Source organism: Saimiri boliviensis, chromosome 1 (genome assembly GCF_048565385.1).
Source record: "Saimiri boliviensis isolate mSaiBol1 chromosome 1, mSaiBol1.pri, whole genome shotgun sequence".
In the NCBI taxonomy this organism is placed as follows: Eukaryota; Metazoa; Chordata; class Mammalia; order Primates; family Cebidae; genus Saimiri; species Saimiri boliviensis.
In genome coordinates, this window is record NC_133449.1 from 783,599 (window position 1) to 1,271,185 (window position 487,587).

The window sequence follows — 487,587 nt, forward strand, 5'->3', positions numbered from 1 at the left end:
ATACTGCCATTTAATAATATTAAATCTGATTCATGATCCTCTTTAATTTCATTTATCAACTGCATTTTGTAGTTTTCAGTGTACAAGTCTTACACTTTCTTGATTAACTTTCTTCCTAAGTATTTTATTTCTTTTTTGTGCTATTATAAATAGGGTTGTTGTCTTAACTTCCGAATTGTTCTTCTTCTGTATATAGAAGCACAACTGATTTTTGTGTGAGTTGATACCCTGTAAATTTGCTAAATTTGTTTATTAGTTCTAATGGATTTCCCCTTAGATTTTTTAGTATTAACTTGTGAATAGAGATCATTTTACTTCTTTACTTCTCATTTGAGTGATTTTGATTTATTTTTGCTTGCCTAATCACTCTGACTAAAACTTTTCAGATGATGTTGAACAGCAATGGCAAAGTGAGCATCTGTTCTTGATTCTGATCTTAGGGGAACTCCTTTACCATTGAGTCTCTCGTTACTTGTGGATTTTTCACAAGTGATCTTTCCCATATTAAGGAAGTTCCTGCTATTGCTGGCTAGCTGAGTGTTTTTATAATACTGAATTTTGTCAAATGTTTTCTCTGCATCAAGATAATCTTTTTTTCCTTCATTTTTTAATGTGATGTGTTATGCTGATCGATTTTCTTAGGCTGAACCCCACTTGCGTTTCTGGCATCTATCCCACTTGTGCAGGGTGTAGAGTCCCTTTAACATGCAGTAACCTGCGTTACTGCCTTTGTTGTGGTAGAGCTTACGAGTATTTTCATTCATGAGAGACTCTGATTGGCAGTTTTCTTTTTCTGTTGTGTCTTCATAAGATGGGTGAGGAAGTGTTCTCTCCTTAAGTGTGTTTTGGAAGGAGCCGCTGTCATAAGGTACATCTAATACCTCAGCAGGAGGCATTCATTCCCAAAATGTAAACACCTCCCACTAGGCCCCACCTCCAAGCACGAACACACTGAGGATCACGTTTCACATGGAATTTGGTGGAGACAGAAAACCACATCCAAACCACAGTCAGCTTCTTCATCTCCTAAAATGCACCCTCAGCTGAGGTGACTCAGTGTACCTGGCGTGCTCATGTCCACGCACAAGATCTTCATCCATCCCCTGGACCCTCACCCTCCAGACGCAGCTGGAAGCATGTGAAGCATAATGAATAAACTCAAAGTAATGTTCTCATTACATCAAACGCCCAAGTTGGTGGTCTGAGTTGCCTGATTCTGGCTTTGAATCCCAGCGCCAGTGCTTTTTTACTTGATCCTGAGTGAGTTTTTAAAACTCCTGCATGGCTTCAGGCAAAGCTTCTGGCCATCCTGGGTCTTGGTTAGCACATTTGTAAGCTAAGTAAAATACAAAGTATTCATACATAGGGAACAATGATCATGGTGCATTTTTTATTTTAGCTCTTATTTTAAAACACGATTAAGAAATACATTATTTTCCTTTAATCGTTTGCTGATATCTTTTTAACTTACTTCGATTTTTTCTGTATTAACTAGTTTTTGTTACTATTGTAATACTCAGTGGTTAGAAAACCATCACCGACTCCTCTTGGATGCGGGAGCCTGGTAGTTTTCCCGAGACCCTGCTGCTGCAGGGACTGGGCCTGGCCACTGGGTGGCGCCCGAGCACGCCACTCCGGCTGTCTCCTCCTGAGTCCTCAAAGGCCTGCAAGGATCTGCCCCTTTCCTCCCCTTGTTTCTTGGAGGGTGAATTTCTGTGACGTTCGCTCACCGTTCTTTTAATAATTCTTGAGTCTTTCGGTGCCTTCATTTAACCCCAAGTCCAGATGATCACTCGACCTGGCTCCTTTGATGAAAACGCACTGGGTGTCTGCAGCAGCCACAGCTTGATGGGATCCCCCGGAGGCCGCCAGGCGCTGAGGCCGCTGTGGTCCCTGCTGGGGCAGCAGCAGCAGGAGCCCGGGCGTTTGCAGGCAGACCTCCGCCGTCTTCGCAGCGCGGCGACACCGAGGCCCGGCGCGGGGGACGTGGGGCAGGGCCGGGCCCGTGGGAGGCACGTGGCCGTCCTTCTTGGAAACCGTGACATGGGGAAGGGGGTTCAGGCCTCCTCAGTTCCACACCCTCCTTCTGGAGGCCCAGGTGGCCCTTTGATCAAGGCCACGTGGCTTCTTAGAGGCAGCTCAAAAGCAGCCTTTTTGGAGACAGATCTCCCCCGCGTGAGGCTCTCTGAAGGGCCGGGGTGTGTGGGGACAGTGAGGCTGACCTCTGGGCCACAGCAACAGGACAGCTGCTCAGGGGCAGCGAGCCCTGGTGAGGAGGGGGCGAGGAGGGGGAGGAGGGGAGGCCCACCCAGATGTCCGTGAGCCACGGGGAGAGGGGGAGGATAGGACAGGAGGGGAGGAGGGGGGAGGGGAGGAGGGGAGGAGGGGAGGGAAGGAGGGGGAGGAGGGGGAGGGGAGGAGGGGGAGGGGAGGAGGGGGAGGGAAGGAGGGGGAGGGAAGGAGGGGGAGGAGGGGGAGGAGGGGAAGGAAGGAGGGGGAGGAGGGGGAGGGGAGGAGAGGGAGGGAAGGAGGGGGAGGAGGGGGAGGGGAGGAGAGGGGAGGGGAGGAGGGGGAGGAGGGGAGGCCCACCCAGATGTCCGTGAGCCACGGGGAGAGGGGGAGGATAGGACAGGAGGGGAGGAGGGGGAGGGGAGGAGGGGAGGAGGGGAAGGAAGGAGGGGGAGGAGGGGGGGGAGGAGAGGGAGGGAAGGAGGTGGGAGGGGAGGAGGGGGAGGAGGGGGAGGGGAGGAGGGGGAGGGGAGGAGGGGGAGGAGGGGGAGGGAGGAGGGGAGGAGGGGAGGCCCACCCAGATGTCCGTGAGCCGCGGGGAGAGGGGGAGGATAGGACAGGAGGGGAGGAGGGGGGAGGGGAGGAGGGGAAGAAAGGAGGGGGAGGAGGGGGAGGGGAGGAGAGGGAGGGAAGGAGGGGGGAGGGGAGGAGGGGGAGGAGGGGGAGGGGAGGAGGGGAGGAGGGGAGGCCCACCCAGATGTCCGTGAGCCGCGGGGAGAGGGGGAGGATAGGACAGGAGGGGAGGAGGGGGGAGGGGAGGAGGGGAGGAGGGGAAGGAAGGAGGGGGAGGAGGGGGAGGGGAGGATGGGAGGAGGGGAAGGAAGGAGGGGGAGGAGGGCGGAGGGGAGGAGGGGAGGAGGGGAAGGAAGGAGGGGGAGGAGGGGGAGGAGGGGAAGGAAGGAGGGGGAGGAGGGGGAGGGGAGGAGAGGAAGGGAAGGAGGGGGAGGAGGGGGAGGGGAGGAGAGGGGAGGGGAGGAGAGGGGAGGGGAGGAGGGGGAGGAGGGGGAGGGGAGGAGGGGGAGGGGAGGAGGGGGAGGGGAGGAGGGGGAGGGGAGGAGGGGAGGCCCACCCAGATGTCCGTGAGCCACGGGGAGAAGGGGAGGATAGAGGAGGGGAGGAGGGGAGGAGACGGAGGGGAGGAGGGGGAGGGGAGGGGGGGAGGGGAGGAGGGGGAGGGCCACCCAGAGGTCACTGAGCCCTGGGGAGGATGGGAGTGGGGGGGAAGAGGGGAGGAGGAGGGGAGGAAAAGTGGAGGCCCACCCAGAGGTTACTGAGTCCTGGGGATGAAGGAAAAGGAGGGGAGACCCTGGGGGTGGGGGTGGGGTTCCTGAAGAACCCCCTATTCTAGTTGGAGTCTGAAATGACTCTTCAAAGGAAGAGGTGATAGGTGTGGGATAGAGGGTGGAAGGGGTGGACCATCCCAGGAAGCCGCTCGCCAGGTCGCTGACGTGGCTGCTGGGGTGCCTGTGTTGGGTGGAGGAGGGGCAGCAGGCGCTGTCACCGAGAGGGGACGGGATGAAACGCTGGCTCTGTCACAAAGGCCTTCTATGCCATTCATGCTTACAGGGGTGAATTCGTTTTTTTTCAAAACACAGTGGGAAAACTTATTTGCAATCCTAAATTTTGGTCTTTTCTACGGTTTAGAAGTTTGGAGACTTAGAATACTGACTCATTACCAGCGGTAGGCTCAGGGATAGATTGTAGGAATGCTTATGCCTTTATGTACGTTATCTTTATTTCCTCGGGAAAATGAAGTGAATATGAGCATTACTGAATTTTTGCCAAAGGTCTTTTGCCAAAACTTTTCTCATTGAAAAGAGTTAAAACTGTTTGCTTGAAAAGTTTGCATGCTTTGATTGGTCATCTGTAGATTAGATTGGACTTTTCAGCCCATTTATTATATTGGTTACTTCACAAGCTTACACTGCATTAAGCATAATTTTGTCATAACAATATGCAGGGGCAAGCCAAGGATGAGGAGAAGGAAGAGAAAGAAGAGGCGTCAGCATCAACCCACGGGGTGTCAGCTGCTGACTGTCATCCACACGGTTGGACATTAACTATGAGCCCATTAGGACAGGAGGGCAGCAGGGACATGGCTACGTGATTAGTGACCCTCATGCCATACTGGAGACTGAAAAGTGGAAGATGAAAACTCCTTGTGTGGGGAGAGAGGAACAGCTTCCGTCACCTGCTGCTTCAGGGCTGTCATGCTGGAACAAAGGTTAGTGCCGTTTTGACAGAAGACATTTGGAATCATTAGAAAAACCAGCATGGTTCCCACCACATACCCGTCAATTTAACGACCAGGCATTTGACCAAAAGAATAAGCATGCCAACCTAAGCAACATAAAGAGACCCACTTTCTACAAAAAAAAAAAAAAAAAAAAAAAAAATTATCCAGGCATGGTGTCGTGCTCCTGTAGTCCCAGCTTCTCAGGAGGCTGAGATGGGAGGATCACATGAACCCAGGAGGCTGAGGCTGCAGTGGGTCATGATCACCCAGCTGCCCTCCAGCCTGGCTGACAGAGCGAGACCTTTCCTCAAAAACAAAAGCATGCACCGTGAGATTTTATAACAGAGGTGAAATTGATCCAGTGCTTAGAGAGTGCTGTGTGTATTTTCTACACTGCAGGTATTATTATGCTAAGAAAAAAGACAAATCTGTTTAAGCTTTAACAATAAGAACTTATCAACAGAATGTAGTGGCATATTCCTACTTAACGTAGGCACTGCTGAGGAACAGAGGTCAGTGAAGGGCTGTATTCTACAGAAAGGGGCAAATGGGAGGTGATTCTGTATTTATGTGTCACCATCTATCGAAGAGCACATAATCAGGATCTTATTACTTCTCACACTGTTCTTTTGGGCATGCTTATAAGAGTAGACAGCATTGCTTTGTGCATGCTGACAGCTTCTAAGTCAAGGAAGGGACCTTCCTAAATGGAGCAGTCAGCAGCATCAGGAAGGGAAGCTGCATTCTCAGGATGAACCATGTCAGCGAAAGACCCGTGCTTTCTCTTTGAACCCAGTGGGGAAACATCGTGCCTTACCCTAAGCCTTTTGCCAGGATTATGCTTGGCGGAGGCTGTTTGACCTTGATGAGAACTTATTCTTCTTGGTGGTAAACCGCTTGCTTTATATTTGCTTCCGTCATTTCTGAGGGTCGCCTGGGAAGAGACGGTGCGTTAGTGCTGCACTGACCAGCCGCTGACTCCAGAGCAGATGGTCACTGTCTGTCCCATCAGGCAAGGGGCTTTATTTCACCCCAGATGGCCTCATTTATATCATAAACTTGACTGTAAGTATCTTTCCAGGGTGCGGTGAGAACCGAATCAGAAGCACCCAGTACATCGCAGGTCCTCAGGGCTTTCACCCATATTCATTATTTGTAAACAAGTCTTTCTTGCTGCAAGTATTTACAAAGACACCAGTTCAAGACATTGGTCTCTGTATTGATGTTACAAAGGTAAAAAGACATTGTGATTTTTCTCCTGGTTAGGACAATTTCCCAGATACTCTACAGGCTTTTTTGTGAACTTAAGTCTTCATTTCTTCAGGACAAATGCTCCCCAGTGTACTGGCTGGGCCGCATCATCGTCACATGCTTTCCAGAGAGGTTCTGCAATTCCGCCTCCCCCCGCACCCTCACCCTCCGCCCGCACCCCCACCGCTCCCCCAGCACCCCCATGCCTCTCCCCATACCCCCAGCCCCTCCCCCCGCCCCGCATGGTCTGACTGCTGCAGTCTCTGCGTCCTCACCAGCATTCCATGTTGTCATTATTTTATGTTTTTAATTTTAGCCATTCTGACAGGTGTGTGGTCACCACTCACTGCACGTTTGATATGTGTTTTCCTCATGGCTGAGGACTGGGGCAAGTTTCCACACCCTCCTTGGCATCTGTGCACCCATTGAAATGTCTGTTGATACCTTTTTCCCAGTTTCTGACTGAATTTGTTTTTTAACTGTTGAGTCCTGAGAAGTCTGTTAAAGTACTGCTCCTTTTTTGTTCTTTGCAAGTATATTTTCTCCTGATCTGTATCTTGTCTTTTGATCCTCTTCATATGGGCTTTTGCAGAGCAAAATGTTTAATTTTGAGGAGATTCAGTTCATCAGTTTCTTGTCCTGGGAATCCTGCCTGTGGCATCAAGTCTAAGAACTCTGCCAGGACCCAGATCCCAGAGACTCTCTCCTGTGCTGTTTTTGAAAGGCTTTCTGGTTTTCCTGTTTAAATTTAAGTCCTGGCCCATTCAGAATGGATGTATTAGGTGTGGGGTATAAGTCGATCTTCTCTCCCTCCTTTTTCTTTTGGCCTGTAGATGCCCAACTGACCTGAGTGTCTGCCTGCCACAAGTACTGCACAAGTCTCATTTCTGCAGCTATAGATTAAGTTTTGAAATTGGATAGAGTGACCCCTCCTACTTTGTTCTGGCTTGTGTTACATACTTCCTTTCAGCTCAGTGCATCTGGCCTGGCTCTTGCTTTCATTTGATGAACACCTGTTAACTTGCTCTGGGCCAGGAACTCTGTTTACAGAAGTAAACACTGTACTCAATTCATTGAGTATGCATCCTGTTAGAAGGGCTAGAACAAAACAGAACGGCACAAGGAAGATAAAGTTTTTAAAAATCCGAATAAATCTTATGCAGAAGAAAAGAACCAGAGTGGGTGAGAGCATGGGTCATTTTGGATAGGGCAGTCAGATCTCTGCAAAGCCACATGTTTAACTCAGAAAATCTGAGAAGCCACAGACACGCCAAAACACGGGTGAGCAATGAGCTGGAAGCATCCACAAGCTCCATCACGTGGGCACTGGAGCAGGCAGTGAGGCCAGGGCGGGCTGAGATGGAGAGGAGGTGGGAGGAGCCGAGCTTGAGCTCAGATCATGTGGGCACTGGAGGACTTTTATTTGCACCTCTCAATGATCTCATGGTGGAAGCACTTCTGTCTTTAGGGTCAGAGAAGGCAGGGTCCAGGTTGCTTTCGGTCCTGCAGGGTCAACTTAGATTGTGAGCTCAGACCGCCTGGGTCCAGCTCCCCAGCTCACCCCAGGAGCCCACACACCCCTGCTGGGCAGTCTGTTCCCCCACTCCTCCCCAGGTGTATATACCTGTGTGTGCAGGTGTGCAGGGCTGTCGTACGTGTGTGTGTGCATGTCTGTACATGTGTGTGCCTGTGTGTATATACCTGCATGTGCAGGGATGCAGTGAATGTGTATATGTGTGTACGTGTGTATGTGTGTGTGTGGGAGTGCTGTGTGTGCCTATGTGTATATACCCGTGTGTGCTTCTGTGCATGTCTCTATATGTGTGTGCATTGTGTAGATGACTGTGCGTGTGTATGTGTGTGTAGGAGTGCTTGTGTGTGACTGGGCATGTGTGTGCATGCATGTGTATACCTGTGTGTGCATGTGTGCAGGGGTGTCATGCATATGTGCACGTGTGTACGTGTGTGTATGTGTGTGGGAGTTCTTGTGTGTGTGTGCATGTGTGTGCATTCATGTGTATACCTGTGTGCATGTGTGCAGGGATGTAGTGCATATGTGCATGTGTGTACGTGTGTGGGGGAGTGCTTGTGTGTGTCTGGGCATGTGTGTGCATGCATGTGTATACCTGTGTGTGCATGTGTGCAGGGGGGTCGTGCATATGTGCACGTGTGTACGTGTGTGTACGTGTGTGTGGGAGTGCTTGTGTGTCTGTGCATGTGTGTGCATGCATGTGTATACCTGTATGCATGTGTGCAGGGATGTAGTGCATATGTGCATGTGTACGTGTGTGTGGGAGTGCTTGTGTGTGTCTGTGCATGTGTGTGCATGCATGTGTATACCTGTGTGCATGTGTGCAGGGATGTAGTGCCTATGTGCATGTGTGTACGTGTGTGTGGGAGTGCTTGTGTGTGTCTGTGCATGTGTGTGCATGCATGTGTATGCCTGTGTGTGCAGGGGTGTAGTGCGTATGTGCATGTCTGGATGTGTGTGTGCATGTGCATGTGCTTTTTATGGTCATCTATAAGGTTTGTGGGCCAAGCCAGGGTGCAAGCCGAGAGGGTGTGGGGCTTCCTCTCTCTGGGAACACATCTTCAGGATGGGAGAGCCTGGCAGTTTCCCATAGGTGCGTCTGTATTTATTGCAAGTGGGAAAGCGCTCAGACAGAGCGCCAAGAGAGATGTCAGGTAACTCAGAACCTTCATTTCTCACGAAGAACCCAAACCATGCTTCACTTGCACCCGTTGCCTTTTTATTTTACACTTGTCAGGATTCATGAACCTAACCAAAAAAATCAAAAAGGCAATACAAGAGTGTTAAACGTTTGAAGGCGTTCTGAGTTTGTGTGCTATGGCGTAGCTAAAAGGGAGTTTTATGACCATCCAAATAAGCAGAAAGTGCCCCCAGATTTAGGTGTAGTTGGATGGAAAACTGGACACACTTGATGTGGTTTCAAAGTGCAGTTTTCTGTCCAGAGAGGTAACTTGTCCTGGAATGATTCCAGAAAGTGACCGTGAGGGAGGACGTGGCAGACGGGGAAGCGATTCTTAAAGGAGCAGGAAGCCGCGGTGGCAAAGGAGGACTTTCTTCATCTGCAGGAAGAGGCTGTGATTGGGTTGTTAAATTTGCATGTGAATATGCCTCGCATGTAAATACCTTTTTATAATGACAGTACACAGGGCAGCGCCTTGTCAAATTGAAGTTCATTTCTATGGAAGGTCAGGAACCTTCTGAGAAGGCTTCTTCAGATACCTTCAAGCCTGTGATCACACAATGTGAAAATAATAGCCGTCGATGGAGAGACCATGGATTTAATGAGGCGATTTTATGTCTCTGTTGTCCCTAGCAAAGCCAGTGGTTTTCTCTTTCCTGGATAGAAGAAGCCAGACCCGGGCTTTGCATTGACTCAGGCCCACTGAGGTGAGCAGGGCGCTCTTCACCAAACACAGCGGGCAAAGTACCAGGGAGGCAAAAGCCTGCTCTTCACAAAAGTGATGCCGTATTTTACACATGTATGCCTAAAACGCTCATTCACTGAACTCTGTGGGGAGCTTGGACAGACAATCAGAACAATCTGAGCCATACTTTCAGGCACGGAAACAAGACGCTTCATTTTCTTTTTTCTGTTTGTTCGGTTTTGAAGAGAAATTATTTTTTTCCTCAAACTGCTATAAAACCTAATTTGAAGGCATTTTAAAAAATTGTGTCTGTTATTGGATTTGGTATACAATTCTGCTTACTCTATAAAGAGTAAAGAAACGTAAGGAATCTAAAGAACTCTAAAGAGAAAAGGACCGCCTTTGTGAAAGAGCGCACAGACATCAAATTGCCTGTCATCAGAGCCGCGGAGTTTTCATCCACGGCTATTTTTTCACGTTACAGAATCACAGTCCTGGAAGGTATCTGAAGCAGTTTCCTCAGAAAGTTCCTGACATTCCCTAGAAATTAACTCCTTCAATTGTGCAGTTTACATTTGCATAAAACTTTCTTCAGCCGTTCAATTTACAAATATATAAATCTGTCAACTATAAAATATTTCTTAAGCATGTTCTTTTTGGGTATTTGAATCTCTGTTGGATACACGATTTTGTGTCTGAGTACAAATCCATCATTCCAATATTAGTCTTCAGCTTTAATTATTCAACTGTAGAATTCTGATAATGATTTCTCTGAGGAAACTTTAAATGTGAATAGTCCATCTTTAATGATACAATATTTCTTCAGAATAATACAATTCATGTGACTGGCATCTCACCATCCAGTTTTAGCTGCACACCAGTGATGCACATTTACTCCCAAGAGTTAACAGCACGGCCCTTGGCAGGAAGTACAGAGCCAGCGCCAGGCCTTGGTGTGGCTCCATGGTGGTGTCCAGAAGTTGCAAGGATGTGGCTGAGCTCCTGGCCACACAGGTGGGCGTTCCTGAGCCCGGGGAGCCCCCAGACGGTGCAAGGTGTTGGGGTGTTGGGGGTCGGCAAGCCGAAGCCACTCCCATTGCCAACTGTAGCTCCAGGTCCGGCCTCACCCCCCACCGAGGTGGGCTGAGCTGGGCTCTTCATGATGGTGTGAATGGAAAATACATTTCGGTACCCCAAAACCACTCAGTAAAGGTAAGCCAAGCTGGAAACTGCACCAGGCAAACCTGCCTCCCATTTTATCTCTAAATAAGATAGCTACAAAGATTTTCAAAACCTTGCATACCTCTCACGATTTGTCCACAAGGAAACTCCTTATGGAATTTCCCCTCCCTGAGTCAAGTCGTCTGGACAGAACCAGTGTTCACCTTACACATATTGATTAAGGTCTCATGTTTCCCTAAAATGTTAAAACCAAGATGTGCCCCAGCCGCCTTGGGCACCTGTCCTCAGGACACCCTGCGGCTGTCACCGGCCTGACCTTAACCTTGGCAAAGCAGCCTTTCTCAATTCCTTGAGACCTGTCTCTGATATTTGGGGTTCACTATGGGAATTTGGGGGACAGCCCCAGGTCCTTGAGAAAAGCAGTTTTGGGCCCAACATGGAGGCTAGGAGGATTCACTTCACTTGGGCAGAAAGCATTTACAGCGGGGGGTGCTCTGGGGGTCTGGGGTCCCAGGTCGATGACCCTGCTGGGATTTAGTGGAGTTGTGGAGCCCAGGACACCCTGGCTGGGGCCCAGGGAGCTTGCCCTGTGATGGTGAGAGTATGTCACCTATGATGTCTCCCACACAGGGGCCCCCACAGGCTGTGGTTAGGGGTTTTCTGAGCACTCCAGGTTTGGCCATGGACTGGGATCACCGCGCAGGAGGCACCAGGAGCGGCTATCCCAGGACTCTCTCTCTGCTGCCTTTGGTCAGGGAGAAGGGCTCACGGGGACATGGAGGGAGGGCGCGGCCAGCTGGGCTCCCAGGACCTTTGGTTTCCCTCGTGCCCTGAGGCTGGTGGTCGGGTTCCTCAGAGACTCCCAGAGCTGCCACGTGGGTGAGCCTTGAGAGCGAAGCTCAAAGCCTCCATCACCTCACCCACTTCTCCCCACGCCCCCAGAACCCAGATTCCTCCACTAAAAGCCGGTGACTCCTGTGATGTTTGCAGTGCCTCTGTTTACCCAGAAAACCCAGAGTGATGCAGACAGAACAGAGACAGTGAAGTCAGTACGTAGATTTATATTATTTATGATTTATTGTTTCTACCCCTAAAATAACCCCCAAAGGCAGTTGGGTCAGGCAGATCATTGCCACCCCACAGATGCACTTCTCCTGATCCTTGGCAGCTGTGAATGTGTGGGTTCGTGCAGAGGAGCTGAGGCTGTGGGGGGAGGGAGTGGAGGCTGCTCCTCAACTGGCTTGATGCGTGGGAGGCCACCAGTGCAGCCACAGGACCCTGGCCACACAGAGAGCGCAGGGCTGTGGGGGCTGCTGGAGCTGGAGACAGAGGCAGGAGCCTTGGGTCCGGGGTGGTGAGTGCCTCCGGAAGTTGGAAACCCCAGGGAAGCAGCTTCTGCCCAGAGCCCAGAAGGTAACGCAGCCTTCACAGCCCCTGGATGCTGCATCAGGCTTCCAACCTACTGAGCAGAAGGATGACAAATTTGTGTCGCTACAGATCAGTTTGTGGTAATTTGTCACAGCAGCCATAGAAAACTAATGCAGATGGATCGTTTGTTGGTTTTAGATTTTCCCTGCAGCGTGGCCATGGTCTGAATGTCTGTCCACTCCAAAGCTCCTGTAGAAACTTCATCCCCAGCAGAGCAGCATTGAGGGGGGACTTTAAGAGGCAATTGCATCCTGGGGGCTCATGAACGGATTCCCTTATCCATAGACTCATGGACTAACGGGCTGCTGGGGTGTGGGGCTGGTGGCTTTACAGGAAGAGGAAGTGAGGGAGGGAGCACTTAGCACTCCCCCTCGCCATTCGATTCCCTGGCGTGAGAGGAGGAAGACAGCTCCGGAATGTCCATTGCAGGCAAAATGTCAGGAGCATTCCGACAGACGGGGTCGGCCTCGGAGCGCAGGGGCTGCTGCAAGGAAGGACCTCACACTGGGAGGCGCCCGGCAGCAGAAATGTGTCCCCCCAGTCCTAGAGGTCACGTGTCTCAGGCCACGCCACCTTGGAGGGGAGGGCCCTTCCCACCTCTTCCAGCTTCCGTGGCCCTCGTGCCCCTGGGCCTGTGGCTGCCTCACTCCACGTCTGCCGTCTCCACTTGGCTTCTCCTCTCTGTGTGTCTCGGAGTCAACCCCCCCGATGCTTTAACATCTGTCGGTGGATTTAGGGCACATAGTCCAGGGCACAGTCATCTCAAAATCCTCCACTGGATTCTACCTGCAAAGACCCTTTTTCTGAAGAATTTCATGCTCCCAGGTTCTGGGGGCCACGGAGAACAGCAGGACCCAGGCTGAGATGTCTTCAGTGTGTCACCTGGAGGTGGGGGTCAGATGAGAAACCGGATACTGGCAGAGTCCTGGGGGTCCTCCTCCAGATGCTGTCACCTTCAGAGGAGGGCAGTGACTTCGAATGGGGAGCCCTGGCAGGCCCCAGCCCAGCCTGGGTGTGCCAGCCTCACCGTGGCCTGGGAGTCTGTGGCTGCACCAAGAAAGCACCACACACCCCTGCCACGGCCTCCCAAACACCAGGTGCTCTTGGCTCTGGCATTGAGAACACCTCCATAAGAAAGGCCTGTTCTGTCTGACACTCTGTGGGCAGGAAGACAAGGTGAGTCTGAGAGGACCCGGGTCCACAGCTCTGTGCCGTGTGTGATCCTGGAATGGATCCCAGAGTATCAGTGAAAAAGTGCCACTGCCCAGATGGTTGGGGGACGCAAATGGGTCTGTGGCTTTGGCTCAGGAACAACCTGCTGAGGCCAGACACCTGGGGACTTGATTCTTACAATCAGAACACAATTTTCCCGGACCTAGAGTTTGTATTTATTCTTCTGCAACCTTAAATATTGGGAAGAGAGCCTTAGAAACAGAAAGATAGAAACATATAAATGTACACGATTCGCTGTCTCCTCATACAGTTCCTAACCTTCTGAAAGTCTTGGTCCGTCACCTCCTGAAATCCTATCCTTCTGCAGAAGTTTGTTTCAAATAAAATTTTTCATTGGAAGAATTGCTATTTATGTGGCTGCTCTTAACTTAAACTTGATGCATGTTTCTGCCTGTGAATTGGCATCAGAGCCCCTGGCTGCCTCATTAAAAACATCACGCTCTTCTGCCTCGTATCCTATTGATCCCTAGAAGACACCCTGTCTTATTCCCACTCCTGGCCATGCTGCTTCCCTGGCTATTCCTAAAACAGGCCAGATTACTAAGACGTTGTCTGCAGGCTTCACACAAGCTGCTCTCTCTCTCTCTCTCTCTTTCTCTCTCTGTCTCTCCTTCTGGTGTACCCTTCTCCCAGGCGTCTCCATGGCTGAATGTACCACCATTTTCAAAACCACTGAAACACCACCTTCCCAGGAGTCCTACTAGGACCAACCTATTTGAAATAGCAACTTACCCATCCACAGATGCTCCCTGGCTCCCCCACCCTACCCTGTCTTTCCCACGGGATTCACGGTCTTCTCATGGTGCCATGTTTCCTGAGCCACTGTGCATCGCTTGTTTAGCAAACAGATTGCTCAGTCTAAGCACGAACAGCAGAGTGTGGCATGGAGCAGGTGGCAGGTTCAGCTCAGGGCTGAACTTGCTGAAATAACAAACTCATCTTCATCAGCTGCATTTTCCATTGAAGAGTCTCCATCCTGACCAGTGTTAAATAAGGAGGTGTTAAATGGACTTGAAACTAGACCCTTCAGAGTGATGGTCAGTGTGCACATACAACACTCGTGCACACACACACCAATGCATGTGCTCGTATATACATGCACACACTAAAGTATATGCTCATATATACAGCTACACACACACTAATGCGTATGCTCATATATACATGCACACACACACACTTATGCATATGCTCCTATGTACATGTACACACACACTAATGCATGTGCTCATATATACATGTACACACTAAAGTATATGCTCATATATACAGCTACACACACACTAATGCATATGCTCATATATACATGCACACACACACTAATGCATATGCTCATATATACATGCACACACACACTAATGCATATGCTCATATATACATGCACAAACACACACTTATGCATATGCTCCTATGTACATGTACACACACACTAATGCATATGCTCATATATACATGTACACACACACTAATGCATCTGCTCATATATACATGCACACACACACTAATGCATATGCTCATATATACATGCACACACACACACTAATGCACATGCTCATATATACATGTACACACACACTAATGCATATGCTCGTATATACATGCACACACTAAAGTATATGCTCATATTACATGTACACACACTAATGCATATGCTCATGTACATACACGCTAATGCATATGCTCATATATACATGCACACACTAAAGTATATGCTCATATATACATGTCCACACACTAATGCATATGCTCATATATACATGCATGCACACACACTAATGCATATGCTCATATGTACATGTACACACACACTAATGCATATGCTCATATATACATGTACACACACATTAATGCATATGCTCATATATACATGCACGTACACACTCTAATGCATATGCTCATATGTACAGGTACACACACACTAATGCATATGCTCATATATACATGCGCGCACACACTAATGCATATTCTCATATATACATGCACGTACACACACTAATGCATATGCTCATATATACAGGTACACACACACTAATACATATGCTCATATATACATGCACACACACACACTAATGCATATGCTCATATATACACGCAAACACACACAAATGCATAGGCTCATATATACATGCACACACACTAATGCATAGGCACATCCACACAAATCCATGCACACTCACACTAGTGCACATGTACACTTCTGCTTATACAGATATATACATGCACCTGCACATGCATAGACATTCATGCATACTCACACAAATACATGTACACACAAAGCACACTGATATAAATACATAATACACATACAAAGCACACTCATACAAACAATGCACACACAATGTACGCTCAAACACATGCACACACAATGCACACACTGCTGCATATATACACATGCACACTAATGCACATACGTATGTGTCCTCTCACACACATACATGTTTCCTCTCGTGACATTCCATCTTCTCCCTCAGCTGACATCTTTGCAGCTTCCTGGCCGGGGTGACTGTGGGTAAAAGACTAATCCCTCTATGGCCATTGCTCTGACTTTAAAATGGAGAGGTGCTAGGACATGCCTCCGCTGAGGTGGTGTGGATGAAGACTGTGGTCACATGGGAATGACTGGGAATGGGTCGGGCAATGCTGTCCCCAGCTGTGCTGGCTTCAGGAGAGCAAGGGTCTTCACTGAAAACCAGCAAATTTCAGAGCAGCTCTGGCTGTGTGGGTTCACCTGGAGAGAGCAGGAAGACAGAGGAGGAGCTGCGGAAGGTAAAGCACCTGGCCTGGCACCTCACTTTCTCCTGCTGCGGGAAAAGACAAATGGACCCAAAGATTTCCCAGCCTTGACAGAGCTGCTCCTCATCGTGGCTCTCGACCCAGGGGACGTTCAAGGTGACCTTGTTCTCCTCCTTCCTGCAGTTAAAAACGATTTTCCTTCAATAACTGTTGTCCAAAAGGCTGTGCTTGAGGTGCTTCTGTAGTAGCTGTTTCTTTGCTTTTGTTTTCGGTAGCACCAACATCAGGCCTGGAAATTAATATTTTGCTCTTTGAAGCTATGGGCAAGTAAGCAAGAGAGGACGGCCTCTCGGGATCACGGTTGCTTGTTATTGAAAGTGATCTCCATGGAGATGCAGCAGGTGGGGGTGGGGGGCACGGACTAAGAATTACACCCTGAGTATGACGTACACCCCGTGGGTGACCTGTGCAGTAAAGTCTCAGATGTCACTGCTCAATAATTCATCCCCATAACCAAAAACACTGTACACCAAAATGTACTGAAAATTTTTAAAAAATTAAATAAAGCATAAATAAAATGTTCAAAGTGTGTTTGTCCACTGGCTACCAAGATTCCTGTGCATGGGACCCAACGTGCCAGGGAGTGTTTATTTAGAACACTGAGATCCACTAAAGAACCAGGTGGATTATTTTTAATAACACTTTTAATCTAGCATTCCAAAATGTTACTGTTAAAACCTATAACTAATGGAAGTGCCTTAGTTAGCTATCTCTATTGTCTTTAAACCTGTTTAACCCTGCAGCTCATCCCAGTCGCTAGCAACTTGGAACTCATGGCCCCATGTGGTTCATGCCTGGATCAGCCAACGCCCCCACCCTCCCTCATGCCGCACATGCCCTGGTCACCCAATCTTCCCCTGTTGCTCACACCTGCGTCACCCAACCTCCCCATGCCATACATTCATTACTACATGCCGTTTTCTTATTAATAAAATATCGCTGCAAACAACATATTATGCTGGAAGACACAGATACACTGAGGCTCACGGAGAAGCCATGATGCCCTTCATTCCAGCCGCCGACATGGAGAAGGTCCCTCGCTTTCGCCCACACCGCTCTTCGCCTCACGCTTGGGAGAAGACTCCACAAGACATACGTTTCACCAACATGAAAATCCAGCTGCTTGTGTGAACACACTGCTTGACTGGAGCATCCAAAGAAGGCCCTTCCCAGGGGGCAGCTACACAGAGAGAAAACTTGCTCTCATTTCTTAATGTAAATGGAAATAAATTTTTAATTAAATATTTTTTTCTCTTAAAAATCTTAAGTCTAAGCAATGACAAAAACTAACAAGTAAATTGCACACAAATATGGCCACTTTGAATGACAAATATAATAATAACCTACAATTAAAGTTTGCAACTTATCAAATTATAATAATTGCATTTTTTGGTTCTGTGTCTATTGGACTGAAATATCCTATTAATTATTAGTATAATAGGTCAACTGTCAGTATTCATTATCAGTAACTGATGTCTGAACGAAGTTGAAAAAAATCAATTAACTTTTTATATAGTTTTGATTTCAGTAAGAAAAAAATACAGGGAAATTGAAGTTTAGTGGAGTTCAATGAATTCTTAGTGCAGAATACTGGTGTAAGGAGTGAGAACTGAGATTTTCAGGAAATGAAGTGTTTTAATGATAAAGGAAAAACCGTAGCTTCTGATGCTTTATAGAGTCTATCCTGCTCATCATAAGTAGCACTTAGCAGGCTACTCTTGTGTACTTTCCTTGACGTGAAATTAGGTCTGACAAAATATAACAATTTTTATCCTACAGGGATTTTTTTATGACAAAATATAAAATTCAAAAGGTCCTACATAAAAAAAAATTAAATCTAAGAATTTACTAATATTTAAGAAATATCTAAACTGCTTTATATTAGTTGTTTTATAATAAACGAATCAGTGTATAATTAAAGTGTTTAGTAGATTATAGCATTCACTTGATGATTGTGAGAAAATTAAATTTTTTATAATTTTAATTCATTAATTTGTATTTTCATTAAAATTTATTTTGATATATCTGTTTTATATAAAGACTCAAAATTGCTTAGAAAAGAATAATTATTAGTATGTGTCAACTAAATATTCAATGCATGTAACATCATAACAAAAACCTCTTCAATATTCAGCTATTTTATGACAAGCCAGTTAACCTCCAGCAAGATTAGATTTTATAAAAAGGACATAGAGAAAACTGAAGGGAATGAAATAAGCCACGGGCTGGGAGCCATCACCACAGGCTGCACATGCGTGTATATGGGGGGATACTCTATGACAGTAAATCTGAAAAGTTAGATGAAATGGGTAAACTTATTGAAAACCATACTGATGGAAACTAACAATAAGAGATTAAAAATCGTAGAGTACAATATCTGCACACACATAAAGTTTCCTAGCCCAAATAATTTACTGATAAATAATTCAAAATTTAAAGGAGAAATAATGCTAATCGCATACAAACTCATCCAGGGGATGAGGATTATTCTGTGAACACAGCATTCTTGCTAGAGCCTCAGCCACTGTATTTTTACTCTAGCAACAAGCAACAGAAACAGATTAGATGTGATTTTCAACCGCAGCAAAAGGCCTCAGGTGACTAAGAACAGCTCCAGATGAAAAGCCTGCCAGCCTTCTTCCCTGAAGACTTAAAAGCATGCGGGCCAGGCCGTGGGTCACTTGTCGATGAGTAGAAGGCGCCACATCGCTGAGGCCTCACGTCTCCGGCGGTGGTTTTTGGATTCCCTGCAATTCCAGCAGACACTGCGCCTTTTCCCCAGGGGCCTGCATGGTGTAGAACTTCCTCAACTCATGGGGACACCTTCCCACGGTCGGAAGACCTAGGCGCCTGCACCCTAAATGTATGTGATGTGTTTTATTCTCCGTCTTGGTAGTGTAGTACTCTCGCTTTGGTATTAAGGCAGTTTTTATTTCTGCATTTTCAGATCATTTTGTTCATTTTGGTAATTTAAAAAATCTTCAGTTAAGTGAACATTTATTTCACAATTTAAAAAATTTAGTATTAATTTTAAATGTATTTTAAACATCATTTCAAACAGTTAAGAAATGTTAATTTATCTAATAATGTAACTGAAATAACTGCATGTCCATCTGTGTGTGAGGGTCTCCAGGACAACCCCAGGATGACGTCCTGGAGAACCTATGGTTATTGTGAAATGCATTCTGATTTCAAGGGTGTGAAGAGTGTCAGGGTCCCCAGGACCACCCAGGAGGAATTCCTGGAGGGACTCCCAGGACATAGGGCAGCTCTCACTTAGGGCTGACGTTATCACAGTGAAAAGCTACAGATTAACATCAGCACAGGGGACGAAGTTCAGGGGAGACCAGGCACGGGCTTCCTGTGAGGTCAGGGGAGACCAGGCGTGGGCTTCCTGTGAGGTCAGGGGAGACCAGGCGTGGGCTTCCTGTGAGGTCAGGGGCAACTAGGCTCGGGCTTCATATGAGGTCAGGGGAGACCAGGCGTGGGTTTCCTGTGAGGTCAGGGGAGACCAGGCGTGGGCTTCCTGTGAGGTCAGGGGCAACCAGGCTCGGGCTTCATATGAGGTCAGGGGAGACCAGGCGTGGGTTTCCTGTGAGGTCAGGGGAGACCAGGTGTGGGCTTCCTGTGAGGTCAGGGGCAACTAGGCTCGGGCTTCATATGGGGTCAGGGGAGACCAGGCGTGGGTTTCCTGTGAGGTCAGGGGAGACCAGGCGTGGGCTTCCTGTGAGGTCAGGGGCAACTAGGCTCGGGCTTCATATGGGGTCAGGGGAGACCAGATGTGGGTTTCCTGTGTTCTCTCCAGGGGGCCCACAGGGCTGCACGTGATCCTGCCCGAAGTCCTGGGACCGCGTGCCTGCCGCAGCCAACAGGGAGGCCACGCAGGCCCCAGTGCCCAAGGATTGGCGGGAATTTTGCTGGGGTCAGTCCTAGGTGTATGGCACTCACACATCACTGACCTGAGACTCTGCCCTGGATCCCCAAATTTCCCTGGTTCTCAATCTGGAATCATCCAGCCAGCCATACTACTCTGCGTATTTCCAGTGTTATGTTTTCCCCGGCCCTTTTCTGTTCTCTCCAGATGTCAATGGATAATTCATATTTTCTGCTGCACATCGAGATGAGGCAACAGGTTAAACACATCCCCTTCTTGGAAGCACAGGACCACCAGACAGAAAAAAAAAAAAAAAAGAAAGAAGTTCAATATTGGATATCAGGAAGTGAAGAAGAGAGGTACCCGAGAGAAGTGAAAATACAAGTGAATAATAAATTTCCCATGTTTGTACCATGGGGGTTGGGGGAATTGGGGGAGCTTTTAGATTACAGCAGAACAGGGTTAGGAAGGGAGCTGCTGCTGCAGAGAGCGGATGCCCAGAATGACAGATCATGGAGCCCAGGCAGGAGCATACACCGGACACAGTCTGGGGTCTCCTGAGGGTCCCAGAGAGGGCTGCACAGAGGAGAGAGTGAGGGATCTCCTAGGGGTCGCAGAGAGAGCTGCACAAAGAAGAGTGTGGGGCTGCTGGGGCTTCCTGAGGCTAAATGTGGGGTTTAGCCACCATATATGTGTCTGGTTTGGGAGCATGTCTTCTGGATTTACTAAGAGGGACAGTATTCGCAGGTCACGTGTTGAGAACAGTCTCTAATGTCACCAGCCGGGCAGGGAGAAAGCTTCTGTGATTCACAGGAACTTGACTGAAGTGGTCAAAGTAGTACTGCTTCACCACAGGGGTAAAATGAGCTCCTCCGCTCCCACTTTATAGACCATGTAATTCAGCATCAGAAAAACAAAGTGTGTCCACGTATCTGCGTCTCAGCACAAAGCGGAAATAAATTTACAGGAATTTAAAAATAATCCAAGACACAACCAAAGTGAAATTTACAATTTGGTATCTAATAAAATGTTTTCAGGAATGCACAAAGAAATAGAAAAATAAAACGTAAAATGACAGTGACGTCATTGAACAGCAACAGATGCGGAAACGCAGCCTGCAGTAGAAGGACTAGCTCAGAGCAGCAAAAGCAGCCGCGAAACTATCATATTTGTTCAGGACGTTGGGAATAGCATGGATGTGTCAAGAAGGGACATAGACTGTACTTTTCAAAACCCAAATCAAACTTGAAGACATGAAAACCGAAATGGCTGCGGTTAAAAAGCTCCTGTATGTGAGGAATGCACGATTAGATGCTGCAGAAGGAAAGCTTCGTAAATGTGAAGACATGGCAAACTAAACCAGTCCAAATGAAACACAGAGAGGAAAATACTGAAAAAAGTGAAGAATGAAAGACAGTGAACAGGGCCCCGGTGAGCTCTGAGAAGCACAGGCCCCTCTGGTGTGTGAGATGAGTCCCCCAAGGAGGAAGGAGGGGGCAGGGAAGGGAACGTGCAAAAAATAAGCAGCAAGGATTTCCCAACAGGATTGAAAAGAAAACCCACAAATGCATATGGACTCATTAAATCTGAGCTCAGAGAAAAACAATGTACACAAAGTTACATCATAATAAAGACAATTGCCTGAGTCCAGTTATAAAGAGAAAATCATTAGAGCATTCGGGGAGGGGGGCACATTGCACCCCCAGAAACCAGAACGGCAGGGTCCCTGGACATCGTGGGAGCCGCGTACGGCACAGCAGCATAGGAAACGCCAAAACCTGCCAACCTGCAAATCTGCTCAGCAAAAATCTCCTCTAGAATGAAGGGAAATTAAGACCTCTCAAAGACAAGCTGAAATCTGCTCGCCAGCTGATCTCTGCTCCAGTACATCGTAAAGGAGCTCCGGATGCTCGGGGCAGCCCCACCAGAGCTTCACAGGCCCTGCCCAATCCGGATTCGTGTGTGAGGTGAGACCGCACCCTGGCCTCCGATGCCTGCCTGGTACCTGGCACAGCATGGCATCCACCTGTTCCCCGGGCACACACGTGCTTTTGGAAGATTCCTTTGAGCAAATGTGGTCATTGGAGCTGGAAAGGTCTCTGTGATGTGAGACATTCAGAGTTGACAAGGTTTCGTGAAAACTTACTTTTCAAATGAGGTCTTTGGACACTTGAGAACTGAAGCATGTTTTCTTAGGGGACCAAAGATTCTCTCTGATGTTTTCTTGATACCTTTATTTCAATAATAATCTGAAAACTTGTAAAAAGTGATTCTTACTGGCTTTTAACAGGCTCTGCTGTCTATGAGGTTTCTCTATTTCTTTCCTTAATTAACTCGGTCTGAGCCTTTGTAAATAACAGGTGTGTCATTGACCCTCTGGAGAAACTGGCCCAGCCCATGGGACCTGGATGTGGTGCCTGGGAGGGGATTTCTCCTGTGCCCGTTCTGCTGTGCTTGGAGAAGCTGCTGGGGTCTCCCTGGTCCCATGGAGCGGGAGCCTGCAGGCCCGTGTCTGCTTTTGTCTGCCGATGGTGGCTGGGAGCTCCCACAGCTGTCTGTTAATGCAGCACGAGAGGCCCCTGGAGCAGGTCTGGGGGTCACCAGACTCAGTGGAACGCTTGCCCTCACTGGCTCAAAGCCCCTGTTGGGTGGATTTTTAGTGCTGTCTCTTGTGAAACTGTCTGACCAATTTACCAAGCTGGTAGCCTGATACAGTGGCCCAGGCCTGCTCCTGGAGAGAGTTTACTTGTGATTGTGTCTGGAGAGTGCCTCCCCTTTCTCAGTCCCTCTCCCTGGGCCAGTGTGAGGTGTGAGGGTGAGCAGAGGACACCCTCAGCCCCGCCCCGGAATCAGAGGGCAGGGTGGGAGGCCGGGAGTGGGTGCCAGCTTCTGTCAGCTTGCAATGTGGCCTGCTCACCCTCTATGTCCAGGAACCCTCACCAGGCTCAGAACGTGTTTGGAACATGCTCAGACTCAGAACATGCTCGTGAATCCAGGCTCAGAACATGCTTGGAACGTGCTGAGGCTCAGAACATGCTTGTGAACACAGGCTCAGAACGTGCTCGGAACATGCTCAGGCTCAGAACGTGCTGGGTTGGTAAAGCTGTGGCCCTGTTCACCGGTTCAGCACTGTCCTGGGCACCCAAGTTTGACTGGCTCTCTCAGTACATGGCCTTGGTCTCCCTGCGGAAAATCATCGCAGTTCTGGCTGTTTTCCAAAGTAGTCTGGATCCGATGCCCCACTACCCATGCTCTAAAGCCACTGTGTTTAGTGAGCAGATGGGCTCTTCCTCCTGTGAGCCCTCAGACCCTAGAAGGAAGAGTAAGGCACTGGGATGTGCTGAGCCCACCTGGAAAAGCACCCCTAGGACCCTCCCTTAAGCTGCTGGTTGCCCCCCAGGCGGGAGAGGCTGGCTGCACAGACCCAGGAAATTCAGTGTTTGTAGTTCGCATTTCCATCCCTGTGAATGTTCTGGTCTTACGTGAAGTGACAGGAATCTAATAGGGAAAATATTCTGTGAATGAGGTCAGAACACTGGTGGGGAGAATGGAGTGGGTAGTAGTTTTCGAACTGGCTTCTTGCTATTTTTAGATATATCAACAAGCATTAAACGCATTCCCTGATTAACATAATTTGATGTAGTCCTTGTGGGTTCGCAGGGTTTGAGATGTGTGTTTATAGAAAGTGACAGATCATGAATCCAAGATTCTCTCCAGGCATGACCCACTTGCAGGCCCCATGGGGATTTCTCAGGTGCCTGGCTTCTCATCAGGATGTCCGTGTGCACAGCTGACTTCACCTAATAACTTCCACAGTCATCACTGACCTATGGCAACCTGAGTCAACAGTGCGGTCTGCGGTCTCCCTGGAAATGGCAAGGTTTTAATGCCAAATGCTAAAAATAAATAAACCCTTCAATTTTGTTTCTTTCAGTTATGTTTGTTCAAAGATAGACCCTAAACTCATGTTGTATACACAGTTCTCTCCACCAGTGGCAAGAATGTGCAGGTGCTGCTGTCCACAGGACACTTCTGACTGCAGTGGCAGAGAATCTTGCATGAGCTCTAAACAGGAAAACATGCTATGTTTTACTAATATAAACTTCAACAAGATGTTAACATTAATAATCTCAATTTCTTTCTATTCTAAATTGACCATCTACCTGGGTCTACCTTATTAAAGAAAGTGTCTGTAGTATTTAGATCTGTATCAGAAACTGGAAAGGATCAATGGAAAATGTATCCTTTGTGGATACATTTTGGATAAAATATATTCAAAATTTTGTGAATAAATGAAAAATTAATTTCTAACAAAAACAGTTGAAGAAAGCAGCACTTATTCTGCATTGACTTTGTGTTACACATTTTCTTTTTACTTTTTACTTTTTTTTTTTTTTTTGAGCCCAAGTCTCACTCTGTCACCCAGGCTGAGTGCAGCGGCACAATCTTGGATCTCTGCAACCTCCGCCTTCCAGGTTCAAACAATTCTCCTGCCTTAGCCTCTTGGGTAGCTGGGATTATAGGTGCATGCCACCACGCCTGGCGAATTTTTGCATTTTTAGTAGAGACAGGGTTTCACCATGTTGGCCAGGCTGGTTTCCATCTCCTGACCTTATGATCCGCCTGTCTCAGCCTCTTAAAGTGCTAGGATTACAGGTGTGAACCACGGCACCTGGCCTGTGTTATACATTTTCATGGACAGTATTCTATTTAATAGTTAAAACTTTTTAAGCGATATAAAACATATATTAATATTAAAACTATATCATTCATTTAACAGAAATTGAGTAGCATATGATAGACAATATGATAACTGACTAAGTTAAGCAAGATTCTAGCGCATGCCTTTTTCTGGTTCTAAATACAAAGTTTATAAAAACATAAAAATTAATGCCTCTTCAGAACATAAGACAACTAAATTAGAAAGAGCAGCCTCCCCAGATGCTACAAATGAATCAGAGACAAAAGGAACAAAACTCTCTGTCCTGACGGGTCCTAAATGCTGAGAGGGAGGAGGAGTGAGGCAGTGCACCAGGACGCTCTCTGTGAGGCAGTGCACCAGGACGCGCTCTGTGAGGCAGTGCACCAGGACGCGCTCTGCACAGACCTGAAGCCGGGAGGGGAAGTGGAGAGGCCTGGGCAGTTCGGGCTGAGACTGTGAGCAGGCGTCAGGGATGGTCCCACAGAGAGGGTGTCAAGTGACCTGGGGACATCCTGAAGAAGACCAGGAGACTGGGCACTCACCCGCCTGGTGGAAAGGTGTTTCCAGCAGAGGCAAGGCTTGTGCAGAGGCTTGGGGGTGATATGGAATGGGGCACAGAGACCCCCCAGTGGGCCCAGAGAGAGGGCAGGCGGGGAGTGTGGGGCCGCACTGCGGGGGCTACCGGCCTGGTGCGGTGTTCTGCTTCCATCCTGAGAAGACGAGGAGCCCCTGGAGGGTTGGAACTGACTGGTGGCTTATGGTCTGGCTTATGCTTTCAAGGGACTAATCTGAGGGAAATCATGGTCCCGGGGCAAGGAGGAAAGAGAGAGACCATGTAGGAGGCTCCAGCAATAGTCCAGATGTGGCTCTGGAAAGAGGGAGTGAGGATCTGAATTGACTTTTGAATGTTTGGTTGGATGCCAAGCTGAACATGCCAGAAGCAAGACGTTGTGTGACCTAGTGTTACAGGAGCTAAAAAGAAATCATTCAGGCAGGTAATGAGGGTAAAGGAGTCCTCAGCAAGGCTTCCCTTTTAATAAAAAGTAGCCTCCAAATCATTTCTTCTCTAACAAAGAGCAGCCTGTGAAGTCGAGCTGCAGACATTCAATGGCCAGCTGGAAGCTTGCACTGGGGATGCTGGCAGCCATGCCAATGGAAAAGGGCTACCAGGAAGCCAGGCACGTTCAGCATGGAGGCTCCCTCTTCCCTTATCTTTGCCACCATGTGTACAGTTAAAAGCAGGCAACATGGCACTGGTCAGAAGGAGAACCCACCATCTGCGTGATAAAAGATGAGGGTCGGGTGGCCAGCTTCTTTGCATGCTGTGCAAATGGCACATCTGGTCCTGGTCTGACTAATCTTTTGTGTCCTATGTAAATCAGACCTTGCCTTCTCAAGCTTGTCCGTAAAACATCCTGCATTTCACTATGGATCTAGAAATCCATTTTCTCCAGTACTGCTCTCTCTGCAGCAGAGAGAGCTTTTCTTTCTTTGCCTATTAAACTTCCTCCTCTCTTAACCTGCCTTTGGTGTGCCCATGTCCTAGTTTTCTGTGCTGGGGGAGAAGGAACCTCAGGTGTTTCCCCAGACAACGGTGCCACTTTGCTAGCAGAGACCCTCCTGGGAAATGGAAAGTGAATATAGATTTCTGGAGTCTCAAAGTGCCAGGAGATATTTACATTTCAACCTGACAGAGGAAGTTAATATAAGGCTTTTTAAAATGAGAACACACAGAGAATAAAGAGAGAAAAATAAGCAATCACAGGGGCTGTGAAATAATACCAAGCACCAAAATAAAGAAGAGCAGGAATGAAAGAGGATAAACTTTGAAAAATTATTGGTCAAAAGTCCCCAAATTTGGTGAAAGGTATCAAAATACAAATTGAATAAGCACACCCAACCATCCCTTAGTAGTACAAGCACAAATTAAATGACTCTACAATACATCAGATAAATGTATGGATACATTTCTGAAAACTAAATATTTAAAAAGTAGTTATAGGGCAAAGATAAGATTAACTGCTGACTTCTCTTCAGAAACAATGCAAGAATAAGACAATGGGATGAGATCTTTCAAGTGCTGAAAGAGAAGAAAAATACTGTCAATCTAGAATTCTCCGTGGAGTAATATTATCTCTCAAAATCAAATGTAAAATAAAGACATTTTATAAAGCAAAAATCTGATAGAATTTATTAACAGCAGTTCTTCCAATAAAGACAAACATGACAGTTCTTTGGGATAAATAGAATTTCTAGCAGAAACTGGGTTGAGCAGGACCCTGAGTCCATCTCCTGCTTGTTTTATTCCCGCAGTTCCTGGAGACCCAGTTGAAGAGACGTACCCAGTGCCTGTCAGAACCCCCACGTTGTGATGGAAAATAGTGTGGAGTTTCCTAAAAATGTGGAAGTGGAACTTCTGTGTGTCAGCAGTTCACCTCGGGGTGCGTATTCAAGAGAATGGAAAGCAGGGACCTAAAGAGATATTTGTATACCATGTTCACAGCCATGCAATTCTTAGGAGCCAATGGTGGGAGCCACTGAGTGTCCACGAATGGTGAGAATAAAAACGTGCTGTGTCTGTGCAATGGGATGATATACAGCCTCAAAAAAAGAAGGGAGTCCTGACACCTGCTGCTGCCCATGAATGGACCTTGAGGGTTGGTACTAAGTAAAACAAACCAGTCACACCAGGACAACACTTAGAGAAGGCTCCAGAACAGGTGATCATAGCAACAGGGAGCAGAACAAGATTACCAGGGGCGGGGGGAGGCAGTGACTGTTTAATGGGTACAGAGTTTCACTTTTGCAAGATAAAAACACATTCTAGAGACTTGTTTTACAACCATATGAATACACTTAACAGTAAGTATATGAATATACTTAGCAGTAATGAACTGCACACTTAAAATGGCTAAGATGGTAACTGGGAATCACTTTTTTTTACCACAGTGGAAAAGATCAGACGAGTGTGTACCACCGAGATGAGCCCCGGGTCCACCTCTGTAGTAGGGTGTGTGCCCCTCGGTCAGGCTGTTACTGTGCAGGTTTGTGTCCACCTGCGGAGAGTGTGGCTGGTGGTCCTGCTGCCGTGGTTACCTGCAGGCTCACCGCTGCCTCCGCAACCCTCCAGGGTGGGCTGAGGTCCAGTCCAGCCCCACGGTGGGGGAACGCTGTGTGGGGCCCGGCACTTACCTGCTTCTCTGCTGTCCAGTCCAGCCTCGCCTTGGCCGTGGTGCCTGCAGTCAGGCCGGGGCTCCCCAGTGCCTTGCTCCTCCTCCCCAGGGGAGCGGGCGCTGCTGTCACCTGAGGTTCCCGGTAGGGGAGTGACCAGCTTCCCCGACTGGTCAGAGGCCTAGAGGCAGAGCAGTGAGGGATCCAGGCCCAGGACAGTGTCCGTCCCTCTCAGGGACCCAGGCCCTTTCTTTCCACCAGTGCCACTGCCGTGGTCTAAAGGTGCTCCTGGGAAATCATTTTCTGCTCCACTGACAACTTCAGACTTTTCCCTGATGGGAACAGCATCTACTCCAGGTTTACTTCTAAGGTTTTGTGGCAGGGAAATCCCACAAGTGCCGTGGCAAGGGTCTGAAGCCTCAGCCTGTTCCCATATAAATATTGATTTAGAAAAGAATTAGAAATATAAGTGTATAGCTATTCCTTTGCGTAATCATATATAATCTTACGGTTACTCACTTATAAAGATAGATACTCAATATAACCTTTAGTTTTACTAATGATTATCTGGTTATGAAGCATGGAACCGAGGTGACACTGTGAACAAAGTGATCCTAAGGCAAGATGCCCTAAGCCCTTTGTCACGCTCACATAAGGGCTGCTGGAGGGTGCCTCAGCTGTGTGGCAGTGCCCGCCCTGGACAGTGCCTACTGTTTAGCCAGCCAGGGAAGGAGGTGTCCAAAATGACTGAGACGTCTCCTTCCTGGGGAAGTTAGAAGAAAACTCCGCTCTTCCAAGCTCTTGCGCTAAAGCCTGATGGCTGCCGGGGAGGCCCGCAGACATTGGGGGGCTTAACTGTCTCTATGTGACACTGGCTTCAGTGGTCATGTTCCACATCCACTCTCACACCCCGCTTCTGCACCTGGTTTCTCTTCTTCTCGGAAGGTAAGAATCAATGTCGACCTTTCTGACAAATACGCGGAGAGTGCTTTCACATGCACTTTTCTTTTCGCCTCGGCTACGTGAAAACCCTGGGCCCCGTCTCCAAGACACGTGATTTACCTGACCCTGTCACCGGCCACCGTGACCTCACCCGACCTTTCCTGCCCCTGCTTGGTACTCAATCAAAGCCAGAGCGTCCAGGCACTCGGGGCCCCTGCAGGCCTCCGTGCTTTGGTTAGCTGTGGACCCCGAGCCCAAACTCTCTTCATCTCTGTGTCTGTGTCTTTCGTTTCTACAGTTTCTTGTCTCCGCACTGGCAGGAAGGGGCTCATAGGACTTTGTAGGGCTGGACCCTACAAGGGGTGGCTCTGTCCCAGCACCCTGCCTCTGGCCTTTCTGCGGGAGGTCTGTCGAAAAGGCCCACCCGAGAATGGACACTCTCCTTGTGTCAGGGCCCCCAGGATTCTCCAAGAATCACACGAGGCCTTCAAAATTCATGACCTGTTTACCTGATTTCTTACCCTCACTCATACGGCGGGCACCCTGTTGGGTTGCCAGGTTAATACAGGTCACCCTAGCTCAACTCAAATGTCTGATAACTAATGAAAAATCGTTGGTATAAGCATGTCCTGGGCAACGTCTGGGTCTTCCTATATGGAAAGGGGATTCACTGCTTATCAGAAGCTCTAGCTGAACTGGGTGCCCTGTTTTCTCATCTGCCCCAACTGCAACCCCGGCCCTTGCTCCCGAGCCCTGCCCAGGAGCCACTGCACACTCTGCCCCCACACCAGGGATTCAGGCTGCCTGGCTGCTCTGACTCCTCGGCCCTCTGATGAGGTCAAGACGCATTTGGATATTTTAGTTTTCTGGCTTCCTTTTGTTGTTAGAACGATAGCCATGCTAGTGCCTGAGCCAGGAGGTAGACACCAAGGCCACACCACACTGCAAACTCAGGGGGCTGCAGTGACAGACACTGGCTCATGCTTCTGTGTCCGAGGCCCCTGCTCATCCGTCAACTTGGTGGGGCTCAGCTTGGAGGCTCCTCCTCACGTCCAGCTGTGGTTCCAGCTGTGGCTTCTTGCTGGGTTCACACTGGTGGTTAATTATATTTGTGTTCAGTCTGGGACCTGACTGAAGTGCTGGGAGATGCCCTTTCCCGGCAGTGAGGGACCCTAGCACATGCCCTCCATGCATGTCCAGCCTTCGTGCGTTTCCAGCCCTCATGTGGCCTTGTTCAGTGTAACCACGTGGCTTCACCTCCGGGGAGAGGGAGAGTGAAGGGCACGTCACAGGCCAAGGACACGCCCTGTCCTCTCCCTGCATGCACAGGTCTGCCCACAGAGGATGTGGCTCCTCCAGCCTCAGCTGTGTGAAGAGGCAAGAGTTAGCCCTTGCCCCTCCATCCTGGGCTGGCTCTGGGCCGGGTTCTCTCCCCACGGTGCCCATGCTGTCTGTCAGGCACACACCTCAGCTGGCAGCGGTCTCCCCTCTTCTCTGACCTTCCCTTGGGCAATGTCCTCCCGCCTTCCACCCTGCAGAGACCCTTTGCCCTCTGCTCAGGCCATTCACAGGTTTAATGTCACCTTTATTTTTAGCAGAAAAGTCAACAGGGCAGTTTTTGGATATAATGCTGTAAACAGATGTTCATTCATGTGCTTTTAGTAAAGGCATATATCACAGGTTGTTTTCAGCCAAGACTGTTAAAAATGTTAAAATGGAAGGCTTTTGTGGTGATGAACTTGCAATTTTTTATGTAAATGACATCTGTGGCTCAGACATGTTGAAGCGATTTGGGCAAAATCACAAATTGATTAGTGCTCTACAGAGTTTAAGCTGAGCATTGCAGTAACTCCACACATTTCCTTAAGTGTAGGAATCCGGGACCCGCACCCTTCTCCACCTGCAGCAACACCGAAATGAGAGGTTTAATCGAAGAGTCTGAAGGCAACCACCCCGTGCATATAAATGATTAGGAAGCACCAGGAAAACAGCTCCTGTAATGAATAATAAAGTTTATTGGTACATATTTCTTTAAGTATTAACAATCATCCAACTGGCCAAAAATAGGCTCTTTAAAGGAAGATATTGGCTGTAATTCAAACTGAATCTATAAACCTCTGTCATTCTCATAGGACTATTTTATCTGAACCTCAATATGTGATTTTGCATTTTCACCCAAAGAAAAGCTCCCAGGGCTATCACAAAGATGTTATTCCACATATGCTAATAGCAATTATTGTACTGTGCATATTTTACACCATATTTTAAGGACAATTTGAATACCAAAAAAATTACTTTGGGGAGATTAAACATTTTAAAGAAGGATATGGTGAGATTCAGACCATTTAAACTGAGACAGAAATAGTTTTAACAAGAAGGAGAAAAAGTCCCTGATTATATCCAATGAAATGGCAGTCAGACATCCGTCTCCCACACAGAGCATCTGTAAGGGGTGAGGCCAATCTTCCATGAGGTATCCTGTGGAACGCCATGTCTCTGAGGATGAGAATTCAGTTTAGTTCCAGCTGTCAGCGTAAACACAAGTGTTTCATAATCAGATGTGCCTCTCTCTGTGTAACACTGGCACATTTACAGAGCTGGTGCATTTGTTGTGTCATGAAACAGCGTCCTTAATCAATTAACATGCAACAGTAAAAGAAGCCAGTTAGATGCAGTAAGTGCATCATTAGCATCTGTGAGTAATTGGAAACAGACACGCCTGTCTCTCTGCTTCTGACAGGAGCTGAGCTTTGTTGACAGAGGAAATCGCAAACCCTTCAGCTTCTCCTTTTCTTTCTTTGTTGAAAGCCCACATGTTTCTCTTCACCCACAGTGTGAAGCCACTGTTACTGTGACCTGGACGCCTAAAGCCGAGGGGAACGTGCTAAGGGAGCCAGTGTTCCTGCAGGAGGAGCGTGGCCAGGCCCTGCAGGTGGCCTGGCTCCCCCCACTTCCAGGCTGCAGAGAGTGTGGGCCTCCAGGGGCTGGGGCTGGGCTGAGCTGAGAGCCTTCCTCCCTAACAAAGCTGGGCTGCCTAGCACTGCCTCAGGCCAGTGGCTTCTCAAAGCAGCAAGAAGTGGTCTTGTGGTTTCTGGATGCAGTGGGGACCCTCTAAGGGTGGTTTCTGTTCCTGAGCTCTGCAGGGGGCTGCCACAGACATGTGAGGGTGGCAGTGTGGTCAGTGACATCCTCTGGAAGTAACTACTTGGAGCTCTTCCAGGCACATCAAGCGCAGGCGTCACCCCTGGGACACCACCACATTTGAGGCCTGGAACTCACCCCAGGAATTGGTGCAGAGCTGGTTTGTGTCTGCTAAGACCCTCCCCAGTGAGCTGGGGTGGTAGAAGTGGGAGGGGAGGCTCTGTGCCCAACACACCTGTCAGGTGCCAACTAGCTGAGCACGTTCTGGGCACCCTCATGAGCGCCTTGCAGAGGGAGTCCTGGGCAGACACGAGGCTGGATGAAGATGAGGGCATTGACCTGGCTCACCCTCGTTTCTCAGATGCCTCAGGGAGCCTGGAAGGAGCTCCAGTCCAAACAGAGTAAGGCTGGTGCCTGAACAGCCAAGGCAGATGGTCAAGTGAAGAGGACTGCCTGGAATCCATGGATTAGGTGAGGCCCAAGGTGCACCAGAGGCCCATGCTGGTGCCATCACAGATCTGGCAGCTGAAACAACCTCAGTTCCTCACAGCGCTAGAGGCTGGAAGCCCACGGCCAAGCTGCTGGCCGATTCCAGGTCTGGGCAGCCCTCTGCCCGGTTTGCACTTCCTGGGCTTCCTCTCCACGTGTCCTCCCATGGCAGGGCAAGAAGGAAGGAAAGCAAGCTCTGTCCTGTCTTCCTAGGAGGACTCAGCCCCACCACCAGCGTTCAACCTCTCCAAAGCCCCACATTGCCTTACTACGACCTTGGGGCTTAGGATTTCAGCACACGCTTCCGGGGAGCACATGCGTCAGCCCACGCAGTGCTCGGGAGTGGCTGTGGAAGGCAGGTCCTGCACCAAAGCCATGGGGATGCAAGCTGGGATATGGGCATGCACCACCACACCCGGCTAATTTTTGTATTTTTAGTGGAGACAGGGTTTCACCATGTTGGCCAGGATGGCCTTGAAGTTAAGGTGCAAGGTTTGTTTTAATTTGTTGCACAGAAATAGACAACATATACAGCAAGCCACGGGTGGGGAGGAGGCCAGGGAAGTGATAAGGAAGAGAAAACAACACAATAACATTCAAGGAAAAAGTATATCCAATGGCTAAAGACTGGAAGGGAAGAGAAAGAAAGGCAGAGGAGGTAAAGATGTCACTTGCTGACCTGAAGAGAAAAGAATTGGACAATCCTGAGGTCCTGAAAACCTGCCACAGGCCTGGGGCTTTTCCTGCTACAGTGGAAGCTGTTGTAGGTTTGCACACGTGGAACAGCGTGGCCACATCTGCATCTCAAAAGTGCACTCCGAAGACAACTCAGAAAATGGGATCCAGAGAGCGGGATCCCCGGGTTAGAGCTCGTGGCGTCAGCGTCGTGAAGAGATGGCTGGGGTAAGACACAATGAGGTTGTACACATCGGAACATTCAGAAAGGGGCATGCTTTCTTTTCCAGTCAGCTGGCTGGATGGTGACCAGATCCACCGAGACGCATGGCCTGGAAGGAGATCGACTTTGCAGAGAAAACGGGGTGATCAGTTTGGACGCAGAGAGCTTGATGTGCCCGGAAGAGCTCCACGTAGCAACTTCCAGAGGATGATGACGTAGGAAAATGAAGATAGGAGGGACATCTTTTCCCAGAGAGATGGGTTTGGGCTTCGTCAGCATAAGGTGGTTTTGAAGACTTAGGCTGTCAGAAGTTGCTGAGAGATGGGTCCAAAGAAACTCAGAGAGCCTGGGGCAGAGTTTTGAGGAAGAAGGGTTTACTTTATTACCTAAGGAACAGGTGAGCCAAGACATGGGCAGAAGGACAGAAGAAAATCACTCAAGAAAGAAGGAAATAGTGAACGATGTCACGTGTGCTTCAGATGAAGTGAGGAATAACCATCCATTGAATGTGTTTTTCTGTTCCTAGCGGATTTATGAGTAAGTTGAGGATGATCTTCATAAGAATAGTTTTAGCAGGACAATATTGGACAAGATTAATTTTCAGTCTACAGCAAGGATAAATTTTAGCTTTAGTGTTTGAATGACATTAGATTGTATAAAATTTAAATCTGAGATCTAGGTACTTTAAATAATAGGAAGAAGTTGGTTCTGTTTTGGCTCTGTACAACTTGACCAAATAACAGAATCCTCAATCTGGGTAGGCTCGGACGGATGCGTAGAACTGTGAGGACTTGGGAAAGGACTGTGCATCGTGCTGCAGAGGACGAGGAGAGGAAAGCAGGTGGGGAGCTTGCCTCAGAGGACATAGGAAACTGGACCAAAGAGGAACCACTGAGGGCCATTATTTCCTCTGCACCTCGAGAGCCTGGTCCCTTCTCAGGCAGTGTGTCAGGTCCCGCTCATCAAGCTCACCACCACCCTCTGGGGGATGACGGTAAGGGAAAGACTAGAATCTTGCCGCCTTCTAACTCTGTGGTTCTAATAGACACAGTTTATTACACGCCAGAAAATGGGACATTCCAAATGCCATGTTGAGTTTATATTTTCACACTCTCTATCTAAACTATTTTGATTTTCTCCTGATTACTTGAAGAGTATTAAAAACTCCACCTATCTATTCAATGAAGTGAAATTCAATTTTTAAAGCAATTCTAGTACAAACAAATAGTACAAAAAGGAAAACAGCAACAGTAAAACCAAACAAAATAGTGCAGTGATACAAATTACCCAGTTCGGCTCTTCGGTATTCTCACGCTGTCTGCCGTGATGGGATGGACGACCTCGATGTGAAATCGCAGCTCTGGCATCCTTCCTACCTGGGAGACAGCTGCTATTTTACATGCATGGTGTCATTTAACTATGTTACAATTTAAAGGTAATCTGGAAAACATTAAAGTAAAACTCACTAAAGAAAAGGATGCTACAATAATCACATCCTAGAAAATGTCAGATGGATTTATCTTAAATTTATTCACTGTTCCCAGCAATTTCCCATAGCTTTTAGCTAGTTTCATGGTAAGAGAATAGCAATGAGCTAAAGAGTTGACCATGCTTTATGAGGTGGAAAGAGTATACATTCTAGTGAGATTCTGAAAGTAACATCAACATAATTGATTGGCAGTAGGAAGAAAAACAGATATACTATTTTCGCGTACATATAAATCACAGAATTTCAGGGAAGTGAGATTATCTCTGCAGCCTCTTGTTTTAAGTATCTAGAATTATTGTGAGTATTAGATTAGACATTAAAATAGAACCAGGAAATAATAGGCCCCTCTCAGATCTCTTAGAAGATAGTGCTGGCCTTGTTTCTCAGAAGTAAGCAACCCTGTTCTTGTCCTAGGTAAGTTTTGAGAAATGCATTTATTGATCAGCACACCACTGTTTTGATCAGATGCACACAGTTATTTCAACCGTGCCACCATTGAAAAGTTTCTTGAAATGTATGGTAAATGTTTTAAGAGAAGCAAGATAGAAAAGAATGGTATATTTGTAAAATACCTATACATTATATGTAAAATATTAAAACCCTGTCATGACTGAGAATGCTGTTTGAGTTTTTCACCTCTGCCAGGTTGTGGGAAATGCGAGGTAATGAAGAGCAGCTGAGGAAATCAGGCAGCTGCCAATGGTTCAGAGTGAGAGGCGCAGAAGGAGACCTGCAGGCTGCTGTCTGTCTCCAGTGCGGACCCGTGGTGTGAACGCTGCACCTGCAGCCTACGTGATCTGGTCGCCTCAGTGTGGTTCTCCGCTGTGCCAATTTTCAAATTGCCCTTAGGGTCGCCACTGAGCATTAAATGATATAATTACTTGGCCTGCCACTGTGGCCTTCAGTGATATTATGAAAATATCTGGAAACATCATCCGTGAGCATGGATAGACCCTCTAAGCCCCCAGCTCTCATTCTCACTTAATATGAGGGTTCTCCACATTATGTGAACTATTTATCTCTTGCTATTTTCCCCTTTTAAGATTTATTGTATTTTATTAAAAGAGCAGGAACTCTGTATTTGCTATTTATTAAAAGGAGATAAGCAGCTAGGAAATTTGCTTTATGTGAAAAAAAATCAGCATATTCGATCAACTTTTAATGTTTATTTTTTTTACTGCCAATGATTTTTGAAACTTTGAATCGCCCGAAAGGAATGACATTTCTTTAAATATTTGTGATTGAAAATTAACACCCAGATAATGATGGATGACAGACTATCAAGATAGAAAATAAGCACCTTAATTTCCCTTTAAAAAATACCTGTATTTCATCATTATTCTTAAGGAGAACCTAAGGAAATTTGTTTCCAGCAGACAGGATCTACAGGGATGACTGAAGAAAAGTTTTTCAGATAGAAAGAAAATAACAGAGAGAAACTTGGAACATTAAGGGTAAAAAATGTAACCCAAAGGTCAAATATTCAAGTGAACATAATGGACTGTTCTACTTTTGAATTTAACATTTTGCTTGACAGTTAAATGCAAAAAATTAATTAGACTGACTGAGAATGCTTTCAGGATGTACTCTGCTAATATATACATATATATATACATATGTATATGTATATGTTATATATATGTATGTATTTGAAATGGAGTTTTGCTCTTGCCCAGGCTGAAGTGCAGTGGCATGATCTCAGCTCACTGCAACATCTGCCTCCCAGGTTCAAGTGATTCTCCTGTCTCAGCCTCCAAAGTAGGTGGGATTACACGCATGCACTACCATGCCTGGCTAATTTCTGTATTTTTAGAAGAGATGGGGTTTTGCTATGTTGGCCAGGCTGGTCTCAAACTCCTGACCTCAGGTGATCTGCCCTTCTTGGCCTCCTAAAATGCTGGGATTACAGGTGTGAGCCACCATGACTGGCCCCACTCCTAGGTATTTAAGCAAGAAATCCCACCACCGCATACAGAGGTATGCACACATAGGCAGCCACACAGGCACAGTTACAAGAATGTGAATCAAAGGTTTAACAACAGTAGCCACAAACTGGAGTCAACTCAGCTATCAATGGAAGAGCCGAGTAAAGAGGGTTTATTTATGCAGTGTGGTAGTGCTCAGCAATACGATGAATGAACTAGAATATGTAGATCTATGAGGATGACTGAAGAAAAGTTTTTCAAATAGAAAGGAAATAACAGAGAGAAACTTGGAACATTAAGGGCATTTAGCATATATTCTATATATTAGTATAGATTTCTATATATTCTAGTTATAGAATTCATAAATTCATTCTAGCAATACAATGAATTTGTGTGTGTGTGTGTGTGTCTGTGTGTGTGTATATATATATAGAGAGACAGACAGAGAGATGACAGGTAGAGATAGAAATATATTCATAGGATACTATTTTTTGCATATATATATATAGATATATATATATATATAAAGATAGAGAACAATGATAGAGGATATAGATATATTCATTGGGATATCATTTTTGTATATATATATATGGAGAGAGAGGTGATAGATGGAGATATATTCATTGGGATACCCTTTTCTTTGCATATATATATATATATGTATACATATATATATACATATATATAGAGAGAGAGAGAGAGTTAATAAAGATAGATATAGATATCTTCATTGGAATACCATTTTTGCATAAAGAGAGAGAGAGAAAGGGAGAGAGAGAGGTGATAGATTGAGATAGAGATATATTCATTGGGAAACCATTTTTTGCATCTTGCACATGTGTATTTCAATCTAGTATGGTTTTCTGAGTGGCTGAAGACTCCTGTTTATTTATTTTCTTTGGTATGTATTCTTTATGAGGATCTTTTGACAAATAATTCACCCTAGTTTTTCAGTACTTGAAAATATCTATAGTTTGCCTTCACTTGAAATATATCTTGCTGGGTATAGAATTATAGGTTGTCAGATATTTTTCTTTCACCAATTACATGTTGGTTTTCATTAATTTTGTGGAAAAATCAAGATGTCAGGATTATTGATAGGTCTTTAAAAGAATTGTTTTTTGCCTCTCTGGCTACTATTAGTTTTTCCTTTAAAAAATTATTTTTAGAGGTTTTTCTTGTTCTTTAAAGTAATTTTCTTCATATTGTTCATTTTTATTTTCTACGGTACCTGATGTCTCATAACTTTTCACACCCCTTCAGCCAGTCTCTCCATTACTGCTTTTGAAATGCTTAGTGTCTCCTTAACACTGTTTTTTCCTTGTTCTCTCTCTTCTTGTCTTCTCATCTTATTTTCAGGGACTACAGATACGTGTATGGTACAACTTTATCCATCGCTTATTCTACTTTTGAATTTCCTTTACTTTGTCTCTCAAAATTTCAGCATATTTATTTTATTTCTATTTCCATTATACTTACCCTTTCTATAGTATATCCAGTTTATTGTTAAACATATCTATTAAGTTCATGTTTTCAGTAACTATGTATTTCAGTTCTAAAGTGTTAATCATATTATTTTTGTAGACTACATTTCTCTATTTGAAGTGCCTGTATTTGTGAGTATCTGCATTGCTGCTATGTTAACATTCGTGCCTGATAGTATGTGGTTTGCTTATTGTGGTCTGGTTTTCTTCCCCTTGATTTTCTATTACTTGATTTTTTTCTTCTCATGACAGACAGTATTTTATGTCAGGCACAATATATATAAAGTTTTTGTCTGGAGTTTTTGTATTTCTCCACTGAGGGCTTACCTTTTTCTGGCTTGTTGCTAACACTATAACATAGGACCTCCTTTCCAGCAGGGCTGAGGGGGATCCAGGCTGCACTTCAGCTCTGGGGTCCTTCCTCCTCTGGAGGCTCAGATTCAACCCTAAAATGTGACAGAGGCCTGTCCTGCTCCCACCAGACTGGGATCCAGTGTTTGTCTCTGAGAACCCTGCGCACAGCTTCCATGGGCTGTATGAACACCTCATCCTGGCAGGTGGGGGCTTGGTGAGTGATTCAGGGTCATGGAATTCAGGACTCGCTTGTATTTTGTTTCCTGGGATCTTAGATTCTAACTAACTTTTGCCTTGGTAGCCCCAGACTCCAGTTTTGTCTCTTGTTCCTTTCATGCATGAAGTTTCATCCTCTGCTTCCTAACTCTTGGGTTCAAAGGCTCTGGGAAAGTGTCAGGACAGGCCAGCCCCGGGGTCTTTCCCTTCCCTCCAGACCCTGCCCGCCTCTCCCCCAACCCAAATCTTGGCTGTTGGGATGCTTTTCTAAAGCATTTCTAACAGCTTATATATATATAAATATCAGCGTTTCACAGTTGTTCTTAGCAGAAGGGTTAGTCTCATGTAAGTTATAATTAAATGCAAGGAGTGAATTCCTCAATTTCCCAATTGTGTTTTTAATGACTTCATTGTTTTATTTGCTTGCTTTAATCATCGTTCAGTATTTTTAGCTTTTACCTTGTTTTCTGAGCTCCCATTTTTATTGTCTTTCATGTTTTTTACTATTAAAGCGTGTTCTTTTCTTTTAAAAAGTTCCTCTCTGAGCTGTGCTGGCTCTAGTCCATGTTCCCTCACCTGTTTCTGCCTGATTCCACCTGGCCTCACCCCAACCTGTTTCCACCTGGCTGTCTCTCCCTGAATTACTGTGTTGGTGCTTGGTTATTGTTCTGTCTGCAACAGCTTCATTTTTTTATTCATAAAACTGCATTTTCATCTGCTATTAGAATATTTCAAGTGTTTGTCCTGCTGTAGGAGGGAAATACAGCCTCCCACACTTTCTTCCTCACAAGACCTTTGCATGGATCCTGGCTGCTTCTCGTGGCGGCTGCTTATGCTGTGATACACTCCGAGTTGCAGTTTCTCAACTTAAGTAACCAAAGAGCAGTTTTTACAGAATGGTTGCAGAAAGCAATTTAAAATTTATGTTCATAAAATTATTAAAGAAACTGCCTTGATTCTCATACAAAGAGTGGTGAAGCAGCAGGAGCTGAGATCATTCTGCTTGGGAATTCACATAAGGCTTCACACATGAAGTGATGTTTCCCCCGCACAGAAGAAGAGAGCAGAAGTCCATCCTCTTGGTCTGAGCGTCCTTCATGAACACCCCCCAAATGTTCTACATCAACAAGCAGGCTCATCCCATTTCCATCTCCCATGCAGTCCAACAACTGGCAAGAAACAATGATGACACTTTCTGCTGCTTTTACACCTTGTAGAAAGAGGGACGAGTAACCATTTCTTTGAATTAGGTCACTTTTTAATGCATCTGAGAGCTTGGAATTCCTCAAAACACAAGAGAAATATGTCAGGCGGAAAAAGTACCTTGTCTCTACTATTTACAATTCTACATAAGCTAGGGAGGTCTTGCAATTCTCATCAGCTTCATTTTTCTTATTTGTATAAAGCATTTTTTTACACAGTTGTTGTGCAAAGTGGAGCCGACGTCTATAAGATGCCAACACAATTCCCAGAAAGCAGCTTGAAATCAGTCATTGATTCATGACTTGGAGGAGGCTCTGTTTCCGCTTTGCCAACGATGGTCCTCGTGATGTCAGGCAAGCTATTCCTCCCCCAGCACCTCTCTGGACCCTGTATCAAATCCACACGATACTCACAGTCACTTTCACTCTGCAATCTAGGATTGACAGTGGCCTGCGCCTGCTTTTTCTCTGAAATAGGCAAATGCATGAATCCCGGCCAGGTACTTGGCATTTTACTCATTTCTCCTATGTGCCAGCCACGCAGGGCGGGCCTCAGAGTGCTTGTAAGTGAGAATTTGCTTGTTAATTTATGAAATCCAACTGACAAATTTGGTGGTACAGAACCTCACAATGCAATGCACATTAGTGTTTCCATAGGCATTTGCCACTGGCCATGGCTGAGGGTCACCCACCCTCTGAAGGCTGAACTTCACCTTCCGGGATTTGAATTCATAAGAGGAACTTACAGCCTGTGAGTGGGACCCACTGCAATCAATCATTCTGCAAAGATGGCTTTTTAACAGAAGAAAATTGGTTAAGTTTCTGGAAAACAAGCAGCTCCTGCCTAAATGAGCCCTTCTCTGAGGACATTAGCAGTGCTGACACCTGGAGCAGGTGGAAGGGCTGATAGCTTCTTGAACTTGAAAAAAACAATGAAACTCCTCACTTTTTCCTTCTCCATCCTGGGAGCTGACAAGATGCATGGACTTATGCATGATGCACACATAAAACACACATGTCTCCGCCTGCTCTCCATGCAGAAAAGAGCGTGTGTTTGCCAGGGTTCTCTAGAGGGACAGAACTAATATGACAGGTGTACACATAAAGGGGAGTTTATGACAGAGTATTAACTCACATGGTCAAGAGGTCCCACAACAGGCTAGGTTCCCTTCTGGGGTGGTCCTCCTGGACTGTAGAGGGCCCCAGGCCCACACATTTAGGCCCCCGAGTCAACAACACTGACGTGCACGATGCCCTGGGTGGGCACAGTGGTTTATGCCTATAATCCCAACACTTTGAGAATCTGGAGCTGGAGGAGAGCTTAAACACAGGAGTTCGAGATCAGCCTGGGCAACATGGTGAAATGCCTTCTCTATGAAAAAGTACAAATAAAATTAGCCAGGTTGGTGGTGTGTGCTTGAGTTACAGCTACTGGGGAGGCTGAGGTGTGAAGATTGCTCCCGGAAGTTGGAGCTTGCAATGAGCTGTGATCATGCTACTGTATTCCAGCCTGGGCCATGGAGCAAGGTCCTGTCTCAAAAACATGTATCTTTTCATCTAAGAACATTACAATAGACAGATGACAAGAATGGAAAACTCCCCTGCAATCTCATTACCCAGGGCTAATCACTGCTCACATTTGGTTTAGCATATCTGTAATTTCACTGTGCACATACATACATGAATATTTAGTTCAAAAATATAATTACAACCTACGTGATACTCTACTAATTTTATTTATGATAGCTTTAACTTATCAATTCAATAAGCACTTTTAAGTAGAATTTTTAATAACTGCATGGCATAGCAATTTATATAACCTTCCTTCATTTGCTGCCTTTAATTTTAGCAATGGTATTGAGATGAAGAGGTCTGTAATCTAGACAGTACTGAGGATGATTTCGTAGATATGGGATGTGTTTGTGTCTGAGAACTGCCACAATGCACTCCAAAAGATTGCATCACTTTCTGCACCTAGAGAAACACTTTCTGAGAATTCCAGTCTCCTTTTTCAAGGCGAGCCAAGCCAACACCTCACAGGTAGCATGTGCCACCTATGTTTGTGGGTGTGTAATGATGTCTGTGTGTGATTATGTGTGTGTGTGTGTGTGTAATGTAGTCAATATTTGCCTACTTTATTGGTAAAAAGAGTTGTTTTTAACTTTATTATTTGTCATTGCCGGTGAGATTGCATTCTTTTTTTAAATATTATTTGAATTTTTGGAAACATGGCTTTAGCTTTTCTCTTTTCTGCTTGTTCCCTTCCCCTGAGTAAATTCCAGTCGGAATTACTTCCACGCATTTATTTTTGCTTTATTTTCCTGCTACCCGTGGTTGGAGATGGCACTGCCCACTGAATTCTGGGCACATCCACCACCGCTGGGAAAACGGTGAGCAGGGCCACGGCCGCGAAGGACCCGCGCTGGCATCTGCGGTGCCGCAGAGGGCACCTCGGGCTTTGAAACTTCGTCGGGGTCCTCAGACAACCCCTTCCTCATCCGAACACTAGTCACTAATGGGTAGTTCCTAACAACTGTGGGGCAGTATCAAGAGCTCATCTTTCTAACAAATGTAACTTTAACAGGCAAATGCTGAGATGTACGTAATTTTCATGGAAAACAAAACAAAACAAAACACACTGCAGCCTCCCGCAGTCCCTCCAGTTTTCAGAGACTGTCAGCAAGGAGCTCTGGGTGCTGCTTATTCCTGCGGGGCAGCGAGGAGTTGGGTGTTTTGTGTGAAGGCCTCTTAGCTCCGCATTCCTACGTCAAGACTGTGTCTCTGCGCACATTCACCTGAAAACGGGAAGGACTGCCCTCTGCCACCTTGCAGGAGAGGCCCGAGTGCACTCAGAGTGGCAGGGAAGCCGGGGCCACCCAGGAAATTCTTAGGGTGGAGCCACAGGGCGGGCCTCGCCCCAGGTGTGCCGGGCAATCAGGCCTCTCCGTGAACGGGGCCAACTGTCTTTGTAAATCAGTCTAGTTACAACTTGTGGTAGTTACAGAGCAAGAACAAAAAATCACACTTTAATTTATGTGACGAAAAATTAACAACTCTGATTTTTGTTATTTTCGATTCAAAAATGTCAAGATTTCCTGTAATAACAATTTGGCCTTGCATTGATACCACAAAGTATCAGAAACTATTTCCAGATATTAAATTTACTATCAGAATAGCAACCATGTAGCAACCATGTTATCTTTTCATTGGTAAAACAGCACTAATTTTGCTGGTAAAAAAAAAAAAAAAAAACAGCCAGAGGGGCATTTCCAAAGCAGGTGGATGGGCTGTGACTCACCCCGTGGGTAATCACGGCTTTTCCTCACCCTCCCACATATCTGGCATTTTCTTCACCCCGTCAGACCCCAACACAAATGCCCTTAATTAACCCAATCGTTCAACACAATTGAAATAACTCATTGTATTCTACTGGCTAAGAATTTCTCTTTTGTGGCATCTAGAAAATGGGTAAAGAAACAAACAGCAACAAAAAAGCACCTACTGAACGTCACCAGAAAATGCCCCTCGAGCGCAGCTTAGAACCTGTTGGTTTCCACTAAGTTCTTTCTTCACTGTCATTTTCTACCAAAACAAACTGGAAAGTTCCTGGAGGGCAGATGCTCCCTCCAAATCCTGAACACAAGTCCCCAGATGTCCTGACTCTACGTGGAGCCCTCGGGAGAATGTTACCGTTCCACAGCCCTTCCGTGTGACTTTCTTGGAATCCACGTGGACAGGGTGGAAACTGTCCACACACCTGCTGTGAGAAGAGCACATCATTCTCCTCTACCCGAGGGAAGAGCCCTGAACCCCATTCCCACCACAACAGCCATCCAGGTCAGCACGGGCTCACTCCACCAGGCTGAGAACACCCCCCGGGAATCTTCATGTGCTCACCCCACCAGGCTGAGAACAGCCCCTCGAGAATCCTCATGGGCTCACCCCACCAGGCTGAGAACAGCCCCCTGGGAATCCTCATGTGCTCACCCCACCAGGCTGAGAACAGCCCCCTGGGAATCCTCATGTGCTCACCCCACCAGGCTGAGAACAGCCCCTCGAGAATCCTCATGGGCTCACCCCACCAGGCTGAGAACACCCCCCGGGAATCTTCATGTGCTCACCCCACCAGGCTGAGAACAGCCCCTCGAGAATCCTCATGGGCTCACCCCACCAGGCTGAGAACAGCCCCCTGGGAATCCTCATGTGCTCACCCCACCAGGCTGAGAACAGCCCCCCAGGAATCCTCATGGGCTCACCTACAGCAGGCTCGGGACACCCCCCGGAAATCCTCACATGGCCACAGCCTCAAGCCCCCTGAGACCAGGCAGGAGCCACACACCCTCAGCTCTGTGTAGGTTTAATTTTTAAACAGCATGCTTTTATGATGAGAGTGTCCACTAATGCTGTTTTACTTGCATAATTAGGGCTTTCTCCTAAAAGAATTTTGAAAACTATTAGAAGAGGTTTCAAAGTCATCTTAATTTTAGGCTGTCTCAGAAGTAGAGACAATTTTCATAATTTTGTTTTTAAAAGTATAGACCTGTCATTCTAGGCACCTTCAGGAAGCAATTTTCTTTAAAAGGTTATGGAACCTTTTTCTCCTTTTATCATATCTCTTCAGAAAGTACTTAGTTTCAAAGAATAGGTGAATATTTTCTGTGTACATTTAAAATCTCTACTTATGTTAGGACTGAGATGTTTTGTTTTTATTGCTGATGGCATCTGCACAGTGAACTTGGAATATGTATTAACACATATGCAGATAAATGCACACAGATACACATGTATATGAACATGTATATGCATCTATTTCATTTTAACATCAGAGTATCTTTAGAGATCTAGCTTTTGGAGACATGATGTTTATATTATTCAAGTGGTAATTGCAATTCAAGCTGAAATACATGATATGCAGAAGAGATCAGGAGACAACATGGTTTTAAGCATTTTTGTGTCCACTCAAGACTGACCCACCTTGTGGGGGTTTCATATGATCTCTCAGCAGCTAAACCAACTCAGGACAGAAAAAAACAGAGACAACAGCTAAAACCTACTAGGCAATAGGGATTTGATTGTGCATATGGTTTTGTAATTAATTTACCAGCTCTAGTGCAAGCTGGTATGACATAATAATAATTTTTTTAAATCATCTTGCAACCATAAGGAAAATTCTTGGTGGTTAAATCATCCCCTGAGACAGGGTAAGAGAGGGCAGAGACGTCCTAGATCCTTCAGGCATTGGCTTCATTTCAGAACATTCTTGGAGAGGCCAGCTGGTATTTCTGAAGAATTAAAACACTCCTCCAGCCAGTCTCACTATACAATGTACGCATGGTCTCCCATCATACGCTTTTAACCATAACCTCCTTGGTTATGACAGTGTAGGTGAAACTCAGAGAGACTGTAGCAATGTAACCCATTTCTAACCAAATAATGATGTTGCTTTCAAGCATTAATTTCATCAGTTATCAAAGCATCCACTTCTCACATAGTCTTCCTCATATGAAAAATACAGCAGACCCTATCAAGAAGCATCAAGTCTAATTGAATCACTAAAAAACAGTCAATGACAAAAAAAAAAAGGGCAGGGGGGTTAAATTGGAAGTGTCCTCACCACACTCTGTGACTCCAAGTGAAGCCGGAGCAAGTGGGTGGCTGGCGATGAAGGGCCCAGCTCATGAAAAGAGAGCTGAAGGGGCACTGGAAATTGACAAGCACTTTGATGTTCTGTGATCAGGTCAGGAAAATGACTGGAGGCTAAGGATGAAAGGATTCTGACTTCAGAGGAATTTAAAGGAGGAAAAATTAAAAGAGAAACAAGTGTCTGTGAAGCACGCTAAAATCTGAGAATAGATTCAGGTCATTGCTATTCAGTACACAGTCATATTTTTGACACAATTAAAGTGAAATTATTTTGTTAAAGTTTATTTTTCATGATGATAAAAGTCATGTGGGTTTATTATATAATATTTAGAAAGCATCAGAAAACAGAAGACACCCACCACCTGCACACCACTATGCAGACGTGACCTGGGCTGAGCTCCTTCTTTCTCCTTCTGCCTGTATGTGCATGTGTGTAAATGTGTGTGTGCAAGTTTGTAAATGTGTGTGTATTTAGAATTACAGTGTTTTGTTTTGTATTTTATTTGCTTTCTTATAAAACATTGTAGCTTAAACGTTTTCTGTCATTAAATCAGTGAAGAGATACTCTGATTATGGGAGCCAGGCTCAATATTGTCAAGATGTCATTTCTTCCCAACTTGGCCTGTAGATTTAATGCAACCGACCCCAATCAAAATAGCAGCAAGTGATTTTGTGGGTATGGACAAACTTAATGTGTGTACAAAGAGGCAAAAAGCTCAGAATTGTCAACTTGATGTTGAAGGAGAGCATGGTTGGAGGACTGGCACAACCTGACCCCCACGCTCAGCATAAGCCACAGCGACGAAGATGGTACAGCAGTGGCGAAAGACTAGGCAAAGAGATCGACGGGAAAGCATGAACAGCAAAGAAACAGACCCACATGAATACAGTCAACCGCCCATTGACAAAGGAGCAAAGGCCACAAACTGGGGAAATTAGAGTCTTTCCAACAAATAGTGCCCACGTGCCAGCAATGAATCCAGGCACAGGCCGTGTGTCCATCCCCAAAATTAACTCCAAACGGATAAGAAACTCAAATGGAACACCCAAAACTATACCATTCCCAGAAGAGAACATAGGAGACAGCCCAGATGACCTTGGGTTTGGTAGTAACTTCACCAGAGGCGGGATCTTTCGAATGAATGATCGATAAGCTGGACTTCACCAAACTTAAATGTTCTGCTCTATGAAAGACGATGTCCAGAGAATGAAAACACAGGTCACAGACAGAGGTAAAATATCTCCAAAGCTTCTGTCTGGTAAAGGACGGTTCTTCAAAATATACAAGTCACTCTAAAAGCTCACCTGTAAGAAAAAATAAAATAAAAGTGGACTAAAGAACAGGCATCTCTGCAAGGAAGATACACAGATGGCAAATAAGCTTAGAAAAGTGCTTCTTGTTAGAGGCTTTCAGGGAATTGCCAGTTTAAGTAACAAGAAGATGTCACCGCAAGCCAATTTAGCTAAAATACAGAAACGGCTGACCACACCAGACGCTGGGAGGATGTGGAGCAGCAGGAACGCTCACCTGCTGCTGGTGGACATTCACCCTCACCCGCTGCTGGTGGAAATTCACAGTCACCCGCTGCTGGTGGAAATTCACAGTCACCCGCTGCTGGTGGAAATTCACAGTCACCCGCTGCTGGTGGACATTCACAGTCACCCGCTGCTGGTGGGCATTCATCCTCACCCACTGTGCTGGACATTCACCCTCACCCACTGCTGGTGGACATTCACACTCACCAACTGCTGGTAGACATTCACACTCACCAACTGCTGGTGGACATTCACCCTTACCCGCTGCTGGTGGACATTCACACCCACCCACTGCTGGTGGACATTCACACTCACCAACTGCTGGTGGAAATTCACAGTTACCCGCTGCTGGTGGACATTCACAGTCACCCGCTGCTGGTGGGCATTCACCCTCACCCATTGTGCTGGACATTCACCCTCACCCGCTGCTGGTGGAAATTCACCCTCACCTGCTGCTGGTGGACATTCACCCTTCCCTGCTGCTGGTGGACATTCACCCTCACCCACTGCTGGTGGACATTCACCCTCACCCACTGCTGGTGGAAATCCACACTCACCCACTGCTGGTGGACATTCACCCTCACCCACTGCTGGTGGAAATCCACACTCACCCACTGCTGGTGGACATTCACCCTCACCCACTGCTGGTGGAAATCCACACTCACCCACTGCTGGTGGACATTCACCCTCACCCACTGCTGGTGGAAATCCACACTCACCCACTGCTGGTGGACATTCACCCTCACCCACTGCTGGTGGAAATCCACACTCACCCACTGCTGGTGGACATTCACCCTCACCCATTGCTGGTGGAAATCCACACTCACCCACTGCTGGTGGACATTCACCCTCACCCACTGCTGGTGGAAATCCACACTCACTCACTGCTGGTGGAAATTCACCCTCACCCACTGCTGGTGGAAATCCACACTCACCCACTGCTGGTGGACATTCACCCTCACCCATTGCTGGTGGAAATCCACACTCACCCACTGCTGGTGGACATTCACCCTCACCCATTGCTGGTGGAAATCCACACTCACCCACTGCTGGTGGAAATTCACCCTCACCCGCTGCTGGTGGACATCCACAGTCACCCACTGCTGGTGGAAATTCACCCTCACCCACTGCTGGTGGAAATTCACCCTCACCCGCTGCTGGTGGACATTCACAGTCACCCACTGCTGGTGGACATTCACCCTCACCCACTGCTGGTGGACATTCACCCTCACCCACTATTCACCCTCACCCACTGCTGGTGGAAATTCACCCTCACCTGCTGCTGGTATATTCTGACATGGTGCAGCCACCTCAGAATACAGCCCGGCAGTTTCTTACAAAACTACACACGCTCTTACTATGTGCTCCAGCAATCATACTTTTCTGACGTTACTCACATGAGTTGAAAACTTATTTCTACGTAAAACCTTGCTTGCAGCTATTTATAGCAGCTTTATTCACAATTGCCTCAAATCAGCAGCACCCATGACACCCTCCAGCAGTTTTGTGGAAAAAAAAAACTGGTCATCCAGATAATGAAATATTATTCAGAGATCCAAAGATGAGCTATTGGGCCCTTAAAAAACATGAGGGAACCTAAAATGTAGAAAGCAACAGAGCCCGTGTGAGAAGGCTGCCTGCTGCATGATTCCAGCGGCACTGCGTTCTGAAGCTGGCAGCAGTACAGAGACAGTGAAAGGGTCTGGGGTTGCCAAGGACTGGGGAGGGATAAGCTAATGGAGTGTGGGGGAACTTCAAGGCAGTGAAACTCCTCCATGTGACACCTTCACAGTGAATTCCCAACAGAATGCATTTGTCAAAGCCTAGAGAATGCACAGCACAAAGAAGGAGCCCTAATGTAAACTACAAGCTGCACTTGATCATGTATTAATATTGGTTTATTGATTATAACAATATATCACATTAATGAGAAGAGTTAACGCCTGGGGCACTTGTGTTTCTGTGGGGTAAGAGGATCCACAGGAACTCTGTATTGTCGCTGTTTTTCCATGAATCTAGTCTACTTAAAACAAAACAAAAAAGGTGTCTACCATAAACCTAGGTACCCATTTTATGCTTTTAAAAGTTGCCTGATGAATATTTTTTCCCATTCACGTACCATTGTAAGCTGGCCTAGTACATGAATCCGTGACTGGGTTCAGAGGTAACTTAAACTAAACTCAGCTGCACACCAGCATGCTGGTGCCACCTGACCCTCAGCTCTGCTCTGCTGCTGTGGGCAAGAAAGGCCTGGAGTGCATGGGGGGAGCAGTTGCCTCTCCAACAATGCAGGTTTTCTGGAGACACTGACACATCTCAGACTCCGGCCACTGTTTGAAATGCCTGAAGGAGCCTCGCAGTGCAGCTCCATCCCGATGTCACAGAGAGGGCCAAGAGCAGAGAGGAAAAGTGACTGTCCGAGGTCTCGGGTAATTCCAAGGTTTGGAGTGGCAGCCGGACTGAGACCCAAGTACTAAGGATTCCGTTTCTTGTTCCTTCTCCTGTGAGAGGATTGACCAAAGAGGCCTGGAGCCAGCCTGCCGAGGGCAAAGTCTATGCAGCCCCTTCAGCTTTGCAAACTCAAGCTAGTTGTTTATCTGCTCTGTACCTCAGTTTCTCAGTCTGTACATTAGAGGTTGGACAGCTCCCTGTGTTAAGGCTGCTGAGAATGGGAAACGTGTTCATGATGATGAAGTGTTAAGCTCAGTTCCCGGCACGTGATACACATTCAGTAACTGTGAGCCTGGTCACCTTCAGATCCTCCCCGCACCACAAGCTCCTGCTCCTGATCAGGATTTTGGAGGGCACGCCTCACCATTTTAGGGGGCTGGTAGACTCTTGACTCAGTAACTGACTAATGCACGTAAATTATGTACCGACTAATCGTACAGGCATTTACTTGTTTTCCAAGAGTCCCATCCATGGAAACAGCATCTGTGTGTGATAGATTCTGCACTTGCTGGACACTTTTCCCACACGAACCTCCTGTCTGCTCACCAGGGCTGGGGCTGGGGTCCAGAACAAGGGGGTCACTGCTGAGTAGCACCTGTGGTCTCACCTGCACCTCCTTCTGCTGGTCCAGATGGGGGCCCCGCCTCCTCCGGCAGGTCCTGGTCCCCCAGAGCATCCACATGGTACCAGAGAGACCAGAACTTCCATCCCAGCCAGGCCATCAACTCTGCCAGCGCCTCTCATGCTGTCTGTAGGAAAGACTATTTTAGTTATGATTTATAATATCTCACAGGTTCATACATGCATAAAATGCAAAAAAAAAGGAATGCTGAACCATTTAATTAAAATGGAAAATATAAAATGCAAACTTAGACATTGGCTATATTTTAATAAATATAACCCAAGGTAACATAGAGGAAAAGGAAATATTTTAGGGAAATTCACAGGCGACACAGTGAGGGCCTTCCTATAGGTGCTCAGCAGGGCAGAGTTGTTTTGGTTTTCCTCATAATCAACCAAACAGAAGGTGACGCGTGCAGCTGCTCACCTTGAAGCAAGTCACACATGTCAGTGTTTGGTGTTGACCGAAAAATCAGCTTGCTTCTTGCTTGCTCATTTATCTTCTCTAGGTGGAGCGCCAACTCAATGGGCAGGAGATGACACATTTCTAAAGGATTTTTACGCTTTGTTTTAATGCATCTCACGGTAGAGAAACCAATCACACAGTTTTGCTGACAGGGTTGAAAGAGAAGAGAAGATCTTCAGGCAGTTTCTGCTAGCTCAGGATGCCAACTCTGACATTTCTCCAGGAGGACACAGGTTGGACTCTACTTGGAAAACTCCCTTTAAATCACGCTTCAGTGGCCAGTTCCTATGATTTATTCAGTAATATTTTAATTGATATTAAATCATTTTTCAATAAAAGAAATTGATTCCATATCTTAAGCACCTTTGGGCTACCGTGGGCAAGCTGACCTCAGTTTACCACTTGCTGTGAGCCGGTGCCAGGACTCTGCCTATTGCAAATTGTTCCCACGCTCATCAGGGAAGGAAGGTCAAGGCTCCCAAGTGCTCCCGGGTCCCTGAGGATGAGGAGTGCACTGACCTCAGCCTGTCTTGTTTGAAAACGCTCTCTCTGGAGCTCTGTGCCTGGCTCCCCCTCCCGCTAACACGGTGTGAATGGTGTACAGACCACACCTGCTGGCCTCAGGCCCTCACACGGTGTGAATGGTGTACAGACCACACCTGCTGGCCTCAGACCTCGCTCATGCCTTAGGGCAACCTTGCTGCTCTGCCACAAGGGAGATAAATGCAGCCAGCGGGACATGAGACTCACTGTAACCCCTGTCAATTTCCTCAGTTTTGAAAGTGGGTACAAAACAGAACTTCAGAACGTTGCGGTGGAAGCTCAAGGACAGAGCAGCCCTGTGTTGAGAGGGAGGAAGGAAGAAAAGAAGAAGGGAGGGAAAGAAAGAGGGAAGGAAGTGGGGAAGAAAGGAAGGAGGGAGGCAGGCAGGAAAGGAAGCCCTGGCCTCTCTTTTCCTCCGTCACAACAGTCGGCAGCAGCAGGGACCCTCACCTGAGACTCAACTGCCCAGGGTGTCAGTCCCTGTGCCCCTGGCCACATCGGACCCACCCCCCACTCCTCTGCAGCCAGCCCCATTCTTCTCTGGCCTGGAGAAGAACCCATCCCCAGGTGCTGACTTGCCACCTGCCTCCCTGCTCTCTTCTGGCACGGGATGGGCTGTTCCCTGAACCAGCTACTCTCCTCGGCTCAAATCTGGGCTGCCCACTGACCTGGCTTAGTGGGGGGCCCAGGCCCTGGGCCACATGGCCTTCCCAGCCTGCAAGAGGTACCCAGACCACACCTCCAGCCAGGGAGACCCCCATGCACCCCAGAGCGTCCCTCCTGAAACTGAGTGCAGGGAAATCTATAGCGAGGAGAACCAGCCTGCTCCAACACACTAGAGCCACCAAATATCCGGAGCTCCTAGTCCAGCTACTGTTCAAAAAGTTCAGCAGCACGCTGAAAAGATAAAGGCAAATCAAAATGTGAACCTAATTAATCCTCGGTGAACCAGAAGCAGTCAATTCTAATTCTTAGTAGCAAGTTAACATCAGTCAAAACCTGGCAGGAGGCAGTTTGAATCCAGACTGAAGCACACGTCGGAACGTAGCTTCAGAAGACAATTACTCAGCCTCATGAGCACATATGACCTAACTGGATTGGCTGAGAGATCTCCTACTTTCAGGGAATAGAGCCCTCGACTTGCTAGACAGGGTGTTAACATGAGGAACTGATACACCCAGAGATACCTGGGGCAGGAAGTCAATTTGAGCTCCACGAAGCAGAACGAGTGAGCGGCTGTTCTCAGAAGCCTGTGCAGCTGACGGTCCTCGGAACTCCATTTTCCCAGGATCACACATTTCACACGTGTGGAGTCCGTTCCCCACAGCACATGTAGGATGCCTGTTCTCTCTCTTTGCACATCCGCTCACAGAAGCACACACATGCAGCCCATGTTACATTTCCATTCCTGCACCAAACACCATCCAAATGCTGCTTTCTGTGCCTCAATTCCAAGTTTCTGGACATTTAATTGATGATAATGAGTGCCATTTCTCAGAGCTTCCTTGGTCCTACCCGGATGTCAAGCACTTTCTATGCACGGTACCAGGGGATCGCCGGGACAGCCCTGGTTCTGTGCTGCCTTGCAGGGGAGAAGGTGAAGGTGGAGGATCAGGGGCCGTTTTCAATGCTGCATTAAGTGCCAGATCCACAGTGCGAACCAGATTCCAGCAACTCCAGAGTTCACTTTCCGAACCAATCTGAGAATTCTGCTGGTCCTCTCAGGCAGCCCCACTCCTATCTCACTGGTCCCAGGCTGATGGCTTTGACCATTTGACCCCAGCAGTGACAGCATGGGTCACTCACTCACCTGCGGCAGGAACATGGTCACAGCCTTAGAGACCACATTCCTGGGTTTTCCCAGAAGGACCTTGGGTAGGAGGACATGGCCTCCTCAGGGCATGATCAGAATGTCCAGCACTGTCCAATTTATTCACTCTGGAGTCCCTTCTTCCCTGGGCTATTATAAAGCTAGAGTTCATGAGCATGAGGTTATGTTTGAAACTCAACAGTCTTGCAAAAATCCAACCTCTGTTGATTGTGTAGCAACTTCATCTGAGAACCATGTTTTCAGAAAATAAGGCTATGGTCAGTTTTCAGCTCCTGGGAAGCTGGATGGCATTTGTCACATGTGTCCTGCTTTAAGGTAAGTGACTCAGGGCTCCTGGGTGTTCAGAGGAATGTGACAGAGTCAGAGTCTGCGGCTGGCAAAGCTGGCAATGAAACAGGGGCTCCAGGCGGATGAGTTTCCGAGACAGAAGAAGCCTGCAGTGCCCACACCACAGATGTCCTGCCCGGGTCTGGACTCTAATTCCAGAACCTTTAACTGCCTAGGCTTTGCTGGTCAGTGTATCCAACCCTTATCCATGTGTAGGGGCCAGTACTCTTCACCATCCTGGTGCTTTGTGGTCAGGGTTTTCAGCAGATGGTTCTCCTAATGCACTGGTTCCACATTTGCCAAAGACCCTGGAGCCATTTTCTAACACAGTGTAACAGGTGCCATGTTTGGGAGACTTGGTGCTTTCTAATCTGGGCCAGAAAGGTGGACATTGTTAAGAAGTATTGAAACGTGCCTGCCTTCATCAATGTTTAGCTGGTTCTAGCCTTGATATTGACTTGGCCTTTTAAAAACTTGACTTGGAAAATAAAAGTACCCACTCTTTGAAATCCTATTTCTTTTTTTGTCATTTTTATTCACAAGCCATGTCTGAAATGCTTCATTTCTCCCTTAAACAGACCTGTCTGTAATCTACTTCCTAATAGTCACTTTTTGCAACTTGAGGCAACTATTTCTCAAAAAGTAAGGGTAATTTTTTAAAGATTTTTTCTTATAAATACCTTCATTGTCTCATTTTCAGAACAAATTGTCTCCTGAACTAATTTGTTATCTGAAATCTTAAGATCAGGTACTTCAGCTGATTAAAAAAATAAGAATTTGAATATATTGATATTTTTTCAGAATATGAAAACCATTAATACTTAAGAGAAAGGCAACAACTTAAAGTCAGGATGGGTCCTTGTTTGATATTTAAAAGATAGTCAAAGTCCCTTTTACAGCAATCTTGCCTACTGGTGAACAAAAGAGGGAAAACAACTTTACTTTTGGGGATGCTCCCATTGAAATGTCTGCATTGGGAGTGAAAAGCAAGCTAAGTTATAATCTTATTGTACAGTGATCTTCAAATAGTAGACAATTATTATCTTTAGACAAGTGAATAGTAGATACATAAATCAATGAAGGAATAGTTGAATGAATGAAGAAATGAATGAATGAAAGAATGATGACTGAATAAAAGAATAAATAGATGAGTGAATGAAGGAATGCATGAGTGAATGAAGAAATATATGAGTGAAAGAAGGAATAAACAAGTGAATGAAGGACTAGTAAATTAAGGAATAAATGAGTAAGTGAAAGAATGGATGAGTGAATTAGGAAATATACAAATGAATGAAGGAATGGACAAGTGGATGAAGAAATGGATGAGTGAATGACCGAAGAGATGAGAATGATGGAATAGACGAATGAATGGTGTAGTAGATGAGATTGATGAAATGGCTGAGTAAATGATGGAATAGATGAGAATGAATGATTGGATGAGTGAATGAAGGAATATGTCCATAACTGAAGGAATGGATGAATGAATGACAAAATAGATGAGAATGAGGAATGGATGAATGAATGAAGGAGTGAATGAGTGAATGAAGGAATGGATGAGTGAATGAGGAATAAATGAGTGAGTGAATGAAGGAATGGATGAGTGAATGGAAGAATAGGTGAGGAATGAAGGAATGGACTAAATGAAGGAAGGAATGGATGAGCAAATGAAGGATTGGAAAGTGAATGAAGGAATGAATGAGTGAATGAAGGAATAAACGAATAAGTAAGGAAATGGTTTAGTGAATGAAGAAATGTATAAAGGAAAATTACTTTTTCTAAGGAGGTATCCATATTTGAAAAGCCGAATTTCGTTGTTGTTTCAGAAAGACCACCCTGCTCAGGGAAAACAAGACTACTGTTTAATATTTTTTTCTAAAATGGATGTGTGAGTAGGATTATTTTAAGATGGATTTATTCAGCATTACCACACATCTTTTCATAGTGTTGATGCCCAGACCCTGTCCCAGGCACATGGTTGGCATCTGGTAGGAGATACTTTTAAACTCTTCCTGACTGGTTAAAAAATGCAGCCAAGGTGGGGATCACAACTTCAAATGATACACATTTGAGAACAGCTGCATGTTCAGAGATGACTCTAGTGTTTCCAACAAGACAAAGGACGCTACGATATTAACCTTTTAAATGACAAGTGTCCCAGCCTGTCTGTAGGAAGCGTGTGTGACCGCAGAAGCCACGTTAACTGCCTGGCTCTGCTGGTCTCCTCCGCAGTCTCAGCTGCATCTGCGGCCTTCTCTTGGCTGTCCTGGTCTTGTGTTCAGGGCTTTCAGCAGAGAAATCTCCTCTCAAAAGTTGACACTACTGTTCACCAAAGATCCTGCAGTGGTTTCCTGTCACTGTTTAACAAATTGCTACACATTTTCCAGCTTTTCTCTCCTCGTTCTGTAGGTCAGAGTGTGGGACAGCTCACGTGGGTTCCCTGTCGACCCTCTTGGGGGCTGGAATTCCGGTGCAGCTCTCAGGGAGCCCTGGGAGCTTAGTAGCTCTGAGGGCATTTCAGTGGCCCCCGTACCCAATGTCTTCAAATAGCATCAACATGCATTTTGCTCACAAATCAGAAAGTTGGTTAGGGGGATGGAGATGGCTTCTTCCTGCCCCGCTTGGCACCCACAGGCCTGACTGGCACTAGGACTGGCATCACCTGAAGGTCTGAAGGTCTGCCCACTCTTCCATGCTATGTCCTGGCCAGGGCCCCCAGTATCAAGGGGCTGGAAGACAGCTCAGGGGAGATCTTCTCTCTACGTGGTCTCCCCAGCTGAGCTCCCTGCATGGCCCTGGGGGTGCTCCTCTCTAAGTGGTCGCTCCACCTGAGCTCTCTGCACGCTACCTTCAGAGCAGCTGGACGCCCTCTGTGCTGGCACAGGGGTTCCAAGTTACTTGCTCCCAAGGAGAGAACAAGTGGCACGGCCCTGCCTTCCTCTCAGGCCTGAAGGAGGGCCCCGGGGGCTGCGGCGTCCCTGCTGGTGCAGGCTGTGTACAGACTGGGGCATCTTCCCCAGTCCCCAGTCACTGGGGCCTGACAGGAGGGAAACAGCCTCCAGTCTGTTGGGAGTGGAAGCTATGGAAGAGCATGCAGGGCCGGAACTGCATCTGTGGCTGCTTTGGGAGTATCAACCTAGCCACCCAGGTGTGTAATTGTCACCGAATCTGGAAATGTCTAAGCCGTTATTATGTATGTTTTTCCTCACTGCTTCCACCCTTTTGCTACAATTCCATGTCTATTATATTTAATATATTCTCCTGAGTATTGTTCTAAATGGCCCCAAGGAACTAAAACTAGCTCCTTAGGAATTAAAGACCTGGCACTAAGGTTGAAGTTTGTCTCACTCTCTGTCTCACTTCGGACAGTTTCTCTTGCGCTTCCATGCAGCCCTCCGGTCTTTCCTTCTGCCACATCTAACCGCCTGTTAATCCCATCCGCAGTGTTCCCCACATCCAATGTTACTTTTTTCATCTCTACAAGATCCATTTTCATATTTTTTATCTTTCTCATTACTGTATTTGTTTCCTTAGAGCCTTGAGCTTATTCATAATATTTATAATAACTCAGGTTATGATGTGCTCATTCCATCATCTCTGTCAGCTGAGTATACTTTTAATTGCATTTTCTCTGCTAAGGGGGCATTTTCTCCATGTTTCAGACTAAATAAAATGTTTTTATTGCCTGCTAGGTATTGTGAACATCACATGAGACAGCTGTATTTTACTTTGTTTGTTAGGAGATTCATGCCTTTTTCAGTCTCACAGTTGAATTAATTGTGGGTCAGTGTGGTTTTCTCCAGCCTTGCGATGGCCTGTCCCATCTAGGACTAGTCTGGCTTCTAGAACTCTACTCATGTCCTATGTATTAGGAGGCCTCTCCATTGCATTCTTACGGTGCAGTGCGACCTTCCCAGGCCTGTGTTAGTGCTGAGACATTTTCAGCCTGAAGATTCCCGGTGCCTTTTTCAGTGACCTCGTGGGCTTTGCACCCGGCATGCTGACCAGGACCCAGCCAAGGACTCACGAGGGCTCCCTGCACATCACAGGAGTCTCTGCTTCCCTGTGTGCACATGGCCATCTCAGCCGCCCTGAGCTTAAGCTGTCTCTCCACTCCTCAGCCTGTCTCTCCACTCTGGCCCCACCTTTCTGCTGCCCACACAGCGTGGCTGTCTCAGGCGCCCAGAGCCCCATCTATCCACTCCAAAGCCCTGGTTCCATTTGCTTTTACATTCCTGGTCTCTGTGCTGCAGCCAGGAGGCTGTGTGTGCCAGGAGGTGAGCAGGCAGAGGCCTCGGGCTCACTGGCTCCGTCTCCCCTCTCTCAGGAGCCTCCACGATGAGCTGATGGTTTCTATCTGCAAATGTGTGTTTCCCATGTTTATCTAATTTTCTATTTTTTTTTTTTTTATTGGAGGGAAGCATTTCCTGTAACTTGTCCTTCACAGGTGGAAGAAGACCTCTAGAGTAGGTTTTATTTTGTTTTGTTTTATAGAAGACAGAGTCCAGTGTTCTAATCGGCACCCAGACAATCTTAGCTGAATTCATTTCAAACAATGCACCAGGAAGTTGATGATGACTTGAATGAAAAAGAAAAAAAACATAAAAAATGAGATTTGTCTTTTCATACCCCTTACTAGCTATTTGTTCATGGCAAATTAACAAAAGCTAAAAAAGGAAGCTTAAGAAAAAAATACTATATTTACTACACTAATAAGTGTTAAATTCATTAATTAGATGATAGTAGAATTTGTATTAATTTTTACTTAACTTCTCAATTCCTGTAAGACAGAAGCAACGCAGATCAAAATCTGTTTACGTATCCTCCAAAGCGGAAAAATCAAGGAGAGTAAATCAACCCGTAGCCAATGTCTGCAGTTCGGCCAGGAGGCAGACAATACTACAATGTTTCCTACACATGCAAGTGAAGACATGATTCTCCGAAACCATCACGGCAGCCTTAGGCCAGAGTGCAGCCCTGGGCCTAAGGCATCCAGAGAGACGTCAGGGTGATATTAGGGAATGCATGGCGTTAACTTCATAAATCAAATGAAAAGTACATCAAACGGAGGCACACAAGCACCTGCGTACATGTGTTAGAAGCTTCACAGAATTGTCTGGTGAAGTTGCTCCCAACGTGGAAAGAACACAAAGATCATTTACAGGAGAAATGGTCAATGCATCCTAATGTCATCATCAAAGAAAAGACCACAGGTTGATGGGGCGGTGCCGGGGGCCGAACCGGGAGGGCTGGAGGTTGGGCTGGAGAAGCCCTCCTGCCGAGGGAGGGGCAGTGGTGCCCTCGATCTCCCACGCAGCGTGGAGACTCATTCCTGAGAGAAGTTAATACAGTGTCAATCCTCCGTCCCCCGGAGCGTCCCCCGTTTGGCTTCTCTGGGTACCAATTCCGTAGTTGTGGATTTACCTGTGGGTTCATACGTTATTTGCTGTCGTTGTTTGTGGCAATTAAGAATAATATCTCAAAGCTCATTCACTTTTGAATTTGTTGTATATGGAGGCGCCCATCGGCATGCCACTGAGCATAACACTAATTATTTATATCAGCAGGTGTTGGACGTGGAACTCCAGGATGCGTGCTTACTAACTCCTGCTCCAGTCACAGAAAGAAAACAGCTAATCATGAGTTACTTGTATAAATGACTCAGTAATAGCTCATTACATTTTCCAAAAAGAATATAAAATTTCTGTTTAGTATTTTTTATATTTTTAATACTAACAAATTAAATTTTTGTTTTCTTTCTAATACATGATTTCGTATTTTATAAGAAAATAATGTTGAAAAATATATTAAAATAACTTTTTACTATTTTACATTTAATTTACATTTCCATAAAATAGGTAAAGTTCTGAGGACTTTGAAGACAATATATTGAATGAGATAATCCTGTTTTATTTTTCCCGTATAAAAGCAAAACATCATCATCCGTGACGTAGCTGAAAGGAAGAAAAGAAAAGTACATTTTATTACTTTTGTTACTTTTTATTACTCATCCAAATATTGCCGAGACGCTGGTGGAGCCCCGTAGGAGGATATTTAGGAGGTTTCGTCGGAGATTTCACATCGCTGACCCTCAGTCATGTAGAAACCATCCTTCAGCAGTTTTTATGTTGTTGAAGGAAGCCTGGCATCAAGGCAGGGGTCCGCATCCCGGGCCCTGTGGGTCCCCAGCCCAGCGCCTGTTTCTAAGCATTTGGACCCATGTCGGTCATCTCTGGCCTGGAGATGAGAGTGGAGGTCACACAACGGAGAAGCCCGGGGAGCCAGAGAGGGGCCCCCACACCGCCGGCAGGTGCCTGCCGGCCTCCTTCCTGCACGAATCACCGTCACTAGGACACTTCACATTTGCATACACTTCACAGGCCATCTCCAGAGCCCCCCCAGGAAAGGCTTCGGTTGCTTCGTATTCCGTGTGAAGAAGAGAAAAGAGAAAATGGAAAAACAGAAACGCAGGGTTTGGAGACCCCCCTCATCGAAAGCACTGAAAACGGGGGGATCTAGAACTCGCGTCTTCTCTCAGGTGGTTCTGTTCGTGGTAATTATAGACAGTGTAAGTAGCTATTATTGATTCTGCACGGAGAATCCACTCTGGGGGGCAATTCCTCCCTGCAGCCTGAGCCCAGCTCTGCTCTCAGCCTGGGGCTCTGTTTCTCATGGGACTTCTGGGGCCTCTGAAGAAAAGGTGTGTTGGAAGAATCCCTCCTCTGAGTGGTAGAAGCAAAGCGAGCTTTCCCAGCTACACAGCAGGGGACAGGCTTCTCCAGACAAGTGGGAGGCTGACTGAGGACCGCCGCGAAAAGGCCACGGCAAGAATCACAAGGCTCTGCGTGGCTGGAGCAGAAGCCAGGCCACAGGTGGGGGACGCAGCCCTGCAGCTCCTGAGGAGCCCCAGAGGCCAGGGGGCTGTCAGCCCCTGCAGAAGATGTTTGCAGATCAAGGGCAGCCGAAGGCAGGATGCCTGGATGGAGGCGGCTGAAACATCCCTCAGTGTGAGGAGGCAAACCCCGGGCTGGGACTGGGGTGGAGAGACGAGGGGTCTCTTTCTGTTCAGGCCCTGTCTGCGCACCATCCTCTGCAGTGGGGGAGCCCGGGGCCCGGGCAACTGCACTGTTCCCCCAACCTCACACCCTGTGGATTCCAGGCAGGAACCAGACTTACAGGTGAAACAGAAATAGGCAAAGCACCACCCTTGCCCCCAGAATCACAAACAACAGCCAACCTGATTCACAGCCCAGGCTTCGTGTCCGTCTGGGCTGATGCTGCCCTGTGATGAAATGTTTTCCTGGTTCCTTTAGTACAGAATTATTTCTTAACCCAGCAAAGGGAAAGACTACTCGCTATTTCCAGCCTTAAAATGACTTCAAGCAAAAGCTTTCTTTCTTTTAACCTGTGCATTCAATCAAGTGTCAGCTTTCACATGGAGTTAAAATCCACTTTACAGAGAGCAGAAAAATTACAATAATACAGCTACTAAAATAACGTAAGGTTGAACAGCACATCGCACCACCAAATCCTTGGTGTCCTGCATAGAAGAGTTTGTTTCTGTCAGACACGCGATTTGCTGAAAAGAACTCCTATGGTGGCCCCTGCTCAGCGTGTGACCCGTGGTCTACAGCAGATTCATTTAAAGCAATCTCCGCACAGTGAAGGTGGTGATTACCTAACAATGGCCATAATGCCGATGACAGACTGCTGATTTTGTGCAAGTAGAAGGTACCTACTTTGGAAGAGCTCCCTTTTATTCTCCTTAGACGGAGGAAAAGGAATTTTTGGGGATGCTGGAAAACAAGGTGCATTTTGTTTGGATTTTCTTTAAAAAATTGAACGGGTGATCAAACAGGCATATTGTTTTCAAAAACATTCTCTGTACTGAAGCCTGCAATTCATGGCCAGAGGCTCAGGATACCGCAGGCTCCTGCATATTCACTTCCACCTCAGAGAAGCGTTCTGAATATAAACTGTGTTTAGAATAATTTGCGAGCGTGCGATGTAAGCTCCGTCCCTTGCCAGCTGGCAGTGTGGAGAGGCTCGGAGCTGCTCCTGTCTGTGCTCCCCAGGGTGGAAGACTCAGCTGCACACCGGGGACCAAGCGTGTGGCCCCCAGAGATCCTCTCGTGCCGTGGAAGCAGCCCCGTCTTTGCTCAGGGTTACGGACGGCGGGCGAAGCCCGAGCTGGGCACCCCACGAGGCCGCTGGCTCGGGCCCTACGACTGCCGGCGTGTCTCCTCCTCACACCTCGTCACGGCTTGGTCTTTCCTGCCACATCCCGTCTAGAATGTTCCGCGTGCTGGGAAGGGCGTCCGTACGCTGCCTGCTTCCCGGCTGGCCGCCATTTCCGATGTGACCCCCTGTGGGTTGTGGTGACACAGGCTTTCCCATCAGTTCTGTGACCTGCAAGTCGCCATCTGCTGGGGTGGCCCTCACTTCTGAAATGCCATTTCTCCCCGACTTTCCCGAGTTCATTTTTCCTCCAAGACTAAATTTAATTTCTTCTCTATTCCAGAGCCTCCTCTGACTAATTTAACCCTCATCCATTTCCTTTTCTTCTGCTAAATTCCTGCAAAATTTGTGGTCTGGACCTCCAAGAAAGAGCTTAACCATGGACGGTGTCAACTCTGGGCAGCCACGTTCTGTGTGGCTTTTCCCCAGTCCTGTGTACTGGGGGGTGCTGAGGGGTTACAGCTCCCTGTGCCGGCACAGGGCTAAATCCCACAGACCTAGAGAGTGCCCTGCAGGCAGCGTGTCTAGACTTTGGCTAGAGTTTGGCAAAGCCTTCCAGCGTGCCCTCGTGCCAACTTCAAGGTAGCAGCTAGTTAGAAATTCCCAGAGTCTGCGCGTGACCTGCGGCCTGCTCAGAGTCCTGGGGAAAGACCAGTTGTTGTCACCAGGGTCACCTGGGGCAGAAAACGCCTCCGATGGCTCTCACTCCTGACCACGGCCTGAGCTGTGAGCCATGCTGGCACCGGTCACACTGGCAGAATTAACCTGCTGCCCTTCACAGAAGCTTCCATGCAAGCCTGTGAGGAAGACCGTTAAACTGCTCTTAACTACTGAAAACAAGCAAATCTTTGCGAAAATTCAGTGTCTTTCCAACTACTGAAGTAAGAGTGTTACTTTAAATACACCCAAAATGTACAGGTGAGATGGAGCCCTTTCTCTGACCCATCAGGTTCCTTACCATCATAGCAGCTCGGACAGCAGGTTGAGAATATTAGAACGTGCACTGCCCTGTGTGGATGGCTCACATGTGTACTCTTAGGATGCATACTGCCCTACCGGGATGTCTAGGGTGTGTACCATTAGGATGCGTACTGCCCTACATGGTGGCTAGCGTGTGTACCATTAGGATGTGTACTGCCCTCAGTGATGGCTAGCATGTGTACCGTTAGGATGTGTACTGCCCTCGATGATGGCTAGCGTGTGTACCGTTAGGATGTGCACTGCCCTACATGGTAGCTAGCATGCTGGCTAGCATTACGTCATCACTGGGTTGGAGATAAAGGCATTCGTGAGATGAGCACTTCTCTAAGGCACTGGTACTTAGGTTAAGCACGGAAAACACACTGAATGCGAAAATAGTGGACCTGCAAGCAGGGAATGTGGCTCACAGCCTTTTGATCTACGCTTCCCTGGCCAGACACAAGTCAGCATTCTATTTGTGTCTAGGGACCCCGGCTAGGGACTCAGGGAAAGGAGACCACCTGCGGAGGTGAGCATGTGATTTCAGGACTTTGGAAGAAAGATATATGTGTTATGGAAAACAAGTTTTGCTTTTGTAACTGCTGCATCTCAGTGGATTAAAACAATCAAAGCCTGTTTCTTTTCCAAGCAAAGTCTGAAGAATCTAGTGAAGGCTCTTTGGGGTAGAAGGGCCCTTCAATGCTATTATTCAGGGACTCATCTGGGATCTGCCCTGTCCTGGGGCTTGGAAAGCCTCTGGTTAATCTTCTACCCCAGAATAATGAATGTGAAAATAGCATGAAGTGCCTTCCTGGCCAAGCCTGGAAGTGGGATGCAGCCACACTGTCCTCCTCCCTCAGCCAGAACCCAGCCACGTGGCCACATGTGCCTGTGAAGAAGGCAGGAGGCAGTTGACTTTCAGTGAGGGGTGGGCTTCAGTGAGCCCTTTGCACACCCTGCCACAGTGAATACATTTTACAGTCCAGGATGCACTGCAATGAACAAAGATACATCTTTTCCTGATTGAGTAAAAATATTCTGATGTTCATATCAGAAGATTCTAATACCAGCTAAAATTCAGTAAGCGTGACTCTGCCATCACCCATTCAGTGGGATTTTCAGAAATTATTTCATTTAATCCTGACATAAATCCTGCAAAGTCAGGGATGAGCTTTTAATATTCACACCTGTTGCCATTATCCTGAATACAAACATGAGGTTTTTAGCATGGAAACCAGTTACCATCACTCACAATGATCTTCACGTCACTCCCTCTGCCCCGACTCTTCTTTCTGGGACGATGCCATGAGCGTCATGTGTGACTGCACAGACTGGCACCTGTATGTGGGAGAGGAACTCAGAAAATACAAATCCAGGAGCTAATACACACCCTGCCTCTTCCTACTGAGAAAGAGAAAGCAAGTTCATCTCCCTAAAGCCAACAAATTTTCCCTTGGAAGAGAAGGTGAGGCTTCCTGAGTTCCTACTCTTTGGAATGTAAACAAGTGGTCGAGAGATGGGTAGAGGACAATTGTCACCAAGTTCAGAACCTCCGACTGTGTCCTTCCTTGTAGCCCGAACACGTCTCCAGAAAATAAATCTCCCTGGGCAGATTCGCGGCATCTAATGACCTTCTAACTTCCACGGTTTGTCCGTTGACTGACGTTTCAATCTCTTTACTTTTAAGCATGCAGTAACATAAAAATATGTTATTTACAGCCCAAGAAAGTATTATTGCAGATGAAGACATTGTGGGAAAAAGGAATCAATACCTTGCCCAAGATTTCACAGCTACAGAGTGCTGTAATGAGAATTTAAGCCCCTCAAAATGCCTACCAGAAGTTTGAGCTTGTATCATCATTGAAGCACTGACAGAAAATCCAATCTATCTGAAAATTAATTTTTCTTTTGATTTCTTGCAATATTTCAGTAAAAGAAATGTGCAAGAAAGCAAAGAACATCCATTTCTATTGATCAAAAAAAAAAAAAAGCATAAATCCTCTGATGTTTGTGTTGTCTCTGGGTTGAATGATGGACCCACAGGGAGCCAGGATAACCGGGTTGGACCACGTCGTGGAAAACAGTTCAGGGTGCTTTCCTGCCTCACCACGTCTCTAAGTTTGGTTCACAGCCGTGGTCACAGAGGGCTGGCGCTGCTTTTTCCTTGAGAGATGCTGTCTACACCTCCTGCCTTGAGCTTGGCTGGCTCCTGCAGAGTTGCCCCTGCTGAGTGTTGGAGTTACTGACTCAAGGACACGTCAGGCTTGAGTTTCCAGGCTGGGCTCCTAAGAGGTCGTAGTGTCCTCTCCTGGGTCCTCTCCTGTGCCCTCTCCTGTGCCCTCTCCTGTGTCCTCTCCTGGGTCCTCTCCTGTGCCCTCTCCTGTGCCCTCTCCTGTGTCCTCTCCTGGGTCCTCTCCTGTGTCCTCTCCTGGGTCCTCTCCTGTGCCCTCTCCTGTGCCCTCTCCTGTGTCCTCTCCTGGGTCCTCTCCTGTGTCCTCTCCTGTGCCCTCTCCTGTGTCCTCTCCTGTGCCCTCTCCTGGGTCCTCTCCTGTGTCCTCTCCTGTGCCCTCTCCTGTGTCCTCTCCTGTGCCCTCTCCTGTGTCCTCTCCTGTGCCCTCTCCTGTGCCCTCTCCTGTGTCCTCTCCTGGGTCCTCTCCTGTGTCCTCTCCTGGGTCCTCTCCTGTGCCCTCTCCTGTGCCCTCTCCTGTGTCCTCTCCTGGGTCCTCTCCTGTGTCCTCTCCTGTGCCCTCTCCTGGGTCCTCTCCTGTGCCCTCTCCTGTGTCCTCTCCTGTGCCCTCTCCTGTGTCCTCTCCTGGGTCCTCTCCTGTGCCCTCTCCTGTATCCTCTCCTGTGCCCTCTCCTGTGTCCTCTCCTGGGTCCTCTCCTGTGTCCTCTCCTGGGTCCTCTCCTGTGCCCTCTCCTGTGCCCTCTCCTGTGTCCTCTCCTGGGTCCTCTCCTGTGTCCTCTCCTGTGCCCTCTCCTGGGTCCTCTCCTGTGCCCTCTCCTGTGTCCTCTCCTGTGCCCTCTCCTGTGTCCTCTCCTGGGTCCTCTCCTGTGCCCTCTCCTGTATCCTCTCCTGTGCCCTCTCCTGTGTCCTCTCCTGGGTCCTCTCCTGTGTCCTCTCCTGGGTCCTCTCCTGTGCCCTCTCCTGTGCCCTCTCCTGTGTCCTCTCCTGGGTCCTCTCCTGGGTCCTCTCCTGTGCCCTCTCCTGGGTCCTCTCCTGTGCCCTCTCCTGTGTCCTCTCCTGTGCCCTCTCCTGTGTCCTCTCCTGGGTCCTCTCCTGTGCCCTCTCCTGTATCCTCTCCTGGGTCCTCTCCTGGGTCCTCTCCTGGGTCCTCTCCTGTGTCCTCTCCTGGGTCCTCTCCTGTGCCCTCTCCTGTGTCCTCTCCTGTGTCCTCTCCTGTGTCCTCTCCTGGGTCCTCTCCTGGGTCCTCTCCTGTGCCCTCTCCTGTGTCCTCTCCTGGGTCCTCTCCTGGGTCCTCTCCTGTGTCCTCTCCTGTGCCCTCTCCTGTGCCCTCTCCTGTGCCCTCTCCTGGGTCCTCTCCTGTGCCCTCTCCAGTGTCCTCTCCTGTGCCCTCTCCTGGGTCCTCTCCTGGGTCCTCTCCTGGGTCCTCTCCTGTGTCCTCTCCTGGGTCCTCTCCTGGGTCCTCTCCTGTGCCCTCTCCTGTGTCCTCTCCTGGGTCCTCTCCTGGGTCCTCTCCTGTGTCCTCTCCTGTGCCCTCTCCTGTGCCCTCTCCTGTGCCCTCTCCTGGGTCCTCTCCTGTGCCCTCTCCTGTGTCCTCTCCTGTGCCCTCTCCTGGGTCCTCTCCTGGGTCCTCTCCTGTGCCCTCTCCTGTATCCTCTCCTGGGTCCTCTCCTGTGTCCTCTCCTGGGTCCTCTCCTGTGCCCTCTCCTGTGCCCTCTCCTGTGTCCTCTCCTGGGTCCTCTCCTGTGTCCTCTCCTGGGTCCTCTCCTGTGCCCTCTCCTGTGCCCTCTCCTGTGTCCTCTCCTGGGTCCTCTCCTGTGCCCTCTCCTGTGTCCTCTCCTGTGTCCTCTCCTGTGTCCTCTCCTGGGTCCTCTCCGGGGTCCTCTCCTGTGTCCTCTCCTGTGCCCTCTCCTGGGTCCTCTCCTGGGTCCTCTCCTGGGTCCTCTCCTGTGCCCTCTCCTGTGCCCTCTCCTGCCTCATGGAGCGCTTGCTTTTGGAAGCCACAAGGAGCCCCAGGGAGAAGACCGGGCCCTTCAAGCTGAGCTGAGCTCCCAGGGCGGCAGCCGGACCTCATCTCCTGAGGGCCTTCATCCTGACCCTGTATCCTCCAGCCCCAGCGACCAAGCCCGGCTTGTGATTAGCCACCCCAGACAAAAACCCCTGGGGTTTCAGATCTGCAGACAAAATAAATGACTGGTGTTTTGTGAAGCCACTAAATTTTGGCTAAGATTTGTGATACAGCACTGCATAGTTAGAACATTAAGTATTGGATGTTTTTCTAACAAAGGAGTCGAATCTACCACTATTTTATTTTACAATAATAAAATTTTAAATGTTAAGCTAATAAAATTAAGCTCAAAACAAATATGATTACAAAGAGACTTCACTTACTTGTAAAACATATGCACTGTACACTCACGTTATATGTGGACATGTGCATGAATGTGCATACGTATGCATTCACATACACGTAGATGCCTGTGCCCATATGTACATGTGCATAGCTGTGCATGTGTGTATCTGCGTATACACAAGTCTATGTGTGTGTGCATGTCTGCCTAGGAACAGCCACCTGTACTTACATGCGTGTACATGTGGACGTGTGTGTGCACGAGTGATGAGTGAGCACATGTGAAGGTGAGTGAGCACACATGAAGGTGAGTGAGCACACGTGAAGGTGAGTGAGCACACATGAAGGTGAGTGCCCATGTGTGGAGGTGAGTGAGCACGTGTGAATGTGTGCATGAGTGAAGGTGAGTGAGCACCCGTGAAGTGAGCACACGTGAAGGTGAGTGAGCATGTGTGAGGGTGAGTGAGCACACGTGAGGGTGAGTGAGCACGTGTGAAGGTGAGTGAGCACATGTGAAGGTGAATGCCCACGTGTGAATGTGTGTGTGCACGAGTGAAGGTGAGTGAGCACACGTGAGGGTGAGTGAGCACACGTGAAGGTGAGTGAGCACGTGTGAATGTGTGTGTGCATGAGTAAAGGTGAGTGAGCATGTGTGGAGGTGAGTGAGCACGTGTGAATGTGTGCATGAGTGAAGGTAGTGAAGGTGAGTGAGCACGTGTGAGGGTGGGTGAGCACGTGTGAGTGTGAATGTGCAGTTGGCTGCCGCATTAGTGGACCTGGAGCCTGTGCCTGGTTTATGCTCAGGGCTCAGTGAGGACACCTGGCATCTCTTTCTGCAGGGTTTCTTACCTGGCTCTCTCAGTAAGACACTTGCTCCTCTCCGCCCTCCGCCTACCAAGGAGACTGAGGCAGAGGAAGGCAGTGAGCGGCTTAGCAGCTGAGAGGAAAGACTCAGGGGAGCCCCGGGCGTCTCTGTGTATCTGCGGAGTGAGCTGTTTCACACTCTGTACCACGGTGCCCTCCCTGGCATAGCAGGATGCCACAGTCACCCTCAGTCGGGCACTGGGAGAACCAGAGCAGGTCAGAGCCTGCAGCCCCCAGGCACTCAGCTTCCAACACCGCAGCCACGGGACAGAAATCCCAGCATCAGGCTCTAAAGTCTCCCCACAGGCTAACAGCTTTGTTGATGAGGACAAGCTGTGGCCTCTTCCACCAAAAGTGAAACTTTACTGGGTGGATGGAGTCCCCGACGAGCAGGTCTGAAGAGGGAGGCGGCAGTGGGAGGCTGGTCCTCGCCGCTGCTCACTGGACTCAATTATCTGCTTCTGAACGTAAATGGTGTGCTTCCTACACAGAATGAGCAAGCCTGGTACACGCCATGAAACCAGAGTTTAGAAATGAAAATGCTCCAGGCTGGGGTGGGGCTGTCGCAGGCCTGGGTTCAGCGTTCAGCGCTTTCCCTCGAGAAGGTGCATCACTGCCTGTGTCCCTGGGGCAGGCCACAGGGGAGGTGTCTGCACAGGCAACAGGACCTCCGTGTTGGCCTCGCGGAGGCAAGGAGGCTGGGCCACCTGCTCTCCCTGGGGTGGGTCTGAGGCCCGGCACCGGTGTCTGTAGTGGGCCCCAGGGATGGCCGGAGTAGGTGGGTGACAATCAGACCCTGCCAGGGGCAGATAGACCGGGCCTGAGACAGTAGCACCAGGGCCATGCCAGCTGACAGGTGCAGGAGAGGAAAAGCGACATTCCTTACTGAGAACCGAGGGCCCAAGGAGGCCAAAAGTAGGGTCCGTATTTCCTTAGCCAGGGTTTCAACCAGTTCAAGGGGGGAATGTGCCACTGTTTATCAGAGAGACGTGTTATCTGTAAACTGCACCACCGAGGAAACCAGCCAGACAGGAACGTGGGTGGTCGCTGTGGGCATGGTCTGTCGAGCAGGGCACTGAGGCTCAGGGAGGTTCAGAACCTTCTGGAAACCACAGAGCCTCCTTGCCCACACAGGACACCAAGCCCTGGGATGTGGGACACCCACCCCAGGTCAGCCCACCATTAGGACGCGTAGCCTTGCCATAGCCACAGGGGATCCAGAGGGCAGGAGGTTGGGTGTCGGGTAGGAAAACCAGGCAGGGTCCAAGTTATAGAGAAAACAATACAGCCAGAAACAAAAGAAAGATCCCAGGACCCCCGAAGGAAGACACGGCCTAAGGCGGCAGGATGGAGTCAGGTTGTAGAGGTTTCGTTTTGTTTCAACCTGGAAAAAGTAGCCTTTGGTTTAAAAAGGCAAGTCAGATCCTAAAATAAGAATTAATGAGCCCTGGTCCTAGTAATGACTGTTAGAACAGCAAGGATGGGGAGTCAAGGGGACTGTTACAATCAAAATGTTTTCTATTTCATGCACTTATTTTAAGGACATGAAATGAAAATATGAACAGTGAACCTATTCAGAGATCCAGGGTTACTGAGCTTTTTTATTATAGTTTCCTGACAATTTGGGGCACTGTTCCTGCAACATTAGCTCAGTATCTGCTGAGAAATGCTAGAACATCTGTGGTTTAACTAGAAGAAACTTGTGGTCGATTCAGAGCCTGAACCCCTGCGGCCTGCAGGTACCCACACCTGCACCACGTGGTCCCCATCTGCTGGGCCCCCGAGGGACCCACTCTAGTGGGGGGATTTCTGGTTTCCTCCTTCCCCAGCCCCCACAGTTTGCCTTCACAGGGTGAAGGGCTGTCCCAACCAAATCCTGTGTGTGAGGCAAAGCAGCCCCAGCAGGCAATTCACAAATAATACCTTGTAAACGTTTAAATAATTACTGTAAAGCCCAAAGCTAGTTGATTCTCACAAAAGTATTTTGTTGGTTTTTGCTGAATTCTTTGATTCATGACTGACCTAGGGCTTAAATTTAATGATGATTTGATAAATGGAGTTGTATTCCAATCCATTAACTCTTTTCCCAATAAATTACACTTAAATTCGACATGTGACAGGCTGATAAATGATTTCCCAGCCTCATATGAATTACATCAATGAAACCAAAGCCTCCTTTTACTTCAGAGCCATATGTCCTGGAACTTCACTCACTGGTTACCTTTGCTGAATTTGGAAAACAGATTTCAAATACTGGAAAAATATTTTGTGGCTCAATAATTACTAAAGGTAAGGACTTTTATGTGCTAGAGATTGATAGGAGAACTTTACAGTTGAATATTCATAATAATTGATGATTTTCATGTTCTCATTTATTTATCAGAACTTTATATATATATATATTATTGCACTTTATGTTCTGGGGTACATGTGCAGAACATGCAGGATTGTTGCATAGGTACATACACATTGCCCTGTCACCTGTATCTGGCATTTCTCCCTGTGTTATCCATCTGCAACCTCCCTACCCCCTGCTGTCCCTCCCTTTATTATAACTTTTGCATCACCCTTGTTTCATTATCACCAGGCAGGCTGACTTTTTTTGGTCTTTTAGGGAAGAATTTCATGCATTTAATGACCACACCAAGATAAATGACATTGACTATCAAAAGTGTTATAGATGTTATGAAAAGTTTTATTTTTGTCATATAAATGCTAAAATTTGATTACAGACCAGGAGAGGCGGCTCACGCCTGTGACCCCAGCACTTTGAGAGGTCTAGCAGGAGGTTCACTTGAGCCCAGATGTTTAAAACAAGCCTGGGCAACAAAGCAAGACTGCAGCTCTACAAAATATAAACAAATACAATTACTCAGGCATGGTGGCACATGCCTTTGGTCCCAGCTACTCAGGAGGCTGAGGGAGAGGATTCCTTGAGCCCAGAAGTTCAAGGCTGCATTAGACTAGCCAGCCAGCCTGGATAATGGAGTGAGACCCTGTCCCAAGAAATAAATTAAGTAAATACATAAATATATAAAACTTGATTGTGAGGGAGGTTTTAGCTTGGCTTTCAAGGAAAAGAGGAATTTTCAAAGGCAAAAGAATATTTTAAGGATGAGGGAAGAAATAGAAGTGAGTGTTTATGAAGATGCCTTTCGTTTATGTCCCAGCCCATGACTTCCTATGTGACTCGGAGTGACAGCCAAGACACCTGCGTGGTCTTCATGGCCTCCGAGGCTGCGATCCCATCTGGGCTGTGGCGGCACCCCCATTTCTGCTCCTCGGGCACATTTCCTTCTCAGGCCCTCTCACTTGTCATGTCTTCATCTCAGCACCCTCTTTCCCCATGCCAGCATCCTTTGACGCCTCAACCCCAACAACATCCTGTGCATGAGACCTTCCCTGAACACCTCGTATAAAATAACAAACGGCCCCCCACTTCTCCTCCACAATTGCTGTGGCTCCAGTCCGGATCAGAGGGGTTCCTCAGATGCCAGAGCGGCTAAACTCGTGGGACTTCCAAAATGATGATTGTCCAGCTGACTCTTGAATAACTCGGGGGTTGGGGTGCTGAGCCTCCCACAGTTGAAAGTCCGCACGTAACTCTTTATCTCCCCACAAGGTAATTAAGACAAATAACGACTGTTGACCTAAGTCTTACTGACAACATAAAAAGTCGGTGAGCACATATTCTAGATGTTCTATGCATTTTCTACTGTGTTCTCCCTAAGAAGTACGCTGGGGAAAGGAAAACGGTATTCAGGAAATCGTGAGGCAGAGAAAGCATATTGACCATTCACTAAGTGGAAGTGACCTTTGTAAAGATCTTCATTCTCGTCTTCACGTGGAGCAGCCTGGTGAGGAGCGGGGAGGAGGGCTTGGTCTTGCTCTCTCAGAGGTGGTGGAGAGGGTAGAAAACGGGTGTGTGAGGGACCCGCACTAGGTCCCTCTGAGCTGTGCACTGGCCAACTCCACTCATTCCCTGGAGCACTCAGCTAGCTCGTGGCTTCAGGCACATGGTTTTCTAAGGTCTAAGATTAAGGCTCAGTGTTATGTGTGCTTTGGCATCGGGAAATGAAGAGGTCCGTCAGGACCTTGCCACTGTCCCCTCCACACTCTGTTCCTGTGTGTAGGACCCTGTAGACAAACGGTCCCTCCCCCCAGGGACCAGGACCAGGCACCAGCCCCGCCCAAGCAGGGAGCTTCACTCAACTCCTGGCCGACGGGCGAAACTGTTCAAGTCAGACCACTCCATCGTTCTTCAGGAGCCAGGCATCTCCTCAGCTTCTTGTTACGACCAAGCCTCCGTCCCGAGACCCCGGCTCTTCACAGGGCTCCTGAGAGCACCGTGACGGGGCCTGCAGCACCCCCACCCGGGGCTGTGATTAATAACCTGCTGCCTGTCCATCTGCCCAGCACCCAGGGTCCTGCGTTCTGCCCTTCCCAGGACCCCAGGGCAGGACCTGCTCTCACGGATTGAGAACAGGGGACGGAATTAAAAACTCTTTCCAAGAAAGGACTCCAAAGTCGATTTCGGTCCATCTCCTGCTGTGCCTGTCTGTTCAGAGTAGTGTCTTGTCAGATCCACACCGGGCAGCTTCTGCGCCTTGCTCTCCAGCATACTGCGGACAGAACCCAGCTCAGTGCCTGATGCGCTGCAGATTCTCCATCAACAGCGGGTGGGAACGTCGACTGATGACCTCCCGAGAACCCTGCACGGTCTGCCCTGAGCAGAACGCCCAGCCCGGCTCCTTAGCCACACGGGTTCCCGGGTAGACAGGTGGCCTGGTGTGGGATCCAGCAGCAAGGGTGAGTGCAGCCGTGCAAGTCGTGCAAGGGAGCCCACGCTCGGGGCAGGCTGGGAGATCACCTCTGAGGCCAGAGGGTCAGAGCGGCTTTTCGGAGGCCCTGACCGTGAGCCAGCTCGGAGAGAAGCCTGCTGCAGCCTTCATGGATCTGCACAAGGCCCTCTTCCGTATATGCCTGGAATATTCCTACTTATCCAGTATTCATCTTTGAACTGAATTAATTTGATCAACTATTTAATCACTTTGCACGAAATTATCCATGAAAATTGTGGGTCTGCTATTTAAACATTTAATTTAATGGTAGTCGACACTAATTTATGTTTCTGGGAGTCTGACTGAAAATCAAGACTACACATGAAAGTTAAAGCGTGCGTAAGACAGGGGGTACATTTTGGAATTTCACGTGTTAGGATGTATGCACAGAATATATGAGAATGGCAGGGAAAGGGTCGTTTGAAGAGAAACCAGTGAAAAATAGTAAATGAATTTGAGGACTCTGAGAATTTTATCCAAGGCCCAAGATGCTGCCACCAATCACAGGTAAGAAGCAGTTCACCGAACCCTCGAGCGCAAACCAGGCGACCACCCAGAACGCCAGCTGGGGCTGTGGAACGTGGTGCTGCCTCAGTTACCCTCTTCAGTGCCGGCCGGTCGCCAAGGATCCCAGCATCTAACTTGGCCGTTTGATTTCATTAACTTGTGTGGGGACAAATGTCTCTAAAACTGAGTGGACACTTTAGGAGTGACATTCCCTAAAACCCCTCCTGTGTATATCCCTGTCCTTAAGAGGAGAGGGGTTGATGGGGTGGAATCTGTGAAGCTGTGATCACTCCGGGAGGAGCTGTGGTCACACTTAGAAGTACAAATCTAAGGCCGGGCACAGTGGCTCACACTTGTGATCCAAGCACTTTGGGAGGCTGAGGTGGGTGGATCACCTAAGATCGGGAGTTTGAGACCAGCCTGATCAACATGGTGAAATCCCATCTCTACTAAATATACAAAATTAGCTGGGTATGGTGGCGCACGCCTGTCATCCCAGCTACTTGGCAGGCCAAGGCAGGAGAATCACTTGAACCCAGGAGGCGGAGGTTGCGGTGAGCCGAGATCGTGCCATTGCACTCCAGCCTGGGCGACAAAGCAAGACTCTGTCTCAAGTCCCTCACTGCCTTTTCAGGCCCTACAACACTGCTTAAAATATACCTGGGAGGATTACAGGTTTTTAATCCAGAAGAGGTTCGGTTTCTGACTGTGATCACCGTCTGTGATCCTCGGCAGAGTACATCGTCTGTTTGAGTTTTATCCGTCAGAAAAAGGCACCGCGTGACTTGGGAGAGGTTGGTGAGAAAACTAAACCAACCCAGAGTGTCGGCACCTGAGAAGGACACTCCCGTCCCAGGTCAACCCCGAACGGTGCTTAGAACGGTGCTAACCATCAGCTCAGGCCCTGCGTGGAGTTTCCGTCACCTACGAAACATTTAGAAAAATACATTTTCTTAAAACGTGGATACATCTCAGCACCTTGAAGAAAACTTCCCAGGGAGCATCCAGGGAAAATCCCGGGTGCCCGCGCGCTCCCTCAGCCGGTGCAGCCGACAGGAGGCCTCCTGCTCCCACGGTGGGTCCGACTCGAAGGCCGTCCTCATCGTGAGACGCACGTGCTTCGGAGGCTTCTGTCTCTGGAGCCTGCGCGGCCTCGGCCGTCCGCGCCGCTTGTGCTCACGTCACTCAGGGTTTATCCACACCACCCACACCTGCATGAAAGGGAGGGTCTTGGTGTGTCCGGTTCACCTCTTATCTCCAGCACTTTAGCTAATAATTGTCTTTCAAAGGAAGAAACACTTGTGAAGAGGCCTGACGACTGATGCAGTTCAAGGTGCATACGTGGTGTGCACAGGGGCTTCCGTGCCCACAGCCTGGTGCCCTCCTAGCAGACACACTGTCCCCCAGCCTGATGCCCCACCCCAGCAGACACCCTGGTGCACCTGAGAGGCAGGAGTGGGCTGCACAGGGTCTGAGAAGGGGAGGGGACGTGTGTTCTAGAAAGCTGGTCACTGGACTGTGGAAGCATTGAGGGTGGGAGGCATCGGCAAGAAAACCTTTCTTAGGTGGAAGCTGTAATAGATTATCAGGCTTAACTGATAATCTCAGGTGTTTTTCACCACCTGAGAAAACCCTGCCTCACTTAAACAACGGAGTTTATTCCAGCCAAACTAGAGGGACGGCAGGAAGCAACTCCAGGATATCTCGGGAAGTGCCTGAGAACAAGAGATCCGAGCTTTTCAGGGAAAGGACAGAGGAGTCAGGCTGATTCCAGAGGCTGTTTGTCAGGATTACAGTCTGTGTGTGATGGTATCTGAAGCTCTGAAGTGCTGTGGAAGCAGCAGCCTGTGACAGTCTCAAAGGGCCCTTCTGGCTGGCAGGTGTGTGGCTGGGTGGTGACTCAGCAGGAAATGACCCCCAGGAGCGCCCCAAATTCTTCCTTTCAGGCCTGCCTGAGGCTCCAGCCAAAAGTGCCTCATGGCTGCAAAACAATGACCCCGGGGGAGGGAGGGGTTGCTGGTCAGGAAGCTTGTCACTGCGGTTGGGGGAGGTTGCTGGTCAGCCTGTTGGAAGGGGATGCTCTGCCGGCAAGTGTGTTTTTAGAAGTCATGCACCTGGGGATATTTAAGACTCTCCCCCATGAGCATCAGTTAAACCTGATAATCTATTACAGCTTCCAGCAGGCACACCCCTCTTCTAGATCCATAGTATGAACATAAATAGCCTTACTGTTACATTACACTGAAAGAAAATTGAAACTGAAGCTGCAAAAGTTTCCAGGGAGTGAATGGATGTTCCACAGTCAGTACAAGGCATTTTCTTCCCAAAAGAAGACCCTTCAGCTCCATCAGCTAATTAATAGCTAATCAGCTCCCAGTGGTGTGCATCCTTGTGCTTGGAAAACCTCGTGCCTTTGGGAGATGGGAGACTTTTCCCTCACTTTTTTTTTGTTCCTAAAAATCATGACAGCAAATGCAGCATCGAGGCACAGGACAGACCTGAAACGACTCCAGTGTGAATCCAGCGCAGACCTTGATACCGTGCTCGCCTCTGATCATTCACGAGTTTTAAAACTCCTTTCATGATTTCAAAATGACAGAGTGGTTTAAAGGAAAGAACTCAAAGGGACACTCTGAGAGCACCGTGCGAGCGTCAGTGAGCAGTTTCCACATCAGCACCTGACCTGTAAAAGGCAAGGGGTCTCCGTCACTCACAGGAACACACAGGGACACAATTGTCTTAATAAAAAAGGCCAAAAATACATTCCAGTTTCAGCCAACCTCACCTGCTTAGTTATTAAAGCCGGGGGTGCTTGTGAAAGCACTTACATTAAGTCATTTTCTGGCTGAGGAACGTGCCTTATTTTTAGTTCTCAGAATGTTAAGGAATTAATCCTCATTCCCATTCAAATAACTTACTGTGCCCACACAGTGAATAAAGAAGTCAAGAAATGCATGAATTTATCTTATTCTATCTTTTATCATTCATGTTCTTTTCACTCTCAAACTTAGAATTGCGACCAGATTTACAATTGGCTTGTGATTTTTATTTTATACTTCTAAACTAAAACATTTACTCTTAAATACATATCAAATATATATCTAAACAATCATGTATTGGTATGTAAAAGTGTATAATAAATAACGTGAAATAACAAGGTCCTTGAGAAAAAGTAAAATCCACGTGTGACTTAGAACTCATCACCAGCGTTTTGAAGACCTCGTCGTCCTCACAGCAGTGGTTCTCCCGGGGCAGCCTGTTTTCACCGGACAGAGGATGGCGGTTTGAGAGGCCACCATGTGCGAGTCGCACGAACGCAGCCACGCGTCATGAGGACCTTCGTGTTTCATGCCTCAGTGATTGTGTGAATTTAAAAAAAGAAAAAGTAATCCTGCCTGTGGAAAGGAAGACACCACAGAAGCTGGCCAGGGCTTTGGGGTGCAACCGAGACCCTGTGTCCCTCGGAGGTGGGGATCCGCCCTCGTGTGGGCTCGGAGTCCGGCTTTGCCTTGTGTGGAGCAGGAGTCCAAGCTGATAAAACAGCACGAAGCTATTCCTGGCCCAGTGGCAGCCGTGGGGGCGGACAGAGGTGCGTGCAAAACTAACCCTAAATATCTCATACTTGGGGTGCTCTTGTAAATGATATACATATATTCTAATTTCAGTTTCCAGTACTTGTTGCTATTACACAGAAATTCAGCTTATTTTTAGGTACTGACTGCCTGTCATGAAAACTTGCTAATGTACTTAGAAGGTTTTCCCTAAATTCCCTGTGATTCTCTGCATAGGCAGCCACGCCTTTTGAGTGGAGGCAGCTGTGGGTTTTTTTTCTTCCAGCCTCAGTACCCTGGGCCGGTCTCTGGTGTGAGGCTCCTGCAAGAGGAGCCGTCTGCAGGGAGCCCTGGGCCACGCAGGCGCCAGCATTGGGGTGTCCATCGGGGCCCTGGAGGAGCTTGAGGAACTTCCTTCTTTCTATTCCTTGTTTTCTAGGATTTGTTTGATTTTTGAGTCAGCGTTAATGTTGACAAGTGTGTTTTCTGCATGTACTGAGGTGGTCACGGTCTTTCTATGCCTGTAAACAGGACAAATCTATCAATGACAATGGAACGTTAAACCAAGTGAAGAACTCCTGTCCCCTGCTGGATCGAAACCCTGCGGTTAAGGAACCCAGCCTCTGTGTTCACTGGGGAGGCCGGAGCTGCGGCCGTGATGGGCTGACGCTGGACTGGGCAGCGCCCGGGGCAGGGACGTTGCCTCATCTGTGCGGACACCTGGCCCTGCTCAGCCTGTTCCGAATCTCCCCAGCCTGCAGCCCTGCTCACCGGCGCTGGAAGGCAGTTCAGGGCTGCCTCTCCCTTTCCTGGAGGTGGCTGTGAAAGGTCAGAAGTAAGCAGTCTCACCCCTGCAGCTGGTCAGGCCCTTCCTCTGAGGCTGGCTCAGGTGGGAATGTGTGACAGGGAAGACCTGCGGTCTCTAAATGGCTGTCAGGTCCTGGGAGGCCCAATGCTGGGCTCACAAAGCTGACCTCTAGGGCACGGCCTTTCTCCGTGTGCTCTGGGCTGTCTTGAGTGGGAATGGTCCACTCTGCATGAGCCACAGCCTCTGGTGCTTACCCAGATGTGCAAGAGGCCCAGTGCTCCCTGGAAGGTGGTCAGGAGCCCCTGACAGTGGCAGGACACCGAGGCGGATGTGGCTCCCATCCCTCCACCAACCGAGGCTGCCAACTCCACCCTCTGCACAATGGATCAGGACACCTGCCCGAGCCATCCCATGCCACGGCCGCAGAAAGAGGCCACATCTGGTCATCATATCACAGGAGGTTGCAGGTCCCCAGACAGCCTGCAGCCAGCACCCAGGTTTAGGGGGCCTAGGAGGCCACAGGGGCTGACACAGGACAGGTTGCATCTGCCCAAGAAGGCGACCCTGCCTCTGTGCTTGTCGAATCCATGTGGGACTGTTGAGACCCCCAAAAACTCCCCACAGAGCCCCGATCACAGGATACGTCAGCCAGCACCTTCCCACCTCCTGGGCCCTCCAGGCTGAGGGGGACAGTGGGCAGCCTGCAGCCACAGGATAGCCTCAGGTGAAGCTGGACCGCCACAAATTGCCCAATAAAGGGTAGAGGTGGCCCTGAGGGCCATGTGCACGCAGGGATCCAGGGTCCTGCTAAGCTGCTGTGTTTCCTCTGCAGAGACATAAACACGGTGACATGCTGGGCTCAGGGTGCCGCCCTCCCGTATCCAGGACCACCGGACTCCGAAGGCCCTGTGTGTCCCCCTGGGGCCTTTGGGAACTCGGCAGGGCTGCCCACGGGCTCCGCCGGCACCAGGCCTTCAGAATTACAAACTTTTGAAGAATTTCCTGAAGTGTCAGAACCACCGAGGTCCCTGTGTGTAGTTCTGTGGATGTGAGTTGCAAGAGGCAACAGCGAATTTGCAGGTGAGGGGGGCCAGCTGGGGCAGGAGTGGGGCCAGTTACAAAGCATAATAACAGGACAAGACCCAGCAGGCCCCGTGTCTGCCAGCAGACACCAGCTGTCTTCCACAACGCAGGCAGACACGGAGCGAGCAGGGAGAGCTGAGAGGTGTGGAAGGGACCCCACCTGCACTCTTCCCCAGGCCCGTGGTCAGCTCCTCTGTCTGCTTCAGGAAAAGCTGTTTCGCCGGTGTTTCCAGTGGACTCTCTCTGTAAACCTTGACACTTCGTCAAAATCTATGCCATCTGGGAACATTTAGGGCTATAATTTATTGACTTAAAAATTTGTTTCCTATCTATCAGACTTGATACTGTAACTTTTTTTTTTTGAGGCAGGGTCTCACTCTCAGCAGGTTGAAGTGCAGTGGCACAGTCACGGCTCACTGCAGCCTCCACTGCCTGGGCTCAAATGATCTTTCCACCTCAGCCCTGAGTAGCCAGGACTACAGGTGTGCACACCACACCCAGCTAATTTAAAAAAAAATTTTGGTGGATCATGAAGTCAGGCGTACGAGATCAACCTGGCCAACATAGTGAAACCCCGTCTCTACTAAAAATACAAAAAATTAGCCAGGTGTGGTGGTGGGCACCTATAATCTCTGCTACTTGGGAGCTGAGGCAGGAGAATCACTTGAACCTGGGAGGCAGAGATTGCGGTGAGCCAAGATTGCACCACTGCTCTCCAGCCTGGGAAACAGTGCTACACTCCGCCTCCAAAATTTTTTTTTTTCTTTTTAGAGACAGGGTCTCACTACGTTGCCCAGGCTAGTCTTGAACTCCTGGGTTTAAGTTATCTTTTTGCCTCAGCCTCCCAAAGGGCTGAGATTACAGGTATGAGCCACCAAGCCTGGCAATTGTGACTTTTTAAACCTTGGCTTGGAATGTGGGGAATATTAACTTCCATGAAGAAATAGAATGTAGTTCATGTCAGCAAAGACACTGTTTTCAGGCTCTTACATGCAGAAATAAAACACAGAGATGGAACAGGATTACTGCTGGGAGGAAGGAGGTCTCTAAGGAGTGGGCAGATGCTCCCATCCAATTGCTAGGCTTGAGGGAATTATGAGTGTGTCTCGTCCCTCCATGCTGCTGTAACGAAATACCACAGACTGGGTAATTTGCAAGTAATAGAAGTAACTTACAAGCAATAGAGTTTTATTTTTCACAGTGCTGAAGCCTGGGAGTGCAAGATCAAGGTGCCAGCAGGGTGGGTGTCTGATGAAGGCTGCCGTCTGTACCGAAGGTGGCCTTGGGACCGGGGCTGCGTACTCACAGGAGGGAGGCGGACGGAGGCCTGTAGCAGCTTTGGCTCCTTCCTGCAGCCCCTGCACAAGGCACTCATCCATGCACCTCCTTACACCACCATAGCGGGGATTCAGTGTAACATGAGTTTGAAGGGGACACACATGCAAATCACAGTACACCCTCTCTTTTATTTTTATTTTTTGGTTCAGAACTGTGCACTGTTGAGTTCATCACGACGGCAAGTGAGCATCACTCACCCGGCTGCACTTGTGGGAAGCACTGGCTGCTCTGGCCTCCTCGCTCCGGAATGTTCCCTGCTGAGCAGTGACACCAGGAAAGGCCAAGAGGCTCAGCCCTTCACCGCATAGCGGCTGGGACAAGCTTTCCCTTTTCTCAGAGGCCTGTGCGGGGCCAGAGAGAGTTGGGGTTTCCAGTGGCCTGAAGCGTGGCTGGAAGCAGAGCCTTCCACTGGGAAAAAGGGAATTCGTCCACAGAGAAGGACGAAGCCAGCAGCAGGGGAGCCGGCAGGACTGACACCCACGGAGCTGATGAGGTCGAGTGTCCGGAAGCATGCACATCCTCCTTGAAAACAGACACAGGCAAATCTGTGTCACGGGGTCTGCGTGGCCATCAAATAACGCATAGTGTCTAGCACCGTGACTACATGCCTGCCCAACTGGACCTGACGTACTGTTCATGCACACAACAGTTTAAATGTGAAAACACTTACACAATTGTTGCTAAATTCTGATTCTAGAAAATCCAGTAGTGAAAGTACATATCAAATTGTTACTAAATGCTGATCCTGGAAAATCCACTGGATTGATACTTTCGGAGACAACAATGGATGAAATAAATCACTGGGAAATTCAAATATTTAGAAAATACTAGTTTTAATCTACTGTTAAAATATTGAAAATTTGTACTGAATTATTTTTTTCTTCTTATGAAAATATTCAAGCAATAAGAACGTGAGATATTACTGTGGTGTCTGCTGTCATCACTGATCTGAAAATCACATTAATGTTGATATACGGGTACCAGTGACATTAGCTTTTCTGTTCCTTTGGACACTGAGGTGTTGTGTCAGGTGATTTTAATAATCAGGTTTTATTCCTGGAATCTCTGACACAGCATTTACTCCTTCATATAACGTGATCACAAAACAATGAGGCTAGTTTTAGCAGAGGTTTCTGAGCACGATTTGTACAATACACTTGTCTGGACTGCAGTGAACTTACCCATCCTCTAGACTGACTTAAGCACCTTTGGACAAATTATATTAATTTAATGTTCCCCAAATTTTGTACCATTTCCTGGAATAAGGAAACCACCATTTATAATTGTCATATGGAAGAGCACTATATCCTTTAACATCTATTACCTTGTAGCTATAATCAGATCAGAACATTTTTAATGCAATAGGCATATTGTTGTTTTTCTTTCTGAAATTCATACTGACAGTAAAATAGTGGCAAAAGATTTTAGTCTTTTCCTTAAGGTTTAATAAGCAGAGAAGCTATGGATTATAACCAAAAGGATAAAAGGCGAGTTTCATCTTTTAAAAGAAAAAAGATCAAATTTCTGCCTGGGGTGGCATTATAATGAGACATCTTCCAGGACTGGGGCTGTCTCGGCCACCTTCTAACCTCCGTGGGGCGGCACCGGCCACAGCCTAGCGGTGAGCTCTGCCCTGGAAAGAATTGCTCATGTGGACGAAAATAGTTCAGGGAAAAATGCCTGGATGGAAAACTCATCTTCCAATTTAATTAACACAGCCTGATTATTTTATTAACCAGAAGACCAGAGGCAGAATAATGGGGATTTCAGTTTCTGTCCTTACCTTCCTGGGGCTGGGGATTGGTGGGGTTTCTCAGTGGATGAAAAATCCTATGAGAAGATGGTTCTGAGGAGGCTTTACTCCCTCACTGTCGCTCATAACAAATGCTGGTGTGAAGACTGCTCTGAAGACTGACGTTCTGATAAGCAGGCAGGGCGAGGTCATGTCTGTGACGACGTCCACAGGAAGGAAAACAAACACCCTGCGATTGCCTGGGGTCCCAGCGAAGGAGGCGGCCGCCCCAGGCTGCTTCACCCGCACGCGTGGAGCATCAAACACTGGAAACAGTGTGACGGGCTATGTCTGAGAATAGTCAAGGCAGTGGAAGGAAACGAACGAGGCCCACGAGGAGTAACACGAACAACGGTGCTTTCCACTCTCACTACGGATGGTGGAGACGAGCAGGCACGCCCGTGAGCTGTGACACACATGGTCTCACACACGTGATGTTGGGCAGGGATGCCAGATTCGAGGCTGAACACTGCGGCCCCATTTGTGTCAACAAAACAGGCAGAACTAACACGTGCTGTGCCACGGACGGGCGGCAGGAGCAGCAGGAGCAGCAGGAGCAGCAGGAGCAGCAGGAGCAGCAGGAGCAGCAGGAGCAAGGGCGTCCTCGCTGGGGGCCCGCTGCTGGCCCACAAGTGTGCTCAGTTTGCAAAAACCCATGGAGCTGGAAGCTTGTGAGGCGGGCACCTTTCTGTGTGATATTTTTCTCTCATCAAAGCTTTCTCGAAAAACACTCAGGATACATTGTTGAACAGCTTCCCCTGGAAAAGAATGGGATTGTTCCAACATCAAGAATCATAATAACCTTGAGGGACTCTAACCGCATCTATGGTATAAAATCCCATGAATTATTAATAATTCTCAACAACACCTAAAATCAAAGGAATCCGTGATCACTTCTGGAAGATACCAGAGAAACAAGTAATTCTGAAAATGGAAAGAACCTGCCTTTCGTATAAAAACTGTCTCCTGACCCCATGATCCACCTGCCTCAGCCTCCCAAAGTGTTGGGATTACAGGCATGAGCCACTGCACCCAGCCTTAACACGTATTTTAAATTCATTAGAATGATTATGGAAATGTGTGAGGCGTGGCAAAATATTTGATGGTATTAAGCAATTACTGTGGATTAATTTCAAGTTTTATAATAAATTGTCAGTATGTTTAAAGGTGTTGATATGTCCTTTAAAGATACATGTATAAATATTTAGAAATATGTCGAGAAATACACCATGGAATTACTAGCACAATGGCACTGAGGAAACACACAAAGATATTCACTGGCACATAATCTAATCAGATGAAAATGAGGAAAAATGTAAGTATCCAGCTAGTACAAAATGGAGGAAAGAATTTGAACAGTGATAGAAAGGACAGACCTAGGCCAAGGCCCTGATGTGTTCACCTTGGGGAAGGTGAGAGGGTGAGAAGCAGAGGAAATCAGACGGGCTCTGAGCTGCTCAGTGCTCGAGACAAGTCAGGGATAAATTAGAGTCCATTATGCCATAATCTCTCCTGGGTATATATTTGAAATTTTCCATAATAAAGAGTTATATAAAAGTGTAAGAATAAAATAATTTTTTTCAAAGAAGGATTACAAGCTTTAATCTCTCATATGAAACAATTGAAAAAAAATCTAAAAGACCATTTCAAACTGAAGAGAATTTGATCCCCAGGAAAAGGATCAGTGTCTACAAGCTATGCAAGGATGTAAGTCAGCAACAAAACAAGATGTTGCTAAATTGAAGGGGTTTTTTTGTAAAAATATATAAAAATTTTGTTTTTAAAAGACAAAACAGTAATCATAGCTCAACTTTATGAACATAGATACAAAAAGCTTAAATAAAATAAGTCATATGTAGCCATGTACAAAGAAAAATAAATCCATCTTAAATAATTAATGCTTATCTCAGGAACACAAAGTTTATTCAAGAGCTAAACAACCTATCATTTACCTTCCTCCTTACCTTAACAAATTGAAAGGGTAAAAAATAAAAACCATTTCAACAGAAGGAAAACATTGATACAATTCAACCAATCAATTAGAATTGAATATTTATAAACTAATAATAGATTTCTCAAATTTGATTTTTTAAAAAAGTATGTACCACAAGCTTATATCCGTCCTTTAATAGTAAGAAATTGGCTGCATTTTCACTTAAGGCAATACTAAAAATGGAAGTATTTTCATAAATTTCACAATTTTACTGGAGATATTAGCAAGCGAAGTGCAGCAAGTCAATGAGAATACGGGGGAATGCGCATTGTGAACACAGTGGTTCTCTGAAAAGAAAATGCAAGTTAAAAATACACTGTAGAAATTGCGTATCTAGCTAAATTTTAGTTTGGGAAGTTATTTGCAATGTGTGGTACAGCAGTAGTATCAGGATTACATAAAGGCCATCACTTATCAAATAAATGGAAACAAATGAGAAAATAAAAGGAAACATAGTAAGAACAGATAATCATCCAGGAGAAAATCACCAACAAGATAATGAGTATTTAAAAAAAATCAGCACTACTGTTAGTTAAGAAAATAGACATCAAAGATGTAATTTCTTAGTTATTCGCTTTACAAAAAGTAACAGATATGAATAAGTTATCATGGATGTAGAGAAAAGGAGCCTTTATAAACATGGTGTTGGCATGGACATTTGCACAACCAGGCTGAAGAGCCGTTTCACAGTGTCCATTATAATTTCAGTGTGCATCTGCTCTAACATAGCAATTCCAGCTTTAAGAAGATATCTTAGAGTAACACTGATATATTTATATAAGGAAATATATTCAGAATGTTCACTGCAGCATTACTTGTTAAGGTGGAAAACTAGAAAAAAATCTGCATATTCAAATAGTAAGAAATGGACAAACTGTTTTCTGAGAAGCATGATAAGCCATCGGGACAGATCTGACCATTATGCACAAAAATCTGTGCTTTGAAATGATTAGAAAATTGATAAGCCCTTAGGCAGATCAATTAAGAAACCCAAATTTCCAAGTATAAGTCATTATGTAAAAGGAGACACCACTAGAGATCCTAGAAACATTAGAATCATAAGGAGTGTGATAAACAGCATTAGATGAAATCAAATTCATTAAAAATATAATTTACGAAAGTGATGGACAAAAAATATAATCAGTATAGCCTGAAATTTGAATTTGTTAATTAAAACCTTCCTACAAAGCAAACTCCATCCAGATGGCTGTGAGTTCTGATTTCTAGAGCCCTTCAGTACGAAGAACTGGAAAAACCTGCTGCAGGTTGTCTATCTGAGGACAGGGACCAACACCCCTGTGGAGCACAACTGCGCTTCGTGATAAACGCGCATGATGAGGACCTGTGGCCCCGTGCAGCGTGGATCTTGTTCAACACAAGCTCAGGATGACGGGACATGTGGGAAGATATCTGACAGCCAGTAAAACTCTGCAAATCCTGTGTTGAGATGTTTACAGAACAGGGTATAGTTTATAACTGGAAAGGTAAGAGAAGAACATTTAAGGGGACCCCACTCCTTGGCACTGCCACAGCAACTTATGGTGCTCTTCCTGCATGTTTCACAAGTGGTCAGTTAAGCCTTTTTTTTTTCTTTTTTGTGACAGAGTCTTGCTCTGTCACCCAGGTTGCAGAATGACCTGCAGCCTCACCAACGCTGTGCCCGTGAATCACCTGCAGCCTCACCAACACTGTGCCTGTGTCACCTACAGCCTCACTAATGCTGTGCCCGTGAGTCACCTGCAGCCTCACGTCGCCAACACTATGCTTGTGAATCGAGGGCTCCACCGTGACATATCCTTTCATTTGTCCTCTGTTCTTGTCCTTATTTTTCTGTTTTATTTCAGCATAAATTAGTAAATTTTTATCATGCATTTTGTCCTCTTATTGACTTTTTGATTGCATTTTTTTTCAGTGTATCCTCTTGAAATGATGATATCCATTTTTATTTTTATGGTTTACTCTGATGTAATATTGTATGACTTCATCTACGGTAAATTTACCTCATGTTACTGTAAATCTACTTGTCTCCCCTGCTATCTGCAAGTGTTGCCTCATATTTAAATTGTTATACAACTCACTATCTTTTCTACTTTTGTCTTAAATAACCAATTACTTTTGAAGAATTTAACCAAAGAAGGAAAATAATTGTTTTTATTTATTTTCAAATATACTATCTCTAGTATTCTTCATTACCTTATGACATTGTTTTTCACCTGGTGTAATTTCTCTTCAGCCTGAAGAATCTTCAGCATTTTCTGAAGTATGGATCTGCTGGCAAACAAACTCATCCAGGTTTAATTCAGCTTAAAATGTTTTTATTTGCCCTTCATCTTTGAAAGGTAATTTTTTTAAGAGTTTGTCAGTTGAAAATCTTTTTGGGTTTGGCGACATTTTCTTCTGGATTCCATTATTTTTGTGACAAAGCATCATTAGTCTGTTGTATCATTGTTCCCCAGTGGGTAACAAATCTCCTTCTTATCAGGCTGCTCCTGAGTCCAGCTTATCTCCAGCTTTCAGCCTCTGGCTCTGAGGGCTTGCTGTGCTTCCTGGAGCTGAGATCCACTGTTTCTGATCAAGTTTTCTACATATATTTCACCCATTTTGATTTGTTACTCTTTTCTTCTGGGGCTCACGCTGCCCATGTGTTCCAGCTTTTGATTCTGCTCCTTGCACAGCTGACGTGGTGTTGTTCTTTGTCTTTTTTTCATTTTTTTCCTCTGTGCTATGCTTGAATTAGAATGTTTACTGACATGCTTTGGTTTTTAATCAATCCAACTGTGTGCATGGTAGACATTTTATGAGGTCCAGTGTCCCTTTCATATCGGGGCTGCATTTTTTGCCTCTCCGTTCTTCAGCTTAAATAAATATTTTCAGCTTAATGACATAACTTCCACCGCACTGATTCTCCTTTACTCTGCTCACTCTGGTGTTTACATCCTGTGAGCGCTTCATTACAGCAATTGTCTCCTCAATTCTAGAATTTCTATTTGCTTCTTTTATATGGATTCCATCATTGTGGTAAAATTATCCATGGTGTCATCTATTTCATGTATGTATAAAGCTGCATTTAAATGACCAATGTTAATGCCAATAACTGCGCCATATGTTACATCTAAAGTGGAGATTTCAGTTACCTGGAGGCTGGCCTGTGACTTGCAGGAAGCTCTGACTATCCTGCTCCCCCTGCCAGGCACAGGGCTTCCAGGGTCCCCTGAAGGAGCTTACGGGATCCCTGGAGCTCCTCAGTCTTCAGAAATCCTGGTCTCAATTCCACCTCCGCAAGATCTTAAAGCATGAGACCTGCCTACCTTGCAAATGCACAGCTTTTCTCCTCGATTTCATCTAAATGTTTTAGTTGTCTTGGCAAAGTCTGGTGTTCCTGCAGACATTCCACAGTCACTGGGATGGGAATTTCCTGGGTGCGTGTGGAGAAAGGAGGACTTGACAAGGGGAATCTGAGCCCAGAGGCAGGAGGTGATAATGAGTTCAACTTTAACACATCTCAGTGGCATCCCAGTGAATATGCCATTCAGAGAGTCACATGTGGAACCCAGACACCGTCTTTACTGTAGTAATCTCAAGTGTTGTTTTCTCTTGTCATTTATTATCTTTATTATGTAAAATAATCTAGATTTTTGTTCAAAGTGTGTGACCATTTTATAGGTCCCCATCATCATTTCTAATTAAGAGAATATTTTAACCTATTATGTGAACTATATTGATGTGTAAATTCTCAAACACCAAATGCAATGAGATTAAAAATTAAACATTTATGTGAATGGGTTCTTGAAATAAATAACGCACACATTTGGCCTTTTATGTTTAAAGACTTTTCATTTCTAATGTGGATTTCCAAACTTTTGTTTATCGTATGTTATTAGGATTAAATTATTATAACCGGAAGTATCCCATCATTCATTTCAACCCTCTCTGAAGCACGCATGGCTCAGTCATGTCTCTGTCAAAGAGTTGGCTGGAGGAGAGAAGAAATACCAATTTTCTATTTCAAGTATTGACTTCAAAGCTAAATCACTAATTCAACTCAGGCAGGTGGTGTTTAGATCTTGAACAAAAGGGATTTTTCATTCCCAAAGCTTGGACTGTCTTTATCAGCCTGCTCTTAATTTTCATATGGAATATGGCCCAAAATTTGGACCTCAAACCTTGATGCATGCGTTAATTTTCCTGTTCTAATTAAACATAACCTTTAATTATGTGAGTCAAGGTCTCATTTTTGTCTATTGTTTGAATTCTTTGGTTGAAGTTAATTACTGGGATCTGTCCTAGAACAAGTGGGTGTCATAGATTATAAGAGCCTAGAGGAAACTTAGGAATGATTGACTGCCTCCTTTTCAGCGGAAAAGCTGAGCTTTAGAGAAGTGTGTGACCTTCCCGTGGCCAAGACAGAGCACATCCATGCACACACACACAGAAAACACAAACGCACACATGCACACACCTACCTGATGCACACATGCACACACAATGCATTCATGCATGCACACGCAATGCATTCATGCATGCACACACACGAGAGGCACACACATAAATGACACACACAAGATGCACATTCATGCATACACACATGAAAGACACACACATGCATACTATGACACATGCACTCAAGCTGCACATTCATGCATACACACACGGCACACACATAAATGACACGCATGATGCACATTCATACGTACAGGATACATGTGCACCATACGTGACACATATGCACACGTGATGCACATCCATGCATACAGATGCAACACACATGAACACACATATGCATAAGATGTGATCCATGTGTGAACACACTAATGCATGCATGGACACACATGTGCATAGCTGTACAATCCCCTTGGATTTCTCACCATTAAAAATAACCCCATCATGTTTTAACTGATTTAAAATCCATTCAAAGGGCTTTCAGTGGAAGATGTCTGATGACCCAGGTCCAGAGGCTCCAGGGATTCTGGAGAGCAGAGACCTGGATGCCTCTCTCCTGCCACAGGAGCCCTGAGATTCCAGAGCGGGCCAGGGGACCAAGAGGATGTGTGCTCAGAGGAGGCTAAAAATCCAACACATGATCTTTCTCCATCCTCACCTCCCCCCACCTGCGATCTCTCTCCATTCTCACCTCCCACCCCCATGTGTGATCTCTCTCCACCCTCACCTCCCCACCATGTGTGATCTCTCTCCATCCTCACCTCCCCCACCTGTGTGATCTCTCTCCATCCTCACCTCCCCCACCATGTGTGATCTCTCTCCATCCTCACCTCCCCACCATGTGTGATCTCTCTCCACCCTCACCTCCCCCCACATGTGATCTCTCTCCATCCTCACCTCCCCACCATGTGTGATCTCTCTCCATCCTCACCTCCTCCCAAAAATGTGATCTCTCTCCATCTGCGCCTCTCACCCCACCCAGGCCACATCCACCTGGGTGGCAGCCATTCCTCTTGGGCATCACCTCTTAGGGTCCCGTCTCCACAGAGCAGCCAGCCAATCTTTCTTCAAGACCTAAATCAGACTCCATGTCTTAATTAAAACCTTTAATGGCTTCCCACTGGACTTAGGATCCTTCTCCCCAATTATAAAGCCCTGCGATCTGGCCCGGTTTGCATCCCAGCCTCCTCTGGCTCTGCCTTCCTGGTTTCATATCATGATCCTCTTCCTTGTTGTTTTTTTTGTACTAAAACAAAAACAAATACTCCAACTACGTGAAGAATGGCTTTCTGAGAAGATAAACAGTCAACAAAACTTTACCTGAACTAACTAAGAAAAGACTCAAATAAATAAAATGGGAAATGAAGGAGGAGACCTCACAGCCAACACCACAGAAATAGGAAGGGTCACACGAGCAGTGTGAACAATGACAGGACAGCAACCTGGACAGCCCCGAAGATGTGTATGGATTCCTCAACACACACGACCTGGCAAGACAGAATTATAAGGAACAGAAAATGTGAACAGAACAAAATAGTGCAAAGATTGGATTCCTAATTAAAAAAAAAAAAACTTTCCATCAAAGAAAAGCCAGGGAAGGGCCTAATGGCTTTACTGATAAATCCCACAGACATTTAAATAAGTGACACCCATCTCCTCAAATGCTTCCAAGAAACTGAAGGAGAGAGGATACTTCCTAACTCATCTTATGAGGCCAGAATTATGCTGATACCAAAGCCAGCCAAGGCGCCTACGAGAAAAGACGTTCTGCCCGGGATCCTGAACCGACCACTCCACCCACCGGGCGCCCTCACAGGCAGTCCTGAGCGGCCGCTCCTGTGGTGCCAGCCATCTGTCCGTGTCTACCCGCTGGCTCAGACGAGCCCCACACCCAAACCTGCAGTGGCCGCCAATCACCCCCATGCTTCTCTGCCATAATGTCCGCCTCGGCCTGCCTGGTCCTTACTTTTCTGTTGTCAGTGGCCTTGTCCTCACCAGGCATCCCCTTCATCTACACGGGAGTCCCTGAGATGAGGGACACAGCCGGGGTTCTCACTGCTGTAGGCCCTGCACTCAGAAGAGTACTGGGCATACAGTAGGTGCACAATTAATGCCAAATGAATAAGCACATGGTGCACAGTGAGCCTTCAGATATGGGAACAACAGAACAGGCCATTCTGAGGCTCATTGCAGGCCCTGCTGGGGTGTCTTATGCCTCAAGGAGGAGCTTATCCGAGAGCCATGGAGATGCTCCGTGCGCCATGCTGATGTTGGGTTCTGTGGTGGAGATGAGGCTTGCAGAGGGGAAGTTGCAGCTGGCTGGGGGCCTGGAGCAGGAGCTGCTTGACCCCGTTGCTGTCAGAGTTCCTGCCTTTCCCTCATTCATAGCTGCCTCCTTCACCGAACTCCTCATTAATTCCCAACTCTTTGAAACGGCTGCCTCCAGGCACCTCGCTTCTTAGTGTGGAATCGTCCTTTGAATGTGACTATCATTACAAAAAGCCAAACTCCAGTGGCTTTTGAAGACTCCTGTTAGAAACCCTCCCCTTGCAGAAAGCAGGCCTTGAGACAGAGGAGCCAGAGGCTCTTTGCCACTGCTGTTTGGCCCTCAGTGGGGGAAGGGGAGCTGTAAAACTGTCATGGGCCCACAGAGGCCTTCCCCGGCTCCTTGCCCTGGACTATGACAGAGGCCACATAACACAGCTGAGTAGGGAGGGACAGTCGTCCGGGTCTGCTGAGCCTGCACAGGCCAGTCTCACGGTCTCAGAGACTCATGGCAACCTGCCTCTTAGAAATGCGTCCTCTCCACAATAGTCTGATGACGATTCATGGCTGCAGATATATTAATTTAATGTATGTATTCCTTATTGTCACATCTTTAATGCCATGCTCAATATTCCAAGTGAAGTACTCACGGCACGTTTCCCACTAAAATCTTCACGTGGGAGGTGCCTGTGTCAGTCATACAGCACATGCGGTTGGGTTGGGCATATGGCTCCCGGGTCCCTAACACAGCTGTGGCCGTTCCTGTCTCTTCTTCATGAAGTCATCAGAATGGCTGAAGTCTGAGAGCAAGCAAAGAACCTCTTGTGGCCTCCGAACGCAAACAGGGAACAGCTGTGTAGAAAGGGAAGGGGTGGAGCAGGTGTCTAGAGCATCTGGCCGTCCGGTGTGCCACAGTGGAGAGCCGCCAGCCAGGCAAAGATGAAGGATGAACGTGGAGCGTCTCCCACTTCTGCACCAAGTAGTGCAGATTCCGTATTTCATTTTGCCCTCTCGACCACTCGTACTGGAAAATGGTATCCTCTTCGCATCACGAGACTCACTGAGGCTTCGGGATCCCAGTCACAGTTTCAAGGGAGGAAAGGACGAAGTCTGGGCTGGAGTCTAGGGCTGTGTGTGCCCTCGGCTCACTGCCTTTACAGCACCAGGCTCTAGTTCAGTGGGAAGGAGCAGCAGCCCTCTCTTGTACTGTCAGGGAAAGTATTCATTGCCACATACCATGTAAACATGCCAGCCACTCCTCTAAAACACAGATAAAATATTAGGAAAGACAGATGTGTTTGCTTTGAAAATCATGTCAATTTGTATGTTCAGCTAATAACTGGCCTCAGCCACCTGATGCCCATGTTTTCTCCTTTGTTATGGAAAAGGCTGACTTCAGCTTGTTCACCAGTCACAGAATTGTGAAGAGGGCTCCTTGCAATCCTTACTCAAAGTCAACATCTCACGAGGAGGGAGGGTGATCCCGTGACATGATGGCTCCAGAGCAGATGCCGGGTGGACCCACAGAGGGAGTGTGGTGATGGGGTGCAGATGCCCACATGTGGCTGTGGCTCAGTGGCCTGCAGGCTGGGCTTGTCCCTTCCACAGGGGATGGGGCGTCCCCCAGTCTTACCACCCACACTCGCTGCAGAGCACTCCCTGGTACGGGCACCTGGAGACAAAACAGTGTGGCCAGGTGGGCTGGGAACAAACCCAGCTGCACATCCTCCCAGTGGCTTCCTGGGAACACTCAGACCCCAGCTTCTATCCTGGGCGCCACCCTCGTGCCCGCCCAGCCTCTCCAGTATTGATTAGATCAAAGCAGCACTTTGTGCCGGGACAATGGAGCTTCCAAAACATCCTGATAATTTATTTCTAAGAGAAGGTGATTGCGAACATTGCTTCATCTGGTTCCTTATTTAACCAAGACTTTCCTTTCAAGTCTTTGACGAGTTTTGTCATCTGTCACGTTTCTATCATCCCCTGGCTATCCACATCCTCTGCCTATCATTTATGTTCAGCAAAGCATCTCTTCTTATGCTAAATTGTGACCTCTCCTGTTTACTCACTCACTGCTCTTCTCAGCCATAGAACATAAACTCAGGCCTTCAGCTCTTGCCCACCCTTCCCCATCTAGCTCCACGCTAATGGCTGGCATGCAGAAGCTGCACAGTAAATCTTCGTTGAATTATTAATTAATCGTAGTTTCTTGGAAGCTATAACATAATTTCCCAGGGAATTAGTGTTGTGATTCTATCTCCACAAGTTCACAAGAGACTATTAAATTTATAACATAACAAATACAGAATATGCACAATGAATATAACTTTGAATAATTTTTTTCTTTAATCAGAATGAAAAGTTAATAAGCTTTTGCAGGACAGCTTGCCTCACTCTGGGTCAGAACTGAGCATATTAATTCATAAAAGCCTCTTTTCCAGAGTTCCGGTGGGAGTCTACTGCCTCTGGAAATGTGGTGGTGAGCAGGCTTTCAGAACTCTGGCTCCTTCTATTAGGGATGTCCAGGCCATCAAACTTCAGATGACCCCCTAAGGGATGCTGTTCTCTCAAGATTCGAGAGTCACCCTTCTACAGAGGACCCTTGGACTGCCCATGAGTGTAACGCCACAGAGTTGAAATCCTGCTGTCTCCCTTAGACCTGGCTGGACACAGCTTTCACCAATCCAGAGTCACCCTCCTTCCCCAAGAGCAGCAAGAGGCCATGAACCACAGAACTACTACCATCACCCCTTCTTTCAGCTGACTCTGTGTTGTTGAGGAAAACTTATTTTTATCTCCAAGATTCAGGCTCAAAAATAATTCTTCATAAGGATTCATTTTGATGCTTTGGTTTTCCCCTTGAAATCTACTTGTAAAGGATCAACCAGAATTGAACCTTCAGGGCCAAAGCCTCCAGGCGAGATTCAGTCTTTCCTCCGGCTTCTGGCTCTGCATTGTGTGAATGTGGTGGAGTCTCACCCCGATTCCTGTCCTAAACCAGAAAGTATTGCCGATGGGTCTCAATCAATTTAGAAGTGTTTTTTTTTTTTTTTTTTTTTTTTTTTTTTTTTTTTTTTTGCCAGTGTTAAGCACATGCTCAGGAGAAAAATAGCACAGAATCACAAAAACAGTCCATGGTGTGCGCCTTTCTCCAAAGATGATGCTGAGGGCGTCGATATTTGAAGGGGAAAGTGGGGCTAGAGGGGAAAGAGGGAGGGTGTGTCCACCCACATTTGGCAAGAGGAAAGGACGGGCAGGGGAACCGTCAACCGTGCATTCATCTCCTGCTCTGCAACTCTGCTCTTCCCGTGGGACAGGTGGACATACAGCAGCCTGTGGAGACGTGCCACCTTCCATCTGTCGCCCTCTGCTTAGGAACAAAAGGAAAGGTGGCTGCTTGCAGGGCTCAGCTTCCAGCTTCATTCCTTCCTCAGCAGAGTCAGTGGGGGTCCTGGGCTTGTATTTTCCTTTCAGGATGCCGTAGCCAGAATCAACACAGTATCAAATGTATTTTCCTTCTACGTAGAGAAAAGGAAAATAGACTTGACTACCAAGCTTTTGTCCACTTTTATTTGCACTATTTGAAATGGGTAAACTTTGAGGTCACTTTCCCCACAAATGCCTCCAACCTGACGCGGACTCCGTTCTGCGCCAGCTGCAGACAGGCGCCTCCTCACCTCGTCCTGCCGTTGCCCGGTTCTCGGCTGCTGAGCCCAGGTTAGCAAGACCCCCCAGCTGTGCCGACACCCCGGACTCCTCAGCGTCCCTGGCCGTTCGTCCCCGGAGGTTCTCGCAGTGCTCGGCTGAACCCACGCCTGCAGTTTGGTCTCACAGCCCTTAGGCAGTAGCTGGAATGAACTCTGTCTTGCTGTTTTTAACAAGCCTCTGCTACAACAAGCCCCTTTAGGGTCTGGCATTTGAAGAGAATAATTCCTTTTCTATTAAAAAAAAATTCTTAAAGACCTTATATAACTGAGAAAAAAACTTGCAAAGCATCACTTAACCGCAACAAGAAAACAACTTAAAGACTGGGATGGGGTTAACAGGGTTTCATCACAATGAAAGTACCAGGCTGAGCACCGGCTGAGAAGGTTGTAATAACTTAAGGAGCCCTTCGCCCTGGCTCCCAAGGCACTCATATCTGCAGAGCCCCCTCTCCTTTCCCTGCTGTGTTCATTCTTTCAGGGCCCTTTCCACCATCCCGGGCTGCCCTACTGAAGCCCCTGTCCTCTGGCCCACAGCAAGCTCTCGAGCCCTGCCTCAGTCTCCCCACCTGACCTCCCCACATGCTGACCTGCAACCTTCCTGGGCCGGCAGTTTTCTTTCTTTGGTGTGGACACACAGGGTGGTCCCTGCTCCTGCCCGGAGTTTGTTTCCTCAGCACAGCCCGGGGTGTCCACTTTCCCACTCTGACCACACCCCTCCTCCCCACCTGGAAGCTCCAGCCTCCACCCTCACCCTCTGGGTTCCACTGTCCCGACAACCTGCCTGCCCCACCCCAACGACTCCTGCTGAGGCCTTCCCACGCCGTTCGCTGCACAGCAGGCTTCTCCCTCCTGTGGGACTCCCACACACGTCCTGCCCACCCATGTCACACTGAGTTGCTGATGCTCTGGTGGGCACCCCCATCACCTGCTTGGGCCTGTAAGATTGGAGGCTCACCTGGCTTCCACACCACCCCCCAGGATCAAACCCGGGGCTTCACGTGTGGGCCCATTCACATGTTTCCAAACACCTGCATGAATTCTAATTTGATGTTTTTTTATGCGTTGCACTGCAGACGTCTGAGCCCTCATAAAGTCCTTTCACTTGACCTTAATTACGCAAATAGATGTGATTCTACAGGGGAATAAAAATAAATTAGCGTATCACAGATGGGATGTTTACTTTTAGTGGAAACTTAGCAAAATCCTTCTGTAGAAGGACTTTCCCATTCACAGGCAAGCGTCTTTTTAGGTCAGCAGCCGGTACTGAATAGGAGCCAACGGGGACTTCTCACAAACCACGTTCCTCCTGGACCACCACCCTCTCTAGCACCTTGCAGAGGGTGAGTTTGTTCTGACCCTCATCACCAGAATCTACCTGACTCAATGAACCTGGAAATTCATTAAAAATAAATTTAAAATGTCTGTAACAATCCAGACCAGGCTGCGGGTCTCCCTGTGCTCAGGGGCCCGGCTGCGGGTCTCCCTGTGCTCAGGGGCCGGGTTGTGGGTCTCCCTGTGCTCAGGGGCCGGGTTGTGGGTCTCCCTGCGCTCCCGGCCCGGCTGCGGGTCTCCCCGGCCTTGCTGCTCTTTCCCAAACCACACACAGCAAGTCCTCTCAGCCCCCAGTAGCTTCCTGACCCTATGAAACATTTAGAGCTGCAAAAGAACTGCTTAGAAACCTAAAAGGCAGTAAGTTAAGTGAACCTTCCTTCATTGGCTGGAATCTCTGACCCTGTTTCTAATTCTGTTCTCTTGCCCCTGCCATACAAACAACTCCTGGTGTCATCTGAGAATGACAAATTCTCATACACGAGGCAACACAATGAGTGTCTGTGCAGAAACAGCCGGAATCATCCAGGAATTCTTTCATGAAAGAGTGTGTTAGGTCAACTTCCTTAAAAGGAAGTGTACAAATTTACTACAATAAAAATTAATACCTGTGAATCATTTCATAGTAAAATATTTTTTGTTTATCCATTAAGCGTGATGTTCTGGTCAAGTTATTTTCATTGATATAAAACAATTATGTTATTAAACAGACACACCCATCCAGAAGGGAGGGAATTCTCCTTAGACAGAAGCTTTCCAAGCATGGTTATGGGCAGAGGGAGGAAGGCAAATTTGAAACCTAAATTTGGAGGCTATTTTGGTTCAGTGATTTAATCTTGGTGCATTCTTTACAGAAATTGCAGTGCCAGGTGTCTACGAAAAGTCGGGGTGCAAATGAGAAAGGAATACCAGTGTCTATGCCCACTGCTTCTCTTCCAGGAAAATAACAAATAAATGTCTAGAAAACAATCTTTCTATCGGTGGATAAAAGCGTTAGGTCACATCAGTAATAAAGCAGCTCCCTGGGATGTGAGGGAGCTTCTTCAGCCTGTGTTGTCTCTACTTAGAAAACTGCATTGCAAGAGGCTGTGAGTGAGCTGTAAGGTAACACTTGTCTGTAAGATTTCTAATGTTCTACAAGCTCCGTCACCCAGGAAGCCCAGCTGTTCCTTCCCAAAGGCCAACTAGAAGATGCAGCCTTGTGTGGGGAGCTGGTTGCGGGGAGAAGAGGATAAGGGGTCCCGTCTTCTCTCCACAATGACGCTCTGCGCACCAATCTGTGACGTGACAGGAACCTCACACTCCCCCAGAGAGCTACAGGGCCACAATGGCAACTTCTGATACCTTGGGAAAGAAGGAGAATGCTCATTTCACATAAGGTCAGAACTGAGGGCCGATGTTTATATTCACAGGTAAGGGAAGAGGGATGTTCTAAATACATGCCTGTGTGTTCTGGGCCATACCTGCCACCCAAACGACAGCTACTTTATAAAACACACGCAAGGCCAGGCATGGTGGCTCACACCTGTAATCCCAGCACTTTGGGAGGCCGAGGCAGGCGGATCACCTGAAGTCAGGAGTTCGAGACCAGCCTGACCTACATGGAGAAATCCTGTCTCTATTTAAAATACAAAATTACCTGGGCATCGTGGTGTTTGTCTGTAATCCCAGCTACTCAGGAGGCTGAGGCAGAAGAATCATCTGAACCCTTGAGGCAGAGGTTGCAGTGAGCCAGAATCGTGCCATTGTACTCTAGCCTGGGCAACAAAAGCAAAAAAATCCGTCTCAAAACACACACACACACACACACACACACACACACACACACACACACACAGAAGAGCTTGTAAATTATGAGACAGAACTGAAATAATCAAATTTATGATACTTTATTTACATGTATTTGTGACTGTCACAGAAGGCTTGTTTTTGCTGAAATGTTGGTAGAGCTGATGCTTCTGAGAGAAAGGTGCGCGAATATGATGTATTATTTGGTAGGTATTGGCTCAAAACTTGTGATTCGATAGAACAAGTCAGTGCTAATTCTATGTTTAGTTTTTTTGTTATTGGTTCTGTGACAGTTATGTTAAAGCACATATACAGTTTTAAACTGTGTAAGGCCCCATGAATGCTGAAGCTGTGTGTGATGTACTTTCTAAACCAAGATATTTATTTTTTAATATCAACTAACAATTCCGGTTTTTGTTGAAATTTTATTTTATTCCTATCTTTCCTTACATCAGTCCATTTTTATGCAAATAAATCACATTTCAAATATTTTATATTTTTATGTCATATTTTAGTAAGTGAATTCAAAATATATCTAACAACTTTTTTGTAAAAAGACTCTAACTGGGTGTGAAACTTTGGTTTTAATGATTTATGAGGCAGATACAAAAGTTTTATCAAGGCCACACATGATTGTTTCTGGCAATAAAATTATTGGAACCTCAGAAACATTCATTTTTAATAAGCTCTCTCCAAAGTGTAAACTTTAGAAAAGATTCATTCTCTTCTCCATTTTAGAATGTTGCTTTTATTCTAAGAGGCAGATTGTTTATTTAAAAATACCTGATAACTTAAATATTAATTTTAACAACAAAGGTCTTGGTCATCTTTAGTTTCAATAATTTAATTATTTTGCCACAAAGTGGCTGTGAACCAATGTGAGATACAGAAGATTCTCATGGTAGATGCTTTATTACTGTAAAGGACTACAGGAGGCTATCATCCTTTAGAAGTCTTTTTAGGAATATAAAACATATTACCTCTATAATGCTATCACCTGACACAAAATTTTTATGTGTTTTTTATATGTTTTTGCTACAATAGCTTGCCTATGAAAGATGCTGTATTTCAAATTCATATGTGGTGAATATATATATATATATATATATATATATATATATATACATATATTCCAATCAAAATAGCCCATTAGACCAAGGTCATTCTTACACAGTTCCCATAATGCATCATCTTTACTTAAAAAGTTATTTTCTATTGAGGATATTTTTTTTTCTTTTTTTTTTCAGCTAAGGCATTACATCTTTGCTTCATAGGTTAATAAAAAGCAGTCTGTACACAATAAAAAATGGTAAAGGGGATATCACCACTGTCCCCATAGAAATACAAACTACCATCAGATAATACTATAAACACCTCTATGCAAATAAACTAGAAAATCTAGAAGAAATGGATAAATTTTTGGACACATACACCCTCCCAAGACTAAATCAGGAAGAAGTCAAATCCCTGAATAGACCAATAACAAGTTCTGATATTGAGGCAGTAATTAATAGCCTACCAGCCAAAAAAATCCCAGGATCAAATGGATTCACAACCGAATTCTACCACAGGCACAAAGAGCAGCTGGTACCTTCCTTCTGAAACTATTCCAAACAATTGAAAAGGAGGGACTCGTCCCTAACCCATTTTATGAAGCCAATGAAGCCAATGAAGCCAGCATCATCGTGGTACCAAAACTGGGAAGAGACACAACAAAAAAGAAAACTTCAAGCCAATATCCTTGATGAACATCGATGTTCATCAATAAAACACTGGCAAACCGAATCCAGCAGCACATCAAAAAGCTTATCTGCCACGATCAAGTTGGCTTCATCCTTGGGATGCAATACTGGTTCAACATACACAAATCAATAAATGTAATCCATCACATAAATAGAACCAAAACACACACACACACACACACACACATACATACACACACACGATTATCTCAGTAGATGCAGAAAAGGCCTTTGAAAAAATTCAACATCCCTTCATGTTAACAACTCTCAATAAACGAGGTATCAATTGATAGAATATATCTCAAAATAATAAGACTTATTTATGAAAAACCCACAGCCAATATTATATTGAATGGGAAAAAGCTGGAAGCATTCCCTTTGAAAACTAGCACAAACCAAGGATGCCCTCTCTCACCACTCCTGTACAACATAGTATTGGAAGTTCTGGCCAGGGCAATCAAGCAAGAGAAAGAAATGAAGGGTACGCAAATAAGAAGAGAAGAATTTGAATTGTCTTTGTTTGCAGATGAAATGATTCTATATTTAGAAAACCCCATCATCTTAGCCCAAAGGCTTCTTAAGCTGATAAGCAACTTCAGCAGTCTAAGGATACAAAATCAGTGTGCAAAAATCACAAGCATTCCTTTACACCGACAACAGACAAGCAGAGAGCCAAATCATGAGTGAACTCACAATTTCTACAAAGAGAATAAAATACCTAAGAATACAGCTAACAAGGGACGTGAAAGACCTCTTCAAGAAGAACTATAAACCACAGCTCAAAGAAATGAGAGAGGACACAAACAAGTAGAAAAACATTCCATCTTCCTCAATAGGAAGAATTAATATCATCAAAATGGCTATAACGCCCAAAGTAATTTACAGATTCAATGCTATTCTCATCAAATTACCATTGATATTCTTCACAGAATAAGAAAAACTACTTTAAATTTCATATAGAACTAAGGAGACTATATAGCCAAGACAATTCTAAGCAAAAAGAACAAAGTTGAAGGAATCATGCTACCTGACTTCAAACTATACTACAAGGCTACAGTAACCAAACAGCATGGTACTGGTACCAAAACAGACATACAGACCAATGGAACAGAATGGAGACTTCAGAAATAATACCATGCATCTACAACCATCTGATCTTCAACAAACCTGACAAAAACAACAATGGAGAAAGGATCTCCTATTTAATAAATGGTGCTGGGAGAGCTGGGCAGCCATATACAGAAAACTGAGACTAGACCCTTTCCTTACACCTTATTCAAAAATTAAGATGAATTAAAGACTTAAATGTAAAACCCTAACCTGTGAAAATCCTAGAAAAACACCTAGGCAATACCATTCAGGACATAGGCATGCACAAATACTTCAAGACAAAAATGTCAAAGCAATTGCAACTAAGCCAAAATTGACAAATGGAATCTAATTAAACTAAAGAGCTTCTGTACAGGAAAAAAAACACACACACACACACACACAATTATCATCAGAGTGAACAGACAACCTACAGAATGGGAGACAATTTTTGCAATCTACCTATCTGACAAAGGTCTAATATCCAGAATTTACAAGGAACTTAAACAAATGTAGAAGGGGGAAAAAAACATCAAAATATGGGCAAACAATATGAACAGACACTTCTCAAAAGAAAACATTTATGTGGCCAAAAAACATATGAGAAAAATGCTCAACATCACTGACCACTAGATAAATGCAAATCAAAAAAGAGATACCGTCTCATGCCAGTCAGAGTAGTGATTATTAAAAAGTCAAGAAACAATAGATGGTGGTGAGGCTGTGGAGAAATAGGAACTTTTACACTGCTGGTGGGAATGTCAAGTTCAACCATTGTAGAAGACAGTGTGGCAATTCCTCAAAGATCTAAAACCAGAGATCCATCCATCCCATTCCTGGGCATATACCCAAAGGATTATAAAGACACAGGCACGCATATGTTTATTGCAGCACTATTATTTACAATAGCAAAGACTTGGAACCAACCCAAACGCCCATCAATGAGAGGGTGGGTAAAAAAAATGTGAGATATATATATATATATATATATATATATATATATATATATACACTATGGAATATTATGCAGACATAAAAAGGAATGAGATCATGTCCTTTGCAGGGACATGGATGAAACTGGACGCCATCATCCTCAGCAAACTAACAGAGGGACAGAAAACCAAACATTGCATGGTGTCACTTATAAGTGGGAGCTGAACAATTAGAACACATGGACACAGGGAGGGGCCTGTTGGGGGGTGGGAGGCTAGGAGAGTGAACTTAGAGGACGAGTCAGTAGGTGCAGCAAACCACCACGGCACACGTACACCTATGTAACAAATCTGCAGGTTTTGCACATGTATCCTGGAACTTAGTTTTTTTTTTTTTTTTTTTTTTTTTTTTAGTCTGCAAATGTGTTTATCAAATGTGAATAAACTTAATTTATTTCCTACTTAACAAGCTGAAATAAATACAGATAAAGGTGCAATGTATTAGTCCAACATTCCAAAAGATCATCTTGCATGGTATAGGGGTACATACACCCCAGTGTGGTCATTTTGACGATTCATGAACCTGCTCCTTAAGATCTGAGAATATCTGCCTGCCTATTTCCCTAATTCTCCTCTGTCTTTGCTCCTGGATACCACAGGATTGTCAAGAAGTGACTTAGAAATCCAGGTTAGTGTAGAGCCTGTGGTGGCTCTATAACACATGAAGTTGGGGGTCCATTGCCACAACCTGCAGGAGGGAAGAGCCATGCAGGGGGGTGGCTGGGGATGCAGCAGGTCGGGTTCCAAATCCTCAAGAGATTCTGCATAAAGATGGTGACAGAGGGAGGTCAGAGGAGCGAAGGGCATGTAGGTGTAGGGAGAGTAAGCATCAGTCTATCTGCTACTTGCCCTTTGACTTTCCTGAAGAATCTCTGCCTCTGTCTATTAGAATGACATCATCTCACTGGGAAGACATTAATGAATAGTGGTCAACATGACTACGGCCCACCCTGCTAGATTTTTATTGTTGAATATCTGCTGAACCAATGCTAAAAAGAAACATACATTTAAATATTGTTTTTAAAGTTCTACCTTTCACAGTCTCGGGTAATTTTTCTAATACTTCATGATAACTTTTTCTATTCAAAATCTAAGGATATGAAAATCTGCTTTTATGAACACCCCGACTATTCTACCTGCAAAATGATTTTAGCAATTACACTAACAATGCAGGAATTTATATATGTTTTAATGCTTATGAAACTATCTTAATTTTAAATTCAAAATAAATTATTAAAAACTAATTTAGAAGAAAATTAATGTATATGTTCTATGCAGCAGCATGGCATAGAAAAGGAAGTAATTCAACATCATATTTCTCAGTGCCATAATACTTACAATTAAATGTAAAATATCTTTATTGAACTACATTAAACAGCTTTCATTTTAGACAAAAATATGGAACATGGCAAGTCACACTCAACAAACCATGAGCAATTTCATGGGTTCTTCATATGAAAAAGAATAATGATATTCATAGTGATTCCAATTGTATTAGTTCTTAAGAACTAAAACATCTTGGATTTCACTGTTCCTAAGTGGCTTGGTGCTAACAGTTGTAACTTGACCACACACATAAAATAAAATCAATGAAAGTCATAGTTATAATTTGAAAAAGTATTTTAAACCTAAAATGAAAGTTTTATGTTAAAAGTTTGTCTATTTTGTCATTTATATATGAAACTAATTTTTTGCTATTTTCTGCTTATAGACTTCACTCAAAATAATTAAATAAAATTAATTTAAATAAGAGTAAGTTAAACATTAAATAAAGAAAATTGTACATAAGAAAGTGGATTACTTGGTAAAATCTGCTTCAACATGTGTTCAAAGTACTTCAAAAATAACACTTGCACATATGAAGGAAATGGGAGAGCAAATGTGAGACCTTTGGCTTATGACAGACGGTCCTTGTCTCTGAGAAGTTGGCACACATGGGTGCACACAGCCTGTCCCATCCTCCCAGTGTGCAGCATGGCCGGTTCGTCCTGCAAAACGCTGAGCAGGGCTGTGGTCAGGGGTATGCCACTCCCTGCAAGGGCACAGTGTACCCTGGGTAGGGAAGCCTGGCAGGGCCTCTTGCCCTTGACCCCTACTTTTGGGATCCAGCTATGCAGCGTGTCCAATCTTTCTGATTAAATAATCATGCCTGCCTTACCAGCACCCACACTGTGGCAGAAATGGAAAGGGAGAGAAAGGGAGAGAGACAGAATAAGGACTGAGCTTGAGCCATCAGCAGGAGAAGAGAGCCACTCAATAAATACCAGGTGGCTTTCATCCCACCCCCTCGGTGCTCCCAGCCCCTTTCACCCCTCCCCATGCAAGAACAGTGTTCGCTGCCCAGCCTTTGAGAGGTTCCAGGTCCTGGGGTGGAAGCTTTTTCCATTGCGGTGGCTTCCCCATCTTGCTGCAGCGTCTTCTCAAGTGAAATCTCCCCTTACCTAAGTCAGGATTTGTTTTTTATTTGACAGCCATAGATAACCGTTTCATCATGCCATCCTTTATAGTTAATGTATTTTTCCCAGGATTTTAGTATTCAAATGATAACATGATTTAAAGATCTTGGCGTATTAATATTTGTACTTGTACGGATTTTACGGTAATTTTTAGAAATAGAATTACTGAATTTAAAGGTATGAATATTTCAAAGACCTTCAGGACACTTATTTTTTAAAACAAGTTGCTAAGTTTAAGTCTTTATCAGATATCTATGATATATGCATGAAAATATTTGGATATTTACGTATTTTATGAAGCATTTCTATTAGAAAATTTGTTTTGCATTAAACACTGGTGAAAATAATGTTTTCCCTGTCCACATCTTAAATTCCTTTGCAAACTGGTCCACGAGGCTGGAGACACCACTGGGCCATGCTTGTCCTTGCACCCTTTTCATCCATAGTGCCCAGGGAAGGGCTGCTCCAAAGGAAGCCACTGAGAGAATGAGCAGCATGCCTGGAACTGGGATGTGTGCTGTGGGGCTTACCGTAGAGCCTCTTTTTCAGATTAAGAAACGTCTACAACCTTTCTGGAGTTTTTTACAATGACATTGGAGTTTTATGAATAATTAAAGGCTATTTTGTATCTATGGAGAAGATTATATGACCATGTTATTAACTATATGGGGATCTGTCATGATTGGCTCTTCAAAGGTCAAAGCCCTTTGAATCCTTGGCATTTTGTATTTATGGAGTAAGCATGCCATCTCCATGTATCATCTGTCCTGGTGGATTTGATTAGCTAGTGTTTAGGAAGTTTTCAGGCATGCTCATAGAAGTGATTGATCTGTATTTTCAGGCTTGTGTGTCCATGTCAGGTTCTAGTATGAATCAAGCTATTTATGTATTTTTTCAGTATTATTTTGTCAGCTTTGGTAATTTGTGTTTTTCATGGAATGTGCACATTTCTCTGCAAGTTCCTCTCTATGCTTCAGCTTGGATATCTTCTATTGATCTGTCTCCAGCTTATTAATCCTGCCCCTTTCTGTGTTCAGCAAGTTGTTAAGCCCAACCACTGAGTTATCTTAGATCTGAGCTGCACTTCAGAATATCCATTTCATACTATTTTACAGATTCCAAAATCTCTTTTGAAATTCTATATTTTGTAATTTTTGTTCAGTACACAATTGTTCATTTAATAGCAAAGATGTCATGAAAGTCCACGTAAAACAGCATATAATTAATAGCTGCTAAGTGTTAACAGAAGTATTATTTCTTCAACTAGTGTGAGGAAGAGCGATAAAATAACTACTTTTTATCAAGAGGAATTCAGATAAAGGGCTCTTAATTGCAGCAGGAGTTAAGATGACATCCACATTATGTCATGATCAGTCTTTCAGCTCAAGCCATGGCACATACAGGTTCCTGCCAGGAGTGTCCTCACTCCAAAACCACAATGTACACAGGATTTTCCCTTCATAGGTATGATATTTGTCTCATGAAGAAGGCTTTCTTATAAGAGGATTGAGGGTAACATTTCATCCAGAGGAGACTTCAGAAATAATTGCAATTTTCTCAGAGATTCTCTACTGATGAGTTAGGAGCTCATGAGAAAAGTTGTATTGCTTTTGGCAGAAATAATACAAATACAGATTTTGACAGATGCCTGTGTAAACGTGCAGATAACGTTTATCCAAGGTTGAAGCAAAGCACAGATGCTGTGGAAGGTGGGGCTCCCGGCCCAAAGACCATGACACCGTGAAAACAACGGCCAATGCCTTTGCTACAGATACGGAAGCATGTCTTCTTATTGCAGCATTGATACTATCTGAACTAAGTGATGAATGGATTTTTATAGAACTTTTGGCATTCTTCAATTCTCCTGTATTAAAAAACCCAGTGACTCTCCTTAAGGAGTGCTACAGAGAGCTTCTTCAGTTTATCTGTAGCACTAAAATCATAAGATGACAGCCTGGTGTTGGACGAGTGCCAGCAGGTGCACAGAAGCATGGGCCATGGGGCATTCCCTGCAAGTGTCCACAGGTGCACAGAAACACAGGCCACGGAGCAATTCCCATGAGTGTCCACAGGTGCACAGAAGCACAGGCCCTGGGATATTTCCCACAAGATGTCCTCAGAGCATGTGCTCAGGGTGATCAGGATACAGCTTGGTCATATATATTTTAGGGAGGCGGAAGTTACAAATTTACGTGGGTTCAGCCCAGAAAAGTGGGCATCATAACTCTAGGGCTCACAGGTCACAGATGGATTCAAAGATTTTCTTAGTGGCAATTGGTCGAAAGGGTTCAGCTTTGCCTAAAGATTGAAATCAGCAGGAAGAAATGTTCAAGCAGAAAGAGAAGGGGGTTGTGGAAGCCAAGGATCATGGTACGGAGAAGCTTCAGGCAGCAGCTTCAGACAGAATCAGTGATAAATGCCTCCTATAGGACCTTAAAAGATGTCTGGCCTTAGTTAAATCTCCCCTGGATCAGGAAAGGTCCTTGTAAGGGATTCTCTACAAAATGTAGATTTTCCCAGCAAAAGAAGCCTTTGCAAGGCCACTTCAGAATATTTAAGGGAAATATTTTTGGGGTTAATATGTTCTGATTTCCTCAGGACCTGCTATTTTTCATGTGATGCTCTGCCAGGGCCAGGCTGGAGTGGGGTATTTTATTACTGCAAGGAGTCCGTGTGTTAGGGTTATGTCTGTTTAGTGCTAGCGCTGGTCTTCTGGTCCCGAACTACAAAGAGAGGAGAGTGGAATGAGGCCTGTCCAACGCTGCTTCCTGCCATCATCGCCTGAACTGTTTTTTTTTTTAATTTTGGGGGCATGCCCTTGGCAAAGAGGGGGTCCGTTCAGTCTGTCAAAGGGCTTAGAATTTCATTTATCTTACAAAGGACACCAGAGGATCTTTTCAGACAGAACTGGTGCTGCCTGACAGCCCACTCTTATGAAGCCGGTATCACAGCTGATCACAGGATTTTATTCAGGCCTCTCAGGGAAATGCGGTTTTGTTTCACAGATGAGGAAACCAAGGCAGGAGAAGCTTCATTCACATCTCCGGTAGTTGTTGAACCGAGAGTTTGTGCAAAAGGTATTCAAATAGTCTTGAAGCTCTCAAACACTGTGGGACACGGATGCCTTGTACCAAAAGGGAATCCGCAGTGGAGATGGAATCCCAGCATCATCTTTGAAGAGAGTAAGGAACAGACCAGTCCTATAGGACCTCCCTCCCTCCATCCTCTCTTCCTCCTCTCTCCTGTCAGCATTTGACTTCTCTCCTTGGTCTACCCACTTCCCCTTGGGGGGTGGTCCACCCACCTCAGCTTCTGGCCATCGCCTGTGAGCTGGAGCCATGGCCAGCCAGCTGGTTGTCCACCCCTGATTCCTGCTCTTCTAATCCACCCCACACAAACTGCTGCTGGGTGCATCTCCCAGAGCAAACCGTGTGCTCACACCGCGGCCAGACCTAAGGGCTCTCGCAGGCCACAAAAGCATTTCCCTGGGGAAAGTGGTTGCAATGAGCTTCACAGCACGCAAAATCACGTTCATCTCAGAGATACTCTGTAAAACTCAGTGGTGCTAAAAACATGTGTGTGTTTGTTAAACTCTAGGATTACATGGATTCTTTAAAATCCTAAAATACGTGATGAATATCCAGGAGAGAATCAAGGTCTTACTTGCTCTTTCCCAAATCACCTAATCACAGAGTTCTCATCTCCTGGTAAAAGAAACACCATCAGGGAAATGCTGAAATGCTGGTTCACAGGAGGCTGAAATGCTGGTACACAGGAGGGCGAAATGGTGGTACACAGGAGAGTGAAATGCTGGTTCACAGGAGGCTGAAATGCTGGTTTTCAGGATGCTGAAATGATGGTTTACCTTACGTCGTGGCTTGAACGTGCATTTGTGTGTTGGAAACTTCATCCCCAGAGAAATGGCCTTGGGAGGTGGGAACTGAAAGATGTGAGGGGCCATGAGAGCTCTGCCCTTAGGAAGGGATCAGTGCTTCCTTGAAGGAAGAGAGGGAAAGACAGACAGAAAGAGAAAGAGAGAGAGAAAGAAACAGAGACTGTAGCTTTTCCAAAAGGTTCAGACCCTGAGCACTGCCGATTACTTTAAAGCCTTTCATAGGTGTCTTTGAAAACATGTGCTTTTTAAGAAACGGGTAATTAAATACTTCAGGGACACAGAGACTCAGCAGACACCTTGGAATTACCCACACGAACTTCCCACGCCTTCCAAGTGCCTCTTCCACGATGCGCGGCTCCTCCACTCGGGAAACCCCTTCTTCCCACCCGCCCCAGGCCGCATCCTGGGCGTTGGGCCGCGCTCCTTTGGACGGAGGCATTTTGAACCCAGACGTCCCAGTTTGCGGCCCAGGGATGGAGAAGCTTATTATTCCCTCCCCTACATCCATTAAATGCGTCGCAGTTTGAGGCTTTCCGTTAAGTAAGTTTCGGGAAGTAAAATGAGGGCGGATTTCATTCCCGCCCCGCCAGCGCTCCGACCGCGCAGACAGACACTGACTTCCCTCCGCACACGCGGAGTCTCACGGTTCTTCAGAAACGGACCTGCCATTCACTGACATTCTCAAAAGACATCAAAGAAAAATATTTAGTCGAAAAATGGTTATGAATACGGCCGTACAGCAGCATCTACGGACAGCACTGCACAACCAGTTAAACGGCTGACGAACTTACTTCTCTGTAAGTGGACACGAATTTTTTCCGAATGCGTTCTAAAACGGCCGTCTTTATTTTCTTCCTCAAGTACCAAGTATTTCTCGTGACGCGGTTCAGGTTGCTAGGAGCGCGGCATCCCTAACCTTGACCCCGAGGAACCCACCCGGCGCAGCCCCGCCTTTGGGGCTGTCTGCCAAAACGCGGCAGCCCGTGGGCGCCCGGGCCAGGCCGCCGGGCCAGGAGCCTCGTCCGGGTCTCCGGGCCCACAGTGCTCGTCAGCAGCCGCCTTCCCGCCAGACCCGCATCCGCCCGCTTTCGCGCCCGGCCTGCATCCATCCGCCCGGTCCGCATCCTGCGGCCTTCCCGCCCGACCCACATCCCGCCTCCTTCCCGCCCGACCCGCTTCCGGCCGCCCCCTTCCCGCCCGACCCACATCCCGCCTCCTTCCCGTCCGACCCGCTTCCGGCCGCCCTCTTCCCGCCCGACCCACATCCGGCCTCCTTCCCGCCCGACCCACATCCCGCCTCCTTCCCGCCCGACCCACATCCCGCCTCCTTCCCGCCCGACCCGCTTCCGGCCGCCCTCTTCCCGCCCGACCCACATCCGGCCTCCTTCCCGCCCGACCCACATCCCGCCTCCTTCCCGCCCGACCCGCTTCCGGCCGCCCCCTTCCCGCCCGACCCACATCCGGCCGCCGCCTTCCCGCCAGACCCGCATCCGGCCCCCTGCCCACCCGGCCCGCAGCTCCTCCCTGCAGCGTCTCCGCAGCCTGATGAGCCCGGCCGCGGCTAAACACACAGGACGAGGTCCGGCTGGGCGGGGGCAGGGCCTGGAAACCGGCTGTCTCTGGAAAAGCCCACGGTGAGCGCGCGGATGACCCGTGTCCCCGTGCAGAGCCACGTGTGTGCTCTTCACACCGTCCGCCTTGACCGTCACGTGCCGCAGCGCACTTCCTGAGGGTCGCTGTGGTTTGCAGGCGTTTAGGTCTCTTCCGAAAACCAGAGGAGCGCCCAGGAAGGTGGGACGTTTCACCCGGGAGGAGCCCCGGGTTCACCTGTACTCAGCCACCGTCCCCCACGCCGCCATGCCTGCCGCCCGCCGGCAGCACCCACGTGGGACCAGCCTGCTGCCCGGCCCGCGGCCCTGCTGGCCCGGCCTTTCCGGAGCTGCCGTAGCCACCGTTCGTGCCAGCGCCTCTGGGAGACACTGGGCACGTCTCTCACCGTTGACGGTGGAATATCAGAGGACAGGCCTGTGGCTCACCGGATCCGGCTGGCCTCCAGCCCAGGGGCTCGTCCTAAATGCAGGAAGGGGCACGGCGGGGTGCCCATTCCGCTCTCACCGAGCTCAGGTAGTAGCCGAGCGGAGCGCACGCAGCCTGGCGTGCTGGACCGGCTGGGGGCTGTCATTCCACCCACAGCAGAGGCCCGTGTTTGCCACGTGTCACTGTACCTGCACCCCTGCAAAAGTCCCCGCTTCACCTCCCATCCATGGTGACTCCCATTTCAACACCGAGGCTCCAGACGAGTCGAGGTGAGGCCATTTGCATGCAGTGATGTCACAGCCAACACAGCAGGACCGGGCGTCAAACGCACTGACACAGACTCCACAAAGCGTGTGTGTCCCTCTGTGCCCTGTGCCCTCCTCTTACTTTATAAAGCCCAGCTCTGCGTCACTGAGTAGCTTCTGAATGATAATGCCTCTCACAGAGCCCCGCTTCCCTCACTGGGAGGGCTGCTGAAGGTTCCTGGCGGGGCACGGTGCATGCTCGGGAGCTTCACGCTGGGCTGGAGCCCCCTAAGCACTCCATGCAGCAGCTGCTGTCCCTGCCTGTGTTAATCACACAGATGCAAAGATCCGCTGCTCTCGTGAACCCTTCTCATGACACCCAGGTAGGCCTTTCTGCTCTGCTTTCGGTAAATACTGCAAACCTTATTTGAACACCCTTCATAAAATAACGTTTCCTTACAGTGGTTTGTTTGTGTTTCTTCTTGACTGAATATTATTTAGGGAAAGAACAAAAAGAAAGGGTTTGTGCATCTACCAAAATCTAGCAGTGGAGGTACTCAATGCGTAGCCGATAATTTCCAAGAATCAGTGAAGAAATGGGTGGCACCAAATGCTACCAGAGCCAGACTACCAGAGGCTCTAGAGACCAGGGTGTGGCTGAAGGTGGAAGGCTGCAGTGAGCCCCAGGATATGGCGGGAGAACCGGGTTAACAATGTGTCACATATGGGAAAGATTTGCTAACAAAGTGGGTTTCATTGCGCTTACCGTAAAAAGTAAGTATAAAAAGTGATGGAAATATTCACTTGTTTACCTGCAGTAATCAGATTACTATGTATATATATATATATTAAAGCGTCATGTGGTATATACAATAAAAAGAAAGGATGAATGAATTGAAATATTAATTCAAACTTAGAGTAGTGAGGGCTGAATTCAATCGTTGGTTCTACCAAATTAATTCAAATCACATACACAGTATAGAACTTCTAAAAAATCTCTTGTCCTATCAACAGAGGGATAATATGCATATTTATTACTAGTATTTTAATATATGACCTGATTGTGTAATAAACCATGATGCTTAGGAACAAAAAGTAATTGGTGCTTCTTTCTTAGAGAAGTCAGGTTGGAAAAGGCTGATCAGGAGAGAAGTGTCTGAGCTGTGTGTTGGAGGATCTTTGGGGGATCAGAGACAGTTAGGAGGCTCTTCCAGGCAAATGAGAGATACAGAAGCACATTGAAGAGGTCCCTTCTGCTGGCAGTGAGGAAGAATGGAGAATCCTTGTGGGTAGGGAGGGGTAAATGAGGGTGCCAAAGTTCAGAAACGGGGCGTGAGGACAGACCCTGGGTGGAATCAGGCTGGAGAGGCTGGAGGCTGCCCAGCATGAGGCCTGGCCCATGTGAGATGCCCCCCTCCTGTATCTGGGGTGCAGGCCTTGCCACTGTGGTGGACATGGACAATTGGCTGCCTCATGGACTACTGGCCTCCTCAACATTAGCCGCCTCTGGCTTCTGCGGAGTCTGCCAGGACACTCGACTCTGCCCTTCTAAGACCCCTTGCTGCCCAGATCCCCGAGACAACCCAGACTTTACCATCAGATACACGGGCTGCAGACTTGGATGCAAGACTGAGGTGGGAGGGAGGTCCCAGCAGGGTGGCCGGTTCAGCTTTGGCAATTGGTTTCCGCCCCTGCATGATCCTGGAGTCTCCCAGACCTCACAGAGTGTATTCTTAGGGTGATCCTGAGATGGATTGGGGGCCCATGCATCTCAGATGCTGTGTCTTGGCCAGGATTGTAAATAACGCACCCCCCAAAATCCACCCTCTAACGGACACCTGTGTGCTGTGATGACCATCCATAGTGTCCTCCTAAGCAGGTCCAGGGTGGCCTGAGGGTGCAGGGATTGGGATCAGGCACTGCGTTGGATCCGGGATCCCCCAGCTCTCTATAACAGGCCAAGCAAGTGTCTTACACTCTGCAACCAGTTTTTCATCAGAGTTGGTGGGTTGGGGTAATGAGGAGAAGGAGGAGGAGAGACCCCAGCCTCCAAACCCGGGTCTTCAGCCGCCCTCTCCTGGGCCCAGGGCGTCAGGAGCCTGCATCTTGCCCATGTCTGGCCTCAGTGGCTACCCTGGAAGCCCCATCTGGATACCCACTTCATCCTCTGCCTGGTGCCTCCTTCTTCCTGATCTTATTTTCCAGCACTGCTCTGCCAGGTCAAGATTGAGGCCACCAAAGTCCCTTCAGCCTCCAGACACGTGCACAGCCATGGCCCAGGCTCTCGGTCACAGGAGAGGTGAGCTGGGCTCAATACCCCCTGCTCCTTGACGGGCCTTGGCAATGTCGCAGCGGAGTCCTGACTCTGCTGCCCATCCCAGGGGTCAGTTATGGGCCTGGCGTTCTTATCTGGATTCTAACCCAAACATAGAGACAAAAGCAAAAGCCTCAGAGACTAAATATGCAGCACCTGCCTGCTGATGGGTACCTCAGAGACTGATCTCCCTTCATTGTCTTCTGAAACCATCTTGTAGAGAGGCACCCCTCACATTCTTGGTGCCAGTTAATGTAACAGAGGTGACTCCTTTCACTCTCTGCTGCTTGAGCTAATGGAGGTGAGAGCAATCTTATTTTTGTTAGCTATAAAAGTTGGCGTGATACCTATCTTGTAAAGTTCTATTTTATTTGGTTATTTATAAGACAATTTCAATTATAATTGCTCTATGGATTAATTATCACAATGATTATATGAATATTTAATGCAACTTTATGGTGTTTACAGACAGTATCTTGGAAATTAGCTACTGTGTATCAATAAGCCAATGTTAATAATTTACATTCATAAAGGCAGCTTGACTTTCATTAGCAGCAGCTACTGGAAAATGTGAGCACTGGGAGTCAAAGTGATTCTTTATTTATACAAAATCTATACACAGCTTTAAATGTCTGAAAATCACCTACATAAAATCTTTTTCCTTGTACAGTTGATATTTTGGAGTTTCAGAGAGGCTTCAATAAGTCATTTTTCTATTTCTCATATTCTAAGTCTCCGGCTTCCTCTCCACTGTCATTCTGGACGTTCATCAGACACAGACTCCAGTGTGATTAGACGCCCCTGTGCATTGGAGTTTGAATAACTCCATTTCGGTGTTTGTTTTCCACTAATTTTTTAACTGGAGCCTCAAGACAATTTCCAGTGGTAGGTACAAAGTATATTTGTTTGTGATTCGTCTGAGTGGCACTCTTCCCACCTAATGATGGAGACCTTCAGACTTCTCTGTTCCTGGTTCCTGGGCTTCCACACACTAGATATTGCTTAGAACTTGGGAAAGTCTGCCTATGTGGAAAGCATGTAGGATTACTGCTGCATTTTACCAGCTCATAACATCTCTTCTGTGGTTTCCCAGTGGGTTTGTGCAGTGAGGGCCCTTCAGAGATGACTCCCTCATTCCAGCAGTTCAGGAGGGCCCAGGTCTGGTGTCACAGGCCCACTCAGGTTGATTCCTTACTAAAAGCTCACTTACCCACTGCTCACTTACTGCCCTCATCCCACCAGTCAGCATCCATGATGTGGACCGCTATATACGCCGTGTGTCACACGGGGCCAGGAGTCCAGGGGGAGCTCAGCGTTCAGCCGCTCAGTTCAGCTTGTGTGGAGCACCTACTGACAGAGCTACGCCTCCACCTCATACCATCCCAAACTCCTCCTAAACTCCCTCCCCCTACATATATACACACATACACACACACACACACACACACACCAAGCCCCCTCACCCCTACACACACACACCAAACCCCCTCACCACTACACACACACACACAAATACGCACACACACCAAACCCCCTCACCACTACACACACACGCACGCACACTCCTCCCAAACTGTCTTGCCCCCCCACACACGTACACACGCACCCCAAACCCTCTCTCCCCTACACACAAACACACACATGCATGCACACACACACATGCTTTCCTCCAGAGATGGACGGTCACAGTCCCAGGTGCCCGAGGATGGCAGGACAGCCTGGGGCTAACAGCTAAACATGGCCTCACTATGGTCAGGCTTGTGAAAGTCACGGCTGATTCTGGTTGTGATTTGAGGATGAAGTATCTGATCTCTCCCTCCTTGTCCTGCAGCTGAAGCATCTCCCAGCTGCCCCTACCACAGCACGCCTACCCTGGCATTCTGATGGCCAAGCCAACAGCAACCAGGACACCCTGACTAAAGATCTCATCTCACCGACTATTAGAACCACCACGGCACCCGGACCCTTCTCTCCGTGTGGCGGGTACAGGCTCCAGTCTGAGAGTAAGAATAAGAAGCAGAGAGTTGACGTATATTCCCATATGTTCTGAGGAGTGGGCAGGTTCTTTGGGGGATTCAGCTAGATGATGAATATTTGGGCCTGACCCACTCTGAGCTCAATAAATTTTACTATTTTCAGGTGATTTTGGAGATTTCTTTGTGAACAGTCACAGCACAAACCTTCGTTCTCCTTCACGTCATCAGCCTCCGTACGTGGCCTGTTAACCCTCCCACAGTTTGTGGTGGAAGATGCTGGCATACCTGGGTGACCTCAGGATAGAACTTCAGAAGGAAATGCATTTTTAAAGGAAAGCTGGGGAAGGACGCCCCTGGACTTTCCCATCTCTGTGTGTATCAGCCATATTGGCGACCTCTCCGTCACCACCCGCCCTCCTATGTCACTGCCTTCCAGCCTTCGCCATGGCCGTTCAGTCAGAAAGACAGAGGAACGCTTTGCGCAATCCCTGTTTTGGGTAACTGTCCACACTTCCTTCATTTCTCTGTAGCTTCTTATTCTTTATTAATTTACTTTGAATTCATTTTATTCTCTCTTCATTTTGTTTTTGAGAGGTGAAACACTTTTACATTCTGTGACAAGAGCCCCAGGGAACTTAGAAACCTTTTTTAGGTGACACAGAGAGGCAATGAATGAAAAGTAACTACATGAAGATTGAAAAACAAAGCTTCTCTTTTTCTGGAGAGAATCCGAGAATGGCCCGAAGTTTGCCCTCTCTGTTGGGAGATGGTCCGAGGCTGGCTCCCCCTTGGGCTGTGAACGGCGGAGAACGAGGCGGGTCCCAGGGCAGGCTCAGTTCTAGGTGGAACCTGTGCATCTTCAGTGGGGCCTCTGAGTTCCACATTCAAGCACGTGTCCCTGAATGATGCCAGTAAGTTTACCCCGGTGCCCTCCCGCAGTCTCCCACCCACCTGAGTGCAAGCTCCTGTTCCACAGACAGGTCCTCTGGGTCAGAAACATCCAGGACAGGGGCCCTTGCCAGAGCCCTGGCCAGTGGGCTTCAGACCCTGCTTAGTGAGGGGGTGGAATTTTCTCTCCCTCTTTATGCAATTACATTCCACTCTGGAAGTTGATTTGTGGGCTGCTTCCCATGGGGAAATGAGCTCCCAACTGTATATTGGGACCCTGGACCCTCATCGTGGGACCCCTACAGCCCATCATGCACTGCAGGGTTTCTGTTGGGTCAGGAAACCACCTGACATGCCGGGGCACCTGCTGCTTGGGGGATCTCAAGCGAACCCTGGACAGCCGGGAGGTTCACACACCTCGGGAGGCTGGGCCCTCGTGGGCAGAGAGGAGACATGGAGGCACATCTCAGACCACATCTGCCACATTCGTGGTGCCATCAACTGGGCAGGCCACTTTCCTTCCCTGGAAAAGAACTCCTGACCTCATGTGATCCACCCCTTTCAAATGACCTCAGTTTCCCCTCATCAAACAGCATGTTGACCACATTAGCTGTCCAATGGTAAAATTCTACATATTAAATGTTGTCTACACAGGTTAGGAGATAAGACAGACACAAATTAATTGTAAATAATGTGATTTTCCTCATAATTCAGATTGGTCTAGGAACAGAAGCAGTCGTGTTCCAAGGAAAAAGGAAACCCTGCTATTATCAGAGCAACTGTGTGGAGGAGCATGAGACTCAGATGTGAGGGAAATACGGAAAGAATACAGTGGCGGCCGCGGGCAGCCATCGGTTCACACATACACACTGTCCTGTCTGGTTCTGACGAGAACCCCCAGGGAGTGCCTCACATCCCACCCTCACAGGCTGGTCTCTGCAGCAACAAAGAAGTCATGTCACCTCCTGAAGGTCGCCCCAGGAGAGAGTGGAAGGGTGGAGGCTTGTATTCTGGATGAGGTGTAATGTATTCCATCTGACTCACTCCTCTAGCTACTCACAGCACAAACCCCATACAAAATACTAAGCCTCATTCCAGAGAGCTCTGACATGGAGGAAAAGGCAGGCAAACTAATGAGGGACTCTGGAAACCCAAGGATGACCCAACAGTGAGTTCTTGGGGTTTCCAGTCTCCTTTACAAGCTAGCCTGGGTGTGGCAGAAGCCCAGAAGCACCCTTGTGTGCAGACACACAGGAGCCCCACAGAGGCAGCCCCTCCAGCAGGGACTCTGAAGCAGTGAGTCCCAACAGAGTGGCATGTGGTAACTGCACCTGCACCCACCTGGAGGGTTGAAGCCTGACTCCCCCTTGCCCTTCAGAGTGATGATTACTACTGTCTCCACCTCAATAGGAGAACCCTGACTCCCCACTACCCCTCGGGATGATGATAACTGCACTTGCCCTGACTCTCCCCTTCCCCCATCTAGAGGGGAAAACCCTGAGTCCCCCCTGCCCCTCAGGGCAATGAGAAGGCAATGTCCTGAGGAGGGTCAGCGTGGAAGCTGCCTCCTGGCTCTGCTCAGCAGGCACAGGCAGGGGTCTCCCCTTTCCCACCCAGGACAGGGACACTGGGGACAGAGTCACCTTCTAGAGAAGACAGCAGCAGGGACCAAGATAGCACTGCAGAGGGTCCACCAACATTGGCATCAAACCACTGCAAGCAAAACAGCTAGGATGTGCATCCAAACCTGAACTGGCTGACATGGGCCTCGAACCCCTGACAACAAAACTGAGCCAGGATGTGCATCTGAACTAGCTGACACATGCCCAACTAGAAGATTTACCTAAAAAAAAAGTCTTACAGAGAAGATTTTAATAGGAACAAGACAAGAATTTTAAAGCAGCCATCTTAAAAATGCTACAATGAGCAGTTGAGAACACTCTTGAAGCAAACATAAATAAACATCTCAGAAAAAAGAAAAGAATACGTAGTTGTGTACCAAATGGAAATTTTAGAATTGAAAAATACTGTCATCAAAAATAACACACACCAACGCACAAGAACAACAAGGACACTTGAGTGCATGGGCACAGTAGAATAATGAACATCAGCAAGGGTGGGATCAGCTAACTTAAGGTGCATCAATGGGCATAATCCAAAACAAACAGCAGAAATAAAACACACTGGGAACAAAACAAGCGTGCCTCAGAGTCCTAAGGGTCTCGACAGAAGCTCTACATACCATCCCATCAGCAACTAAGAAAGGGAAAAAAGAATGCAGGATGGAAAAAACTGGAAAGAAAAAAAATGAGTAAATACTTCCTAAGATTTATGGAAGACATAAATCTATAGATTTGAGAAAGCAAGTGTCTTCTCCCAATTAGGATAAAACCAAGAAATTCGTGTTCAAATGCACAATAGCCAATGTTTAAAAGCCAGAAATGAAGGGAAAAGATCTTACTAACAGCCAGAGAAGAAAAGAGCACATCACCACTTGCCTGTAAGGACAGCAGCAGATTTCTCACCAGAAGCACAGGCCAGAAGGAAGTGGCATGTTTGTCAAATGCTGAAAGAAAAGAGCTGTCCACCCAGAATTTTATATCCAAGAAAATACCTTTTAGCAATGAAGTAGAAATAAGAAACAGCCTCAGATAAAAACAAACAAAGGGGGTGTGTTATCAGCAGGCTCACACTGAAGGAACGGCTGCACAGTATTCTTCAGACTGGGAAGTGGTGATGGAGACTCCTGGGATGCCTGGGAAGACTGAAGGGCCAGAGGAAGGGTGCGTGCAGGCGTAAGAACGAACAACTGTGCCTTTCCTCTGCTGAGCTGAGTTTAACCCTGTGTCTCTTTCCAGAGTTCATGCCTTTTTACAAAGCCTCACTGCCTTGCAGGTGTGAACCTTCTGCTTCTGAAGTCTGTGCTGTTCTTATTACACCTGTTAGCCTCTTGTCCAAGGACACACAGCTAGCATGACAGAAGGTGGGTGTGAACCTTCTGCTCCCAGCGTCTGTGCTTTTCTCATTAGACCCATCAGCCTCTTACCCAGGCACACACAGCTAGCATGACAGAAGGTGGATGTGTCCCTTTGTTCCTGGAGTCTGTGCTGTTCTCATTGCACCTGTCAGACTCTTTCTATGCTTGAGCAAGGTCGAGATGTCCAAGGCTTACCAACTGAGCAGGGTGAGACTCGTTCCTGCCTCTGGCCCGGGGACCAGCAAAGGGCTGAGAATGCGTGTTCTCAGTGTTTTCCATGCCGGTGTGAGTGTGATTGCAGGAAGGGACAGAGAACCTGCTACAGGGAGAACGTTAGAACACATTGGCCCATGGACGTTCACAGATGTTTCCTTTCACGTGCAGCTGGCATGTTTTAAACTTGTGAATACTGCATCCCACCCTTGCCAGCCTGTGTCTTTCTAGCCCACTACAAGTGGGAACAGCACCGCGTGACGCACGGCCCATGCCTCTCTCCCAGGCTTCGCTTCAGCCTCTGACTCTATCTCGCTCCCATGTCCCCATCTCCAGTGACACTGCCTGTTGTTAATTTTGTCCTGTTACATTAATTTCTCAAAGTGAACTCCTTTTTTTCTTTTAATTATGGTAAAGATTGGGAGGAAGAGAAGGAGAGGGAGGAAAGAGGAAGGGAGCAGAGGAGATGGAAAAAGCAGCAAAATCCATAAAAAGCTCAAACCTGCTGTTTCGTCAGGGGCTCTGGGATCGGCAGCTGGTGAGAAAGTTCTCTGGGGCTGTGACTTAAGTGAGAAATGTGAATTTGTGTGTTCATCCAGAATTCCTGGTTCACAGCTCCTAAAACCCTTGTCACGTCCTTAGTGAGCAGAACAGCAGGAGTGTCTTTCGCTACAAGATCTGGTTTCTTCCTTCCTGAGACAGCTGCAGAGCTGTGAGGTGAGAGGTAGTTGTCTGCAACAAGCTTAATTTAAGCCGCTCCTGACCTGACCTTGAGATGGTTTTAGGAAAGCCCCTAGAAAGCCAGGGGAAGCAGGGGTATGATTGGTGGGTTAGAGACCCTCACCGTCACCCAGACCTCAGAGGATGGGGAGAGGCTTGGGACAGGTGTCATCACCACTGACCAACGATGGAAACCAGTGTGCTGGGTGAGGACTCCTGTGGGGGTGCTGGGAAGATGGGCCCCCCAAGAGGGCGTGGAAGCTCCAGACGCCTACAGTGCCCTCTGCACCTCTTCCATCTGCTGTTCCTGAGTTTCTGTGATAAATGGGTGAATGTAAGTTAAGTGTTTTCTGAGTTTGTGAGCCATTCTAGCACATGATTGAACCCAAGGAGGGGTCACAGGGAACCCCACAGATTACAGGCCTCCACTTTCCCTGGCACCTGAAGTGGGGCAGCTTCGTGGGATGGATCTGATAACCCATGAGACCTGGCATGGTCACGAGGTAGATAGCAGCAGAAGTAAATGGTATGACGGGACTCTCGGTGGTAAGGGAGAGCAGCCCAGCCTCGGAGGAGGATCTTCACTGAATATGGACTCGCAGCTGGTAAGGGAGAGCAAGTCAGCCTGGGAGAAGCCCCACACAAAATTATGAGACTCTCGGCTGTTCAGGGAGAGCCGGTCAGCCTGGGAGAAGCCCCACACAGAATTACAGGACTCCCAGCTGGCAGGGGAGGGCCGGTCAGCCTGGGAGGAGCCCTCAGATCTGGTGTCAGGGTTGAAGTGTGGAACGTGGTATGAGGGCAGTAGAAGGAAACAGGTTGGCTTTTTTTTTTTTTTTTTTTTTTCTGTTTACAAGTTCTAGAAACATTAGAAATCTTCCTGGAAAGAGAAAGTGATGCGATCTTAGTGTCTAACTGTGCCTGACCTCTGCAGCAGGCTGGGGATGTCTGGGCCCTCACACACCTTCCCCTGGCACCAGACCAGCTTCAGGAGTCAGGAAGTGGATGCAGGGCAGTTAGCCCCAGGGTGCAGGGTCTGGAACCCAGAGCCCATGGTCAGCCCTGGCCGTGCCATTAGATGCACCTGGAGGACTTTCCACACACAGACACAGGTGAGGCGGGCTCAGGACAGGGTCCGCAGGGCTGGAGGCATCTCAACCCAGGGAAATGTGGGTGGGGAGGATGGGGGAACGTGGTGGGGACGAGGGGTGTGGGAGCTCCTGGCCAAAGCTGAAGGGGACGTGTGTGGAGACCAGAAGGATCTGGGGGATTAGGGAGGCCTGGGAGTACATGGGCGAGCAGAGGAGGAAGAGACTCCCACAGGCTGGAAGCACCGACGTCACTGCTGGTGCAGAGATGGAGATGGGCATGGCTTAGCCTGAAGAGCCCTGGACACAGGCCAGCGATCAGACCTGCTGGGACCCAGCTGGCTGGGGGCGCCTTCCAGAACACAGAGCGCCAGCAGGTATCAGGGGCTCTCAGAGCCAGTGGAGATCTGGGACCCTATCCTCCTGGCTGTTTTCTTGGGGGCTTTGTCCCAGCTGGCGTCTGACCCTAGACCAGAAACTAACGGCAGTGACACACCTCATCCCAGAGGGAAGTAAAACACAAACCGTGACGGGTCCTTGCTCAGTGCCCTCAACGCAGCAGAGGCTGTTGTTAACACAGATGTCCACACCGAGGTGGGTCCTCACACGACAGATTCCTCCAAGCACAGGAGCTGGCCTGGGACTAGCATGGACAGAGGCCAACACTCATTAATGTTCAAAGATGCAGCCTTCATGATCCTGCCCCACAGGGAAGATTCCTTCAACCTGATAGCTTCCATGTACACATGAATGAATATATATGACAGGAATCTGTAAACCATGTACACATGAATCCATGCACATTACAGGAATCTGTAAACCATGTACACATGAATCCACACATATTACAGGAATCTGTAAACCATGTACACATGAATCCACACACATTACAAGAATCCATAAACCATATACACATGAGCACACATGTGTGAAAGGAAACCATAAACCATGTACACATGAATCCACACACGTGACAGGAATCTGTAAGCAATGTACACATGAATCCACACACATTACAGGAATCCATAAATCATATACACATGAATGCACACACATAACAGGAATCCATAAACCACATATGCATGAATCCACACACAGGACAGGAATACATAAACCATGTACACATGAATCCACACATGTGACAGGAATCCATAAACCATGTTCACATGAATTCATACACATAACAGGAATCCTTAAGCCATGTACACATGAATCTACATGCATGACAGGAATCTGTAAACAATGTACACATGAATCCACAAGCATGACAGGAATCTGTAAGCCACATACACATGAATCCACACACAGAACAGGAATCCATAAACCATGTACACATGAATCCACACACGTGACAGGAATCTGTAAGCAATGTACACATGAATCCACACATGTGACAGGAATCCATAAACCATGTTCACATGAATGCACATGCATAACAGGAGTACGTAAATCCTTCCATGTACACATGAAGCACACACATGACAGCAACCCATAAATTCCTGAATTCCCTAAAAGGTGCTCCCTGAGTTGGAACGGAGCACAGGAGAGATGAGGAGGCCATCCCATCAGAGTTTCCCATCCATCATGTCTAGCTCAGTGAATGGTCTTGGTTTTCCTAAGGCCATATTTTATGCTGGCTTTATGTTTCTTCGAAGTGACAGAAACTCTATTTTTGATGGAAAAACAGTGAGAGAACACTCAGCCTTCCCCTCCCAATGCCTGCAGGGAAACCCTGTCATCAGCGAGCCGGGGTCCCCAGAAGGCAGCAGCTTTCTGGGTCTCGTGTTACAAACCACAGAGGGATCCGTCATGAGGAATCCGCTCCACTGGGGAGGAATGCATTCCCCATCCAGCACACATGCCACTCTCTTGCCACTGCCCCTCATGGAAGAAGATTTCGTCCGATCAACGTCTGGATTCTGCTGATACCAACTTCCCTTTGGCCCGGTTGGAGCCACACACACAGCTCACCTAGTGAGGAATTCTCTTTGTAATACCTGTTGGTCTTAAATAATATCAGAGCCAACTCATGCAGTAAATGAACACTGTCAGTAGCAGAGAAACTGTTCTGGACATAATTGTCCTTGGTGACACAAACAATTAAACAGATGAAAATGAGTTTCCTCTTGGCCTGTGCAGAGTGATTAAATACACAGTGGGGGCCCTGCACCCCGGATACGCATCAATATGTTTCTGCTGCAAAGCCATATTGCCTTTTACTGAAAATAAACGACTCCATTGCAAAAGGATTCTCATAGTGAATATTTAAAGCTTCACAAACCAGCATGAAATGTATATTTAATAAAGAAGATCAACCTCTCATAGTAAACTAAAGAAATATTAAATGCTAAAAGTGGTTTATAATATGAGGTCTATTTCAACACGTTATCAAAAACACAGTCAGAACTTATTCAGTTTTCTGAGTGACAGCTGCCCATGCTGAGGAAGAGGCTGGAGTGGAGAGTCAGGGTCTGCCTCTCCCACAAGCACCCACAGACCCTTCACACCCACCCCCCTCACCAGGGCACAGAGCCACCCTCTTCCTTCTCTTGGTCCAGCCAGATTCAGCACTGAAGAGACAGCAGGCACTGGAGGATACGCCTCACCAGACACTGCATGGCCGGGCGGGCTGCACCATGTTATCCTGGCACATCCCTGAGATGAAATGAATGAGTGAAGTCCGCCCTCACCTTCCGGGGCTGCCCTGATGGAGGAACATGGACGGGCGGTTCAGTCAACACGTGGTTATCCCTCGGGTTCTAGGCGGGAGGTCGGAGAGCAAGTGCCCTGGGAGAAGCATGGAAGGGAGCACTAAGGGAGCACCCCACACCTGGCATAAGTAGGGTGGCCCCAGTGCCCAGAGCCTCCCCCCTGACCCCGAGCACAGGGAACAGGCAGTGTACACCCACAGCAGGGGCAGGGGAGAGTCCAGGGACCAAGGAAGGTCTGATCGTCCATTTCCTGTGGAATAGCCCCAACCTGACGGTGTCCATAAGGCGCACTCAGCACACCCAGGTTCTGTCGTCAAGTCCGGGAGAGGCGCATCCTGCTCAGGGCCCTGCTGGATGCCCTTGCTCCCCAGTGCCTGGGACTGTGTGCAGGGTCAGCCCTGGGGCAGGCACAGGCCTTGGTTTCTTGAGCTCCAGGAATGCCTCAGTACCCTCCCTCAGCTTCTGCTTTTTGGCCTCATGTCCAACTGCTGCAAGGGCACCTCTGCACCTGCTGGCGGGGTGACGCCTGTCCCTTCTGCACCTGCTGGCGGGGTGACGCCTGTCCCTTCTGCACCTGCTCGCAGGGTGACGCCTGTCCCTCTGCACCTGCTGGCGGGGTGACGCCTGTCCCTTCTGCACTTGCCAGGCGGGGTGATGCCTGTCCCTTCTGCACCTGCTCGCAGGGTGACGCCTGTCCCTCTGCACCTGCTGGCGGGGTGACACCTGTCCCTTCTGCACCTGCCAGGCGGGGTGATGCCTGTCCCTTCTGCACCTGCCAGCCTGGGATGATGCCTGTCCCTTCTGCACCTGCGAGGCGGGGTGATGCCTGTCCCTTCTGCACCTGCCAGCCGGGGGTGAGGCCTGTCCCTTCTGCACCTGCCAGCCTGGGATTATGACCTGTCCATTCTGCACCTGCCAGCTGGAGGTGAAGCTTGTCCCTTCTGCACCTGCCAGTGGGAATTGTGACCCATCACTTCTGCACCTGCCAGGCCAGGAGGATGCCTGTCTCTTCTGCACCTGCTGGCTGGAGATTATGACCTGTACCTTCAGCACCTGTGGGCCAGGGAGATGCCTGTTCTGTTCGCATGTGCCGACTAGGGGGCTGACAGGTCTGTCTCTCTGCATCTGTGGGCCAGGGATGACTGGTCTTTCTTACCTACACCCAGCAGCTGAGTGTGATGCCACAGACGATGCCTGCTCCTGAGTTGGCACAAGCTGTAGCTCCTGGGAAATAACTTGAGAAGTTACCTGGGGCGTGTCTGGCGCAGGTGATCTCTGCATGTTGCTGGCATTGGGGCAGAAGCTGGCATGGGACCTACGCTAGCCAGGCTCCTTCCCTCTTAGCTGTTGGCCAGGAACGCCCTCTCGGGAGCTGGAGGCGCCTCTGGATGTGGGGCAAGACAAAAATATGTTCTAATCGGAGAAGAGGGATGGCGGAGCGCTCTAAGTGCAGGCTGGGTGCATCTGGCAGTGGGGTTCCTTTGCTTCTCCAGGCCCCAGGGCAGGGCTGGTGCAGAGGGGATTGGCTGGAGGTCCGAGGGGCTCCAAGGGCAGGAGACAAGAGTCGCAGGCAGGTTTTCGGCAGATTTTACCTAACCCGTGTTACTTGAACTACATTTCCATAATTGATCAGTTTTTATTAATGGAGCCCATGTATCTGGAGTTAATTTTGCTATGTGCTTAGTGGGAATAGGAGAATCTGTCCCATAACAGCTATACAGAAAATGTAGTTTTTCAGTCATATTCTTTCTAACAAGCATGGACCTGCTTAAGAATGTACTCTTCTGTATCTTATTTAAAACAGGAATTTATCTAGTCTATATTTGGGATTATCATGAAATCGTATTAGTACTTCACAAGCTAAGGCATGTTGAATAATGTTCCGCATATTATATGTGCTCCCTAATTCCCCTCACAAACCATTCAGTGAAGTCTCATGTATCCCAGTTTCAGTAAAAATCCAGTTTTAACTCCCTGAGCATCATAACCCAGCTTTACCATTTAATTAAAGCATGGATATTCACAAAGTCTCCGAAGTGTGAGTCAGGTTTAATCCTCATCTGGCCCACTTTCAATACCCACTAGGTCTTTCTGAAAATGAACCTCTGAATAAGAAAGAATGATTAATTATTAATTAGTATAATCAATTATGAATTATCTAAGTTAATTAGAACGAGTGCACATAGTGCACATTATTAAAGTGTCATGAAAGCCTTTCTAAATCATTGATTCGAACAATAGTTAAAAAAGCTGTCTACCTCATAAGACAGAATGTCATAGTCCTGCTCCAGCCTTAAGCTGTCCGCTTCAAGTATATCAGTTCTCTGTGCAGCAATTTGCCTACATTGAAATTCCCTGAAGTATGATAGTGCTAAGCTTGCCCTATTTTAAGATACAATGATGCAATCAGAAATTCAGAAATAAATAATTTATGTAAATTTTACTATTTTATCTTACTATTATGAGACTCCATACAAACTTTGCAAATGTTTCTAGTGGAGTCGCTTTATCGAATTGGATTAGAAAACTTTATAGCAAGTGGACACTTTGCCCTGCAAGGCAACACATTCCCTAGAAAGGGGGTAAAATCATCGCAGAGCTGCGTTCTCCCCACTCTATCACAAGGAAGATTCAAATGCCACAACGTAGTCCTTCACCCGATCGCCTCAGAAGTCCCTGGAGCTCCAGAGCCTATGACTGGTTCTTCTTTGTCAAAAATAAGCAGATGCCAACGCTTGCCAACCTCCACTGTCTGATTAAGAGATCCATTTTCTCTGTTGGATAAATGCAAAGTCCTTGGCCTCCCGCCACCCGTCCCTTTGATCGGGTTGAATTTGTGAAATGTTTCTCGGCAGGAACAACGCTGTGGGTAGTATAAGGGAGGCCTGCATGGGTCAAGCACATCTCCACTGGACAGGAGTGGAAATCGGACCACAAGGTGGGGGGGCAGAGAAAGAAGGAGGCTTTCGATTCCTGTTGGGACCATGGATTGTTTTCCTGTAATTGGTGGCAACCTCTGGAAGGCTGTTGGCTGGGAGAAGTGCACCCAGGGGCAGCGGAGGAAGATTGACATTGTATTGTTGTTACAAGCAGAATGAGCTAGGAAGAGTTCACAGAGATCAAAGCATCAGGGCTTCATCTGTAGGCCACAGCACCCTGTTTGCAATTCTCAGACCAGATCCAGCCACTGCTCCCTCAAGCCTCGCTCCCGGGGTCTCGGGCACCAGCAAGGCTCCCGAGCTTTCGCATCTAAGGACACACATATTTCCTTCCCACCTGGTGACGTTGCCTCCTGCAGCGTCAGCTGAGATGGCATCTTCTCCGTGTGGTGCATCTGCTTACACTGCGTTCCGCCCTTACTTTTCTTCCGTGGCACTGTGGTTTATTATATCCCTACTGCCATTTTGCATAGGTCGCAGGGACTCTTGTAGGTAGATATTTGCCCCATTCATGCTGAGGTCTCTGCCTGGCCAGGATAATGCCCTGGTCCCGTTTGCACCCCCGTCCTCTCTAGGGCCCTAAAACAATGGCTCTTAGTTGATGCACAGTAGATATTTGCTTATTTTAACTATTTTTTTAATTCATCAGTACACCTGAAAATAAAATACCTGTCTTTTTAATGTAAGCTTACAAAGTGAAAAGCATTTTAAAATATAATGGCCACAGCTCAATAAGCCCCGTTATCCTCCCACTAGGATGGACTTAATACACAATTGTATAATTCTATTTAAAGTAAATTATGTTAGGAAAGGGTAGTAAAGAAGTGTGACTTTGAACAAATGATATCTCTTCCCTTCAGGGTCAGACCTCACTGGAGTTAGTCTGATATCACTGCCCGATTGTGAAATTCAGTTTGGACAATTTGAAGTCTTTATGGACACAGAGGCCCCAAACGCAAAGTGCAGCCAACTCAATGTGTGTGTCCCTCAAATCTTAAATTTTGGATGTCTTTAGGTTGCTTTATTCCACAAGCATACGTTTTGTTTTCTTTAACTAGAAATTTTTGTGAGCTTTTAACATTTTTCTCAAAGCATTTCTTTTTTAATTTCCAGTTTTATTTCCTGCTATTTGAGTTCTAGAAGGCAATTTCTTCAAGCCTTTGAGGACCAAATGATTTAGTTATTTCTGCTGGCAAATGTCTGATATTTTCAAGGCTAGCTTTCTGGTGGTATAACTTCACACAGTCAGCGAAGTATGGTTGTCTCTGTCACTGGTGCCTCTGGTGGTTTCCTGAGAGTAGCACGCTGGGGGGAGGCGCGGCCCCTTCGCAGCCCTCAGGGGCCACAGCTTTGTGGAGTCTTCTGCGCGAAGGTCTGGGGTCGGCATCGTTCTATGCCTGCTGTGATTTCCACATCAACTTTTGACTAAACAGTGCTTCAAGTGTCCTCCGCAGAGCCACTGCTAAATTGAAAAAACACGTGGTATGGGGAAAAAAAAAACAAGCTCCTTCTTTTTTATTTATAGTTTACTTATTTATTTTTTTGACACGGAGGTTTTTTTGCTCTTGTTGCCCAGGCTGGAGGGCAATAATGCAATCTCACTTCACTGCAACCTCTGCCTCCCTGACTCAAGCAATTCTCCTGCCTCAGCCCTCCGAATAGCTGGGATCACAGGCATGCGTGGCCACGCCCCGCTAATTTTTTGCATTTTTGGTAGAGGCAGGGTTTCTACATGTTGCTCAGGCTGGTCTCGAACTTCCAACCTCAGGTGATCTACCCACCTCGGCCTCCCAAAGTGCTGGGATTATAGGTGTGAGCCACCATGCCCAGCTGAGAACAATCTCCTTCTTGTGTGTAGAGAAACAAATTCAGTGCGGGATCCAGAAAGACAGTCCCCATATCTGAAACTGCACAGTGGAAATGCCGGGCAATGGCCGCATATCCACCACCCAGGACAAGGTGTCAAGGAGGCAAAGACGACACATTCCAAGGGCATGAGGGGTTGGCAGCCAACAGAGCTCACATATGCTACTGGCAGACGTGTGACTCTGTAAAGCCACATGGGGGAGAAAGTGTAGCAATATCCACAGGAGCTGAAGACTCGCCTACCTACCTACGAAGGTGCACGTGTGAGTTTACCAAAAACACACTTACAGACACGGCAGCCACACTAGCAATGAAACTCGACTGGAGACTACCAGAGTGTCCTTCCGCTGTGGAATGGACAATCACATAGACTCATAATTTGCACCATGGCACAGCACAGGTCACGCAAGAAGCCTGTGACCGCACACAGAAGAGGGGCTGCAGCCTCCCAGACCAGACGTGGAGCAGAAAGAGGCAGACGTGAAGACACTGCCTGATTCCATCTGCACTCGTGCAGAGGCAGGCCCAGCTGATCTAGGCCCTTAGGAACCGGGAGAGTGTGACCCTCGGGATGGAGGCTGAAGGAGGTGGGAATCTCACACATGGCTATAACGGTCTTTCTCAAGGTGGATGCTGGTTGCGAGGTTGTGTTGGGTTGGTGGTCACTTGCTGATTAATGATGTTCAAGCTCTCCCCCCGGCCACCCCCACACACACTCATCAATGACTCAGCGGGTGGAGAAGGAATAATCTCACAGGAAACAGGACCCAGCTAAGGGACCCCCAAATCCAACCCCAAATCCATGGCATAGAGCCTGTCGCTGCCCACCTGGTGGGGCTTGGATTGCTGTGGGTCCGTGTTCACAACCTTATTCTTTTCCATCCACAGGAGCATCCTAACCTACCTCGCCCTGCCTTTTGAGAGATGGAAAATATGTCTTTCTAGCTGACAGTGTGGTGAACGAGAAGTGCCACTGTCACTGAAGAGGATGCATGGCACCCAGAGGGTCTGGACTTTGTGCTGGGTGCAGCAGCTGGATGGGGCTTTGGGTGTCTCATTTAGGGGAAAGGAGAGAAGGACTCTGTGGAGAGACTAGTTAATGACCCAATCCATTTCTTCTTCACCCAGCAGACAGGAAAAGACCAGGGTCCCCAGCCTGACTTGTGCTTGGATGTCCTTGATTCTCTGAAGATCACTAGGGTGGAGGCCTCCTGCCCCACTGAGTAGGCACAGCCTCAAGTCAGAAATAACGTTCAGCCAGTGAAAACTGCTGTTTCCCACAGGGCCCAGCATTACGTCACTAGCAATTTCTTTACTCCAACTACATAGTTGACTACAAGCTTTTTAGTCACACTTCTGAATTTTCTTCATCTTTGTGGGCATGCATATGCTAAAAATTGCTGCAGGATGATTTTTCAGGTAATGTAGGGGATGATATACCCAAAGTCTAACATGGAGAACACAGAGCAAACATTCACGAATTATGAGTCTTGAGTCTTTTTACTTTAAAAGTCTAACCTGTTTAGATTCTTTTTCTGTGAAGACGTTGTACTTTATTAATGACCCATTCTTCGTCCATGGAAATTCCAGCTGGGGGATGCATCCTTTTTCTACCTCCATTATTTACAACACTGCAGGCATTTCCAACGTGTTGTTTGAATGAAGAGGATAACATTGTCCAAACAAAAATAAAAACTCAATACTCTGTCATTTAAAAACGTTGTTCAAATTTGTCTCACAAGATTCTATGACATCCTTATGCAAAAAAAGAAAGAAAGAAAGAAAGAAAAACATAGAAGACATAATTATTCAGTGAGCACTGCTGAGTGGCTTTCTTTCTTAATCTAACTTGTGATTCGTTTATTTGATTGTTGAAGGGCTTTCACCAGAAATTGGAATTCCTCGCAGTCACTGGAGTGTGTCTTCTGATTATGAAATACAAGCAGGATTTCAGGAGCTTGGGAATTAAATTGCTGAACCTTCTGTTGACCTGGCTGGAAGTGGCTTTAAGTTATTCTGAATAATGTTCACACAGTGCTGGAGTGCATAGAGCTCGACAATCATGGGATTACTTTTCCCTGAAACCACCCAGAAGATGGCTTTATTCCATCAATTTCTCATGAAAAATCAATATGATCAACCTCTAAATTTATTTCTAACTGTGAAAGATGCATATTTCATAACAGAGCTTCTTTTGCCCTATGAAGCCGGCCATATTTCATGGAAAACAGGCAATCAGTCAGTGAATGTCTATTTCTGGCCGTGATTTCTAGCCACAGAAACACATAGTAAATTCAATGTGGCTCTCGAACAACTTTTAAGAGTTCTTTCTCTCTGGAAAATATCTTGTGAATGTGAGTAGTGTCTTTCTCCGTTACTGTGGCCTGGCGTTTACCTTTGTAGATTACACAAGTGAATCAGCCTCCGGCCACAATCACAGCCACCTTACTAGAGAATGCCCATAGCTGGAATCCTAAGTTTGGAAGGGCTTTCACAAAAAATGTATCCTTGTGGCAGAAAGCAACCTAAAGACATCCCCTTTTGACCTCCAGTGTCTTCGGAAGAGCCAGTGTTAGAGGGAAAAGCTCCTTCTAAAGTGGACACAGACACACTGCATCATCAGCCAATGAGACGAGACTGAACTTGCGTCCCCTTAGCTCAGCAGAGCATCTGAGAAGGGCCCCGTGCCAGGTGCTCGCATTCACCTATTCCCCCGAGAGGCGTCCTTCATGGCACCGGGGTGAGATTTTTTAGACTCTTACAAAAATGGCCACAAAATTTAATGCTCTCTCCACTGGTGAAGGAAAATATTTTCTGATATTAAAAAGATAGTTTTCATGGGGATGCAGTATTATTTGAGTCTCTGTGGTGGTGAACGCTCTCCCGCAGTTAGACTGCTTGATGTGTTTCACATGAGTCTTTAACCAAACGTGTTCCATACATGCACCATGCCTGTGAACGACGTGAGGAGAGTGCAGCCTTATTCTCCGTCCCTGGGGTCGGATTGACTCCCTGGGGAAGGCCAGACACACAATGGTGGCAGGACAAGGTGTGATATAGGGAGCTTTTACCTGCCACAATTCCGAGTCTTCTGGATTTTCCACTGAAACTGTCACTGGCCGTGGAGATATTGTGGCTCCCTACAAAGTGAACCCAAAGTATCTGAATCCCATTGTCTGTATCAGCACTCAGATCTGGCGGATCCCAGAAAGACCACCTGTCTCAAAACAGGTAGGTGCTAGGCTGGTTGCAAAGCACTTTCAGACAGATACACAGAAAGATAATGGATCGTTATATAGACAGACGGGAGGGAAAGGTGGCAGGAGGAGCAGGGGAGCCTGAGGGCGGGCGTGGAATCCTGGGAAATGAGGATTGAGCGGGAGTGGAAACAGAAGGGTGGCAAGGGGCGTGTGAAATGCCTGCAAATGGCTCCTCTCTGGGGTGATAAAAATGGTCTAAAACCTATTGTGGCAAAAGGTGTACAACTCTGTGAATATATTAAAAAACACTGAATTGCACCCTTAAAATCCATGTATGGCTCAGAACTGTGGGCCAGGGCTACAGCAGCATAGCCCGGGGAAGTGGGCTCCTCCGTCAGGAGGACAGGCAGGGAGACATCGGGCAAGGAGTAGCCACAGGTATTAACCCCCACTGCCTTGGTGCCCCAAAGGACCCAGACATGGTCCAGCTGGCTCTCAGTCAGGTTTTGACCTGTTGTGGGTTCCACACCACAGAGAGAAGCAGAATGCACATGGAGAGTCCTGAGTGCTGGCAGAACACCCCCACCTATTTGACCCAGCAATCCCATTACTGGCTATACACCCAAAAGATTATAAACCATTCTACTATAAAGGCACATGCACTCTATGTTTATTGCAGCACATTCCCAATAGCAAACACTTGGAACTAACCCAAAAGCCCATCAATGATAGACTGGATAAAGAAAATGTGGCACATATACACCTTGGAATACTATGCAGCCATAAAAAGAATGAGTTCATGTCCTTTGCAGGGACATGGATGAAGCAGGAAACCATCATTCTCAGCAAACTAACACAGGAACAGAAAACCAAACACTGCATGTTCTCACTCATAAGTGGGAGTTGAACAATGAGAACACATGGACACAGCGAAGGGAACATCACATATGAGGGCCTGTGGGAGGCTGTGGGACTAGGCGAGGGATAGCAGGGGGTGGTGGATAGGGGAGGGATAGCATTAGGAGAAAGACCCAGTGTAGATGATGAGTGATGGGTGCAGCAAACCATCACGGCACCTGCATACCTATGTAACAAACCTGCACGTTCTGCACGTGTACTCCAGAATTCAAAGTATAATTAAGAGATAGATAAATAAGAGGTGAGTGTCTACTCTGCTTGTGCTCCATGAACCAGTGAACTTCAGGTAGGCACCTGCAAGGCACGGGTGCCCCCAGGCGCTGAACCCACCCATTCTGCCCTCACCTCTGGGTCTGGCAGCACATCAGTGTGGGTACAACTCAGGCTGCTGAGTCTCTCGCATGGTGACAGACGCTATAGGGTGGACACCCTGTTCTCCTCAGGCTAATAAGATGCAGAGAGAAAAACATGGTATCTCTGAAAGAACTAAGCTCAAGCCAAATGCAAGACAAGGTCTTATTTACCTTTGATGAGTGGAATATCACAGACAGTGAGATTTAAAACAGTGCATATTTTAAAAACATAATTAGCACAATTTGGGGACCAGCTGGAAAAAATCACAGAACAGTTATACCTAATAAAACCATTATTAAAAATACTTTATTACATTTCTAATTTAACGTTGTGACAACACTTAAGAAAATGTCACTTCTAAAAACCCAGGGAGAAAGGAATATGGGTGAAATAACCTGATATAGAAGCACAGAGTCAAATTAAAAACCACAGTGGGGAGCGTGACTAGCTATGTAAAATTGTAACTAAAGCGTCAATTTTCTTTGAAAGATTAAGTCATCAAAACTTAACTAGGTTTTGAAACAATATGAGATCTTAGAAATTTATCAGAGTCACTTTTAGATTCAAGGCTAACACTGATTACAGGTGAATGGTTTTAAACTTTTGAGAAAAATGATACTATGCCTTATAAAGAATTTCATAGTATAGATAAGAGGAAGTGATTCCTACTACATTTGAAAAACAAAAGTGTGACAAATATAGAAAATAATAAATGAACAAATCTCCCTTTTTAATATAAGTGGAATATCTCTTTCCCTCCCAGAAAATATGATTTAGAAGTACAATGAGAGGATAACACCATGAACTACCATTCACAATTGCTACAAAGATAAGAAAAATAAAATATAAAATATAAAAATATAAAAATAAAACTGCTGGGCAGAGTTCCGGGGCGGGGCAGGCAGCGCCTTCCTCCTCGTCTTCATCTTCATCTTTCGCGCCCTCCTGTTTCCCTCCCTCTCAGCCCTCACTTCCCGGGACTCCGCGCCCACCTCAGGCTCCGGTGCTCCTCCTGCCACCTCTCCCTCCTCCTCACTCACTCTCCTCTTCCCCTTCCTTTTTCTGTCTCCCTACCCATTGTTCTCCCTCCTATCGCCCTTTCTTGCTATTTCTAAAAATTATGCAAGGTAACCCCATCAGTATTCTCATTCTTTTCAATTCAAGAAGCAAGGACACCCCTGGGTGAGAGACAGCGGGGCCCCCGTGGCTGAGAGACAGCGGGGCCCCCGTGGCTGAGAGACAGCGGGGACCCCCATGGGTGAGAGACAGCAGGGACCCCCATGGGTGAGAGACAGCAGGGACCCCCGTGGGTGAGAGACAGTGGGGCCCATGGGTGAGAGACAGTGGGGACCCGCATGGGTGAGAGACAGCGGGGCTCCGGTGGGTGAGAGACAGTGGGGCCCCCGTGGCTGAGAGACAGCGGGGCCCCCGTGGCTGAGAGACAGCAGGGACCCCCATGGGTGAGAGACAGCAAGGACACCCCTGGGTGAGAGACAGCGGGGCCCCCGTGGCTGAGAGACAGCGGGGACTCGCATGGGTGAGAGACAGCGGGGCCCCCGTGGGTGAGAGACAGCAGGGACTCGCATGGGTGAGAGACAGCGGGGACCCCCATGGGTGAGAGACAGCAAGGACACCCCTGGGTGAGAGACAGCGGGGCCCCCGTGGCTGAGAGACAGCAGGGCCTCCGTGGGTGAGAGACAGCAGGGCCCCCATGCGAAGTGAGCCACCGGGTCCCCACATCCGCCTGCATCCCAGGCGGTCAGCCACGTGGGTGCTCCTTTCTGCCTTTGTTACCTGTGCTGTGCTGAGGCCAGGGCCCTGTCTGGGTACCCACACGTGACATGTGTGTCCGGCCTCTGAGGTGGAACCGGGAGTCCTGAGAGGAGCAGGCGTTGTCCGCCCGGGGCCTCCGTGTCACTTCTCTTCTGTTTTATCTGCATCATCCTCAGATGTTCTAAGAACCTGGGCTCAGAGCCATAGCTTTATTCTTACGACCAACCCACAGACACTCGTACAGTGTTTTGGACCAGAAGTCAGGGGGCAGTTCAGTGCAGCTTCTGTCTGTGCCGCCCCAAATAAAAACGCTCGGCTTAGATGTCGCCCTGGAGGAGAGAATCCTGCATTTGTGAGGAAGGTGGACACGCACCCAACGCGGAGCCAGCCGGGGTCGGGGGGAAGCTTTTCTCCCACCCTATCATCACGGCTGTGAACACCACATGCTCCTGTGCACTGCGCTTCTGAAACCAGTGACCCCCAGATAGATTTGGGGCTGCTTTTCCCATCGACGCATCTCATCCTCCAGAGCCTGGAACGTCCACAGGGGCCAGATGCAGGCCGGCAGCTGAATTTCCAGCTGATTCGCAGCTCCTTGCCTCGTGCTGAGCTTTGGCTACAAATGCCAAGTGTGGGGTTGATGGGGATGAGAACAGGGAGGTGCCACCCAGTCCCCAGCTCTCTCTGGGTCCCTCAGAGGAGACCTCGCCCCACCCCTTCCCCATATGTCGGTGAAGGAGGCTGGGTATGGAAGGAGGGCAGGAATCGCAGCAGGGAGGGACCCCAGCCCTCGGACCCCTTCCCTGTGCCTGTGCCCACCAGCCGTGCCCCTCCCCTGTGGGGCTCATGGGAGGAGCACAGCGGACCACCTGCCGCCCCCAGGACTTTGGGCAGAGAAGAGTTCCTCATGTAAAGTCATTGGCCGAGACCTCAAGGCTGAGATTTGGGGCAGGGAACGTTGGAGAGGGAGAGAGTGTGCCTCCCACGGCTGATGAAGCAAAGTGCCATGCTTGGGTTGAAACAACAGAATTTTAAAACAAATTGTCTTGTAGTTTGGAGGCCAGAAGTCCCAGCCCCAGGTGCCTGCAGAGTGGGCTCATTCTGAGGCTCTGAGGCGGCTGGTGGCTCGTCCAGGGTCCTCTTCCCCTGTCTCCCTCTGCCTGCCTCTGGGTCACAGTGGCTGTGGGTTAGAGCCCACCCTAAACACCCTGATCTTAACCTGTCGACAGTGGAAAGCCCTCACTCCACACAAGGCCCATTCTGAGGCACTGCGTGACTGGCCCGTGGCTGTGCTTAGCGATGTGTGGAGAGCATGTTGGCACGAGGCGGCCTTTAGGGAGGACGCTGGCGGCTTCTCCGGTGAGAGCGGGACAGAGGGTCCAGATGAAAGGGTCGGTGTGAGCAGAGCTCAGGCCTGCAGCCGCCGGGAAGGGCGGCCAGTGTCCAGTGAGGGGAGGGCAGGGCGGCCTCCTGGAGGAGTCTCGGGCTGGTGTGGAGGGAGACCATGGGCTTCAGCCAGCCTGGACTTGGGGTGAACAGAGGCCCCTGTAGGGCCGGCAACGGAGCGAGCACGCAGGGTCCCCGCAGGCCCTGAGATGCCTCGTAGGGTGAGGTGTTCAGGTGTTCAGGTGCTCAGCCACCTGCCTACAAGGCCACTGACTCCCCTGCAAGAGCTGCTCCTGCTCCGACGGGCTGCCCGGGAGCCTCTGGACAGGCTGTCTCCCTCTCTGTTGCTTTGGGGTAGCCTTGCCTGCCCCGCAGATATTACTGGGCTCAAAGCAGGAACTCTGGCTGGGAGAAGGGCCTTCCAACGCTGAGCTCTGTGAGAGCAAATCTCATTAGCAGAAACGCTCACACGTGACCTGGAAAAATGAGAACATGCACCTCTTTTAATAGACAATGTCTAGATCTTTCTTGAGGATTATTTAGACATAATACTTCCTTGTACTTTCAAAAGAGGAAAACTATGGGTCACTTGGAAATTCCTCCTGTAGCTTAGATCATCATCGACCAAGTTGACAGTGAGTCCGTAATCTCTAACATTCAGACAGTTGCAGCTTAGCCAAAAGTTAAGGTCTGCAGTGTGGGAGCCCTGAAGACAGCCTGCCCAGTGCCCTGCTCAGGGACTCCCAAAGTCTCCCTGCTATCAGGAGAAGGAAGTCTAGATTTCTAGGTTAGGACACCCCACTAGCAAGAGAATAAATTCTCCGTATCAAGCTCTGTGGCTGCAAACTGCTCCCCTGTGACTCCCACCCCCAAGGACACACAGTGAGGGCTCAAGTGTGGACTAGGGCCCCTCCTTCCACGTGCAATGATGCCCCTTCCCCCTCCTTTCTGTTAGCGTCCCCCCACACACCAGCCCCACGCCTTCTCCAGCCCCATGTCTCAAGGCGGAAGTCACAGCTGCATCCTTTATTTCACTGATTTACTTTTACACAATTTTTACAATATTTGCCACACTCTGCTCATAGTTATTGGATGCACATCTTATTCTCCATTATACAAAAGCCTCAGTTTGGGGACTTCATTATTAAGCATTTTTTTTTTTTTTTTTTAAGATACGATCTCACTCTGTGGTCCAGGCTAGAGTGCAGTGGCATGATCTCAGCTCACTGCAACCTCTGCCTCTGGGATTCAAGTGACTCTTGTGCCTCAGCCTCCCGAGTAGCTGATACTACAGGTGTGCACCACCATGCCCAGCTATATTTTTCATTTTTCATTTTGTAGAGGCCAGATACCAGTATGTTGCCAGGGCTAGCCTCAAACTCCTGGGCTCAAGTGATCCTCCTGCCTCAGCCTCCTGAGTAGCAGGGTCTACAGGCAGGTACCACCATGCCTGGCTAATTTTTAAATTTCTTAAACGTTTTTAAAGAGATGAGATTAATGTTGCCTAGGCTGGTCTCAAACTCCCAGCTTCCAGTGATCCTCCTACCTAGGCTTCCCTGAGTGCCGGGATTATAGGTGTGAGTCACTGCGCCGGGCCCAGAGTCAGCATCAGCCATGAGGCAGCACAGCCACTTTCCCACAGTGACCATCAGTGAAAACCTGTGGCACCGAAACACAGCAGAGCTCAGAAGGGTCCTGAGCTGAGTGTGGGGCCTGAGGCTGAGGTCTGTTCTTTCGCGCACTGCTAGCCTCTGGAAATGGAGCAATACCTTCACATTCAGTTTTTGTGCTTGTGAAATGAAGGACTCAACTCCATGATCTCTAAAAACATACTGCCTCATAAATTGTCTGCAGATAAGAGGTTTCCGTTCACCTCGTTTGAGGTTTTCCTGGTGGAAATCCCAACTCTCCCACAGCTTTCTGCCCAGTGGCCAGTGTCAGTCTTTTCTTCCCAGATAGTAGAAAACCAGGTGACCTCAGCTCCTGTCCTTCCACGTGGCATTCGAATGTTATAGCATGTCATGGCTGCAGAACCAGTGAGGATGAGATGTGTTGTGTTTAGAGTTTTGACATGTTTCTACTCTGTTTGCTGAATTACATATTTACCTTCATAATCTCACATCCATAGACTAAATTGTTTCAAGTCACAGAACTCTAAGAACTGATTTACTCTTTTTGTCATATCCCCTTACTATCTATGTTCCCCCCCCCCCCAATTTGGGCTTAGTAGTAACAAAATTTCGTTAATTTATAGTTGTTTCAGCAACTGCCCCAGAGATTCTTGTTTGGAATTAAAATAATTTCTGAAGTCCCCTTGGAGAGTTCTGCAAAGTTTGTTCCCTCACTGGTGTGAATAATTTCATTTTAAGATGAAATTTCTTTTATCCAATTTCAGCACACAGGAAGCCAAGAATCCTAGTTAATACATTATTTGGCTGTCATCCATCACAAGCGCGGTGGCAGACATGAGCCAGGAGGCAGAAGGAAGGGAATGAAATCACCAGGGCAAATGCAAAATCCCACACTGACATTTTTAAAAGCCCACAATAACAGCATGAGGAAAACTGGGTTAAGTTGCCTTTTCACTGGAAGGTATTTGTGGTTTTATTTCTTTCCATGTGATTGGGATTAGCAGGAATAAACAATGTTGTAGTGGGAAAGGAGAGGGACAGCTGCCCATCACCACCCGCAACAGCAGAAAATAAGCCCACGGAGAGCGACGGCCAGGAGGCTGATCAGTGAAATGTTTGGCAAAACAGTTAGAGAGGAAAGGGTGAAGACGCCGCGTGGAGCACTCCACCAGGCACATCGGGCACCCGCTACAGGGACTGCCTGAAGTTTTAACATGTGTGCATCTCACATCGTCCTGTGGCGAGGCCTCTGTCCTGGCTCCAGAGCACCTTGGGAGGCGCTGGCTTGCTGAGCTGGGAAGAGAGGGCTGTGGGCAGGGAAGCTGAGAGTCCGGACTGGAAGAGATGAATCTTCGGGACAGCCAAGGGCTGGTGTCAGGCAGGCAGCCTGGGGCTTAGAAGAGAAGTGTGAGCAGTAGATGTGAACGTGACCTTGCCAGTGACTCCACCACGGCAGGTGACGCTGGGGGGATGGAGGATGTCCTGAGACACCCGGGAGGGAGGGGGCTGGACTCTCTGCGTGTCTCATGTTTGGGGCTGTGTAGACATCTTCCATCTGGAGAGGGACACCGGGGGTGCTGAGAAGGAAGGGGACACCCTGGCGTTTCACAGAAATCAGGGAAAGTGTGTTTCAGAAAGGACAGTCAGGCAAAGGTATTGGATGGCCTTGGGAAGAAACAGATGAGTCAGAGTGCCTGCTGGTGGTGGTGTCCCGGGGTCCGGCGTAGTGTGAGAAGGACAGAAGGGCAGTTTTGGTGAAGTGGGGGCTGGACCGCAGCCCGGAGGTCAGGAGCACAAAAGGGAGTGAGGACGCCCCTCCTCTCACGTCCCCCAGGGCACCGGGACTTGGGCGAGGGACTCTCCTGCTTCAGCCAAAGCTGCAGTTATTCATTCTCAGGCTCCTCCCACACCTCCCTGTCATGGAACCCGGCCTCCGTCTGGAATATTGAGGTCAGCTTTCACAGCCCGTACCCAGAACATTCCAATGCCTCTGCCTGCAGGTCACCTCGAATCAATGTAATCACAACATCCACACATTTTCTCAAGCTCTCCACCCCCTGCTGGCATCATTTTATGGAGTGATCGATTGATACAGACGCCTTCTCACTGCTACTCAGAAGCCCGTATTTCTACCACCTTCTCTGCCTTAGTATCTGCTGAGCCCCTTCTCAGTAGCACAGCACTACAGAAAAAGGATGGCAAAAATATCCTGCGTAAGTCAGTGCCAAGCTCCAAGGTCAGTCTAAGAAAAAGAGACTCATCATACTGAGCGCGTCCGGGTACAGGACCACAGAACCACTGGGAAGGAGAGCCAGGTCAACTTCTTGGGAGCGAGATCGTGTGGCAGAAACGTCAGAAGGAGGGGCCTCAGGAGGGGGGCTGGAGGGGAAGGTGGGTCTGATCCAGGTCGGTTCTGAGGGCCAGAGTGTCTCGGAGCCCTGCACTTGGACCCAGGGGTGCACTGCTCAGATCCTACTTAGTTTGGAGATTAATTATTCTTCAGCCTACCTAATCTCACACAGGTTGTTGACCTATAAGTTTTATATCCACATTCAAAGTCAATTTCGCTAATAATTTAGATTTAAGAATGTAAAGGCAAGAAGGATTTAGACTACACATAAAGTCAAATTTTCTAAAAGTGGGTATTGTAAAAGTCTGAAATGTTCATTGTAAGAACTTCTTTGAAGTAAATTACTTATTTCAGTGTAAGGTTGAGCAGTAAGACATGCAGAGTCGCCCGCGAGGAACCCCAGGCAGCTGTGAACCATCCCCCACGAAGAATCCTACACAACCGTGAACTATGCCGCACCCTCACAAGGACGGGCTTCGTCCCACGGGAGCCCCTTGTTTCCTTCCTTCTGAAGCAGAGCTTTGCAAAGTGAAGTCTCTGGAGCAGCAGTAGCAGAGGCAGTGGAGGCCCTTCCTTAAGAAAATCCCAGTCAGATCCACGGGATCCGAAACTCTGCAGGCAGGGCACCTGGCACCCCCGGTGATTCCAGTGCACAGCAAGGTACGAGGTGCTGTGTTCCGGAGAAACCTGCTTATGAAAATACACGAGGAAAACAACACAGGCCCGAACAGAACAAGAAACACAATGGAAGAAGCTAGGCTGATAGAGCAAATATCCAAATCCATGAGAGCAGGAGAACAGGATGCGTCTGAAACTGAGGAAAAGCTGGCACAGGGGAAGCCCATGTCGTCACAATGGGATGACCTGGCCACAGGGTTCCCCTCTGTTGATGTCCCGTGGGTCAGGTCTCGGGATCCTCAGTGAGGGAGGTGGCCTGGGACCTGCAGTCCACAGCAGACTTCCTCTCTCACCTTCCCACAGAGCAGAAGCAAAAGAGCGCAGCTGCAGGAAGTACAGCTTCTACTGGTTTCTTGCTGAGCACTTGCCACAAGGCTTTCTACCCACAGAAGCTAATAGAGACTCTGCCTCCAGAGCAGCCGGCTGCCCAGAGACCCTGGTGTCAGTGTTCAGGGATAAACACATTCTCTCCCTCCTGGGAAGAGGATGCCCCAGCAGAGATGGAAGCCCCAACACCGGGTATGCCTGATGGGCACTGGAAGCATGCCGCCTGCCACCCGGGCTCTGGGAAGGGAGGGCCTGCCGCCTGCCCCCCAGCTCTGGGAAGGTCCTGCTGTGAACCATCTAGGCTGAGTCTGCAATGTTATCTGCTGTCTCCTATTGTTTTCTACCTGATTTACCCAAATTTTACACAAATTATTGACAAAGCAAGGTGGTTGTCAGCTGAAACAGCTGCACTCACAGGAGAGCAGGGAGCCGTGGGCCGGGAAGGTCTCTGTGGTGTCAGCCTCGCGCTGTGACGCTCTTTCGCACGCCCGCTTTGCTTACAAGTCAGTCCTGAAAACCATATGAAATTCTTCTGTTGTTGAATTCTCCGGGATCCTGAGATTTTTTTAGTGAAATCGTTCCTTTTCAGATGACGAAACAGCTACTGCTGTGGAGTTTGCTCTTTGACCTGAGCACAGTGAAAACAATTTGAAGCTGTGGTTGACCGACATGTATGTCTCCTTCGTGAAAAGGGAAGGGTGGACGTCCACACACACCAGAAACCAGGACGCTCGGCCTGATGGCAGCCTGGATGCCAAAGCCTTGGTCTGTCCTGAGACCCAAGCTGGTGGCCGATGGCCCACACGGCCTGGCTGTCTGCCTGGCTGCCACGCGCACACCCTCAGGAGCAGGCTGCGTGTGCCCCGCTGCCCGTGTCACCCTCCACCACCCTACCTCGGAGCGCCAGAAGTGCACACTGAATACCTAATTCTCCCTGTGAGACTCATCCGCGTGCAGGGCCCCGGTAGTGAAGGGAGGAGAAAACATTGCCTTTTGTTGTTATTAATATAGGTTCTGTTATCCACCCTTCTCTGTGGAGAGAGCACTGACCAGGGAGCCACGCCAGCCTGGCGGCAGGGAGCCAGGCAGGCACCAGACACCACCCGAGGTCAGCATCCTCTGCCTGGCCCAGCAGATTGAGAAAAATAGGGACAAAGATGTGGGCACTGAATGTTTAGGAGCCTAACTTATCCAAGGAGAATACTTTATTCTAGGTCTTCATGCCTGTATTGGGATTTGGAAATGGGAAAGTCCGTGTAACTTGAATTTCAGGCGTGGGATGGCCGTTGACTTGCAGCTATCCACGGAGGGCCACAGGCAGGCAGGCTCCGCCACCTCAGCTCTGACCACATCGGGCCCTGTGCTGAATTCAGCTGCCCCAGGTGGAATGCTGGTTTCTCCTCCATCGTGTGGTGTCTGTTCATTTTGCTCAGAAAAGAGGCAGTGTTTCCATGGGGTGGGGACACACCATCCCGGGTTCTCTGGTCAAATGCTGTTTTATATCATGACGGTAAAAGTCTCCACCTCTGAGACATCAGTTAAACACTGCCCTTTCCGAGAAATCAAGCAAGCAGTTCCTTCCTCTACCATATGCTGTCAAAAAAATGCATAGCTTCGGACTGAATATTCATTTTATGATTCCTTAGTTCTCATCAAAACCAGACAGGCACATGAAGCAGTGAAAACAGGACCATTCCCTCATCCAGCCATCCACAGAGCAGTGAGCATGCGTTCCAACCAGATCCTGTGCCAGGAACTGCACTGTCCAAAGTTCAGTGGGCTCATCTTCTGTATCATCTTGACTTAAGAGAACTTGAGGAAAGTTAAATACAAAAACGGAAATTCGAAATCATTGAATATGGACTATTCAGCTTTCTTTCTTCAAGGTGGAAATTATCCTTGAAAGCTCACCCGAAGAAAAGTAAGCATTGGAAGTGAACAGCTATCTCTACTCTCAAACCACGTGCCAGACTGTTAGGGTTTAGGAGAAAGACCTCCACACACTAAAGGGGATGTAGGAGAAAGATGTCTGCACACTAAAGGGGAAGTAGGTTTTTGTCCCAGTCCAATCACTCAGAAGCTGAGTTAATTGGGGCACATTACCAAGGATGTCTGAATCTCAGTTTTCTTGTATTTTGAAGTGATTGTTGCTCTCTGCTTTGTAGAGTCTGAAAGATCAAAGTAAACCTGAAAGCTGGATAACCTATAATCGTTTTGGAATTCTCAAGTCCTACACAAGTTTAAGCATCAGGTATGATATCTGGGGTCGGCTGATGGTTTTGAGCACCTGTTGAGTAGCATCTGCATCCCCCGCAGCCCTGTGGGGGTGGATTGGGTAGGCAGAGGCCTGGGCACGGGCTGTGGCAGTGAGGGAAGAGTGCCCCCTCCTTCTGAAGGAAGCCCTCCCCGGCCACATCGGATTCCACTGCCAGTGACTCTACACAGCCTCCAGACTGCGTAAAATCACCTCCTCAGAATATGGTCACTAAACCATGGCTCGTAGAAATTACTGGAAAATATGAAGAATCGTAAACGTGACTTTAGTTTTGCAAATCTGCTTACACCATCTATTCAAATGCTGCTGGCAATACTCAGAGAGATATCTCCCTTCTTTCTCTAAAGTAAGGAAACTACTTTTGTGAAAAATTTTCATAGGAACTTAATTTCATGCTTAGCAATGTCTTGATTTCATCAGCGTTCTTTAGGTCATTTTAAAGGATAACACTAAAGTGTCTTAATGAAGCTGCTGGCTCAGGAGCTGAATGAAAGCAGCCGGATTTACAGTCTTGGGCCTCCTGTGCAGACCTGTGTGGGCCTCTGCAGACAGTTCCCGGGCAGCGCTGTGGGGCTCTGGGACTTGGCAAGGGCCCAAGCATGCTTATTTATAACATTTTCCACGTTGTAAAAACGCTGCATCTTCAGATCACCCTCACCGAGAGAAAGTGCTGACCCAGGGGACGGATTTGCTTCTGATTTGTGCGTTACATGTGCTGGCCGTGTGCCACACGGGGCTGACAGATAAACAATTATCCATGAGCTGTCCAGACAGCCCCTACCGGCAGAAACGCAAAGAGTGACTCACATAGACCAAAGATACGGAGGACAAGGTCTGCTCAGCAAAGTGGGGCTTGATGTGAGTCCTTTCATTAAAAAATAAAGTAGGTCGGTGGCTCATGCCTGTAATCCCTGCACTTTGGGAGGCCGAGGCGGACAGATCACCTGAGGCCAGGGGTTCGAGATCAGCCTGGCCAACACGGTGAAACCCCCGTCTTTACTAAAAATACAAAAATTAGCTGAGTGTGGTGGGGGCCTGTAGTCCCAGCTACTCCAGAGGTTAAGGCGGGAGAATTACTTAGACCTGGAAGCTTGCAGTGAGCTGAGATCACACCACTGTACTCCAGCCTGGGGGACAGAGTGAAAGTCCAAAAAAAAATAAAAAAAAAACAAAAAACACGAGAAAGGAAAGAAGGAAGAAAGGAAGCAAGGAAAGAGAGAAAGAAAGAGAAAAATGAAAGTAATTCAGGGTATACGCCTTGTGTTCATTGTATATTCCCCAGAACTCATGAATGAGAAAGTTAAATTAGACATTAAAATCAGAGCTTAGTACCTATGGGCTCAGGGCTCACCTGCTCAGGGGTTACGGCCCCTGGCCCCGCCTCACCTCTCTTTACAGGGCTCCCATCTCCCATCTGCTGTGCACTTCCAGGACTTTGTAGAATTGGAGAGGGCCAACCCCAACCCTCCCCCAGGCTTGAAAGGGCCTGGTTCTTGGCCATTCACAGCTCGGAGAGGCAGCTTTGCTGCTGCCTGAAGCTGCCAGCTCAGGGTTCTGTTGCCTGGGCCACCAGCCACACTTAGAACCCCCTGGTGATTCGAAATGCTTTCCAGGCTGGTCCTTGTTCTCATCCTGCAACCTAGCCGTGGACCCTTCCTCTAGCGTTCTCCAGAGGTCCACATTCCTGGCGCTTCCTAAGATAAATGACTTTAGCTTCTACACACGTCAACACACCCACGCCAAAGAGCAGGGTGTTCCCTGCGTGTAACCCTGACACAATCTCACGGTAACAAACGTCCCTACATTCTATTTGACTTTTATGAAAACTAACACTTTTATCTTAGCAAATAAGACTGTCCACAAGGTACTAAAATTCCATCTCTCTGCTTAGTCCAATGTGCGATTTCACAATCTGTGTGGCAGGAAGGACAGCAGTCTGCGGGGGAGACATGCAGCCAAGATTTTGGTTTGTAAATTCGAGTTGTTGCAAAGCACACCATGCTCGTGATTGAAAGATTCTCTAAAAGCTTTTACTAATTAGATTAATGAAACCATGTATGCCGTTTTTAAGGACTTGCTTTATCTTTTGCCAGATTTAGGAAGGAAGACCACAGCTGAGGACACAATTTATTCTTCATAAGTAAGCCAAGCATGTGGTTCAGTTGATTTGACATCAGAACGTGCATGACTTAGCTCCTTAGACTATGATGCATTTTATACTTCAGATGTGGAACCTCCTAGGAAAAGTTGCCCATTATACTTTCCATTAGATAACTTAGACATTTTTTGTCAAAGTTTTTATGTATTTTAATTAACTTCACCCATCCACTTAATGCAGGCATATTTAATCATTTTATAACTTTGTAATAGAATTCAGTCTATGTTTCATGTCTATTGGTAGGGATATTTCACTATGTTTAGGGTATTGATTATCAAATATTTACTCAACACCCACTTTGTCCTAGGCTGGGATCTATGAGTACAGCCAGAGGCTAAAGCAGCCCCATGGGTTTTCCTGTGTGATTCTCAATTAAGAACGTTTGATATTCTTGGTATTTTGACTCATATATTTGTCTCTTTTCATGCTGCTGATAAAGACACTCCTGAGAGTGGGTTATTTATAAAGAAAAAGCAGTTTAATGGACCCACAGTTCCACGTGGCTTGAGAGCCTTACAGTCATGGCGGAAGGTGAAGGATACATCGTCTCACATGGTGGCATACAATGGAGAAGGGAAGCCCAGTGAAAGCAGAAACCCCTTATAAAACCATCGGCTCTGGTGAGGCTCACCCAGCAGTGCTGCTGTTGGAAACTTCACCTAATGCAATAAACCAGTAAATGTTCAGAGCTGTAGGCATAGTGATTCTCTTTATATTTTTTTTTAATTGCAAAGAGCTGAGAGTATCTTAAGTATCTGTATTAGTCAAAGTTTCTAGAGAAACCCAACCTATGTATCTATCTATCTATTGAGAGAGAGAGAGAGAGAGAGAGAGAGAGAGAGAGAGAGAGAGATACAGAGAGAGATTTTAAGCAATTGGCCCACAGGATTATAGAGGCTGATGAGTCCCAAATTCCTCTGTGAGAGGGTCTGCAAGCTAGGGACCCAGAGAGCTGAGGGGTTCTTGCCTGAAGGCAGCAGCCAGCAGAAAGCATCCTCTCTTACCTGGGGAGGGCTGGCCTGTGTGTTCTACTCAGGACTTCAACTGATTGGACGTGGCCCACCCACATTGGGGCACTCAGTCGACTTTACTCAGGGGTCAGATTCAAACACCCTCACAGACACAGTGAGAAAAGTGGCCACATATCTGGGAACCCCATGGCCCTGACAGGTCAACATATAAAATTAGTTATGACACTACAAGCAATATAAAATGAGTTAAATATGCAATATCCCCAAAAGGGAGCCTTGCATGATGTACACATACAATTGTGTAAATAAACGTTTACATACGTTTTGACTGAGGAGGAACAATAGCAGACACAACGTGTAATATCACTCCTGCAACGTAACAGTAGACACCGTATTTACGCAAAGTGATAGACTCACACACACTAAAGGAACAATATTTCAGAGAATTTACACAACTGATGTCTATACAATAAAATTTTGGGTAATGTCTCTCTGTATTTTGAATATCTGCATTTTCTAATTTTTCTTCAAATATATTATTTAAAAAGAAAAAAAATGGATGATGAGTTTTTCATCAATAGCAGCAAGCTTTGTGTACAGACTGACATAAGTTACAAATGAATCCAAAGGTGCTCTCTCAGTAATGGCTGTTTAATAAATCGAAATGTGAAGAAGTTACCCCACTATGGATAATAGGTATCTTAATCAGCCCAGGCTGGCAGAACAAAGCAGCATGGGCTGTGACTCAAACAAAAATGTGTGAACCCAGGGCCTGGAGGCTGAAGCGTGAGGCCAGGGTGCCTGCATGCTGGGTCCTGGGGAGGGCCGCTTCCTGGCCACCTTCTCACAGTGTCCGCACGTGGTGGATGGAGGAGACACACTCTCTGGAGCCTCTTCCTATAAAGCACTGATCCCATGACAAGGGCCCTGCTTCCACGGCCTCATCTAACCTAATCACCACCCAAAGGCCCATCTTCCAATACCATTCCACCGGGGAGACAGCCTTCAACATAGGAATTTTTGGGGCCCCTATTCAGCCCATAGCACTGTGATGAGGTAAAGGCAGGCCAGCACCATCCATGGACGCAAAGGGAAGGGACATTTCAGAAACCCACTGGCACCAGACTCGGTGGCAATGTGAGAGTACAGACAGCAATGAGGAGAGCCTGGAATTCAGAATTGCCGGCACCTGGCGAGACAGTTGGAGGCTGGAGCCCAGAAGAGCTTTGACCTTCCCAAGCGGGAAGGTCAGCAATGTCCTGGACGCACTGTCCCCAGACAGGTCTTCGTACGTGTTCTGTGTTTAACTTTCTGTGCAACTCTAGGAACTTCTCCTGTGTTATCTTTGAGAAAACATATTCCAAACACCTATTGAGCAACCAAATGTTTTAAAAAGATATGTTAGTGGGGATTTGCAAGGGCATAGAATCTTCAAGGCACGAAGCTGCTGCAGATAATATATTGTCCATTTCATGGTGCTGATGGCACCTCCGTCTGGTAAAGATAAAACATCCCAATAACGCAGCTCCACGGCCACACCGAAGGCTCCGAGCACAGGAGCACCCATGAGTCCCGCTTCTCGCACAGCTGCCAGCACACTGAACTTGCTTCAGAAGCATGCGATGAATTAATGCATTTTTAATATTGCCATTCTAGTTCTCAATTTTTCTAAAATTGTTCATTTCAATTCTTGCAGTTTAACAATACTTAGCAAACAGCCTTGAAAAAGCATGGAAAGAAACAGCATTGTTTTTACTTAGCAAATATTTGATCTGAATTTTTTTTTCTTTGTCGTCATGTGCTAATTAATGAGGTCAGAAAAATGAATGCTTGGGTCATAGGATGTCACAGACAGGGTTTCTTGAGGAAATCAACGTGCAAATGAACAATTACAGCACAGACAAAATCTGCTACTCAGTCCTCAGGTTGCTTGAGAAATTGTGCACATACTGAGCAAAATGGCTCCCTGCCTGCACCCAGGCCCGGAGGGAAGCACTGGGACATCCTGCACAGGAGGCAGCCTCCTGCCCGCAGAGAGCCTGGCACGTGCGTGTCTCCTTGGGTCCTCCCATTTCCCACCAAAACTGCCAGTGCCCTCGGCCGCAGCTGCCAGGTGCGCCCTGTCCCCTGCATCTTCCCCGGCACCTGCTTCCCTCAAAGCACCAGACACAGACAGGAGGGAAGGAAATGGGTGGCTGGACAGACAGGAGGCGGAACTCCAGAAACTCATCAGCTTCACGTTTCTAGTTCATGCCTGGGGATGGGGTGTCCTAACTGCTCATCCCTGACGGCTTAGTTCTCAGCAGGCTCTGTGCTTTCTGCTTGCCTTTTCTACCTTCATCAGAAAGCTGTTGGAAACGTGATGAGACCGCACCTAGGATATGGTTTTGGATGTGCATGTTTATAAGGTCAGCATTTTCAAATAGTCCAGTTCTAATATTTGTGTTTTTTACTTGTCATTGCCGTAAGTTGAAGCAAAAAATTCACATAGGTTCCTCTATTTATGTTGATGATTTTCAAATAAAACGATACAAAGCATTTGTAACAAAGTCACAGCTAGTAATGAGATAAAACTTCTGTTTCATAAGGTTTTCCAAATGGAAGATTGTTTAGATTTCAATAAAGCCAAATACATTTAACATCAGTTGGCTACAATTTGCAAAACACCTTTTAGTTTGGGGAAGATTTTTCTAGCATTTGACTCCATGTTCTACGGCAGTAAAACAAATTCTTTGAATCTCTCCTTATGACCGTGGGAAGGAGCATTAGGACACTGGCTGGAACAACAGATACCAAAGGCTTGGGCATGTTCTGTTAAAATCAAACACCTGATGTCAACACATGATGGAGCCAAAATTGTTGTCATGATATAAACAAAGAATATATATTAGACTAACAGGCAAACAAACAGGGGCTAGGGAAATTTTCTACTGTGTGGAATTAACTTCAGTGACATTACACCAAGGTTTTCAGAGCAAAGTGAAGACTTTTCTTTAACTTGCTCCAGGTGAATAAAGGAAGCAAAACCAGGTCTTCCCACAAACAAGGACAGCAAAAGCCTGCTCCTCGCGTCTGCAATGCTGATGTGAAGAGTAACACACAGAAACGCACAGCACTTCAGCTTGTTCTGTTCCTGCCGAGAACCATAAATGGAATCAGCACTCAATCATCACTTCTAAAAAAATAGTAAAACATGTTTCCAAATCGGGAAGGTCAACTGTTATCAAAAGGCCTTGCGGCTGTTGTCAGTTCTGAGTAGATTCAACTCCAAATTCAACCATTTGGAAAATCGTGAGCACTGAACTGGAAGAGCCGTCCCTGCATTTGGGAAGCTGTGCTCATTGTGTGTCCTAATCAATAAGCTGGTCAAGGGCAGCACGGGCTGAGTGCAGGGCCCCACTGATACATCTCAGAGCTTCAGAGATGAGCTTCTCCTTGGAGGACTGACAGACGGAGGTTTCTGTGCAGCTGCGAAGTCACAGTGACTTTGAATTAACCTAACACCAGGGTGAGGTGTATGGGTGCTGTCACCTGGACTTGGGATTGTTGCCAGGGAAGAACATGCATTGCTTCCCCAGGACATTTTCTGAACTTATCTACGAGATAGAAGAAGAAACTCCACTCACTGTAGTGGACAAGGCCAGGCTACACTCTAGGAATTCCCACACTCGAGGCGTGAGAAGATAGCGTCAAAGTTGAGCTGCTCTCTCCCTGTGGCCCATGCGGCCTTTCTCGGTCTCAAGAGTCCCTGTGTTTGTAGGGCCAGTGAGAACATTACTAGCCATAAAACTGAGTACAGGCTGGTCGTGCTCCTCCTGCTGTTGTTACGGGACCTTTGGGGTGTTGGTTTTCTGGCTGGAAACGTCTGTGGCTGGTGGTGCCTTTTCCCGAGTTCTCGTCCGGCCTACAGAAGAACGAGGCACACAGACAAGGGCAAGGTGAACAGATGAAGAGGAGCTTTGCCAAGTGTTGGAACAGCTCAGAGGAGAACACAGGAGCAGCGTGTCTCTGTGGGCAGGTCATCTTGTTGAGCGTTCAGCTCTCAGCAGAGGGAAGGCCCTGGAGAGCCGTGCGTCCTGCTGTCTCTGCGGCGCTCAGCAGAGAAGGTAGCTCGTCTCTGCAGCTGGTGTCCTGTCATCTCTCTGTCCTCTGTCCTGCTCTGGCTGACTCTGGGGCTTTTATGGGTCTTGGTGGGGGTTGCATGCTGATTGGACCATGGACAGCCACGGGCAGGCCCAGGAAAAAGCTCTCTGAGTTCCCCCTCTAGTCTGCAGGACTGCTGCCTGGCCTAAGGGTGGGGCTTCACTGGGGACCCGCCCCCTTCTGCCCAGGATCCTGCCTGCCTCCTGCAGCCATTCATGGCACCTGGGCGGCTCGCACCCAGAAGCACCTGTAGGCCAGTGCCCAGCTGCCCTCAGCCACACCCACAGCCCCACCACACACATTCCTCTATGCCCACAGTCCGCAGGGGGCCAAGGGGGTAGGGGGCTAGCAGCACTGCCCCGGGCATGTGCACAGCTGGCCACGCTGTAACAGCGCCCATACTGGGCCCCAGCTCTGCTTCCAGATCAGAGTGGGCACTGAGAGCAGGGAGAGGCCAGACAGTGGGAGCAGGCACCTTAGCACCTGCAAGAACAAAGGGTACTTTCCCAGGCCCCCAAGAGTGCAGGGATGCCTGGGTCTGCAGGCCTGGTTTGGGAGCTGCAGCTGTGCCTGGAGGGTGGGGCTCCTGCCTGCTCCTGCTCACAATGGCAGAGGCGCCCTGGTTACAGACGCAGCTTGGGCAGCTTCAGTTGTGCCTGGGCAACTCCTGCCCTGCCAGTTTGGAAAAGGACCCCACCCGCTTGTCCCCAGTTCCCACTGGCTGACCATGCCCCTTGTAGCCTGGCGTGGGGGGCTCCGGGTCCTTGCTGCATCTGGGCTGGCATCAGGGGCAGGGGCAGCTCTGCCATGTGCACCCTCTGTGGCCCCAGCGCTCAGGGGCAACCTAGAGCTCTCCCTCTCCCATTGTGCAACCTGGCCCAGCCCCATCGTGGAGGCCTCAAAGGGGCAGGCTCTGGGGGCTGTTGGCCTCCTCCGGCCCTCCCTGCAGCAGCCAGCATGATGGCAGCGGCCATACCAGATGACCCACCACTTCCATCACCAGCTGAGCCCAGGAGGCCAAAGAGGAAGGAAACTGGGCAGAAACACACGAAACTTGACTAAGACGTGGTTTTCCTTCCTCCTCCCCAGGGCCAAAAAAGGCAAAAGAGGGAGGGAGGGAGGGAGGGAGGAAAAAGAAAAGAGGATTTCCTTTCTGTGATTTTCCTTTGTCCAGCATGGGAACGTTTGTCTCAGCCTGCCTCAGTTCAAAGAATTTCTGGGTGGATGAATTAGTGATTTTAGTCTTGAAATGTAGGAAGGAAAGAGGCACACGTTTTGGCTATAAAAAGTAACAAATCTATCAGAATCTTTTCAGCGATGCCCCTCTGCACATTATTAACATGTTTAAAATACATTATTGGGCATTTACCCACTCAAAACTATGCTGACAGGAGTGTTTTCGTGTGTGTGTGTGTGTGTGTGTGTGTGTGTGTGTGTGAGCGCGCGCTGTGCCCATGCTGACTCAGCGGCCCCATGGGGGGTTGGTGTTACTGGTGTCCATGGAGCGCTCCCAGTGTTCACACCATGTTTGCTGAACTCTTTACATGCCTGGTTTCATGAAAGCACCTGAAAAGCTCCACCAGCAGGATTCCTCCACCATCCATGTGAACAAACTAAAGGAGGGAAGTCCAGTAAATGGATCATGAACACACTGCTGTGAGAGGCGGACTCAGGATGAAACCCAGGCCTCTCTGCCTCCATGAGGCCGATGGGATGTTTCTGCAGATATGCAGGTTTTAAGCGTGTGGTGTATTCGTTCGTTTTGCAACCTTTGAAGGAATACCTGAGGCTGGGTAACCAATAGAGAAAATGGGTTTATCTGGTTGGTGATTCTGCAGGCTGCACAGAAAGCATGGCACTGGATCTGGATCTGCTCCTGCTGAGGCCTCGGGAGCCTCCAATCACGGCAGAAGGCAGGAGAAGCCAAAGTGTCACAGAGTGGGAGAGAGAGGAGGGACACCTGAGGTACTCTGAACAAGCAGATCTCAAGTGAACAAATAGTGCAAGGACTCACTCACTACCCCAGGAAGGCACCAAGCCCTGTGCCAGGGATCTGCCCCCATGATGCTAACACCTCCCAGCAACGACTCTAACATTGTGATCCCCGCCATGACTCTAACTCCTCCGACCAAGGACTCCAACACTGTGATCACCCCGTGACCCTAACACCTCCAACCAGTGACTCCAACACTGTGATCCCCCATGAACCTAATACCTCCCACCAACGACTCCAACACTGTGATCTCCCCACGACTCTAACCCCCCCACCAACAACTCCAACACTGTGATCCCCCCATGAACCTAACATCTCCCACGAACGACACCAACACTGTGATCCCCCTGTGACCCTAACACCTCCAACTGACTCCAACACTGTGATCCCCTCATGACTCTAACCCCTCCCACCAACGACTCCAACACTGTGATCCCCCCCATGAACATACGTGTGCATGTGTCTTTATAATAGAACAATTTACAATCCTTTGGGTCTCTACCCAGTAATGGGATTGCTAGGTCAAATGGAATTTCTATTTCTAGATCCTTGAGGAATCACCACACTGTCTTCCACAATGGTTGAACTAATTTACACTCCCACCACCAGTGTAAAAGTGATGCTATTTCTCCATATCCTCTCCAGCATCTCCCCTTTTTAAACCATCTAGGGTAACTTCCTGACCTGCTGTGGCATCTGTAACTGTCATGGCACTGGTGGGAGTGTAGCAGTGACGATGACCAGAGGTCACTCTTGTGGCCATCTTGGTTTTGATGGGATTTGGGTGCTTCTTCACTGCAAACTGTTATCGGCAAGGTCTTCATGACCTGTAACATGGTGCTGACCTCCTATCTCATCCTGTGACTTAGAATGCAGAACTCTCTGGGGGTGCAGGCCAGCAGGTCTCAGCCTCATTTTCCCCTGTCCCTACTGAGGATGGAACCACTGTGGTTCTCGTGCCTCTGACCATTGGGCCAGCAGGAGTGTTTGGTGCCCATCTGAGTTCTGATCCTGGGTGGAAACTGAGACCCACCAGCACAGCCTTGGTTTCTGTCTCACAATGTTCAGAAGCTTGGGAATTGGATGGAGATGATGGATGGTGGGACCTCACCAAGGAGACAGTCTTCCTGGGTAAGTGTTGTACTGGCCGAGCAAAGTCAACACCAAGACAAAAGTATGTCAAATTACAGGGTCTGTATTACTGGTGGCCACGGAGGACTCAAGTCTCTCCAACCCATGGCCCCGAAAGGAGGGAGTCAAAACATTTTATACCCGTAAAACCACCTCAGGAGTCAGGGTGAGGGGCAGGGTGGGAGTGAGGGGCTTCAGATGTTCTGAGGGCTAGTGAATTCTGTAAATCACCTCCTGGGCGAAGATGACAGTGAAGGGCTCTGAACATTCCGAGGGCCAGGGGACTTTTGACGTTCTGATTGTTACTTAAGTGTTTCACAGAAGTCAAGATTAGCATTTGTTTACACATTGGGTAGGGTGGAAATCACAGACCTTAATTACTTATTACAAGTTGCAGGGGCCAAGATGGTGTGGGTTTGGACTGCTTGCCTGTCACATTAGGGTTACAGAGAGCAGTTTAGACAGAAAGCCAAGGAATGGTTGAGGTATGCAGTTTTATGGGGCTTTTACCATGTCACAGTAAGTATGGCACAGGAGAAGTGTGGCAGGCAGTCAAGGATGTTTGCAAAGGAATGATGACAGTCACGGACCTTACACTCAAGTGGAATTGGGAAGAAAATGAAGGCCTTTGCTGGGTGAGGTTGACGGCTGGTGGGGAAAACAGGAGAGCTCATGAGATGGGAAGCACAGCCTGGGATGCTCCAGGGCCTGCGTAGCCCTTAAGGAAAGAAGGGCTGGAATGAGGCCCCCCTGTTGGAGGTTAAACCGTGCCTGGCTCTCTTGTCTGGGGAGACAGAGACTAGAGTGAGGACTGGCAGAGCGAAAGGTGGTGGAGCTGTCGGGCCAGAGCGTGGCTGCACAGCGCCTGATGCAGCATGAGTTCAGCATGCAGTGCTGAATAAATACTTAATTAAAGGGACTCACGAATGCCTGCCTAACTTATGAAGCAAAGGAACCTCCATGCGTTTTGGATGTAGTGGGGTTTTCTAGGGAAGCACTTTCCCATCAGTGTGGGCCAAAACCAAAATCTAGAATACATGTAATATTCAATAAGAAAAAAATCTGAAATTCAAACATCTCAAAATTCATATACTTACACATTCTTAATGTACTTAATGAGATAAGGAAATAATCCGAGAGGATTATCTTCCATTTTTATTACAGTCCAAGGTGAGGAAAATCCTGTAATATCACTCAAAAATTTCTATTCATCCTCCTTAAGGCTATGGAAGTGTAAGTATCTTTGTACTCTGAAACTAATTCTCACCTCAGAGTCTCTGGACATTTCTCAACAACAACAACGAAAAGTTTGAGGACTCGCTGAAGAGCTAGGCCTAAATATATTCATTATTTCTATTTGAAGTGCATTCTAAAAACTCAGGTGCATATTTGAATATTACGTTGCCTGCTGGATATCTTCCCAAAATATTCTCATGCAGAGAAGAATGTAGTCACTATCAGTCAAGAGTTCATTCATTAATTTCTTATCAAGAATATTTAACTTACATGTGTTAATACACAAACTGATGACCCCTCTTTATTGCCTGGGTAATGAGATGTCTGTCATCTGTGTGACAGAGCGGGCAGTGATTTCATGTGAGTGATTCACCAGGCTTCATGCCCCGCGAGGGCCAGCCACACTTCTGTTGACGACTGCAGCCCTGGGGCCTACTGAAGCTTCTGGAAGATGGCCAGGAACCAGTCAATAGATGCTGCAGGTGTAAATCAGACGATTGAAAAAAAAAAAAAAAAAGGAAAACTGCAAAGCAGTAAATGCTATAAATCTTTACACATAGTCTTAGAAATTCACTGAAGCCTATCCTTGGGCCCTGGGTTAAAGCCCCTGCACTGGGCTGTAGGACAGTTCCCTCAGGCCTCCAGGCAATTTGACACTAGCACAGCTTGTCGGATTCAGCACAGTCCACGTGCTGAAAGCCTGGGGTGGAAACCAGCTCGGTAGCTGTTCCGCAGGGAACAGGCCGGGGAGAAGGAAGGAATTCCGAGGCGCACCTCCCTTCTCTGGCCAGCGGAACCACTCATCCATCGGCAGCGCGGCCCGGCACGGAGCTTCCGGCCGGCGCAAGGCCCTGGGAAGCCGCCGGCGCTGAGAGCTGGCGGGGCGCCGGGACTTGAGGGACGGAGGCCGCGGGGACGCGACGCCGCAGGTGAGTCCCCGAGACCGTGGAGCGCCTCTGTCCTGGCGCGTTTTCCGATTCCTCCTGTGCTCGGGGCAAGAACCCCTGAAGTGAAGCAGAAGGCGTCGGTGGAGCCTCGGTGGAGAGCAGAGAGGAGCGGGGCCCAGCGGGACTCGGTGGAGCCTGGCGGCCCCCGCTGCGCCCCAAGAGTCAGGAGGCGGCTCCCCAAGAATGAAACCTGACCTCGGATCACTCGGCGGTTGCGGGAGGAGGTGGCCTGGCTCTGCGCTAACCCCTGCCAGGAGGAAAGGAAGGTTCTCAGGAGAAAGTCATTGCCTGAATCTTAATTTTCTTTAGCAAGGCTTAACATTCAATTAAGACCAAAAAAACCCAAAAAACAAAAACAAACAACAACAACAACAACAACAACAAAACAAACAAAAAAACTAAGGCTTCATAAAATGAAAAGGCCAAAGAAACAGACGCAGATATAGGCGTTGTCAGAAATCAACTTTAAAATACCTGAATTAAATGGTAGAAAATAGATAACAAGATAGAAATTTTAGAAATTAAAAGGAGTTTGAAGATCTGAGAATTGTATAATAAAAATAAAGAATTCAATGTAAAGGTGTGTGGGTAACACTGACTGTCAACTTGATTGGACTGAAGGATGCTTGGATAGCTGCAAACGTATTGTTCCTGGTGCGTCTGTGAGCCTGCCGCCGAAGGAGATTCACATTTGAGTCGGGAACTGGAGAGGCAGACCCACCCTCATTCTGGGTGGGCCCCATCTCATGGGCTGCCATGCGGCTAGAAAAAAACAGGCAGAAGAAGGTGGAAGGAGCCAAGTTGCTGAGTCTTCTGGCCTTCATCTTTCACCCGTGCTGGACGCTTCCCATTCTTAGACATCGGACTTCAAGTTCTTCCGCCTTTGGACTCTTGCATTTACGCTGGTGATCTGCCAGTGACTCCCAGGCCTTTGGCCACAGTCTGAAGGCCATGGCATGGTCTCCCCTCCTCCTGAGGCTTTGGGACTCGGACTGAGCCACTAGTGGCTTCCTTGCGCCTCAACTTGAAGACGGCCTATCGTGGGACTTCACCTTGTGATCACGGGAGTCAGTTCTCCTTAATAAACTCTCTTTCACACATACATATATCCTATTAGTTCTGTCCTCTGAAGAATTCTAATATAAAAGGTTTAATTTCATACTGAGCACAAGAGGGGGTACTGGTGAGCTGGAATATAACATCCAGACCCAAGTGCAGAGAAGAAAAATAAAAACACAGAAGAAAGCAAAAGGGACTCATACATGACAAAACGTCCACAGACACGCACATGAAATTCTAGGAAAGGAGGACAAGCTGAGGGACAGAAATAGAGTTTGAAGAAATAACCCATCAGATTCTTCTAGAACAACCGACAGTAGCAGGGCACAGGCTCAGGACAGTCAGCAGTCATCAAGGAGCAGAAAAGCAAACCTCACCTCAGCACCTCCTAAGAGAAGGCCCCTGGGCAGCACGGGCAGCCAACTCCAGGAAGCCCCGATGCCCCTGTGAGCTGCCTTCCCAACAGAAGCGGAAACCAGGAGATGAAACAGATATGGCTTTAAAGTGCTACAGGGAATCCAGGGAATTTGCTGCCTGTTTAGATTCTAATCCCAGAAAAAAACCCTTCAAATATGAAGACAGAGTAAAGACATTTTTAGACAAACCAAAAATTCTTCTCTAATATAAAATGAAATGCAAATACTTAACTAAATAAATTAGTGGTTTTGAATGTCCAGTTAAGCATTCAGGGTATCTCTCAACTTACGTGAAAAAAATAAAAAGCTGTCTTTTAGTCGTAAAATTCTAATTGAAATTTAGCATTTCTTCCACTTACAAATGTGGGCAACAAACTGCAGGAATATGCCTGTTAGCGTAACATTGTCACCGATAAAAATGATAGGGACTGTCAGGCCACACAGAGGGGGTCCTTGTATCTGGAAATGTCATTCATGCTCATGACTCCAACATCAAGTTAGTGATGAGACCTGTCACTAGATCTTTTAATTTAGGGTTTTCCAAAACATAGCACATCTTTTGTCATATCATAATGATAAAAATTGACAACTGTATTTCTTATGATTGTTTTTATCTAATTCAGTTAGTGATATGATGATAAGCAGATAAAAATCACTAGTCTTTAGGCTAATAGAAAAAAAAGGTGACTAGCATATTTGACTTAATTGTCGTATCAGAATGAAAAGTATGATACCTTTCGAACCGAATACGTTAAAAGAAAAAATGTTAATATGAATTTTGTCACCTACAAATATAAAACCATTAAAATGTTAACATTATAAAAAACACAAAAACTGAGCTTGAAAGGAAAATTATAGCACTGAAAGGATATTTTAGAAAAGTAAAAGGGTTAGAATGAATGCTCTGAGGACTATTTCCAATAATTCAAAAAATAACAAACCTGTAAAAAGTGGAAGGAAATAATAAAATTAATAAACAGAAAACAAAAACATTTTTGAGATTATTAATTAAGCCACAAGTTAGAGTTTTGTTAAGACCCACACAATTTAAACACCACCAATGAATCTCCTGAAGACAAAGGCAGGAGGGCAGACAGTTCCCCAGTGCAGGGGGCACCACCACAGGCCATGTAGATGTTGGAGCCAGCAAGGGAGGGCTGGGGGTAACACTGGGCTCTGCCAGTCAAGTACAGCCCTGCAGAAGAGACAGTGGAAGGAAGCCATGCCTGGAGCACTCCCTCGTTCTGATGAAGCTGGAAGGGAGATGCTGAGTCTCCAGAAGAGCAGAGACAGATGTGATAAAACCACAGTCGGTTTGTGGACAAGGCATGGATGCTGCACCAGGATGTGGCTGGGAGGGACGTGGCCAGCACAGAGGGGAGGCCTGGCCAGACCGGGCTGGAGCTGACTGTTTGGTGAGGTGGGGCTGGGAGGAGCTTCCGTGTCTGGAGCCAGCAGAGCCCAGGCCTGCAGATGGCTCACCATTCTGAGGGCTTGGTTAGATATAGAGGCTGGAGTAAAGAAGTAAATAAATTCTGGGATAATAGGAGCCACTGGGAGAAAAGACATCAAGCTATGGGAAGGGATGGCTGGAACAAACTACAGTCGGGGTCTGGAAATGAAGAAATAAGTGTGAACTCCTGACATAACATATACATCCACCTTTTGTATCTACACACACATCCATCTTTCCTATAGATATATATACGCACACATAAATGCCTGTTTATTTATATCTCTCAATCTTTCATATATACAGACACATATATATATCCATCTTTCATATATATACACACATATGTCCATCTTTCATATATATCCACATACAAATGCCTTTTTATATATATATCTCCATCTTTCATATATATACAGACACACATATATATATATCTTTCATATATATATATATACACAAATGCCTGTTTTTATATATATATCCATCTTTCGCATATATATATGCACACACACACAAATGCCTGTTTATATATATATATCCATCTTTCATATATATACACACACATATGTCCATCTTTCATATATATATATATATACACACACACAAATTCCTTTTTATATGTATATCTCCACCTTTCATATATATACACACATATATATATCTTTCATATATATATACACAAATGCCTGTTTATATATATATATTCATCTTTCATATATATACACATATATATCCATCTTTCATATATATATACACACACAAATGCCTGTTTACATATATATATATCTTTCAAATATATACACACAAATGCATTTATATATCATATAATGTAAATGATACATGTGTTAATAAAAATAATATATTACATATAAAAATTAAATATAACATATTAATATAAATGTGTGTGTGTGTGTATATATATATATATATATATATATATATATATATCAATGGTTAATACCCAGTGGCAACTTGATTGGAGTGATGGATGCAAAGTATTGACCCTGGGTATGTCTGTGAGGGTGCTGCCAAAGGAGATTTACATTTGAATCAGTGGGTTGGGGAAGGCAGACCCACCCTTAATCTGGGGCACCATCTCATCAGCTGCCAGCATGGCCAGAATAAAAAGCAGGCAGAAAAATGTGAAAAGAGAGACTGGCCCAGCCTCCCAGCCTACATCTTTCTCCCATGCTGGATATCTCCTGCCCTCGAACATCAGACTCCAAGGTCTTCAGTTTTGGAACTCGGACTGGCTTCATTGCTCCTCAGCCTGCAGATGACCTATTGTGGGACCTCGTGATCGTGTGAGTTAATACTTAATAAACTCCCCTTTATATATATATTGATCCTATTAGTTCTGTCCCTCTAGAGAACCCTAACACATACACATATATAATAGATACAATGGATATATAATATACATATGTATTCATAGCCCTATCTGCTAAGAGGAGCTAGAAGTCAGGTGGCTCAGTAGCCATGGGCCATGCAGCATCTAGCTTTCAACTTCACAATGCCATTCTTCACAAAAAAGAATCAGAGCTCCTTGGAAAGAAGACTGGGAATTGGGTAGAAAGGATGAGAGGAGTCTGGAAGAGAAGTGAGAAAGTCCTCACAGAATGAAGAGAATTTGTCAGTGGACACAGGCCTCGGCTCCAAGAGGTTCTTATTGGCCAAATCTGGCACAATTTGAGGCTAAAAATAATAATGGAGTATACCCCATTGGAGGCAAGAAATCCAAAAGACCACATTGATGTCAGTGAATGAAAGAATGAATGAATGAATGGAGACATTAGTACAGAATGCCAAGGAATGAATATTGAAAGATGAGATTATAAAATCATCATTTAGCAATCATCATCACAGCAACTAATTCAAGGCAGAACCACCGAAGGAAGACTTGAGTGTCCCCTTGTGACTTGTACAGCAGGCCAGCCCCTCATAGCACCAGGGAAGACCCCTGCCTTGTACTTGTGTCTCATGCACTCGTGTCTCCCGGAGACTCAGGTGGCCAGGGTGACCCGCGGTGCCTGTATTACCTGGAGTATTATCAGGCACCTGCTGAGGCCTGGCCAAGGCACAGAAGCCCCACCTCTTTAACTCCTTGCTGTAAGGGAAGCTGTGAGGACACTCGGCAGCCCTGTGGAGAGGACTGCAGGGTGAAGCACTGAGCCCCCAGAATGGTGCCAATGTCCACTTTCCCACCTGGCGAGGCCACTGCGAAATAGTCCTGGAGGCTCTGCCCAACCTTCTTATGACTTCAGTACCAGCGGATACCCAACTGCAATCTCTGTAGACCCCTGAGCCGGAACCACCTCGGCTGGCCAACCTTGAGTTCCTGATCCGCAGAAATCCCGTGAGACAGTAAATCATTACAGCTGCTTTCAGCCATAGCATTTGAGGGCGATTTGTTGTACAGAATTAACCCAAAACATGTTTGCAATAATCACTTAATGTTTTTATCATCCAGTTATTTACTAATCTGTAAGTTCAAATATTTATTAGTTCATTTTACAGTAGGTAAGTCTGGCAGACGCTCACCAAACCAAATGATCAAGTTAATATCACCAGAATGTGCCTTCTGGTATGATTCACTGTGAATACCATGACACGTCTGTGATATTCCTGTCAAAAATGTACAAATGAATACAGTCATGGGCAAAGTTCAAACAAACCAAATTGAAAGAAATCCTATACGCTTCAAAAATGTCAAGATTGAGCCTGAAGAAGATCAAAGGAACAGACAGCCACAGGGAGAATGAGTCTTGAACCCAAAGAGAAAGTAGGAAAAGGGGAAAGTTAGTGAATTACATGTGTTGATTATTGCTACAGAAAGATATTAGTAGAAAAAATGCTGCAGTTTGAAGGTGGTTTGTCTTTACTGTATTAATGCTAATTTCCTGATTTTTAAATTGTTTTCATTTTTAATTGACATACAATCATATGTATTTATTGGGTAGGATGTGATGTTTGGTACATGTCCACATTGCATAATATGATCATTCTCTTCTAGCTATTTGAAAGACACAATACCGTATTGTTGACTGTAGTCAGCCTCCTATGCAATAGGCCAGCAGGACTTTCTTCCTTTGTAATGATAGCCTTGTACCTGTTAACCAAGCTCTCCTCATTCCCTGCTTCCTCCTCTCTACCTCAGTCTGTGTGAACCACTGTTCCACTTGTTACCTCCATTGAATTAACTTTTTAAGCTTCCATATGTGGATATATGGGTAAAGATGTGTGATAATTGTTTTTCTGTGCCTGGCCTATTTCACTTAACCTAATGTTCATCCATGTTGCAAATGATCTGACTTCTTTTTTTGTGGCTAAATAGTATTCCATTGTGTATATATGAAACGAAAAGAAATCTTGGGGCCCCCAAACCACTAGGCTAAAGGGAAAAGTCAAGATGGGAAATGCTTAGGGCCAACCGCCTCCCATTCTATTCACTCCTCTGCTCACTGAGATAAATGCATATCTGATTGCCTCCTTTGGAGAGGCTACTCTGAAACTCAAAAGAATGCAACTATCTGTTTCTTATCCCACCTGTGACCTGGAAGCACCTTCCCTGCCTCGAGTTGTCCTGCCTTTGCTTGGAGATGTCCCTCTTTTTCAGACCAAACCAATATTTGTCTTGCATATGTTGACTGATGTCTCATGTGTCCCTACACTTTATAGAATGTATAAAACCAAACTGCTCTGACACGCTGTGCACATGTCGTGACGCTGTGTCACGGGTGCACATCCTCAGCCTTGGCAATGTAAACTTTCTAGTTTAACCGAGACCTGCCTCAGGTTTTTGGAGTTCACACGTACACCCCACATTTTCTTTATTCATTCATCCACTGTTGGACAGTTAGGAGTGCTGCGTTTCAGCTGTTGTGAACAGTGCCACGACAATTAGGGAGTGCAGATATTTCTTCAACATACAGATTTCCTTTCATTTGGATATAGATCCAGCCGTAGGACTGCTGGGTCATTTGGTGGTTCTATTTTTCAGTTTTTTGAGAAACTTCTATACTGTTTTCCACAGTGTTAGTAGTGCTTCACACACTCACCAACAGCAGGCAAGTGTTCTCTTACCACACTTACTGCAGCACTCACCTTTCGTCTCTTTGATTAAAGCCATTCTAACAGGTGTGAGGTGATATCCCTTCGTGATTTGATTCACATTTCCCTGATGATTAGTGATGCTGATGTTGACCACATTTTTTATATACTTGTTGGCCAATTTTATGTCTTCTCTTGAGACATGTCTAATACGGTCTTTGGCTTGTTTTTTCATCAGATTACTTGGATTTTGCTATTGTTTGAGTTCCCTACATATTCTGAATAATATACCTTTATAAATGTAGAATCTACAAATATTTTCTTCCATTCAGTCAGTTTTTCCTTCACTCTGTTGACTGTTTCTTTTGCTAAGCAAAAGCTTCTTAGTTTTTGGAGTATCACTTGCCTATTTCTGTTTTTGTTGATTATGCGTTTGGGGTCTAATCCAAAAGTCATTGCCCAGTCCAAGGTCATGAAGAATTCACTCTGTGTTTTATTTTAGTAGTTTCATAGTTTGGGAGTCTCACATTCAAGTATTTAATCCATTTTGAGTTGATTTTGTAAGTGGTGACACATAAAGGTCCAGTTTTATTCTTTTGCTGTGGCTATGCAGTTTCCTCAGCACCATTCATAAAGGTGGTCCTTTCCCCACTGTGTGTTCTTGGTATCTTTGTCAAAAATCACTTGATTGTAGATGTGTAGATTTATTTCTGGGCTTTCTATTCTGTTTCATTGGTCTGTGTGTTTTTATACCAAACATGCTGTTTTGGTTACTATAGCTTTGTAATATATTTTGATGTCAAGTGGTGTTGTCAGAGGGTGATCTCCAAAACAGGCTCAGCCTGGGAGGTCAAGTGGGTTCTTGCCTTAGTACAGGAAAGAATTCAAGAGTGAGCTGGCAGAGAAAAGCAAGAACAAAAGACAGAGCAGGGCAACTGCATAGGAAGCGTAGTGCCAGGGATGCTGCTAGCTTACTGTCATAGCGCTATTTCTTGATTATATGTTAGATAAGTGGTGAGATATTCCTGAGTCTTCTCGGAAAGGGGTGGGGAGCTCCTAGAACTGGGGCTTCTCCCCCTTACAGGATAACTTCAGGGCATTGCCATGGCATTTGTAAACTCCCATGGTGCTGGTGGGCATGTCTTTCACATGCTAATGCATAATAATTAGAGAAATAAGCAGTGAGTACGGTCAGAGGTCACTTCTATCGCCATCTTGGCTCTGGCTGGTTTTAGCTCGTTTCTCTACTGTCTCTGGTCTTATCAGGGGGTCAGGTCACCTGTTGTCTTGGGAAAGAAGTCTTGCTGCGTTTCCATTTCAGCATGGGCTTTTGTTTCCCTCAAGACTGCCTTGGCTGTTAGGCTTTTGTTGGTTCCATATGAATTTTAGGATTTTTTTTTCTATTTCTGGGAAGAATGTCATTGGTATTTTAATAGGAATTGTATCGAGTCTGTAGATGACTTTGGGTCATCTGGACTTTTTAACAATATTAATTCTGCCAGTCCACAAGTACAAGATATATTTTCATGTATTTGCATCCTCTTCAATTTCTTTCACCAACCTTTCAAGTTTTCAGCACAGAGATCTTTCACTTCCTTGGTTAAATTGACACCTAAGTATCTTTTTTTGTAGCTACTATAAATGGGCTTGTTTTCTTGATTTCTTTTTCAGATTATTCACTATTCGTGCATAGAAACTCTATGGATACTTGTGTGTTGACTTTGTGTTCTGCAGCTTCACTGAATGTGCTTATTAATTAGTTCTAACAACATTTGGAAGGAGTCCTTAGGGTTTTCTATATGTAACACCAACTTCTCTGCAAGCGAGGCCAATTTTCATTCTTCCTTTCTAATTTCGTTTCCCTTTATTTCCTTCTTTTGCCTAATTGCTAGTCTAGGACTTCCAGCACCTGTAGAGAACAGAAGTGATGAGTATACTCTGTGCAAGCCTGACAGTGCTTTTGATTTTCTGGGGAACATTTGTTAGGTACTTAAAGGAAATGGCACATTATTTCTGCTAATTACTCTGAATGGGTTTCTTGGAAAGTAATCTGCATATAAATAGAGAGAAACAAGGTATTACTTGGGAATTGAGTTAAAGATCAATTAGTGGTTTCACTTTCTGTGGTCAACTGCAGTCTGAAAATATTAAGTAAAAATTTCCTGAAATAAGCAGTCCATAAGAGTTAAGTTGTGCCCTGTTCTGAGAAGCATGGCGAAAGCTCTTGCTGATGCCTCTGTGCCTTTCAGGAAGTGAATCGCCTCTCTGTCCTGTGAATTCACCGTGTGCACCACACATCCTGAGACACTCAGTGGCTGTCTGGGTTATCAGATGGACTGTCCCAGGAGTACAGTGCTTCTGTTCAAATCATGCTGATTTTATTCAATAATGGTGCCCCACACAGGACTAGGCATGCGGGCCACTGAGAAACGCCAAAGAGAAGCCGCAAAGTGCTTCCTTTAAGTGCAAAAGTGAAAGTCGTCACAGAATGGTAACCAAGCGTGGAGCAGGAAGGTAATAGGTCTTCGTTGCAGAATTAAGATGATGGCTGGAGGAGAAAGAGGGTGGGTTAGCAAATCAAGCAGTGTAAAGTATGTTCCCATGAGGCTGTCAGGCAAGAAGGTATTTTAAGCTAATTAGAACCTGAACCCCATCTCTATTAAAAATACAAAAAATCAACCTGGCGTGGTGGTGGGCGCCTGTAATCCCGGCTACTCGGGAGGCTGAGACAGGAGAATCAACCCATGAGGCAGAGGTTGCAGTGAGCCGAGATGGCGCCACTGCACTCCAGCCTGAATGACAAGTGTGAGGCTCCATCACACACAAAAAAAGATAAAGAAAAACAAGAAATTCATGCTAGTCTTGCTGTCACATTTCAAACTGCAAATGTTATGGCCACAGTGAGCGATGAGCGCTTAGCTAAGATGGAGAAGACGCTGAACTTGGAGGTGGAAGGTGTGAGCAGAAAGGCATTGCCACTGAGGGCGCCTCAGCGCAGAACGCACAATTCCACAGGGAGACTTCAGTGAGGCCCCCGAAATGAGTGACGCTGAGCCATTCATGGCAAGTGAGGCACAGCTGCACAGACTTGGGGGTGGGCTTGTACTGAAAAATAAAAAACAAAGTTACTGGAGAGGCTGCGTTTGCCAGTGAAGAAGCTGATGCCATATTTTTGGGCAGAGCTGAAGAAGCTGACTGGGGAAAGGATCATATCTGAAGAAAGTCCTCAGTTGCAATGAGACCAGACTCTTCTGGAAGAAGACACCCAAAAGAACCTATGTTTATCAAAGTGCAAAGGAGGCCCAGGGCATGAAACTCTGAAGGGCTGATTTACCCTGTGGCATGTGCAATGCTGTAGGACCTGTGGCCAAGCCGGGCGTGGTGTGTGCAGAGAAGAGCCCTTATGCTCAAAAATAAGTTACCTGCCTGTCTTCAGGCAACACAACGAGAAAGCGTGGGTGGCAACCACCGTGTTTATGGAAGTGTTCCACCAGTGCTTCCTCCAAAAATCTTGTAAGAGGAAAGGTTGGAATATAAAGTCCCATTAGTAGCAGACAACATACCTGGCCATTCTGAATATGTTTACTATAAAAATGACATGGCAAAGGTTTTTTTTTTTTTGAGGCAAGCTCTCACTCTGTTGTCCAGGCTGGAGTGTGGTGGCATGATCTTGGCTTGATGCAACCTCTGCCTCCAGGGTCCAGGGGATTCTCTGTCCTCAGCCTCCTTAGTAGCCAGTACCACAGAGGCACGCTACTATAACCAGCTAATTTTTGTGTTTCTTAGAGACCGGGTTTCGCCATGTTGCCCAGGCTGGTCTCAAACCCCTGAGCTCAAAGCAATCTACCTAACTCGGCCTCCCAAATTGCCAGAATTATAGGTGTAAGCCACCGTACCCAGCCCCAAGGTTGTATTTTTACCTTCAAATACAACCTCAAGTGAGGAGCTCCTGCCTTTTGACCAGGGCATCATCCAGTCTGTCAAGGCCACATACATCAGTTTGGTCAGCAATTGATGCAGACCCTAATTTGGATGTGATGCAGTGCTGAAAACCAGTCACACTACCAGTGATAAAATAACATTCATCAAAATTGCAATAAGTGAATTAAAACCAGAAACACTGAATGCCAGCTGGAAGAACTTATGAAGTCATAAATGATTTTAAAGAATAACCAGGGGTTGATGAAGAGTTTGTGAAAATCCTTTATAAAGCAAGATGAGTTGGTGAAGTATTAGCCAACATGTCTGATCAAGACATGGAAGTACATGTTGAAGGCCATAGAGAAATGGCAACAAGTGAGGAGCTGAAGGAACTTGCAGAGTCACCTACAGAGGAAGATGAAGGTGAAGAAAAAACAAACAGAACCAGTAAGGTGGACGTGACGGACATTTGCTGGACTGTTTCCAGTGGCACAAAGGGTAGAGGTCAAAATGATGGAATACCATCCTTGAACTGCATGCAGCATTACAGTCGCTCTTATTGTCATCCACGGATTAGAACCTCTGCGCATCACTCTGATGAGTTAAAAAGAGAGACAACTCCTAATGACACCGTTCTTTCCCAAGATTTTGGCAAAAAAACAAAGCCTCCAACTATCCACGATCCCCAAACATGAACATGGTCTGGGCTGGATGGCCCAGGATCATGGGAGCAGAGGATGGCCCTTCTGAGCTTTGGGGACACTCAGCAGCACCCTGATGCCAGGTCTCCAGCCCTCACTAGGCCTCACTTTCTCCTGCAGGCACCTATCAGTTCACAGCATCCCAAGAAGGGTGAGTTCAGGGCAGTGAAGGTATTTCAGAGAGAGAGAGAGAAGGCATTCATATAACTGTTCTCACAGGGCATTGTTATAATTGTTCTATGTTATTAGTTACTGCTTTAATCTCTTAATGTGCCTAATTTATAAATAAAACTGTATCACCAGTATGTATGCACAGGAATAAGCATGGCAATATGTATAGGGTTCAGTACTATCCGTGGTATCAGGGAGCCACAGGGGGTCTTGCAAAGAGGGGTTACTGTAGTTTTCTGTACTACATTTATAAAATTTCTGTAAATTCAGAATTATTTCAAAGTTAAAAGTTAACAAAGAGACACTAACTACAACTGGTTTTAGACACCTCTCAGAATCAAAGCGATCCTCATCACAAAAGCTGGTAAGTTGAATTCTGGTAACCTCATGAGGGTCCTTCCTTCACAGAGTTTCAGGGTAGTCAGTGTTTTACTTTTTATTGTTATTATATGGCAGTAGAACCCTAGTATTTAAAATAAAGCAAAATAACTCTTATGTGCAGTCCTAACACAGATGCATAAAAGCCAACATGCAGTTAAAACTTGAATCAGCCTTTCAGAAGCAGCCCCAGCACGCCTAAGCCATCCTGATATCACAAAATTTTGGTGTAGAAAGGATTGCAGCGATTGTCCACTAAAAGCACATTATTTTACAAATGAATTAACAATTAACTCTGGTCTGAAAAACAAAAAACTATGTGCCTATTAATTTGGTGATACAATTTTAACAAAAACTTGTGTCTTGAAGTCCACATCCACACATGCAACACGCTCTTCTTTCTTCTTCAGGTCCTGGAACACAATGAGACAATGTCTTCGTGCATTTGGAGACATTTAATTTCTCAGAGACCATATGCATGCTTTTCTAAAATGTAACTTAAAGGCAAACGATACTCTTGTACATTTTCTTTCTTATTCTAGGTTTTGCTACAAATGAAAAGTAGTACAATATTTTTTACTAATTCACCCAAGAAGCGTATTTTCTAAGAGGCACTGAGCCAGGTAAGAAAAGCCCTGATTTTGGCTACTGGAGAGCTCGCACTCCGGTAAGCTTGGTGCCGAGAGGCGCTGGCAGATCGCCCCGCAGGGTGACCTGGAACCCAGAGCATGAGGGACGGGCTGGGGGGACGGGGGCGGGGGGAGGGGGTCTGCCGGCGGCCAAGCGAGTCGGAGTCAGATAAAGTAAAGCGTTTCACAGCGATTTTTCAACGTTTATTTGTTTACTCACGTTCTGCTCCTAGAGAGGGCGAACCTCGGAAGGCCCCAGATTTCGCGGCTTTTCCTCGCCTCGGAGCGGGAAGGACAGGGGCGCCCTGGACTGGAGGACGGAGAGGGGAGGGAGGGGTTGGAAAGGAGGAAAAGCCTGTGCGCCCCCTCACTCCCCCGCCCCACGGGAGTTTACCCTAAACTTACTTCATTTACATTAAAAAAGGCCGATTTGAGTCTGGGAACCGGGAACCCGCCTCTCCGCCGCCGCCGAGATTGGGGTCCCCGCAGGGTTCGGGAGACGCCGCGCCCCGGAGGCAGGACGGGGCCGCCGATCTTTGGGGCGGTGGCGGAAGGACGATGGGAGCGGCGCTGGGGTAGGTGAGGACTCCGTGTCTTGTCTTTTCTTCGGGCGGGGCAGTCCTCGGGGTCCTGCGGGCTCTCCCAGTGCTGGGGAGACGCCGGGGGAACGTCTGAGGGGTGCGGCCGGCGAAGGGGTGGGGACCCCAGAGGGCTAGGGACGCCCGGGGACCCCGAGGCTGCGGCTGGAAACGTCCCCGAGGAGAAGCTGAGGACTTCGGGCCGGGGCGGGGAGCGGGGGGCGGCAGGGAGCGGTCGCCAGGCCGGTCCAGAGCGCGCCCACCTGCGCCTCAAAGGAGCGCCGGGGCCTGGAACGCGGACTTGGATACCCAGCCCGGGAGAAGCGCGCGCTTCCACCTCCAGCCCCGCCGGCCCCTGGAAGGTCCCTCCGACCCCAGGGAGCGCCCCGTGTCTCAGCCGCGGCCCTTCCCCGCCAGCCGCGCGCCCGGCACCCCGACTCCGGCTACGCCGGCCCCTCCCTCGCCCGGGGCGGGACTGCGTGGGCGGAGCTCCCGGTTCCCAGCCCCGCGCCCCGCGCCGCGGACGCCCGCCAAACGCAAGTCGGAGCCGGAGCCAGGAGAGGGGCCGGGACACGGCGCCCGGCGGGACTGTGGAGGCTCGCGCGGGGTCCTGGCGCTGAGCTGGGCGATGAGCATCGAGGGACCTCCGCTTCCCGCCGCCCCCCGCGGACGCCCGGGCTGCCTGCTGGTGCCTGTGCAGGTGAGTGCGGCCCCTCCGCGTCCCGGCCCCTTCCTTTTTCTTCCGCGCCCCTCGCTCTCCCTGCGCCCCTTGCTCCCCGCCACCCTTTCCTCTCTCCAGGGGCGGCTGCCCGTAGGGTGGGCTCCGGCGTCCGGGACTCCGCCGCCAGCCAGGACCCCCTGACCCCCGCCCCGCCCTCTCCTGCGCGGCGTCTCAGCGGGAAACTCTTGGGCTTTGCGCCTGGACCGTCTGGAAAGGCTTGTTCTGAGGCGCGGGGTTCCCCTTCACTGCGTTCAAGTGGCGCTTTCCGGAGTTTGGGGTTTCAGACTGGGCTCCGCGTTTCTTCCAGGAACAGCTCTTGTGGGCCCGGCGGAGGCGCGCGGACCGAGTGTCCCCCCTACAGCCTCGGGCGCCCGGCCTGGTCCGACTCTGCCCGGGGGAGCCTGAACGTTCGGGGCGCCGCCTCGGCCCGTGCTGGGGGCTCCCGGCCATTCCGGGGTCGCTGGGACGCCAGTTGGTCACAGAGATTTCTTTTTGGAAGTCTTTTCTAGCTCCTGCCCTAAATAATTCCCTCTCCACCTTCTTAGTTTTAAATAAACTATTAACAAAACAAATGTTGGCTCAAAGAAAAACGAAAAGTTGTTGGAAGCTTTCAGGTTGCCACCCACAGCACAGCCCCGATTCTGAACGTGGTTTCAGGGGGCACGTGGCCGCCCAGCCCCGGGAAGCCGCCGACGGACGCGGCTGCCGATGAAAACGCGTTGACAGCCGCTCCTCCGGGATTCCTTGCCCGCGAGCTCCCAGCCCCAGAGCGACCGGGAATATACTTAGCTCTCCTTTACGGGACCCAGAGACGGTTCAGAAGGCCACAGGGCGAGGGCTGCTGCAAATCCCTATCGTCATGATAATGATTCTAAACTACCACAGTGGTCCCAGCTACTCTGTGGTGTCAAAAACTCCGTGTAGAGATAGATGCATGTTTATTCAAGCCATACCTTGCTGGGCTTTTACTACAAAATATGAAAATGAAGTTTCATGTAAAAGCGGGTGTTTACTTCTTGAAGTACTTTGCAGTATGAATATCTATCCCACTGTTGCCCAGGGTCACCAAACCCGAGGAAATATGCGGGGATTACCTGGGAATCCTACTGCAGGAGAGCTGCGGGCTCTCCGGATCCCAGGCTTCGTCTCTCACTGCTTTTAGCGTTAAAATGATGCCCTCCCATGGTCAGGGATTGTGCATTTTTCTCGAGACATTCTTGCAACAAGTCTTGCTTTTAATCATTGTAGTTATAGCGGAAGCTTTGAAGTCATCATACTTTATAATTGAGCCACGTGAGGGATTATTGGCACTAACTTCTACACACGCGTCAGCTGCGCGCATTCTAGTAAATGGTCTCCTTTGTGCTCAGTGTTAATTAAGGTGCTCAATTTGCTGTTTTCAAGGGCGGCCTCTACTCACCTGTTTGCTACAAGATGTGATTGGCGCATTCTTTGTAATAACGACCTTGATTATTGAAAACAGCCTATCTGAATTGAATTGAAAGAAACGTTTTTTTCAGCATTGGAGGCCAAATATTACAATACGATGGAGCATTTTAAGAGCAAGACTCCTAACTTTGCAGTCATAAATAATTAGGCGTGCTCTAAAGCTACCTTAGACACCAGTGTTTCGTAATGTTAGCTCAGAATCTTACTTGTTTAAAACGAATCTGTTCTGTATTGGTTTTGGCAGGTTTGTCTTGAAAACATGAATGTTCTCAGCATAGTGTCATCCTTGCTTAATGCCAGAGACAGCTGTGCAGAATTATCAATTTTCTTGCCGTAACTGCATACTATTCAACTTGCGTAATTAATCATTTCAGTTAAGAGAACTTGGTGCTTTTAAGTAGAAAAAGATGACAGAAAATCTTTTCTAAATCTTATATTTCTAGTCATATTTTTTTCTGTCTGAAGTCAAAAACATAAGACATTCTTTATCATGACGGCTTGCTTGAATCATGGAATGTAGCCAGATTTGAAGGTCTCCTGTTCAGTAGCAGAACTGTTTTTTTCCTCTCTAAAGTGCTTGTTCCCGATGCCTTTTTCTAAGTTAAGTCAGTTCATGGAGCTCTGTCTCTGACCATACCTGGATTTTGGGGGTAAAATCCCACTGGCAGAGAACCATCGATACAATGTGTTAAGTGTGTCTTGCTTGTAGCTTCAAACATGATTATTGATTGGTGTTTACAGCACATTTGCTGCTTTTAAATGACAACACGTCTTCAGTCTGGGGTGCTGGAAGAATCATTAGCATGAGCTAGGAACATGCCCATTTATATGATCAGCTTGCCAACGGAAACTTGAGAATACGTTAGGTGGTTTTAAAGGTGCATTTGGTAAGGGCATCACTTAACCATCTGTTTACAGATAGGAATTGCTGCATGAGAGAAATGACGCATCTGACCTCCTAGGAAGGTTACCCATCCCTTTTATGCCTTGGGTATGTTTCTCATCTTTGCTGACTCATCTTCAATTTCAGTTCTAGAATTTCTCTTGATGTCTGTGACATCATAAGCAAAATTCATGCATTATAAAGTAGGGAGTTACCCAATTTTACCAGGAGACATGTTCCCCAGTAAATATTTTAATGAGATCCAATCAAGAAAACTGCGCTTTTTTTTTTTCCCCAAATATGGGATGTTAAAATTGCCTTGTTTTCTGAATGGTGTATGTAGCCCAGAAGCCTCTTGTCTCTGTATATCTTTATGGATGATGAGTGTAGATGAGGCATTTAAGTTTCAGTTTTGATTTAGACCTGCTTCTCAAGATACCCCGTGAGGCTTGAGCGAGTTCGCAGAGGGGCTGGCATTGCAGTTCTCTCTTGGTGTGAGGGTGTATGTTTACACGGCAGACCTCCTGTTTACGAAATGTGGATACTCAGGATAGACTCACTAACCAGTGTGACCTTCCAGCTTTCCTGTTAGCTCCTGTAGCATGCGACAGCCTCAGGCTGTGCTGCACACCCCTGGCTCCTGCGCTGCTGGGCACAGGGCAGGCAAAGGCAGGTGCTTGCGGAAAGGGACAGGGAAGAAGGGAGATCAGGGCTCCGGGGAACTCAGAGAACCCCACCCGGGGAACTGCCATCTCCTCGGGCTCTGGCTTCTCACCTGTGGAATGTGTGCTTGGTTCTGATGCTCGTTTTGCGTCTGATTCCAGTCCCTCAGAAACTCGCTCTTTAGATTCTAGAGCTGTTTTTGTGCAGTGAGACACAAGAAGGAAGGTTAGAAATGGCTTTTGGAGGAGATCACACTCAGAATTTGGAGAATGTACTTTGAACTAGCGTGCTCTTGTCACTGCTGTCCAGCTGCTCGCTGCAGGTTGTCATGGCTGTAGTTTTGAATACCCGGCTTTGGATTATTCTCAGCTAACACTAGATGTCACTTTCCCCCAGCCCACACTGAAGTTCCATGTAGAACTCTGGAAGCGAAGGCTCTGCTTTCTGTGTCTGTACTAACCGTAATCCCTCACGTGAGGACTGACCCCAGCCTGCGGCTCTTCATTCTCTGTCCCTCTAAACAAGAAGGCCCCTGAAACCACACCCATTTCCGGCTGCCTTCCAGGGATCCTGTCCCTTCTTCACCTCGTCAGCCTGAGCCTTCCTGCTTCCCACCTTGCACAGTTTAATAAATACTATTAAAAGTGCTGTGAATGGGATGATGTGATTTTGCAATTGGAATTACATGGTAAAATAGTTTGCTTTTTAAGGAGTCTCCATTTTTGCATCCTATTATAAATTCACTACATTTTAATTTAGCAAAGACTTACGATTTAAGAAAGTGAATATGCTTCCTATTTAGGGGATACTATTCTAAACATTTATAAAATGTAAAGTTGTGGTTTTAGTGCATAAACTATTAAACGTCAGACTCTGACTCCTAAACTGCCAAGTTTTAATTCTGTTTTATCTGTTACACTTTGTAAAAAACTGCATGTCATTCACCTCTCTTGCCTTGAAACCTAGATCAGTGCATGGCCTGATATTTTGCAATAATCTGCCTTCCTTTTAATGAAAAAGGTGATCCTACAGTGTCGAGATTCTGAGTATTAACTCTGGTAGGCACCAGCGTTGACTTGACATGTGGATGACCATCACTGGATGACAGCAGTGAATTGTGTTATAAACACAATTGCATAAAACATGAGAATCAAGTGTCCTAAGTATCATTGTGCTTATTAGCCTCCATGTTATAAATTTACTTTTCCTGTCATTTTTATTTGGACCCAGCTCCAGAAGACAGACTTTCTACTTGTACCCAGCCGGGGCAGTGGCCTTTAAGCATGGACTGACCGGGAAATCACTGCAGTTACTCTTATCTTCATCAAAATAGTTCAAATGACAAATCCTATGTAAGAATTGAATTCCACTTGTGGAAAGAATGCCGAGAGTTGCATGTGTCTTATTGTGTGGCTCATAAATTATTATAGGTAAGGGCGTAGCCACGGGAATGCACTCAGATTCCATGGGAGAACATTTCTGTTTGTGCAGCTGGTGTTGAGGAAAATAGTCTGCATTTGTGAAGTGAGATACAGCTGCCAGTTATTCTGGGCAAAATCATCACTTATTTTGGATTTGGCAGCAAATCCTCTCACTCCAGATGGGGAGGCCTTCCGTAGTCTGGGGTCCCAGCTGTCCTTTTAGAAGCTGGTGCCAGGGAGGCCAAGGGGCCCACCCCTGCCACTGCCCCACCCCACCCCTGTCCCACCCCTGCCACTGCCCCAGCCCTGCCCCACCACCACTGCTGCCCCTGCCCCTGCCACCACCCCTGTTCTGCCCCGTTCTGTGCCTGCCCCTACCACAGTGCTCATCCCTGCCCCTGCCCTGCCCCTGCCCCTCCCCCTGCCCTGCACCTACCCCTGTCCCTGACCTGTGCCTAGCACCTGCACCTACCCCTGCTCCTGCCCTGCCCCTGTCCCTCCCTCCCCTCCCCCTGCCCCACACTGACCCCTGCCACTGACCTGTGCCTACCACCTGCACCTACCCCTGCTCCTGCCCTGCCCCTGTCCCTCCCTCCCCTCTCCCTGCCCCACACTGACCCCTGTCACTACCACCCACACCTACCGCTGTCCCTGCACTGCCTCTGGAGCTCAGACTGCAGCAGGGTTGTGTTCTGGGCTTCCCAGGCTGGAGCACAACTGTCTGCCCCACGGCTGCACCCATCCTCATTTGGGACTTCGCACACCTCAGGGGAGCGCCTGGATTGCTGCCTGCTCCCAGGTCCTTGGCTCAGTGGCCTCTCCAGGAGGCTGCACCTCACCTGCCACTGCACCTCACCTGCCACTGCACCTGTCCCCCACCTGTGCCTGTTCCTGCTAATTACCCCCTCCCCCAGGGCCCTGGCCCACCTGCAGCTGTCAGTGGGCCTGTCTCTGTAGGGCCTTTAGGAGGGCAGTGAGCACCTGGGCCCCCGCTGCTGTGAGCCTGTCATAGGGGCTGCTCTCAGAAGGACACAGCCTGGGGAACTCGGTTCTGGCCCCTGCGTGGTAGATGACCCATGTGTTCATTGAGCCAATAAATCTGTATCTGAATTAAATGTGTATGTTTCTGTGGATAAGAGAGAAAGTCCTATTTCTGGTTATTGAACTGAGAATTTATTCTGTCTTTATGATCAGTTTATTTGGATTTAAGTACAATTGTGCCTTTATGTTTTTAGAATAACTATGTTTCGATTTTAATTTTTCACATCAGTGTAAGTTTAATGGTAAATATAATTTATTCTGTTTCTCAGCTCTATCCTGCTCAAGATTGTCCTTAATGATTTCTCTTCAGATAATTATGTTTTACCAAATAGCTCAATCAGTTTGCCTTTTACGTTATAATCATCTTAAGTTTTCATTTTGTACTGAGAAATATGAAATTACTTCTTACATGTTAAACCTGGGGACATTCAGAACCCAATGAGTTAGAAGCAGTGTTTTTAGAAACGTGTGCTTACTTGGTCATAGTTGCCATAGGTCTTGAAAGAAATCCAAGTCTGGTTTTATTCCTAAAACTGTCATGGTCTGCAGCGAGGTAGAGAAAGTCCAGCCTTTGTATTACCTCCTCAGAAACGCTAGAGATGTTACCGCCTTCCTGCTTGTGGGGAGCAAGGGACCGGGGGCAGTGGTGGGAAGCAGCCCCCGCCTCAGGCCATCTCTTGAAGGATGGGGGTTTGGCGATGGTGATTGAGCGCCGTTTGGAGAAGTGCTTTACAGGCGTGTTACCGGCATGCAGGCACAGACACACGGGACTTAGAGAATGATGGAGCACCTGTTAGTAGCCACACACTGAGCTGGAAGCTGGAGATAAAAATAGAGCAGAGCGCCTCTCAGACCAGGCCGGTGTGCTCCTGTCCACCTGAGAGGCAGATTCTAGACAAGCAGGCGGGGAAACAGCAGCAGGTGGCTAAAACGGGGTCCCGCTTCCACCTGCATCCTCAGCGCTTGTGACTGGGGCTGTGGCTATGAATGTGATCACGGACTGTTGGGGGATCAGTGTTTGAAAAGAGCAAGCACATAAAAATATGCAAATTGTTACGGATGTTGTAAGGGAAAAAGAAAGGTTTCATGGTGAAGAAGACCATGTATGTTAACCATGCAGTGACCACCATTGACAAGTGCACATATGCATCTTTACATGCGACATATGCACACATGTGTACACCTCGAACTCTCAACACGTGCCCAACATACAGGCATACAGCACACCTGTGTGCACCACATATATATATATACACAAGACATAATCGTACAACATACATTCAAGAGATAACGCCACACATATGTACACACCACATGCACACACATCATATAAGTATACCACATACTTATCTGTGTACACTACACATGCACATGTATACACAGTACACATGTACACACATTACTTGAACATATTACATACAGGTACACAGCACATTCATACACAATGCACACGTATACAACACACCTGCAACTAATATATATGAGACGTGTACACAACACACAATTACACAATACCCACAGGTACACAACACACTGTGCATATGTACAAAACACTCATATACCTGCACATACCCCCACACACAAGTGTGCACCACATATACATATTCACATACCATGTGCAAATGTGTACACATCATTCACACACCATATGTGAACATCTGTACACAAGACATATAAGTACACAACATACCACACATACCTACTCACACTACACACACGTGTGGACACCATGCATGCACAGACCATGTCACTGGATACACCTGTGTATACAACACTCAGGTTCACAACACACATATGCACCACACAAATATATTCACAGGTACACAACACACATGAACATACCATGCATACATGTTCACACCACACACATGCACACGTGTGAATGCCGTGCATGCACAACCACACAGCTAGACACACCATCTGTGTACACAACACATAGGTTCACAGCATGTGTGCACAGCCCATGTGTACACAACACATATATGTCTGCACATACCACGTGTATAGAGCCCCCAAATCTCGTGCACACATGCCATGTGCACATACCACTAACAATACATAATACACGCGTGTATACTTTGTGCACAGTACATGTGTGCACCATCAGTGCATCTGAGCACACCTTACTTGTATAAATACCCCCACATCTGTACAAACCACACGTCACATGCATGTATACACAGCACACGTGTAGAGCCTCTGTGTGCAAACATGCACGCAGCTCCAATATGCTGTACACACCACATACGTATCTACACAACACACAAGATATAACACACATGCACCCACACTGGGCTCTTTAGGGTTGGGTCTGTTAGAGCTAACCTTACTTCACTTTCACAACCAGAATGTAGAGAAAGGAAAGAGCCCACACCCGGGTGTCTGGCAGTTTTAAAACTTACTGAGGAGTGGCCACAGTTTGCTTAAGGATGGGTCAGAATAGCTTCATTTATTTTCACTTATGAAAAAGGAGATTCCCTTTCTGGAGTCCATCTGTTGTATGGATTAAATGAGTGATGCAGTGTTTTGTGACTGAGAGGATTGAGGAGGACTGTGGTGTCTTCACAAGAGACAGAGTCTGAGCACGTTTCAGTGTAAGTCAGATCTGTTAAATGTGGGGTCTCTGGCATTCTTCGTGCTGAGGTCAGGGGGCCATGTGTCTGCTTGACTCCTGGCACACTTAAATGATCACTGCCCACACGTGTTACACTCTGTGCTGTCCGTGGCTTCATCACATGCTTCTGTGACCCACAGTTTATTTCCATTTTAATCACATCTCTCTCAAATACTTTTTATGTGTCTGCCTTCTCTTTACACAATCCTCCTTTCCACTTGTTGTGTTCTCGGGCAGGGTAGCAGGTGGCTTAGAGCACCTTGTGTTTGAAGGCAGCACTACTGGCTCTCCCACTTCCTGTGTGGCCTGGGCATGTTACTGAGCTGCTCCATGACTCACCAGCAAGGCAGTGGGGTGGGGGTTGTCATAGAGCCTGCATTATAGGGTTCTGGTGATGATCCCATTAATTGACAACTATTGATAAAGATATAGGGATGTTTATAAATATTGTCACAAGTATAGTATTTTAGGTCCCATTATTAATGCTGTTTTCATGCTGCTAAGACATACCCCAAACCAGGCAATTTACAAAAGAAAGAGGGTTAATTGGACTCACAGGTCCACGTGGCTGGGGAGGCCTCACAATCATGGTGGAAGTTGAGGTGGAGCATGTCACATCTTACATGGATGGCGGCAGGCAGAGGGAGGAGAGGGCTTGTGCAGGGAAACTCTGGTTCCTAAAAACCATCGGCTCTCGTGAGACTTAATTATCATGGAAACATCCTGGGAAAGACTTGCCCCACGATTCAGTTACCTCCGACCGGGTCCCTCTCACAATATGCGGGAACTCAAGATGAGACCTGGGTGAGGACACAGCTAAACCATGTCACCTTGCTTTATTAAAGACAGGGCAGTGCACTATTACTATTACGACACCGTGTACAACTTTCATTCTTAATTTTTCTAATAAGCTGCCATCCAAAGAACATAAGTCCCAAACATCTTGTGCGGTTGGGTAGGTTTTATCTTAATAGGACCATTTAAATATGGGATGTGTTGTGACTTCTATGGAATGAAGCATGGAGTCACTGACCGCTAATAACACAGTGTACACTTCATTATTAGCTGGAAACATAACCCAGTGTCATGCAGTTCTGTAAAGGCGTGCTCACAGCAGGCACCGTTTCTGCTGGAATTTTGCCCTTGGACTTAGCTGTGTTCTGGCCAGCCGTGGTGTATTTTCACTTTGAGAGAGTTTCGTTAGCAAGACACTTGCATGTTCAGCAGAGTTACCGTGTGTCTATAACTTGTCACTTACGTCTTCTGTAGGGGAGTGAACAGTGGGCCCCAAATAGTTATGCCCCCAGCCTCATACGCTCTAAAAACATATATGCCAAGAGGAGAATGTTACCTTATATGGCAAAAGCTGGGGTTAAGTTCAGGATTTTTAGACATTTTACAAGATTCAATTGATGAAAATTGTATAGGTTCAGTGTGTACAGCTTGATGATTTGATATATGTACATGCTGTGACTGTACCACAGCCAGATTAACTGACACACTCATGACTTACATGGTGACTGGTGTGTGTGTGTGTGTGTGTGTGTGTGTGTGTGTGTGTCAGGGACACATTTCTCTTAGCAACTTTCAGGTAAACAGTACAGTATTACTAACTCCAGTGGCCCTGTTAGACAGTGGAGCCAGAACTCTGACTTGGTAGCTGAGCGCTGTCTCCTCTTACCTGCACCAGCCCCAGCCCTGGTAACCACCCTTCTACTTTCTGCTTCTATAGATGAGGTCGTCTGACATATCTTTAACTCAAGGATCTGGTCAAAGGATCCTTTCTCGAGTGGCCCCTACACACAGGTCCACGTGTCCTTATAAGTGAGAGGAGATGGTTTGGAGACTGGCAGGCAGAGGGCGAGGCTGGCACTGAGACTGAGATGGAGGGACGCAGTCACAGGAAGAAGCACCTGTAGCTGCCAGAGCCAGGGGAGGCAGGAAGGTGCCTCCTGGAGCCTGAGGAGGGATTTGATTCTGGACTTGTGGCCTCCAGAGCTGTGAGGAGGTGAATGTGCAGTTTTTAGCCAGCAGGTTCGAGGAAATGATGTCACAGCAGGCATGGCAGCCCATCAATCTTGTTAGGTAAAGAAGGCAGCTTTTTGAGAATAGCTTCCTTAGAAACACAGGGAATTTGAGCCCCCAGGTTGGAAGTACTTACGTAACTGCTAACACTTACTAGGTGCTGTGTGCTAAGAGCTCCTTGGAGGCTTTGTTCCTTTAACCCCCCGGGGTACTGCTGATGCTCCCCACTCGCTCTGCACTCCAACTGTTGCCTCACTGTGCACCTGAACCTCCGCCTGCGCCCTGACGGCAGCCTGGTGCGGTGTGGAGGCCGGCATGCAGGTCCTTGTCAGCTGCCCCCGCACGGCCGTTCCTGGAAAAGGCGCAGCAGGAGTGACCGAAGACAAGACTGATATGGGGTCTGCTGTACTTGGAGATCAAATAGGTAAAAAATAAGTAATTTATTGGGGTTATATTTCGACCATTTCTATTATATCAAAATATATATTTTAGATTAGAGTGTGAAACACATCCCAAATATAAAGATAAAGCATATATACCATGAAAAAATGCCGGGTGGATGCCGTATTTTCATGCCCATATGCTCACCAGTCACTGTGGTCCGCACTCCACTGCCTGGGGACACACCTTTAAAATTGGATGGCATCACCAGGCTTTCCAGCCCTTTGTGTTGCTTAACAGAGGCATAGTAACAGGACCCATTCGCAGAAGGCTTTCGGAGCACACAGCGTGGTGGAGAAAGCACCTATGCATCACATTGTCTGAAAAAGCCTTTAGGAAATGGGACGATTGTTGTATCCCAAAACGACTTTATCTTTCCCTTCAGGGAGGTTCCTGTGTGGGAGAGGAGCCGCGCCTGTGAACCTGCTATCGCGTAGCATCTGCGTTAGTACACCTGCTGTGAGTTAAAACACCACTCTGTGCCCGGGAAATGTTGCATTTTACTGTTCTTACTCAGAATGGTAGGATTGGCCAATTGAATTTCTCAATTACTGGATTTTCTTCAGTATCTTTTTAGCATTTTATTCTTTTTCCTAATTTTTAGGCTTCTGTTGTGTCTGTTGTTTTGCTTCCTGAGATCCCGTAAGTCAGTTTGAGTTCAGTTTCTCCCCTGAAGTGTGAGTCCATCAACCTGTCTGCCTCTGTGCTGAACTGATCAGTGGAGCTAGCTCAGAGAAAGCAGGAGCTTTTAGCTAGGCTGGGCTTATATAAAACACATTGGTATGCACACTTCCATAGGAAACTGCTGAGGATCATTTACTTTTTAGAATAGCAGTACTTCTAAACTTCTAAGATAAGGAGATGGAAAAATCACTTTTATAATTTCAATTGAGAAGGATGAAGTTGTACCATTCAATCTAGACTTCCTTGGTTCTTCAGTGAAATGTGGAAATGCTGGTAACTTAAGATACATTTCTTATTTTACTTTTAGTTTTTTGGCTGGAGTGCAGTAGCGGGATCATAGCTCACTGCAGCCTTGAACTCCCCAAACGCCCCAGCTCAAGCAGTGCCCTGCCTCATCCTCCCAAGGAGCTGGAACCACAGGCACAGGCACAGGCTACTCCTGGCTAAGATTTTAACTTTTTGTAATGATGGTGTCTCACTGTGCTGCCCATGCTGGTCTTGAACTCCTGGTCTCAAGCAATCCTCCTGCCTCGGCCTCCCAAAGTGCAGAGATTTTAGGCGTGAGCCACCATGCGTGGCCCCAGGATAAGTTTCTTACCATGCAAGAAAGCATGGGTTTCGTGGTGATGGCTCTGGGTCTGGATCTGCCTTGTGCATTTTCGTTAACCACGTCTCTCTCAGCTGCTTCACTTGTGCTCTTCACTGTGTCCGGCTACTGGAGTAGCCGAATTATTTGAGACCATATGACCCTCTGCAATGCAGAAAAATACTTAAATGAAGTAAGAAATTTATTCATGTTACAAAATAGAATCAACATATTTCTTGATTATGCCTGTCTTTGAATAAGTAGGTTATGCCAAGTTTTCACTTTATTTTTGAATTAAATAGAAAAATAATAAATCGAATATGCTTTAATCAACCTCATGATGTTAAGTAATGATGCCAGATAAAACCAAGAAAATGACAGACACCTGTGCAAAGGAGACCTGGTTAGCTGTGTCCTAGCTTCCAGTTTGATGGAGGAGAGGCACATGCATTGAAAAAACACAAAACCGTTATTTGAAACAAAAGGTAAGGAAACACAGTGCCATCCCTTAAATTAGAGAATGAGGATGTCAATTCAGCAAGGTAAAATGTGGTGTTAAGCCTGACGTTCAGAGATACCTCCACTAACGGGGGTTGTGGAGGTATTGCAAATATTTGAAACCAATAAAACATGAATATTGCTTATTTTTGGCCTGGTAACATGATTTCTCATGCTACTCCTGTATTTTTGTGTGTGTGGTTCTTTCAGTTTTATTTGAAGTGTTTCTGTAGGCAATTTTCATGAAATTTTTCTTTGTGATGGAGCAAAGCAGGTATTTCTTTTTTAATTAAAATATGGACACTCAAAAATATTATCTATGAACTTGATGGTGGTGCTCAATAACTGATTAAATGGCAGATAGTGATGATACCTTGTTTTTTTCTTGTTTTCAATTATACTTTAAGTTCTGGGGTACATGCAATGTGCAGAATGTGCAGGTTTTTTACGTGGGTGTACCCGTGCTGTGGTGGTTTGCTGCACCCATCCACGTGTCCTGTACATTCAGTATTTCTCCTGATTCTCTCCCTCCTGTATTGTAGAGCTGGTTTGAGTGCCTGCTTTGTGTCATACTATCCAAAAACTAACAGGTTTTTCTTAATTTTCCTCCATTAATCATCACACTCTGGTTTGAGCTTTGTTTTTTAAAAAATACTTAATTATTTGAAAATGATTAACATTAACATAATGAATTTAAATCCTGTTTTTCCAGCAGCATCACAAAATATGCACTTTTGAAAATGAAAATATGCTACATAAAAATTGAAATGGAATGACCCAAAAAAATTGCATTAAAGTAGACAGAAAAATATGCTTCAAACAGATAAGAAAGGCACATACTCAAAAACGTTAACTCTTTATTTACATGATATACAGTTTTCTAAACATTAGTTCTTCTGGGAAAAGTATTAAGAAGGTTAGCAAGTCAGTTTACATGCTTTGTACGCTTACAGGTAAATGAGGTGATCAGGGTCATCATGTATATTTGGTATTAAATAAGAATGTTATTACTGAAATACATATGCCTTGGGACCAACTCCTAATATTTATACCTTTAAAGATAAAAGTATATTTAATATGCCAGTAATTAACTCCACTAAAATTTGAGGCTTGACGTTTCTTTTCCACAGTTTTTGACTGCCTGGAATAGTGCCTGGCACATACTAGGTGCTCAGTAAAAACTGGCTGAAGATATTAATACTAAATTAAAAGATTTCAATTTCATACTAACTCTAGAATCTTAACAGTTTGCCTTACAGACACACATCTCCACTTGGTCCAAGGTATAAATCTTTTGGAGAGTGTCAGGTGAAAATGAAGCTGACAGTTAAGGTAATCCAGTTGCATGTTGTTATAAATCTTTCTTCGTTTTCTTCTTTTTGTTCCGAAGTGACGGTCTCTCTCATTTGAGTTTTTAAGTTTTGGCTGCCCATGTTTTCCTGTGTTTGGTCGTGAGGCTCAGCGATCTGTGCAGTCACAGTGCGTGCCACTGTCCCTCCTGGTGAGCTTTGTATTCAGATCTGTGGTCTTGGTGATACTGAACACCATGTTGCTTGTGAGATCCAGGCATTGGCACGACCACCAGATCTTGTAATGGAGCTCCAAGGCAGCTGAAGAAGTCACACGGGCCCAACTTATACAGAGAGCAATTTTCTAAAATAAATTCCTTATTAAAAAGGAGTCTTCTTACAGTCGCAAGTAAAGCTGATCCAGGCATCTTCCGTGGACAGGTCTCGGGCGTCACAGTCGTCACTGTGTTTGGAGGCTGATCCAGGATGGGAGGGGGCTCTTCCTGTCCACGGTGCCTCCTCCCGCCTCCGCCCCTTCGTGCCAGGGTTACCGATTTGCTTCAGGTGGCTTGAGGGTTTTTGCAGGAAAAAAGAGTCAGTGTTTAGCATTTTTCTTCCAGAAGAGCAGCCCCATACAAATCCGTCACCCCCACGTTGCTGACTCTGGGATGCGATGTGTCTGCAGGAGGCATGTTAGGGAGGGTCCCGGCATCACCCCCATGGGAAGGCTGGGAGCAGGGGTGCTGGGCCAGGGGGCCTGAGGGATGAGGCCTCGGATGATCCTGCAAGGAGTTCTGAAGACAGGACAAGGTTTAAAGGCCTCCCTGGGGGGAAGGGACACAGGGTCCTTGGACATGCAGGGTCCTTGAGATTCGGGTAGCTCTGGGCCAGGCTGTTCCTGGGGGGGCTGAGGCCTCGTAGCTCTACCACGGGGTCCCGCCCTGCACTGGGAAGAATCTGAGCAGCCTTGTCCTCCACTGCATGTGACACTCGGATCCACCTTGGGGTGGGTTCTGTGAAGAGCTTCTCCCAGGTGGGGTTTCTCTACAGGGAACTTGGAAGGGGAAGGAGTGGGTGGCAGCCCCCTCTGTCCTGCTGGCCCCGGGCTCCTGTGCTGCGGTCCCAGCCCTCCTCCTTGGACCCTCAGGCCACCTCCTCGGCCTCCTGCTTTTCCCCCTGGGTCCCCTGTGCTTTTCCTGCACCCCCATCCTTCTCCTTAGCCCCCAGTCCTCCTCCGCAGACCCCAGACTTCCTCCTTAGAACCAAGTCCTCCCCCTTGGACCCTTGTCTTCCTCCTGGGTTTCCCAGTCCTCCTTGGACCCTCGGCCTCCTCGGTCTCCCTGTTCCTGTTGGTTCCTCCTCCTCCTTGACCCTCTGGTCCTCCTCTGCGGTTCCCTCCTCCTCCATGGACCCCAGTCCTCCACCGCCACCCCCGGTCCTCCTCCATGGGCCCCTCCTCCTCTGTGACCGCTGGTCCTCCTCCTCCATGGCTCTTGATCCTCCTGGTCCCCTGGTCCTCCTCCGTGGTCCCCGGACCTCCTGGTTCCCTGGGCTGCCCTGGTTTTGGAGGCTGCTGCTGCTGGTGGGGGTGTCAGATGCTTAGTGTGTGCTTTCCCTGGAGTTCCGCTGGGTGGGTCGGGGGGTTCCCTTCTGTCTTTCCCTGGAGTTCCGCTGGGTGGGTCAGGGGGTTCCCTTCTGTCTTTCCCTGGAGTTCCGCTGGGTGGGTCGGGGGGTTCCCTTCTGTCTTTCCCTGGAGTTCTGCTGGGTGGGTCGGGGGGTTCCCTTCTGTCTTTCCCTGGAGTTCCGCTGGGTGGGTCGGGGGGTTCCCTTCTGTCTTTCCCTGGAGTTCCGCTGGGTGGGTCGGGGGGTTCCCTTCTGTCTTTCCCTGGAGTTCCGCTGGGTGGGTTGGGGGGTTCCCTTCTGTCTTTTGCTCTGTCTGTGTTGTCCATGCAACTGGGCCCCGTCCAGACTCCTCCAGAAGGACTTGTGTGGGGGTGACTGCTGCGTAGCTAGCTCCCTGCATGTGGCTCTTCACCCTCTAGGGTGAGCCAGGCTGGCACCTGGGCAGGCATCCTGGGCTGCCCTGGTCCGGGCTGTCCCTGGCACCACAGAGACACTTAGGGCCAGCTGCTCCGACTCAGTCCCTGCTTCCTTCATGCTGTGAGTGTCGGATGCATTCCTGCCACAGCCTTGCTGCTTCTCTCCCGTCCCCCATGCCCAGGGTCCCCCATGGAGCCTGCTGCACCGCGAGTCCTGCTCTGGCATCTGCCTTTGCGGGGTCTGGACCAGCGCCCACCTTGCCACGCCGCCTCCTCTGGGCCACATTCTGTGTGGGCTCTTCAGTTACTACCAGGTCAACAAAACTGGCTAGTTTTGATATTTTAAAATTTTTGTTGTTACACTTATAATAACGTGTGTATTTACAACTATTAAGAGGATTTGTTTTACCTTTTTTTTTTTTAAACTTAAAAATGTAAACATTTGCAATCTTTGCCCGATTCTGCACTTTCGCGTTTTTTAAACTTGGGGGAAATTACTTATTTTCTTAAGTTTTGGATAATTTCTCACTGTCTTCTTTTGAACTCTGATGGTGAGAATTCTTTAAGGAATATATTCCTTTCATTTTTATCTGTAAGATTTTGGAGATTATAAAGGCTTTTATAATCCATAATTGATAAAAAATAATTCTGACTATAAGGAAATTTTTCTAAATCATATAGTGCAAAACAAAATATAGATAAGTTATTAAATGAATTCAAAACAATGAAATAGAAAATTACTTCCGAAACAAATAATAGTTGAATGGCTATATTTTTAATTTTAAAAAGCTTCTGAACTGAGAAACTTAAAAAGTCCAAAAGAAAAATCTGCAAAGAATATAAATTTACCTTAAAACAAAAAGAATTGTCACTAGTCAAAAACATATGAGAAAATGTGCACCCTCTTCAGGCAAAACAGGGACAGGAATACAGACTCTGTGTATTTCTCTTTTAGCAAGTTTTACTCTTTCTCTTTCTTTTGACTTATTGTAATGGTTAAAACTACAAATATGCTATTTAGTAGAGATGGTGAGAGTGGACACCTTGCCTTATTTCCTACCTTAAAGGAAAAACATTCAGGGTTCATCATTAAATATAATGTCACTATATGTTGCTTTATAGGTGCTCAGTTTGGTTTGATGAAATACCCTTCAGTTAGTTCAGTGAGATTTTTATCAGGAGTGGATGTCGAATTTTGTGAAACATGGTTCTCCTCTATTGTGGTAATAGTGTTTTATTTTTAGTCTATTTTTATGGAAAATTACACATTGATTTTGTAATTTCAAATAACCTTACATTCTACAGATAAATCCCCTTTGTCACAGGAAAATGAGAGGGTGTCCCATGCAGTGGGCAGTAACCAAAGACTCGTTTATTTTTACCTTTGGTTAATGAGGAAATTATGAGCTGGACCTAGGGCAGCCTAAGTTTCAGAAGGGAGATGTGTGGCTTCAAAGCTCTGCAGAGTTTGCTCAGGGGAGCAGATTCAGACTGATCTCAAAGGTGCCCAAGGGTGCACGCATATTTTACAAGAGCCAAATCATTGATGATTTCAAGAAAACCATTTCCTGATACTCAGATTCTCAATGCAGTCATTCTGATGGGCCCTGCCTAGAAAGTGGCCCGTATAGAAGAGGATGTTTTAAGTGGAACTGGAGTGTTTTTCCAGCCTGCCAAATTTATTTAGGAACATACAGTAAAATCTATAATTAGGAGTTTCATATGGATTTTTTCATATTTGGTGAGTTTTATTCAATATGTTAGAACCTGTTTCAGCAAGGTTTTATCCCTAGTATTTTTAATTGCACAAAATTATTTCAATTAATAAAATATTTAGTATTGTCTACATTCCACAAAATAAAATTATAAACTAGCTGTTGCTGTCTTAATTAGTTTTAGTGCTGCATAACTCTCGTCATTCATAAATACTTAGAATATCTTTGATCGTGATTAATAGAAACAAATTTTCAAAGAAATTTAACTTCAAGCTTTTTATGTTTAATTTTTTTCATTTTTAAATTTTGTTATTAGTTGGTTTTTAATAATCGTTTAAAGGACAACTCAGTTGATGTTCTTATTCTGTAGACTCTATTTATTCAGGAAGAAAAACAGGTTTTAAAATGTTTGCAAAGACCAGCTGCAGTGGCCACACCTATCATTTCACTTCTTTGGGAGGCCGAGGCAGGAGGACTGCTTGAGCTCCGAAGTTTGAGACCAGCTTGGGAAACATAGTGTGTCTTCATCTCTACAGAAAAATCAAAGAAATTTAGCCAGGCATGGTGGTGCATACCTGTAGTTCTTGTTACTCGAGAGGCTGAGGTGGGAGGATGGCTTAAGCCTGGGAGATCAAGCCTGCAGTGAGCCGTGATTACACCACTGTACTCCAGCCTGGGCAACAGAGTGAGATTCTGTCACACACACACACACAGAGTATACATTTTGTATACATTTATATGCTTCAAAAATGTATATTGTTTAAGGATAAAGTTCTGGAGAATGTTGAGGAGAAAGGAAATTAACAGAAAAGTTCAAGGAAGGAAAGAATTTTTCAGGTGTTAATGAGAAAAAATATATTATGTAGATTATGATAATGATTCATTTTTATGTTATTCAAATTATCCTAGACACATTTAAAAGTGACATGACAGTGTTTTTAAAATGTTACTATTGGAAGACAAAGGGACAAAGAAATAAGGCAATGAATAAAAACAATGACAGTGTGGTAAAGATGAATCCTGCTGTATCTGCAATCACTTTAAATTTCAGTGGTCTAAATACACCCATTAAAAGAAATGTGTTGTCAGTGTAGATTAAAAAAATCATGACTCAGCAATATGTTGTCTATAAGAAACCCACTTCATTATTTTAAACATTATACAAGGTCTTCTGTCACCCAGGCTGGAGTGCAGTGGCATGATTGTAAATGCCTGGGCTCAAGTGATCCTCCCACCTCATCCTCTTAAGTAGATGGTACTACAGGTACAAGCCACCATGCCTGGCTAATATTTTAAATTTTAAAATTTTTGCATAATGGAGGTCTCATTATATTGCCCAGGCTTGTCTTGAACTTCTGGTGTCAAGTAGTTCTCTGGCCTCAGCCTCCCAAATCACTATGATTACAGGCATAAGCCATGAAACCACCTAAAATACAGAGACATACATAGATGGAAAGCAAAGGGATGGAGAAACATATGCCACACTAGCACACCTTGAGAGAAGGAAGGAGATCTGGGTGCAGTGGTGTGTGCCTGTAGTGTCGGCTGTTTGGGATGCTGAGGCAGATGGACTGCTTGAGCTGGACAACACAGCAAGGCCGCATCTCTAAAAAAATACATAAATATTTAAACAAAGACTAAAGAGGCCGGGCACGGTAGCTCGAGCCTGTAATCCCAGCACTTTGGGAGGCCGAGGCGGGTGGATCACAAGGTCCAGAGATTGAGACCATCCTGGTCAACAAGGTTAAACCCTGTCTCTACCATAAATACAAAAAGTTAGCTGGGCATGGTGGCGCGTGCCTGTAATCCCAGCTACTCAGGAGGCTGAGGCGGGAGAATTGCCTGAACCCAGGAGGCAGAGGTTGTGGTGAGCCGAGATCGCGCCATTGCACTCCAGCCTGGGTAAGAAGAGCGAAACTCCGTCTCAAAAAAAAAAAAAAAAAGACTAAAGAAGGAGTAGATATATTAATTTCTAACACAGCCAAATTCAGACCAGCAAAATTTATGAGGGAGAACGTAGAGCATTATATAACAGTAGTGGGTCAAATTAGAAGACAGCAATCAAACATTTAAGCACCTAACACCACAGCATCATGATACATGAGGGCAAAACTGATCGAGACACAAGGAGAAGTAGGTGAATCCACTGTCATAGTTGGATACTACCACATCCTGCATGAGAAATGGACAGATCTGGCAGACAGAAAGTCAGCGTGGACGTGGCTGAACTGAACAGCATCATCAGTCAGCTGCATCCAGTGGAGTCATATGAACTACTTCACCCAACGGCAGCAGATACATTCTCAAGCTCACATCAAAGATTCACTAATCAGAATTAGACCACATCCTGGGCCAGAAGACACACCTTAACAAGTTAACAGAATCAAAATTATGCCATGTTTGTTTTCTGATTAAAATAGAATTAGTGAATTAAACTAGAAATCAGTAGTTTAAGATAGCTGTAAAATTCCCAAATACTTGGTATTAAATGACACATTTTAAAATAGCACATTGGTCAAAGAACTCTTGAGAGATATTAAGCAATATCTTTGTTCATAGATTGCATAATTGTCTAAGTAGAAAATCTGAAAGAACAAATGAAAAATCTCCTTGAGCTAACAAAAATTTTATTTTATAATTATTTAAAATAATAAAACAAAATATTTATTATAATTTATATTTATAAATTATAATTTTAAATGAAATAATTTTATTTAAAATAACTAATTATATACAATTATCTATAATTATATAATTAATATAAATTAAACAAAATATATAATTGTTAATATATAATTATAATTATTTAAAATAATTATTATAATTATTTTACAGGTTACAAAGTTAGTGTAAAAAGTCATTTTGTTGCCTATATATTGGCAATAAACAGGTAGAATTTGAAATTTAAAAAATAATATGGACATTAGTGCTCAAAGAAATAAAATATATAGATATAAATATAACAAAATATGTACAAAATCTACATGAAAAAACTACAAAACTCTGATAAAGGGAATTAAAACTAAACAATGGAAAAATATCCTGATAGAGTTTAGATGCCCCAAAATCTCTTGTAGAAATGTAATCCCTAGTGTTGGAAGCAGGACCCAGAAGGAGGTGTTTGGATCATGGCAGCTGATCCTTCATGCGTGACTTAGAGCCATCCCCTTGGTGAGGAGGCAGTTCACAGGAGTTCTGGTTGTGTAAAAGTGTGTGGCACCACCCTCTCACCTTGTCTTGCTCCTGCTTCACCATGTGGCATGTTGGCTCCCCGTCACCTTCCACCATGATTGTAAACCCTCTGAGGCCTCCCAGAAGCAGATGCCAGCACCATGCTTTCTTAAAGTCTGGAGAACCACGAGCCAATGAAACCTCTTTTCTTTATAAATTACCAGCCTCAGGTATTTTCTGTACAATGCAAGAGTGGTCTAATACATATATATCTTCTGATCATCGATAAGAAGACTCAGTGTTACCAGCATGTCAGTTCTTCCCAACTTGATCTCTAAGTTCAACACAGTCCCAACAAAAATACCAATGGGTTATTTCATAGATATTGACAAGCTGATTCTAAAGTTTATTGGGACAGAGAAAGGCCCAGAATGGACAATAGAATCTTGAAAAAAGAAAAGAGTTGGGGACTGACACTACCTGGCCTCAAGTCTTCCTGTACAATCACGACAATCAAGGCAGTGTGGTGTTGGTGAAATCATAAACCCATAGAAAAGAACAGAGAGTAAAGAAATAGACCTACATAAATACAGCCAGCTGATAATTGACAAAAGGGCAAAGGTCACACGATGGAGAAAAGAGTCTTTTCAACAAATGATGCTGGAACCAATGGACATCCACATGCAAAAAATGAATCTCAACACAGACCTTACAGCCTTCCTCAGAGTTCACTCAAAATGCATTTTAAACCTTGTGTGGACACAAACTTATAAAACTACAAGGTAATGCTGGAAAATGCCTAATTTATGTTGAGTACGATGATGACTTTCGATATGACATCAGAAGTACAATCCACGAAAGAAATAACTGCTAATTTAAAACTGAAAACTTCTACCCTGCAAAAGACATTGTTAAGAGAATGAAGGGACAAGCCGAAGACTTGTAGAAAGTATTTGAAAAAAATTCTCTGATAAATGGCTTATACACAGGACACACAAAGAACTAAAAAATCAACTACAAAACCTTGAAGAATCCATTAAAATGTGGACAAAGTGCTTGAACAGACACCTCGCCCATGTAGATATGCAGATGGCAGACACACATATGAAGATGCTCAAGGTCAGACGTCAGGGAATTGCAAATTAAAGCAACAATGAGACAACACTACACAGTTGCTAGATGGCTAAAATCCAAAACGCTGATAGCACCAGATGCTGGCAAGGACATGGAGTGATGGGAACCCTTCTTCAGTGTGTGTGCGAATGCAAATATGATGCAGTCACTTTGGAAGACAGTTTGGTGGTTTCTTACGATGCTAAACATACTCTTAACCTACAATCAAGCAATTGTGCTCTCTAGTTTTTACCCAAATGAGTTGAAAACTTATGTACCCCCGCAAAAAAAAAATGCAGAGATGTTTACAAAAGCATCTATTTTTATTTTATAATTATATATAATTGCCAAAAACTGGAAGCAACCAAGATGTCCTTCAGAAGGTGAATGGAGAAATAAACTCTGGTTCATTGTGGTTCATTTAGTCACTGTAATATTCAACAGTAAAAAGAAATGAACTATCAAGCCACAAAAAAACATGGAGGGAATTTACCTTCAAATTACTAAGTGAAGAAGGCAATCTGAAAAGGCAGAACTTCTGGAGACAGGAAAGAGATTATGGATTGTGGAGAGGGAGGGGTGAGCAGGGGGAACACCAAGGACTTCATGGCAGAGAAGCTGAGCTGTATGATCCTGTAGTGGTGGGCAGGTGTCGTTATCTATCTGTTCAAATCCGAAGTATACACAACACCAGAAGGGACCCTTGGTGTAAACCGCAACTCTGGGTGATGAGGACGCCAGACGTCTGTGTAGGTTCACCAGTGATAACAAATGCGCTGCTTGGGAGGTGTTGATGATGAGGGACTGTGCACCTGTTGGGGTAGTAGGGATACGCGAATTCTCTGTACCACCCTCTCGGTTTCTCCGTGAACCTAAAACTCCTCTAAGGATAAAAATCTATTTTAAAATATTAATGTTGGGGCCAGGAACGGTGGCTCACACCTGTAATCCCAGCGTTTTGGGAGGCTGAGATGGGTAGATCCCCTGAGGTCAGGAGTTTGAGACTAGTCTGGCCAACATGGTGAAAACCCGTCTCTAACAAAAATACAAAATTAGCGGAGCATGGTGGCATGCACCTGTAATCCCAGCTATGTGGGAGGCTGAGGCAGGAGAATCGCTTGAACCCAGGAGGTGGAGGTTGCAGTGAGCCAACATCCCACCACTGCATTCTAGCCTGGGCGACAGAGGGACACTCCGTCTCACACACACACACACAAAGTTGACATTGCTCTTGTGACTTTATTTTTATATTATTTAAACATTGGATGAAAAATTTTACATGCCAACTGAAATATGTGGAGAAGCCAAGATGAATAATTAGCAACATATTTTTCAGAAACACATGAGCATAAGTATTTGAAGACTCTGGGACAAAACTCTATTAATATGTATTTGGATGGTTAATCTTGTGTTTTAAATCACTCCTCTGTGTTTTGGTGAAAAAGTCTTTTATTTTGAGCGGACCTCATTATTGTTATTTACTTTATTGTCGACTTTTAGTTAACACTTTTCTGTATAGATTTGGCCCTCCAAATCCATGGGTTCAACTAACTATGGATGGAATACATTTGAATAAAAAATGTGTCTGTACTTAAGATGTATAGACTTTCTCCTTGTCATTATTCTCTAAATAATGTAACAGTGTGGTCATGGCATTTACACTGTGTTGGATAGAAGTAATCTGGAAATGATTTAAAGTCTGAGGGAGGGCCAGGCACGGTGATTCACGCCTATAATGTCAATAGTTTGGGGGGCTGAGACGGGTGGATCACTCGAGGTCAGCTCGAGATCAATCTGACCAACGTGGTGAACCCCCCTTTCTACTAAAAATATACAAATTAGCTGGGTGTACAGGTGCGTGTCTGTAATTCCAGCTACTCTGGAGGCTGAGGGAGGAGAATTGCTTGAACCAGAGAGGCAGAGGTTGCGGTGAGCTGAGATTGTGCCACTGCACTCCAGCCTGGGCAACAAAGCAAGACTCCATCTCTAAATGAAAAAGTATGGGGGAGGATGAGCATGGGTTTTTTGCAAGGACTGCAGCATTTTATATCACAGGCTTGAGCATGTGTGGGTTTGGGCATCTGAGGAGGTCCTGGAATCTGTTCCCTGCAGATCTTAAAGGACACTGCATGTCTGTCTCACACACATCCTAGTGAGAAGGGCATTAGACAGGAGACCTGAGTTCTATGTTTTGGCCCGTTCCTGACCCACTTGATCCTAGGCCATCATAAATCACATCTCCAAACTTACTACTTCATCAGTGGAGGCACCTGGGTGTTGCCAAGAGCGGTAGCAAAGGTTTTGGTGTTACATGGACTCGCATTTAGACCCAACTTGCCACTTCCCGGCTGAGGATGTTGGGCAGGTAACAAAATCTCCCTGAGCCTCAGTTTCCACGGTGAAATTGGCATTAATCATGTCTACTACACATTGTTGTGAAGATTGAAGATGATGTCTTTAAATCACCCACCACAAAGCATAGTAGACAAGGTGAGCAAGGAGCTTTCTGAGGAAACGTACGCGTTACCTTCTAAGGCTGCTTCTCCTAAATGATTTCCTAAAAATCATCATAAAATGGTGTAATACATGTGAAAGCACTCAGTAAACTTTCAGTTGGGTTACAAACTCAGTAGACAATATACCTTAGGTTTTTTTTTTTATCTTTTTTTTTTTTTTTTTGAGACAGAGTCTCACTGTGTCACCCAGGTTGGTGTGTGGTGGCTCAATCTCGGCTCACTGCAACCTCCGTCCCCGGGGTTTGAGCTATTCTACTGCTTCAGCCTTCCCAGCAGCTGGGATTACAGGTGCGTGCCACTGTGTCTGGCTAATTTTTGTACTTTAGTAGAGACGGGGTTTCACCATCTTGGTAAGGCTGGTCTTGAACGTCTGATCTCATGATCTGCCCGCCTCGACCTTCCAACATGCTGAGATTATAGACGTGAAACACCGTGCCTGCCCATTTTATTTCTTTGCTTTACAGATCTTGGTACTTATTTAAAAGACTTGATAATAGCTTATATGGAAGACACAGTTTTACACACACAAATAGAACTTGTTTTCTATTTTTCTGTTCTATATCTTTCTCTAAAAATAGTCGATCTGTGTTTCTGTAAATAAACTTAATTCTCCTTAGTTAGGAGACAATTTAGAATGTGTGTTTACAATACTCGCCATTTATAAGCAGATTCCAGTAAATTTGTATGTCACATGAGCAAACTAGTATTATTTGTCTCCATTCTTAATTATTTTTAGTGCTTCACAAAAATAGTCATTTCAGTAACAGCTTTATCACATTTTGAGATGTGCAGAAAATGAATTTTCAGGTAACTGGCACAAAACAGTCATCATATACCAGTATTTGGTCCTCTAACTGAACATTTTCCATTTAAAAACAGTGTACTGCATTAAACAATGGGCGAATTTCAGACTAAATGTCTGCTTATCTACATCATCAGCCTTTATTTATTTATATTTATTAACATGACAGAAACCTGTCATGTCATAGAACTGATGATACATCTTCTAAATATTTATTTGATGTTTTAGTTATACTTTTGATTTTGGAAAAAAATACAGTGATGTAAAAGGACATCTGGTTTGGAGTAGATTTGGATTTTAATTAGTATTTTCCCTTCTCCATAGAAGTAAGTACAAGTTTATGAGTTACATATATTTCAGATTGTTATTAAATTTGGTTTTCCCAGGCTTTGTACGCAATTTTTATTTCAATTCTTTCTGAAAGGCCCTAGGTTACATAATTTTGCATTTGACAGCAAATGCTTTTTCAAATTACTGAGTTTCAGTATGGTAGGAAAGAACTCTGTGGCAACCTGAAATTGCATGTACATAATTATTTTTCAAATTATAGCCCATTAGAAATAAAGTACATCTTTTTTTTAGAGTACCTAGGAAAATATTTTTTATGGAAAAACTCCTGGTATCAAGATCCCCAAAGCTGTGTGGGCAGCTGGCTCTACAGGCAGTCACAGCTGGTCCTGGGTCCTGTGTATGGCAGCCACACCTGTGCCCCCCAGGAAGCCATGCTGGTTCTGATACTAGTAAATCTCCCAACTGTGTGGAACCATGTGAATTATCTCCTCATTTTCTTTTGCCTGATGTCAGATTTACGCCAGGGAATGAGATCTTCCCATACTTATGGTCCTATCACCCCGTCTCTGTTCTCATCCTTTCATTTTTAAGCAAATCATATGTCCTGACTTGTGGAAGAGACACTCGATACAAGATTGTCATCTTGTGCTACTGATGTGCCTGATCAATTTAAGTTAGTGTTTGGGGGAGGAGCAGTGCCTTTGCTGTATCATTTACATTTGTACTAATGGGTGAGAAGTTATCACCTCTGACAATGAGATCCTTACAATGTGTGATTGGTATGAACACACTAGATGGATCTTATGAGATGTCAGACGGAGAGGTAATGGGACATCCATGGAGTGAGTTGCATGTGATGTGAGCATTCAGGGTCTCACTTAAAGATGAGACCCAGAACTCAGGCTGCAAAGGTGAAGGATAAAGAGCGAAACTTCTACAGTAAACGTCAACCTACTGGCATGTACTAAAGGAATAGATGACATAAATATGCGGTATATGCCTGGACTGGACCTTGTCTAGCTGGGCTTGAGCCACAGATGCAGAGTGGTGGCTGCCATAAGTAAGGGACAGAGGAGACCGTGAGGACCAGCCGCGTGAGCGTGGTGTGTAGGGTTGTGAAGGAACCTGTCCCTCTCCTCAAAACCACTCAAGCACTTATCTGAGCATTTTGCTTGAGGGCATCAGAGCCAGACAGTAAATAGAGAAGTTGGAATACGGCCAACAGGATGTCAGAGGAATAATTAAATGCTTGCAAAACACGCACTGCGAGAAACAGAGTCTCTTCATTGGAAGAGGGAACAGTCACACTTTTTTTGGATGGTGCTTGGTTGAAGAAGAAAGGATTGGCAGAACATGATTGAAAGTCTGTCCAAGGCCCCTCACCTAGAGCTCTTCCTCTTTGCCTCTGCTGTCCCCAGAGCCATTGCTGTCAGGGCTGTGAATGACAGCCGTGACTCCAGGGAGTGCTCCAGGGAGGTGCTCCCTTCCAGGCTGGGTCCAGAGCACTTGAAGCTAGAAAGCAGAAACGGAGGCACTTACCGTCTCGGCCCTGGAGTCTTCAGACTACAGTCTTACTGTCTAGGCCCTAGAGACTGGATGGAAAAAGGAAACGGGGAACTGAGTTAACTTTACAACAAGATGCAATGGTGTGTTCCGTCTCAAAGGCCTTTCTTAGGGCTCGGATAGGTTTTCTTTTAGTTTATCGCATGGGAGACAGATTTGGTTATGAAAACTTAATCAGCCAGGTGAGCTCTGTCTGCCTCGCTGTGCCTCAAGTTCCGAGAAGCCATCATTCATTCTGATATAATCTCTGACTCTACCTGGGGTGGCTGAGGGCCAGGTGGGGCAGGGCAGAGCCACAGCGAGCAACATTCTGGCATCCGAGCACTTTCTCAGAGGGTAGAGCCAATTTCTAGTTATACAGATAAGCATTGGTGAAAGCTTTGGTGAAAGAGTGGCACAATTCAAGACAAAGGGTTTTGTTTGTTTGTTTGTTTGTGATGGAGTCTCACTCTGTCGCCCAGGCTGGAGCGCAGTGGTGTGATCTTGACTCACTGCAACCTCCGCCTGCCGTGTTCAAGCGACTCTCCCACCTCAGCCTCCTGAGTAGCTGGGACCACAGGTGCATGTCACCATGGCCAGCTAATTTTTTGTATTTTTAGCAGAGATGGGGTTTCACCATGTTGGCCAGGTTGGTCTTGATCTCTGGACTTCATGATCCTCCTGCCTTGGCCTCCCAAAGGGTTGGGATTACAGGCCTGAGCCACTGCACGTGGCCAAGACATGCCTTTTAATACATAAGCACAATGGACCATTCTCCTTTAACTGTTAAGAAAAAAAAAAAAAAACACTAAATTTGAAATCTGATAATGCCTTCAGTACAAATATAATTTATTAGGTGCAAAACAAGTTTCAGAAATGATCTTTGATGAATTAGGTATGATTCAGATTTTTAAATCATACTGTATTTGCATTTTAGTTCTATTGTCATTTCTTTTCGGCTACTGATGGCTGTGTCTTGTGAACAGCATAAAAAAAGTGATTGTGATGTTGCTATTCTGGGCTTAAGGAAAGTTTCAAATATACTTAATTTTCTGTGTATGAATATAATTGCAGGCTTTTTTGTTAACATAACTTCAGGTTTTCTATGAGGTCTGAAAAATCTGGTAGTATGCATGAATAATCATTTTCATTTGACTTTAATCAATGAAGAGATAAATGCTTATCAACTAAAAAATAATTTGAAAAACACATTTTAATTATTAGTAGATGCCTATTAGTAATTATTATAGACCCAGCTGTTATTGAAACTCTGCGTTACACGCATTAGGAAATAATTTAGAAGTCCACTTGTATGTAGGCATGCATTTCTTCATGTGTTTTATGTTCTCTAAGAAACTGAATAGTGACAAAGATGGCATATGTCAAATATGGACTTCCAGAAGCTTTTGTTTCTCCAGTGAATACCAAATATTAAGATTTCTGGATCTTCCTCTAAGTCAAGCAGTCTTTAAATCATAAGTAAATTTCATTGCTATTGAGATAATAATCCTCCTCTTTTTCCTCACAATCAACACAGCCACAATCACAGCGGTGCCACTGGAGAAGCCTTGACAATAGGAAGTGTGAGGAGATTGTCCAGGCTGTCATGTGTGGGACTCCTGCCCTGTGCCAGGGACTTGCCATGGAGTTTCCATTAGAGCTACAAAACAGCATTTTGAAGTATGTGGTTTTTTCTTTTTTTTTTTTTTTTGAGACGGAGTTTCACTCTTGTTACCCAGGCTGGAGTGCAATGGCGCGATCTCGGCTCACCGCAACCTCCGCCTCCTGGGTTCAGGCAATTCTCCTGCCTCAGCCTCCTGAGTAGCTGGGATTACAGGCATGCGCCACCATGCCCAGCTAGTTTTTTGTATTTTTAGTAGAGACGGGGTTTCACCATGTTGACCAGGATGGTCTCGATCTCTTGACCTCGTGATCCACCCGCCTTGGCCTCCCAAAGTGCTGGGATTACAGGCTTGAGCCACCACGCCCGGCCTGAAATATATTTTTTTAAAATTTATTTTACTTTTGGTGTGTACTATTTCTGGCATTTCTCCCCATGTTATCCCTCCCCACCCCCATTGTCGCTCCCCTACCCCCCAACTGTCCCCTGTGTGTGATGCTCCTCCCCCTGAGTCCACATGTTCTCGTTGTTCAGCACTCACCTGTAAGTGAGAACATAAGGTGCTTGGCTTTCTGTTCTTGGGTCAGTTTGCTGAGAATGATGGTTTTCAGATTCATCCAAGTCCCTACAAAGAACACGAACTCATCGTTTTTTATGGCTGCGTAGTGTTCCATGGTATATATGTCCACATTTTCCCTGTCCAGTCTATCATTGATGGGCATTTGGGTTGGTTCCAGGTCTTTGCTATTGTACACAGGACTACAATGAATATACGTGTGCATGTGTCTTTATGGAATGATTTATAGTTCTTTGGGTATATACCCAATAGTGGGAGTGCAATCATTAAAAAATCTGAGACAACAGATACTGGAGAGGATGTGGAGAAATAGGATCACTGTTACACAGTTGGTGGGAGTGTAAATTAGTTCAACCATAGTGGAAGACAGTGTGGCGATTTCTCAAGGATCTAGAAATAGAAATTCCATTTGGAATACGTTGTTAATGTCTGTTTCTGGTGCACAAGTTCTCTCATCCTAGGTGTGAGTGAATGTGTCCCCATGTGGGAAGCCAGTGGTGAGAGAGCTTGGTGGGGTCCTACCCCCTGAGAACCTACAGCTGGGTGAGCTGGCAGTGAACCTGCAGGCATAATCAATACTCACACTGAACAGGGAAGGCAGCGCCTGTGGAGTTTGGAGGGGGAGATTTATAAGGGCAGAGAGAAGGTCATCTGTAGAGGGATTTGTAAGAGAGAAGGTGGTCTGGAGAGGATTTGTATGGACAGAGAGAAGGTTGTCTGGAGAGGATTTGTAAGGGCAGAGAGAAGGTGGTCTGGAGAGAATTTATAATGGCAGATAGAAGGTAGTCTGTAGAGGGATTTGTAAGAGAGAATTTTGTCTGGAGGGGATTTGTAAGGGCAGAGAGAAGGTGGTCTGTAGAGGGATTTGTTAAGAGAGAAGGTTGTCTGGAGAGGATTTGTAAGGGCAGAGAGGAGGTGGTCTGGAGAGGATTTGTAAGGGCAGAGAGAAGGTTGTCTGGAGAGGATTTATAAGGGCAGAGACAAGGTAGTCTGTAGAGGGATTTGTAAGAGAGAAGGTGGTCTGGAGAGGATTTGTAAGGGCAGAGAGGAGGTTGTCTGGAGAGGATTTATAAGGGCAGAAAGAAGGTTGTCTCATGAGGATTTGTAAGGGCAGAGAGAAGGTGGTCTGAAGAGGATTTGTAAGGGCAGAGAGGAGGTGGTCTGGAGAGGATTTGTAAGGGCATAGAGAAGGTGGTCTGGAGAAGATTTATAAGGGCAGAGAGAAGGTGGTCTAGAGAGGATTTATAAGGGCGGAGAGTAGGTCATCTATAGAGGGATTTGTAAGAGAGAAGGTGGTCTGGAGAGGATTTGTAAGGGCAGAGAGAAGGTGGTCTGGAGAGGATTTATAAGGGCAGAGGGAAGGTCATCTATACAGGGATTTGTAAGAGAGAAGGTGGTCTGGAGAGGATTTGTAAGGGCAGAGAGAAGGTGGTCTGGAGAGGATTTATAAGGGCAGAGGGAAGGTCATCTTTAGAGGGATTTGTAAGAGAGAAGGTGGTCTGGAGATTTGTAAGGGCAGAGAGAAGGTGGTCTGGAGAGGATTTATAAGGGCAGAGAGAAAGTCATCTTTAGAGGGATTTGTAAGAGAGAAGGTGGTCTGGAGAGGATTTGTAAGGGCAGAGAGAAGGTCATCTGTAGAGGGATTTGTAAGAGAGAAGTTGGTCTGGAGAGGATTTGTAAGCACAGAGAGAAGGTGAACTTTGGCCTCGTGGCTGCATCCGCATGCATCCCTGGAGGTTTGGTGCTTGTGATGTGGTTGAGGGGATGGGTGACGGTTGAGGAGGTGGAGGGCTGGATGTGCACTCCTTTCATTCAGATGCCTTGAGGGGTGGAGGAGGAGCCCAAGGAAGCCGGTGGGCCAGGCTATGTCTCTATCCTCAGCAGGAGTGGAAGCCACTGGGTGGTGGATGGTGCGGGACTGAGATGCAGGCGGGAAACCGGGAAACTGCGGTGTGTGCATTTTGAAAAACTGCATTGCCAGGTGGAGAAGAGATTGGAGCAGGAGCAGGTGTCCTGCTCTTGTAGGCTTGTCTGGGATAGAGACGTGGGCAGCTGGGACCAGGGTGGTGGCTGTTCAGCTGCAAAGAAGTCAGTGGATTCAAGAGACTCAAATGGACTCAATGGCTAGACACAGGCTTGGTAGAAGGGATTTTTAGATACGATCAAAAATAACAACCTTAAATAATCAGATTAAAAATTTGGCCACATTAAAATAAAGTATCTACACATATATATTATTTTTCAAAAAGACACCATAAACCAAGTTAAGTGGCAGAATGCAAGCTGGAAAGACATGTATTCTATTAACGTGACTTACAAGGAATTTCTTTCTGTATTGTATAAAGATTTTAAAAACAATATGCAGTATAATAAAAGGAAAAAAATCTTGTGGTATAAACAGACAATCCAGCAAGTGGAAATCTTTAGGGCCAATAAATGTGAATGATGCTCAAGTTCACTAGTGATTGGAGAAACATAAATATTCATATTCGGGATGTCCTTTTCCTAGCCAGGAGACTTAAAAATAAAACACAGATGTTTTAAACACAGATGTTGCCTAGTTAGTGGACTGCCAGAAACTCACGTGCAGCTTTGTACATCATTACAAATGTTTGTGAGATCAGTTCTCTAGAAGAATTGAACACGCGCCTTTGGGCGCGGAATTGCATATCTGGGTGCCCTAGAAATCCCTCCGCTCGCAACAGGATGTCCCAGCATAACCTGTACCTGCTGCCCCGCAAGACAAAGCCTTGCACATGGCCTGTGCAGCAGATACTGCATGTTTATAAATGGTCAATATTATTTGTAACAGGAAGTAAAAATGGAAATAGCTCAAACAGAATATTGTGGGAGATTGTCTTAATACACTGTATACGTGTGTTATGGTTTGTTAATTTTATGCAATGAAATACTACATTAGTGTTAAAATGGATGAATTGGGGCTGTCTCCATCAATATGTCTACATTGTTCTTACAGCTTTGAGAAAAGTAGTTACGAAGTACGGCATACAGTGGGACCGCTTTCCTGTAATTAAAAACCTATATATATATATATATGACTATTGTCAACAAAGAATCCCAAGGTTTACTAATTTGCAGACAGCTTTATTTCTCATAAAGGGTTGCATCCCTCAGGTTGGCCTTTCTGACAGGCTGGGATGTGTAGCCTCCAGCAGAGACCAAAAGCGGCACTTGAAGGAGGAAAGCTGAGACAGGAATTTATGCTGAACAGGTTGGCCAAATATACATATTCAGCAGGTGGGAGATGGAGCTATGCATATTCACAAAGTGACTCTGATTGTTGATTGGATAAATATGTATGTTATGTGTGACCCATGTTCACTTTGGGGTGTGGACCTAACATTAAAATACCGTAAAATTAGGCTCTGTATGTCAAAAGGTGAAGCGGGGATAGGAAAGCCCTTGGTGCACAGCCTCTGCAGAACACCGAGAACGAGACCCTGGTGGGTGGTCTCTTATCAGGAGAAAGTTACTGGAATCTTACCTTATCCAGTCGAAGCTGCAGCTGTGACTGGTCGGTAAGAGGTTCAGCCAGCCAGCGCCTGGAGCTAGATGAGCTGTGATTGTTTTAATCTTGCTTATTTCTAGGCCAGTGCTGGTTCAGTTGCTACAGAAAAAGAATACTCCTCTGGCAGCGACAATATGGCTTACTAAGTGCACGGTGCACAACTCACCCTTTGCCTGGCACAGCCTTAGGTCCTGTTTGTCATTTGGTGTTTTATTGCCACAAAGAATCCACTCTGTCAGTCTTATGACCTCTACTTTAATGCTGTACCATCTAGTATTAGTTATTATGTAAATGTGCCATAAAAGTCTAAAAAACTTCATTAGAAAATGAAATTGACTCTTTAAAGCAAGAGGTATGTAATAAGAAAGGGGACTCCTTAAGTATATCTTTTAAAAATTATATACATACATGTGGACATGTGTATACACACGTATGCACGTATGCAGGCATGCAGACTCATGGAGCTACGTGTATACCTGCAGACGTGCAGACACCTGCCATGTGCATGTACAAATGTGCAAACAAATGTACACACAGACATGCACATGTGCACCCAGAACAAATGGATATCCACACACACGCAGCGACACACACACATATACACACACACATATGTACATGTGTTTATGGTGTAGGTTAGAATTGTATAAAGCTGGTGCTGAATATACAGGTGTACACCATAGTGTTAAATTTTGCCTAAGAGTTCACGTATACATAAATTTTAAAATGAAGAGTCACTGGATCTTCTTTCAATTGATTTGGTTTCCAATGACAGATAAGTCACTGCTAGACAGCTCTGTGACTCTCTCAAGTGAATGTGATACAGTTGTCATGAGGGCAGTACTAGATGTGGAACGCATCAATAGCTGTCAGGTTCAGGGCACACAGTGGGTCTTCTACCGATAGGGATGTGTGAGGAGGTGATGTGTCATGTCTGGTCAGCTCATACTTTTATATTTTTCTTTAGACTCTTCCCTCCAGAGAGGGCCCACGCCACCTTCAGCTGGGTTTCATCCATCCCTTGTCCTTCAGGTCCTTTGATAATTTCTTTCATGTATCTGGCATCCATGCATAGTGAATTTAAAAGTATTTGTTGGTCATGGAATTAGCAAAATATATATATATATATATATATATATATATATATATATATATATATGTTTTAGTATACAAGGAGCTTCTGTTGACTCTCCTTTTTACTGGTAAGGATAAAATTTGAGAATGATTAATCCACAGGCCTTTTAAAAATCCCATTAAAGCTGGCTGATTTCTGAAGTAGCTCTTCTGTTCAGTGCATCAGAGCAAGGGAAACACTGTCTTGCAGAGAGCCTTGAGAAGACAAGCAGCCTTGGGGAGCTGAAGGCGCATTGCTGGTGATCGGAGGGTGTCTTCATTTACTGGCCACAATTAGCATGAGCTGTTGCTTCTGAAGGGTGCCCTCGAAACCTGGTCCCCACTCCTGAGACCATGGTGGGGTCCCCAGAGGTTCCTTCGTTAATGGTAACTTATGTGCGGCAAAAGATGGGGTCTTGGTGCCCAGAGCCCAATGGGTAGGCAGAGGTTGTGCAGTCAGGGAGGGGAGTGTGTGTGATGGGCAGGGTTGGGGCAGCCGTCGGACCTGGAGAAACATCAGTGAGAAAGTCTGGAAAAGGAGGAAGGAGCAGGAATGAGAGCCGTGCAGACCCAGGGTGTGAACTTCTCACCTGGGCCAGGGTGTGCTCTGCAGCCACAGGGAGGTATTCACGTGAATGGTACTCAGCCCATGCACGCTCAAGTCACTGGCAAAAGCAAAAAAAAAAAAAAAAAAAAATCTGATTGCATGATTTTTTGTAGAATGTCGTCAAAAGCCTGAGCACAACATAGTTTCAGTTAACGGACCATCACGTTACAGCCCCCGCTGGCTCCCAGCAGATGTTTTCTGAGCGCTGCTGGGCGTGGGATGCTGGTAGTTTCCAGGGTGTGAAGGGAGGCCCATTGTCCTCCTGCCCTGACAGGTTTCCCACTTGATGAGCATAGAGCATGCATGCACAGCTCCTCAGTGCTGGCAGCGCTGCATGTTCTGCTGCTAGAAGGACCTGGCGTCAGCTCTTCAAGCAGCTGCTGTTAGGGGTGCAGCTGTGGAGGGTGTGGGTTGTGGACAGGCATTCTGAGCTGGGCTGTAGAGCACTGACTGAGGGACGTCATGGTGTATTGTGCCTCGAACAACTTCATGTGATGGGAGGTGAGGTTGAAATCGGACAGGCCAGATACCATGTCTATGAGTCTTGGAGGGCTTTGGAGAACGTGCTAAGAAGTTTTCATTTTACTCCATCAATGAGTGTGTTTGGAGCAAGAGAGTGATTCTAAACTGGCATTTCCTGATTCACATGGCAATGTTGTGCAGGGGTGAGTGGGAAGGGACAAACGGGAGCTGTTTAGAAGGTGACTTTGAGAATCTGAGTGAGCGCTGTGGGAAGAAGCTGCAGGGGTGTGGGAAATACGGAAGTGACCAGCTGTGGTATCCACGGGAAGAAATGGCAAGGAGGGCTGGGTCAAAATGGCTCCAAGCTTTGGAGATTGCACACTCTGCTGGAAAGAAAGGAAATGGAAATTCATTGAAAAACTATTAGGTCACAGCAGGCTTTTCAAACTCTCTAAGACAGACATTCTCTAAGTTAAGGATCCTTCCACTGGTAATTATGCTGCAGGATTAGACAGTTTTAGCTGAGGGATAACCATAGTTCTAGGTGGCTCATGCCAGGTAGGGGACCTGGTATGAACATCAACACAGAGGTCTGCAATCCCAGCACTTTGGGAGGCCAAGGTGGGTGGATCACCTGAGGTCAGGAGTTCAAGGGGAGCCTGGCCAAGTTGGCAAAACCCCGTCTCTACTAAAAATACAAAAATTAGCTGGGTGTGGTAGCAGGTACCTGTAATGGCAGCTACTTGGGAGGCTGAGGTAGGAGAATCGCTTGAACCCAGGAGGCGGAGGTGGCAGTGAGCCAAGATCACGCCACTGTACTCCAGCTTGGGGGACAGAGTGAGACTCCATCTCAAAGTAACAACAACAACAACACAGAAACATCACGGGCCACTGACAGTTATTCCCAATAGCCATTCAGGCATGACTCTTCTAATATTAACAATGGTACATTTCAAATATACAAGCTGGTGATGAATAGAATCCCATTGTATACCCACACCTGCGTGCCCTTCCGGCCTTCATAGCTGTGGGGTGGACGCTGGAGGACTGGTGATAGCCGGCAGGTGAATGTCAAGGCCACTTCCTAAGGGCCCAGGCACCTGGGCTTGGACCGGGCTCCCCTGGCTCCAGCATGAGTGCCTTTCCTCCCACTTGTGGCCCCTGGACCAGCCAGATGATGAGCGAGAGAATGACTTACAACCATCGGCAGGCAGGCCACAGTGGAGCCTCAGAGGGACATCTGCAGAAGGACTTATTTTTACCAGAAAGCTGTTCCCGAAACCCACTCATCATCAGCACTGTCCAAACAGGTTCTGATTGTGCCAGATCCACGTACTGATTCCTGCACTTCTTGAAATTTGTAAAAATGAGTAATTTTTAAAACACAGAAAAATTGAAAGAATAGTCTAATAATATACTCAGCATCCATATTCAAGTACTAATATTTTAATATATTTTCTTCATTTTTGTGTGTTTTGTTCTTGCTGATTATTAAAAGTCATGAATTTTAACCTCAAACATGTGAAACTGTCCACCAGATTTGGCAGTAACATTATTCATGAGCTGAGTTTTTCACTTGAGAGTAACTCACAGATTGCTTTGTTTTTAACTATATTTTGCCAATACTAACTGTTAGACAGCATGAAAATATACTATCAACAATTTTTACTTAATAGTGTTAGCATTAAATGATGAACCTTCTGAGTCAATTATTTCATTGAACCTCGAAAAATGGTGATTTTTGTATTACATATTTAATGACCTTTAGCTTTTCCTCATCAACTATTGAGATACTGTGGTTCCTCTTCAAATGCAAGGTCAATGATTAATTCTCTCTTGAATTGCCACTATTTACAGTGAGGAATGGTGTTTTGATCTCAAAGGCAGCCAAGACATGTTTGTCTCTTCCTCTCACTTGCTATCTCTTTAATTTTTTTATTCAGTGCACTACAATCAGTTACAGTAACTACTATATTTGACAGTTAAATTGGCCCAAATGTTATTAATAGAAGGTTTGAGCTGGTTTCTGTATCTTGTTGACCTGCACCCATTAAAGTCTGTCAATCAGTAGCTCCTTTTGTTTGATAATAAAAAATATCTCAGGCATGCTCTCATAATTCTTTGCTGAATGCAGAAATGACATGTCCCATTTTCCAATGAGATGGAATTGCTTTTTAACATCCACCATTTTAATTGGGTATTTAGAAACCAAAAGCTTGCAGGAACATTTTCTGAACATATCAAGTAAATATATTTTTAAGCAATTTTTAAATATTTTACTCAAATTTGATATAACTAATTTTTGTTTTTGCCTTGACTTCTAGGAACTTTCTTTTTTCTCCATTTGCTTTAGGACCAGGATCTTGCTGTGTCATCCAGGCTGGAGTGCAGTGGCATGATCATAACTCACTGCAGCCTCTACCTCCTGGCACCTCCTGGCTCAAGCAATCCTCCTACCCCAGCCTCCTGAGTAGCTGGGACTATAGGAATTCACCACCATGCCTGGCTATTTTTTTTTTAATTTTCTTTTTTATAAAGATGGTAGTCTCACTCTGTTGCTCAGGCTGGTCTCGAACTCCTGGCCTCAAGTTATCCTGCTTTGGCCTCCCAAAGTGCTGCCATTAAAAGTGTAAGCCACCACACCTGGCTTGAATTTTATTTTATGTGCTTTTTTTATTTTCTTTAGGGAAAACACAAGGTCCTAATAATTCTGTCATGCTAAATTACTTATTCTGTGTGTGCATGATACACTTTTAAAATTATAATGCACGATCTACACGTGAACTGCTGTAGCACTGTGGAGAAGAGTATGGAGCGTCCTCACAAAACTATAAATACAGCACAGCAGTGAACTGAAAACCGAACTGACCCAGCAATCCCGTTACTGGACACTTATGCAAAGGAAAGGAAATGCTGCATTCCTGTGAATCCCTGGGTTCCCCGTGAGTCCCTGCGTTCCCGTGAGCCCCTGCGTTGCCCTGAGCCCCTGAGTTCTGTGATTGCCTGAGTTCCCTTGAGCCCCTGCGTTGCTGTGAATCCCTGAGTTCTGGTGATTCCTTGAGTCCCCGTGAGCCCCTGCCTTGCCGTAAATCCCTGAATACAGGAATTGCTTGAGTTCTCGTGATCCCTTGATTCCGTGATTCCCCGAGGTCCCGTAAATCCCTGAGTTCCTGTGATTGCCTGAGTTCCCGTGATTCCCCGAGTTCCCATGAGTCCCTGTGTTGCCATGAATCCCTGAGTTCCCATGATTCCCCTAGTTCCCGTGAGCCCCTGCGTTCCCGTGAGCCCCTCCATTGCCGTGATTGCTTGAGTTCCCGTGAGTCCTTGAGTTCCTGTGAGCCCCTCCGTTCCCGTGAGCCTCTGCGATCCCGTGAGCCCCTGATTGCCTGAGTTTTCGTGATTCCCTGAGTTCGTGTGAGTCCCTCAGTTCCCGTGAATCCTTGTATCCTCGAGTATTCCTGTATCCTTGTAAATCCCCGAGTTTTTGTGCATACTTGCCTGGCACACGGCAAATGCTCAGGTACACTTTTTATTAATTACTAAGAGATTGCATGTGGGATTGGTGATAATCGAAATGGGTCAGTGTGAAATAGTGAATTTTCCCTCGTCCGTTCTTATTTCCCTTTTCCATGAGAATCTCCTTTCTGTAGCTGAGAAGCTGTGATGAACCTCGTAGCATCTTGGTAGTGAATATAAATCCATAGACCTTGAAAACAAGGCGTAGAAATTGTCATCTGGAGAGTTAAGATTTACTTGAAGAAGAGAAGAAAAGGAAAAGGAGATCAGGGTGAAACCGTGGTTTCAGCCAGCTGGCCAGAGTCGGCGGACGTGAGACTCGCAGCAGATGAGGGTCTCCCAGGCACACACAAGTCTCTGAGGGGCTGCAAGTGGGAGAAACCAGGAAAGAGGACTTTTAAACGTGGTTCAAAAATAAATCCTTTTTGACTTTACATTTAATCCACTATCAGTAGATATTCACATAGGGGTTTTTTTTTGTTGTTGTTAGTTTTCTTTTGTTTTTTAAATTTTCTTTTCTGGCCTGTGTCTTTAGGAGAGAATTAGTCTGGGCCCATGCTATTTATCCTGTTTGAATTGAGGGATTTGAGTTATCACCCCCTTGCCTGGGGTATCCATTAATAATGCAGAAAAACTAGTATGTGCTTCACACCAATTATAAGTCATCTAGAAGGGGGGGTTGGCAAACCTTTTTGTGGAGTGCGAGATGGTGGATATTTATTTGCAGTTCTGTGGCAACAATACTCCTGCCCCTGTTGAGGGGAAGCAGCTGCAGTAGACATGGTGTGGAGTGGGTGGTGCCTGCCAGGGGAACTTCATGACACCTCAGGGATCTCCCAGATTGTCATTAGGCCATGGATTGAAAATGAAGCAGCCGAAGATATTTATTTGAAAAATTATAATACAGAGAGTGAGGGACCAATATAAAAAAAACCAAAAACTTAAATAAATATAAGATTTGACTAAGTCATACCATAATGTAATATAATAGAAGGTTATTATTTATTTTTTCTATAAATGAAGTTGTACTTTAAATATATTCTAATAAAAATGTGAAGACTAATTTTTTTAGAGAAGGTCTTCGTCTGTTGCCCAGGCTGGAGTGCAGTTGCATACAATCATGGCTCACTGCAGCCTCAACCACCTGGGCTCAAGCAGTTCTTCTGCCTCAGCTTCCTGAGTAGCTGGGACCATAGGCTCATGCCCCCACACTTGGACTTTTTAAAAATATTGTTTGTAGAGATCTGATCTCACTATGTTGTCCGGGCTCTTCTTCAACTCCTGGGCTCAAGTCATTCTCCCACCTCACTCGCTGAAAGTGCTGGGATTACAGGCATGAGCCACCATGCCCATTGAAGACAATTTTAAATGAAAATACTGATGCTGAAATTTATCTACAGTAATGAAAAGATGAGAATGAATAGCCAAGGCGCCTGTGAAAAATAAAATAATCAAGCAGTGACTTGCACTAGCAAATGTCAAAACATTCTAGCAAGGTGGCACTGAGAGGAAATAGGTAACACAGGTCCACATCGAGGACTCTACCAAGAAAAAAAAACAAAACAAAAAGTAGAAAATAACACAATATGATTACTTTGTTAGTGCAATCTATGGGGTAATGAAATAAATGGTGCTGATACAATCTGTTAGTTGTTTTGAAATATTGATCTGCTGCATACACTCTACATGGATTATAGAACTTATCTAAAAGATCAAAATATAAAACGGCCCCACGCACACTGCCAAAATCAAACTATGTTCCCACCAGAACACTGAAGGGATGTTGCAGAGCTTAATAGAAACAGTAGATCCAAGTTTTCCTTTCAGTGTTTTCCCTTCGGGATGATGAGTAATGTGGGGTCACTGGGTGGTACTTGAGCAGGAAGAAGCATGCCATCCCAGCAAGGAGCAACTTCAAGAGACTTGCGGAAGAGAACAAAGGCCTGGTTGGTAAACACAGCCCAGGAAAGGGTGAGGGTGGCAGGGGATATGAGTGTGTGGAATCCAGGCAGGGCAGTCACGCAAGGACTTCTATATGAAGAGGGTGGCTGTGGAACTGTGCGGCTGTTCTAGAATTTCCAAGATGGGAAATTAATGGAGAATTTGCTTCCCATAGTTGGTTGGTTGGTTGTTTTTAATATACTTTAAGTTCTGGGATACATATGCAGAATGTGCAGGTTTGTTACATATGTATACACTTGTCTTGGTGGTTTGCTGTACCCATCAACCCGTCATTTGCGTTAGGTGTTTCTCCTAATGCTATCCCTACCCTAGGTTCCCACCCTCCCACAGGCCTCAGTGTGTTATGTGCCCCTCCCTGTGTCCATGTGTTCTCATTGTTCAACTACTGCTTATAAGTGAGAACATGTGGTGTTGGTTTTCTGTTTCTATGTTAGTTTGCTGAGAATGATGGTTTCCAGCTTCATCCATGTCCCAGCAAAGGACATGAACTCATCGTTTTTTATGGCTGCATAGCATTCCATGGTGTGTATGTGCCACATTTCCTTTATCAGTCTATCATTGATGGACATTTGGGTTGGTTCCAAGTCTTTGCTATTGTGAGTAGTGCTGCAATAAACACACATGTGCATGGGTCTTTATAGTAGAATTATTTATAATCCTTTGGGGAAATACCGAGTAATGGAATTGCTGGTTCTAGACCTTTGAGGACTTGCCACACTGTCGTCCACAAAGGTTGAACTAATTTACACTCCTACCAACAGTGTAAGAGCTTTCCTGTTTCTTCATGTCCTCTCCAACATCTGTTGTTTCCTGACTTTTTGATGATCACCATTCTAACTGGCATGAGATAGTATCTCACTGTGGTTTTGATTTGCATTTTCTAATGACCAGTGATGATGAGCTTTTTTTTCATATGTTTGTTAGTTGCATAAATGTCTTCTTTTGAGAAGTGTCTGTTCATATCCTTCACCCACTTTTTGATGGGGTTATTTTTTTCTTGTAAATTTGTTTAAGTTCTTTGTGGATTCTGGATGTTAGCCCTGTGTCAGATGGATAGATTGCAAAATTTTTCTCCCATTCTGTACGTTGCCTGTTCACTCTGATGAGTTTCCTTTGCTGTGCAGAAACTCTTCAGTTTAATTAGATTCCATTGTCAATTTTGTCTTTTGTTGCCATTGCTTTTGATGTTTTAGTCATGAAATCTTTGCCCATGCCTATGTCCTGAATGGTATTGTCTAGGTATTCTTATAAGGTTTTTATGGGTTTGGGTCTTACATTTAAGTCTTTAATCATCTTGAGTTATTTTTGTATAAAGTGTAATGAAGGGATCCAGTTTCAGCTTTCTGCACATGGCTAACCAGTTTCCCCAACACCATTTATTAAATAGGGAATCCTTTCTGCATTGCTTGTTTTTGTCAGGGTTGTCAAAGATCAGGTGGTTGTAGATGTGTGGTGGTATTTCTGAAGCCTCTTTTCTGTTCCATTGGTCTATATCTGTTTTGGTACTAGTACCATGCTCTTTTGGTTACTGTAGTTTTGTAGGATAGTTTGAAGTCAGGTAGCATGATGCTCCAGCTTTGTTCTTTTTGCTTAGGATTGTTTTGCCTATACAGGCTCCTTTCTCATCTATATGAAATTTAAAGTAGTTTTTTTCTGGTTCTGTGAAGAAAGTCAATGGTAGCTTGATGAGAACAACATTAAATCTATAAATTACTTTGGGCAGTATGGCCATTTTCATGATATTGATTCTTCCTACCCATGAGCATGGAATGTTTTTCCATCTGTTTGTGTCCTTTCTTATTTCCTTGAGCAGTGGTTTGTAGTTCTCTTTGAAGTGGTCCTTCACATCGCTTGTAAGTTGTTTTCCTAGGCACTTTATTCTCTTTCTAGCAATTGTGAATGGAAGTTCACTCATGATTTAGCTCTCTGTCTGTTATTGGTGTACAGGAATGCTTGTAATTTTTTCACATTGATTTTGCATCCTGAGACTTTGCTGAAGTTGCTTATCAGCTTAAGGAGGAATAGTAACACTTTTACACTGTTGGTGGGAGTGTAAATTAATTCAACCATTGTTGAAGACAGTGTGGCGATTCCTCAAGGACCTAGAAATAGAAATTCCATTTGACCCAGCAATCCCTTTACTAGGTATATATCCAAAGGATTATAAATCATTCTATTATAAGGACACATGCACACAAATGCTCATTGCAGCACTGTTTACAATAGCAAAGACCTGGAACCAACCCAAATGCCCATCGATGATAGACTGGACAGGGAAAATGTGGCACATCTACTCCATGGAATACTATGCAGCCATAAAAACCGATGAGTTTATGTCCTTTGTAGGGACATGAATGAAGCTGGAAACCATCATTCTCAGCAAACTAACACAGGAACAGAAAACCAAACACTGCATGTTCTCACTCATAGGTGGGTGTTGAACAATGAGAACACATGGACACAGGGACGGGAGCATCACACACTGGGGTCTGTGGGGAGAAATAGGGGAGGGACAGCAGGGGATGGGAAGTTGGGGAGAGATAGCATGAGGAGAAATGCCAGATAAAGGTGATGGGGAGGAAAGCAGCAAACCACATTACCATATATGTACCTATGCAACAATCTTGAATGTTCTTCACATGTACCCCCAAACCTAAAATGCAATAAAATATATATATATTTTTTTTTAAAAAAAGGAGATTTGGGGCTGAGACGATGGAGTTTTCTAAATATACAATCATGTTATCTGCTAAGAGAGACAATTTGACTTCCTCTCTTCCTATTTGAGTACTCTTTCTTTCTCTTGCCTGATTGCCCTGGCCAGAACTTTCAATACAATTTTGAATGAGAGAGGACATCTTGTCTTGTACTGGTTTTCAGAGGGAATACTTGCAGCTTTTGCTCATTCAGAATGATACTGGCTGTGGGTTTATCATAAATAGTTGTTATTTTGAGATACCTTCCATCAATACCTAGTTTATTGAGAATTTTTAGCATGAAGAGGTGTTGAATCTTATCAAAGGTCTTTTCTGCATTTATTGAGATAATCATGTGGTTTTTGTCACTGGTTCTGTTTATGTGATGGATTACATTTGTTGATCTGCATATGTTTAACCAGTCTTGCATCCCAGAGATGAAGCTGACTTGATTGTGGGGAATAAACTTTTTGATATGCTGCTGGATTCAGTTTGCCAGTATTTTATTGAGGATTTTTGCATTGATGTTCATTGGGGATACTGGCCTGAAATATTCTTTTTTTATTGTGTCTCTTCCTGGTTTTGGTTTCAGGATGAGCTGACCTCATAAAATGAGTTAGGGAAGAGTCCCTCTTTTTCTATTGTTTGGAATAGTTTGAGAAGGAATGGTACCAACTCTTCTTTGTACTTCTGGTAGAATTTGGCTGTGAGTCTCTCTCATCCTGGGATTTTTTTGGTTTTTTGGCTATTAATTACTGCCTTAATTTCAGAACTTGTTATTGGTATATTCAAGGATTTAACTTCTTCCTAGTTTAGTCTTGGGTGGGTGTATGTGTCCAATAATTTATCCATTTCTTCTAGATTTTCTAGTTTATTTGCATAGAGGTGTTTATAATATTCTCTGATGGTAGTTTTTATATCTGTGGGATCAGTGGTGATCTCTACTTTCTCTTTTTTTGTGTGTCTATTTGATTCTTCCCCTTTCTTCTTTATTAGTCTCTCTAGTAGTCTATCTATTTTGTTATTTTTTTCAAAAAACCAGCTCCTGGATTCACTGAATTTTGGGAAGGATTTTTCATGTCTCTATCTCAGGCGTCCCCAAACTACGGCCTGTGGGCCGCATGCGGCCCTCTGAGTCCATTTCTCTGGCCCCCCACCGCACTTCAGGAAGGGGCACCTCTTTCATTGGTGGTCAGTGAGAGGAGCACAGTATGTGGCGGCCCTCCAACGGTCTGAGGGACAGTGAACTGGCCCCCTGTGTAAAAAGTTTGGGGACGCCTGCTCTATCTCCTTCAGTTCTGCTCTGATCTTAGGTATTTCTTGTCTTCTGCTAGAATTTGAATTTGTTTGCTCTTTTGAATTTGTTTGCTCTTGCTTCTCTGGTTCTTTTAATTGTGATATTAGGGTGTCAATGTTAGATCTCTTCCACTTTCTCCTGTGGGGATTTTAGTGCTATAAATTTTCCTCTAAACACTGCTTTAACTGTGTCCCAGAGATTCTGGTATGTTGTGTCTTTGTTCTCATTGGTTTCAAAGAACTTATTTATTTATGTCTTAATTTTGTTGTTTACTCAGTAGTCATTCAGGATCAGGTTGTTCAGTTTCCGTGTAGTTGTGCAGTTTTGAGTGAGTTTCTTAATCCTGAGTTCTAATTTGAGTGCAGTGTGGTCTGAGAGACTGTTTGTTATGATGTCCATTATTTTGCATTTGCTGAGGAGCGTTTTACTTCAATTTTGTGGTCAATTTTAGAAAAAGTGCAATGTGGTGCTGAGAAGAATATATATTCTGTTGATTTGGGGTGGAGAGTTCTGTAGATGTCTACTAGGTCTGCTTGGTCCAGAGCTGAGTTCAAGTCCTGAGTATCGGTATTAATTTCTGTCTCGTTGAGCTGTCTACTGCAGAGCACGGACTTAGTATTTTATTTATTTATTTATTTATTTATTTATTTTTTTGAGACGGAGTTTCACTCTTGTTACCCAGGCTGGAGTGCAATGGCGCGATCTCGGCTCACCGCAACCTCCGCCTCCTGGGTTCAGGCAATTCTCCTGCCTCAGCCTCCTAAGTAACTGGGATTACAGGCATGCGCCACCATGCCCAGCTAGTTTTTTGTATTTTTTTTTAGTAGAGACGGGGTTTCACCATGTTGACCAGGATGGTCTTGATCTCTCGACCTCGTGATCCACCCGCCTCGGCCTCCCAAAGTGCTGGGATTACAGGCTTGAGCCACCGCGCCTGGCCTAGTATTTTATAATTCTCGAGGTAGGATGTCGAAAATGGGTTGCACTAAAATCAAGTATCAGCAGGACTGCATTCTTTCCAGAAATTTTGGAGGACAATCTGTTTCCTGCTTTTTCTGGATTCAACAGGCTGCCTGGGTGCCTTGGCTCCTGGCTGCTGCTTCTGTCTTCACAGCCAGCAGTGCAGCATCTCCAAATCTCACTGTGACCCTGGCTCTCCTTCCCCCTCTCTGCCTTATGGAGGCCCCTGTGATGACACTGGGCCCTCTGGATCGTCCCATGACCTCCATCTCACAAGCCTGAATTGCATCTGCAAAGTTCCCTTGCCATGTGACATTCACAGGCTCTGAAGATGTGAATATTTTTGTGAGGCCTTTACTGTGCCTAACATAGGCAGAGTCATTCACTCATTCGTTGATGAGACCCTGAGACTTGCCAACCATATTTGAGAGATTTGAAAATTTGGGCTCTTTAGGAATAATTGGCTTGCTAAACTAGTTCTTAAGCCCAGGAGTTTTGGTTTTTAAGTCAGTATTACAAATTAATTTGGAATTTTGTTTTGTTTTTTTATATGCTTATAGAAGTTAAAATGTATTCTTTAAAACCAGTCCAAATGTAATGAGTAATTTTAATATAAATTGTTAATTAGTTTCTGGAAAAGCAAGTAGCTTTGTTCATTACTGGACAGTTAATTTTGAAGTATTTTTTCCCCAGTGCTCCAACACCATATGCAGACACAAGGCATTTATTTGAACCTCACTCTAGCAGTGTTTATGGTAATTCAGGATTATTAATCAGACTCTCAAGTGGTGTTCCTCTCCAAGCACTTAGTGTGAACACTGAAGACGACGCAGAGGAGAGCAATTGTTCTCCTCCTAGCAAATTTTATGCAGTTTTTGGCATTCATTCAAAATCTGCTATTCAGTGCACAAAGAACTCATTAGACTTCCAAATTCAGGGACTTAGCCCTCTGACAATAGTTTCAGAAAATCATAAGATGACGTTTGCCAACGTTCAAAAACACAAATAAATAAAACTGCCAGGAAAAATAGTGAGGGAGATACCATTGCATGGGCTGGAGTTTTGAGATTAAATATTCATGGATAGCTCTTCGTGTTTTCCTGGGCATGAAATTGCTGACAGCCCTGCACTCACCCAGCGTGTCTCATTCACCTGAGTAGCCTTATGCTTGGAACAGAGTTCAGGAAACAACTCTAGGAGTAACCCACTTACTCTGCCTTTTAAAAATACCCCAATTCCACCTGTCTCTCCCATGGCAAATAGTCTGAGTGTTGTCCTCTCTCACTGGGTGAATGCAGGAGCCCCTCCTGCCCATGGCCTCCCGCTGCCTGTGGCCTCGTCCTCCTGCCTGTGGCCTCCCTCTCCTGCCTGTGGCCTCGTCCTCCTGCCTGTGGCCTCGTCCTCCTGCCTGTGGCCTCCCTCTCCTGCCTGTGGCCTCGTCCTCCTGCCTGTGGCCTCATCCTCCTGCCTGTGGCCTCCCTCTCCTGCCTGTGGCCTCCCTCTCCTGCCTGTGGCCTCGTCCTCCTGCCTGTGGCCTCGTCCTCCTGCCTGTGGCCTCCCTCTCCTGCCTGTGGCCTCCCTCTCCTGCCTGTGGCCTCGTCCTCCTGCCTGTGGTCTCGTCCTCCTGCCTGTGGCCTCGTCCTCCTGCCTGTGGCCTCCTCCTCCTGCCTGTGGCCTCCCCCTCCTGCCTGTGGCCTCCACCTGCCTGTGGCCTCATCCTCCTGCCTGTGGCCTCCCCCTCCTGTCCGTGGCCGCCTCCTCCTGCCTGTGGCCTCCCCCTCCTGCCTCTGGCCTCCCCTTCCTGCCTGTGGCCTCCCCCTCCTGCCTGTGGCCTTCCCCTCCTGCCTGTGGCCTCGTCCTCCTGCCTGTGGCCTCGTCCTCCTGCCTGTGGCCTCGTCCTCCTGCCTGTGGCCTCCCCCTCCTGCCTGTGGCCTCCCCATGCCTGTGGCCTCCTCCCCCTCCTGCCTGTGGCCTCGTCTTCCTGCCTGTGGCCTTCCCCTCCTGCCAGTGGCCTCCCCATGCCTGTGGCCTCCTCCCCCTCCTGCCTGTGGCCTCCCCGTGCCCTTGGCCTCCTCTGCTCCTGACTTACTGTCAGGAGCAGCCTTGCCGACTTAGTGTCTACACTCCTTTGCTTAGTGTCTGCGCAGCAGCCAGAGTGGTTCTTCTACAGTAACTTGGCTCAGCCTCAGTCGTGCTGCCCTTGCTCCCTGAGTGATGCTGGGAGCCCCTCCATCCTGGCCACTCTTGCTGCTCCACTTGGTTCTCTTGTGTCCTGTGGCTCTCCTGCATGTGCTTCTAGTACACCCTAAAGAACATCACTACATCTGCTCATTGCCTGCACCTCGGAGAGACCAGGGATCTTGTCTGCTTGTTTCCTGGTGATGCTCCTGGGCCAGCAGTGCTTTCTGGTGCCAGCAAGTTACTCATGCATCTTGGCTGAGTAGAGAGATAAGTGAATTATTGAAGGGACTTCTGACCCACAGACTCTAAGCTCTGGATGCGCATCATATACTTACTGAACCTCTGAAAATACTGAGGTAGTCACCCCAGATATTCTGATAGGGTAGAGCCTGAATGGGCATCTGTAGTGTTTAAAATCCCCACAGCTGGTCCCCAATGCTGACTGAGAAGCTTTCTTCCTCAGGCCGGGCTCATTTCCATCTAGACATGAGATGTGGTGTCAGTCACATAAAATGTCTAAACCTTCTCAGCTTCCTCTTCTCTGGAAGGTCTAGAAACCCTCTGCTGTCTGTTCATGTGGCTCCGTCTTTCCTTATGCTGTACTCAAAGAGGCTCTGGGTCTCAGGACACTGAGTAGTTAGAGCTCCCACACATTCCTGGTCCTCTCTGCCTCTGTGTCTGTTTTCTAGGCAGTCTTCTTTATTTATTTTGTTTTTAAATACCGATCACGTTTACATGAAAGCCAGGGATTCTTCTCACCCTGAGCTGCTAAGCAGGATGTTTCCTTTGCATGTATTTTGTGCTCTCTTACATGCTTTTGTGATAAAATCCTACCTACTTGTTAACAGGACGAGGCCAGTTCTAGAGTTTTTTGTAACGTGGTGTCTATGTTCATTGACAAGAGCAAAGGCCCTGCCCCTGGCTCTCAGGAAATGTAGAGGCGTGCGTCTTCGTCCAGGGCGGAGCAAGGCGCAGGCAGCATTGGGAGGGGCTCAGGCGGCCTGGGCAGCAGGACCCACGTTTCCAGGCTCTCCAGCCACCCCAGCCCACTCACCTTTGTCTCCCCACAGCACATATCAAAAAACCCCAGTTTATAGAAATCAATTTATGTTTACTTTGTGTTTCAACTTAGAATTGGTATGTTACCAAAAGTTTCAACCCTCTCTAGGGGCTAGAGAGTTTGATTTACAGTTTTTAAATGACTCAGAGGAGCTGGTAATTAGCACAGAAAAGACGGCTTTCTTTGCAGGGGAGGGAGGTCAGGAAGGTATATTGCAATGGTACCAGAAATATACTTGACACTTGATTAAACAAGCTATAACATGTCTAAATAAATCCATAGTGTGAGGTTTTGGTTTATTGCCTTATTGAAGAATACTTTCTAAGAATAGTAACACCACTTAGTTATGCTTCTATGCTTAAATAATTCCTTTTTTAAAGAAATTGAGAACTAGAATTTGGCCATTGTAGATGTTTCCACTACTGGGCAGTGTCGTCCTGCTCATGTGACACATGTGTCCTCCATAGTTCTGGCATTGCACCCTGAGAGCACGTGTGACAGCATGACCTTACACGTTCTGTTTCATCTCGTTCCTTCCCAAGTTAAGCTGCTGTCACCACTGAGGTGCAGTCACTCCAGTGCCCTCACAGAGCCCTCGCACCCGTAAGCTGCTGTCGCCTCTGAGGTGCCCTCCGGTGCCCCCATGGTGCGCCTGCGCCATCTCACCCTCTGCTAAGTCAGCCCTGACTCTTCCTAGGCCTCGATGCAAGTCGCTGGCAAGAGTCGCTTTTCCAGAACCCCTCTGTGGGGACTTTTTCTCTCATAAACCTGTTGTAGCCCCCCTAGGAACTCACCCGATGTCTTCCCAGTCAAGTACTTGGGATATTTCCCCATTAGACACCATCGTAGCTTTTACATCTTATATTCCTGTATCATTTCCAGTGTTCTACATTCCCGCAGAATAGAAACTGTTGATGCATAGTGACTCAGCAGTCACATTCCCTTTTCCCGGCATGCTTCACCCCTTCATCTCTCCATCTAAACCTTGAGTGACTGCAGGCTATCCTAGGGATGCTTCCTCGCCCCGTCAGAAGTGACCGCTCCTTCTTTTGTACATTGATAATAAATAATCAGTGCAGCTCTCATTGTATGCACTGATTGTTGCGTTAGCTGCTTGCATTTTCCTGTGTCACTGCCTTTATTTTATGCTGAACTTCTTGAGCAGTGCAGTCATGCTGTCTTCTACTGTGCCCGGTGCGGTGCGCATGGTACAGATGTGCCACATGCTTAGAAAGGAGGATTTCAGAGGAAACTGTGGGAGCCACTTGATCCCTGGGCCACATGATCTTAATTTCAAATGTTGCTTTGGTCAAACACAATTCAATTGAAAAATGGGCAAGGGACACACAGACACTTTGCCTGTGATGATGCATGGATGTTAAGCAAACACAGAACAGGATATACTTAGTGGAGGCTACTCATGTGTGCGGCTATATTGAAACAACACAGCACTGTCCACACGTGACCAGTGAGCATTTGCTGGTCAGCCTTATACCTTGGCTATGTCAGGTGTACCTATAGGGGCCAGGTGAAGAGTACTGAGCACTGCTCTATACTGCTTTTCTAACTTCTGAAAAATCTACAATTATTTCAAAATAAGTAAAAATATGTTTGCAACATGTTATATGTATTACATTATAGGAACCCTCTGGAACTTTCTTCAGTGTGCCATAAACTTGTGCACCTATCAATTTCCGTTTTTCCTGTTGACAAAGGAAGAGATCCGTGGTCCTGCCACAGAAGAGCCACATGCACCAGTGACTATTCGTGTGACCTTGATTCACTGATTTCCACTTTTATGAACTCTTTTAAGCTGGACTTGTAAAATTTGAAGATACCAACATGTTGTAAAGATTATTCTTTAAGCAAGTGGTAGTTAGCCAGTTTAGACAAGATTTAAAATACACACACACACACACACACACACACACACACATTACTGCGTTTTAGGTTTTGGGGTACATGTGAAGAACATTAAGGATTGTTGCATAGGTATATACATGGCAATGTGGTTTGCTGCCTTCCTTCCCGTCACCTGTATCTGGCATTTCTCCCCATGTTATCCCTCCCCAACTTTCCACCCCTGCTGTCCCTCCCCCATTTCCCCCCCACAGACCCCAGTGTGTGACGCTCCCCTCCCTGTGTCCATGTGTTCTCATTGTTCAACACCCACCTATGAGTGAGAACATGCAGTGTTTGATTTTCTGTTCTTGTGTCAGTTTGCTGAGAATGATGGTTTCCAGGTTCATCCATGTCCCTACAAAGGACAGACAAGATCTTAAGTAAAAACACCAATAAATACTTCTGTTTCAGTCTTATATGGCAATGTCTATGAAAGCAGAGAAGTTCTGAGAGGAATCCCAAATTAGTGAGTTTGCAGGCTCTAATATTGCTTGAAACAGTGTGAAATGTGATGTATTTTGAAGTGTGTACTTTATGTAGCAAATTTAAAAGTGGCCACCTGACTTCTGGAGATCTTTGGTTTTGTTTTGTTAATAGGACTTATGTGCAAAGGGTTGAGTTGTGGAGTTACACAGTTGGAGACAGGTCTGTCACTGGCCTGTGTAGGATTCCTCTCTGGTGTTTTCTATCCATACTCCTATTTCCTCCCCTCTCAGGGAACAGTCCTCAGAGTATCTGTTGGGTACACTCTAATTGTAGCTTCCTTCCAATAATGGAGTGCTATACAATGCTTTTTATTTTAATTGACATAAATAGACCTGCCTTATTGTTTCATATAGTTTCTCATGTTTTTCACTCAGCTGTTTTAAAATTTGATGAATTTGGCTGTTTGTATGTATAGTTCATTGTTTTACGTTTCTATGAAGTAATGAGGTGCTGATACAGGCTACAACACACATAGTCTTTTTAAATATTCTAAGAGAAGCCAGGTAGAAAAGACCTCATGTTGTGTGATCCCATTCATGTGAAATTTCCCGCATAGGCCAGTCCACAGAGACTGAAAGTAGATTTGCATTTTCTAGTTATGGGAAATTGGGACTGACTGCTAATGGGCACAGGGTTTCTTTCTGAGGTGATGGAAATGTTCTAAAATTAGCAGGATGATTGCACAACTCTGTGAACATAATAAAAATCTGAATTTTAAATTTAAAAACGGTCAGCTGTGTAGTATGTGAATTATATATAATAAAAGTCATTATTAAACAGAAGTAGCCATTAACAGCATTGCTTGTGACAGGTGGAATGGAGATCTGAAATGAAGGGACAAAGCGTCATTAACACCAAAGTGAAACAAGGGCAGACAGGGTCCTAACAATGGTGCAGCAGGACCATGGGCTGGAATGCAGGAGCACAGTGTCTCATGATTTTGATGTGACTAAGAACTTCTTAAGCAAAACAGCAAAAGCCAAATAAGTAGGCCAGATTACACTGCACAGTGAAACACACAATGAATAAATGTAACAGAGAAATGACAGATTACACACACACACACACACACACACACACACACACACACACACACACAGGAATCTGTAGCAAATCTACAAGATAAATGAATAAGCCCACCTTTTTGATGGTCCAAAAATATAAACAAATATAGGCAAGGGAACTCAGGTAACAGGTGACTAGGACACTTTTCAGTTCTTCCCTAACTTATTTGATACATTTAAATTCATATAATGATAAAATACCTTTTATGCCCAAGATGTCTACAAAAGTAAAATAAGAATCATGTCAAGTATTAGCCAGATTCCTCATGTTTCTGAATTAAGAAGGACAATATGTAGTTTTTGCCATTAAGTATATTATTTGTGGGTTGTTTCTAAATGCACTTAAACAGTTTGAGGTAGTTGTTTTGTATTCTTAAATTAATTTGTTCAGTGTTTTTATCATGGAAAGGTGTTGCATTTTGTCAAATGCTTTTCTGAGTTAATTGAGTGGATCATGGATTTTTTGTACTTTATTCTATTAACATGATATATTATACTGTTGATTTTTATATGTTGAACCAACCTTGCATTCCTGGAATCAATCTCACTTGGTCATCGTGTTAGGCCATTCTTGGGTCACTATAAGGAAATCTGAGAAAAGAGCTTTACATGGCTTATGGCTTTACAGGTCGTGCAAGCATCGCACTGACATCTGCTCAGATTCTGGGGAGGCCTCAGGAATCTTCCAGTCATGGCAGAAGGCAAAGCAGGGGCAGTCATGCCACATGGTGAGAATGGAAGTGAGAGAGGGGAGAGATGTCACACACTTTTAAACAGTCATATCTTGAGATAACTCACTCACTATTGCAAGAACAGCACCAAGAGGATAGCACTAAGCCATTCATGAGAAACATGCATCTATGATCCAGTTGCCTCCACCAGGTTCCATCTCCAACATTGGAGATTACATCTTAACATGAGATTTAGAGCAAACAGCATCCCAATTGGTACAGACAGCTGTGATGCTAAACAGTTGCTGCCCACCGCTTTTGACAAATGCTTGGGGGAGTGTTGCCCTGCAGAGGAAGCTCTGAGTCAGGTCAACAGAGACAAGCCCAGAGAGTGAAGCCTTCCAGGAAGCTGCTGGGCAGATCAAAGTATTAAAACATTTTGGAGATGGGACTTTGAGAGAAACTCCACAAATGTCTTTCCCTTCTTCAGGGGCTACTAGGTTGCTTGTGGCACAGTTATTACAGTTGTGAGTCTGCTGGTGTTGAAGGCTGCTGCAGAGCTGTGGAGACTGGGATGGAAGCAGGGTATGTTATAATACTACAACGCTTACCCTTCTTGCCAGCATTCAAATACTTTGCTCAATAAATGCTCCTTTGATCACTGTTAGCCTTTGGTTAACTTTTGGAGTCCTGAAAAAGTTGCGGCTAACACTTTTTGCTAGTATATTCTCTTGCTTTTGTGGAGGTCTGGATTGACTTCGGAGTAGAAGTTCCCTGTGGACCTGTGGACAGACTTCTCATACCCAATATTGAGATTACTGTGCTGTAGGATACACTCACAGGCATTTTCACAAGTAACTCAAGATCATTTGGCTTAATTACTGGTCCAGTCTGTGCTCCCTGCAGTAACCCATGAGTGTTTCCAGTTTTTTTCCAAAACCCATGAGAAATTGATTTCTTTAAACGAATGTGTTAAATATAGTGATTTCATTAAGAAAAACACGAAATGTTATTTTCTCCTTTCTTTTTATTTTTCTTGCTTTTTAAAAATATATTTTTAACTTTTATATTTAGAGGTACATGTGCAGGTTTGTTATATAGGTAAGTTCGTGTCACGGGTTTGTTGTACAGATTTTTGTCACCCAGGTATTTAACCCAGTACCTAATAGCTACTTTTTTTTTCTAATCCTTTCTCTCCTCCTACCCTCCACCCTCAAGTGGCCTCAGTGTCTGTTGTTCCTCTCTTTGTGTCCATGTGTTCTTATCATTTAGCTTCCACTTAAAAGTGGGAACATACAATATCTGGGCTTCTGTTCTTGAGTTACTTTGCTTGGAATAATGGCCTCCAATTCCATCCATGTTCCTATGATCTCATTCTTTTTTATGGCTGCATAGTATTCCATAGTGTACATGTACCACATTTTCTTTATCCAGTCTACTGTTGGTGGGTATTTAGGTTTATTCCATGTCTTTGCTATTGTGAATAGTGCTGCATTGAACATATGCATGCATGTGTCTTTATGGTAGAATGATTTATATTTCTTTAGGTATATACCCAGTAATGCAATGGCTGGGTTGAATAGTAGTTCTGTTTTTCAATCTTCGAGGAATCACTACACTGTCTTTCACAATGGTTGAACTAATTTATACTTCCACCAACAGGGTATCAGTGTTCCTTTTTCTCTGCAACCTTATCAGCATCTGCTATTTTGTGAGTTTTTAATGGTAGCCACTCTGACTGGTGTGAGATGGTATCTCATTGTGATTTTGATTTGCATTTCTCTAATGATCAGCAATATTGAGCATTTTTTTGTTAGAAATGTACAAAGAGAGTCAGACTCCTGCACAATAATAGTGGGAGACTTCAACACTCTACTGATAGTATTAGATCATTGAGGCAGAAAATTAACAAAGGCCTTAAGGATCTGAATTTAGTATTGGACCAAATGGATCTGATGGGCCTCTACTGAACTTAGCACCCAAACACAACAGAATATATATTCTTCCCATTGCCACATGATACGTGCTCTAAAATCTATCACATACTCAGACATAAAACAATCCTCAGAAAATGCTAAACTGAGATCACACCAGCCACTCTCTCAACCACAGTGCAATAAAATAGAAGCCAAGACTTAAAGCGTCACTCAACACTATGCAGTTACATGGAAATTAACCTATTCCTGAATGACTTTTGGGTAGATAATGAAATTAAGGCAGAAATCAAGAAGTTCTTTGAAACTAATGAGAACAAAGATACAACAATCCTTTATTTTTATTCACTGCATCGCTTCCTTCGTTTTTGTACCTCCAAGTCAAGGAGCATTCAGCATTGTATTTGCTGGGTGTCTGAGGCTATTCTCTCATCAAGGAGTGGAATTCTGTTGCCCTGTGACATGGAGACAGAGTCTGACTGGCAATGATGGCCTGGAACTGATCCTGGCATGCTCTATGGTGCTCTAGAATGAGTATCGTAAAATGTATTGAGGGTTACTTTCAAGTTTCTTAATCTTGTTACCTGAATCTTCCCTACCTCTACTTATTTCCCTCCATTTGTTCTGTGAAGAGATGGACAAAAAAGGACCGGACCCGGCTCTCCCACTGCAGTTCTAAAGATGCTCATCGTGTATTTCAGTTGGCCTATTTTTTTAATTTGGAATACTTGCTGGGTTTGCATGAGGTGTTGATTGCTATATCATCTGGATTTATTGTTCATTTCACCAGTGTTTAGTTGTTCTTACGGGTTTTGTTTTTGTTGCTAGAAAATCTGTTTTTTCTTAATTGCTTGTGCAGTTCTAAATGGACTCGATCCTCTATTTGGGATTCATATTTGCCTAATTTATATATTTAAAGTCTTTTATTTTCAACTTTTGTGTATTTGCATTTATCTTTAGTGTGTTGTCTTTATTTTGTCTGCACATCTTATCTGAAGCAGGTGGAGATGGAACATGAGCATTTATCTACAGGGGAAATCTATTTTTTTCCAAAACAATTACATTGTCTGCCAATAATGATAATTATTTTATCGTCTTTACAAACCATTAAACATCATAATTCTATTTCCTACATGTTAATTTGGCTGGAATTTTTCTGGAACCATGTTAAATGGTAGTAATGATAGTGGAAATATGTTAAAACTCTTTGCCATCTGTTATTAGGCTCATAAGATTTTTCTCTCTTGATTTTCCCAGGTGATTTTTAACTTATGGTTTATTAGCATTGGCTTCTGCTGACAGAACTTCTTATATATTTGGATATATATATATATATATATATATATATATATATATAATTGCACTTTAGGTTCTGGGGTATATATGCAGAACATGCAGGATTGTTGCATAGTACACACATGGCAATGTGGTTTGCTGCCTCCATCCCCCTGTCACCTACATCTGACATTTCTCCCTGTGTTATCCCTCCCCAACCTCCCTACCCCCCACTCTCCCTCTCCTATTCCCCCTCAACAGTCCCTAGTATGTGATGCTCCCCTCCCTGTGTCATGTGTTCTCATTGTTCGATACCCGCATATGAGTGAGAACATGCGGTGTTTGATTTTCTGTTCTTGTGTCAGTTTGCTGAGAATGATGGTTTCCAGATTCATCGATGTCCCTACAAAGAACACAAACTCATTGTTTTATATGGCTGCATAGTATTCCATGATGTATATGTGCCATATTTTCTTTGTCCAGTCTATCATTGATGAGCATTTGGGTTGGTTCCAGTCTTTGCTATTGTAAACATTGCCACAAGGTGTCTTTATAATAGAGCAATTTGTAATCCTTTGGATATATACCCAGTAATGGGATTGCTGGGTTAAATGGAATTTCTATTTCTAGATCCTTGAGGAATCACCACACAGTTTTCCACAATGGTTGAAATAATTTACAATCCCATGAACAGTGTAAAAGTGTTCTTATTTCTCCACATCCTCTCCAGCATCTGTTGTCTCCAGATTTTTTAATGATCGCCATTCTGACTGGCGTGAGATGGTATCTTAATGTGGCTTTGATTTGTATTTCTCTAATGACCAGTGATGATGATAATTTTTTTCATATGTTTGTTGGCCTCATACATGTCTTCTTTTGAAAAGTGTCTATTCATCTCCTTCTCCCACTTTTGAATGGGCTTGTTTGTTTTTTTCTTGTAAATCTGTTTTAGTTCTTTGTAGATTCTGGACATTAGCCCTTTGTCAGATTGGTAGATTGCAAATTTTTTTTCCCATTTTGTTGGTTGCCGATTCACTCTAATGACTCTTTTGCTGTGCAGAAGCTCTGGAATTTGATTAGATCCCATTTGTGTATTTTGGCTTTTGTTGCCAATGCTTTTGGTGTTTTAGTCATGATGTCCTTACCTATGCATATGTCCTGAATGGTATTGCCTAGGTTTTCTTCTAGGGTTTTTATGGTGTTAGGTCTTATGTTTAAGTCTTTAATCCACCTGGAGCTAATTTTCGTGTAAGGTATCAGGAAGGGGTCCAGTTTCTGCTTTCTGCACATGGCTAGCCAGTTTTCCCAACACCATTTATTAAACAGGGAATCCTTTCCCTATTGCTTGTTTTTGTCAGGTTTGTCAAAGATCAGATGGTTATAGATGTGCGGCCTTGCTCCCGAGGCCTCTGTTCTGTTCCGTTGGTCTATATCTCTGTTTTGGTACCAGTACCATGCTGTTTTGATTACTGTAGCCTTGTAGTATTGTTTGAAGTCACGTAGCGTGATGCCTCCAGCTGTTCTTTTGCTTAGAATTGTCTTGATTATGCGGACTCTCTTGGTTCCATATGAAATTTAAGGTGTTTCTTTCCAGTTCTGTGAAGAGGATCATAGATAGTTTGACGGGGATAGCATTGAAGGTATAAATTACTTTGGGCAGTATGGCCATTTTCATGATATTGATTCTTCCTAACTATGAGCATGGAATGTTTTTCCATCTGTTTGTGTCCTCTCTTATTTCCTTGAGCATTGGTTTGTAGTTCTCCTTGAAGAGGTCCTTTACATCCTTTGTTAGTTGTATTTTATTCTCTTTGTAGCAATTGTGAATGGCAGTTCGTGGTGTTATTCTTTCATTGTACTTCTAAATCATATTTTCTTGGAGGGAAAGAGATATTCCACTTATATTAAAAAGGGAGATTTTTTCATTTATTGTTTTTCTATATTTGTCACACTTGTTTTTCAAATGTAGTAGGAATCACTTCCCCTTATCTATACTATGAAATTCTTTATAAGGCATAGTATCATTTTTCTCAAAAGTTTAAAACCATTCACCTGTAATCAGTGTTAGCCTTGAGTCTAAAAGTGACTCTGATAAATATCTAAGATCTCATATTGTTTCAAAACCTAGTTAAGTTTTAATGATTTAATCTTTCAAAGAAAATTGACGCTTTAATTAAAATTGTACATAGCTAGTCACACTCCCCACTGTGGTTTTTAATTTGACTCCATGCTTCTATATCAGGTTATTTTACCCATATTCTTTTCTACCTGGGTTTTTAGAAGTGACATTTTCTTAAGTGTTGTCACAACGTTAAATTAGAAATGTAATAAGGTATTTTTAATAACGGTTTTATTAGGTATAACTGTTCTGTGATTTTTTCCAGCTGGTCCCTAAATTGTACTAATTATGTTTTTAAAATATGCGCTGATTTAAATCTCACTGTCTGTGATATTCCACTCATCAAAGGTAAATAAAACCTTGTCTTGCGTTTGGCTTGAGCTTAGTTCTTTCAGAGATACCATGTTTCTCTCTCTGCATCTTATTAGCCTGAAGAGAACAGGGTGTCCACCCTATAGCGTCTGTCACCATGCGAGAGACTCAGCAGCCTGAGTTGTACCCACACTGATGTGCTGCCAGACCTGGAGGTGAGGGCAGAATGGGTGGGTTCAGCGCCTGGGGGCACCCATGCCTTGCAGGTGCCTACCTGAAGTTCACTGGTTCATGGAGCACAAGCAGAGTAGACACTCACCTCTTATTTATCTATCTCTTAATTATACTTTGAATTCTGGAGTACACGTGCAGAGCGTGCAGGTTTGTTACATAGGTATGCAGGTGCCATGATGGTTTGCTGCACCCATCACTCGTCATCTACATTGGGTCTTTCTCCTAATGCTATCCCTCCCCTATCCACCACCCCCTGCTATCCCTCCCCTAGTCCCACAGCCTCCCACAGGCCCTGGTATGTGATGTTCCCCTCCCTGTGTCCATGTGTTCTCATTGTTCAACTCCCACTTATGAGTGAGAACATGCAGTGTTTGGTTTTCTGTTCCTGTGTCAGTTTGCTGAGAATGATGGTTTCCTGCTTCATCCATGTCCCTGCAAAGGACATGAACTCATTCTTTTTATGGCTGCATAGTATTCCAAGGTGTATATGTGCCACATTTTCTTTATCCAGTCTATCATTGATGGGCTTTTGGGTTAGTTCCAAGTATTTGCTATTGGGAATGTGCTGCAATAAACATAGAGTGCATGTGCCTTTATAGTAGAATGGTTTATAATCCTTTGGGTGTATAGCCAGTAATGGGATTGCTGGGTCAAATAGGTGGGGGTGTTCTGCCAGCACTCAGGGCTCTCCATCTGTATTCTGCTTCTCTCTGTGGTGTGGAATCCACAACAGGTCAAAACCTGACTGAGAGCCAGCTGGACCATGTCTGGGTCCTTCGGGGCACCAAGGCTGTGGGGGTTAATACCCGGGGCTACTCCTTGCCCGATGTCTCCCTGCCTGTCCTCCTGACGGAGGAGCCCACTTCCCCGGACTATGCTGCTGTATCCCTGGCCCACAGTTCTGAGCCATACATGGATTTTAAGGGTGCAATTCAGTGTTTTTTAATATATTCACAGAGTTGTGCACCTTTTGCCACAATAGGTTTTAGACCATTTTTATCACCCCAGAGAGGAGCCATTTACAGGCATTTCACACTCCCCTTGCCCCAGCCCCTGGCAACCAGGGACCTGCTTTTTTTGCCTCCAGATTTGTGATTTCTGACACTTTAAATACACAGAATCCTAGGACATCTGGTCTTTTGTGTTTGGGTTCTTTTACTTAGTACCGTGGTTTTGAGGTTTTTTTTGTTGTTGTTTGCATGAATCAGTTCTTCATTTCCTTCGATGGCTGAGTATATTGTTTTATGTCTGCAGCATGTTATTTACCCAGTCATCAGGGATGGCCTTTCTGGCTGTCTTTAAGCTTGCCTGCTGTGAATCCTGAGCCTTTGGACGGTGGTGTTCAAGCTTTGGTGTGGACATGAGTTTCCACTTCTCTTGGGTATATATTCAGGGATGGGCTTGCTCTGTCATATGGTCACTCTGTTTCTCATATGTGGAAGAGTTTTTAAACTGTTTCCCAAAACAACTGTGGCATTTTGTATTCTTCCCAGTAGTGTATGAAGGTTCCCACAGGTCTGAGCAGTTATGTATCTCTTGTCAAAACCTGGCCCTATTTTTGGTCAGAGGTGTTTGCTTAACTTTGGTTCCACTTGATTATCTTTAAAAATAAAATTCATGGCCTCATGACCAATTTTATATTTGCTTTTCTTTTAAAGCGGAACTGCTGTCAGTATTCAGTAGGGAAGATATCTGTGTATTATTTATTTCCATAATATATTTTGGGCAAGATTCATTTTCTATAACCACATTCTCATAGAATGAACCTAGGAGTTTCTACTTTCAGATTGGCAAAAATAAACCCCACAGCTAATTGTAGGGGAAAATGTAATCCTGGAATATCTAAACTTGTATATGAAACAAACAGTGACTTCTCAAGGTATCTTATTCTTGATAAAACTGTGTCACAGTCCCGAGGAAACTCCATCTTCCTGGAGTCATAGCCCTTCCTGCGGCTCCCTCTTCCTTTTGTTTGTGTTTGGCAACATCCAAGTTGACCTTTTCTGCCATTTTTCTTTGTAATAAGTCAAAATACAAGAAATTCGACACGGATAAGGTCGATCTTAGCTGTTATTTGAAAGGATTTATCTTCTAAAGAACTTGCTTGTAAAATAGGAACTGTATTGTTGTTTTGACACATTGAACTCAAGTTCAGCCTTGTAACAGATTTGCAGATGGGTCAAGTGAGTGAAAAACCTGTTAAATCAAGTAACTAAAGATTTTATTATTTAAAGAAAAGTTGGAGGCCTAGTCCTAATTTAATGTCACAGTCAGACATGGCATCTAATGAAATCTGTGGCACATTTGGAAAATTTAGGTTCCTCGCCTGTGTTTTTCATCCTTTCTCACCTGCAGTTTATTCTTCCCAAATGAGCTCACATTGTTATGCTTTTGCCATTTTTATAAGAAAAACATCTTTATTCAAAAACATGCATCTTGGCCATCTTCCACTTTGCAGATCTGTAAGTACATGTGGAGTCTGCATAAGGCTCCCACGGACTCATTTATGAAGGTGATGGAATCTTTTATACAGTAATTAGGGTTTGTCATTAATTCTGCTTTTTTTGAAATTCATGATAAAAATTCTCAGTTAAGGTATACAAAGACTTGTTTTGACAACTTCAACAGTAGTTGTCTGAGTGACTGACAGTTGATTTTTAGTAATGATAAATGGCAATTCATTTATTTTGTTGTGATAGTCTTAATGCATTTTTCACTCTGAGATATGTGTATAAGACTTTTTCCCCCCCTTTTTTTCCACAATTAGATTGCATTTTAAATACAGCTTAAGCAGGTAGATGTCTATTTTAAATAACACTGAAATGCTTTCTGCGTGTCAAATTCAAATTATTCAGATGTTATGCCATTTTGTTAAAAAGTCTTTTGATCTTTGTGGCTTATTTCAGCATTCCATTTTTACAAAAATAGGAATCATTCAACAGCATGAAGTCCTACCATTCTTTTTCTTTGAACATGCTCCCTGAGTAGGTCGTTATGGACTGGTCTTCCTTGTTTTCTTTGAGGGGATCAATTTTATTAGACACTGATGGGGTACTGCATGATCATGACTGATGTTTGTCTGTCTACAGATTTTAAAGCCAAATCATAAAAGACTTATTTATTGACATTTTTTCTGGATTATGGAAAGATGTTAGCGCTGTTCCTAATAACACCACTGGGAAGGCTGTGTGTGCAGCTTCCTTTCAGAGTTGTCAGCCCTGCTCTGGAAGGGTTTGTGGCGGGGGAGGACCCATTTAACCTTTAGTCTTTCTGCAGACAGAAGGCTGGCGGCTGCCCTGGTCACATACTGTGAACCTCTGGGCTCCTTTTGGCTCTGAGCAGATGGGACACTTGGGGTTGAGTTGGCTGGCAGAGGGCTTCAGTAGCTGAAAGATAAGGTCCTTGGGGTCAGGCATTCCTTATTCTTATGTGCAGGCCACATGAGCACTTGGGCTTCTGTTCTCACCTGAAGTTCCTTTCCAGTCACCCTCACGGTGGCTGCTACTTATGTCCACATCATTTCTTACTGTCAATTGTGGTCGACTTCCCTGTCCTGTAGAATCATCTGCAGGTGGTGTAAATTTCCGCACCCCACCCTGATGACACCAGAGTCCCTGTGGGCGGGACCCAGGCCTGGAGAGTTTTGAAGCTTACCAGGCCATTCTGGTGGACATCCAGCTTGAGAACACCTTCTCTGGTCCTCACCCACTCGCCTCCCTGTGGCCTAAACCTCCCCTCGGATTCCGCCTCCCCTTGCTCTCTCTCCTCCTGTCTTTCCCCAGTTTTCCCCTTCCCGCCCTGCCTGCTTTAAGGGCTTTGCCCTCTCCTACCCCACCTTTGTTCTGACTGGCTCCATGGCTGTGCGTTCCTCTGGCCTCCAGGGAAACTCAGTAAAGTCCAGGAGTCCTTTTGGGTGGAGTTTCTCCTGGCCATTGCCAAAGTCCATGTTGATCCACCACACACATTAACTGGCAGATAATAGAAAAACTTTGGTTCCTGAAATGAATTTCTCTTTTTCTTGCTTCAAACAAAAAACAATTTAGGTATTTTTCCTTAACATCATACCTGATGGTATAAAGCATTTCAAAAGACGTGACGAAGAAACATCATTTATGAAGAGGCTAAAACGCATGACAGTGTAGGTAGCAGAATAACTAAATCCTCCTTGTCCTGCCAATCTTGACGTTTGATATTAATTATACTTCAGAAATATTTCTGTGTGATAGAGCCAGGCTGTGCCGTCGGAGCAGCTATTTGATTTCCGAGTTTGCGTCGTGTTCAGTTTTTTTCTTCAATTGAAAGCAGTAAAGCATTCAGTCAGGTGAATCAGATGACTTTTTGGTGGCAGCTAATGTTAAATTCAGGGACTGGCAGAGAAAAAGGAATACCTTTGGTCAGGCACGTGCTAAGGCGTGTGTGATTCCTCTTCAGAGGGAAAGTGGGCTCTCTGGATCTGTTCGCAGCATGTTACGTATCTTGTACTTTCTAGGGTGAATCCCCCCTGACGGTGTGTGCCGCAGACACCTTCACCTGCAATTTTGCTTGTTTCTCTCAGTGTGGTGCTTGGTGTCGAGAAGAGTTAACTAGTTGGATTTGTCAGTCTTTACCCACATGGTGTTTGCTTTTTCTACTTAGGAAAGGAAACTTTCCTAAGCCCCAACAGTCTGGAAGATATTTATTTTAAACGTTTACAACTTAAAGTGTTTATTATGTCTAGACTTAAGCATCCAATTTACTGTTTTTTTTTTCATGTATATAATCAATTGCCCCAGTACAGTTTATTTTCATTCCTAGCCAATATAGTTTGGATAGTTGTCCCCACAAAATCTCAAATCGAATTGTGATCTGCAGTATTGGAAATGGAGCCAGGTGGGAGGTGTTTGAGTCTTGGGCACGGATTCTTTATGGCTTCGTGCTGTCCTCGTGATCATGAGTGAGTTCTCACGAGATCTGGTTGAGTAAAAAAGTAAGTACTGTCTCCCCTCCCACTGCCTCCCTCTTGCTTCTGCTCAACCTTCACTTTCTGCTGTGAGCCAGAACTCCCTGAGTCCTCCCCAGAAGCTGAGAGATGCTGGTGCCATGCTTCCTGCACAGCCTGCAGAGCTGTGAGCCAGTTAACTTATTTTCCTCATAAACTACCCAGTCTCAGGTATTTATAGCAAGGTAAGAACAGCCTAACACACCAGCCATCAGCAATCCCTGTCAAAATCAAGCCTGTGTAATTATGGAGTTGATTCTGGGCTCTCTCTTCTGTTCTTTTGGTTCTAAGCCTGCACCATTTTCTTTTTCCACAGTTCCAATTATTATAGCTTAATAATACCATATTTCTTCAGTTCTGTGATGTCATTAATATTCACCTACACCATTACTTTATGTAACACTACAAAGAACTAAGGCTACAAATGAAATTTGAAACATCTGCTGTAAGATGGAACTTGATTTTACAGATGCTGAATTATGAATGCATGTTAGAACTAATGATAGATACCAAATTTTCTTTTTTAAAATGGTAGATTAGCTCCCCTTGGAACTTTATGTTTTCTTAAATTTTAGGATCTCTTTTTGTTAAGTTTCAAACTAATTCATATTTAGATTGGAATTACATTGACCGTATCGATCAGTTTTGGGACATTTGCCATCATTTTATTTCATCGTCTTATTCACAAATACTTCTCGATTTAACTAGTATTTCTTTAATGATTTTCTTTTTCCCCCCCTGCATTTATGTTCATGGGATACATGTGCAAGTACATTGGGGGGGTACGTTTTGTGTCATGGGGGTTTGGTGTACAGCTTCTTTTGTCACCCAAGTAATCATAGTACTCAATAGGTAGTTTTTACTTCTCACCTTTCTCCCACTCTCCACTCTTAAGTAAGACCCAGGGTCTATTTTTCCCTTCTTTGTGTCCATGTGTACTCAATGTTTAGCTCCCACTTACGAATGAGAAAACCAGTTTGGTTTTCTGTTCATGTGTTAATTCACTTAGGATAATGGCCTTCAGCTCCATCCATGTTGCTGCAAAGAACATGATTTCATTATTTTTATGATTGTATAGTGTTCCATGGTGTATATACACTATATTTTCTTTATCTGCTCCACAGTTGATAGGCATCTGGGATAGTGTCATGCCTTTGCCATTGTGAATAGTGCTGGGATGAGCATAGACTTGCATGTGTCTTTATGGTGTGGTGATTTGCATTCATTTGTGTATATACCTAGTAATAGGATTACTGGGTTGATTGCTAATGCCATTTTAAGTTACTTAAGAAACCTCCAAACTACTTTCCACAGTTGCTGAACTAATTTGCATTCCCACCAGCAGTGTATACCTGTACCATTTTCTGTGCAACTTTGCTAGTATCTGTTCTGTAACTTTTTAAGAGCCATTCTGACAGCTGTGAGATGGTATCTTGCTGTGGTTTTGATTTGCATTTCTCTAATGATTAGTGATGTTGCCCATTTTTTCGTATGACTGTTGGCCACATACACATCTTTTCTTGAGAAATGTCAGTTCATGTTCTTTGCCAATTTTTTAATGGGGTTGTTTTTTTCTTTAGATTTGTTGAAATTTCTTACGGATTCTGGATATTAGACCCTTATCAGATGCATAGTTTGCAAATATTTTATCCCATTCTGTAGGTTGTGTGTTTACTCTGTTGATAGTTTATTTTGCCCTGCAGACACTCTTTAGCTAAATTAGGTCCCATTTGTCAATTTTTGTTTCTGTTGCAATTACATTTGGAGTCTTTGTCATGAAGTCTTTGTTAGACCCTATGTCCAGAATAGTATTTTCAAGTTTTCTTCTAGGATTTTTATAGTTTTAGGTTTTACATTTAAGTCTTTAATCCCTCTTGAGCTGATTTTTTTTATGTGGTAAAAGGAAGAGGTCCAGCTTCAGTCTTCTGCATGTGGCTAGCCGGTTATCCCAGCATCAGTTACTGAATAGGAAGCTCTTTCCCCATTGCTTGTTACAGGTAATGTTTACATGGCAATAGGTCTGTGGCTTTCTTTGTTGAAATTCAGATGGTAATAGGTCTGTGACTTTATTTCTGGGTTCTCTAATTTGTCCCATTGATCTATGTGTCTGTTTTTGTAACAGTACCATGCTATTTTAGTTACTACAAACTTGTAGTATAGTTTGAGGTCAGGTCATGTAATGCCTCCAGGTTTGTTTTTGTTCTTTCTACTTAGAATTGCTTTGACTATTTAGGCTCTGTTTGGTTTCCTATGAATTTTAGAATTTTTTAAAAATTCTATGAAAAATATTATTGGTAGTTCTATGGAAATAACACTGAATATGTAAATTGCTTAGGGCAGTATGGCCATTTTAACAATACTGATTTTTCTTATCCATCAGTATGGAATCCTTTTGTATTTGTGTCATCTCTCATTTCCTTTACCAGCATTTTGTAATTCTTATTGTAGGGCACTTTCACCTTCCAAGAGTCAAGCTATCTCTTTTCACAGATGATATGATTTTATATCTAGAAAATCTCATTGTCTCTGCCAAAGGCTCCTAGATCTGAGAAACAACTTCAGCCAAGTTTCAGAATACAAAATCACTGTGCAAAATTAGTAGCATTTCTACACAGCAATAATGTCCAAGCTAAGAGCCAAATTCACAACCACTACATAAAGAATAAAATACCTAAGTTATTTTATTCCTTTTGTAGTGGTTGTGAATTTCCTTCAGTGCCTAGTTTGTTGAGGGTTTTTAACACACACACACACACACACACACACACACACACACACAGACATGCATACATACGTGTGTGTGTGTGTGTGTGTAGGGAAATAACTGAGTAGTAAGATATTCTTCAGGTACTCATTCTATAAACTAATCCTTTATATATGATTATATATATATGATTATATATAAAGGACTGTATAAAAGGAAATAACTGAGTAGTAACACTATAAACTGAGATATTCTTCAAGCACTAATTGTGGCAGGATTCTGCTTATCTCTCTTTCCTCAGTTCCTGTATGAATAAAGCTGCTATAAACATTCCTGTGCAGGCTTTTGTGTGGACATAGGTTTTCAGCTCCTTTGGGTAAATAGCAGAAAGCATATCTGTTGGGTGATATGGTGAAACTATGTTTAGTTTTGTGAGAGACTGCCACACTGTCTTCCAACGTGGCTGCACCATTTTGCATTCTCGCTAGCAATGAATGAGAGTTCCTGTTGCTCCACAAGTTCACCGGCGTTTGGTGTTGTCAGTGTTCTGAATTCCGGCCCTTCTAATTGGTGTGTGCTGGAATCCCATAGCTGTTTTAATTGGCAATTCCCTAGTAACATATATTATTGAGTATCTTCCCATATGCTTATCTGCCACCTGTATGAATTCTTTGATGAGAAATCTATTCAGATCTTTGCACACCTTGAAAGTGGGTTTTGTTATTCTCTTTTTTCAAATACCTACTTGGGTCCTTGCCAATGTTTCTCCTGGGTTTTTTTTTTTTTCAATTTTTGCTGATTTAGGAGTTCTTTACATGTTATATGTATGAGTCTTTATCAGGCATATGAGACACAAAGATCTTTCACCCTATGGGTTCCTTTTTACTCTCTTGGTAATATCATTTATTGAACAAAATTTTTCCCCTTTTAACGTTAACTAGTTTATCAACTGCTAATTTATAGTTATAAATTTTCCCCTTCGTTTCAAGAAATCTTTACTCCAGAGTCATGAAATTATTTCATTTGTTTTCTTTTAAACACTTCGTTGATACACCTTTCAAATTTAGATAAAAAGTCTAGCTAGAGTTCATTTTTCTTTGGCATGCCCTGAATTAGGGTTCAGAGTTTCTTTTTCTTCCTATTTATTGTAGAGATTATTTTTTCCAAACTTCAATATCACAAATGTGGAGTTGTGTGTGTGGATTTTTTTTTTTTTTGACTTTGTATGCTTTGTACTCCATTGGGCTATTTTCCTTGAGCAAGTTTTCTATTGATTGAATTGCTCTAAGCATAATAGTTCTTGATGTCTGGCAATATGAATCTTAAACTTTGTTTTCTTCCATGAGTCCCTTTAGTTGGTCCTTTGCATTTTCATTTAAAAATTTACAGCCCCATTATCAATTTCTATGACTAATTCTAGGATTATTATTAAACAGCTTTCAATAACAATTATTGTTTTGAATATGTGAATTACTTAGGGGAGAAGTGAGAACTTGAAAATATTAATTCATCCAATCCATAAACAAGATCTACTCTAATTTGTTTAGGTCTTCTTAAATTCCTCCTAATAATGTTTTGTAACTTTTATCATAGACATTTTGTACACCTTTCATTAATTTCTAGATATGTTTAATGCTACTGAAAATTGCATATTTTACAACTATTATTTGTTGCTGACACATTGAGACATACTTTAAAAATATTGACATAATCTGATATTCTTATTAATTTCAAAGGTTAATTGCTTATCTGTTTTCATACCATTATCTCTATGCTCAATAATATCATCCATGAAAAATGCTAGTTTTATTTTGTTTTTCCAGCATGTACACATGTCCTCCCTCCCTCCCTCACTGTTTGCTTTATTGCCCTGGCTGGGAGCTGCAGTACCAGGCTGTGCTGAAGTGGTGCTAGTGAGCACCCTTTCTTCATTCCTTTCCTCAGGAATTTTCAGTGCTTCACACTGAGCATGACATGTGCTGTAAGTCTTTTGTAGGCATCTCTAAACAGTTAAGGAAGTTCTCTTATTAAAAGGCTGTGGGTAACAAAGTTTGTCAAAGGTTTTTTTGAGATTAATCAGTGATCATGTAAGTTCCTTGTTCATACGGTATGGTTGCCAGCCTGGAAGAAGGCACCTGGCATTCAGGCCCCCCGTGTAACCCATCTGACCTTGTACTCAGGGCAGCCTCTGTGATCACGGCGTATGCCACATCTGATGACCTGCCATTCCTGATACTAGGCTGTAAAGTCTGCAGCTTCTGTGCTGGGGCACGCATTTTTCTTCCTGGATCATTCTTTCTGGTAGATGCCATGTTGTGAACTACCCACTGGAGAAGCCCATGTGGCAGAACACTAAAGCCTCCCGCAGCCACCACAGGAGCGATCTGGAAGCAGATCTGCCAGCCATACCTGAGCCTTCAGAGCCGGCAGCACCCCCAGCAGCTGGACTCAGCCTCTGGAGGGCTTGGAGCCAGAAGCACTCAGCCAGCTCTCTCAGAATCCTGACATTCAGAGGTTATTGGTTGTTGTATATTTTATTATACAACAGTAGAGAACTCTTCCATGTCATGAATTATGCTGATTTCAAATGGTAAACTGCCCTTATATTTCTTGTTGCAGTTGCTTTAAAAGTGTTCTGCTTTTTATATTTTTCTGGGTTAGAGTTATACAGAAAAGCATAATATTTTATTTAGGATTTTTTTTCATTTATATTCATAGCAGTAATTGATATGTAATTTTACTTTATTATAATCTTGTTAGGTTCTGATCTGTAGCTTAGGTTGATTGTAGAAATGAGTTTACTGTCTGTCATCATTTTTCTGTTTTCTGGCAAAGTTTCTATAGTATCCATGTTATTTCTTTATGTAATGTTTAGAACAATTCACTGGGCCCAGAGTTTACTTCGTGAAATAATTTTAATGATAAATTTAACTTTTAAAGTATATACAGGAATATTGATATTTTTATTTAATATTGTATCTGTTTTAGTAAATTACGTGTTTTAAAGAGTTCATCCTTTGTACAGAAATCACAAACAGTAAGGTCAAACGTCCTCGATGTTTCCTTGTGTACTTTTCATATCTGCAGGACTCTGGCTTTCCCTTCCTTTCCTCATTGTGCTGCTTCTCTCTGTTTCCTCCTTGTTCCTCAGTTCTTCCAGAGAACTGTTCTTTGGCTTTGTTCAGTTAGTTGATCAGTCTTACTTCCTTTATTCTCTTTCCTTTTTCTTGTTTCGTTATGTAGAAACCTAAATCAGAGGTCTGTAAAATGTTTAGAAAGCCACTTGGTGTCTTAGGCTTAATGGCCAGGTGGTCCTTTAACAGTTGCTCAACTCTGCTGTCCTTGTGTGGAAGCAGGTGAAGGGCCATGGCTGTGTTCTAGTAAAACTTTATTTATGGGCACAGGCGGTGGACCTGCAGGCTGGGTGGCCCACCTGGGATAAGGTCACTGATTTTCACCTTTAGTTTCTGCATGCATTTCCAGGTGTACATTCTCCTGTTGCAGCTGCACTTCACAGGGGTTGAAAGTTATAAGCTCATCATCTGTTCAAAACTGTTTGGATTTCCACTGTGAGTCCCCTCCTGGATCTGTGGTGATTTGTGAGTATGTTGCTGAACCTTTTGGGAGAGGATATTTTCTGTTATCTTTTTCTTCTAACTTTCCATTGCCACATATGTGAAAATAACATACTCTGACCTCAGTCCTTTGAGATTTGGTGGGTTTTCTTTATGACCCTGCATTTTGTCTGCATAGAAAGGATGGTGTGTTGCTATTGCTGAGCACAACATTCAACAGACACCAGTTAGCATCCGTTCCTTCCCGTTCCCTTCCCCGTTCCTTCACTGTGCTGTTCAGACCAGTGCAGTGCTGATTTGTTCTTGCTTTAAAATGTAGGTAAGCAGGCTTATTTTTAATTGCTGAGTTTTTCATTATATGCTATTATTGGGGTTCAGGGGAGCCCTCAGCTTCCCTGAGAGGACGTTTCACCAGGTTCTTGATCTATCACCTTCTCAAGAATGGGAGAGGAGACCATGGCACAGTGTGCTCATAAATTAAAATACCAGACTCAAAAAGTGGTTGTAGAAAGTGATTTATTTAAATAGAGAAAGAGAAAAAGGAGGAGAGAGGAAGAAACAGCTAGGTCTCACACTGAGTGAGAGAAAGAAAAGCCACTCTCACACTGAGTGGGAAGGGTTTCCAGAGGGGGAAAACCGGAGAAGGAAATCTCCTCTCACACTGAGTGAGAGAATCCAGAAAGATGGAATCCAGGAGAGGAAAGAGCTTCCACACTGAGTGGAAGGGAAGAGACAGAGAGGGACAGAGAGAGAGAGAGAGAGGGGAGGAGGGAGAGGGGAGAGGGGACAGGGGACAGGGGACAGGGGACAGGGGAGAGGGGAGCGGGGAGAGGGAAGAGAGGAGAGGGGAGAAGGGAGAGGAGAGAGATATGAAGTTTAGGAGCAGAAAAGCAGCTTCGACGCTGGGTGGAAGGGGACCCCAGAGCAGGAAAATCCAGAAGGGGAAGGAGAGGGAGGGGATTCTAGAGAGCTGGAAATCCAGTGTGGGTGAAGGTGGGTGAAGGAGCAGGGGGATTTATCCTGGGAGAAATTCCCTCCTCCCCCAGTTCCTCCGGCCAATGAAAGGAGTTCTATTAAACTTCTTCTGGGGTGATTGACTCTTAGTTTCTTCCCCCGCCAGCAAAATTTAAACATAAACCATTAAATCTCCCAGATGGAGAGAGATGGGAGGGGGGCATAGTGCTGGGAAGTTCTTGCCCTTAAAACTGTGCCCCCTCATGCACCCAGTAAGAGAATACATTCCCTCACTATGATTCTAGAAATGCATTGAAAGTAGCTTTTATTGAAGATGAAAACTATTTTTGCAGAAATATCAATTTTATACAATTACTGAAAATTTTAAAATCATATAATTTTATTGTTGCTTTATTCTTTTTTAATATTTTTAATTTTTTTATTATACTTTAAGTTCTGGCGTACATGTGCAGATCATGCAGGTTTGTTACATAGGTATACACATGCCATGGAGGCTTGCTGCTTCCATCCCCCATCCCCTGCATTAGGTATTTCTTCTAATGCTATCCCTCCCCAAACCCCGCACCTGCTTCTATTCCTCCCCTAGCCCCCAACCCCCCAACAGGCCCCAGTGTGTGATGCTCCCCTCCCTGAGTCCACATGTTCTCATTGTTCAGCACTCACTTACGAGTGAGAACATGCAGTGTTTGGTTTTCTGTTCTTGTGTCAGTTTGCTGAGAATGATGGTTTCCTGCTTCATCCATGTCCCTGCCAGGGACATGAACTCATCCTTTTTTATTGCTGTATAGTATTCTATGGTGTGTATGTGCCACATTTTCTTATCCAGTCTATCATTGATGGACATTTGGGTTGGTTCCAAGCCTTTACTACTGTCAGCAGTCCCACAGTAAACATGTATTTGCATGTGTCTTTATAGTAGAATGTTTATAATCTTTTGGTTATATACCCAGTAGTGGGATTGCTAGTTACTCCGGGAGGATGTGTTCTAGTGTTGTCGGTTGATCAGTATCACTCCACCCCACCCCCATCCCCCCTCCCCCCGCCATCGGAGCTAAGTTGTGTCCTCTTGATGGCAGGCATCATTTTCATGGAAACATAATTATATCCAGGAGCATTATTTCTACGCCTTTTGTTTTCCGCTTTGGAACATGAGTTACATGCTAGATGTCCAGGTCATGCTTTCCCTTGCTTGGCATCCATCTCTGTCGTCTTTGGAACAGGAGTTACATGCTGGGTATCAGGTTGTCCTCACCTGGCATCCAACTGTGTCATCTTTGGAAACATGAGTTAAACACAGGGTATCCAGGTCGCGCTTGCACTCACTTGGCGTCCATCTCTGTCATCTTCAGAACACGGGTTCCACGCTGGGGACCCCGGTCGCTCTTCCTCGGTGTCCATCTCTGTCGTCTGGTCGCGCTTGCTCGGTGTCCGTCTCTGTCATCTTCGGAACGCGGGTTCCACGCTGGGGACCCCGGTCGCTCTTCCTCGGTGTCCATCTCTGTCGTCTGGTCGCGCTTGCTTGGCGTCCGTCTCTGTCTCCTCTCCACATCATCATTTCGCGCCTCATGTGTGATGCACTTAGTCCTCCGTCTGGTGGCTCTGGTTCTTGGTTGTTTCCATTTGACTTGATTGTATTTTTTGCGGCTTTGATTCTGATGACTTTAATCTGCATTCACCTTCCTGATTCCTTCTTCCATTCTTCTCTGAGCCGGTGACACCCTTTCAGGTACTTCTGTTTCCGTGGTTCCTCCCTCCCTGTGTCCCTTCCTCTCCTCCCTCCCTCCCTCCTTCCTCCTGACCCCTCTTGCTTCCATATACGTGGGAGACCTCATGTTCCCTCCTGGCTCTGCAGGCCCCCTGGGGTGCAGGGTTACAGGGGTTTAACCTGCGTGTCTTGGCCTCGTTGTTTGTTTGTGCAGCACTCTGTGAGTACTGCACCAGCAGGAGAGTGCTGGGCACTGCAGACCCTTATTCAGATGGGTGGACCTGAACCTCTGGCTGTTGCCTGTGGGGCAGCTTGGGGGTGGTCTGCCACCTTGTCAGGGGGTGGAAATCGGCCCCTCCTCCCACATCGCTAAGGGTCAGGCCTCAGCTGTTCCCACGTGGAGAGAGGCTGCCACACCTGGGCTGTGACTGAAGCATCTTTCAGCCTGGAGCTTTGCCGCTGAGGTTCCAGGAAGCCACTGGGAGTCACTCTTCTTCATGCCAAGGAATTGTTTAATTCTTCTAGGATCCAGCATTTTAAACTATGTGACTCTAATGAGGGCTTTACGTAGAGGACTTTGAGGATTTCCAGTACAGCTCCCGTTTGACTGGGTTTGAAGGATTCCTGAATGGAAAGGAAATTCCCGCCTTCCGCTGTGGTTTTGTCACTACCCCTAGCAGGTTTCTTCGGATGCAGTCCTAAATGGCCAGGGATGTCAGTGAAGGCCTCAGTAAGACGCCTGTGAATCCCACAGAACCACCCTGGTGATTCTGTGAGCCCCTGGAGCTGATCCATCCCTGATACAGCCCCAAGGTATACAGCAATAGCATCTTTAAGCCCCATGCTTTTATATGATCTGAGGTTATGTTGATGTATTTTTTGATTTTCAGAGAAGTACATTTTCAGCTGAAAAATCTAAGAAAATAAAACAGAATCACGTAATTGTAATTACTCTCTACCATTAAGCACTTGAAATATATGAGATGAAAATTAGCCATTTTAGAAGTTAATAAAAAATATTGACAGAGTGATGAGGTATGTATTTTCCTACTAATTCCTTTGATCTTCATTTCATTCAGAAAACAGTTGCCTCTTACCTCCATCCAGCCTGCGTCTGGTACTGCTGTGTGGTGCTATAAACGCTTCCCCTCCTCCATCCAGCCCATGTTAGGTACGACCATGGAAAGCTATAAATGCTCTTACCTCCTCCATCCAGCCTGCATCGGGTACTGCTGTGTGGTCCTGAAACGCTTCCCCTCCTCCATCCAGCCTGTGTCAGGTACTGCCATGCAAGGCTATAAACACTCACCTCCTCCATCCAGCCTGCATCAGGTACTGCTGTGTGGTGCTAGAAACGCTTCCCCTCCTCCATCCAGCCCGTGTTAGGTACAGCCATGGGAGGCTATAAATGCTCTCACCTCCTCCATCCGGCCTCATCCAGTACTGCTGTGTGGTCCTAAAACGCTTCCCCTCCTCCATCCAGCCCATGTCAGGTACGACTGTGGGGTGCTATAAATGCTCTCACCTCCATCCAGCCTGCATCTGGTACTGCCATGGAAGGCTGTAAACACTCACCTCCATCCAGCCTGCATCGGGTACTGCTGTGGGAGGCTATAGATGCTGTCACTCTGCACCCAGATTATAGATGTGGCCCTGACTGCAGGGAGCCGAGACAGCAGTGTGTGGCTTCACGCGGTGGGCAGCGAGTCGGGGCTGTGCGAGATGCCTGTGAATGTGGGCTCGACCCGTGCCCGGGCTGACTGCCCACACTGGTTCCTGGCTGTGCAATTCTTGGCTTGGGGCCGCTCCGCTTGGGGCTTCTTTCTGTAAGTTTTTCATTTTGTGGAGGTGACTTTTTCCAGTTCGGTTGCTGAGCGTGGGTACCGTTTTCAGATGAGCCCACAGAGAAAGAATACATTTTTACGAACTGTGGAGGCTCACAGCCTGCATTGTGTGGGTCAGGATTTTTCATGGTTGTCACTAGATCAGCATGCTGGATGCCCATCAGAGAAAAATAAAGATACTAATCTTGAGTCAGGGTGATCTTCAGATTTTCAAAACCAGAAATGTGTGTAGCAGGTACAACTATTAATCAAATTTAATATGAAAATATTAGTCATTCATAGAGATCAAACCGTGTTGCAGAAATTCAGATGTGGAAGAAACCCAGAACAATGATTGATCTTTTCCATTCTCCTTGGGTTATCATGGAAGGATTTGATAGTACTAACAGTGTGAACATTTCTGTTTTCTAAGGGGATTGTGCCTTTATTTAGACGACTCTGAATTGTATTTCCCATTCAGTTGCAGCACCAACTCTCCCTTGCTGTACAGAATAAGCAGGTGTCTTGAGGAGCGAGGCTGGGGCAGGAGGCCGCAGAGCTGGGGTGGGGTCAGTGCAGATTCTCCATGTCCCACATTACTTACCGAATGCAAATTCGCCCTTGTGAGGCAGGAGATAATCTCATTTAATCAGCGGTATTTCCTGGAGGGTCTGATCTGTCCCAGGTGTGTGGTTGGTCACAGGGGCTGCAGCTTCATCTCTCAGATGGCTCCTCTTCCTCACTGTTTCAGAGTGGACACAGGGAGGGTGGGCGAGGTGGCTGGGACTGAGGGCTGTGCTAGCTCCCATGCTAGTGGGAGACTGGTCCACACCACCGTGAGCACCTGAGGACTCCCTCAGGATGGGCTCCAGCTTCAGTCTGAAGGAAGCAGTGGAATAAAGAAAGTGGGTGAGAGGGAGAGTGTGTGGGTCGGGGAGAGTGCAACACTGTGCTGTGGGAGCTATGCACACTGCACCCTCCAGGACCTGTGAGTGCAGGGTTGGACGGGGCTTTCTGAATCGGGCTGGGGCCAGCCCTGTCCGGCAGGCAGGTGGGCTATTTCTGCTGGAAGCTGTGAATTCTAAGGACTAACATGGCACTATTCATGAAAGACCGTGTTAATATTTACACCGTACTTTCTGTGGTTATACTTCATCAACTTCTTTTTGATCTCTATTCTGGTTGCATTTCATCTTCCTGATTTTCTTCTGTGTGCCTGAAAGGAGAGGTGACGTATTAGTCAGGGTTCTCTGGAGGGACAGAATTAATAGTGTAGATACATATATATAAAGGGGAGTTTATTAAGTAGTAGCAACTCACACCATCACAAGGTCCCACAATAGGTGGTCTGCAAGCCAAGCAGCAAGGAAGCCGTTCCGAGTCCCAAAGCTGGAGTCCGAAGTCCTGTGCTGACGCATCCAGCACAGGAGAAAGATGCTCAGCCATTCCAGCCTTTTTATGCTTTTCTGCCTACTTTATATTCTGGCTGTGCTGGCAGCTGATTAGATGGTGCACACTGAGTTGAAGGGTGGGTCTGCCTTCCCCAGCCCACTGACTCAAATGTCTCCTTTGGCAACACCCTCACAGACACACCCAGGATCGATACTTTGCATCCTTCAGTCCAAGCAAGGTGACACTCAATATTGACCATCACAAGTGACAAAATATACATACTTCTAGATGGGCACAGGATCTTTCTATATTTAAACAATTACTATAAATGTGCATTGTCAAAAAATCTTCCAGCTGGACAACATGGTGAGACCCCATCTATACAATTTTTTTTTTAAATTAGCTGGTGTGGTGGTGTACACCTCTAGTCCCAGCTACTCGGGAGGTTGAGACAGGAGAATTGTTTAAGTCCAGGGAGTGGAGGCTGCAGTGAACTGAGATAGCACCACTGCATTCCAGCTTGGATGACAGAGGGAGACACTATCTCAAAAAGACAAAAAATAAACCTTACAAAATTATATTTGAATTAATATAAGTTATATTTGTATCTACATTATTTTCTGCTATTGTTTTCCTTGTTCATCGCCTGTTGTTGCTGACTGAGAGATAGGGTTATGTGTCAAAAATGGATGTTTTTCTACCAACATACAAACTTAGAGTACAGAATTGTTTTAAAAAATAATGAATGGAGATATAGGTATTCTCAACGAGGGTAGTATCTCTTGTCTCTTGTCTCTCACCTCTCTGTCCACAGCCTATGGTGAAAGTACAGGCAGAGTAGGCGTTGGATCAAAACACACACACACGCACACTCACACGTACACACACGCACACACACAACACACCGGTAGTGTTAAATGAAGAAAGAACACTGGAAGTTATGTGACATTGTTTCTTTGAAATCCTCCCTGTTTTTATTTTACATATGTTGGTTTTAGTGGGTTTATTGGCAGTTTTTTAATCTGCTCCATATTGGATTATTGGATAAATACATTGCTTTTGATATAATTCCACAATATATGTTACCACATAGCTGCAAAAATCCTCCTGTCTCCTCAGCTGCTGTTCACACTAGTGCTTTTGTTGGATTAAAGTTTAAGCAGAAGGTGAAGCCCTAATTGCTGTTTACAGTGTCCCCCACATTGGGGACCCTCATGGGAATAGCATCATCCTTGGCTTTGGGTGGAGTTTTTGTGAGAAGTGACCAACTTGTCTTTGTAGAGGCTCACAGTTCATCCAAGCCTCATCACAGGCATCTGGTTGTACCTAGCTAATGGCCCCTGTTTGTGCCACACAAGCCTGTGGCCCTTAAGGAAAGTCTGATGAACTGAACTTCCCCTATGCCAGAGTCCTCCTTGAATGCTCTCATCTGGTCACTGGTCCTGAGTCCTCCTTGAAAGCTCTCATAGCCGTCACTAGTTCAGAGTCCTCCCTGAACACTCTCATGCCTGTCACTGGTCCATAGTTGTCCTTGAATGCTCTCATTCCCGTCACTGGTCCTGAGTCCTCCCTGAAGGCTCTGATTCCCGTCACTGACCCATAGTTGTCCTTGAATGCTCTCATCGTCGTCACTGATCCTGACTGCTCCCTGAAGGCTCTCATCCCCGTCACTGGTCCTGAGTCCTCCCTGAAGGCTTTCATCACTGTCACTGGTCCTGAGTCCTCCCTGAAGGCTCTCATTCCCGTCACTGGTCCTGAGTCCTCCCTGAAGGCTCTCATCGCCGTCACTGGTCCTGAGTCCTCCCTGAAGGTTCTCATCGCCGTCACTGGTCCTGAGTCCTCCCTGAAGGCTCATCCCTGTCAGTGGTCTGGAGTCCTCCCTGAAGGCTCTCATCCCCATCAGTGGTCCTGAGTCCTCCCTGAAGGCTCATCCCCATCAGTGGTCCTGAGTCCTCCCTGAAGGCTCTCATCCCCATCAGTGGTCCTGAGTCCTCCCTGAAGGCTCATCCCCATCAGTGGTCCTGAGTCCTCCCTGAAGACTGTCATTCCCGTCACTGGTCCTGAGTCCTCCCTGAAGGCTCTCATTCCCATCACTGGTCTCTGTGCCCTTCTTGAAGGCTCTCATCACTGTCACGGGCCTGGTGCCTTCTCTGAGATGGGTGCTGCACAACTGTCTCCACAGGAGGGAGAGAAGGACGGCAGGGAGCCATGGCACTACCCCTGGGTTCTGTCTTTATATGTCACAATTCATCGTCTATGGACCCACTGGGGCAGCATTTCCTTCTTTGTCCCAGTTGCTTTTTCAGTAGAAAAACAGGAAAGCGAATGCATCTTCCCCTTCATCTGCGAACTGCGTTGTCCATGGTCTCGCACTGTGCTTTGCTTAGCTTTGCCATCTGTGCAAGTCCATCTACAAGATCAAATGACCCCTACCCTTAAATCATGCTGTGGTGCAACACAGGCTTCTCTACATAAACTCCAGGGACAGTAACTCATTTTCCCCCGAAGGAAGTGTAGGCTTATGGGTCCCACAGTCCTTGGACTCCCAGATCTCTGGAGTGGGGCTGGAGCTTTGGGGTGACCCTCAGATCCTCTGCACGGTGAGGAGAGAAGTAGCCTCTTAGGAATCAACAGGTATTCCCCAGGTTTAGGTTGCTCTGTCAACCTGAGCTTACCCTCATTTCCGCTGAGAGGTCCTGTTGTATTTTACTTATATCTTTTTCAAGAATGATCAAGCACCTGGTGTGAAGTAACTAGTGTGCAGCCGATAACCAAGGAGGGAGAGTCACTTGCCCATAGACCCTCACATAGCAGGGTGGCCGTAACTGTATTGCCAGGCCTTACTTTTAAAAGTTTTCCTGAAAGTTGAGTTTCAAGTAGAAAGAGATAGAATAAAATATTCCTCTGTTCCCTTGATTTTCCTCCTAATATCAGGCACTCGATAGGTTGTAGAAACATGAAGCAAATTAACATACTTTCTGCACTCACAGTGGTAACACTGGAATGACAGAGCCTGGCAGGCAGGTGTTAGGATCTGTTACTGCAGTGGCTGGCCCTGGCGGGCAGGTGTTAGGATCTGTTACTGCAGTGGCTGGCCCTGGCGGGCAAGTGTTAGGATGTGTTACTGTAGTGGCTGGCCCTGGCGGGCAGGTGTCAGGATCTGTTACTGCAGTGGCTGGCCCTGGCGGGCAGGTGTTAGGATGTGTTACTGCAGTAGCTGGCCCTGGCGGGCAGGTGTTGGCATCTGTTACTGTAGTGGCTGGCCCTGGTGGGCAGGTGTTAGGATCCGTTACTGCAGTGGCTGGCCTGGTGGGCAGGTGTTAGGATGTGTTACTGCAGTGGCTGGCCCTGGCGGGCAGGTGTTGGGATCTGTTACTGCAGTGGCAGAGCCTGATGGCCAGGTGTTGGGATCTGATACTGCAGTGGCTGGCCCTGGCAGGCAGGTATTAGGATCCGTTGCTGCAGTGGCTGGCCCTGGTGGGCAGGTGTTAGGATCCGTTACTGCAGTGGCTGGCCCTGGCGGGCAGTTGTTAGGATCCGTTACTACAGTGGCTGGCCCTGGTGGGCAGGTGTTAGGATCCGTTACTGCAGTGGCTGGCCCTGGCGGGCAGGTGTTAGGATGTGTTACTGCAGTGGCTGGCCTGGTGGGCAGGTGTTAGGATGTGTTACTGCAGTGGCTGGCCCTGGTGGGCAGGTGTTAGGATCTGTTACTGCAGTGGCTGGCCCTGGTGGGCAGTTGTTAGGATCCGTTACTGCAGTGGCTGGCCCTGGCGGGCAGGTGTTAGGATCCGTTGCTGCAGTGGCTGGCCCTGGCGGGCAGGTATTAGGATCCATTACTGCAGTGGCTGGCCCTGGCGGGCAGGTGTTAGGATCCGTTACTGCAGTGGCTGGCCCTGGCGGGCAGGCGTTAGGATGTGTTACTGCAGTGGCTGGCCTGGTGGGCAGGTGTTAGGATGTGTTACTGCAGTGGCTGGCCCTGGTGGGCAGGTGTTGGGATCTGTTACTGCAGTGGCTGACCCTGGCCGGCAGGTGTTGGGATCTGTTACTGCAGTGGCAGAGCCTGGCGGGCAGGTGTTAGGATCTGTTACTGCAGTGGCAGAGCCTGGCGGGCAGGTGTTAGGATCTGTTACTGCAGTTGCTGCATCCTTAATGGCATGGGGTTTCCCTATAGGCATATTCTTAAAAATACGAGTGATAAGATGCTTAAGAAAATCAGAAATACATTGAAAATGCAATTAGATGTAGTTTCTAATTTTTATAATTTTATATTTTGTACTTTTACCTATTGTTGGATTTTAGCTTCAATATTGATAACAAAAGCCCTTCTGACAATGCTTAAAAATCCATTACATTTCATCTTAAATTCATATGCTGAAAGCACTGATGAAACACACAGCACAGAAGTTTTATGATTTTATTTTATATATTCAGAGTGCAGAAGGATAGCAATGATCTTCTCTAATTGGCTTGGATGTATGGTATTTACAGTAATTTAACAGGACACTTGGCTTACTTTCTGATCATTCAGATGATGTCACTTATGCACCAGCTGTTTGTCACGGTGTCTTTGCATGGCTGGGCCAGACGCATCCACCGAAAATGCCAGGTTTTACCTCGGGGAACAAAGCTTCCAGTTAAAAGGCTGAGTAAAACTGTGCGTTTGAATGACAGAATTTGTAATAACATCTCCCAAACGTGTGAGGGTCATTCACTCTGTTTCCAGTCACAGTCACGAATGTGCTGTACATGGTTTACGATGGAAGGTGCGTATTATCTCAAATCATAAAGAAGTCTGTGTTTTGAACTGATCTCTGATATTTTATAAGATACTAAGGAACTGAACACAAAAGTAATGCCTTAAAGATTCATCCCTACAACACTGTGCTGCTTTATTCTAAGCCGAACACAGACAAATATGCCAAAATATATGAGATGGGGCATTAAAATAGCCCAGGCCTCCTTTGTAGAAATGGAAACAATCCTTATATAAGTGTGGGTGGGGGGGAACTCTTGTCTTCTAATTTACATTCTAAAAGTAGTCCTGGCTGTATGGGAAACTGAGTCTGAAGCAATGCACTTGGATTATGGAACAGGGAAATAAAAGATCCACCGAAGCTAGGAAACACACACACACACACAGAGATACGTAGTTGATAACTCCACTCGAGATATTTCTGGGAAGTCTGGGCCCCTTCAGCACCTCACCCAGGAATCCCGGGGAGTCCAGTCCTCACAACAAGGTTCCCGGGACCCTTGTTCCCACAGGCACTGTTTCTCCCTGCACGTAATTTCAGAATCCCCAGCCCCCTGCGTGTTTCTGCAGTGACGTCAGTGTGCAGGGTCTGGAGTAAAGTCAGTCCCACCCTGGAGCTTTTTATGAGACCATCAGTGCCAGTGAATGATGTTGGCAATCGGTGCCAGTCGGTCCGAGTGGAGTCCTCCTGATAATGTCCCTGGAGGGGTGTTCTTGAGTTGGGGTGGGCAGTGTGATCCGGTGCAGAAGGAGAGGCTGCCCTCACAGGGCAGACTGGACCACCTGGATGGCCTCAGCCTGTGGGAAGGAAAACTAGGGGGCAGGTGGTGCTATTGCAGTTGTTTTGAGGTGCCAAAAATCACCCCCAGATAGGATAGGGAACATAAATGTCTCATGTGTCCTGACCAGCCATTCTCCTGTCTCTCTCCCTCTCCTGGAGCCTCCCTGTTTCCTGAGACACAACAATATTGAAATTAGGCCAATTAACAAACGTGTAATGGCCTCTAAGTGTTCAAGTGAAAGGAAGAGTGGCCATTGTTTCACTTCCACCTTAAAAACTAGAGAAGATCAAGCTTAGTGAGGGTGTCCTGTCTAATGCTCAGACAGGCAGAAAGCTAGGCCTCTTACAGCAAACAGCCAGGCTGTAAATACAAAGGAAAATTCTTGACAGAAATTTTAAAATGCTACTCCAATGAAATGATAAGAACGTGAGAATAGTCTTATTTGCTGATATGGAGAAAGTTTGAGTGGCCTTGGATAGCTCAAACCAGCCACAGCGTTCTCTTCAGCCAGAGCCGAATCCATAGCAAGGCCCTAACTCTCTAGTTCTGTGAAGGCCTAGATAGGGGAGGAAGCTTCAGGAGAAGAGTTGGAAGCTGGCAGAGGCGGGTCTATGAGGTTCTAGGAAAGAAGCTGCGTCTATAAAAGTGCAAGGAGAAGCCACAAGTGCTGATGGAGAATCTGCAGCAAGTTCTCCAGAAGATCCAGCTAAGATCATTGATGAAGGTGCTACACCAGCAACAGATTTTCCATGTGGATGAAACAGCTTTCTATTGGAAGAAGATGCCATTGAGGACTCTCACAGCTGGAGAGGAGAAGTCAGTGCCTGGTGTCGTATCTTCAAAGGACAAGCTGACTCCCTTGTTCTAGGCTAATAGAGTTGGACTTTAAGGCCTATTTTTTTAAACTCTTCTGAAAATCCTAGGGCCCTTAGGGATGATGCTAAACCTTCTCTGCCTGTGCTTTATAAACAAATCCTGGATGACGGCACATCTGTTTAGAGCATGGTTTATTGAATATTTTAAGCACACTGTTGAGATCTGCTGAAACAAAACAAAACAAAAAAGATTTCTTTCAAAATATGACTACTCATTGACAGCGTACCTGGTCATTCAAGAGCTCTGCTGGAGATGCACAAGATTAATGCTGATTTCTTGTCTGTTAATGCAGCATCCACTCTGCAGGTCATAAATCAAGGTGTAGTGTTGACTTGAAGTTTTATCATTTAAGAAATACATCTCATAAGATTATAGCTGCCGTGGAGAGTGATTTCTCTGATGGATCTGGGCAAAGTAAATTAAAAACCTTCTGTAAAGGATTTATCAATCTAGGTGCCACTAAGTACATTTCATGATTCATGGGAGGAGGTAAAAATACCATTAACAGGACTTTGGAAGAAAGTAATTCCAGCCTTCATGGATGACTTTGAGGAATTCAAGACTTAAGTGGAACAGGTACCTGCAGATGTAGTAGAAATAGCCAGAAAACTAGAACTGGATGCAGAGCCTGCAGATGTGACTGAATTACTGCAATCCCATTTTAAAACTTCAACACAGAAGAGGTTGCTTCTCTTGGATGAGGAAAAAAGATAGTTTCTTGAGATGAAAACATCACAAAGATACTTTGAACATTGCTGAAATGACAACAAAGGATGTAGAATATTCCATGAACTTAGTTGATAGCACAGTGGCAGAGTTTAAGAGGCTTGACTTCAATTTTGAAAGAAGTTGTACTGTGGGTAATATTCTACCAAACAGCATCACATGCCACAGAGAAATCTTTCATGAAAGAAAGAGTTAATCTATGGGGCAGACTTCAATGTTGACTTGTTTTAAGAAATTGCCACAGCCATTTCAACCTTCAGGAGCTACCACCCTGATCCGTCAGCCTCCAATAGCACTGAGGTAGGGTTCTCCACCTGCAAAGTGATTGCAGCTCAGCCAAGGTTCAGCTTTTTAGCAATAAAGTATTTTTTTAAATTAAGCTATGTACATTGTTTTATACATAATGCTATTGCACGTTCAATAGGCTACAGTATAGTGTAAACATAACTTTTATACGCACTGGGAAACCAAAAAATTGTGTGACTTGTGTTACTGCGGCATCCATTTGGTTGGGGTGGTCTAGAACCAAACCGGTAGTAGCTTTGAGATTGCTGCTCTTTCGTGCACTTTCATAGCAAAGTAGTCATTGAAATCGATGCAGTGACGTTATGTTCCATGTTCCCTATTATTGAATATTAAGACCTTTTCCCCTTAAGTGTTTTTAGCTGTTGAAATTATAAATTTTTGTAATTGCCTTTTTTGTTAGGGTAAGGTTGCATGATGAAAACTTTATATTCTTTTTTTCCCCCAAGCAGAATAATCAGTTTATTAATTGATTTCTGTTTCCAAGCTTCAGACTCTTAACTTTTATGGGCAGAATATTATCCATTTTTCCAATGCAAAGTGTTCATCATTGTTCACCGGTATAAAATGAATTTTTAGGTTTCTGCTTTTATTTAACCTTCCGAGGTCAGCAGTTGTTTCTGTATAGCTCTTAGTGAGATGCCGGCTGGTTGGCATTTGTTTTTCTTGTTACCTGAGTTGTTTTGGTTTATATCTAAAGCTAGGAGTGGGGGTTTTCCACACTCAAAGATGTTTGCTGACAGATTACTTATTGATGTCTTGATTCCTTCCCTTTGTTTGTTATGCTGCTGGATTAACAGAGTTTATTTTTCTTTCTTGTGCCAAAAATGGTTTCATTTTTACTGCCATGAAAATATCCAAAATATAACCTGCCAGAAAAACACCTGAATTATACTGGACCACTGCTGTTCTGTGACAGGTTCTCTGTTAGGAACTTGCACAAATACCTTCTCATTTGCCCATTTGCACATCTGAGTGAAGTTGAAGTTATCTGCTTTTACAGATCAGGAAGCAGAGGCTCAGTGAAGTGAGACGGATTGTGCACCTGTGTGTTCAGGAGCATATGGCAGATGTCATCGGACACGTCTGTGGTTCACTCCAGCTCCTCCAGGGCCTGTGTTCTCCATGTCACCAAGGTCACTGGTGACACAAACACCTCCATGCCAGTTATACTACCGTACATGGATGCATATCCATAGTTTTTCATCTTTGGTAGACTCAGTTGACCAAGTCAAAAGGCACAGTATTAGAAGTTTAGAATTCTTTATAACCAAGCACTTGTTACAGCTCCCTTAGCTGCGAACTTCTAAACCCTGGGCTACGTTGGAAGTCTGTCCTTCTCCCACCCCAAATGGCCCAGTCACTCCTGCGGTTAGCTTCTCCTCCCCGAGCCTCAACACGGCTCTGCATGCTGCTTTCAGCACCGGATATGCATTCGTAAATTCTCTTAATGTCAACAATTCAGGGACGGAACTATACTTACTTCTGGATAAACAAAGGACAATGCTTTATAACAACTTGTATACATTTTTATCATACTTTGAATTTATAGAATAGCAATAGTTACTTGGTGAATATTATGGTACGTGATACTTTTGATCAAGTATGTTCTGTTTTAGGATAGACTTCTCTGAATCTGCTGGAAATCATCAGTGTGCTACGCTTCCAACAAATACATTCATGAATGATCTCAGCAGAGATGCACTCAGCTGCATAAATTTAAAAAGTAAAATAGCTAAATTTAATATTTATGATTTTTCTGAATTATTAAGAGGCTCACCTTAAGTTTTATGAAGGTAAATCAACTTTAGTAACAAAAGTCAGGACTTAATAAAAATTGACCTTCATAGATTTAAATAATAATAAATGATGCATTTTCATACTTTCGAAATTATAAACATTTGCACAAAATAATGTTTTGAAGCCCTATTCTTCCAAGTCTTCGCCATGCTGTATTTACATGTATGTACATGTGTATATTTGTGTACAACATAATTATGAATGTGTTACTATCATACTCTTCTGCTTTTTGCACATACTTGTTATTTTGGACTCCTTTGCTTATCAACAGATGCAGAACTTAGTATTTTTAGCAGCTTCTCAGTATCACCTGTAAGTCTTAATATACTTTAAAAGTGAAAGGAGTGAAATGAACACCTTGCCCACCTGTCTCAGTGCCTGGTCTGACTGTATGTTTAGGATGAATTCTTAGAAGTAAAATTGCCACATGAAAGCCTAGAGCTAGTCGTGTTCACATCTGTTTCAGAGTGTTTTCTGGGAACATTCTGTGCATTCACACAACCGCCAGCACCATGTGGACGTTCATGTCTGCAGGTCTTTGCTGTTTTAAGGTGTTGCTATTCTTTTTAAACACTTACCTGCCTGATAGTTTAAAAATCATAAATCATTGTTGTAGTGACTGTGATTTATTGATGGCTAGTGAGGTTGCATATATTTTCACACTTACAATTCATGTCCTTTTATTCCTTCTTTTGGGAACTGTTTTTATATTCCTTGCTCGATTTTAGCAGGATGCTCATGTTTCCATCTTTATTTGTGAGGCTCTGTGAGCCTAATGTCTGTGGCATGCATTTATTTTTGAATATGGTATTTTTGTTACAGAAAGATTTTATATTTCTATATAATGAATATTTTGCTCAAGAATTTCTGGATTTTGAGTCACACTAAGCCAGTATGTTTACATGCACGGCACGCGCGTGCGCGCACGCACACACACACACACACACACACAGATATTTTCATGGGTTTTTATTTTGTTTTTCTACATCCCTATCACTGTTGGTGTCTCTGGAACTTACTTTCTGAAGTAAGCTATATGAGACCCATGTTTACAGTTAGCAAAGCATTACTACACTAAACAGTAGTCTTAAGATCTTTCTTTGTGTGAGCATGTTTTCCTCTTCTCCAGGGATGTGATACACCCCCACGTGATGTACCCAGGACCTCCTGGTGCTGAGCGGAGCTCGTGGGCTCACTGTTTTGCAGCTGCTGCGGCATTGCAGTGGGTTCCGTTTTCATGTTTCCGTGTATCAGATCCTCTTCTCTGCAGCTGTCTTACTTCATTGACCATTTTATTAGAATTGTAAGGCTACATTTCAAAGTCGTCTGTATTAGATTTTCATTGGAATTGTGTGGATAAAGTTTTAAGGGTGAAAGCAGGCTTTCTGTTGGATTCCATTTGAGAAATGTCTTGTGCCCCTAGGATATGCCAGGCTGCACTGTAGGAACTGGTCCTCCTGAAGTGGAGAAGGTAGAGAGGACCATTCCATCACAGAACTCACATTCTGACGTCAGGTCACGCACAGGTTCTGAAAAGTCCTAGGAAGAAAGGTAAAGCTGGGAAGAGGTATGAAGAGCAGTGGCGGGTGGCGGAGTCCGATTTTAACTGGCCAGTGAGGGAAGCTGCTGAGGAGGAGGCTGTCAGCCCACACCCCAGGAGATGAGGATGCTGGGGAGAGGAGTGGGCAGGGCAGGTGGGTGGACCCCGGGCAGGCACAGCAGGGCTGCAGGACACCTGGGCAAGGGACAGGAGCAACAGCAGGGGCTGGCCTCACAGGGCACCGACAGACGTTGGCTTTTCCTCTGAGAAATGACAAACTCTTGGAAGATTTTGTTCAGAGAAATGAGGTTACCTGAGCCATATCTTAACAGGGCCACCCAGCTGTGATTTTAAGAATACACTGAACTGGGGCAAGGCTGGAAACAGGGAGGTCTTTTAGGAGGCCAGTAAAGCAGCTTTGAAGGCAGCTGAACCCCATGACCAGGCAAGGTGGCGGAACATTCCAGTGACCTGCTGGTGAATTGGACACTGAGGGTTGGGAGGGAGGAAGGTCACAGGATCTGAGGAGCTTCGGCGGAGACACCAGGGTGATACTGTGTTCACCCACTGATGGGGTGATTGTTAGATGAGCAGGGGTTTTGTTTTTTTAGTTTTTAAATATTTTTATTTGTTTTGAAGGGGAAAGACTCAAAGTTTACTTTTGAAGAAGTTGAGTTGGAATAATTATTTTATTTCCAAGAAATGTGTCAAGGAAATGTATTCAGGTAGGTCATTAAATACCCAGAATTGCTTAAGCAATGGGAAAATGTTGGCCTTGGTGAAGGCAGGGCCTGGTGGAACCCTTGTCCACTCCCCCTGCCTTTATTCCTCTTGGTGAGTGACCTGCTCTAATCTCAGCACCTGCTGTCCACAGAGATTTTCTTGGACGGCTGCAGGTGATGTCTCCACGGGGACACAGAAAACAGTGCCTGGAAGACGTATTACCACATAGTAGAGCAAATAATTCTCTCCGGCAAACCAAGGCCAATGCGACAGAACATGTGTGTTGTTATAGAAGAAAGTGATTAGCATAAATTTCAATTTTGATTTGGAATGCCTAATTATCTCTAATTTGGTTGTGTCCCTGACTTTAATCTGTTAACATTTTGAGCAGAAGTTAGGTTTATTTCAGATAGCATCATCTGGCTCAGATGGCATAATAAAGCAACAGATGATTCATTAGAGGTCTTCGTTGAATTCCATTTGCTTTCATTAGGTAGCATTTAAAATTTTTTATATTTAGAATATTATGTTTTATTTGTTAAAGCTCTGCACACCGTTCCCTTGACCTCTGTCATGGAAACTCCTCGGTGGACAGTAAGTTCACTGTTTTCCGTTCCTAGAGTCCATGAGTTGTAGGCAATTTCCTCACCAGGACAATTAACCAGTAGCAATGGTGAGTGGCCAGTGTGATGAATTAGTTGAGAATTAATATTCTATGTATGGACTTTGCATCCAGATATAACATCGATCAATAGTGCATCTTTCTGATGTGAACTAAAAACTGTTCTTGTCCTGAATAGCAAGAACAGAGCAAGCCCTTCCTCCAAGGCGGCCGCACTGCCTCTGCTTCCCTGGGGTGGCCCGCTGCTCACTGTGGCCGCTCCTGACCCTGCCACTCGGGGTCCCTGAGCCCCGTTTCGGGTCCTGCTCCTTATGAGTGCCATCACCTGTGGTCCTCCCCAAGAGCCTCACGGGTCCCCGATGGCGATGGTGAGGGTGACCTCTCCCTGGGCAGTGATGTGGCTGGGGGACAAGCAATAACTCAGTGAAAACCTGCAGCAAGAATGTGCTCAGATGCATCGGTCACCGGGGGATCTGGAGAAATCAAGGCAGCCAAAGCTCCCATTGCCAGAGAGCCCTAGGTCATCACGGAGAAAGCCCGTTTAGCAGGATATTATGGCCTCTGTATTCACTTAGAGTGAGCATCTCCTTCCAGACACTGCCTGCCACTTATTTTTATAGGAATTTGACTTTGACTTTGAGTTTTGGGTTCCAGCTTTATAACTGCAGGCTCGGTCTGTATCATCTAAAACTTTTATTCTGGTCCTGACCTCAGCATGTTGATACACATGGTCTTCAGTGGTATGTGTGTGCCTGTGTATGGGTGTGCATGCATTTGTGTGTGCCCGTGTGTGCATGCATCCCTGTATGTGCATGAGTTTTGTGCACACGTGTGGAGGCGTGCATGTGGGCCATGTGTGTTGCATGTGAGTGTGTGTGCAGGTGGTTTCTAGGATATGGGGGGTACTGGGGGGTGGAAGAGGCACAGCTGCTTCCTGGATGGCATGAGAAAGGTCTGCACCCTATAAGAACAGCAGGGGTTTGTATTTTTGGGTGGCCTAGGTCAGCAGTTAAGGGAATCCTTCTGAGCTCCATTCTGCAGGATCATTACCGAGAACCCTGGTAGCCCACCCTTTCGTCAGCACCTGAGAGCTGTCGGTTGTAGTGACTAGCAGGGACCATGAAAACCATGGCCTCGGGAGGAGCAAGGAGAGAGACTGGGATCTGGGGCCTCTTGCACGCCTCAGGGCACTTGTGCTTTAGGGCAAACAGGACCACCCTCTGGCGTCCACGGGCTGCGGTGTCCTGAAGAAGCCTCATCGCTCAGCTCCTCCCATTGTCAAGCCCACACACCTGGGGAGGGGCCCTGTGCTTGCTGCTCTGGGGTGTAGCTGGCCCTGCTTCCCTCTGTCTGCAGCGCAGTGAGCGATGCCCACCTGTCATCAGGCACCGGTGTGTGAGAATAAGGCAGGAGGAAATGGTGAGATATCCTAGCAGGCGTGGTGAGAATGCACATCAAAGTCAGGCAGGGAGCTGCAGGTACTATGTTTCATCCTGTTTCACCCTGGTTGGCTAGAATTCTGTTTTTCCAATTGGTGTTTACTTATGAGAGTTACCCATTACACACACTCGTGGGGAAAATACTGAGGGTCTTCCTGCCTTTAGGGACATGTCTGTGTTTCTTTCTCTCTCCATTGAGCTCATCCCTCCATCAGGCGAGGCCAGGGCTCAAGCTGCAAAGGGCCAGGGGGCCTGGGTCCAGCCATACCTCATGTACCTGGGACACAGCGGGGGCCTCCTTCCTGGCCACCCTCAGTGCCACTGTGGGCACTGCCCCTTACGGAGAGCTGGTGGGTCCACAGACTGCCCGTGAGCTCCCAGAGCCGTGGTAGCACTCCAGTTCCAGCACCCACCGGTCTGACAATCTCACCAGGTACAGCCCCCTGGGGTCAGCAAAGTGGGTGGGAGCACATGGCTCCCATGGGGATGGAAGAATCCATTAGAGTCCCTATCGGGTGCATTTTATGTAGGCTGGGTGAGGTGTGGATTGCAGCAGCCCACTCCCTGGGCCAGGCCAGATGGCCATGTGTGACAGAGTGTGCCAGCACTGGCCTGCATGTGTGGTTGTTAAATTAACAGATTCAGTGCAGTGGAGCACAGACTCTTTTTGTGTTGTGTTGAGTGGTCAAAAGCAAGAGGAAACCACTCTGAACCTTCCTGAAACTCTCTTGCACGTGGGGGTCCGCTGAGGATGTTGGGAGGAGCAGATTCTGGCTTGGTCAGTGGCTTCCCTCATGAGGGTCTGTGTTTCCCATGAGTGCTGAGGAGGCCTCCACTGTCAAAAGAAGCCCAACAAGCCCTTCCCACCCAACTGTGCTACTTAATAGAAGCATTTGATGTGTTACTTTTTCTTAGTCCTTTTGCTCAGCCTGAATCTTACTTGATGAACTCCAGATCTCTGGGGCAGACGCAGGTGCTGAGGTTCCTTGGACCGCACGTTTGGTTCTCACAGCAGCTCAGTTGCTGAGCTGCACGGTCCTATGTGGCCACAGCCTCATCCTTCCCAAGTGGGGACCTATCTGTCCATGGGCCAGGCTCTGCCCTCATGTATGGCTCTGAATGTGAGGGTTGATTAGCACTGGGCTCTATGCAGAGAGGATGCTGGGGTGGTCAGCACAGCAGTCTCAGCCCTCCTTGCTGGACCACTGGCCTCCAGCTGTGCCCATCCCCCTCCCCCGCTGCATGGCTTGGGGACCAAGTGCCCTGGCTCCTGCTCCTGCACTCCAGAGGCTAGTCCTCACAAGGCGCTGGTTATGTGGCAGGGCACAACTGCCATTCTGTGGGACGTCCAAGCCCTGTGCCTGGCCAGCGGCCTGCTTGGAGCTGGTCAGCCCCCAGGGCAGCTTTCCCTGATGCTCCCCAAGGACGGGGCAATGTTTCTATTTATCCAAAGGTGTCTTTCTGACCTACACACCCTTCATCTGCTAACAAAGCTGATAGATTTATCCTTTTTGATTAATTAACTGTCCTCCTGATCAGTGCTTCCTAATCACTCCACACTGTATTGCTTGCTGTCCAGGAACTGCAGGCCTGGCCTGTTCTCGAGCCCCCAGGACACAGCAGCAGCCCTGCAGGATCTCCGGCCACCCCCACTTCTGAGAAGGCTGCTTCCTCCTCAGCATCACACTCGGGTTCTTGTGTTTTGGTTATTTCTGATGTGTTTCTTTCCTATTCCAGGCCAGCAAATCTTCATACAGATATTTTATGAGTCTTAAAAATGATTATTTTTATTAAAATAACTTTAAAATAAAAAAATATGTTTTTGGAAGGGGAAAAATTGATTAAAATAAAATGCTAATAAAACCTTTCAAGTTAAAAAAGAATGCCTGGCTAATTTTCCTTTAAAACATGCCGTATATAAATCCTGTGGCTGGACACAGTCTCTCATGCCTATAATCCCAGCACTTTGGGAGGCCAAGGCAGGTGGCCCTGAGGTCAGGAGTTCGAGGTCAGCCTGACCAACATGGTAAAACCCCATCTCTACTTAAAATACAAAAATTAGCTAGGCATGGTGGTGGGAGCCTGCAATCCCAGCTACTCGGGAGGCTGAGGCTGGAGAATCACTTGAACCCAGGAGATGGAGGTTGCAGTGAGCTGAGATCGTGCCACTGCACTCGAGCCTGGGTGACAAAGTGAGAGTCTGTCTCAAAAAAAAAAAAAAAAAGTCCTGCAAAAGCTGCTCAGGAACAGTTATTCAACATGTTATTTTTTGCCTAAATGAATCAGATCCTTATCATTCTAGCACAGATCTCCTGTGCACACGTGAGCGCTGCACTGTGCACTTTAGGAGCAGTCTTGAGAGGGAAGCCCGTGTCGCCGTCCCCTCGTTGCTCGTGCCCTCACACCGTTTTTTGTTTTCACTTTGTCTCTACAGCCGAAAACTGCCATTGCTCTGTTGTACAGCGACGAGTACCACCATGCCTATGACATCCGGCTGAAGCTGACGAAAGAGATGCTGACAGTTCAGAAACAAGATGTCATCTGTGTGGGCGGAAGCCACCAGGGCAGGAATGTAAGTGCCGCCACTTCAGGGCTGTCTCGAGTGTGTCAAACGGGCCCCAGGAACGGCCTTTGAAGAGTGTGGTTTGAGAATGATTGTTGAGCAAAAGCTCCTACTGTGTTTTTAAATATCCCCAACTACCGGCTTTGACCATCAAAAAAAAATACAGTTTTTAAGGTTGTATCATCTACTCTCTCCCTAACATTCTTATTTGCTAATACATTTTCCGTGTAAAGTTTATGTAAAAGCCCCAAATGCCACATCTGAAATGTGAGATGTGGAATGTCCTCCTGGGAAACAGCAGGAATCACAGGGTGTCTGGTGTACTTGCCAAAACTTCGAAGCGCCAGGGTTCCTGTCTGCAGTGGCGCCCATGCCGTGAGAGATACGGCGGTGGGTGTCCCAGCATTTGAGCCAGCTTGGTCGTGGTGCATCTGTGGGTGCAAATGTGACTTTTTATGCTAAAGCGAGGTTTTTCCTGGCTTCAAGTATATTCCTAACTGGCAAATGAAATTTTTTTAAGGGTAAGAAATTTATTTATCAGATGCAACAGAATAGTGGCTAATGATTGGGATTTTTTTTTAATCTCAAAGAGGACTACTGCAAATTAAACATACTGCATTGAAACAGGACTCATTTAGTCACTTCCTAATTTTCCTTCCAGTAGGCGTAAATAATTTTAGATACATGAAGTGTCAACATTAGTCAGAGATCTTTCATTGCTCTCCTTTAAATATATGCATTAGCTGTAAAAACTGATATTCAAGAAATGATGTAGTTGAAAAGAGATTTTTTTCAGTGTATTTCTGAAAATATTCCAAAAAGCATTTCCATTCCTAAGTTCTAGGCTGGCTCTTTCTGTGGGTACAGGCTTAGGAAACCCATGTTTATTTGATTTTCTGCCTTGGAAATAAAATGAAGAAGACATTTTCTCTCTGACTCACAATGCTGTGATCAGTGTTTTCAAAAGGGGTGCAGATGTTAGCAAAGTATGATGGGTTTCCCGAGAAGGTCCGCAAAGGTGCTACCATAAACTGTTCCAGGTGTAGATGTGTGTTGCGTTCAAGTGGCTCCTGTGAGCGTCCTGGCTCACACCTTCCTTTTGGAGCTCCTCCTTCTGTGTCTGCACCCGGCTCTGCCCTTCTGCTCCCTAACATGTCCCCTGTGGCTCAAGGAGGTGAAGGCTCCAGGAGGTGGGGGCGATGCAGGGTCCCCCTTTCCATTGCTCTTCCCTGGAACCCTAGTCCCAGCACCACGCCCCACCACCTGCTCTCCTCCTTCTGGTCCAGGACCACCTCTGTCTTGGTCTGTTTGAGTTGCTGTAACAAAATGCCTGTGCTGGGCAGTTTACAGAGAACAGAAATTTACTGCTTATAGTTCTGGAGGCTCAGAGCGCAGGATCAAGGTGCCTGCAGGCTGCGTGTCTGGTGAGGATCTGCTCCCTTTCTAGACGGTGCCTTGAATGCTGCATCCTCCAGAGAGGAGAATCACTGTGTCCTTGCGTGGCAGGTGGAGGAAGGGATGCAATCTCTCTGCCAAGCTTTTGTGTGAGGGCACCTGACCCCATTCATGAGTTCAGAGCCTTCACGGCTCAGTCACTTCCCACAGCCCACACCCCAGCACCACTGCCTTAGGGCAGATGTTTCCACGTGAACTTGGAGGAGACACAGACATTCCAGCCACGGCCTCTGCATTTCAGCGGCCACGGTCGGTCTTCATGGGCTCATACAAGATCCCCACAACCCTGAGGCCTTTTTCCTCCAAAATGTAGATAAATCTCATGTCTGCCTTTATGTAGTCCAGTCACTAACCATTCTTGCTTTTTCCTCCACTTGTTCTAAATACACAATAAGAGTGGGATGGGGCAAAGAAAAAAAAGGAAGATTTTGTAATCATTTTAAACTTACCCTGCTTAATAGAGATTTTTAACTATAGAATATCTCAAAGTAAAAACACTAAATATTTTTGTACTGTAGGGCTAGAAAAAAATAAATTACTTCAAAAAAATCTGTAGCATCAGATTCTCTACTAAAAGTCAGGTTGTTGTTGAAAATGAAAGACTCCTTAAAGAAAATGGGCATTTGCTCATGCATATAGACTTATGCATACAACTTTAGGTGAATTATTAACATCTAAGAAATCCATAGGTTTAATGTGAAGATCCCCTGCGCTAAAATAAGGGAAGCGGGGATTCAGAACATGTAGGTAAGTGTCTGGTCCATTTCTCAATGATCTCTGCTGGTTCCACATGACACCTTCCTCCTTAGAGATGAAGTGAATGTATTTGTGAAAACACATGGGTACCTGGGTTGGATAATTGAGGGGAAAGGGTTTATGGGGAAAGTATATATATGGAGAACATAGGCAGCTATTCAGACCAGGATGTTTTTTTCTTCTTTTTCTTACTTTTCAAGGCAGGGTCTCACTCTGTCACCCAGGCTGGGGTGCAATGGCGTGAACTTGGCTCACTGCAACCTCTGCCTCCCAGGCTCAAGCAACCCTCGGGATTTCTTATAGGTATAGAATTTCAGGATTTCTATCCCAGGTGCAGAATTATATTGGGATCAACCCCATTAGTTTAAGAGAAAACTAAAATCCTGTACCTTCAGCTGATTATGAAAATAAAGCCATTTTTACCACAAGAAGTTATCAGGCGTTTGGAGATTGGGAAGGCCTGCTTTTAACAAAGGTCACAGCTGTTTCAGATTAGAAGCAGAACACCCCGGGGCCTCAGAGCCCAGTGATGACCATTTCATCCACATCAGGGAGAGTTTCCCACGTTGGTCCCCAGAGCCCAGTGAGGACCCTCTCATCCACATCAGGGAGAGTTTCCCACGTTGGCCCCAGAGCCCAGTGAGGACCCTCTCATCCACATCAGGGAGAGTTCCCCATGTTGGCCCCCAGAGCCCAGTGAGGACCTTCTCATCCACATCAGGGAGAGTTTCCCACGTTGGCCCCTAGAACCCAGTGAGGACCTTCTCATCCACATCAGGGAGTCTTTCCTACATCGGCCTCCAGAGGACCTGATTGAGAACAGTTGTTTTCCTTTTAAAATAATTCTGAAGAGCAGGACTGAAAGACCTAGTCATTGTACAGTACATTAACAGAAAAACGTAAGTGGGGGATTTTTATCCCATGGGATATTGAGTCCCTGCAGGGATCCCAGGAGATGAAAAATTCATCACCAGATTCAGTTCAGCATAGATTTATTGAGTTCAAAATACAGGTATTAATGTCAAGCATATCCCAAGCCCTAGATAATAATATTACTAGTAAAAATAGTAATGAATATGAATTATTCTATTACCATATGCCATTACTTTTCTAAGTATATTTCATGTTACAATTTGCTTGCGACCTCATCGTCCTGATGCAGTAGATACCACTGCAGGCCCCGTGGGACAATGGCTTGGCCTAAGGCTGATGCAGATGCTCTTACCTGGTAGGGACCGTGAGGTTAGTGGCTGGCTCATTCAGCCCCCTAGGAATGCGGGTGTGTCTGCCACTGACTCTGCCTCCTAGGCAGCTGCTGAGTCTGCATGCTGCTTTGAATGTCCTCACCGAGGTTGCACATGCAGTTCTGACTGGCATTTTAACTTTCAGGTTTTTTTCTCCATAGCAACTAACGCTAATGGTTAATTTATATACTGAGCCCTGTTTTCAGTGGAAGGTTCACTCTCATGTCAGCACCTGCTCCACAGATGAGCTTGGAAGGAGTTTGGGTCTCCTGAAGCCCAGCCCAACATTCACCCTGAACTCCAAACTTCTGTTCACATTTGTATTCTCAGCTGCACGTTGGATAAGACAAAATCAAGGGGTAGACTTGTGTTTTGTTTTTTTGAACCCTCTGAAAAAAGAGCTACATTATCAGTTAATGATAGACAACCATCAAAGGAAAAGAGCAAAACTAGCTTTACTTTTAAGAAAGCCAACAAGTCTTTAAATTCTGCCAGTTTATCCTGCAGTGTAGACTCTGAAGTTATGTAGTATTTTACTTCCTATTCCTTTATATCAACATGAAGTGTGGATGCTCAAGCATCTCAGGATTCTGTCTCCCAGAGAGAGCATGGGCTTTCAGGAGGGGAGAGGCAGCTTCCTCTTCTCTTTCAGAATTTCCATTTAGATTGCTTTATTTCTTTATAATTGTCATTATGCCTTTGATCTTTTAATTTATAAGTCTGTGTTGGTACTTTGAATTAATGTGGTGGGATGCTCTATATTGTACTTGGTATGTTAGGTCATGGTAGATTTACAGTTGGGAAGTATTTTAGAAAATTTCACATCTTCATTTTACTATTTAGGAAATTAAGATTCAGGAAGAAGAAGGTATGGGTCTAATACTACAAAGTTACTCCTAGAGTTAAGACAGCATTGGGCACAACTCTGATAATTTGTAATCTAAAGGACACTCTGAAGAATTAGTGGAGACCACACGAAAGCAGACAAGCACCAGCAGTGCCCACATAATGTTGGGTGGGTGACCGTTACAATAGTGTAAATTTAGAGAGGGCTCCAGTCACCAAAGCTGGTGTGAAGTGATATAGCCTGTGCCTCAGGGGCAGCCCGGGGACTGAGCCAGAGAGGAAGGCGGGCTCACTCTCTTTCTCTCTCTCTGTGCTTCTCACCTGCATAGAGGCAGAAAGCCCAAAAAGTCACATCTTCAGTGAGTGAACTTGAAAAGCAGTCTGTCCCTTAGAGGCAGCATCCTCAGAACACTCACCTGGGAGACAGACAGAAATCCCGAGAGATCCCGGCCCCAGATCTGTCCTCATGCGGGTTTGGGGCTGGGTCTTAGGGTGTAGAAACCTCCAGCTGAAGATGAAGTTTAATGTCGTGTCAGATTTGGAGGTTCCTCAGGTACCAAGTAGAAGCAAATGCACGTTCTCTCCGGCACAATCTCCTCTAACCTAAGGCCTCAGGCCATTGCCAAGTGTAAGGTCACAGGACCCTGTGGAGATCCTAACCATCATTTTCTTTTAATGCAGAAATTGACTCACAGAGCATTCAGGTTCTAAAATTACCTGATTCACAATATAAATTACTTGGATTTATTCTGTTTTGAAACATAAGATATATAAATATAAAGGAACAAGGGGCTATAAAAAGTGTTTCAGCAGATGTGAAAACACACTAAGACAATATCTAGAAATTAAAATAAAAATGATACCTAAAATGAACCTCCATAAACCATTTAAATAACATGTTAGGTACCAATGAGAAGCGTGAAGTATAAACAGAGCTGAAGAAATGATGGAGAATGGAGCACAAAGAGCAGGAAATATGGAGGAAATGGGGCTGGAAATGGGGGGAGATCCCGAGGGAAATGGGGGCTGGAGAGCGGCCTGGGGTTGCTGAGGTCTGAGGAAGATGGTGCTGAGGCGCAGGAGGAGCATGGAGGAGCCGGGCTGCCGAGTTTCCGTAAGTGCTGGCAGGTATCAGCCCTCAGGTCTGGGTGCCCGACAGCTGCCAGGAGGGTGAATAAAGAGACAGCTGCTTCCTTCGGGTGATGCCCGCCTGCTCCTGGGGTCAGGCTGTGCTGGCCTCGTGAAGAGTCTGGAGGGGTTTTTTCTCTTTCCCCTTCCTGGAAGAGCTTGTGTAGCATCGTGGCTCTGTCTGTCCTGTAGGAAGCCTTTGTCAGGGTCATGTAAATCTGTAGACTCAACTGTTAGAATTCAGAGTACACCGCGTGCCCGCCCTGACCTACCCCTTACTGTTCCCAGGGAAATGCGGTTTAGCCCGTGCCACACTCTGCTGAGGCTGCGGTATGAGATACTGACTTTGCCACTCTGTTAGAATATATGTAGCTTAAAATCAAAGACCATGGTGTTTTTCATCTGTATCCTATATGTGTCTTTACGACTGTGCAGTTTGGGAATAATTGAGCACATTAGTAAATGCATAAAAATGCGTTTTATAATACGCAAATTTAGACCGTCACGTAACATATATAATGTACTAATTGAGTCAGTCTCAAGCCTTTGCACCTTTGAAAGGCAGGCAATTACAGTAGTTCACTCACTGAGCTTGTGAAAATCATTTGTTAAATGTAGGTATATTGCTTATATAACAACCAGTGTGAAGGAAACCCAAGAACTGTGATTTTAACTTGAATTGAAGAAGTTAAATTCTCTGATTGTCGAATGTATCATGACACTTGCAAACATGTAGGCAGTTTATGATAAATTCTGTACACAATATACATAATTCTACACTTGTTTATCATAAAGTAAATATTTCTACATTTATCTACATTTCTTTCTACATTTCACTCCCAAGTTACTTCTTATTCTTTGGGTCCAAAATCAGGAGTAGACATTGCTTCTGCTTTCCTTTTTTTTTAAAAAAAATTCTAACGTTAGTCTTTATTATTTTATGCTCTTAAATTTAGACAAATGACCAATTTCCCTTACAATACTTTATAATTCAGCCAAAATACAAGTAATATAGTAACAACTCTTGTAAGCTAATCTGACACTTTATCAGCATTATGTATTTTTCTGTTGATAACTTTATTGACAGACATTTGTTAGTTTGATAACTCTTGCATTTTTCTCAGATCCCAGCACAAAATCTATTTCTTTCCAGCTTCTGAAAGCCAGTTCCTGTATGCTGCTTCATGCAGTGAGCCAGCCTTGATTCCTGTGCCTGTCACCTTGCCTGCCCCTGGTCCTGCTCAGGGCATGTGAGCTCTCATTAGTCCATTAAGGGAAGGTCTGCAGGACACTGAACATTTACAAATGGAATACTGCGTAAGAAGAATTGGCTTCTGTTCCTAGAAACTGGAAAACAGAAAGCAAAACAACTGCATTATGAGCTTTGATTTGTCGGTGACTTGCCCACTGGTGGAAGAATTATATAAGCTCACTAGAGTGCATCCACAAACTTTAATAGGAATTCTTCCCTCATTATGTTCTTTCCCAGGGTAAACCAGATGTGCTTGCTGATTGGCTAGCTGGCTTTAAGTGGAAGATAACCTTCTTATGAAAATTACTAACTACACTTCTGCAAGGCATCAGTTCTTGTTTGAAACTGATTTCTCTTGTGTTTAAAATGGGCACTGCCCTTTTTCTCGGATTAATTTATTTTCAAAAGATTTGTCTCCACAGCAGAGGATGGCATGGCGAGGCATGACTGGAACATAAACTGTAGTGCACAAAGTACCGGGAAAACTGCAGGTAAACTTGGAAGCAAGTGATTTGTGAAATTTCACAGGTATGGGGCTGAAGGCTGCAAGGATGAGACAGGGCTCTGAAATTCATACCTTAAGGAGAAAAGTGGACAGTCCTGCTGAAAAAGCTTCCAAAACAATTAACAAAATGCAGTCGTCAGCAACACATTTAGAGTTTATCTCTCATCACCTAGATAGTGGCTAACTCTTGCAAAATTCACCTTTGTCTCAGCTTTCAATGCTAATGAGTTAGCTCATTAAAATGTTATTTAATGGTACCCAGAATAGAATTCACTTTAATAAGGAAAGTTCTGGCTTAAAGAATATGAAAACCTTAAAATAATGAATAGTTTGGCCATATTCATTATAAAAGTTCACACCAAGTTTTAGTTAAAAATAATAGTTTACAGGTATTTGTGTCCAAGGGTGTGTGCACAAAGCACACTTGATAAATCATATACAAAGCACGTCACTGAAATATAACTTTCAGTAACTAAAATCTTATAGCAAAGACAGTTGCATAATCTGCCAAGCATTTTTATTTTTATTTTAATTATATAATTTTTCAAACCTAGATCAGGCAAGAAAAAGAAATAAAGGGTATCCAAATTGGAAAGGAGGAAATCAAATTGTCTCTATTTGCAGATGACATGATTGTATATCTGGAAGACCCCATCATCTCAGCCCAAAATCTCCTGAAACTGATAAACAACTTCAGCAAAGTCTCAGGATACAAAATCAACGTGCAAAAATCACAAGCATTCCTATACACCAGTAACAGACTTAAAGAGAGCCAAATCAAGAACGAACTGCCATTCACAATTGCTACAAAGAGAATAAAGTACCTAGGAATACAACTAACAAGGAACGTAAAGGACCTCTTCAAGGAGAACTACAAGCCATTGCTCAACGAAATAAGAGAGGATACAAACAGATGGAGAAACATTCCATGTTCATGGTTAGGAAGAATCAACATCGTGAAAATGGCCATACTGCCCAAAGTAATTTACAGATTCAACGCTATTCCCATCGAGCTACCAATGACCTTCTTTACAGAACTGGAAAAAAACACCTTAAACTTCATATGGAACCAAAAGAGAGCCCGCATAGCCAAGTCAATTCTAAGCAAAAAGAACAAAGCAGGAGGCATCACACTACTGGACTTCAAACTATACTACAAGGCTACAGTAATCAAAACAGCATGGTACTGGTACCAAAACAGAGATATAGACCAATGGAACAGAACAGAGGCCTCAGAGGAAATACAGCATACCCACAACCATCTGATCTTCGACAAACCTGACAAAAACAAGCAATGGGGAAAGGACTCCCTGTTTAATAAATGGTGTTGGGAAAACTGGCTAGCCATGTGCAGAAAGCAGAAACTGGACCCCTTCCTGACACCTTACACCAACATTAACTCCAGATGGATTAAAGACTTAAACGTCAGACCTAACACCATAAAAACCTTAGAAGAAAATCTAGGCAAAACCATTCAGGACATAGGTGTAGGCAAGGACTTCATGACCAAAACGCCAAAAGCAATGGCAACAAAAGCCAAAATAGACAAATGGGACCTAATCAAACTCCACAGCTTCTGCACGGCAAAAGAAACAGTCAGTAGAGTGAATCGGCAACCAACAGAATGGGAAAAAATTTTTGCAGCCTACCCGTCTGACAAGGGGCTGATATCCAGAATTTACAAAGAACTAAAGCAGATCTACAAGAAAAAAACAAACAAGCCCATTCAAAAGTGGGTGAAGGATATGAACAGATACTTTACAAAAGAAGACATACAGGAGGCCAACAAACATATGAGAAAATGTTCATCATCACTGGTCATCAGAGAAATGCAAATCAAAACCACATTGAGATACCATCTCACACCAGTTAGAATGGCGATCATTAAAAAATCTGGAAACAACAGATGCTGGAGAGCATGTGGAGAAATAGGAAAACTTTTCCACTGTTGGTGGGAATGTAAATTAATTCAACCATTGTGGAAGACAGTGTGGCGATTCCTCAAGGACCTAAAAATAGAAATCCCATTTGACCCAGCAATCCCATTACTGGGTATATATCCAAAGTATTATAAATCATTCTACTACAAGGACACGTGCACACGAATGTTCATTGCAGCACTGTTTACAATAGCAAAGACCTGGAACCAACCCAAATGCCCAACGATGATAGACTGGATAGGGAAAATGTGGTACATATACACCATGGAATATTACACAGCCATCAAAAACGATGAGTTCATGTCCTTTGTAGGGACATAGATGAACCTGGAAACCATCATTCTCAGCAAACTGACACAAGAGCAGAAAATCAAACACCGTATATTCTCACTCATAGGCGGGTGTTGAACAATGAGAACACATGGACACAGGGAGGGGAGCACTACACACTGGGGTCCGTTGGGGGGAAATGGGGGAGGGGCGGGGGGTGGGGAGGTGGGAAGAGATAGCATGGGGAGAAATGACAGATACAGGTGAGGGGACGGAAGGCAGCAAACCACACTGCCATGTGTGTACCTATGCAACAATCTTGCATGTTCATCACATGTACCCCAAAACCTAAAATGCAATAAAAAAAAGAAAATTTGAAGTGAGCAAACAGAACCCCATGCAATTATTAATATTTATTATATGCCCCAATCTCTACTTTATTAGAGTGCAGTGTGCCCTCACAGCTGGAGCCGGCCTGCCGCCTCACTGGCCTGTCTGCTGATACATTGACATTTTTACATTCTTCCTTCTTATGCATTTTTCTACAGACAACATATTTGTGTATGTTTTCTATAAACTTATTTCTAGAAGTTTATAGAAAATTGTAACTTTTTCTATAAACTTCTAATTCTCCCCCCAAGGAAAATTTGTGTTTTCAATATTGCCAACACGTTTATTTCACTAAGCCTTACTTGCCATGATGCACACATTCTCTAGAAATTAATTTTGGGCACGTGTGTGGTGAGTTCTTGTACCAGCTGTGGATCCTCAGGGTCTGCAGCCATCACGATTCCTGCCTCCTAGGAGGAGGGAATTGGGTGAGGACAGAAAAAGGTTTAAGGCAGAGGGAGAGACTGAGGCCAGTTTTAGAGCAGGAGTGAAAGTTTATTAAAGTTTTAGAGCAGGAACCAAAGGGAGTAGAGGGCACTTGTAAGAGGGCCAGATGGGTAACGTGAGCGATCCGGTGCCCCGTCCAGCCCTTGGCTTGGGCTTTTCTCCGCTGGCACAGTTTCAGGGATTGCAGCCGTCCTTCCCCGCTGGGGGTGGGCTGTCTGAATGTGCAGGTGCCTGCCAGCATCTGGGAGGGGCTGCGTGCACAGTGTGCTTACCGGAGTTGTGCACAGGTTCACTTGAGTCATTTTCCCTTGGCAGTTGAGTGTTCCCAGAGGAAAGTCATGGACCAGTTAAATGCTGCCCTTTTGTCTGGAAGTGTGTGTGTTCGAGGCCTCTCACACACCTCCTGAGATCTCACCCGGAAGCTGCTGATCACCAGCTTTAGGTGTTTTCTATCTACTGGGAGATGGCCTTTCCCTGGTACTGGCTGTGCCCAATTATCATTTTAGAGAGAAAGTTTAACAACTACCTGATGGTCGCCTGACATTCTGGGGTTGGGGGTCTGTTGCCTGCCCTGCTGGTGTCTGCTATGTGTTACAGTTGTGAAGAGCAAAGTGGAAGGTTAATGACAGGCCCCTTAGCACCCATGACTAAGCATGGTGGTTGCCCAGCTGACTGGCAGGAGCAATACTGCCAGGTGCAGCTGACATAGAGAGACACCCTTGCTCCTCGTCACCGTTGCAGATAGTGCAGGCCAGGCTGATCAGGAAAGCTGCCAGCCTCAGTTCCCTGGACCATTTGGGACAACTCCCCTTGAGAGCCAGGCCCATCAGCACAGGGACCGGCGGAAGAGAGCTACGGGTAGAAAAGCCCTTGAAGCGAATTCAGAGGAGGAGAGCTTCTTCAAGTTCCCCTCCTGCACCCATCAGGGATCTAGGCAGCGGCTCCGGACGGACCAAAGACTCCGAGGCCAGGATACAAACATTGTAAGGTCATGGTGGCCAGGGACCTGGTTCCTGACTGCAGCTCCCACAGAGACCCCAGGGCACTGTCCCCACATCAGGTCGGGGCTGGGGGGGCCGCCTCCCCACAACGCCAGCCAAGGATGGCCTGTACCATTTCCTGGGCTGTGCTCAGACCTGGAGAAACTCATACTGGGGCTTTGAGTGTGAGAAGCCAGATCCAACTCCTCAAGAAAGTGGAATACTATGGACTCATTTAATTTTTAAAATTTAGGAGTTATACACTTTTTAAAACTCTAATTCCATTATACTGAAATCCTTCTATTAAGGATTTAATTTAATCCAAATTAGGCAAATATGCACAAGACTTTTCAAATAACTCTTAGTTTGAAATCATTGCATCCAGACACTAAGAAAGAGTTAACTTATTTCAGATAGCAAATGCAGGTTCCCTCATCCATTTAGAAAACTTTATTTGAATTATTTTTAAAAAGTGGAGAGAACAATCTTGCATGTTCTTCACATGTACTCCAAAACCTAAAATGCAATAAAAAAAAAAAAAGTGGAGAGAGATTCAAGCAGCCCATTCTGAAAGATACCTTACAGAGTGTTTGCTAAAGCAAAGGGAATGTCCAGCTCTGTGGAAGACAATGGTTCGTTCTTTGACACCCCCCATCATGGAGCCCCAGGGTGAAGTCTGTTAGCTCATTGGTTCCTGAGATAAAATTCTACAAGTACCTTCGAAAGTATCTTTCATGTGTGGGTGCAAAGTAGAAACTTCAGAATTTTTTTTCTATAAACTTCTGAATTTTAAAATTTAACTTTCAAATCTTTCAATTATATAAAAAACAACAAACACACAAAACACCTTATTTTCTATGTCCCTGACCTTTCCCACATCTCCGTTCTCTTACAAGAGTGAGGCCCAGGCCCCTGTGAGGAGGAAGACGTCCAGGGAAGGGGAGGGGATGGACTTGGACCCAGGGAGAGAGCAGGGGGATTAACTCTCCAGGCTGTCCTGTCCTCACCACAAGAAGGGTTTTGAGCTGAACAAACGTAGGGGGCAGGGTCCTGGCTGGTGGCCCCGGCAGGGGTGCAGCGTTTTACTTGCGGAACTGATTGAAATCTTTCTGGAAATTGAAGTATTCAAATCTGAACTTGCAGCAATAACAAATTTAAATTTATTGTTAAGTCCACTGTTTGAATATCTGAAGTAGAAAGTGAGACCCATTCAAACATACAATTCAATAATAACTTGAAGAACGATGTTTTAGAAGACCAGAGTGAGAAATCTGATCTCAAGTACCCCAAAACCACTTTTTATGTTTCATGAGAAGTATATAATTGATAAGAGTTATCTATGTCCTAGAAAATAACTCCTTAAAATATGTGGTCAGAAAATAATGTGGAGATAGCTGTGTCCTATTATTAACATAATGATACTGCTACTACCAAGATGGGAACATTAATGAAATATCAAAACATAGTTTGAGATTAAATTATAAAATGCAGAATATTTTCTGAAACAAAATTATCTGATATGTTTGTGAAAAGAAAAGCAGGATTGAGTTTGAAAATAACTTATTGAACAATTACCTTAGATGCCAACCTCAGTCCTCTAGAGGTTTTATGATATATCTGATTGTAGTGTAAATTTGTTCCTTTGATGAGTTCCCGGAGCCCCTGAATATGGAAAGTGAAAAGGCCGAGATTATGGGGGAACACATGGAATAGGGGAGTCAGACCATAAATTAGATTTATAATCAGATGTATAGTGAGCCTCCGGGCATCTCACTACCCACACCTGCTTGTGAGTCCTTGACTTTAAGGGGTATGTACTGGGAGGTGAATGAAAGTGCACTGTTTTGGCTGCATTAGAAATGCCTTTTGTGGCATTTGTTTGTCTAGATATCAGTTAACAGAGCACTATAGAAATGCTTAAATTAAAATGATTAGCTTTGGATTAACTATGGAGTCATAAAGTAATTAGGATGCAGGAGGCAGGATGGCATCAGCCGGGCTGCCACGTGGAAAGTTCCAGTTAAAAGCTGCAGACGTTTTCCCGTTTACTTTTCATAATCCAGTAAGTTTTATAAATCTGGTTTTGAAAATTAAGTTCCTAGATTTGCTAATGTTAACACTGTAGAGCCTTGATAATTGTATAATGTTCATTTACAGAAGTGTGAAAGTACAAATTGGCTGAGCCTTTTCTCTCAACTTGGACGCACTAGAGTCCTTGGTGTTGAACGAGGTGGTTAAAGTAACAATTTTTCATGGATAAAGCTAACCGTCTTGGTGTTTTGTTAAACCTGAGGATCTGTAACCTGCTTTCCATAGTGATCTTCCTTGACTCCTGCGAGGAGGCTTGGGCTCCACCCCGACAGGGAACGGCAGGTGGGTTGGCTTAGGCAGCAGGGACTCCAGCCGCACAGTTCCGGGAGGGGGCAGCCCCTCTTCCAGGTGTGTTGCATTTGGCTACTGGCATGGGCAGGCTTCCTGGCTTGCAGGCAGTGGCCTTCCTGGTGTGTCCTCATGAGGTAGAGAGAGCAAGGTGGGGGTGGGGAGAGAAACAGACAGACAGAGTGCCATCTCTGCCGTCTTTTCCTGTTCCTTTAAGGACACCAACCCTGTCAGACAGGGCCCGCCAGCATCACCTCATCCGACCTTTGTTACCTCCTAAAGGCCCTGCCTCCCATGCAGTCACACCGGGCTGAGGACTTCAGCATGAAATTTAGGGGTCACTGCCCCATTCACAGCACTTCCCATTAGGGCTCCTGGCACAGCCCTGACTTTCCAGATGCAGGAACTCAATTTCAGAGAGATTTAGAGACCTCAATGGCTAGTTCAAACTTATACAGAAGGGACATTTTAGGAGAGTGCACAAAGCAGAAATTAAATAAACTTTGTTCTGGCTTAGCCCGGGTCGTAGAGAACGAGCTCTTCAAGTTGTTAGGCAAATACTTATGCTGGTTCTTTATGTTGCAATTTTTTCTTACCTATCTTAAGAACATTAGTCCAGATTTTACCACAGGTGATCAGTTACTTGATACTTTCTTTGAAATATCAAGGATATTTTAGGATATTTCAGGATATCTTCCTGACATCTATAAGTGAGTCAAATGACAACTTCAAAATGTCATTATTTGGCAGTCTATCGAGGCAGAAGCTAACTTGTTTCATCTCAAAATAAATTTTCTCTCATCTTATACTTGCTTGCTTGCCTGAGTTTCAAATGCTCACATTAATAGGTAAAATTTTAAAATGTTATTGAGCATTTTCAGAAATTCTATACAGAGATGCCTCTAGTTACTATGATGTAGATAATTCAGTTTTAAATCTCTGTTGCACAGAAAAGTTCTTAGAAGCGTGAGGCCGTTCACTGTCGCACAGAGGAGCAGCTAGTGGGTGGATGCCTTTGTCCCCACTCCCTTCCTCGGCCTTGAACCCTGCAGAGTTCAGCATCTACTGAGGGAGAGAGTGAGCTCCCCTCTTTTCTGCAGTTCGCACTCACTGTGAGACGCATTCTGGCAAAGTCACCAGTCCACAGGTTGAGGAGGAAAATGATATGCTTCCCACACGCGGGAGTAACTCCCTCTCCCTCCTTAATAGAGGATGTCCTTGGAAACCCTCAAGCTGTACAGTGGAATTTATTCATTCAGCTTTCCTGAACTGTAACTATCAAAAACTACATGCTCAAGGTGTACAGGGTGTGCTCTCCTACGCATATACACTGTGAAATGCACACGTACATCACCTCTGACAGCGACCTTTGCTTTTTGTGGTGAGGACACATAAGGTTTATTCTCTTAGCAGACTTCAAGGAAACATGGTGTTATTAACCATGGTCACCATGCTTTCCACTAGAGCCCAGAACTTGTCACCTCACAGCTGAAATGTGGCTCCCTTTGCCTGCATCTCCGCCGCACCACCCCAAAACCCGGTAACCACAGCTCTACTCTCTGCTTTGAGGTCAACATTCTTAGATCCCACATGCAGGAGAGACATGTGGATTTGTCTTTCTGTGCCTGGCTTATTCCACTCAGCACAATGTCCTCCGGGTTCTTCCCTGTTGTCACAGACGGCAGGATTTCCTTCCTTATGGCTGAATGATGTCCCGTTTGGTGTGTATGCTGCATCTGCTCTCTTCTCTCACCTATCCATATCCTGGCTGTTATCAGTAATGCTTTGATGAGCAGGTTTAAGAGCCTGTCCATTGGCGCAGTGTGGCTGGGAACCATTTGTGGCGTTGCAGGTAAATACCGAGAACGTGGATGCTGTAAGAACCCACGGTACGGACTTCCCAGGAGTGGCTCTGACTTTGCTGTTCATAGCATATGAAATCCAGCCTGACCAAGAAAAAGCCAAAATGATCACTCTCTAGCAGATTCCCTGAAATACAGCTCTTTTTCTGTGTATAATTATTTTCATCAGTTAAAAATATTACATGTGCAAAAGAGATCAAAATAGTAAAATTTCCAATTAAGTTACCGTTTGCTGTGTCCCCATAGACACACTTCAGAGGAGGTATATTCGCTCTAATTCTTCATTTCTTTCCTTTAGGTTTATAAAGTATTCACCCCTAAGAAGGACACCCCAGGGTGCCCCAGGCTGTGGAAGCGCTCACAGTGGCCTTCCTGCACCTGCACTGCTGGCCAGGCCGGGGCTCCCGGGTCCCCCCTTCTGTGTGGGCTCTGCACCATCTTCAATGTCCTTGCTTTGCACAAAAGTCTCCTTTCAGAGCCTTCAGTCTGAACATGCTTATGTTTTCCTTTAGAACTCAAAGAATGCCATTTCCTTGTTTCCTGTAGTGTCTTTTGGAGGTAAAAGCACGCTTCGGCCACTGCCCATCTACCCCAGCCTGCTCTGTGTGCCCCTCAGAGCGGGCGCTAGTCACCCATGTCTACCTGAAGTTGGTAACAGCTGCATTCATCAGATTAGACCACAGCAAAACATTTGTGCGTGGCTTAATGCACAAGCGATTTGGAGGTTTTAACCATTTCGGTAGCCAGTGGGGCCTATTGTGCTTTTAGCTTTTGTCACAACCTACCTTTAAATAACCCAGGCACCTGTGGTCAGAGGATGTGAAAACACTGATCATTCATGAGTTACTGTTGGTTAAAGATTGTTCTCAACATGGCTCACTTTAGCAGAGTGGCACAGTGAAGAGGGAGCCGGCGCCGGGGCTGGCGGGAGGAGACAGGTTTTAAACAGAACTGAGTGTTCCTCTCCGCTTCCCTCTCACCGCCTCGGAGAAGGTGGGAACCTGGCGTCTTCACGGAGCCCCATTCCTCACAAACAAAATGCAGCCGAGGTGACAGCCGTGCAGGGACTCTCCCTGGATGTCAGACAATGCCCGGAACAGGGGAACAGGCCTGCTCTTCATCACTCACTTTGTCTTCATATGTGCAGTACCGCAGATTAAAGACTTGAAGTAGCGTCCTTACTGTCATATTTAGCCAAGATTGCTTTGGAAATATAATTTAACAAGTATTCGGGCTTCAGTGAAGAATTTACTTTGAATTCACTTTCTGATCGAGCATTTTAACCTAAAGTTGGTTTGTTTTCTGAAATTTTTTAAAGCACAGAACTGTTACACTTCGCAGACACCCAGTGGGCGGCTTGGGCCTGAGTATAAAGGTATGGAAGTGTTTTTCTCTATTCCTGCTTTTTATATTTGAAGAACTTTCCCAGTGTGAATCATGATAACCATGTTTCCTTCTGCTGGCTTTGTCTTTCAGGGAGGTTCTGAGCACAACGTTCCCGTCGTCATATCAAAAATAATCAGAGGCCAAGCAGGTAAACAAAAGGACCTGTGTATGCAGCCATTTGTCAGATAACAACGTACTGACAATGATAATTGGGCAGACATTTGTTTTGCTCAATTACCCAAACTCCCATTTAATTTGTGGCTATATCTTTTTCCAAATGATGCTTCTCACGCCCTGAGCTGAAGCTGCCCTTTTTAACCTCTGCTGATCCTTGCAGCCCTTAAGAGAGACACTAATTCTCTGTTTGATGTATCAGGTTATCCTCTAAAGATATTGATGATTCAGGGGTTTGAACACTGACTTTAAGGTATGTTAAAAATTGAGGATAATTAAGTATAGACGGAGAAGTCCATGGCAGATGCAGAAGTATCCGACACGCAAGCCTCCGGGCATGAGAAGGTAACGCGCCTGTTGCAGGAGCAGCTGACCCTCAGGCAGGGCTGGAACGCTGTCCTTTCTGCACCTGGCAGCTGCTGGTACTGCAGTGATTGCCACTTCAATCCATGAAACGAAATGTTGGCTTTGGGAAGAATCACAAGAAGAACTGACATTTACCGGGAGAGGGTACCATGTGTAGAATCCAAGAGTGAGGGTCAGACTTCTGGCCACACATCTCACTATTGGGCAGATTGTTTCTTGTAAAATTAGGTTTTGAACATAACCCCTGCGTTAAACTGCATGCATCTGTCCGCTTGTCAAGAGGATTCTGCGTCCCTGTTGCCAGCTTCCTCCCGGGTGGTCACGCAGCTCCTGGGTGCGCAGATTCAGGTCACTTATCCCTGTTCTCTAGAGCAAGGGGCAGCCAGACATGTGGTCCGTGTGGGGGTGATTACATCATGTCCTGGGGGCCTGCAGGGGAACAGGAAGTACCACAGGGAGCAGGCAAGGCCCGGTGGCCTGGGGACCTCACATCGAAAGTGCAGCCACTGCAGGGGCCCACAGCTGTGTGCCTGGAAGGGACATGCTTCTCTCCACACACTGCCAGAAATGTGGAGGTTTCAGGTAAAGGGTGCAGGATAAGCTCATACTTTTTCTCAAATGTTCTTTCTCATTTCACCCAATTTTATCCAAACTATAAGCCTGGGATGCAGGTAGAGTGCCCTGAAGAGGCCAGAGGTCCCAGACTAGGGACGCCTTGACCACAAGCCCTCTGAAGGTGGGTACAGTGAGGGCAGTGGATGGTCAGGTCAGCAGTGTGTGGTGTAGGAGATCGCGTTCTGCTGCAGAGATTGTCTCAGTGGGATGTGAACGCTCCGGGGCACCTCTGCACATGTTCTCAGGGAAGAGAGGTTTCCAGAGGTTCATTTGCCATGAAATTTGCATCCGGGTGAAGATTCTTTTTCACTGAAAGGATATTTAGGAGTCAGATCAACACATTTTTCTCCTTTTTGAGCAAGCCTACAAACTTGCCTTTAAACATGCAGCAGATGGGATTCCATTTAATCAGGAATTAGGGACCAATGAGCCCCTAAACCCAGCTGCAGCCTCAGCCTCAGAGGCAGCAGGCACTGTCTGGAAGGAAAACTTCGTTGTCTGTAGGTTAAGAGAGAACCCCAGGTACAGGGCACTCCCAGCAGCATTTTCCTGGGAACACCTAGGAGTTTCAGTTTTTTATTTTTTTATTGTACTTTAGGTTCCGGTGTGTATGTGCTGGTCATGCAGGGTTGTTGCATAGGTACATACATGGCAAGGTGGATTGCTGCCTCCTTCTTCCCATCAGCTATATCTGGCATTTCTCCCCATGCTATCCCTCCCCAACCTCCCCACCCCGTGCTGTACCTCCCCTAGACCCCCCGAACAGACCCCTGTGTATGATACTCCCCTCCCTGTCTCCATGTGTTCTCATTGTTCAACACCCGCCTATGAGTGAGAACATGTGGTGTTTGATTTTCTGTTCCTGTGTCAGTTTGCTGAGAATGATGGTTTCCAGATTCATCCATGTTTCTACAAAGGACAGGAACTCATTGTTTTTTATGGCTGCATAGTATTCCATGGTGTATACGTGCCACATTTTCCTTATTCAGTCTATCATTGATGGACATTTGGGTTGGTTCCAGGTCTTTGTTATTGTAAACAGTGCCACAATGAACATAGACATGCATATGTCTTTATAATATAACATTTATAACCCTTTGGGTACATACCCAGTAATGAGATTGCTGGGTCAAATGGTATTTCTATTTCCAGATCCTTGAGGAATCACCACACTGTCTTCCACAATTGTCGAACTAATTTACACTTCCACCATCAGTGTAAAAGTGTTCCTGTTTCTCCACATCCTCTCCAGCATTTGTTTTCTCCAGATTTTTTAATGATCCCCATTCTAACTGGTGTGAGATGACATCTCAATGTGGTTTTGATTTCCATGTCTCTAATGACCAGTGATGATGAACATTTTTTCATGTGTTTCTTAGCCTCATACATGTCTTTTTTTGAAAAATTTCTATACATATCCTTCTCCCACTTTTGAATGGTATTGTTTGTTTTTTTCTTGTAAACCTGTTTTAGCTCTTTGTAGATTCTGGATCCTATCAGCCCTTTGTCAGATGGGTAGATGGCAAAAATTTTTTCCATTCTGTTGTTTGCCAGTTCACTCTAATGACTATTTCTTTTGCTGTGCAGAAGCTCTTAGGTTTGATTAGATCCCATTTGTCTATTTTGGCTTTTTTTTTTTTTTTGCCAGTGCTTTTGGTGTTTTAGTCATGAAGTCCTTGCCTATGCCTATGTCCTGAATGGTTTTGCCTAAGTTTTCTTCTAGGGTTTTTATGGTGTTAGGTCTTACGTTTAAATCCTTAATCCATCTGGAGTTAATGTTAGTGTAAGGTGTCAGGAAGGGGTCCAGTTTCTGCTTTCTGCACATGGCTAGCCAGTTTTCCCAACACCATTTATTAAACATGCAGCAGATGGGATTCCATTTAATCAGGAATTAGGGACCAGTGAGCCCCTAAACCCAGCTGCAGCCTCAGCCTCAGAGGCAGGGTTTCCCCATTGCTTGTTTTTGTCAGGTTTGTAAAAAATCAGGTGGTTGTAGATGTGTGGTGTTGCTTCTGAGGCCTCTGTTCTGATCCATTGGTCTATATCTCTGTTTTGGTACCAGTACCATGCTGTTTTGATTACTGTAGCCTTGTAGTAAAGTTTGAAGTCAGGTAGCATGATGCCTCCAGCTTTGTTCTTTTTGCTTAGGATTGTTTTGGCTATATGGGTTCTTTTTTGGTTCCATATGAAGTTTAAAGTGTTTTTTTTTTTCTTTCCAGTTCTGTGAAGAAGGTCATTGGTAGCTTGATGGGGATAGCGTTTAATCTATAAATTACTTTGGGCAGTATGGCCATTTTCACAATATTGATTCTTCCTAACCATGAGTATGGAATATTTTTCCATCTGTTTGTGTCCTCTGTTATTTCCTTGAGCAGTGGTTTGTAGTTCTCCTTGAAGAGGTCCTTTACGTTCCTTGTTAGTTGTATTCCTAGGTATTTTATTCTCTTTGTAGCAATTGTGAATGGCAGTTCGTTCTTGATTTCGCTCTCTTTTAAGTCTGTTACTGGTGTATAGGAATGCTTGTGATTTTTTCACATTGATTTTGCATCCTGAGACTTTGCTGAAGTTGCTTATCAGTTTCAGGACATTTTGGGCTGAGACAATGGGGTCATTTAAATATTCAATCATGTCATCTGAAAATAGAGACAATTTGGCTTCCTCCTTTCCTGTTTGAATACACTTTATTTCTTTTTCTTGCCTGATTGCTTTGACTAGAACTTCCAATGCTTTTTGAATAGGAGTGGTGAGTGAGGGCAGCCTTGTCTGCTGCCAGATTTCAAAGGGAATGCTTCCAGTTTTTGGCCATTCAGTATGATATTTGCTGTGGGTTTATCAGAAATAGCTTTTATTATTTTGAGATACGTTCCATCAATACCTACTTTGTTGAGGGTTTTTAGCATAAAGGGCTGTTGAATTTTGTCAAAGGCCTTCATTGCATCTATTGAGATAATCATGTGGTTTTGTCTTTGGTTCCGTTTATGTGGTGAATTACATTTATAGACTTGCCTATGTTGAACCAGCCTTGCATCCCTGGGATGAATCCTACTTGATTGTGATGGATAAACTTTTTGATGTGCTCTTACAATCAGTTTGCCAGTATTTTATTGAAGATTTTTGCATCAGTGTTCATCATGGATATTGGCCTGAAGTTTTCCTTTTTAGGTGAGTCTCTGCTGGGTTTTGGTATCAAGATGATGTTGGTCTCATAAAATGAGTTAGGGAGGATTCCCTCTTTTTGTATTGTTTGGAATAATTTCAGAAAGAGTGGTACCAGCTCCTCTTTGTATGTCTGGTAGAATTTGGCTATGAACCCATCTGGACCTGGACTTTTTTGGTTGGTAGGCTATTAATTGCTGCCTCAACTTCAGCCCTTGTTATTAGTCTATTCAGGGATTCAACTTCTTCCTGGTTTAGTCTTGGGAGGGTGCAGGTGTCCAGGAATTTATCCATTTCCTCTGGGTTTACTGGTTTATGTGCATAGAGTTGTTTGTAGTAATCTCTGATGGTAGTATGTATTTCTGTGGAATTGGTGGTGATATTCCCTTTATTGTTTTTAATTGCATCTATTTGATTCTTCTCTATTTTCTTTTTTATTGGTCTGGGTAGTGGTCAATTTTGTTGATCTTTTTAAAAAACCAGCTCCTGGGTTTATTGATTTTTGTGAAGGGATTTTTGTGTCTCTATCTCCTTCAGTTCTACTCTGATCTTAGTTATTTCTTGTCTTCCATTAACGTTTGAGTGTTTTTGATCTTGCTCCTCTAGCTCTTTCAATTTTTACGATAGGGTGTTGATTTTAGATCTTTCTTTGCTTCTCATGTGGGCATTTATTGCTATAAATTTCCCTCTAGACACTGCTTTAAATGCAAGCCCGCAGACCCCACCCTGCCCCTTGCAGGATGCCGGGGGCATGGGGAGGGTTGCAAGGGTCTCCCACTTATTCTCCACCTCCTGTGTCTCGTCACGGTGCCCGACTAGAGTCAAGCTCAACAGGGTCTTCTTTTCCTGTGGATTCTGCCAAGCCCGTTCCCTTGGCTGTGCTTTCCCTGGATAGTAGGTAGGGACAATGGGAATCTCGTTCATCTATTCATGCGCGTCACTAGTCAGATGACGAGGCATTTGGCTACCTTAAGAGAGTCATAGTTACTCCCGCCGTTTACCCGCGCTTCATTGAATTTCTTCACTTTGACATTCAGAACACTGGGCAGAAATCACATCGCGTCAACACCTGCCACGGTCCTTCAGCAGAGTTTCAGTTTTATAAGAAATACAGTGTTCATTATAACCAAGATAACAGGAAACGTGAGAGAGCTCTGCAGGCCTCTGAATGAAAAGATGATTCTTTTTGAGTTTTTTGTTTTGTTTTGTTTCTTGCTCCCCCCACCGCGATGGTGTCTTGCTGCGATGCCCCAGTGGGAGTGCAGTGGCAAGATCTCGGCTCTCTGCAACCTCTGCCTCCCAGGTTCAAGTGATGTTCCTGCCTCAGTATCTGGGACCATAGGTGCCTGCTACCACCCCCAGCTAATTTTTGTGTTATTAGTAGAGACTCACCCTGTTGGCTAGGCTGGTCTCAAACTCCTGACCTCAGGTGATCTGCCTGCCTCGGCCTCCCGAAGTGCTGGGATTACAGGCCTGAGCCACCGTGCCTGGCCTCTTTTTGAAGGTTTTTAGAGCTTTAGAAACATTATGACTCAATTGGACTACAATATTTTGTTGTGTATTTTATATCAAGTGTTGCAGTTGTGGCACTGGCCAGCTTTGCAGAGCCCAGTGCTTTGGTGCATATAAAGCAGATTCCACGAGGAGCCGTGGGTCCACTGTTGCTGTGTCGGGCGTGGTTAGTTCCTGCTGCACCCCAAAGCCATCTGGCTGGCTGATGGACAGTGGAAAGAAGGCATGGCCCGATGCGGCTCTGTTCCTCTCATCTTTGCAAACATTTTCAGTTATTTTCATTAGTGGGTTTTGTTGTTGTTGGTGGTGGATATGATGAAAAGTCTCAGGAAAGAGAATAGAGAGTAAGGTTAGCCAATAGGTAATACTCAGTGAAGGATTTTTATGGTCAGTTCAGAAACAAAATCTATTTTACCTGGAGGAGGAGAAACAGGTCAAGAAGGCCACCCTCCCTAGAGTGTGAGTATGAACCTCTGCTGTAGCCCATGCACCCTCCTGAGCCAGCACCCCTGCCTCGAGCAGCCAAGGCCTGGTGGGTGTGGTCAGGAGAAACTGGGACCCAGGAGATTCCCAACAGTCTGCAGACCATGCTGATGCAATTCTCTTCAGACACTGGGAGCTTCACAAGTAACTCCAGTGTGGGAGCCCCGAGGGGAGGTCCCCGCTCTCCTCCCGGGCCTGCCCTCAGGCTTGCAGTGCAGACCCTTTGCAGATTGCCCACCCGGAGCCTGGACTGCCCATCCCTGCTGCCCCCCGACCCCCGTCCTGCCAGCTCGCCTGTCTCCATCCTCACCACCCCTCCGGACCCAGGCCCACGACCTCAGCACACACTTGGGGATGAACTCATCTGGCTCCTCCCTGCACCTGCCTCTCCCCACCGGGATCCGTTTCATCAGCTCTGCCAGAGTTAGTGTTTCATAGACATATTTATATCCTCATTGTGTGCACATTCAGTAACAGGAAGTCCTGGCAATGAAGTGTGAGTTTTTAGGGGTCCAGAGCTTGGTGTCATTTATTTTATCTCTTCCATGTAAAACACAGAAGGAGTGTTTTACAGGCAAGCAGAGCCTCTGGGTTGTCCTGAATGTCTGTGTTAAACTGACACGGGATTCTGGCCTCAGGATGAAGGGAGTGCAGGAGGTACTCTGGGAGATGCCAGAGCCCGGGAGAGCATCCCTGTACCCACAGTGCACGGAGCTGCCAGATGAGTCAGGAGGCAGACAGAGCAAACAGGGGATTAACTAGAACCAGCAATACCTATGGACGCTAAGAGAAGCTGTCGCATTCCTCCGCATTTTAGAACCTCTCCTGCGTGAGCAGGTACGCAGTCATCCCAAGGTGATTAAAAGCCCGGCAGGTGGGATCAGCTCTCCAGCTCTCTTTCTCCAGGGATGCTAGAGCAGCCAGGTAGGCCGAGGTTTCATCTCACTGTATTTTCAGAATGAGTCAGTTGTAAGGTGTTAGATTAAAGCAAAATATAAAAGTATTAATTTGCTTATTTGTCCATGAGTTTATCCTACCATATTTAACAAACAACTTCTATGGATAAGACCCCTCTGGGGCCGTCAGCAGAGTACTGCCGTGGTCATAGACAGCTGAAGGTGGGCCGTGAACACGTGTGCAATGCATTTGCAGGTAATCACGCTCCTGCGAAGTGAGCAAGAGCGTGGCAGGGAGGAGACGCGGTACAGGGTTCTGTGTTTTATAACGTGGTTAATGATTTTATCCTGGGAGTGAGAGGGAGTCAGCTGAAGTTTGTCTAAAATTAGAGTGATTGGGGTAGCTTCCCGAGTAAGAAAACACCCCGGCTGTTCTACAGAGACTGTTCCAGGAAGCAGGGAGGAAGGCGGAAGGCCAGTGCCATATGCAGGAGGGGCCGCCATGCTCTGCCCTTCTGGGATTTTGGTGAATTTGTAGATAGGTGGCCAGAGGCTGGATGTCCCTGGAGGTTCCACGTCCCATGTTGCTGAAGGGTGGGCTGTGTGCCGGAGAGGAGGAGGACTCGTGCCAGGTCCACACTTTCGCTTAGGCTCAGCCCTCGCTGGGCTGATGGTGCATTTAATGAAGTGGCCCACACAGGTACTGCGTTGTTAAGTGAATATCGGAAGCAGACATTCTGGATGGCAGGGGATCCGTGCTGCATTTCAAGGCTGATTTGCTGGCCAGTGGACCTGGGTGAAACTCAGGGACCCTATCAGGGTAAGAGAATGTTTAAAGAGAGGCATTTAAATTGAATGAATGGCACTGGGGTGGTTCTCCAGAGACTTGCTGTAGGTGGAGAGGAGAAGACGGCTGAGGCGTGAGTTAGGCGTGGGCAGCCCGAGGCTGGACAGTGGCCGGACATCACAGTGAAGTCAGGCAGCTGGCTCAGCTCACTTGTGCCTTCAGTTCTTCATAAAGCGGCTCCTGAGCGGATGAATTGCCTCAGCAGCTTCGTGGAGCATGACAGAGCCAGAGGTTCTGACGGCACCGTTTAGGTGCAGCCCAGCATGCAGGATCACACGCCCCGGAGCCCCCATGCCCCAGTCCCTCTAACGTGGAGACTTCAGACCTCTCACCACAGGGACTCGTGCTTCACAGGTCACATCATGGGTGTGGAGAGGCCCAGAGGTCTAGCTAGGTCTGAGAATCTCAGTGCAGATAAAGGGTTGAGCACATGTGTCTAGAGGTTATTTGATACCTGATGAGATTGTATATTTTGGGGGAGATCTATAATTATTTTTATTGTGTTTAATGAGAAATTTATTAATATATTTGAAAAGTTTAATTTTTCTTGAGCATCAAATATCAATCACATATTTTAATTCCTTCAATTTATTAACCTTTCAAGTAATGATTATAAATTTCTACAGATGATCCATTTGATGGTTTTAAGCTTCATAAACACTGGACAAAGCCTCTCCACATGCTGTGATTGTAGGTGTGCAGGCATAGATTTGGTCATTCGGTTAACAAATGCTACAGACCCCTGCGTGCTGAGCACTGTCCTCTGTGCTAGAGAAGCGAAAAAAAGACTGATTTCTTGCTTTCAGAGAATGAACATTATAGTGGGAGAAGATAAACAATAAGCAAAGATACAAAGAAGTTATGGTATGTCATGTATGGATAAGACTAAGGAGAAAAATACAGCGACATTTTTGCTGATGCTTTCTATCCTTCAGGCATTCATGATATGACCTTGAACTACACTGTGAGATACTGACCGCATTTTCATTCCCATTTCACAGATGAGGACCCTGAGGCAAAGACACATTAAAGGTGTTGTATGCACAGGGACACCCATGCAAATGACTGAGCCTGGCGTGACCCGGAGACCCACCTCTGGGTCCTCATAGGCGCTGCCCCTCTTTACAACATTTGGAAAGAACAGTGCAGTGTGGTTACGGCGTTTCTTCATTCATTCTTTACTTTTCTGTATTCCTTGGGTTGTTGCTTTGTGTTGTTGTTGCCTAGGGTTGAGTAATGTTAATTTTGATACTTCCTAGCGCAGTAATAGTGAAATCATTAAACCAGAAAAGGAAAAAGCAGTCTCTTTTGGGGCCAGCTGTGACAGTCCCTGTGCTATTGATGCTTGGGTTATTTGATTACTGATAGGAGATTTGATTAGTTCTCTCAGGATACTTTAAAAATAAACACTTTGTATCGAGCTTTCTTTTTATAGCTGAACTTCTTTTGTCAAGTCGATAGACTTTTAACGTGCACATGTTTACCTAAGTTTTAGGTTTTTGCATGTATGTTCCTCAGGGGAAAACTCACTTGTCAGCCTGGCCTGAGCCCTGCGCCTGTCACTTCGTCAGTGTGTATGGCCCGGGGGTGCTAGCATTGTGAAAACCTGAGGACTCTGTTCCAGGAGAGGCTGTGTGTGCTGTGAAGTCCTCAGCTGCGCTGGTTTGAGTGAACAGGACTTGCTCATCTCACTCAACTGGAAATCCAGCTGTCTTCCCATCCTCCTGCGGCACCATCCTTAGCTCGTGCGTTTTATCCTCACGTTCGTTGCCTTATATTTGCAAAATGGTGGCTATATTTCAAGATAACGTATCTTCGTTTTAGGTAGGAAAGAAGGGAAATGGGGCACCAGCCCCGAAGAAGCGCTATGGTTCCACCTCCAGGAAGGAAAGTGTTCACAGTATTCCTTCATTTCCACCTCACCCGTGAGAACCAGACCGAAGTCCACCCTCAGAAAGGTGAGGGAACAAGTTCGTGATGAGTTGTTTGAGGACCTTCTGCCTCCCTCTTAGTTAGTTAGGGGAATGAGGGCTTCTGTTTGCTGAGAGCCACGCACTTGCCCTCTGCTGAACCGTGGGAGCCGGCCGGGCTCTGCTGCAAGGCTGGAGGGCTGGGTTGGGGCCGGAAGAGCGTGGAGTGGCCCCACTTGCCTTTTGCCATTGCCAGCTGTGCCGTACAAGGCCCTGGCTGGGGTTTGTTTCTGTCTGTGGTTTCAGGCGCCTGCTGCAGGACTTACAGCTTAGATATGGTGGCTGCCATGTGTGGTTCTGTGTGAGGTGCACCTTAGCTGCTTAGACATGGCATCCTTCACACCTTCATTGACTGCTTCAGTGAGGTGTATGCCTCTGCCATGTGAGAACCCATGTATATTTCACAATACTAAAACTGTTAATTGCTTCATTCATGACCTTTTTTATGAAAGTAGAGTTTTTTTTTTTTTTAATCCTTTTTAAAGTCAAGAGTGTGTGACAGGAAACTGAGCTGTTCTCTCCTGTCTCCCTCCTGTCCTCCTCTTGCTCCTTCCCTCTCCCTCCCTTCCTTTGCTTTCAGAGCTCCCATGCATGTGTGCATATTTTTATTTGTATCCTTCTTAGGTTTGAAGTTTACAGTTTTCCTCTAATATCTTGGTGTTAGTCATTCAAAACCCTTAATAACCTACCGTACCTCCAAACAGAAATTATTTAAAGGTGAATTATTGTAAGTCTAAATCACAGAAGGAAAGACTCATCTGGCATCCTTTAGATGGACATGCTACCTTTCTTTTCTTGCAGATTTACAATAAGTAAATGTCAGCTGTTTTAATATTGATGTGTGTTTTGCTTAATTTACTCTGAACTGAGAAACTTTTTCTCTCTTGTGGCAAAAAGTAATACATTAGATCAGTTAGTAAATTTCAGAGTAGGATGTGATGTGTAATAAATGACAGAAGTAGACATTAGGGTGTGGCGTACAGGGATAGGATGAAGCTGTGTTTTTGGTTTTTTAAATTAACACAATTGTACATATTTATGGGGTACATAAGGATGCTTCAATACATACAAGTGTACAGTGCTCAGGTCAGGGTAATTATATTCATCATCTCCAACACTTATCATTTCTTTATGTTGGGAACATTCAATATACTCTTTTCTAGCTGTTTGAAAATAGGCAATATATGATTGCTAACTGTCATCATTCTGCAGTGCTATAGAACACTGGAAGTATTCCTCCTGTCTGGCTCAACTTCCACATATGAGTGAGAACTTACAGTGTTTAAATTCCTGGGCCTGGCTGACTTCACTTCAAGTCCTGTCCTTCAGGTTCACCCATGCAGCCACAAATGGCAGTGTTTCAATCTCTGTGTGGCTGAATATACTCCATTGTGTGTGTGTGTACCACATGGTCTTTATTCATTCACCTGCTGCGGGGCACTTAGGTCTGTTCCATATCTTGACTATTGCAACTATTGCAAAATTAACATGGGGTGCAGATGTATCTTTGACATACTATTTTTTTTTCCTTTGGTTAAATGCTAGTGGTGGGATTGCCAGATCATATGGTAACTCTGTTTTTATTTTTTATTTTTATTTTTGAGAAAACTCTATACTGTTTTCCATGGTGGCTATACCAGTTTACATGATCACCAACGTGTGTGAGTTTCCTTTTCACTGCACCCTCACCAACATTTGTCATTTTTGGGTCTATTTAGTAATAACCAGTCTAACGGGGGTAAGATAATACCTTACCGTGGTTTTTATTTGCATTGCCCTGATGATTAGTGATCCTAAGCATTTTTTCATAGATTTAGTCATTTGTCTTCTTTTGAGAAATGTCTATTCAGATTATATGCCTATTTTTCAGTAGGATTATTTGTTTTCGTTGTTGAGAGATTTGAGTTCCTTATATACGCTGATATTTATCCTTTGCTAGATAAATAGTTTAAAAATATCTGCTCCCTTTTTGTAGCTTATCTCTTCACTCTGTCCTCATTTCCTTTGCTGTGCATAACCTTTTTAGTTTGATATATCCCTTTGTTTATTTTTGCTTTTGTTATCTGTGTTTTTGAGGTCTTATTCATACAGTTTTTTCTCAGACCAGTGTCCAGAACCATTGCCTCTATTTTTTTCATCTAGTAGTTTTATAGTTTTGGGTCTTACATTTAGGTCTTTGATCCATTTTGAGTTTATTTTTTTATACAAAGTGAGAGATGAGGGTCCAGTTTCATTCTTCTTTAAGTGAATAGCCAGTTCTCCCAGTACCATTTATTAAAGAAAAAATTTCTCAATGTATATTCTTGAAGCCTTTGAAAAAAATCAGTTGTCTATAGATACATAGATTAATTTCTGGGATACCTACCTTGTTTGATTGGTCTACCTGTTTTTGCCTGTACCATGCTGTTTAGTTACTATCACGTTGTAATATAATTTTAAATCAGGAATTGTAATGTCTCCAACTTTATTCTTTTTTCTCAGGATTGCTTTGGCTACTTGGGACCTCATGTAGTTCTGTGTAAATTTTAGGATTTTCTTTTTTATTTCTTTGAAGAATGTTATTGGTATTTTTCTAAGGGTTTGTAATTAATTTTTAGATCACTCTGGGGAGTATGGTCATGTTAAAGTCTTGATTTTTCCAGTCCATGAACATGGTATGTCATTTCTTTGTGTCATCCTCGAATTTTTCTATCAGTGTTTTACAGTTTTCCTTTTAGAGATCTTTCATATACTTGCTTAAATTTATTCCAAGATGTGTGTGTGTGTGTGTGTGTGTGTGTGTGTGTATTGTAAATGGGATTGGTTTATTTTCAGCAAGTTCATTGTTCACATTTAGAAACACTATTGATTTCCATATGTTGATTTTGTATCCTGTAACTTTACTGAATTCATTTATTAGTTCTAAGAGTTTTTTGGTAGAGCCTTCAGGTTTTTCTATACAAGATCATGTCATCTGCAAAAAGGGACAATTTGACTTCCTCTTTTTCAATTTGAATGTCCTTTACTTATTTCTCTTGCCTGAGTGCTCTAGCTAGGACTTCTAATACTATGTTGAATAAGAGTGGTGAGAGTGGGCATCCTTGTTTTGTTCCAGTTTTCAGCTTTTCCTTCAGTATAATGTTAGCTTCGGGCTTGTCATATGTGGCTTTTATTGTTTTGGAGCACTTTCCTTCTATACCTAATTTATTGAGAGTTTTTGTCATGAAGAGGTGCTAATTTAATCAAATGCTTTTTTTCCTGAATCTACTGAGATGATCATATGGTTTTTAATTTTCCATTCTGTAAGGAATGTCATTTACTTATGTCTGCATACTGTGAATAATGGAATTATGATTATATCTAGAATCTACTCATTTCACCATTTGGGGCTGTATAAAGACAAAATTGCTTTTTTAAAAAAGCAAAATAATTATATATATTTTTAGTATACATATGAATACATATAAACATTTGAAAAATCTATTCTATGGATTTGAATTTATTCTTATGTTAACAGGCTTTGCAACATAATGAATATCTGCTTTACGCATTTATTCATAACTTTCATTATTTCTGTTTCATTTAAGTGATGCCTCCATCAATACAAAATACACAGTACAGAAATAGTAAGTGTTTGAGAAATGAATACAAGCTCTGGTCACCCTGCTTCTCTCAGAACTTCACAGTCTAATCTGAGTTTTCGATGCCAACTTTCAATATTGCTTATATATTGCCATGATATACTGGAGGGCAAAAACTGTGTTAAAAACTAGGACTTCCTCAAACTAGGGGTTTGACTCGTGGACAGGTTCTCCACTTGTCTAACAGACCCTGGAGCTCTTCTTTTTTTTTTATTGCATTTTAGGTTTTGGGGTACATGTGATGAACATGCAAGATTGTTGCATAGGTACACACATAGCAGTGTGGTTTGCTGCCTTCTGTCGCCTCACCTGTATCTGTCATTTCTCCCCATGCTATCTCTCCCCACCTCCCCACCCCCACCCCTCCCCCGTTTCCCCCCAACAGACCCCAGTGTGTAGTGCTCCCCTCCCTGTGTCCATATGTTCTCATTGTTCAACACCCGCCTATGAGTGAGAATATACGGTGTTTGATTTTCTGTTCTTGTGTCAGTTTGCTGAGAATGATGGTTTCCAGGTTCATCCATGTCCCTACAAAGGACGTGAACTCATCGTTTTTGATGGCTGCGTAATATTCCATGGTGTATATGTACCACATTTTCCCTATCCAGTCTATCATCGTTGTGCATTTGGGTGGAGCTCTTCTTGACCAAGGCTGATAGCCATTAGCCAGGATGAGAGTGCACCGGGAATGCTCAGTTTGTCTTTTCACAGCCACTTAATGTGACTTTCTTATATTCCAGTTGGTTTTCTAAAAATGAAATCTGCATTTTTGACTTGGGAACTGTTAGGAAACAAATTAGTTTGTGATGAGGAAACTATTACTCATCTACTTCCAGTGAGGAGTCGGAGATCCATACACCTAAGAGTAAGTATCTGGCCTTTCCATTTTCAGAGAATAATGTTGTACAGCAGGGCAATCAGTCTTGAATAAACAACATAGACATTTTATGCAGGCCATTTTCAGAAAGTACCCAAAGTGAGATGAAACAGTTCTTGAGATAAGCTAAAGGGTTTGCTCTTCATTCATTCATTTTTCTAAATATTCTAACAAATGATTTTCCAAGAACATTACACATGGTTCTCACTGTTTAGCTCCTCTGCAGAACATCCTTCTTCGATGCTGTTTTAGAGTCACCCGCCTTTAGAGTCACTGGCCTTTACCGGAAGTCTTTATGATAAATGACAAGATAAAGTTTGTATCTACATGTTCTGCAAACATGTTTCTGAATTCAGTGTCCAGTATGACACATTGCTTCATTTATATAAAGGTCTATGTCATTATTTGAGGTTCCATCTCAGGGAACTGTGTCTCTTCTGGTAAATAGACACAAATAAAAAATTTTGGATATATTGGGCATTGGGAATTAATAATTTCATCATGATTGTCTCTCATCTGAATGCCAAACCGTAGAGCCAGATATAAAGGTCAACTTTGTGACTGCATTAATTTAACTTTGTATGTATTATTTGCCATTCTAATTAGTCCTTAACATTCAATTTTTTAAATTTAGTAATTTTATTTTTATATGCATATAACTTATGGCATTTCACCTTTAATCCTTTTGAAGTGAAACTGGAAACCTCAACCACCTCTGGTTTTCATGGCGGTGACTAGAACTTGATATGAAAGGATTTCTGATGAGCTGTGCAGTAGACCCTGCAGTCAGTGTGTCATTGCAGAGTTCATTGAGACTGGACAATGTGGCCTCTCATTACCATCAAGAGAATGCCTTTAAATACCGCTTTAATATTTTATAACATGTTACCTTCATATAATTTAATATATAAAATATTTTACAGTGGTGTCCACAAGGTTGTAGTAAAAATTCTTGTGGGCCATTTACCCACTTAACATTTGTAGGGAGCAAGCCTACTTCTTACTGATGGTAGAGTTCCTGATAATTAAGAGTTACAAGCAAAAGAACTCATTCATCTTAAATTCTTGGCCAGAAAACTTAAAAGCCATATGTGCATGTCCTGTTTTTCTTGCATATTTTACACAATGTAAGCAATGAAACTATTTCTGAGTCTGTAAGTCTCTGGCTTCCTTTACTACTACTCCTTAGTAAATAGGCCGAGACTCATAATGGACATGGACATCCCAAATTCATGGATGACATTCTTTGGAGCCATTTGGTGAAGTGACAACATAATTTTTGCATAATTTTTTATAGCACACACTGAGAATAAGCTCACTGTTTAAAAATAGCAGTATGATTTTCTCAGTTGAATAAAACCAACTCATATTTATGACAAAGAAGATACATTTTAATTTTTCCTTTTGGATTAATGATATTTTACAGAATAAAATCTTTTTCTTGCATTAAAATTTTTCCAGCTAGAAAAATTCAAAAAGAGCTGTAACACTGATGAAATTATTTTAAGAAATGACAATTAAAGTTTTCTTTTTGAGACATCATCACAGTTGGGCTGGTAGGAGCTCTATCTAGATGACTCATCCATCCTTTCAACGTTTCTTCCCCCTCCTCAAGAACTCCAGGAAACATTTTACTTTATTTAAAAGAATGTACTAGGCCCATCTTTTTGGAGTGACCTGAGAAAGTTTTGTGCCCAAGTCACAAAGCATGTGTTCTTTTCTTGCTAAGAAGCTTGATTCATTTGCTGGAGTACAGTGTTAGAGATTAAAATCTCTGTGTAGTGAACCATTTTTCATAGCCCTTCGTGAGTGGCCATCACTGGGTACTCTACAGATGTCAAGGAGGTCTATTGAAATTTAGGTGTATGCATTGGCTCTGCCAATTTAGAGTTTGATTTGCCGCAGATAGCTAAATCCTGCAACCTATCATCAATACCATAGTAGTTTTTCTATAATTTTGACTAAATGGTAATAAAAACAAATTTAATGATCTTTGTTTTATCAGGTAACACAATGTAAATTCAAACAATCATTATAGGATTTATGCAGTCAACAGGAGCCCCAGACAAGACAGAGACTCTGGTTCTAAAATGCCGTGCTAGTGAGATGCAGTCAGCTCTCTGTGTTGACATGGTTTCCAATTGTAAGACATTCTGGTCTGTTAAGATTACATAAACACTGTCCAATTTATTCCTGAGTTAATTTGCTTAAGTTAGTATTAATTAGAAGATGTGTTTTGACTGACACTTCTTAGTGTCTGAGTTCGACTAGTGTTACTTTCTTGGTAGAAACATTTAGATGCTGGAGCTGTATTCCTGGTCATCAGGGTGTAAAAAGGCAGTTTAAGTTCCAGAGTCAAGCTGAGGGGATGGATTCATCCATACCCCGGTCTTCGGTGCACAAATTTCAAGTTGTTTTTGGCAAATCCATTTGCCTTTCATTCTATCAGATTATGTATTTTAGTGATATCACTGGAGTCTACGCATCTTTAAAGTGAGCTCTTTAGAAAATGATCGCAAACATGGGACATGCTATTCATTTTCCTTAGTGTAAAGTTTCAGAGAAAATTCAGAAACACTCTTCTAGTTCACACCTTTATGAGGGTCCCTTTAACCCATTTGCAAATCCTTTTTCTTTAGAGCTCTTCACCTAATATGAATATGTTTCCATTTACTTTCACCTATGTTCTAGGCTAACTGCTTTTCTCCGAACTATCAAATACACATTCTTATACTGATTTTTAACATAGTCTCTTCTCTGCTACATTGTTTTACAAAACATTAAGTTGAACTGTAAACTTATTTAAAGTTTCAGAAGAGCTTATTTGATCAGATAATTTTCAGACATATATACGGGTTAATAAGTTTGACAGCAACCCAGGAACACACATATAGTCAGAGCCACGGGGACGCTGAGTAAAAGCAGCGCTCCTTTTTAGACTCAGAGGGAATGACTTCAGATCACCCCAGCTGCTGTTGTTTCAACACCATGCAAATTACCTGAAAAGAAAAAAATTCTTACTTGATGGTGGCATCATGAAGTTATATTTTTATATGAAAATGTACATCATTAATGAAAGAGAGGATGTTGGCAATTTTCCCTTAAGTTTTGTCGCGTCATCTTTTGGTCATGAATCTGGGTAGTAAGTAAACCATGAGTCTGTTTCTGGGTTGCCTGTTCTGGAGGCAGTGGGTGGGGACTGAGGGAGTGATTCTGGAGGGCAATAGCGGGGTTGGGTGCAGGTCGGCTGCTGTTAGGTGGCTTAGCTACCCTCCACCGTGTAAGCTGAGTATAAGCTGCGTAAGAAGCTGAGAAATGTGTAAGCCGAGTATACACGATGCAACCCTCTAAACCTCTAGAGCAAACAGACGCCCAGCCACCCTCCCTCTGGTTTCAGCGCTGAGCACCGCCCAGAGCCCCACGCCCCACACCTGCTCCTTCTCCCCTGAGGTCGGCGTGAACTGCGCTTTTGCTTTTCTCTGCAGTTCGACCACATACGTGTCCCCGCAGGACACATGTTTACTTTTGCTTGGTTTCGAACTTCACAGTGATTACAGTCATGCCGGATGTCTTCTGTGCCCTCCATTCTCTGCCAAGTGTCGAATCTGCTGACACCACATGTGTTGGCATGGGCGCATGGTCTGAATATTGACTCTGAGGTCCGAAATTTTCACCGTGGGGTGGTAATTATGCCGTACAAATGGGGTGTGATGTGGTTTAAATAAGTCCATAAGGACCATGAAGATTGTCTGACCTGTAAGAACTGCTCAGTAATTTTAGTCATCATTAATTCAAGTAATAATAAAATCTAGCTCAGTTAATATTAAGACTTGGTAACAAATATTATGTAATGCTACCCACATGAATATGTGAATAAATATTTAATAGAAGTGTCTGAACTTTACACATTCTAATTAATTTTCAAGAAAAGACTGTTAGGTTCATAACACAGTTGTTTCCAAACCTTGATTACATTACCTTTACATGACCTCAAATAACCCTGTAATTACTTTATCTTGAAAAAGCAAGTATAATAAAACAAAATATTACCTCATTATAACTTTTTGCAGAAGTTTGAATATATGGATTAAAATGCATTATGCTGTATTTCCATTTTGTATAATGAGGCAGTGGCCGTATTACCGTAGGAATTAACTAGAATCACTTTTCAGCTAAAATCAGCAAACCTTGCCTAATCTGACTAAATAGTTCATTTTATTTAGGGGCATTAGTTAAAATTATGAATTCAGATCACACTTTTATGATTATATTTTATCACTCCTTTTACCACTTTTTCATTTTTTTAAGGCTAGAAATGTCCCTCAACTGAAAACCATTTCACAGATTTAATTGGAAAGTATTTGTAATTACCTTTCATTCAGTAACTGGGAGTGACTGTCCTTCCTGCTCCCTTTCACTGAACCAAAATTGCTTAAGAAGGTTGGTTTTAAGCCCACATTTCACAAGGGTTCACGCTTTTTTTTTCTTTCTTTTTTCTTTTTAGGTGGGTCTTTATGAGTGGTACGAAAACAGGGTTCACACTTTTGAATGTTGTTTGTAAACTCTGGCTGTTAACAGCTCCATGCAACTCCATGATGTGTGGCTATTTCTCTGGTCTCTTTATTTCTTAAGCTACATTTAGGACCGAAGCACAATCATTACTTAACCTTCTGTGAAAATTTTAATAACACTTGAATTTTGATAGCTTTTAACCTAATTTAGTATATTCAGTCTATTTAAGAACCTTGAGCATTCTGGAAATGATGAACTTACAGTTTACTATAAATTCAATTATCCGTAGTTTTAATAACCCAGCTTATTGCCACAAACAGAAGGATAGAGGAAACGAGCAAAAAAGCCAGTGAACAAAGAGAAAGTGATTTCACGCAGTGTTACTCTTGCTGAGGGACTCTGGGGGGGCTGAGGAGAGGCTGGACTTCCCTTTGCCTGGTTGCCAAATGTGTCACCCAAGTGACAGCCCCAGAACTGGGGGAGCCTCGTTGTTCCCACAGCAAGAGGAGGGAGAAAGTGGAGAATCGGGCGACAAGCGTTGTCTCGTCACATTAAAATCATTTTTTTTTTCTGCTGTTCAAACTCCTGAGTTTTAGTTAAGGAAGGATTTGCACAACTTCTCTAAGGATTTTAATTGGATCGTTTAATTTTCCGCAAAAACTGCAAAAATTGTGTGCCAGTGCTTTGCTATTTACCTAGATTGCTGCTGGCATTTTAATTTCACTACTTGAGAATTTATAACGTTATGTTTGTGCATTCAAAAATGATGCATCAGCTCCTTGGGGCCTCCCTAGCCCCGCTGCCTCCATGCCTGCAAGGGATCCAAGCTCCTGGGACCTGCAGAGCCTTGAGCTCTCCCCATGGGAGACGAGTGAGGACCAGTCAGCCCTGAGCCGTACTTCTCCCAGACTGAGGTCTCTGGGTGGCTTCAGAGCTCAAATCAAACAGAAAATGCATTGACTCAGCCCATCAGGCCTTTCTCAGCGTCTGTGAAAGGTTTTACTGAAGCGGACTTCCCCTCAAGTTAGTGCTGCCGTGCTCCCCATGGCCGTGCTGGGTGAGGACGCTGCAGTTCGTCACTTCATTAAACCCCAGGCCCTGCAGAAAAACCCGGGTCCCGGGAGGCTGCTGCCCCTGGGGCTCAGCACTGCCCTGTGTGAGTTTTCCTGCCGTCTGGAGGCAGCTTCTGAGCAACTCTAGAGCAAAATAGTCCTCGTGTTAGTTCCAGGCAAGAAATGGCTCCATTCTGAAAACTCTAGATACCATTCTTTCCAGGGAATTTGGTTATGCATTTTGTTTTCTGCTGTTCTGTGGGATCTCAGGCACACATGTGGCTTGTTGACAAAACAAAATGCTGCTTTCTGCTTTAGGTTTGAAAAGTCAGATGTATCTTCACTGATGTTCATAAACAAGTCAGCTACAAACCTAGCTGTCATTTTAAGAGCACATTATCTCCTCCACTGGACTTGTTCAATGACTACTTTCCACAAGTAGCTAAAGTTTGCTTTGTAAAAATCAATGCCTCTAAATGCACAGAGATTTTTATTTCATATAGATCCGTTCAGACCATAGTGTAAAATAATTTGGTAAGAACAACCTTATCTCTATATTTTTAGACAATCTGAAGCTTAGTTTCTCATGCGTTAAGTAGGTGTTAAATAAACGTGGTGCTTCTTAGACTCAGGATTGAGAATTATGGCGATTCATTGGTCTTTGGCCTCCTCAGCCATGATCCATTAACTAGATGCTAGGGCAGGTTTTTGGTCTCTGAGGCTCAGGGGCGAGAAGGAGCCCAGTGACTGTGGCTAACATATGGAAATATGTATTCAGAAAAAACATTTTGACAAATAATCATCCATTATTTCTGGTTTACAGAAGCATTTCGGCCATGTGGCAAATGAATTGATCTTTATGTTTGAAAAAATGAGGTTAAAAAGGGCTGCATGTCTATACTGCAACTCCTTTTTACTGTTACATTTGCAAAGGTTCCATGAAGTTTAATCTAGACTCTTTCAATGTATACATTTTTTTTTTTAAGATGGGGTTTCACCATGATGGCCAGGCTGGTCTTGAACTCCTGACCTCAGGTGATCCACCCACCTTGGCCTCCCAAAGTGCTAGGATTACAGGTGTGACCCACCGCGCCTGGCCACATTTGTTTTTTAAACAAATAAAAAGTGAGCCAGGCTTTGTAAGAGGGGCCTGGAATACAATAAAGGAAGAAAATGAAAGAAAAGGGGAAGGGAAGAAGAGGAAGAAGAAGGAGGAGGAGAAAAAGGAAGGCAGGGAGAGAAAGAAAATGAAGGAAGGAAAGAAGAAAAAGAGAAAGAGAAAAAAAGGAAGGAAGGAAGAAAAAGAGAAAGGGAGGAAGGGAGGGAGGGAGACACACACCCCTGATGAGAGCTTAGAAGAAAAGTAGAGCAGAACAGGGAGGTCTCAGTAGGTTGCGGTTAAGGAAAAGTGCCCCTGGGGGGAGGCTTTTGTGGACCCTAAGAGATGCTTAAGGCTCCCCAGGCGCAGGTGTGGGACGAGCGGCAGCAGGGTGGTGAGGGCGGCAGCAGGCAGGCACCTGAGGAACCAAGGCCCGTCTTGGCGACCAGAGGGGTCCTGAGAGGCTTGAACCTAGCACAGGGGCTTGGAAGCCCCATGTAGGTTTTATCTCCAGATAAGTGTAAAGCCCCTGGTGGGCTCTAAGTGAGAGTGAGATGACGTGATTAGCGTTTTAAGAAATCACTTTCACTACTCCATAGAGTCTGTGGCCCCAGAGGAAGAGTCAGAGTGGACAGCTTTGTTAGCAGGCTGGTCCTGCAGCCTGGACGGGGCTGACCCTGCGGCCTGGACCGGGCTGACCCTGCACCCTAGATGGGGTTGACTCAGCGGCCTGGATGGGGCTGACTCTGCGGCCTGGATGGGGTTGGTTTTGTGTCCTGAATGGGGCTGACTCTGCACCCTGGATGGGGTTGACTCTGTGGCCTGGACGGGGTTGACTCAGTGGACTGGATGGGGCTGGTCCTGCAGCATGGACGGGGCTGACTCTGTGGCCTGGATGGGGTTGACTCTGCACCCTAGATGGGGTTGACTCTGTGGCCTGGACGGGGTTGACTCAGCAGACTGGACAGGGCTGACTCTGTGGCCTGGACGGGGTTGACTCAGTGGACTGGATGGGGCTGGTCCTGCAGCATGGACGGGGCTGACTCTGTGGCCTGGATGGGGTTGACTCTGTGGCCTGGATGGGGCTGACTCTGCACCCTAGATGGGGTTGACTCTGTGGCCTGGACGGGGTTGACTCAGCAGACTGGACAGGGCTGACTCTGTGGCCTGGACGGGGTTGACTCTGTGTCCTGGATGGGGCTGACTCTGCACCTTGGATGGGGTTGACTCTGTGGCTTGGATGGGGCTGGTCCTGCACCCTAGATGGGGTTGACTCTGTGGCCTGGACGGGGTTGACTCAGTGGACTGGATGGGGCTGGTCCTGCAGCATGGACGGGGCTGACTCTGTGGCCTGGATGGGGTTGACTCTGCACCCTAGATGGGGTTGACTCTGTGGCCTGGACGGGGTTGACTCAGCAGACTGGACAGGGCTGACTCTGTGGCCTGGACGGGGTTGACTCAGTGGACTGGATGGGGCTGGTCCTGCAGCATGGACGGGGCTGACTCTGTGGCCTGGATGGGGTTGACTCTGTGGCCTGGATGGGGCTGACTCTGCACCCTAGATGGGGTTGACTCTGTGGCCTGGACGGGGTTGACTCAGCAGACTGGACAGGGCTGACTCTGTGGCCTGGACGGGGTTGACTCTGTGTCCTGGATGGGGCTGACTCTGCACCTTGGATGGGGTTGACTCTGTGGCTTGGATGGGGCTGGTCCTGCACCCTAGATGGGGTTGACTCTGTGGCCTGGACGGGGTTGACTCAGTGGACTGGATGGGGCTGGTCCTGCAGCATGGACGGGGCTGACTCTGTGGCCTGGATGGGGTTGACTCTGCACCCTAGATGGGGTTGACTCTGTGGCCTGGACGGGGTTGACTCAGCAGACTGGACAGGGCTGACTCTGTGGCCTGGACGGGGTTGACTCAGTGGACTGGATGGGGCTGGTCCTGCAGCATGGACGGGGCTGACTCTGTGGCCTGGATGGGGTTGACTCTGTGGCCTGGATGGGGCTGACTCTGCACCCTAGATGGGGTTGACTCTGTGGCCTGGACGGGGTTGACTCAGCAGACTGGACAGGGCTGACTCTGTGGCCTGGACGGGGTTGACTCTGTGTCCTGGATGGGGCTGACTCTGCACCTTGGATGGGGTTGACTCTGTGGCTTGGATGGGGCTGGTCCTGCACCCTAGATGGGGTTGACTCTGTGGCCTGGACGGGGTTGACTCAGCGGACTGGATGGGGCTGACTCTGCACCCTGGACGGGGTTGACTCAGTGGACTGGATGGGGCTGGTCCTGCACCATGGATGGGGCTGACTCTGCAACCCAGAAGGGGTTGACGCTGCACCCTGGACGGGGCTGGTCCTCCGGCCTGGATGAGGCTGACTCTGCAGCAGGGGCGGGGCTGGTGCTGCATCCTGGATGGGAAGGTTTCATAACCTGGATGCAGCTGGCCAGAATCTGTATTAAACTCATGTCATAGGATGCGACAATTTTTAGATGTTTTGGCTTCATAATTCATAGGACTTCATGCTGCTGAGCTGTGGGGACTTTATGCCCCACAGGGATTTTACCTGCTTTCAGTTTATTTTATAAATATGACTACAGGTAAGAGACTCAAACAAAATTCAGGAAATATGGGGCAAGAAAATACTTATACTTTATAAATAGCAGATATTAGCAGTTAAATAACAGTAGTTTTTAGAAAAAGTCAATTTCATTGAAAGTCAAAATTTATTTAGATTATTTGAGTTGAAATGATGAGAGTTATATACTAAAACATGGCATAAGTTAATGACTGATGTGTTTCTTATGTGGGATATTTTTATATTCATTATTCTAGATTCCCATGGAAACAGCCTACGGGACAGAGTAGTAAGCCCAGGGCATGCAGGGCCACACCTGAGAGGTGGCAAGCAGGTGCACCTGGCTCGCCTGTTCCTCAACCTACAGCTTAGTCTCTGCCTCATTCTATACCTCACTCTATACCTCACCCTATACCTAACTGTACACCTCACCCTATACCTCACCGTATACCTCACCCTATACCTCATTCTATACCTCACCATATACTTCACCCTGTACCTCACTGTACAGCTCACCCTATACCTCAGCCTATATCTCACCCTCTACCATATTAATTATATAATCTATATAATCAGTACACATGTGTAATTTCACATGGAATCCACAATCCATATTAATTATATACTCTAATCAGTACACGTGTAATTTCACATGGAATGCACAATCCATATTATATGATCTACATCATTACACATGTCTAATTTAACATGGAATCCACAATCCATATTATACACTCTCTATAATCACTACACATGCATAATTTCACATGGAATCCACAATGTGTAATTTCACATGGAATCCACAATCCATATTAATTATATTATCTAGTCACTATACGTGTGTAATTTCACATGAGATCCACATGTTCTATGGGTACTTTCTTCTGTTAGGCTTTGATTCCCTTAAAAATTAGGGTTGTAATACCTCTGAGGCCCCAGATCAGAGCCCATTATTCCAGATAATCAATAAACGTTTTCAGGAGGCAACCCACCCTGGTGTGGCTGGAGAGGGAACACAGCATGTGAAGAACAGAGACAGAGACAGAGAGGCACAGAGACAGCGAGAGACAGAGACAGAGCGGGCAGCATGGAGACTGCACAGAGAAGGCCTCCCACTGCCGCATGAGCCTCGGCGGCCCTGCCGTGGAAAGTTGCGGTGCAAATGAGAACTTTGTTTGAATCACTCAACATCAGTACCATTGCTGTGCAGAATCGGTACCGTTACTACATACAGTGATATGAGGACTACACTTTATTTTCAGCATGATGTAATATTTGCTAAACACAAGAAGTAGTATTTAGAATTGGCATTTAATCTGTCTACAGTTTGTCAAGAGTATTCCCTTTTCAAATAGGTTATTACTTGTTTTCCACTATTTAAACAAAGACTTACAATGGAAACAAACCTATATGAAGGCAGAAATTGGGGAAAAAGCCTCAGATTTTGTGCAGATTTGTTCAGTTGTATTGAATGGGCTCTCTCTGCCTCTATGACGATGGAAAGGTTAAGCAAAAACATGCCACACAGACTGTAGTGAACTTTCTCATACAACGTTTTTCTCTTTTTTGCCTTCAGTATTCTAGGTACAGTCATCTTGATTAGAGCAGTCTGTGCACATTTGTTTAGGAGAATGAGGGGAAATGCTAAGTGGCTTTGGGAATTCGTCATTTTTTGCACACTGAATGAAAAATGTGCATCAGATTTTCCATATCCTGTAATGAAATCCTTTGTTAGGAGGAAGTGACAGTTGTTTTCCACACTAAACAAGTCTTCTGTGACTGGAAAGCAGCTCTCTTAATACACATGTATCAGTCTCGTTTTCCTGAAGTGTCTGCCTATTGGTGTGTGTGTTGACATTGCCTACACCATGTACACGTGTGCACACCCACATCCATGTGTACACACAGGCACATACACGTCAACACAGACTCACAAATACCCATGATGCCACCCACACCCACACATGCACACACACATCCGTGTGTATACACAGGTACATGTCACACTCAGACTCACAAATATCCATGACACCACCCACACACATGCACATCCATGTGTAAACACAGGCACATACATGTCAACACAGACACATGCTCAGACTCACAAATACCCGTGATGCCACCCACACCCACACACACATCCATGTGTGCCCACAGGCATATACATGTCAACACTCACAAATACCCATGCATGCCATCCATACCCACACATGCACACACGTACATATGGTCACACTCATCTGCACATGCACACACAAACACACTTACATAGGCACATGCACACAGGCAAACACACACGGGCGGCCACTTTAGTTGCGGCAAACACTGTGCTTAAATGACTGTCATAACAAAGCAGAGTGTCGCTGAGATTTCTCTTAACACTTTTGCCACTTTTGCAACCCTGCAGCTGACCAGACAGGGATGTTGTTCGTAGGAGACGCTGTTCTACAGGTCAGTATTGTATACTGTAATCCTTCACTTTATCGCATTTTTATTTGTAACGTATATTAATTATTATTCTCAAAATTCTTAATTTGTCATCTGTTCAGGTTAATGGCATAAATGTAGAAAATGGCACTCATGAAGAAGTGGTAAGTGAATTACATTTTATAGTTCTGTTTATTTTATTTGTATTATTGTTTCTCTGTATTTCACAGAGTCTATCCATAGATGCAGCATTGGAATTGGAAAGAAAGCTTAAAACGTTTAGAAAATCGTGTCAACCAAAGGACCTTAATGAACTGCCCACTGTCGACTGTTGGGTGCTGACTGTGGTGTGGGGGGCATTGCACAAACATTCCTGCCGGGGTCCTCACAGACGCTGTGCAATGCACCTGATCACAGACATTCCTGTCAGGGTCCTCACAGACGCTGTGCAATGCACCTGATCACAGACATTCCTGTCAGGGTCCTCCCAAACACTGTCAAACACACTTGATTAATCCCATGTGGAACACAAGGGCACTGGAATTCAGGGGGCAGATGACTCGCCCGGGATTCCCGACAGGTCATCATCGTGGTAAGCACAGGAGGTGCCAGGACTTCCCACGGTCTGCCCAGTACCCCCCGGGCGCAGGAGCCTGTGGGGCATTCATGCCTCTGCTCCCTGCTGGCTCACGGCAGCATGTGTGCATAGAGCGTGTGCCATGGAGGACATCAGTGAGGCCTCTGAGGCACCAGAACATGTTGGGGGTCAGAATGCATTCTGTGCAGGAGTCCTTCCATGGAGATGAGCTTTCTCCAGTGTCACCATCAGGTTAAAGGTGGATGAAACAGACATCTACCCCTGAGGTACGCTGGCTGTTGGGCAGAGAGAAGCCCTGAGCACGGCCTCACCATGGGGCTGATGCCAGCAGGCTTGTGGTGGGGACGCAGGGTCAGTCTGATGCCTGCTGGGTGGGGGCAGAGATGGAGACGGTATGACAGTGAGACATGAGGTGGAGGGTGGGCGAAATGGGTGACATGCCTGCAGAGCAGTCCCTGTGCGGTAAGTGAGCTGGGGGACACGGGGTCAAGGGGAGAGGGAGCGGAGCCAAGTCCAGGCAGGATGCACACCTGGGGCCCAAGGCAGCCGCAGAGCCCTCTCGGAAGTTTAATTCTGTGAATTGCAGCAAAATTCAAGCAGGCTGGTAATTTGTTAACTTGTCCCATGAAGATTAATAGGCATATGTTCATTTCTCCTTCAGTATTTATGTTTTCAATTAGCCAACTTTTAGTTCCAAGGAAGGGCAAACAGGCATAGTACCCAGAAGTCACCCAACTGCTTAGCAGTAAATTTCCGTGAAAGCAGGGCAGGCACCTGCAGCAATCCGTAACTAAACGTGGAATTGCCTCCTACACACTCACTCAGAATTCATCTGTGTCTTCATCCAAGCTGTGTAGTTATGGACCTCTAATTTGGGCTGGGCAGAGGAAAGAGTCACAAGAAGGATCAACATGTTTCTTGGCCTCCAAGGCCAGAGAGCCTCGAGTAGATGAAGTGCCCTTTCCTTATGGTGGGAAGACACATAACAAGTGGAAGAAGGCAAAACACACCTTCATGACTTCCATCCCAGCCCAGATAGAGTAAAATCATTCTTGTAAGCAAAAAAAAAAAAAAAATTATTGAGATGGGGTCTCGCTCTGTCACCCAGGCTGGAGAGCAGTGGCATGATCTCAGCTCACTGCAACCTCTGCCTCCCAGGTTCAAGCAATTCTTCCTGCCTCAGCCTCCCGAGGAGCTTGGATTACAGGTACCTGCCATCACGTCTGGCTAATTTTTTTATTTTTTAGTAGAAACGGGGTTTCCCCATGTTGGCCAGGCTGGTCTTGAACTCCTGACCTCAGGTGATCTGCCCACCGTGGCTTCCCACAGTGCTGGGATTACAGATGTGAGCTGCCATGCTCAGCCACAACAAAGGTTTGCACCAGTGGTTCACAACTGTAATCCAAGCACTTTGGGAGGCCTAAACAGGAGGATCACTTGAGGCCAGACGTTCAAGTGCAACTTGGACAACATAGCAAGACCATCTCTGCAAAAATGAAAACAAAATCTAGTCAGGCCTGGTGGCACATACCTGTAGTCCCAGCTAGTCAGAAAGCTGAGGTGGGAGGATCACTTGAGCCAAGGAGTTTGAGGCTGCAGTGAGCTATTATGACCCCCTGCACTGCAGTCTGGGCAACAGAATTAGATTTCATCACAGAAAAAAATATATATGTATATATACATACATATACATATACACACACATATATATTAACTCATATGTAAATCTTATAAATGGAGCTATTTCAATATTGGACTGATACAAATATGGTTTTAAACCGAACTGATCAAATCATATGTCTACATTCTTATCTGATGCAAAATAAATTATTAGAGAAATGCTAATGAGACATAATTTCAATTTTTCAGATGCATAAAATTCCTTAAAATGTTAAAATTCTAAAAGACTTATAAATCATATGGTTTCACTTCCTCATTTTTCAAAGTAAATTCTGGCTTCAGTTAATTCTAAAAGAAAAATATCAGTTCTACTCAATGCAAAGAATGATTTTTAATATAGAAACTAGACTCCCCTCCACAAAGTGAATATTATTCACTCCACTGCTTTGGAAAATTTTCCTACTCTAGGTTGATAAAACATCTTAATACACATAAATATATGTCCATTAACATATAATTTCCCCTTTTCAATACATCTCTGCATTTTCATCCACATTGGCATATAATACTGTAGCAGCTACAGCTGAGTAAACTGCCCATATGCTCACTGGGCTGAGACATGTCTCCCTTCATAGGAAAAGGGAGATTGGTGACGGCTGTCACTCAGCGTGACATTCCTGCGAAGGCACAGATTGGGATGTCGGGGTTGGGGGTGGGGGAAGCAGGAGCTGCTGGTTCCTCCGGCCCCTGTGCCTGGTGTGTGATGAGCCCCAGTGAGAGCGGCCCTCCGGCGCCCCCACAGGCAGGGCGCAGAACCGCATCCCGGCGGGGCCCCAGCAGGGCTGGTGTCTGCCTTCAGTCACCCACCGCGTGTCGGAACACGAAACTTTACAGAATGTCATTTTCTGCAATTCAGTGGGAAATGTTAAAAAGTCGTCTCAAATGTTAAAGTAAGATATTGTAATAGACTACTAGTCTAAGTTACAGTCTAAGTTCTTAATTGCTATGAAACCATTGATAAAAGTTGCCCTAATTGGAAACAGAAAAGTCACTAAAACCTTTCCCGGAGCTTCCTTTTAAAATTTAAATTAGTCCTTTTAAAAAACGCATTTCAGTCACTTTTGGTAGCTTTTACTATGATTAAGAACTCGTGACAAATCCTGCCTGTAGGTCAGGTGATTTTGCACTTAACTGTTAGAAATAAAGTTGGCATCTTATGTTAAGAAAAATGGTGGGGTTGCTCTGGGCAGAAAGGAACCACCTATTGTGAACAGCAGTTCAGGCCTGGAATCCCCGTTCACAGAAACTGACTCTGATAGTTTACTCAGCAGACCATGGGGACTTTATTCCCTGTTGGCAGAAGGGTTCCTGATACAGCTGAGGTTGGCTTTCCTGTTCCTGCAGGCTGTCCATTTAACAAGGTGTTATGCTTCATGCTGAAACAGGACATTACATCCTGTGTAAGCAAGGGCTTTTTCCTCAAGAAGGAGTCCGTTCTGGCCTCGATGCAGGGACACCCAGGTATGCTCTTGCCATTCGAAGGCAGACTGCTTCGGGTGAGGTGTGCTAACTCTGGAAGCTGCAGGAATAGGAATCACTGGCCATTTTCATAGCTGTGTACCAGGTCTCAGGGACGTCTTTGATCTGCTCTGGGATACAGAGCACATCTGGGACAATAGTTGGAACAGGAGTTCCATCTGTTGATATTTACAGCAAAGCACTCGTGTTACTAATAACTTATTTGCTTTCCACCTGAGCGAAGAGGTAGTTGAAGGAAATGTAATAAAAATCACCTGCTCCACATCTTTCAAGTCTTTCCTACAGCGTGGCTTTCGGTTTTCCATTTTGCAAAGGAAAAGCCATTCTAGGATGTCTACTCACCCTACCGTGATAGGCCTGAATCCAGGGCTCCAGACACCAGCATGGAGGTTCCTCCAGGAGGGCATGTACCTCTTCAGCTCTGTACTCACAGGGAGATAAAGAGCCCCAGAGTTTGTTTGGGGCCCTGAGGCAAGTGTGGGATGGGTCCAGGACAAAGGCAGCTGCCTCCCAACCCACATTAGCCCCTTATTGTGTCAGGGGCTGTGGCGGGCACCAAGACTTCAATAATGTGGCATCAGCCCAGAGCTAGGGTGCAGGAGCTCTTTGTCACCACGCATACTTGAGAATCTGCAAGTGCTTTATGAAGGCAAACAGAGAAATCTGCATACAAAGGCCGGGTGGTCTTTCTTCAAGCAGACCTGGGCTTCCCTGCATTCAGGACTGCAGGTCTGGGAACTGACTCTCCCTGAAAGTGATTGAGCACCCAGGCCTCTTTACTGTGGTAAGTCCAGTCTCTATCCACTTGACCTGGAACTTTTTCACTTACACAAATCAGTTACAGCTGCAATGTATTCTTCATCTATTTCAACCCCAGGAACTCCATGATCAATTAGCCATGGTGAAATAGATCTGCAGGTCAAACCATCCCATGCTGCTCATGAAGGGACCCAAACCACCTTGTCTGAAGGTTCAGTGCTGCTGCCTGGCTCTGCCATCTCATCCAGGGTCTGTCATCTCTTTGGATTCCAGGAGCTACCTCCTGAAATATTGAAACAGGACATTACATCCTGTGTAAGCAAGGCCCTTTTCCTTAAGAATGAGTATCTTCTGGCTTCAGTGCAGGAACACAAATGTATGCTATTGCCATTGGAAGGCCGACTGTATCTAGTGATGTGTGCCAATGCTAGAAACTGCAGTACGGGATACTGGCATAGCCCGGTACCATGCCTGCCCAGCAGGGAAGTGCCACAGCAGAGTTTCTGGGATGCTGGTGCCTTCCTCACTTCGAGTTTTTCAATCTTTTGTCAAACAAGTGAATGAAGATTCAGCAAGGGAGCAGGTACAGGAGTAGGCACCCTGCTTCCATAACCACTTGAATTCTTCCTGGGAGTGCACACCAAGGAAGCTGCAGCTCAACCTCACTTAGTGTGGCCACTGTGAGTCCTGGTGTTAGTCAACTAACCAAGGAAACCAGTTGGGCCTCTCTCAACTAATTAAACAAATTCAATCCAGAATCTAGTCACCACACCCATTCTAATGCAGTGCTTGGACGCAGTGCAACCTGTCAACCCCACCATTTTTCTTAACATAAGATATCAACTACTTAGGATTCTGCAACCCTAATCACATATTCCTGTTCACAAACAAAAGTTCGTTTGTCCTTGTCATGACCATTGTATTGCAATTCTTTATATATGCATGGAACATCTCTTCTGAAATTAGACTTCATAATAAGATTTGGGGCTAGGCATGAGACTAGAAATATGGAGAGTGGCCAGGTGTATATTGAGGAAAATCAGCATTGTCTGGCCACATCATTGCCTCAAAAAACACACTTCGGGCAAAAGTGACCACCAGCAGGCCAGGAAGGGGAAGGAAAATCGGTAGCATGTGAACGTTCTAGGGACACAGACACATGGCATCTGTTCTCATTCCCACTCTTTGCCCTAACTGTAGAGAGACTCACTGACTGATAGAATTACTGAGCCACCTGCAAAATCAGATGTTGGCTTGAATTTTCAGAAATCATCTCAGGGGAATCCCAAAGCTCTCTAGCTCCCTACTCATGGCTTAAAGTAGAAATATGAGACAATAACAAGCTTTGTTACTGTCTTTCTTCATGTTCTCCACTGCAACTTTAACCATCCCTCTGCCTTTACCCAACACCTAAACTCTACCGATTAGGATTTGGTCAGGAAAATGGGAGCAGCTCCAGGAATTCCAGATGTAACAGTTTGAAGATACGGATAAACCTAGGTTCTCAGCAAGTTGGGATTGCTGGAATACAAAAGGCAAAGAATCTGCTGTCGAAAATACGATACTCATCTGGGCATGGAGGCTCACTCCTTTGTAATCCCAGCACTTTAGGAGGCTGAGATGGGTGGATCACCTGAGGTCAGGAGTTCGAGACCAGCCTGGCCAACATGGTGAAACCCTGTCTCTACTAAAAGTACACACACAAAAAATAGGTGTGGTGACACATGCCCATAATCCCAGCTACTTGGGAGGCTGAGGAAGGAGAATGACTTGAGCCCAGGAGGTGGAGGCTTTAGTGAGCTGAGATCTTGCCACTGGATTCCAGCCTGGGTGACAGAACAGGACTTGGTCTCAAACAGCAAATAACCCTCTCCCCACCACCACCAAAAAAAAAATACGATATTCAAAAACTACAAAAATCATCAGTTCTTAAGAGAAAAAGAAATTTACTGCAATTCTCATGAAAACTCTGGAATGCTTGCACATCTCCCACAGTCTACAGCAGGCGTCCCCAAGCTTTTTACACAGGGGGCCAGTTCGCTGTCCGTCAGACCATTGGAGAGCTGCCACAACGGTGCTGCTCTCACTGACCACCAATGAAGGAGGTGCCCCTTCCTGAAGTGCGGTGGGGGGCCGGATAAATGGCCTCAGGGGGCCGCAGTTTGGGGACACCTGGTCTACAGTGTTGCAGCCATGGCTTTCAGGCCACACTGGATAGCCCCGTAGATCCATCTGCTCATGGGTGTGCTTATCTCACTTCAAAAGTGATTGGCCTCTCCTCTTCACCTCCCAAATCTTTAATGAGTTTCTTTAAGCCAACTCTCACCCTGAGACATATGGAAAAGGATTTGGAGACATGTAGAACCTGGTTTCTCTTTCTGCTTTGAGAAGGGAAATGGAACGTTGCTGAGTTGACAAAGGACAACCCAAACAGCCGTAAGAGTGAACTGGTCAGAAATGGATGGCCCCAGCAGGCAGAAATCAGAAAGGACATAGCAAATTTCAACTGCAGCAATCCACTGCATATAATGGGCAGCTACAGACTACTTCACCCAACAACAGTAGAATAATATTCTTCTGAAGATCACATGAAGAATTCACCAAGAAAGACCACATTCTGGGCCATAAAACACATTTCAAGAAATTTAAAAGAAAAGGTATTGGGTTAGTCTGTTCTCATGCTGCTGACATACCTAAGAGGATTAATAGACTCACAGTTCTACATGACTGGTGGGGTCGGTGGAAGGTGAAAGGCACGTCTTACACGGTGGCAGGCAAAAGAGAATGAGAACCAAGGAAAAGGGGCTTCCCTTATAAAACTATCAGATCTTGTGAGACTTATTCACTGCCATGAGAATAATATTGGAAAACTGCTCCATGATTCAGTTACCTCCACCAGGTCCCTCCTATAAATCCGAGATGAGATTTGGGTGGGGACACAGCCAGATCATATCAGATATTATACAAGTCTGCTCTTAAACCACAATGGAATTGAACTAGAGATCAATAATGATAGCTGGGAGGTCACCAAATGCTTGGAGAGTAAACACTACACTTCTAAATAACACACATGTCAAAGAAGAAATCTCAATAGAAATCTTAAAAATATTTTTAAAACAAAGTAACAAAAATTTGTGGGATGCAGTGAAAGCAGTGCTTAGAGATATGCAGAATCAAAAACATGTATTGGAAGAAAGATATAAAAAAGTAATCATGTAAGCTTTCACTTTAGGAAACTGGAAAAAGAGAAGCAATTTAAATTCAATGTAAGTAGAAGAAAATAAATGATGAAAATTAGAGAATAAATCAGGGATTGAAGACAGGAAGTCAAGAGAGAGAAAAAAAGCAAAACTGTGGAGACAGGAAAGAGGTTAGGGGTTTCCAGGGGTTAGGAGGAGAGGCATGACTGGGCAGAATGGAAATAACTTCTAGAGCAGTGAAACTATTCTGTATGGTAATTCAGTGGTGAACAGGTCTCACTGAAAATTTGTCCAAATCCATAGAATGTACAACATCAAGAGTGAACCCTGATGTCAGCTGTGGACTTGGGGTGATAATACATGTCAGTGTAGGTTCACAGATAGAAGAAATGTACCTTCTGGTGGAGACACTGATAGTGGAGGGGGCTATGCATGTGAGAACTCCAGACCTCCCCACACTTTCCACCAAACCACACACCCACCTGTGCATGTGTAGGGTGAGGGTTTGTGAGAAATCTCCATACTTTCTGCTCAGTTTTGTTTTCAGCCTAGAACTGCTCTAAAAATATAAAGTTTTTTAAAAAAGGCAATTGAGTAAGCTATTAGGGAAAAAATGGCCTGACTTAAGATATTTAATTAAATGGTCATCAGATGTGTGTATGCATGTATGTATGCAACCATGTGTGTACACGTGAGGGTGGCATGTTTACAATTGTGTATTTGCTTATCTCTGTGTGTCCATGGGTATGTTTGTGTGTGTTTGCGTGTGTGCTCTGGAAGTAACTGACAGACTCTGTAGTCTGTAACCCCCCAGACCTGAGTCATCTGACAAGGGAAAGAAATGAAAACATGTTGGTAAACCTTAGGGACTAGGAGATGCCAGGAGGTTCAGAGCCAGCCCAGGCTGAGCCTGCAGGTGCCTGCCTGTGTCACCCAGCCTTTCTGGACCAGAGTTCCCATTATCTTTGTGTTAATGCTCAACTTGGCTCCCAGACATTTTGCAAACACCTCTAATGTGTTTTTATCCTAAAGAGGACTTTTCAGTGGATCGTCCTATGTGGCTCTGCCTTCCTGTGATGGAAACTTTATTTTTCATCAGTTAGATAATCAAGTTATTAGTTAATTAGATAATTAGATAATCAAGTTTCAGGGATAGTAAATGACTCATAGCAGACTTTGAAGTTATCATGTGATTGAAGTAAACCCCAAACTCAGCTGTGAGGACCCCAGACTTCCCCACACTTCCCAGCACTATGAGGATCTGGACCTCTCCTCACCCTCCACAAATCCACAGACCCAGTTGTGATGACCTGAGATCTACCCACACTCCTCAGCAAACTGCAGACCCAGCTGTGAGGACCCCAGGCCTCTTCACACTGTCCACCAAACCACAGACCCAACTGTGAGGATCCTGGACCTCCCCACACTCTGCATCAAACCAAACACCCACCTGTGAGGACCCTAGACCTGCCCACAAACTCCACCAACTCACAAACCCACATGTGAGGACCCCAGTCCCACCACACTTTCCTTCTGCCTTCTCAACTTTGCTGGCAGAGATACTGAACAAAGAGGCCACTTTCTTTTTGGTTCTTAGACATTTATTTCCTTGAATTCTGTTATTTTCAGTAAGTTCTTGATTCCCACTAAGATGAGTCTTTATCAAAAAGACCTTTTCAGGGGAAAGCCAGTTTCCCTTCAATGTCTGTGTCATCCCAGTCTGAGTCAAGACTGTACTTTTAAAGCCATATCGGAGTAGCAAGTCACACTGGTTAAATGGTAGGACAGTGTTTCCACCATGCTGGGGGTGTGAGTGACACTGGGTAAATGGTAGGACAGTGTATCCCCACCATGGGGTGTGAGTGACACTGGGTAAATGGTGGGACAGTGTTTCCACCATGCTGGGCTGTGACACTGGGTAAATGGTGGGACAGTGTTTCCACCGTGCAGGGGGTGTGAGTGACACTGGGTAAATAGTGGGACGGTGTTTCCACCATGCTGGGGCTGTGAGTGACACTGGGTAAATGGTGGGACAGTGTTTCCACCATGCTGGGGATGTGAGTGACACTGGGTAAATGGTGGGACAGTGTTTCCACCGTGCTGGGCTGTGAGTGACACTGGGTAAATAGTGGGACGGTGTTTCCACCATGCTGGGGCTGTGAGTGACACTGGGTAAATGGTGGGACAGTGTTTCCACCGTGCTGGGGATGTGAGTGACACTGGGTAAATAGTGGGACGGTGTTTCCACCGTGCTGGGGTTGTGAGTGACACTGGGTAAATGGTGGGACAGTGTTTCCACCATGCTTGGGGTGTGAGTGACACTGGGTAAATAGTGGGACGGTGTTTCCACCATGCTGGGGTTGTGAGTGACACTGGGTAAATGGTGGGACAGTGTTTCCACCATGCTGGGCTGTGAGTGACACTGGGTAAATGGTGGACAGTATTTCCACCATGCTGGGCTGTGAGTGACAGTGGGTAAATGGTGGGACCGTGTTTCCACCATGCTGGGCTGTGAGTGACACTGGGTAAATGGTGGGACAGTCTTTCCACTGTGTTGGGGGTGTGAGTGACACTGGGTAAATGGTGGGACAGTGTTTTCCAACCGTGCTGGGGTTTCAAGTTGTGATGGTTAATAATGACTGTCAACTTTTAAAGGATTCAAAGTGTTGATCCTGGGTGTGTTTTGGATAGTGTTGCCGAAGGAGATTAATATTTGAGTCAATGGGCTGGGAAAGGCAGATCCATCCTTCATCTGGATGGGCCCCATCTAATCAAGTGCTAACACAGCCGTAATACAAATCAGGCAGAAAAATGTGAATAAGATAGACTGGCTTAGCCTCCTAGCCTACATCTTTCTCCCATTGTGGATGCTTCCTACCCTGAACCAACAGACTCGAGTTCTTTAGCATGGGGACTTGGACTAGCTTCCTTGCTCCTCAGCTTGCAGGCAACTTATTGTGGGCCCCTGTGATCGTGTGAGTTTAATACTCCTTAATAAATCATACCTATATCTTAATCTCCCTTTTATATATTTGAAGGGGAGTTTATTAAGGAGTATTAACTCTCCTTTATATATATACAAAAGAGTTTATGAAGGAGTATTAAATGCGATACATATATCCTATTAGTTCTGTCCCTCTAGAAAACCCTAACTAATACAGATTTTGGTACTAGGAGTGGTTTTAGAGGAACCGAATATTGAGGTTGGAGAGTTTTCACTGTTATTAGGTTTTCTGGAGTAGGTTGTTTCATTGGTGTTATGTTTTCTGGAGTAGGTTGCTTAATATGATTAGATCCCAAAATGGTAAGAACTATATTTCTAATAATTTGGAGAACACTCGTAGTCTTTGGCATAAACTGTTTAGAGAGTTATGCAAAATAAATGCATTCGACACTCCTGATTCACCACTCATGAGAGGCAAGGAGTTTATTGACTCTGTACATAATCCCTTTGACTATATGTGGAGAACCAAGAAATATAATGAAACTGGTTGGTTGCTCCGAAGTTCACTGGACAAAGTGATGAAAGAAAATAGTGAACTTGGGGATTTTAACTGCAGACTTCAGAAGCAGATACTAAGCCTCAAATCTAAGATTGCCCTGAGTCAGAGCCTTATCTCCTGTAGAGAAAGAGATGAAATTGTGGAAAATTGAAAGAGCTGAAATTGTGAAACGTGCATGCACAGCCTCTCCAAGTGCCTACCAAAGTCAGGGCATTGATTGGAAAAGAATGGGACCCTGCAACTTGGAATGGGGACATGTGGGAGGATTCTGATGAAGCTGGGGACACTGAGTTTGTACACTCTGAAGAACATTTTTTTGCCAGAAGAAACAGCATCCCCACCATGGCTAAGTGGCAACATCCCCACTCCCTGACCTGTGCTGCAGTCATCCTTTTCGCTTTTCTCTGAGGAGATAAGCACTGTGCTGCCTGAGGCAACAGTGATGGCCTCTTCTGAGGCAGTTGCCAGGCCAGCTAATGTTGATTCTCCTCAGGAGCCACCCCCAACACCCCAGTTTGCTTCTCAACCTATCCTTAGACTAAAGTCCTGGTGGGCCTCTGGAGGTGAAGGTCAGAGTGTGATCCATGAGGAGGTGTACTACACTGAAAACTGCTTGAGTTTCCTAATTTATATAAACAGCAATCTGGAGAACAGGCATATTCATAATAGATAGTAAGGGTATAGGACAATGGTGGAAGGAACATAGAGTGGGATCAGGCTGAATTTATTGATTTGGGCCCATTAAGTAGGAATTCTGCATTTAATGTTGCAGCTCAGGAAGTTAAAAAAGGTTCCAATAATTTATTTCCTTGGTTAGCTGAAATACAGATTAAAAGATGGCCCACTGGTGTGTGATACTTCTCTCCCTGTGTCTATGTGTTCTCATTGCTTAACACCCACTTATGAGTGAGAAGTGGTGTATCTGCACATGTACCCTGGAACTTAAAGTACAATAAACAATTTTTTAAAAAAAAGATGGCCCACTGTGAGCAAGGAAGGAAATGCCTGATCTGGACCTTTTTTAATGTAGAGGAAAGAATCCAAAGACTTAGAAAGATTGAGATGATGAAGTGGATTAGTTACTTTAGACCTACTCATCCCAGTTGGGAGGGTCCAGAAGATAAACCTTTGACCAATGACTTGTGAAATACATTTGTACAGGCAGCACCTGCATCTTTGGAGAATCTTGTAATTGCTCTTCTTCGTATGTCAGATCTAACAGTGGGAACTGCAGTCACTCAACAACAGAATTTAAATACAGTGGGAATTATTGGATCCCAAGGTGGCAGGAGCCAAGTGGAGGCACTCAACCATTAAAGGCAAGGTGGGTGTAGCTACCGTCATGGACAGCAGAGGCAAAGCAGCAGTCAGAATAGTCTGAGAGCTCTGGCCTCGACCAGTTAATTATGGTTTTCCTGGAAGTGAAACTGATAGGAAGCCTACTGCATTCCTACATAATTTATATAAGCAGAAAATTTCCAGGTCAAATGGACAAAAGACTAATTTGAATTATAACAACAGAGAATCATGGCCCCTCAATCAATTTCTAGACTTGATCCAGTTTACAGACCCAGAACCCCTTGAAAGAAGAAGAAGCTGGGTCTGTTTAGGAAGGACCCTACTATACCACTGACAATTTATGCAGTGACTTTTTTGCCCATCCTTCCCCAAGGAGAGCTCTGGCCTTTTACCAGGGCAACTCTACACTAGGGAAAGGGAAATGATGAGACATTTTGGGGACTACTGAACACTGGCTCTGAGCTGATGTTGATTCCAGGGGACTGAAAATGTCACTGTGATCTTCCAGTTAGGGTATGGGCTTATGGAGGTCAGGTAATTAGTGGAGTTGTACCTCCAGTCTGACTTACAGTGGGTCCACTGGGTCCCTGGACTCATCCTGTGGTCATTTCCCCGGGCCAGAATGTGTAATTGGCATAGACAGCAGCTGGCAGAACCCCCACACTGGCTCCCTGACTGGTAGGATGAGGGCTGTTATGGTGAGAAAGGCCAACTGGAAGCCATTTAAGTTGCCTCTATCTAGAAAGATAGTAAATCAAAAACAATATGGCATCCCTGGAGGGAATGTGGAGATTGGTGCCACCATCAAGGAATTGAAAGATGCAAGGGGGTGATTCCCACCACATCCCCATTCAACTTTTCTGTTTGGCCTGTGCAGAAGACAGATGGATCTTGAAGAATGACAGTGGATTATTGTAAGCTTACCCAAGTGGTGACTTCAATTGCAGCTGCTGTACCAGATGTGGTTTTATTGCTTGAACAAATTAATGCATCTCTTCGTAACTGGTATGTAGCCATTGACCTGGCAAATGCCTTTCTCTCCATTCCTGTTTATAAAGACCACCAGAAGCAATTTTCCTTCAGCTGGCAGGGCCAGCAATATACCTTTACTGTCCTTCTCCTGAGGTGTGTCAGCTCTCCAGACTTGTATCACAATCTTATTTGGAGAGAACGTGATCACTTCCACAAGATATCACACAGGTTCATTACATTGATGACATTATGGACCCAGTAAGCAAGAACTAGCAAACACACTGGACTTACTGGTGAGATATTTGCGTGCAAGAGATGGAAAATAATTCCAGCTAAAATTCAGAAACCACCTACCTCAGTAAAATTACCAGAGTCCAGTGGTATGGAGCCTGTTAAGATGTTTTTAAGGTGAAGGATAAGTTGTTACATTTGGCCCCTTCTAAAACCAAGAAAGAGGCACAACGCCTAGAGGGCCTATCTGGATCTTGGAGGCAGCACATTCCTCATTTGGGTGTGTTACTCTGACCCATTTATTGAGTGACCCAAAAGGCTGCCAGTTTTGAGTGGGGTCCGGAACAGGAGAAGGCTCTGCAACAGGTCCAGGCTGCTGTGCAAGCTGCTCTACCACTTGGGCTGTATGACCCAGCAGATCCAGTGGTGCTTGAGGTGTCAGTGGCAGATAGGGATGCTGTGTGGAGCCTTTGGCAGCTCCCATAGGTGAATCACAGCGGAGGCCTCTAGGATTTTGGAGCAAGGCCCTGCCATCTTCTGTAGATAACTACTCCCCTTTTGAGAGGCAGCTCTTGGCCTGTTACTGGGCTTTGGTGAAAACAGAACGTTTGACTATGGGTCATTAAGTCACCAGGCAACCTGAACTGCCTGTCTGACCCACTTTATGGTGAAATAGGTGCTATCTGACCCATCTTGCCATAAAGTGGATTGTGTACAGGAGCATTCCACCATCAAATGGGAATGGTGTATACATGATCCTTTTGAGCAGGTCCTGAAGTCACAAGTAACTTACATGCAGAAGCTGCCCAAATGCCCATGGTCTCCACCAGGGGACCTAGTACTAATGAAGGTACTCCCTTCCCTTAAATTTATTTGTCACAATTTTCCAGTCATGCCTCCTCCAAGTCCCTGACCATCCAGCCAAATCGTCAGCTACCACTCATGAATCAGGCTTCCTGTATCCTGGGGTTCTTGGTCTAGTGTACTGGAAAAATTGGATCACACGTGGGCTTGGAGAATGAATGCTAGGTTTTATTAAACGGTGGAAGTAGCTCTCAGCAGATGTGTGGGAAGCCAGAAGGAGGATGGAGGGGGAAGGTGGTCTTCCCCTGGAGTCAGGCTGCTTAGCAGCCGGGCTCTCCTCCAACCACCCTTGGCCAAATTTCCCTCAGTGTCCACATCATCCTACCATCAATGTTGTTCTGCTGATGTGTTCCTCTTGATGTTTAGCCACTTGCGTGTGTGTCTACTAGGATCTCAGGGTTGTTATAGGCACAGGATGGGGGTCATGGTGGTCCAGTGTGGTCTTGGAAGATGCAACATTTGGGCACAAAAACAGAAATGCCTATCCTCACCTAGGTCCATGGGCACAGGCCTGAGGATGGGCCCTAGCCAGGGACCTCACCCTTCTCTACCCAGCACTTCCCTGCCTCCCTCCCATATCATTTCCCCTTTCTGAAGAGGTACATCTAACTGCCATTAGAATTCAGGTTATAACCATAGCAGAAACTTGGAACCAACCCAATGCACATCAATGATAGACTGGATAAAGAAAATGTGGCACATACATACCATGGAATACTCTACAGCTATAAAAAAGAATGAGTTTATGTCCTTTGCAGGGACATAGATGATGCTGGAAACCATCATTCTCAGCAAACTAACACGGGAACAGAAAACCAGCACTGCATGTTCTCACTCATGTGGGAGTCGAACAATGAGAACACATGGATGCAGGGAGGGGAATATTACACACTGGGGCTTGTCGTGGTGGGGGGCTAAGGGAGGGAGAGCATTAGGAGAAATACCTAATGTAGATGATGGGTTGATGGGTGCAGCAAACCACATGACACATGTCTACCTATGTAACCTGCATGTTCTGCACATGTACCCCAAGACTTATAAAAAATATATATAGATACATAGATATAGATATAAGTGATGACTGGTATTAGGTACTTCCTGATGACAGGGGGCATTGTTTTGGGGTAAAACAGCAGTCAGATTCCTCCCAGAGGTCTACCTAAGTGTTCCTGGCAAGGGGGAGCATTATCTGGGTTTCATTTGCCTGACTCGTTGGCCCAGACCCTTTGGGAATGAAGGTTTGGATCACTCCACCAGGAAGAAAACACGACCAGTGGGGTGTTTGCTGAAGGCAAAGGGAAGGCAGAACAGGTGGTAGAAGAAGGTAGTGGAAGAACAGCAGCTACGACCACATGACCAGCTGCAGAAATGAGGACTAATTGTCATGAGTGTTTCCTCCTCCTCTTGTTAAAAACATGTTTGTGCATGTGTACACTTGTACTAAGAAAGTATCTCCTTTCTCCTGTGACATGAGATGTATTGACTTAACATCAGCATTTAAGTATTGTTAACTTTATGTAATAGCATCTGGCTTGGGAATTGGTGCATTTCCAGTTGTACTAAGGCAGTTGCATGACGTCAGGTAATTATGACCTCATCAATGCCTTTGAGGATTATTTATTATCTCAGATGTATATGGGTTCAAGTTGACAAGGGGTGGGCTTGTGATGGTTAATATTGAGTGTCAGCTTGATTGGATTGAAGGGTGCAAATTGCTGATCCTCGATGTGTCTGTGGGGGTGTTGCCAGGGGTGCCTGTGAGGGTGCCAGGTGCACCTATGGAGCTCTTCACGCTGAAGACGCCACCTTGCTACGGCTCTCACTACCGACCTGTGTGTTACCTGGTGCTCAACCTGAGCACGTGGGACAAGATGCACATTTGAGATTCACATTTGAGTCAGTGGCTGGGAATGGCAGAGCCACCCTTAGTCCGTGTGGGCACCATCTCATCAGCTGCCGGCATGGCTAGAATATGAAGCAGGCAGAAAAACATGAAAAGACTGGACCGGCTTAGCCTCCCAGCCTGCATCTTTCTCCCAGGCTGGACACCTCCTGCCCTCAAACATTGGACTCCAACTTCTTCAGCTTTGGAACTCGGACTGGCTTCTTTGCTCCTCAGCTGGCAGATGGCCTGTTGTGGGACCTTGTGATTGTGTGAGTCAGTACTCCATAATAAACCCCTTTATGTACACGTCTAGCTATGTCCCTCCAGAGACGCCAGAGAACCTGACTAATACCAAATATAGAGGGTGAGGGTCACCAAAAAAATCTACAGATAATGATGTCAGTGGTTCCACACAGGGAAGGAAACCCTCGTGGTCGACAGAGTGAGGCCGACACAGAAATAACCAGTGGCCACAGTTCCGTGGCATGAAGTGCAGTGTGGCCCAGACAGAATTGCTCCATGCGAAGGTAATTAGCTTCACAAACGTTCTGAAAACATTGCTGCTAACAACCATTAAGTTTAAGTATCTGAAATTTTCAGAGGCGGTTGAAGCAACAGAGTTCTGAATGTGATTTTGAAAGAAGCGGGCCAACCGCTTGAAGACCTCGTCTGTGTTTGCATTGGAAGGACTGAAGCAGTAGCCTTTCCTGGAAGAGGGGCGTGGAACCAATGAGCTCGTCGTTTCATTTTTCTGGTTCCTTCTCGTCTTTCTCTCGATGGAGCACCACCTTCTGGTGGAAAATCAGCCCCGGGCGCTGGTGCGGATTCCACGGGCCCTGCACGCCGGTCAGATCAGTGAGAGCAGAAACGTTGTGATGCTGTGGCATTCGGAATGAAAATGTTTGAAAATCGTGAAGTATGGAACAACCTTAGTGATTTCCTGGTCAGTCCAGCTCTTTATTTCACATATGGGGAAGGGAGGGCCCGGTGGCTTCTCATGTTTGCAGGGACATGAAGGTGACATCGCCCCATGTTCCTGGGCAGCCCAGGTGCACGCTTCACAGAGGTGGGAACACGGAGCAGGTGGGGCTGCTGTGCCGCCACTGTGGGTGTTTTATGTTCAGCCCAGCACCAGGCTCAGCAGGAGTCAGCTAAGGACGTGTTGACGAGCTCTTTGTGCTGAAGACGCCACCTTGCTATGGCCCCCACTCCTGACCTGGGAGTTACCTGACACTGAGCCTGAGGACACGGGGTGAGATGCACCTGATGAGCTCTTCATGCTGAGGACGCCGCCTTGCCACGGCCTCCACACCCACCTGTGTGTTATCTGACAGCCTGAGCACGTGGGGCGAGATGCACCCATGGTTTGGGGACGGTTCCCCCGCTCCTTGTGTGATCACTGAGATCATGAAGCCAGCATGAGATGAGAGTGAACACATGGAGGAGATGCTCTCTTGAGGCCCTTCGGACGTTCTTCTGAGCGGGGCCTACACAGAGGGGCCTTCAGGAGTGAAGGAATAGAAACAAGGTGGTGAGCAGAGAAGGTGAAGGTGGAGTAAAGGGACGAGGGCCTTCCTGCCTGGCCCACCGTCTGCAGGAGCCTCCTGCCCTGGGGTGGAGGCTGGCAGATGCACTCTCTGCAGATGAAAGGGCCGGGTATCTCGAGGTCTCTCGGCTGCTCAAGATTCTGGTTGTCACCCCTTTCCCTACAAATAACAAACAGTGAATATTGTCAGGCGCCAGGGAGTGTCCCCCAGAGCTACAGTATTATTCCGAGAGGTATTTAAAATGGATCTTGTGAACATGAGTTTGGAAAGCAAAGTAAATGATGAGTTTCATGGTTCAAACATCAGGGGTCGCTGGGCAAGTCGTCAGATGAACATTTATTTATTTATTTATTTATTTTTTATTCATAATCCCTCAGCTACCAAAGGCTAACTTGGAGGACATACTTGAAGATGATAAAAATAAGTAACGTGGATGATAAAAGATGCAGTTTTATGTTCCTACAGTCCTGGCCCTGGGTCTCCAATTTTTTTAAATTTTTTTTTTTTTTTTTTTTTTTTTTAGAAAGAGAAAAAGAATAATAAGAAAAAGAATAAAGAAGAGGAAGAAAGAGAAAGAGGAAGAGGGAGAGAGAATGGGGGTATTGCTTTGTTGCCCGGGCTAGAATGCAGTCTAAATATGGGTATGCCTATAATTGTCCTTAATAATGGAGACATGAAAGAAAATGAGGGAAGAGAATAACAAACAAGGAGCCAACCAACATTTCGTTTAAACTTCTAAGTTGATATGATGTGGTACTGATAAGAGTGTACATTTTGTGTAAAGTGGAGAGTTCTATAAATGTTAATTACGTTTACTTGTTCCAGATCTGAGTTCAAGTCCTGGACATCGTTGTTAATTTTCTGTCTCATTGATCTGTCTAATATTAATGTTGAAGTCTCCCACTATTATTGTGTGGGAGTCTAAGTCTCTTTATAAGTCTTGTATGTCTGGGTATTCCTGTGTTGGGTGCGTATATATTTAGGACCTTTAACTCTTCTTGTTGTTGCATTGATTCTTTTATCATTATATAATGTCCTTCTTTGCTTCTTTTGATCTTTGTTGCTTTAAATACTATTTTATCAGAGGCAAAAATTGTAACTTCTGCTTTTTATTTATTTATTTTTGCTCTCTGGTTGGTTGGTAAGTCTCTCTCCATCCTTTGTTTTGAGTCTTTGTGTATCCTTGAATGTGAGATGGGTCTGGATGCAGCATACAGTTTTAGTTTTTTGTCCAAATTGGCTGTCTTTGAATTGGGGAATTTAGTCAATTTAAATTTAGAATTAATATGATATATGTGAGTTTAATACTGCCATTTGCCCATTAGTTGATGTAAATTCTTCATTATATTGATGTTCTTTACTTTTTGGTATTTTTTAGAAAGGCTGATACTGTTTGTTCCTTTCTATGTGTAGTGGTTCTTTCAGAAGCTCTTGTAAAGCAGGCCTGGTGGTGATGAATTCTCTGAGTGCTTGCTTGTTCACAAAAAACTTTATTTTTCCTTCACTTATGAACCTTAGTTTGGCTGGATGTGAAATTCTTGGTTGAAAGTTCTTTTCTTTAAGGATGTTGAATATTGGTCCCCACTCTCTTCTGGCTTGTAGGGTTTCTGCTGAGAGATCTGCTGTAAGTCTGATAGGCTTCCCTTTGTGGGTAACCTGACCTTTCTCTCTGGCTGCCCTTAGTATTTTCTCCTTCATTTCAACCCTGGTGAATCTGACGATTATGTGCCTTGGAGTTACTCTTCTTGAGGAATACCTCTGTGGTGTTCTCTGTATTACCTGGAGTTGAGTATTATCCTGCCTTACTAAGTTGGGAAAATTTTCCTGAATAATATCCTGAAGCATATTTTCCAGCTTGGATTCATTCTCTTCGTCACATTCAGGTACACCTGTCAAGCGTAGATTAGGTCTTTTCACATAGTCCCATATTTCTTGGAGACTTTGCTCATTCCTTTTTATCCTTTTTTCTCTAATCTTGTCTTCTAGTTTTATTTCATTAAGTTGATCTTCGACCTCTGATATCCTTTCTTCTGCTTGATCAATTCGGCTGTTAAAACTTGTGCATACTTCACGTAGTTCTCGTATTGTGTTTTTCAGCTCCATCAATTCACTTATTTTCCTCTCTAAATTTTGTATTCTTGTTGACATTTCGTCAAACCTTTTTTCAAAGTTCTTAGTTTCTTTAGATTGTGTTAGAACAAGTTCTTTTAATTCACAGAAGTTTCTTATTATCCACATTTTGAAGCCTGCTTCTGTAATTGGAACACACTCGTTCTCCATCAAGCCTTGTTTCGTTGCTGATGAGGAACTGGGATCCCCTGCTGAGGAAGAGGCGTTCTGATCTTGGGTATTCTCAGCCTTTTTTGACTGTTTTCTTCCCTTCGTTGTAGATTTATCCATCTGTGGTCTTTATAATTACCGTCTTTGTAATTGGGTTTCTGAGTGGACGTCCAACTTATTGATTCTCAGCGCCGAAATCTGAGCAACCCACTGCACCAACTAAATCAGCGGCGTTAAGATTGGTGGTGCTTTTCTGACTCTGCACCGAGAACCGACGCTCTGAGGCGCCGGCAAAACCGCCTCGCCGGTCACAGGAGTCGCGCTGGCGACCCGTGGGGCTCCTCTGCTGGGAATCTCCTGGTGCGTGAGCAACAAGAATTCATGTGAAGGTGTGGTGTCCTCTCGTTCTTTGCGTTTTCACTGGGAGCTACAATCCCGAGTTGCTAGTGGTCAGCCATCTTGGATCTCTCCAGATGAACATTTAAACATAACATGTTCTTGTTGGGCATGCATGTGTGCATGTGTGGGGGTGCGTGTGTGCGTGCGTGTGCATGTGAGTGTGTGTGTGTGTGATGGGGAGCAGAGAGGCTTAGGGGTGGGGAGGGTGAGTTTGGCAATGTGCTTGGAGGTTGCAGTTCCGGGAATTGCTCCATAGCTGAGCTAGTTTTGTTTTTCATTGTACGAAGGATGAGATATGGAAGTGGCCGAGGATTGTGAGTAGGATTAGAAGAATGGACAGTGACGGGAATACACAGGAGAGAGGAAGCTACAGTGACAGCGTCAGAAGATTAACACTCTACGTGGGGCTTCGTCGCTTGTTTTCGTCCATGAGCACTTTACAAAATCACCCAGCCCTCCATGGGTTAATCTGCAAAGTCAAGTCCTAATGTCCGTCTCCCTGTAAGAATCTGTGAGTAGCAGTGGTGTGGAAAAACCTATGCACCACGTCTTTTCGAGGTTCAGCTGGTAACATGATTCCTGCCCACCCTCAACAGATTGAGGAAGTTGGTTCGCTTTTTATTTGACATCTCTCCGTTATTAAAGTTGCATTCACCAATGAAACTGGGCTACACATCGCAATGAAATCATGTTCTTTAAATACTTCACAATCATAAATCTCTTAGCGAATAGTGACTTAATTTAACAGCAAGCATTTGAAGGTTTAGAGAACTATCTTGAGAGGCTGTTTGTAAATGCAGGGATCTCAGGAAAGGGAACCCTTGGTAGAGGACTGTATGAAATCATCCACTCTCTTAGTTCTAGTGTTCTAACAAGCAAGCGTATCTGTCGTCTCTGCCTGCCCCCTAGAGCCTGTGGGCAGTGCTGACGAGCATCTTTGGATCTATTGGGAATCAAAAAGGCTGGCTGTCACTCACTCATGAGTGACACGGATAAAAGCAAGTTTAGCCATTTGCAGCCCATGTAGGTGGCTTTTGCTGCCACCTCACCAGTGGGCAGCCTGGGCACACATCCGCATAAGGCATCTCACTGGCTCTGCCTGGTGTGCGATGTGCAGCCCAGAGGGTCTTCCCTTGGGGACTTGGTGCGTGCCTCCTGATGTGTGCCTAGAATAAAGATTCCAGGGCAGGGTGGCTACTCTTGGTGAAACAGATGTTTCCACAGTGATTGGGAATGTGAGTGAGGGAGGTGGATGGTGAGACCCCTGGAGACCAGGCTAGACATCTTCCACTCTTTCCATGGTCATCATAGAAATGTGAATCCGCGGGGAATGCAGCCCGGAAAAATCATTTGCTCCAGGAAGCTGCAAGTTGCTGCATGGATTCATTCAGTAGACCTCATGTGCGGTCCAATCCCCTATGTTACCGTTCAGCAGAAGTAGTCAGAACTTGGCTTCTTCCCGACTCAGCTCCCTCTGCGCTCCTCCCTCCTCTCCCCTCCATCCCTTCACTCCCAGCACCCTGCAGAGCGACCCCAGTGCTTTTCCACTGGATACGTGACTGGCAGCTCGATACATTTGCAGGAAACATGGAGTCCTGCCCTGGCTCTGCCCCTGACCACCGCAGAACCCGGAGGTGCAGCTGACGTGCACCCCGGCACGCGGCGTGGCTGGTGCCTGCTTGGCAAAACCCTCCCAGATGCTCACACATGCACAGGGATGCCAGGCAGGAGGGACATTGTCCATGGAGAGGCTTTCACACTTAGAAAAAGGCCAGGTCTGTGCAAGTCTCTTCCATAAGTAGGTTCCTTATGTATACAGAGACTGGGTTTAAATGTTGAAGGGATACTGGCAATGAGAATGCAAGCTTACTGAGAATGACGTTTCATAGGCTCAGATCTGTTTCATTATTAACATAGTATATTTAAGCAGAAATGAGTTACGTCGTTTTCCATGGGGAACTACAGTGGAGGTTTTCTCTGTTGAGGTCACAGAATTTTTCAGACTCTGAAAATAGCTCAGCCTCTGGTGTGCACAGACTAGAGATGTGCCATCTGAATGCCCCGCGCCTAGCCTGCCCCACAGGCAATAGGAGCCCAGCACCGCGATGCTCTGGGAGGTTTTTGACAGACGCTAAAGCTATAGATAGATATTTTGTGCATCACTTAACAAGGGAGAAGGGGTTGCCTGAGGCAGTTTTCTCTACAAGTCCCACTGCTCTATGCACAGAAGTTAGTGTGTCAAAGTTACCTTGGCCGGCTGGCGGGTGTGGGCCAGCTGACATTGCTAGGGGTGCATGCTCAGGTGGGGCTCAAGGGGATTAATAGATTCAGCATTGTGGTCAAAGGGCCCAGCCGTATCAACTGCTGGTTTTTGTCTTAAATGATGTGCCGCTGACTATGGCAGAATGTAGGATACTTGAATCATTTATAATAAAATAGATTCTCTGTTAAAGTGTCCTGGTTTTGAAACCAATTTATGGGAGTTATTCATAAACTAAACTTTCCCTTTACTCAGTCAACTTCATGTGAAGGAAGCATTTAAAAATCTACATAGAAAAGTGGCAAATTATTAATTTTAAAAATTTATCTGCATCTTAGTACATGATGACACGTAGTTCAAAGGAAGAGGATGAACGAATGGGATCTGATGGTCTGCATGGCCCACTCTCCACCTCTGGTGGGGGAAGAGCTGCAGAGGAGACTCCTGTGTGTTGAGCATGGCACCTAGTGCCTGGCTGCTGTGCTTAGCTTCTGTAAGACAGAAGAACTGAGCAAGGAAGAAGAGGAGTTTCATGGCACTTGAATAAAACATCAGTGCACGTTTCCAAATCATGTTTCAAGTGACTGATGTGTCAGCATGCCAAAGTGTATTTTTTGGGGAGTTGCCTTTCAGGACAGTAGGGATTTGGGGCAGACAGGCACAGCAAGGCCAGAGGGGCAAGAGAATTAAAGGTGCATGCAGAGAAGGGTTACAGTGATGGATCTTAGGGGAACATGAGGCTGTGGCACAGTAAGAACAAGAGCAAGAGCTCTTGTGAGTCTCAGAGCTGCATGTCGTGTGCAGGAGGGCTCCAGGGTGCACCCTGGAAGACCTTGCTGGTGTGGCGCTTGATTTAACGTACAGGACCCTTGCAGATGTTTATAACAGCAAGGTCTAATACAGGCCTTGGGGCATGTTACTAAAGTGGGGTGGATGGCAGGCAGATCATAGAGGAGAGGAAGTCAGTTTACGGGTGTCCGTGTGTGTGCCTGTGTGTGTGTGTCTGCATGTGTGTAGGTGTGTATACGTGTGAGCCTGTGTGTGCATGTGTGTGTGCTTGTGTGTCCATGTGTGCCTGTGTTCATGTGTGTCCTTGTGTATGCATGGGTGTGTGTATGTGGCTGTATATGTGTGTGTAAATGCATGAGTGTGCAGGTGAAATTACATCTGAATGTATGTGAGTGCATGAGTGTGTATGTGGGAGTATGTGTCAGAGTGCATGAATGTGTATATAGAATTGTATCTGAGTGTGATTGCATGTGTGTGTGTATGTGGGAGTGTATGTGTGTATGAGTGCATGTGTGTGTGAGTGCATATGTGTGTATGTGGGAGTCTGTGTATGTGTGTGACTGTGTTCTCATATTCAACATAAACTCACATTTTTCCAGAACGTGTGGGACAGTCACAGTTGTTTAGGCCACAAGGCACCCACAAAGAAATTCAACACGGATATCTAGTAAACAAAATGACAAATGCTTTTAAAATATCCACACCTCTGGAAACTTTAAAAATTGCTATACTGGTATATAAAGAAAACATTAAAAAAATACAAAATGCTAAGATGAAAAATATTGAAAAACTTTGTATCAAAGTTTGTGGCATACAAGGCTTAAGGGAAGAATGGTAATTTTTAGATATGTTTATTAGAAAACAAGAAAGCAAAGAAAAAGGAGGCATGTTGTCACTTAAGAATCTGAAGGGAGAGCAACAGAGAAGCCCTGGGAGCAATAAAGAAGAAAAATGAAGAGGTAAATTTGTAGAAGAGAAAACATAGAGGACAAGTAAGAGAAAATAAAACCAAAAATCCATCTCTCCAAGTGGGCTTGTAATAATGCGAGATGCAAAGGCCTCTGAAAAGACTGAAGAAATAATAATGAAAATAGAAATACAATTAGGGATGAAAGGGGAGGGACTAAGAAACTACTCAACAGGAATTTGACGATTGAGGATTCATTGAAGTAGTAGAGAGAGAGAAGGAAGGGAGGGAGGAAAGGAAGGAGAAAGGAAACGGAGAAAGGAGGGAAAGGGGAAAGGTTCCAGGCCATGGTTACTGTTGTTAGTTTGTTGCAAAAAGCAGTGACTGCTACGGGGGCTGAGGGGGGCCGCCCTATAGGCAGGGTCAGGGTCTCTCCCAGTACCATCAGGCTTAGGGCCATCATTCCAGGAGGGAAAAACCACTTTGAAGACATTGGTTGAATTTAGTGTCATCAATGGTCACCGTTCAATTATTTTTTTCATACACTACAAATATGCTTTGAACTAAATAAAAAATAAGACTGGTAACAAAGTGAATGCCTTTGGCTTGTTTGGTTATTTTAAAGTCCAAAAAAAAATCAAGGCAAACATTTGTGATTGAAAAAATAGTAATAGACTGAACCTAAGTCTAGTCTTTGAGTAAAAGTGCTCAGCGTTCTCAGGCTACTCTGTCTCTCTCTATTGGTTGGTTCTGTTGCTTCTGACAAAATCAACTTGTCCATTGTGATAAGTGTGAATTCCTGTTAGTGAGAGATGGCAGATCTTCAGACCACAGCCATTCTCCAGAAGGGAAAGTCACTGAATTCACTTGCCTCAGGTATGGAGGTGGGGAGGGAGGTGTCCACACACACCTTGATGATTTCCGTCAAACACTTCAGGCACGCTGGCCAGGAGAATGGCGTGCGTACGGGAGCTGTGTGTGGCCTGGTCCTTTGGGAGGAGGGCAGCCCGTTTAGGAATGGGGCACAGTGAGTTTCCTGAGTTTCAAACTGTTCTTGTCCTGGTAACATTTTGCTCTTTTAAAATTACACTGCACTGAGCTCCCAATTAGAGGCCGCTGCTTGCTAGGAGGTGGCTGGACGGTGGCCAGCGCGGATCTGTGTGATCTTCCCCACACGCCACACGCTGCACCTCCAGGGACGGGGGCTGGTGGGGCCTTGTGAGAGCCTGGCCCTTCCACGCAGAAAGGAAGGGAGTCCTCGACATCTCGAACCCCATTCCTCAAAGGAGAGCCTGGGTTCTGCTGCTTTTCACCAAGGAGAAGGAAATTCAGATTGGTCGTTCTTTCCAGATCCTGTGCAGCGAGGAGGGCAGCGTCAGACAGATCTGCCCGTGGTCAGGCTTTGATGCTTCCGGGAGCTGGTCTGAGGCGTCCCTTGCACTGCCACAGCCCGGATGAAGACAGGGCCTGGACGTCAGAGACGGGCGTCTGACGAGGGCGCACGTGTACCGAACAGCAGGGAGGAGAGACGCCTTGGAAAGGGCGGCAGGGAGGCCTGGCTCAGCCTTACGGGGCCCAGCGTGTGGAGCACGTGGAGCGTTACAGGAAGGAAGTGCTGCAGGGTCACAGGAAGTGGGCGTGAGACGCCTCCCGACGGGAAGTGGGCGTGAGAAGCCTCCCGACGGGAAGTGGGCCTGTGACGCCTCCCGACGGGAAGTGGGCGTGAGACGCCTCCCGACGGGAAGTGGGCGTGAGAAGCCTCCCGAGGGGAAGTGGGCGTGGGACGCCTCCCGACGGGAAGTGGGCGTGTGACGCCTCCCGACGGGAAGTGGGCGTGGGGCGCCTCCCGACGGGAAGTGGGCGTGGGAAGCCGCCCACGGCACCTGTGTCCCAGAGGCCATCAGCACAGGGTCACCAGCCACATGGACGTGGGCGAGGAGGAGAGGGAAGAGAAAGGTTGTTGAAAATGTCCAGTGGCGTCAGGGGAATGTTTCTGCAGTTCTGCTGATTCTGGTCTGGAGTTTCTAGTGGGATTTGACAAGGTGAAAGCGACGAGCCTGTCCTATGAGGTTAAGATCTATGTGAAGGCAGCGACATATGTAAGCATGTCCACAGGCGTGGCTGGGGCAGGGTGGCTCAGAGGGCCCAGAGGGAGCACCAGTGGTCGAGGTGGACTGGCCATGCTGGATGGAAATGTCCCAGGGTGAAATAGGAAGGCGTTTATGTTGGATTTCAGGCCATGGGAACTTTCAAAGTTTCTAAATCCGGTCTTCAAAACCCACCCAGGGTCCATCAAGTGTCTTAGGGAGCTGTGCAGAACTGTAATCTGCCAGGTAGGCAATGACGGGCGTGGAAAGTGACTGAAGAAATGAGGAATAAAGTGAAGAAGTGGGGCAGGAACCTGCCCAGACTGTGAGCAGGCTCCATATACAGGAGAGGGCAAGGTGGGCTACACCTGGCCTAGGAGGGCGAAGTGGGGCAGGAACCTGCTCAGACCGTGGGCAGGCTTTATGTAGAGGAGAGGGCAAGGTGGGATACACCTGGCCTTGGAGGATGAAGTGGTGCAGGAACCTGCTCAAACTATGGCCAGGCTCTGCGTAGAGGAGAGGGCAAGGTGGGCTATGCCCAGCCCAGGAGAATGAGGACACAGCAGAGGAGGGAGATGCAGGCACAGTGAATTTTGACACAGCTTTGCAGCATCTAGACTTCTAGTATCTCACTCAAATTTAAACAATGGCAAATACATGTGCACAAAAAGCTGATTTTAGATGCTGTGTTAAAACATATGGGATTGTATGTGAGGTGAGTAAAACAGTCAGGGAGGGTAATTTGAAATTCCAGCACAGAACTAAGTTCCATCCTACTGAAATGATAGCCACTGATTTCTTGAGAACTAAAGCATCATTAAAATCTTTGGTATATGTGATTTATTATGCCACAGTTAATCCATGTTTTGCCAGTGACTGAACACTGGCTATTTGTAGTAACAAACTGATTTCTCCGAGGGAATTGTTTTCTGGTGGATTGCATTAGTGAGAGCCTGGTGTTGGACATGATACAGGCAGACCCCTGCTCACTCATGCACCCGTTTATGCAGATAGAGTGTGGGAGGCAGGTGGGATCAGAGGTAATAAACACTTTACTCCAGCTGAAGCTTACAAAGTTTTCCATGTTTCAGAGGTAACTCTGAGTTCTTGGGAAACAGGAGAGGCAGAGAGGTTTTATTTTTTAATTCCATGTCTGGTTCTTTTGTGGTGCTGAAGTAGCTATGTTTGTCTTATTGACAGGTGCATCTTCTGAGAAATGCTGGCGATGAAGTTACCATCACCGTTGAGTATTTCAGGGAAGCACCGGCATTTCTGAAGCTCCCAGTAGGTAAGTGGGAAGAGGAGGGATTCCAGGGTGCTGGAGAAATTCCTTTTTCACTGCATTATTTATCCAGATGCTACACTATGGACTGGGATATTGATCATTTCCTGAGTGTATATTGAGAGAGAAGAAAAGTATAGGCAGGCACTGTGGCATCGTGTATTCCCGTGACATTGTTTTAACACATCCATGGGCTTTTTAAAAGGAAGTGTTATCAGAACGTGCTTGCCTGTCATTTAACCACATGGTTTCTCTGTCGTGCAAACTCACCGTGATTGTATTTACCTATACGTTAACGTATAAGCAAAGTTTACATTTAAAATACTTACGTTGACCTGAGAAATTTTCAGTGCAGAAAATGAAAATGATGGTAAATTCATGCTGAGTCCCTGCCATATTTTAGTGCAAAGCTTGTAATGCTCTATTACACTTGAATTGTGACCCAGTATAAAGATGATGAACCCCAAATCTAGAAAAATGTTTTAGTGAAGATAGTTGCTGTATCTTTTACTAATGCTATTCAGCTGTCATGGCTTTATAAAGGTTGGCGTCTCCACCGTTCCTTTGATTTAGCAGAGGGCATAGCTGTCCTCTCTTTGTGGGTCATCAGGAAAGACCTTGAAGGCAAGTCCCAGGCTCCCCCCACTGAAGCCAGTATCTGCTGGTGGCTCAAATCTCATGTGTCTGATAGGGAATGAGGACCTCCCGCTGAGCTGATGGTTGGGTCCCTTCTCATGGGGGCTGGTGGCCTGTCCTTCCTGCCACTCTCTCATGGGAAGGGACGGCTTCTCTCCCCGGGGGTTTATATTGGCTGTTTCACTTTCTCCCTCTCTTCCATTGGTTTCCCCATTGTCAATGGCCTTCCTTCCTCTCCTGACCCTAGTGGCACCCGCTGTAGCTCCCAGGCTCATCAGCTGTTGAATTCTGATCATGCATTGCGCTTCTTGTTGATACGGGAAGGGGGCAGGGAAGTGCCAGCAGGAGAAGGGCGGGTCCCTGGCTAGGGCTTCACCCCCAGGCTTGTGCCTGTGGACCTGTGCCTGTGGACCTGTTCTTACACTCCATGTTGCATTTCCCAATACTGCCCTGGCCCGCCATACCCCTGTCCTGTGCCCATAAAAACCCCAAGACCCTAGGGGACAGAGATGCAAGCAGCTGGACGTCTAGAGGAGCAGAGGAGAGAAGGGCATGCGGCCGGACACCAGCAGACACCGCAGGCCAGCAACTGGCAGAGGCCGGGCACCAGCAGACACCGCAGACCATCGACTGGCAGAATGACGTGGGTTTGGCTGGGGTGGTCAGAAGAGAGTCCCGCCGCTAAGTGTCCCAACTTCGGGAGAAAACTACCTTCTCACTCCCTGCCCTCTGGCTCCCCATCCATCTTCTGAGAGCTAACACCACTCAGTAAAACCTTGTGCCAATCCTCCAAGCCCATGTGCGATCCGATGCTTCCGGCACACTAAGGCAAGAACCCTAGGATGCAGAAAGCCTGCTGTCCTTGCGATAAGGCAGAGGGCCGAACTGAGCAGATTAAGACAAGCCGCCTGCAGACGGCAGGACTGAAAGAGCATCCTGGAACATGGGCCCGCTGGGGCTGCAGGAGCTGGAAGCACCCACCCCAGATGCTGCCGTGGGTCCGAGCCTGCCTGTCTGTGTGTCCTCCCGAGGTCTGAGCAGCGAGGCACCGAGGAAGGGAGCCACTGCCCCATCACAAGCCCTGCATGGGGAAAGGGGAATGCTTCCCGTGTCGGCATCTGATCAAAAGCATCGTTCGAATCGTAGCCTGACTGGTGCGTTCATCTTCCGGAGCACCCAGGAGCAAATCCATTTGGGCAACTCCGTTTTTCCCGTCAGTCACAGCAGGACAACCACGCTATTCAGTCTTAGGAAAATCAATCTTCCTGACATTGTGGTAACTGTATCAGTAAGATTCACCAGTCCTTCTGCTAGACAGAGCCACTGGGGTGTGGATGAGGAGCCAGAGGGTTCTTGAGGAAAAGAGTAAGGGGCCCTGAGGGGCTGTGCGTGAGAAAGGCGAGTATTCCCAGGACCGTGGAGGTAGAATAAGTTAGCAACGGGGCAAAAGTTCAAGGGAGCGAAGTGTCATACATGGCACAGTGGTGCACCCCTGGGGTTCTGAGAAACGTTGCTGTGAGTCAGGAAGGGAGTGGGCGTGATGAGGGCTACACAGATGTTCTTGGAGCTGGCAGGGAGGCTCAGGCATCAGACACAGGTCGGGAGGCCCAGCAGTGAGCTCGGAGAGGGGAGGAGGACTCACTCTCCAGGGGCAGCGTGAGTGTCTGAGGATTCTGCAGCAGCTGCAGCCACACAGGCTCACAAAGGAAGAAACAGACGCCTCACAGGTTTTTGCCAGAAACAAAAGAACATGTGAGTTGGACAGGAGAAGGTGGCGTAGATGAGGGAGGGGACAGACAGAAGGCAGGGCGCGCTTTCTGATGTGCGGGGTGGGAGTGGGAGCAGGAGGACATTCACCCTGGGGCTGTTCCTGACTCTCGGGTGAGGTGACTTCAGGGGCAGGGTGAGACGGGTGCTGTGTCTAAGCCAGCTTCCCGGGGTGTGGTTGAAACACCAGATCACAGAGGACGTGCCCCCGGCAGAGGTTTTCACCCTGAGCCCCGGCCTAGAGCCCCACCACGCTGAGCTGCGTTTCCCTCCGAGGGTGGGCAGCCCTTGGAATTCTGGCCCCTGAGCCTGAGGGGCTGGAGGCTCTCCGTCAAGATTCTCATTCTGACTTCTGTCCGTGGGCTCTGCTAAAACCCTCAGACTCCAGGTCCGTTGCCAGTGACCTAGAGACCTCTGTGCGCCTTGCCACGGGACCCTGGCAGGGCTGTGCTTAGTCTAACTGCTCTTCCTGGATGGGCCCGGCTGCCCGGGCGCCCCACACATCCTGGGGCGCATGCATCAAAGGCCGGCCTGGAGGCCAGGGGTGCTGAGTCCCTGTTAATTTAATAAGTGTTTATTCTCCTTTTATTTCCTTCTTTACAATAAAAATGTTAAAATGTGAGTATCCGTAACAGTTTAAGCACAGCAGCCATAATCTCTCCATAAATTCAGACGCAATGTCCTCGCTGAATCCACACTGGAAGTGAAATTGCCGTGCTGGGCGCACCTCGCTTCCTGGCTGCGTGAAGCAGCCCCCGTGAGTGGGGAAAGAGAGGTCACGGCAGGCGCGCCCGGAAAATGTCCAGTTTCCACATTTTAGAACGTTTATCAACGAGAAAATAAATAGCCATTTGAAACTGAGTCAAAGTAGGCTTTTATTTTTCACATAAAGTCAGGCTCTTGGTCTTTTTATAAAGATACAATTCAGGCCGGGCGCGGTGGCTCAAGCCTGTAATCCCAGCACTTTGGGAGGCCGAGGCGGGCGGATCACAAGGTCGAGAGATCGAGACCATCCTGGTCAACATGGTGAAACCCCGTCTCTACTAAAAATACAAAAAACTAGCTGGGCGTGGTGGCGTGTGCCTGTAATCCCAGCTACTCAGGAGGCTGAGGCAGGAGAATTGCCTGAACCCAGGAGGCGGAGGTTGCGGTGAGCCGAGATCGCGCCATTGCACTCCAGCCTGGGTAACAAGAGCGAAACTCCGTCTCAAAAAAAAAAAAAGGTACAATTCATCACAAAATTCACCACTTTAAAGTAACACTTCAGCAATTTTAAATATCTCTCTACGTGTACAGGCATTGCTACCATCCAATTCCCAAACGTTTCCAACATCCCAAAAATGGACCCTGTGCCCATTAGCAGTCAGCCCCGTCTCCCCACCCGCCCTCGGCGGCCAGGAGTCTCTTGTCTGTGGAGTTGCCCGCTGAGGACGCTCTCTGTGACGGAATCCCGCACTGGGGAGCCTGTGTCCAGCGTCGTCCCACAAGTTCAGGGTCCCCGCTGTGTCGCCTGCTCTGTGCTGTGTCTTCTCGGCTGTACAGCACCCCTCATAGGGACTGTGTCTGTGTATGTGGAACCCTGCACCTGCCCTTGGTGTGGGTTTTGTCTGTCCATTCGTCGGCCGATGGGCGTTTGTCTCGTTTCTGTTTGGGGCTGTTGTGGATTATACCCACCATGAGCAGCCGCAAATGCATTTTCTTGGGAGACGTTTTCTTTCCCATTGAGCGGATGCCGAGGACTGGAGCTCCTGGGGCCTCCCTGTGACTCTAGGTTCAACTTTCTGAGCGGCTGCCACATTACCTTCCACAGTGGCCACACTGTTTTACAATCCCACCATCACTGTCCGAGGGTAATCTAAGTAGTTTTGATAGGTTATGGTTAATTTTTTTAAAGATCAGGTGTTTTAATAAACATCAATCGTACATTATATGTTTTTGTTTTTGTTTTGAGACAGATTCTTGCTCTGTCACCCAAGCTGGAGTGCAGTGGCACGATCTCTGCCCACTGCAACCTCTGCCTCCCAGTTTCAAGCAATTCTTCTGCCTCAGCCTCCAGAGTACCTGGGATTACTGGTGCACATCACCACGACCCTGCTAATTTTTGTATTTTTAGTGGAACTGGGGTTTCACCATGTTGGTCAGGCTGATCTCAAACTCCTGACCTCAAGTGATCCACGGACATCGGCCTCTCAAAGTGCTGGGATTACAGGCATAAGCCCCTGTGCCCAGCTCACTATACGCTTTCTTATATGATTGTTTATTTTTGACAACAACTAAGTCTATTTTTATCATTAAGAATTCTTGATACTGGCTTTTAAAAAAAATAATGGACTTTAATTGGTGATAGGCAGAAGAAAGATACAAGTATTCACATTTCTGTTCTGGGGATATAGATGAAAAGATACCCATTCATCAGAAATAAATTAGTAGAAACTTAGAGCCTAAGCATGACTGTTGAATGTGAATTTGTTGACTGTTTACCTGTTCATTCATTCAGTCAGCGGGCGGCTTGGATTTGCTGCCATCAGTCATGTGCCTCCCTGTGTACAGCATGGACCGTGGGGTGTTAGAAGACTGCGGTCATCACACATATTGTGATTTTCCTCTCAGATTACTGCTAAGGTGATTACAGATATAAAATAATAGGCATTGGGAAAAAGTTGCAAATAGATGACAGTGAAATGTGCATCTGAAAGCCAAAGGGCAGACTTGGGCACTGTCTCAGTAATGCCCCCGTGAGATGCGCTGGGTGCTCTGTGGGAGCGGAAGCCTGGCCTGCATCGGAGTCTTCACCAGGCAGTAAACCGTGGTCAGTGAAAAAGAAAAGTTTCTTGTCTAGTAAAACTGACAGCTACCATTTAAAACAAGTAAGCACTTCGTATGTTATTTCACTTCAAGCTCTCCAGGTTTCTCAATATCTTAATTTTCATGAAGGAATAAGGTATGAAGTGGTTTATAAAAATATTAGTCTTTAGCCTGACCAACACAGTGCAACCCCATCTCTACTAAAAATACAAAAAATTAGCCGGGCATGGTGGTGGGTGCCTGTAATCCCAGCTACTTGGGAGGCTGAGGCAGGAGAATCACTTGAACCCAGGAGGTGGAGTTTACAGTGAACCAAGATTGTGCCATGGCACTCCAACCTGGGCAACAAGACTGAAACTCTGTTCCCCCCACCAAAAAAAAAAATGAAAACTATTAGCTTTGTAGATATTAGCTGGAAAAAGTATTCCAGCGAGACGTGTTAACTCGCTGAACGTTGCACATCCCATGTACAGAGGCGGGATTGGAGTTGAGAGGGTGTCAACTCCCCAAGCCATGTGGCATTCCTGGCTGCACCCAGCAAGGCTGGTGGCCACGTCATGACCCGGTGTGTGGTGCCGATCGAGCTTCACTTTAATCCCAGGAAACAGACGGCACAACAGGGCATCAAATACAAATGCACAGAGCTGCGTCCCCAGGCTTTTTTCAGCTTCATAGGGGGCTTTCCTGCCAGAGGCCCCGGGGGCAAGTTCAAGCCTCCATGCTGCAATCACTGCCACGTGGTTGGATGCCTGACGGCTGCTGGTGACAGGTCTTCCTGCTAGTGCTGTTCTCAGGGCTTCTCTCCTCTTTCCAAGCAGTCAGGTGCTGTAACAGCAGGGCCTGGTCTCCACTCAGGGATGCATCAGAGGCTCCTTTCTCAGTGTCTGGAGGCCTCTCTGTTCCTCCTGGCTGGGAATCTGGCATGGTCAGGCTGCTGTGTTCACAGATCTGTCTTTATGTGGCAATACAACAAAACTGCTGAAACACTGAGGCACGTGGGAACTGCCACTCCTGTAGTCTGGGCTGAAGATACTGGTGGAAAGGGACAATAAAGGAACAAACACAGCCTTTCTCCCTGAGCTGCTCCCAGGACCCAGGAAAGGCCATGAGAGTGCTCTGTGTCCACTGGGTAATCCGTGCAGCGTGAAGATCTGTGAACTGGTTGCTCCTGTTTAAGAGGTGTGAGCTCTGGTTGCACGAGCCTGTATTTCCAGGGAAATTATGTGATGAGCACCTGTTTTACCTGTAATGTGCTAGGTGCTTTGAGCATGAGCTTTTCAGTGTTATCTCTGGAAAAACCTTTTGAGTTGTCTGGAAGGATCATCTCCTTTCAAAAGAGAGCACCGAGATCATAGAGGGCTTCTGGAGCTGACCATTCTGGGGGGCGTGTTGACAGACAGGGCCGGGGCTGCAGCGGCACGCTTTCCGCTGCTGTCCCTCCACCTGGGAGCCCTGGTCGGAGCCGGCAGTGGTCCCTCTCTTTCATCTGAGGTCGGATCTTGGTGCGGAGACCATATCACAGGGCAGGAAAGTGAGGGTCAGTCGGGTAACCCAGCCCATAACTGGGCACCAGCCTCTCTGAGAATGAGCAGGCATTTTGGCACTGGTGACTTCCATGCGTAGCTAGGTCTGAAGTCGCTGCATGGCCACAGCGTGCTCTGTCATTGGCACCATTTGGAAGGAACGTCTCTGGTTTTGTTGCAGGGTCCCCAGGACCGTCCAGCGACCACAGCAGCGGGGCCTCCTCTCCCCTCTTTGACAGTGGTTTGCATCTGAACAGAAACTCCAGTAACACCGTAAGCATGTGGATTCTCATTAAATCTTATTTTAACAGAACTATCAGTAGCCCGGAGATAATCTCTAGACAATTAAAAAGATGCTGTATTGTCAGTGAAGGTAACTGTGATGGATTGAGAGGAAATACTGAAAACGCAGATTCAAGGTGCTGTCCTGTTGATGTCTACTCCCACGTGGGACGCCTAGTGATTGCGTTGCAGGATATTTTAAGCTCGTGATTCACAGTTTCTCAGGGAGCAGGCAAGAATATATGGAGTCCTGCCTTTGACTTACCGTTTCACCTTGACTGTAGGAAGGGCTGCAGGTTATTTTTAGGAAACTTCCGAGAGACTCACATGAATTTCTTAACAGAAAACACCTAAGGAGGTATGAGCACTGCATATTGCAGTGAGTTTTAATCACTTTCCAAATTTCCACCCTCCCAAGAACACCAGACTGGAGCAAAAAGGAGATCCTGCAGCTCCCTGGGGCACTGCTCACACCCGCCTCCCTCAGATGCCTGGGCTCCGACTCCTGCAGGGTGACCTGTGAGCAGCACCCGGCACCCCTTGGGGAATTAATCATCCACAGACTCGTTAGTGCACAAGGAATGTAGAAGTTTTATGATAAATCATATCCAGTCACGGCTTCAAAATGGCCAACACTTGATCCACAGGGAGAACCTAGAGAAAAATATTCATGCTTGTCCAATCTACGTTTTTAAGATGCCTGACCACTCTATTTCTAAACGTTTACTTGAGCTCTTGGTGATTAAAAATTGCATGTAGACTCCGCATCAGTTATGAAGCAAAATAATAGAACAAATGCCCGTGAAATTGCAGTTCTCATCAATAATTAGAATATTGCCCTTGGCTTTGCACCTGCACACACTTGCCTACCCAGAGATATAAGGCATCTTGAATTATGTGTTTGTCATTCCCTTGTTTAAAAGAACAGTTTTATCTATCTGTCTCTACAAATACACCATTTCCTTTTATTGCAAGGCTTGTAAAATACGATTCTGTCAGTCTTCTGAGGTTTGTGTGTTTACTTGCTGTTGTATTGCTGTGGGGTTTTCTTTTTTGTTGTATGATATTTGTGTTTCTGTGAGGTTTTTTGCTGTATGATATTTTATTACGGTTTATTTATCCATCATCAGTTGCCCATGGACACTTGGCTTTAGTTTTGTTTTCCAGTTTATCAGCATTAACATCAGGGCTGCCATAAAGATACTTACAAATGTCTCTTGGCTATTCTGTAAGGTAGAATTTCTGAAGGCTGGATTATCCCAGGATGTCCTATTTTCAAAATAATGACATGTTTTCTACAAAAGTGGCTGTGCAGTTTATGTTCCCACAGCTCTGGGAAAGTCCAGTCAAGCCACAGCCTCTCCAGTGCTAGGTAATTTTTGACTTAGTATTCAAAGTATAGTCGATGTGCAATGGTTATTTCTCTGGGGCTCTATTTCATTTCCATCATTACTAATGTGTTTTATTTACTTTTCTTATTTGTATTTTCCTTTGATTTTTCCTCTTCTGTGAAATGCTGTTCATGTCTTTTGCCCATTTACTTTTATGATTATCTTTTTTCTTACAAATCATTGAATGTTTAATAATTATCTTTTTTCTTACAAACCATCGAAATGTTTAGTATATACTTGGTAACAATATTTTGGTGGTAATGGGTTGAAAATGTCTTCCTACAGCTTATAACTTGTCCTTTCATGTTATTTGTGCTATCTTTTGATGAACAGAAGTTAACTTAAATGTAGCCAAATGCCTCAGTATATTTCTATTACAATTTGTGGTTTTAGGATCTTGTTCAAGAAATCGTTCTTATCCTAAGTTCATAATGATACTTGCTTTTAGTTTCCTCTAAACATTATTAATGTTTGCTTTTCACATTAGATCTCTAAATTCCATGAGATCTATTTTTGTTAAACCTGTGAAAGATGGAGTTCCAGGTGCGTTTTTGTAGGTGACCAGTTGTCTCTACACTGTTTCTGGGTGATGTGCGATGCCATGGTTCACACATAACCAGCCTCTTGGGCACAGGTGTGTGGTGCTGAGACCTCTGTTGTCTTCTGCTGGTCAATATCAACAGCAATATCACATTATGTAATTACTAGATATTTATAATAAATTTGTATCATCTGTAGGCCTAACCTTCTTGCCACCTCCTAACTCACTCTGTTTTTTCCATCCTCTCTCTTCCTTTGTTTTTTTCTTGTTAATTTCAATAGCTCTTGATCAGATTCTACAAAAAACAGTGTTGGGATTTTGACTGTAATAGCCGTATTTACTGAGGAGAATCAAACCTTTCTGACTCACCTTCCCTGCTTGTGAAAAGGATATTTATTTGTTCTATTTTGAGTGAATACTACTCTATTTCTTTCCACATTCTTTAATATTTCCCTATGGAGTCTTTTTAAAATTAATTTTACAAGAGGACTGTACAATTCCATTTGTCTATAACAGCCCGTCCCCCAAGCCGGCACCGTTCAGCAGGGAGAAATTGCCCTCCCACCCTTTCTGTTCAGTTATCCTCAGGGTGTTTCTCCCACTATGTGAGTGCAGCTTGTAGAGTGAATTCCAAGCTCTTTCTGGAAGGAGATGCAGAGCAGGGGTCATGATTCAGTGCTGTTTCAGGAAAGGTCAGATGGTCTGTGCAGATCTGATACACGCAGTGGAAAAGTAACATGAGAGTAGTGTTAAGGGAGGCTACCTGGAGCTCCTGGTTCTTCAGGCTTTGGTGGATGTGATCCTGCACGTGTATCCCTGAACCCAAAATAAAGTTTTGTGGGTTTTTTAAACTTTAACAAAAATTGACATGGGATCTAATTCAATTAAAGAGTTTCTGCACAGCAAAAGCAACTGTCATCAGAGTGAACAGGCAAGTTACAGAGTGGGAGAAAATATTTGCAATCTATCCATCTGACAAAGATCTAATATCCAGAATCTACAAGAAACTTAAACAAATTTACAGGAAAAATTATGGGCATTCAATGTGGGCAGAGGACATGAACAGACATTTCTCAAAAGAAGACATTTGTGCGGCCAAGAAACATGAAAAAAATCTCATCATTACTGGCCCTCAGAGAATTGCAAATCAAAACAACAATGAGATACCATCTCAGGGCAGTCGGAATGGTGATTATTAAAAAGTCAAGAAACAACAGATGATGTCGAGGTTGCAGAGAAATAGGAACATTTTTACACTGTTGGTGGGAATGTAAATTTGTTCAACCACTGTGAAAGATTGTGTGGTGATTCCTCAAAGATCTGGAACCAGAAATACAGTTTGACCCAGCAGTCCCATTACTGGGTATATACCCAAAGGAATGTAAATCATTCTATTATGCCAGTACATGTATGTGTATGTTCTTTGCAGCACTATTCACAATAACAAAGACATGGAACTAACCCAAATGCCCATCAATGATAGACTGGTTAAAGAAAATACGTTACAGCTACACCATGGAATACTATGCAGCCAATAAAAGGAACAAGATTTGTCCTTTGCTGGGACATGGATGGAGCTGGAAGCCATTATCCTTAGCAAACTAAGGCAGGAACAAAAAACCAAACACCACATGTTCTCACTTATAAGTGGGAATTGATCTATGAGAACATATGGACACAGGGAGGGGAACAACAGACACTGGGGCCTGGCAGGAAGTGGGGGGGGGTCACACTGGGAGGGAGAGCATCAGGAAAAATAGCTAATGCACCCTGGGCTTAATACCTAGGTGATGGGTTGATGGGTGCAGCAGACCACCATGGCACATGTTTACTTATGTAGCAAACCTGCACATCCTCCACATGTACCCTGGAATGGAATTTTTAAAAATAAAAATTAAAAAAATACGTTAAAAGGAGCCAGAAGTTAAAAAAGGAAACAATAATAAAATGGACAGCTTTCTTCTCAGCAAAAACAAGAGAAGTTAGAAAATATGAAATGACACCTTTAACATATGAAAAAGAAATTAATTCCTGTTTAAGATTCTGTACCCAGCAAACATGTTTCAAAAGTGAAGGAAAAAAAAACATTTTCTGACAAAAAAGAGTGAATTGTTTTCAGTAAACCAGCACTTTAAATTTATTTTTTTTTAAGAAACTAAGGATACTCACATAGCTCTTCAAGTCGACATGCACTTCCTGATGTGAAAGAAAGTTATTGACATATTGCTAAATAAAAACATTTAAGTAATTTTATTTATATAAATTTGTCACAAAAGATTAGCAGTGATTGCATGTGTTGTTAAATATGAGATAATTTTTATTTTAGACCACTATATTGTTGAAATTTGGGGCAATAAATGTATCTCTTTTTATTGTTGTTCTTTAATATATTTTTGATTATATGATAAACACTCCTAGAATAATGTCAAGGGAAAAAAACATAGATGAAAATGTTTTAAAAGATTCAAAATCCTGTAAGAATTTTAAAGACATTCTAGCTGGTTTTCTGGATGGTTATTTTAATCATGTAAAAGCCAATTTGCTGTGCACTGTTAGTTGACCGTTGGGCCCTCTCTTGTTGAGATAATTTAAAGCATGTAATTATTCTCTATGCTTAAGAGTGTATTTCATAGCACATAGCAAAGTGCTAATACTGGCATTGACAGTGTCTATGGACAGGCAAATAAAACAGATGGTTTTATTAAAAAGTCAAGAAGCAATTTCTTTCTTGAAAGAGGTGAGTTGGAAACTTTCTAAACTCAAAGGATTTAGGCTGCTTTGATTGCTGCGTTTTCAGTCACCAGCTTCACTCTCATCCTCCCAGGACCAGGCCTGATGGAGCCAAAAGCAAAGTTTGTCATGTTCAGAGCAGCCCTGTAATCGCAAGAAACCCAGAGGACTGGTTTGCGTCTTCACAACGGGGTACCTCTGACCCCTGCTGCACTGGCAACCTCTCCCTCTAGAGGTGGGGTAGGTGGTGGATCATGTTTTCTCTCTGTCCAAGCAGCTGGAGCAGTTCCCTGAGCTAGATTATATATTTGACAGTGTTTCTATGTTATTATTTGAAGCTAAATTATTAACTATCTGCTTTCCCAGAAGTCACATTTCTCATTTCTTCCTCTGCTGCCTCCTGAAAGTTGAAGCTTGCAGAGAGCTTTTATTTCTAGTTTGTGAATATCCTCTCCTGGCACCTAAGTATGGCACACATCATTTAAGATTATAAGTTCATTATTTATGCTATGCCATTTTTGTCACAAGAATACTTACTAAACATTTATAGTGAAGGAAAATCCCACTCACATTAATATCGTGTGTTTAGGTTTGAAAGCACAGAACCTATTGCTCTTTCACCTGTTGCTGAATCCATCGCACCTTCTTCCAATCTTCTGCAAATTCTGCCCTGACTGGCTTCTTAATTGGTTAGTGTGCAGTTGCCCTTCAGAGGGTGCCAAGAGGCCTCGCACTCTGACTGCGTGCATGTGCAAAATGCTTTTCTTCTCCTCCAGAGATGGTGCTTTCCCTCAGTGTTCTCCGTTCTTTCGGGTGTATACCCAGGACTGCAGTTGCAGGGTGATATGACACGTGTGTGTGTATTTACCTTTAGCAGATGCTGCTCAGCAGTTTTTCAAATCGGTTGTATCAACTGGCCACCAGCAGGGTGGGGTGTGAGAGTTCCAGTTTTATATTCTCGCGTCATTTTGTGTCATGCTTTCACCGATAAGGCTGGTCAGTTAGTGAATGGTATCTCTTCAGTAAACACAACACAATGGCAAAACAGCAAGTTCAGAAAATTGATGGGAATTAGAAACCTTATGATTCAATCTGGGTATTTTATTATATATATATATATATCTGTGTGTGTATATGTGTGTGTGTGTGTGTCTGCGTGTCTGTGTATACATATAAAACAACTTAAAATATTTTCAGAAGTTATGTATATACTCTCAGTTCATGAAGTTTTTCTTCTTCAAAAAATTCAGATGCAGAAGGAATTTATTCCTGCTGAAGTAAAAATTAAGGAACCTAGAATATATAGTTATTCAAAAGAGGAAAAAATTAGCATTACAAAAGAGTTTTTAATGTATATCCTTATTTTCCTCTCTTCTTCTGAGCCCTCCAAAGTGTTCTGACCTCTACTCATTACTCAGTTCCAAATTAACTTGCGTATTTTCAGGTATCTTTATAGCAATACTTTAGCAATACTCCTGCTACCAATTTTCTGTATTAGTCTCTTCTCAAATTGCTATAAAGAAATGCCTGAAACTGGGTGATATTGGTTCACAGTTCCACAGGATATACAGGAAATATGACTTATACAATCATGTTGTAAGGCAAAGGGGAAGCAGGTAGGTCTTACACAGCCAGAGCGGGTGGAAGAGCAAGCAGGCTGAGGTGCTGCACACTTTTAAACAAACAGATTTGATGACAACTCACTCTCATGAGAAGAGCAAGGGGAAATCTGTGCTCATGATCCAATCACCTCTCACCAAGTTCTTTTCCAACATTGGGGATTGCAATTCAACATGAGATTTTGGTGGCAACACAAATCTAAACCATATTAATGACATATATTAAAAATTAAAGATATAAACAATCAAGAGACTCACACATGACTGCAGAGGTTATAAATCAAATGAATCTGCTAGATATTATAAATATTTAAACAGAAATATTAGTTCACCGTTAGGCAGAACTTTAGAACTGGAGAGGTTTTGTGAATGGAAGACATACGTGAGGTGGCAGCTAAGGGTTCGGCACAGGGAATGGAGAGGGGCTGCGGAGACAGGCTGAAGAGGTCTAGCACGTAGGCACCCATCAGGGCGCCGGAACTGCGTGCTACTCGAAAGGATGGAGGAGAGGCAATATTTAAATACATAATGAATGGTAATTTTCTGGAGATAAAAATTTACAGCATATGAATTTATAAATTTAGAAAGAATAGTGTATCCAAAGTAGGATAATTGATTCATTTTATGTGCCCACTTGGCTAGGACATGGTGCCCAGATAGGTGGTCAAATATTGTTCTAGACTTTTCTATGAAGGTTTTAGATGAGAATAACACATGAGTGGCTTTAGGCAAATCATATGGTCCCCCCCTACTGTGGGTAGACATTGTTCGATCAGTTGAAGGCCTTAAAATAAAAGAGTGACCTCACCAAGCAAGAAGGGATTCTGCCAGCTGCTGGTCTTTGGGTTTAAACTTCAGCCACTTCCTGGGGCTCCAGCCTGCCAGCCCATCCCATCAGATTTTGGGCTTGCCAAGCCTACACAATCACATAAGACAGTCCCTTAAAATGAATCTCACTCTCTGTCTACACACACACACACGCACACACACACACACACACACACACACACCTCATTGGTTCTGTTTCTCAGAAGAACCCTGACTAACATAGTAGTTAAAGGCAATCCAACACTAGGCAAACTATTGTGAAACTACAGAGCACCAAGAACCAGCAGGCAGTCTTAAAATCAGCTAGAAAAAGCAGAGATCACTTCCAAAGGATGGCAATTGAGTTGACAGCAGATTTCTCAACAACAGTGGAAGCCAGAAAATAGTCCAATATTATTTTCAAAATTATGTAGGAAAGAAAATAACTGTTGAGTTATCTTTATGATCCTCATAAAACTATCTTTCCAGAACAAAGTAAAAATAAAGATTTATTCACAGAAAGAGGGTCTGAAGAGCACTTTACCAACAGACTTTCACCAATATAATGTCTGAAGGACACACTTCAGGAAGATAAACATGATTCCAGAATGCAGCTGGTGTGTAGAGGGCGTGTACATGTATATGGGTCTGGCAGGTGTTAGCTTTATGAAGTAACGCACCACTGGTGTTGGTGTCCAGTATGTTAGGTTAAGAAGGAAGAGACACAGCTGAGTAAAAACAATAGCTTACAGTTCAGAATGAGGCGAGTGGATGTAAAGTACATTCTGAAGTCCTCGTATTGTTAAGATGCTTGATAGATTATGTTAGGTATGCCTAGTAAAACATCAGAGATACATACTTCACCAGTAAAGATAAATAAAATGAAAAAAGAACAAATTAATTACAAAAAAACTCTGAAAATAGAAATGAAAGAAATACAGAAAAAGAAGAAAATGAAAGAGCCAAAGTAAGAGGGTAGACTTGAATACAAATACAGCAGAAATAAAATAAATGTAAATAGATAAATTGTCTAGATAAAAGTCAGAGGTTTATTAGATAAAATAATAACAAACAAGAAATTAAGCTTTTGCTATTTAAGAAACACATTCAAAATAAATTTTAATACATTTTATTGACAGTAAATGGAAGGAATAAAATATATATACAATAATAATGACCAATACCAGAAAACAGACATTAAGACAAAGTGCATTGTTAAACATAGAAAGGATAATTTTCAATTTGCCTGAAAGACATGAAGAATTTTCACTTAGCTACAAAATATATGAATTTTTAAATGGTATTAATATGAAAACTTAACCAATCTACTGTCTCCTTTTGAGGTATCAGTGATCTCTCTCGAATTTTGAAAAGTCAGACAAAAGTCTTAGTAGAAATGGAATAGGTTTGAACAGTAAAATTAACAAAGTTGAACACATGGGCATAGTAGTTCCTTAGTCCAATGGCAAATCTTAGTAAAGATATTTTTAATGGTGAATCTTTAATTCCCATTGAAATCAGAAATAAGAAAAGATACCTACTGATATTTATTTTGAAAGAAATACTGAAATGGAGGTTCTGATAAGTGCACTGTGACAAGAGAAAGCAACAAAGCATGATTATTGGAAAAGAAGAAATGGGACTGATGCAGCCAAATGCCCTGTGTAATACGAAAACAATGAGAGACCAACAATGTGACTGAAGATAAGAGTAACATAAAAAGTCAATTTATAAGAGTAACATAAAAATGTGATTGAAGATAAGAATAACATAAAAAGTCAACTACAATTGTATTCAAAAATAGAAAGCATAATACAAATATGTTAAAGTATAAGGTAGCAAAATCTTTGTAAGACCTTTATAAAAAATATGAAATAGAAATATATGCCATATCTATGGACAGAAAAACCTCAATATCCTAAGTATGATGAGTCTTCCCAAGTGCATGTATACATTCCAAGAGGTTTCAATATATATTATGTGAGGATAATTGTAGAAATTAACAAGACAGTTGTCAACATATTTGCAAGAGCAAAGTCCTGAATAGTCAAGGTATTATTGAAACAGGGGATGGGGGTCTTGTTCTTCCAGATATTTTATTTACAGATACTGCAATTAAGATAGCATGCAAGATCACGTGAAATGACGAACTGAGGCACAAGAAAGGACGTATAAAGGGACTCTATCTTCTATGGAATAATTGATATAACAGGAGGTGCCTTAGAGAACACTGGAAAAAATAAGGAAGCTTGGAATAAAAAATACATTTCACATGGATTAACAATTAATATAGGAAGCTATATATTTAAAGCCTTTGGGAAGGAAATCGGGATAATTTTATGATCTTGGGAAAGGGAAAACCTGTAAATCTTAAAAAGTGACAGATTTTACTGAAAAGGTTTCTGTTAATCAAACACTATAGTAATGTGGAAAGACAAACTGAACTTGGGGAAAATACTATATGTATATTACAGTCATCCCATAGGGGATTGGTTCTAGGGCACAGCACAGATAACAAAATACATAGATGCTCAAGGCCCTCATATGAAATCATATACTATTTACATGTAACTTGCCCACATTCTCCCATATACTTTAAATCATCTGTAGATTACTTTTAATACCTAATACAGGGTAAATGCTGTGTAAATAGTTTTTGTTCTCTGTTTTTCATTTGGATTATTTTTATTACATTTTTGGGGAGACATTTTTGATGCCCGGTTGACTGAATCCACAGATGTGGATTCAGGATAGGGGATAGGGAGGGCTGACTATATATATATAACACGTTTAAATATATGTGTAAATGCATGTTATTGTAAATACATATATGCATGATATGATAATTCATATATATATGTGGAATATAAGAATGTTTACAGTAACAATTACAGTTACAATAAAGGACAACAAAATGGAAATATACACCAAATGTATCTTTAAATATTCCCAGAAAACAAGAATAATAGATGATCTAGCACATTACGAGCTTTTCAAACTCATTAATTACAAGAAAAAAGCAAATATTAAAAATCAATTTTCTGTAAGATATTATAAATGCAAATGCTGCTGCAATGTGTATTGATGGAAATACTCATTCCTAGAGGAAGGAGATATAAATTAGTGCAACCACTTTTAAAAACAATTTAATACTGTCATTTACAACTGAATGTTTAAAAACGTCAGTATGCAGAAATTGCACATATGGATACAAACACCAAAGCTGAATTTACATGCTCCTTCTAAGACATGCAGTAAAATCCATTGAGCTAGAATCTGGAGGCAATCCGACATGCTTATCCAGATTCAAATGGAAGGAAAGAACAAGAAAAGAAATGGGGGCTTCAGGGGGGCCTTAGTTGCATTGGGCCCTAGAGGGAACACTAGTGATATCTTCATATGGCGTCACATTTCTGTAAATCTGTGATTTCTTTATCATATTTCTTTTCATATCAGATGATGTTGGGGTGCCTGTAGGCATTTGGAGTTCCAGCTGGGAAGGGGAAGTTTTACTAGGCATAGATTTAGCAGCAAAGTGAAGTGCATTTGAATAGCTCTTATGTAGACTTTACATTTGTATTATTTTTCTTAAAGAGAGTCCCCCAGGTTTTATTATTTCTGTGCTGAAGTCACTGGAGTCAGCAGAGAATCAGGGTATTGGTTTTGAAGAAGACAGGGTCAACTGTGGGCACAGGTCAGAAAGGAGGACCCAGAGAGCTGAAATGGGACTGGAAATGTTCTGAGATGTTAATTCCATGGTAGCTTTATGGTTTTCATTTTATTTTATGCTTTATAACTTAATATATATGTACATATATATACATGTATATATGGTATTTATGTATATATAAAATATAAACATTTAAAATGTAGCAGATAGGAAAAAACATGAGAGCCATTTCAGTAAAGAACTTAGGACCTTCCAACTGGAAAAGGGGTTGCTTAGCAGAAGAGAGTCAATGGTTTCCTCCTCTATGCATTAACATCTTTTTAGATAAAAACAAAATAGTTCTATATAAACACCAGCTCTGTTAAGAACCACACATGAGCTCTGAGGAGATGGAAGGACTGGGCTCAAGAGGCATTGAAATCCCGGGAGTCAGAGCCCAGCTGATGTGGGCCAGAGGGAGTGGAAACATGGTTTCCACTAAAGGTTCTGTTTTATGGTTGTGACTTCTGTTTAGGTGCCTTGGAAAGAAAGGTCCGAATGCAGCACAGCAGCGTTTCTGGAGAGCGCTCTGGCAGCTAGGGTCAAGATGATTATGGACCCCTGTGTCTTCACCACAGAACCCACACCCAGGGATTTCTTACGAGCAGTGTTCCTAGCAAGTGCTGTGCGATAGGAAAAGCAGATTTGAGCTAATCTCTCTAGAGTAGGAAAATAACTATGTGGCGACAGGCATGTGGTGAAATTTGACAGTGATTTAAAGTGGAATTTACCAGGAATTTTTTAATTCCTGGTAAATTATTATATTTTTAATTCTAGAAACCACGTTTTCTAGAATTAAACAGATGTTTTCTAGAATTAAAGCAAGACACCGTCTGAAATAATCATACTAATCCGACTGGAACAGTGTGACCCCGGCTTCCTTCCTGCAGGACCCCTGGGGCCTGTGTTACTCAGCTGTGCTGCTCAAGGGAGAACGTGCTAAGGGGACTTCTCAGACTCACCTGACCACACCCGCCCTCCTACAGCCTCCCATAGTGGAACAGACAAGCAAAAACTGCATTTCATGGAGCAGAATTTGGGCATCCTGTTCTAGAGGTTTTGTGATGATAAAATGTGTATGTTCATGATCAAATTTACAGCAGACAAAGGAATGTTTCCACACAGTCTGTTCTGTTAATCAGAAGTTGCCCTGTTCTCCAAGATAGCTCAGTCTGTGGTTAGTGACTGGAAGAGAGCAGCCAGGCACCTGCAGGTCAGCCTCTGTGCTCAGCTGGTCCAACTGAAAGGCTCACCGTGGCCATGCTGGAGACCCCTCTTTGAGGGGCTCCGGGGGAAGGGGCTGCTGAAGATGCCTGCTGCCTGGCGGGGAGGCGGGGCAGGGGCTGTGGCCCCGTTACTCAGGAGTCCTTAGCAGCCCCCCCAAATTCCACCTTGTTGAATAGCTTCACCATTCACCATTCTATCCCAAATTCAGAACGCTTTGTTCTGTTTCAAAGCTGCTGTTTAAAATAAGTGGCTCTGAAAGGGGGATGGGTGACTCCTGCCATGCTGTGGGGAACTCCCAAAACCACCGAGTTTTCTCAGGTGGCACTTGGACATTGGGGAGGCTCCAGGAAAACTGGGGAAAGCCCTCCCTCTGGAGGGTCCGCAGGCATCTCCTCACCACCTGATGAAAGGATCGGAAAGCCTAAGCCAGGCTTCATCAGTGACACCCGAAGACCTGCCTGCTTTTGTTAGGTTAGTTGTCTTTTTTTCTGAGATAATAAATGAGCAACACATACTTTAGAAGTCTGTTGCTGTAATGAAAAGTAAATCATTTAAAACACCCATTGCTAGTACCCGCAGTGATGTACCTGCCTTAGGATTGCAGAATACATCTCCCCTGAGTAAAGAAGAAGAAAACAGAAACATTGTTATGTATTCCATTTGTACGTGGGTTTCCAGTTCCTTTTCAGCCATTAAGCAGAATGTCCTGAGCATTTCTAGGCCTCGTTAGACTCTCACCTGACAGCAAAGGGTAGAAGTAAATTCATTTTTATAAAGACAGAAAGATTTGACCGTCTGCTGCCTATTTCTAGGTGAAGGTGGTTTACACTTTATATTTCTGACCACACTTTACACCCACCAGAATAACTCTGAAGACATGAAACAAAACAAAACAACTTCTCAGTTTATTAAGACCTTGATATGTAGTTGGTCTGTTCTGACTTTCTGAGGGGTGCTTTGGCTGCAGGACACAGTGTGGACACGCCTGGCTCTGTCAGACCCTCATTCTCCCTCCAGCCCATCTGTCTCCCATCCCCAGGCCTGGAGTGTGCAGATGAGGTATGCACTGGACCAGGTGTGCACAGGGCAGGACTCCTGGCAGCTTTTTCTCTACCAGTGATTATTGTTGGAAGCAGCAAGAGTGTTGTTTCCACTTTTCATTTTATATCACCCATTATCCTCTCTTTATATGAAGCTGTAACTCCCAGAAAGTTAGAAGTGGGAGGAAGCAGGATGAGCTATGCACAAGTGAAGAAGCGTGATTGGGATGGGGAGAAGAGCTGGAGGTGCAATCTAGAGCGCTGTCTTTCTTCGTGTCCTGCTGGATGTCCAGGTGTAGGTTACAAACCCCCAGCAATGGCCATAGGCACTTTCATTGTGTGACCACGTGCAGCTGTGAAAATCACAAATTTGAAGTATAGGAATGTAGGAATCCTTCTTCTTAGAACTTCATAGGCACCTAAAGATTTCAGATTTCCTCAAAGTACTAAAGGTCCCTTAGGTACCATATTGGTTGATTCATCTTGGCCAGTGTTTTACAGTTTTGACCACTTTCAACTAAGATTTCTTAGTGTTTTTGTATTGCTGCCTGCAATAGTTAAATCCTTTCCCCATTACATTTGTGATGAGTATACTCTGAAATTATACTAAAAATTGGCCTCCAGTGGGATTTATAAAGGTGAAAATTATGAACATGTGACCTAGAGGCATATTTTGTCTGCTGATCAGGCATAATTATTTTTAATTGATTATGAAGTGGTGGATATTATGTTTTTAAAGGTTAACTCTTTTTTCAGATTTAGTGATTATCTTTATTGATGAGAAAATAAAATTAAACTCCCCATTATTGGGATGATCTAAAAAGAACATCATATTATGGCATACCATGAAGCAGTTAACTCTAAAGGCCTACATATAATAAAAGTTTGGGTTTGGAATAATTTTTTCTTGCCCTGCATAACTCAAACCTTGCATATCTCCTTTTTCCTAATCTCCAGTAAGTAACTGCTTTATAATTTCAGACTCCATGTTAGGTCAGAATATTCAATATTGAAGACTTTTGATAATACCATCAAATGTACCAAACAGATATTATAAAAACAAACAGAGATCTTGAACTCAATAACTCAATGGATGATGTAAAAATATAAATGAGAACTTCTAAAGTAGATCAAGTGAAATAATGACTTTCTGAACTTGAAGACTGGTCTTCTGAAATAACCCAGTCAAACTAAAGAAAAAAGGGTAAAAAAGAATGAAGAAAGCCTGTATGACATATGAGACACACTAAAATGATTAAAATTTGAATTTTATGTGTTCCAGAAGGAGAAGAGATGAGCAAAGGCATAGAAAACCTATTTAATAAGAGTTGAAAGCTTCTCAAGTCTGGCAAAAGATTTAGACATCTAGCTATAGAAAGCTTAATGATCACCAGATAGAATCAACCGAAAAAGATTTTCTCCAAGTTATAATATGGTCAAATTGTCAAAAGTAAAAGATCATTCTGAAAACAACAAGAGAAAAGTAGCAAGTCACATATAAGGGAGAAGCCCTCAAGCCCTCAGTTGATTTATCAGCAAAAACCATACAGGATAGGAGAAAATTAGATGATATATTCCAAGTACTGAAAGAAAAAATAAAAAATTCTAGCCCAGAATACTGTATCTAGAAAAGCTATTCTTCAAAAATGAAAGAGAAATGAAGTCTTCTCAGACAAGCAAAAACAGAAAATTAATCACCATTAGACTGGCTCTACAAAAAAAAGGGAGTCCTACGCCTGGAGGTGAAAGGACCACATCTACCGTTATGAAAACACATGGAAGTTTAGAACTCATGGTAGAGCAGACACTTAAATGAAGAAGAAAAAATACTCAAGTGTTTCCACTGCAGAAAACCACCAAACTGCAATGATAAACAGGAGAGAAAGGAAAGAAAAAAATGACATACATAACAACCAGAAAACAGTTAACAAAATGACAGGAATAAGTCCTCAATAATTACCTTTATTAAATGTAAATAATTAAATTTCCCACTCAAAATCTATAGACTGGGTTAATGTGTAAAACAAACACAACAAAATGATCCAATTGTATGCTGCCCACAAGAAACTCACTCTACTTGTAAATATGTTTATTACCCAAAAGAGAAGGAATAGAAAAAGATATTCCATACAAATGGAAACCAAAAGTGAACAGAAGCAACTATAGTTATATCAGATAAAATAGACTTTAAGTCAAAAACAGAAAAAGACAGAAAGAACACCACTATATAATGATAAAAGAATCAACTCATCAAAAGTCTATAGCAATTCTAAATACACATACACCCAATTCCAGAGCATATGCACATATATATTTGATACAAGGTCTCACTGTCACCCAGTCTGGGGTGCAGTAGCACGATCATGACTTACTGCAGCTTCAACCTTTCTGGGCTCAGGTGATCCTCCCACCTCAGCCTCCCAAATATCTGGGACTACAGACATGCACCATCATGCTCAGCTGATTTTTGTAGTTTTGTAGAGATAGAGTGTTGCCATGTTGCCCAGGCTGATGTCAAACCACAGGGCTCAAGCAGTCCATCTGCCTCAGCCTCCCAAAGTGCTGGGATTACAGGTATGAGCCACCATGCCTCACGCTGATCACCCAGAAATATAAAGCAACTATTAGTTCTGAATAATGAAAGAAACTCCAATATGGGGGATTTCAACACTGTGCTCTCAGCATTAGATCACTTATGTAGACAGAACATCAACAGGAAAACACTGGATTTAACTTGTACTTTAGACTAAATGGATCTAATGGATATTTACAGAACTTTTTAAAATTGCTGCAGAATGTGTGGTGTTCTCATCAGCACATAGCACATTTGTTGGGATAGATCATAGGTTAGGCCTCACACAAAAAAGTGGCAACAAATTTAAAATAATGAAAACTCTATTAAATATCTTCTCAGAACACAATGGAATAAACTAGAAAAAAATAAGAACCTTAAAACCTATACAAATACATGAAAATTAAACTGCATGCCCCTGAACAACCACTGGGTCAATGAAGAATTTAAGAAGGAGGTAAAAAACATTATTGAAACAAATGAAAACTGGAACACAATATACCAACATCTGTAAGATATAGCAAATCTATAAAATATAGTAAAAACAATACTAAGTGGAAAGTATGTCTGAAGTACAATATACCAAAACCTATAGGGTAGAGCAAAAACAGGACTAAAGGGAAAGTATATAACAAGTAAGAGACCTATCAAAAGACATACAAAAAAAATGCAAACAACCTATTCGTGAGCCTGAAGAATGAGCAAACAAGAACAAACTAAAGCTAAAATTAGCAGAAGGGAAAAAAAGATCAGAGCAGAATTAAATAAAATACAGACTAAAAAAGTACAAAGATTAATAAAACAAAGTTTTAATAAGACAAAACTGATAAATATACTGCTAGCTAGACTAACCAAAAAAAAAGCAAATAGAAGATCCAAATAAACAAAATTAGAAACAAAATAAGAAGATATTAGGCTGGGCGCAGTGGCTCACGCCTGTAATCCCAACACTTTGGGAGGCCCAGGCGGGTGGATCACGAGGTCAAGAGATCAAGACTATCCTCGTCAACATGGTGAAACCCTGTCTCTACTACAAAAATTAGCTGGGCATGGTGGCACATGCCTGTAATCCCAGCTACTCGGGAGGGTGAGGCAGGAGAATTGCTTGAACCCAGGAGGCAGAGGTTGCGGTGAGCCAAGATTGCACCATTGCACTGCAGCCTGGGTAAGAAGAGTGAAACTCCGTCAAAAAAAAAAAAAAAAAAAAAAAAAAAAAAAAGATACTAAAACAGATACCAAAGATATGCAAAGGATCATCAGAGACTATTATTAACCACTATATGCTAAAAAATTAGAAAACAGAGAAAATGGGTAAATCCTGGAAATATACAACCTACCAAGATTGAACCATGAAAACATGTCTAAAACCTGAATAGACCAATGACAAGTAACAGAATTGAATCAGTAATAAAATCTCCCAACAAAGAAAAGCCCAGGACTGGATGGCTTTACTTTTGAATTCTTTCAAACTTACAAAGAAGAACTAGCATTCATACTTCTCAAACTACTTCAAACATTGAAGAGGAGGGATTTTTTCCTAACTCATTCTACAATGCCGGCATTATCTAATGCAGAACACAGAAAATGACACAACAAAGAAAGGAAATTATAAAGTATTTGATAGAATTCAACAATGCTTTATGATAAAAGTACTCAACAAATTACGCATAGAAAGGATAAACCTCAACATAAGGTCATATATGACAGGCCTACAGCTAATTCATATTGAATAGAGAAAAAGCCTTTCAGCTTTTCCTCTGAAAATTGTAAAAAGATGAAGGTGCCCATGTTTATCACCCCTAACCAGCATAGTACTGAAGTCCTAGACAGAGCAATGAAGCAGGAGAAAGGGAAAAAGGCATTCACATTGAAAAATAGGAAGTTAAATTGTCCTTCTTTGCTGATGACATGATCTTATATACAGTAAAACGTAAAGACTTCACACATATACACACACAAAAAAAAACCCTCTTAATACTAATAAAATAAATCAGGAAAGTTGCAGGATAAAGAATCAATGCACAAAACCAGTAGCATTTCTGTATACCAATAAAAACCAGCTGAAAAAGAAATCAAGACATCATTCCCTTTCACAATAGCTATGACAGGATATTTAGGAATGAGTTTAATCATGTGAAGAGAGGTTGGTTAATGGGTACAAACATACAATTAGATAGATGGGATGGTTTATTGTTAACATGGTTAATAGAAATGTATTGGGAACATTTCAAATATTTTCTTTTTGAATATATTTTCTTTTGAAATATGCATTTCAAAATACCTAGAAGAATATATTTGAAATGTTACCAACACAATGAAATGATAAATGTTTAAGGTGATGGATTTTTAATACCTTGTTTTGATCATTAAACGTCATATGCACATATCAAAATATCGCATACACCCCATAAATTTGTGAAAATACTATGTGTCAATAAAAATGGGTAAAAGACATAAAAGTAAATAAACTGAGAATCAGAGACTTGCAGGCCACCTCCAGTGGTCTGAGTTACATATCACGCAGTCCCAGAAGGAGAATAAGAATGCAAAGAATAGGAGTGAACATAAAGCAAGATGGACACAAAGATGAGTCTGTAGGCAAATCACAGTCAAACTGTTGAAAACCAAGGAGAAAGAGAACGTTTAGGAAGCAGCCAGATGGTAAAAAGACATGTTAGCAACAATGATACAAACAAGTATTTATTCAAAATTGTATATCCAGAGAAAAACACCCTTCAAAAATGATGAGATATAGACCCTTTTTAAAAAAATAAATTCAAGTTGATAGAAAATGTTGCTGGTAGACCTACACTATAAGAAATACTAAAACGTGCTCTTCAAGCTGGAAGGACATGACAGCACATGGAAACTTGGATACAGAGGAAGAAGTGAAGAGAACTATGAAAGGCAAATATGTGGGTGTGTATATAAAATACCCATGGTTTCTTCTCTGAGTTTTCTTTCAGATAAATAATACTTTAATAAAAGGACAAGATAATGAACCAGGAAAGTGGACTTGATAATATAGAAGTAAGAGATACAGCAAAAACAGAACAAAGGACACAGTAAGGTAAATTACTTTGTTCTGTTTTGAGGTTTTTATATTTGTAAAGTGAGTTATGGGAAGATTGATGTGTCAATATGAAGTTTAAAGTGATACAATATTGACTCTAAAGAAACACTGTTATATTAAGAATGCATATTATGATCCCTACAGCCAATGAGATACTAAAAGAAGATCATGGGGAAAAAAATGATTAACCCTCTAAAAAGAAGAATTTGTTCAACAGACCAGAAAAATTCCAGGGGAACCAAAAGACCAAAAGCAATGTGTAATTAAGCCCAGCAGTATGAGAATCACATTAAATATAAATGGACTACATTTCAATTAAAAGATAGAAGTTGTCAGACTGGATTTTTTAAAAAGCAATATCTAACTCTATGGTGTATAGAGAAAATATATTTTAAATATATAGATACACATAGGTGGGCATTAGAAGAGGGGAGAGCATGTATTTTATAAACAGTAGTCATAAAAATGTGGCTCTATTAATATTTGATGAGTAGTTTTCAAGATAAGCAATATACAAAATAAACAATGTTCCAAAGAGGAACATTTTATTATAATTTAAGAATCAGTTCATCAAGAAAGCATAATAATTGTAAATTATTATGTAAATTATTAACTCTGCACTTAAAATTGTAAATAATTGTAAATTACCTTATAGCAGAGCTTCCAAATACAAACCAAAAACTGGCAGAGATGGGAAACATACAGAGAAATCCACGAACAAGATTGGAGATTTCAATATTTTATGCTTAGTGTTGAGAGGACAAATAGACAAACACGTTAGTAAAGATGAGAAGAATGACACTACTTTATGAATCAACTGGGATATCACTGGCATTAAAGAGTACTGGATCCAAAGTCTGCAGAATGCACTTTCTTTTCAACTGAACATGGGACATTCAACAAGATAGATCACAGGCTGGGCTATGATCACCTACTTAGGACTACAAAGGTTTATAGATAACTCAAATGTCTGGCAATTGTTGAATTCTTTCAAAGAAAGAATATGTACACTTCACAAACTCTTTCAGAATATAGAGGATGATGAAATGAGTCCCAGATAATTGTATGAATCTGGGATAAAACTGATACCAAAACTTTCTACTGAGATTAAGAGTGAAAAATATTAGACAGGCCGGGCACAGTGGCTCACACACCTGTAGTCCCAGCACTTTGGGAGGCAGAGGAGGGCAGGTCATTTGAGGCCAGGAGTTGATCAGCCTGACCAACATGGTAAAACCCCATCTCTACTTAAAAAAAAAAAAAAAAAAAAAAGGCCGGGCACGGTGGCTCAAACCTATAATCCCAGCACGTTGGGAGGCCTAGGCGGGTGGATCACAAGGTCAAGAGATCGAGACCATCCTGGTCAACATGGTGAAACCCCGTCTCTACTAAAAAACACAAAAAATTAGCTGGGCATGGTGGCACGTGCCTGTAATCCCAGCTACTCAGGGGGCTGAGACAGGAGAATTGCCTGAACCCAGGAGGTGGAGGTTGCGGTGAGCCAAGATCGCGCCATTGCACTCCAGCCTGCTGGGTAACAAGAGCGAAACTCCATCTCAAAAAAAAAAAAAAAAAGAAAAGAAAAAGCTAGGCATGGTGGTACACACACTGTAATCCCAGCTACGCAGGAGGCTGGGGCAGGATAATTGTTTGAACCAGAAAGCAGGGTTGCAGTGAGCCAGGCTCACACCATTGTGCACCAGGCTGTACAAGAGTGAGACCCTGTCTCAAAAAAAAAAAAAAAAAAAAGTTATAGACCAATAGTTCCTGTGAATGTAGATGCAGAAATTCTCCCACAACATACTACCAAATCAAAAGAAGGATCATGTATCATGGAAAAAAAATAAGGTTTATTCCAGGAATGCAAGCTTCATACAACATTCAAAACCCAAATCTAGATGACAGCATGGCAGCATTACTTATCCTCAAGCAAGAAACAGTTCGGGTCTCTTTCAGCAGGTGAACGGATAAATACATGTTGGTATATGCAAGTAATAGAATGCCGTTCATTGATAAAAATGAATAGTCTTCTGACACACACATTAACATGGATGGATCTCAGGCTTTATGCTGAGAGAGGAAAGGTTCACACACAAGTGATATTGCGTCATTCTAGTAGGATCAAGTTTAAAGCAGCACAGCTAGTCTGTACCAGCAGAAACCAGATCAGTGACCACCTTGAGCTGGAGGGATCGCCTGCAGACAGGCACAGAGGAAGTATCATGGGGGCAGAGGTGTGGATGAGGTAGAAATTCTGTTTCATAATTTGGATTCAGGCTGCACGGACTGTATACACTTGACAAAACTGTGCACTTAAAATCTGCCTATGTTATTGTGTGCCATTTATCCCTCAATAGAGTTCAGTTACAAATTAAAAAGTGCAAAGCTTTTCAGTCATTCGCTTAGAAAATACAGCAACACCTAAAAAGTTGCCTTCCAACCTATTTAAATATTTAGTATTAAAACCCCAAATGTACAGTAACGCCCCCTTTTTTTATTTTTATTTTTTGAGAAGGAGTCTCGCTCTGTCGCCCAGGCTGGAGTGCAGTGATGCGATCCCAGTTCAGGTTCAAGTGATTCTCCTGCCTCAGCCTCCTGAGTAACTGGGACTACAGGTACCATGCTACCCCACCCAGCTATTTTTTTTTTTTTTAAGATGGAGACTTGCTCTGTCACCAGGCTGGAGTGCAATGGCGCAATCACAGCTCAGTGCAACCTCTGCCTCCCAGGTTCAAGTGATTTCCCTGCCTCAGCCTCCCAAGTAGCTGGGACTACAGATGCGTGACCACACCCAGCTAACTTTTTGTATTTTAGTAGAGACAGGGTTTCACCATGTTAGCCAGGATGGTCTTGACTCCTGACCTTGTGACCCGCCTGCCTTGGCCTCACAAAGCGCTGGGATTACAGGTGTGAGCCACCGCGCCCGGCCAGTGATGCCCCTCTTACCTATAGTTTTGCTTTCCCCAGTTTCAATTATCCACAACCAACCACATTCCGAAATATTACATGAAAAATTCCAGAAATAAACAATCATAAGTTTTAAATTGTGCACATTCGGAGTCGCTGATGAGAACTTCTGCACACACCGCTCTGCCCCTCATCACGAGGAGGAGGACTAGTGCAGTCATAAGACGTTTATGGAGACACCACGTTCTCATCACACTCTTTACAGAAGAGTGATACAATTCCTCTGTCATATTAGCAGTCACTGCTAATTTCTTACTGGGCCTAATCTATAAATTAAACTTTATTGTAGGTATGTGTGTGTGGGGAAAGCATAGTATATATCCATGTGGTTTGGCACTGTCACAGTTTTCGGCCATTCACTGAGTCCTTTCTGTATTCAAGAAATGGTTATTATTAAAGCAGAAAGGCTCCTAAGAGCAAAGATTTATCTTCAGATTCCACTTTTTAAAATCTATGATCTAAAATACTATTTTCTTGTATGTATTTAAAAATTATTATGTGCTGTATGATCTTAACTAAGTTTTAAAAACCAAATAGAAAAAGATCATGAGAAATATACAAAATGGGTAATAAGGATTATTTTAAACCTTTTTATATTTCCCACCTCTTCTAGAATGTGGTTGTAGTTGTGTGGTAATCAGCGAATGTAGACTGAAGCATGTGCTCCTAAACTACTTTGGGTCTGTACCTATATGCCTTGAGACAGAAACGCTGGAATGATATGCAGTTTATATAAACTGGGAACTTGTAAGTGGTTGAAATATTTGGGGGCTTTTGCTTTCATCTATTTTTATTCATTTCTAGTAGCTTTATAAAGAGTACACTAAAAGTACTCAATTTTACTTGTGTTTTCAAAATGGATCCATCCAGGCATTGGGACCTCTGGAGACCCGCCTCTATCCAGCAGGTTTATCTTGTGACTGTGGCAGATCCCAGGACGAAGTCACTTTTTGCCAGCCCCAAAGAACCAGAGCTGGGAGAGTGCCGAGCAGGGAGCTCAGGCTCACATGTTTGCGATGAAGACTGTCTTTAAAACTTCTAAAATCACCCCACGAGTTCTTTCTTGGGGACTGCAGCAATTTGAATACAGTGCTTTAGAATGAGCACCTGCCCAGGGACCTGAGGCCGCCGCTTGCTCTGAGTCTCTGAACCTGATGGCCTCATCTCCAGCCAGCTCCTGTGAACATCCCCTCCGCCAGTAGAGGCTCCCCGTCACCCTCTGCCCTTCGAAATGCCTGTGGCTGGCATCTTTAGTTCCAATCCTCTCTTCTAATTCTTGTCTACATTCAACATATTGGGAGATATTTTTCTCTAATTTTTTGATTAGCAATCTAATCATAATTGTGGCATTTCATAGTAAATGCCCTGTGAGTTGGTTGCTTAGTCATATATAAATGCTACAGGATGGTCTTTTGGGGTCAGTTCTTTGGCAACTTTTGACTTCATTGTAAATTAAATAGAGGAAAACATGTTCTCATCTAAAATGGGTTTCCACTGCCATGGATAGATGCAGATGGCTTTTGCAACCCTGGAGATGCTGAGCTCTGCATTCCTGTCATAAGCAGCAAGATGACAAAAAAGCTATAGGGTTCGCGGTTGGCTGGTAGGGATGTGCCTCATTATATCTGCAAGCTATTGAGTTGATGTAAGATTTGGGACCAAGGTGAGAATCATGAAGCTCTGCTTTCTGCAGGACATGAATTCCCTCAGAGTGGGGTTTGCTCAGATGAGTGGCGCCTACCTGAGGCCTTGAGCCAGCTTTGGAGATGCCTGTGTGGGAGGCAGGCACAGGACCAGAAGGCCTGTCTGGGTACCCTTCACATGGTGTTCTCCTCAGGAGAGGAAGCTGGAGGCGTTTCCTCCAGTGTCAGTGCCCAGCTTGACAGCAGAGAGCAAACAGCTGGGTGTGCCGGGCAGCGGGAGAGGAAGGCGCTGCAGAGGGGCAACCCTGGCATGTCCCTTCTCCTTGACCCTCACGAGGTGGGAGCATCTGACCTGCTGACTGAAGCATTAGCTCACAGAGACCTGGCTTCTCCCCTAACTGCTAGATTATGGAAAATATTTTCTCCAGATTGTGCAAAGTACTTTTCCAGAGGAAAGTACATTCAATGGGACATGAATTTCAGGGTTTATCGGTGGCGTCTGAGTGAAAGCATAACTCGGAATAAGGAAGGAGGAAAAGCCTCCCATAAAAGTCCACAGTCTGGATGTGAAGCTGTGCCAGCAAGCTCCGCAAGCAGCCTGATTTTATAAAGAAAAAGTGGGTTTTCTTAGTAAGGAGTTGCTTTTGATCCTACATTTTTAAAAAAAGAAAAGAAAAAAGAAAAAAAAAGGAAGAAAGAAAGAATAATAAAATTAAAAAATAAATAAAAAAAGAATGAAGGAGAGGAAGAAAGGAAGAGGAAGTGGGAGAGAGAACGGGGTGTTGCTTTATTGCCCAGGCTAGAATGCAGTCTAAAAATGAGTATGCCTATATTGTGCTTAATGATAGAGACAAAAAAAAAATGAAGGAAGAAAATAACAAATAGCCAACCAATATTTCATTTAAACCCATAAGTAGGTATGATGTGGTGCTGATAAGAGTGTATATTTTGTGTATTTAAAGTGGAGAGTTCTGTAAATGTTAATTGAGTTTACTTGTTCCAGATCAGAGTTCAAATCCTGGATATCGTTGTTAATTTTCTGTCTCGTTGATCTGTCTAATAGTGATGTTGAAGTCTCCCACTATTATTGTATGGGAGTCTAGGTCTCTTTATAAGTCTTATCTATCTAGGTATTTCTGTATTGGGTGCGCATATATTTAGGATCTTTAGCTCTTCTTGTTGCATTGATCCTTTTATCATTATATAATGTCCTTCTTTGCTTCTTATGGTCTTTGTTGCTTTAAAGACTATTTTATCAGAGGTGAGAATTGCAACGCCTGCTTTTTATTTATTTATTTATTTTTGCTATCCATTTGGTTGGTAAATCTTTCTCCATCCCTTTGTTTTGAGTCTTTGTGTATCCTTGTGTGTGAGATGGGTCTGGATGCAGCATACCGATCGGTTTTGGCTCTTTTTGCCTGTCTGTGTCTTTGGATTGGGGAATTTAATCGATTTAAATTTAGAATTAATAATAACATATGTGAGTTTAATACTGCCATTTAATGTTAGCTGGCTGTTTTGCCCATTAGTTGATGTAAATTCTTGATTATGTAGATGCTCTTTTTACTTTTTGGTGTATTTTTGGAAAGGCTAATACTGTTTGTTCCTTTCTATGTGTAATGGTTCTTTCAGAAGCTCTTGTAAAGCAGGCCTGGTGGTAATGAAATCTCTGAGTGTTTGCTTGTTCACAAAAGATTTTATTTTCCCTTCACTTATGAAGCTAGTTTGGCTGGATGTAAAATTCTGGGTTGAAGGTTATTTTCTTTAAGAATGTTGAATACTGGTCCCCACTCTTTTCTGGCTTGTAGGGTTTCTGCTGAGAGATCTGCTGTGAGTCTGATAGGCTTCCCTTTGTGGATAACCCGACCTTTCTCTCTGGCTGCCCTTAGCATTTTCTCCTTCATTTCAACCCTGGTGAATCTGACGATTATGTGCCTTGGGGTTGGTTTTTTGAGGAATATCTTTGTGGTGGTCTCTATATTACCTAGAGTTGAATATTGTCCTGCCTTGCTAGGTTGGTAAAGTTTTCCTGAATAATATCCTGAAGAATATTTTCCAACTTGGATTCATTCTCTTCATCACATTCAGGTACACCTATCAAACATAGATTAGGTCTTTTCACATAGTCCCGTATTTCTTGGAGACTTTGCTCGTTCCTTTTTATCCCTTTTTCTCTAATTTTGTCTTCTCATTTTATTTCATTAAGTTAGTCTTCGGCCTCTGATATCCTTTCTTCTGCGTGGTCAATTCAGCTGTTAAAACTTGTGCATACTTCGTGAAGTTCTCGTGTTGCGTTTTTCAGCTCCATTAATTCACTTATATTTCTCTCTAAATTGTGTATTCTTGTTAACATTTCATCAAACCTTTTTTCAGAGTTCTTAGTTTCTTTGCGTTGGGTGAGAACAAGTTCTTTTAACTCACAGAAATTTTTTATCATCCACCTTTTGAAGCCTACTTCTGTTAATGGAACACACTCGTTCTCCATCAGGCCTTGTTCCGTTGCTGATGAGGAACTGTGATCTGCTGCTGAGGGAGAGGCGTTCTGATTTTGGATATTTTCAGCCTTTTTAGGCTGGTTTCTTCTCTTCATTATAAATTTATCCATCTGTGGTCTTTATAATTACCATCTTTGTAATTGGGTTTCTGAGTGGACGTCCGATTTGTTGATTCCCAGCGCTAAAATCTGAGCAACCCACTGCGCTGGCCAGAACGGCGGCATTAAGACTGATGGTGCTTTTCTGAATCTGCACCAAGAACCGCCACACCGAGGCAGTGGCAAAACCACCTCACTGGCCACAAGAGTCGCGCTGGCGACCCGTGGGGCTCCTCTGCTGGGAATCTCCTGATGCGTGAGCAACAAAAATTCACCTGAAAGTGCGGCGTCCTCTCGTTCTCCGCGCTTTTGCTGAGAGCTACAATCCCGAGCTGCTAGTGATCAGCCATCTTGAATCTCTCTGATCCTACACTTTTGAAAGGTAATCTTCAACTGATTTTATGAAAGGATCCATACTATTTTTAAAAAAATATTCTGTATTGTATAGTAGAATCCCCAAAGCAGTTTTAAGTGGTGGTTTTACAGTATGGTTCTAGTGTCTCTGAAAACAGCACACTGCCGCAAACTTTGAATCAGCAACAGGAGCATAGTGTACGTGGCAACACACACACACCGTGACGGGGTGAATGCTGTGGCGCAGGGTTAGTATTGTGTCTGCAAATACCACATTTAACATTGACGTGACAGCAAAAAGCATGCTGCAGTATGCAATCATTTGTGATGAATTCTTACACAGGTTGCAGCATTCTGTGTAGACAAGTGCCATTTCAGCAGAGCTAATGTGAAATGCATAGCAGGTGATCCGAAGGCATTGCAGGGCTGTTCTCGTGCATGCACAAAGGGGAAACTTTACCAGATGTCAGAGTGTAACAGAAAAGGCTAACAGCGAATGAATATCTGCAAAATTCAGCTCAGACTTCAGAGGTTCCAATATTGCCACTTTTGCCATTGAGCTATTGGCATGGAATTAATAAACATAGAGAAGCAATGTTAGGATGATAACCCAAAGCCAGCCTCTGGCTGTGTGAGTTTTCGTTCCGCTTTCTGACACATCTGTAGATGGCGATGCCGCCTCTTCTGTGCGATGCTCCGACCCTCCCCAGTGGCCATTCTCTCCCCTCCCACCTGTGCTGAGTGAGAGGCCCTTCGTCTAAAATCCTAGGGCAGGGATGCAAAGATGATTTGAGGTGGAGGAGAATGAGGAAGGGGCTAATATATTAGCAAAGATGAGAAATAAATCAGCACCTTTATTAAGTGTGAGCAGTGTGCAGAAAGTCTTATGGAAACCTCATCCACATGGAAGCAAGGCCTACGAGTCCCAGGGATCTCCAGTGAAGCCCTGGGGAGCAGCCCCCGTCTCCTGTCACTGCAAACCAACCATTGGCAGTTCAGCTGCACAGAATGCTTAGGGACATTATTTTTTGGTAGGTAAAGCTGACCGCAGAGGAGACTTGAGGTGGACAGGGTTTGCTCTCTAAGTTGCGGATTAACCAATGTATGATGAATGCTGTTACATGAAGTCTCAAAGAACATCCTGATACATCGTGGACATTCAGCAGCTTAATACTCATGAACAAGCAGGGAGGAAAGACACTCACACCACCCTTGAGCCTCCGAAAGCCCAGGTCTGTTTTCTCATGGCCTCGCTGCTTACAGAAAATCCTGCAGACAGATGCTAAGATTCCAGGCATGACCGTCCCTGGACACTTGGGTCCACAGAGCCTGGGGCTCAGGCTTGGTGTTTCCGGTAGCCACTGAAGCAAATTGAAACAGCAGAAATATCTCATGAGTGTGGAGCCTGTGTGTGAGTGTGGGTGACCCCTGTGAGTGTGGGGCACACCCTTGAGTGTGGGTGACCCCTGTGAGTGTGGGGCACACCCTTGAGTGTGGGTGACCCCTGTGAGTGTGGGTGACCCCTGTGAGTGTGGGGCACACCTGAGTGTGGGTGACACCCATGAGTGTGGGGCACACCCGTGAGTGTGGGTCACACCCATGAGTGCAGTTCACACCCGTGAGTGCGGGTGACACCCTTGAGTGTGGGTGACCCCTGTGAGTGTGGGACACACCCCTGAGTATGGGTGACACTGTGAGTGGGGCACACCCATGAGTGTGGGTGACCCCCGTGAGTGTGGGTGACCCCTGTGAGTGTGGGTGACCCCTGTGAGTGTGGGGCACACCCATGAGTGTGGGTGACCCCCGTGAGTGTGGGGCACACCCGTGAGTGTGGGTGACCCCCGTGAGTGTGGGGCACACCTGTGAGTTGCATCCATGCCAGTGGCTGGGGTGGTAGCACCTGGCTCATTCATAGCGAGCCGGGCTCTGAGGTCAAGATGGCTTAGGCAGCGGAGGCTCCCCTTTGAGAACGTGGAGTGGGATACGGGTGCGTCCTGTGGGCCGGCACCACCTTCTGACCCTTTCGTTGTTGGACGCTCGCGGGGCTTCTGCGTGGTGCTGTGGTGGTTGTGTGGCTCCTTCCCCTTCTCAGACCAGCTTCCTCTCAAGAGCCGCAGACCCACTGAGGCCTCCCCACTTTTCCATCTGGGCCCGGCTCCGACCACTGACAGAGGGTCATTGCCACCCAGTATAAGGCAGACCCGTGACCTGGACGCCGCTGGGATGTTAGCAGCCACTCTGTCATGTGTCTCTAGACCGAAACTGGCTGACAGGACATTTCAGGTTGGTTCTGGTTTTATGTCTTTCTCCTGGTCTCTGTGCACTGAGCCCAGTGCTGCACCTGCAACTTTTCCTCCAGATTTGGGCCTCTCCTCTCCTCCTCCTTCCCTTCAGCTTCCTCTCTTTGGTGCAATAGGCAGTTAGAAAATAAACAGTCCTGCAGGATCTGCACATGAACCCCAGAGCCTAAAGTACAATTAAAAAAAGAAAGAAAATGTGACACATATACACCGTGGAATACTATGCAGCCATAAAAAGATGAGTTCATGTCCTTTGCAGAGACATAGATGAAGCTGGAAACCATCATTCTCAGCAAACTAACCCAGGAACAGAAAAACAAACAGTGCATGTTCTCACTCATACATGTGAGTCGAACAGTGAGAACACATGGACACAGGGAGGGGAAAATCACACACTGGGGCTTGTTGGGGTGCGGGGCTAGGGGAGGGATAGCATTAGGAGAAATAGCTAGTGTAGATGAAGGATTGATGGATGCAGCAAACTGCCATGGTACATGTATACCTATGTAACCTGCACGTTCTGCACATGTATCCCAGAACTTAAAGTATAATAATAATAATAAGAAGAAGAAGAAACAGGTTTTGGGTAATTGCATAAATTAAATATGAAGTAGGAAATAGTTATAAAAAATAAATAGCTCTTCATTCCTTTTAGGCCGCTTAATTCTTTTAGCATAAATTTATCAGAAGGATGTCATGTGCATGTACTCATTTTTAACTACATCTAAAGCTGAATTAATAAGAAAAACCTTTAACTTAAAAAAAAAAGAAGAAAATGGAGAAAATTTCTTAAATCCAGGTAGAAGAGCGCTGACTTCTTCCGAATCTTTGAGAAACGATCTCACCTGCTTTTTATTGGCTGAAATGTGTTGGACCCGAGCTCGGCATTCCAGGTGTTTGCAGCCCCCCTGCCTCTGTGACGCTCCGTTCTCCTTTCTTCTGCACAGGCTCTGCCATCGCCTTCCTCGCCCATAGCTAAGGACCCGAGGTACGAGAAGCGCTGGCTGGACGCTTTGTCTGTGCCCCTCTTCATGGCTCGCATCTCCAGGTACAAAGCCGGAACGGAAAAGTTCAGGTGTGTGACCGTTGTCTGCGTCGGGAAAATGTGGTGAAGTGGGCACCTCTGCCAGTCCCACAGGCCACTGGCTGCTCCAGAGCGCTTGACTGTGGTGTTAGCAGGTGCGCCTGCTGTCTCTGGTAGAGTCAGCGTTGGAAAAAACAAGTTAAAGATCAAAAGAAAATGAGAAGTCAGCTCTCAGAACAGTGAATGTATCACTGGGAATAGCTCTATCTAGGGCAAGCTACTTCTCATGAGACAGTCATTAGAAAAAGAAATTCTATTTTTAGTCTTAAATGCTAACAGAATTAGGCTGGAAGTAAAGACTGCCTTCTTGTCCAAGTCTCAGATGATTCTACAAATGACATTTAAACTCCATGGGCCTCTTTTTCTTCAGTAATAAAATGAGAGGGTTTGACCAGCACCTACGTTAAATAAATGCTAACTAGTTTGCGAGCTTGGTTAATTAAATAATTTCAAAGATGTAACTTTTCAAAGATAAAAAGATTAATGTTTCTATAGCTTTTTGAGTAGAAAAACATGCTTGGCTAATTGTGCTATTTAATCACTGTGGAAAGGCCCAGAAGTAATGAGTTGGTGAATTTCCTTTTTCATTCTTAAGACAGATGTGTAGAGGTAGCAAACCTTCTGTCAGCAAAGGAAATGCTTTAAAAAAAAAATTGAGCACTATACTTCTTAAAGTGTGTGTGATCTGTATGAATGTGTGTGGCTGTAGTGTGTGGCGAGCAGACAGTACAACCTGAAATTCACCTAGTGGTCCTTAAATGGAAGGAAGAGTCTAGCAAACAGTGCTTTTCATCAAGGGTCATACTTAAGATTTTCTACGTTAATTGGTATTAGCTGTACAGCCTCCACAAAGGATGTTCACGTCTGCGGAAGAATGTTTATGATCCTGCTGCAGGAACAGGGACAGTAAGCTGATGTTTAGATTTGTGCCTTTCTTTGGTAAAGGGAGACAAACTTAGTAAAAGATATGAATCTTGCTAGAAGAGTGGAAAGACAGGTAGACAGATTCATAAGGGTGGATAGAAAGAGCGATGATAGATAAAGTAGATGGATGGATGGATGGATGGATGGGTGGATGGATGGATGGATGGATAGACAGATAATGTTCTGCATAATAATGTTTTGGTCAGGGACAGGCCACATGTAGCATGGTGGTCCCATTAGATTGTAACGGAGCTGAAAAATTCCTGTTGCCTGGTGACGTCAGCCATCGTAACCTCACAGTGGAAAGTGTGACTCACGTGTTTGTGGTGATGCTGACGTAAACAAAACTACTGCACTGCCAGTCAGGTAAAAGGATATGGTAGAGTCCTGAGCTTGACCTTCACTCACTCCTCACTCATGGGTTCTCCCAGAACGACTTCCAGTCCTGAAGGCTCTGTTCATGGGGAGTGGCCTGCACAGGTGTGTCATGTTTTAACTTTTATACCGTATGTTTACTTTCACTTCTCTATGTTTAGATGTGCTTAGATACACAGATACTGTTGTGTTATAGTTGTGTAAGTATTCAGCACAGTCCCGTGTTGTACAGGTTTGTAGCCTCAAAGCAAGAGGCTACACCATATGCCTAGGCGTGCGGTGGCCTGTATCATCTAGGTTTCTGTAAGTGCACCCTGCGATGTAAACACAAGGACAAAATCACCTAATGACACATCTCTCAGAATGTATCCCATCATTAAATGACATATCACTGTGAATATACAGATGAATTATTGGAGTGATAGAGGGGCTGAAATATAGATAGATTACAGAGATATAGATAGATGGATAGGTAAATAGCCATTTGTAAAATATGGCAAAATGTTTTAATTGTTGGTACGTCACTGTGAATTCCTTTTAGAATGTATGCATGTGGCTTTCTTGCAACCTGTTTCTTTGATTTGGGATTAGCTAATTTGGGAACCAAGTAGAGATCTGGGCATGTATCTGTCTTGACAAAGAAGGATAAAGTGCACGATATGACATTTGCCTATTAATGTATCTAAATTAAATGGGTTTTTAGAGAAACAGAGCCACTGGATTGCATCAAACACTTTCTAGCCCATCTGCTATTGAATGTGATGAAGATTGGCCATTCTAGCTTTGGTGTAAGATGAATTCAGGTCGTAAGATGAAATGTCTCCACGCTGAGGACAGGACAGCATCTCTAGTTATACTCGTCCATTTTCATACTGCTGTGCAGACATACCCGAGACTGGGTGACTTATAAAGAAAAAGAGGTTTAGTGGACTCACAGTTCCACATGACTGGGGAGACCTCACAATCATTGTGAAAGGTGAAGGAGGAGCAGAGGCACATCTTATGTGGCAGCAGGGAAGAGCAGGTCAGGGGAACTGCCCTTTATAAACCATCAGATCTCGTGAGACTTACTCAGCATCACAAGAACAGCAGGGGGAAAAAGCCACCCCCACGACTCAGTGACCTCCCACCAGGGCCCTCCCATGGCACGTGGGGATTATAGGAGCTACAGTTCAAGATGAGATTTGGGTGGGGACACAGCCACAGCATGTCACTAGTAATTCTTAGCTAAATACAGACTTGCCCATCCACTTTAGCAGCTTGAGAACATGTAGAAACACATGTGTTATTCTTGGCTATACAATATTCTGACCCACTAAGCTGCTCATGCCATAATCATTGGGATAAATATACGACATCCAGGAGAATGAAATGGAACCTGAGAAGTCAGCTGCCTGCGTGAGCCTCAGATTCCTTTTCTGTTACAAAAGCTATCACACACTGATCTGGTTTGGATCTCTGTCCTCACCCAAACCTCATGTAGAAATGCCTTCCCGAGTGTTGGAGGTGAGGTCTGGTAGGAGGTGATTAGATCATGGAATGGATTCTCATGAATGGGCTAGCAAAACTCCCCTGGTGCTGCACTTCTGAGAGTGAGTGGATTCTCCTAGATCTGGTCATTTTAACCCTTGTGGCACTTCCCCACGCTCGCGCTCTCTTGCTTCTGCTTTTACCAGGTAAGGTGTCTCGCCCACCCTCTGCCTTCCATCACGATTGGAAGTTTCCTGAGGCTTCCATAGATGCAGAAGCCACCATGCTTCCTTTGTAGCCAGCAGAACGGTGAACCGGTTAGGCTTCTTTTCTTTATAATTACCCAGTCTCAGGGACTTCTTTATAGCTGTATGAGAACAGACCAATACACACTGTAACAGCAACTCGAAAGGTTTATAATTTTTCATAAGGCAAGAATATGTTGTTTTATAAAGGCAAATGTATCTTACTAGCTTTGCTGACTTTTTTACAATTTTAAGCAAGACTTAGTATGGACAGGAAAGGGCAAATCATAAAACACATAAGGGCTCAAGCTATGAATTTTATAAAACCTGTTTGTTCTGAAACACAATTGTGTTTAAAGTCCGATTTAGAGGCTGAGATGCTGTTCTTAGTTCCATCTTACCTGTAAGCTCCCCAGGTCACATTTTAAAATAGATGAGAAGAGACTTGAGTGTGTTGATAGATGAGTGGAATTCTAAAATTCTTGTCTATCTTCTCCTGAGGGTTCCTTAGTCCGGGGACGGTAGGGAACAAGTTTAGAAATTGTCAATTCTAAATCAAACAGGTTTTGGAATCTTAAAACAAAAGCTGTAAGCTGTAGCCCAGGAGGAATCTTCAGATATCCTATAATGGAAACATAAATAGGAGAAGAGTTTGGAAGCCAGCATCCTGGTGTCACCTCTGACTCTGTCCTTGTCCAGGTGTGGGACCTCAATTTATAACCAGCACCTTCTGGGTTCCTTCTAAAAATGGACAGATAATAATATATATAACTAAAGTACCATGTTATGTTTTAATACATGTTTACATTTTGGATTAATTAAATCAAGTGAATTAGCATTATCAGTCACATCACGTCTTTAGCATTTTTGTAGTGAGAATATTTAAAATCTACTCTTTTAGCAATTTTGAAATATACAATACAGTACATACTCTATTAACATCACTGATCAATTCTCAGAAACTGCGACTTGGAGTAAAATGATGTATAAAGAAACCAATATTCCCATAGACTGATAGCTATAAATAAGACTTAGATTCCTCCAGCATACTTTTGGTTACGAAACATCACCAAACTTCTAAATAATGACCAAAACACTTCAAATATTAAACATTGAAATAAATGTGAGTTATACATACATTTAATAAAGATTAATTTAAAAAACAAGTAAGATTCTTAGTTACCCAGTTATTTCGTTCAGGGTTGGGGAGACAAGTCTGTGCTGGAAGCTCAGGTCTCAAAGTGGGCACCTGGGAAGGATGCAGGACGGCTCACACACACCCACATCACTCAGCCTGGGGCCATGTGGACACAGCAATTAACCTTCTCTGCACATTTGCATGGGGAGGAAGTCAGAATGCTTAAAAAAAAACCCATGCAGACACGCAGCGAACATGCAAAACTCACAAAAATACTATTGTTTCTTCTGTCACCTGTGCTTTTGGATCATAGTCAAGAAATTATTAGCCAAATCAAAGTCATGAAGCTTTTCTTGTATATTTTATTTTAGTAGTTTTGTAGTTTCAGGTCTTACATTTAAGTCCTTAATCCATTTTGAGTTTATTTTTGTATATGATGTGAGATAAGGGTCTAGTTTCATTCTTCCACGTGTAGATATTCAATTCTCTGAACACCATATCTGGAAGAGACTGTCATTTTCCATAATATATTTTTTGGCACTTTTATTGAAATAAATTGATCTTAGATCTATGGGTTTATTTCTGGCTTTGTATTCTATTCCATTGGTCAGTATATCTGTGTTTATGCTTGTATGTTGCTGTTTTTATTATTATAGCTTTGTAATATCTTTTGAAATCACATAGTGTGATGCCTGCATCTTTGCTTTTTATGATCAAGATAGGTTGGCTATTCAGAATCTTTTATGGTTCCATATACATTTTAGGATTGTATTTTCTTTTTCTGTGAAAAATACCATTAGGATTTGATAGAGACTTCATAGGATTTGTATATCATTATATCATTTTAAGTAGTATGGTATCTTAACAACATTAAGTCTTCCAATCCATGAATGCAGGATATATCCTTCCATTTTTTTGTGTGTCATCTACAATTTCCTTTATCAATGCTGTTATTTTTCATTGTACACATCTTTCATCTCTTTCATTAAATTTACTCCTAGGTATCTTATATTTTTATGCTATTGTAAATGGGATTGTTTTCTTAATTAATTCCTCTTTTGTATAGTTCATTGTTAGTGCAAAATACTACTGATTTCTGAATGTTGTTTCATATCCTGCAAATTTTCTAAATCCCTTTAGTAGGTCTAACAGGTTTTTTTTGAGGCTTTAGTGTTTTCTATGTATAAGCTTATGTCATCAGCAAACAGAGACAATTTCACTTATTTTTTCCTCCTATTTGGATGCCTTTATTTCTTTTTCCTAACTGTTCTTGCTAGCACTTTTAGTACTGTGTTGAGTAGAAGTGGCGAGAGTGCATCTTTATCTTGTCACTCTCTGCCCTCAAGTCAGCAGCAGGTAACAGGTAACCCCATGAGCCTCTGATCTGTGACTTCCTTCACTCTGACCACTAGACGCAGATGTAAAGGGCCATGTGTTCAGGCTGCACCCCTGCATAAAGCTCCCTAACTCAAGGTTGGCTGAGTTGAGAAGGTGATTGCATTTGCAGAATCCCTTCACAGAAAGAGTTCTGTGGTGAATTTTCTGGAGTTGGTTCATCCCGAGAGCACAGCACTCAATGCTCTGAGCTTGTGTGTCCCCCACACAGGGGAGCCCTGCCTGGGCTTCCAGGGAGACAGCGTCCTGGCGGCTGTGGCACCTCAGTACAGGGGCTTGCTGTGGTGTTTGGACTGTGTTGGGTGGTTCTAGGAAGGGCCAGGAGATCAGCGCGTGGGCTGCACTGGTGCCAGCAGTGCATGGGCTGCGTGGGCAGCATCTGGCTTAATTTCCATCCAGGAGCATGAGACAGGAGGTGGTGGGAGCCAGGCCAGGCTTGTGGGGGCAGCGGCCCCTCCCTCAGCCCAGCAGCTGGCCGGGGACCCGTGGGGGCTTTGTGGCTGGATGGCATCGCGTGCGTCCCCTGCCCCTGCCCGTCTTGTTCCCTCGTGTCTCTGGAGAGCCCCGGTCTGAGGTTGATGATGAGTGGGTCTCTGTGTTTTTCAGAGGAACCTCACAACCCTGTTGGCCACTAGCTGGTGACAGGGCTGCTGTTTTCTTTCTCAATACACTATCTTTACATTTTCTGAAAACTTTCTTTCCTGGGAACTCAGCATTGCTCTTGAGAATCATTGATCAGCGCTGTTCATTCTACACCTGAGTCGTTCTCCAGCTCACTTCTCCAGGCTCCGTTACACTTTCTCTGGGGGAGGGGTCCCCAACACACTGTGTGACGCTGCTTCTGAGATTCCCTGGGTGTTCGTCTGTCTCTGTCTCTTTGTTTTTCTGTCTCTGCTCTCTCTGTCTGTCTCTGTTCCTCTGTCTCTATCTCTGTCTCTGTCCCTCTGTGTCTGTTTTTGTCTCTGTCTCTGTCTATCTCTGACTCTATCTCTGTCTCTGTCTGTCTCTGTCTTTGCCTGTCTCTGTGTCTTTCTGTCTGTTTTTCTTCATCTGCAGCCCCTCAGTCGAGCATCTTTTCTTTTCATCTCTGAGGATTATTTATTTTTCTCATTTTAACTGTAAGGGATTAGTGCCCTCTCTAGGAAAAGATACTGCAAAGTTTCTGCTTTTGGACATTAAGATCTTTACTTTGTATCCGAGCGAGATAAATTCATAAAAAGTTGTCCACTTTAAACATTCATTTTTCTTTCCTTTGTGTGTGGAGATCTAATAGGCTTTCAGGGCTTGTGATGAAAATGAACAGGAAAGGCTTTTTAAGCCAAGGAGCTGAAAGGCTGGAGGTGCTGGATGGCTGGAGCAGCTGGATGGCTGGAGGAGCTGGATGGCTGGAGGTCCTGGATGGCTGAAGGAGCTGGATGGCTGGAGGAGCTCGATTGCTATAGATGAACATAGCACAGTGATGGAGGGCCTTTCCCTGGCCTGCCTGCTGCCCGGGTGCCAATCCTGCATATCTCCCAACTGCGTCTGGTCCTCAGAGCATCCTGGGATCCCTGCACTCCCAGCCCCACACCCACATCTGTGGCCAGAGTCGTTTTACCATGACCCTCTCACCTGGATTTCTGGGCAGCCTCACCATTACAACTAAACATGAACCAAAGTCACGGAGTTTTCCTGCTGCTGAAAAGGAAGAACTATCAGTGACATCATTTGCATTGGGCCAAACTAATCTCCGGGCAGGGAGGAACCAGGAGTGTCTCGTGGAAAGAATGGATGGAGAAGGTTCTAGAGGCACGAGACCTCCAGGGTGTACTTGGCCTTGGCATGCCAACCTGGCTCTGAAGTCTTCGTTTCAGTCAGCGTGGGCTGCCGTAGCCCAGTTCCATGGATGGGCGGTCTTCCACAGCCCACAGGCATCCCTCAAGCTCTGAGGTCACAGGCCAGGTCCACAGATGGGCAGCCTTCCACAGCACGCAGGCGACCCTCAAGCTCTGGAGGCCACAGGCCAGGTCCACAGATGGACGGCCTTCCACAGCACGCACGCATCCCTCAAGCTCTGGAGGCCACAGGCCCAAGGTCAGGTGGTCAGTCTGGCTAGGGACTGTCCTGAGTTGCAGACAGCACCTTCTGTGTCTCCACGTGGAGGAAGCATGAGGGTCTCCTGGGCTTCTGTAAGGACACAGACCCCATCAGGCTGTCTCTGTGGAGGAAGGCATGAGGGTCTCCAGGGCCTCCACTCTTTTAAGGGCACAGACCGCATCGGGCTCTACCCTCAGGACCTCCTCACTTCTCAAAGGCTCCACCTTTCAGCACCACTGCCTCCGGGGCCAGCATTTCAATACTGGAAATTTGGGGAGCCACATTCAATGCACTGGGAATTTGACCCCAGACCTGAGGATGAGAGTTGCTAGGGAAACCCCACTTTTAGGAATTAGGCCAAACTTTTCAATTACTATTGGTCATACTCTTCAAAAGCTGGATTTAGTTTCATTTTTTCTTCTGTCTGTGCCTCTGCCTGGGGCACAGTCCTGGGCATGCACCTGACCCTTGGCCCTTGACCCTTAACCTGGCCTCCCAGGCTCCTCATCCTCCTCTCCCTCCTCTGCTGCATGGCCACCCCTCTGTTACCTGCTCTGTGCTAACCCCAGAGACCAAATCTCCCCAGGCTCTGCCTTCCAGGCCCCTCACCCAGTGTTCCAGGGCCCCTCAGATGCTGGTGCCCAGCATGGGAGGAAGAGGTACAGATGGAACCCTCAGCGGTATCTACAGAATGCACTCCACATTCCCTGCACCTCACTCATACTCAGGTAAAGCAAACATTCTCCTGGCTGAGTAGTTCCTGGTGTAGAGACTTTTGTGTTTATCTGGACTGGACCCAGTCTCCAAATCTGGGCTGGGGTGTTCCGAGTCGGCGGCTCACCTGCTCTACAGCTGGTTTCAGGTGCAGCATTTCTATCCCAGGAGGAAGAAAGGAAGCCGTGATCACTCAGGTCACGAGAGTAGTTACATTTCTGGAGCTCACAGGACCCCTCTAGCAGGTGCAGTTGTGTTTAATACCTAAACACATAGGAAAAATGCAGCTTTACGTAGGAACACGTTGAGCTGTATGAGCAGTGGCCACTCCTGTGGCTTCCACGTACAGAAGAGGCTCTTCATTAGTTAAGAATTGAGGTTGTGAATCAGAGACTGAGCTCTTTATAAAGGTCTTTGTGTGTGTGTGTGTGCACGCGTGTGTGTCCCTGCCTTTACCATTTCCGGCCGTATAAATCACCTGGGGAAAATGGATTAATCCACATAAGCCTCAGTTTCCTCATCACTAACATTCTAACAACAGGACTTTCTTTACAGGATGATCGTGAGGGTTAAAACCAGTGCAGCTTAAAAAGTAGTTTACACAGTGCTTATTCCGTTTTTGAATAAATGCCAGCTAGTTCTTTTATCCTGGTTATAAATACAACTGTTAGTAATCTATGTGTTGTCCTTCCTCATTTCTCCCAAAAGAATTAAGTATTTAACTTCAAAGATGTATGTAGGAGCATGAAAAGAATTAGGACGCTTTTGTGAGACGGGCCTAAGAATTCTTTGCCCATTGTTTTGACCTGGTGTAAAATTAGCAGCAGAAACGCAGAGACAGGAGGAACCAGGCGTGGGATTGCTCGTCCTGCGTGTGCTGCTCTCTTGAGAGTTGGCTTTTACTGCTTTTGTGCTTCCGTAAAGCCCCCGCGGTTAGCAGGAACCACGGCCGGGCGGCTCTCTCCGCTAGCGCTTCTGTCACTCGGTCCTGGGATCTCCCAGCGTGGGGCGAGGCTCCACTCACGTCTGCGCTTTAGAACCGGTGGCGGAGCCTCGTGGTCATGGACTGTGAACTACCCATGTTCACATGTGTGCTTGGAATGTGAGCTTGATGTTTAAAAATATGGCCGTCTTCAGATCAGCAAACATGGACTGCAAGGCCTGCTCTGGCCCTGTTCTGTCCGGTCCCCACTGCAGGTCCCCGCTGCAGGTCCCCTGCTTGGGGGCAGCACCTCCCCCTCACCCAGGCCCCCTGCAGCACAGCTGTCCAGCCCCTGGGAGACCCGGCAGGTCCACTCCCACGTCCATGCCTGCACACTAGGGCTCTCGCCCCCCTGGGGGACCTGCTCCAGGCTTCCTTTTAGCAACAAATCTCTACATTTTCCCACATTACCTAGAAATCACTGCTGTGTCCTGGCCCCGAAGCATCTGGTTTTAGGAAGCTGTGGTCTCAGGGGTCAGGAGACACAAGGGACAGGAGCTGATTTTGGTGTCGGGTTTGAGGGCGCGGCTGTGGCTTCTGCTGCCCGGCAAATTGTCAGGTGTGCAGCCTCCACCTGTTCCATGTGATATTCCAGATAGTTTTCGCTCTTGATTCATGCAGCCCACCAGGATACAGGTGTCCTTTTCTAATGTCGAGGTTTTATTCTTTGAAATGGAAAAAGGAAGTGAAGAACAGTGAGGAAGCGTAGACATGCTGCTGTGCAGTGACGACCTGCCACTGTGTCACACAGCCTGGAGGGCAGACAGCGCAGGCAGCCAGGGTCGGAGGGACGTGCCCTGGAAACTCCGGTGTCTGGGGGCCAGGACCCAATGAACGGCTTAAAGAGAAGAAGAGGCCGATGAGAAGCTGAGAAGATTCGGGGACAGTTCTGTGAGCAATGCCTTTGTCTGGATGAAAAGTGAAGTCCTGGTGTGATCACAGGTCACCCCCGTCCTGCCTGCTTCTGAGGCACCCTGCCTTCACCTGGATGAAAAGTGAAGTCTCGTTACAATCAGAGTTGTAATCACAGGTCACCCTCTGTCCTTCCTGTTGCTGGGGGTGGCCCACCTGGTGGTTGAGGCCAGTTAGCTGGGCTTGTTTGATGTTGGATAACTGAGACGCAGCACTGAGCCCCCGGATGCTGCCTGTGCGTCCCGAGAGTAAATGCAGATAACGATTCCACCTTGCAGGCAGTGCAGCGCCTGGGTCCACGGATCCGGCTTTATGGATGGCACAGTGCCCCAGTCACAGCGTGGGAACCAGAGGCTCCCATGCTTAGGACCAGTCCCCACACTCAGCCATTCGGCCCAGCCAGTGGCACAAGCCCCCACTACCATCCTGTACCCTGGGCAGTTGAAATGACAGTGCCTCTTTCATAGGATCACTGTGAGGGTGAGACAGACCTGAAACAAATTACTCAGGACAGAGCCTGACACAAAGCCCGCTGGTAATAAGCGATGGCCTGTAGGCCTCTGTTGTCACGGCTATTGCTGCCGCTACCGTGTGTGTGAACAGCTTGTATAATCAGGTGACATGCCAGGCAGCATGGGTGTGAAAAGCAGCATGCGCTGAAGTGCCATACCCCACCCATGATGGCAGGTGGTCCCTGGGGAGAGGAGAAGGAGCAGGAGTGGGAGTGCGAAGGAGAGTGAGCAGGAGCAGGAGGAGAAGGAGAGTGCGGGGGCGGGGGAGCGGGGGCGGGGAGCAGGAGCGGGGAGGGGGAGGATAGAGCAGGAGTCCGCACTGAATGCACACACCCCAGCCGCGGAGCCTCTCCCTTTACCTCCCTCATCCCCTTCTCACAGCGCAGTAGCATGAGCCCCTCGAATGCCCGTTGTCAGATGAGGGAACCACACAGCCAGCGTGGGAGGGAGTGGGATGGAGTCGGTCCTCCCAGCAGGTGGCAGGCAGAGGGTAGTGACGAGACCACCTTCCCGTGACGAACCAACCGGGGTGCTGGAATCCCGCGGGTCTCAAGCATTTGCTCACAGCGCAAACACTCACGCGTGCCTACTGTGTGCCATGGCTGTCAGTGCTGGCTGTAGTGGAAAGAACAAAGCGCAGGACGCCGGCTCTGCTGAGGCCTGCAGCAAGCACGCAGGCTGTGCTGGCCCCACGGCACGGTGCATGGACGTGCACAGCATCCCCGCAGGCCGCCTCCTGTCCTTCCCCTTCCACAGGGAGGCTTCAGGGAGTCCCTGGACACCGCGCTTCAGTGCCCCACTCGCTGGCCTCGGCATGGCCTGCATGGGGCCTCCTACCTCTCCTGCTTCTGCAGTGCTGCTTGGGGAAGTGAGGGGCTCAGAAAACCCAAACCCTATCCTCACGGAGCAATGGGAAGTAACAGAAGGGCGAGGAGGTGCTCTTTGAGACACCACAGGTGAGAAATTCTTTTTTCGGACTTGTTGAACTTTTCTTTGTCTTAAGTGAATACTTGATTTGTGCCGTGAATTTCTGGTAACAATGACTTTGTTTTTAAGACAGAGTGTCACCCAGCCTGGAGTGCAGTGGCACGATCTCCACTCACTGCAACCTCTACCTCCCGGGTCCAAGGGATTCTCCTGCCTCAGCCTCCCGAGTAGCTGGGATTACAGGCATACACCACCACTCCCAGCTAAGTTTTGCATTTTTAGTAGAGACGGGGTTTCACCATGTGGGCCAGGCTGGTCTGGAACTCCTGACTTCAAGTGATCCACCCACCTTGACTTCCAAAAGTGCTAGGATTACAGGTGTGAGCCACTGTGCCCAGCCCACAATGACTTTGTAATAAACAAATTAGTATATAGTTCCTGAACTTGAATTAGCCGTCTTTATTAATATCTAATATGGAATATTTAGAAATGCCACTGCGTGACAGAGAAGTAGAAAGAAAATATCTTTCTAAATTGTACTAAACATAATATACAGAGACAGCTTTGAAATCAAATATGTGAATGAAATTTCAAGATTTTTCAAATTCTGAAACATACCCGTTTTCTCTTTTTGTCTTGTGAGTGCTCAGATTTTCAGTCATGAGCTCAAATAAACACCCATGCACACAATCCTTATTTTCCAAAGCATGAAGGCATAAAGTCAAGTAAAGAAAACAGGCATGTGTGCAGTGCACACCTTTCCGCCCTGTTCCTGCAGGTTCAGAGGGCGGCGGTGGCCAGAGCCGACGGGGCCGGACGGGGTGTGCTTGTTACAGGGCCACCAGCAATAATTTGTGGATGAAAGTGTGTTGGGTTAAATTCTGTAAGGTCTAGTGAATTTATTCTTTAAAAACTATACAGCATGTTAAAAGGATGACTTATACATTTTGACTTCCCTTTCTCCATCATTGAAGATTTCATGAGCAATTAAGAATTCTGTTTTTAGGATCAAATGTTGTAGTTACTGAATCCCACAGTGCAAGTGAGGCAGGAGTTTGAAGAGTGGTCATGGGCAGCAGAAGTCGCAGGGGTCTCGCTTTGGGGCTTTGATCGTAACTGATGATGCTGTGTGATTGGTTTCTGCTGAAGCAGGTGATCTGATGAAGGGTCACATCTGTTTAGGTGTGTTTTGTGACCGGAAGATTCCCAGAGGTGTGGGTGGAATTCAGAGGCCTTTCTGGATGTAGACAGGAAGAGCACAGCGAAGGCAGGCAGTGTGGCCAGACACCGCGAGAGCTGTGTTGTGGGGCTTTTCCCAGCAGGAGCCGCAGGGTGCAGGGTAGAGGCTGGCACTGAGACCGCAGTCAAGGGCTCAGGAGGAAAGGGCAGAGCAGACTAGCCGTCCTCTGCGGGGGGTGCAGGCCCCAGCACTTAGCGTCAGTTCCTCGATGTCCTCGTACATTACCACGTGTGCTCTGAACTTTGTTGGAATACATGTATTTCTCTTAACCAAAAACTGTGAATTGATTCACTTCCTAGAGTATGAAACTCTATTTTCAGTTTTCTCTTTGGAATTCAAAACTTCTCTAAAGCACACAGAAAGGCTGCGAGGAGCGTAGACTTTTCCAATGTGTTTGATTTTCTGCTCTTGTGTCAGTTTGCTGAGAATGATGGTTTCCAGGTTCATCCATGTCCCTACAAAGGATGCGAACACATCGTCTTTTATGGATGCATAATATTCCATGGTGTATATGTACCACATTTTCCCTATCCAGTCAATTATCGATGGGCATTTGGGTGGGGAGTTGGGGAGAGAGAGCATGGGGAGAAATGCCAGATATAGGTGAAGGGGAGGAAGTCAGCAAATCACACTGCCATGTGTGTACCTATGCAACAATCTTGCATGTTCTTCACATGTACCCCAAAACCTAAAATGCAATTAAAAAAAAGACATAGGTGAAAAATAAAAGCATGATAAAATTGTAAGAAAAATAATAAATATATTATCACAAAGGATTCTTTAATATATACTACAGTATATTTATAAATCAGAAAATAAGAAAGGACAAGGACTGTTGATAGAAAGAAACATACAAATGGCTCTTGAATATATGAAAAGATGCCCAACTTCATTTGTTATAAGAAAATTATGAAATAAAAATATTTTTCACCTAACTGGCAAAGATAAACAAATTTAATATCCCGTTGGGTAGGTGAAGGTGTTAGGAAAAGAGCATTTTCAATATATATACTGTAGGTAGAAGTAGAAAATTACACAATTTCTGTGAAGGGACATCTGTTAAAAAATACAATATAAAGTTGAAAACAAAACAAAACAAAAGAAAGAATGATTTATAAAATAGCAAACTGTGGTCCCATACATTTGGCTCAGAAATACGCGGAACTGTGTTACGCCGTCTCTGTTTCCTGCCCCTCCTCCTACACGCCCCTCCTTGCCTGCGAGAGCAGTGATGATGCCCATATTTGAAAGATGACTGACCCATCATTTAGTGAGGACTTTTTTTTTAAATGTGTTTGCGTCGTTTTGTTTTGTTCTGTATTTTATCTTCAGTTGGCTGCTTGAGACCATAGAGGTATTATGGGTCTTATAAATTGATACGCATTCTTTTTCTTTCTTTCTTTCTTTCTTTCTTTTTTTTTTTTTTGAGATAGGGTCTCACTCTCTTGCCCAGGTGTGAGTACAGTGGCATGATCTCAGCTCACTGCAACCTCCACCTCCCATGTTCGGGCAATGCTCCTGCTCCAGCCTCCCAAGTAGCTGGGACTACAGGCATACGCCACCTTGCCCGACTAAATTTTGTATTTTTGGTAGAGATGGTGCTTCACCATGTTGGCCAGGCTGGTCTCAAACTCCTGACCTCAAGCGATCCTCCCATCTCAGTCTTCCAAAGTCCTGGGACGATAGGAGTGAGTAACCATGCCCAGCCAACATGCACTATTTTCTTAAGAAAAAATACATAAAAGTGTACAAGATACTTCTCTTTTGCAAATAGGTATATGTAAAGTACATTTTTAAGAGATGTTGCATGACGGGGAAGAGCTAGTAAATTGGAGACAGTTGGTTTGTTGTTAATAATTTGCCGTGTTGGGGTTCTCAGCCAGCTCAGTGTCATGGAGCAATGGAAGGGGACCCCAAGCTTCTCCATCAATCAGAAGCACACGTAGTCCTGGAGAACTGTGATGATGAGTGTGGAGGGCACCTGGGTTGCTCCAGCCTCCCTGTCAGGAGCTTTAAATGCTCCATCAAAAGGGTCTTTGAAAAGAATTACCACTAAGAATTCTGCAGACAATAACTCCAAAATTTCAAGAGCAGTGTTCTTTCCCTGACGAATTGCTTTTCATATTTCATCAGATTAGAAGTAGCTCCTAAGGGAATTGGAGGTTTGGCTGTGGTCTCAGTGAGCCTGCTGGCTGTACAGAGGCGTCTTAGGGGTGGTGCAGTTGCCCCGTGTCCTGGCTCAGGGAGAGCCCTGCTGAGCAGCCCCTTGAAGCTAAGGGAGGCAAACTGGCTCCTTTCCCCTCGCCGTGGGGCCTCCTGGACAGCTCTCTTTCTCCCCAGGTGGAACGCATTTGAGGTGCTCGCCCTGGACGGAGTCAGTTCTGGGATCCTCCAGTTTTACACGGCCCAGGACGGTGCCGACTGGCTGCAGGCGGTCTCGGCCAACATCAGGGAGCTGACGCTTCAGAACGTGAGCACTATGTTTCTGAGTCTCTGCCGATGCTCATTTGTGCATGAAAAATAATTGAGACATCTTATTTATGATTTATGATTGACCCTAAACAGAAAAACATGCAATTGTTTCAGTGTGTCAAATCTCTGACCAAATATGTTAAAAATCAAGCGGTCAGAATGTTTCCAAATCAGAGTGTGTGGCTGTCCCAGAGCTGGGAATTCCCCTCCTGGTTCGTCTTCCTCCTCCCCCCTCTCTGCCTCTGTCTTTCCCTCCCTTCTTCTCTCCTTCTCTTCATGCACAAACAGTTGTGTGTCATAATGTTGTATTTCACCCAAATGCACTGATGCAATGTGACATTTTGAGTTGGGGAAACCTAATTGGGTTAAAAGTATAATCCTCGAAACATTATGAAGATTGAGAAAAAAAAGCGTAATTGAGCAAAAACATCACTTCTCAAATTTGTACTGCAGTCCCCCAGAAAAGAAAAAGTGTTCTGTCCTCCATACGTGATATCTTTAATATTGAAAGTCAACAGGACATTTTAAAACTAAAAGAAATGAAAAGAGATGGGGTGGGAGTGATGGCCCGAAGACCTGGGCATTCCCGGGCCTGGTGGGTGTCTGGACACGGACATGGAGCCGTGGCCGCAGCCCCGGAGATGGTGGCAGAACTGGCCCTGCCTGGAGGGGCCCTGGACCGGCCTCGCTGTTCTTGGTCCCTCCCAGCTGACTTGTCCTGTAATTGCACCCCGATTCCTGCTCATTCGGGCGTAGCCTGGAGGCTGCAGAGGCTGGGTCCAGCTTGCAGACTGACCAGGCACGACCCACCCTGCAGCGGGCCCACCCTGCCCGCCTCCACCCACCACTCCACCTCTCCCTTGCAACCTCCCTTCCTGTGGCCGCTAAACAGATGTTAACCTGACCAGCAAATTAGAACACTGGGGGAAGCAGCAGTGTGTGAGAGTCCTCCCGTGAAGACCCCAGGGGTTTCGTTTCTGTAACCATCAAGGAAGCACCAGGACCTTCCTAAGACTGTAGTTTTCAGACACGACACTTTAAATTCCAAAGTGATCTGAAGGCATTGAAAGGGGAGGAAGGGTGGTACTTGACTTGCAGTTGCAGAAATGTTTGTGACAAGGAGGGCCCTTCAGTTCTGTGTCGTTTTACACATCACCCCTCACAGGCAGAGCAGAGAATTCAGACGCCCCAACACTTCAGAATGGAAATGTGGGCTTCGAGCCGCCCCCTGGCTGTGGCTGTGGGCTGTCGGGGGTATGATTCTGCACCTCCACTTCCTCACTGGTGAAATTAGGGAAAACAGCATCTACCTCCGTAGGGCATTGGGAGAACTAACAGAAAAGAATATAAATCGTGATCACCATAATTGCCATCACAGGAAGACTGGCCGGCACGGGTTACGAAAGAGCAGAAATCGTTTCCTCACTTGCCTCAGGTGTTGAAGTCGAAGCGTCTGCTCCCCCATAACTTCACTCACATAAATGCTGATATTTGAAAAAGAGTAACTGAAATGTGCTACTGAAGTTTTTGCTGCTGCGGGGTTCGTGTGGCCTCTGGCTAGGTTTTCAGATAGGAAGTGCCATTAAGAAGCCTGTCTCCCAGGACAGAGCGTGGCTGACGACTCCCAGCTGGCGCTCAGGTGAGCCGTCCCACGCTGGTGGCTGTGGCACTGACCCTCTGCCTTCTCTCCACAGATAAAGATGGCCAACAACGGCTGCTCTGCATCCGACCAGGTACGACTTGAATTTTCTGCTTCCCGATGTAACAAATCTCAAAAAGCAGTCACTTTGTTGTTTTGAAATTCGATCTGGAAATGTTGATTGGAAAACGTTAGCACATTTCAGACTGCATTTTGTGGTCTCCGCCCTCCCTGTTAATTCTGCAAAACTGCTCTTTGTATGGGAAGAGCCCAAGTCATTCTGATCTCCGGAGTATAGATGGCTTCTCTGTTGGCAGTTGTGTTTTGTAAGGAATCACGACTTGAATGATGGTATAGATAGGACTGTTTAAGCTGAGAAGGGTTTTGTGATGACACACCCGTGTAATTTGAAATTTTAAGCATTATGTTATTTTCTTAAATAAAATCCTTCATAGCTAAGCTTTGTTCTTAGGAGGGTTTGACCCAGTGGCTGTTATTGCAGGTGGTAGGATCAGTTTGTTCACCTGGAGCCCAGCGCCCTTAGAGTCCTGATTGGGGATCACTATCTTTGTAGCCGCCCTCAGCTATTCAGAGGCCTGATTTTCTGCTCACTGCCCAGGTCTTTGAGTACTTAAGAAAAATCTATTGCAATCAAGCTGTTTGAATATCAGGTAAATCAGCTTTTACACCACTGTGTTATTCTGTTTTGTTTATAATAAACTTACGGTTTAACTTGTAATGTAAGGGAGTATCTTATTTATAGTTCATTTGTTTTCTGGTTCTACCTCTTATGGGCTTAAGAAAGCATGCATTGTAGCCTCAAGTTAAGAAAACTGAGAAAAATGTGTTCAATTTGCTTTAAATAGCACACAAAAGACTTTAAACGGTTCTTAGCAAGGATACTTGAATTCACCACGGAGGACTTCAGAAGACCTGGTCCCCTGCCTATCAAATATTTACTGAAAGAATGAGGAAAAAAGGTCAAGTGTGGTGGTTCACACATGTGAACCCAGCACTTTGGGAGGCCAAAGGGGACGAATCACAAGATTAGGAGTTCGAGACTAGCCTGGCCAACATGGTTGAATGATGATCTCTACTAAAAATAAAAATTAAAAAAAATTAGCTGGGCATGGCAGGAAGCGCCTATAATCCCAGCTACTTGGGAGGCTGAGACAGTAGAATTGCTTGAACCCGGGAGGCAGAGATTGTGGTGAGCCGAGATCAGGACATTGCACTCCAGCCTGGGCAACAAGAGTGAAACTCTTTCTCCAAAAAAAGAAAAAAAAAGAAAAAAAATGGAAAAGAGGGCTGTGTTTTAAATGAAACCTCTCTAGTCAGCATGTCTCAATTAGAAAAGACACACTAGTAGCTCTTCTGAATCTAACTTTTATCTCCTTTAATATTATCCTAAATTTATTATCAACTATTTTATTTTTATTTTTATTTTTTTATTGCATTTTAGGTTTTGGGGTACATGTGAAGAACATGCAAGATTGTCGCATAGGTACACACATGGCAGTGTGATTTGCTGCCTTCCTTCCCCTTCACCTATATCTGACATTTCTCCCCGTGCTCTCTCTCCCCACCTCCTCACCACCCCATCCCTCCCCCTTTTCCCCCCAACAGACCCCAGTGTGTAGTACTCCCCTCCCTGTGTTTGAAATTCTTCAAAATAATATAGGATTTGTTTTGTATTCTTACACATAAAATATCATTTCCCTACTATGTGTTTTTGAAACAGAAGTTCTCAAACTTTTCCACAAAGTACGTATCTCTCTTACAGTTCACACAGGAAGCATCTTCTCTCCGTCTGTTTATCAGGGTTGTGGACAGTGGGCAACGTTTTGCCCTGGTCTCCATGAATAATTTATCATTTGAGATTGCATTTTATTAACACATTCAAAGTCAGCAAAATGGCTCCTGAGATCCTCTTTATGGTAAGCCTGAGACTGTTCCCAAGTCTTAGGAGGGGCCACAGCTTCACATATTTCTCCACGTTGGCTGCTGCCTCTGTCTCTCGGTGTGTTGGTCAGGAGGGCAGTGTACTCTCCCGATCCTCAGAGGGGTTTTCACCTCGCAGACAGATCCTTGCTGCTAAGCGGTGATGTCCGTGTGTGGAGAGCCTGCGTGGGAGTGCGCACGTTTATGGATTCGGAGAACGTGCTGGACTTTCATAGCTACCCTGGAATTACTTCTCATGTTGGAAAGAGCACTGCTCTGGAAAGGAAAGCTTGTTATTTTTACTCTGGAATTTAATCCTCTTTATCATCAACTCACAAGGGAGGATGATGAAATAATGGTTCAGGGAAACGTAAAACCCGTAGGAGCGCAGCTCCCAGCCCAGCACGTCGCAGACCGTCTTCCCGGGGCCTCAGAGGCAGTGGCAGCCTTGTTTTGGCTTCACGTCAGTGAAATTCTACCACGTAGCAAACCTCGTGTGTGTCACATTGACCGTGCTTTCCTGATTTGACAACGCAAAAGGCAAACTCTGGACCTAACCCCAACCAAACCCATATCTGGTGTTATAATTTTAACAAACTCACACATGAGGCTTCATTTCTTTATCTGTAACATAAGAAATTGTACTGGGTAATTTAAGGTTCTTTTTATTTTATTTTATTTTATTTTATTTTTGAGACGGAGTTTCGCTCTTGTTACCCAGGCTGGAGTGCAATGGCGTGATCTCGGCTCACCGCAACCTCCGCCTCCTGGGTTCAGGCAATTCTCCTGCCTCAGTCTCCTGAGTAGCTGGGATTACAGGCACGTGCCACCATGCCCAGCTAATTTTTTTGTATTTTTAGTAGAGACGGGGTTTCACCATGTTGACCAGGATGGTCTCGATCTCTCGACCTTGTGATCCACCCGCCTCGGCCTCCCAAAGTGCTGGGATTACAGGCTTGAGCCACCGCGCCCGGCCCAGGTTCTTTTTATTAAAAGTTCTATACAACTTTGCATTCACTTAGAGGCTTGGAGCAGTGTCTTTGGAAATTAATCTCAGAGCGGAGCTTTGTTATGTCAGATGGTGAAGTGCTAACCCTGCTGTACCCGGACGCACTTTGGGTGGAGGGTGGTGTCATGTGTTCCCGAAAGCGGCGTGCTTTGTACAGACGTTAGCAGCTTAAATTTAAGGCATTAGGCCCTTTAAAACAAAGAAATTTTTTTTCTCACTCTGAACAATTAATAAATAATTGTGAGATAATTGTTAATGTGAAAAATGTGAATTTTTTTATGAAAAAAGATTTATGTGAAAAGATAAAGGTGTTTAAACAACCACCGAAATTGCCAAACAAAAACAAATGAAAATCAGAATCAGGAGAACACTGCAAAAGGCAGAATGGATACGTTTTTAGACTCTCACGTATGGCATACAAAATAACCAAACAATTTGTCATAGTTTTTATAAACTGGAGCACTTTTGTGTGGGACAAAGACCAACCTGAAAATAATACCAACGCGATTGCAAATGGACATATGTTACTCCCCCAAATAGCAAGCAGCCCGATCTCTCTCCAGAGTACATTTATTTTTGATTTGCCTGAATTTTAATTTAGGCAGATATTGATGCCTTAATTGCCAAATATCCCTGACCGCTGCAGAAAACCCTAAATAACAGGTAATTCCGGCTTTTTCTAGCTAAAGGAAAAGACCAGCGGAATGTTATCATCTGGTGGGTGCTTAACTAATTATCTTGACTGATCAGGTGAAAAGAAAAGGACTTTCTTACAGAAATGGGATCAGAAAAGATAAGTAAAAAACATATTTCTTTGATCTAATGGTTATGACATCTCAGTTTTATTAAAGTGGTACAATCAGGAAGATGTTTCTAAAAGTATAATTCACACTTCTTGGAACATGTAATTAGAAAATTCATAATGTAAAAGATAAAATTAGCTTTGCTTAAAATTATTTACGAACTGCATATACCTAAGAAAGATTCAGAAAGCATCTGATGTTTCTAATAATAGTAAAGCTATAACGTATTTATTTGCTATATCTAGCCTAATTCAATTACATGTGGAATTTAAACCCACATCCAACGGATATTCCAGATTTCTGACAGTCTATTATTGCCATCCTGGCCCAACAGTAGCTTTCATTCAGTCCTTAATACATAACTCTCCTTGAACTTCGTGCCAAACACGGTGTCAGCCCAATGCAGAAAAAAGCAAGAACCCAACCCTGCCCCAGCCCAGGGTGAAGAAAGCACAGCCTGGGGAAGGGAGGTGTGTGCGCAGCTTGCTGGGCCTCCTGGGTCTGGGGGCTCGGATCGCAGCTGTACCTGCAGCTCCTGAGAAACAGAGGAACTCCCACTGAATCAGAATAAGATGGTAATTCCATCCCTTGATCAAGTTCTGAAAGAAGGCTTGCTGCTGCCATCCTAGAAAAAGAATCCCAAGCTCTCTATTTTAGCCAAGATTCAAGATTGTATACTTTGCACTTTCTGCTTGCCCCCGATCTACTAGCAATGCGAGTCAGTCACCCACACGCCTCTCCTCCGTGCTCAGATGTTCCTGAGGGCCACAGCCCTGCCTTAGCTAAGTTCCTGCACATCAGTTCCCTGTTCATAGCTGCTCCCTTGTGAAATCTAAATTGCAGTGTTTGATTAAGTGCCTCGTGAACAGAAAGAGGAAGATCAGGAAATCTTGACAGCATGTGAACATGTGATTTAAAAATGAAGGAGGTAAAACCAGCAGAGTTTGTCTGCCCTACAGGCAAAAGGAAAACATGACTTTACCTCTCTCTGTCTCATATGAATCTAATTAGGCTTTGACCCTTAGAATTTCTCACCAGAGGAAATATTTGCTTCACAAGTTTTAAAGAATCTCAGACCTTGTTGCCAGGGACCTGTACAGAGGGGGATGTGGATGCCATTTCCTCATTTTTTTGTTCTGTTCTTGTTTCTGGATGTGACTATTCTCTATCCCTGCCTCCTACTAAGTTTGTGATTTGACAAGGATCTTGGTGTGACTCCTCATAATATGGGGCCAAACCAGACTTGTGCCCGCTGCTGATTCTTAAGAGTTGGCAGTAATATAGGACTCAAGCAATTTCCTACATTTTCTAGAAATTCTGGTTCCACACGTTCATGCTAATCAATAAAAGAAATGTCTTCCACTCAGCCATCCTGACAAATACAATAAACTTATTTTGGCCTGCTGCAATTATCCAGCAGCCAGCTGCCCCTGAAGATTTGGATTTGGGCCCTGTGGTCATCATTGCTTGTGAAATCTCATCCGATGTGGCCTCCTCAAGAGCTTTAGCAGTGCACTCAGGTGCGTGTAAGATGGCCTGGCCAGCCTGCTCAGGGCCATGTGCCTGGTCTTCCTGGAATGTGAACTCTTTTCTTGCGGAACAAACTGCCAGCATGATATTCTTTTCATGACTGTGTAGAAGCCACTGAGTTTGCCATTATCTGTTTTTAGTAACTGTGCTTCCAATGAGTCCTGTCTTCCACTGTACAAATCACTGCAGTTGTGCGGTGGTGAGTTAGAATTAATCACACATTGAATTCATGTTAATTATGGAAGCATCAAGCATCTGCTACATTAGCTAGAAAAAAATGCATTTTAAATGGAGATTTTTATGATTTACATAGTATAAATACTAGTGTTATATATAACCACAAAAATATATCTGTGTGACCCAACCAGACAAAAAAGGGAAAAAAATCTATTAGGTATTTTTAAATAATCTGTGAGTTTGCTTTCAAATTCAGAAGACACTAGAGGAGTAAATACATGTTAGTGGGTTTTGCAGGATCTGAATGTCCTTGGCCTTTGTCCCGGCTAGTGCATTAGGAGGAGCTTCCTACAGTACACCATTGAATTCCCACAGTTCTCACATGAGATCTGTAATTCTACCCCATTTCATGATGGAGAAAGAGAGTCTTGGCCGTGTTAAATGTGCTTTGCTCGAGAGGTTCTCTGGGGAAGTCAAGTTGTCTTTTGTTATAACATTAATACCACACCACATCAATGTGGTTCCTGAGCCTACGTGGGACGTAAGTGTATCCCATAAGGAACTTGGAAGTTCGTGATCCAGCGAAATGTTTGGGTTACTTCTAAAAGCCCTGTAAATACAGAACAGCCAAGAAAGACAAAATTAAAACTTTTAATGCATTAGGCGATTCATATTCAACACTGAGAACCATGATGATGTCAGCAGTTCGACTACAGTGCCCCTGCCCTGTAGAACAGTGCTAGAAATCTTCTTTCCCATTGCTACAAATATGTTTGTAGAAATCCAATTCTATCATTCAGCATCTTGACTTCCCAGGAAGTCTTTCATTGAGCTTAAGAGTAAAGACTGTCTGGAGTTTATCAAGTAAATAACGGAAATGGGATGCGCCTCTCTGGAGTCCGTGCTGGCTGTGACTGGGCTCACCTGGGCAGCTCTGGCAGAGAGCACTTTGTGGGTGTGTGGGGCATGCACACTTGAGGGGCGTCCAGGTCCCGGCTGGTTCTCACCTTTTAATACCTCATAAGGATAGGGTTAGGGTTAGGGTTAGAACCTTCAAAAAATCAATAAATCGAGGAGCTGTTATTTTGAAAAGATCAACAAAATAAATAGACCACTAGTGAGACTAATAAAAAGGAAAAGAGAGAATAGAATAGATGCAATAAAAAAATGATAAAGGGGGCTGGGCGTGGTGGCTCACACCTGTAATCCCAGCACTTTGGGAGGCCAAGGTGGGCAGATCACAAGGTCAAGAGATTGAGAACATCCTGGCCAACATGGCGAAACCCCATCTCTACTAAAAAAAAAAAAAAAAGCAAAACTTAGCTGGATGTGGTGGCACATGCCTGAAGTCCCAGTTACTTGGGAGGCTGAGGCAGGAGAATTGCTTGAACCCGGGAGGCGGAGGTTGCAGTGATTCGACATTGCACCACTGCACTCCAGCCTGGTGCCCGGTGACAGGGAGACTCGGTTTTAAAAAATGAAAAACAAACAAAAAAAAAAAATAAAGGGGCTATCACCACTGATTCCACAGAAATAAAAACTACCATCAGAGATTACTACAAACAACTCTATGTACATAAACCAGTAGATCAAGGATAAATGGATAAACTCCTGGGCACTTGCACTTTCCCAAGAATAAACCAGGAAGAAGTTGAATCCCTGAATAGACCAATAGCAAGGTCGGAAGTTGAGGCAGCAATTAATAGCCCACCAACCAAAAAAAGCCCAGGTCCAGATGGGTTTACAGCTGAATTCTGCCAGTCGTACAAAGAGGAGCTTGTACTATTCCTTCTGAAACTATTCCAAACAATACAAAAAGAGGGAATCCTTCTAGCTCATTTTATGAGACCAACATCATCCTGATACCAAATCCTGGCAGAGACACAACTAAAAAAGAAAACTTCAGGCCAATTTCCATGATGAACATTGTTCAAAAATCTTCAGTAAAATACTGGCAAACCAAATGCAACAGCATGTCACAAAGCTTATCCATCACATTCAGGTAGGCTTCGTCCCAGGGATGCTAGGCTGGTTCAACATATACAGATCTATAAACCTTATCTATCACATAAGCAGAACCAAAGACAAAAACCACCTGGTCATCTCAACAGATGCAGAGAAGGCCTTCGACAAAATTCAACAGCCCTTTATGCAAAAGACTCTTAATAAACTAGGTAACCATGGAACATATCTCAAAATAATAAAAGCTATTTATGACAAACCCACAGCCAGTATCATACTGAAATTTTTCCCTTTGAAAAATTTCATACTGAAAGAATCTATCATACTGAAAGAATTCCCTTTGAAAACTGGTACTAGACAAGGGTACCCTCTCTCACCATTCCTATTCAACATAGTATTGGAAGTTCTAGCCAGAGCAATCAGGCAAGAAAAAGAAATAATGGATATTCAATTAGGAAAAGAGGAAGTCAGATTGTCTCTATTTGCAGATGACATGATTGTATATTTAGAAGACCCCATCATCTCAGGCCAAAATCTCCTTAAGATGATAGGCAACTTCAGCAAAGTCTCAGGATACAAAACAAGTGTGCAGAAATCAGAAGCATTCGTATAAAAAATAATAGACAAAGAGAAAGCCAAATCAAGAGCAAACTCCCATTCACAATTGCTACAAAGAGAATAAAATACCTAGGAAAACAACTAACGAAGGATATAAAGGACCTCTTCAAGGAGAACAACATTCCATGCTCATGGATAGGAAGAATCGATTTTGTGAAAATGGCCATACTACCCAAAGTAATTTATAGATTTGATGCTATCCTCATCAAGCTACCAATGACTTTCTTCACAGAACTGGAAAAAAATAAACTTCATGTGGAACCAAAAAAGAGCCTACATAGCCAAGACAATCCTAAGCAAAAAGAATAAAGCTAGAGAAATCATGCTACCTGACTTCAAACTATACTACAAGGCTACAGTTATCAAAACAGTATGGTACTAGTACCAAAACAGAGATATAGACCAATGTATCAGAACAGAGGCCTCAGAAGCAACACCACACATCTACAACCATCTGATCTTTGACAAACCTGACAAAAACAAGCAATGGGGAAAGGATTCCCTGTTTAATAAATAGTGTTGGGAAAACTGGCTAGCCATGTGCAGAAAGCTGAAACTGGACCCCTACCTTACACCTTATACAAAAATTAACTCCAGATGGATTAAAGACTTAAACATAAGACCTAACACCATGAAAACCCTAGAAAAAAACCTAGGAAATGCCATTCAGGACCTAGGCATAGGTAAGGATTTCATGACTAAAACACAAAAGCATTGGCAACAAAAGCCAAGATAGGCAAATGGGATCTGATTAAATTTAAGAGCTTCTGCACAGCAAAAGAAACAGTCATTAGAGTGAACCTGCAACCAACATAATGGCAAAAAAATTTTGCAGTCTACCCATCTGATAAAGAGCTAATATCCAGAATCTACAAAGAACTAAAACAAATTTACAAGAAAAAAAATGAACAGCCCCATCAAAAAGTGGATGAAAGATATGAACACTTTCCAGAAGAAGACATTTATGCAGCCAACAAACATATGAAAAAGAAAAAATGCTCATCATCACTTGTCATTAGAGAAATGCAAATCAAAACCACATTGAGATACCATCTCATGCCCGTTAGAATGGCGATCATTAAAAAATCTGGAGACAACAGATGCTGGAGAGAATGTGGAGAAATTGGAATGCTTTTACACTGTTGGTGGGAGTGTAAATTAGTTCAACCATTGTGGAAGACAGTGTGGTGATTCCTCAAGGATCTGGAAATAGAAATACCATTTGGCCCAGCAATCTCATTACTGCTATGTACCCGAAGGGTTATAAATGTTATATTATAAAGACACATGCATGTGTATGTTCACTGTGGCACTGTTTACAATAGCAAAGACTTGTAGCCAACCCAAATGCCCATCAATGATAGACTGGATGAAGAAAATGTGGCACATATACACCATGGAATACTATGCAGCCATAAAAAAGGATGAGTTCGTGTCCTTTGCAGGGACATGGATGGATCTGGAAACCAACATTCTCAGCAAACTGACACAGGAACAGAAAACCAAACACTGTGTGTTCTCACTCATAAGTGGTTGTTGAACAGTGAGAACACATAGACACAGGGAGTGGAGCATAACACACTGGGGCCTGTTGTGGGGTTGGGAGGCTAGGGAAGGGATAGTAGGGGGTGGGAGAATTGGGAGGGATAACATTAGAATAAATACCTGATGTAGGTGACAGGGGCATGGATGCAGCAAACCACCGTGGCATGTGTATACCTACGTAACAATCCTGCAAGGTCTGCACATGTACCCCAGAACTTAAATAAAATTTTAAAATAGCTCATAGGTCAATGTCATTTGGTAAAGTGGTTGGGATCTTTGTGACAATTTATTTTTAATTTCTTTTAAAAAATAATGATGTTTTAAGTTTTTACTTTATAAGCATAAGTTAGGTGGTTTTCCTTTAAATAGCAGAATAAGGAAATGAGAAAACTGCACTGAAATCACTACCAGTTACTACAAAATATGTGTTACATTAAAATTTTAGGTAAGATGGATTTCTCCTTCATATCAGTTTGAATTCACGCACTGGATTCTTAAATTGCATTACTATTAAAATGTTTTTGAATCATATTCTGGTTTTTATAGTTTGGATTTTATATCATACAGCTAAAACTATTCACTGCCCATTGTAAGAATCAATTATCATTATTTCAGTGTTGTTAAGAAGTTGAACCATAAAGAGTAACAATTATTTTTCCACATATGCCAACTTCTCTGTTCACTATAGGAATGAAAAATATAAGTAGCTGTTTTTACTACCTCATAGAAAAATCTGAAATAGTAACTTCTAATAGAATATATTTCAATACAATCTTCTTAAAAGATAAATGAAACCAACAACTCTAAGGCTGAGAAGTCCATTGGCCAAAATTGAAAGTGCTCACATGTAAAACCTGGCCCAAAGCAAAACCGAATTTTTAATTCAAGATGTGATTCATTCCTATTGTGTGACCTTGATTTGGAAACTCGGACATCTCCATGTTTCTCCCACCTCCTGATTCTGGGTGTGTTGACCTGTAGGGGCCCGCCTTGCTCAAGGTGCTTAACTCTGCTCCTGTGACAATATGCCCTCATTAAGACTTGGTTTTTAATTTTCAGAGGTTTCCCTCTGCAGGTTGTGCATATGGGGTGGGTAAATGAGAAACTCCGTGGAACTGACTCCTCTCAAACCTGCAGACCCAAGTTCCTGGCACTGAAGGGCCCATCCTTCTACGTGTTCAGCTCTCCTCCGGTAAGGATGCCTTTGACACTCTGCAGGGAGGGGGCTGCCGGGGGGCTGGTCCTGTAAGCCAGGGAAAGCCATGCCTGGTGTTTGCAAGAGGGCAGAGGCAGAGGGCTTGGTCCTGGCATCAGCTGTTTCTACGTGGTTGGAAAGGATTCCGCTTGTAGATTGCTTATTTCTTGCTCCAAATTTATAAATAATCCGTTTCTTTCCTTTAGTTCAAATAGCCACTAAGATATTGTAGAGCTGATGCCTTCCTCAGACGTCAGTTGCTTTGGAGGCCGGGTGCAGAGGCTCTGTGTCTCAGAGGATCAGTTATATGGTTGAAGAAGCCAAAAAACAAAATTACTACCCTTCATTTTAGATGTTTCTAATTGCTGAATTTTAAATGCTTTCTTTCTCTGATGACTCCCAATTTTTATTTAAAAAATAAGCAGGCTGCTTTAATGGATTCCATAATATAAATTTATGGCTGAAGGCTATAGTTCTGCAATTTCATTTTCCGGTTGCCACCATACCATTCTCTCCAAACTGACCGAATGTAACATAATGTCTAGAAGCTTATTGGTTTAAACAGCTTTACTTTTGGGAGTCTGACCATCAGAACTGCAAGCAAAGAAAAACCTGATAGTTTCAGGTACCTACAAAGTTTGGATACATGTCACATATGGTGTTGATGATGGGACGTTCTTCCACTAAAAGTAAATGAAAAGATAAAACGAAGTTTCACCTCCAGACGTCAAGACAGTAAAACCCTGCCTGTCTTCTCGTTGATAAGGACGGCTTTCTAAGTAAGCGTTTTACTTGAGAATAAGTTTAGATTTATGGAAAAGCTGCACATTCAGTGCAGTGAGCCCTGCCTGCCTCCACTCAGGTCCCCTGATGCACGTGGCTCACACTGCCACGGGGCATCGGCAAACCAACGCTTGACAGTGGTGCAGCGCCCAGACCCTGCTCAGCAAACTCCGCCCTCCATCCAGACGTCGTTTCCTCTACTCATGCACATTTGCTGCCCCAGAGATCTCATAGGATGTCACAGGTAACGTAGGGTACCACATTGCCTATAGTCGCAAGGTGCTAAAATAAACCAACACTTCGAGCTTACCGCAGCTGAACATTTGCATGAATATTGATTGAATTCTCCTCAAAACACGTGTAATCATGTTCTTTAACATTTGCTGCTAATTTGCTCAGTATTTTCAAATTCAAGTCCCAGAGGCTAATGTCTGATTGGCTGAGCTGATCTTGTTTTCGAGCAGAGCTGGGATATTCATGCCAGCTGATCACAGAGGTATTGGAAGACTCAGAGGAGGTGGCCTGGACCACTTACCACTAACACTGGGGACACAGGAAGGGGCTGAGGGGTTGGAGGCCCTGCCGTGGACCCGTGTAACTCCAAGTGTTGCCAGCACGGCCTGTTTCCCAGTTGGCCTTCCACAGAACTCAGGGATTCTCCAAATCCTAGTAGGCCGACCCCAATTCAATAACCATTGACTAGGAAGGGTTTAAGACGGTTGGACGGGTTTCTCCATCTAGGGTCTTCACAAAAGTTATGTGCAGCCTTGGGATGCGAACTCATCTCAGCAACGCCCGGCTGGTAAACCGCCAGCAGCATGGTAGAGATAAAGTGCCCCTGGAGTTGCCAACGTGCTGAACTCCTTCGAGGTTTACAGTGCACTTCCGTCAGAGCTCCTCCCTGATGCATCATAACTGTTTACTGTGGAGAACTATTGTCATATAAATAGATCAATAAAATCGGTGTTCTCATTTTAGCAACACCGAACAGCCACCTTCCCTTGTTTTGTTTTCTCATTTGAGTCTTACTTTTACAAATGGAGGTCATATGTAAACAAAATAGTACACAAATATGACTGAGGATCACTTTTGATAATTTTTTGTTTAAAATCCTCTCTTAAGAGACCGTGGGTTGTATGAACTGTATTTGATGCCAGAATGTTATTACAATGTACTGAAAATCCAGAGTGCAGGGAGGATGTTCTCTCTGGTCTTCTTCCCCAGTGTGAATCACCAGCCCTCTCATTCTGGTGGGAACAGTGATTGGAGAGGCAAGGACAGATGCCACTAGAAGATTGCGTCTTCAGCTAGGCTGACTCGAGCTAGAAACCCAGTTTCCCAAAGTCTCTGTTCTCACGTGGCTCTGTGAGTCTCACGTGGCTCTGTGAGTGAGTCTCTGTTCTCGTGTGGTTCTGTGAGTCTAATGTGGCTCTGTGAGTCTCTTCTGGCTCTCTGAGTCTCACTTGGCTCTGTGAGTCTCATGTGGCTCTGTGAGTCTCTTCTGGCTCTCTGAGTCTCACTTGGCTCTGTGAGTCTCAAGTGGCTCTGTGAGTCTCTTCTGGCTCTCTGAGTCTCACTTGGCTCTGTGAGTCTCAAGTGGCTCTGAGTGTTGCAGGTTGTCTCTGAGGTCATTAAGTACTTAAATGGCAGAACCTTCTGTGCAGACCTCATCTGGCCCACAGAGTCCATGCTCCATCTCAGCACTTGGCTTTGCCGTGTTTTGTTACGGTTTCTTGGTCATTTAAACTATTTGAAAGCGGTAAAAACTAACAGTCAAACCCTGTGTGCTTCATCTGGCACCATCTCCTTGTGAGTTCCGGATGCCACAGCCCCACCCTCCATAGCTCTCCCTGTCTCCCTGTCTCTGCCTCTATCTCTGTCTGTCTCCCTCTCTCTCTCTGTATCTCTCTCCGCGTCTGTCTCTGTTTTTGTCTCTCTCTCTGTCTGTCTGTCTCTGTCTTTCTGTCTCTGTGTAGCCCCATATAGATTTACCATTAGGCTGCAATTTAAGGAAGCCAGATGTTACTCTAAACTGTATGCATCCATTCAAAATGGTCCATTGGCAGTTCAGCTTCCCAGAGCTCTGAAATATAAAAATGTTATTACCCTCGAGTAAGCATACAATTTCGTAATTTAAGTTTTTAAGTGTAAATATATAGCTGTGAATTACACCAATATAGACCGCACAGTCTGTGAAGCCCTTGAATCTAATAGTGCTTAGGAAGCACGTGGATACACACACACACACCACATATACCACAAATGCCACACACACACACTACATGCACACACACCACAGAATGCACACACCACATGTGCATATACCACATGCGCACACCACCCATGTGCATACCACTCAGGCATACATCACATACACCACACCCATGCACACCACATGCACACACCACACGTGCACACCACTCATGCACATAGCACACACACACAAACACATGCACACACACACACACACACACACCATGCACACACACACAGACCCTGGTGTGCTGGTGGACTCCGTGTGGACACGAGAGGAGAGAGTCTGGCTGGTAGCGGTGCTGCTGTTTGCTGAGGTGGGAGCCGTGGGATGAGTGCACTGGTGGGTGCTGCATCTTTATAAGTCGGAAATGTTTAAAGATATCTAAAGGGAGGTTTTTGAGTAGAGTTGGATCCACCCGTCATGAGTTCAGAGATGAGACCTGGGTGTCCACGTAAATGCTGGAGGTGCCCAGTGCAGAGAGCACCCAAAGTTCATCTAACTGGACCCTTGATGATCCACAAGGAAGAAGCCGCTCATTTCTTCTGGATCTGGATAATTTGTGTCTTTTTCAATGGACAACCGAAAGGTGCAGGCTTTTATGAATATTCAATCCAAACGTTAGATTGAGTTGACTTGTTTTACCTGCATACTCTCTAATGACTTCACGGAGTTTATAAATTTCTGGTGATCTCCAACTGTCGTTGCTAAATGTCACCTGTAAAATGAGAATAAAGGACTGTAAATGCCTACCTGAGAGGATGATTTGTGTGGAGGTTTTGTCTCTTGATAAAACACTGGAAATGCGGCTTGGCTTCATGGACCTGGGAGCTGCCCGTGCCGGGTCCCGCTGCCCGCGCCGGGTCCGGCATCGCCTCTGACGTAGAGAAGTCGTGGCCCGGCTGCTGGCTGAGTAATCCGTAACCTACACACTGCAGCCTGTTGGTGCTGGGTGCTGGGATCAGTGTTTTGCAGAGGTCGTTAAATCCTCTCTAAAGAGAATATCAAGGAGAAATCAGCTCTTCATATTTGTACTCCAGCCTGCACGACAGGAGCAAAACTCCACTTCAAAAAATAAAAAAAGCTGTAAAAGCAGTGACTCTCACAGATAAAATTGTCTGTTAGTATTCAGCAACTTCTCATCGTAAAATCAACACACACAATATGGTGAATGAATTCACATCTAAATATTTATAATTTATTAATATTTTTTCTGGCCCGACACTTTATATCCTGGCACTGATGGCAGTTTGCCAATAGCAGTCTTACTTTGCCCAAATCTAAAACAACCTTTTGTTAAGATTTTAATATTGATATTTTAAGTTCATTTTATCCTGACATGAAACATGAGTTTTTGGATGAGAGACAGGTTGCTCATCGCTCACAGAACGTCTCAGTGCTGGTTCACCAGGCCCTCACCCCCAGAGTTCTGCACATGCAGAGGTGTGAGCCACGGGAGAAGCACCCAGAGCCATGACTCAGAGCTCTAGCAGGAAGCTTGGCACCCACCCGCCCTCCTTCCCACGGAAGGAGGGACTCCCTCTTACTGAGGCCAGCCAGTCCTCTCTCCAGAGAGGAGGCCGAGGTCTCTGCTCCATCACACTTTGGAATATAAACCAAAGGCTTCTGGGGTGATCGGGTGAAATGTCCCTGGATGATTCACTGTTGCCAACTCCTGTGGCCGGATTACCATCGCATCGTCCTTCACTCCTGGTGCCACTAAGCTTTGCTCAGAAAGTCCTCACTATGCAATAATGTAGAAATACTCAGAGCCTTGATTCTCAGCAGTCTACATCAGAAAATTTCGGTGAATTTTACAAGGACCCAAAGATGATCATGACACCTTGGGAAAAACTAAAAGATAAAGTCCTTGTTTAAACGATGGCTTTTGAGCTTGTTCAAGATGAGGAAGAGGAAGAATATTGAAGGAGAAGAGAAAAGAAGGTGTATTAGTCCACGCTCACGTTGCTATAAAGAAATGCCCAATACTGGGCAGTTTATAAAGCAAAGAGGTTTAGCCGGCCCACAGCTCCACAGGCTGTACAGGAACTGTGTCTAGGGAGGCCTCAGGAAACTTACCATCGTGGCAGAAGGCAAAGGGGAAATAGGCCCATCTCACATGGCCAGAGAAAGGGGAAGAGAGGGAAGGGAAGATGCCACCCACTTTTGAACAGTCAGACCTCATGAGAACTCTGTTACAAGAACAGCAGCAAAGGGCAAATCCACGCTGTGATCCAGCCACCTCCCACCACGCCCCAACTCCAACACTGAGGATTATAATTTGACATGACATTTGAGCGGGGCACAGACCAAAGCGTATCAGAAGGGAAATCGGACGGAAGAATGGAAAGGAGGAATGGGGGTGTGGACGGAGCAGGTCCATGTTTCACAGCTCAGTTGCTCTGCCGAGGAGGGCCCAGCCCACCCTGGGGGGTCCTAGCCTCCGTCTTTCCCATGCCCCAGGAGGTGCTGGAAGAGCTGGGATTAAAGCTGGGACTCTCAACTCCTTCTCACATACCCTACTCTCATTCGTTAGCCAGAGTATTTATTTCTGATTTGTACGTTGGAATCCAAAAGATGTTTCAGTTATTCCTGTTTCCAAACATCATTAAAATGTGTTAAAATAACTTGTAAAATCAGTTTTACAGAATTGTATGGCATTAACATATCAACGAGGTAGCAACTGCCTCTCCATATGCAAGAAATATTAACAGCAATTTTAAGAATATCAGTTAGGTAGATGTATTCGATCATTAAAATATTTCTTAGAAAAATAATTCAAATGAAGATTTGTAGATGTAGCAAACTATAATGTTCTAGGGCCACATATTCATTGCTCTTCAATAACATTCAAAGGTACCTAGATATGGCACCTTGTAATCTACAATTTCTGCTCTGTTTCAAGCCAGATGTGGTCAGATACTTAGAAAATTGTCAGTGGTCATTATTTGGAAAAATGTAGTGATGATATGCAGTTACAAAACTGCCCGTCTTGTCTACCGTCTCACAAAGCGTGGTTCTGTCTCTTTTGTTCTGTGCTGGTCTGGAGAAATCCAGGAATCAACATGCCTCGTGTTTCCCTGCCGTGGTTTGGAGTCACTGCTCTGAGGAATAAGCTGATGATAGGGCCGGTGGCTCTCTCTCCCAACATGCAAGACCATTCATCGGAGAAAATCAGCTGATAAAGCGCCTCAGAGTGGCTCACCCTGCAGGGACCTCTTAAGGGTTTCGCCTCTTTTAACATAAGAGGTACAGTCTTGAAAAATCATGTAAAATAAGCCATGGTGACTGCATTAGGGAGCCACGGATTTCAGGAAGCGTGGCCTGGAGTCAGTCGTCTGCAAAGTAAGGAGTCTGTACACTGAACAGTGATTGAGCAGGCTTCTGCTCTGCCCTTCACAACACATGCTTCCCTCCCACTCTCAGTCCTTCTTTCTTTTTAAAAGCTGTCAGTCTTCTTATCCTCATGCTGTCTTCCCAGAAGACCACCACATCAGAGTCCCCTCATAAAACAGCAATAACACCGATGTACGCTGTAACCACCTGGAAATTCTTCTTGAAAGCACAGGCTCTGATACGGCAGGTCTGGTGCAGATGTGAGACTTGACCTCACTAACAGGGACCCAGAGATGCCGAGGCTGGCTGGCCATGCGCACTTGTGGGAGTCACGATTGATCCATCAACAGTAAATTTCTTGAAAATAAAAAGTCAGGATCTCTGAGCCTCACTCCAGACTTGCTAAATCTGAACTGCTCAGATGGGGCGCAGTAATCTGCATTGGCAAGTGACGCCTGGCCACACTCAGGCATGGCACAAACATACCAGGAATGCCGGCCTCAGGTCAGCACTTCAGGGTTTCAGTGTGGCCACTGCGTCAGGGACTGCGCACACCTCCAGTTTTCAGCTTCACGTTAATCTTGTGTGTGTGTGTGTGTGTGTGTGTGTAAAAGGCTGTAGTATATATGTAACTATATTAATACACATGCGTATGTATAGCCACACATCGCTTCAGGACAGGTATATATTCCGGAAAATGTGTAGTTGGGCAATTTCGTCATCGTGCAAACATCATAGGGTATACTTACAGAAACCTAGATGACCTGTATGTTTCTATTTATATACATTTTCACATAGAAAACCAAATGTTCCAGCCTCGTTACTGATGGTGAGTCTCCTCCTGTAGTCGATCTGCAAGGCCAGTACCAAGTTCCATCGATGGGTTTCTGTCTCTGCTCCATTAGAACCTACGGGGTCACTGTGGCCTATGCGGTCCATTGTTGACGAAAGTGTCAGATGTGGTGCATGACTGTACACACACCTGCGTGCACACACACACATGCACATAGTCCATTGATGATGCAAGTGTGAGGTGGTGCATGACTGTACACACACCGCGCACACACACATGTACACACAGTCCATTGTTGACAAAAGTGTGATGTGCATGACTGTACACACGTGTGCACACACACGCAGTCCATCGATGATGGAAGTGTCATGATGTGGTGCAGAAAGGATTGCTAACATGAAGGCACCGTGGCTGCGTGTCAGCAGTGGGAGCGCACAGCAGGACCGCAGGGACTTGGGAGGTGAGTGGGAGACCTGCAGAGACTGTCAGGAAAGGCCTTGGAGCTGGGGCCCAGCTGAGCCCTTAAGAAGCCATGAGATTCAGGTAAACAGGGAAAGAACAATGAAGAGAAAGACCTGATTCTTTTTTCATTTTTAATAAACAGACTTGTGTTTTGGATGATTTTCGATTAACGGGAAATTGAGTGGAAGGTGGGGAGTAGCCTGTGCCCATTACCACCCTCCATTTCCCCATTCCTAGCACCTGCAGTCTGTGGTGCATTGTCACAGCCGGGAGCCAGTGTGGATACAGCCACACTCATCAAGTCCACGTGGCTCAAGGGGGCTTCCCACAGCTCTCAGGGTGGCAGCGTTTTCTTCAAGTCCACAGTGGAAGTGGTTCCATCCGAAGGCTGAGCACCTTCTGACCTGTGTCTCCAATCAAGGCACATTCTCTTCTCTGAATCAGTCATGGTGGTGAAGACAGTGAGCATTCTGGCCTGAAGTGTGTGCAGACTGACTGCACCTCGCCTCCCTGGGCTGGGGGCACAGTCATAGCTCCGGGATCAGAGAAGGGATCCCCAGGGGGAGACACGGCCACTGGCAGGAGGAAGAAGAGAGCAGAAGGAAGGCGGGGCTACAGCAAAACCAGCAGACGCCACAGGGACCAGCAGAAAGGGGCTGAGTAAACATGACAGATACAGCGGAAGGTGGAAGAGACTGGACCTGCCTTCTGCAGACGCAAAGAGCACAGCCTCCTCCAAGCCTGTTCTTAGATCAGGACTCCAGCCCGTGCTGTTGTGCCACGTACTGATAACAGACTAGGAAGCATTCAGTGTGACGTAATGCGGTGATCACAGCACCATGACAGTGGTGAAAACATAACGCAGTCTGTGATACCCATCACAAGATAAAGCTTACGAAAACCAAAGCTCCACACAGAAACTCTCAGCAGTAGTAATAGCTGTATTTTTGAATAACATTCAATGGCATGGGATAATGCCATTACAAATTATATTTTGAAAAGTATAAAACCATGAATATGTATAAGGCATATTTATAGCAACAAGGAACTGTTAAAAGGAAGAAGTCTCTGACTAGGGTGTTTAGTAGAAAGGTGTCTCTGAATAGGGTGTTTAGTGGGAAGGTGTCTCTGAATAGGGTGTTTAATGGGAAGGTGTCTCTGAATAGGGTGTCTAGTGGGAAGGTGTCTCTGAATAGGGTGTTTAGTGGGAAGGTGTCTCTGGATAGCGTGTTTAGTGGGTAGGTGTCTCTCAATAGGTTGTTTAATGAGAAGGTGTCTCTGAATAGGGTGTTTAGTGGAAGGTGTCTCTGAATAGGGTGTTTAGTGGAAGGTGTCTTTGAATAGGGTGTTTAGTGGAAGGTGTCTCTGAATAGGGTGTTTAGTGGAAGGTGTCTCTGAATAGGGTTTCTAGTGGGTAGATGTCTCTGAGTAGCATATTTAGTGGGTAAATGTCTCTCAATAGGTTGTTTAATGGGAAAGTGTATCTGAATAGCATGTTTAGTGGGAAGGTGTCTCTGAATAGGGTGTTTAGTGGGTAGGTCTCTCTGAACAGCGTGTTTACTGGGTAGATGTCTCTCAATAGGGTGTTTAATGGTTAGCTGTCTCTGAATAGTGTGTTTAGTGGGTAAGTGTCTCTCAATAGGGTGTTTAGTGGGAAGGTGTCTCTCAGGGTGTTTAGTGTGTAGATGACTCTGAATAGGGTGTTTAGTGGGTAGGTGTCTCTGAATAGGGTGTGTAATGGGAAGGTGTCTCTTAATAGGGTGTTTAGTGGAAAGGTTTCTCTGAATAGAGTGTTTAGTGGAAGGTGTCTCTGAATAGGGTGTTTAGTGGGTAGATGTCTCTGAATAGGGTGTTTAGTGGGTTTCTTTTTGCCTTTATAGTGATAGCTTCCAAATAAGCAGCATTGTCGTAACTAGGAAGTTGAAAATGGTAGATCCATCATTATGTATTTTCCAGTAATCAAATGAGCACCTGAGCTCTGACTTTAGCTAGATCCATAAAGCACTGACCATGGTGGGGACGGGAGGAGTGGAGAAGCAGAGGCAGGTGCAGTGTTTAGGAATCAATGGGCAGGTCTGCAGAATTCAGGGTGATGCTTTACTTCAGGCCTCCATCAGTATGGCTTCCCGGCTCTCCAGAGAAAGGGTGCTGGAGTCTTTGGGTTTTTAACTCTCAAATAAGCACCTGAAACTCTCTCTAGCAAATTCAAGATGTAATTCTTTCGCTTGAATACTAGATCCAAAAGTAACCTTAAAGTTAGTATTCTAATGGGTCATTCTCACTTTCAAATTATTCCCTTTACTTACCATTTTATTGCTTAAATCGCAATAGCAATGAGTTGACTCTCGGGCAATTAAATATTAAGTGGAAAACTATGTGTGTGACTTTTCACGTTTCAGTTGTGATGACTTTAAAAATGTCTTCAGAATTTTGTTTGGTTTGAGGATTACCGAAAGGTCACCAATTAATTACAGACAAGATAATTTAAATATTTCAAGGACACAGTTTAGTACACTTTTGATTATTTTTACTGGCTGGAGGAGTAAGCACAGAATCAGCAATAGAAAACATCAAATTTGTTACACTGAATATTTTAGATTTTTCTGCATGAAATATTTTAACTTAGAGATTATATATATGAGCTTGAATTATAAATGTACGGCATCATTCAAAAGAGATTATTTTGGTCATTATTATTGTTAAAATAATTGTGAACTACAACAGGTCAGATCAGTGAAAAATGTATTTAATTGGTTAGTGAGTTTTTCATTTGTTTCTAAAATAGAACTAGTTTACTTCTAAAAAGTAAAAGACCACCTACGTGGTATTTTGTGTCTATTTTTATACTCCAGCAAAATTCACTTTCACATGCATTAAATGTTACCTAAAATTAATCCCTAATTTACCTGAAAGGAATCCAACATGATTTTCTAAGGTGAGCCCAATTGTGTGAGATAGATAAGGTATCACAGATATCTATGTAATCTATCTAAGATACGATGGAAGGAAATAGACATTCTCCTGTCGATAATGGATCTATTACATTTGCCACAGAGTGACAGAGATGAGGATGTGGTGACTCATCAGAACTCACAGCAGCAGGACTAGAGCTCAGTGCTACCCATTACGCTCATGGGGCTTAGGATTTAATTGAGGTGGAGACATGTGCAGTGACACTATTGTAAATTTTCACATTTTTCAGCTGAAAGTAGCCTGCTGCTTTTCATGGTACATTTTCTGTTTCTTGCAGGTGAGCACATTCGACTGGGTACGAGCAGAAAGGACCTATAACCTCTGTGAGGTGCTATTTAAAGTTCACAAGGTGAGTGTCTTTCGCGCTATAGATACGTACAAATAAGATACCCCTTGGGCTTGCAGGATGAGAGAATTGTTGGTTTCGCATGGTACATTGAAATCGTAAAATCTGAAATAGTAAAATAATGTGACGACCTGGCCCCAGCCCCCGTCCGCCCCGTACCTGGATTCTAGCTGCCATCCTGTTGTTCACTAAGGCAGGTGAAAGGATGGTGGGGGTGTCTGTGGTATATGGTGTTTGTGTGTGTTTTGAGAGAAATGTGTTTTAGGATGTCGACTGACAGTAATTTATTCCAGGAATGTTAATTTTTGTTGCTGCTGCAGCTGCTAGTATTGAAATTGTTTCCAACAAACCAGATACAGATTTTCCCCGGGGTCTGGCCAGTTTCCTGGTCATAGTTCCTAGGGTAGGTAGGGACTGGGCCTCCCTCCAGGGCATACCCCTTACTGGTGGTGCTGCCCAGAGCTTGGAGGTGCCACATGGCCCCAGCCCACGTGACCCCAGAGGGATCTCCACAGCAAGGCAACGACATGCTCACTCACCATGTCTGGGTGCCACCATGTCCTGGCACCACCATGTCCTGGCCATCACCGTGTCCAGGTGCCACTGTGTCTGGGTGCCACCATGTCCTGGCATCACCATGTCCTGGCGCCACTGTGTCCTGGTGCCACTGTGTCCTGGCGTCACTGTGTCCTGGCATCACCGTGTCCAGGTGCCACCTTGTCCTGGTGCCACTGTGTCCTGGCGTCACTGTGTCCTGGCGTCACCGTGTCCTGGCATCACCGTGTCCAGGTGCCACTTTGTCCTGGTGCCACCCTGTCCAGGTGCCACCATGTCCTGGCACCACTGTGTCTGGGTGCCACCGTGTCCTGGCATCACCGTGTCCTGGCGTCACCGTGTCCTGGCATGTGTGTGACTCAGTGCATCACGTAAACAAACCACCTGTGTCTTTTCCATGCTGGCACACAAAACAAAGACAAAGGGTCTATTAAGTGAAAGTTTAAAAATACACACTTTTTAGTCTGAGAATTTGACCATAAAGAGTTATCAGTCAAAAGTTAGACGTTGTGAATAAAGATTAGTCTTTCAACGTTTGGTTTGTTTCCTTGAATTGAAAATATCCTCAAAAATAATTCTGTCTGTAGTTGCTTTATTTGAAATTTAATTCAGGGATATCTGATGGCCTTTAATGGAAACACATGCAAGGGAAATACATTCCCATAACAGTATTTTCAAATGACACATTTATTTCCCATCTTTGAAACATTTATTTGGGCAACACTTTTCTGCATTGTTTCTATTCTTGTTGAATACGGTAATGAAGGAGATGAAGGAAAAGGCTGGATGTATTTTAATTAAGGCTCCTAATTACAGGTTGTAATAAGCAATAATAAAAATAAAGTCATTGATCAGAAAGTGAATATTTCTTTGCTAGGCATATTCATTTAAAAATGGAGGAAAATGGAATAAAATATTAACTGTGGTTTTCTCTCAGTGATGGCTCTTCTAGCTGCTGTTGCTTTCATTTTGAAAATTACTCTGTTTTCTAAATTATCTGTAGCAGGAGTGCGTTCTTTTCAGAATGGTGAAAAGGAAGCATTGTGTTAACTTCAGCCTCTAGGTATTAGGTGATATGCGCACCCTGACATTCATCACAGTTCCACAGAGGAATTCGGAGAAGGATGCTCGGCCTCTTCCTTCCTTCGTGTGGGCTCCTCCTCAGCACGTCTTTGCTTCCTCCCCTCTTGTTTCAGAGGATTCTCCTTCCGCGCGCCTGAGACGTTCTTTAAGCACTGGGGTGTCTTTGAGAGATTGTTGTGTCTTATACGTGTGGTTCATTGGTAAGCTATAGAGCCACCTCATTTTCCCAGGAAGACTGTAAAAAAATATTTTAATCAGTAAATATTCTGTGACGTGTTTATGAAATCATGCAATTAGCCAGTAGAATGGCTATGGCAAAGGTATTGAACTAAAAATGGAGTAAATAATAATAATAAATCTATAACATTCAATATTTTTCAAAAAGATTAAATTCTGTGAGTTAAGTGTCCTATTTGGAAGTCTTAAAATAGTGATCTTCCAAAATTGTGTTGCCTAATTTTATACACGTTTAATTGCTGATGTTTATCATTTAGCATACATAAATTTAAAAGTAAATACATTCAATTCATTTTCAAAAATGTAAATAGACATGTGAGTATCATAACAACTAGCACTTTTTCATATAGATTCTTTAAATATCCATAATTAACATCTCAAAGTATAGTCATTAATATTTAGACCTGAAATCAAATTCTGAAGTGGTGATTTTGTTTTTTCTCTGATACTTTCTCCTCTCTAAATATTACTTTCCCCAACTCTTAAAATTGTGTGCTGTATATTTAAACACTCATCATAAAATAGATGAGAAAATTGAATCCATCAGCCTTGATTGCGGTCGTGAGCGCAATCATCAACAGCGTCAGGGCAGCATGGCAGAAAAGCCCCCTGGATGCCCCGGAGCGTCCGGTGTGACGTGCACGGTGGGTCCTCTCAGCCTGAAGATACGCCATTAAGGTTCTCAGGAGAGGTCCCTGTGTTCACGTTTGGTGGAGGATCTTGGTAATGAGAGCTGTCTTTATTGGCTACTTCCCTCGGAACCTCGCTGAGCACGGAGCTGTGTCCCTGAGTTAAGTCTCTCCACACCTCAGGAGAATTCTGTTTTGTGCTGAGAATTCAGAAGCAGCAAGAGCACGAGGACCTTCCAGAAGCCAAGCAGAGGCAGGGATGGGCCCAGACTCAGTCGGCTTCCAAGCTCAGCATGAATCCTGCTTATTCCACGTGCTACAAGTGCTGGTGTTCTGGGAGTCTGTCGCGGGTGGATACTTAGAGTTCTCGAACATGTTCTTCAGGCATCTCCGGCATAGTCCTGTTTGGATAATTACAACACTGAGAGGAAGAATTCCTAAATTATTTTCTTAAAGCCATGTCAGGACAACACTATACCAGAGTTAAAGGTGAAGAAGACAAGAAGACCTTATTCAAGTATGTTATGACAGGAGAGAGAGATTAAACTCAGCTCCACTGAAATAGAGGATGAAAGGGTTTCTGCAAGTTGGGCTGGGAAGGAGATTGGGGCCATCAGTGTCTGTTAATTGGCCTCCTGAAAAGAAACAGAGAGCTTCTCCCATCTTCATGACAGGAGGTGGTTTCACAGCTTAGAGCCAGGCACCCACCAAGGCTGCGCCCCAGCCTTCCATGGGGACAGGAGATGGTGCCATCTTCCCAGTCACCACATTTTGAAGGGCCGGCTCCCAGCGCCTTGAGAAAGACAGTCCTGGCTTGTACAGCCAGCAAGACACTTCTAGAAAGATTTAGGTCTCAAGTGGCAGAGAAAGAGCATACAATAATGCTTTTTCTAAAGCAAATGCTCTAAGGATATGGAGTTCAAGGTCCCAGAGACAGGAAGAAGCCGGACCAAGGCTGAGTCCAGATGAGGTGGCCTGAAGGCCTGGCCAGACACTCACTGACTTGACAGCAAGCTGCTGACCTTGAGCTCCAGTGCTCTGCTTTCCAGGCACTTCCACACCCTGAAGTGCACAGGGGCCGAGCCAGTGTTTTCAAAGGAGCTGCGGAAACACCTGGGGAAATGAGCTGCATAGGAAGCATTAATTTTACTTACGTGGAACTTACTATACATTCTTTGTGAGGCTGAACAGTGGGAAAACTCCGTCGCTTGATCCAGCAGTCTTACTCCTCAGAATTGACCCTAAGTAAGTTCAGAGGAATCAAAGAGCTATATGCATGAAATGTTTAAGGACATTCTTTTTTTTTAAATTTATTTTTTATTTTTTTTTATTGCATTTTAGGTTTTGGGGTACATGTGAAGAAAATGCAAGATTGTTGCATAGGTACACACATGGCAGTGTGATTTGCTGCCTTCCTCCCCCTCACCTATATCTGGCATTTCTCCCCATGCTATCTCTCCCCACCTCCCCACCTCCCCATCCCCCATTTCCCCCCAACAGACCCCAGTGTGTAGTGCTCCCCTCCCTGTGTCCATGTGTTCTCATTGTTCGACACCCACCTATGAGTGAGAATATTTGGTGTTTGATTTTCTGCTCTTGTGTCAGTTTGCTGAGAATGATGGTTTCAGGTTCATCCATGTCCCTGCAAAAGACACGAACTCATCATTTTTGATGGCTGCGTAATATTCCATGGTGTATATGTACCACATTTTCCTTGTCCAGTCTATCATTGATGGGCATTTGAGTTGGTTCCAGGTCCTTGCTGTTGTAAACAGTGCTGCAATGAACATTTGTGTGCACATGTCCTTGTAGTAGAATGATTTATAATCCTTTGGATATATACCCAGTAATGGGATTGCTGGGTCAAATGGGATTTCTATTTTTAGGTCCTTGAGGAATCGCCACACTGTCTTCCACAATGGTTGAATTAATTTACACTCCCACCAACAGTGTAAAAGTGTTCCTATTTCTCCACATCCTCTCCAGCATCTGTTGTTTCCAGATTTTTTAATGATCGCCATTCTAACTGGTGTAAGATGGTATCTCAATGTGGTTTTGATTTGCATTTCTCTGATGACCAGTGATGATGAGCATTTTTTCATATATTTGTTGGCCTCCTGTATGTCTTCTTTTGTAAAGTGTCTGTTCATATCCTTTGCCCACTTTTGAATGGGCTTGTTTGTTTTTTTTCTTGTAGATCTGCTTTAGATCTTTGTAAATTCTAGATATCAGCCCCTTGTCAGATGGGTAAACTGCAAAAATTTTTTCCCTTTCTGTTGGTTGCCAATTCACTCTAATGATTGGTTTTTTTTTTTTTTTTTTTTTTTTTGCCGTGCAGAAGCTGTGGAGTTTGATTAGGTCCCATTTGTCTATTTTGGCTTTTGTTGCCAATGCTTTTGGCGTTTTGGTCATGAAGTCCTTGCCTATGCCTATGTCCTGAATGGTATTGCCTAGATTTACTTCTAGGGTTTTTATGGTATTAGGTCTTATGTTTAAGTCTTTAATCCATCTGGAGTTAATTTTGGTGTAAGGTGTCAGGAAGGGGTCCTGTTTCTGCTTTATGCACATGGCTAGCCAGTTTTCCCAACACCATTTATTAAACAGGAATTCCTTTCCCCATTGCTTGTTTTTTTCAGGTTTGTCAAAGATCAGATGGTTGTAGATATGTTGTGTTTCCTCCAAGGCCTCTGTTCTGTTCCATTGGTCTATATCTCTGTTTTGGTACCAGTACCATGCTGTTTTGATTACTATAGCCTTGTAGTATAGTTTGAAGTCCGGTAGTGTGATGCCTCCTGCTTTGTTCTTTTTGCTTAGAATTGACTTGGCTATGTGGGCTCTCTTTTGGTTCCATATGAAGTTTAAGCTGGTTTTTTTTTTTTTTTCCCCAGTTCTGTGAAGGTCATTGGTAGCTTGATGGGAATAGCGTTGAATCTGTAAATTACTTTGGGCAGTATGGCCATTTTCACGATATTGATTCTTCCTAACCATGAACATGGAATGTTTCTCTGTCTGTTTGTGTCCTCTCTTATTTCATTGAGCAGTGGCTTGTAGTTCTCCTTGAAGAGGTCCTTTATGTTCCTTGCTAGTTGTATTCCTAGGTATTTTATTCTCTTCGTAGCAATTGTGAATGGCAGTTCGTTCTTGATTTGGCTCTCTTTAGGTCTGTTATTGGTGTATAGGAATGCTTGTGGTTTTTGCACATACCATGATCAAGCAGGCTTCATCCCAGTGACACAAGGCTGGTTCAACATACGCAAGTCTGTAAATGTAATCCACCACATAAACAGAACCAAAGACAAAAACCACATGATTATCTCAATTGATGCAGAGAAGGCCTTTGACAAAATTCCACAGCCCTTTATGCTAAAAACCCTCAATAAACTAGGTATTGATGGAACGTATCTCAAAATAATAAAAGCTATTTACAACAAACCAACTGCCAATATCATACCAAATGGGCAAAAACTGGAAGCATTCCCTTTGAAATCTGGCACTAGACAAAGATGCCCTCTCTCACCACTCCTATTCAATATAGTACTGGAAGTTCTAGCCAGAGCAATCAGGCAAGAAAAAGAAATAAAGGGTATTCAAATAGGAAAGGAGGAAATCAAATTGTCTCTATTTGCAGATGATATGATTGTATATCTAGAAGACCCCATCATCTCAGCCCAAAATCTCCTGAAACTGATAAGCAACTTCAGCAAAGTCTAAGGACATTCCTTAAATTAATGATATTTGAAGAATCATCAAAATACCATTAAAAATATTTAAAATCTTACAACATATTTTAAATATTATATTAAAAATGTATACAATTTTATGTACAAATTCACATTGCATGAAAGAGAATATTATTAATTATTGTCCTATTAATGTCAATTATTAAGGTCATATTAATAATTATTGACATATTTTTAAAAATCAGGTAAAACAGTAGTAAGAAATCTCTTTTAAATTCCCTTTATTATTGCTATAATTATTTCCTAATAAATATTAATAGAAAAAATATGTAATTTTAAAATACAGCCCTTTTTTGTTTGTGTTTTCTGGAAAGGGAACATAAGGTGATGTCTTGCAGTCCTAGGTGGGGTGGGCTTTCTTCTGTAGTGGGGGCGGCTGGAAGTGCTGTCTGGGTATTGCCATAGCTGACCTTGCCAGGGCCAGGGAGCTGCAAAGCAGACATCAAATCTGCGTGTATGGCAGGGCCCAGCATTGCCTTAGGATGACATTTTTAATGACAACAGGTAATGAACTAACGTGAATCCAGTACGTGAGGACTGCATGCCAGCTGTTCCGTCATGTGAAGTCAGGCCAGCATTTTTGTCGTGATTCCGTTTGATAGTTCAAACATGGAGACTGAGAGAAGTGAATTGCTCAAAGTCAAATAGCTCATACTGGGCAAAGAAAGGCCTCAGATCTTGTCTGTCTGATTCTAAAATGTGGCTTTCTTCTGTTGTAATGCACAGCTGCCCCAATATAGCAAGTGATCAGAAAGAAAACACCGTTGGCCCTTGGACCGCAGGGCTGAGCTGCATGGGTTCACTTGTATGCCAGTTGTTCTGCATGAGTATGCAGGAAAAGCTTTGAAAATAATTTAATGATTTTAAAAGCCTCTAAGACAAGCTGCATAGCTTAGAAATATCAAAATATTCAGAAAAAGAGATGTCATGAATTCATATAACATGTAGATACTAGTCTATTTTATCATTCACTCCTGTCAGATATAACTAAGTCTATTTGGCACCATCTGCAGTGGAGAGAAATGTAGACAGAGGTGAAGACGCAGCAGTAAATCACTCTGCCCATGGGTCACAGCAGCACGTAGCATCCTGTGATGATAATTTTTGTAGCCACCTCTTGCTGCTGTTGCAGTGAGCTCAAGTGTTGGGGTTCTGAGTGAAATGTGTTAATCATCCCGTGGAAGCAGGTTCTCTCTCCAGTAAACTGCAGACCATGGTAACAGGTGAGCTCTCTGGTGCTGCATACCTCCCCTCCATGGTGATGAGTCCAGCAACATAAACTTGAGTAAGACCCCGGGACCCACGCTAAGTACCATGGGGGATTTGCCAGTGCTCCTGGGAGGCAGGAACATCACAGCAGCACCAAGAAAGCTGAACCCCTTCTGTACATCACGGAAGGAGGTCTGCAGATGCGGCTGCCAGCATCTCAGACCCTTCATCTTATCAACAGACGGTGTAAACTCACCGTGTAAACAAATGCAGTGCCGTGTCATGAGTATACCTTCTCTACCCTGTGGCTTTCTCAATAGCATTCTCTGTTCTGTAGCTTCCTTGCTTAATTCATTGATTTATTTAGAGATAGGACCTTGCTGTGTCATCCAGGCTGGTCTCAAACTCCTGGGTTCAAGCGAGGCCCCCACCTCAGCCTCCCAATCAGTTGTGATGACAGGTGTAAGCCACCATGCCTGGCTGCAGTTATTTTATTCTAAGAATGTGGTGTATTATACGTATAACGTACAGAATGTCTGTCAATTGACTGCGTTATTAGTAGAGCTTCTGAGCAACAAGAGACTACTAGTAGTGATGTTTTAGGGGAGTCAGAAGTTATATGTGGATCTTCAGCTGTGTGAGGGTTGGTGTCCCCAACCCCTGGGTTGTTCAAGGCCCAGCTGTAATGAGCCATTCAACAGGGGGATGTGCGTTGCCCACATAAATTTCGTCCGAAAGTTTTTGTCAGTTTTGACATTTAAGTTCAGTGAATAAAGAGATACTGTGCACCACAACGGCAGTGGTAAATATGTTGTTTTGGTTTGTGACGTGTAACCCTGTAAGTTCCATGTATCCCAGCTGAGGGAGAGGGTCCAGAGGCCTCCAGACTTGAAGCGCAGTTTCTGGACTCAAGGCTCGCTTAGGGTTAGCAATGTATGCACCCCACACCCATTCACATACATACACATTCACGTGCACACCCATTCACGTAAACACACATTCACATGCACACCCATTCACATGCACGCCCATTCACGTGCATACACATTCACATGCACACCCATTCATGTGCACACACGTTCACATGCACACACATTCACGTACACACACATTCATGCACACACACTTTTCCACCTGTACACACCCATTCACGTGCACACATATTCACATACACACAGGTTCATGTGCACACACATTCATGTGCACACCCATTCATATACACATTCACGTGCACACCCATTCACGTGCACACCCATTCACATGCACACACATTCACGTACACACACATTCATGTACACACACATTTCCACCTGTACACACCCATTCACGTGTACACACGTTCACATACACATTCATGGGCACACACATTTCCATGTGCACATACACACATTCTCATGTGCACACACACACGCACATATCCACACGTGCACACACCACAGACATTTGGTGTCTGGATGATGCACAGGGGTGAATGTGCAGTGCTCTCTGTGACCAGGGGCATCCTGCAGAGCTGTCTGAGAGGTCAGGAGAGTCAGGGCAACCCCCGGAGAGGCCAGGAGGCCACCCGAGGTACCTCAGTCAATGCTTTACCTCAAACCTGTGCCTGGAGTGCATATGTCAGCATATTTCAAATAAATTTGGCCAGCTTCTGAGTTCGTGTGGGTTTTGGGACTGGACCTTGAGCGTAAATGTGAGCGAGGAATGTCCAGGTTGGCTGGTCGGCATAAGTAGAGACCCCTCAGAATCATGATGGGAAGACCCAGCAGGTGGGCGGCTCCCCTTCCTTTCTGCTGCCGTATGCAGGGCTGTGAGTGAACATCACATTCTCATTCAGGACACTGGAAGCCCCAGCCCAGGAGTCTCCCCTCATTTCCCTTCGCTGTGGAGAGACTGGTCAGCGAAATTGATGTTGGGGCCCAGTGTCCCAGGAGGGTGTCTGGAGTAGGGGGTGGGTCTGTGGGACCAGGAAATGAATGGGTGACCTGAGAACTGAAATGGGACAGAGAAAGAGAGACAGAGACAGAGAAACAGACGTAAAATGCAAAGAGATTGAAACAGAGAGAGACAGAGACAGAGACAGAGACAGGAAACAGACGTAAAATGCAAAGAGATTGAAACAGAGAAAGAGACAGAGAGATACAGACAGAGACAGAGACAGAGACAGACAGAGACAGGTGGCGTCAGCCAGGTACTGAGTGCATGTTCACCACGCACCTCCATGCTGTTGACCTGGTAATTGTGACAACTGGGACCCCCAGACTTTCTCTCCTGCCCTTGAGAAAGTGAATCCTGAAGTGGGGTGTAACCTTGCAGATGTGGAAAGAAGTGGGGAGCACTGCAGGTTGCTCTGTGTAGCACAGGCTGGCAGCATCCGAGTCACCTTGGTGGTCACGGAGTAAATCTGGGATTAATAGACATGCTGTAGGTAACTTACATCTCTGAGTTAAATAATTAACCAGAAATGGAATAAGAGTCCTTTGTGTGCCTTGAGAGTATGACTCCCTTTGCCAGGTTAGCGGAATGCGCTCCTGGGTGGCCAGGGCCTCATCGTGCTTCAGAGGCATTCTGGGCACTGGGTCCCTTATGTCAGGACGTGGAACCCATAGGAGAGGAAGAGCCAGTAACTCTACAGAGTCTGGGAGGGTCAGAGGACACCATTAGTTCGAGTGGTGCTGGTGTTTCGTTTTTGGTTTTATGATAAACACAAGCATCAATGTCTCAAGACTTTCATCTTTATCTTTTTTTTTTTTTTTTTTTTCCCTAAAACAAGGTCTCCCTCTGTCACCCAGGCGGGAGTGCAGTGACGTGATCTTGGCTCACTGTGACCTCCACCTCCTGGGCCCAAGCAGTCCTCCTACCTCAGTCTCCCAAAGAGTTGGAACTACAGGCGTGTGCGCCACACCTGGTTAATTTGTTGTATTTTATTTATTCATTTATTTTTGTAAAGACAAGGGCTTGCCATGTTGACCAGGCTGGTCTCAGATTCCTGGGCTCAAGCAATCCACCCACCTCAGTGTCCCAAAGTGCTGGGGTTACGGGCGTGAGCCACCACACCCAGCCTCATCTTTATCTTCACAGTAACACAGAAAAGAGTGTGGTGACCGGTATTTTAAGGAAAAGGCACTTACAGAGAATTGGGCGTTTGACGTAATTTACTTGCCGCTATGTGTGTGCCGTTTCTGCACCTGCTGTGCCCGAGGAGGGCTCATCGCTCCTGAACCTGTGTCCTCATCTGCACCCAGGAGACCATTTGCCAGGTCACGCAAACGCCGCCTTCCCCCACACCACGCCTGCAGCCTGGGATTGACCTTCCAGCCCCACACGTTTCCAATCCGTGCTCTCTTTTTCAGTTCTGGCTCACAGGTGACTGCTGGTTGCAAGCAAACTTGTATCTGGGTCTTCAAGATTTCGACTTTGAGGACCAGAGGCCCTATTGCTTCAGCGTCGTGGCCGGCCATGGGAAGAACCACGTTTTCAGCGTGGAACTTGGCAGCGAGCTGGCCGTGTGGGAGAAGTCCTTCCAAAGAGCCATGTTCATGGAAGTTCAGAGAACTGGAGTAAGTGAACAACTCACCCTCTTCTCACCTACACTTACTTGGGGATCTGAGACATAAGCATTGGGGTACACATAGCAGTTTACTGGGGGGAAAGAGGAATCTTCAGAAGGTGAGAAATTTTCCCCTGAGCCACTGTGTTGAAGTGATTGTTCACACTGAGTCCTGTGCTCCGCAGATGACATGAGCTGTGGTGGAAGGGAAGGGAAGGGAGGAGAGGGTTTTGCATCTGTGTTTACATTGACCGTGAGGAACGGGCTACATCGCTTCCCAGGCTGGGACTGCACTGATGTGGCACTCCAATTCCTGGTGCATGATGACCCCTCTCTGAGCCCATGCTCTGGGAGACGGGACGCCTCGCTCACAAATGAGCATAATGTACCATGTAGTCACCTGGATGCTTGTGATATTTTAAGGCACTTTAGTGGTTCTTCCTCTCAAACTTACTGGTCCAAAGGAGAATATAAAATAGCTTGTGTGTCTGAATTGCTTTTCTCTTCCTGATGACAGCAAATAAATCACTCACAAATTTGAGTGTATATCATGTGAAGGGATAGGGAAGAATGCATTATAATCCTCATTACAGCTAGTGCTTGACTTAGGACCACGATTGGTTCTGACAGACTGGTCGTAACATGATTTGGTCATAAGCTGAGTAGGCTATATGTACAGTACTCTGAAATGATGTTATAAAAATCCTTAAGTCATATTTTATCATGATTTTCTTTCATTATTGTTATATATCATAATTTTCATTGTTCATTTTATGCCATTTGTATCATCTCTACACCATTTTGTTTATTATTTTCACATTTGTCGGGTTTAAGTAAAACACTGCATTACCAGTACAACTGGTTTAATATTTGCAAAACATACAAAATTACAAAATACAGGTGCATACAAAAATAGAAAATACAGGTGTAAAAAATACCATAGGAAATATTTTCCCAATTGCAAAACATATCAAAATATATAAACATGTACGAAACATTTTATTGGCAATTCCTCTTGGTAGACATCTTGGGAGGGGTTTGATGAAAAATATCCAAGACACAAAACACAAATTGCTGTACCGAGTCTGGGATAACAGTTGAGATGGTGCACGCGGAGATGGTAGTGCTGCCGGAAGCTGGTCCGCACTGTCGTACGCCCAGCTGGGCAACGTTGGCGCTGCCAGACGCGGAGCAGTCATGGCTAGTGATTGCAGTCATAAAATCGAACAGTCGTAAGTTGCATAGGTCGTAAGTCGATCAATACCTGTATCCTCAATCGTGGGACGATCCTTGGCGGGGTGCGCACTGCGGGAATGCAGAGTGACAGGAGATGAATGAAGCGGGGCATCGTGGAGGCGCCCTGACTTCACGCTGGAGACCTGGGCTCCCTCCTGGCCTCGCACAGAGAATGCCAGGAGTTTGCACTTAGCAACTAAATACGGCTGCTTCATTTAAATCTGCATACATTTCTATATGACATATATGCACACACACTATTATATACATATTACATACACACACCTTGAACGTGAAAATATTCTGTGTTATTTATCTGTCATTCAAGGTGTGAAGATGTCTCGAGGCCCCTTGGCGTGCCGTGACAGAGCTCACAGCCTCCCTGTAACTAACGCACACAAGATCTGCTAGTCCGCAGAAGAAAGCCACACCCAGATGTTCACAGAAACCGAGGCCGGCACTTATTCTCATTTACCCCAGGCCGCTGTGATGTTTCCCTCAAGTTGGTCATCCTAAATTGCAATTATGGTTGATTCCTCATGCTTCTAATAACCTTTGTATCTGAGGCATCCGATTCATTAGCCGGGGTAGAACATTATATACTGGGAGGAAAATTGCTAAACACAGGATCCCTCATCTCAGGGGCATTTGGCCACTTAGAAACCATCAGTACTGAAGGTTCAGGTCATTACAAGGCAAAGTGAAAGAGCGTTTCTAGGACGAGGTGAACTTTCCGCTCATTTTCTTTAGATGATAGCAGTAATCATTTTGCTTTAAATGTAAAAACCGGAGAAGTCCAGAGAATTCTCCAAGCGCGTGCATGCACAGGGCCTGCCCCATGACCTCCTGTGCCCAGGGCGGTGCCTGGCTGAGCAGAGCCACAGTAGCCCTTCAGACTCCTCTATGGGAAGGTGACAGGTCACGGGAGAAGACATCCTGAATAAGAGCAATCACAAAATTCCAGTGTTGGAGGGGGGCTGAAAGGTTAGCAGTTTCATCTAGTACCCAGATGCAGTGAAATGAGTGTCTGCAGCATTCTCGAGGGTAAATGTTTATTTAGGATTCCTAAAAAGTAGACCTTCCTTATGTTCCAAGCTGTCCTGATTCCACTAAAGGGGTGAGGGCTGGGCACGGTGTTCATGCCTGTAATCCTAGCGCTTCGGGAGGCTAAGGCAAGAGGATCCCTTGAGCCTAGGAATTAGAGACCAGCCTGGGCAACCAAGCCCAAGAAACAGAAGCCCCATCTCTGCAAAAACTAATAGTGAAATATTAGTCAGGCGTGGTAGCTCATGCCTGTTGTCGCAGCTACTCAGGAGGCCAAGTGGAGAGGATCTCTGGAGTCCAAGAGTTCGAGGCTGCAGTGAACTAAGATGGCACCACTGCACTCCAGCCTGGGCTGTGGGGTGAGACCCTGTCTCAAAAAAAGGTGGGGGTTAGGGTGGGAGTGGGGTCAGAGCTGGGGCTGGAACTTTAATAGTCAGGACAGCTTTCTTGGAGGAAGTGGTTAGTGGCTTTTAAAAATCACTGGTATCTGGCACAGGTGGGGGGGGGGAGAAGGCAGTCCCGGGGAGCGTTGGAAAATTAGGCCAGTGGTCCATGTGGCAGAATGAGAGGTCTCAGATTCGGGCTAAGCAGGCAGCAGTGTGCCCAGGTGAATTTTGGAGAAGCATTTTTAATAATCCAGGATTGAGATAATGAAGACCTTGCACAGTGGATGGAGGCAGTGAGTGTGTTAACAAGCCAGCACACCAGCAGAGACTGTAGGTGGACGTGGGCGTCTGTCCATGCTTTGCAGGGCTGGGTAGAGCGGGGCTGCGGGGCTGCAGGGCTGTGATGACAGCTGTTGGAAGGAACTGCTGGGCTGTGCCAGGCTGCACACCACTGACCTGCTGGATCCTCACAGCTAAGCAAAGTGGATGTCCCCAAAGAAGCTCGGGGTGGATGCCACCTTGTGCAAGGTGAGAAGGCCGTGCCAGACCTCACAGGGTGTCAGATTCCCAGTTCACACCTCACTCAGGACCCCTGTTTTAGGAACTCACCCTCTTGGGCTCCACCCCACATAGTGACCTGATACTCTCAGGTTTGCCCATGGTGTCCTGGAGAGGAAGGACACAGCATTTTGAAATGAGTCAGATGGACCCACTCCCTCCTCATGAATTAGAGAAAATAGTTCTCTGCAACTCCATTACATATGCTGTAAATTCAGGATTATAACTCATCATGGAGTACTTACAAAAATTATATTGCATTTTGTGCATACTCTATACCAGGCTGGATACATTGCGTGTACATAATACGTCTAAGATGCAGCTGTTCTTCCTTTTCTGTTTATTTTACAAACGGTAAATGAAAGTTCAGAAGGGCCATGTGACTTTTCCATGGTCACCTAGAGACTAAAGCACAATGGCAGAATCTACTCAAGATTTCAAGAATTGATGTCTTGAGGGTCGTGTTCTTTCTGCTGAAACATTCTGCCTCACATGTGACAGAAACGAAATAGTGTGAAGGTGCTTAGAACGGTCCCTGGCATGTTTAGGACTCTCGAAACGTGTTCTTGGTTCCCTCGCACTGCTGGGTTTCTTTTCTCCACCTTCTACCTCTGTTTTGCTAGTTTTTCTGCTATTTCCTGATTGTATTCCAGCCCGACTCATAACTTTAAATCTCTAGAATTACACATGTATAGTGTTGATTTTGTTTACTAACTGTAACCATTGTCTGGTATTCATTAGCTTGTTCATTCCTTCTCTAAAAGGATTTCTGAAAGAAAAGCCCTGCACCCTTCACCAGCTCTGGATGTAAACTCATGACATTGCTTCACAGTCATTTTTGTATGCACCTATGTGAGGTCCGTTCATTTTACTGGTTAAAAAAGAATTCTATATTAGAAAGGACATCCAGGGAGCAGGTGTAGAAAGGACACCCCAGGGAGCGGGTGCAGAAGGGACACCCCAGGGAGCGGGTGCAGAGGGGACACCCCAGGGAGCGGATGTAGAGGGGACACCCCAAGGGGCAGGTGCAGAGGGGACACCCCAGGGAGCGGATGTAGAGGGGACACCCCAGGGAGCGGATGTAGAGGGGACACCCCACGGAGCGGGTGCAGAGGGGACACCCCAGGGAGCGGATGTAGAGGGGACACCCCACGGAGCGGGTGCAGAGGGGACACCCCAGGGAGCGGATGTAGAGGGGACACCCCAGGGAGCGGGTGCAGAGGGGACACCCCAGGGAGCGGGTGTAGAGGGGGCACCCCAGGGAGCAGGTGCAGAGGGGACACCCCAGGGAGCGGGTGTAGAAGGGACACCCCAGGGAGCGGGTGCAGAAGGGACACCCCAGGGAGCGGGTGCAGAAGGGACACCCCAAGGGGCAGGTGTAGAGGGGACACCCGAGGGAGCAAGTGTAGAGGGGACACCCCAGGGAGCGGGTACAGAAGGGACACCCCAGGGAGCGAGTGTAGAGGGGACACTCCACGGAGCAGGTGCAGAGGGGACACCCCAGGGAGTGGGTGTAGAGGGGACACCCCAGGGAGTGAGTGTAGAAGAGACACCCCACGGAGCGGGTGTAGAGGGGGCACCCCAGGGAGCGGATGTAGAGGGGACACCCCAGGGAGTGGGTGCAGAGGGGACACCCTACAGAGCGGGTGTAGAGGGGACACCCCAGGGAGTGGGTGTAGAGGGGATACCGCAGGGAGTGGGTGTAGACGGGACACCCCAGGGAGCGGGTGCAGAGGGGACACCCCACGGAGCGGTTGCAGAGGGGACACCCCAGGGAGCGGGTGCAGAGGGGACACCCCAGGGAGCGGGTGTAGAGGGGATACCCCAGGGAGCGGGTGTAGAGGGGATACCCCAGGGAGCGGGTGTAGAGGGGACACCCCAGGGAGCGGGTGTAGAGGGGATACCCCAGGGAGCGGGTGTAGAGGGGACACCCCACGGAGCGGGTGCAGAGGGGACACCCCAGGGAGCGGGTGTAGAGGGGACACCCCAGGGAGCGGGTGCAGAGGGGACACCCCAGGGAACAGGTACAGAACTGGCAGACAGCAGTGTCTCCTGCAGTGCCTGAACAAAAAGCAATCAACAGGAAACTTCCAGAAGGATGCAGAAGATGACCTGAATAAATGGAGATTTGCTGTGTTCTCATAAACTAGTAAAATGGCTTATCATAGATCCAGTGGCACAAATAGAGTTTCATGTTTTCGTTTCGACAGAGCTCCCAGGTGCTTGTCCTGTTCCTTCAGTGTTTATTAAGAAAATGCATAGATGCCCGACTCAGTGTCCCTGCCAGACATGGACCGGCACGCGACAGAGACTCGGACAGGAAAGGCTGGTCTGATGCCAGGGTGCTCACACCTGGCTGCAGGTTTGAATCAGGGACCCCCACTCCCAGGCTTGCTGTCTGGGGCACGCATCAGCCTGAGGCCTGTGGAAGCCAGTGAGTAGCCGCCTTGGGAGCCCTGGTGAAAAGCAGTTTAGAACTTTCCCAGGGACTCATTGCTGGACAAAACCTAACAGCCTCAGAACCTTCTAGTGACTTGATAAGTTTTCCTCCCTGTCCTGTTTTCTGAGAGGATAAGAAAGAACGCAAGCCTAGTATGTATTTTCTTGTGGATTGTTGAGTGTCCAAAGGAAAACCCAGAGCTACTAGAGTATTGAGACTTTAGCCCTAAGTGGGGAGAATTGAGGCTCAGAACAAGACTGGAGGCTCAGCAAGGCAGCCGGTCTTTTAGATCATTGTCCTCATGTCCGATGAAGAAGGCCCTCTAATGCCTTTAGGTACCGATTTGATGACATAGCTAGGATTGAAAGGGAATTAATTAGGAAAGAAAACCAGGACATGTCCACCTCACCCTCCCTCCAGCACGCGACCTAATTACTCCTCTGTATTAGGGTGGGCTCACAGTGTGGTCAGAGGCATCCCCATCCCAGTGGCGATGTGCCTATAGGGCCGTTTGCTTTAAATTGACTTGGCCATTTTCACTGGTCCCACATAAAATAGAAATGGGGTAAGTCTCTGCGGCCAGCATCCCGTACAGGGAGTGCAGCCATTGCCCGTGAAGATTCCCTTGCTGCCCCGAGCTCAGTGGCGGGCACAGAAGAGACCCAGCAGACCTCAGCCCGTGCGCACCGTTCACCCCTGGCCGTTGCCCGCACACCAGAGTTGCGTCCAGGTTTTCCCTGCCTTGTGTCAGGGACACGCACTGGGCATTTTTCCTTTACACAGACTGGCCCTGCTTCCACACGGGCAACATGCAGGGGCCATCCGATGGACAAGTGAGAGGCTGACCCAGGTCTCAGCTTCCCTCAAATACCCTGTTTTCCTTTGTTAATGGTAAAATGCTCCTCTTGGATAGACACGTCCCCATGAGGAAAACGGGCACATTTGCAGAGATGTAATTTAAGTCTCTCTTGAAGCCAAGCTGTTCTCAAGCCTCAGGTTATCTCAGCCCAGGAGGCAGAAGAGACACCCCCGTGTCAGTACGAGAGAAAGGAGGGGGGTTCCAGGACAGCAGCTCCTGCCTTAACCTGTTCCATCCTTGCAAGGGGCACCTAGCTGTCGCTCCAGAGACCAGAGAGCAAATCTGAGTCCAGAAACGGAGCAGGAGGGAAAGATAGGACCAGGGAAGGATGTGCCAACCCCGGGAGCCGTGTGGAAGGAGGACCGCCTGCTGTGCCACCGGGAGCTCCCGTCCTGAGGCGGGCAGGCAGCGCATGCTCATCAGGACTGTGCAGAGGAAAATGCACAGAGCTCAGTGCACGACAGCTCCTCTAACAGGAGAGCCGCTGCGCAGTGCTGCCGACGGTGCACATCTGTGTGGCACACACAGACCCAGGGAAGCTTTGGAAATGTGATCTCGTGAAACTGTCTGCGTGTTTATAAAGACTCTCCAGAGACTGCTCTCGTTCACACACAGGTTAATATTCTGCGTTAGTGGTGGTTTCGTATCATGTGTGACAGAATTTTAAGCATAGCAAGGTGGCTCTGTGATTACGTAATGCCTTTACCCCTCATACTGTACCATCAAGACAGCACAGCCAAAAAGAGCTTCTGTGTATGGGAGACGGGCAAAGGAAATTCAGTGGAGAAGGGAGAGCCTTCTGAACAAATTGTGCTGGATTCACTGGATGCCCATATACAAAAACAGAACTTTGATTCATTATATACATAAATATTATATATAAATATAAACTAAATGTAAGTGCAAAACTATAAAACTTTTAGTAGAATAAACAGGGTAAAGTCTTTGGGACCTCTGGTTATGCAAATATTTCTCAGATACAAAACCAGAAGCACAATCCATGAAAGAAAATTGATAATTTAGAGTTGAAATTAAAAGCATCTATTATTTGAGAAACACTGCCAAGGAAATGAAGAGAAGATATGAAAATTGGGAGAAAATATTTGCAGGGCATATAACTGATAAAGGATTTATATCTATAATGTATAAAAATATCTCAAAGCTCAATAATTAAAATAAACTTGGTAAAAGGCTTGAATAAACACTGCAAAAAAGATTTATAGATGGGAAATAAGTATGTTAAAATATGCTCAAAAATCATTAGCATGTAGGGAAGTGCAAATTAAAACAGTGAAATCTCACAGCACACATATTAGAATGAGTAAATTTTAAAAGACTGATGATGACAAGTGTTGGTGAAGTGAAGGAACTGGAACTCTCACTCACTGTTGCCAGTTGTGGAAAACGGCACACCCAACATGAAAGACTCTTAAATGTAAACACAAATTCACCACAAGATCCAGAAAGTTTCTCATTTCCCTGGTGTACACAGCTTCATTTGTAAACACCAATAACTAAAAAGGAATGGTCACTGACATAGGAATCAATCAAAAATGTGTGTATCTATATAAAGGAATGGAATTCAACAGAATGAGCTACTGGCACACACAATGATGTGGAAGACTCTCAGAGCAACAAGGGCACATTCTGTCTCATTTCAGAATAGTAGTTTAATTTTAATGAGGTCCACTTCACTGAGTTTTTCTTTTATGGATTGTGTTTTTGGTGTCACATCTAAGAACTCACCCTTCTGCCCTTGATTGGGATGATTCTGCCCTGGATTTTGTTCCTAGAACTCACTGTTCTGCTCTTGATTAGGATGATTCTGCCCTGGGTTTTGCGCCAAGAACTCACTGTTCTGCCCTGGATCAGGATGATTCTGCTCTGGGTTTTGTTCTAGAAACATGATCATTGCTCATTCACACTTGTCCCCAGTGCAGTAGTGTGTGCCCAGGTAGATGGAAGGGGATCTGCCTGGCTGGTGGATCCCCGTACAAAGGCTCAGTAGGAAAGTCTTATTTAGTGTTGCTGTAACAGAATAGCTGAGGCTAGGTAATTTGTAAAGAAAACAGGGTGATTTACCTCACAGTTCTGCAGGCTGGGAAGTTCAAGGGCATGGCATGGCTTCTTGCCAGGGCTCTCCTGCCGAGCCCTAACATGGCTTAGATCAAAGAGGAAGCCGACATGTGCAAAGGGGCCAAATATGAAGTGTGTCCTGGCTTTACAACAGCCTGTGCTTGTGGAAACTAATCTATTCCTGACACAGTCATCCAGTCTCCTGAGGGGGAGAACTCTGTCACGACCTGGAGAATGGCAGGAAGCCGCTGACCATGGTGGAGCGGTCGTGACCCAAACACCCCTCATCAGTCCCCACCTCCTAAAGCCTCCACCTCCCAACATCCTTACCTTGACAACTGCAGACACGGCTTGTTTTATTGTGCTTTATTAAGCTCTGCAGATACTCTTTTTTAACTTTTTTATTTTTTTAATCAGAGATTTAAGACAACCCTACATTAAGCAAATCTATCACTGCCATTTTCCAGCAACATCTGTTCACTCCATGTCTCTGTCACATGATGGGAATTCTTGCAGTATTTCCAGTGTTTTCTTTATTATTTTATCTGTCACTGTGATCTGTGACCAGTTTTTGCTGTTACTGTTGTAATTGGTTTGGGGCACCATTGATCTTGCTCATTAAGATGACAAACTTGATGAATCACTGCTGTGCATGTCTGATTGTTCCACTGACCAGTCATTCCCCCATCTTGCTTCCTCTCCTTGGGCCTCCTCATTCCCTGAGACACAACAATATTGAAATTAGGTCAGTCAGCAACTCTGAAATGGCGTTGAAGTATTCAAATGAAAGGAAGAGTCACATTTCTCTCACTTTAAGTCAAAAGTTAGAAATGATTAAGCTTAGTGAAGAATGCCTGTCAAAAGCCAAGACAGGCTGAAAGCTTGTGTTCTCATGCCAAGCAGCCAAGTTGTGAATGTAAAGGAAAAGCTCTTCAAGGAAATTGAAAGTGGTACTCCGGTGAACTCATGAATTATAAGAAAGCAAAATAGCAGTGTTGCTGCTATGAAGAAAGTTCTGAACAAGATCAAACCAGCTGCAATACTCCTTTAAGTCAAAGCGTAAGCCAGAACAAAGCCTAGCTCTCTTCATTTCTGTGAAGGGAGGAACCTGCCAAAGAAAAATTGAAAGCTAGCAGAGGTGGGTTCATGAGGTTTAAGAAAAGAATCTGTCTCCAGAACAAAGGCACAAAGTGAAGCAGAAAGTGGTGATGAAGAAGCTGCAGCAAGTTCTCAGAAGATCCAGCTAGCATCACAGATAAAGGAGGTTACAGAAAGAAATAGGGGCTTCATGTGGATGAAACAGCATTCTATTGGAAGAAGATGCCATCTAGGACTTTCATAGCTAAAGAGGAGAAGTCATTGCCTGACTTCAAAGTACTAAGGACAGGCTGACTCTCTTATTAGAGGCCAATATATATGGAGACTTCAAGTTGAAGCCAAGGCTTTTTCACCATTCTGAAAAGCCCTGGGCCCTGAAGAATGAGGCTAAACCTACTCTGCCTGTGCTCTATAAATAAATAACAAAGCCTGGATGACAGCATATCTGTTTACAGCATGGTTCACTGAATATTTTAAGGCTACTGTTGAGACCTACTGCTTAGAAAAAAAGATTCCTTTCAAAATACTGCTGCTCATTGGCAATGCAGCTGGTCACTCAAGAGCTCTTATGGAGATGCACAAGGATGTTAATGTTGTTTCATGCCCGACAACACAATATCCACTCTACGGATCATAAGTCAAGGAGTAATTTTGACTTTCAAGTTTTATTATCTAGGAAATACATCTCATAAGGTTATGATGCCATAGAGAGTGAACTCTCCAGTAAGCAAGTAAATTGAAAACCTTCTGGAGAGGAAATCTAGAAGTCTAAAACCACTCTGGATTTCACTAGAAACATTTGTGACTCATGGGAGAATGTCAGAGTGTCAGCATTAGCAGAAGTTTGGAAGAAGTTGCTTCCAAACCCCATGGATGACTTTGAGGGATTCAAGACTTCAGTGGAGGAAGTCACTGCCAGTGTGATTGGAATAGCAAGTGAACAAAAGTAAAAGTGAAGCCTGAAGATGACTGAATTGCCACAATCTCAGGATAAACATAGAACGATGAGGAGTTACTCTTGTGAATAAGCAAAGAAAGTGGTTTTTTGAGATGGAATCTACTCCTGGTAAAGATGATGTCAATATTTCTGGAATAACTTAGTTGATAAAGTAGCAGCAGGGTTTAAGAGAACTGGTTACAATTTTGAAAGAAGTTCTACCATGGATAAAATTATATCGAACAGCATTGCATGCTACAGAGAAACCTTTCATGAAAAGAATAAATCGATGAGGCAAGCTTCACTGTGGTTTGATTTTAAGAAATTGCCACAGTCCCTCCAGCCTTCAGCAACCACCATCTGCTTCAGTCAGCAGCCATCAACATTCAGGCAAGGGCCTCCCACTGCCAAAAGAGTAAGACTCACTGAAAGCTCAGATGAACATTCGGTTATTTTAACAATAAAGTATATTTAAATTAATGTATGTATATTGTTTTTTAGACATAATGTTTTGCACACTTAATTGATTATAGTGTAAGCATAGCTTTTATATGCACTCAGAAACCAAAAAATTAGTAAGACTTGCCGTCGGGTGCAGTGGGTCACACCTGTAATCCTAGCACTTTGGGAGGCTGAGGCGGGTGGATCATGAAGTCAGGAGTTCAAGACCAGCCTGGCCAAGATAGTGAAACCCCATCTCTATTAAAAATAGAAAAATTAGCCAGGCGAGGTGGCAGGCGCCTCTAATCCCAGCTACTGCAAAGGCTGACGCAGGGAGTTGCTTGAACCCAGGAGGCAGAGGTTGCAGTGAGCCGAGATCGTGCCACTGAACTCCAGTCTAGGCAACAGAACCAGACTCCATCTCAAAAAAAAAAAAAAAAAAAAAAAAAAGACTCGCTTGATTGTGACATTTGGTTTATTGCCATGATCTAGAACCAAACCTGTGATATCTCTGAAGTCAGTCTGTGAATTTCAACATGAGTTTTCATTGGGATAAACCACATCCAAACCATAGCAAGGAGTCGGGCTTTTCCATGTGACACCAGGAAAGAGGCAGCTGGGGACCTGCCAGCTGGACACCTGAGGATGTTCCCGTGCAGGGCTGTGCAGGGGAGGGTGAGGCAGCCTGGCGGCCCTCAGAGGGATGTCAGGGGCATGGCGTCACAGACAGGCTCCACGCAGATCCCGCTGGAAGTGTCCAGCCCCACTCCGGGGTCTCTTTGTCAGGACACCCCCACTGAAAGGAGGGGAAGATAATGCTTTTCTGGTTTTCCAGTTAGTAACATTCTGACACTTCGTGCTGAGTATTAACTTTGCCACGTTACTAAAATGATGATTATTTATCAACTGTCATCGGTTAATCAGCAATTTTTTTCAAATAACCAGGACATCTCTTTCAGTTCCAAGTAAATCTGGAACAACTTTTTGGTGACCAAGTTTCACAATATAATATGCCCTTCACCTGCCTAATCACGGCACACAGTAACCTCATTTGGAGGCAACTCAACCAAGTAACCGTCCATGTCAGTTAATGCAACGTATTGTTGTTTATGGAGGTTGTGAGGTGCCAGTGAGGTATGCTGTTACCTGACCATGTCACTGTACCAGGTTGGTGTTTATGGAGGGCAGGAGATGCTAGTGAGGTATGCTGTCACCTGACCATGTCAGTTATCACACCATGCTGTTGTTTATGGAGGGTGCGGGGTACTAGTGAGGTATGTTGTTACCTGACCATCTGCTAGATTTCTATATTTAAAAATTTTAGATTCCTTACTCATCGTACAAGCATCAATTGTGTTTTTCTTGCTGCTTCCTGTAGTAGACCTCCCTCCAAATTTCATGGCCATTTCTAGTGCAGTAACAGCCAAGAAAACAAATACCAGTGCTTCTTTCTCTTTGTCAAAACCAAGAGCAAAGCAAATCCAGGTGAAGATGTACGCCTCTTTCCGTAAGTGTGACATACAGCAGTCTCCCTTCTATTCTGTTGTGCTTTCTGAGGTTTCCGTTACCTGTGGTCAAATGTGGTCTAAAGATAGTAAATGAAAAATTCCATAAATGGATACTTCCTGGGTTTTAAGTTGCACATCATCCTGAGCACTGTGATGAACCTCATGACACCTGCTGCATCCCCCAGAACACGACTCACCCCATCAGTGCGCCCAGGCTGCACACCACCCATTAGTCACTTAGCAGCCATCTTGCAGATCAGACCGACTCCCACAGCATTGCAGTGCTTGTATTCAGGTCACTCCTATCTGATGTCGCCATGCCACATAACGGTGGCCGAAGTGCCACAGGAGTGAGGCTAGTTCACAGTAATAATTATTTTCTTTTATTATGAATTTTTGTTACTAATCTCTTACTGCACTTAATTCACAAGTTAAAATATATCACAGGTATGTATGTATGTAGGAAGAAACATCGTATACAGCATAGATAGGGCTCCCCGCCTCCATGCTTTGGGTAGAAACATCACATAGAGCATAGATAGGGCTCCCCACCTTCATGCTTTGGGTAGAAACATCACATAGAGCATAGATAGGGCTCCCCACCTTCATGCTTTGGGTAGAAACATCACATCGAGCATGGATAGGGCTCCCCACCTTCACTTCATGCTTTGGGTAGAAACAGCCCATAGAGCATGGATAGGGCTCCCCACGTCCATGCTTGTGGGAAGAAACATCACATAGAGCATGGATAGGGCTCCCCACCTTCACTTCATGCTTTGGGTAGAAACATCACGTAGAGCATGGATAGGGCTCCCCACCTCCATGCTTTCAAGCATTCCCTAAGGGTCCCGGAACGTACCTCCCTGGAGGAGCAGAGGCTTCTGTACAGGAATTAAGATTTCATATGTGGGCTCTTTTGGTTGTTCTGAAGCCTTTTGCTTATATCATTTCTCATGTGGTTTGTGCCGTTTTTTGTGACCAGAAAAGTTTTCTTTCATTTGCTGAATCTGTGTGGCATCTCTGATGTGCTGCATGCTTTTTGAGAGGTTTTCAGATGGCAAGCTGGTCTGCATAGCTGCTTCTCCAGCGGTCAGTGGGGCGCCCACTCAGCCCGGGGCGACTGTCTCACTGCACTGGCAGCTGGAGTGAGGGTTCCAGGACCAGTATTTCTGGACATCACAGGCAACATAAAGCTGTGAAGCAACATCTTTTCGGGGCACCATAACTAGATACATTGTATATGAGAGAGCCCGATGCACATCCTGCCTTTTTAAAATTCCTAAGTGGCTGGGAAGATAGTTTTGAATAAGTCACTCAACCTTCCTACGAACTGATGTACTTCTTTTTAACATGATTACTGTATTATATCTTTGTGTGATATAAAATTTAATGAATTGATGTTTACAGAGCACTTCATGTGGAAAAATGCAAAATATAATCTTACATGCTTAAATTAATTTTCTAGATAAATTTTCAAAAAATCTTTCTTGAATTATTTAAAAAAACACTATTAATGAGAGATTTTGCAATATGATATAGAATAATACTACAAATGTACTTTTGTTTCTCTTGAAAAAAGAAATCCAGAGAACCTAAGAGAAAGTCAAGTGAAGTACTGAATAACATTAGATTAGATTTATGGGATCATTAAAAGATAATTATTTGTTTCGAGAACCTCCAGTTTAATTATGTAGTTAAGTACACGAGCCTTATTGCAGTTCTGATTTACCTCATCCATTTTCAGAGCTGGTTTGGCAGCCAGCTTTATTTTAAGTCAAAACCGCCAATATAATCATATGGTTTCTGTTGATTACTCTTAAATGTTTTGTTTTCCTTAAATCCACAGCAGTTGCACAAATGGCCTAGGAAGGGACTGGCGTCGGTAGGACCCACTGATCCCTCCTAAGCCTCTCCAGCCCCTCTCAGGAAGAGCACCAAGGTCAGGGGCTCTGGGACCCCTCACCGGTTTGGAGCCCCATCCAAATGTGTGTTAAGATTCAGGTTTCCTTTAAACAGTTTTCCCTGCTGCTGTGCACATGGCCACGTAGGTAGCTGTTCAGGCTCATGCGAAAGGCATGTCGGCCTCGTCTTTAACGTCAGGGACTACCTACTCCAAGTAGCTTTTGTTCAGTCCTTCTTGTCTTAGGGTTGACTGTGATAAACGTCGAAGGACCTTGAAATTGTGAATTCGTGAGTGGATAAAACCGAAACTCACTCTCCCGTCTTGGAGGCTGGGTAACTTTGTGTTATGTGGTATGTGGTGTTGTGTGTGTGCTTGTGTATGTGGTGTTTGTGGTGTGTGTTTATGTGGTGTGTGGTTTGGTGTGTGTGTTTGTGTATGTGGTATGGTGTATGGTGTGTGTATGTGGTGTGGTGTGTGTGTTACGTGGTATGGCATGTGTGTTTATGTGGTGTGGTATGTTTATGTGTATGTGGTATGTGGTGTGTTTTATGTGGTGTGTGGCGTGTTTGTGTGTGTATGTGGTGTGCTGTGTGGGTGTGGTGTGTGTGTATGTGTGTATGTGATGTGGAGTGTGGTGTGTGTGTGTGGTGTGTGTGTATATGTGGTGTGTTGTGTGTGTGGTATGTGTGTGATGTAGCATGGTATGTGTGTTTATTTGGTGTGGTGTGTGTGTTTATGTGGTGTGTGTTTGTGTGTGTGTGGTATGTGGTGTCGTAGTGTCTTGTGTGTGTGTTGTGTATGCGGTGTGTTGTGTGGGTGTGGTGTGGGTGTTGTGTATGTGGTGTGTTTTGTGTGTGTGGTGTGTATGTGTTTGTGGTTTGTGTGTATGTGGTGTGGAGTGTATATGGTGTGGTATGTGTGTATGTGGTGTGTTGTGTGTCTGTGGTGTGGTGTGTGTGTGCATGTGTTTGTGTATGTGTGTTTGTGGTGTACATGGTGTGTTGTGTGTATGTGGTGTGTGCATGTGTTTGTGTGTGTATATGGTGTGGGGTGTGTGTGTGTGGTGGGGGGTGTGTGCTGTGGTATGTGTGTATGTGGTGTGTTGTGTGTATGTGGTGTGTGTATGTGTTTGTGTATGTGTGTTTGTGGTATATGTGTTGTGTTGTGTGTGTGTGGTGTGTTGTGCATGCGTTTGTGTGTGTATATGATGTGGGGCGTGTGTGTGTGGTGGGGTGTGTGTGTGTGGTGTGTTGTGTGTGTATGTGGTGTGTGTGTGTGTGTGCGGGCATCAATGATCACAGTGTACACTGCAGGACACGTGTCCAGGACAGCAGAACACGCCCGCACAGGACTTGTGAACCTGGCACTTGCTGCGCTGCCAGCCACGGCTGTGAGAAGGTGATGATCTGTTCCCTGTCACTCAAGCGTCTGCATTGACCAGAAATGCAGTCGCACCCCAGGAAGGAGCACTGGAAACGGTTCAGTTCCCGGGCTGGGCCCTTGCCCTGCCTGAACGTTTGTGAAGCGCAGTGGGGCCGGCCCCACCTCCCGGTACCAGCACGAGTCTGTGGAGGGAGGCGGGCAGCATCGGCCACTGCAGTGCCCACCGTGTCCACTCGAGCAGGTGAAGGGTGGAGGGGCTCACAGCTGAGCCTCGTGACCTTGTTACCACTTCTAGCAGTTTCTATAGGAAAAAAACTCTTCTGAATATCTAGCTTGCACGTAGACATCCAGCCTTGTAGCCTCCTGGACCGGTCAGTTTTGGATTATCAAAATTCAAATAAATGTTAATACCATACAGATATGTTTTTAAACATGTGCCCGCCTTGCTCGTTGGCTCTGACGTGAGTACAGTGATGTCCTTCCCACAGCTTTCTCCAGACACGGGGAGCGTGTGTGGGACTCTGTTCTGCAGCGGGGTGAATCGCACTGGTCGGGGAGTTTATGTGCACTGCTGAATTACTCCAAGTATCAAAGCCCGTTTTCACTCAATACCAGTATCGCAATATACATACTATATCTACCATTGTCTTGTGAGCCCTTTAGAGGAAGTGAATGTCTTCCTTTTGCAACTATTTTGAATTTATTATTCATGTGGTTACCTAACCTCTTTCGGCTGAAAACATCATTGATCAAAGAAAATGCTGCTGCATGCTTTTGAAGTCAGAAATGTGCCAGCAGCTTCAGAAGGCCAGGCTTCAAGCTGGGCTGAATGGCATCTGTGCTGAATGCTTTTTAATTATAACCCTCAACATTTTACGAGACGGGGAGTCCAGAGGCTGTATCTGCGAAGCCCTGCCAAGCATTGCTCACAATAACGCTGCTTCCCTGCACAGCGCATCCTCCGGGAACACACCCGCCCCACCCCACGTCAGCGAGCGGGGCGCTCTCCAGGGCCGTCTCAGCCCTTGCTCCTGACTGATGCAATAGACCAAATCACAGTAGAGCAGCAGCGATTCCTGATGGCCCCAACATGTCAGCTTAAGAAAGCCAGACAGGCTCCCTCTGCTCACACAGATGCCGTTGAATTGCACATCTGCTTTCTAAAGTAAGATCAAAAATAATCAAAAGGTACAAAATACGGATATCAAGGCAGAGGTGACCACGGAAGGTCGGTCACTAAGCTCAGAGGATCCGGATCTCTGGACTTTCTTCCATGCACCGCCCACACCTAGAAGGAAAATTCTGTCTCCAGGGCTCACAGAGCCTGGCTGCAGCCGTAAACAAAGCTGCCCAGGCACAGCCGCTGTGGCCAGCTTCTTCCAGGAAAGGCAGGTGGCCTGTGGCCTCCCGCTCCCTGCCGCTGCCCACATGTCACTCCTCAGCTGCAGCCCAGCACCAGGCTGGTGGTCATGCTCCAAAGTCACCGCTCACCAGTCTTTCTGGCCTGACCCCTGCTGAGCCCGTGCACACCCACACCCTGCGGATCGGGCTGGTTGGGGCCAGGGTGCCCACCCCTTTACCCCTGTTTGGCCAACAGGGAGGCCCTTCAGCCCCATGGCACTGTGTGCTCATCAGCACTGACCCTTGGCTGTACGGTGTCTCTTGTCCATTGTGACAAATTCATCAGTGGAGGTGCCTGCAGGGCGTCCAGAGCTGCCTGGATAGTGCCCACGGCCCCCTCCTTCCCACACCTGCCAGCCTTGCGTGAGGACCAACTGATCCCAGGACACGGCTCAGCCTCTGTCTCTGGGGCTTCCTGTCCCACACCCTGCGCCCCAGCCCAGCTGCACTCTCCTTGGCACAGCCTGTGTGTGGCCCTGGCTTCTCCGTGGTCCTGCCTCCTGCATGGGAAGTAGTCAGGACTGTCACACGGCAGGTGTGCTGGGTCATTCGTAGCTGCTCCTGCAGAAGCTCAGCAACTGTGAAGGCAGCGTTACCTGAATTAAAGCGAGTCTTGGGCATGGATAGCTATCTGGGGAAGAAACAGTTAAAGAGCCCGGCGTCTCCTTCACCTGGAAGGTAAAATAGAGCTGCTGAGAGAACACTGCTGCTCTCTGGCTGGGAACCTGGTTTTACAGCTTTACACTGAGTACCTGGAGGCAGATGTTTGAAACCCGCCGCAGTGGGTGCCACCTGCCATTGTGATGATCCTCAGCGCTGTGGCTGCTGCACGTGAGCACCTGTGAACCTCTCCCGGACGACGACACCGGAGCAGGGAGCAGGCTCAGCTGGTAATTTATTCTCCAATAGCCATTATGGCTTAATTTACTTAGGTTGGAACTAAGAGCACTAACGGTGATTGATTTCAGGGCTAATCTAATCCTTCAGTTAACATCCCCATCCTGGGAAGAGCGTGGCCAAATTAGCTTGTATTAATTGTTCACATTGTCAAGTTCCCTCTGTCTCCAGCTTTTAATAAACGTTCTGATCCTGATGGGTGCCGATAGGAAGGCAGCAGCCCGTTGAACCTGCAACTGTGTGAGAACTAGCCCGACGGTTCCCTGGGTACAAGCTCACTGCTGGCAGGGTCCTCTCTCGTTTTTCTTGGTAACCTTGGAGTCTCCAATGTATCATAGGCAGCCCTCAAAAAACTTACAAAACCACCCAAAAAGAACACATTTTTCAACATCTATTTCCCTTTGATGTAGACTCCAAACCAATTTTTTTTTTAGTTTGTGAATAGAGCCCTAGAAAAGAATGACATGTATTCTCTGAGTAAAACAAGATTAAATTGGCCTTATCTTTTCAAATTTCACTTCACATGTACCCCAAAACCTAAAATGCAATAAAAAAAGAAAAGAAAAAAAACATATATTTTTACAAACAAGTAGAAAATTAAAGCTGATGTGAACTAAATCACCAGTTCTAAATACTGAAATCGTATCTTCTAAAATAGACATTTGTGTTTGTAACGAAAATATTCAATTTTGCTTATTAATCACAAACTCAAACCTTTGTTGCTCATGGGCTGTGTGTCAGATTGTAGGAAACCATATACCTACTGTATTAGTCGGGATTCTCTAGAGCAGGCGTCCCCAAACTACAGCCCGCGGGCTGCATGCGGCCCCCTGAGGCCATTTATCTGGCCCCCTCTGCACTTCAGGAAGGGGCACCTCTTTCATTGGTGGTCGGTGAGAGGAGCACAGTATGTGGCGGCCCTCCAACGGTCTGAGGGACAGTGAACTGGCCCCCTGTGTAAAAAGTTTGGGGATGCCTGCTCTAGAGGGACAGAATTAATAGGATCTATATCTCTCTCTCCTATTAGTTTTATAACTTGCTCTCTTTCTCTCTCTCTCTCTCTCTCTCTCTCTCTCTCTATATATATATATATATATATATATATATATATATGTATAATATGGGAGTTTATTTTTTTTATTATATTTTAAATTCTGGGGTGCATGTGCAGACCTTGCAGGATTGTTACGTAGGTATACACCTGCCATGGTGGTTTGCTGCATCCACCCCCCCGCCACCCACATTAGGTGTTCCTCCTAATGTTGTCCCTCCCCAATCCCCCACCCTGCTAGCCCTCCCCTAGTTCCCCAACCCCCCAACTGGCCCCCGTGTGTGATGCTCCTCTCCCTGTGTCCATGTGTTCATAGCCTGCACTCATTTTTGATGGGGCTTTTTTTCTTGTAAATTTGTTTTAGTTCTTTGCAGATTCTGGATATCAGCCCTTTGTCAGATGGGTAGGTTGCAAAAATTTTTTCCCATTCTTTTGGTTGCCAGTTCACTCTAATGATAGTTTCTTTTGCTGTGCAGAAGCTCTGGAGTTTAATTAGATCCCATTTGTCTATTTTGGTTTTTGTTGCCATTGCTTTTGGTGTTTTAGTCATGAAGTCCTTGCCTATGCCTATGTCCTGAATGGTATTTCCTAGGTTTTCTTCTAGGGCTTTCATGGTGTTAGGTCTTGTGTTTAAATCTTTAATCCATCTGGAGTTAATTTTTTTATAAGCTGTCAGGAAGGGGTCCAGTTTCAGCTTTCCGCACATGGCTAGCCGGTTTTCCCAACACCCTTTATTAAGCAGGCAATCCTTTCCCCTATATGGGAGTTTATTAAGTAGCATTAACTCACACAATCACAAGACCCCACAATAGGCCACCTGCAAGCTGAGGAGCAAGGAAGCCAGTCCCAGTCCCAAAGCTGAAGAACGCAGAGTCCAATGTTTGAGGCTGGAAGCCTCCAGCATGGAGGAAGATGCAGCCTGGAGGGCGAAACTGGTCCCGTCTGTTCACGTTTCTCTGCCTGCTTGAGTTTCTAGCCATGCTGGCAGCTGACGAGATGGTGCCACACAGACAGGAAGCGTGGGTCTGCCTTCCCAGCCACTGACTAAATGCTAATCTCCTTTGGCAGCACCCTCACAGACACATTCAGCATCGGTATTTTGCATCCTTCAGTCCAGTCAAGTTGACAGCAGTATTAACCATCACAAGCCCACCCCTTGTTATCTTGAACCCATGCACATCTCCTGAGATCATACATAATCTTCAAATAAAGACAATAATGAGGTTATATTCACATCTAACGTACATAACACAACTGTCCTTTTTACAGCTGGAAACACATCAATCCCCAACCCAAATACTGTTACATAAAGTTAACAATACCTAAATGCTGATATGAAGTCATTCAGTCTTAGGCCACAGGTTAAAGGAAAAAAGAAATAAAACGAAGACACTTTCTTAGTTCAAGTGTATACATGCACAAACATGTTTTTAACAAAAGGAGGAGGAAACAGGACAATCACAGTTCTCGTGTCTGCAGCTAGCCGCAAGCTCGTAGCTGGTACTGACGGCTTCCTTCTTCCGCTGTCCCTTCTGTATTCCCTGTGCCTTCAGCAGGCACCTCAGCAGGTCGCGTTTTGTTCCTGGGGAGTGACAGAAACCTTCATTCCCAAAGTGTCCGGGCCATCTGTAGTCCTGCCTGGACTGGCTGTTGTAGGTTCCCCTTGATGTTAATCGCAAGACACAGTGATACCAAGTGGGCCCTGCTGTGTCTCCTGTTTCCCTCTTACTCTTCCCTGTCTCTGTCGTGGAGTGTAGACTGGTTTCATCTTGATAGTAGCGGTCAGTCACCCCAGCCAACACTGTAACTCCCTTAGCCTGTTGCCTTAAAGGTAGGAGGAGCCTGTAGTGTCCAGGTGTAAATCTTAACTTCCATTTAATGGAATTGTCCCTGTGTTTCCTGGTGGCAGCGTTCCTTTGACGCTAAGACTTCTAGGCCAACGGAACATAATGTCGAGGGAACTGGAAGCAAAACTTTTGCTAGTGTGTCACTGGGGGTGATGGCGAGTGGTGCCGCTTCCACTCCCACCCCTTGATTCCTCGACCCGTGAATCCTGGCCTTGGGAGAAGCAGTGCCACATACCGGATGCGGATTCAGAGCATACACGGCCTTCTGGAGAACTTTGCCCCAGCCCTAAAAAGTATTGTCAACCAGCTGGGGTTGTAATCCTGACTTCGAACGGCCATTCCACCATTCTGTCCATCCATCTGCTTCAGGATGAGGAGAACATGGTAAGACCGGCGAGTTCCATGAGTGTGAGCCCAGTGCTACACTTCTTTAGCTGTAAAGTGAGTGCCTTGGTCACAGGCGATGCTCTGTGGAACACCGTGATGGTGGATACGGCATTCCGCGAGTCCACAGATGGTAGCCTTGGCAGAAGCATTGCATGCAGCATAGGCAAACCCATATCCAGAGTAAGGATCTATTCCAGTGAGGACAAACCTCTGTCCTTTCTAGGATGGAAGAGGTCCAGGAAATCGACCTGCCACCAGGTAGCTGGCTGCTCACCCCCAGGAATGGTGCAGAATCAAAGGCTCAGTGCTGGTCTCTGCTGCTGGCAAATTGCACAGACACAACCAGGATCAATACTTTGCATCCTTCAGTCCAGTCAAATTGACACTCAGTATTAACCATCACACTTGCTCTGAGGAACGTTTGTCAAGAGGTACCTGAGCGTCACTGTGGCTGTCTGCGCTCCGTGAAGGAGGAGACACCTTCCTGTGTGGTTCCCCTGCAGGCTCTTTCTCTTTCAGAACAAGGGGGCTGGTGAGAACAGATGTGTCTTCTAGGTGGACTCGCAGCTCACGGACAAAGCTCGTGGAAGTGCAGGCTGTTTGGAAGGAGCCCTGGGCTGGGGAGGAGGGTATCTTGGCTCACTGTGCTTTTCCAGACGAGGAGTCACAGCGGAGTCTCTCTTTGGTAAAATTAAACTGTTGAAAACTTTTCACGATTTTTAAGTCTGTCCAACATTACTTAAATGTGGATAGCAGTCACTCATTGTTTAAGTGATTGTTAAATGCAATAACAATCACACTTGTTTAAGTTATTGTTAAATGCAGTAACAATCACATTTGTTTAAGTGATTGTTAAGATGAAACTTCCTTCCCTGAACAGTGAGTTCCTTCCTTTTGTCGAAACAATGGGTGATTGTTATCCACATTTAAGTAATGTTGGAAAGACTTAGAAATTGTGAATACTTTTTAACAACTTAATTTCTTTAGAGAAAAGCTAATAATTGGAAAGAGGAATAGTCCTGCAGGAGGCTCGGGGACCTCTGGGGATGCAGTGGACACTCCTTAGTCTGAGCCAACCTCCAGTGAAGTTGGAGGCGGTGTGAGTCCAGCAGCCTTTCCTTCTCACCTCACCTCTGCTGCTCTGACTGGACAGACGGTTTCTAAACATGTTGACCACGTGTCTCATTTACGGGGAAGCTGGAAACTGTGGACATGTGCCTTTATTCAGGAAATCAGCCCCAGCCCACACGTTGCTTGGTGCTGCATCTGGCTGAGCAGGGGTGGGAACAGCAGCAGGTGGTCCCTGGAGCGCTCAGTGCAGGTGGCAGTGACAGCGGAACGTGCTCCTGGTGGTGAGGCTGAGTGAGGAAACCCTAAGTAACATATGCCGGACAGCGAGCCCTCGCCGTTCTCATCGGAGGGCCTCAGGAGCAACGTCACCCGCTAACAGCATGACCTGTGGTTCTCACCCTCTGGCCACCACGGAGGTGCCTGTGTCAGGAAAAGGGCCCAAGCGGCATTTCCATGTGAAAATGGTAAGGCGCGTCCCCTTCCATCCATGGTTTTGGGGCTGCATTAACGGAAGAAGCCTTACCAGCTCTTGACCTTAAGACTGGAGGCTGAGCCCCTCACTGACGCATTCCGCACGGCGTCGTGGTGGACAGCCTGGCACCACAGCAGAGCACCTGGGGGGAGCCCAGCTCCCACCCTGACCACTGGAACTGTGGGCAAGTTTTTAAAAAGGCTAACTTTGCCCAGTTTCTTGTCTAGAAAATGAGATCGTATAATTAACCCCCTAGAGTTGTGTTGATATTTGTGAGTGACTGGTATTTACACAGCTTAAGATGGTACCTGGCACGTGGTAAATGCTATCCAAGTTGGCTGTTTCTGCTCACTCAGCAGGTATTTATTGGGCAGCACTTAGGTTCTAGGCCTTGGGGAACCTGCAGTGAACAAAACAAACCTCTGTGCACAGGTCTGACATCATGTCTAGACCACTCAGAGCAGAGCTTCCGGTTATCCCATTTCTGCTACTTGTCACCAGGCACAAGATCTGAGATCCAACAAACGCAATGTGATCTCTGAAGGTCTGAAGAGGAAGAAATCTGTATCACCAAAACATAAATTTAACTAAGTTAGTAGTGCTCAGTTATCCTCCAAGATGACCCACTTCCCAAGCTCACCAGCAGGCTACAAACACACCACACTCACGCATTCACACATGCAGGCACATGCATGGATGTGCACACACGCACACACCCACACCACACTCGCATTCACACATACAGGCATATGCATGGACGTGCACACACACACACACATGCATTCACACATGCACACAGCCTTATGAATGCATGTGCACACATAGTACACACACACATGCACCCACACCACACATTCACACAGGCACATGCATGGACATGTGCACACACACACACACATACATGCATTCACACGTGCACACAGGCCCATGAATGGATGTGCACACATAGTGCAAACACACACGCACACACCCACACCACACTCACGCATTCACACATACAGGCACATGCATGAACATGTACACACACACATGCATTCACACATGCACACAAGCCCATGAATGCATATGCACACAGTGCACACACACGCACGCACCCACACCACACACACACAGGCATGCATTCACACACAGGCATAGGTGCACATGGGCACAGCACACACATGGAGATGCAAACACACATTTTTGTGCACACTGACAATTATGCATATGTACTTATATGCATGCCCACACACATGCACACCCATGAAAATATGTATAAGCATGACACAGCTCACACGCGTGTACACACTCATGCACATTAATGCATGCATGTATTCACACATGCTCATGCCATGCCCACTTTTGTGTGCACACACCTGCAGCCTCTCCCCTGCCTGCTCCTCCATCTCCCCTAGCCCCTGCCCTTGCAGTTCATCCGTAGCCACACACATCTGACTTCTGACTCCTGGTCTGCTCTTAACGCCTGATTCCTTTCAGCCTTGGCCCTGGACATTGTTGATGATTGCTCCTTCGGAGCCTCTTTTCCGTGACTATCTTGATCCTTTTCTGACTTCCTCACGGCTGTCCTCTGCTCACCGCTGTCATCTCTGTTTGGCTTGAAAGCCCGAGTGTTGGCATCACCTCCAGCATCTTCACTTCCTGCCGCCGACGTTATCTTCAGAGATCAGAATCAATCCCTTAGATATTCCAAACTAGCAATGATGACCATCTTTATTTGTCTGAAGCTGATTCTAGAACCTCAGATCCACATCCCCAGGTGACAGAGTCCTGTTCTCAGCTTCAGAATAACTCCTGCCAACGCCCTTCCCTCGCCTTTTCTAGGCCGTTGGGTGCCGTGTGCACTCAGCTGGAGCCTGCTCTGTCTGCTCACTGCCCACATGTTTCTCCGTGACTGCCCCTTCCCCCAGGCTCACTCCTGCCACCCGCTCCGTGGTGATTGCTTGACAGACCATACCCTGGAAGTCCATGACACTTTGTGCACTGCAGGCAGCACTTAGTCAACATGGACATCTGTGTTTGCTTTGCATGAACTCACACCTGTTTGCTGAGAAAAGCAGGCACAGGCCATACCCAAACCTGCAGCCATGTTTGGAGTAGAACCCTCGTTTTTAAAATGTGGTAAAATACATGTAACATAAAAGATAACACTTTGAAGCATACAGTGCACAGTCATTGAGGACATTCACAGTGATGTTCAGCTGTCACCACTGTCACCAGAACCCTGTCATCTTGCAAAGCCGAAGCTCCATCGCCATTAAACCCCAGCTCCCTATGCCCCAACGCCAGCCCATGGCACCCTCTGTTTCACTTCCTGTCTCTCTGAATCTGAGGATGCAGATACTTCATATGAGCAGACTCAGGCAGTGTTGGTCTGTTTGTGCCTGACTTGTTTAACTTAGCATAAAGTTCTCAAGGTCATCCCTGCTGTAGCACATCAGAATCTCCTTCCTTTCTAAAGGTGAGTCATCTTCCGTTGTATGGATGTAAGATTTTGTTTATCCGATCATCCACTGATGGGAACTTGGGTTGTGTCTACCTTTTGGCTGTTGAGAATAATGTTGCTATAAAAATGGTGTGTTTGTCCGTTCTCACATTACTATAAAGAACGACCTGAGGCTGGGTTGTTTATGAAGAAAAGTGGTTTAATTGACTCACAGTTCCACAGGTGGTACAGGAGGCATGGCTGGTGAGGCCTCAGGAAGCTTACAGTCATGGCAGAAGGCAGAAGGGAAGCAAGCTGTCTTTATATGATGGAGAGGGACAGAGCGGGAGCGTGAAGAGGAAGTTCGACACACTTTTCTTTTTGAGGAGTAGTTTCACTCTGCTGCCAAAGCTGGAGTGCAATGGCATGATCTTGGCTCACTGCCACCTCCATCTTCCAGGTTCAAGCAGTTCTTCCACCTCAGCCTCCTGAGTAGCTGGGGTTACAGACATGCACCACCACACCCAGCTAATTTATGTATTTTTAGTAGTGGCTTGGTTTCACCATGTTGCCTAGGCTGGTCTCGAGCTCCTGACCTCAAGCAATCTGCCCACCTTGGCCTCCCAAAGTGCTGGGATTACAGGTGTGAGCCACTGCACCTGGCCGAGAAGTACTGCACACTTTTAAACAACCAGATCTCATGAGAGTGTTCTACCACAAGACAGCACTAGGAGAATGGTGCCAGACCATTAGAAACCACCCCCACGGTCCAGTCACCCACAGGCCCCACTCAACACTGGGAAGCACAGCATATGAGACTCAGATGTGGACACAGAGCCAAACCATGTCAGTGGCCGTACAGATCATCTTGTAACGTCTCTGCTTCTAATTATTTTGAGTGTATACACAGAAGTAGGATTGTTGGATCATGTGGCAGTTGAATTTTTAAATCATAAGGAGTTGCTGTACTGTTTCCCATAACATTGCAAAATTTTACATTCCCAGCAGTAGTACTCAAGGGCTCTAATTTCTTCATATCCTCCTCACCACTTGCTATCTTCTGTTTCATTTTCTTGTTTGTATTTTATAACAGCAATCCTTGTGGGTGTGAGGTGCTACCACACTGAGGTTTGCGTTCTGTTTCCCTAATCACTGGTCATGTTGGGCATCTTGCGTGAGCTGATGGGTCACTGATATATCTTCTTGGAGTAATACCTATTCAGGCCTTTTGCCCATCTTTTAATTGAGTTGTTTGCTTGTTTTTTTTTTTGTGGCCCAGTTGTAGGAGTTCTTATGTGTTCTAGACATCAATTCCCTATTAGATATATGATTTACAAACTTTCTCTCACATTCTCTGGGTTGGATTTTCACTATTCAGTAGTGTCCTCTGATACACAAAGGGTCTTAATTTTGATATTGTTCCATTTGTCTATTTGTTTGGTTGTCTGTGTTTTTGGCATCATGTTGGAGAATTCATTGCCAAATCCAGTGTCATGCAGTATTCCCCCTAATTTTAATCATAAGAATTTTACCATTTTAGCTCTAACATTTAGGTTTGTAATTTATTTTGATTTAATTTGTATATGTGATGTAAGATAAGGGTTCCACTTCATTTTTGCAAATAGATACGCAGTTTTCCCAGCACCATTTGTTGAAAAGATTGGCCCTTCTGCATTGAATGGTTTTGATTGCTTTGTTAGAAATTGAGCACCTGTGTGAGGGTTTCTTTCATTGCTGTCTATTCTGTGCCATTGATCTATGTCTTTCTTTATGCCGTGCAACATTGCTTTGATTAATGTAGCTTTGCAGTCAGTTTTGAAATGGGGATTGTGAAATCTCCAACTTTTCTTAAAGATTGTTCTGGCTATTCAAGGTCCTTGACATTCCATGGGAATTTTAAGATGGATTTTTCTATTTCTGTAAAGATATATTTGGAATTTTGATAATGATTGCATTGAATTTGTAGATACCTTTGAGTAGTATGGACATCCTAACAATGTTAAGTCTAACAATCCATGAGCACAGATGTCTTTTCTTCAGTGGTGTGTTTTCTAATTTTTGTCATCAGTGTTTTGTAGTTTTCAGTGTACAAGTCTTTTGCTTCCTTGGCTAAGTTAATTCCATGTATTTTATTCTTCATGATACTATTGTAAATGAGATTTTTTTTCCTCAGTATCCTTCTCAGGTTGTTCATTGTTAGTTTATAGAAATGAAACTTATTTTGAGTGTTAATTTTGTATCCTGAAACTTTGTGTGCAGGATTTGCTCAATTCGTCTGTTAATTCTAACAGATTTATTTGTTGTTGTTGAATCTTTGGGGGTTTCTATATGTAAGACAGTGTTGCTTGTGAACAGTGATAATTTTATTTTTCCTTTTTGATTTGGATGACTTGTTTTTCTTCCAGGTTGCTCTAGCTCAGATGCCCAGTACGATGTGGAATAGAATTGGCAGCAGTAGGGATCCTTGCTTTGTTCCTGATCTCAGAGAAAAAGTTTTCAGTCTTTCAGTATTATTATGTTAATGTGAGCTTTTATATAAGGCCTTTATTGTGTTGAGATTTCATCCAATTTCTAGTTTGTTGAGTGTTTTATGTCATAAAAGGGTGTTGAATTTTGCTGGTTACTTTTTTGCATCAATTAAGATGATAAAAGTTTTGATTTCTCCTTCCTTTTGTTCATGAAGTGTGTCGCATTGATTGATTTTTCTGTGTCAAACCATCCTTTCATTCCAGGGATAAATCTTACTTTGTTACATTGTACAATGCTTTTAATGTGCTGTTGAATTTTGCTTACTAGTGTTTTGTTGAGATTTTTGCATCAATATTCACAAATTGCCACAACCCCATCACTACAGAGCCTTTGGGTAGCCTTATAATTACTAAGAAAACTGAATTTGTATTTACAAACTTTCAAAACAAAATGTTTATCTCAGATGGTTTCACTGGAGAATTCTATCAAATGTCAAAGAGAGCACCAATATCTTGGCTGGGCACAGTGGATCACACCTGTAATCCCATCACTTTGGGAGCCAAAGCAGATGGATCACCTGAGGTCAGGAGTTCGAGACCAGCCTGACCAACATGAAGAAATCCCCATATCTATTAAAAATACAAAACTAGCAGGGCATGGTGCTGCATGCCTGTGATCCCAGCTACTCAGGAGGCTGAGGCAGGAAAATCGCTTCAACCCAGGAGGTGGAGGTTGCGGTGAGCCAAGATCGTGCCATTGCCCAGCCTGGGCAATGAGAACAAAACTTCATCTCAAAAAAAAAAAAAAACCAGTATCTTTTCTATAATATCTTCTAGAAAAAAAAAGGAGGGGGAAGTACCCATTCAGTTTTTGAAGCAAGCATTACTCTTACACCAAACGCAGTTAAAACACTGCAGAAAATAAACTACAGACCAATATTCTCCGTTAATAGAGACACGAAATCTTCAACAAAGCACTAGTGATCAACACCGAGCAGAGGCACATCTGCTGTTCTCTCTCTAGTATGCACCCAGTTCCTTGTCCAGGCTGCTTGCTTTCTGCCCACTGTTGTGGCCGCATCTTCCTTACTGGAAATGAGCACATCAAAGGGAGTGAGTTGTCTGTCATCTGCTGAAGTTACAGCATCTCACCTGAGCAGCAGGGCTGTGGCATCCTGTTCTTGGTGTTCAGAACGCAGTTAAGAAATCTGGTCTGAGCCAGGTGCGGTGGCTCACGCCTGTAATCCCTGCCCTTTGGGAGGCAAGGTGGGTGGATCACTGAGGTCAAGAGTTTGAGACTAGCCTGGTCAACATGGTAAAATCCTGTCTCTACTAAAAATACAAAACTTAGCCAAGCATGGTGGCACACGCCTGTGATCCCAGCTACTCGGGAGACTGAGGCAGAAGAATCACTTGAAGCCAGGAGTCAGAGGCTACAGTGAGCTGAGATTACACCACTGCCCTCCAGCCTGGCGACAGAACAAGATTCCATCTCAAAAAGAAAAAAAAAAAATTATTCCTAGTATTCTTAGCTCTTTTTCTTTTTTTTAACTCTTCAGGTAATTCTCTGCTTTATATTTTTGATGGTTTCTGTACATACTGATTTCTCTGTGGTATATTGCTCTTGGTTTATTTTATTCCAAAAGTTGGACTTCAAGGCCATTTACTTTAAGCTTTCATTAATAAGACCTCTTTTGATATTTTCATATAAAAAGTCTGAAACTATTTTAAGTTTTGGTCAGTTGCAGAAGGAGGTACTTAGAACTTTTTTTTCTTGAACTCATTAATTGATTCAAAAAATTTGCTGTAAGCTGGGAGCTGTGGTGGGCAGTTGGTGATTTTTCTGTGGGTCACCGTATAATGTGCTAGAGATAAAGTTCAGTATGACAAGACTGTCCCATCTTCAGCCAAACCAGGAAGTGTTCTGCATATACCTTTTCTCCATAATTTCATCAGTAGATCAAATGTTATTCTAATAAGTTGTTTCTGCAGCCTCAACATCGTGGAGAACTCCAAATGACTACACCAGATGAGTTACCTGGACATTGTTTCCCTGAGTTACATGAAAATGTTTAAATTACCAATTTTATCAAAATTTGCTGGGCAGTCTGGGAGGATGTCTTTCAAGAACCCAGTACACAAAAACAAACATTCCCAGACTCCCTCCGATGTGGGAGGTGGGCCATGAGGCAACACTTCCTTCAGGATTTGGGGCATGTGTGCCAATGAGAGTTTCTTCCAGGGCATCAAGTGAGAAGCTGTGAACACAGAGGCCACCTGGAGATAATCCCAGAATGTCATCCATTCACTAGGCTGGCAGAATTGTATCTGCAAAGCTCTATGAGAAGACTGTTTTGTAGCAGTTGTATGTACAGCAGTAATGAGAAAATCGATTTTTAAATTCCCTCAAGTTCTAAACATGCAAATGATGAGACACGCTGTGTGCCTGGAAGGATATCGATTGATTAATTCTGAAAATGAGATTTTGTGTAGCCAGAGTTCCTTAGACTAAAGCTTTTTCTTTTTCCTCCATCCTAAGCCCCTTTGGAGATTATGCAAATGCATCATGTGTTTATGTAGCCATCTGAAATAACTTTGTCCTGTGCCGCAAAGATGGGCTATAATTACTGAATATGTGTGCACTGCCATTCAGCTGTGCCACTGATGTTCACAATTTCTATAGATCCTATGATGCTAGCTCCTTAGTCTACATAAAATAGAGCGACCACCCTTGGAATTTTTGCATTTCATATTCTATAATCACCAGATTTAAATTCTAGAGATTGAGTAGCTTTCACACCTAAGCTGTGAGAATATCACCTCTTGCGGACGTTCACATAGAATCTCAATGCTTCCCACGTTCTGGGTCAAGTTTGGAGAAGGTGAGCAGGTGGAGCTGGCTGGGACTGTGCTTTTCAGCCGCGGTTCACTGAGATCTGCTCTCGTTCTCATCCCAAATGCCTGCGAGATGTGGAACATTCGCGACCACAGGCCACGTGCGTGGCATTGGTGAGACCCCCGTTATCCTCAAAGGGTCAGGAGCTGTGTGACGCCCACAGTGGATGGGCCCTTCCAGCCTGTCAGGCCCACCCTGCTCTCCTCTAAGAGGAGAGAGGCAGGGACTTGGGCTATTGTGTTTGTGATGGCCTCTGAGGAAGTGTTGACAGGCATGAAGACATTGAAGGCATCATTCAGCTTTTCAGGAAAGGACATAGCAGAACCAGGGACAAGGAAGGAAGAGCCTCCGGAGTCACACAGCATGCATGTGTGTGTAACCATGCATGTGTATGTGACTGTATGCATGCACGTGTGTGTGACTGTGTGTGACTATGCATGCACATGTGACTGCATGCATGTGTGTGTGACTGTATGCATGTGTGTGACTGCATGCATGAATGCATGAATGTGTGTGACTGTGCATGCGTGTGTGACTGTATGCATGCACTTGTGTGTGAGCCGTGTGCTGTGTTGGCTGTGTGCTGTGTATGTGAGAACTGTGCACCGTGTGTGTGTAGTCATAAGCTGTGTGCTGTGTGAGAGCTGTAGGCTGTGTGTGTGGGTGTGAGCCGCACATTGTGAGTGTATGTTTGTGTGAGTCATGCACTGTGCAAGTGTGTGTGTGGTGTGAGCTGTGTGCTGTGTATGTGTGTGAGCCATGGGCTGTGTGTGGTGTGTGAGCCATGTGCTGTGTGTGTGTATATGGTGTGTGAGCCATGCATTTTGTGTGGAGGGGTGGATGGGTGTGTGACCCATGCACTGTGTGTGTGTGTGTGTGTGTGTGTGTGTGAGAGAGAGAGAGAGAGAGAGAGAAGGCATCAAGTACCCCTTTCCCACAAAAGTAGCATACTTGGATGCCAGAGGACCGTGCCCACACTGGCTCCCAGGCAGGCCCAGAACACACGGTTCAATGGCTCCAATTCTCTTCTAAATGTGAAAATTTTACCTGCAGATTTAGTACAGAGATTGTTAAAAATAACCTTGACCCAGTATGAGGGTTTATGCCTCTCTTGTCTGTAGTAGCATGAAAACATTTAAAGCTCACACGTCGCCTTCACTCAACACGACTCAGGTGCATTGGCAGGCGCTCCCGGCCTCTGCGGCCTGAAACCCAGAGACAGACGGGGCGGGGCTCAGGGAGCAGAGCCCCTGGGTTTCCCCTGCGCAGGTCTGTGCTGGTCCAGGCCGCCCTTCACCCGCACGGCCTGCCCGGGCCTGGGACGCCCTTCAGCCTGCGGGAGCCCCAGCACCTGGTGGCGATGTGGTTTGCGTTTGCTTGTGGTGGCGTCCGGCTGTGCTCTTCGGCGTGGTGTTTTACGTTGTGCTGCTCTGCAGCGTTTTCTCAGGAAAGTGCCGTTGCTACGTTGCTAGCTCCTGCCGGAACACACTTGTGGACCCCATGGACAGAAAAGTGAACGTATTACCCATAGGTATAATGAGCTAGCAGAAAGAAAATTCAGTGGTTTACTGTGTTTTTAAAAATGCTTTGGAGAATAGAGATTGGCTGGGCTCTGTGCATGTGTTGTGAGTTAGAGCGATGTCTGTAAACAACCCCCCTCACAGAGCTGGAAGTTTTTGCCTCTCAACACAAAGCAAGGAAGAGCCCCCTGTGCACCCATGTCCCCGCGGGTATCCCGGGACCCCGCATCCTCCTGTTACGTTCCCCCAACTTACATGTTAGAGCGTTTTATAACTTTCGACCAAAGTGGGGTTAATATTGCAACTACCTAATTAAGTTAAACAGCAGTATTAAAGAATGTTTTCTCAAATTCATACTTTTTTTTTCTAGTCCAAAACATATACGTGCAGCTGGCAAGGAGAGATGCTGTGTTTCACGGTGGATTTTGCATTAGGATTTACCTGTTTTGAGAGTAAGACAAAGGTAAGAGACGAGCGGGCGTCCGTGACACTCCACTGCCGTGTGCTTGGTTACACCCACGGGCGCTAACGCTCAGCGCGTCTGGCAGAAGCCCCCAGCTGCTGGCTTGTGTACTGTGCAGAGGTCTTGCCTTCATGGACTGTCATTCATGGCCCTGACAGTTCAGAGCCCCAGGATTTCCGCAAGCCCTGATGGCGTTTGGCCAGGAGGATTCACAGCCGGGCTGGGTGGGCGGAGAGGGAAGTTGAAGACGAGAATGCTAACGAGGGACCCACAACACTTGAGTAAATGCTTAGGAACACACACTTCTCGTTGCCTGGCTTCCACTGAGCGCTGGTGGTGACGGGCAGCAGCACCTGTGCCCGGGGGAATTTGTGGAGGGTTGATGGCAGGAATGTGCGGCTGACCTGAGGAAGGGAGGGAGACCCCTTTCCACCTGCTTCTGAGTTTTCTCGTAACTACTTCAGTGTTAAGGAAATGCTTTGCGAGGACAAGTCCACTCTTTTGTCATATAGTGTTTTTTAAAAACTACTCTCTGTGTTAATTAAGAGTGAGTGGAATGTGAAACTCACAAACGTCACTCCCACCCTGTGACTGGCTGCCCAGCAGTGTCTCCGGAGCTGTGAGCAGGGCATGTGCCATATTCCGACGCGGAAGATCCAATCACACTTTGGAGAAGGCTCGGAGTTGTGAAATTAAACTGTTACCCAAACCACGTTTGAATAAAACGTGCAGAAATCTCATCCATAATGGGAAAACAAGTTCTTCTTTTACAGAAGCATTGCTGTGTTCAGGTGCATGAAGGAAAAGCTGTGAAGGAGTTAAAAGAGGCCACCACCAGTGAGTTGGAACGACAATGAGAGGAGCCGCCACATCTGCGCCACACGGCTCTGAGAAGGGCAGAGAGAGCCACGCCTGTGCCCACGCCAGCACCCACGCCAGCCCGACTTGTGCCCAGACCACGTTGCAGCATGTCCCAAACCAGAGACGCTGATGGGAGCCTTGTCTTCCATCACCCAGACAAGAGCTAGATGGCAAAATTGGGACGTCATTTTAAGCATGCCCACTGGCTGTGTGTAAGTCATGAGGACGCATGATTCTCAGACCCGCACGTATTTGGTACTGTGGCAGTGCCGTATCAGTGAGCCAAGAAGACAGTAATGATATACCCAAGTCACTTCACTGTGAGGACCATTTGGAATTCCTTCAAACAATAAACAAGACTTTAAATCAATATTTTTGCACTTTTTAAATATAATGTTTTAACAGCAGTTTATGACACCTTGCAAAATATTAATTTAGGTTATTCCCAGGACCCTATCCTAATAGGACTAGACCACTACTGAGTTCTTTAACTTCATCAAATTTGAACCAAATACTCTTACTGCTGCTTACAGAGCCATTTGGGTGTGCTTATTTGTGAGAAATTATGCAAAACCTCAATAGCCAAGACTGCCTGGCTTCTCCTGACCCATGAGCACATACCTGTGATCACAGGTTCCTCCTACAAATTATGGATAATAGGTCCTTTTAAAGGCAGATGAGACTTACCTGAATCTAAGGGGCTGAAGTCACAGCCTTCACTTAACAGCTTTCAGACAGGGTGCTTTGGTGCTGCCCAGGCAAGGTGGACTTGGTGCGGAGTGTGGACAGAGGCTTTTTGGGGCTGGTGTGGTGGGTGGAGTGGGGCCGGTGCCTCGGGCTGCCCCCTCGCTGGGACTGGCCCTCCAGGCTGGCTGTGGCTGCATCTGCTCCTGAGACTTACCCCAGTGCCCCGGTGCTCACATCACGCTCTCTTGCTCCTGACAAGAACAGATACACACGCTTTGCTTCTGGAATTGACGACCCTGGGATATTAGTCCATTCTCATGCCGCTGTGAAGAAATACCCAGGACTGGGTAATTGATAAAGGAAAGAGGTTTAATGGACTCACAGCTCCACATGGCTGTGGAGGCCTTGCAATCACGGCGGAAGGCGAAGGAGGAGCAAAGTCATATCTTATGCGGCGGCAGGGAAGAGCATGTGTGCAGGGGAACTGCCCTGTATAAAACCATCAGACTTTTTCACTGTCACAAGAACAGCATGGGAAAGACCCGCCCCCGTGACTCAATGACTTCCTGCCAGGTTCCTCCCACAACATGGGAATTATGGGAGCTACAATTCGAGGTGAGATTTGGGTGGGGACACAGCCACACTGTATCGCAGGGGAAGCAGTGACTGAAGCATGACTTTAGAATATTCTCTTTCTGGAAGTGTCTGGCAATTCTAATGCAAAAAGAATCCTGATGCCCAGAGTCTGCCCAGGTGGGTGTGGGCTCAGTTTCCTCACCGTGAACATAGAAGAGACTGAGAAACTGCTCCCTAAGATCCTGTGAAGTCATAAATTTCCCCAAACGTAGAGGAAACATGTGTTTTGACACTTGGTCATAAAACGCAGAGATTCTGTTTAGCTCCTGGATTTAATATAAAGAAAAAGATGTGACCAAGAATCTCGAGGCTGGTATGAGGGCAGGGAATAAACCTGTCAGTGTCAGATGTGATAAAAGTGTTTTTGAAACTCCATCCCTGTTTTCTGCAGCCCCTTTGCCTGTCCTGTCACATAGAGAAAAATATTTCATTGTTTAAAAATAAAAGCTTTTAATGGAAATTCTACCTATAGCTTGCTAAGAGAAACTACTGTTCCCTAGTGGAATTTTTCTGGAAGATAAAGTTTTACTGTATTGAAGTATCTATAATTAAAGACTGTCTTTTACAGAAGATATCCATTAAGTCTTTCTTTGCTGCAGCCTTTTTTATTTTTTTTTTTTATGGGAGTAACAGTTTGTAGAGTACATTTCATCTTTAAAGTACCTTAGCAAACATTAAGCAATTTTTGCAGTAGTATTAAAAGGTAATATTTTAAGTTTTTAATTTCACGTTTTTCAAATTGGTTCATGATCAGTAAGGTTTAGTGATTCATATAAAGCCATAGATGGGGTGGTATCCATCAGGATTGAATTTTTTCATTTTATCTGCACCCTCGACTATGTCTTACATAATATAAAAAGAACTGGACCTTTTAGTGAATTTTTTTTAAGTTCTCCAAGCAGAAAAAGGAGCAATGCTCATAGGATGATTTTCGGCTGTGTCCAGGAAAACGCAAGGGAAGACCAGAGCGGCCGCTGCGGGGTGGACGTGCAACTGAGGACCGTGGAGCTGGTGCATCCTCAGGATATGGGCGGCTGCTGGATGCTGGGTTCTGGGGCAGCAGAGCCGCGTGGGCTGGAGGAGGCCAGTTTGCAAAGACTCAGGAATGAGGAAGTAGAGACTCTGACAAATCATCACATGCTAAACGCCGATTTAAACATCAAGTGAATGTCTGTTTATTTAACGAGGCTGTTGAACATAGTAGAAGATGCTAATTAAATAAACGAGCTCCTGTTTATAAATCACTAATTAATTTTATTTCTTTACAGAATGTACTCTGGAGATTTAAATTCTCTCAGCTTAAGGGATCTTCAGATGATGGGAAAACTCGAGTAAAGCTGCTGTTTCAGAATCTGGACACCAAACAGATTGAGACGAAGGTAGGCGTGAGTTGTTCTGCCTCCCACCCACACATAAAGGGCAGCTCGGGTGGTCCGCTGGCCAGAGCCTGCACCCTCCCACGCACACTTAATAAACACACAGGTCCTGAAGCATGAGTCCTTCTTAAAAATTAGACAACGGATATGTCGAAAGAGCCTGTACAGGTCATGTATCCTTTATCTGAAACACTGGGAACCAGAAGTGTTTGGGATTTCAGATTTTGGAATATTTGTGGATTAGGTACTGGTTGAGCATCTAAAATCCAAAAATCCAAAATCCAAAATATTCCAATGAACATTTCCTTTGAGCATGACGCCAGTGTTCAGGAAGGCTGGGATTTCAGAGCTTTTCAGGGTTTGGATTTTCAGATTTGGGATGCTCAGCCTGTACTGGGTGTTTCCTGATAGAGAGACATTTATATCCTAAAATGGTGACTGTTGAAACAAAGTATTGAGTTTACTAAAATGTACAAGCTTCTTAGTAAATATCAGCAGGAAATCAATATTTTAAAATATACCATAAGTCAACATTTGAAGGAAGGGTTTTACAAACTGTGTCTTGTTTGCACACTGTGCGTGATGATACACTGACTATAATCATGAGAACGAACTGCTCTGATAATGAAAAGACTTAGACCTTTCAAATTCATTGCGTGGAGGTGACATTTTACCATTGACAGGTATTGACTTTTACCGTAGTTTATGTATAAATGTGTTGCCAACAAACCAGTTTTAATATAAACTTAATAAGACTAAAGATTAAATTTACTACAATGAAAAATAAGTTATAGGAAAGATGAGACTCTTGAACACATCTTGTTTGGAAACAGATCGTCAATACTTTGCAGGCATTTTTTTCTCCAATGGAATTAATCAGAACAACAGATCACACATGGCATTTTTATAGGTGAAAGTTCAAGTCAGCTTTGATCCTCTCTTCATTGATCTCAATGAAATGGCATTTTATAGCTCCTTTTAAGTACAACGGAAATTGTATGGAATTGCTTGACATTCTTACGTCTTGGAAATTGACAAAAGCAAATCCTGAATGCAGCGGCATGGAGGCTGTGGCTCCCGGGCGGGGGACAGCGGTGAAGCCCCAGCCGGCCCTCGTGCTGACCGCAGGCCACTGAGCAGGCGGCAGCTGACCGCTGCCCCGAGCCATGTCCCGGGGTCGTCAGCCACCAACAAGGTGGGAACCCGGAGAGAGAGGCTTAACGTGAGTCTCCATCTGGTATTTCACTGGCGTGGATGTGGCCGTTGGGGATGACACTAGAACTTTCTTCCCCCGGTTCGTTTATGTATGCAGCTGTTTGCCTTGGCTGCCGTGCAGGGGAGGAGCGTTGTCGCCTCCTGCTGCTTCAGTCTCTGGAGCTCTGAGTCTCACCCTGTGAGGGCCCCGGAGGTCTCCAGCGGCCATGAGGGTTTCGCGCCTGGGGTGTCCCCGAGACCTTCCGAGCCCTGCTCATCCCTGGGGCACAGGCTTCAGGACTTCCAGCGGCTTCCGTGGCATCTGAAACACCCTTTTGACAGGGTCTGTTAAGGTTAAATGTATTTGTGTTTTATTTGTTAATGGTCAGTCATCTCTTGATTATCTGTTAATAAAAGGATATCAGAAGTATCAGATAATGTAAGACAGAGAGGCCCACAGTCTGTCCGATTCACACGGGGCACAGCCTTTGAGACCGACGCCCTGGCCTTGTGATGCTTGGTTTGGATTGCACCCACTTCCATCTTGAGTTGGTGGAAAAGAGAAAGCCCCAGGGAGTTGCAGAGGCCACATGGATGGGTACTGCATTTTAGGGCTTGAACTTTAAACTATTTGTGGAGACATTTTATGAAAAAAATGTAAAACTGCAAATACAGCAACCTAACTATACTTAGAAATGAGTGTGAGCACATAAATATGTCCCAACAAACCCAAACTGAAAAAACTCCACCCCCATTTCCCTGCACCAGATCTCAGAGCCACCTAAGGCCCCACAGTGGCACCGCTGGACGAGAGGGAGGAACTTGAGTAGAAAGAGGCAGGGACCTCACAGGAGCAGGGACCTCACAGGAGCAGGGACCTCACAGGAGCCGGGACCTCACAGGAGCAGGGACCTCACAGGAGCCGGGACCTCACAGGAGCAGGGACCTCACAGGAGCCGGGACCCGAGGGTCCTGGTCACGTCACTGGGGCCCACCACACCCTGGGCAGGGAGCTCACAGGAGCAGGAACTCGAGGGTCCTGGTCATGTCACTGGGGCCCACCACATACTGGGCAGGGAGCTCACAGGAGCAGGGACTCAGGGCCCTGGCATGTCACTGGGTTCCACCACGGCCTGGGCTCTGTGCAGGTGAGGGCCTCACAGATGAGGAGGACAGCATTTCCCACACTGTCCCACAGAGCAGGAAACACACATGTGGATAACTGCAGACACTTCATGCATGGGTGGCCGTGGGTGTTTACAGAAGTCACCGTCACACACTGAGGCTCTGCATTTATCAACGTATGAGATATAAAGAAAGTTGGAACATGACAGCTGGGAAATGAAAACTCTGGAAGCTAATGCAAGACATAAAGAGTGCATGGGAACGATTCTGAGTTGAGACTTAAAGTTACTGCAATCCTGAACGTTAGCAATGTCACCTTAAGAAATGGGAACCGTTTCTTACCTCACTACGTCAGTTAACCAGGAGTGTCAGATAAAACGATCTTCATAGTAAATTGATTTTTGAGTGAAATGAATGGTGACCATGAAACAAGTTTCCTTTTAATAGTTGTGGAAAATATTTCTGGAATATTCTACCAGAATGCTGCCTTAGTAATTAGTGCATAATGGGAACACTGAGCTCCTTCTTCAGTCCGAGGGAGGAGTTCTGAGGTGAGGAGAGCAGAGTGAAATATTTATTCCTACCATCCATTATTTGCAAAAATTACATGGAATTCAAAACAGTGGGATGATTTCACAAGGATTCCAATGGCTAGAAATTTGAGATCACAGTAGTTTTTAAATAAAATATTTTTCTTCCTCTTTGACTGTTTTTTCCCTTTAAAAAAAAATAGAGTGAAGAGGAAGCAAATGTTACTAAATGGAGAATTGGCTTCCTTCCTTGCTGTTTAATTGTGTTATTCATGGGAATTATGTCAGATTATACAGACATAGCTTTGAGTGCACAGCATGAGGGACGCTGCCCTTTCCCAATCCCCACAAAAGATACCCAGTGAGGCCCCACTGTGGTTCTGTGTAGATTGCTTAGATTTTGAATATTTCTTTATAATTCCATTTCTGCCTCTAGGCTGAGCCTCCAAAGGGCAACTTTAGTTTTTTTGTATTCAGCTTGAGGTTCAGCACATATGCACACTTAATGAATGTTTTAAATGAATGAATTAATGAAGAAAGAGCAAATTGGTTTCATCAGTTCTAAGGAGAAAATTGTTCCTATTACCATTAAAATGAGATACCTTAATGACTACATACAGATGCATACAGAAGTTTCTGATATTCCCAAATATATATTCATGAAGCAGAGATTGTGCATTGAAAGCAAGGTACAGCATAATGAAGAATAATGTATTTTTCACTCTATAATGATCTGTGAGAGTCCACCCCACTGAAAATTATGCCTGTGCCATCAGTGAGTAGTCCAAGTGTGCCAGCCACTGATGGAGGAAGACTGGGTGTGGGCACCTGCGAGGGAGTGGCAGAGCAGAGGGAATTTGGGGTGTTTCCAAAACTGAGGCCTGGCTGCCCAGTTTTCTTGGCAAACGGTATTTGTCACTGAGAAAACTGAATCGAGGGTGCTGAGAAGACTATTTCAGGAAGCCAGATGGTGCCACAAGGCAGGGCCAACCCCAGCAAAACGTCACCCAACAGAGAATTTCCATCTTCCTGTGCGTGAACCAGGGGCTTCGAAATGTTCTCATGCAGACGGATACCAAGAGGAAGAGCAGACACAATTAACATGATACGTGTGAAGTGCAACGCCCCTTCCCAAATACAGCTCCGAAATTATTTTTTAAAATCTTGTCTCAAGAAAGTGAAAACAAAAGCAAAGCCGCCTTTCTCCCTCCCTCCTTCCTTCCCTCCTTCCTCCCTTCCCTTCCCTTCCTTCTTTTCTCTTTCCTTCCTCTTTCCCTTTTTAAAAAATAATCACCTTTGATGGAAGGCTGGTGAGTTGATTGATTCCAGAAAAATGGATTGGCTACTTTTAGGATGTTTGAACACAACATCTTTGTTTTGGTTGTGAGTCTATCGTGGCTGCATCCAGAAACAGAATATTCAAACTAACAAGAAAATGTAGTTGAATCAAATCACTTTTCTAAGCAGTGGCAATGAGCAAGTGTGTAATTCAGTAACTAAAATATTCAAAATGGTGAACTGAAGTTACAACATTCAGTCACGGAACTCCCCCTGCAGCAGGGCAGGTCGGTTTGAAGACCATCTCCAGAGCAAGCCTGGAATGTCAGCAGCTGACTCCTCTAGAGCCAGAGACACAGGAATATTTAGGGGCCTAGGAGGGAAAATCTACATCCCCAGAAAGAGGGTTGGGTGCGTCCTGGGACCTCATTTCCTAGAGAGGAAGTGTGGTTGAGAAAGAATGGAGCTGGAGTTCCAATGCAGACCCCATCACACTTCAACTGTTTAAACCTGAGTTGGCCCAGGAGAAATTATAAAAATTAATATGGCCTCCCTGGATGGTTTTGAAGACATCTGGTACCAGATTCAGCTCCCTGAGTCTCTGACTAGCTCTCTGTCTCTGTCTCTGTCTCTGTCTCTCTCTCTCTCACTCTGTCTCTGTCTCTGTCTCTCTCACTCTGTCTCTCTCCCTCTGTCTCTGTCTCTGTCTCTCTCTCTCTGTCTCTGTCTCTCTCTGTCTCTCTCTCCCTCTGTCTCTGTCTCTGTCTCTCTCACTCTGTCTCTCTCTCCCACTGTCTCTGTCTCTCTCTCACTCTGTCTCTCTCTCCATCTGCCTCTGTCTCTGTCTCTGTCTCTCTCACTCTGTCTCTCTCCCTCTGTCTCTGTCTCTGTCTCTCTCACTCTGTCTCTCTCTCCCTCTGTCTCTGTCTCTGTCTCTCTCACTCTGTCTCTCTCTCCATCTGCCTCTGTCTCTGTCTCTCTCTCTCTCACTCTGTCTCTCTCTCCCTCTGTCTCTCTCTCTCTGTCTCTCTCTCCCTCTGTCTCTGTCTCTGTCTCTCTCGCTCACTCTGTCTCTCTCTCCCTCTGTCTCTGTCTCTGTCTCTCTCTCTCACTCTGTCTCTCTCTCCCTCTGTCTCTGTCTCTGTCTCTCTCTCACTCTGTCTCTCTCTCCCTCTGTCTCTGTCTCTGTCTCTCTCGCTCATTCTGTCTCTCTCTCTCACTCTGTCTCTCTCTCCCTCTCCCTCTGTCTCTGTCTCTCTCTCTCACTCTGTCTCTCTCTCCCTCTGTCTCTGTCTCTGTCTCTCTCGCTCACTCTGTCTCTCTCCCTCTGTCTCTGTCTCTGTCTCTCTCGCTCACTCTGTCTCTCTCTCCCTCTGTCTCTGTCTCTGTCTCTCTTGCTCACTCTGTCTCTCTCTCCCTCTGTCTCTGTCTCTCTCTCTGTCTCTCTCTCTGTCTGTCTCTGTCTCTGTCTCTCTCTCTCACTCTGTCTCTCTCTCCCTCTGTCTCTGTCTCTGTCTCTCTCTCTCACTCTGTCTCTCTCTCCGTCTGTCTCTGTCTCTGTCTCTCTCTCTCACTCTGTCTCTCTCTCCCTCTGTCTCTGTCTCTGTCTCTCTCACTCTGTCTCTCTCTCCCACTGTCTCTGTCTCTGTCTCTCTCTCTCACTCTGTCTCTCTCTCCCACTGTCTCTGTCTCTGTCTCTCTCTCTCACTCTGTCTCTCTCTCCCTCTGTCTCTGTCTCTGTCTCTCTCACTCTGTCTCTCTCTCCCTCTGTCTCTCTCTCACTCTGTCTCTCTCTCCCTCTGTCTCTGTCTCTGTCTCTCTCTCTCACTCTGTCTCTCTCTCCTTCTGTCTCTGTCTCTCTCTCTTACTCTGTCTCTTTCTCCCTCTGTCTCTGTCTCTGTCTCGCTCGCTCACTCTGTCTCTCTCTCCCTCTGTCTCTCTCTCTCTCACTCTGTCTCTCTCTCCCACTGTCTCTGTCTCTGTCTCTCTCTCTCTCACTATGTCTCTCTCTCCCTCTGTCTCTGTCTCTGTCTCTCTCTCCCTCTGTCTCTGTCTCTCTTGCTCACTCTCTCCCTCTGTCTCTGTCTCTGTCTCTCTCTCTCACTCTGTCTCTCTCTCCCTTTGTCTCTGTCTCTCTGTCTTACTCTGTCTCTCTCTTCCTCTGTCTCTGTCTCTGTCTCTCTCGCTCACTCTGTCTCTCCCTCTGTCTCTGTCTCTGTCTCTCTCACTCTGTCTCTCTCTCCCTCTGTCTCTGTCTCTATCACTCTCTCTTACTCTGTCTCTCTCTCCCTCTGCCTCTGTCTCTGTCTCTCTCTCCCTCTGTCTCTGTCTCTGTCCTCTCTCTTACTCTGTCTCTCTCTCCCTGTCTCTATTTCTGTCTCTCTCTCTCACTCTGTCTCTCTCTCCCTCTGTCTCTGTCTCTCTCTCTTACTCTGTCTCTCTCTCCCTCTGTCTCTGTCTCTGTCTCTCTCGCTCACTCTGTCTCTCTCTCCCACTCCTTCTCTCCTTCTGGTGCAGAGTCCTTGGAGGCTCTTTCCCTACTGGGGTACCTGGGTAATCTGTGCTCTTGGAGGCTCCCCGCTACTACCTGGGGTTGACACAAGGGAAGCCATCACTGCCCAGTGATTTTGGAGCACTTTGCGTGTGGAAGCCGGGAAGGGTCCCTTCCGCCGAACATCACTGAGCAGGGGTTGCTTTCATGAATATCCCTCCCTCCACCTTCCTAGAGAGGGCTCAGACAGAGGCTCAGAGCCAAACAGGAAGTGCCACCACTCAAGGCCATTTCATTTATAGGGCACGTTCACTTTGTAAAACTCATGAGCCAACCCATTACTTTTCTCAATAACTCTGTCAATTAGACATGATCTATGCCATGTCCACACATTTTAACAAATTCAGAAACTTGGGCCAAAAGAAGCATTATGCTGTAAGAGGAAGAGCCCATTTAGCTCCAGGTATCTGCCTCCTTTTTTAAGAGTGGATGTGGCCAGTCATGGTGGTTCATGCCTGTAATCCCAGCACTTCGGGAGGCCAAGGCAGGCGGATAGCCTATGGCCAGGAGTTCAAGACAATCCTGGCCAAAGTGGTGAAACCCCATCTCTACTAAAAATATAAAAATTAGCTGGGCATGGTGGCTCATGCCTGTAATCCCAGCTACTTGGTAGGCTGAGGCAGGAGAATCACTTGAACCTGGGAGGCGGAGGTTTCAGTGAGCTGACATCACACCACTGCACTCCAGCCTGGGCAACAGGGTGAGACTCTGTCTCAAAAAAATTAAAAAGAATGGACATGAGAGGTAGGAAATGGGCAAGGGAGTAGGCAAGGTTTGTCTCTCTGATCAGAATCTCTTTCCTGGAGGAAAACACTCGTATTTTCAAGGACGGCCTTGGAGCTCAGTGGCTTTATTTTAACAGGAAGTAACAGAAGTGAAGACGTGACCACAGCTGTTTCATCATGAATGTGGGTGGAAACACCAATAAAACTCTGAAGGACATATGGCTGAGACCCCCCCCAGTAGTCTGGGACATGGCTAACAGTCAGGCCTGAGACCCCACACTAGGCTGGGACACAGCTAACAGTCACATGGCTGAGACTCCCCACTAGGCTGGGACACAGATAACAGTCACATGGCTGAGACCCCCACTAGGCTGGGACACAGCTAACAGTCACATGGCTGAGACACCCCACTAGGCTGGGACACAGATAACAGTCACATGGCTGAGACCCCCACACTAGGCTGGGACACAGATAACAGTCACATGGCTGAGACCCCCCCTAGGCTGAGACACGGTTAACAGTCACATGGCTGAGACCCCCCACTAGGCTGGGACACAGATAACAGTCACATGGCTGAGACCCCCACTAGGCTGGGACACAGCTAACAGTCACATGGCTGAGACCCCCCACTAGGCTGGGACACAGATAACAGTCACATGGCTGAGACCCCCACTAGGCTGGGACACAGCTAACAGTCACATGGCTGAGACCCCCCACTAGGCTGGGACACAGATAACAGTCACATGGCTGAGACCCCCACACTAGGCTGGGACACAGATAACAGTCACATGGCTGAGACCCCCCCTAGGCTGGGACACGGTTAACAGTCACATGGCTGAGACCCCCCACTAGGCTGGGACACAGATAACAGTCACATGGCTGAGACCCCCCACTAGGCTGGGACATGGCTAACAGTCACATGGCTGAGACCTCCCCCACCTCACTAGGCTGGGATATGGATAACAGTCACATAACTGAGACCCCCCACTAGACTGGGACACAGCTAACAGTCAGACCTGTGACCCTCCCCCCCCACTAGGCTGAGATATGGCTAACAGTCACAAAGCTGAGACCCCTAGTATGGCTGAGTTGGGATGGTGTTTGCACCAAGTATCTGGAGTATCTGATTTGGGATGGTGTTACTCTCCAGTAGCTGAGTTGAGATGATGTTATTGTCCAGCAGCTGAGTTGAGATGTGTTGGTGCCTAGTAGCTGAGTTGAGATGGTGTTACTGTCCAGTAGCTGAGTTGGGATGGTGTTACTGTCCAGTAGCTGAGTTGGGATGGTGTTATTCTCCAGTAGCTGAGTTGGGATGGTGTTAGTGCCCAGTAGCTGAGTTGGGATGGTGTTATTCTCCAGTAGCTGAGTTGGGATGGTGTTAGTGCCCAGTAGCTGAGTTGTGATGGTGTTACTGCCCAGTAGCTGAGTTGGGTTGGTGTTACTGTCCAGTAGCTGAGTTCGGATGTTGTTATTCTCCAGTAGCTGAGTTTGGATGGTGTTGGCGCCTAGTAGCTGAGTTGGGACGGTGTTACTGTCCAGTAGCTGAGTTTGGATGGTGTTACTGTCCAGTAGCTGAGTTGGGATGGTGTTACTGTCCAGTAGCTGAGTTTGGATGGTGTTACTGTCCAGTAGCTGAGTTCGGATGTTGTTATTCTCCAGTAGCTGAGTTTGGATAATGTTGGCACCTAGTAGCTGAGTTGGGATGGTGTTACTGTCCAGTAGCTGAGTTTGGATGATATTACTGTCCAGTAGCTGAGTTGGGATGGTGTTACCATCCAGTAGCTGAGTTTGGATGGTGGTTGTGCCCAGTAGCTGAGTTGGTATGGTGTCACAGAGTGGCAGAAATTAGCCCTCACTCAAGTCTCCAACTTTCCTAGCTGCTGTCACTGTTGAATCATCTCTAGTCTTTGGAATGCCACAATTTCAGTTTTCTCAGATGTAAAACAATAAGAAATGCATAACATTAATAATTTGAAGAGTAGAAATATAATGCATGTAAGGATTTTATTAAGAAGAAAGTTTGTTGCCTGGAATGAAGAAAGAGAACCTGTTCCATTAGGAAGTCAATTAAAACTTCATGAAAAAAAATAAAATTTAGTTTCCTCTTTAGAGACTTCTTGGAGCCAGAAAATGATTCAAGATTTAGCCCAAATTGTAGACAAATTAATAAAAATTCAAAAACAATGGTCAGCCTAGAATCTAATTACAGGTGTGCAACTGGAACATAAATTTTCTCTCTACAGCCCCCCAATTTTAACAAAGTTAGATCATAGTAGGCCCGATTTATTTTTAAAGTAAGTTTTAGTTTTATTGTATTAGGCCTGGCTATTTGCATAAAGTACAGCAAGAATAATGATTGGCCACATAGGTTCCTTCTAAGTTGGTTTTGCCAGAATATTTTCTCAGGAATTTCCAGATGAGACTCTCCGAAGTCTCTTGAGGCTAGGGAGCCAAACCAAGGATTTGCATCAGACTGTGCTGGTAGGATTCTGTGTGAGTTGGGTGGATTTCTTCCTTTTCAAGCTCCCAAAATACCTTGAGGTTCCTAGGCCTGTCTGAAAATGACATTTACTATACTTACTGCAAGGTTATAAATCTTGTAAGGGAAGCTGGTAAACAAATTACCACACCAGTCTTTCCAAGGGACTTTTCATTGGTCCTATAGAGTCAACGTTAATTCCTCAAAGCAGTCTGGTTATATCTAAAAATATCCCATTTCATTATCAAAGCCTTGATGAAATTACCAGAGCCTCCAATTAAGTCCTATTATAAAAGAAAATAGACTCTTGTTAAACTTAGGTAAATAACTCCATCACCATAAAATAAGAATACTCATGAATAGTTTCTGAATTCTGGAGGAATCAGGTAGAGAGAAAGGTAAATGTTTAAGTTTGCTCACAAAAGTATCGTTTACCCAATTACTTTAAGCTATAAATAGTTTAAAAGGAAAAACAAAAAAAGACTTTTTTACTCTGTTAACAAAATGCAATTCAGCAATGTTTCAATCAAAAAGTTATACAAATTATTTCAGTCCTGTTTCAGTTTATGTAATTAGTTCCTGTTCTGTTTAATGTTTGATTAGCAATCCTCATGAACCCATCAGTTTTGTTATTGTTTTAAAGTCCTGGAAGTAGTCTAATAGTATGATCTCTAAACTTATGAGAAACCTTCATTTAAGTGTACTTGTGATCCTTTGTTTATTAATATTTTTGAATAAAATTCAAATTTTTGGAGAGAGAGATCCAAGATGGCTGATCACTAGCAGCTCGGGATTGTAGCTCCCACTGAAAACGCAAAGAACGAGAGGACGCCACACCTTCACATGAATTCTTGTTGCTCACGCACCAGGAGATTCCCAGCAGAGGAGCCCCACGGGTCGCCAGCGCGACTCTTGTGACCGGCGAGGCGGTTTTGCCGGCGCCTTGGAGCGTCGGTTCTTGGTGCAGAGTCAGAAAAGCACCATCCATCTTAACGCCGCCGATTTGGTCGGCGCAGTGGGTTGCTCAGATTTCGGCGCTGAGAATCAATAAGTTGGACGTCCACTCAGAAACCCAATTACAAAGACGGTAATTATAAAGACCACAGATGGATAAATCTACAACGAAGGGAAGAAAACAGCCAAAAAAGGCTGAGAATGCCCAAGATCAGAACGCCTCTCCCTCAGCGGGGGATCCCAGTTCCTCATCAGCAACGAAACAAGGCTTGATGGAGAACGAGTGTGTTCCAATTACAGAAGCAGGCTTCAAAACATGGATAATAAGAAACTCCTGTGAATTAAAAGAACTTATGCTAACACAATCTAAAGAAACTAAGAACTTTGAAAAAAGGTTTGATGAAATGTCAACAAGAATACAAAATTTAGAGAGGAAAATAAGTGAATTGATGGAACTGAAAAACACAATACGAGAACTACGTGAAGTATGCACAAGTTTTAACAGCCGAATTGATCAAGCAGAAGAAAGGATATCAGAGGTCGAAGACCAACTCAATGAAATAAAACAAGAAGACAAGATTAGAGAAAAAAGGATAAAAAGGAATGAGCAAAGTCTCCAAGAAATATGGGACTATGTGAAAAGACCTAATCTACGCTTGATAGGTGTACCTGAATGTGACGAAGAGAATGAATCCAAGCTGGAAAATACGCTTCAGGATGTTATTCAGGAAAATTTTCCCAACATAGTAAGGCAGGATAATATTCAACTCCAGGTAATACAGAGAACACCACGAAGATATTCCTGAAGAAGAGCAACTCCAAGGCACATAATCGTCAGATTCACCAGGGTTGAAATGAAGGAGAAAATACTAAGGGCAGCCAGAGAGAAAGGTCAGGTTACCCACAAAGGGAAGCCTATCAGACTTACAGCAGATCTCTCAGCAGAAACCCTACAAGCCAGAAGAGAGTGGGGACCAATATTCAACATCCTTAAAGAAAAGAACTTTCAACCAAGAATTTTACATCCAGCCAAACTAAGCTTCAGAAGTGAAGGAAAAATAAAGTTTTTTGTGAACAAGCAAGCACTCAGAGAATTCATCACCACCAGGCCTGCTTTACAAGAGCTTCTGAAAGAACCACTATACATAGAAAGGAACAAACAGTATCAGCCTTTCTAAAAAATACCAAAAAGTAAAGAACATCAATATAATGAAGAATTTACATCAACTAATGGGCAAAATAGCCAGCTAATATTAAATGACAGTATTAAACTCACATATATCATTATCAATTCTAAATTTAAATTGACTAAATTCCTCAATTCAAAGACAGCCAATTTGGACAAAAAACTAAAACTGTATGCTGCATCCAGACCCATCTCACATTCAAGGATACACAAAGACTCAAAACAAAGGATGGAGAGAGACTTACCAACCAACCAGAGAGCAAAAATAAATAAATAAAAAGCAGAAGTTACAATTTTTGCCTCTGATAAAATAGTATTTAAAGCAACAAAGATCAAAAGAAGCAAAGAAGGACATTATATAACGATAAAAGAATTAATGCAACAACAAGAAGAGTTAAAGGTCCTAAATATACACGCACCCAATACAGGAATACCCAGACATACAAGACTTATAAAGAGACTTAGACTCCCACACAATAATAGTGGGAGACTTCAACATTAACATTAGACAGATCAATGAGACAGAAAATTAACAACGATATCCAGGACTTGAACTCAGATCTGGAACAAGTAAACGTAATTAACATTTATAGAACTCTCCACTTTACACAAAATATACACTCTTATCAGTACCACATCATATCAACTTAGAAGTTTAAACGAAATGTTGGTTGGCTCCTTGTTTGTTATTCTCTTCCCTCATTTTCTTTCATGTCTCCATTATTAAGGACAATTATAGGCATACCCATATTTAGACTGCATTCTAGCCCGGGCAGCAAAGCAATACCCCCGTTCTCTCTCCCTCTTCCTCTTTCTCTTTCTTCCTCTTCTTTACTCTTAAAAAAAAAAAAATAAATTTTTTACTGTAGTTGATTATGCTTTCTAGAAAAGTTACAGTAAAACACTAATTGCCTGTGGGTGACAAAAGACAGAGTAGCCATGGTTAAAGGCTCAATTGACAAAGAAATTTGTTTATTTCTAAGTGACATACAATTAAACATAATCAGAATTATTACTGATAACAGACACCTAGGCATATCAGATTTTTAAAGAAATCATATAATTTTGGTACACATATTTATAATATATCCAAACAAATATAACAAGTTAAAAACCACTTCTCATGTGATATTGCTTCTCTTATAACTTTTACATACCACGTAAGCATAAGATGTCTTCCTTGGACTTGCAGGGGCACTATGTGGACTTCCAGAGCTCTTAGTGTTCAAAAATTAAGGTCAAAAAGACAGTTTAAGAATTTGAAATTTGATTTGGAAAGCCTATATCAAATATCTAACAGGTTTAACACACTTGAACAAAACAGAAACTCAGGTCACTGAGAAGTAACAGCGATTTATTCAGTCCAAGTGATAATCAAAAGATTTCAAAAGCAAAAACCCTTTCTCTTTGATAGAGAGGATATGCAGTTCTCCAATGAACAGGTTTCACAAAGGAAGCGTGAGGCCAGCAGAATCTGTTACCCTCCCTTCCCGCCCTTTTTGCAGTCTACCTCGAAGCTGAATGGAAAACCTTTTATTATCACCTATTAATACTACATGAAAATCTTGCTCAGAACAACAAGTATCGCCTTTGCATTGGCATATTATTAATGCTAAAGCAAATTCTAATAAAAACTTATAAACAAATCCATTCAACCTCAATCAACTTTGACATACAAGGTAAAATTTTCATAAATATTTTATAACCTCTTACACATTTTTTCATTGTCTTTGTTTTCTCAACTTTGTATATCCTTCAGTTTATCTTTTTCTTTCTTCTTTTGTTCTTTCAATTTAATGCAACCTTAGAATAACCTTTAGAGTAGGCAAAGCCACTTTCCTTTAACAAAATCACACCCCCAAGTCTTTCTTGAAACCTTCCTTACCAAAAATATATCTTACTTTTCCTATACGTTCTGTGTAAAGAATTGTTTCTCCTCTTATCTCTGATTGTTGTTACTGCAAATTAGCCAGAATTTTAACTCTTACTAGCCTTAATTTATAGTGTAAACCTAAGAAGCAAGCGATTTTTTTTAACTGTCACTCAGGTACTAACAATTTATGAATACACATTTTATAATCTTAGAAACACAGGCTTCCTAACAGAACAATGTTTCAATTTGGAACGGACATTTTTACCAACAGATGTAAATATCATTTGTTTCTCTGAAATCAGAAGGCAAAAGTATATAAGCTTAAACTCATATTTAATCATTGCTGTCTTAGTATTATATCCTATTTGGAAATGACTGATATTTTTAATGAATATCATCATTTAATTTAGCCAAGCAAAGCTTTAAGGGTATAGTTACCAAAGTTGAGAAGCCTTTTTAAGTGAACATGTTATAAAACAATTATTATTAAAAGTTCATTTGTAAACTTTATCCCATTTACAGCTATTTATTTTATTTATTCATTCTAATTTTTTAGAAAATTTCATGGGATATTAGACAAATCCAGCCATTGTGTCAAGTTAAATTTTCTATTAATAATTTTTATATTACGGTATGTTATGCAGGTATCATAAAATCAAGAACCTTAAAGTTAAATACATGCATAATTTACTGATAACTCCAAAGACATAGTTGTTTATATTAAACAAACAATATTAAACTAGTTTTATTTACCAAAATTCTTACTCAAATTTACATGAAATTGGAAAATATTTAGGTTTACTTATTTAATTTATGAACACCAGTTATCTTTAAGTTAGTTTGATGCTGTATTATTCTATTCTTGCATTGCTCTAAAGAAATACCTGAGACTGAGTAATTTACAGGGAAAAGAGGTTTGCTTAGCTTATGCTTCTGCACGCTGTACAGGAAGGATGATGCTGGAGTCTCATCTGCTCCTGGGGAGGCCTTAGGAATCTTTTACTCATGGCAGAAGGCAAAGGGAGAGCCAGCATGCCACACGGCCAGAGCCAGAGGAGGGCGGGGATGCCACACGCTTTTAAACAACCAGATCTTGCGAGAACTCTGTCATGAGAACAGCACTAGGGGGATGGTGCTGACCACAAGAACCCGCCCATGACCCAGTCACCTCCCACCAGGCCCCACCTCCGGCACTGGGGCTGACAATTCCATGTGAGATTTGGGCAGGGACACAGGTCCAACCATGTCAAGTGCCAGGGAGGTAATATACAAAGGTGGATAGGCAAGTACCCGTGTACAGATACAATCAATATATGATATACATGGACCTGTGTTTGTATCTCAATGTTTAAAAATTAAGGAATTTAATGAAAAGAAATAGAGCTTTAGACCTGAAAAGAAGCTGTCCACCCACAGCTCTGGGACTCCATGAGGAAAAAGAGCTCCTTTCCAAAACAGAGTTTTAGGGAATCAATTCTGGTTTCCTCAAGAGATCTTAGGGCTGTTAGAAGATTTTTTTAGGTCCTCTCCTGTGGTACTGAAGGGAACAGGAGAAAGAAGGAACAGAAAGAAGCAAATGGAAGGCCAGATCTTAGAGGAGCCAGCTGGAGGGCCTCTTATTTTCCAAAAGGCTAATAAAGTTTTACATTATTTTTGGTAAAAAATCTGTCAACTAGTGGAGAAACACACAGAATGAGTGCATTCGTTAGCAGGGGTTTAAGGAAAGAGGGACTCCGTCACCAAGATGCTTTTATAGAAAGAACATAAGCCTCAAAATGTGTGCCTGTGCGCACGCACACACGCACACACACACACACACACACACACACAGAGGCAATGTGTGCATACACACATACAGGCAAGGCACATACACACCTGCATGCACACACAGACACACACTCACACTTAATACCAGCTTTAATTAAGGTTATTTTTTACTACAGACTCTTAAAAAAAATCCTTTTATAAGGTATCAGCTGGGCAATTAACAAACGTTCCTGGTTTTCCTTTTTTCTTTTTGAATTTACATACAGAGTTTTAGAAGTGGGACATATTTGTTTATTAGAGGTCCAGGGTAATCATTAACGTAAAGCTGTTTGTCTTTGCCTTAATAAAATGTTTCCTTTCTCTCTGAGTAAACGGTTTTATTTTGCTTAAGAGACAAGGCTAAAAAATAAAATAACAAAAAATATCCCATTCTAAATATAAACCAAAGTTTTAAACCAAAGGTGTGTGTGCACAGATGACTCAAAATGAGACCAGCGTAAGAAGCCCTTCTTGGCATTAACCAGGGCCTCCAAAGATGAAGCAAAACTCTCTGCCCTTTCAAGATCCAGACCCCTCAAGGACAGCTTGAGAAAGAAAGTCCCGCTCCATCAGACCGGGCGCGGCCGTATCTGCTGGGGGACACCTTCCAGTCTCACTTAGCCGCCTGTCTGCACACAATGTCAGACAGGTTAAAAGGAACAGCCGGGAAAACAGGAAAACAAAAGCCATCATGGGGATAGTGCAGGGAAGAAAATATAATTGCTTTTCTTTCCTCCATGTGTTCTGAGCTCTGACAGTTTCGTACAAACAGAAGTCTGATTAAGAAGATACAGCAGAGGGTTATTAATGAGTGTTGTGCCCATCGTGTGGGAGAGGCCTCGGAAGTTTTCCTCTAACTGGGGACTTAGAGTTGCTTGGGGACTGTGCTCACATAGTATTTTCACAAAGAACGGCAAATCCTATATAGTGGTAGTGGCTAAACAAAGAACAGAGCATTTTCAGGCTTCCAACAGGTGAGAGAATGTGGGAAGTGAATTTATGGGAAAAGTACAATCTGCTCCTAGAGCCTCTGGTGCCACTGCCGCTGAGCAGATAAACAGGAGTTGTGAGGGGCCTCTCCTCAGGTGGGAAGAGGGGAGAGGAGGCTGGGAAGCTCTGTCTGCACACTGCTGTCCCGCCATCAGGCTAGCCGAGGATAGGGCAATGTCCCTGGCATTTTCACCTTCTTCAGCTCAACAATTCTCAGTATTTTTGAGAGGAATCTTTTGGTTTTCTTCAGTAGAAAGGATTACACATGGGTCCCCTAAACGGTCAAAAACAATACAAATAATTTAAACAAATAATTCAAATTAATTTCATAAATATGTGTCTCCTAAGCTAAATGCATCCTCTGAGGAGAGGAATTCCTTGGTGGCCTAAAGAATTTCCATGCTGTTTCAAATCTGATCTCAGCTGATATACTGCCTAGCTGATTCCCTGGGTGAGACCACCACAAAGACATGATAAGATTTACATCTTCAAGGAACTGAGAAAATCCTGGGAAAGCCTGGAGTTCCTTTTGTAATTTGTGCAGCAAGGTGGAGCAGGCAGTTTTACCATTCACAGGGGTTTCTTGAGAAGTTAAAGGGAAACTCTGAAAAACAAAAATTTAAATCTCTTATCAGATTTCAGCTGGGACAGAAAGTATGTCTCCCATTCAGTTAGTCTGCTTTCACAGCCCGCTTTGCTTTTTAAAACTGTGCATGCAAACACATTAATTTAAGAATTTCAAAAGACTTTTATTGTGGCCACTCTTGTTTTGGGGTCATCTTGAGTCACATTTACATAGGTATTTTCAAGACAGAGCTCCATAAATCCAGCTGGTGTCTCAAATGAGGTGCTCCTTAAAGGACTGTTTTGCTGAGCAGTGCCACATAATTTCAGCAATTCCTTTTCAAATGTGACCAAGGCTGGCATAATCTATCAGGTCGACAGGAGCATCATTCCTTAGGTTGTCACCTGGGAGTTGTGACTTGTCCTCAGGGTGTCACCAGGGAGTTATGACTTGCATCCCTATGTTTCAGAAGCTCCCATCACCTTGGGGAAGCAGAGTGACCAGTTCTTTACTTACATTTCCAAAAGCAAGAGTCCCTAAAATGTTCTTCCCGCATGGGATGCTCTGTGAGACCACGTTGTGTCCTGGACAACATTCCCAAAACCTTTCTAATCCCCTAGAGCACCCATGTGGGCCAGAGCTGCAGCTGTCTCTTCTCTTCAGGGAAGGGAACTCACTGTCATTCAGGTTTCAGTTTGGAATTAACAGAAATTGGTCCCAAATGAAAAGACCTGTCCTTATTACAAATGCTAGGAAGCAGCTGCAACTTTAAAAACACGCTGTGTAATTTTGCCAAAAGAAGTAAAACCACTGGTAGGTACCAGACTGGAATACTGTGAACCAGACCGTCTGCTGTGAGCTGAGTCCATTGACTTAGTCTTAATAACTTCACAACTATGCGGGGGTGGGCAATGTGGGAAATAACAAAGAACGGCAAATCTGGGAATGACTTGGAACCAGGGTCCGTTGACTTTATTCTTTCCTTGCCTGGTGGTCTTGATTGCTAAGTTGAGTAAGACAAGCCTTGTGAAGCTTGTGGGTCTCAGAGTCCCACCCACTGCAATTCTAGTTCTTGACCTTGCCTGAGGCACACTTTGGAGGATCTTTGTGTGGCCTTGAATGCTCTCAGCATTCTACCTTTGGGCTGTCAATGGCTCAGTTGATGGTGTGTGACCTCACCCTCAGCCTGGCATCTCTCTGGCTGTGAAGTCATCATTTTCTTACTTTAAGGAGTAAATGTTTGATAAGTCTGCCAGATACTCAGCTGTCTCAGTGGTGCTCAAGAACTTTAAAGTCTCTCGTTGCATGCTCAGAACAATGCACACTCCTGGGCGGGGTGCCAGGAAGGCCTGCAGCTCATGCCTTACCGGGTTTCCAGCTTCATGACATAACTCAGCCTGGGGCCTGTGCAGCTGCCGCTTCCCTCCAGCTGTTCCCAGGCCATGCACTGCAAGGTCTCATCTCCAGGCCTTTGATCCCAGTTCTCAGCTTGTCTTCCTGTGAAGTTGTGTCTTTCCTTTCTACATTCATTTGGAAAATATTTATCAAACTTTTGCTATGTCCAAAGGCCTCTCTGCTAGTGACTAAAAGTTTTCCCTGCTAATTTTGAGACATTAAGATGAATTCGCTATTCAGAAATTAGGGGAAGAGAGAAATACAAACAGAACTTACTGTAATCTTACTTGATGTTGTTGTAAAGGTGCAAGGACATAGACGAAGGGGATTCACATCTTAATTCTATCAGACTTTCAAAGAAGAATGGGTGCAATTTTACTGAAACCATTCCAGAAGATAAGAGAAAGAAGGAATTCGCTCTACATCATTATGCAAAACCAGTATCACACTAATACCAAAACCAGGAAAAGACGGAACAAAAACAGAAAACTACAGACCCGTATCTCTGATGAACATATATGCAGAAGTCCTCGAGAAAATACTAGCTAATCAAATCCAACAGCATATCAAAAGGATAATACACCGTAACCAAGTGGGTTTCACACTGAGGATGCAGGGATGGTTTAACATATGCAAGTCTATAAATGTGGTACATCACATAAACAATTGAAAACAAAAACTATATTATCATCTCAATAGACTCAGAAAAAGCATTTGACAAAATCTAGCATCCCTTTATGATTAAAACCCTCAGCAAAATTAGCATAGGAGGGAGATAAGGTAATAAAAGCCATCTATGAGGAACCCACAGCCAACACCATACTGAATGGGGAAAAGTTGAAAGCATTTTCTCAGAGGACTGGAACAAAACAACGATGCCCACTCTCACCACTTCTCTTCTCCACAGTACTGAAGTCCTAGCCAGAGCAATCAGATAAGAGAAAGAAATCAAGGACATCCAGATCTGTAAAGAGGAAGTCAAACTATCGCTGTTTGCAAATGATATTATTGTACTTATAAACCATAAGGACTCTTTCAGAAAGCTCCTGGATCTGATAAATGAGTTATGTAAAGTCTCAGAATACAAAAGTAATGTACACAAATGAGTAGCACTGCTATACACCAGTAACGACCAAGCTGAGAATCAAATCAAGAACTCAATCAATCCCTTTTACAGCAGCTTCGGAAAACTAAAATACTTAGGAATATACCCAACCGAGGAGGGGAAAGGTCTCTACAAGGGAAACTGCAAAGCACTGCTGAAAGAAATCACAGGTGCACAGACAAGTGGAAACACATCCCGTGCTCATCAATGGGTAGGACCAGTATTGTGAAAATGACCGTACTGCCAAAAGCAATCTACAGATTCAGTGCAATCCCCATCAAAATACCATCTTCACTGTTCACAGAACTAGAAAAAACAAACCTAAAATTTATATGGAACGAAAAAAGCGTCCACATAGCCAAAGCGAAACTGAGCAAGAAGAACAAATTTGGAGGTATCGAATTACCCGACGTCACACCAGGGTCTGGACTGAACACGGGGAAACCACAGGAGGCGCACGCAGGTTCTGTCCCACGAGCTTTAATAACTCGCTTGTGATCGGGTTTGGCAAAATATTGTAAGATGGACGTTCACACTGGGAGAACTCTGGTCAACACTCCAGTTTCTGAGACAGAAATGCAGACTTCGAACCCATTTGCTGGGTGACCTGAGAGAGAGGCTGGTGTTTTACTTTTCTTTCAGGTACATCACAGTCATGGTTCACGTCACCAGATCAAACAAATCATATTCTCGTTGCTTTGTTTTCCTATTGTTTTTATTTGGAAGAGACTGTCCCCATAAGCTTTTTGGAGGGAGTAACAACTTAAAATGTCTGTTTAAAAATTTAATGTTTTTAAATTAAAATTTTACAATAACAAAAGAAGTGTGCCCATTTAGAAAATCAAATGGCCTCAGTCTCTTGGCATTGCTGTCACCTCCCTGTGCCTTCTGCATTTCAGACACGGCATCCCCCTGCCCACGATGCCTCTTAGGACAATTACAGTTTTCTAGTATGTGGTGATTCCTCAGAAAATGGGCAGGGGAGCAGACTCCGCAGAGGGAGAAGGTGGTTCTTCCTGGAAAGCAGAAGTTGGACGTAACCACGTTAGCTCCTGTGGGCCTTTGGTTGAATTAATTTCAAGCCTTTGAAAGAGGAGGGAAAGTGTCGCTGTGTGAACGGAGGTCTGGAAGGAGATCACCCTGCAACATGGCTGGCCCCAATACACGTGCAGATGTGTTAGAAAAGCTACCAGATTGTCCATTGATTTATGATTATCCATTGTACTGATCTCTGCGGTGCTTCTTGCAGGGGTTTGGCAATTTATAAATCACAGATTTTTCCAGCTGTTTCTGCACATGTGCTTTGAAATATGAGCACTTTGTCGTTTGCTGGCACCGATGACTTGAGTGAAGTCTGAGGTTTTGGCTCAGAGAAGCACAATTAACGTTGATAATGGCAAGGGAACAGTCAGTGCAGGAACTGTATTTTCTTAATGAGAAGATGGAAGCATAAATGCCAACATGCTTCCAAAAAGGGTATATGAAGTTTTTTCAGCTGTCATTACTGGAAAAGAAATAGAAAAGACAGAAAAGCTAACTGGCTATAATGTGGAGCCTTACGAAAGCAAATGGTGTTTTGAGTGAAGAGGGACATGACTGACTTGAAGTGGTGCCTGTCTTTCATGTTTTTGTTAATTATTTGTAAGAAAAAGTTATCTGAAAGTGTCTTCCCAATTCCTTCGTGTATTTATTGCACTTTTACTGTCAATATCAGTTTGGAATGAGTAAAATGCGATACCATCTCCTCACGGAATTGACCTTGATTGGGCAGCAAGTATAGGAGTCATTTCTCTTTGTCAGAACTTGGAAATTTCCAAATAAAGTATTTACACAAGCAGAAGAAAGCAGGCCGACGGTTCTTTTAATTTCCTTGCTTTCCCTCTCTTAATATATGTCCACCTGACTCCAGAGCTACAGCAAATTGCAAGGACTACGCTTTGTGAAAACAGCATTCCAAAGAGCAGGAATTCATCTTTAAAATATGTCTCTGGAGGCCCAGGAAGAGGCAAGAGTGATAGATTCAGAGTTCTTTGCAGAAGTCAGGTACTTTTTAACCTTCTGGCAAGATAATAATGCTGAGGGTTCCTATAAATAAAAGTTATGAAGTTATAATTGCATTATTTGCTGAAGGGGAAAAGGTGGTTTAAACACCTGAGTCAAAGAAACAGCCGAGGGAAAGAACTGCAGGAGATAAACCAAGGAGTCACCTGTAACAGTCACGGAGAGCACTTCCAAGGAAGGCAGAGTCTAACCTGGTGAACCTGAATGGGTAGAAGAAAGAAGCGCTTGACCCAGCAACTTCCAAATGAGATTGGAGGCACAGGGGTGTGAACGGAGCAGTCCGCTCTCATCTGCAGACTCATTGCGTCCAGCCTGGCTCCGTGGCCTGGGTGTGTTTCCGCCATCCTGCCTCATTCACACCGTTCACCGTGGCAGCCTGCATCCCACTGCTCTGGGGCATCTCTGACCTGGTTGTTCCCGGAACACCAGCCCCACCCTCTCTGCCAGCCCACGTGGCCCTTTCCTCCTCACTGACCTGCCCTCACTGTCCCCTGGACTCCTGCAGCCCCCTCCCTGCACCCCGTGTCTGCTGGGCAGCCGTGCTCACCCCACAGACATGATGGGTGTCTCCCAGCCAGCCGGGCGGTCCTGGCCCTGCAGAGTGGCACTGGCAGAGTCCCCTCTCTGACCGTCTCTGCACACCCCCACAGGGCTTCCATGGCTTTCCAACTCACTACACTCCTGCCTCAGTTCCTGCCTCTTTCTGGAACCTCCTCCACCCCCACCATGCCCTACTGTAAAAATCATTTATTCCTCCAAGGTGCAATGAAAACGACAAGTTACAACCAAAGCCACTTCTGCTCAATCCTCCTGGCACCATTACCCGCCTGACTGGTTTGGGGTGCAGGCCTCTCCTCTGCTCCCCTCTGCTCCTTTCAGCTGGGATGCCAGCCCCTCTGCCCCTGACCTCCTGGGCTGGGATGCGGGCCCCTCTGCCCGGAGCTGCTGGGCTGGGATGTGGGCTCCTCTGCCCCTGAGCTCCTGGGCTGGGTGAGGCTGGGCCTGAATAGGCCTCCCCCTAGCAGCCATGCTCCATGTCAGGGTGGACACACAGTTCAGCGACCCTGTGAGTGTAAACTCAGTAGGTCAAGGTGGAGCCTGAGATTCTGCCTGTCCAGCAGGCTCCCAGGAAATGCTGTCTCTGCAGGACCACTCTCCATAAAGCTTATGAGTTTATTATTGGGTGTTTCATCATACAGCGATGTCATAGTGTCAAGGTTCTGAAACCCTCAGTAAGTGAAACAGCAGGTCCCATCGGGCTAAGGATCAGATCCAACTTCAAGTGCCAGGTTTGCAACAAATTGGCCTTGTCACCTTGTATGGGTTATTTAAATCCCTATTTTCTCATTTGAAAAATAAAGATTATATCACCTACATTTTATTTTATTTTACCTTAACTTTGAGGCTATGGATGCCTTATTTGACAAAGGTGGTTTGGTAAAGATGGCAATGTTTGCTGAGTGTTGATGTTGTACCAGAAACATCACCGTTCTCATCAGCCACCTCATTAATCGCCACAGCAGCTCTGGGGGGTTCGGTGGGGTCCCTGCTTCACAGACAGACATCGCCTCTGAGCTGCACACAGTGGCCCAGCGTGTTCCTGTGCTGTATCTGGTTCACACCACCCAGAAATCCACACGGTGCATTTTCAGAAAAGGTTCCAGCCATTATAGGAAGCCACTGGGAGCTGGTACACCTCAGCAATGAGCAAAGGTCAGGCCCCCTCCATCCCCGGGACAACCAGGTCGCGGGCACACCCCCTCTTGCCCACAGAACCAGTGGGCAGAAGGAGCACGACCTGAGCTCCCCGGTGTGTCTTCGTATGTGAGGGCTCCAGCCTCATGGTATAAGTAGAAGGAAGTGCTGGGGCGCTGGCTTGGGCTCGCTGCAGCACTGCAGGTGGGGACTGAGGTCTGGGTGTGGCTGGTCCTCAGGATAGTTGCATTCCATCCTATACTTGTTGGGCTTTTTCTAAGGCAAACTACAAAGCATCCTCACTTCTTCCAGGTATTTATTCGTGCATTGAACAACCATCTCTTCCAAGTCTCGCTTTGAGGGCCAAGTCCCCATGGCCACCCCGTTGAATCGATGGGGCCGCCGGTGGCAGAGGAGTGGCCAGCCGGGGCACGCAGCCTGTGTTTGGACTGCTGTGGCCCAGGGGCGGCGGGTCTCGTCAATGCTGGTGGACTTCGCCTTTGCCCCGTTTCCCATAGGGCCGTTAGGTGACGACTGGGAGAGCTAAGAACCAGGATGGCCGCTCGTCAGAGGGCCCAGGCATCTCGAGGTGCTTGATGACAGACGTGCAGCAGTTTGTGCCCTGAGACGGAGAACGGGACGAGGAGGAAGGAGGTGCGGTTTCCACGGGAGGAGGCTGATGGAGGCCATGGGAAACAGTCGCATTTATATGTTGATTCAAAGTGTCGCGCTGGTGCTGGACAGGCCACACCTGCGGCCAAGGGTGGGAAAGGAAAAACGTCTTCTCGAGCGATGGGCGACCTCGCCGTTCACCTTTGACAGCACAGGATACACCGCCTCGTGGCGGCCTGAAAGCTTTACCTGATTAGGGAAGAACTCGGGGTGTTAAAGCCCTCAGCTGCTGGAACCTGACAAGATGCGGAACGTGTTTAAAGTCATTGGTTCAGCCACCATTAAATACTAAAAGACTTCATTAAAATCTAGGGCACTAGGACAACTCTGTTGCAGGGGAAGGTGACGGCCAGGTGGAGGAGCCCGGGCCGGGCTCGGGGCCGCTGTCCCGTGCGGAGCCGCCCCCTGAGCCCCTCACGGCTGTAACGTGACAGCGTTTCCGCGGCGGAGCTGGAAGAAGCCCGGCCCGAGCTCCCCGAGGCCCCGCTTTTCCGTTTCCACCGGAAGGGCGTTGCCCGTGGCGCATGCGTCGCCCGTGGCGCATGCGTCGCACGCGTCGCGCGGGAGTGACGTGGGAGAAGAGCAAACCCCGGGACTCCGAGGCCGATGAAATCCGGCTGTGTCACGGGTGGTGGGTTTCTCTGCGCGGACGTCTCGGGCCCGGGGGTCTGGGAGCGGGCGGAAGCCCTTCCGCGTCACACAGCCCCGGGCCGACTTCCGGCTTCCGTGGCCTCCGCTTCCTGTGTGAAACGGGGAAGGTGTCCTCAGCCTTGCGGTGTTGCCCCGGGACGAGGGAAGCCGACGGGGGCCCCGCCCGGCGCCGCAGAGCGTGTCGCCCGGTGGTCCTGACCCTTCACCTCTCGGCGTTGGCGCTGTCCGCTGTCCGCGCCGCTCCCCGTGACCTGGGCGGCCACGCGTCTTTGCGGCTTTCGAACTCGTTGGTGTGCGGAGGCCAGCACGTGACATGGAGGCGAAGACTTCGGGGCTGTGAGCTCCGTCCCCGCCGGAGCGGCGACTCCCGGCCCCCGACTCCCGCCGCGGCGGCCGCGGGCTCCTCCTCCCTCCCGAGACACCGAGCCCGTTGCTTCCGTGCGTGAGTGAGAGCACGCAGGCGCTGTGCCGCCGTGGCTGGCTCGTCCCCCTGCCGCCGCGTGTCCCGGCTACTGTGAGTGCCGGTGTCGGGAACGTGGGGGTGCAGGACTCTCTGGGAGACGCGGATTCCAGCCTCCTTGCATGCATCCCTGCAAGTGGGATTGCTGAATCTTCTCGTGGTAGCATTTTCATTTTTTTGAGAAACCCCCATACTGTTCATAGTGGCTGCACCCGTTTACCTTTTTCTACCAACACTGTGCAAGAGTGGCAGCTTCTCCACGTCGTTGTCGACACGTTGTACTCTATACATGTATGTGTTTTCGCAGCAGTCATCCTGGTGGATGTGAGGTAGTGTCTCAGTGTGGTTTTGATTTGCATTTCCCTAATGGTTGGTGATGGGGACAGTTTTTCATGTCTGATGGCCACTTCGATGTCATTTTCAGAGAAACGTCTATTCAGGTCTTGAGTATTTTGAAAATCAGGTTACTTGTTTTCTGCTATTGAGTTGTAGGAGTTATTTATAGATATTAGTCATTAATCCCGATTAGATATATGGTTTGTAAGTATTTTCTGTCATGTTGCACTTTCACTCTTGATTGTTTCTTCTGATGTGCAGAAGCTTTTCAGTTGATGTGGTCCCGCATGTCTACTTTTGCTGTTGTCGCCTGTGCTATTGTGTCACATCCATTAAAATCATTGCCAAGATCAATGTAATGAATCTTTTCCCCTGTTTTCTTCTAAAATTTTTATAGTTTCAGGTCTTATGTTTAAGTCTTTAATGTATTTTGAGTTGATTTTTCTGTATGGTACAAGATAAAGGTCCAATTTTATTCATTTGCATCTGAATATCCAGTTTTCACAGCACTATTTGTTGAAGAGACTGACCTTTCCTCACGGTGTGGCATTGGCCCTGTTGTGGAAAATCACCTGACCATGTACATTTGAGGATGTTTCTGGGCTCTTTATTCTGTTCCATTGGTTTATATGTCTCTGTTTAGTACCACACTGTTGATTACTGTAGCTTTGTAATTTGTTTTAGAGTAAGGAAGTGAGATGCCTCCAACTTTGTTCTTTCTCGAGATTGCTCTGGCTATTCAGGATTCTTTGTAGTTTTATATAAATTTTAGGATGTCTTTTTTCTGTCAGTAAAAGTGCCATTGAGATTCTGATGGAGATTGCCTTGAATCTATAGGTCATTTTGTGTAGTATACACATTTTAACAATATTAAGACTTATAATTCATTAACATGGCATATTTTTCTATTGTGTCTAATTTTTTTCAAGGGTGAATTGTCGTTTTCAGTTTACAAGTCTTTTTGCCTCCTCGGTTAAGTTTATTCTTATGTATTTTACTTTTTTTGATGCTATTGTAAGTGGTTTTTTTTTTCTTAATATCTACTTTGGTTTGTCTGTTACAGTGCATAGAAATGCAACTCGTTTTTTATATATACATTTTGTCTTCTGAAAGTTGGCTGAAGAAATTTATTCAAACTTTTTAGTGGAATCTTTAGGGTTATCTACATATAAGATTATGTTTCTACAGTGATCGTTTTATGTCTACATTTTCCAATTTTGATGTATTTTATTTCTTTTCTTGAGCAATTCCTGTGGCTAGGATGTCTAGCACTGTGTTGAATAAAAGGGGCAAGAGTGGGCATAATCTAAGGAAAAAAAGACTTCAGCCTCTCACAATGGAGTTGATGTTAGTTATGGACTTTTCACATAGGGCCTTTGTTGTGTTCAGGTAATTGTAATCTCTTCCTACTTTTTAGCATTTTTATAATGAAAGACTGTTGAGTTTTGTTAAATGTTTTTCCTGAGTCTTAAAATCATGTGATTTTTATTCGTATGTGCCACTTATTTATAGTATATGATCCTTTTAATGTGCCATTGAATTCAGCTGACTAGTAGTACCTTTGATTGCTTTATTATAAGGGTAATTGTGGCCTTACATAATGGTTTGGAAGTGTTCTGTCCTCTTCAGTTTTTGAAAGAGCTTGAGAAATATTAGTGTTAATTTTTCTTTAAATGTGTGGTAGAATTCCCCAGTGAAGCCATCTGTTCCTCATTTTTCTTTTGTTGGGATGTTTTTTATTACAGATTCACTCTCCTTCCTAGTTAGTGGTATCTTTAGGTTGTCAATTTCTTCATGATTGACTGGTAGGTTATATGTTTCTAGGAATTTATCCATTTTTTTCTAGGTTCTCTAATTTGTTGGTATATAATCTTTCCCAGTAGTCTCATTTTGTTTTTTGTGTTTTGTTTTGTTTTTTACTTCTGTGGCATCATGTATGTCTTCTCTCATTTCTGACTTTGAGTTTTCTCTATTTTTGTCTTAGTTGTATTGAGCTTGAACTTCTATTTTGTTTTTTTAAAAAAATACCATGCATTGTAGGTATAAACAACAGACATTTGTTTCTTATACTTTTGGAAGCTGTGAAATCAAAGATCAAGGTGCAGGTAGATTCAGTTCCTGAGGATGGATTTCTTTCTGTCTTGAAGATGCTTACCTTTTTCCTGTGTCCTCACATGCAGAGCCAATGAGCTCTCAGGTCTCCTTTCCTCTACTTATAAATACTCTAATTCCAATAGGGGACCGGACCTTCATGTCCCTATATAAATCTAATTGTCTCCTAAAGGTCTTAATCCACATAGGATTTTACTGTAGTTTAGGACATCAAAATATGAACTTTGGGTGAACAAACATTCAGTCCATAACATTAGTTTAGCTAAATATCCTTGATCTTTTCAAAAACCAACTCTTAGTTTTATTGAGTTTTGCTATTATTTTTATGTTGTTTCATTTATTTCTGCACCAATCTTTTTTTTTTTTTCTATTAACATTGGACTTAGTTTGACCTTCTTATCTAGTTTATTAAGGCATAAAGTTATTTGGTTTATTTGAAATCTTTTTCAACATAGGTGTTTACCACAATTAACTTCCCTCTTGGTACCGTTTTTGGTTGCGGTCACAAGGAGGTTGGGGGCAGCTCTTAGCCCGTTGGGACCCAACGTGCTTCAGTGTTCTTTGTGTGTCCCCATATGGGGGTGTTCCATGTTGAATTCCTCTTCTGGCAGGCTGGTTTGCTGTCTCTCCACTTGGTGTTAGTGGTATCAGAACAAGCTTCAGGTATTTACTTCTCACAGCTGGTCACACCAAAGTAAGCATCTCAGCCTCCCTTTCCCTGTCATCTATACCAAGCTCCCACTGGGCTCTGGCTGCTCCACCTGGGTCCTAAACCCATTGCAAGAGAGGAGCAGTTTCTAAAAGAAAGGGGTGCAGAGAGGCCCAGGGACAGACCAAGGGGACTTCACACTGTCAGGGAGGTCTGAAGTCAATTTTGAGATGTCACATCTTTGGGTTATTAAAAAATCGGCTCACAAAAGCTAATATGGGTGTTGCTGAGGAGGGAGGGCTTCACCTGGTGATGTACGGCCTCCACTCCCGCCTGGGGCGGGGTTCTCCACCCCCTCATCTGCCATGGAATGAAAACCCAAGATCCTGCCTTTCCAGATGCTTAAAGGAGCATGGCCTGTGGCCGGAGTTTGCATTGCTGTTCTTCCTGAAAATGATTTATCTTTCTTTCTGGTGTCATCTCAGCAGTTTAGAATATGCTAGAATTTTGGTGAGATTTAGCAAATAGGATGTCAATCAATTAACAGTCATCTTGAAAAAAAATTTGCAGTTCTTCCTTCTATTGAATTTTGTTATGCCAACAAAGAAGAGAGACAACCTTAGAAGATGCACTTAGAGCTTCCTTTCAACCAACACAACAGGGTGTCGGGTCAGTGGAGGTTCACATTTTACCTTTAGAAACAGGAACATGACTTTCCCCAGTCACCGAATAACTTCTAAAAGCAATTTCTTTTCTTTTTTTTTTGAGATGGAGTCTCTGCTCTGCCACCAGGCTGGAATGCAGTGGCAGCGATCTCGGCTCGCTGCAACCTCTGCCTCCCTGGTTTATGCGATTCTCCTGCCTCAGCCTCCCAAGTAGCTGGGACTACAGGCGCACACCACCATCCCAGCTAATTTGTGTATTTTTAGTAGAAACGGGGTTTCACCATGTTGGCCAGGATGGTCTCGATCTCTTGACCTCATGATCTGCCCGCTTGGCCTCCCAAAATGCCAGGATGACAGGCGTGAGCCACTGCACCCATTTCTTTAACTTTGATGTCAGCTTTGGGATTCACTGTGGACTTCTTTGTTGATTTGACATGGAGACTTTATGTGAGGAAGTTTGTGGAGAGAACATGAATCTTTTGTGGGTCATTTTTGCTTTTACATAACATTTGATTTCTGTAACTTGAGGAGGTAAGGATCCAGGAGTTTGCTTTACTTATTTTTATTGGTAGGGGGAGGGGCATAACCGTCTTTCTGGGAAACTCTCCCTGGGGCACCCTTTCCTGCTCTCCCGTAGCCGTGGGGACAGAGTGGGTGAACAAGGCCCCTCCCAGCTCGCTGCTGTGCTATACCCAGGGCCTGTTCTGCGCCACACAGCACGCCCTGTTCCTCCCAAGTGCAGTATTGGCACAACGCCCACACGCACCCACACAGCCAGGCACGCAGGGCTAAGACGACAGCCAGTTCTGCCAACTCATGCAGCGTGGGGATGGGCTGATGGGACCCCATCACAGAATCGCTACAGCTGCTGGGTGGGTAGGGAAGACTGAGTCTGGCCGGATTACTGGGTGTGACTTCATCAAGACCCACCACTGATCAATGAGGATGCAAAATAAAGGAAGTATTAGCGCCCACTAGGTGCAAGAAAACAAGTTACATTCTCAGCGTTGCAATTAAAACTACCCAGCGTATTTATAATGAATTTGGATCATGTCACTCTGCCTTCTACTTTAAATGATATGTTTTTCCTATGTACTTTTTGTTTTTTGGAGGGACTTTCTTGGAGTTCAGAAGTTTCAAACTTTGTTAAATATTTTTGCAACATGCTCTTCCAACAATTATGATAAACACTGGATCTGATTTTCTCCGACAGGAGCTGGAGTTCCAGGACCTGACCGCTGTCCTGCACTGCATCCACGCCTTCATCGCAGCCAAGGTGGCCTCCGTCGACCCCGGGTTCATGGACAGTCAGAGTCTTGCCAGAAAATACATGTACAGCAACTAAAGGTTGTCTCTGTTGAGTGCTTAAAAATTATTTTCTTAAGAAATGATTCTTTCCTGCACAATATTGCAACTCTGTGTGGTTTTATAATCAGCGTATAGTTGTGATATCAATAAAACATGCCGCTACTTTCCAAAGATGGGTCCTCCTTGTTAAATCCAACATGGGGGACGCCTGGTCCCCTCTTCGCATGAGTCTCTCCCTGCCACGAGTAGGCCCAGCGTCCCCCACGCAAGGCTGTGGGGCTCAGACTCCATTTCACCTGACTGGTTCACACCCTTGGCCCGCATCCCAGCAGCATGAGAACCAACCGTGTGGGCATTGCACACGCTGCTTCCCACGCTGGTAAAACCCAGATTTGTTTTTATAAAACATGTCATTGGAAATCCTGAGCAGGTGCCACGTTTCTCCTTACGAAGGAAGGGGTCCTCTTTGCACTGGGCTCTCATTTCCTTTTTCCTCCAGTGGGGATCAGAGTGACGGGATTATTTGAGAAACAAGCCTTGGTCAAAATATATGGGGCAAGGAAATCAACTTTAATCACTTAATATTATAATCTTATTACATAGCAATCTTCATACTAATAAATTTATCATACATTGAATAACCTAAACAAATGTGAATTTTAATTATTTTCCGAATTCATCAAATATAGCATACAGTTTAGTTTCCCTGTTTCTCATATTTTTTATGACTTCTAAGTAGGGATACTTTATATTTTTGTTATTAAAGGCAATTGACTGGAGTTGCATGACTTTTTCTTAGGGGTACAGACTCTAGGTAGAAAAAGTAAGGATTAGGCGCTTGCTCGTCAAGGCCGCAGACAAAGGATGGACATAAGACGGTCAGTCCGTGCAGTAGAGGAAAGTCAGGAAGTAAACAGATGCCCGCTCCTGTGGTTCCGTGGAAAAGAAAATGCAGGCCAGGCGTGGCGGCTCATGCCTGTAATCCTAGTACTTTGGGAGGTTGAAGCGGGTGGATCACTTGAGGTCAGGAGTTCAAGGCCAGCCTGGCCGATATGGCAAAACCCTGTCTCTACTAAGAATATAAAAATTAGCTAGGCGTGGTGGCGGACACCTGTAACCCCAGCTACTCAGGAGGCTGAGGCAGGAGAATCACTTGAACCTGGCGAGCAGAGATTGCACTTAGCAAAGATTGGGCCGCTGCACTCCAGCCTGTCAACAGAGCAAGACTCCATCTAAAAAAAAAAAAAAAGAAAGAAAAGAAAAAAGTGCAGATGGTAGTTTACACATTCCATTCCACAAGAAGATGATGAAGATTTCAGCAACAGTTCACAGCTCCCTACACTGCACCTGCCCCTTGTCTAGCTGACATTAGGCCGAAGGAAATATTTTAATTATGCCAAATATTTATTTTACAAATAGGTTTTATGTGTTTGAAAGTATATCCTTTTTAGAAGATGTACATCTCTATATAATAAATGTTACATGTACTGTGGACATTTTAACAGCTTCTGTGGAAGACTCCAGCAAGGAGCAGAGTATTTCAAGTGAATTAAAAATAATATTCTGCCATGTGAATGTTGTTCAAGGGGCATCAGACAGTATTTTTCTGTCTCAGTGTTCGTTCTCTGGCTTTAACTCAAACTTCCTATTAATAGCAATAGGAGTTGGAATTTTACAAAATATTCTAAACCTGAAAAAGGAAAAGGTAGAAATTTTCCTTTCATCAGTTACCCTTCCAGTGTGAATATTTTGTTCTCCAAAATGAATAGATGCTCATTTTCTTCCCTTAGGCCAAAACGCCCAAACCCACTCAAAAATAGAGCGTATTCCTCTGCATCAAGTAGTGAAGAAACTGGGAACATTTTTGTTTTTGTAAAAAAAAGTTTAAAAATTAACCTTTACTATATAATAATGAAAAAAAAAATCAGATTTTCCCAGGAAGATTTAATACGAAAGTTTATTCTTATATTTGTATGGATATAAAATTCTTCCAAAATGCACTATTTTTTAAAATTTAAATACAGTAAAAGTATTTTTCTGTAAAAATGAGACGAATGACCCTATTCCCACAGCCTTCCTCTTCACACCAAGTGGATCCCTGTGGGTGGGTATGAACAAGTCTGTAAAGATGCCCAGGCTGGGCAGGGGGCCGCACGCTGGACAGCAGCCTCCCTCTTCCCGGCCCGTCGGGGAGGCAGCCCTTCATGCCTCCACCCAGCCCACGGAGGAAGCAGCCCTTCGTGACTGATTCCACCTGGACTGTGGGCAGGGGGAAGCTCTTGATGATTGACCCCACCTGGCCCATGGGGGAGGCAGCCTTTCATGTTCTTACCGCTTTGAAACTCAGACTCCTCAAGTGGCCTCAGCATTTCCTTCTACCAGGCCCTTGCGAGGTAGGGCCCAGGTCAGAAATTGTTTTATTTTTATTTGAAACACAATAGTTGATTCCAAGATCTCCTTAGCTTTAGGTTTTAATCAAAAGGTAACGGGGTTATCCGGAGCTCTCCATAGCTAATGTCTACTGAGAACTCACCAGCTCACCACAGCTCCTGGCTGCAGGCTCAGGCCTTTGATTCCCATTTTGCAGGTACCGGAGCAGAGGGGCAAGGGGCCCCGCAAGGTGTCTGCAGCCCTGGAGCTGGCCAGGAGCCCAGGCCTGCTGCTGCCCACCCGGGGGTCCTCCCTCATTGAGCAGGGGACCGTCAGAACACACCGCAGCCCCGGGGCCTGGGGATTCTCCATGGTGGACAGATTGTGTCTTTGCCCCTACTTGAAAAACAGTAGCCATTATCTTACAAACATGGATCCATTTTCCTTCTGTTCCATGTCTGTGCATTCAGTATCCCATTTGAACAACAAAAACAGAAAGCGTTTTTGAACATGATTGAATTTCCAATATATGGGTATTTGACAGGCCATTATTCTGAGTAGATAATTCTTGTTAGTGATGTT

The 487,587-nt window shown here is 45.2% G+C and overlaps 1 protein-coding gene across 2 annotated transcripts; it reads left to right on the top strand.

Annotated features, from left to right (window-relative positions):
- Nucleotides 1-168,666: 168,666 nt before the first annotated feature.
- SNTG2 (syntrophin gamma 2) lies at nt 168,667-485,886 on the top strand. 2 transcript variants are annotated; one of them, XM_074393375.1, is made up of 17 exons: nt 168,667-168,830; nt 260,363-260,500; nt 277,264-277,320; nt 277,422-277,479; nt 303,495-303,538; nt 303,637-303,678; nt 331,454-331,541; nt 338,448-338,539; nt 368,062-368,189; nt 383,449-383,578; nt 385,275-385,313; nt 395,880-395,996; nt 406,878-406,949; nt 417,750-417,956; nt 450,618-450,710; nt 454,163-454,273; nt 484,541-485,886. In XM_074393375.1, exons 1-17 carry the CDS (start codon nt 168,759-168,761, stop codon nt 484,670-484,672), a joined length of 1,620 nt encoding a protein of 539 aa, XP_074249476.1. In that variant the 5' UTR covers nt 168,667-168,758; the 3' UTR covers nt 484,673-485,886. The 2 variants fall into 2 exon arrangements, with proteins under 2 accessions (XP_074249476.1, XP_074249478.1); XM_074393377.1 differs by lacking the exon at nt 168,667-168,830 and having other exon boundaries at nt 260,385-260,500; nt 277,269-277,320.
- Nucleotides 485,887-487,587: the final 1,701 nt, after the last annotated feature.

Coding starts and splice junctions, on each gene's coding strand:
- SNTG2 (XM_074393375.1), top strand. CDS start 168,759: ATGAGCATCGAGGGACCTCCGCTTCCCGCCGCCCCCCGCGGACGCCCG. Junction 385,314..395,879: donor GCTGCTCTGCATCCGACCAG/GTACGACTTGAA, acceptor TTCCCTCTGCAG/GTTGTGCATATGGGGTGGGT. Junction 454,274..484,540: donor CCAAACAGATTGAGACGAAG/GTAGGCGTGAGT, acceptor TTTCTCCGACAG/GAGCTGGAGTTCCAGGACCT.